Below are 576,716 nucleotides of genomic sequence, written 5' to 3'. Positions count from 1 at the left end.
AGCAGCTGCAGATGGTAGAAGGTGATCTGCTATCCAAACACAGACACCCAGAGACTTGGTAATTTTACAGAGCAGGAGGTGTTGAAAGGCAATCTGGGAAAGGACAGAGAAAAAGGAGCAGGTGAAAATCCATCTAACAAATACAAAGAAGCCAACAATCAGAGTGAAAGATTGGACAGGCAAGAATAATCACAGACACCCTACTAATTGTACTGAAACATGGAAAAAGCCCAAGTTACACCTAAAAATGAAGTTAATTATGTTTCAAAAAAGAAAGAAAATGTTTGGAGCAAATTCTTTAGGTCATACTGGCAGTCCTACTGTACCTCCTTGGTGGAGTCACTTCTGAAAATTAAGATGTTCAGTGTTTACCTCACTCTTGACATAGAACTAGGTGCACCTGTAGTGCTATAGCTTGATTTCCAGCCTCTTCTGAGGTCACTTTTGCCTTCAGTGCTTTCCAAACAAGAGGGAAGGCCTGTTTACTGATACTACTACTTTTAAGGTTGCTGTTACTCATTATCACATTTTTGATGTGTTTATCTACACAGCACATTTCTGTGATAGGAAAGTGCTGCTATGGCCATTTATGAAATAGAGAAAAAGAAGAGTCTCAAACAGTGGAAGCTGCATGAAACCTGGTCCAGCGCACTGTGGCTAGTTGGAAAGTGGAAGATGGCATAATCTGAAGTTTTCTCATGATAATATGGGAGTGCAACACCTTTCTTTCCCAAAGCTGGGGCAAGACTTTCTACTGCAAGACAAAAAAGAAGCATCTTTCCCATATTATGGTGCCTTTGTTGCTGTTGGGCCTCTCTTCCTGCTTTTGCTCTACTTCTCACAATAACATCCTGGTCTAGCTTTTATGAAACTCTTTCTCAGGCATCTTCACTTGCCCTGTCCCCTGAAGTACCTAACCCATTTCTGTGATTTCTGTGCCTCAGTAAGCCTCAGCACTTGAAAACACTATTGCAGTCAGTGATGCAAGAACTAAGTTGTTTAATCCAGCCCCAAGAGAATTACTCTGCATCAATATGCCAAAGCCTGACAGAGCAAGAACATGAACCCAGCTTCTGTGATGATGTCTGGGTACTTGACTGGGTACTGTATCTTTCTCTTGACCCCATCAAGAAAGAATGAAAAAGTGAAAGTCAGCACATGCTGCTCTTTATTCTGTTACCAAACAAAGCAAGGCAAAGAAATAACTCTGAGAAAGTTCTGAAAGCCAGAAAGGAACACTGGAAGACACAAACAAAATTACTTTTTGCTTTGTAGATCTGTTTCCTTCAAGTATATCTTTTCAAAGGGCAGTTTTATAGAAAGGATAGCAACCTCGGGTCAGGGAAGGACAGCTGCATGATTTAAAACCTTTGAAATTATTGCTATGGGAAATAATGTCATTTTCTTGTAATGCAACAGTCAACTGACAGGAAAATAAATGCTTTATTGAAAGTGTCTCAAAGCAGTACACAAGTTCAGCAAGCTTCTTTGCATTCTGGATTACCTTCCTCCTTATCTGTCATCTCTAATGCAGATGCAGAACAGTAACATTTAGAGCATTCCATTTTAATATAAGAAATAAATCCTCTCAGACTACACTGGCTCTTAACTCTTTACAGAAGAAAAAAGGCTTTTGCTGGTTTCATGGGCCTGTCTCACTTCCAGATGAAATATTTCTTTGATATGCAGATATCCTAGATTTGTCTGTCTTGTTGTTTTCTGGTATAAAACTGCTCCATTTCTACATTTGGGTAGTTTCTTTCTCTGACTGAATGTGATGTTTCTGAGTCTTACCTTGAAAGTCAGGGTGAAGAACAACAAGTATGCAGGCACAGCTACCTAACATGGGCACTTGGGGATGTCTTAGCCAACATCGCTTAGCGACATGAGTCTACTACTGGACTTGGAGGAAGTTGACTTCCCTTAAGTAAACATTTACGAATTCTGAAATATTCAAGTATTAGATGGGAATCTAGAGACAATTGCATAGCTTCCATGTTTTGTTTCTATAATGCACTAAAATCCAGGAGCAGGAAAATTACTTTAAGTGTGTTTTAACCTGCAATCCTCTGGAGCAAGTAATCTGTGGGAACAAGCCCAAACACTCCCTTAGCAGAGCTCCCTTGGAAACGGCTGGCAGTAGAGCCTTATTAAGATGTTGTGCTGTACTGTTGTAGTTGTGTTTCTAGGAAAAAACAACCATACAAGTTAAAAGCCCTCTGGATGTGCCAACATGAAATTCATGGATATGAACTACTGTAACTACAACCCTTAGAATAAGATAATTCCTGTGATTTAACCTGTGATTTTCGAGCTTTTGGTCAGCACTAAATAATTTATTTCACAAAAGTGATCTGGAGAGCTATAGGATAGCTATAGGATACCTCTAGGATAATCTGAAACAAGTCCTCTTCTTTTAGTTACAGGAAACAAGTTCTACAGAGGAGTCTGCTCAGAGTGACTGTATATCTAAACTGAAAGCTTCTGCCTAGGTGTCAGCTCCTTTTCGTGGTGTATGGCAGAAGCTGAAATACTTTCTAAGGCTATGTGCAGTGAGATTAGTTAGACTTTTTTTTTTTTTTTTTGAGTAAATTAACAAGACAATATAGGGAGCCCTACATTCCTAACTGGTTCTGGCAGCCTCAAATGGATTGCTTTGGTTTCTGTTACCAGATCAGCAGGTTAGTGTGTCAGCCTAATTCAAATACATGTCCAAACCTCATTTGTCTTTATGGAAAACAAAACCACATAACCTGTTCCTCTGCAAGTCTACCATATAGCTTGTTTTCTTTCAACTTTCGTAATATTTGTTGAGTCAGAAGATCTTAAGAATTCGTGATTTAAACAAGGGATAGTAGAGCTTGGTGTGTTCACAGAGCTCACAGCAGAATTGCTGTTCTTGCTTTGTGGAAGAAAAGGCTGGATCAGAGGAGAGTGACTTTCTGAAGGTCAACCAGTAGTTCAGTGGCAAAGAGGACTCCTGATTTCTAGTCCAGCATTTGGGCACTAATTCACACTGTTGACTGCCTGTCAGACAACAGCTGGAGAAAGGACAAGTTATTCACGCTTCTGAGAGGAAGAAAGATTCTATAACAAGCCCAGAGACTCAGTGCTTATTCAGTCTCCAGGCCATGATGATCAGCAGACAAGGAGCTGTGTACTGAACCTAGATGGTAAAGGTTTTGAAAAGCACAGCTACCGGCCCTTCCTGGCAATTTGGACAAAACTCGAATGTCTTTTTATCTTATTCTGTATTGCTGACAGCAGAATTTCCTCAAGGAAAAGAGGAATTCAGGCATAATCACAGCATGGCTACAGTCAGTCGTGAGGTATTTCAAATTATTCCTGAAGTTGGTATTTTCAAGCACATTTAGTTTTGCCTGACTTGTCTGTTTTGATGCACAAGTTCTGTTTACATTTTAAGGTGATAATAAGATTGAAATTTCTGCTTTTCTAATCCAAGTCAAAGCTCACCTTTTTGAATTAGGAGCAGTAGTGAAAAGAGTTCAAATGCTTTGAAATGTGAGTGCAGTGCTCAGCTACCCTGGCCACATGCTGGATGATCAAATGTGTGACAGGAAGAAGAAATTTCCTGCCTTCAAAAAAATGCATCTTTCACAATCGTTGTGGTCATGAAATTTATTAAAGAATTTACTACTAAGGATAATTTCATTATTATCTGGAGATGTATCTTTCAGACTGCAATAAATATGAGCAAACTAAATATATTTGCATAAAAGAGACCAGGCTCTCCAACAAATATATGGTGATATGTATAACTTGTGACTATACTTCCTGTTGCCCAACAAGACCTTTCTTACATGGCAAACTCTCAGAACAAATTATTCTTTCTTTGTAGGAGTATAAAATTGGAACAGACTATTTCCTTTAGATTAATGTAACAATAAAAAGAAATACGTGTGAATGCATTAGGTGGCTCAAATAGTTTATATTGAAGTTGTTAACAAAAACAGCACCAGTGAATAACAGTGATTTTTTTTTTATAACCTACCAGTGCTACAGACAAAAAATTCAAACTATTGACAGCTTGAAATATGGTAGGTACATATATAGTATGCTATTATACTTTCTGCAAGACAACCAGAACTAAAAGATGTATTTTTATAAGTAATCACCTTTGTTTTTCCAAAACACATAAATCATGTTCAGTTTGCTCTGAAGGTTTTAACATTTCCAAGCACATCTCCAAAAATCCTCTGGAGATCTAATTATTCCAAGATACTACAGAAAAAGAGTTATTACTTATTTGAACTGCTGAAAGTGCTGGCTGCTATACAATGACTTCTCTGTCAGTGTTATTCAGTTTCTGTTCTCTACAGCAAACATAGCTAGGTTTTTATTTTCCCCAGACCTGGGTTCAATTATTTAGTATGCCCTAGGCTGAAAGAATACCAGGTACATGTAACATCCAATATTTTAAAATAGCAGTAATAATAACTTCTGTTTAAAAAAAAAAAAAATGCATAGCTTTTAGTTCAGAACTTAGACCAAGTGAGAAAATTATTCCGATCTAACTTAGCCTAAATGTTGTGATTCTATCATCTCTAGTAGATTTACTCTTCTTTGCATCATTTTAAAGTCAGGAGCCTCCAGTTCTAGAAGGAAATGAGGTGTGGAGATTGTAGAATAGCAGATGCTAACTGTTAGTCTATAGCAGCAGAGAACAGTCTGTTAACAGTCCTGTGTCCTCAGCTCTCATTGCTTCCTTCACAGTGGCTGTTGAAGACAAGTTTTGTCAAAGCTGGATTTCTTTTTGTTCTCACATAATTGCACTGGTAACCTGAGGACTGTTTGGGTTTCTGAGTTAAAAAAAATAAGAAGAATCTAGATATTTCCTTTGTTTAAAATAACTCTTAATTCTATGTGTCTCAGAGAAGCTTGAAAAACTTTTCCTCTGTTGTGACTTTTTTAAACTTCACATGTCCTTTGTACTTCCATAGTTCTGCCCAAGACTGGCTTCATCATCATTGTAAAACCTCACTGTGACATTCGAAATTGTTTGTACATTTGTTCTCTGACATGACCTGCAATGGCCCTTGGCACAATAAGTGTAGTTGTTCTTTTTAAGAAGTGGACAGGTGCTTGCTGGGGACTGATGTATGGAATTCATGGTACAGATTCCTTTCTCATGAAGAGCAGTGACTAACTGCATGACTTTGTTAATCCAGACCTACAATAATGAACCTATAGCCCTGTATCCTTTATGCAATAGTCAATCCTATTCCCTCTTGTTCTCCTTGAAAGTATTTTAGATGCAGGTATTTTCAAACAATTTGTTATGCATTTCTCCACACATGATTTTTGTGGTGGTTTTGCACTTAGGCTTCAGTTTTCAGTGAATTAGTTCTTGTTTTCAGGAAATGTGGACTCAAATACATATCAGAAATGAAGAACAAGTAATTCTGAAGAAAATAGCCATACACAGTGTTACACATCACTGATTAAATGGATTCCAAAAATAGTCACAACCAGTTATTCCATGTTATTTGTGGCCTGACAGTTAGACACCTAATAGAATGTTGGAAAGGGCCAGAATATGTAATCCTTATAGAAATAAGAATAGTTTGTCCTGTAATAATGTGCTAACTCTCCATATCTACTACTGACAGCAGCTATTGCAAATGCTTCACTCTCTGTGTTTTCTGTTTCTTTGGTGTTTGTTGTTCATTTGTTTCTTTGTTTTTCTGGAATAGTTAGCTTTCTGACACAATTCTTATGAAGAAATTGATGTAAGGGATCTTGGCCTCTTTCTTAAACCAGAACTAGACATTATCTATAGTAAAATTTAGGTTATCCTAGAGAGGAACTTTGGATTCTAGTGGCCTTGCCAGCACAAATCAAAAGAGAACCACAGACCTGAATTCAAATCAGGTCATGTGCATACAGGAATGGTAAGTGCCATGTTTGTAGAGCAAGATAATTTACAGACTGACCTAGACCAAAATGTGTCCCTAAAAATGGCATTTTGAAGCAACACTGACTTGTTTTGGGACTCATTCAGTAGGAAAGCAAAGACACTGTTCGCAAAGAATGAATGTCTCCAAGGATGGGGCATTTACCACCTCCCTGGGCAACCTGTGCCAGTGTTCCACCACCCTCATTGTAAAGACTTTCTTCTTTCTATCTAGTGTAAATCTATCTTTTTTATTTTAAAAGCATTACTCCTTGTCATCTCACAACAGGGCTGCTAAAAATGTTGTCCCCATCTTTCTTATGAGCTCCCTTTGAGTATTGAAAGGCTGGAATCTCAGCCTGGAGTTCATGCAATGTTTGAGACAGTCTAGGACATGCTGCTAGTCACCTGTGTTACTTCTGCAGATTACAAGTGTGACCTCTTTTAAATATTAATGTTTAAAGAATTATTCAGAAAAGTAAAATATATGTATACACTCCAAAGATTCTTCATAATGCATTTAAATTAAACAATTGAATGCAGCATTTTTGCTTCAGTCTACTAACAATCTAGGTCAAACCAGAGCCAAACTGTTTACTAGAACATCCAAATGTTCCCCAGAGCTGTTAATGATGACACCAGCTTTCAGAATTAGAGAATACAATAAATACAATATCCATTGAAGCATTGTGTTCAAATTAATATTTCACAGCTCCCCAAATCTTGCATGCACTGGGATTATCTGAGAAATCTGAAATTTATACACAGGACCACTGAACATTGGGTCTTTGTACTCTGAAAGTCCCTGTGCCCTTTCTTATTGTTTTTCTCAGTTTTCTTAAAGTCACACAGGAAATCTGTGCCAAGGCAAGGAATTGAGCCTCAGATCAGCTCATGTGGCACTTTGACCACTGATCTTTCCTTCTTCCCCAGATATGTGGTTTTTCTTGAAAAGGCTTTTGAGAATGTGAACTTATAACAACAAGCATTGTACAAGCACTAAAATAGACCGACTTTTTCTCTGGAATCTAATACAATAAAGCTGTTGTCTCAAATCATCATTTCTCAGGCAAAGTGGGTATATAAATATTTAGAGATAAGATTCACTGTTAAGTATCATCCACAAGAGGTAGCTTTTGTGCTTCCTCAAAGGTCATCTTTCTCCCCAGGCTATTATGCAGCAAGTTGTGACCAGTTACATACTTTATGTTGGCCTATTGTATTATTTCAAATGTTGCATATATTTTGCTTTGCAATAAAAGGCCTAAAAGAAACAGGAATGTATTAATTGACAAATTCACCTTTAACTAATCCCACCACGGGAGGAGCTTTGCCAGGTACACATTTTGGCCGAGTTAAATATTTCAGGAACCAATTTTTCTGTATTTGAAGAAACATTTAAAAAGAAATGGAAACATTTACCTTAGCTGATGTTTCAAACCAGCCTACGAAGCCATTCTCTTTGCAGAACTGATCCATCTTGATGCCGTTGTTCATAAGAACATCTATTCCCTGGTCACACTTGTTTGCTAAGAGGACTGCTGGCACAGGTTTGCCATTTGGAAGAACCAACTTAGAGTCCAAATCCTCTTTCCATTTTGTCACTGCTTCAAACGTTGCAGGTCTTGTAATATCAAAGACAATAAATGCCCCCATGGCCTCTCTGTAATATACCCTGGTCATGTTTCCAAATCTTTCCTGACCTGTAATGAAGAAAGTAGGAGGGGAAAAAGTCACCGCCTTATAAAAAGTTACTGTTTCCAATTGAGGTCAATATTTCAAATACCAGATTTGCTAAGAGACTATTACCAATGGTAGAACTTCATTTTTTAAGTCTCTGGAAAGCTACTCTCTGTCTAAATAATGATGAGTACCATACTCATTTGTATGAAAATGCAGAAGAGTATAGCATGAAAAAGGAGTTGTAAAGCAAATATCCAAGAAAGTTTAATAACTTCATGACAAGCTTGAACTTCCATGTAGAGTCTTACGAAACTGGCAGATTGGTCTTGGTATACATTATAGGACTTTAAACCAGAATCAAAACAAATCCATGTTCTAGATTGGAAGCTCCTTGATACTATGATACTTTGTGGAAAACATCTAATACAACTGGTCTGCTCATGTATGAAGAGGATCCTGCATATTCTCGTGCAAATAACATAAGTAAGCTCTGGAGCCATACTGGCAGTTAGAGTCATCATTAATTTACTTTTACTGGCAAACTAAAACATAGGAGTGAGAAAGGTGAGTTTAAAGCTTTGCAAACATGCAAAGTATTCTAAGAAATAGCCTATCAGTTATAATATGAAGAGCTGTATTGCTCCAGTAAAATTTTCTGGGAGATGTTTCACATTAGATCTGTTCAGAAGCTTTATGGTTTTACTTGCTGAATTCAAAGTGTTTTCTGCGAAGTTATTTACAGTATTTTTGTAAGCTATTAATAACATATTGTTATATTCAAACATGAACATTTGTAATTATCTATCATTTTATATGTTTAAGATTGTAAAAATTGACACATTGACATCAGGATGTGGTATGTTGACCAGCTGTGAGTTTGTTAATATATATGCTGTTTTCATGGGAACTTAGAAAAAAATGTTTCAAAGAATGGAAAAATATTACACAGGATTTTTCTTGAAGTGAAAACAATATAATTTACATTGATGTCTACTGCTGAGCTGTGATCTGAAAGTGAAGAATTATAAATTCCTGAAACATCTCACAATAACAGCAATCTTTAAGCAAGATAACTCTTGTATTTAATTATATCACTCCATAGCTGAGAAAAAGGTGCTATGAAAATAGAAAACATTAAACGGAAACCTGTTCCTAGCCTTACTTTCTCAACGTGAATAGCTTTGAGTAGGTTAGGAAGACAAGAAGATTGGTAAGTTTGCCTTTGACCCCAGGAAGGTTACCTGTAGAGGTTTTATCTGATGGAAATTGTGCTGTCAAATGCAAGGTTGGGTTGAAAATTGAAGAGTGCTGATTACTGGCTTCTAGACCATGTAGTTTCATTTAACGGAAATAGCATTGAATGCACTTATGGAGTCAAAACCATCTGTTTGTGATGTTTATCTTTGGTTTTATGCACTAGCTGTTGCAGCAAGGTGAAAGTCATTCACATGATACAGAAACTGAAAGTGTATATCTGTCTTCTCCAAATTCATGTTAGAATTTTTTTTTTTACTTTAAACAAACACTGTGTCCCATTGAAGAAGCAAGATAGAAATTTATCATTTCTGAGAGATATGAAAATTTCTAATGGTTGTGCTTTACTAAAATGTCTTATGATTCCTATCAGTGGGCTAATCAGATGAATGTCTAAGTCATGTGCTATTCAATAATCTCCTTGTTGAGAAATTATTTTTTCATCTGCAAGAAGGTGCCTTCAAACAAAAATCAAGGTCTGATTAGAAACTTAACAATGAGGCAAGCAGCAACATGTACAACTAGGTTTTAGTGCATATTCTGTGTTACTTTTTACTTCTCATGCAAAGTTCTTGAGATGCTTGCACTGTAGATCACATGTAGATGATGTAAGAACAGCTAAACTTGGGCCTTACACATATTAATTGAGACACAGATCTCTAAGATAGGTGGGACATGTTACAGAACATTAGCTAAATTATTAATTTGCAGCATAAAATCATTCATCAGAAACTATCAAAGTTATTAGAGAAATAAAAGGCTCTTATGATGTGATCTTTTGGCTAGTAGTGGCCCACAAAGTTCTGACAAAGGGTATGACACCTCACTACAACCTCCTTTCAGGCGGTTGCAGACAGTGATAAGGTCTCTCCTCAGCCTCCTGTTCTCCAGTTAAACAGCCCCAGGTCCCTCAGCTGCTCCTCCTGAGATTAGGGTGCCTTTGTCATCAGAGTCTGAGAAGAGATATTTAGAGGGCATCTTCTCAGCAAGGACAGATGTTCAAGAGTGGTCACACAAGCTTTATTATGGAGGTTTTAACCTTTGCCCTCAGGTCTCTGGTAAGCCCAGGGGGAGTAGCTTATACTCAGATGGTTCAGTAGAAGATATTTAATTGTGAAACCAGATGAATCCTACCCCACTTTGAAGTGAACCCAGTGAGAGCAAGGTGCCAAAGCAAAAATATTTCCATGAAAGACAAGGACTCCCTGTCTGAATGGCACCTGCCTGCAGCAGGGGAAGGTATCATTTCATGGGCTTAAAGTAATCAACAGCTGAATTTTCATCGTTTATAAAAATGAACTCTACATAAATTTGACAGCATGACTTGTAAGGAAATCTACTATTTTCACTAACCATTATCATCTCTGGTGAAGTTAAAAAAAAACAATTATAAAGCGCTAAAACTCAGACAATTTCTATCATATCACCTATAGTATCTGCAATATAGTACAAGACAAAAAAAAATGATTAAAACTGCTTAATGCCCAGTTTTACAATGGGCTTTACTTCTTGCCACCATCCCTCATCCTGAGAAGCAAAAGCTCCTGGCAACCACCATGCTTTACAGAGGGCCTTTAGCCAACACTGAGAAGTTTGAAATAGTGGAGAAGATGGAAACATCTTTTACCTTTCACTTCAAAACAACTTTCAGGATTTTTACCCTTGAATTCACGTCATTGTCTTCATAGATTGAAACTTAAGCAAGCCTTGAGGTGCTGTTCATCACTCCAGAATGTGGTAAAGCTGATTATCAGCAGGATCAGGCCCATGCATCCCATCACAAATCAATACTGAAATAAACCCACCACAGCCAGGGACTTATTTATGTTTGCAGAACAGTAATTTCAGGGTAACTTAGCCTAGAAATCACCATGACTATCTTATTTATGCATATGTACTGCAATGCTTAGCAGCCACTAAAAGCCTAAACCACTGAGGATGTGCTGTGCCTGGCATTAGTGAACAGTCCATTTACTCCTTCTGGAAAATAACAGTCTTAAAAACTTCACAGCTGCAGAGACATTTGCCTATATCTGTGCAAAGATTGATGTTCCTGAAGGTAAAAGTTGCAGGGAAAGGAAATGAAACTGTTCTTTCACCACTGTTATGGTCTCCAATGCATTGGTCCATCTCTTTATGAGATGAGAACCAGACCTGTAAAAGCAAATCAATGTATTTTTGGTAGCAGTGAATAATCCAGCCCACACATACACAGCAGGAGGGATAAGGGTGATGCTGACAAGGCTGTGAAAAATTAGCAGGGAAGGGGGAAGGCTCTGAAGTGCTGCTCTCTGCCCTCCGCTGCGCTCACAGAGATGTTCCCTGCAGTAAATCTGCAGCTCAAACTGGTCTTCAGAGAAATCTCAGCCTGTGCAGACATGAAACACAGGCAGTAGCACTGAGAGCAGACTTGCAGAGATGTGAGTATAAAAGACACATGGATCTGCTGGCTGCAATAGTTGGTTTCTTCAAAAGCAGCCCCAGCCTGCATCTGCAGAGCCACCCCCACCACAACAGCCTTGTTCCAAATATGATTAAGAGTTTCTTTTAAAGCTTTCCTTCTAACAATATGTAAATTAATTTAAGGAATACTCCTACAGAGGCAGCAGAAATATACGGAAACAAACAAAAAATTGACTGAGGAGTGAGATTTAAAGATGTGTGACACAGCTGTATAGGTGATGGCACACTTAACAGGGACATGAACACCAAAATTGAGAATTTGGGACATTCGATGAAATAAAATGGAACTGTTGCAAGGAAATTAAAGACAATGGGAGTTTTACCATGTATATCTCCTCCCAAGCACAAGAATGAAAATTCAGTCACTTGAAACATAGGCACTTCACTGAATCAGATGTAAATTCATAGATTTTAATGCCAGTGTGTTGTTACAGCTATCATAACATCATAAACCATGAAGCTTTGTCCAATTATTCCTGTCTAACACCCATAGCTTCAGGAATATATTATCTGTTTAAAAATCCCTAGTCTTAATGTAATAATGTGATGCAGAACCTACCTTATCCCTGAATTAATTTTTCTAATGCTTAGTTATCCTTACTGCTCAGCATTATCTTTCATCTACATAAATACAGTTTCAGCATTTAGCTACTAGATCTTACTATAGTTTTGTTTACCAAATTAGAGAATAAAGAAAAATATGTTACAGATATATGAAATTAAATGGTACTAGATGACATTTGCTTTTTCTTCCTATGTCTGTAATGGTAAACAAAGGTAAACTTCTTCGTCCTACCATGACCAGAGTATGTCACCCCTGCCATGAAGCCACGACATATGTCAATCCTACTAATAAGGTAGACAAACTCAACACTAGTTTTACTCAAAACATTTTAATAAAGTTATTTCTAGATTGTTAAACTATTTACTACCCACTGATCCACATAGTGAATTGCCAGGAAGAGTGCATGTTACACCGTGTAGTAAGTTTACTTGCTGTATAATGGAGGGAAAGGATGTAAGAGTTAAAATGAAACCTGATACACACACACAAACACATATATATTCATATATTGATACATTTGTAGCATTTGCTTCAATTCCAGATGTCCTAAATGCTAAGCCAACATCCTACAGCTTGGTTAGAAACTGAAAATTTATTGGTTTTATCCCCAAAACTAAACATCGCCAGAGATTCTACCAGAAGAGAGAGGATATTCTGAGACTAGAAATTTTATTTTCCTCATTCTTATCCTTTGTGTTTTGCAAGTGGTGGTATGTGACCAGCAGCAGCCAGGATAAAACACTTCCATTCCTCCTACATTTCCAATCAGTTTTACTTCACTTTCATTTTTAAATATTTTTTTCTCACTAGTCAGATGCCTTATGGGTGACAACTTCTATGCCAGCAACACCCTGATCTGAATTCGGCGTGTTGCTCACAGAAATTATTTTCCGTGTATAGCCATCAGCAGCTAAAGCTCCTCACACAGAAGCCATTAAAACTGAGACAGCGACTCTTTTTATCACTGACCACTGTCTTGACCTTCACAGAGATGCTTTGAATTGAGCAATTCATATGAAATTTAGTACTACGCTGTAATTCTCTCTGTCATGTGTGATAACTCAGAAAGCATGCTAGTCATTCAGCACTACAACTTGGTGTAATTGCTTCTGCAGCCTGACTGAAAGCTACATCATATGATCTGCCAGCACATGATTAGTAGCGTAATAAATCTCTGAAACAAGGCATGCAAAATACATTCTTTAAGTCCCCGATGCATTCAGAATTTACTATTAAATGCTTTTTCTCATGCGGAAAACTTTTGCAGGATGTGTATGTATTTGTTGTTGTAATCAGTCACTGGTAAGCAATAAGGGCAACGCTTTCCCCATTATTCCAACTTCATAAAGAAAACTGAATATGTATGTATTTAATAGCCATGAGGCCATACTGATGTGTGAGAAAACTGAGGTTATGCACGTTTTGCATAAAGCAGTGTTGCATAAATTTTAGTACCTTGGTGCCAAATTCGGAGCTCAGACATGAGGCAGCTCGGTGCAGAAGAAAGGCACTCCCTCCGCCGAGAAGAATGTCAAGAATTTTTTCATTTCACTAGTTTTACTGGGTGCTGTTCCAGACTAGATCACTGAACCCACAGCTCAGGCCACAAGCTGGCACAGTTACCTAACAGCTGATATTATGTTCACCGCTATTCAGTACTTAACAAACGTAACTTTTTAAATTAATTGAGTTTTGAAAACACCCTCCTTTTTTCTGTATGCTATTGTGGTATAGCTGTACTTGGATTCCTATGTACGCTATATGAAAAATCTTTACTTATAGCATGTAAAATATGCCTTCAAGATAAACTTCTACTTTGTGGACTGAGTAAAAAAGATTAATTCCTAGTAATGGCAGCAGCAAAACTAAAAAGTTTTGGTTTTACTTGGAAAACAAATCTAAAAAATCCAAAGAAGTGAAAATGACAATGTCAAATTCTGTGGTTTTAATTATGTAAGCATGCAATGATAGCTGGAATTCTTTATTCTTTTTCTCCCCTCACAGAGTAAATGATCTTTTTTTACTTGATATGGAATAAGGACAAGTCAACATAAGTAAATACATTTTAACAACCAGGATTATTGCCAAATAGAAACACTTCTCCTTTCAAAGCATGTCAGAAGTTGTTTACATTTCACTGGGCTGAAGGAAGGTAGATAGGAAAGAGGAAGGAAAGGAAGAAGGACGATATTTTGATAAAGTACTTCAGTGATTTTTTTAAAAAAAATTCTTATTTTTTAATGATAAAAATAATTTCAACTATCTTATTGAAACCCTCATCTCTGCCACCAAATTAAATAGATATAACTGGAAATTCTTGTCCCTCTCCCTCCCATCACAGAGATCTGTTAGTCTAATGAGGGAAGAACTGGGGCATTTGGAGAGAGGTGCCTGTGTCCCTACATGCATCTAAGGGCTTGAGAGAAAAAGCAGACAGGGCAGGTTTCACTCTGACACCTCTTGTTTGGGGTTCTGCTGACTTTAGGGAAACTCCAGAATTTCAGTCTGTTTGCTCTCCTCAATCTCCTCTCACTCACTGCACAGGCACTGGTAGTTTCCAACTTAAAGATTAATACAGTTTGAGTCTATATTTTGCATTGTCTCTGGATGAGTTATGGGGTTCTCCTCTTTACTCACCCGCAATATCCCAGAGCTGCAGCCGTACCACAGTCTCAGCATCCCAGCTCAGCACCTTCAAGGCAAAGTCCACTCCGATGGTGGCCCGGTAGTGGGGGGAGAAGTTCTGGTGGACATAACGTTTGATGATGCTGGTTTTGCCCACTCCCAGGTCCCCGATCACCAGCAGCTTGTAGAGGTGCTCCTTCTGGTTGTGCTTCTGCATCTTTCCTGTGGCTGCGGTTGCTCCCTGCAAACTGATTGCATGCTCTGCCCGAGGAATCCTGCCAGCCCGAGGGGGAGAGAGGGAGTGAGGAACCGGGGAGGGAAGGAGAGAAGGTAGGTGGAGGCTCTTTCCCTTTGTATGGAAGCAGGATCACCAAGCCCTGCTGGGAGATGAAGTAAGCAAGGGACTGGGGGGGAAGAAAGTCTCCCAGAAAGTTTTGTGCGTATGTGTGTAAAGGTCAGCACGAGGTGTGTCTGGGATTAGTCAGGCTGCTAAAGACTTTGCAGGAAAATTCATGCAACAGTCCTGTTCCCTGCTTTGGTCCTTGCTGGAAGGACAGTGTTTCTGTTGTGAACTAGTTTTACATACTTTTTTAAATCACTGTCTTCTTGGTGATAATTTGTCACTTTATGCTTGTTTCCAGACATCTTTAAAATGCCAGTCACTGCAAAAAAAGCAGAAATTGCCTTTCAGAGGTTTCATGCCTCCATTAAAGCGCAAAAATTAAACCAGCGTGAATTAAACTTTGGATGCGATTTGGTTTTAATCAACGTAAGTCAGTGTGAATGCAGTTAAATCACTAGAAGTGGCAATTGTAGCAATATAATGCATCTTTACGTGTCAACTCTATGAGGGCTCTATGAATTTAATAATAACAGGTACATATTTTAAAATTTCATTAACATAATTCTGACTGTTGTCTGTACCCATAAGCATGCTCACACATGCTGAATGCAGCACACAGCTTGTTGGGTTTTTGGTGTACTTTTTTTTTCATACAACTGGACTCTAAAATGCAAAAAATCCAGATTTATCCCATGACTCCAATAATCAGAAGTTATGAAAGCATAACAGCTCTAGAGCATATGAATGCCAGTGTCTCAACATTCCTCTGTTTTCCAAAATAAGTGATATCAAACTTGCAAAAAACTGAACATATTTGAGTAAATCATTCCACTAACATGATTGATCCTATATTTTAAATGGAGAACACAGTGACAGTTTCAACTTGGCAGCCTAGCTGGAGATCACTATCTGTTGCTTGGAGGTGTTTGATTCCTTTCATAGTTCTTTTAGTAAACCCCCAGAATTTTAATATTGTGTGAAAGTCATCTGTGAATGATTTTTATATTTATTGATGATCTTGATAAAATAAATTTAAAAAAACCTAACACATTATACACTTATTGAAATGTTATTTTGTGGAGTTCTTATCCAACTGTGCACTGAAATGGTATTAGAAATTTGTCATCTATCCAAAAAGTTGGATTTTAGTAGACAAAGAATTCAGAACACTTCTGTTATGCAACCTTTTATAATGAGTCTTTAAACTCAAACTTTAGAGTTTGTATATATATACCCACAAAATGGAAATGGATGATCTGAGGAGGAAAATGCCTTATTTTCCTTAAAACACTTTATTTTTAATAAGAAACAAATTCTCTTTCCAAAAAACAACTATCCTTTGTATCCTTCTTTTTGGAGACAAAGATTTAAAGAGCTTACCCTTGTTAGCTGTGGACATTATAAAAGACTGCAATTTGAGAAGTAAACCAGTTCACTCCATACTGTCTTCACATGATTCAAGCTTATTATTGTTGCTACTGGTTGTGTATGGTCTGTGCATTTTTGGAGAGGATTGAGCACCCCAGCACTTCTAAGCCCTCACAATTTCCCTCTAAAGGTGAAGATTCCCCATTTTAGAGATTAAAAAAAAAAGAACAGGCTGAGACAATTTAGCAATTTAAGTAATGACAAAATCGGTGTTTTGGACAAGGTTGAAGTTAGGTCTGATCTTTTATCCTTCTTTTATAATGGCCAATGCACAGAGAACAGTGCATGGAAGATCACTGTAAGCAGATATTAGGTAACTGGAGGTCTTAGGCTCTTAGTAAGCATAGTTAGAGATTGGCCTACACCCAGAAGCATGAGGCTTTACTTCTCTTCCAAAGTTTTTGTTAGCATTAGCTATAATAGCTCTGGATAATCGTGCTACTTGTTTTACTTTCCCATTCTTCTTTGAACCTGGCTAAATTCTTGACCCCAGCAACACCCTGGTACAATGAGCTCCTCATAGGCTTAATCAAGGTCACCCCAGCATAGTAGGGCTACAAACAAGGTGTTCAGCGAGGTGTTCAGATGTGGGGTGAGCACATAGGAGGCTTCTTTGCATTTAGAGGGATGATTTGCTGAGCTGAAGTGAAGCATGGACTGAAACATCTTGGTGAGTGAAAGCCATACCCAGATCTCTGAACTCCACGGTGAACTGGCTTTTATAATCAACATCTGCTGAATGCTCCTGAGGTAGGAGAAGGCCATCAGCCCTCCCTTGCTCCATTTTAGAATCACAGAGTGCCCTGATTTGGAAGGGACCCACAAGGATCATTGAGTCCAACTCCTGTCCCTGCACAGGACACCCCACAGTTCACACCGTGTGTCTGAGGACGTTGTCCAGTTTCTTCTTGAACACTGTCAGGCTTGGGGCCGTGACACCTCCCTGGGGAGCCTGTTCAGTGTCCAGCACCCTCTGGGGGAAGAGCCTTTTCCTCATGTCCAACCTAAACCCCCCCTGGCACATCTTCCTGCCATTCCCTTGGGTTCTGTCGTTGGTTGCCAAAGAGAAGAGCTCAGCACCTGCCCCTCCTCCTCCCCTTGTGAGGAAGCTGCAGCTGCCATGAGCTCTCCCCTCAGTCTCCTCCAGACTGAACAAACCAAGTGACTTCAGCCGCTCCTCATACAGTTTCCTCTCCAATCCCTTCACCAACTTCGTAGCCTCTTCTGGACACTCTCCAGTAGCTTTATATCCTTTTTATCCTGTGGCACCCAGAACTGCACACAGTGCTCCAGGTGAGGCTGCACCAGTGCAGAGCAGAGCGGGACAATCAGCTCCCTCAATTGGCTTTTTGGAGGTCTGTTCCCACATCCTGAGCTACGTGTCTGTACTGGTTTGGCTTCATCAGCACCTGAAGGCACCAGGGCAGGGAGGTGCAGATGTGTTGCTTATTTGCAGCTCTGCTGCAGGAACAGGCAACACTGCCATGGGGAAGGCAGATAATTTGGGCTGGTCATGTATTAAGCGATCACTGCAAGACTTGTTTGATGATGCCAGCTGATCCCTTCAGGCACACAACCAGGTCACTGTGAGTCAGAGGTTTGCTGCAGACAGAGATGTCCAGGGAAGCGCCCTTAGCCTGGAGCTGTTGAATACAATCTGTCTTAGCTGAGACCATGGTTAAAGATAGCTACCGTAAACCATATTAGTTTGCATTTGCCACCCTCAGGTAGGTAGTTAGCAAGGCTCAGCTGACACAGAGTAACTTGTTAAGCTGGGAAGACCAGGTGGTGTCTCTGAGCCTTTATTCTGCTGGCTTCAGGTCCTTCAATAATGTCCAGGCAATAAGAACATGTAAACACGTCACCAATTTAGTTGATATTTCAGTTTTTATATGTTGTTTGTCTGTGTTTTCTCTGGTAAAGACATACATTTTGAACTTTATTAAATCAATGTAAATAGTAATTGAAATTCCACATAACATTATGCATATCTATGCTGTTTTATTTTGTATTTCCTGCCTATCCACTATGCTATTTGCAAAAACAGTGTCACCTGATGCTTTGCTATTTCGATTTTAATACCTATACTAGTATTAATAGACTATATTAACACTCTATTTTAATTGGCAGGAATTAATACAAACTCTACACATCTCTCTTGTGAACAATAACTTCTAAGAAAATTCCATCAAATTAAGGGATTACAGACTGTGTTGGCCTCAGGATAAAAATGAAACTCATTTTACAGTGATAATTTTAATTGTGTTGACAGGAATCAAAGACAGTATATCTACATTCTGGATTTTATCACTCCTCTTTGCATGGCACATACCACAGAAAAGGACATCATTCCTGACTCAGCACCATGATTGGTACTAACATATATTTTAAAATTATGTTTCTTGAGATGCTGAAAGCACAAGGTAATAATTTTTGTCCAAGGAAGCACATTCAGATTATTAGATATTTATGTACTTAAAGGACTGCTATCTAATTATCTAGAGTTTTTACACAATAGCTGTTAATGTCCTACCTGGTAGCTTTGAATGAATTGAGAGGATTGGCCCATGACATCATATTGGTCTTCCTGAATATGATATAATATAAATGACATCATAAGCCAGAGGAATGCTAAATACACATCTGTGTGTGGGTATGCATATATATATGTATATACAGACACACAAATTAATATGATAGATTAGAAGATTATTTTATGTCCTGCTTTAAAAAGAATTCAAAACATTGTCATTCTACAGAGTTTTTTTTGTCAGACTTCTCTATCCCAATTAATCCGGGATATGGAATAAATACTAAGTTGTTGGCTACGCAGAAGACTGTTCATCTTTTATTAATATATTGTATTCCTCATTTCAGTCTTAGCATATTCTCTGATTTCGCTATGGGAATAGTCAATCATGGCAAGAATAATATTTTACAGAGAAATACATTGTTTTAACAAAATGTTGCATTTCCCCCAATTTTATTTTTAGAGTAGAAAGACTTAATTAGTTTGGATTTTCCCTTCTTCCATTCCAACAGTTCTTGTGATTAAGACATTCAATTAAAAATTATTATGGGCTCATCAAACATACCCATAGTGGAACAGTTATTGACTTGTCAAACACAGCTAGAGTTATCTTTTGATTAAATTACGATCTTAAGTTACAATTAACTTAGTGTAAAATATACTTTATCCAGAAAGATCCTTCAAGGAATATCTAAACAAATTTTTATGTAACCAATAGCTTTTATGGTCAGATGCCATACTACTGTTCTGAAATGAGTTATAACTCCTGCACTCAATTTTTCTCACTCATTAAAAGTTCAGTCTACACCGTGGCTGAAAGCACTCTATCAATAACATAATACTATGGATTTAACAGGTATGCCCAAGTGTTACCTCTGAGGAATTATGCTCTAGCTGTCCTGCAAAACAAGATCTGGTTAGCAGGAACAGTCTATGGCAGTGTCTATTTTATCTCAGAAACGACAATTCTCAAAAACAGCTAAAACCTTACAGCTACAGCCCTGTTATAAAAGTGTTAAACAGGAACAAGTTACTGGTTGAGGATACAATTTTGCTCGTTGAGCAATGGATCTGTTTCTAGGGTTATAGATCCTGCAAGATCAGACCCCAGGGCAAGATAGTATTGAGGGCAAAGAAATAGTGAGAACACAGGGAAAGAGATTCCAAATGTTAATGGCTTATGGGTACATGAATAATTGTATTTAAGGAATGAGAGTTTGTGGCTCTCCCATAATTACAAACATTTAGTCTGATAAAGGGACCCAGCTTGGCTCCTTATTCTACATTCCAATATACCTTTCATGTTCACCAGCCCTTAACAGAAGCCTCCAGACATCTCAGATGGTTTTGGTTACCTGTATGAGCACAGTCAGTGCCCAGATGCAAACACATGTTTCTATTCCATCAGACTCAAAAAATAATAATGATTTTATGTAATTCCCTTTCTAAAGGCTGATTTTATTATATTTTTTTTTAATAGATCCGCACTGCCTAACAAAATCCAAGTTAAGGTCTACCCTTTGGAGTCTGCGGTGAAATCTTAGATGGGTTGCAGTGTGTTTTACACCAAGTGCACTTGAACAGTCGCCTGGGAATATATGAGAACAGTGCAACTCAAAAAGCAATAGGAAGAAGGACCAGAATGTCTACCATAAGTAAAATCTAATAACAGGGCATCAGTAATACTCCGGGAAAAATAAAGTGGTTTGCCTCTGAAGCCAGATAGCAGTGGAAGCATCACACAGCACAGAATTAGACTGAAGTGTGCTCATTCAAAATGAACATCGCTGTGTCTCATATTCAATAAGCAAAGTGTAAGAGTCCTCAGTGAGGTTGTAGACTGACCCACCACTCATTGCAGGTGGCTACTATGGAGCTACCAATAAAAGCCTGGACCAAACTGACAGTGCAGTAGTTTTAGTCGTCTTCAGATGCTGTGAATTATCTGTGTGATGAGCATCAGACAGTTACAGTGCTACAGATAGGCATGTTTAGAATCAAGCTAGAAAGTTTCTGATACTCAGTAATCTGTGTTACACCATCCCATGAGGCTCCATATACCATCCTCACAGCAGGAGCTTAGAGACTAGTCTACCTTGTCCGCCACAGAGAAAATCTTCTTATGAACAGGGCTGAATCACATCAGCAAAAGTTTTGTCTGATGTGTGGGAATTTAAAACTGATTCTTGGAGGCTATCAATCTTTAATGATGCTTCACCCAGCAGCACCAACTTCATGTGCAGGAACATTTTTTAAGAGTACATCCTAAATTAATATGCATTGGCCTAAATAATTTTCCTTGAAACTGCAAATTTAAACCATGGAACAAAACTATAAATTATACTCCTTTTACCTCATAAAAGTTCATCAGGAGTATATTTTGTAAGCTGTATTCAGTAGAATTTACAATATCACAGAACCACTGAGGTGGGAAGGTACTTCAGGAGATCACTGAGTCCATCACCCCTGCTCAAAGCCGGGACAGTAAGAACAGGTTGCTCAGAGCCATGTAAAGTTAGATGTTGAATGTCTTCAGGGATGAAGACTTCACAATTTCTCTGGGCAACATGTTCCAGTGTTTGATCACACACAGAGCAAAAAGATTTTTTTATATATTTAAGCAGAATTTCCATCTTTTTTTTTCTTTCTTCTTTACTCAGCCCACCAAGCATACACATCTATAAGATCCTCATGAGCCTTATATTCTCCAGGCTGAACTGTGCCAGCTCTCTTGGCCTCTCCTTGATGTTCCAAGCCCTTAATCATCTTTGTCATCCTTTGATGGACACAGTTTTCCATGTCTCTCATACTGGGGAGCCCAACATTGGACACAGCACTCCAAGCGTATCTCACCAGTGCTTAATTAGAGATGAAAGATCACCTTTCTCAATCTACTGGTGATGTTCCACGTAATATAGCTCAGGAGAATGTTTTCTTTCTTTGCTGCAAGGCTGAGGTTCAACTTGTTTTCCACCAGCACCCCCCAGGTCCTTTTCTGCAAAACTCTTTCCAGGTGGTTAGTCTCCAACCTGCACTGATGCTTGGGGTTATTCCTCTCCAGCAACAGGATTTGGCACTTCGTCTTGTTGAACTTCATGAGATTCATCTTTGCCCAATTCTCCAGCCTGTCAAAACTCCTCTGAATGGCAGCACACCCATAGTGTGTATCAATCACCTTGCGTCATCTGTAAACTTGCTGAGGGTACAGCCTGTGCCCTCATCCAAGTAATTAATAAAGACTTTGAACAGTATTTATCCCAGTATTGATCCCTGGGATACACTTGTAGTCAGTGGCCTCCAGCTAGGCTTTGTGCAGCTGATCCCAACCTTTGAGCTTGGTAGTTCAGCTAGTTTTCAACCCATCTCACTGCTGATTCATCTAACCCTTACTTCATCAGTTTGCCTATGAAGATGTTATGGGAGACAGTGTGAAAAGCCTTGCCCATCTTCCACTGTTCTCCCCTTCCCCACACTCAATCATTGCATCATAGGTAGCAGGCATGGTCAGGCATGATTCCCCCTTCATAAATCTCTGCAGACTACTCCAAATCACCTTCTTGTTCTTCCTATGTTTTGAAATGGCTTCCAGGATTATTTGCTCCATCGCCTTTCCTGGGATCGAGGTGATGGTTACCAGCCTGTAGTTCTCTGGATTTTCCTTCTTGCTCTTCTTGAAGATAGCAGTGACATTTGCTTTCTTTCAGGAAACTCTCCTGCTCACCATGACCTCCCAAAGATAATCAAGACTGGTCTCATGGTGACATCAGCCAGCATCCTTGGCACTTATGGGGGCACCCCTGGAAGCTCAGACAGTGAGTCTATATTATTCCCCAGTTATCTGTTCCTGGTTCCACCTTGTACATTTCTTTTTCATGTTTGAGTTTAGTTAGGAGCTCCTTGTTCATCCATGCAAGCCTCCTGTTGCTTTTTTTTATTCCATGCATGTAGGGATGGGCCATTCTTGAACTTGGAGGAGGCAATTCTTTAAAATCAATCAGCTCTCCCTGACTCCTCTTCTGTCCAGGGCCCCTCAGATAATTCTTCCAAGTAGATCCCTGAACAGGCTGAACTCTGCTCTCCTCAAGTCAAGGCTCACAACCCCGCTTTTTGCTTTTTTCCCCTCTTCTCAGGATCCTGAACTCTACCCTCTCACAGTCATTTCGGCCAAAGCTGTCCTTAGTTTTCAAATTGCCATACAGTTCTTCCTGGTCACCTCAGTCACCTGTGTCAATGCACTTCAGAAACACCCCAAGTTGCTTGTGCCTTGTTGCACTGTCCCTGCAGCAGATATTGGGGTGACTGAAGTCCCCCATGAGGACCAGAGCCTGAGAACCTGAGGCTTCTTCCAGATGTCTGAGGAAGACCATAATATGTAAGAATATTTCTAATACTAAGGAAAAGATATTCAGGATTAGATTCAGTCTGAGGAGCGGGTCCCTCTAAATTATTTAGGTCATTACAGATTAGGAGCCTTACAGTAGTTACGAATTGTATGAGAAATCAACCAATTTATTCATACAGCACTGTCAGCTACAATCCTCTTTGCCTCATTTGTCTCCTGCTGCAGCTGTCTCAGAGGGGTTGGTGTGCAAAGCAAAGCTCCCAAGAGCTTTACTATACTAGAATAGGCTATAAAATAATGTTTGGCATGAAATAATTGATAGCCAAAGGGCCTGATCCTATGTGGTCCTGACTATTTCATGAAAGACATTAAGAATCCACAGTACCTTGCCAAGTCAGAGAAATTAGAGACCTCAGGATATCTGAGAAGAAGAGCTCAGAGTCTTCTAATAGCTGACTGATATGCTGAATTAATCAGATTATTGGTGCAATGGGTTTATACACTAGTTCATATTGTAGTCAAGTCATACTTGTACTTCGTTGTCAGTACATTTTGAGTCTGAAGAGTCTGAAAAGCAGTCAGGCACAAGGAGATGCTTACTTATGAAATTCCTGTTCATGGACATGATGGTGAGCTGTGCAGTAGTAGTACATGGGCTCTAAAACCCAATGGTATGCTGGGCAATTTATCTGTGCAAAATATCACTATCAGTAAATGACACATGTAGAGATGGTAAGGAATCACATACTGTTATGTTTGCAACAGTCCCTTCTCTGCTGTTTCTGACCTGTGTTTCTCTTTCTAATGTCTCTCTGTTGCAGACTACAAAGAGGATTGCTAAATCCTTCAACAGCCAACAGATCATACCCTGAAACAGTCCTGTATGAAGGCTTTTGTTCAGTCTGAGCAAGCCTTTATTTTCAGTTGAAATTAAACACCAACTTGGGACTCAGGTGATAAGGAGAAGTGTGGTGGGTTGACCACTCTTGGTGCCCACCAAGCTACTCTGTCATTTCCTTCCTCAGCAGGACAGGGAGGGGAGAAAAAAAAGATGGAAAACAAAACAATGCAAAACTTGTCAGTCAAGATAATGGCAGCTTAATAAAGAGAAAGCAAAGGATGCGTGCAGAAGCAAAGGAAATGAAATATTTATTCTTTACTTCCCATCAGCACGTGATGTCCAGCCACTTTCCAGCAAGTGGGGCTTCAGTACATGTAGTGGTTGCTCCAGAAGATAAACATCATAGTATCAAAAGCCCCTTCTCCTCCTCCTTTCTCTCAGCTTTTATTGCTGAGCAGATGTATGGAATACCCCTTTGGTCAGTTTGGGTCTTGCCCACCCCCAGCCTACTGGGTGAGGGAGAATGTTGGAGAGACAGCCTTGATGCTGAGCGAGCTCTGCTCAGCAGAAGCCAAAACACTTGTTTGTTATCAACGTCTTTCTAGCTACCAATACAAAGCACAGCACCATGAGGGCTGTTATGGGCAAAATTATCTCAGCCAGACCCAAAACAGGAAGAAAAACTGATATCCTCAGGTCTCATCTCAGCCATGGGTACTGCTATATCCAGCATAGCTGAGCTGTGGGAAAATGAGCGGTGACTTCGGCTAGCTTGATAAAACTCGACAGCATCTAGCACTGGATGCGTTACATAGAAACCAGTGGCTAAAATGCCATCAGAGTTGCATCACTGGTGACAGGAACAGTGTCACCTTGATTACGAAAACAAGTTTGCAAGAACAGGGACAGGGAACTGCTGGAGGGAGTTCAGCACAGGGCAGCTAAGATGGTGGAGTGGAGCATCTCCAGTACGAGGAAAGGCTGAGGGAGCTGGGGCTCTTTAGCTTGGAGAAGAGGAGACTGAGGGGTGACCTCATTAATGTTTATAAATATCCAAAGGGTGAGTGTCACGAGGATGGAGCCAGGCTCTTCTCGGTGACAACCAATGATAGGACAAGGGGTAATGGGTTCAAATTGGAACACCAAAGGTTCCACTTAAATTTGAGAAGAAACTTCTTCTCAGTGAGGGTGACAGACACTGGAACAGGCTGCCCAGGGGGTTGTGGGGTCTCCTACTTTGGAGACATTCAAAACCCGCCTGTTAATTTCTGCTGCCTGTGACTATCTGTCTACCCAAAACTGGAGGGTAGATCCCACACTTACTCATAGAGATTGATGTTTTGTGGCCTGAACACTTGTACTGAAATCAGTGACATTGTTCAGGGGATCAGGATTTGCTCACTGTAAGTAACATTTATCTGCCCAAGAATAAAGTACTTGAAAATGATAGATGATTTCTTGAACTTCCACCCTGTTTTCTCTCTTCCAGTGACAATTGAATATTTGTAGAAATTCACTCCAGTTTATTGAAGAATTTTCCACGGTTCTTCAAGATTCAGAATCACGGATGGACACAGTGGTACCCAGTCATTACCGATGCTTACTGTGTCTTATCAGAGACCAGCCCTCAATATTTAGGTGTAAGAGCATAACATGCACATGAAGTGCAACATGAGTAATGATCCAGTTTAGAGAATTTCCAAATAAGCAATAACCTCTCCCCCCATTACTGATTGCAGAGAGGCAGAGAGGTATTGAACTGCATACCTATTACCTTTTGGTGACACATCACGCTGCCATTCGAAGGAGCAGCAGAAACATTATTATTGCTCCCTTCCAGAGAAAGGTCAAGAAATAAAGGAATTACTTTATACCTGCAGAGATGAGATTTGGGGCTTTTTTTTGGAAAATAATGCTTTTTTTTTGTTCCCTTTTTCTTCCTAAGAAAGTATAATGATTCTGGACATTTTGACACAGAAATATATTAGCACCTATTGTTAATAATAATAAAAAATCATTTCACAAGGCACATTATAAATGCATTGCCACAGAATTTCACTTGCATGAGGAGCTATGCCTAAGATCTGACTATATGTCCATACTGTTCCCAGTCACAGCAGCTTTTATTAATGACATAGCAAAGCCCAGAATCCTCATTTGTACACATTTTTAGACAGAACCAGGATCTCATTTTTCATCTATACAACAAAAGAACATAGTGCTTCCCTAGGCCTAACATCCCCTTGCCCCACACAGACAGAAAAATGATCTGTTCTCACTGAAGACTTCTCCTGACTTCGCATGGTGATGACATTGCTGCAATGGCCAAATACTGCCCTCATGCAGCCCACACAAACCAAACTTGCAAAACATTGCCACAAATGTCAAACACCAAGAAAAGCCATATCCTGCTCAGAACAATCATTTTATATAAAAGTGGTGGACGTTTTCACCCAATGAAAGATTTAACTGAGTGTGCTGTTCACCAGAGAACCAGCTCCTCACCTGGTATGTTCCAGCCAGGCCACATCAGAGTTTCTGCCCCCAAAACTCTCTTTGCTTTCAGACATGCAATGGATTCAGTGGAGCACGTAGATCTGCATGTTCCTCCAAGAGCAGGACCAGGCACCGAGCTGATCATTGCGTGGGACAGGACTCCTGCATTTGCCACGTCAGTTAACACAACTGCACCTTTTCTCAGTCCACTGAAAGGAATTGTGGAAAGGAATTGGGATGTAAAAAGGTAGCTTTCAGTATAGGATGTTTCAAAAAGATAGACCCAATTGGAAATCACTATACCTCTGCAACCATGAACCACTCTTTAATGAAACTCCTACCACTTGAAAGTGCGGGGCATAGAGTTTTCAAATCTGGGTGACCTCAAAAACAGAATCACAGCAGCAGTGACCTCAGTAGAAGAAGACACTTTGAGAGGAGTTTGGGATGATGGGATGAACTCAACTATCATCTCAATGTTGTCTGTAAAGCAGGTGGAGGGAACATAGAGAATTTATTAAAAGGTTACTAAAACTTGTTTTATCATTAAACCATAATTTTGTGTAATTGTAACATGTCACCATTGTGAAAGATACTGCTTTGAAACTGGGTCCATCTTTTTGAAAAATCCTGCACAACAGGATTTTGTGTGAGGCCATGGTTTTGGGATTTTAGAGAGATGAACATACACCCACCGTCTACCTGCAGCACAGGTTCACATCCCTTTAATCTTGCTCACAGCAACTCATTGAGCTTTCCCCACTCTCAGCAAACTTCATGTAGACTCCTTGGGACACCAAGAGAAGACCTTTTCTTGCTGTCCTTCCTGATGCCTGGCTGTATTGGCCATGTTTTGCCCTTTTCATCAGACCCCCTCAACTTCTACACTCTCTACCACTTCTTGTCACTCCCCTTGCCCACTACCCTTACTTGACCTCCAGAGAAGGAGCAACTCATATATCCCTCCAGAAGGAGCCACTTGACCCCAAAATAGCAGCTAGAAGGACACTTCTCTTCCCATTGCCCAGAGACAAGACTTTGAAAAGGTAATAAGACACAATAGAAGTGTTTATAAAGATAGTGATGGGCTTGAGTTCCTTCCAGCTTTTATTGCTTGCAGCACAGCTCTTCATGGGTCAACAAGAAAGGCTCCTGTGTGATGAACACTGCTCAGACTCTGGATGGTGGCCAGGCCAGGTCCTGGAAGCCTTATCTCAGCAGGCAAGACAAGTGAACATTGGGGTAAGGAGGGTAAGTAACACTGTGTGGAGCTCAGGTGAAGGGTTTCCAGGCTGGGATATTTGGCCACATGCTGAACTGTAAAAAAGAGAGAGGAAAGAAAAGTCCTCCCTATTTGTGTGCATATATCTATACACACACACACACACACACACTATATTCATTTTGTATATACAAAAGGAATGCCAGGACATGTTGCTGAGCAGCTGAAACTTAACATTTTCCTCAAATCTTCCCTTTCTGTAACTTTTTAAACACATTACAAAATAAGAAAAAAAAATCACTAAGTAATTCAGAAATGCCAGGATAGGTTAGCTTTTTACATTTTCCACCAATATTATCCTTTGTTTTTTTGCACTCTGTTCAAACGATAACAAAAATACCCTACCCATTCTGGAAGTCACTTTAGCAATGAGACAGCTGCCCTTTCCATTGGGAACCAGAGTCTCGGCTACAAATTCTTACTTGATCCATAATACATGTAACAGGGCCACTACTTGTCATGGCAAAGGCAGCATTTCTTTTCTTTGTGGAAGTGGGTTTGCAGAGGAGGGTGTATGTGAATTAGAAGGTAAACATGAGCTTTGCCATACATAATTGTTCACAGGTTCAAAACACCACACAAGTTAATGCTGAGGAAGGGAACGGTACTTGGAGACCTGCAGTTGAACTCTTAAGCCAGAGATTTTTGTATTATAGTAATTAACATTGTTTCTCTCTAGCAGAACCGTAGCAAATCTAAATGCAAGAGCTATAGGAGGGGAAAATAATTTTATTTTATAATATACAGCAACACTCTCAGACCCACCTTCTTAAAAGTGCCAAGTTGGATGTTCAAATAGCCTCTACACCCATATACATCCTAGTGCTTTGGCCAGATTTCCTTGCAGCAATAGGAAGGAAAAGAGACGCCAGCTACCCAGCCCCCATTGTCTCCTCATCCATAGCTTAGGCTTCAGGCACTGGTTTTGGATGGGTCCTTCTTGTACAGTTTCAGATTGGAAAATCATGGTGATCTTTTGCCTCTCCATTCAGTCCCACTTCTGTGAAGCATTAGGACTTGCAAGTATGTAGTTGTTTTACTTGAATGCTACTGAAAAGGATCTGTCCTTTCCTTCTCAGCATCATCTCTTAATTGCATAGGTAGGTTGGTAGGTGATCTATCCTTTTTTTAAAAAGAAAAAAATTCTCATTTTAGGCTGTCCCTTTCTTTAGGTTGCCCCTTGGTACCTGTTCTGGGTGTCCTGGTGGACTTAATGCAGATGTGCTGGGAAGTTGATCTGCTGCTGCAAACCCAGGTGCTATTGGCACCTGCCTTTCCTACAGCCCATCTCCTGACATCCCTCCTGGTTCTTCCACACCCAGACAGTCCCTTTCATTGTCCTTTTGGAACAGTTTTAATGCTTCTATTACAAACCTCCGCCATCCTCATGGATAATATAGAGCTAACATCACTTTCTGTTTCAATGGCCTTTTTAATTAAAAAAGAAAAAACAATACCCTCTCAATGTCACAGCTGAAAAGTCAACCTCCAGCAATTAGGAAGATGCAATCACCCTGACTCTTTCTGTAGGGCATCCCACATGAAAAACTGATATGTTCTGTGAAAGGAAGCATTGCATTACTTCTATTTTATCATCCCACTGCTGAGTTTTATGTATTTGATTTGGCCTTTTAGTCAATTTAATGCAAGTGATTTTTTTCTCCCCACCATAATCAGGTGCAGTTTCCTGCAGTTGTTATCCTGCTGAAATTTAAACTTGTGCATGTGATCCCAAGGCTAATAGAGGGCTTCAGGAAGGAGGCAGAAACATAGCTGAGTCACAAAATTCACCACCTCAGCATCGTTATTAATGTATGAGATATAGAAGGAAATCTTTGTGTAAAGCTGTATTGGGTTTGCATGGCAAGGTTTTGGTAGCAGAAGGGCTACAGGGGTGGCTTCTGTGAGAAGCTGCCAGAAGCTTCCTCCATGTCCGGTGGAGCCAATGCCACCATCACCATGATGGACATGTTGCTGGCCAAGGCCAAGCCCATCAGCCATGGTGGTAGCACCTCTGGGATAACGTATTAAAGAAGGGAAAAGAAATCCACTGTGGAACAGCACCCAGGAGAGAGGAATGTGAATATATGAGAGAAACAACTCTGCAGACACCAAGGTCAGTGCAGAAGGAGGGCAGGAGGTGCTCCAGGAGCAAGAACAGAGATTCCCCTGCAGCCCGTGGTGCAGCCCATGGTGAGGCCGGCTGTCCCCTGCAGCCCATGGAGGTCCATGGTGCAGCAGATCTCCACCTGCAGCCCAGGGAGGACCCCACGCTGGAGCAGATGGATGCCTGAAGGAGGCTGTGACCCTGTGGGAAGCTCATGCTGGAGCAGGCTGAACTATCTGCCTAGTGAGATGTTACCATAACAGAGAGAGATTAGTTTAGTTTGTGCATCTCATACTAAATGGCATCTGTAGGATCAAGTCAGTTGATCCAAATGAAGCGATGGCAGAAGTACATGTCAGTGTCTTTCCCTCTTACAGATACAGACAAATTCTGCATATGCACATGCCTGTTTCTCTAGAGCCTGTACAGAAAAGCTTCGACTTCTCCTCCTGCCCCACCTGTCGTTCAGAGAGAACGGATAAAAACTGATGCTCTGTTAATGTACTGCACCTGACCACCTCCTAATTTTGCAGGCCATTAATAACTTTCCAGCTGCCACTAAATGCTTCTTTTTGGAAAACTGAACATACACACATACTCACACACTGTTTGATCTGACAGCACACACAGAAGCCATAGCAACCAGCAGAGAAGCCTCAGCTGGCTTGAGCTGCACCCCCCACACCTCCTGCTCATTGCACAAAATACTCTGACTCTCCTGAGCCTTTTCACTTAAAACCCGCTGTTCAGAAGGAGTAGCCAAGCGTTTTCTTATTTCATACTGTAGTCAGAGCTTTCACCTTTTCTTTGGCTATCATGTGTTGCTCATATTGTTCAGGATATGGAAAGGAGTTGTGTTTTTTTTTAATAGAATTGGGATCTCCCTCTAAATTTCAAATTCAAGGTTCAAATTGAGATCAGCTTTTTTAAAAACGTTTACAGATATGATGCACCATGGTGGAGAAAAACAGAGTTAGCTGTGACTCAGTCTGGGTAGATGGGTGTTAGCACCCACAAGCTTTCTGCCCTGTCTAATACACTGTACTTCACAATTCAAATGTTATTTTACTCTCAGACAAAGTGGTGCAAATGAGGGCATCAATAAGGCTGTGCTGTGGGACACTTGGCAGGCACAGGCACCTCTGCACAGCAGCTCAGGCCCCCTAAATTCTGAACCCCACAGCCCCATCCCTGCAACACCCCACAGCTCCCACAGCACCCTGGCAGACCTGGGCACAGAGCCCCCCAAATTTCTGTCCCCACCTGTTGCTGCACCACATCCCTGAGATGCTCCAGGTGTTACACAGTGCTCTTCAGCACATTCTGGAGCCCACAACATTTCCTAAATTATTTCAACTCAAAAGTGAGACACTCCCAGCTATATCAGGTGGCTCTATCCCTGCTGGTTGTCTAGAGCAGAGTTGAGTGAAATCAATGATAGCTTTGATGTTTTACAGGGAATTTTAATACACCCCAGAAGAGCTTTTCTGAAGAAATTAATGAATTGGTAGGGAAAAGAAAACATACCATGGCATGTGGGAGAAGTGAGGAATGCAAAAGTGAAAACTGGAAATGTTGGTAAAGGATGTTGTTTTATAGACTGAAACTACTGAGTAAAACATGCGTTAGTTAATATTTTTTTTCTCCTGAAAAAAACAAACAAAACAATCAACACAAAAAACCCAAAACAAAACAAAAAATCCCCACCACACCACAGCATTTGTCCCTTTTTAAATATGAAAATTAAGAACAAAAAGTTAAATAAGTTTTTCAAAATTCTCCATTTAACATATTTATCTATTCAATTAACAATACCTACAACCTTGTTTTAATCACGCCTTGAAAGTCAAGTAGTTGGGAAATAGAGATTAAGATCTTCTGAGGTGGTAGGTAGTCTGACATTAGCAGGAGAACCTTTTAAAGCAGTACAACAATATTAACTCCACTTTATTATACAATTAGTTCTAAGCCTCCAGCAATGGAGAGGAAAACAAAGGATGAGAGTGCAGCTCATTTGAAAAACAAAACAAAACCAATCAACAACAACAGAGCACAACAAAAAAAGCAGCAAAGTATAGTATTCTCCCAGACTTCCTATTTTAATAATCTCCATTGGTGCACGTTGTGGTTTCCCCTGTGTCTTTCCAAGACCCCCGGACCATTACAACTCTAAAATTACTTAGTCCCAAGTTCAGCCATTTGAACAAATCTAGGAAAATGCCTCTGCTGTCACTTTATATTCAGTTTACTGCGCAAAATTAGATTGACAACTTTGGAAGCTAAAAGTCACGTTGTGTTTCAAGCCCTCATATCACAGAGCAAGGAGTCATGATGATCCAGCCAGGTCTTCATAAACCAACCACAGGATTCCTCAAGCAACTCCTGTGCCAGGGGATGTGCTCAAAGCAGAAAATCACCCAACTCCAGTGATGAAGACTCCACCGCAGTCCTTAATAGATTTTAAGGATTTATTACGCTCACTATTAAACAGCTATAGCTCATTTGTCCTCTGTATATATTCATTTTTCAAAACACTGAACTTTCAATATCTCTGTTTGCTGGGCTGATGATCAGTTCTGTTTCCCCTGTAAGTGTTTATCAGCCGTGACATTATCTATTAACCTTCCTTGATAAATTAAATAGATTGGGTTCCTACTTGTTCACTATAAGGCATATTTGCCAAACTTGTAATTATTTTAGTGAGCGATAGCTTGTTTCCCATTTTAAGCTACTCCAGATAACTCCATCATTTATAGGTAGAAGGCATCTCAGAAAACTACAGCCTCTTAAAAAAAGGTGAATTGAAGTCGTGGAGACCCACATCTCTATTCTATTTTAAAGACAGTAGTTTATTTCCAGTCTTCCCTACTCCTTACAGCCAAGCTTAGCCCTGCCCACAGAATCACAGAATGGCAGAATGTCAGGGATTGGAAGGGACCTTGAAAGATCATCCAATCCAATCCCCCTGCCAGAGCAGGAACGGTCAGATGAGGTTACACTGGAACGTGTCCAGGTGGGTTTTGAATGTTTCCAGAGAAGGAGACTCCACAACCTTCCTGGGCAGCCTGTTCCAGGCTCTGTCACCCTCACTGAGAAGAAGTTTCTTCTCATATTTCAGTGGAGCCTCCTGTGTTCCAGTTCATACCCATTGCCCCTTGTCCTGTCATTGGTTGTCACTGAGACGAGCCTGGCTCCATCCTCGTGACACTCATTCTTTAGATATTTATAAACATTGATGACATCACCCCTCAGTCTCCCCTTCTTCAAGCTAAAGAGCCCCAGCTCCCTCAGCCTTTCCTCATATGGGAGATGCTCAACTTCCAAGGGCTGGCAGGATACTAGTGGATGAAGCTGCATCACAGGCTGCACCATCACAAGGTGGAGTGGTACCTTCTCAGTTCTAAGGTTTACCAGCTCTTGCAGTTGCATCCCATATGGCCTGTGGAAAAGAAACACTCTGGCTTCAGCCTGTGGCTCTCAAACGTACTTTCTGTACTTGGCCCACAACTCCAAATAAAACTTGAGAATACATATATGTTATGTGGGCTACTTAAGTAGCTCCGTCAGGCTGATCAACATTTCTCTGTGCAACTCAGAAATACAGAAAACAGGGACATTCTCATACTGCAGTCAGCCAGAGGCAAACAAGTACATCTGATGACAGTCGCTGGAGGTGGTGACAGTGAGAAATGGCTCTGAGAATTCTCCCATCCTCACCTTAGCACCAGTGCAGCTGCCACACACAAGCAGTGACAGGTAGACACAGGAATTTCTAAGAAAATACACAATCTTATGCAAAATACACGTAGCTAACATGATACCAGCCACAATAAATAGCAAGTACTTTTATACCAGTAGTGCCATGTCAGTAGCAGTTTGGTGATAATAAATTTATTTCCTAATGGCTGAAGGATACTAGAAATAGTAACAAATACCCAACTTTTATATCCTTATTCTCAAGCTAATCTTGAGTGCTACAGATGTTAATGAAATCAAAGAACCTAGCACATCCATATAGAGCCATAACTTCATGAAAACACCTCTTATTAAGTACTGACACTTCAAACTGCATTGTATCTGTGCAGTGAAATAACAGACACGGGTGGCAGGACAAGCCTGCAGATCACTACACAAAGACCTTTTTCTGCACCTCATGAGAGTTTATACTGGTGTCAACATGGCTGCTTGTGTAACAGAGCAGCTGTCACCCAAATTAGATCAAGCTGGGCAGCTGTGATACCAGCACAGTGGGAAGCTTGCTCCTGGCATCACGCTGCAGCCAACATCATCTTGTCTCCTACAATGAAGGCACAGGTGATGATTTCTTCCATCCTTGATTGTTTCAAGTAATTTTCAGCTTTAGCTTTATTACTATAACTCAAATCAATACCGGTAAAAAGGGTAGTGGGTGACCTACTGATAGCACATGAGCTATCACACCCCTATTACACCTGATAACACAGCAAACACAAACCACACACAGATACTGTTGGGAGAAAGCAGCATTGCTTCTTCCACCCCAGTAAAACTTCCTCCAAAGTAAGTAGAAGTATGGGAAGAGAAGGGGAAGAAAGGGATAAATGCTAGACGAAAGGCATTTTGTGCACTTGGTTGTGTATTTCAGGCAAATAGGTGTGTGGGAGAATCACAGCTGCTCTACCAAGGGATAATGTCCTCACGGGACTCTCAGTTTTGCATCAACTCCAAGTAATCAAAGTGGGAATGAACAAAGTGAAGTACCCTGCTCTCCCCTCAGCCAAAATGATCGAGTCCACAATATAAACTACTCTGGATGTTCTCATTCAAATACTACCAAACACAGAGTCTAAGTTTCCAAACACAGTTCAATAGTTCTTAGCAGGGAGTTCAAAAAAAAGAACAGCCAAAACCATGAAATGATTCTGCCTCTGCCCTTCAGTTTGAGCAAACTAGAGTCAAGCAGTTCTTGTGAGAATCTGATACTAAAAAGGGAGTTTTCCCTTTGACCTTAAATGGGATATTTTGATTAAAAATAGACAACTGTTCCACTTTTCTGTATTATATGTTTCCTTGTACCCTAGGAAAAAGCTCGTATTTTGTATAGAAAAATACTAATTACTTTTGTCACGTTATTTTAAACAGAAGATTACCAAAGAATTCATTTTCTACCCATGAAACTAGGACTCGCCTCTAAGCTACTCCAATCTATTCATGTGAAGAACAGCAGAGTGCTGCATTAACCCAGTCCTGTATTGCAGTGGAGTTACATTAAAAAAAAAAAAAAAAAAGTTAATTCCAAGTCTTGCAGTCCCCCCTCAATTCTATTTTTCTACCTTGTATATTTGAAAGGAATATGGCAACAGATTAACAGAGAGAATTTAAGCAGGATTACTGGGGAATTAGTCAATTTACTCAATGAACTGTCCCATAACCACAGCAAGGACTACTAGACTCCTGGACAACCTTGCTTGATCCTGTCATGAGAATCTTGGCCTGAGCTGGATGATTCCTCCTTCTCCTCTCTTATCCTCCTTCTCCACCAGTTTAGATCCTGCTAAAGTACAAAGTTCTTGACAGAAAGTTCAAAATTTAGGACAAAATACTGAAATAATGAACCAACTACTTCCACAAGTACAAACTCCTATAGGAGCATGGTAACTTTTATTGAACTCCGAGATGATCAACTGCAAAGCACAGCAATAAAATCCAAAACTGGAACATTTAATAACAGCGTGAAATATAAAATTGATTTTTATTGTCCTAAGTGTTTGACATGCAGTTTTTTCAGGACAGTTAAAGCTTTAGAATTTTCTTTTAATCAGTGTGATTGCCTATTCCCTCCCCAAAAGACAGTAATGTTCTAAATTGCAGTGACTTCCCGATTTCTGAGAAGTAAGGCACTACAGTGTCCTTTCATAGTTACAGATTATCAAAGCAGACACTTCCCTCTGAGATCTGAAGTTCACGATGGTCCACAATAAAAAATTAACTGGTGAGTGAAGTTATTCCAGTGATGAATAACTATCACCATGATTACCAAAACTGCCATTGCATTCTCAGTGATCTACTGTCAGACTTGAGAGGAAGCTTTCAGGGCACAGAGCGAACAGTCTTCAACCTCTCACCTAGGGAAAGTGCTCTGTTCTGGAAAATTTCATTAAAGCTCCCCTGTACAAGCTGGGGAAAGATTTTACCTGCAGTTTCTAAAAACCAGTATGTTCTTATGGCTGGGGACAAGGCACTGGATGGATCAAGACCTCTGCATTTATAATTTTGCAATAGGAGTTGCAGCCACTGCAATACTTTCAATTGCACATTCATCAGTGCCCCGGCGAATTCGGAAGTAACCATATTCTCCCCACAAGATGCCCCAGCTGTTCTTCACAATCCAGAACTTTTCACCACTTTGTGGGTCTGTACCATAGCCCACCAGCAAGACAGCATGATTGGTCAATTCAAAAGGATTGAAGTCATCCCGCAGCCCGGTGTGATGGTAGATCCCCTCTTTATAATGAATGAAATCATTATAAACCTCAAAGGCAACAGCCATTGGCCCATGCAGAACAAGCTCAAGTTTCATCAGGGCTTCATTGCAGCCTCCATAGAAACCACCAACATAGTGGTACTCAGAAGTGTAGTAGTGGTAACAGCTGCGCTTGAACAAGCATGGAGAATCTTGGGCTGTGTAAGGGAAGCAGTCTTCTTCCACCACACCAAAGTCTTGGACATACTTTCCAGCAGTGAGGTATGGGAAGCCACCATCGCAACCTAAACAAAAGAAAAAAAACCACACTCAACCATCTATTTATTCCTTTGGAGAGTTATCTGAGGTGGGAGACTTTCCCACTCAAATCTTTTGGAATACTTCTAGATACAGTGTTGAACACAAACTGCAGGGACCCAGACAACACTAATATTTCCAGTTAGCTACAGCAGGCTTTCTGAAACACACAAGACAAAAATCACATTGGTGGGAGCTATACTGGGAACACTAATGCATGAACCACCTTCTCATCCAATTGCTCCTGATACTTCCCATCAGGAAAAGCAATTAGTTACATGCAGTAAAAAGACCTGTCCTAATGCGGGTACTGTCCTAGTAGAAAGCTTTAATGGCTGTTTTTGCTCATCTCCCTCTCCCCAGTTGCACATCCTCCCTCTGAATATGCTTTTATGAGGATACTTAGTCCCACACTTTCTATATGCATTGCAATTTAGCTTTATTTTTGCCCTATCCCTTAGATATTCCCCATCTCCCAGGTGGATCTAACTAAAAATCCAACAACATCTTGAGCATCAGGCCACCTACTACTGGTTCAATCTGAACTCTGCAGTAAGGTGGGCTGACAACTCTTGAATATTTTCTCCAATCTTACAAAAAAAGAAGTACTATAAAGATGAAGAAGCTAAATGGTAGGTGATGGGGAAGGCATGGAAGCTTTTAACATACAGTTTCCTTCTGCCACATGATCATTAGTGAAAGTTATGTTTGTATACACCAGCATACTTACCCTGAGAATACTGGCTGCAAGACAAAACCTGCTGGGGACTAAAGATTGGTTTCTGAGTGTTGTTTGTGAGGATACGTATTCTTGCTTCCAGCATGCCCATGGAGGAAAATGCATAACAGCTGCCACATGCGCCTGAGGAGAGGAGAAAAAGTAACCACAAAAAGCAGTCAATATATACACACATGGTAAGTCACCTGCATGTACAACTACTGCTAAAGAACACCAAAAAGAGTCAAAACCTACCAGATAGTGATTAGAAGTTAAACACTGATAGAACAAAAACTTTAAATATACATTTGATTTTTAAATATGCAATTCAAAAAACAGTTCTAACAACTTCTGAAGGAACACTGAACTTGGTCAAGAATAAGAGACTATATATTGCCCTTTAGTGTTCTCCAGTAGTATCATTTAAGAGCTAGGCTATTCCTTCAGAATGAACCTACAGGGACCACATTACCAGAGCTGAGAAGGCCGATAACCTGCTGCCTCAGACTATAACCCTTTATGGAGCACATGTGCTAAGGGGCAATGAACTATTTTAAGTGAATGATGACAATATTGTTCCAGACTATTTCAACTCACCAACATATCAATACTGGAATTTCCAGTTAAAAAACATTCTACCTTTAGAGCTACCACTAAAATATGTGACTTTGGAGAGTCTAGCGGTATAAATAACAGGTTTCATATAGTGGATTAATCCCAGCTCCCCTTACTTCTCAAGGGCATGTAATTGTATGCTGTTTTTTCAGAGGCACCTTAATTTCCCTCCTGTTTCCTGGCAGCAAGATAAGTCTCCTAACTTTTGCATCAAAATTTAGCACTGCTTCTGGTTTTAGGCCTCTTCACTCCCTTGGAGCTTCCTGTGACACATTAAAAACCTTTGGAAGTGGAATGACAAGCATCACAGGGAAGGACAATTACTTGCATGAGGTCCTATTTTATCTACTGTTTGTCACCCTGGTGCCCAATTTCTTTTTGTTTCCTGACAGCGGGTAAGCCAAATATTGCAGAGCTATGAAAATGAGGGAGGCTTGAGGAACAAAACAAAATACTTTCTTCTGAACTGTGTAGGTGTATAAAAGCTATTACCAAACCAAGACTTTGTGAAATTGCACCTTCACTCAGACGTATCTCTGAAGAGAAGGGACAAAAATCAGCCTGAACATGAACGCTCTTTACCCAGCAGGGAAAACTGAAGCAGTGAAAGGTGCCTCCCACTCATTGTACAGTCACAGCATCCAAGACAGGCCACGCTGCAAAACACTTTGTTGCATTTTATGTGCAAAAACATTGAAAAAAATATAATTAACACAACCATTTCAGTCTGAAGCCTCCTGTGGCGGTTGCTAAACTTCTTTCCTGCTACCACAGTGGTATTTGTGAGGTCCATGGCATGACAACCACACTACATCAGCAGAGAGCCCACAGCTGCAAGAATAGTTGTTACTCTTCTGAAACTTTCCACAAATTCTCTTCCAGAGTCAAAGCTTCAGCCACATCAAATTCCACTCACTCTACTGCAAAGGCTGTTACATTAGGAGGAGTAAGCAGGAGGCACAGCACACCTAGTGAAGAATCAGCTGACCGGGCTTTTCATCTACTTTGATTTGCAGAAAAAACTTGCAGAAAGAAGTCAGTAAGAAATTGGAACCAGGCTCTAAGGCAGTTAAGAGTCTGAAATCTGTAGGTTTCCCTCTTCTTCTCATTGTAAAGTTGATAACAAGCAATGACAGGTCTGTCTTCAAAGACAACACATCTCTTGGCTCAAAGACAAAGATGCTTTATAAACAACCTGAGAACTCAATCTTCACTTTCTCGACTACAGCAAATGCTGGCAGGGATGCTTACACGCTGTCAGTATTACAGTCCAAGACAAATACAATTGCATGAAGCCTGCCATTCCTCACTGTATTCTACAGAGAATGCACACTTCTATTTTAATTCTTCTCCACTTCAGATAACTTATTTTCTTCTCCTTAGGTAAAGCGCAGTGACTCCAGAAGCATGTGCGATCTGGGAATCTACAATCTTGTAATTCATACAATTCACTCTACATGTGCCAGACACTTTGCATCTTACTGCTTGCAGACTTCTCATCCATAGACTTTGCTAATTAATAATCTAATAATCTTAATGATATACAACTAAGACTTTCTAATACCATCATTTTAATGAAGCACTGATATGTAGTGCCTCAAAAATCATACCAGCTATCATCAGTAAGACTTATTTTGTGTGTCAGCACTATTTTGCAAAGGTCATCCTCTGGATATGTTTTTTTGTTTTGTTTTTTTCCTTTTTTTTTTTCCCTTTTTAAAGCCTGAAAGCTATTTAATAGAGCATAATGCATGTTCCACAGATATTTAACATACTCAGTATGGATTCTCAGATTACAGGAAAAGTGTAGGCAGCTTTATTATTGGAAGCAACAGACTAGTTCTCGTTTACAGAAACTCTGAGGCAACACAATGGAGAAAGGGTAAGTTTGTGACCAAGTGTTCTACTGCTTGGACAGCAAAAGAGCCCTTGGGATGATGACAGTTCACACCAGGAAAAAGTACAGGACTTGAACCTACATAGGATTGTATGGTTCCCTGTTGCCATCTTTCAGTGACACCATGGGTCAGTTTGTGAACTGAAACTCCCACAAGACTTCCTATGCTACTTCTGCTACCTGGAATCCAGCTGGCAGAATCAGGCAGAAGAACTAAGCCATAAATGAGGGACCAGTGATTTAAGTCATCCCCTCCTCACCTTATGAATGTTATGTTCCCTTCCACTCAAAGTTGCAACCAGACAACTCTCAGCAGATGAGAGTCTGTTTGGAAATGGAGCAGGGAAGGGACATGTCAACTGAGTCCACTCCTGGCCTCCAGTATGTAAACATCCAATTCAAGTATCTTCAGCCACAGTGCTATAAAAGCACTCCCTATAGAATAAATATATACCAGAATGGTATACTTTTAAGTCTGTTTTGAGCTAATGACACTACCACAGGGGTAAAGAAAAAATATACACGTAAAAACCATTATCAGTGTCCACAGGTTTCACAGTGACTAACTCCTCCTCTTGCAAATAACTTTAGGAGTTACCTAAATGGCTATCAGGGTGATAAGATTTGGAGGCCGTGTAAACAATTTTCATGGTTTTATTCATTAAAGCTTCATGGTAATTTGCCATCAGCAGGAATTAGGGAAATAATTAAAGATACATCAGTTCTGTCAGCATGCAGAAAACCATGACTGAGATTGTTTGGACAAAACTTGACAGCTGTCTTTATGCAGGGCACTGTGGTAACTGGCTTGAACTCCAGCAAGAGACACTGCTGTTTAAATAAGCCAGCACCACCACCTATTTTGTCACAGTGCTGTCAACCAGGGCTCCACCCAGTTTCTGCAGGTTATTAATAGCAGAGGTACCATCTGTCAGCTGCAAGACACTAGACAAAAATCTTGTTAACAGCAAATTACAAAGTGCATCAAAAGAGCTCTAGAGCAATTCAGAGTTTTGATTAATTCTTTTTACCTTGATTCCGAGTAGGGCTGACATAATTGACACCATTCACATTTCTCCAGTCCCAGGAATCTGGTAATCCTGAAACTTTTTTTAGTAACTCGTCTGTTAGAGGTGCAGGCTTCGGTCTAAAGAAAAGAAAATATTTCTGAGTAACAGACCACACTCCAGGCAAGAAAACAATCATGTAACTCTCAGTTGTCATCTTCTGGCTTCTATTAGCTGCACACACTTCATACTAAGTAGTTTGAAACAGTCTCCATTTAAGCTGAGTGGGTGCCAATCTCAAGAGATGAGTTTCAGCAGGATGCAAGACATATTCAAATCCCTCCCTGAGTGACCTATATTACAAAGTATCCACAATCTGGTGAGGTCAAATACTTTTGAACCAATCCAAAGTGCTGAAGTAACTCAGTGACTGTAGTAATGCAGTTCTACAATTGCTATTTTATGTCTCTACCATCACAAGGTATGCAGAATATTTGACTGCAGAAGGCACCTCGCCTTGGCAGCACATACTGACAGCAACTACAGACTGTTTAACTGCAGACACAGCTCACAACAGACGTTTCAATAACTGCAGTACCACTTGCCCTGGAGACTTCCCTGGAGCAAGTTTTTACTGTGACTACTGAAATAGTATTGAATGTTACTTGTCCTCATCTACCACTTGCAGTCAAGCGATGATCATGTATCAGCAAGCCAGGTTGTGTGCATTCCACCTTCACATAACCTGATACTTGTCTCGTAAGTCACACACCAAGTGCTATTCACAAACACCAGACACTGGAATCTGTTCTGAGAGCACAAGAAGGCCAAAAAGCATCATGGCACTGCATGGTGCAATAGAGCTTCCCTACAGGTTACTGCATTTAAAATCGTATGATTGTATGAGTCTGTCTATAGGGTGAAATGATGATAATCTGCACAATGCTCATACAAATCAGAATTTTTATTGCATTGCAGGATCTTCCTCTACAAACATAATTTTTATGGTTTGGAAAAGTATGTGGCATTCCTATCCACAGTAGTATCAGAGTAGAAAAAAAATACAATGAAGGTAAAACATTTGTTAAGAGGGAAACTTCAGATCAAAGAACACTAGTCCTCAAATTAATGCGGAGGACCACATGTCCATCCCATTACCATTTCTCTGCCATATGATCTGCAGGACCCTGAAGGCACTCTCAGAGCTATTACATGCTGCTTCATTCTACTCCTGGTTGCAGACATGGCAAATTATCGAAGTAATCAGGGAATTCCCTTAGAAAATCTTTATTATTCATGTTTAAGATCATAGAGTCCAACTGTTAACATAACACATAACAAATAACATTCTGTTATTAAGGGTCCTTTCCAACCAAAATGATTCTATGTGGTTCACTGTTGTTTTTAATTGCAATTATGAAATAGCAGAACCAGGAAGACAGTCAAGAAAAAGCTCATGACTAAGGCAAGCAGTTGATGGGTAGACAGGAGAGTGAGATGACAACTGAGTCTGTCCAACTACTTCTCTGCACATATGAATTCAGCAGTGAGTTACTGGGCAAGATTAACAGGTAGATGATCCTATTTGTCTCAACTGCTTGAGACAACAGATGGTCAGAATAATAATTCAAACAAAGAAATACATTGGCACACAATGAAAATGAGATGGAAGGCCTGGAAACTTGATTAAACATCTGAACTACCAGCCAAAACACAGCTAGGAAGAGCCAGGACAAATCCAAGCAGATTCTTTGAATCAGTGGGGTTTATAGCAAAACAAAATACCTCAGTACCTTGGAACTCTGGAATAGAGACCCCCAGATCTTCTTGTTAGTTCTTCCAGGGCAAAGTTCTCATACTCCTTGTATATTGTTGCTTTCCAGGACTTCTGGTGAGCATTGATAGCATTTATAAAGTCAAAGTTGTGCACATAACGTCTGCTTGAAAGACTGTAAACAAAAGCAACCACATAAAACAGTAAGAAAAGGACAAGGATTGAAAAGTAAAAGTGTTCTCTATACTGAATATGGGAGAACCTAACTCTAGAACAGTCTTCTGGTAGGTACTGACAAAGAAATATGCAATTGTTGGATCAAGGCGAGGTTACGAGATTTGAGGCAGACTAACTAGAAGGATATCACCACCTTCAGACATGCCAGTTTTGTAACCGGCCTTTACCACAGACTGAGGGAGCATCTGTGTGATGCAACTGGCACATCATCCTGTCTTTGTGCATTCAGGCTTATTCCCAATGTTATCACCGGTATTGACTTTGCCCTCAGTCACAGACCTGGTCCACAGGGTTTCAGATGAAATCTGAAGCACAGTTAACAAATGGTTTACTACAGTAAAAGGTCACTGTTTGTTCCTTACCTTCCTCTGGGCTTCTGGAGAGGCAGCTCATTTTTGTGAACATCTGAGGGAGATGAAGAAATCTTGCGTCCACTAAAACAAGCCCAATTGTGGCCAAGTACATCATGTACCCATCCTGGTAGAGTCTCATTACAGTAGCTGGTTACATTCTGGCCTTCCTTTTTGTACTGTAATGTGAAGAGGTTATGCACATGTTGAGTTGATGCATTTGTAAGCATAGCAATACTCCCTACCCACTCAGCTGCTTCTTGCCTGTGTTTCAAGGGAAGTGGTCAAGCTTACATTCCAAGACAATCACTTTCATGTTTGACTTCAGGATAAAGCAGCAACAAGAAAATATTAAGCAGATGAAAGAAACAGATCTTTATCAAATTGCTAGAGGAAGACTAATGCATTGTGACTTGCACTCTTAGCAACAAAGCACACATTAGTATCAACTAACAGGTGTTAATTGGGTTCAACAGTTACTTCCTAGGCAAGACATAGAAGACCTCCTAATACTGATCCTTCTCTTCAATGCCCTGTGGCTTCTTGCACCAGATACTTGACTAGTTACAGTAACCCTGGACTGCTGCAGAAGTTTGAAAAACTAAGACTCATGGCAGCCTGAAAAGTAAACACAGGGAGGACAGCAATTTTCTCACCCAGTGACCTCTCTGGGAGAATGGTACTACAGCATTTCTGTTTCAGAAGTCAGAACTGAAAACGAGCCATCTCGCAATTGGTTTAAGTTAGAACTGCAGTGGAAAAACATCAAGAAACGATTTCACCTGAACTATCAAAATGAGACAATAAGAGCCATGAAGAACAATGCATTTGCAGTTGGTAGTGAGCAGAGTGTTACTAAAGATTCAAATCCCAAATCTTAAGAATTCCTTATTCAGCCACACAAGTCTTTGTTTTACCACTGAAGAGGACTAATAAATTCATCTATATTTAGTAAAATGTGTCTTCATACTACAATTAGTGCTAACACTTTGCCCAGCTGCATTAAGTTTCCTGGATGAGCAATTCTTTTGCAGTAGAATGTCCCAGACATTTTAAGGTTAAAGTCTGTTTTGTATTAGGCTACACAGGAGCCTGAAAACCCCACACAATGAATGCTTTAACTCTACTCTTTTCATCATACAGAACATCTAAATGGAATACAAGTTTCCAACAATACTTTATTAAATCCTATCCCATTTGAGTTGCACATATACAATGGTACAAGGGTTTTTCGCTGTGTTTCAACAGAAATGCTGGCTCAGCCTCTTCACTGAAGAAGGTGGTGGCTTACAGTGATGCCAGTGCCCCAAGATGGAAAACAAAGTAAATAAAGGGACTAGGAGATTTGTGACTATGTCAGCACTCTGGGGAGAATTTGACGGGGAACACAGAGTGAAATAATTAAGTCTATCAATCAGAGGGATAAAATTAAAGGTTAATTCTCTGACTGTTTTAGAACAATGGGCATTTGCTTTGTACCCAGTCTGTAAGATGCAGAGGCATCACATCTACACCATTGCTTGTCTAGCAAGGCAAGCATGTTTGCTGACCAGAGCAGCATGGGGGCACTACAAGGCTGAGCTATTACCTTGCTCTATTTCTCCTGTCTTACTGTGCAAAATTGTGCAGCATGGGGAATAACTACACTTGGCCAAATATCAAGGGTAAGGTCCAGAGATGACTTGAGAAATGCCCTCTTCATAAGACAATTGCTAGAAATCCAGACACCGCCAAAAGCAACAAGTTACTCACTTTATCTCAGTAAATTACTGAGAGAGTGCTTTATTTGGCTCTATATGACAGTGTAAATTAATACCTACTCGTGTTTTCCACCTAAAAGCTGCCACAGATTATAACAAGACAACACACAATTATTCTTGATAAGTACAGGCCTTCAATCTGAATACTTGAATACTCAACAAGGAAGAGACCTGCTTCCTGTAGCAGTCAGATGCAGATCCTCATCAGCATGGAGTATTGAACCAAAACAATGGAACAGACTTGGAACTTCTCTTCATGGAAAAAAAGCAATGAGCTATCTGACTTTGCCTAGTGCCAAAATTTAGCCAAGCAACACTAATACTAGCAAGCTTCATGCACCTAAATTTCAAGGCTTGCTGTTAGATACCTGAACCTAGGTAAACTTCTTGATACAGTGAACTTTTAGTAAAGTCTTTGTGTTGGTCATCATGACATAGTGTAACTGCACATACCATTATAGTCCTAGTAAAGAAAAGTAATTGCTTAAAGCTTTCTTTATTTTTTTAATCTCCCTAAGAGGAAAGCAAGGACAGAGACCTTATTGGACACAGCACACTTTAACAGGGATTCAGCAGTGCTACATCAACAGGCTGCCATCCCATCCGCTTTTACACCTGCTGTTCTCAACTGAAGCAATGTTCAGGTAATAAGCCAACTCTAGCTCCAGGAGGCAGAACTACCCTATACATTAAGCCTGCTGGAAAGACTTAACTTGTTTGTCATCAAATTTACAAGTATGCATTTTAACACGGAAAGCACATTCTTAATTAGAACAAAATTGCAGACTTGCAGATGCCCTACTGTACAAAAACAAAGATGGTATTATCAGAACAAACCACTTCATCTTGCTAGCCAATATAAAATGCAAGCAAATATCAACTACAGATGCATTTTCCTTCATCTAGGGAACATTCTGCAATTTAGAGATTTATGCTTTCAGATTTACACTTCAGGGAGGTGGCAGTTGCACACTGTCAGTTAAGTAAGCCCAACTAAGATAGAAATTAACTTTCAATTGATTTGCAGGATTATCAAACAGCAATAGCAACTCTAACACTTCTATTTTAGCAACACAGAATAAAATGCATTCGTGTATATATATAATTTTTTTTTACTTTCTGAAATTAAAACATTAACTACTGTCACTTGTCTAGGCTGGCTATTTCAGGAACAAAGTCCTTGGTTTTAACCAAATTTGGGGGTGTTGGGGAACAAGAGAAAAGATGTGACAAAGATGTCACGAAGTCAGATGGAAAAGATTAGTAATATGAGTAGCGGAATATCCTGTAGTCTATTTCTTTATTTTGGCTGAAGTAGCACTAATGTTTTCATATGAAAAAATGCCAGACTTCCCTTTTCTTGCCAGAGGACATCTCAAAAGTCACAAGTAGTACCGCTTAGCTTAACAGACAGAATCTGATGTCACTGCCTCTCTTCAAAGTAGTAGTCTTAATATTAATAAATACCACAAAGCCACCAAATAATTGAAACAAGTTAGCCTCAACTTTCTTTTCAGCCTCACTCTAGCTTTTTTTGTTATGCTGTCCCTATCTCTTTTGCCATCTCTTGAAGAAAAAAAAAAAATCTAAGGTCTTATATCTTGCATAGCCCTACAGAATCATTATATTATCCAGCAGAAGCACATGCTCAAGCTTTTGCCAAGAGTCAGGACACTAACTTCACACCCGTGTTCATTTAGGGATGTTTCAGCAGCACACATTAAATAAGAAGCAAGTGCATTCCCATGAACGAACAAGTTCTTTTGTGCTACAAACAAATCCCAGGCAGAGTAACTATGGCTTGCAAGAATGCAGTAGGATGCTGCATTTAACTTGACGAACCTCAAGGGACAAGTCTACATACAATGATAGTTAGAAATGAAGCAGAGTATCTTTACTCAAGCTATTAAAGCAAACTGAGGAAAAAAGACATTGATAAGCTCACACGATCCACTCCTTTGGTCACTTCCTCACAGTCCCCAGGTAAAAGAACAAATAACTTGTAAATGTAGCGAGGCCCTACAAAAGTTTTAGCGGGTGTTTGTTTAGTAAGCCACAGGAACAAAAGGCTATTAAAAAACCTCACTGAAACATGCACCATCCAACAAGCTGTGTCTATATCCACACACTACAGTAGCTCTGATAAAGCCACCATTTAGACAAGCCCATAGCTTCATTCTTCAACTTTAAGCAAAAATACCCTGCAATTCAATTAGCACCAGTTGCGCTTCTATGCTTGAAACGCATGAAGTCAGATACTGGTTGAAATTCTGCTGTTCACTTAGCCCAGCAACTCCATCCTCTCCGTGCAACAACAGAATGAAGAAATTATTAAAGCATCATAGTAGGTAAATCTGGATGCTTTCTTTATCTACCCTGTAACCATGATGGGATCTTAGTGACAAAATTTAACTTTAGTGCAACATGAACTTGAAATTTATGAGCAGACCTTAAGCAACAAAGACTTTCCTGACAAGCCCAAATCCACAGCTATGGAAGAAGACGTGCAAGACTCTCTGTGTTATGGCTGTATACCTGTAAGCAATTTTCAGAAAAGCAGAACTCTTACGCATGGTATGAGACCAACTTCAGAGTTTTCTGCCTCATTGTTACATTATAACAACCCAAATATAAAAATGAATATTTTGAAAGTGGAGACTAACGATTTCGCTCTGCTGAAACAACACAACAGCATGAAATCTTTCTTCTGGAAACCATCACCACAAACTGCTGCATGAACCAAAAAAAAAAATATATAATTCCAGAATAAAGCTGTTAAGTCCTGAAGAGTGTTCACACTGGAAGGTTATTTCAGAGTGAAATTAGGTAATTTTATCAAGTAGTAAAACCAATAGGTTTTACTCCATATTAGGAATATGGAGTAAATAGGAATTACTCCATATTCCATACCTTCTTGCTGTAAAGCAAGAGATTGTCAGCAAAGATAATTATTCCTTCCCATGAATTCCACAGGGACTTCATCTAATGACTTTCCACATTCTCAATAGCAATCAGGGCTAAGCAATATTCTAAGAGATTAATTTTGTTTTTCTCTTCCTGCATTTCCATGGAGAAAGGGCCTCAACCATCAGCACTCTGGTTTACTCTATTTTACTCCAAGGGCTTCTAGGTTATGACCAACACCAAGCAAATGAAGTCTACTATGTTTATGTTACTTTCAGGTGCAAATGGTAGGAGTACTTTAAACAATAGAGAATCCTTCAAAAAAACCTCTGAAGCATGTAGCAAGCAGAGTATATTACTTGTGTCCTAGAAACTTCAGAGTAGGAAATTAATGAATAAGTTCTGAAAGAGCCCAGAACTGCATTTGACAGAAGAAATCACATTTTTAGTTTATACTAGGATTAGATATTTTGTATTTCTATTTCATATGTAATGCAATATTTACTGGATTAAAAGTAAACATATGCATATATAAATATGTTACAAGGTCAATCAGTTTGTAGGGAACCAATTCTTCCCATCAGGTCCCCACTGACAATTGTAAAATAACAGTTTTGCAGACAGACAGTATTGCAAGTTGTTGCCTAACAAAGTCAACTAGTTGTCTGCAGCAAAAAATGCACCTAGTAAGTGCTGTGGTATTTCCTTATGCTTCTCAGCCATTACACTTGCATTCTGGTAATCTCTTGTTTTCCACAGCAAAACTACAAAGAGGGTGAGCAAATTGGGCTCTAATTCTCTGTATACTATTAAAGGAAAGAAGCCTTTAACCACATCTTGTTGATGAAATCCCTACTAGTGAACAACGAGCCAAACAACATGTTTTTCAAATCCAAAAAGCAACTGCAAACCTAACAATTAATCCATTTGCCTACAAAGGGCTAAGACACATTCATGACCATGAAATTCAAGGTATTGTGCATTGCTACGACTCAGGTGTATATTTAACTTATTTTGTTTTCAGCAGGAAGTTGGATCAGTTGACCTCCAGAAGCTCCTTACAGCCAACATTATTCTATAACAGTTTTTGCATACTGTTTACAAGTACTCTAGCAAACCAACGAATTTACATTTTCACAAGCACAGAGGAATACACAAGGTCAGTGCTTATGAGTCAACTGCTCATGTTCCAGGGATGTATTTTATAAGGTGTTGATAGCAGCAGTAGAGCCTTCAGTGACTCTCAACTATCTTCAAGTTGGTGCTTAACAGCTCCATTTACATTCCAGAGCAGGCCACTCACTGCTTCTATGATTAAATTCCTCACATTCAAAAAACAGCTTGATAATCAATACTTGTTTCAACTGCTCTACCATACTGGTTTGTAAGGTAACGCTGCATTTCTGGGTAAAATATCAGCTTAAGAATTCCCAGTCCACTAGCTCAACTACATTTCTCCTCAGATGAACCCACCAAGGCCAGTAATAACTGCTGGATTATACCTGTTAGAGATGACACCTCAGCCCTGAGTTCATGGACAATGCTACCACAATACAGTGCTCCCCTGTCCTCAGGGAAGCTGCAATTCCTGCCCCTTTTGAGGCAGGCACTCCCACTGAGGTGTCCCTGCCTGAGAAGTTTCACACTAACTCTGCCCAGTTAGAGCACACTTCAGACTGTAGTTTTTGCTGCATCACCTGCTGAACCTGTGAGGAGTGTCCATGATGACAATGTAGTGTCACTACTTTGTACAGATGTGAGAATATCAATCAGGTATTTCTCTCTCACACTTTGCTCACACTTTGCTTCTACATTAGACAGTCTTATACTTGAGCAAAAGCACTCAAAGTTTACAGTTACATGAGTGCACTAGTTTTGGCAGACAATTTTATTTATAGTAACAGATATAGTGCCATGTTTTAGATTTGTGATGAAATCAGCATGTGTAACACAGGGGCATTTTATTCACAGAATCACAGAATGGTTGGGGCTGGAAGGGACTCTGGAGATCATCTAGTCCAACCTACTTGCTTAAGCAGGGTCACCTAGAGCAGATCACACAGGAATGTGTCCAGGCAGGTTTTGAATGTCTCCAGAGAAGGAGTAGTGCTTACACAGCATCAAGACCTCATCTGCTTCTCACACTGCCCCATGAGTGAGCAGGCTGGGATTGCATAAGAAGTTGGGAGGTGACACAGCTGGGCCAGCTGACCCCAACTGACCAAAGGGATATTCTATAACATGACTTCAGGCTCAGCTACAAAAGCTAAAGAAAGGAGAAAAGAAAGACATTCAGAGTCATAGTGCCTGCCTTTCTAAATAACAGTTACACAGGATGGAGCCCAGATTTCCTGGAGATGGCTGAACACCTGTCAGCCAATGGGAAGTGGTGAATGAATTCCTTGTATTGCTTTGCTTGTGTGAACAGTTTTTGCCTTACCTATTAAACTGTCATTACCTCAACCCATGAGTTTTTGCATTTTTACCCTTCTGATTCTCTCCCCCATCCCACCAGGGTGGAATGAGCAAGAGGCCATGTAACGCCTAGCTGACTACAGGGGTTAACTCACAAAGAGCATGCAAACAACTCCACCATTAGTCTTGTGAAACAACGTACAGTCTTTTCCCTTAAGTGAGCTCCAGTCAACAGGGAAGAAGCTGCAGTTAAATCAGAGCCCTGTATGTCATTTCTGTTCAGTAAGGATCACAGTTCTCCTGGAAGAATGGATCACTCACTTTTCTTAACATCTCAAAACACTGACTTAAAAATAGTTGCTGTGAAAGAAACCATCTATAATGGCTCCCAGAAAGACAATTTAAAGCAAAAGTCATTTCTTCACCCTACTTACTGCTAGTCAAGGTTCAGAGATTTGATGCTTGGGTAAGGCCTGGGTGTTTACTATTGACTCATGTGAAGCCAGACACAAGCTCTTGCTTTCTGAAACAACCAAGACACTTGTTCAATGTTCCTGCTGAGGACTGCACTCATCACCTGAACATTCTTGCTGCACAAAACATCTGTCTCCCAGGTAGCAAAGTAGCAGAAATTAATTCAAGTCACCCTCCAGATTCACAATACCACTCATCAGGACAGCATCAGAGCATTCCTTAGCAAGTGCATCTTCTGTCTGGCCCCTGCCTTTAAGACTGTTTTCAGATCGATCTGAACAAATTAACAGGAACTGGAGATAATAGTATTATTGCAAAAGAACAACTATAGGCAGCAGGAAAGTTCCTTAGATTTTAAAGCAGTATTCTGGAATAAAATTTAACGACCCTAGAAATCCTCCACCAAGGAGAGCAGATGGCCTTTCTAAAGCTTTCATGCATTTGAAAATATCTTTAAGGAAAGATAAAAACAATTTGCTATTTCACTTGGGTCCAAGGTGTCAGAAAGAAAAATAAAAAAAATATATTTTCCAGGTCAGTGGGAGAGTTAGCTTAGTGAAGCTTTAAGCATGTCCAGAAGGAAAAGCAGCAGCATCTGTAACAGCTTTTTCAGATAATGCTCAGTATGGAATATAAACACCTCTTCCCTCCCTATGCTCCCTACCCAACCACTGATAACTGTTTCCTCATGTTAAAAAACATCCTGTATCAAATACTGCAGGCAAACCTTAGAGCTAAAGATAACCAAGTGTTCCCATGGCCCTCCTGTGGCACATATGGATTAAAAAGAAGCTGAGGTACCGGTCATTTCAACCACAGTCAGTGATGTAGAACACACCAACTTAACTCACCTTAAAAAACGCAAACCACTTGTAGTCATTTATCACGAGTTCAAAGCCTTGATTGTAAATCAAAGTGAAGAAACCATAGTTGCCTAGACTGTCCTGAACCACGTCTAACTTCTGAAAATTCACAAGCACCTTTCTTTCCACAGGCCCTGCAAGAAATACAAACATTATTGCACGATTATTGCGTGGAAAAGATCAAAATAAAAATTAGCATAAAGCATATTGTAATATTTATTTTATTCCAAAGGACACTAAAATACACTTGTTGAATACAGACTGCAAAAAGGCATCAAGCACACTTCAGGAACTTCACCTACCTGTCAGTGGGTCTACATGCTCATTTTTTCCACTGCTAGACAGTATTTGCACATTTAATTAGCAACAGCACTGAACAGCTGCTACTGGGAAACATCAACTTATTTAAACATAAGTTGCAATGCAGGTACACAGGAGCCAGAAGCTGTGTCACTGCATCGGCAATACATCTGGGACCAGGTATCAGTCACCCCACCGCCCTTCACATCAGTGCTCTGACACCCTCCATCGCCAGCCTCATCTGATCAAAAACCAGGCGATTTGGAAAGATGCAAAGTATCAACTATTTTTTAAGTAATATTGACACACAACGATCAAGTAGTAACTCCCCACCACTATTATCCCCCCCGAGGGAAGCAGTATTTCTGTTCCTCCTGATGCTATCAGGCCCCAGGCCTGGCAGCAAGCTCCCAAAGCTGGTGGCCTCCCAGGAGCTGTCCTGCTGTCACGTAGAAGCAGAACCACGCTTTGCTGCTGGGAACAGCCGCTTTCAGACAGGCTGAGATGTGAAGAAAGGCAACTGTGAGGAAGGAAGAAGTGAACCGGCATGAGCCAGTGGTGCTCAAAGAGGCCTAGTTGAGTCCAAATACAAGCAAAACCCCCCGAACTGAAAGAGTAACAGGGCTGCCTGCAGTGATCACCCAGAGCTGGACTAAAGCGAGTGTTTCGCGTTGTTTAATTCCAATTAACCCTTTTCTGCCCCAAGCCCAGCAGCACGGGTCGGACCCGCAGGTGCGGGGGCCGCTACGGCCCGGACAAGCACCGCTTTCCCGCCGCCCGCTTCGGCTTCAGGGCCTCAGAGCACGGAGCGGCCCCTGCCCCCGCCACACTCCTCCCTCACGGGAACCACCCCCGGCGAGGCCGGGCCGACCCCGGGGAAGAGGAACGGGGCAGGGCCGCCGCGGTCTCACCCTCCTGGGAGCAGTTGCCGTGGCGGCCGCCGCTCGTCCGCCAAACGCTGAGCTCCCAGGCGCCCAGCAGGTCGGCGAAGGAGCAGTTGGCCGGCGTGTCGGCCCGCACCGCCGCGGGCAGCGCCGCCAGCAGCACCAGCCCCGCGGCCCACAGCGCCCGCCCAGCCATGGCCGCCGTTCCCGCCGCCGGCCGCTGCTGCCGCTGAAATGGGCTCGGGCACCGCGGCCACCCCGCCCCGCCGCCTCCCCGCCCCCGGGCCCGGGCCCGCCCCGGGACGGCCGCGCAGCGCCGGGAGGGGCCGGGCCTCCGCACCTGTCCCGCTGAGGGTCCGAGCGGGGCCGGGGTCGTGGCGTGAGGGGCGGGTTGTGACTGTGTGTGTGTGTGTGTGTGCGGTTGAATGTGCTCCCCGCTGTGTACGGCGGTGTCCCCTGCGGGCAGTGACAAGGAGATGGGTCCTCACCCAGCTCGCAAGGTCGTTCTCTTCCCCAGAGGGTGTCCTTCCCGAAGGGTGTCCTGCTGAGGGCACCTGCCTGCCCAAAGAAGGACTGGGCAGACAATCACAGGGTAATTTTGGCTGGAAGAGACCCTGAAGATCATTGAGTCCAACCATAACCTAACTCTAGCACTAAACCATGTCTCTAAGAACCTTTTCTAATCGCCTTTTTAAACAGCTCCAGGGATGGTGACTCCACCACTTTCCTGGGCAGTCTGTTCCAATGCCTGACAAGCCTTTCCAGGAATATTTTTTCCTAGTATTCAATCTAAACCTCTCCTAGCACAACTTGAGTCCATTTCCTCTTGTCCTATCACTTGCTACTTGGGAGAAGAGACCAACACCCTCCATGCTACAACCTCCTTTCAGGTAGTTGTAGACAGTGATAAGGTTTCCCTTCAGCCTCCTTTTCTCCAGGCTGAACAGCCCCAGGTCCCTCAGGAACCTGATGAAACTCAACAAGGGCAAGTGTAGGGTCCTGCACCTGGGGAGGAATAACCCCAGGCACCAGTAAAGGTCAGGTGTGGACCTGCTGGAAAGCAGCATTTCAGAGGAGGACTTGGGAGTCCTGGTCAGCAACAGGTTGACCATGAGTCAACAATGTGCCCTTGTGGCCAAGAAGGCCAATGGTACCTGGGATGTATTAGGAAGAGTGTGACCAGCAGGCTGAGGAAGGTTGTTCCTCCCCCTCTACTCTGCCCTGGTGAGGCTGTGTCTGGAGTACTGGATCCAATTTTGGGCTCCTCAGTTTAAGGACAAGGAATTACTGGAGAGAGTCCAGCAAAGCGCTATAAAGATTATTAGGGGCATGGAGCATCTTTCTTCCAAGGAGAGACTGGGAGAGCTGGGTCCGTTCAGCCTGAAGAAGAGGAAGCTGAGAGGGGATCTCATCAGTATTTATAAATATTTCAAGGGTGGGTGTCAAGAGGATGGACCAGACTCCTTTCAGTGGTGCCCAATGACAGGATGAGGGGCAATGGGCACAGGCTGAAGTACAGGAGGTTCCATCTGAGTATGAGGATACTGTGAGGGTGCCAGAGCCCTGGAACAGGCTGCCCAGAGATGTTGTCAAGACATTCAAAACCCGCCTAGACACATTCCTGTGTGATCTGCTCTGGGTGAACCTGCTTTAGCAGGTGGGTTGGGGCTGGCCCCACGTATTATTTCAGGTGACCACTTTGCAGCTGTGGAGGATGAGGCCTCTTGTCCACCACGGGTTTTACCAGCAGAGAGTGACTCAGAGTTTCCTCAGCAGCCACATGTCACAGCCGTGAAACCACACGGTGGCAGTCCCACATGGGGCATAGACCCCCAAAACCTGCGCCCATTTTGAGACCTTTTGTACTAAGCAGCTGTCAGCAGAAAATGCAGCAAATTCCCCCTGAAGATAGAAGCTTTAAGTCACATGAGAAATCTTGCATTGACCAGACTGTTTGCAGGGGATGGTGAAGGGCAGAAATGTCTCCACTGAAGCGTGAGCCTCTGAGTGCAGCCCAGTGCACAGCTGAGTGTGCAGGGAAGTGCTGCTTGTTCCCCTGTCTCTCCAGATTCAAAATGTGCATTCTTTCACATCCTCAAAGTTACAAATGCAAACAAGAAAGCTAAAAGACTAACTGATGGTTAAATATACACTAACTAAAAAAAGTTGTCTAAAAAAAACCCCTTTCAGGGGAACAATAAATGCATATAGTACTATTTTAGCTGTGAAAAAGATGCACTAGCTTAACTATGGATATAAATTTAAAATAATTTTGTTAAACTGGTATAAATCTCCATGTAGATGCTTTTATTACTGATTTCAGCAGTTCAGCTGTAACTAACTCACTTATGAGCTAAACTAGGTTTAAACTACGATTGTCCTATTTTTTTGTATTGGTTTAAATCAGATTAGGAATTACATCAGTAACTTTTAACTGGTTTAAGAAATCTGTTATCACCATCACTTTGCTTTTACACCATCTTCTTAACCTTTTGGGGAAGGGTTAATTTGACATTTTGTTGATGATTCTCAGAACAACCAGCTAATAGATGCTCTTACTCAGGCCGACAAATTATATAACCATATTGCATTTGTTTTGGGACAGTCTTTTAAGGATCCCGAAGCACTGACTTGGTAGGAAAAGCAGAATTTCCTCCATGTTACAAGCAAGAAAATAAATGCTGTTTCATTTCACTAAGATTGTGTTGGCCAATAGTGTTGTTATAGGCATTAAAAAATAAAAAAGAGTTCTAGAGATTGGTTTTTTTCCCAAAGACAGGTACATTTTTCTGGACTTGCATACAAGTGTATGTGTCTTGCCATTCCTGATCAAGCCTGTCTAATGAAGTGTGACTCCACAGCATCATGCTTTCTCCTTTCTTTAATAATGAGGTTTTCTTTTTGGCTCCACACTTTTCAAAAGCAACCCAAAAGTTCCCAGTTACCTTAGGAAACCATGTGTGTTACAGTTCTTCACATTTTATATGCAGGAGGATAAAACATCTGTGGTATCTTCACTTCATCTCTGTGGTGTTGGCTGGGTGATCCTGCCTCTTTGCATTCATACTGTGCTTTGAACCTCAATTTTCAGTTTCAGTTTGTAACCACTGCAGGCTATCATTGTAGAAAAACATAAGGGTTTCTCTTTAATTGACTTGGAGTCACAAAAGATTATTGCAGATGAGGTGTATGATACATAATGGGTTTGTAAAACCGTCGCTGAGACGAGGCAGAGGTGGTCTGAATTCAGCCTGCCCTGTTGAGTTCACTCCGATTCTGTTCTTGAGCTGTAGTTTCACAGTATCACAGTATCACAGTATGTTCTGGATTGGAAGGGACCTCAAAAGATCATCTAGTCCAATCCCCCTGCTGGAGCAGGAACGCCTAAGTGAGGTTGCACAGGAACATGTCCAGGTGGGTCTTGAATGTCTCCAGAGAAGGAGACTCCACAACCCCCCTGGGCAGCCTGTTCCAGGCTCTGTCACCCTTACTGAGAAGAAGTTTTTTCTCAAATTTAAGTGGAACCTCTTGTGTTCCAGCTTGATCCCATTGCCCCTTGTCCTATCATTGTTTGCCAACGAGAAGAGCCTGGCTCCATCCTCATGGCACTCACCCTTTATATATTTATAAACATTAATAAGGTCACCCCTCAGTCTCCTCTTCTCCAAACTAAAGAGACCCAGCTCCCTCAGCCTTTCCTCATAAGGGAGGTGCTCCACTCCCTTAATCATCTTAGTTTGCTTTGCTTGTTTAAGCAATGTAAAAATTCCCCATGCCTTGTCTCCAATAGTAGTTCTGAGTTAATTACTTCCATGGAAAAAACCCTCCCTGGTTCACAAGCACTGACAGACCTGGGTTTGTCAGTAAAATTCAGCTTTAGATTAGTCCCACTAAGCATGTGAGAAATCTGTGTTTGGTGACAGACTTATCCTTTATTGTTATGCTCAGGTAAGATGTTACCTGCTCTCTTGAAGCCAAAATGTTATCAAATCTCTTAGAAGACACTGTGTTTTATCAGTGTTTTAAAAAACTCCTCAGACAGAGGGCAAAGTCAAGGAGGAGCCAAGTCAATGTGGTGGTTTATTGTCTCCAAGGGACTGATAGCTATAGTCTGCACTGGTCTCTTTCATCAGGTAATTGAAGCTTCTATGGTGGGGAGGGGAAACCCTCAAAAATAAACACTGAAAATCCTCCAGAAGGTGAATAGCTATCTGCTGGTTTTGTGAGATGAATCAGCACAGCAAAGGATCCATTTCTCACCAGAGCGAGCTCAGGGATCGGCACAGCCAGCAGCAATTGCACGGGGAAAAATATTGTCCTTCAGTGACAACAGATGTGAAGATTAGCTGTCAAATGCTTATAATGAGAATTTTGACAAATAATGCCAAATGAAGCATTTATTTCTCGTCTGTCCCAATCCTGGCCACTTTGACCTATCACTGCCCATACAAGTAGAAATGTTCTGTGACTATAGTGAAGTGATACAAGAAAATGATCTGACTGAAAATATTCTCAGGAGCAAAACCCCAGGGGTAGTTGTTATTCAGTCAGGTCAGTTCCCCAGTCTGGGAGCTAACCATGACCCAAGTGGTAATGAGACATCCACAATTTTAAAGGAGACAACACAAAGCTTATGTATTCTGGAGTGCTTCACAAAAAGCTAATTTTAGGGAAAACTGAACTGCAAAAAAAAGGATCCTTCTGCACAAAAGCTATCCACTTATTTCAGATGTATTTAATAAAAAAATGGTGTCTTCTTACAAACCTGCTTCACTTTCATCAGTGTTATCATCAGCCCTTCTGCTGATTAAGCTATTAGCACAGTATAACTGCACTAATTTTAAAAAATACAGAACCTAAGCATAACTGAGGACTGCCTTTTCCTGTGCTTGTTTTGGAAAGGTGCAAAAATAACAGCATTTTTATGGTCATGTGCAGGCTCTGAAATTAACTCCTTACTGAGACAGTTGTTGCTGTTCTGCAGATGGCTGTCTTCAAGAGAAATGTCCTAATTACATGCCTTTAAAAAGTGAAGAGCTGTACTCAAAGACATTTTTCAGAGCATTAATTCATACATGATCATTACCTCACTATAAAATTTGATCTTTTGGGGTTTTTTACTACAGGGTACTTAAGACAGCTTAGCAGTATATGCTTTTATGCATGACTGAGCTTGTCCTATTTACTTTGCAGTGAAACTTCAGAGCTTTGCTTCTGGAGGAAAATAACATGTATTTGTCTGTTGCACCTATAAACTTGGGGTTTTTTAAGGGAAGACACTTGCTATATTGAACAAACCATACAGTTGCTAGCAATTATGGGAAGTAATTTTGTGAACAGAACAAGGTTTCTCAACCATGTACATATAATGTGATGTACAGTACTTGACTTAGGACATATAAATTCACAACTGAAGCTTTTAGCTGTCTGGGAAAGAACTGTTTTTCAGAAAGCTGTTTGTTTGGTTTTGTTCCTTTGTTTTGTTTGTTTGGTAGCTCATGATTTATTCAAATGCAGGAATTAATAATAAAACAAACAGAAACAATGTGGAAAAATTCTATTTAAATTATTCTTTTCAGAAATAGGCAATGTATTTCCTCAAATACTTCCAGTGTTATTTTATGATTTACTTTATTGTCTCTAGCTGTCAAAAAGGTAGCTTTCTCAAGTGCTAACACTGTCCAAAGCCTAAATAATAATAGTCATAGCAATAATAAATAATATTAGGGTGGGCTTTAAGCACAGTCTAAGCCTGTGTTTTAATAATCTGGTGGGTTCTCTAACCAAGAGCATCATTCCTCCCACATAAGACAACACATCTGTCTGTGATGAAGCACCATAAAATGCACCAAGAAAACGATACAACTCTATAAAAAACTTGCAAAAAAAAGGAGAATGGGAGAATATCTTTAATTCAGATCAATTCACTGAGTTGGACTTTAGCACTCCCCCAAATCAGTTGTGTTGGTCAATGTGAGAGACCATCTTGCTGAAGCACAGGGCTGGGAATATCTGGGGCTAGGGGGGAAGAAACTGTTCACTGCAGTTGCTGTGAAGCACCCAGACTGTAGAATGACATTGGTGGAGGCTGATTTTTCCTACAGCACATTGCAAGGTTGGAAATTATAGTGGAATCCGATCCCATAAGTCAAATATAAATATCACCTTTCAGTTAGTTTGCCTGGCCTTTGTCCAGTGATGACTTATTTTTTTCTGCCAATGTTTTCTGAAAGATGATACACAGAATACTTGACTGCGTAGCCTCTGTGTGTGTGTGTACAAATATATATCCCTTGTTCCTAGAAAAACATGTCTTAATTTAAATGGTGTTGAATTTGCACTCCTGTTTAGAAAGTTAAGAAATGTGGGTGGAGGCTTCCTGAAAACAATTGCTTTGGTTATTGTAATTGCTATTAAAATAATGATGCTAATTCCATGTTGATTAAGACACTATTAAAATATCCAGCTAATGTTCCAATTAGGGCAGAATAACAGGAAATATTGCTGTAATTAAAATCAACATGAAAATCCCATTATCTTCAAAACTGCCAGAAGCTCAGTAAATTTTAATAGAGAGAAACTTGACTTTAAAATCTGCATTCTTTAAGGTATTTAAATCTGTAGAATATTACAGCCTCAAGGAATTAAGGAGTTGTCAGTTGGATGATTGGATGCAGTTTGGTGTAGCCACTCCCAGAAAGATTTGGCTGAGCTGCTGAGAGCCCAGAAACATCTCCCCAGAGCACATCCAGCCTGTACTGAAAGTCATAGACTGCTACTGAGTAGATGGTGACCTCTTGGAGAGCCCTCCAGCTCTATGGTTCAGTGAAAGAAGGTAAAGAAGACCATAAAATTAAAGTGACCTCCTCAGAGCTGCCTTCACTGAAAGGAAATGCCATTTTTTCCGAACAGTTGCATCTCATATACAAACAGTTTTTTCTGTCTGAGTGCTTGGTACATAAGAGCATTGAAATCTTCAAAGGGTAAAAGGGTTTGAACACCTGAAATGATTTATCTGCACAACCTCATAGATAAACACTATTATGTTCAGTTAAGAACCAGGGGGGAAAAAGACAAAGAAGTTAAATCAATCCAGTGCCCTGCAAGTTGGTGTCACAGTGTGTGGGTCAGGTGGGAAATTGAATGGCCATGAAAAATAGGAATCCTGATAGCAATACAGCTGTACCATGTTGAAATAAAACAGCAATAGTCCACCCCCTCCACGAAAATCCATTATATTTAGGCTTTCCAGTCAACGTTCAGATAGATAAATAGTGAAAATGAGAACTCATTTCCCTTTCCTGGTGTTCGTTTGCAGTTTGATATGCTTTAGCTGTTGTAATTGCAGGCTGCCGATGGAAAGAATGGTCCTGTTCTGCCTCTTCCTTCCTCCCTCTTCCTCCAGGCCCAGCAGGTGCTTTTTTGGCATCAGAGACTGAGCAGTTGCAGGTGAGCAAGGGGATCAGACAAAAAAAACTCTAACATGTCATCCCAAAAAAGGAATAATTTTCCATTACGTTGGCTCACTGAAACTCTCACTGAACCTGTGTCTGGACAGTCATCGGGTCTGATAAAAGGCAGGACAGGGGCAGGCAGGAGCTGGAGGAAGGCAACAGCAGCATCTCTTCTGCTACAGTCACAGCAGCAGATTTGTTGGAGTGCTGAACTGCACTCTGTAGTGGGACTAATTAATTCCTGATCTAACCCACTTCTCCTAGGCTTCTGGCACATTTTTGTATTCCAAGGTGCAAGTCATCATTTTGCTAAAAGCACAAGGATCTGCCTATTCCAGACAGAAAGATCATCCCTTCAATGCTGTCCTGAGGTAGGGTTCATGTCCCAACTCCAGAGGGGTCCTCTGCTCCCTGTTGCAAAACCGAATCAGTTTGTACGGTGGAGTTGAGTGCTGCCTCAATCATGGTGATGAAAAATGTGGTCATAGAACACAGGTCCTCTGTGTCTGCACCCATGTGACTCTGGGATCATCCAGGAGGCTGTTCCTGGTGCTTGCCCTGCCTGGGTGAGCTCCTTCAGAAATGGGCAACAAAGACACGTTCAGCGCAGCAAGGGGTGCTACGGTCTGTGGAGCACATTTACCTGGCAGGTGAAAGGTAGTTCCAGTGCACTGTAGACCATTGCTGCCTGTCTGGAACTGGTGAACTAAAGGCACCATAACTCATTCCTGCGCTTTATCAAACTGCTAAACTGAGACTAAGCAAGGTAAGCTCCCACTCAAATACCAATGCTTCTGTTTAGTGTTGAATGTTTCTGCATGCAGACCATGAGAAACCTTCCAGTACTATATCAGGTATGCTCCTATTTGAGAAAGAATAAAAAAAACCAAAGGATATTTGCAATTACAAGTCCTTAGTGGGCATCCCTTCTATTATTAGTACACATAACTCAGCTGAAATCCTTTGTAGTTTTAAAACAGGGTTGCATTGGGTCAATACACATATGGAGCTGTATAGTGTGACCTCAAACCCAAATACAATTTAAACTCTGTGTGTAGCAAAGAACTATGTGCATATGTCAAATATTCATTATTGCTTTTATTGCTTTTCCACCCCGAGTTTTGAAAATGAACACTGGATGCTTTTTCCTTTTTTTTTTTTTCTTTTCTTTTATTTTGTATTTGTTACTCCAAGCTACCTTGTGGATTATACAACTGATGCATTTTAAAGTGTGTCAAGAGCTTGTCAGTTGGTAGCACTTTTTCTGAAATGCTGCCAACCCAAAACATTCAATTTTTCCATCAAACCTGAAGGCTGGCAGGGAAAAATGTCTTCTCCCAGAAAACTTTCTGTAATTGCCTTTCTGTTTATCACCAACTTGACTCTCTTAATTGATTTTACTCCTTTGACACCAGGGCCACAAAAAATGGAGTCTGTCTTGGACTCTTTCACCTTGTTTAACATATGAAATTAAAAAGCTTTTTATCTAAGGCAGCTCCTCAGCTCTTTGGAGATGCAGATGCAATCAGACTTCAATCCAAATCACGAGTTTGCAAGTGCACTTTGGTCGTCTCCATTTAAAGGAGATAAATAAGTTTATTATCAGCTCTGCCGTTCCCTCCTTGTATCCAGGCAGTTACGAAATGCAGGACACACGATTACTGGCTCTTCGTGCACTACGGGCGGTGACACCAGATGCAAGGACCTGTGTAACCTGAAGCCAAATAGCTGCTGGTAGAGCAGCAAATGGGCACATACTGGCCAGGTCAATATTCAGTTTGGAAACCAGAAGGCAGTTCCTAACTTGGAAGCAGCTGGGTTATCCCAGAGAAGGGGGGAAGACTGGGAGTGCTCTTAGGGTGGAGCAGAGTGAGGGATTATGGCTGGACAGGGTATGGGGCCATCTTCTCTAGACCAGATGATCATTGAGGTCCCTTCCAAGCTGGTATTCTATGATTCTATGATTACAAGGTGCACATTTTCCACTGTCCAGGCTGAGCTCAGTGAGCTGGAGGGACATCTCCAGTCCTACAATTCTACAAGAATAAGTAGACATGTATAGAAAACATATTGAGAGTACTTTAAGGAGCTTCATTTAGACCCCTGCTTTGAGTTATTCTTTAAACGATCCTCTTTCTTCCTGTTGCCGCTGTTTCCCACAGTAGGACCCTAAAGCAATTGCACTAACATATGCCACCAGTTTTAAAATTGACTGTTTTATGAATTATGTGAAACTAAGAAGATAACAACACTCGGTTGCTCATTTTTGCTATTCAGTAGGGGAACATTTTCTTTCTTTAAAGAGACCAAAGTTTCTCTTCAGTGAAAATCTTAACTGAGTTAGTGCTGGCTTTAATAGAATAAATTGAGTGTCAGAAGCTGCTGCTTCTGTTTTTAATCTATAAACCACTGAGTTACTTGTCTTGAGTCTAGCTCATCTTTAAACATGAGACTTTTAGCTATGAATACATTTGAGAAACTTGCAGCAAGCCATTCAGTGCATATTCATTATTTTTTTCTTAGAAAAAAAGGAAATATTCCCATAATTTTCAAATGTAAATTTTTAAAATATTGTTAACAAAAATGTTATGTCCAAGATGCTTACAAGGAATTTGGACCTATTTTGAGATGCCTTAAAACATGCCAATGCTCTGAGATTCTGTCACCACAGTCTTTGGAACATCAACATGCTAATACACAAAATTTTGGACATCATCCCCATGAACAGGAAGAGAAGCTTTAGCTTCTCTTAAATGTGAAATTACAAGAATGAGTCGTCTTGTGATACTCTGAATTGGCACACCTGCTTTGTATGCTCTGATGTAACTAAAAAGAGGCCAAGGTGGTTTGCTCTGACTGAAGTTGTCATAAACACAAAATGTAGCACACAAGCGCAAAAAGCCTGTCTGCTGAAATGAAGTGTTAATTAGTCAGGGGACAAGGGGACAAACAGAGGAGGCTCCTGGGCTCCAAATTTTAACCTCTTCTCAATCTCCTGTCAAGTGCAAGCCAGTTCACATGGGTGGAAGTCGTACTATGCTGAATGCAGAAGATACGTCTTAATCACCACAAAACAAACGCACCACCCATGGCGAACTAGGTCTTCTCTGTCTTTTTTGCACTCATTTTTTTTAGAAACAAAGGTAAAAATTACGTTTTTTTACATGCAATTTTCTGCCAGTAGTTGGAATCACGTCACAGCATTATTTGAGCCTTCAAAATTATAAAACTACTGTCTCAGGTTTTTTTTCCTCTTTTGCCCAGTGTATATTTTCTTTTTTTTTTTTTTTTAATATATATCTTCTTGTTCTCAGTTTTCACCTTCTTATTTCTGTTTTGATTCTCCTCTGCTTGTTCCCTCTTGCAAGCAATTTTTACTTTATTGAAAGCAATATCAGGCCTGTTACAGAACTGCAGGGTTCGCTTGCATTAACCTTAGGATTGCTTCACACCATTTTGGGTAAGAAGCTGAGGGCTAGTTTCTCATTATGTCTTCGTTTGTACTCCCTATCTATTGTCTCTAGTTATTGTCTCATCTGGCACGTGGATAATCACAGTGGGACAGATCACAAGGGTTAGGAGCTGTCTCTTGATTCTACTTTGTTGTTTTTATTCTGACTTATCTCACTAGAGTCCTACAACTCCTAGGTACTGTTGCATTATAAACATTACATTGTTTAGTGTATTTGGTTCATTGGATAACCTTGTGCAAGTTTGCAAATGCCGAAGCAGGTAAAGGAGGCTTCTGAAAGACTGGAGATCCACATTTTGTCGAGCATTTAGCCCTGCAGACCTGACTGTTTTCATAGTGATAACATTCCTGTGTTGATTCACATTCAATAGAGACTTTGCGTGGTATCACATAGTGGAAACCTCAGCTGGAGTCCTCTGGAGTCATGCACAATGATGCCTTCACAGAGAAATTACCTTTATTTTCATTAGCCATAGTTTCTAAGACAGCAGTGCTGAGATGTGAGGAGTGGAATGAAGCCTGAAGCACTGAGCTGCACCCCAGTACGTGAGTATAAACAGATGCATGAAGCTGCAATGAGGACCAGGGTCCAGCCCATCTGTTTCAGATGCTATGTAAATCCATCTTCTCACCCTACCTCACAGCACATGGACAGTTTGGATGATAAGTTAAAAATGCAGAATACATTCATGCAATCCTGAAGCAATTACCATGACCAAAACATGAGAAAGACACTGGAGAAGCTGTCTTCCAGGCTTTCATCAAATATGATGATGACGACATCTGTATGGTAATTCCAAGGTTGCATCCAATTTTGGCACATATGAATACAGTGGTGGAAAGTGTTCCTTTCTGAATGCTGACACTATTTTATTTTTGCTTTAAGTACTGATGAAACCAAGCCTTTCTTAAATTACATGGACATAATTTCTAGTTTTGCACTGTGTGTATCAAAATACCCCTCTGGTTTCCAGGTCACTGGAGTAGTACAGAATTATTGTCATTCTCCTCAGATAGTACACAATATTGCTCAAAAAGCCTGCCCAGAGCACATGAGAACACCTTCGTTTTGTGCTGCTGAATGCCTATTGAAAGGGCACTTTCAGATTTTGATGTTATTTGGAATAATTCGGAAGCAAGCTAACACTCCTCAGATTGAGAGAGGAAACCTTGTGTCTTCCCTGACCTGCTAAATACTCCTTAGCACCTTCTCAAGGCAGTCTCAACACCTCTTCAAGGAGGTATCAATGAAACAGCAAAGATACTCTCTATGCCAGAGCTCTGGGACATGCATCCTGAAGTGTCGTCACTGTCTTGGACTCCTGCTTCACAGCAGCCAGGAGCCAGCACAGCCAACACGCAGACTCACAGGGCTCCGCTCCGCAGCAGGTGAAGGCTGCCTTCTCACCTCCCTCTGCTCCTGTGATTCTACTGCAGTTATCTCATCTTACTTGTAGATTAGATGTCTGCCATTTCTTAGCATGGCAGACATAGAGCAATGGGGCCAATCTTTTCTAGTGTCCTCAGGTGACAGGCTGGCTACCTGATCATCCATTTCAAGACAATGGCTAGAAGTTCACATCTAACAGATGTAATTTCTCCCTTAAGCTGATGTGAAGCCTGATAGGATGTGTTTAAGAAGTGACCATTTGGAGCTTTATTTGGGTTTTCCTCACTGGGTTTCACACTGTTGATGCCACAGTTTATGGGTGTGATAATTCCAAAGAGCAATCAAGCTCTGCTCACAAATTATGTGCATACAAGGAAGCACCTGCTTGCTAAACAAATGTATATTTACCATCTCAGAACAACTCAATTGCAATTGTGTGTTCAGTTCTGCAATTTGTGTTCAGTTCTGGGTCCTTCAGTTCAGAAAAGACATTGAAGTGCTGGAGCGGATCCAGAGAAGAGCAACACGACTGGTGAAGGGATTTGAGCACAAGACCTATGGGGAGAGGCTGAGGGAGCTGGGGTTGTTTAGTCTAGAGAAGAGGAGGCTTAGAGGTGACCTCAGCACTCTCTATAACTACCTGAAGGGAAGTTATAGCCAGGTGGGGATTGGTCTCTTCTCCCAGGCAGTCAGCAATAGGACAAGGGGGCATGGGCTTCAACTCTGCCAGGGGAAATTTAGGCTGGATATTAGAAAGAAATTCTTTCCAGAGAGAGTGGTCAGGCATTGGAATGGCTGCCCAGGGAGGTGGTGGACTCGCTGTCCCTGGAGGTTTTTAAAGTGAGGTTGGACATGGCACTTAGTGCCATGATCTAGTAAACAGACTAGAGTTGGACCAAGGGTTGGACTCGATCATCTCTGAGGTCTTTTCCAACCCAGTCGATTCTGTGATTCTGTGAATTCTTACATTCTCATAGGGTAAGGATACACCTGTACTTTTTGCAGTTGTGGCCCAAAGCCCTTACCATTTGTGGGAACAGTGAGTCTCTTTCCTAGGGAAACACAGAAAGCAAGGAGAAGTTATGATCCCCTCTTCTTCCTCTGAAAACTTCTGCAAACAACTGCTGAATCTACTGGCTTGGTCAAAGTCTGCCTCTCCTTGTTCTCCCTTGTTTCCCAATGTATCAGACAAAATATATGTGAGCAGAGACTTCCTCAGCTTTATGCTTCAACACCATGGTCTCCACGTCAGATAAACAGGGAAGTCTTTAACAGCAGGTTCTTGCAGGAGAAAAAGTCCCTGCACAGGGATGCTCATGCTCTTGATCAACAGCATGGAGCAGGGAGAACTCATGCTTCAATGAACAGCACTTGGGGACTTGTCCATCCCTCTTCAAAAGAAGAGGTCCAAAGTGTGTAGGATCATAGAATCAGTCAGGTTGGGAAGGACTTTGGCAATCACTACTCCAGCCTCCTGGCCAAAGCAGGAGAAGCTATGAATGAGGTCAGGTTGCTGAGTGCTTTATCCGGATGGGTCTGGAAAACCTGCAAGGACAGAGTGCGGAAAATCTCCCTGTCCCACTCACTGCCTGACTGCCCTCATGGTGAAAAAACCCTTATTCCTAATATCCAATCTGAATATTCCCTGTTGTTTCTAGTCCTCGTATCATGCACCATTGTGAGGAGCTTGGCTCTGCTTTCACAATGATACCACAGGGAAATCCTTACTCAATGTCTTCCTGCAATGCTGTAAGGGGGCAATCAAAACATACTATTTAGCCCCTAATGAATGCATGTGGTATATGATGCTTGTCTGATTTGTAATTGCAGTCACCTCTTTGTCCCATATCCATGGTACATGGGCAGGTTGGATACAGAAAGAGACTGTGAGAGGTCTTGTGAGTTTTTAACAGCTCTGAAATATCCTGAGGACATGGGAAAGCAATCAGTCCACCTTCACTGGTGGTGTCCTCTGGGCAGGAGAGAGCTCTCTCCAGTGCTGGGAATGGAGCCAGCAGACACCCTGATGTCCACCAGTCCCACTGGCTCGGCTCTCTTCCCTTTCTGGGTAGCGAGGAGTCCATCTTGCACCTGAAGAACAGCTCTTGGAAGGGAGGTAGGTAGTTTGGCTTGGTCTGGGTAAGTTGAAGTTCAGCTGAAAAACAGTGGCCTGTAGTTGTCAGAAGACAGCAGAGACGTGTGGTCAGCACAAATGCTTCTGTTTTCTGGTATGTCCTGTCAACCTGGTGATATTATCTTGCATGTGCTGTTTTGCTCTTTGGTTGGCCTGAGGCCTTGAGGTGGAGGGGATGTTGTAAGGTCCACACTGCCAGGGTTTTTTCTGCATGACAGTGAGTGCTAGCAGCTTTGTGCAATTGAGAAAGGAAAGGTTAAACCTCCATGTGACACAGTTGTAAGAGGAAGAAAGAAACCCAGCAAGGAGGTTTGTACTGGATCAGCAGCATCATCAACTGTGAAACCACAGCATTTTTGCAAACAGAGCCCCGGTCTCTCAGCTCTGGGGCAATATTTCTGCTACAAGGTGGTTCTCCCCCGTTCGCAGGAGAGACAAAGTGCAGTCCCTGCTCTGAAGTCTCCAAAGGCTCGTTTATAGCAGAAGGGATAGAATATGGCTGAGTGCTTCATTTTACCAAAATAACTGACACTTCTGTCCAAAGTGTCAAGTGATCGTATCACTTTTTGCTTACCCGCAAAAGGAGTCAGAAGAGTTTACCAGTCTCTTTCCCAGTGTGAAGTGCCCATTCATTGCTTTTCACACCTTGTTCTCATTTTGCTGCTTGTTTCTCTGCCTCCAGATTTCACAATCTCTCTCACATCCTCTCCTCTCCCTGCCTGTGGAAGAACGGTCGAACGCAGACTGAACGCTGCAGCAAAGAGCTCCCATTGCTGAGGGTGCAATGATATCAAATCCTATTGCAAACTGCAAGTTAACACAGAAACCCAAAAATAAGGTGTGCATATGTGAAATATTAGAATATTTAAGCATTCAAGATTGCTTTTACAATCCTGTGATTGTTCCTTACCTAGCAGGAAGGATTTGTTGATCATTACCATTAAAAGCTAAAATCCGTGAAACCCAGCACTTGTCTCCATTTTAGGAAGATCGTAAAGGAATTTCTTAGCCAGTTGGACAAATACTAATTGAGCAAGAGCCTGTCTAGAAAAACAAGCATATTGCAGATGGAGGACTTTCTCATTACTCATTTCACAATATATTTGATTTGTGTTCTACAGGATGACATTACATTTGGTGTTTTCACTTCACTTATTTCACAGCAGCTGGTTTTGTTCTGAGTTTTGCTTTAAAGCAAGCATGAAAAAACAAAATCAGAAGACACAGAAATATATTATCAACACTAGATTAACTCCTGCTTTACTGGTCATCCATAATTTTGCTAGCTATAAACTTATGGTTGAAGTTTTGGCGTGCTGGTTGGGTTGCATCTCCTGCATAAGTTGCCCATGTAGAGATCTCACCACATTTCTCCGAGGAAGAGCTACTAAGTCAATGTCTGAGTGGTTTCATGAGACACAAAATGAAGAAAAACAGGAAATTCCACAGAGACAGAACAAGAGAGACCAGTAGTTTTAGACATACGCCTCAAAGAATTTTGAAGATTGATTATTAAAATCTTGACAGAATCTGGAGGCTGCAGGCAAGCTGATGTGCTCAGATACCTCATTACCTGAAAAAAACATTTGAGTCAAATAACAGGTGGGAGAAGAAAGGTAAAAGGTATAATGTAGGGCTCTGACAGATCTCACTGGTGGTAATGTTGCTGTCTCAGGTGAGCTGGCAGGACAGAACATAGAGCAATGAGTCCAACACATGCAATACAGCCTTGCTAGACCACAACCTGGCATAGGAGCTCAGGCTGACGCTGGAGGTGCAGAGGTGGGCTACTCAAGGCAGAAGGTTTGCCCTGAACATCTGGGAGGGTGGCTGTAGGTCCATTTTCATCAACACAAACCACGGTGCACAGGCGAACCAACTGCACGCTAAAATTTGCAGCTTATCAGCCTCTGGGTTTAGTTCAGATGTGAACCCAAGCATGTTTCCATGGATACGTGTTTAACATGTGTTCTCCAGAAGGGGGGGGCTATGAGAGGTTTGTTATCTTAAAGCAGTCAATAAGAATGCTATGCATTTTTTTTTTCTCCCTAAAAAACCTCTGTAGCATTAACTAAAATGCCAAAAAGCTACTGAATGATACTTGATATCTGAATTCCTGAGTTTTATGAACAAATTGCTGTGCAGCTGTTGAGTAGCCTACTGATGTTTATGTGAGCAAAGGATTCCCCATGGTTTCTGGGCTCCAGCTGAGGAGATGTTCTCCCTGCCTGACCTGGACTGTCCTGTTGCTCCCTCCTTTGCGAGAAGAGCCTGGCACATAAAACACTAAAACTGAGTGCTGTGCCAAGCACTGTTCAAAGGTCTCAGGAAAAGCAGAGTGCATGGGTTTAAAATACTGTCCTCTGACTGTGGAGAGAGCTGCTGTTGAAAGGAACTAAGCAACAATTCATCCTGTAACACCCACTTCTTTTGTGTTCTTGGCTTGCAAGAAGCAGCTGTCATTACCCAGCAGCCAGGCTGGACAAAGTCTGTTAGGTTAACATGAAGTTAACATTAATGGTGTGTGTGGGTGGGAGAACAAGGGCTTGGAATCACTCATTACCACCGAGTGGGTCTCACTATGAGGGCTAATCCTGAAAGCCTTTTACTTTTTGTACACAGAAAAAAATAATAATTCTGAAATAACATGAATTCTAAGAATCTTTGAATTTATTTCATGCAATCTTGCCAAAAGGTTTTCTGTTCAGACTGAATTTTGTCAGGATTGAATACAAACTTAGAAATGAAGCACACAAAGAAGAAGAATTTGGGCTATTTATGGTAGAACATCTGAACTCTTTCTAGTAGTACATGAAAGCATGTAATTAACCTCTTCCCTGAATTGTTATTTCTCTTTCTAGTGATTCTTCTTCCTCTGGCATAAAGGCTAACAGTGGATGTTTGTTTTGGTAGAGTATTGGTTTATTTTATATGGAAAAATAGCACTTGTTCAGTAAAAAAACTCTTGATCTGGGTGTTCCTATGTTTTTTCCTTTTGCCAGTGGAGAAGGAATATGAAACACCAATCCAATGATATTTTATGCTACTATTGCTCAAAAGCACAACCAGAACACAACATGGGTATTGGATACCTGGTGCAAATGATTAGACTTTAAATTTCCTGTTGGTGCCCTGCTAATTTACATCCATCTCATTTTGGGAAGACTCAGAGAGCAGCGTGTTTGTGCGGTTCATGGACCTTGCTGAGGTCTCAGTGCCCTGTTTGTTGCTGGATCTTTGTCACATGGAGTTGGACTCAGATCATCAGTTACGCACCTTGCTGACTCCTGGGGTACTAACAACATGCAACTAGTCCCCAGGTACAACTGGGAAACACTGTTTTCAGTTCAATATATTTCACTGGTTTTATTTCAAAAAATGAAAATGAACATATGTTTTTCTAAAGAATGGGCTGCCAACCAAGACTCTGATGACAAAATGATCTAGTTTTCAGATAAAACATGCAGTAATGAAACACAGAAAGAGTCATTTGGGTTTTTGGAAAACAAATTGGACATAAAGCCTCAGGGGGTTTATTCTTCCTCTGAAGTGCTCATGCAATTCACATTCACAGTAGTGAGAGCTACACGCACCTGGCAGGGAGATGTGTTTTGCAGAGCACAGCTTCCATGGCAACTTCGTATGTAGTGAAGTCACCTAATTAAGACGGGTAGAGGAAGTGGGTAGTGGAAGAAGTAAGTTTGCCTCAGCCACAGACTCAACATGTGACTTTGTGCAACTCATATATAAGCACCCAAGTTCACCATCTGTGGAGCTGGGCAGTGCTTTAACATTTCATCAGGGGAGAAACAAGAGTAACTATCAAGTAGAGATGTTCTTGCAGGTGGTTGCAAACAGGGGAAAATGATAAGGGAATGTGGTCTCTTCCTGTTACTTGAGAGCCAAAATCTCCTCCAAAGATGTGTATTAATTTGTCAAAAGCATAGTCATCCAGCTGCAGTCCAGCCCATTACCTATACCTCCCAGAGACCACACTTAGCATGTATAGTGACAGCCAAAGAGCCAAGCTACACGCATTCATGGCATCTCCACTAGCCAGCTCTGTTCAATACTTTTGATAGATTTTCATGAGCCATTGCCTATTTGTTTTTTGAGGAGTGTTCAGCTGTTTTCTGACTGTGTTAACATAAAAGATGATGAAATTTACTCATTCACCAAGGCTTCATGCATATACACGAGCCTAGCTGCACATAAAATATATCTTGGAACCTAACAACTGCCTTCACAGGCACGTTGCGGTGTAATAATACAGAGTGGAAAAAGGAGCAAGCGGTAAGCTTTAAGCAGGAAATAAAGAGCAGAGGTTTATTAAAGTAGCTTTGCAAAATGAGGGTTTAGTAATGAGCTGGGAAAAGAGGCAAGGTAATTGCAACCAGAGAGCAAATATAATAAATAGGTTAGTGTTTCTTTTTTAGATAGCTTTGCAGTTTTTGTTCAAAAAAGAAAAAAAATAGTGATGCATGCATTCTACAGACTCTACATTTTATGATCAATAGATGTAATTACATCGAGTATTACTTCTCAAGTCAAAAGAGTTTGAGATAGGCAGTTAGCTAACTAGTAGCCAGAATTCAGAAAGGACCTCTGAGCTGAGGCATTCAAACCACAACATGATGCCTCGTGACTTCAGGAGCATGATTAACTCTTGATTCACAGTTCTGAGAACAGCAGCCAGCAGCCACTTCCTCTTCAATGGGGCTGATACGCCGTGCGCTGCCTTCAGGCAGAAAGTGCGTCTCATATGTGCTTTCCCAGAAATTTTGCAAGTGCTTTCTGCTGTCCCTTGCACTGGTTCTGCTCATACATTTAGATTTAAGAAAGTCTTTCTTATGTTTATTGTAAGACACAAAACTGGCAGCTGGATGCATATCCACTCCAGTGAATTTGCTGTCTACGAATTTGATGAACATCCATTAGCAAAATGGAGAGATACAGATACACTTTTGCTAGTCTATGCCTACACCACTATGAATGCCATATTCTAGGAAGCTATAAGTTTGTGTGCTTGCATGAGGTATGTAGGTTAGTAAAGTACATTCCTACCTTTTTTCAGGAGAAGAAACCATCAGATGACAACTCAAAACCTAGAATTCAGAGGTCATTATTAACCTCTGGGTAATCATATGCCTAACTTGAGTGCATAAATCAAACTGAACTGCTAAATCGATCATCAGTCATCAGTTACTAAGTTATTTTCACAATGTTTGGCCTTCTCTGTAGCAGATGTTTCCTGGGGAGAGGTGGATGGAATGGTCAAGAAAAAACCCAAACAAACAAACCAGGAAGAGAACTAACCAGCAGTTCATTATCCTGTGGGACTGTGTCATCCTTTATCTAGGTGTAATGTTTGCAAGTAGGTCCATTAAGGAGTTTTTTGCTTCTCATTGAACTCTGAAAATGGTGTTAATAAAAACAGGATGTTTCCATCCATCAGAGGTTTTCCAGGGTTTGTTCCAGAGGGATTTCTAGAACATTCCCTTCTAAAGTCTAAGTACAGTACTAGTTGTTCAGGTTAAGGAGATAACTTCGTGGGGCTAAAGACTCTTTGACAGCCTGTATGGGAAATGCAAAGGTGATACAGCCATTGTGTTGCCAAACCATGAAGAGCATATGTCACTCCTGAAGGTCTTATTGCCTGATTATTGATCCTGCTACTGCAGGACAAGACAGCAAAACACTCCATGCAGTCATACTTCAGCTGAATGAACCCAAAAGCTCTTTTCGATGACTTTTGTGGAAGCCACATGGTAAGTAACTGGTAACATCATGATATTAGTGATGGATAGATGTGGACAGATGCCACTAAGAGCCTGCTGACACAACATTAGCCTACCAGTATTTTGTGAAGTAATTTTGTGAAGAAATTTGAAGCCTGAGGCCATGCTGGTTGTCTGATAAGAGGAGTCTTATAGCTGTCTTCACATGACCTCTAACAGCACTTCAAAGATAAAAAGAACAGAGAAGTGACACACAGTAAGAGAACAACAGAAGTCCTAATCAGTGGTTTTATGGTCAGGTTTTAAGTGACTTTATTGTTTGCTGACTTTTTTTTTTTTTTTTCCTTACCAGTTTCCATCACATGTTTTTTTCTCAGTTCTAAATCTTCTCCCTAAAAAGGACAAAGTGCAGCTAAAATCTTATCTTCTGATGTTGGACAGCTTTGCATCAGACTCTGTCTCATTTCTGAAGATTAACTTAGCTTTGACCCTCTGGAGAGGCCAAATTAGCCCCCTTTTTGTAGACTTTTAGAAATAGTTCCCCCCACTTGCTTCCTTTATCTTGAGTCCAATGTCTAGAAGCTGGTAATTCTTATTAGATGCATTTCAAGTCTTACACATTCTGGACTAAAAAAAACCCCAACCCAAACAAAAAGAAAACACTAAACATTAAGACACATCACTCACAAGAAAGCCCCAACAAAAATTATTTACAAAGTGAGCATATTCATTCTGTGCTAACAGTGCAAAACATATTGGTAAAAATCAGTTGCAAACTGTGTTGACCTGTTTTTCTCAACACTACAGGTACAGGTGATTCAGAGTTCAATTTGGCATGAAAAGAGTTTGCAGTTCTTGCTAGATTTCTAATTTGGCATGAAAAGAGTTTGCAGTCCTTGCTAGATTTCTAGCTCACTTGGCCAGAATCGTATCCTATTGATAGCACGAGACAGTCTCATCTAGTACTTGTAGCAGAGGATACCAGATGAGAACAGAAGAGGGTACTCAATGATAATGGCATCAGCAGAACCTCACCCTTCATGAATCTTACCTTCCTGTATGTTTTCAAATTGCTGAATGCTCAGATCAAGGAAACAACACAGTGATTAAACACCAGGATCTTGTGGATTCATTTCTGTCTTCCCTCCAAATCTTGTATGTCATTGCTTCAGATTCCCAGCTGTAAGATAAGGGAACAATCACCGATTAATTGTGATGATGTGAAGCTGTGGCTCACAAATTAATTAACTTACAAGTAACATGCTGAGATCCAAAAGTCTTTTGGTAGGTGTGAAATTTTTGCCTTTCAAATAAAAACTTTTAAAATGAGCTGGAAAAGGACTAGGAGATGGGCACGTCTGCCTGAAGGAAACACTCATCCACAAATTCTCAAGAAGAATTTGCCTGTCATGTTTTGCGAGGAGAAGTACAGCTTTATCTTCTAGGTCTGTGTATTTTACATTCATATATTATGGCCCAGAGATAAGTGTCACTTATGTTTGCCTCATTGTCCTAATGACGGATGCACAGACACTAGAGTAAAGAAAAATCCCAGACAGTGGCTTCTCCCAGCCACCTATGTCTGTACTGGATGACAAGAAGAACATTAATGTTTCAAGTAGAGTTAGCAAATGCTTTACTGGGAAGACTGTCTGACTTAGGAGTTCATTTGGAAACTCTTCCAGGATGCTGAGCTGGAAAAGAGAGAAAATTCTGTGACATCTGGTGTCAGGAACTTGGTTGAATGTGCTTTCTGGCTTTATATATTTTTTCCTTCATCTAACCTGTATATATGAGCTGACTTGTATTTATGAGGTGGAGAGAGTTTATCATAGCAAAACATTAATGGTTTAAATCCTGAACAGAGATGACTGAGGAAAAAAAAAGAACTGTGTTCTGCATGAAATTCTGGTACTTTGAATCATTTAAATCAAAAATTGGTACCAAAAATTGTTTCTACAAAATGAAAATTCTGCAGTCATTAATTTTCTGAATCACTGACATATATAAAATAAACTAAATACTAATTTAAATATATATTTTATAAACATTAAGAAAAAATAATATTTTTAGAATATTAGAATAAGCAAAATAAGTCTTAGTTAAGAAGCACTTTCTAAATGTCAAGATAAAAACTGCAATAAGGGCCTCAATGGCCAAGGTCCTAGCTTTTTGAATATGTAATTTTGATCATGTGAAGGATAATCAAAAGTGCTCATAGCTATAATTATTTGGCTGACTTTTCATCTTTCCTGAACATCCCTCTAATGTCTATAGTCTGTAGTCACTTTGATTACAATCTGCCTACCCTGGAGGGTCACAGCTCACTTGGGAAGAAGTAACTTCACAAGATAGAACTTTTGCTACAGGCTGATCTGCTATTTTTGTTTCATGTGTCCGGATGGAATTATTCACAGTCACCTTGTATATTATCTGCAAACTCTGCATGAAGCATTTTCTATCAAGCATGGTTACCATATTGTTACTGTAACTGATGGATTCATTTCAGTGGAGTCCTTTTAAGCCTGAAATGCAATTCCTCTTTTTAAACCAAGTGTTATAAGAGTTCCACTGTGCAAGCAGTATGAGTGCTCAAGATTCATACCAAATTATTCCTGCAGAGTAAAGAGTCTGTGAAAAATTTTGGGAGGGTCTTTCAAACCTGAAACAGAAATAAAATCCAAATGATGAATCACTTAACTTGAAAATCTTGTAACAGAAAATGACCTCTAATTAATATTTGCAATGATTAAGATAATTAATCGGTCCTGAATCCACTTAGAGTTGAATTCATTGCACCTGAGATCACCTACAGAAAACGTGTATGTCAATGTAAGCTCTTCTCAGAAGATTAGTCAATGCCTCTTAGGGCACTGGTGATGGGATCAAAACAAATCAGAATTGTCCATTTTTCTTCATTATGTCTGAAGAATTTATAGGAGTCACCTGGATTTAGCCCACTTTGATGACTTATTTCTGAGTATTTAAATTTAAGTGAAATGAGTATCACTCTTACTATAGTCATTTAACCTGTACATGTCAAGGTTATACAATAGTACCCTACACAGAAATCTACCTCCAGAATAATCTTTGTCCAAAAAAAAAAAAGTGATTAATAGTGGGAAAATTAATCCTGAAAACTGACTCTTCATCAATAAAAATGTCCCTGGTGAGGTGGGCAGGCTAATGACTAGACCCTGGTCTTAGGCTTAGCTAGCTGAACAGACCATGAGAAACTGCTGGCTCTAACAATTTATATGGTAAGAAGGTGACAAACATCATGGATAGCACCATGAGGGGTGAACAGATTTTACAGGTGTTTAAGGGTGAGTTGTGTGAGAAAGAGACAGACCCCACCGACACTAGGAGGGAAGCACTGTGGACCTCTGGGGAATGGAGGTGGCAAGGCCTGGGAAACCACTTCAGCAACACCAGGTAGGGCTGAGATGATTGAGTTAACAGCATCAGCAAGACCAGGTTTGGGTAGAAAGGTAGCAAAAGTGGGACCAAGAAGGAAAAATAAATGGCAAGTTTGTTTATTTGGGAGGATACAGGGCCAGAACAAGTGAGACATTGAGATGGACTGGGCAAGAACAAGCTTGGGTATATGTGAAATGTTAATAAACTTCATTAGCTGGTGAATAGGATATGAGGTCTTGTCTGATTCTAAAGAACTGAAGATGTGAGCCTAAAGAAAAGGATGAGGTGAGACAGCTAAGGTAAGACCTATAGACTGCTGTCAAAAGGCAGCTCCTACTGCATATGGACTTTATGTTACACTGGGGGTGGCAGCCCCAGGGTGCCTGGATCACTCACATTGTTTTCTGGACCTGAGTAGGCACTGTCTCCATTTTGAGTTCCTTAAAACATAGTGTACTACAACCTCAGTCAACTGAAAATTCAACTTTTGATTCTACCCATTCTTCAAAGTCTGGCTGTGCTTCTGAGAAAATCTGTTTTGTCAGGAAGTTCTGCACTTTATCACGCTTTGGCCAATTCTGATCCAATAAATAACTTCTGTGAGTCATTGCGATTTAGGAATTTGTCTGTTCTGTGAAGTAAATGAGCTCTCATGACAGTAAAAGCAACTGGAAAGACAGCGAAGTAGTTTAAAGAATGAAAGGATCTCAGTCTGGGATGGAATAAAAGTTTAACAATCTATCTCAATATGTAGTCATTTATTATTTTTTTTTTTCTGGAATATTCAGGTTTGAGTCTGACCTTGAGAGAACTAAAGAAAAGCACAGAGGAAAACATGAAAGAGCACAGATGAAGTTTATAAGGAAACAGTGCCTCTATCCTAAGCCAGTTGTTTTCCAAGGCAGCATCTTACCCTTTGGCTTCTTAAATAAAAAAGCCTATTGATGCAGCCAATGAACTATTTATTCTCCATGGGTTTATTTCACCAAAGCTCTTAAAAATACTATGGAACTAATGGAACTAATTTTCCACCACATCCTGCATGCAGAGAGGTAGTACCTTTCAGAGCCTCTGTGTGGCCTTGGGCTCTTTAGAAAAAGAGCAGGACTTATGGATTGTTGCTGGATTGGGAAATTTATTTACCTCTTGGGGAGGTAACCCGCTATGACTGAACTCTAAGCATTGACTTTAACTCATTATTTGGTCCAGCTTTTGACATATAAAATACATTTCAATTTCAGTGCATTGTGTTGTCCAGCACATAGGCCAGATTTACTTCACTGTAAAATTGGTTTCAGAGACTTGAGATAAAGCCTTATAAAGATAGTCCTAATTCACGTCAATGATTATACCACCAGCCTGGGACACAGGCGTTCAAAATGCTCTGACTGTCTTTGACAGATATTTTTGTTGAACCGTACAGCTAATACACCACTGAGCAAAGCAAACACCAACAGCAATCACTTCAATTAAACTGAATTTATAAAAGCAAGATGCTCTCTTATGTGTCGAGTCCATGTGGATACTGACATATTCCAGTGGGAGCAAGAAATACAACGTGCTTTCTTCCCAGTGCTTCATGTTTCAGCTGCAGACATGTCTTTTTAGATTTTTTCTTCAGATGATGTTCAGTTTGAAAAGAAAACACAGAATTGAAATAAAGTGGTTCTGGGTCATCTTGAGGGGATATCTGGCCAAGAAATTAGGAAATGTGCATAACTAAATATGAAGGACAATGACAATTTGTGACAGATTTGGTCTATGACAACTCAAGCAAATGAATCTCACTCTTTTGAAAGCATTCTTAAGTTGATGGCCTATTCAGGTTTGAAAAGTCATGGCACATAACAAAGAGACATCAGAAGCTGTAAAAGACAAAGCCCTGTTTGATGAACTTTGGTAGGATTTTAGCTTTGGCCCAGGGTTTTCTCGTACAGGTAGACTAACTTAAGCACATCTGCTTAAGCACTGAAATACAAATGATCTGATACCCTGTGCTTACTTAGAACTCTCATTAACCTAAATGTGAGACCAAACAGACGATTTGTATGTTAGGGAAAAGTTCATGCTCATTATGAGCTTTAATTTTAATGTGTCTCGGTTTCCTGTTGTCTGGTAGGAATTCTTACCCAGTTCTGTTTAATGTGTTGAATAAGTGGAGACTTTGTAGTGACTGTCTTGTATTACAGATACCTAAAATTAATGAATCCCACCTATGGGGTCCAGGGCTTCTAGAATCATAGCCACCTTGATAATGTCCTGAAGAATTTACAATACAAGATGAACAACATGTGGACATAGCAGATGGGTAGAATGCAATGTGCCAATGAGATCAGTGTGTATTTCAGCTAAGTGAGATACAAAATGTTTCATATGTAGAGGTGACCTTTAGCAGAAAGCTTGCCACACTTCTGATGCTTTACAGAGAATTGATAGTACTTAGACTTCTAAAGTTCATGGTAAAATATTGAGGGTTTTCCTGTATATGTTAGCTTTAGAAACCAGACTTGCAATAATCATTCATCAAATGCATCTGTTCGCCATCAATATTTTTCTATCACATTCAGATTTCTTAATTAGTGGGACTGACTAGTAGAAGAGACAATATGTTTATATTGTTTTCCCCGAGGGCTGCTTATCATCCCTTGATGAGCATGTAAAACTCTCATTGGTTTTTGCGATAGCCATTTCCTATCCAAGGGTGTAATTTAGCCCAGGGAATTTATCAGCTACAAAATAGACATTAGCAGCTCAGAAGAGGCATTAACACCATATTTTGACTCATCCCATTGTCATTATGCTTGATGAGCTATTTCGAAGTCTGTCACTAAGGGAAATATCATTAAAACAGAAAGGTTCCAGATGTTTGGAGCTGCTCTGTAAGATAACTTAAAAGAACTAAAACAGTCTAAGCATTATGGGGTGAAATTCTGTGGTGCCTTTTTGAACAAAATTCTTAGTGAACCTGAAGACTTTCCCTCTCTCTCCCCCAATCTATTTGTGAAGAAAACTCACTGCTTCTGGCTTCATCAAAGAAGAGCCTACAGCTCAGACCCTGGAGCAGGCAATGACACAGCACAGACACTCCCCTTGATTGCATCTGGCTGCAGTTCCTGTAAGCTCTGAACAAAGACAGTTGAAAAGGCTAAAGCCAAACTTCTGGTCTTGCAGGTAACAAAAAGTAGAGAGTGATTTGGATACACTGCTGAGATCTAATGAGCACAAAGAGAAAAAGACTTCTGCAGAAGTGTCAGTAAGCTGCCTAGGTAGTAGAAATGTATAGAAAATAAAGTGATTTCTCTATCAAATGAAACCGAAAGTGAGAATAACTGGTGTTAAAATAACCATGAGAGAGCCAACCCTTTTGGCTTCCTGGAGGTACAGGTTCCAAAGTTCACCCAATCTGGAAAATCCTCTACAACTCAAAAGAGCGTGTGTGGCTAAAAGAAGGTAAGCAAGGTATGAGAGCAATTGTGTTAGCTTGACAGACATTTATGGTACACAGAGAACAAAGACGAGGGTAAGAAAGTATATGTGGTTCATGATCGAGAGTCCCAGAAAGACCTTTTTTCATCTGCTTTTTTATGACCAAGAGCAAGATGATATGGAGAAGATTTTAAGGATGCTTTTGAAGGAAAATGGAAAGCTAAATCTGGGATAATCATTCAGTATAAAGAGCATTTTACTATACCTAAGACATTAGGGAAGACTAAGAAAGTAGAGTACAAGTGATGCAGTCATTAGTGAATAGTTAAATAGTGTGTAAGAACAACACAAACCAAAATATTCACTCTTGGCTGCTCAGTGTCTAGAACGGCACTTAGAAATCTGGTCAAAAAAAAAGGTGAGTTACTTCCTTTCAGAAATGCTAAGATATGTCTTCCAAGGATGTTTCGCCTCAAAGCCTCTTTTTGTTAGTGAGGGTGAAAGAGGTCTTTGTGTTTTTTCTGCTCTACACACCTAAAATCAGAACACTCGACATGGAAAGACACCTCTGTATATTGCCTAGTATAAATCCTTGCTCAAAGAAGGATCAGCTAAAGCTGGTGTCCCAGGGCCATGTCTAGTTGGATTTTGAATATCTTCCATGATCAACACTCTACAACCTCTGTGGACAACCTGTGCCAGTGTTTGACCACACTCACTGTGAAACAGTTTTGTTTTCAATTAAGTGGTATCTCCTGTATTTCAATTTTTTCCCACCGCATCTTGTCCTGTCACTTGGTGTTACTGAGAAGAATTTAGCTCCATTACTTCTCCCTTCACTCCACATATTTCTACACATTGACAGGATTCTCCCTGAGATTTCTCATCTTCAGGCTGATCAGTCACAGTTCTCTCAGCCTCTCCTCATATGTCAGATTCTCCAAGCCCTTTCTGGCTTTTTCCTGGACTCACTCCAGTATGCCTGTGTCTCTCGAACTAGGGTGCCCAGCACTGGACACAGCACTGCAGATGTGTCTGACGTGCCTTGTGACCTGCGGTGACCCTCTGCCTAATTCAGCCCAGGAGTCAGTTTACCTCCTTTGCTGCAAGGGTCCATTGCTGTCTCATGTTCAACTTGGTGTCCGCCAGGATGCCCTGGTCCTTATCTGCAAAGCTAGTTTCCAGCTGTCAGTTTCAGCTTGCTCTGGTGCCTGGGGTTATTTTTCACCATGAGAAGAACTTGACATTTCCCTTTCTTTGGTTTAATTAAGTTGCTATTGGCTCAATACTCCAGCTAGTAAGGTCCCTCTGAATGGCAGCATCAGCCACTCCTCCCAGTTTTGTGCTGCCTGCAGACTTGCTGAGAGTGTGGCCTGCCCCATCATCTAAATCCTTAATTAAGATGTTAGGCAGTGTAGACCCAAATATTAACATCTGTGGTAAACCACTACTGACTGGTCTCCAGCTGGGCTTTGCACTGCTGATCACCACCCCTTGAGTCCAGCAGTTCAGCCAATTTTCAGTCTACCTCACTGTTCACTTATGTAGTTCTTACTTCATCAGTTTGTCTATGAGGATGTTGTGGGAGACATGGTTGAAAGCCTTGCTAAACTCAAGGTAAGCAACATCCACTGTTCTCCTTGCCCATTGAACCAATCAGTTCAGCCTCCTGAATTATTTATTTTTCCTTTGCAAAATACTGAGTCTTTCTAACTGACAATTAAATGGACTGGAAATTGCAGTCAGATTTATGCATTTTCAGTTCCATTCCCACAGATGCTACTGTCAGGAAGAAACTTGATTTTGAGAAAGGCTACGTTACCTCCCATTTAAGACTGACAGTAAAAGTAATGCTGCTCCCCTAATTGTAGATGTCTAAAGATGAGTCTTTATACTAGTCATGTATTTTCCCTGTTACATAGAATGACAGAGCATGAGACGTCTCTGGACAACAACTTTTCCTGACTTGGTATAAGTGTCTAAGCTGAGAGGAGAAAATTTCTTCTTAGAAGTAGTTGTCTATTTACATCAACCATCTATTGTGTCCAGATTAAATGATACCTATACCTTTCATAAAGATTAAAAATGCTTTAATCATGCCCACATCCTTAATGCTTTACTGATGTAGAACACCACCATGCTCTACACATAGCCAGGGCAAATAGGGAGAAAGGGGTAAAGTATCAGCCTGTGGAGACTTGATCCCAACCACTGGCACGGACTTCTGCTGCCATAAAGGAACTGTTTTTCATCCACGACTGACAGTATGGAGAATAATCCTTCCCTTTATACCCTGGGCCAGCCCTCTGCAGTGCATGGGAACAAGGCAGCAGCAGCAAAATGTCTCCTTGCAGGGCTGATTAAGAGCATCTACATCAGGGATGCTGCCAATGCAAGTGTAAGTGGCATGCTAGTGATGCTTCTATGGTAGCAGACCGACATCAGACAGCCTTCATCAACAGAGATGCTCTGTATACATTTGGATCCTTATCTGCTTATTTTACTGCTTATTGCTCCCTCTTTTCTCCTCTGTCTTACTAAACTCAGGGCCACCTCATCATAAACATGTTCTTCTCCGATGATATTCATGGTGCAGCACAATTGCACGAATTGCAGCATGATTATCATCAGAATTCAGCTCTGGCAGAGAAATGATGAGAGCCCTCACTGCAGTTAGATCAATTAATCTGCAAAGAAATGCTCACCCTGCAGACTGAGAATGGAATACATTAGCACAAAAGAGTCTGTAAGTTTTTGTCAATATAACATGTAATAGTTCATTATTCAGAGGAATTATAGAAAGGTTTTTACCAATTTCAAAAAATCCATTTATACTTTACATAAATGCATGAGATTGCATCTAGTGTCTGCTATAATAGGTCAGCATTATAGAAAATTTCTCCATTACAATAACGGTATGCCAGATCTGGAATATATTATTCTAGAATAGTCAAGACTGGAACACATTAATACATAAAGATGAAAGAAACTATAATACCTAAGGTATTTTTATCTGCTGCAGAAATCTGTCTTCCGCATAAAAAGTAATGTACCATCTTTCCAATGTATTAGACTTTAACTGTCCTGCAAGAGATACTTTTCACAAGAGTGTTATATGGATGGCGGTATCCACAGCACACTGCCCCTTGTAGCAGGAGTGATTTCTGATTCTGGTATTACAATTACTAGTTGCATTGCCTTAATTTTAAGTAATTACAGAATCTCCAGTTCCATAGACATGTAAACAAAATTTTGCAGTTTGATTGTCTGAATAGGACACTCAAGTCATGTTTTTGAGTGCACATATTCCATAGATTGCCCTATGCCATGGGCCAAACATCACTTTTGAATATTTCAAATTTATCATGAGGTATTTCATAGACATCCAGTTATGTTTTTCTGTGCATTCTTGTAAAAAAATATGTTTACATTTAAAGTTTTTACTGTCCATTTTTTATATGTCTCAGGGCACTGCTGGCACCAGAGTACCTTTCGTAATTTTATTGTTATCTTTCACTACCTACAGGCAAGTGAGTGCCTGATGATCTGAGTGTGAGCTACAGTCTCAATTACTCGTAACTATAATAGTTTCAAATGGTCCAAAACAGTGAGGCAGTCACAGAATCACAGAACCACAGATTCACAGAATGTCAGGAATTGGAAGTAACCTCAAAAGATCATCCAGTCCAATCCCCCTGCCGGAGAAGAAACACTTAGATGAGGCTACATAGGAAGGTGTCCAAGCGGGTTTTGAATGTCTCCATAGAAGGAGACTCCACAACCTCCCTGGGCAGCCTGTTCCAGTGCTCTGTTACCCTCACTGAGAAGAAGTTTCTTATCAAATTTAAGTGGAACCTCTTGTGTTCCAGTTTGAACCCATTACCCCTTGTCCTACTGGTGGTTGCCACTGAGAAGAGCCTGGCTCCATCCTCGTGACACTCACCCTTTATATGTTTGTAAACATTGATAAGGTCACCCCTCAGTCTCCTCTTCTCCAAACTAGAGAGATCCAGCTCCCTCAGCCTTTCCTCATAAGGGAGGTGCTCCACTCCCTTCATCATCTTTGTTGCCCTGTGCTGGACCCTCTCCAGCAGTTCCCTGTCCTTCTGGAACTGAGGGACCCAGAACTGGACACAATATTCCAGGTATGGTCTCACCAGGGCAGAGTAAAGGGACAGGAGAACCTCTCTTGACCTATTAACCGCCCCCCTTCTAAGACACCCCAGGATGTCTTTGGCCTTCTTGGCCACAAGGGGACAGTGCTGGCTCATGGTCATCCTGCTGTCCACCAGGACCCCCAGGTCCCTTTCCCCTATGCTGCTCTCTAATAAGTCATTCTCCAATTTATACTGGAACCTGGGGTTGTTCCTGCCCAGATGCAATACTCTACACTTTCCCCTGTTATATTTCATTAAATTTTTCCCTGCCCAACTCTCCAGCCTGTCCAGGTCTCTGGATGGCAGCACAGCCTTCTGGCGTGTCAGCCACTCCTCCCAGCTTAGTGTTATCAGCAAACTTGATGATAGTACACTCTAGTCCCTTATCCAAGTCATTGATGAATGTATTGAATAATACCAGCCCCAGTACTGACCCTTGAGGCACTGCACTAGATAGAGGCCTCCAACTGGAGTCTGCCCCATTGACCACGACTCTCTGGCTTCTTTCCTTCAGCCAGTTCACAGTCCACCTCACTATCCGATCATCCAGACCACACTCTCTTAGTTTAGCTGTGAGGATGCTGTGGGAGACTGTGTCAAATGCCTTACTGAAGTCAAGGTAGACCACATCCACCGCTCTGCCATCATCTATCTACCTCCTTGTGTTCTCATAAAAGGTGATGAGGTTGGTCAAGCATGACTTCCCTTTGGTGAAGCCATGTTAACTGCCTCTAATGACTCTCTTATCCCTGATATGCCTCGAGATGGCACCAAGGATAAGTCGTTCCTTCAGTTTCCCAGGGATGGAGGTGAGGCTGACCGGTCTATAGTTACCCGGGTCCTCCTTCTTGCCCTTTTTGAAGACTGGAGTGACATTTGCTTTCCTCCAGTCCTCAGGCACCTCTCCCGTCCCCAAAGACTTGGCAAAGATGATGGAGAGCGGTCCAGCAATGACCCCAGCCAGCTCCCTCAGCACCCACGGCTGCATCCCATCCGGACCCATGGATTTATGGATGTCCAGATTGCTTAATTGGTCCCTAACCCACTCCTCATCAACTAAGGCAGACTCCTCCATTGTCCTGACTTCCTCTGGGGCCTCAGCGGTACGGGGCTCCTCAGGACAGCCTCCGACAGAGAAGACAAGTCATTAAATAACTCTGCCTTCTCTGTATCTTCTGTCACCAGGGCACCCACCCCATTCATCAGTGGGCCTACATTGCCTCTGGTGTTAGTTTTATCTGCCATGTATTTGAAAAAGCTCTTTCTGTTGTCCTTGACCCCTCTTACCAGGTTTAATTCTAAGGAGGCCTTAGCTTTCCTAGTTGCCTCCCTACACTCTCTGACAACAGCCTTATGTTCTTCCCAAGTGGCCAATTCCTCCTTCCATGATCTGTAAACTCTCCTCTTCCACTTGAGCTTACCCAGCAGTTCCCTGTTTAACCACCCTATGGGAAGAGATTGCTTTGCTGTTATTTGGACTGCGACTTCCACATGGACTTACTTTTTTAAATTTAATTGTTTACCTTGAGAAATACTGCTGTGAAATCATTGCCATTGGTATTGACCTTTATAGTAACCTACATTCTTAATTAAAGCTAAGAAATAGAGTGTAATTACATTTATTAGCCAGATATTTTAAAAAACATATTTTTCCTGACCTGAATCCACTGAGCTTTTAGCTATCTAGTTCTACAGCCAGTCCATAGGAAGAAGAGTGTCAGATAGCCGCACCAATAGTCAATTTCAAAGTCCTTACAGTTTTTTTGCCATGCTGGGGATAAGTTATGTATTTTTACATATGCTGTATCCTTAAAGATGCAGTCATTTCAAAAGAATCAGATATTTAAATGTTGAACTCAATAAAAGATGAAAACACATCATCTTTTCTTTTTATAATTACTATTTTAGCAACCATAAAATACCACAACTCAGTAGTAAAGAATGTTCTTCCTGGCTTGATGCCGGTTTTTACCCAAATTCAGATTTCTAAAGTTTTCCATGGAACGACTTATTCTTGGTGCCATCTCAAGGCATATCAAGGATAAGAGGGTCATTAGGGGCAGTTAACATGGCTTCACCAAGGGGAAGTCATGCTTGACCAACCTCATCGCCTTTTATGAAGATATAATGAGGTGGATGGATGATGGCAGAGCGGTCGATGTGGTCTACCTTGACTTCAGTAAGGCATTGACACAGTCTCCCACAGCATTCTCATAGCTAAACTGAGGAAGTGTGGTCTGGATGATCGGGTAGTGAGGTGGACTGTGAACTGGCTGAAGGAAAGAAGCCAGAGAGTCGTGGTCAATGGGGCAGACTCCAGTTGGAGGCCTGTATCCTGTGCAGTGCCTCAAGGGTCGGTACTGGGGCCAGTACTGTTCAATATATTCATCAACGACTTGGATGAGAGACTAGAGTGTACTATCATCAAGTTTGCTGATGACACTAAGCTGGGAGGAGTGGCTGACACGCCAGAAGGCTGTGCTGCCATCCAGCAAGACCTGGACAGGCTGGAGAGTTGGGCAGGGAAAAATTTAATGAAATATAACAGGGGAAAGTGTAGAGTATTGCATCTGGGCAGGAACAACCCCAGGTTCCAGTATCGGTTGGGGAATGATCCATTAGACAGGAGTGTAGGGGAGAGGGACCTGGGGATCCTGGTGGACAGCAGGATGACCATGAGCCAGCACTGTGCTCTTGTGGCCAAGAGGACCAATGGCACCCTGGGGTGTATTAGAAGGTGGGTGGTTAGCAGGTCGAGAGAGGTTCTCCTTCCCCTCTACTCTGCCCTGGTGAGACCACACCTGTAATATTGTGTCCCATTCTGGGCTCCTCAGTTCCAGAAGGACAGAGAACTGCTGGAGAGAGTCCAGGGCAGGGCAACAAAGATGATTAAGGGAGTGGAGCATCTCCCTTATGAGATAAGCCGAGGGAGCTGGGTCTGTTTAGCTTGGAGAAGAGGAGACTGAGGGGTGACCTTATTAATGTTTACAAATATACAAAGGGTGAGTGTCACAAGGATGGAACCAGTCTCTTCTCGGTGACAACCACCGATAGGACAAGGGGTAATGGGTTCAAACTGGAACACAAGAGGTTCCACTTAAACTTGATAAGAAACTTCTTCTCAGTGAGGGTGACAGACACTGGAACAGACTGCCCAGGGAGGTTGTGGAGTCTCCTTCTCTGGAGACATTCAAAACCCACCTGGACACCTTCCTGTGTAACCTCATCTAGGTGTTCCTGCTCTGGCAGGGGGATTGGACTAGATTATCTTTTGGTCATCCCTATCATTCTATGATTCTATGAAAATTGTTAATTTTTATTTGCAGCTGATATCTTTGTAGATTCCTAGGATGAGATAATTGGGCAGATGGCAGTACCTTATGGCACAGTCAGATTCAGGTCCTGACTGAGTTAAATAAGAATATTTCTGAAGAGTTAGGTTCTAATCGTGCTTTGTTCTTAAATGAGAAATTTTTCTGCTATGATGGAGCTTTGGTCAATAGTTAATCACAAATTCTGACACAAACAGAAGCTGTGCAAAGGCCTCAGATTAGAAGGAGTAAGGTGCTGTGATCTCAACAGAATTTATAAATAAGCATTTAAAGTGGAGAAAAAAACACATTAGAGGGAACACCAGGCAATTAATCTACATGGCCATGGCAGGAACATTCACTAAAGCTGGCTGACTGTATAAATAGACTTGTGGGTAGAGATTCAATTTTGGTTTACATGCTTGGAGTCCACATGTTAGTATTTATGCATGCACTCATGTATCCTGAACCTGATAATGAAAATAACCCCAAGAGAAGAAATGATCTAAAGTCAAAAGGGAACAACTGGAAATTGGTTAAGAAAAAGGCATAAAGGGATTCAGATTTCTAAAGATGGTGGATTGTAACCCAAAGGTGAAAAGAAAAAAATAAAATGAGAATTGAAACTGAACAAAAAATATGAAGTTAGAAAAGTTAGATTTTTTTTGTTTCATTGAAGAAGCATGAGGAGTGAATGAAACTCTGCTGTCAAGAATAATGCATAACATGCTGGAAGAGCCAGAAAAGTTGACTAATGGGTATTGCAACCACACACACATGAGGCTTTAGAGAGATTTAAAAAAAAAAAAAAAAGAAACTAACCAAAAGCAAGCAGCAGAAAAGAGAATATATACCAGAGTGCAGAACTTCTGCATCCACGTGGACCTTTGGGGGCATTGCATGTTATGGCAATAAGGCACAACCTTATTAGGGGCAGCATCATAGGCAAGGCGGTTGGTTCAAGATTTTAGAACATGTTTTTGAGAGAAAGAGATAGAGGTCCAGAGAGACCTCGCCCACTATCAAGGCCAGAAGAATTTGTCCAGTGAAAGACTGAAGACAGCAATAGTCAGGAGCTCAGAATAAGTTCACAGGACTAAGAAAAAGAGCCTTCTTTTTGGACAGGGACAAGAGCATCAGGAAGATAAATAGCACAATCCAGTCTATAAACCATACAAATCAACAGGAAAGTGAAAGTAAAAATGCCTGAACTATGGCCCCTGAAGTAAATAGGGTTTGAAAAGAATCATTTAATGTCCCATTCTAAGAAAGAAAGAAAAAAAGAAAGAAAGAAGGAATCAATGAACGAATGAATGAATCTTGCTTTCTACAGTAAACACTATGAAGGGAGCAAGCCTGGCAGATCCCAAGGTTCTCGCTGCACTGAAAAAGAAGGATGCTGCATTTTATATTCTCTTTTTACATTAAAGAGCACTTTGTTTCCTGATAGATGGTGCACCTGACCAAAATATCAACCCACTAAAATAATAAAAGGCAATGTTAGGCTGGAAAAAATGTGGTCAAGTAAAGGGCATACACAACACAGGCAATCTAAAGCTGTTAGTAAAAGAAACAAAGGGGACAAGCAATAAACTTCGTTCTTTGGAGTTCGTAAGAACTGTAATGCAGGAGTACCATTGAACACAAACCTCAGCTTCAACTTATCTCCTTAGTAAACTTTCAGTGTAACTAAAATCTTGGTCTGAGAGAAGAGGAAGAAAAGTTGTGGTGAACTTGATCACCATTTTAACAGATTATGTCCTTTAAGGAGGAAATTCAGAGACCAAAAAAAAAAAAAGTTAAAACTACACAAACTGTCACTGATTTCAATCACATGCACAATTTCTGTAATTTGGAGGGAAGCCTGAAGGTCACATTAATGCACTTATTGAATTTAGCACTGAGCATGGTAGCAGTGTAGCTTGGCCAGGTTAGCTGCATTGATTGAAAGACATTTAGCATACAATATGAAAGAAGTCAATGCTTATAATGAGTGACTAAATAAGTTCCACTAGATTTAGCCAGGGTGAAAATCATGCAGTACTCTCAGTAACATAAGCTTCCTACTCCTCTGAAAACCTTTGAACAGGAATAGCTGGATGAAGTCTTTGGATCTCCTCTTAATTGCAGAGTTGGTCAGTGTAAACTGAGGGACACCCTCAGCTAGACAAAATCCCAAGTGCTGGGATTTTTATTGGTGGTACTTTTACCATCAGAAAATAAATGGCATGTTGCTATGGGATGTAGCTGGCATCAGGAAACTGAAAGCATGCAGAGCAAGGATAAGCATATTCCAGCAATCCTAATGAATCAGTGAGTCACAGAACCTACCACTCAATTCAAACTGTTCAACACCACATGGGAACATGAGGACAAGATGTCCTGTTCTGTGTACTCACAAAGCGACATGAAAATGGCATTGATAGTAAAGTGACTGATGGCAATGGCAACACAGATAGGAATGAAGAAACAGTGTTGACTCATCTCTTAGATTAGAAAACACAGAGACTAGCTATGTGATTGTCTGCTTCACATGATGGACAGTCTATTGCTGCCAAGGAGAGTTGGAGCCCCTGAGCACTGGGGATGACATCAAATAAAAACAAAATTCAGGAGCTGCCATCCAAATGCTGTGAGATGCACAGCAGATGAAGGAGAAGCAAATCAGGCAACAGTAGAGACAACACTGAAGATGGAGATTTCTGTATGAAGATTGATTTTCAATTTTTTTAAACAAACAGAGTATTGACTAAGAAGTAGAATATAAGGAGTTGAGCAAGACTATCACAGATGTGTTAGAAAGAAAGAGGCATATAAGTAAGGCTAACACTGTAATTAAGGGGCTCTGAGTCTTAATAAGGGTACGGAATCACAGTTAACTCACATCTCTTTCGTGTGATGTATCTTAGTGACTTCTGGCTTTCACAGTTCAGCTAGTGCTTGCACTGCTAACAAATCAACCGAACTGTTACAAGAGAAAAGGCAATGATCTCTATAATATTTGGAAAGAAGGAAACAGACTACAAGAAGGAACAATCTGGAGGAAGGGCTACAAAGTTTATACATGGCTTGAAAATATTCCTCAGTTGCAGCACTTCTATGAACAGTTCTCTTTACAAATGAGTTTACAAACAGTTCTTTTTACAAACATTTACTGAAAGTGGCCTTTCAGTATTTAAATGGGGCTTATAACAAAATATGGGGACGAAATTTTTAGCTGAGCCTGTTGTAATAGGACAAGGGGTAATGGTTTTAAACTAAAAATGGGGAGATTCTAGACATGAGGAAGAAATTTTTTACAGTGAGGGTGGTGAAACCCTGTCCCAAGTTGGCCAGAGAGGTGGTGGATGCCCCATCCCTGGAGACATCCCAGGCCAGGCTGGACAGGGCTCTGAGCAACCTGATCTGGGTGAAGATGTCCCTGCTCATGGCAGGGGTTGGACTGGATGAGTTTTGAAGGTCCATTCCGAACCAAATGCTTCTATGAATCTGGTTCTATGATTCTATGCTAAGGTTGGTTTTGCAAACGTTGTATTGTGATATTATCCTGCATATACTATATGCAGTGTTGCAGATATTGCTTAGAATAAATTTTAACTTGTCAGCTGTGTCCACTGTAGTTTTTTTTTATATGTTGTCCCTTTTTGAGATGCCCATTACCACTAATTCAGAAGAGCTCATCAGCTTGATCATATACTCCAGAGCTGACTCTTGGAAGGTTTCAGTAAAGAAGACATGCTGCATGCATTTAATGTATGTTGAGCATATATCTTTCTTGCCTTCATCACTCTGGCAATGAAAACTCTTGTTGGCATGGTGCAGTGACTTCAAAAATCTTATGAGAGAAGGTCAGCACCTCTGTTTCATTCTCAGTTTAAGAAGTGGTGATTGCATTAGAGTTTATTTAGGCATTGATTATGTATATCAGTGATTACTTGGAACAACATGCTAGTATGGAGAATATGTTTTAGCCAAACTCTCATCTTTTTCCACAGGAAAAAAAGAAAGATCTTGGAGGCATTGCAGAGAAAGACTAGAAAAATAGCATCGAGTTCTCCAGAGCATCTCCTTGGGCAGAGAAGGAAGATACAAGGGGCAAGCAATTACGTCTAGTTTTGCAGCATACAAGGCCTTTAAACTCTTTTAGATCAAATAAGGTTCACAGTGAAAGGTGTCTCAGATTACACCTGACTTGCTCTACACTAGCTCCCTCCCAGAGATAACCTATATTGCTTGCTAGTCCACCTGTGGTTTCGTAGCAGCCATTTGTACTTAAGAGAGGCCTATAAGAAAGACGAGGAAAGACTTTTTAGCAGGGCCTGTTGTGACAGGACAAGGGGTAATGGTTTTAAACTAAAATAGGGTAGATCCATGAGGAAGAAATACTTTGCAAATGAGGGTGGTGAAACCCTGTCCCAGGTTGCCCAGAGGGGTAGTGGATGCCCCATTCCTGGAGACATCCCAGGCCAGGCTGGACGGGGCTCTGAGCAACCTGATCTGGTTGAAGATGTCCCTGCTCATGGCAGGGGGGTGAACTTAAGTTCTCCTAAAATATTTTATTCTATATAAGGTTGCATGTAGCAGTGACATAATAGTGAAAAAATAGCCATTTTACAATTATATTCTCAAGCATATTGTCCTTTATGTGCATAATGTGATATACATAAAAGCTGTCTTTCTTGTTCTTGGCAGTAGATATATGTAATTGCTTATACAAGTATTTTCATCTGCAGAGTGTTTTCCAAACATCTTTGTAATGCCTTCTAAGGGTGGTAGATACATAGAATCATGATCATGGAATCATAGAATAGTTTTGTTTGAAAGGGACCTTTTGGAAATTAAGAAAAGAAGCTTTAGGATTTAGGATTTTGAATTATAGAATCATAGAATCATTTTGGTTGAAAAAGACCCTTTGGATCATTGAGTCCAACTATAACCTAACTCTGACACTAAACCGTGCCCCTAAGAACCTTATCTATATGACTTTTAAACACCTCCACAGATGGTAGCTCAACCACTGCCCTGGGCAGCCTGTTCCAGTGCTTCATAACCCTTTCTGTGAAGAAATTTTTCCTCACATCCAATCTAAACCTCCCCTGGTGCAACTTGAGGTCATTTCCTTAAGTCATATCACTTGTTAATTGGGAGAAGAGATCAACACCCTCCATGCTACAGTCTTCTTTCAGACAGTTGTACAGAGTGAGAAGGTCTCCCCTCAGCCTCCTTTTCTCCAGGGTAAAAAGCCTCTATTCCCTCAGACCCTCCTCATAATACTTGTTCTCCAGACCCTTCACCAGCTCTGGTCCCTTCTCTGAACTCGCTCCAGCACCTCAAGAACGTTCTTGTTGTGAGAGACCCAAAAATGAACCCAGGATTTGAGGTTTGGCCTCATCAGTGTCCAGTGCAGGGGGCCAGTAACTGCCCTGGTCCTGCTGGCCACGCTATTCCTAATACAAGCCAGGATGCTGTTGGCCTTTTTAGCCACTTGGGCACACTCTGACTCATGTTCAGCCACTGTCAGTCAACACGCTCAGATCCTTTTCCACTGGGCAGCTTTCCAGCCACTCTTCCTCTAGCTAGTAGTTTTTCTTGGTATTGATTATATTTGATGTGTAGTTTTAGTGAAGCGTATTTAACCCAGGAGAACATGCTCCTTATCTCTCTTCCTTTAATTTAAATCCTCAATCAGTTACATTCCTGATTCTCCTAACATCTATGACTTACTTTATCACAGTATATACTATGCAATGTACAACCATGAATTTTCAGTTTGTTTTTCAATTACTTCATATTTCCTCATTTGCGAGCAAGGCATTAAATAAGCAACAGCCATCTGACTTCTCTCTTCGCTAGATTTCCTCCTCTCTGAATATTTTTGATGACTGTTGTGAAAATTGTTAGTTGCCTAGTAGCTGAAATGAATAATTGTGTTTGGTTTAATGATATGGAAAAAGAAAACAGAACCTGAAATCTGCTACAAATTTTTCTTCTTTTAATGGACAAACCCAACTCTTTCTTCTATACAGAAGTATCAGTGCCATGACATAAGGGATCACTTCTCAGATGGAAGACATTAATTTCTAGGAACCAGAAAAAAGATGCAAGAATTGAACCTTCTAGAATGCTTGAGCCTCAACAAGCATTCTTTGTTTATCAAAACCGGTTGAATTCCACACAATCCACATTATAGTTGAAGAAAAAATATATTATAAGTTAATATTGTATAATAATCAATAGATACAATACTGAAACATTAACTTTTAGCAAATTTCCTGGCAGGTCACCACTAGCTTTCCTGCTTCTAAATAAATTATGTATGTGAGCCAGCATGTTCTGCTTGGTTCATGGATCACAGAGTGTTCTCTGAAGCTAAGAGAAACAGTATCTCTATATCTAAAGTGACAGGAACTGTGATGGGGTGCATTGATTGCTTGATGATGATGGACAAACTTCTGGAAATTCTGAAAACTGCAAAGGCAAATTAAATGGGGCTCTTTCAATTTCTCTGTTAGTTTTAACAGACATTGTTATTAGAGGTCTGGGATCTACTCGTATTATTTGTCAAAACACAATTGCTTTTCTTTTTAGGCTTTGAAGGTGAAAGTGATAGTACACGTACAAAACGGCAGATGGAGGTAATAAGATGTGAGATAACACATTGTTGTGGATGAACTTATACATTTCTGTTGTTGCAGGGAAGTGACATGGAGAAATCTACAGCTGAAAAATTTTGGATAGCTCATATTGTTCAGGATTTTTTTTTATAATTGTGTTTAAAACCAAAAATGTAGCAGGTTGGAGAACAGTCTTCTTGACATAGCTGTTGTGATTGGGATAGGAGCTCACTGCTGGTGTTCAGGTATCTTGTTTTGTTAGGTGAGGGAGAATCTCCTTCAGATGAACACTTGTGGTGCAGAAAAGGCAGGAAATCACACATCAGTTTTTAAAGCCACTCAGACATCAGTGTTTGTTGCTGCTGAGGGGAAATAGAGCCCACCTTATTTTAAAGTGCTAAGGTCCTGAGCCCTGTGCCTGTAGTTCTTGGTACTGTCACCACTGTACCCACAGTGAGGTGCAGATAAATCTGCCCTGGCCCTAAACCACCCAAGGTAGTTGTCAATACCAGATGAGACGTAGCAATGAAAAACATGCCATAAGCTGATGTCTAAGTGTTAGCTAAGGTCACAGGTAGATCCTGTGGTACCTCTAGTGAACTGCTACCAGTCCACGTGCTGGATCATTTAAAGTGTTCTCAGATACAGCAACACCTTAATGCTGTGAGCAGTGTGGAGCCTTAGTGCTAAATGCAGCTCTGCTTTGTGGCAGTGGACACGTCACTTCCCTGGTGTGAGCTGTCTGTTTCTCCTCCTGACTTGCCCATTTATGTTTTACAGTCTTTCAATCAAGCTGGCTTAAAATAAATGAAAGTCAAGCTGGCTTTCACTAGGGTTGTTAGCAAAATTGAGCTCACTTCCTCCCCCATTACCCAGCTGGTGTAAATCAATACAGCTCTGGTGAATTCAGTGGTACTTTATGCCAGTTGCTGTAGTTACAAACTCAGTCCAGGATATTTCTGATAATGTCATGGATGAGAAAAAAGAATATCAACAAAACAGCATTGCAACTTGTATTTCTCCAGTGGAGAAGGTTTCCTTCTCAGCAGTTCCTATATACATATATATATATATATAAATTGTATATAAATTCATTTCTTTGCCCCATTCTATTGCACTGCGACTTATATGGAGAACAGTGGTGTAATCTCCTGTTGTTACACTGGCCTTATGCAGAGTTATCCTCTGCTACCAAAGCAGTAAACTAAACAAGTTCCAGCAGCATTTGCTGCTTGATAACTGCAGAGGTTTAAGTAATGGTTTTAGACAAGAAGGAAAGAAAAGGCTCCTTGAATGCTAAATAGCTCTGTGTGGTTTGCCACCCACCTGCTCTGCTGAAACGTGGTCCATTAACTCGGTAGGGCTGATGCAATTTGAAAAAGGGCATCAGTTCACAAAGCAGTCTGCGTCTGCCAATAATAACTTCACAGATGCTGGGAAAAGAAAAAAAAAAAGTGGCACAACATGATGTTGTGCAGGAGTACTTCTAATTCACTCTGAAAAACATCTGATACTTAGCAGTGACTTTAAGGAGCAGATGTCTTCTGAGGTGCATATCGTAGCCTCTTCTGGACACTCTCCAGTAGCTTTTATATCCTTTTTATCCTGTGTCACCCAGCCCTGCACACAGTGCTCCAGGTGAGGCCGCTCCAGTGCAGAGCAGAGCGGGACAATCCCCTCCCTGCCCCGCTGGCCATGCTGTGCTGGATGCACCAGGACACGGGTCCCTCTTGGCTGCCAGGGACACTGTTGGCTCATAAGCAACCACTTTAGTGAGACATTCGGTGACAGTTTTTAGCTGGCTCTACACCACCAGGAAGAGTCAAAGTATAACTGATTTATTGGGGTGAGAGAAGATATGTTAAAGATGTTGTCTAGAATTTGGGAATAATTAGATTCTTTTTTTCATCATAGATTTTATAGAGGATTTTGGAGAAATCACTTGCACTGTAGTATCTCATTAGAGGTTTGATTCAAAGACAGAGAGGAGTTGCTGAAACTAAGGATCATCTGAGGCACAGAAAGGAACAGAGCAGGTTGGAATGAAGTGTATCATCACCTGAAAAATTTCCTGATATTTACAGCTTTCTCTACTCCATAATGTATTGTGGGGTTTATTTCATTTTTATATTTCCCGGTTTATAGCTTTTCATTTTCTTCATTCTTATGAAGTGAGTTCAGGGAAAAAATAATAGGATTATCTCTGATGTTACAAGACAGTAAAATCCACAGAGCTGACAGCCACCACCATTCATGCTCCTCCAAAGGGATTTCTGACATTAGGAAGTAGGGCTGTGCTAGACAGAAGGAAAACAGCGCTTAAATAACCCTATTTGGAAATGAAACCCTCAGGAAGATTTTTACAAATATATTTTTTCCTTGCAGGCTTTTCTTGCAAATACTTTAACCAAGTGGAAGTTGAGATGGGAAGTGTAGAAATGGCAAAACTAAGGTTCTGTCTCTAAAACCTGTTGCATCAGATCAGAGTATTTGCCTGCAGAGCCTAGGCTGAATGAAGCTGTGCTGAGGTAGTAGGATGGATGAGAGGGTTTCAGACCTTTTAAGCTGGCCATTAAATCCTTCCCATGACAGAGCAAGACTGTTTTTACAAGTCATATAGATAATTAGCAAAATCCTGCTGAGTACAAGGCATGAGGGGTGGTTCACAGGGAGTCTTTGGGATCAGCCTTAAATTATGCACCACAGATTGACCTTAGGTTTGCTTCATGGCACAAAAAGCAATCAATGCCTTGTCTTCACTAGGATTTTACAATGCTAAATACATCAGTGCAAAACAAAGTTTTATTATCATTTTTAAATGTGGAAACACAGGTAATGGAATTAGAAAAGCAGAAGTTACATACCATGGTTTTTCATATATTTTTCTCATGGTTTGGTCTCTTTTACAGTGGATCAAAATTCTCTGCCTTTCAGCAGAATCATTAGTTTGAAACTTGGTTCCTCTGTCAGCTTTCCATTATGCTGAATATTTAAAGACAGACAATTTTGTTTAGTTAAGGGAATACTAGGAAGAAGGGAAATTGGTTGTTTTGGTTTTTTTCGGGGGATTGTCACGTACCACGCAGCTTTCTAGGTTACCGTATTTTGGCTGATGCATATCAAATCATGCATCTGCTTTAAGCTTGTCAAAAGTGAGGCAAATATTATATAGTTTAAAGTTCAGTGAAGAATGTTTAAAAAAGTACATTTTACCCCACAGTTGTATTAGGTCATCAGCATACATTAATTTAGGTGACCACGGGCAACTGATTCAGTAACTCTGTGTATCGATGCCAATAATGAAGAGATCTCTCAAAGAAATGAACTGAACTGCATTATCCTTTCTGTCTTTATGACTGAGACATATTTTTGGTAACGCAAAAGTACTAAAATGATCCTAAAACAATTAAGTAAAAGTTCCTTTTGAAGTCTGTAGCAGTTTGCCACAAGGGATCCACTTTTTGTGTCTCTCTACTTCTCATACAAAAGTATTTATTATTAAAAGTTATTCAGACACAATATGGATACAACTAGTCACTGAAAATGCCAAACTCATTTATTATAGATAGTGGCTGTAGACACTAATTGTTATAGACAGTGGCTTTGAATATCAGAAACCTTATTATTGTCTGTCAAGTATAAACTGACCACTAACAAACAGAAATATTTGAAGAATGAAACCATATTATACAACCCATAATTACATTTGACCTGTTCTGTGAATTTTGCTTTGATGTGTGAGTGGAGGAAAAAAAAAAACAGTCTTATTGCCTTGTGCAGGTAAAATACTTCACCCGTTGAGTGCTATGCAATGTGAGCTGACACACCACAGAAATACAGCATCAGAGGTATCATTCTGCTCTGGAAGGAATTTGTAAAGAGAAAAAAGAAAACAGAGGCAATGAGCAATTAGAATGTTTTTTTACTGCTGTCTAGTGTTAAAGAATTAATACATAAATGGCATCTTTAGAAAACACAAAGTGCTGTGAGAAAGAGTAGCCTTTATTAGTTGCTGACAGCTGCATAAAATTCTACCTTAACCAGTCATGTACCAAACCTCCTAATGCGAAAAGCATATAATATACATGTTTATTATCTAGCCAGTGGGTATTAGGAATTAACGTGTTTAACTCAGCTAAATACTTTTCCACTGCCTGATAACTCCATTGAAACCATTTTCATCACCGAGAATGAGATTCAACTGTTGGATTGATGACTAGGGTTTGATGTTCCAACAGCCATGTAACAAAAAACTATTTGGGGTTGGGTTTGCATATTGGTTTGGAGCTCTTCCCCTGTAGAACAGAAGGAGAAATGAGACTTGACAGTTGTTAAATTCAGAAAGATTTCTATCACAAGGTGATCATTCTCTTCAGTTTTGATTTAATCGTGTTGACGTCTTAGCGTTCCATCTTGATTTTTTTCATGTTTCGAGTCTGAATAAGTCCTAAAATAGAGATCATGACTTTATATCTGGTCTACCCTAGTAAATTTAAGATGAATGGAAACATTTTCTGGCTCTGAGTCTGACTGGCCTGGTGCAGCCTTTGACTATCCTAGTGAACTTACTCTCCCAGAAAACTAGCTTTGTATCAAAGGTAATTGGTGCAGCATAAAACAGGATATTAGTCAGGAGGAAGTCCAGCTCTAGTCAGGAGTTCTATTTCTGTAAACACGCAACCCCCTTCAGCTGTTATTTTTCAGGAATGCTGCCATTCCTGATGGGTATTTTTATCAGCTCCAACACAAAATTACCAAGGATTGATCAAAACTGCAAAAGTAAAAGGTTTTAGGAGATTTCCAATGGAATATAGGGACACTTTTTTGTAGACAGCTTTTTGAGAAAAATTCAAAGTAAATAAATTATTGAAAATTATCAAATATAGAAGGTGGGAAAACAAATACTAGTTAACAAAAGCTGCACATTCTCTGGCAAACTTCTACTATGGAAGCAGTTTAAGAAAAAACAAATACAGCAACTATTACATTGACAGTTACTCTGAACACAGCCTCAGACCCTGATCTGTTAAAAACTCTTAAGTCTCATTCACACTCATCACCAGTATTTTCAGTGAAATTATTCAGGATTTATATTGCTGTAATCTGAGTCTTTATTTTTACCTTGTTTGGTAAAACATATGTGGTGCTGTGCTTCATTTAGCCAACTGCATGCTCCCTCTCATCCAATGTTGACTCGTTGCTTGTATCTCCCAATCTATTTTGAAGACAACTGCTATCAATGCAGTATGAGGTGATCAAACATCCCCTAGAGGTTATCATGTTGTGAATTTGTTGCCTGCTTGGAGTAGTGGAAGGATAATGAAGGAATTAAAAACTCTATCCCATGGTCTGTCATCAGCAGATAAGAAAGGAATAATAGAGCAAAAGAGAATTCCTGTAATTTAATGTAATCCATCACAGCACAGTTGGCCTTTTCTATGCAATAATTTATTTATTTCCCTTTGGTATTCAGTCCATTATATCAAAGCTATAGACAAAGACAGTCTAGTGCAGGGTGACAAAGATGATGAAGGGAGTGGAGCATCTCCCTTATGAGGAAAGGCTGAGGGAGCTGGCGCTCTTTAGCTTGGGGAAGAGGAGGCTGAGGGGTGACCTTATCAATGTTTACAAATATATAAAGGGTGAGTGTCAGGAGGATGGAGCCAGGCTCTTCTTAGTGACAACCAACGGTAGGACAAGGGGCAATGAGTACAAACTGGAACACAAGAGGTTCCACTTAAATCTGAGAAGCAACTTCTTCTCAGTAAGGGTGACAGACACTGGAACAGGCTGCCCAGGGGGGTTGTGGAGTCTCCTTCTCTGGAGACGCCTTCCTGTGTAACCTCGTCTGGGTGTTCCTGCTCTGGCAGGGGGATTGGACTGGATGATCTTTTGAGGTCCCTTCCGATCCCTGACATTCTGTGATTCTGTGATTCTGCATGGTACAAGGAACGTGTACCTTTTAGACTGAATTCAAGCTGTCATTGCCTGATGAGCTATCTGTGGTTATCTGCAGCAGAAGTGACTTCTCTGTAGCTGTGTTGAGCTATGGGTTTTCTTCTGTGGTTAGGGATTTTTAATTCACTGAGGACATACGTGTCTTATTATACCTGGGCTATCATTGTGCTTTTCCTCAGCCTCAACAGATGATGTTTGCTGTTGGAGCAGCAGTGCAACCAAGAAGCATGGTATTTTGTAACCTAGTGAAATCATCACTCCAGTCCTTCCAGGGCTATTCGTAAGGCCGCTGGGATGAACTGTAAGTGGTACAAGCCAGGCACTGTTATATTGCTTTAAGATGGAGCTTGGTGAAGACTGCTGCTTGGCTGAATGGCTTAATGCTCTCCTGTCCACTTCATGGCAATGTGCTTCTTAAAACTTTTGACCGATCTAACTTCACAATGGCCTATTTAGTTGCTTCCTAAATTCATAGTGTCATAATTACTCTTCTAGTAATATCTCAGCAAGCACTTCTTGTAGAGTCTTGAATTTTGGGTTTTGATGTCTTTTTCCTTGTTTGTCTTAGTCAATTTATCTCCATATTCTACCTACTACTTTTATTCTTTCAACATAGATACAGGACTTTTGTATGAGGTTCACAAGGCCAAGTGCCGAGTCCTGCACTTGGATCACAACAAGCCCAGGCAGCGCTACAGGCTGGGGAAGAGTGGCTGCCTGGTGAAGGATCTGGGGATGTTGGTCAACAGCAGCTGAATATGAGCCAGCAGTGTGCCCAGGTGGCCAAGAAGGCCAACAGCATCCTGGCTTGTATCAGAAATAGTGTGGCCAGTAGTACCAGGGCAGTGACCATCCCCCTGCACTGGACACTGATGAGGCCAAACCTCAAATCCTGGGTTCAGTTTTAGGCCTTTCACTAGAAGAAAGACCTTGAGGTACTGGAGAGAGTTCAGAGAAGGGAACCGAGGTGGCGAAGGGTCTAGAGAACAAGTCTGACGAGAAGCGGCCGAGGGAACTGGGGCTGTTTATCCCAGAGAAAAGGAGGCTGAGAGGAGACCTTATTGCTGTCTACAACTACCTGAAAGGAGGTTGTAATGGGGTGGGTGTTGATCTCTTCTCCCAGGTAACAGGATGGGAGGAAATGGCCTCAAGTTGCACCAAAGAAGATTTAGATGGGATATAAGGATAAACTTCTTCACTGAAATGGTTTTCAAGCATTGGAACTGGCTACCTAGGGCAGTGGTTGAGCCACCATCCCTGGAGCTATTTAAAAGATGCATAAATGAGGTTCTTAGGGATGTGATTGTAGGTGGACTTGGCAATGCTAGGTTAACAGTTGGACTTGATCTTTAAGGCCTTTTCCAACCTAAATGATTCTATGCTTTTATGATGTCTCCTTCTCATATTTTGACTTGCTAGCTTTTCATTTATAAGCTTGTTGTTGACACCTTAGTTGGTGAACACCCCGTAGTGCTTTTTTGTCCTTGGAAGCCAGTCTTGTCCTCTCAGTCTTAAAATAATATTCTTAAGAGTCCACGTCCTCTCTGCATTTTCCTTTCCAGACTCATCAGTGCGGTATCTACACAGCCCACTGTGTGTTTAACACACTGCAGGAATCTTGTGACAAGCACTTGAACCTACTCTTTACCTTACCAAACAAGCACAAATCTGAAGTCTCACTCTTTTCATATACATGTGAACACATATATGTTTACAACATATATGAGAAAGAAGAAGTTAAATGTGGTAAGTCATGTGGAGGAAGTTTTGAATCCTTATTACAAAATTGTAGTGAACAAGCATGCTGGTTGCTTTGTTTTAGCCTAAAAAAAACCCCTAAATTCTAAGACTTGGCTTACAAGCAGACAAACAGATAAAAGCAGATGGTGGTTTTAAGCTGAACTTCCCTGAAATAAATGTAAGTAAATCACAAACCTCTCTATATATGTGAAAGAAACCTGGCCTAATCCTTTTGCTGTAACAAATACCTCATGCACTTGACTATGGTTTGGTCTTAAACACCTATGACAGGAAAACAAGTCATGAAACAGCCCCAGAACAGACAGGAAGGCAGATTGCTATTCTTAAAATTCCAGCCTTGTTCCCAAGGTTCATCCCTGCTGAGAGCAGAAGGAGGATGGAAGAAGGAAAAGATGACCCAGTCCAGATATTAGTTCAGCTAAGTAGGACCTAGAGGAGCCATGAACTTGCTTATCTCCTCGTGTCATGTTCTGCCTCCCTTAAGGACACTTTTAGATTATTGCTGCTTCATGACCTAGGCAGCTGAAATAGGATAAATATGATCATGAGGGCTTTTTTGAAAAAGCAACCTTCTACACTCAAATCAGTGATATTTTTGTCTCTGTTATCAGGTAGCATTTATGGACCAAATGTGAAAGGAAGATCATACTCCAGACAGGCAGAGAAATTAGACTCCAAACTTACCAAGAAATTGAGCTTTTACTTTTCTCACCATTAAGTGCCCTGATATTTCTGAAGGCATATAATGGAATTGTAAATCTTTCCTCTTATGTAAATCCTAATTTTTTATTAAATCTGGGTTTGGATTTATAAGTTTATTAGTTTCTGAAGGTCATCATACTGTAGTGATAATAGAAATTCAGAAGAAATACAGCTGAGAAGTACTGATGGAGCATGGCATAAATTATTTTTTCTTGCAAACAAAAAAAATTGGATCCAGTGTTCTAGAGAATGCTTTAAAAATATTCTGCAATGAAGCAAGCTATTGCATATTGTTTTCAAAATCCATGTGTCCAAAGTGCAATATAATTGCACCCTTTCTTTTGCTAAAACATTCTACATTTAAAACAATGCATTTTGCTGAAACAGCTGCCATGGAATTCTGCACTGAAAGAATTTACTTCAGGATATGGAGTTTTAGGTGGTTCAAAGGCACAAGGTGAATTCCCATTATTTTTAGCTGGAAATGGGCACTTTACCTGCCACTGCATTATGAAGTTATTACCCTTAGTTCTTAACAGGAAATAAAACAAATCAGCAGTGTCTTTAGAAGATGTGTTTAGAAGATAATGTGTGTGATATTCTTTTATCTGAGGGCTGCAGTTCACATTCTATTCTTCACTGCATGCAATGCAATTATTCGAGATTCATGCTAGTCCAAGTAAGACCTGATTTTGCAATGGGATGGAAACAATTTCTAAAAATGAAAGTGTTTTTTTTTTGTTTGTTTGTATTGTTTTAGTTTTTGTGGGGTTTTTTTTGAGGGGATTGCTGTTTTGTTTTGTTTTCCCATTTAGCAGGGAAAGTAAAACGTAATTAATTAGCTGGAAACAGAATGTAGCCATACTTGAGGTAAGGCATTGATTTCTAGTGGTGACAATGGCAGACCACTAGAAACCATATTATTAAAGGATATAGAAAATTTTCTCAGATGTTCTGTTTGCAATTTGAGATTAGTTGTGAACCTCCAATGGTACGAGTAATCTGGTTTCTTCCAATATCTATGAAAATAATACTTTGATATCTGAATTCTCAGCTGAACAACTTTGTTTTCTGTTGTTCAAGACTAGGTTAATATACTATTTCTTCTTGACCTGAAAACCATCTATATCTCATCAATGAGACTGTGTTTGTTTCAAAAGACAATGATCAAACTAAACTAGAATATATGTAACTGTTATTTATAGATGTAAAGTTAATTCTTTAAAGCAACAGAGAGAGGGGTACTATCATTGAAGAATTTGTGTATGAGCACACCAGGTTTGCAGAAAAAATGCACTGAAAACATAGCTCTAGGTATTTCAGAGAAAAAAAATTCCATTTTTCAGTCATATCACAGAATTTTTTTAATACTGTTCAAAAAGTACCTGACTCTACATAAACACCAACTATAACATGATGTAGACAATTGAGAAACAAGCAAATGTATTTTTCAATGCTAAAATAAATTACATTTGTACAGGTAGAAAGCAAAACTAAAGCTGATGATAAAAATGTTAAATTTTATGAAAAATCATTTTCAGTTCACATCAAAAGAATAACTTTACATTCTCTATTTTTTTAATTGTATAAGCAGCAACAACATAAAAAGAACACTCACAGAATGTTTGAAACTAGTTGTTCATAAGTTATTAGCAAATTAAAAAAAATAATTACAAGCACTTTTAGCCCACACAAATCTTTTAGAATTGGCACCGTCTTTCTAAAACATCTATATTCTATATAGATTTCTAATTACAAATACCACCAGCAGCTGCCATATAATCCTATTAGTACATGTAATATACATAGTATCTTTGTTCCCATTTGGCAGAATGGAGTGACTTAATGATTACTGTTTGTTTTTACTGTCATTACTCAAATGAGACAAAACCAGCTACAAACACCAATTCTTCACCTAAATGAATTTACTTACCTTTATGCTTCACTGGTCTGTAATTTTTTTCCTTTTCACAGTATAAAAATGTAAGTGGCAATTGCAGAGATTTTATCAGAGGGTATAATAATAAACAATAGCAAAAAAAGTGAATTCAGATAATTCAACTGAAGCCTTTAATATGTGCAGTGCACACTGAAATGAGTAGCAGATGAATGATTTTCTTGTTCATGGTGAGTATTGACTTCCTTTTATGAGATTGATGAAAACTTCCAGAAAACTGTGACCTGTTTCTTATTTTTGGACATGTTCTCTCACATCCCTTAACACATTTAGTCAAAGTAAGATTGTCCCATTGGGGTACCTGCTAGAGTAGCAATGATAAAGAATGGTGGGAAGGTACTATTCACCAAGCCTAGCAAGTAGCTTCAGGAGCGAACCTAATAAAATGCATCTGCTCTTTGATTCGTAACAAAAGGAGAACAGCATCATGTCATTATCTTTCTCTACTGAAGCAAACAGCAAAGATCTAGGCTTGGTTGGCCAGTATCAGACTTTTATTTTCTTTACATGGATATTAATCTGGAGGGGTTCCATTGACCTCACTAAGTTAAGGGCCAATGCCTGTAAAGGACTTCAGCACTTAAAGTTGTGCAGTGTAATACCTATTTTTTAATACTCTTTGGTTCTACTGTGGAGTCCAGAACCCTTTATTAAATGCCTAACCTTACCGTGAACAAGGAAAGAAATGTCTGAGATTACTCAAGGCAGTGTGAAAATGCAGTGTGCAGAAAACACTAACTGTCATCTGGGACAGACTTCTTTTCATGGCCATACTTTTTCATTCAAAGATAGGTCATCTTTGCAAAAGTTGGGTGGAGGAAAATGAAATTAGTACCTTTTTCTTTTCTGCAGCCTCAGAGAAGTGGGAACTCGAAGTTTAATTCCTTCACCTACCCAAGAAGACTCAGATTCCTCCTTTCCGTGGAGGGGCCTGAGAACTTCAGATGGAAGACAAGATGGTTGCAGACAAAGGGATAAGGAAGGGCACATTCTCCCCTCTTGTCACTAAAGCACTTTTCAGGAAAGTATCAAGGGGTTTTTTGAGCCACACATAGCACAGAAAAAATGTTGTCTCCACTTCTTTATAGTTAAAATACTCACCTTGTCTCTGCTCCTGAGATTTTTAAAGTACTTTGTATCAAATGGTCATATACGATCCCTAATTATATCCATTGTATGTCCTATCAGGGTGTAGAGTATCTGTTCCTTTTCTGCTCTGGAATTCTTGAATTTGTTTCTATCTTGTGAAGTTCTTAGTGAGATGAACAGAAGGTGCCCCAACGCAGAGTCTTTATAGTACTTTCCAGGCAGGAGGAAGATTTCAATCATCTCTGGCAATGGCTGGGTCTGAATTTAGGTGCCTTATCTTTTACCTTTCTACTCTTAACCTCGAGGCTATTACAAAAGCAGCAGTATAACCAGACCTATAGCCTTAAAACAGATGATGGTTTCTACTTCATTTTGTAGGAATTATGAGCCTATTGGCCTATGTGCTGTGTGCTGTGTGTACTCACTCATGGGGTATACAGAGTTTTAAACAAGGAACTGCTCTTTTCTGGTTCCCTCATACTTTTTAGCATGAGTATAACGTGTCAGGATCAGGGGAGTTTTGAGCACATGCAGATGCCTGAGTAAAGTGACAGTTGAACAGTGAGTTTAAAATTTATTTTTAAAGGTAGGCATTAAATTCTGCTGAAACTCTAACTTTAGGCACAAAAGTCTCTTTTTAGGGAGGGTCAGCCTTGACACTGATTTCCAATACAATACAAATGTCGTGGTCACATTATTCATCCTGAACATAGCACTCTGATTTCCTCTAAGGACCCAACGTTTTCTGTATGCTGTCTGTTACTATCATGTTTACTTCCTCCAACCTCATAAATGACGTATTGTAAAGAACAGCAAGGCTGCACACTTTCCAATACAGAATTTACACCCGCAGTTATGCTCTCTCTCGGTTTGGACTTGGTTTCTCTGAAGAAAACATCCCCAGGTGAACTCTGCTATCATCCAGTGTCTAAATCATGGACTAGCCCCCCCATTTACTCTTTTTGGAGGTCTTAGTGTCCCAGTTTTGTTAAAAAAGTTTTCCTTTTACAAACATAGCAACTGAATAAACATCCACGCAAGCTAACGTTCTTTTTTTTTTCTTTTAAAACCTTTGACAGTTAATTTTTAATTAGCATTGAACTTTTATTTCACTTTTGTAGCTGGAAATCAATGGAAGAAGCCAGTACTTTGTGATCAGCCAGGCTCCCATGAAAGATCAGCAAGTGCTTTGTGGACCGTGGTCTAAAGATCTCTGGTCTAAGGTATCAGTATGAGTCTAGGCACCAAATGTTCAGATAGAAGTACAAGGAAGCACATCTCCAGTTGTGCAATTATTCTTCAGAGCCAATTAAAATATACAGTTCTTCTTCAGTATTGCTAACACTTCTTCCCAACTTCCTGCCAGAGTGATTTCAAAAGCACAGATTCCAGAGTGGTTACACCTTCACTCTTCAGGGTTGGCCTCATGCGCAAAAGAAACAAGTGATTTTCCGAAGTCCCTGCGGCCAAGAATGACAATAGTTTCAACTCCTTTAATTCCCTTTCTGGCAGCAGTACTGAATTGGAAGGCAATTTCAAGCCATTCAGTTGGTACTTGCACGTTCTCCAGTTAGACTGGAAAGTGTTCATGATTGTAACCTTTGCTTTTATGGCTGAAAAACTCTGCTTTTACATCTTAATGTCCTAAACAGTGACTAGCATACAAACAGCAGAATGTCTGCCATTCATATATATATATATATATTTTTTTTTTACCAAACCAACTGGCAAAGTACTTTCCTGTCTTGGAAATCTCCCACTGGGCTCCTTTGAATTACTGCTACAGTCACTACATAATTGTTATCTTCTTCCCTAAAAACCCTTTCCTTCCTTTGATAAAATCCAAACCTGTCATACAAAAGTGACACTGGTGCATTCCAGCCTGTACAATTAAAATGGATTTTGCCTTCTTTAAATGCCACTAAGGATATCTTTCATTAAAGACAGACCAACAACAGGGAGGTACAATCTCAGCAGGGTCTATCCTTTGTTTCTTGTGCAATTAAAATTTCTTCTGTAGCTAATGGATATACAAAAGATGCACTCTCAAAGTGAGAGTGAGCAAAAGTATTTAAAATTTGCATTATGTCACATTAGTGTTTTAGCCTCTTAAATCTTGTATTCAGGTGTTAGACTGAGAGATTTTGGTCTGTGTGTGCATGCATGCACACACATATGTATCTATCATCTTGGCAATCCAAATGGAAGATGCCAAGAAGCTCTGAGAAACAGGTGTGGCCAGGATTGTGCAGAATTGCAATTTGGGAGTAGAAGAGGTATATTTATGCTGAGTCATGGTTTGACAATTTCTATTTCTCACTCCTTTTTACTAATTTTATTTTTAAGGAAAAGTTTTTTATGTATGTCTCTATAATTTCCACTATTGATTATTTCAGTCTAGTGAAGCCCACAGATTTTAGCAGAAATATGTAAATATTAAGTGTCCACCAACATAAGACAAGACTATGGAAATGGGAACCTAAAGGAGTAGGTAAAGATCAAGGTGGAGAATGTTCCAGTAAGGAAATTGGCCAACAACTTAAAGAGACCAGGTAGTAATAGAATCCTTTTGAAATTCACACCAACTGTCCCACTACTCTCTGTATATATCAAAACAGTATTGCACTGATGGAAAACATATATTATGTCTTTCATGAACAACATTTAAGTGATCTAGACTCACTAAATGAGAACATTTGTGTCACAGACTGGTTGGACATGCCCTTCCCTTAAATGTGGGCTTTAACCTGTGAAAGATGTTTTCCCCTAAAGATGTGGGCAGCCAGGGAATGATGAGACAGGCTAGTTCTGTGAACCAGGAGGGCAAAACCAAGCTCTGGTCTGGAAACCATACAGCTGAACAGAACTGAGTTCACACTAATCAGTCATGTGAGGAGGCAAGAACTACATACAAGCAACAAGGACCTACAGTCATGACTTGGTGTACCTACCTGCCTTCTGGAGTAGAACTGTTTTGTGACCTGGCGGTTCATGCTATAGGCGTAGCTAGTAAGCGACTGTACCTGGCAAAATAAGCATGCCCACAGACTGCACTTGGATAATGCTGCCTTGTGCAGGATGTACAGAGTCACTAGAGTAACTCTGTGAGGTGCTGGCCTGGATTCAGTCATCTATTTTTGTAATGTTGTTAAGCAACAAATTGGGGTGCAGCACATAATGGTGAAAGTAGCTTCCTAAAGGAATAGCAAATGCTCTTGGCTAAAGTATGTGCATGTGCTTTCATAATTTTTTTGTTTGCCTGTTTGATCAAGTATTTGTTACTTTGGACATGGGGGAGAAAAAGTGGGTATGAACTTTAATTACAAAATATTTGTTATCTTTGAATAAATGAGTTCTAGAGGTTTTGAAAATGAAAATTAGCAGCCTTATTTCAAGGCTCACTTCCATGAGGCTGTCTTCTATATAAGGCTATATCAACTCAACTTTGAATTGAAGTACATCACTCACTACCTCACACTATCCTTGAATAAAATAAAACAAACCCATAAAAGTTTGGCACCTGAGGACAGCTATGTCATGAAGGAGAGAGCCAATACAGTGTGCATTTAGGGCCTGACTTACAAGTTCTATGTAATTACACCTATCAAAAATTATTTGTCTTCTATTTAAACTTTAAAACTCTTCCCTGCCTGTATTTAAAAAGTGCTGTGACAGTATGAAGTGCACTAATCTGTACTACCTTGATATAGGAAAAAAACATGAGGAATCCCCTTGCTTCTTCTGTGAGTTGCTAAGAAACAAAGAAAGACTCCGTTGGTTCATAACTCATCAGGTCTTCTCTGTTTTAACTTTTACTTTGTATTGCTTTGAAAGTATTTTTTTTGTCACAGTTCATAGCTGCAAGACATCAGCAGCTAAATAAAGTTAAAATTGTTGCTTATTAAAGAGTAACTAAATCACCTCTAAGCAGATTTTGACACAGAGTATTTTTCCCTATAAATAAATTATGATTATGACAACCTTTCCACTGACAGTTTTCATCATAATCCAGATTGGTCTCCTAGAATACTGTCATTCAAAGTATGGAGAAAAACATTGGAGTTTTTACCTGTTCCTTACAAGCAAATATTATGAGAGCCCAAATAAGTATTTTAATTGCTGTTAGCATGAGAACGTCCATAAAAATGTGTTAATTTCAGTAGGGAGTGCAGCTATAATATAGCTTCATAGTGCTGCTAGAAAGAGAATATTCACCTCAACAACTTGCCCTGATAAGGGAATTACAAAACAGTACTCCAGAAAATATTTTTTGCTACTTCATTATTAGTTGGCAACATGGTGAGATAGTCAGGAAATCTTCCTTGGGTTTTGTTGCTGTGAAGGTGAATCCAATGTCAGCAATTTTTGATACTGATAGAAGAGAATTTCATACAGAAATGTGTAGGTTCAGAAGTCATTTGTAAAGCCCTCCATATTGCAGTCACTCACTGCAAAGCCTCAGCTTAATGTTATCCACGTGTAACGTATCACGGACACAATATGCTTCAGCATAAAGTTTGGTAGTTAGTGAACATACATTACTACTGTTTGAGATCTTCATAGAAAAAAAAAAAAAAGAAAGCTTGACAGGTTGGTCCCAGATTTGAGTCTGTTAGAAAATGTACATTCAATGTTTGGTCTTCTATTCTTGATAAAAGATCAAGGTTCACTTCTGGGTAAGGAATCAGAGTAAACAAACAAACCATTGTACAGTTGTTTACAATCTAGTTTCCCCCCGCCCCGTATATGGTACACACGGTTCATTGTAATACTAAAGCAAAGCACTTGGTATGTAACTGATTTAACAGACTCCTTATAAGCCCTCAAAAATAGATTCAGTGTTTCTGAAAAGCCCATGTTTTTTTTAAGGCCACGATAATCTGCCAAGAGTCATTTTGTCTTTAGAACAGCATAATTAATCTGATGTTTCTGTTTATCAAGTAATTCCTCTTCTTCCTCTCTGTTTCTCACAAGATGACCCAATGCCTCTCTATCTGCGTAAACACTGGAGATCTTGAAGGCTCGACTGTCCCCTTGCTTCTTGCTTGTAGTCATTGAGATCCAACGTTGTCTTGAACTACATTCACAGCGAAGACGAACTTTGAGTATAATCTCTGATGAGGAGTGTGTCATACTTTGGGGAGGACGGCATACAGAGAGCTGATTCGGAAACCGGAGAGCTGGGAGATGCACTTCCAGAATCAATGGAGTCTCTAAAAGGAGAAGGAGGAGTTAAAGCTACCAACTCCTCAAGGTCTTGCTTGGCTGCTGGGGTCTCTGAAGTGCCTTCTTTGATGCTGCCACTTGAAGGTTTCCGAGCCGACTGGGAAGCGCCATTAACTTCAATGGCAGGAAGCGGTTGGACCTCTGCAAACGTCGTCATTGTCGTAGGGAGCTGGATTTCCCGTGGGATCAGGTATGAAGAGCAGAGAGGAGTGGCCACCATTGTCCCTGGAGTGGCTGTTGAAAGCATCATATTGTTCAGCTCACTGATGTTGGCTGTAAAGCGAGTAACCACACTACTGATCTGCTCCATAAGGGAACCTTGAGAGGAGCTACTTCGCTGAGGAGGCTCTGACTGGAAGGTAGGGGCGTCATCTTCTGTTCGGCTAACGGAGGCAGTTCTGTGGCTCAAGGTGCTGATAGGTGAGGGAGTCTGCGGTCGGTACTGAGCTGGGTATTGCTCTTCTGCTTCTGAAACGTCGTAAAGTGTTTTGGCACTGGCCTCAGGAAATGTAGCACTGCTACTATGTCGGCTACTATCTGTGCTTTTAGAAAAAGGCTTGATCACTGCAGTTTGATTGGGGTTCTCTTTTTTGTTGATGTGAATTGACAGCCGCTGCCACAGGTGTGCTCCTCTGCTGCTTTTCTCATTCTGGGCCCAGGAAACTGATTTCCCATTAGAGCTGTAAACAGAAATGAGATAAGATGGTAACTTGCATCCAAGCTAAAAATATAATCACTGTAGCTATACCATGGGTATGTGGCATCCCAGAGCTTATATTCCTCATAAAGCTGACTGTAATTTCATCTATATCTATGTGTATATCTACCTTTTGCAATATATCTGTCTTTTATATCTATATATTCTAGGAAAACAAGCAGAGTGTGCCAGCTCATTTCACGGAACATTTGTACATCCAGCCGTCACCTGCTCTGTGCTACCTGATGGGCACCACTGCTGCCTCTTGCTGCCCTCAGGACATGGGCAGTGTCCATCTTGGAGGAGGGAACAGCCTGATGGTTTCCCTTCTGTTGGATTGGTGTCAGGAAGGGGAGTTGTGGGACTGAGGGATGCATGGAGGAGTGAGGAAGAGGTAAATGATTGAGGGGAATAGATAAGAGACCTGGACTGACTGGGTTGCAGGGGGCAGGTATTTAGGCTGGCCTGGGAACATTCAGTGGTGCAGGGCTTGGTGTAGGATGATGGCCATGGATTCCTGGTATGGGGCGGGGAGTATAGACTGTGAGATGGAGAATTATAGTCTGTTATGGTTGGAGAAAAAATATCTGTTTATATCCCAGTACTTGGAAGTACTGGAGCAATACTCAGAAAGGGGCTATACTTGTTGTGGGTAGAAAGATCCTTCTAACGTCTGATCCCTTCTTCACCAAGATACTTGGTAAATTAGCCACCACTAGCTTAAAGATTTTATTTTGTTTTGTTTTGTTTTGTTTAATTACAGGTCAGCTCAGAGGATAAAACTGTATTAGTAACAGAAAAGAAATAATGGACAAGCTATACAAGCAGCTCCTCATGGTGACCTGATTTTGGAGACAGAAATAAACGTTTTGCTCCACTCTCCTGTAAAATGAGTCCTCTTAGGGTAATTTATCTTCAGATCCCATCATATCTCGATCTCTATCAAAGTTGCTTCTTTTTCTACTCTTGCTACCTAAGGAAAGCCAACTGCAGCACTTATAAACATAGATAATGCAACCACTTCTTTCACATCTTCCTTAGGCAGATGAGCTGGTATTTTTATATATATATATTAACCTGTGGTTCTTGGGATTAACAAAGACCATTAGAAATATTTCTTAGCTGAAACAGACAGGCTCTGAAATGATGTAAACAGGAAAAACATAGTCTCCACATACAAATAAGTGTGACTTATATACAAGATGCAACATAGCTTTAAACAATTCACTTTAGTTTCCAAAACATTTGCTACAGCCATTTAGGAATTTTGGAAAGACAACCATATTGGAGACCCTGGCAGAGTATCACAAATTTGCTGTTTATTTGTTTGCTTTTTAAAGCCTGAAATAGATATACTCACACATGTTAGCCTGCAGTGTAACAGTTTGCAAGACACATAGTTTACTAAACACAGATGACTTTATATCAGCCTTCGTGTTCAGTTTAATAGGTCTTCTAGTGATCTAAAAACAAAGTTGTGTGCTAAGCATAAACAAAACCGTCTTGTCGGTTCACATCCATGACTACATTACATGGAGCTGCAATGGATCATGTAACACAACAAATGCCAACAGCTTTCCCCTTCAAAAGCAGGATGACAGAATCCAGCAGACAAACACAACATAAACCAGTGGGTATTTTAAGAGCAGCTAAACTGGGAGATGATCTCTATGAGTATATAAGGGCTCCACCTTTTCCTTGTGGTGATCACCAGGATTTTATCTGGATCTTGGAAGTTAACTACTATGCACCTACCCCCAAAATGCCAGGCAGAACAGAACAACTGGTGGCTTGTAACCTGCTGTTCAGACAATCCCTTCCTTTTGCTGTACCTCAGAGCAAGGGGGAAAAGCAAAATCTAACCTGTTGCACTGATCAGTTTGGCTCTGTCAATGTGCTTCTCAGCTGAATGGAAGCTGGGACTAATCTCTTCCAGAGGTTGCCTCTGAGGATTGCATGCTCCTCTCACTGAAACACATACTAGGTGTGTGTTAAGAACTGTTTGAGAGTCCTGGACCCTTGGTCATGCTGAGTCTTGAGCTCAGTGGGAGCTCAATGCCAGCAACAGAAGCAGGCTTTGGATCCTTTGGGAGCTGATCTTGCCGCTAGTTCTGGTATGATGACCATGAGACCTTCTCCCAGCACTTACTGAGTTTGAGCTGGACCAGGAGGCTGGGTGACCTGGCATCCTCGACCTTGATCTGGCAGAAAGAGATGACCTAGTTCCAGTCCTGGGTGTCCTACCTGGTGGGGTTTCTTAACTCCTGCTGAGTTCAGAACTCAGAGGGGTCTGTGACAGACCTGCCTACCACAGAGGTGCAATAAATACTATTAAAATGAAGGATTAGCCCATGTAAATAGAAACGCTTGCCTGAGGAAGTAGGTATACTCTAGCACTTCTCTTAGCTTCAGGCATAGGCTTAGTACAGATGTTCAAACTCTACAGCTTTAAGTGTGTATATGAACACTAGATGCATGTAGTCAAATTCAGTTGTTTGAAGGTCAGCTTGTAAAAGATTGTGAAGGGAACATGTTACTCCCTCCCTAGTCATCATTCAGATGACAATTATAAAGCAGCGATATGAGGCTGAGGGAAAGGAAAAGGACGAAATCTGGGGATATGTCCTGCCCTGGGAAAGGACAACTGGCAGTTAAATCTTCAGTGGAGCATCTGTCACCATCCCCCCTGAATTCCAGTTTAGTTTTGGGTCAGTCTTGGCTGATGCAGTCTTTTACTGCCTTTGTGCTGTGCCCAAGAGTAATTGAGCTGCATGTGTGGCTCTCATAGAGATCCCAGGGCTTTAAATGAGATCCAGTGTCTATTTGATGTAAATTTGATGCAAAAGCTTGAAAGACTTGAGTATTATTAATTGCAAATTCCTTGATATAAAAAAATGAATAGGAAATAAGCAGCAATGTATCAGTAAGGAATAAACCCTATAGCTAAAATCCTAGTAGTTTGCCCAGCAATAACTGGAATTGTTATTTCAGAAATGCATCATCCACTTTATCATGCTGCACCTACTTACTATAAAGTCAACACTCTGGACTGAGATGTGGATTAATTTATCACGTCTGTGAAAGGAGCACCACTTGTTTTTGATATATTGTTATGAAGCTGGGTTACTGGTAAGTTCCTGTGATAGTACTTTACAATTCTGCTCTAATTGCATATTACTACTCTGTCAACTGGAAACCACCACAATGTGTGCAATTTAAAAATAGAGAAATAAAGATAGACCAGAGACATAGACTATGATGTCTACTAATGAAATTGTTTACATTTATTATGCTCAGCCCTGCCATAACCCTTTGATGATGGGAAATCTTAGTTCAGTGAAATTTTAAGGTTTTCTTGCAAACAGATTTTGGCAGAATTACACATTTGATCTTCCAAAGGAATCCCACTATTAAGTTTGGTTGAATACACATATTTTTTTTATCCCACTCTGCTTTTCTGCTGGCACATTGCACTGAGTAGAGCAGAGCAGAGTACAGGTCATATCTAGAGAAAGGCAAACTCCAATCAGTGACATAATTTCCAAACCAAAATACTTTTCTTTTTTTTTTTTTTTTTTCACTCTAGGTTAGTTATGTTCAGTTTTATGTATGAAAAGGATTTCCTCAGAACAAGTCATACTAATTGTTTCTCCAGACTCTTTACTAAAAGCTGCTTTGATTTTGATAGCTAGGCTTTTTCCCAGCCTGCTAGATGCACAATGCAAGCACAGGTGCATCTGTATTTTGTTTCCCTAGTCTTGTCACTTGAGTCAGGATCAGATCAATATGCACCTTGGTTGTGGTGACTGAAGTTCTTCAACCTTGGGAGAACAAAAGGCCTTGCAACATGCTAAAAACAATGAAATGAAATAAGAGGCTGAAGTGTAGAACTCCAGTTTACCTGTGTAAAAAAGTCATAGTTTCTCCTGGGATTGTACAGATGTACAAGTCTAACAGATGTACAAGTCTAAGGTGTCTAAACTAGATCAGTTCTACCACTGTAATGGTTTATTTTGTTGCCATTTTGAATAGCTTTTAAGGAAACCTCTATGTGCCTCTGTAACTGTTTCCCTGGGTGAAAGCCAATTCTGTCACACAAATAGCTTGCTAGTGATATATCACTCAAGTCATTTAGTTTAAATTATTTCCATGTTGCTTGTTCTATGGAGATAAATAACAACAAAACACAAAAGAAGAATGATACCTTGCAAAAAATCATTTTGTCCTGTCCTGAGTTCTGGAAGTAAACAACATATTTTGCAATTATTATGCATAGAGAGTTGTTTTCTGTGAACATCAGCAAGGGCATTCATTTATATTACTCCACAAACTGTAATCTGTTGATATCTCCTTTCCTTATGAAAATCATAGCTGGCATTTATATGAATGACTTTAATCTATAAGAGTGAGGGAAACTACAGAGTGAGACAGAGCTGATGGACAGAAACTTTGCCAATGACCTCCCAGCACAGTCACCAGTGATGCTAATGCTGGCAGCTGTTTCAGCAGCATGCCTGGTTAGAATGGGAAATTAAGTGTCTGGTGTCTGAATGAAACATTTCCAGGATGCCTATTATCATGACCTACAATGCAAAAAATTATTTTGATACCAGATGTAACTTCTTTCCTCTATTCCTGTGACCTTATTGCAATTGTTAATTAAGGTAGCTAGTGCTGGGTTCTGCTTCTCATCTGAAAAATGTCACTTCAAGCACCTCTGAGCACATCTCTGCTACACTGGAGCATTCTATTCACAGGATGGAGAGAGGGCAATGCCACCTCTTGAACTGTGAATTCTGCTTCCTGCTGCACAGAGCTTTAAGATGCTTTCAACATTGCTTAGTCAACATGTTTGTCAAAGGGTTGATTTGAATTCTCTTGTCTGAAAAGAGTGCACAATTGGAGGAATTTCAGGTGTTTGGCATGCCTGATAAATTATTACAGAGATATTTATGCACATGTGACTTATCAGCAGAAAAATTACTCTTGTGGATTATTGAGTAGTTTCTTATTCATTGCAGTTAATCAAATCAGAAATTCAAATATGATGCAAGGAATGCAAAAACCCATGATGTTGTGATGCCTGCTTTGTGAAAGCCTCATGAAACATCCTATTCTAGGACTGATTTTATCAGATATATGTGAATGATGCTCACAAGTAATGCAAGATGTAATACCTTGTCTTAATCGGAAATAGCCTTTCAAAGCATCACACAGTATACCCATCACTGCTGTTTTATATCACTTTTCATCTTGAAAATTTCCAAGGCTTTTGTGACACTAATATACAGAGATAATTAGGCCCTAATGTGAAAAATATCCACGCCAGGTTTGGAACACAAAAACAGTATTGTATGAGGGATCTGAAAACATGAGCTGAACAATATCCCCCAGTATGAAATTGCATAGCACTTTTTAGGCTGAAAGGATGTAAATAAGGTCTGGTCAGTACCACAAGACCACTTCATCCCAGGAGATGACGAGATTTTTTTATTATTCACAAATGATCAGACATCTGCATCTGTTGTTTTCCATCTGTGTTTCCTCCCAGTGACTTCTAGCACTGGTCTGATACTGAGACGGGAGAACGACACCTACTTCCCTTTCTGCAACTACTACACTGTCTTGGGGAGGTTGCCAGGCTATTCAGTGACAACTCTACATAGCTCATGAGATTTGACAAGAACCACTGGCCAGGACACTGTGGCTGGAGACAACAAAACACAGCCATCAAATGCAATTGCACTCTCTGTTAAGCAGTCGGTGTTCTTAACTGTTTGAGTAGGTCTTGTAGCTGACAGTCTTGCTGTGGAACTATTAGACTGACACAGTTTCCAGTCTTTTTGACTGTTAGGGCATCCTCTTTAACAGGAAGCTTTTTCTCCTCTCTACTTGATTCAGATCGATTACAGTCTGGAATGCAAACAGATTCTTCACTGTGAAGATATAAAATATAAAAAATAAGTTTTTCAAGTGTATATATATATGGCCAGGCAAAACAGACCTGAATACTGTACAACAAAATACAGTTGTTTGACATTTACATGTACTTTTCTACTCTTCAAAATTCTCTTATGTAGTGACTCCAGATAGATTTTAAATGAAGACTAAATATCACTGAAGGAAATGCAATGTAGTAAAAAAAAAAAAATCCAGACAACATATAGACAAGAAACAGAATCCCAGCTGACAAAAAGTAACAAGTGTGTATAAATTTTGTATGACACTCAGCAATGAATGTTCCTGATATTCCTTAAACAGCAGGAGTTCCCCAGGTGTGTGATATGTGGTATTATAGGTGATAGCGTTTTGTACATGAGTGGATATTGTTGTACCCAAGGGGAAAGTAACACTGCACAAGTGTTTTACCAAACACCCTCCTACAATGATAAAATTCACCTGTGATGCAACACTTGGGAAAAGTAAAGGTATAATTTGGTTATGATGTGTTCTAAGGTTACACTTGTAAATACCTTATAGGGGTCAATAAGCAGATCTTTTAATAAACAATAAACAAAATGCTTTTAACTTGTAGCAGAGTGTAACATGATGATAAAATGCTTATTAAGAGTATTGTTTCCTGGCAGATTTATAACCATCAGCTTTATAATACATGAGGCTTATTCATTTATTAATGGAGATGTCTGGAGAAATGGATTTTGTGCCCTATGGGAGAGTTCAACATTTGGAAATCTGACTGGACTCAAGATTAGATGAACACGTGAAATCTCCAAGTATTTCAGAGAATTAAATAGTTTTAAATATTTCAATACAAAAACATATTGAAACAGTTCATCCCAGTGACACCCAAAAGATGTAATATTTGATATTCATTAAAATTGTAACATTGGTGTATAATGTCATGCAATATATAATAGCCAGAACAAAACTGAAAATAAATATATAAATTAAATTAAATGGAGAAAGCTATGAAAAAGATCTTCTGAAATCTATCTAAAATGAGTATGAAACCTTTCCTTAAAAACACTCTAAAACTCAACAGTTTCCCCCAAGATATTTTGATGAAGAACCAACATTTTCATATTTAAAAAGTTTTCATCAGTTTCTCTCTTCTTTTTGCAAAATCTCTTTTTATTCTGAAAGCTTCTTTGGTTAGACCTACTGTAACCCCCTAATATGTAGTGGGATCACCATTCTACAGGCATTCTGGAGCTGCTTACTCCAAGTTTGAATGCTTTCCTGCTTCATCTGCTCTACTAGTTGAGTCAAGTGTAAGGCTTCTTCTACCCAAAGCACCATATTATGACAACATCACACAGGACACGTGGTTTGGATCACTCGAATGAATATGGTGCAGGTTTTTTTTTGGCAGTCAGATGGAACACAGAAATCAGCAGTGGCCATGTGTTTTCTTTTGCCTTTTTCTCTTCTAAGCACACTATATGGGATGTACAGGAATTACAGACAGAGGACCTGGCCTGGCATTGTCCCAGGGCTGCTCCTCTTGTTCACAGACATATCACACTGCCCTAAGGCCACTTGCTGTTTGCTTACCTGGTCATTGTAGCTCTCCCACCATTCCCCATACTCCCTTTTGGGGTGAAACACTCTATTTCCGACTTGTGCGGGGCCAGTCTCCTGCCTTTGTACCTAATAAATCACGACAACAACAGGAGCAAACAGAAAGAAGTGATTGTGTGCTCAGCTTTCTGTGACAGCTGCTGTGAAAAGGGCCATGCACATAAATGCTACCGTGGCAGTGGTGGGGTATAGTGCAAAGCAGCTGTGGGAGTGGTGGAATTACTGCATAAATCCCCAGACCTGTGCTAGGGCAAATGAGGCTATGCAGGAGAGGTGCTCAGCATTTTCTTTATATATATATATATGTATATACACATACATATATAGGACGAGCTAAAAAATTCTACAGAATAAATAATATGCTAACTTTTTGTCTTCAATGTTTTTTGGAGTTAGACCAAAATGTTTGGCTAAACAGTTTAAGGGAAACAACACTTTAAGTAAGGATCAGTGAGAAATCAGCTGGTAGCCACGTTCTCAATCCTAACTCAATCTCTTTCTCTGATTCCTCATCTCTGAAACAATTGACCTGTTCCTCTGCCTGTCAAAGCAAGAACCAGTGTAGCTGATTGCTTGGATAAAATTTGTGTGGGCTAGCAGTTCATGTAATGAACACGCCTTCCTCTCTCCACTAGCAATAAAAGGAGGCTAGATGACTTACTGAGAGATGCAGACATAAATTCCAGTTAAATCAATCCAAATCCCAGAGCCCAGTGCAGTACTGTGAATGTTTTAAATTCCATACCTTGCACTTGGATGAAAAATTCACTTGGATAAATGGTTTAAATCTTGAGGATCTAACTAATCCCTGAATAGGATACCAGGATAAGACCTGGTCATTGTTTACTCTCTGAACAATTAATTGAGATGTGAGCATTGAAGAAGTCTTATGTTGGCTCTCTTCTCAATGGTGAATTTCACCCTAATTGTACAAATTATCCTGCTAGATATATATATGTTTTAATGAATCTTGAGAAAAATGCCTACAGATGTCTTCTCAAAGTGTTTGTAGTATCCCATTCCCACATGCTGTGGGTTGCATTGTGGATATTGAACACACTTCTGTATGGAGCTTGCACATTTTAAGACTGCTAACATCATGGAATAAATTACTTATTTATTGCTTTTCCATTAACCTGATCTAGATAGCAAAAGTTACCTTGAAGTGAACAGCTCTGTAAAAGAGAAATGACCTGAGTGCACACAAAGCGAGGCTGAACTTTGGATGCAGTTATAGCAGATTATTGGAGGCAGTGTATATTGCATAAATAACTGAGGAAGAAGCTTAGTGAATCTGAGAGTGAACCGGAGACAGTAAAATGAGGTGTGCTCAGTGCAAAGAAGTCCTTTAATTTACAAATTATGACCTTACTGAAAGGAGGAACAACAGGAGCTTTGCAGACTGGCTACCAAGGTTTCAGTGCAATCCAGAGTGCAGTATATGCAGTGCTCCCAGATAGGCATGAAGCTTGCGCAGGGCACATAAATATTAAATAGAAGTCTATTCCTAGAGCAGATGAAAAACTGGAGGAGCTTATAGAGTAGATGAATTCACTGGAAAATACAAAGGAAGTCAAACTGGATCATACAAATTCAACTGGGATAGACAGAGAAAAAGCAAAGAGAAAAGAATGTGTAGAAACTTCACAGGAAAGAAAATAAAGTTTGGGTGAAGGTGTTAGACATCAAGGAAAGTAGACTTTAGGAAAAGTAGGAAGGAGAGGGTTACATTTAGACCCAATAACCAAAGAGATACTTTGCACCCTGCAAGACAGAAGGAGAGTAGGACTAAGAGAAGGAATTTGGAGACTCTAAATGCTCACAATAAGAGGAGTACTGAAAAACAGCCAACAGAAGGAAACAAGAGGTGAGTGACCTTAGTAACTCCATCATGAAGAATCTGTGGTAAGGGTGCATGTGACCCAGACAGAGAAACCCCGCAAATTGCCCATTCGTCAGTCATTAGTGTAAATTTCACTGCCGTGAAAGTCAGTAGAGAGACTACTATGTATCTCTCAAGTTTTTCCATCCACTCAAGAGCAAATTCCACCATCAGAAATCGTATGATGCCACAGAACACCTCAAAGCTTTGAACCATAGTAACTGGTCCTCTGCCATTAATTCAGTGCTAAATATCCATGTAATTATGAAAACAGTGACCTAACTCTAATCAACGATTCTAGTGTGCAAAGTGCATGTAACCAATGCATGGAATCTGTGGAGTTCTTTGAGTGACTATTCTGGAAAGGAACACCAGAGATTCTGCAGAAAAAGGGCTTTCAGACCAGATGAAGGACATAATTTTGCTTCAGAATGTCTTGCATTAGAAGAATGTCCCCTTCCTGGTTGTTAAAACAAATGATTGTTTTAAAAGATTTAATGTGAAGGAAAAAAAACCCAAAACACTCTCAAACATTTCTTCACAGTTGGCATTAAAAATGCTAATGTGAAAATTAATTTGATTTTTTGGCTGGTGTATGGAGGAGGCATAAAACACTACATTTGAGCAGCATTTGCAAGAAAAGATTTCTCTTCTTCAATTCTAGGTCTATACATTGGTTAGAAAAGAGAGACATTTTTGTACAGAAAGGCAGCTATTGAAGTCTGTTGAAGGATTTAAAAGATTTTGGGTCACTTTTAGTGGTTTTTTTTGGCATCTTTGGGTGTGGCATTGTGGGCTATGTCACTTTTTTTGCACAGGGTGAGTTGTCTTAAGAAAAATGCTCAATATGTTTAATAAGTAGTAATCAGTGATAGGACATTTGGGAAGTAATCCCCAGTAATTCAATCACTGCAGTGCTTGTCCATTAGCCAAACACTTTGTCACATCACTATCTTACACAGCAGTGCCCTGCACTCTCCAGGGGATCGGTAGAGAGAAGGAAACTTAATCCTGCACAGAGAGAAACCATGTCTGCACTTGTTGTATATGTGATACATGGCAGGAAACACCAGTGGGGCTGCTTGGGTTTGAAGGATTTTCCTTGCCTTCTCACCTTCCAACTAACCTCCTCTTGTAGACCAAAATTAATAGATGCTATGGGAAATAAAGCGGGAATATGGGAATCATCATCCTGAATGAGACCACGACAATGTTGTGGAAACCAGTTGTAACATGCAGATCTTTCTTCTTTTTTTTTTCACTTTCATTGAAGGTGTGTGTCCTTGTACTGACAAGAGCTTTAGATATGGATTTTATTGAACTATGCTTATACTTTAGAACCAGGAGCTTGTATCCTGGTGGTCCTTCTCACTCTAACTTCATGTTAGAGTGAGATCCAAGTGTGCTCATGGCCCCTTCTGGCCCTCCTCTCTCTTGGTTTCCATGCAGAGGGTCTTGGATGCCTTGACCACCAGACCATTCTATATGGCAGTAGATGCCCTATCTGGAGGATGTTGCTGAGCCAGACATGGAAGATGTGCCATAGCCCACATTTCTGTATAGTTTGGTCAAAACTTGGTCAAATCCTTGATAAATAGTCTATGGGTAGAATGTTGTAGTGGTACACAGTTTCTGTTAAAATGTCCACACTACACTGTCTGAGAAAGGCTACCCAAAAGACAAATGGTTGCAATAGTGAAAAGTAGTTGCTTCAGATAGTCTGTCTTCTGAAAAAAAAAATCTAGCAATAGGAAACAGACTTTTACTCTCAGACATATTTTTTTTTACTCTCCCCTTTTTCAGTAGGAAGTTTAAAAGATGTCTCAGAATACTCTTTTTTAAAAAAAATACAGTGCAAAGCAAAGGTAATTTGCTGTGTTGAAGATGGAGAGCTGTCATCAATCCATATTTCAAACACAATCTCATACTGCATTGCAGAAATGTTATTAATTATTGAGCACCAAATGTGCGTTTCGCACTGCTAATCCCAGAGGAAGAGTGTAGCTCTAATCAACACAGGAGTAGTGTCCTAATGAAACTGCACCTTGCAAGGGAGGAAAAAGTGATGTTTCCACAGAAACACTTCAGGGGAGGGAGGTTTTACGGCCATATCTCATTGTAGGGCAATGGTTAATGGCATATTGGGAATATAAGTTCAGCATGACAGTGACTAATTCCTAAGATCCTTGTTAATTAATGGGACTCCAGTTTTTGGTCTGAGACACTGAAAATGGTATTAAGTGTCTAAAACTCTGAATCAAGCTTTTTCCCACAAGTTAACAATAATCAAAGCAGGTAATATCTATTACAGATTTCAACCCTGAACTTCTTATTTTGGATTTTGGAATAAACCTGAAACAAGAATTTTTTAAAGCCCTGAGAAATGAAAGTAATGGAGGAGAAAAAGAGAGAAGAGAGAAGAGGAGACAAGAGGAGATGGGATTCAGAGTGGTTTACGGAGTAGTGAGGAAATACTGTCTTTTTGCTTTCCATGATTTTCACAGAGTGTTTTCAATGTGAATATGTCTGGAACTTGGACAGATGACTGAACATTAAAAAGCCATTGATGTTTCTGGACCCAGTTAAATATTTTAATTATCAGATCTTACATACAAATAGTATTATTCACCTGCAATACTACTTGGTCTTGATATTAAGAAATGATGAAGAACTTGCATTTCATAGCAGACAAGATAAGGCTGGATTTTAGACTGGGTAAGAAAAAATATGTATAAAGATTTCTGCATAAATAGTGAAGAAAGAAATATGAAAAATATTTAGCACTGTAACTGTATGGGCTGTTTTGAACTGCAAAAATATCATGTTCATGAAAATGAGTTCTGTGAGACTGGTCACGCTCTCTTGACATTGCATCACATCACACTGAATACTTTTAAAGGAGTCTCAGCATATTGTGTGACTTTTTCCCATTTATATAATGGCTAAAATAAATTATATATTATTAAGCATGGCACTTTTTCTTCCCTTTGAAAAGAATCATCATAAAAACATTGTTTGCTTAATAGCACAATTTCAGCCAGCAAAATTATGATAAAGACCAACCTGCAATGGTTTGTTGGTTGTTTTTTTTTTTCAAGTGCAGCATAATCTTTTCCTTTCTTTTTCTTTTTCTTTTTTTTTTTTTTTAGCTTATTCTAATTAGACAATAATATGTAATTGCAGCTGCTGAATTAAAATGACATTGATTGAATGATATACAAAGCATTATACCATCTCAAGGGAAGATTAGATAGGTAGCAAAATATTACCAGAATGTTTATTTACCTTCTGCCAAAAAGAGTATTTCTGAAATGTTGGACAAACCATAGTATAGAATTTTTGTACATAAGGGTCTTATTTACAAAACACTTATTGTTCTATCCATTCTTTTCATTATACTGAAATTCTGTCCTCTCTTCTTCAGGTATATACAAATAGAGATGCCATAGGAAGATCTCATTATTTTATTCATTATGTTGAAAAGAGGAGCTACAGCTCATTTGCTCTGAAGCATTTTAAATGTTAGAAACTTCTCTAGGTTTGTAAAATGGATGGATAGGGGTCTGCTTTGCAATGCCTTACCTTGACATTGTTTTAACATGACATTTTTCAATTTTGCTGACTTACAAGAAAACTTTCTCTTTTCCAATGCTTTTTATTACTTGCATCTGTTACGCTATGCTGTATATTTAATATATTAACCCTTTTTTATTTTCTAATGTTTTACATCTTTTGTGCTTGTCTATTAGATTTTTAACCTTTCTTTTTCTGCTACCTCAGTATTGAATTGTGGCCTGTAAAATTATTTGTTGTTGTTCTTGTTTTTACAATGTGTAATTGTATTATAAGTCATCAACTGACAGTAAACGGAAAATCACCACAATATATAATGCTATAATCAAAACTGCAGCAAGTTAATAGAGAGCTTTGTGTTTATGTGCTTTAAAGGACACCTGCCTTGAATTTTAGTCCCAGCTGTTAAAAAATATCTGTAACCAAATGCATCTAAGTCAGCTGAAATTACAGCTCTACCAGTCCTCACGAACTTCCAGTATTCAAATACAAATATCATTCTTTATAATTCATACAGGTATTTCCATAATGGCAGCCTGACCCATGTCTTGCCTGGACCTTGGAAGGAGAGTGGATGCCCCAGTCTTCCTTTTGCCAAATTAATTACAATGCCAGTTCTTGTCAAAGTTTATGCTGCAAGGAACCATAAGTTCCTTCAGTAGACAAACCTGGGCTCAGGTCTGATGACATTTTGCAACAGGATCTACATCAAGCATGTTAATGGACATCAGACCATCTTCACGGCTTGTCTGGGTGCCCTTCAGCATGACTGAAAAGAAAATATTGATGTGGTATATGGTGGCATTTATTTGTCACCAGAATTTTAGAAGACAGGCTTGAAGATGAAAAAAAAAAAGGTAAAAGGGGTAGACACTGTTATTAAAAAACACAAATTCCTCCTAAGGTCTTTATTCCCCTAAAAAATCAAAGGAAAGCAAAGCAAAGCAAACCAACCAACCAACCAACCAACCAACCAAAAACAAAACCAAAAACAAACTGCTGCCAGGTCCCTTCTTCACCATTCATTCCTTTTCCTTTTTCCTTTTTTTTTTTTTTTTTTTGTTTGTTTTTTTGTTTGTAGTACACTAGCAAGACTGCATTTTGCAATCCAGAGCATATTTGTGTAAGAATAAGCAGGGAACTGTTTACAATGTAGTTTAATTTGTACAGTTCACCTATGATATTTAGTTCAAAATGATGGAGACACTGTCTTAATAATATAAATAATTGCAAAAATTAAGCTAGAATATTTGTGCTCAGTTAATGCAGCCAAACAATTTATATCAGTCAAACAGTATTTCACTTAAATTTGAGGGCAAAATTCAAAATAACAAGACTGGCACTGCACAAAAATTAAAAATCATTGTAATCAGGGCATTCAAGAATATCACTTCATTATACAGATGGAATGTTTTAGCAGCAATTTATCAAAATCTTTCAGACTTTGTACCTTTCACTGAGTTTCATAAAATATTCTTCAGTCATTTCACAATATCTGAGGTTTAATTAATCACAGTATCAGGCCTGTCCAAAAAGACAGCAGGACTAATTTATTTAGGGAAAAATGAAGGACTCAAATTATTCAGTAATCTTGCAATCTAAATTTTTGTAGCATATTAGATTAAAATAGTTCTGAGTGATCCGTTTGGGAACTGTTTCATTAATAAATGAATGCTAATCAGTCAAAAGGATAATGACTTCCTTTTAAAAGTCAAAGATATTTTCCTGCATGCATGAAAATTATTTTCTAGCAAGGCTATGAAGCAAACCAATAATATCTTGTTGCGTCATTATGGATATTGCTTTTTTTTTAAATAAGAGCAATACCCTTTGATCCAAACTTAAATTGGTACCTGTTCTAATGAAATGACATTGTGTAAGAAGCTTAACCCTCACTTTTTTGCCATTGTCTCATAGTACAAAGCCATCTTAGCACTTCAGTGCAATTTGCAGTCAATGGTTCCCTTAAATAGCACCTGTAGAAATTAACATTTTTTGGGGTACATGATGATTTCTCAGTGACATATTTTGCCTTACAGTAATCTCTACTCTTGTTTTCTTCAGCACTTTAAGTTTTCAGCTTTCACAGGAATTTCTTGCATTGAGATGAGCAATGTCTAGAAGCTGGTCACTGCTACAGTGCAAAGCTAATAATAAAGGCCTGGTGGATGAAGCACTTGTGGGTACAAGAGATGCAGGTTGGAATCTCTCATCTGCCATTATCTGGCATTAAAAGTCATTGTTCTTTTCACCAGGCTAGAAAATAACTCTCTGCCTTTTCCAATAAGTGTTCATTTTATACAAGACAGAATGGCTCCACCAGGCTCCCTTAGGAAAGGAATCCACGCTGACATAACTGACAGGCTGCTGATATAACTCTGTATGAGAGGTGATACAACAGTCCTGAGATCAGTATCGTGAGGTTACAACCTCTTCTATATTCAGTTTCATAATTCTATGAGTAAGCCAGTGCAACTACCTGCAGAAACTGCAGAACCAATGGTTTTTATGAAGTTTGTGACTGCCATCTATAGATTCAGAAAGTTGTGTTTTCCTTTATTTTGCAAGGCAATGGACTGAATGGAGTCTTCTTAGTGTACTGTGTGACCATCAGATCAGTAGGAGTATCTCATCCCCCTGGCTCTGAAAAGGGTGAATATGAACCTATAACCCATGCCCTGACAAAGTCTGGTAAGTCAAAAGTTTCTACAAATTAGTTTGGAAGGAAAGTGTAGTGTTCTTTTATCATCATTCAAAATGTGTCAAATAAATTGTTCAAGCTACATAAAAATGAAGTCAAAACTGGCACTTGTACTGTAAGAAATGTGTCCCAGTAGAATATGCTGTAGCAGAAACTCATGATCAGTATCTTTCTCAATAGGCGTACATGTGAGGAATATGAACCAGCTTCAGCTTTCCACAAAACTCCCCCAGTTTTTCTTTACAGGATTGAAAGCTTCTTGTTAAATAAGAGCCCTTTTTCATCTCTCAGGCAACTTATTTTCCTGAGGGAACTGGAGTCTCTCACATTTACACCCTAAATCCGCATGCTGGCAACGCACACACATATTCTAAAAACATTTGGTCATGGCTTGGGGGCCATGGATTCAAATTTATCTACTTATTCAAAGATGTGGCTTTCAACTGGTCAAAATTTGATATCTGGGCAACAGGAATTTCATACATTGCATCCTGGAGTCCCTTCGCATAGTGTGTGTGACAGTGACAGAGGTTTGTTCTGATGGGGATTCCCGTTTGTCTGGGAAGTCAATGTCTTCATGGGACTTTTCTAATAATGTAACAGCAGTCATCAGACCTTGAAGAAGTTGTTGAAACAGCTAAGATTACTCAAGCTCGTTCAAGCCTGAAATTGTTGGTTCACTTCTTTTTTCAATGCTTTAAATGGATTCCAGTCAGATTCAGAATTAGAAGGAATGTTGGAAAAATTTTCCTGAGGGAAAAAAGGGTGTTTGGGTTTCTTTTTGAGAAATTTAAATTCAGGCTTCTGAAAAAAAAAAAAAAAATTCTCAAAATTTTGATGCTGAAATATGACATGCTGATGTATGATATAATATTTAGACTGCAATATTTTTAAACCATAAATGGCAGCTTCTAGGCTGATCCAAACATATTTTTCTTATTTTGTGGATCAAAATAGCTCCTGTTTGAATTGTAATGAAATAGATATAGTCAGTCATAAGAGAGAAAAAGAGAAGAGAGAAGGGGGAAAACCAGCTGTTCCTTGCAGAGAACAGAGTACACAGTGTGGCGATAGACACCTGTTTCCAAAATATTTCATTATGGCACAGTTTGGGTCTGTCTGATATAAACACTAATTTTAGCCACTGGTGGTCTAGGGCTGGATCCAGTCCAGTGGAAAAATCTACCTTACTTAACATGTTTTCTTTTCATATGAAACAGAGGATGGTGTTTAACAGAACGAGAGCTTGGACACCTGAACGCTTTCTCTGATGCTTGAGCAAGGCAGGCACTTGGTCCCTCAGGCTGCTATAATTGCACCAGTGCAGTGCTTGAAAGGGAGAAAAAATGCTCCCAAATGGCACCTGATTCTAAGGTGGATGTCTGAGCATCTTTGTCTAAGCTGAGTAAAAATAAACAAGACTAATGGTGATTTATGCAACAAAAATTCTGTGGTTCGCCTGAGGGTGAGTGTTGGATCACTAGTGCAGGGAATCCCCACTCCTGACTGAAAACTGTCAGTCCTATCACTGCTGTGGATGGATACAGAGCAATGCCCAGTTCTGGAATCACACAGTGACAGACAAACTTCTTAACAAGCCAAATTAATACATGAAAACCAAAATGAGTAGTCCATTTGCTTTGATAGCCATAGTTTATGGTTAATTATTTAGGAAATACCACATCATGTAGTAAATCCAGGTGGAAGAAAGCACCGCTGCCACACTGGGCTATTAAACTCAATGAGATTTGTTAGTTCCTATGAATAAGTGTCTATGATAAGGTGCAGAAATCTATGTCAATCTTTTTCTCTATTGTCTAGTATTGTGCTTTTCACATCTGCACAGAGAAATTACATGCAGTACCACAAATATCCACTGTATCTTTAATATGGCTAACATTATCTGACTTTGCTGGTGATGTTTCTTTCCTGTTGAGTGATCATATCTACATGCCTGGGCAACAGATTGAAAATACTGCTCAGTCCTTTTGCTTATATGAAAAATGGCTTTTAGCAATCTTAACTCATTTAGAAGATGATAATGTCTTATATTGTTTCAGGAAAGTATTTTTGCCTTGTACTGGGCACCTACCAGCTTCTGTCTTTTGAGAATGTCATAGAAGAAACCTGAATGCCTCCCACATCATCACAGGGACCATGGCCAACTGGCAGTTAAAAAAACATGCGGCTACCTAATTCCTTTCTTCTGCTTCTCACCGTCACTGAAAATATAAATAAATAGGAAAGCATATGAATTAGGTCTCTATTCTGCAAGCAGAGAGCCTTAGCTGGGGATTGCAAGAGTTTTATCTGACTGTGGGGGACTACGGTGGGTCCGTGGCTTCCCTGACGGAGGGCATGGGAACAGAAATTAGCCTTGAAGATATCAAGGCCTACCCATGAGAAAGATGGGAGTAAAGGAGTATCCGGAGATGTTAAGGATGTACCCATGACAGAGAAGGGAGTAGAAGAGTGACATTGATGATATCAAAATTAGCCAATGAGATGTTACTGCTGTAACTTGTAACCAATAGTGAAGAGCCACATTAATTGGTAAAACTGTATAAAAATGCACTTGTGGCAATAAATGGCATCTACTGCTTTCATTCTGGAAGAACTTGGTCTATGTCATTTGTCCATCTCAACCACAACTCTTCTTTCAGAGGTTCCTACCCCACTGCCTGAATAGCTCTGCTGTCTGTGTCCAGGTCACAGTTTGATATCTGGAACAATGTCAGGTTCCTTTTGTTTTTCCTATGCCATGTTACAGGGTAAAACAGTGCAGAATTTGCTGCTGAAGCAACTGAACAATGCTGAAGCTGGGTTAGGGACCTCTGAAAAAGCAGCTAATGGTAGAAACTGTTGTGGCATCCATGACCAACAGTGACTTGAGAGGAATTTAAAGGATTTGTAGGATTTTTTAAGACTTCTTAGTACATATATGTGGGAGAGACAGAGTATTTAGGGTTGTTTTTAACACTTTACTGATTGCTCAGAACAGTTAATTATCTACCTTAAAGGGAAGCTAACTTTTCTATAGCTAGATAGAGGGAGATGCATGTACTCAAAGAGTCAGTATATGTAAGCTTGGGAAACAGAGCATGTATGGTTTAGGCCATTTAAAGACATGTCCCAGAAAAGATAAACACCTACAGTTGTTAAATTCCTGTATGAAATCCAGGGCTAAGATATTAAAAATGAAAAATAAACTTTGGAACACCTGTTGTATCTCCCAGGTCAAGTTTAGCATGATTGAGACTTTTTCATGTGCTGTTCTGGCTAGAAATATCATATTAGCAGGTATTGTAGCAGAAATATACAGTCCTTATCTTACCTGGGATACAGAGTTATTTGAGAATGAGGAAAGGATAAATTAACTTTGTTTTGGACTCTTGCAAAGGGGCTGTGTAACATATATGATAATAGTTCCTAGGACATTAAGTTAAATTTGCTCAATTTATTTATAACCTTATGAAACTATTTGGTAACATAACTGGGAACAGAAGGTCTAGATGCCTCTCTACTCAAGTTGTGCATTTTTGACTCCAGCTATGTAATGTTCAGAATTCTTGTCTGGTTTGGTAGACTTACTTTTAAATCAGGGCAGAAAATCTTTTGGTGAGTACTGCTGAATCACAGTAGCCTACATGAAATGGTTTTCATTTCACTAGGTAATTAATAGTTTTACTCTCTCTCTCTCCATATTTCAGTATGTGAAGATTCATTCCAACACACATCCAAAGCTTGCCTGAGTTTTATTAATTGAAGAACACCCCATACAAAATGTCTTTTAGGACCCTAACAGATGCATTGCTTTATTTAGGCAAAAGCAATCTTGTTATCTGTAATTTTGCAGCTGATGTGAAAGCTCTGAATGGAGCGTTGGCATTATCTGTTTGACAATGATTTGATGCAATACTACACTATGCTATAAATTAGTGTCAGGAAGCAAAATGCTAATGATAGGGGCCCTTCTATGCACTGGTGACTTAAATAGAATGTTTCTTTAAAATTCAGCAGTGACTCACTCTTTTAAATAAAACGTCTCTGAGCTATTTAAATAATACCATGTAGCTCTACTGCATATTTCCTTTGATTCTGAGTACTTCACTGTTTACTTGAATAACTATCCAAACAAAGTTTTAAGCATTTTACTAAATAATACCTCAAAATATATTACTTTATGCTACACAACTTTTTAAAACAAATGTTTGAAAATTAAATAAAATGGTCAGCCTCTGTTTGCTCATGCTCTACAGTGAGGAAAAATTGAAGCTGAATGTGGTTTTCTGTTCTTAGAGATAATATCAGACATAGGTGAAGTTCTTAGCAGCATTTTAAATTTACTCAGCAAATTTCAGGACTCTGTTTTGTTTTCTTTCATGCAAATAAATAAGCATTGATTAGGGAGACTTTCCCATGACTGATAGAACAAATTTGCTATTGGATTCCCAAATCCTTCAGGCACACATTGACTGAGCACTGCTAAACTCACTGGCACCATCACAGTTTAACCAGCTGAGGATTCAGACATATGCATTTAGGAGTGTTTATGTTGCAGTTTTAAGTATTGATGAACACTACTAATGACATGAAAATGTTTTTCCAGGTTTCGAACAAAATGCTCTGGCTCTTTATATCTAGGCAAATAATGTCAGTGTATCAGCTTTGTGCTGCCTTTTCATTCCTACACACACATATTGGACACTTTCAGTGCTCTTAAGGATTGAAGACATTTCTAAGACAGTGCTATTGAAAAAGAAACCACTGTCGATGATGACTTCTTATGTTCGGCTAATAACTCTCTACCACAGGTGTTATCTAGACATTGAGTGATATAAAGAAATGGAAACAGAACCCTCACTAAGAAGAAAATACACTTTGTCTTTTAGGCTATTTAATATCAGGGTACAGTCTTTACTTCTCAGAACAAAACATAGAACTATATCTTTAAAACTGGACCTTAACAGACGACTAACAAATCCTTCCCAAGCCCAAGATCTTCCTGTCATCTATAACTTCAACTTGTTCAGTAAAAAAGTTGTCAGATGGAAAACAATCTCTGCAGCAAAATTGAGGAAAAATAATAATGTTCTAAAAGAGGAAGAATACCCTCCTTTTGAGGACATATGAAGAATGCCTCTTTCAGCTGGCCCAGAAGTAGTTATAGGGCTTCTAACTTGAACATCCCAGGTTGTTCAGGCATACAGGCAGAGGCTGCAGAAAGGGTCATTTCAGGTAACCATCTCTTAAAGTAGTATAGGATTTATCATTTTAAAATAGCATCCTACTCTGCACCTGGAAATGAACTGGAAGATAAAATTATTAACAGATCACAGGTATAAAATATCTTGTAATAGGCTGGTAATTTCTGTACCAATTCAAAGTCACTTAAAGATGAGCATTAGCAATAATCTGACAGAAACAAATCATCACTTTGGCATAATCTGTCCTGTAGGTATTACTAATAAAATCCTCCCTTGAGTCTAAATTGTGGTTCACACAAAATGGAAGTACAAATTTCCCTCATTCCATGCCAACTTCAGTTGTGAACAATGACATGTCTGGAAATATTCATATTATGAATGCTAAAATCCATGTGCATTTCAGGGAGGAGCAAAATCTAGCTATTTGTCACAGAATCTAGCTACTCGTCACTTCCAGGCTAGACATACACAGCTGAGGAATGACAAAGCTCTTTCTCTGCACTTTCATATAGGCAGAATTATTTGTTTATGCCAGCAATTAAATAACCCAAATCATCCCCGTAGCACTATCAAAAGTAAAAGGGATCAAAAGATGAAAATGAACCATTGCACTGAGTGCACTTCTATGTGTTCTGTCTATGAAGGAAGACAGTATTTCCACTCCAGAGTTCTCCTTTCCCTTCAGTATTTGCTTATTGTAGTTTTTATATACTGAGCATACAAGTTGTCTTCGTGATCACTGAGTTCAAGTAATTCCTTGGGAAGAAACAAAGAAATATCTTGCAAGGAACTATCTGTTCAATGGCAGGAAGGATAGCAGGAGCAGGGCCTGTGAGCTCCTGAATTTGATGGAGTTAGGAGGATGAATACAGAAAAAGGTACCAAGAAAGGTAAAGAAGAGAAGATAGGTGAGGGTAAAAAGAAAGAAAGCAGGAAGAGATAATACAAGAAAGGAAAATCAAGGGAATAGGAGAAAAAAGTGTAACAGAAGAGTCATGTGAAATAAATCTGCAGATGCCTGAGAGTAACTGCTCATGATGCCACTTGCGTTTATTACTCCATCTTGATTATGTAGCGCTAGCAGCAACCCTATTGTCTTACTGCTGTGACTAGAGGCAAAATACAGACACTGTGCAATTCATTCAGGGGGGAGAGCTTGTAAATAGGTGCATTTGGGACAAGGCAATGAGTTATATTTCTTGTTGTGTTGGGTTTTTTTCTGCTAAGATCTTATTTTCCTCCCTGCATTAAGTGTACGGTTGACACAGCCAGTATTTAAAGCCTTATAATTGTTTTCTCATTGCTCTGTCCCCAGTTTTTGCATGGCTTTTTAACTAAATCAAACCCGAAACTGTTACAGATGTGGGAGAGAGGACTCATTCTTCTCCTGGTGCAGAGGCAGAGGAAATCAATATATTTCCCTTTGTCCTTCCACTATTAGTAACTTTCAGAAGACCATACTCGCTTCCCCACACTCCCACATTAGCAAGCTTTACCTAAGGGTTTCGCCAGATGATCCCCTTCTTTTCCACAGGTTCACAAGGCTGCTTGAACGGCTTGCAGCTGAAGATGATTTTCCGTCCCCTACATGCATGCGGACCACAGTCGACGTGGTGAATGCACTGCGTACATTCCTTTCAGGCTTAGCGAGGATGATGTAGACCTTGGGCACAAACATACAGCCAAGGGCCACCGTGGCACTCAGACTCACTGAGAAACACATGGTGATTATCTTGTAGTTGCTTCCAAAATATATTGGCACAAAAGCCAGCCAAATGATGCAGGTGGTATACATTGTAAAGGCAATATACTTTGCTTCATTGAAATTAGCTGGGACATTTCTTGTCTTAAATGCATAAAAGGTGCAACTCAAAATTAATAATCCATTGTATCCAAGGGGAGTTACAACACCCAAGTTGGTGGTGTTACAAATCAGGTAGACTTCTCGGATGCTCGGGTAATCATGCATTATATCTGGTGGCTCCATTATAAAGAGGGCAACAATTATGCCTAACTGTATACATATCAAGATAAATGCAATAACCAGTTGGGCGCAGGCACTCATGAACCTAGGTTTCTTTGTACAAATTTTCTTCTTGCTTCCAGCCAGAATTCTTGCAATACGGTTGGTTTTAGTTACTAGAGCAGAATAACTCATAGCTGGAGAGAGGCCGATGCCAATTCGTTGAAGATAACAGTAAATCTGTTGAGGTTTTGCAATCAGGCAGAACGTGCACAAGTAACCCAAGCAAATGCCAGCTAGAATGATGTAGCAAAGTTCTCGGCTGGATGATTTGACTACTGGAGTATCACGGTACATTATGAATATAGCTGTAACAAACAGGGTGGCCAACAGACCCAGACATGCAAAAACAACTGCTGCAATTGGTTCAGGATCACCCCATCTGAGATACTGGACTGGGATGAGGTCACAACCTACAGAAGAAGAAAAAAATAAGGTAAACTCAAATGCATAGGAGTAAGATTATTTAATGATATAGTTACAGATTTTCCCAATATTTCTTTTCTTTTTGTCTTTCAGGAAGGTGCTTTTGTAATGAGTGTAGGCTATAATTACATTAATATAATGTCACAATAAATACTTTTCTCTGACAGCTTATTTCAGTTATATAATTTATCTGGAATATAACATGCTGACTGAAAATATGGCCAAACTGATTATGATAAGTCACCTTTCTTCACAGTGAAATTTTATTTTAAAATTCTTTTAAATATAGTAATTTATGAGCAAATTTCAGAATCAATTTGCATTACCATGGTGCAAAATGCTTCAGAGTTGTCTGCATACTACATGCGCTTACAGAAGCACATGTCAGTCCTACTAGTTATACTGTACACTATGAAGGATGTTGACACTTATTAAATAACTATGGAGGGGAATCATATAGATTTCAGTTGTCAAGAAAAACGGTACTTCTTTAACAGCCATGCTACCTTTTTTCTAAAAAAAATTTTCAAGGATCAGAGTTGCAAATGATTGGTAATTTAGGATGGTGTACCCTGCTGTCTTCTTTATCTGTCATTCATCCTTTTGAGACTTCTGAGGAATTAAAGCCTCACCTAACGAGTGAAATCAAACTGAAGTCAATAAATTAATGTCACAGTTCAATTTAAAGAGTGCAACCCCACCTAAGGACACTTGTTTTTCAGTCTGTGTATAGATTTTAACAAACCGTTCTATATAAGCATGTCATAGAGAGTCAAAGCAGCTTCTCATTCCACAGTGTGCAGATCAACAGACATGAGTAAAAGCTGGCAGAAAACTTGTTGCTGACCTCCCTCATCCACCCCTCCTTTCCTTTTGCACTGTAAAGACTGGATAGCTCTGGAAACCAAAAAGAATAAGGAGGGAGAACCTTAACCCTCTGAATTGCAAGTTCATGACAATAATAGACAAGTTGGCATTGCTAGCCAGGGCAGGACTGTTGGAAGGAGATAAACAGAAAGGAGGAAATGCAACTATACTTGTATTAAGCTTGACTAACCTTGATGGCAAAATCAAAATTATTTCAAAATTTAGGACTGTTGTAATCAGGTTGCTGACTTCTGGGTAGGTGAGACAGAAGAGTGTCAACCTGACACAGGGTGAGTGGTGTCAACTCACCCTAGGGTGTTGGAGCACTATGTTCTCATAACTGTATTTTCAGCAATGAGGGTAATCAGGATGAGGCACTGTCTGATGGGTATCTGGATGCCAAGCAATCCAAATTAATTAGGGAACCTGAGACCTCAATGACTTGATGAATGAGAGTAAACGTAGATATCAGGACTATAATTTAGGAATTTCTACATGCAAGATCTACTCTTTGTCTTTTCCTTTATTTTAAGTAGAGTTTAATTTTTTTCCAAAGCTGCCACTGACATTCTTATTAGTAAAAATCTTTCCATGAAATGGTATGGGTATATAGTAGGATTAGCTCCTCTCTTCTCCCAGTATTTCTGTATTCTGTATCTCTACATAATTAATATTATCAAAAATATAACACCTAAAATAAGGTGATATACTCAACAGATTGTGTGGCAAAAGTACAAGGCAGATAGTTCTGTATTCTTGCAGAAATATCAGAAAGGTTAGGGTCAACAAATACTTGACATTAGTGCAGATAAAGAACACAAATTTTCAGTCACTCCAGTGTAACATAATTTTGCTCTTTGTTACTAAATGCAGATTAATTTGCCATCCATGTTTTGACTGCTTTGATGTGCAAAGCTTTCTGTTGCAATAATAAAGTTATTGCCATGTCTAAGTGTAACAAAGACATTTAGATTTTTGTGTAACACTCTCATTAGCGTTAGTTGATTATACCTATTTGACTCCTGTTGGCTTTAAAGGGTTTCCTTATTCAGTGTAAAGGAGACATGGTATTTCATTCTGACTTCATCAAGATTAATGTAACACAGGTATCACATTATTAAAATAAATATTTTATACTAATGAGAGTGGTGGAAGAAGGGTGTGTGCAGATATCCCCATGTGGGTTCTCCTCCAAGAAATTTTATGAGTAAGTGACTTCGAAATATATTTATGATTTTACCAAAATGTAATCAACGTTTTGGGGCAACTATAGATTCTTGGACAGGAAGTTTGAAGAGAGAAGGTCTTTATCTGACAGCCGGCCTTTACGTGCAGACAGTGATATAGTGGCTGAATTTTGCTCGGTTGCTAATGTTGCAGAAGAGATGAATAATAACCAAATATTTCTCATTAGTTTCAGATTATTTTATGCCTTCATTGCTTTATTACTCTTTCTATATTCTCTTAATAAAATATCCGAAAAAAAGAGTTGAAAACTTTTCCCTTCCCCCCCCCCCCCCCATTACTGGGTATATTTTACAAGGAAAATGCTAAACTGGGCAATTATTTATTCCTCCACTGAGATTTAAGGACTGAATAGTCTTCGTAAATCAATGATTGATGAGGCTTTCATATAATAGTCTTGCAGCTAATGGTTTCTGATGATGGCACTTTGCAGAAAGGGACAACTAGATCAAGTAGAAGAAATATGGTAAAACAGCACTGTGAGTGTTCAGGTTACGTTGATGGACAGAATTATACCAAGGCAGAAGCTAAAAAATAGTTACACAAGATGAACTTATCCCTATCCCCTAAATACGTATATGCTCAATCATCATTTGGACAAGATCCTGCCCCACAGTGACTTACACTTCATCAACATCTCCAAGCACCTGGAAAGTCTTCTCTTCTAACTGGCTCTAGAAATCCAGGTGGAACAGAGCCAGCAGCCTTGCCTTGTGGTCTCTGCAGTACGCTGAGGCAATCTTTGGCTTGTGGAAAGGCTGTTAGCAGCCAGTCCAATTTGGAGCAGGTGTACAATTGTTCTATTTTGTCCTCAAGAGTTCACTGTTTCTGGGACTGGAACCTCAGTAATATTGACATAAAACTGCTTCTCTGTTTTTCTGGCCAGAAACATAACCAATGGAAGGAAGGGACTAAATATCCAGGGGTTTAGCAAGATGATACAAAAAAAACATTGGAGTCTCATTTGGCTTGAGGGGACTGGGGAAAGGATTTCTTAAAAGAGCATCAAAAATCATCAGAAAATTACAGATAAGAATGTACAAGGATTTTCTGGAAAAAAAAAAAAAAAGTTCTGATATTTTGGAAAAACAATTGGCTGCTTCAGTGATGGACTAAATAGTGCCATATATGAGGAGATGAGAACTCTTGATGCCTTGACCATTGTCATCAGTGTTAGTATCCTGCGCTCTTTATAGAGCTAAACTTGTCATTTATTTCTGATCTTTCATATTTCTTTAAAATTAGTTCTTTGGGGGAAAGAGTTCACAGATATGGAACACTGTATTATAGTACAGTGTATTATTTTCTGAGGATTTGATCATGGCACTGTTTTGCTATGATAGCCTTGACAAATAAGAGACCTTACCATGGCCTCAGCATCCATATAACTGTATTAGCTTAGGACTGAAAATCCCTCTCATGGTAGAAAATATTGAATATATAATTAAACTAGTCCCAAAGGTAAACATGACAGACTAAGGCTTGTTAATAAGATGCACTCTGGAGATGGAATTCAGTGAAATCTCTTAAGTCAACATCATGAGCTAAAGCTCACTGAATCTGAACACGGAAAAATAAAACTGGGAGAAAATTACTGCTGGTTAAGTGAGTTCTAAATATTTTCCAGTGGGGTGTGGCATCCTGGGCAGTGATTTAAATCCCTTGAAAAAATGTTTGGTTTTCTTGGTAACTTTTCACAAACTCTTCAAAGAATAACAGGAGTCCAAACACCAGGACTGAAACTTAACCAACAACCACATCTTGGTTGTGAAATACTCTCCCCATAGCATTTAGCCCACATTATTCAAAGTGTATTGATGCCATGCCATTAGCTAGTTTTTTATTAATGCTCTGAATATTTCCCTATTTATAGTCCCAAAAGATGAGAGAAGGGATATCTTGACTAGTAATTTGGGTTTTCACATATGGAGAGCTGAGATTCAAAAATGTAGGAGTCAGAATAAAGATCTACATGAAATTGGCAGGGTAGCTTTTATAATGACAATTTTATTCACTGTTCGGTTTTTGTTTGGTTTTTTTGTTTGTTTGTTTGTTTGTTTATTGTTGTTGTTTGTATGGTTTTTTTTGATGGCTGTATTTTATTTTTTTGTTTGTGTTTGTTTGTTTGTTTGTGTTTTAATGATTTTTTTTTTTAATTACCCAAATTTATAAGGCAAAAGTGAGGATTACAGTCTCCAGAGCCCTGTGTGGGAAAGCAGCCCTGTGACCTCCACGTGAAATGAAGACAAACTGAAGTAAGAGAGGACATCCTTAACATTTTGGTGCTAAGTTCTGTTTTTTTGATAAACTGTTATGTTCATCAATCCTTTTCCCTGTTCTGGTAGGACCTTCCATAGCTGCTACAATAGCAGGACATGTAGAGGTGACCATATGCTCATTTCTTAGCTGCTGTAGCTCCCAGGCTGACAAATTTACTGAAAACATCCATGAAGGCAGGTGTGCACAATCGATGGATGCAGCTGAAGACTGTGTATGTCTTTGTTCTGCCACCTCTGCAGGTCAGGAGTTGGGATGGATCACATCTTAAACTGTGAAAGCTGGGACATCTCTAGCTCAAGAACCTAAACCAGTCCCTAGTAACTCAAATATACTGATTTAGCTGTACATTGCAGTAAAAAACAAGGCCATGAATCTTGGAATAATACATTAAAATTACTCTGTGACCACATGGGGAATGACTCCTTAATTACACAAATGCACAGAATGACTGGAACAACTGATGAATTGCAGCAATTAGGTCCATCCTTATGTTAGCTCTGATGTTTTGATTTAAGATTCACCAAGAAATGCTGGCTCTGTGTGTTGTAAATGTTTTGTTCAGAATATGTTGTGTTCAGCAAACTTTCCATAATGTAAGGCACAATTATAAGTGGATCCTTCTGGCTTTGTTGGCAAGTTCCCCTGCATCCAGCTCTGGAGCCTCCAAGAGCTGTTCATTGAACTCATCATTCTTAAACCAGCTCACTTGCGCCTGAGGCATATGTGTCTCATGCTGAAGACTTGGGGTGTAAATGGACTGAAAACTTGAATCCAGGCCTTACCTGGAACAAGCAACGGAGGGAAGAAAAGTCCACAAACCCAGTAACAAGAGAAGGGAGTAAATGACAGCCAGAGACCCTCGTTATAATATCACCACCTGAACCCTTAAGTCATCCTCATCTGCTAGTGTGAGAGTGACTTATGGAAGCGGTTAAATTTCATTTGGAATAAGAAATGAAAAGGAAAGAGAAATACAGGGCACAGAAAGTCAGGGAGAATATTGGACATTATGTCTGCTGAGGTGCATTTTTAACACTAAAAACAGCCAGAGAAAAATTGTGTCCTTCTTCTACCCTTGGACTGAATTCCAGCCTTAACAATTATGGTCAAAAGGAAGATCCTAGCAATGTTTCAGCAGCAAAATCAATGTCAGCACAGGCTAAATTGTGTTCTGTCTTGTTCTCAAAACTGTCAGACAACTGCTGAAATTACCAATGGCTGTTACTTCATTGCAAGCAACAATACAAGAAAGCACTTTGATGACAACAAGCAGCTACTGTTAGAAAATATTTCAGGCAGGAAATGAATGATTTTTTTGCTTGGAGGGGTGGGAGTCGGGATCCAGTTTTATGAGACTCCTAAGCATCAGAGCCCCATGGCTTCTGCCACCACCCAGAGCATCACACTGCAGGGAGAGCCAACCAAGCCCCAGTAGGGATCCCCCAGGATGTGCTGTTGAACATGACCTCTGCACTGATCTTCATGGGTGTTTTTCACTAACTGTGGCATTGTGTTGTCCCAGTTGGTGTCCAGAGCCAGGACAGCAGCAGCTCCCAGCACCATGTGCTCCCTGCAGCTCTCGTGGAGAGCATAGGCAATGCCCTCGGGATGAGGGAAGCACTCATCCTCACTCCTAGTGAGGAAGCCAGATTGGCATTAGCCAAATGGGGTCCAGCACCAGTGTTGTCAGAACCCTTTCAAATGGCTGGTCTCTTACTTAGAGGTGGGGTGTCTTTTTTTCAGTCCTTTCCATTCAAAGGTTGTTTGGATACTCCAGCTCTTACCTGACACTTTCAGACATGCAGACAAGATCATGATGTCACTATTCTGGGTTTACTGCCCTTTATTTGGTGAAAGCATTCTTGTAACTATAGTAAAAATATAGATTTCTGATATTTTGCCTTATACATGAATGGCAAATAAAACATTTCATCTGCTATAAAATATTTCAGCTCCTATTTTCTTTGGAATCCAATTAAGAAAATCAAATGGCCAGCATATTTGGAGTACATAGAGAATGAGAAAAATGTCAATACAGCCTGAAGAAAACCCTTCAATTAAATTAATATAATCTACTTTCCTTGCAGTCCCTGAGGTCACTAGACAAAACTTTGTTTCTGTTATTGTTGTATACTGCCCCTCAATCACAGAAAGAGGGAATAATTGCCTCTTTCCCACCTCAAAAATGTCCCTAAGCAAGCACGAGGTATAGCTGGACCAAGACGTTCCTGCATCCACTGAAAAAGTTCTGAGATGCTGGACAAAACTTATGTGATGTTTCAAACGCATTCTTTTCAAATGCAGAGGCCATGTCCTCAAAGTTACTTGAGTTTCTTGAAGAATCAAAAAGCCACTCTCATCAAACTACTGACCAGTTCATTGCATTGAAGTTTGATCCTCAGTGTTAAGAAATCCCCTTTATTTTTGTCTAAAAGTTCCTGGCATCTTTTACATTTCTCTTCCATCCACTGTGAATGTAATACAAAGAAAGGCTTTGAGGAAAAGTGGAGCTGTTGACATACACTTCTGGACTTCAACCCCTAAATTTCTCCTGCTCTAATTGAATATATGACTCAGCCACACTGGCCATACTATTGTGTGAAGTGTTACTGTGATATATGGATGTTGCTAATGCAATGCATGGGGAAGAGGAGGAGTTACAGTAGATTGGAAAACACATCTTGTTACTAAAGCAGGAGGAAGAAAATTACTTGAGATGCATGTTGGGATGGTGCAAATAAATTTGGAGAAAAGGAGGAGAATGACTATTTTTTTGTCCCAGGAGGAGCCTGATCCCTGTGGAACACTGTATGCACAAGCAATGAGGCTGCAGTTTGTGAGGAAATAAAATATGGGCAGCTGAGCATTCCCTTTCTCACCTCAGCTTTACTTCTAGATCGAGATATTTTCCAGTAACTGATTTAATCAAGAGAAACTCTTCTTCCCACTTGTCTTTCCCACTACCTTTGGACTTCCTGTGCCTTTCTGTACTTCAGATATAAAAGTTATTTTTCTTAGAATAACTTTGTTTTCCTACATATATTGCATCCCTTCTGTCTTCTCCTCTCCTGCATCTGAATTCTGATATTCCACAGGTGAGTGAAAAAAAAACATGAATCTCTCTTCCTTTCTCTGAACAACTTCCCTGCTGTTAGACATTTTATATACTGAAGCTTGCGGCACAAAACTTATGCTGGTCATTGAACATAAGAAACATGGAGCAATGTTTTGTTGTATGAGCCAAGAAAGGATTCCAAAAGTGTTTTTATCCAAGTTCAGATCTCTGGCAGACAGTGAGGTGCAGCTCCACGTTGAAAGCCTTCTCACGCACCTGGCTGATACACTTACAGCACTCTCATCTGAAGGTGATCAACCAAGGAAGAATTATTCCAATGAGTTTTTTTATGTATCTAGCCTTGTGGTGCTGACATTACCTAAGACTTGGCTTTATCAAGCAGCAAAGAAACATTGGCTGCTGCAGTATCAGACGTAGGGACATTTCAAGGAGACTTTATAAAACTGAAGGGAAATTTTCTTGCCAGAATACAAAATACATCTCCCTCTCCTTACCGTTTATTCACATTTATTACCAGATCTTTTGCTGTAAAAAAGAACAAGAGGCAGTTTCTTTACAAGCTACAAAAATTAGAACTACAAATATAATCACTAAAAATACAGCCCAAAATATTGTATGGATTAGCCAAAAATAGACTTTTTAAAATGTGGTTTTGATACAAAGCAAAATAAGACAAGATTCAACCATCATGTGAATGTTAGGTGGGGACAACACAGCTGTGAAGCTGTAGTGATGGGAGTTCTTTTTACCAGGAGTGCATATTGTATCAGCTGTACTCATGGAGGCCAAGGGTGGTTTCAGTTTCTAGATATCTGCCTGACATATTTGTGCCTGGCTGAGGAACAACAGTTAGATCTCCTGAGGCACTTTGCTTGGAACTGATGTCAAGGGGTTGTTTTGTGTTTACATCAGCTTTGGTCTCTGTAAAGGCTTATAATGCATGTCTAAAGCTAGATGAATTGTTCGCAAATGTAGCAGCTCATGTATTAGACAAAGCAAATTGGGTTGACTAAAGACAGCTGCTGTCCTTTAAAACCATGAGAGCTGGGTGGAAAATCATTGACTCATCCTACAAGAGCTTTTGAGATGCCACCCGTACCCACTCTTCTGTTGTGAGAACAAAGTAAGACATTCAGAGGGTAAAACCTCCCAGAAGCCCAGACTGACGCCTTTCATGAGGCACGGCAAGGCCATGGGGCTGCTGGGGGGGCAGGGGCGGCCCAAAGCACAGAGCCCAAAGGCAGTTCTGGTGGCTTTTCGCTCCACTTTCCTTTATGTAGAATCATAGAATGTCCTGAGCTAGAAGAGACCCAGAAGGATCATCGAGTCCAACTCCTGTCCCTGCACAGGACAACCCCACAGTTCACACCATGTGTCTGGGGACATTGTCCAGTCTCTTCTTGAACACTGTCAGACTTGGGGCCATGACACCTCCCTGGGGAGCCTGTTCAGTGTCCAGCACCCTCTGGGGGAAGAACCTTTTCCTCATGTCCAACCTAAACCTTCCTTGGCACATCTTCCTGCATTTCCCTTGGGTTCTGTCATTGGTAACCAGAGAGAAGAGTTTGGTGCCTGCCCCTCCTCCTCCCCTTGTGAGGAAGCTGTAGCCACCGTGAGGTCTCTCTCCCCTCGGTCTCCTCCAGGCTGAACAAACTCAGTGAATTTAGCTGCTCCTTATACAGCTTCCACTCATATATGGTGCATACATTCTAATTACCAAACTTCACCAGATCAATAGGCATTTCCCATCACTGGTGCTTCAGAAGTGGGTTCTCTGTAGATTGATGAGGCACTTGGAGCAAGTTCCCTCCTAACTGACTCATGGCAGCTCCTTTTTCAACTGATCTACATTGAATAAGATGTGATCTATCACAAACAAGACCCTTGGTGCTTAAAGAATTGACCATTTGCACCAGTGACCTTCACAAACTGACCAGCCAGACGTGGTGGCCTAGTCCCTGCAGTGTGGGTTTTCGAGGCTCCTGGATCACAGTATCACAGTATCACAGTATGTTTGGGATTGGAAGGGACCTCAAAAGATCATCTAGTCCAATCCCCCTGCTGGAGCAGGAACGCCTAGGTGAGGTCACACAGGAACATGTCCAGGCGGGTTTTGAATGTCTCCAGAGAAGGAGACTCCACAACCCCCCTGGGCAGCCTGTTCCAGTGTCTGTCACCCTCACTGAGAAGAGTTTTTTCTCAAATTTAAGTGGAACCTCTTGTGTTCCAGCTTGATCCCATTACCCCTTGTCCTATCATTGTTTGCCACTGGCTCCATCCTCATGGCACTCACCCTTTATATATTTATAAGTATTAATAAGGTCACCCCTCAGTCTCCTCTTCTTCAAACTAAAGAGCCCCAGCTCCCTCAGCCTTTCTTCATAAGGGAGGTGCTCCACTCCGTTAGTCATCTTTGTTGCCCTTTAATCATCCTTGTTGCCCTCTGGCAACAATGAAATCCTCTGGCTTTGCAGCCACTAGCAAGACTTTTTCTTCCCTGCACACATTAGTACATTAACAAATGGCCCAGTTGGGATGAGAACCTGAGCGTGTACCAGACCCTCAGTACTCTGCTCTGGGGGAAGTGGACACATGGGACAGGGTTTCTTTTTCTCCCCTTTTTCTCCTGGCACAAGAAAGCTCTCCATGAAGTGAGAGGGCTTTGCTGGTTGATTGGGCTGAGTGCCCAGGGAGGCAAGGCTGGTGGAGCAGGGCTGGAGGAGCACTTGTACATCCATTTTATTGCTGTTTCTGTTTTCTCAGTTAAAAGTTTTTTTCTCAGGAAAAGTTTAATGTTTGACATTTTCTGAAAAATGCCCCATCAGTTTTGTGGCTAAATTGTATTTTTTCAGTAATCGGGCAACCTAGCTCATATATTACAGCAATGCAACACTCCTTACCAGGAAAGGATTAACTTTATATATATAATCTGCCTATAGGCCAAGCCTTACCTGACACAGTTCCACTTATACGAACTGTTTTCCTTTGGTCTTCCCTCTCTTTCACCTCAGTCGTTTCTCCCCTCATCCAAATAAATTATACATAAACCAAGTTTGTGAGCTGTTTTGGAAAAAAAGACCCTGTCTCTTCTTTCCTCATCTATACAGAGCCTGACACAATGAGAACCTGAACCCTGATCAGTGTTTTGAAGTGGTGTGTGCTCCAAGCATTTGAATACTTGAATTCTGTTTATTAGTCATAAAGAAGAGAGGTTGTGGGTTACAAGTGCTGCAGTAATTTGCCTCTAAAGATGCTGAATTGGTATTCTGCAAGAGCATAGAGATTTATGCTATGGCAAGGAGAAGAGGAATCCTATATTCTAGCAGACACTCTGGTGAACAAAAGATAATTGCAAACTTAAGTCCATTTGGAGCACTCATGCTTTTAGGAGCAGTAGCCACAACAACTAGTTCATATATTTTCAGATTAAAAAAGAAAGTATTGCATGACTCTTCTGTCTTTATTTGAGAGGAAAATAAAACTCTAAAATTTGATATCCTGTAATAATTTATCTGACAAGGACTTAATTTCTCTGCCTGTTTAGGGAAGGACAAGATCTGCACTGCTGCTTAGATATTAATACAAGGTTGAATACCAAAGGAGGGCTACTTTTTAAAAAAATTCTAGGTCTAGTAACTCAGATCTTTAGAAAGAAGCTGAATTACACCAAAAATTCCTTGATCAGGTTGCGGCGAGAAGACAAATACCAGTCTATCCCTGTGTTCAATGTGACCGAAACAGTCCTCATACTCACTTATATCTGGCATTTATTTCTTCAGCTCAGTGAATGAACATTGTCATTGACAACAAAAACACAGCCACATCTCACCTGTGAGGTCATCGTTGGGCCAGGAACCGAGCTGGCAGGCTTTGCATGTATATTCATCAAATACATATTCATTCTCTTTACAAGGAGTACAGGTCCAGCAGCAACTCACTTCTCCTTTACGGATCACCTGAGACAAAAATGAACATTTGACTTAGCAACATAAAAGTACATTCGTGCTGCCCCAGTTTAATTTTTAATCATTTTTTTAAATAGAGGTCTTTATTATTATTATTTTATTTTATTTTAAAAGGATCTTCTTTTCATTTTGTTTGCTTTTACAAAATATGACACAAGTCCTCAATTCTCCCATCATGTACGTAGCGGAACAAAGTAACCATCAGCCCTACAGAATTATAAGTAGAGGTACAGAATGATGGTAAGATATTTTTTCACCTCTTAGAATTAACAAAACTCAATATTTCATAGATGGCAATGTGCCTACAGAAGGCAGTGCGTGATATTCAAGGCATATAATTCACTCCATTGTGGTCCATACAGGGAATCATGTCAATGGCATTATATAATGGTTCATTACCTAAAGATTTTTGGGTGCTTATTTCTCATCTGCTTGTGAGTGATTTGTTAAAACTGATTTTTTCCAGACAGCAAAATGAATATGCCTTTTCCAGAATTATTTAATTACTGCAGTTCCAATTAACATTTAGGAGTGAGAATGTTATCTTTATCAATTTTAACATCTGACCTGATTTCTCATTTTATAATTTACTGTCAAATGTTATTGCAAGCTTATGATTGAGATGCAGATTTTTCAAGATCCTTATTTGTCATCTCTTGGCACTGAAAACATCGGTGCTTCTTGTCAATATATCTTTTTTTTTTTTTTTTTTATTTATTTAACTAAAGTATTCCCAGTCTCTCTGCTCTTTTCAAATAATTTATAAGCAAATACTTCCAGTTATAGCATAGGAAGTAGATTGACTTACACATCTTTTGCAATGACGAATTAGAAGGTGGCTTCAAAATCAAATGTCTTAACTGTAATTTTAATAAATGAAATGTAAAGGAGTGTAACAAAAAAGAACTGGATTACTCTCTGCAGTGCTGCAGTGAATAAAGTATAAATTATACCATTTTCATCAGCAATATGGGAACTCAAAAACTAATTTTTGGCTTTGTTTTCTAAAATTGTAGAGTATGAAAAGAAAAAAAAAACCACAACACATCTGAATAGTTAAAGTGGCAGAAAGACCATGGGAGCTTATGTGATTTGCTCTGCAAGTGTTAAGACTACCAGCTAATTAAAAAAACTCCAGAAGAATTAACATCTTTGGATTTCTTTCATTTTGAACCAGAATGAAAAGTTGAACAACTGACAAAATTTCTTCTGTCTGGGAAAAACCATTCTTAGAAAGCTTGTGCCAGTTTTTAGACATACATTTTGGTAAACTTGATGTATTTTAAAAATCCATAATTTTACAGTGTACAAAACACTCAAGAAAATGAAATGCAAAACAGAAACCATATGTTATTATCAAAACACCTGAATTTTTTATCAAAACAATTCACTTACACTTTTCTGTTAAACTTTTCACCAAATCAACAGCTTCTATAAAATACTTGGAATTTGATAAGTCTGTCAGAAAACTGGTACACTGATTGTTTCTTACGTAACACTAATTGAATAATAATCTAGGAAGGATCCTGCATCCTTCCCTAGGAATCAAAATAATTGTTCTCCACTGCTCAGAATCAGGTGAGACTATTTTGTATTTTTATTGCTTAGTCAGCTGTTTATTCATACTTTTATTTTTCATTTCTTGAACAGTTGTTTGTTGTAGCACTTAGTTATAAAATAATATTTTCTGTCCCTTTTAACAAAAATAACTCTTCTTAAAACAAAAAATATTTTCTCTTCCCCTTGTCATCTGGGCAATCCTTTGAACCTGTATTTATTTAAATAGTCGTAAGTCTGCACTATTTTAAATGTATAAAGTTGGGCTGTGCTTGAATTTTATTATGTCCTTCAGATGGATGTACCAAATGTTGCTGAGTGTTGGATATCATCACAATGAATGTTTCAAATTCCTGCATAATAACTCAATCCCACAGAATTCTGTAGGAAACCACCACAGAGTTTGACAGAGTCAAGGTCTCTCGATCATCTGTGGAGACCATGAAGATAAAAGCCTGTGAAATAAACTGTGAGATTTATAATTAATAACCTAATGAAGAGCATAAATAATATTTCAGACACTGAACATCACGCATGTGTCTAAGTGAATTGGCTTCACAGTGAAGAATCCTCTTGGGAGAATCATGGAAAGGATGAGCAGAAGGTGGAAGGAGACATATTATTGAAGGTCACAAGATACTGCTATCACCTCTGTCATAGCAACAGACCATAAAGGAGCACACAGTCTCACAGTTCTGAAATTATTATCTGTTTGTCCATCTCTATCCTCTCACACGTATGACTTTGTGGCTGGAGCAGGCTAACATCAGACCCCTGTTTAGTTACCATGGGAGCAATTAATCCCACTTTTATGTATCTACAGAAGGCATGTTCTCATCTGAACCAGCCGCCCTGGCTGGGTGCCTTTTGCCATCAGTGAAGAGAAGCACGTATTTCTATGTCATCTTAACAGTTGCCTCCTGATCTGGAATAATATATTTATTTCCATTGACTATTAAAAAAGTTTGGAAATTTGTCATAATGGTATATGCTTGCACTGAAGATGTAAACATTTGGTCTGATGAAACTCACTTACTGACTTTCCCGAAGACCAGTTAGTGAATATAAGACACTGACTGTGTCCTAAAACTCTGGAAAATTCAGACTGAAGAGTTTCATTCTGTCTTGCAGAGCATGGTCAGCTCCATCAGCCCCTTCCCACAGCTGCTTTACAGTTTTGCCGGCATGCCTTGTTAACACAGGGGAAAAGTGATCCCATTCGAGTGAGAAATTACAGAAATTACAGCTGTTTTTTTTTTTTTCAATCTGAGCCACTTTGTTGTCCATGCCCATCCCCTTAGTCCGTAGGCTTTTATTTAGATGATTGCAAAGCAAGCTGAGGATTTGCAGTATTTTAGCTGTTCTGCAGTAAGTGTCAGGGGATGCTCAAGGATAATAGAGTACAATTAATATATGACAGATTAATCTACCCTTCTTACTTACTGCAACACTGCAAGGGAGGAAGAAAAAAAACTGGGAAACAAAGAAGCAATAAAACAGGGATGATTTAAAAAAAATATGTTACTTACATTTCCTGAAGTTCTAAGTAGCAGTAATTATCAATGCTCTCTGATGATACCACAGACTTAAGGTCTGAGTAATAATGTTCCAGTTTAGTTATCTATGTCTAGCATTGAATTAGTAGCAATTGTTATTTATAATTTATCTGCAATTGTACTGACATGTCCTAGTCAGGGATTTGCACTCCACTGAATCAAATGCTGTAAAAATATGCAGAAAAAAAACCCCAAACACCTGTCCTAAAGCATTTGAAATACAAGAGTAAAACAGTCAGCAATTCACAGATACAGGACTACAAGAAAATAGCAATTTATGAAACTAGCAAGATAACTGACATGAGTAAGAACTAAATACATAAGTCTTTCTCCATGTAAGAGTAAGGAAAATCTTGCTTTCAAATGTCAAGGCGATGCATAATGTACAATTGAAGTAAATGGAGAAAATATTTACCTTTATCTGGCCTTTTTCACAGGGTTCACTGCACACAGATCTGATGATATTATTTTTCTCTGACCATATTTCATCATCATCCATTTTCAGCTCACCATTGTCCCAGCTGCCAACATTGATATAATCAAAGTAGTCCTTCCCCATTTTCTTGAAATTCATTATTTCATATCTTTGGAAACACAAAGAGGAGGCATAGCTGAGTTGAGGAGAACATCACAAAACATTTCAAACTAAAGGAACACTATATAGTTAAAATCAAGCTCGTTGAAATAAATAAGTAAAATTTCAAGCATTATGCTTGCCCTGTAGTGTCTCCCAGTAATTTTTGTGATATCGTCAACTTTTTTTTCTTTTCTAATTTAATTTGTTTTCTTCAATCACTATGAAATATTCCTGATCACTTTGGCTTTAAGTGACTGAGCTTCTGAGTATGACAAGGACAACAATGAAACGAGCCAGACAAGACTGATCCTGTGTAACTCCCAGGACTGAAGCCAATTGTATAGGGAACCTTAGATGTCCTAGGCTCCCTCTATAGCAGATGCAGATAAATCTAAACCTATAATGCTCGTTCCCAATGCCAAGTGCTCCACACTGTCTGCAGGTGCTTATTCACTTCCTGAGGAAGCCTAAAGATCGCCGAGCTCCTACAGTGAAGTAGAAGCAACCTGGGCCTGTGGGATCAAAAGAAACTTCCTGTGCTGTAGAACTGGAAGATACAACTTAGTGTGGCATACAGAGAGGAGTCAGGCACAGACACCAGGGCTCTGGACTTACTGGAGGCTTCAAGGAGATCAAGAGGCATCTTGTAGTCCAGGCATTTGAAGAATGAAGCTGGCTTACTCTTTTTTTTTTTTTTTTTCTTTTTCTTTTTGCCTTTTTCTTTCACAACATAGCAGCAGCAAATGCTGGTTTTACCCATCCATACAACCCTCTTAATTTTTAAATAATTGCTCTGCAATCAGAACACATTTAATTCCTTGTATAGTATGGTATGGTATGGAAGAGAAAGAGTATTTTTGCTGCAGTCCCAGGCTGCTTTTGAGTCAGATCATCTCATCATCTGGGGACAGAATCATTAAGAGCAGAGACAGTGCTGATGAGAGTTTTCAGGTTCGTGTTCCTCCTTCTTCCTCCTACAATCTTTTTAACTCTCGCAGAACACTGTAAAAAGTATATGGAGCTGTCTGGGACTCATCAGCCTCCTACTGGCATGTTGAATGCCAGGCCTGCTTTCTGCCTTACAACCCAGTTCTTTTAGCACTTATTTGTAAGGCACACATAAGGCAGCTCCTGAAGTGCTGATGTTATCCTTTCCTTTACCACCTTTTTAGTGGGTTTTGCAGTAATCTGATTAAGCAACATGAAATTCACCAATGAAAAATAAGCAAATGATATAGACTGAGAAGATGATGAACACAATAATAGTTTTTAAAATTGGCCTGGTTCATAAATGAGGAGCCAGCTTTTTCCTGGCAGCAGGCACAAAATTAGTCCCCAAGGCAAAGTAAATGGACAGGGTAGGATAAAGAGTGATACTGTTAGAGTGTAATTTGTGAAGTACAATGAACAGATAAGTGAAAGAACCAGCTTATTGAATCAAACAATTTCTTAAGTAAGATACTAAAGCATCTCTCTTAATCTTGAACGAACACTTTTAAGACTGAAGATCAGTAGCCATACTATGTGTAACATCAATATTTTTCCAAGGCTGACATAAAAAAATACGGTATAACTCTTTTAAGATATACTTCATCCATGGATATCAGTATGCTTTGCATGAGGAAACAGTCTAAATGTTCCAGTGGAGAAACTATGGTAGGGATTCAAGGCCAAAATCGCACACAGGTCAGAGTCAGGACTGCTGTGAAAGAAAATTAAAGCGGAGCTTGACTGAATGGACAATATGATCTTACCCCTATTGTATGATTCTTGAGTTTTTCCAAAAGAAGAAAAAATGACCAATGACACAGCTAGGAAGAAAAATTTATGGTAGTCCTAGATTTTGGAACATTTCACTTTCATTCTGTATGAAGGAAATGTCCATGGCTTTGAGGATGACCTCGTTGAAGTTGGAGATGTGAATGCCAGACTGACACAAATTAATTGAATCCAGACAATACACACACAAACCCAAATAAATAAGCTTTTATGCATGATTATAAACCAAGCTGTTGTTGTTTTGTTTTGGTTTTGTTTGGTTTGGTTTTGTTTTTCTGAGGTTCACAGGCATATTAACAGTCTGTTCAAAGATTAAACAGACTAACCAAAAAGTTAGCCCAGAAGCCACTGTGGGGTCTTTATTCAGCATTATCGGGACATTGTAACACTCCTCTGATTATCCCTTTGTTAAAGCTGTCATTTCAGAATTTCATGGACAGATGAACAAAAGTACTCTCAATGCTTAACAGGCCATGGGAACTAGAACAATTGTCCCTCTAGTAGTAATTCCATGCTTATATCCCAAGGAAAATACTGGAAAGAAACCTAACAAATTAAATAAACTTTAATTAAATAAACTTTTGCCTTAATATGTTTTGTCTTTCACAAGCTCCTTGTGCAGAGCAACATTGGTAGACTGATAGTAAGAGCCAGACTCAGTAAGTCCATTGCTATAGTGGAGGTTCATGAGTCACTGGTTCCCTGGAGCTTCCTTGAGATACCACAGGGACAGTTTGTCACTTTAGGAAACGAGAGCAGATGGTGTGATAGCACATTTCCAGCAGAGCCCTAATCACAGTGCAAACCCCTTGTTTCAAAACAGAAGTGCCATGAAGTTGCTGAGAATCCATATTCTATTGGTAGCACAGCCAAAACATCAGCATCTTGTTTTTCTTGCATTTTCTTGCCTTCTCAATTTGTTCTTTGGAGTTTTGATAGTATTTACAGATAGTTGTTCTCTTCCTGAGAAAATGTGTCTGTCTCTTTCAGACTCATTTGTTTTTTTCCTTGTCTTCTGTCTCACCTAAAACAAGCCTTCCACTAGACTGGCTATCTGCTTAAAGCTCAACATAAACATAAAGAACATTGGAACAGGGCCAGGATTCAAAGCATCTTGTGGGATTAAACATGTGTTGTATAATATCAAAACCCTTTTGCTACACATCAAAATCCTGAGCTATCTAGGTCAGAAAGGCTTTTTATGTTCTGATTTCCTGCTTAACACCACTGCCAACGTACAGCTGTGAGGATTTAAATTTCCATTTTATGAAGCGAAGATGCTGCTATCAATGCAAATGAACAGGGGAGATGAGTTGTTCTAGTATGACCACACCATCTCCCAGCTGTTGCAAATAGTGTTTGACAGTGCTCCAAAGACTATAAACTACTCAAAACCTTGGAGTTAGATCTGGAGCTCCATACAAAGCTTTGACTCAATGTTGGCTACTTTAAGCACATAGGCTGGGTTTAATAATATGACTATTGTAGGAGTAAAGGGAACAAAGAACTATATTTCAAAAATAAATGATCTCTGGGAGCATTTTGTTATCACACACAGTCCATTAGTCTGAGTAGGCAGATCAATACTGTACCTCACACAAATCCAGTGAGGCTGGACTTTCTGAAAGTTGCATTACCCCAAGGTGCACAATCAACATGGTGTCCCCATGGTCTTTGGTGAAACACTGATGTCCTACTCTGACTGAGCAAATGACTGAACATCATGTAATTCCTTCATCATCTTTCTTAGAATTCAATTTTTAAAATGTTGAGATGTTCAGTTAAATTCCATGCAACAAACAGAATTAAATCATTAGTGTTAAGCATGCCAGCATGACGAAAAGTTAAAGGTCTCTTTGCAACATTTATATATTGTCATTAGCGTATTGCCATGCCATATATAATTAATCCATAGCAGACTTCAGTCTTTCTGAAAGAAATGAGTGAAACAGAGTTTGGCATGAGGTAGGATGCAGTCCACTGCATCTAAGCACCATAAATCAAATGGAAATCCTTTAAGAGAAGTCTGGGATAAGCATTTTTAAAATAATTTGGTCAAAAATCCAGACTTACCACTTTTCTTCAGAATTCAGCCATTTGTAAAAATAGAAATGTTTAGTGGAAGACAGCCTTGCTCACCGAAACAGTATTAAAAACAAATTTTCATCTGAAATTTTCCTGGATTTCTGCCAGTTTGTATCTTAATTCTCTTACCAACTCACAGTGCACTTCCTTAGAGCCTAAGTCTGAAGAGTTCTAAAATTTGTGTCTCCAGAGACACAACCGGATTGCTTTGTAGATGGCTGCCCTGATGTCTTTGGGGAAGAATGCTGACTTTACAGGCTTTCAAATAAAAATTTATTTGGAAACTTCAGAAAGTTTTGGAAAAGTCAAAATATTCTGAGTAATGGATTTACTTTACCTACACATCTCTACTCAGAAGTTAACATTTTCCTTTGAGTTCACATTAGTGGGAGAAGACAAAATTGAAATGAATGTGCAGGATGAACAATTTTCCCTCTAGTAATCTAATAAGGAAAAATATACTTTGAATGCTATCACACTTGCTGTTCATGTTCTGACAGTTCAGTAGACAGAAACCCAGAAAAAAACTCATCACTCTTTCATGTGCGTTTATATGAATACTGCATATATGTCTCAGAAAAAGAAAAAATTCTCTTATATTTCATAGAAGTATGTATAAGTTATCAGCAAAAGAAGCTTTGTTTAAATTCAATTTGGTTTATAGCAGCACAGTATGAATTAATGGCTTAGTCTGTTACAGAAGTGGAAAGTTTTTATTTGGAAAGTATGGAAGCACATTCTTCACAATTCTAGTGGAAAAAAAACCCCCAGAAAATTAATGCAATATTTTTGATATTGTTTTACTTTTATTAACAAAAGAAATATGTCTACTATGGTTGCCTATTGTTCAATCGAACACATACACCTAAACTACCAAAGAAAGATATAGCAATGTTGTGGCGGTCATCATGGTATATGAACATAAAGTTGGAGGTCTGGTGGTTTGTAGTGAGAAGTACCTTTTAATAGCACAGAAGAAGCAAATTAATACAGGAAGATTGTGTGCCTGAAAGTTCATGTCCTTTCTTATCACAAAAATGCACATTAAAAACAAAAAAAAAAACAAACCAAAAAAAGTTATTTTGAAAAAATAAGCACAGAAAGTCAGGAAATGTGAAAATAAAAGTATGAGATCTTACTTCTGATGTGAAGTCCACATGTATCTACTGCGGTCAGTTAAGGTGTCTGGTACCAAATAGTTTGACACATGTTAACATTACCTTCCTGGTGAGTCGCCATTCTCATCAAACAAGATCATGTCCCCAGAGACCCCGGTAAAGTTAGTCTTCATGAGGGATTCCAGGAGCTTCCGACCATCTATGGGCTTCATGGCATCACAGAGGCCCACATAGCCTGGGCAGAGCGAGAGCTGCATATTGTGGAGGCCGTACGCCATGGAGTATATTGCATTGATCACAAAGCCCATCTTGGAGTCCTGAACGTGTTGCGTCCTCAGGGTCATCTGGCCTGCCGGGGAACATGTCAGAGCAGGTGGTTAGTGCATGTGGCTGGAATACCATCAGCTCTTATGACACCTGTTGTTGGGTTGGTTGTTAGTGGTGGGAAAAGTATTTTTAAGTATCTTAAATAGTTCATAACAGATGCTCTTACAGGTACGCACACTGACCATGTTAGAAAAAAAAAAAGAAGAAAGAGATTAAAGAAGAGGTTCTCTTTAAATATTTTACAATCCAGTTGATGCCTTTCTCTGTGCAGCTCCACACCTCACAGACTTTGTTTTTCAACTACTTTTCTATGTGTCATGAGCATTATAATTTAACATTTTGAAGAATCCAGAAACTTCTCCCCACCTGCAGAAATCTCTCCACATCCTCAGAAATGTTTTGTTGGGGTGTAAATGATAACATGGGGTCTATTCTGTAGTGACCTTGTAGACAATGCTTTTGTTTCAGAGACATGGGAACCAAACCAGTGCGAACAGACTGACCTAGGCACAACTTCTCTGCTGTACCAAAAGCTTCCCGTGCTAATAACTCTTCTACCTTTATATCTCTTGCTCCTCTCTGTTTACCAAGCAAGGATAATGATGCAATGCAGATAAATGCATTAAAGTGTCTGTGAACGGTTTGATGATGTGTGTTAAGCAATGACTCTCTTCAGCAAAAACTGGTTAACCTTACTCTGTTCAGGTTTTAAAACATTCTGTCTGGATTTCTATTTCCTATTTAAGTTTCTGTAAAATGCACAATAAAAATTCAGTCAGCAGCACCCCGAAAGTCTTTTTTTTTAATAGCACAGTTTTATTAATGGCATAGATTTGCTCTGCTGGCAGCACCAGTCCAGCTAAGGAAGAGTAGACTGGAGGTTTTCTGCCTCATATGTCATCAGCAAAGCTGCCAGCTGCACTCCAGCCACCCGATCTTTAGCACTGGGAAAGGAGAGGAATCAGAGATAAAGAAACTACATCAGTGCTGCTGGGAATTAGTCAGACACCTTGGAAGGATTTGGCTCTGGAGGGAGAACAAACAAAGAGCTCTACTAGAATATTTGGTCCCCTTTTGTCAGTAAAGCAGCAGTCCTTAGGAGCTGGGGAGTCCCATGTGTGGGCAGCTAGGAGCAAAGAGAATGGAAATAACCCTCTCTGTCCACTCCATGGGAGTCTCCCGTATGTGAGCCAACAGCTCACCTTTCAGGCTGTGAACAATATCACCACACAGTCTTAATCACTGAAACATTTTAGAGTACTGAAAACATCAGGAAGTGTACCAAAAATATACAGTTTGAATCGAAAACCATGGTGTAAGGTCAGTAAGTGAATGAGAGTACTGAGAGATCCCTTTTTCCCTTCTGTGCTGGAACTGGCGCTCCCAGTTCCACTCAGCCTCAGGAGCAGTGATTAACAGTTTGGATAGTTAAGTGATATGAGCTTGAAATATCTGAAATAGAATAAAAATTTGGAAACAACACATAGTGTTGCTCATTTGTTCTGTTCTACTAAGGTATTGCTTTTTCCTAATTAAAAATAATAGGCACAAAAACTGCAACAGTAGAGTACACGCAAAACCCAGATTAATTGAAATTAAGTGGAAAATTGAACAAGCATATTACATTGCAATACACAAAACTTGGTTTAACTAATTATTCATCCTCAAAATTAACAGCTCACAAACCATACAGTTAATTATAGTAGCCATTAGAATGAATCAGATTCACATCAGCAATAGTATTTATTATGAAACTATATTTCAGCTGCTTTATTTTGTATGACTGCTTAAAATATAATAACTTAATTCTTACAGGAACACTCTCCACTGGGCTTTCTGCTTCAGTTTTATAGAATTATACTTTCTTTAAACATTGAATCTCATTCAGTACACCTGATAATTTGTAATGAGGCTGCTTAGCTCTTCATAGAAGCTGCTGGCAATTGTCAGCGGAGTTGTGAGGGAATTAGCTGTTGTGAGAATTTCAATATACTTCCCGCTAGTGGAGAAAACAATTCCCTGAGATGTTAACGGTCTGAATTTGCTGTGTAGGGGAAAATCCAACCTGCCAAGTCTGACTGTCAGCATGTAGTACCTCAGAACTCTGTAGTTAAGGGGAACATCTCAAAAAATTAGACGAATCTTTTGCTCTTTAATATACAGTAATATAGTCTTGAAAAATGCCAGTATTAAGAAAATAGTTGTCTGAAAGTGATTTTTAACCCATTTCGCAGAGTATTTAGGCACATCAGACTTGAAGCATCTAAGTAACCCTATTTAACTCAGTGGTCTTAAGACGTGATTTTTAAGGGAAGGGTGTATGCACAAACTAAAAGGCAGTCTTTCATAAAAAAAAAAAAAAAAAAAAAGAAAGAGAAAAACATAAAAATATTTTAAATCTATCCCTGCAACAAGTATGATTTAGGTAGCCTTAAACACATCGTTCACTCTTGTTGGAACTCAGATACATATTCATAAATTCATCCACAAAGCGCTGTTTTTAGACAAGAACTTTTCCTGACACAGGGTCATCAAGAGATGCAGAGGGGGCAAGGGTGAATTTAATTATGATACCACCAGTAATGTTCAATGGAATTGACTTTACTGGTTAAAATCTCAATCAAGAATAATGAAAAAAAAACTAATAAAGGTTGAGATGCTACTACAGAATTACTGAGCAAAGAATAAATATCTACAGACTGTAACCCATATGCTTGTTTATGATATCATAGTACAGCTTTTTTCTATTAGATTTTTTAAAAGCCTGTATCTATAAAACATCTGTTTTTCTCCGTCTTGCACAGCCCCATGTGAGAAAAATTTGCAAAGAAGGAAATAAAAATGTCTTGCTTTCCTGTGGGCTGGGAAAAGCCAGCATGATGCCATTTAATGTTGGCATGTTGGATAAGCAGGACATATTCACATGAAAGTTTTAGTTCGATTTAGGTGTGGGCTTTCAAAGCCAATCTCCAAATCATTCCTGCTCACTGTGCTTTGGTTTGGACTTGGTGTCACAGTTTTAGGGCAACATATCAAATTTGTTTTATTAATAAGAGACACTAAAACAGTGCCCTGGGAAGGCACCTAATGCATCATAACTGCAAATGGTTGTTCATGCCTCAGGACCAGGCTGCAGCCAGTTTAGAGTAAACTTCCACTGAGCTATGAATCTTTTGTGTCTCACAGAGTTTGCAGTCAGATTTAGCATCACTCCCAGGATGCTGCAGTCATCAGGATTTGGAAATAGAGAGGTGACAATGTGCCTGGGCCAGGTATAAATCTGCATTTCATATGTCTCCAGTCGATTCTTGTTGCAATTTTGACAGAGTTAAGTACCTTTTCTGTGGCAGGACTGAGCAATTTTTTCAGGACATAGCTCATATTCCCACAAACATTGTTTGGAAAAATATAAACCTGTTTATTAATCTGTGCTGAATTTGGTGGTTATTTCCAAATTATTATAGAAAGTATTCTGTACTGCAGTACCTCAGAACCAATAAATATTAACACTGCATCATGATAATTGCTGCAGATATAAAAAATTCTGCCTCCTGCAATTAAGAAGGACAAGGCAATGGGAGAATGCAGGGTGAATCTAATCATACCTAAGGAGGAAAGTGAGACAGTACTTGCAATCATAAGTGATCAAACATTGCTGAATTCTTTGAGAATGCAGGGAATCTCAGTGGTTAGTCGATGTGCACAGATATCTCAGTTCTGTCCTGTTTATTCCCTTATCTTTCTTGCTTAAGTAATTTTAGTAAATAAATAAGGGCTTAACCTATTATTTTCCAAGCTCTGAGATCACAAGACAATTCCAGTTGTGAAGTCATATAGCCATTTCTGTCTACAAAATACTGTAGAGACAAATCCTGTCCTTTTGGCAAATCAGATAACGCATCTATCTTTCAGTTTCCCATCTAATAATAGTTCCTTTCCACTACTTCTTATCTGCCATCTTTCTTTAGACTAAATATCACTCAGGAAGGGGACTACTTCACATTATCTTCCTGTTTGTCCTCTGCCTAATACAAGGGACTGGTTATTTACTGGAGTATTTAGATGCTATCATGCTATCTCTGAAATGAAAGCAAAATTACCCTGTATTTCATGGGAAAGATAAGTATGCAAATATTTATTCTACAGATCATTTAGGAATCTATATATACAGGATTTAGGTGAGCCTTTGCAATATGGTTAAATGCACTAAATATCAGGTTAGGAATTTGCTGCCACTGGAGTAGGTGGTTAACATCCATGCTTTTTCCTACTTAAATATATATACTGTTTGTGTGGATTTATCTTTATGTTCCCAGGTTTATTATAAGACTGTAACTATACCAAAGGCAAGAAACAGTCTAAGCATTTTATAAACTGAGAGCATCATAACATGCACCCTTTCTGCCCACAGTGCTGGGAGTGACCTAGTTTGGGACACTCCAGCAATATTGCAGCAGTAGATAAACATGGGCTATGCAGGGCGATCGCAGTCCAGCTCAGCTGCACCTCATGAAACAAGGCTTGGAGGCATGTGAAGGCAATTTCAGGGATGTCCACATCACAGCTATGGAATATGCACTGAGACAGCCTGTTGGTGTGAACCTGGCAGTTTCATAGAATCATAGAACAGTTTGCCTTGGAAGGGACCTTCAAAGCTCATCCAGTGCCACCCCTGCCATGAGCAGGGACATCTTCACCCAGATCAGGTTGCTCAGAGCCCTGTCCAGCCTGGCCTGGGATGTCTCCAGGGATGGGGCATCCACCACCTCTCTGGGCAACCTGGGACAGGGTTTCACCACCCTCAGTGTAAAAAATTTCTTCCTCCGTCTAACCTGAATCTCTCCTCCTTTAGGTTTAAATCATTACCCCTTGTCCTATCATAACAGGCTCTGCTAAAAAGTTTGTCCCCATCTTTCTTTAGGACCTTTTTAATATTGAAAGGCTGCAATAAGGTCTCCCTGGAGCCTTCTCTTCTCCATGGGGAGAAACCTTTTCTTCTTTCTATGGGGAGCTGGGCAGGGGTGGCTCTGAAAGCAGCCAAGAAAGATTAACCATGCAGAGACTGCACAGCCCTAAACTCTTGTTCCAAATTTGGTCTTTTGTGTTGTCACTTCTCCAAAACACAAATATGTAGATGATGGAAGAGAAACATGTTCTTTCACCAAGAAAGTGATTCCAGCTGGCAACACTTCATTCCGTGGATCTATTTAAAAAACAATTAGTGTACTTATGAGCACTGAGCCAAGAAAGGACTTCAGGGCCCTCACAGTCCCAGTGCCAGGTGAGCTGGTTCTCGGCAGGGACAATGCGGAGTTTTCCTCATGCTTCATCATCAATCCAGCATTTCCCCCATACCCCCGAGCTCAGGCCACCCAGTGATGGCTCCACCAGCTGGTAGCAGGGCTGGCAGGAGCTGACTAAATAGCCCTCCTCAAACTGGCCCTCTTGTACCCTAAACATGGAAAAAAAAAAAAAACCTCTAACTTGAAGGAAATTCTGAAATATTACTGTTGTTTCCAGTACTTAACATGCAAATAAACAGAAAATCTGACATTCCTTTTCATTCATCTTTTCTTCTTTTTTTTTTTTTTTTTTTTTTTAATCCTTTCCCTTCCCTGCTTTTTATCCTCAAGGAATATGAAATACAATTTTTTCACTTTACCAGCTGGTAATGTCACAAAGCCACATCAAACAGGGATGGTAAGGAGTGCAAAATTACCATGGTTCAATATGCTTTCTCTGCTTTCTAACTTTTCCAAAGCTGAGAATACTTTTAATTTTAAAAAATGGAGAAAGGATAAAAGGAGTGAAAATACTTTACATTCCAGATGGCACCCCTCGTATTACATTCTTAAGGAGAAACAAGAGAAAAAATATGAGACAGAATATGGGAAAACATTTTTTTAAAAGTGCACATCAGTTTACTATGCAATGGTTTTAGCATTGAAGTAAAGGGAAATTGGTAGTGTTTAATTTTGTTTTAATTTTAAATTTTCTCAGTGATCAAAAGGTTTTTTATGACCACGTCCTAGGGGACATCACAGAGGAAACCAGAAATACAACTTACAGTCTCCAACTATCTCATGTTTCCTCATGACTAACTCACAATTTAGTTTCTATACAGTTTCCATGTATTTCTCATTGAAGACTTAATTAATTCTTCATAGGTTTTTTTGTTTGTTTATTTCTTTTTTGTTTTGTTTTGTTTTTTTGTTTGTTTGGTTTGGTTTGGTTTTTTTTGCTTTGTTTTTGTTTTGAGAGACAAGGGGCTAACAGAAGTGAGTTCTGGTTTTGCTAGCAAATACATCCCATGTTCACAGTACTTGAAGTTCAAGCACACCAACAAATGTGGGATTTTTTCTTTTTTTTTTTTTTCTCTTTTTTTTTTTTTTTTTTTTTGTCTTTCTCTTCGTTAATAAAAAATCAGGACAACAGGCTAATTGGCTAATCTTTGCCACAAAGACATGGTAATGCCTGTCTGCTTCAGAATATGGTGTTGGACTTCTTAGGTCTGTCCTAGGTCCATGCTGTCAAAATTGTGCTCCTTGGGAACACATCTGTAACCTACCTTGGACCTGCATGTTCTGGATGGCACATCACCAAGTCAGTCCTCCCAGAAACATGCATGTCTCTTCAGTGAAGAAATGAGTGGAATCTTATCAAATGGAGGAAAGGTGGTATATGTGAATCAAGTTAAAGCATAGTGTTCATACCTAATAAAGTTAACATTGTTTAAAGACACAGAAATTACTTATTTTGGAAGCTATTACAAAATCTGCCATCAAAGCTTTCTGTTAAAGCAATGTGAAAAAGGTAACATTCAGTTCTCTGCTATTTGTAAGGTTCGGCATCTATTTTTTTTGGTTAAAAATTAAATGTAATTGTTTATTTATTATTATTTTCCCTAATTTTAGTTTCTTACAGGCTCTTGGACTGACAAAAATGTTTTCTGCTCTATGGGAAATTTTGTGTATTTCAAATGTCCTTTTCCATTCAAAATGAATACATAAACTCAATATTGGATTTTAGCTTTTCTGAAAAGGAAATTCAGAAGGAAAAAAAAAGAGATTGGGCAACACTTGAAAATGTCATTTTGATGCTGTGGCAAAAACATAGCATAACACTGAAACAATGTTAAAGCAAATTATAAGCTTGAAACAAAACACTTCACTGTTATTGAAATGAGAAAACAAAAAAATTACTCATTTCAATGCTTTTCTTTCAAAGTGTGTGTCATTGAATCAACATGCTGCTATGGAAATCTTCGAATTTGAGAAGGAAATATCTTCCAGTACAATCCACTTGCCAAATGTTTTTGACCAATTCTAACTTTTACTCTTTGCACCTGAAAGCCAATAATAGCACCATTACACTTCATGTGATGATTATCAATAAAATGTTAAATTTGAGAATGACCAAGGGATCAAATTCAGTGTCCGAAAATGCAGAGAAGACATTCAAATTTTTTTTTCAAGTATGTAGTTGACTTTGGTGTTTTATGTCTATTTAAGCCTACATAAGCAAGGCATATTTAGAGCTTTTATAAATCTGACTAGATGTTGACTTGCATCCTTGGGAACCTATGTACTGGTGGTGGTCTGGCTTCTGTTGTCAAGTTCAGTAAAATCAGTGAAAAGAGTTTCAGTGACTGTAAGTCCTAGTAGAAGGTAAGTCAATAGATGATTTCTTCACACCATTCTCTTAACAACATTATTATCCTTTCACCTTTGACAGAATTCAATTTCTTTGGTCATAAATTGCAATGAAACAAAACCACTACAGATGCAAAAGCACATTAAATACTGGCATATATCTTTCTGTACTGGCAAGCATACATATATGAAGTATCTGAGTCTATGTAGGAAGCTGAACTGCTGAGAAAAAAGAATGACAGGAGCTACTCCAATTCATTAATCTAATAAGAACCGTATATAATCTGAATCCATTTAATTATAATTCGCTTTTATTATTAAGCCTGAAGAGACATGGTATACCTGTAAAATGGTATTAATCTTCCACATAGTTTTCAAGGTTAAGAAATGCAGTGAGAAGAGGAATTATGATAAAAAGAACAAGGAATTATAATATAAAGAACAAAACCACAGTAGCACAGTATATACTCAAATTCATCTAATATATAGAAGGAGGAAGGCAGGGAGCATAAAGTGAAAGAAGAAGAGACATAGCTTTGTAGTCAAATTTTGAAGGAATTTGAATTCCATAACAGCAGTGAGAATGAAGTTATTCAAGGGTTGAGTTACAGGTGTATTAAAATCAGGATCAATATATATCAAAAAGTCTTTCAAGTAGATGTAACAGAGGATATAGCAGTTCTTAGTGTCACACGGCTTCTTCCTCTGTGTCAAAAAAATAGTGATGCGTCTGTGCAGGCTCCTGGCCCAGATTATATGAGGCTCCTGAAAAATTCAGATCTAGATCTTTGTCTTACAGCTGATCTGCCTTGGGAAATTTCTGGACCTGACCCAGCATCACTGTAAGAGTAGTGATAAACTGGTTTTAAGCTCCAGATCTGAAATGTGGCCCATAAAAATTAAAGCTGGATCATCACTCACTTTGCCAGTGTCCAATTATAAGACATAATATTTCAAGAGTATTGATATTATGTTGATCAAGTGTAGAAACTTAGCATTCCTACACTTTTGGTTTTAGATTGCAAATGAAAACAAAACAAATCAAGTTAAAATTATTTTCTATTTTTTAAACAGTAAATTAAAAGGCATTTTAATTCTCCTGAATACAACTTGTCTGTCACCCAGTTTGATACTTGAAACCATAAAATCATAGAACGGTTTGGGTTGGAAGGGACCTTGGAGATCATCTAGTTACAACCTCCTGCCATGGGCAGGATCATGTTCTACTCGACCAGGTTGCTCAAAGCCCCATACAGTGGAAGGTGTTAAGGTTTTACATTTACATTTTATGTGCCCTTCTGTACCATTAGCCATAAAACTTTTCTCAATTTTATCCCTAATCTCCTTTACCTCCCTTGCTGTAAATAAACTCTTTCACTCTTAATCCTGTTCTTAATTGCTTGGAGATATATTAGTCATCCTTCTTCTAAGTTCACTTTTGTACCTTTGGAAAAGTGGTTTTATCTCAGACAAGCCACATGGTTAAATTATGAATGGAAGATTCGGATTTCTGCATCCTGCTAAGACCCATCCAGAATGCTGCTGCAAATCTCATTTACCCTGTTCATAACCTTAAGTATGTTATTTTTTCCTATAAACCCTGCTACTGGCTTGTTTCTCCCAAATATGTCAGACATAAGTTTATTTCCTCACTTTCAATGCCCTCTATGTTCTGTCTATGGTTGAACATTGTCTGTGATTACCCAGCCTCCATCATTTCCTTTTCTGTTTTCTACCTTCGTGCTTTGAAACATGGTATTTAATGTCTGGACCCTGCTGTAAATAACTGCACAATTCCCCCTTCACCTTCCTTCAGATTCTTTTTTCTGTTTTTCCTTTTCAAGAAACTACCACTTTTCTCTGAAGTCTCTAACCTCTGCTAGTCAAACTAAGATGTTGAACTGCTTCATCAGCATCAGCCTCAGTGAGATCCCACCTGCAGCTCTGCATCCAGTTCTAGAGTCCCCAACAGAAGAAAGACATGGACCCTTTGGAACAAGTCCAGAGGAGAACCACAATGATTATCAGGGGGCTGGAGCACCTCTCCTATGAGGAAAAGCTGAGAGAGCTGATGTTGTTCAACCTGGAGAAGAGAAGGCTCTGGGGAGTCCTTAGAGCAGCCTTCCAGTACCAAAAGGGGACCTACAAGAAAGCTGGAGAAGGACTTTTTACAAAGGCATGTAGTGACAGGATGAGTGGTGATATCTTTAAACTGGAAGAGGGTAGATTTATATTACATATAAGAAAGTCTTCCCCATGAGGGTGGTGAGGCACTGGAATAGGCTGCCCAGAGAGGCTGTGGATGCCTCATCCCTTGAAGTGTTCAAGGCCAGGATGGACATGAATTTGAGCAACCTGGTCTAGTGGAAGTTGTCTCTGCCCATGGCAGGGGGATTAGAACCAAATGATCATTAAGGTCCCCTCCAACCCAAACCATTCTATGATTCTATGATTCTCTATTTATTTGCTCTTCCTTGTCTTACACTTAGATCACAGATACTTGCAATGTATATGCTGGTTTTGCTCTGTGTTTAAGTAGCACCTCAAAAATACCGTTTCATCCATGTCTCTGGCTTTTACACAACACGGCAAAAGTAATATAATTTAGCAGCAGGTGCAAAAGAATTCATTTAACAGATCAGGAATTGTAACTATTCTGGTTGTGCCCTAATGACCTTGAAGACTTGACTTTTCCACTAATATTGGTTAGGCCAGAGTTTCACAACATATTTCACTTGCATTGGGTTTTGCTTCTGCTCTGTCTTAAAAACACATTTGTAAAACAACCTCACTAAGAGGAAAAAGGACCAGGAATTTGAGTTCTGGTGGTGACACTTGTCTGTAGAACAGCAAGTACGTACACACTTGGTCTTCAAAGGTCCTAAGGCAATCAATACCAAAGGACTGGATTAACCTTTTGTGACCTGAAGATTGTCATTGAGTGGAGTTACTAATTTGGATCAACTTGCACACCTAGTTACAAACTTTGCTGAATTGTGTCCTTAGATAATAAAAAAAAATCTCACTGGTGCCAGAGGGGAAACCAAATCATTACATGTCTTTTTAAAGATGTGTTTAAAATTCTTTGTTCTGACTCTTGGTGTTCAGAGGTGGTTTGTAGCAGGTCTCCCGTGGCATGGAACTGATTACATTGAAAATCAAGTCAGATAAGTCTGCAAACTTCTCACTTTCTGTATTGTTCCAGCTGGGCAGAAAAATCAATGAATTTAGCAACACCAGTGACACCCATTTAGATTAAGTAAGTATGTTCAAATCTGCAAACAAAAAGTGGGCTTGATGCTAAAGTGTTCATCTGAGTGCGAACTAAGTCTATGGGAAGGGATGGAGACCTTTTAGTGCTTAGAAATGAATGAAGAAAAAATATTTTTGATTGTTTTTCACATTCTCTTTATTTGGCTGATTTCACAGTTTTATTGTGCATATCTTATTAAATCGTGTCTTGATTTCATGATAATACGTGCTTGGCACGGCCTATGGATAACTGATATTAAAAAATGAAAATAAAAAACCTGCGAGTCACTGGAGCTGTCTTCATTTCCTTATGACTTAATGTATTTTCTGTCACAGAAGTAAATGTAGACTACCATTTTACTAGGCAGGGATCAGCAAAGTAAACACAACGGTTTAAACAACTAAATTCATACTTGTGTCACCGGTGAAGTCGATTATATATTCAGATTTCAGCCCTATCTCCTTGTGCTTATTTTCTTGCTGTTTAAATAAGCTGTTCATACTGTTAACCATCGTTTATTTTTTCATGATAGTACAGCCAGGTTGTGGAGAATAATCAATTTTTTCCACTGGTTATTGCTCTCTGTATAGATATCTTCATTTAATAATGACCACATCTATCAACACTAATCAGCTTTATGTTTATCTTTTTATCATTATCCCAAGAAGTAAAGAATGGCTTGCCTTTTGGAGCAAAAATAGATTTTTATTTCACTCCAGCATTTCTCAATAAACTCAATCTCTTTAATTGGAACACTGAGAAACACCCTTAGTGCTTTTTTTTTTTTTTTCCCTTTTTATGCAGCTGCTGGGGAAGACAATGCATTCAGTTAGATAAACTAAAGGGCACTGTCCTGTTTCCTTATCAGGATAAATCTGAAGCAGCAGATTATATTCATCATTGTGCAGAAATTGTCAAGGCAGTCTATGAAATGGTTCTGACCATGAAGGGCAAGTATTATCTTTACAACTGAGGGAATCTAAGACTCAAAATTTTGAGTTCTTGAAGTTAAGAAACCAAATATAAATGTAGGAATCAATAGAAAGACACAATTTTCAAAGTCATATGGAAGATAGGAAATGAGGTAGAGGCAAAAACTACCATGACAGTCTCAAAAATTAGTTTTAATTTTAAAGTTAAGCTCCCAGCATCAAAATCTCTCAGTCTTTTAATTCTCAGAGAATAAATTTATGTCTTTCTTGATGGTAAATCCACAAAGTTGCCCAAGTTTAATATTTCTTCACTTTATCATACACTCTTGCCTAGTTTTGGGGCTATTATGAGAAAAACAGTGTGTCTTATCACTAATGACACACAAAAATGCCATTAAATAAATCTGCTTGTAGTCTTTTTGGCCAACCTTTCAGTTTCCTTTACATTAATTTTGACAGATGGTCTAAATCAAAATCAAGACTGTAAAACTGAGTAAAATGATGACTAACAACTTACTGTGTCAAAAACTTGATTAACTGGGCAGTTTTAATTAATTGTTGTGTGTATTGTTGTTAATCTGAGCAACTCCACAACTGAAGCAACGTTTTCCACTCTATGGCAATGAGAAAGAATTAAAGTCATCATAAAATGGTTTTTGTTCTTTTACTATGGCCATCATGGCCCAACACTGAATGTAACAATAATGATGAAGGAAAAGTAATTAGAACAACCTGTTTGGGAAAGTAATCCTTCTCTCTGTTCGTGGTTTGAAAATCAGCAGATTGTGATCCTTGCACATTCCTTTGTGTATTTGACATTCCTGAGTTTTAGGAACTTATTTGAGCTGTAGCTCATTCAGGATCTCTTTGTTGGAAACCTTCCAGTGATATGTGCTATTCAAACCAAGCTAGTAAATCTTTATGATTAAGTTGTCTCATATCCATGACTGGGTGACATCACATCTATCATAGCATCTCCCTGCACCCCCCGAGATATTTTTTTGTTGTACTGGTGAATTGTATTTTGGGCACTATAAAAGACTATAGGCACCTATATTTCACAGTTCCCAATGTTTCATATAAAACAGAAATTAGATTCTCCCAGTGTTGGTAAAAAGTAAGTAAAAAAAGAAACCCAGAAAAGTCAAGTTGAAATGTCATTGCTAATACAGCACATTGGTAGAAACCAAGTCTTTATTAGCCTGTATCCTGCTGTTCCCACTGTATTGACATCTCAGGAAAGAGAACTACATTATTGTGGGAAAATCAATGAAGTTTACTCTTCCATATGCAGTACCTGTCATTAGCTCAAATAAAACCTGTGTTGGAAGGATAGCAGAAGAAAAATAATGGAGAAAAGTCAGTTGAATATTAAAGATGTACACTGAGATTTTGGGATTCCTAGGTTCCATTTCTATCTCAGCCACAAACTTCCTCTATGACCTTGTCCAAATCAAAAGAAAGATTTAGAAATATTAACTGGGACTTAGGTTGGGTTTTGTGTTGTGTAAATCTAAGACTTGGATCCTTAAAGCCATTTTTAAGTCTCATGTGTGTGTAAAAGATTTTGACATTTTAGGGAGGGAAGGTCCCTTTGGCCTTAGAGCTGTGGTTGGGCTAATGCTCAGCACAGTACCACCTTATGCCCCAGCCAGATGTCCACAGTCTTAGTACTTCTTGGCATCTCATGTAATAAAGAGTAATTAACAGAAGTAATAAAAATTAATAATAATAATTAAAAAAAAAAAGAGAGAGAAAATGGTACCAAATCTTTCTGGGAAAAAGGGTTTTGCCACTGTTTTACTAAACTGACAAAATGTTGTGGCAGTTTTGCTAAAATCAGTACAATTTAATGAAAAAGATCAGCTCAAAATGGCATTTTCTGAAATGACTCATGGTTGAAAGAAAACCTAATGAAATCTTTCAAACCAGCCAGTCTTCTATCTTAAGTACACAAATAATCACCATTAACATATGGACTTCAGATGACTTTTAGTATATTAACTCTCTCATTGCTCCTGTGAGCTAGAGCAATATCATTTTCACTGTTTCAGAAAAGAAGTGTTGAATTTTTGCCTTACAACTTTTTTGGAAGTGTTTAGTTGCCTGTGGAGGTAGAGTAGAATCAAGTTTTTCAAATATAGAGAGGAATTAGGTACTGAGGCACTGTTTGTTTCTTTAGAGATGTGAATACTTTAAAAATTGTGGTTGTCGTCATTTTGGAAAGAGCAAGGATTGCAATTCCAGCCTCTTCCCTTCCAATCCTACTCATTACTCCACCAGACCAGGCTGCATCAGTCCAACATGAGGTGTTTACACCAGACATTCAGTCACACTGGTTTATACAGCAGAAGTAATAAATTCACTTACTTGTGCAAGTCTTGTTATATTTCGGATTCTCTTGAGGAAAGCCTTCCAACCGACATTGGAACCTGTGCTGCCAAAATTCCTGAAACCATGGATTTCGGTGATTGGTTTCTGGGCGAAGCTGTAGGTAGTAATCATCAAACCATTTCACGTCAGGAGACTGGAGCTTGATTGTTATTCCACCGACAGCTTCACGCTGGTACCCGTCTGTCACGTCATACCTGTCTGCCCAGCCATCACTGTGAGGATAAATGAAATGGAGACAACATTAACCATTCAACAGAATAAGAAAATAACTTCCTTAATAGTAAAATTTGAAGCCTAAGTGCACATACTCACACCTGTGATTCTGAGTGGAGTTTAGTAAAACATCCGTAATACTTATAGCAGAAGAACTCAGTATTTTCCTTTTCCTTTTTTTTTTTGCTTGTCACTGGCACCTTCTGCTTAGATGATACATTCTTCATCCTCCACTTCAGGTAATTGAAACAACATTAAAAATCACAGATCCTAAAATCTGCAGTGTATAAGCACATCTCTGCATCACATTAAGCCTCACTGTGCTTTAGGGAGAAAATCCTGGATTCAGTGTTTTACTGACACCTGGGTGATACTACTCTTACCTGAAAAGAGGTGACATTGATGACAGGACCTCTTACAGTGTGAACGGCAAGGCTGTGTTGCACACCATGCCTAGACTATGCAATGAGCAAAGAGACAGAAGCAAATTTTGAATGGGCTGACACTGCTCAAGTAGATATACCAGCTTGGAGCTCAGATGCATTGCATCTGAAGCAATAAATTCTCTCTACAGACATGGCTAATGAAGCTGGGTGAAGCATCATATAGATCCATGTGTAGCTTCTGTTTCTTGGTTGCTGATGGCTGGAGTATTATGATCTTGTGTGGCACTGCACCACATGCAGAATTTTAACCGCCTTCTGTTAACCTTTCTGCTTGCAACACTCAGACCACAAGTACGCAAAAGTGACTGAAAACCCAAATTAAACAAAATTTCACAAACTTCTCCAGGTAATTCCCCTCTCCCCAGTTTCATAATGGATTTTCTTGGAAATACTGGCATTTATAAAGTTTCACTCCACTCCACTAGAAATGTATATATCTCATTTGAGTATTGCAGACTGTTGTATTATAAACATTATATTTCAGTTTTTAAAAAGCCCCAGGTTACAGAACTGTATAGGAATTTCAGATTGGTTTTTTTTGTCATCTAAAAAAGCACTGATATTAATGACTGTAGAGAGAACCTTTAAATCCTAAAGGTCGAATAACTGAAGGAGGAAAAATAAGCTTAATTTGTCTTCTTTTAAAACATCATGAGTTGTTTAAAGCTAGCCCTAACAATTTTAAGTCAGTCATAGTGTAGCTGATATAGGTGACCTTTATCTGTGTGGTTCTGTTGCTCTTTTTTGATCATCTGCTCTCTGCTTTAAATGCAGCAGATTCCCTGTTCTCTCCAGAGGGACTCAGCTGTCCTCACACAGTGTAGAAGTAAAGACCTCAGACAGTAATTCCTTCTGCACAAGACATTGTTTTCCTTGAAGCCTGGACTCTTGACTACGTCTTAGCACAGCTGCAATGTCAATAAATTCAAGTTTTGCCAGTGGCAAAAATAATATTCAGTGTCTGGGGTGAAAATGAAGGGACCATTAAACATGCTTCAGATTTCAAATGCATTGATTTACTCAGCACAAAAGATTAAATATATACATTAATGGAAGGAGAAAGATAAGCATTAATGTTCAGCTTGAATACAGCACTTGGAAAATTTACCTTCAAGCTTAGATCCAGTTAGGGATGAACACAGATGTTAATGCTTCCAACCGCATTCAGAAGGATCAGTACAGGTAAACACTCCCCACCTTCGACCAGGACTATGTACTGGCCAAAGAGCTAGAAGCATTTATGGCTTGTTTTGTGATTAAAGCTGCATAAGGTTGGTTTTTTTTTTTAAAATTTATGAGTGATTGAATCTTTTATTTGCAAGATTCATCTTAATCATTGGCAAATTTTAAAGCAGTTTTATCCATCCTCATAAAATATAACAGGTTTTATGAATGCAGGCTGTGATAGATTTGCTGTAGTGTGTTTTGTTGGTTTTTTTTTGTTGTTGTTGTTTTTGTTTTTTAAACTGAATAGAATTTAACAGAATTGCAGTTGTACTGTCAGTATCCCAGCTTTATTGATTCTCTCACAAACAACTTAGAAAGAAACTGTTTTCTTGTAATTAATTTCTTTATAATTTTTCAGAGGAACAGTTTTGTAGATCTAATCAAGCAGACTGCTGTATAGTATTAGTTTATAAATAACTATCCCCTTTAAGAAGGCTTGCAACAGAGATGTGATTTTAAAACTTTAAGTCATTTTAAAAGATAGAAATAACCACTTCATATTACATAACCCTTCTTCTCAACTTTTTCGCAGAAGGCCTTCTTAATTCGAAAGAGCTGCTTTTAATTCAGATAAGTATTTCAGCTTAGCTTCTTGGGCAAAAGGTTTTTAGGAGTGTTATGTAAAAGATGTACTCAAAGTATGTATTATAGAGACAACAATATAGAGATAATAAAGCCTTGGATAGACAAGGTGGCAAAGCAAATGTTAAACTAATATTCAAAGGCCAGTGAAAGTGGAGTAGAAAAAAGTTTTGCAAGATACAAAAAAGCTTCACTAGTGTGTGATATTTAAATTATGCACCCACAGTAGAGTAACGATACTTATGGGTAGTCAATGACAAGCTGATATAATGTATTTGGGATATTAGACCTCTGTCATCCTCTGAACTGAGTAAGGGGTGGGAAGATGAGGGAGAAGTGGACAGAGAGGGAGATATCTGCTTAATTTCGTAGTCTTCCCTGTCCCTCCTTAGACTTTCTTTCTTGTCTTAATTTTACTGCAGTAGCTGGCAGTATCTTTGTTCTCCATTGGTTGTTGCATTATGAAAGCTTGCAAATGGTATTGCCCATTGCTAAAATCTACTGGTTCAACTGACAAAAGGTGCTTTGGTACAAGAAATTGGCTGTAACAAGGAGCTCCAACAGAAGTTCAGAATGGTCTCCACTGTCATCCACAGAAGTGGTGAGGTGCATAGGCTACCACGAATGCAACACAGGACTGAGTGCTGGTGAAAGAGATGGTTGTTCATGTTAGCAGTAGAGTGTACAGGACATTTCAGTGAACAAGTGGTTAAGAACAGCTTCCTCACAGGTAGTAAAATAAATCCAAGTGAACAGTATTTCAGCAACAATTATGAAAGAGCCCAAACAGATTAAATGGGACATTGATATCCTTAACAGATCACTACAAAAGTTCATTTTTTCTCCCTTGTGTGGACACTGTGCTTTCCAATGTTATTCTGATAAGTGATTGGGTGATTTTGATTACTAGAAATAGGTGGTGTTGCTTTTTAACAAATGGAAAAATGTCCTTAGAGTGATCCCACAAAGACTTACATAAAGACAGAGTTGCACATGGAGAAACCTTGCTGTGAAAGAAAGTAGTAGTTGCACAGCTGCAGCATCAAAAGTAAAAGCCCCTTGCTGAGATATCTATCTGTTATATGCAGTAAATCATATATCTCATTCATAAGCAAGCCAGGGTAAGAGGACTATGACATGTGCAGTTCTGGCTGCCTTCAATATTACACTCAAATTCAACACATTGGAGAATTGTCTTTCAGGATCATGATGTTTTTTAATCCACATCCAGTTCTTTTGTGTTAATATTCTTGGCTGTCAGATTAATATCTAGTGCACTTTTCTTAAAGGCTGGCTATGTGATATAGGATAATGTTCATACAGTATCAAACAAAATATATAATTGTTAATGACATTTATTTAAAAAAAAAAAAAATGACATTTCAGAAAATTCTTGCACATCAAAGAAAATAAGGAATGACAGGAGGAAGGAAAAAGGGCAGAATGGGCAGAATGGATACATGGGTTTTATGGTTGCAGTACTAACAAGAGATGAACTTGAAATAAGAGAGCCATTATCATAATGTTCTCTATCTCTTATTAGATATTATGCGCATGTGTACATTGCCCCAGATACCACTTTTTGTAGGATATGCCAGGGTGATGGACATTTTAGTTGAAGAAATATCCTTCAGCAAACAGAGGGGAAGAGTTCTGCTGCTTTGTTAAAGGTGTGTTTAGTTTACTCACAGTAAATCAAAACAGTTTAACAGAAAGGCTTCAAAAGATGACACGACAGAGCCACAATATTTATAACATTTCTAATTAATAAAGACAGCAATTAATGAATGACTATAAATACACTAACCTAATTCAATTGTGTAGATCACAACTGTACATACAATTACTTTTAAAAATCTCAACAGAAAAGTGGAGTCAAAAGAGACCCTATTTAAATTATTGAGTTGCACAACTCTGATCACAGTGAGTACTCTGCTTCTTCCTCTCCCACAACCCTGGATACTAATGGTAGTAGTAGGGAATGAGTCTTCAGAATTCTGTAACTCAGCATACCTGAACAAATAGGACTGTCACTGTAGGACCAGTATGTACTGTTATACTGTATGTAAACATATAGATAGAGGTGCAAACTTTTTAGGATTATATTTGCAACCTTAAAATGTGAGAAACATGAATATGGATTCCTGGATTTTCTGTGTTTTGTCCTTTCCCATCTTTCCTATCTTTCATATGAAATAGCAAGCACCAATAAGAGCTTCTCCAGATGGGCGGCACTGATGTGCCAGTTTCAGTCCACATTGCCTATTATATGCAGGGATTGTGGGAGGAAGGAAAAGCAATCTTTGACAAGAAAGTGTTGCTCTCCAAGAAAGATGAGATGCAGGATTGCATCTCTTTTAAAGAAATCTCCACCTGTTTGAATGAAGTCTTTTTGTTTCTTCTGGGAAGAATCATCATGGAGTTAAGAGAACATTCAGGTGAGGAGCAGCACAGGAGCAAGCTCATGCTTGAAGCATTATGAAGAGGTCATCAAAAAGACACTTAATGAATATAAAGATCATTCAATATGCATGATGGTGATGGCTGCTTTGGGCTCATACAGTGCAGTCAAGAAATTGCTAGCCCTCCTGAAAAACATTTACAAAAAGGTAAAGTTAGTCAATCCCTGTCAACAATGACTTAAGCATTTAATTCCACAAAACATCTTCAAAAATACAAGACAGACATTTCCCCGAGAGTATTCCACATCTACTTGGTAAGTAGCAGGACAATCAACAGCATGGAGAACGCTACTGATGTCAATCTACTTGTCAGGGATAACAGAGATTTGCAGAGCTGATTGGCACCTGCTACAGGACTAGCAAATGATTAGAGTTGGACATCATTGTAAACAGGACAAAGGAAGAGAACTATTGTCAACTTAAATTAGATAAGAGAATGTGGAAAACTTTAATTTCACGGTAAGATATGTATGAGACGACAGTTGCTCAGAAGAGATCATTAAGCACACATAAATAAGTAGACAAAAAAAAGATTAAATGGGTTCAGGAAAAGCAGGGAAATGGAGGGGGAAGGAGGTGTTGCCTCAAGCATCAAGGTCTCATTTACGTGTTCAGAGATGTATATGGAAGGAATTAGGTCTATTGACTACTGATCATGCTTACAGGTGGTAAGTATTTGGTCCTTCATGTGATAAGTGTTGATTAATGCTGTCAAATCTGGAAGATGATATGGAGAAATCTTTTCGTGAGTTGCTACCAAATAATCCTCCAAAGCACAGTAGTTTGTCTATCAAGTTCTTGGAAAGCTTAGGTTGCATTACTTGGATACAGGCTGTACCTAGCGACAAGACAGAGGAGGCTCTTCTATAGGTGTTTGGTCAGTAGGTGGAGACAGCTTGAGAAGGTTAAGATAAAAGGCAAATGAGGTGGGAACGAACACACAAAAAAATAGCATTTGTGACTTTTAAAAGAGTAAAGAGCAAAAATAGCAGACTTCACTAAGCCTACAAAATGTTATGGTTAGATCTGTTGTAAGGAATTTCTAAGGAACTGAAGAACTTAAAAGTACTTAATTAAGAGGTACCATGCAGAGAAAAGACAGAAAATATGGTAAGACATTCGTGCAATCATCTCGAAGTTGGAAATATATGAAAAGAAGAAGCAAGCTCAGATTATCAAAGATCAACATGAAAGAAAAACATTAGACATAGGTAAAATTGGAAAGGTCAAGGCACAAAACACATTGCAGTAAGCAAGGGACATCAGAAGTAACATAAAGCTATTCTCTAACCACTTTATTGTGAGAAGAGTAAAGAACATGTCAACCTGAAGCTCACTATGGGGAGAAAGCTACTAAAGACAAATTCTGAAGTTTTTAGTATGAGACTTCACAAAAGGGAAAACCTGTGGTTAGCAACAGAGGTAAACTGTCAACCAAAAAGTTGGAAGAGGATCTAGAAAGCAGGCTTGATGGAGTTAACTGAAGAACCAAACACAATACTAGGGGAGAGATGTAAGAACTTCCTTCAGCTAGATAAAAAGCTGCAGTAAAAAAGATCGTAATTTGTTTATCATGTTGATGTAAGCACTCACAACTTAAACTGGAAGTAGAAAGAATCATTTTAAACACCAGGAAAATATTCCTTACAGTAAAGAGTATAAGGAGTTAGAATAGTTTGGAGACCCTTGGAGGTGTCAAAGAACCAGTTAGACAAATATCCAGCTGATATAGATGACCCTGCCTTGGCAAAAGGAGGCCGGTAGTCTACTTGACTTCTTGACATCCACCATGCCTTGTATTTGTACTAGCTTATGTCACGGTTTGACATATGTCTAGGGATGATGATTGTATAAAACCCAACGGACTAGAGAAAGAATGAGAAGAAAGTTGAAATAATGCCCTTCCCTCATGATTTCCCTGTCTTCTCATGATGTTTTACCTTGCTTCTTTTCTCGTTATTGCATTTTCCTCCCTCTGCAGTCGTTATGGGACACATGGACAAACAGAAATTGATTTAGGATTAATGATGTGTTTGACTGTACACACAGCTAATTCTAATGAGGTAGCTGGAGTACGTAGAGGCGTGCAGTGGGTCACATACCCAGCAGAATCAGTATTCCTGTTCTAGAGGGGAATCATTAAAATGAACCATGTAGAAAAACACTTCTCCATGCACAAGAGGAAAGAAATAGGTGAAAAAAAAAGTCTCCTAATTAGAGCTAGCTAACATTTTACACAATCAACATATTTTAAATGAAAAAACCTTTTTCTTATCTGCACTAGAAATGCTTGTTTCTCTTACTTTTTAAATTCTCAGACTTCTCAAAATTACCCTAAATGAAAACAATACTAGCTTTTATATATATCTAATTTTTTTCCTGTGTGTGAAAGAAAGAGTTTTAGATAAATAAATCTCTCTGTATAGTTAAGACAATATTTTGTATTTTTAAAACAGAAAAGAAATGATATGTTCCTTAATTCAGACATTTTGGCCAACAGTCTGAAGTAAACATAGGTTTGGCAATTTAAGGCCACCCAGATTTGAATATCCAGAGCAGCAACTCTGTATTACTGTGCCTACACATAAAATCTGTTGCTTTTGTAGGCTAAATCACCTCAGACGTAGGAACCGAAACTCTAATGCCAATCAGTCAATGACAAGACATCATATCTGAACAACAGCAAAGTGATTGCACAAGTTGACATGCCTACATACAAAATGGATGCAGGTTTTAGTTTTAAATGTTACAAGCTTTTTATACTGCTTAAGACATTTCTTAAATCTCAACTATAGGTTTCAGATCTTTCTTTATGACCTTGACTTTAATGAATGTTTTCAGATTCTTAAGAAGTCTTCCAAAGAAGTAGGGAAAGTCTGCAACTTTTGAAGTGTGTGATATTTGGAAAGAATTTATGTACTTTTTTTTTTTTTCTCTGCATCACTAGAAATGGCTCTAGAAATATTTTTTTTTTTTTTTTTTTGAGGAAAAAGGCACATAAAGTTTCTGACAAAACCAAATTCCACTTAGATGCCACAGTTCTTGGTTTTAAAGCTAAGATTCCTTTTGATACCATTTTATTTTTATTTTACTTACCTAGGATGGTAGAGTGTCCTTTTCTCAGCTGCTTCTAAGCCTGAGTGGGAGAGGGGAGCAGGGAGAGAACTAATGCTAAACCCACTACAACGAGGTAGGTGCACACCTGCACTGCCAAACAGAAGAGATGTTCCTACAACAGCTCCTCACCATGTTACACATTTTCTCTACAGTCAACATGGTGGATGCTCGGTCTTTTTACACCAGTGGGATGCAGCACAGAAAGCTGGAGACATATCCACTAGTTCAGACCATTAGGTAACTCATTATACTAAAATTAACTTTCCAGTTATTGCCTCTGGACAAATTGTGATCACGGAAATTTCTTGAGTCAGTAACAGTGAGATGGGGAATGAAGCCTTTGGATCCCTGTGTTCTAAAACATTATTTCTTAGATTAGACAAACTGCTAAGAGATACATGTTTACCAAAAAAAAAAAAATTGACTCCCCATTCTCCCCTTTGCAAACAGTTCCACTTATTTTCTAAATTGAAAATGCAGTAGTATCTTGGGATCAGTTGAGCTGATTTCTTTTTCTCTGAAGTCCCTCCTGCTTCAATCTGTAGCTAAAACTATTACAGTTAATGAGTGCATTCATTAGGCTCTAGAGTGGTCTTCTTTTGTTATGCAAAAATCTGTTTGTGGGCCACATAATGATGATGGAAACTGCAGTTCTGCCTACTTGTAATCACATTTCTGCCAAAAATCTGACCGATAGCATTTGAGTATTTATTTGAGAATTTTTCTCCAGCTGTGTAGGAGTTTGTTAACTGTCATTGGTTCTCTTTAGTTTTCCTTTCATTGTATTTCTCTGCTATTTCAGTTTGGGTTTTTTTGTTTGTTTGTTTGTTTTTGTTTTTTTTTTCCTGTATCTTAAAAGATCTAAAAATATTTAAAAGTCCTCAAGCTCTGTAAAGTGCTGCCAGTTTTGCAAAGGTAAATTTGTTTGGTTGATAATGTGGGGCTGGAACTGCTTTTGGTGAGCAGCTGTAAATTGTTGCATTTAGATGAGTTCATTTTATAATGAACATATGTGTATGTATGAATGGGGATTCTTGTCTTGCTGCCTGGCTTTTTTTAGATTGCAATTCCTCATCTTTGTCTTCTTTTTTATGCGTATTGTAAAGCTAAATGAATTTAGGGGGTAATTCAAAGGAAAGAAATGAACTAATTATTTTTAGGCAGTATGACACACTGTTTTCACAAGATGGTACCTAGAAGAAGTGGTTATGCAGTGAATTTGGCAGATACCTTGCACAGGGGATTACTGGTACTAATTACTTGCGAAGTATCCAAACTTCCCCAAGCTGAGAAAGGTTGTGATGGCAACTTGAGAGATTGGTAGTCTATAGCAACACCTAATTTGCATGAAAACAGAGAGTTTTGTAGCTGTCTGCATCTGTAGTTCAGAGCTGCAAAATAATTCAGCCTGACTGTAGTCCAGTCTACAACAAAACATAGTCTATTAATATGACAAAATATAGTTTCCAACGTGTGATGCCCCCTCTTCACACTTGAAATCTCTCACAGCTAATCAGGCTAATTGGAGGAAGTTATATCTATACATATAAATTTTGTGGACTGTCCCCTGAATTGAAGGGAAATTTGACTGAATATTACCCCTTAAAACTCCAAAGATATTCAACTCATGCAGCATTCTCTCTTGATTCCCCAATAATTCTTTAGTAAGGAAAAGGTAAATATTCAACATATTATGAGGAAGAAAGACATTTTGGATGCCTAGGCAACTTTATAAGGTCTTAAGTTGTTTTTCCTAAGATGCAATGTAAATCTGTGCTACAATTTAAGTCCCTCACTGGTTAACTACCTTCATTTCAGAGCAATCATTTGCATAGATTTTTATGTTCTTCTAGGCTAAATAAACCCAGTTGTTTCCAACTTTCCTTTTGAGAGCTGTTCTCTAGACTTGCTGTCATTCTGAATCTCATTCTTCCTCAAAGTGCTAAGCTGGTCTCTGCAGACTCCGTGCTATCTTGGGATGTTCTGAAAGCACTGACAAATAGTGTCAAGGATGTGACCATGGTGTAGCTGCCAGTGACCACCAAAATGACAACTCTGGTCTAAAGATGAGAGGGCAGTGACGGACTGTCCTGAAGTAGGCATATTTTGTCCCAAGCTGGAGACCCTCTTATGTTTGTCCACCTTCCCACATGGAGGTCGGCAGGCAGTTCCCTCATTGTCTGCAGTCTTCTCCCTGTAGTTATCAGGAGAAACTGCTGAGCTTTTAATAAGGGGGCTGGAAGAAGAAAAATTGATAATCGTTTATTTTCATGATAACATGTTTGGGAAAACTGGAGCAGGAATCATTTTTTTCCAGGTTTCGCATTACATAAGGGCTGCCAAAAGAGAGACTAGAACAGAAGGATTGCACGTGTACTGTAGAAAAACATAAATTTATTTGAGAAACATCAGAACTGCTTCCGTCACTGCTTTGTTGTAGGGTAGAAAGATTACTTCACATCCTAAAAGCTTATTTTCCAAATATGGCAGGAGTTTTTCTTTTCAACAATATTAATGCTGTTGACTCATATTTATAATTCATTCTAAGCTCCTCAAACTGCAAACTTCTCATAATGACAGCCTAAAAAACACCCGTTACATAATGTCAGCAACAGCAGAAAAACAGGAAAGAAAAAAGCAGTTCACCTCTAAAACATTTCAATCAAATATGTACTTTCACTGTGAAAATACTGATTTTTACCTTCTCCAGAATGCCTGCCTTCAGTATAGCCTCTCAGACACTAAAATGTAATGTACATTGCAATGCAATGCTGTATACCTTCTAAGCCTATACAAGCAAATACCAAAGAAAAAAAAAAGTCATGGACAGAAGGCAGGTCTTGGCAGAAATTATAAGCAAAAACCTACGGGTGATAAGCAAAAATCTACTGGTGATCATCAAGTCCAACTCCTTATATGTGTCTTCCAACTCAGGACATTCTATAATTTTATGATTCTATGATACTGTCTGGAACACTATCACAAAGCTATTTTCTGTATGTCTCATTCACCTGAAATGGAATAATTTCTGGGATGACCCTGAATGCAGGAGGATCCTCTATTCTACAGCAGGATAATGTGCCTGTAAATACAAGCAAATGCTATTTTTCTACTCACAATTGACTTGTTTGCACTGATTGAGAGAATTGTTCATTATTTCAAATCCACTGGGAGGAAAATAGTTTATTCTGAATCAGAATTATCTTGTATCAATGATTTACTGGGGTTGCCAGTAATGAAATTATTCTCCATAAGATATCCAGGCATCACCCTCATGGATATGCAACAACAGTGTTTATGAAAAATGCAAACATAGTCATATGGATGACCAGATAACTGAGATAGCCTTACTACCTGAAAAATACTTCCGAAGTGGGTAAAAAAACTGGCATAAGTGAAACCATTCACTTACTTGACAGAAAATGAAATACACGCAAGCATACATATACACATATATGTATGTATCTATATATGTATACATAAATATATCTTTATTTTCTATGGCTATATATTTATAATATTTGTAGACTGAAAAAAATAACATGTAATAGAAATTATCATATGTCTATATACCAGCTATTGCGTGCTTTTTGGTATATATTTGTGAAATTATTAAACCTATTAGACCACTATGAAATATAATTCAAAACAACATTTGCCATGTTGTATCTTATTTTTCCGGTAGAAGAATACTTTTAATCATAAATAATATACTTAATCTTTGGATGTATAAACAAGAAAACTATGAGTAAATCAGTATATATAGACATATCTAGGTATTCTAATGAGGGGCAAATGTTAAACAAAGTGAGTTAAAAATTCAGACAACAAAAAATTATATTTAAATAAGCACAAATACGTGTCATATTTCAGCAGTTATTTTTAATAATAACGCATATCTTAATGTTAAACTTTATTGCTCTGTAGAGAATTTGTTCATTTATGACAAATCATAAGCTTTGGGGTGAAACTTTAGTATTGTATTCACACACAAAAAAATTGAACATGGAACAAAAAGGTGAGGATATGTTAACAATATTATTTGTATTTTTACCTCATATTTTAAAACCATACATACCTACAAAAGTTCCTTTGGTCTAACAGCACAGAGTTAAGCAGAATCTTACTTTTTTTTGGTGATCAGAAATACAAGTCTTAAATCACCAGACTTCAATGTATTTCTAGGCAATGTAATTCTAGGCAATATATTTCTAGGCAATGTAATTCTAGGCAGACTAGTATAAAATTTGTAGTTGTACAATGGACAGAAAATTCTATGTGTGCAAAGATTTTAAAGTGACAGATGTTATTTAGGGTCTTCTCAGAGAAAGAAAAAGTCATTTCAACCAATAATTGCAATAATTAGCATACAATCAAAAATATTCACAATTAATTAATATTCACAGTCTCCTAGGGAATCAGTAATGTCATTAACTTTGAAAAAGTTCTATTCAGCAAACTGAGCCAAATATAAAAAAAGAAACCAAGTTAGACCTAGAATAATGACCTAAGGAGGGTAAATACACTAAAATCTTCCTCCTGCTGAAATCAGATGAAGCTTTGCCCCTGATAACAGTCAGGATTGCCTTCCTAGCTCTTTACTCAGATCAAGACATATCTCTTTAATTATTATAATTCAGTGCCTGTGATGTGTGATGGCTAACTCATCCCTTGCGCTCATGCTGATATTACCCATAGATGTCCACAGCAATGAACTGTAGAACAGCTTTATAAGCACTTCATCTTCTAAAACTCAGTTAAGAATAATTCAGGTGTCATAGAATATAAATATGAAGTTCTTTCAGTCAACCATTTGTGGAGGTAGACACACACTTTAATGATTATCAGAGGAGGGACATCACTAGAAAGGTTTGTTGTCATCAGAAGGAAAAAATTGTATCAAAGACCTTGCAGCCCGATGATTTCATCACTTACTCTACAGTGTTCAAAGCCAGCTTCTTCTTGAAAACACTGTGCTGTAATAAATGTGCTGACATGACAGACCTAATCTATAATATATACATCACAAGACTTAGGAAGTCTGGACTAAAGGATTGTTTGCTGCAGCAAATCACAAATCTCTTACAAGTCTAGAGCAGGTGTCTTGGTTTAGCCTCAGCCAGCAACTAGGGCTACATGGCTGCTCACTCATTAATGTGAAAACAGAGAGTGATTTCCTTCACTGTATTTCTTTTGCTGAAGCAGCTTTTCATTTACACAGAAAACAGATTTAGAAGTATCATTTTCGAAAGAGAATGCATGTCTATGCACTCAATTCATTTTAAATCAACTACCTGAGAATTTTGGAATTAGACATTTTAAGTGGCTGTAATTCCCACAGTGAGGCATTGCCTCGATTTCTGTGTTTATGTCCACACAAGCATGACAGATTTAGTATCGTAAATATACAGAGCTTGCTTTACTACACTGAAACAAAATCTCACCAAACCCAGCGTTCTCTCCCTCATGGTGTTCAATACAAAATTCTTATACTTAGTCAAGACCCACAGTGGAATTCGAATGCATTTAGCAAATACCAGCTCACATATTCTGCCATTTTAATTGGTGAGGATTTATATCAGTAACAGAAGCCTGATCTGAAGTGGTCTTTAAGCATAAGGGATCATTCCAATTTTGGTGAAGTTTAGAATGCAAGTCATACAACTTTTTCCTAAAACACTTCCAAAACAAAAGAGTACATGAAATCTTAAAAAAAAATGTGCAGCCAGTGGCTTCTTTACCATCTTTTGGTATTTTGGTATGTCACCAAACTGAACCAAAAAAAACAACAATAGCAACAACAACAAAACTTCCCTCGTCATTAATAATGACCCCTGTGGAGGAGGAATTTTAAAATAACATGAGAACTCCCAGCTACAATGAGCAGAAGAAGCCACTAGATCAGGATCATTATATTTTGGCTAGTTTCTCTGCTCAAGCTGGCCTGATTCTCAGTGAGTAACATTTTTATGGCTCCTCTATTGTACTGAGGTGGCAGAGATTTGCCTTAACAAAAAGAATGAGGCCCAGGGATGGATGATCTGCACCCTAGGTGTGTAATTGTCTTCTGCATAAGAAATTTACTTAAAAATGGAAGTAGCCAATGTATAAAGTTGAAACCAAATGCAAAGCGGAAGAGAGAAGCAGCATAAAAATACAATGATATGATCATGCTTTAAGTAAAAATGTGTCATTTAACACATTATCTATATCTAACTGTAAGACTGCAGAGAAGAAAGGGTTAGGATAGGACTCTTAAGCCAGTTTGGGTGAAACTACTGAAAACAATGCTTATATGCATTGAAAGCCCTTAAGATATCATAATCAGGCTTTAAGTTTCAGACCTGTGGCTATGGTTAACACCATGGAATACTGCATGTGAAATTTGTCAGCACCCGTATGTTTGTCTCTGCAAACACAGGTCTATCATTAAAACCACACATTCATTTACAAATATGGAGGTAATGTTCGGAGTTTTTTGGCTATAAATCTGGTATAAAAGGCTTTGAAAATAAATGAATGTTAATGCCATACAAAAATAAAAAAAGCATTTAGGGGTTATCTAGAAAACTTAAATATCTGTTCTAGGTTGTTATTTGACAAGATCTTTCAAAAATTGCACTGCAAAATACATTCCAAAGTGAAATTATACACAGATGAACATGGATGACATAAATTTTAGGTAACAGCGATGAAAAACCAACACACAATTCTTTTTTGTAAAATAAATTGTAACTTCATGAAGTGCATGCTGCTCTGTCTTGCAGTCATATTTCACAGAGGTTGCTTGATAACTGACATTTGAGAAATATCTTGTTAACATTTCGAAGTGATATACATGACATAGGGCAAAGCAGTATGATTCCATATGCGATCTGTTATTACTTTTTTTGGTGTATCCAGGCCTTTGATGTCCTAAAACAATGATGAGCATAACCTATCACGATTTATTAGTTGACCCATAGCAAGACCCTTCTCTGTTGCAGCTGGCTAATTGAAGGGTCTCCAAATAAAATGGTAAATTATGTGGCTCCTGTATGCTGATATATTTTCTAACTAATACTTTGTAAAAGGCACAATAATGATATAGATATATCCCTTATTTAAACTGTTATATATACATTTCCATTTAATATCCTCTCATTCAGGGTTTATACTGACATAAAGGGTAAGACTTTTGATGACTTCCAATATTTATCACTAGCTTCATGGGCAACAAAACCAATGCTTATTGCTGGGGGTAGCTTAATGAATTAGAGTGTATTTGAATGAAACCCTAATCTTAATATTCCAGGTACTGGAAAACTGGATCCATACTTTATGGATAGAGAGTATATGTTTCAGAAATTTGATTGGCATTGATCGACATGAACTAAGAGCAATATAGGCTCTAAATATATGCTTAATTTTTCTACATGTTAATATTTAGTCCCATAATTTAGATACCTAATTTAGTTGCCTCATTTTAGTTCAGCGTCTACAATATTCCAGATATTTCCGGCAGGGGGATTGGACTAGATGATCTTTCACGGTCCCTTCCAATCCCTAACATTCTGTGATTCTGTGATTTTATTTCATAAAAGTTTATGGGAACATTCATGTAACATTACAAATACTGAGGAAATCAATCAATTTGTCAAATGAAAAGTAATCTTTCAAACTAGTCACAGTATAATCTGCTGAATCCATATCTATGTTGCCAAGCAACAGTTCACAACCAAGAAAATGTAAATATAAAAGGAAATGTTAGAATCAAGATGAGATCTATTCCATGAAAGATCACTGAGGCATGTTGAGGATTGAAAATACTTTATTGAATGAGGGTGTCAAGAGATATTCTTCTTTTCCACTGGCATAAAAGAGATAATTAATGACATAGACATTCTTTCCTAACTACAAGAAGCATGAGAAAAGGTAAAGTGAGAAGTAACTATGAAAAGGGCTAAAATTAGTAAGGTTATAGTGCCTAAGTGACTTTGGAATACAATACCAAATAAGTGTCACGGGACCTTTTAGTCATGATGGCAAATCTCAATAGTATCTTTTCTCAGCATCGTTATGTCATTTAAAAATTGTGATAACAGGCTGACTGATGCTCTGTATAAAACAGAATTATTCTAAGGAAAGAGAGGAAAAAAAGAACCTTTTAATATGATTTAGTTTGTTTATTATGCTTACACATCCTTTCTGCCATGAACTAATGCTAAATCGCTTGGAGTCTTCAGAGGTACCTAACATTTTCCTCATATTCAGATGGAACTTCCTGTGCTTCAGTCTGTGGCTGTTGCCCCTCATCCTATCATTGGGCACCATTGAAGGGAGTCTGGTCCATCCTCTTGACATCCACCCTTGAGATATTTATAAACATTGATGAGATCCACTCTCAGCTTCTCCAGGCTGAACAGACCTAGCTCTCTCAGTCTCTCCTCATAAGAAAGATGCTTCAGACCCTTAATCATCTTTGTAGCCCACTGCTGGACTCCCTCCAGTAATTCCTTGTCCTTCTTAAACTGGGGAGACCAGAACTGGCTGCACTGCTCCAATGGACTTACTTGACCTTCTCAAAGAAAGCACACAAGAACTTTTCAAGAATACTCCATATAGTCCAATTCTGTCCTGACCGAAGTCAATACTAGCATTTTCAGTGACTTCAAGAGGAGCAAAGGAAATTAAGCAATGTGGAAAAAAAAAAATCTTCCTAATTGTTCACCTTGAGGATCATTTAAAAGTTTAGTAGAAAGAACCTGCATGCCCATTTTAATTCATTTTCATTTCAAAGTCTGATGGAATATGTTTTCTGGGTCATTTAATCCTGCACATTCTTGACAAACCAGAGTAAGTTCCCTTGTTAGCTTCAGGTCAAAGCTTGAGCACCTTAACATAGGATGCCAAATTTTAATTGGATAGTGAATCTTAATATTATTGTAGTCATCATCCTGGCATGAATATTTGTTTATACTCCTTAATAAAATGAATAAATATTAATGATCAGATTTCTCTTGGCATTCCTTTTCCTATAAGTAACATGTTGGTGTTGTTTTTCAATAAAATGCTGCCTGAAGTAATTTATTAATTGGGCTAGAAAGTGTGAATGGACATGACTAAACAGTTTGATGATTAGACTATTAAGCTGGGAGATGAGCAATTTAGAGAACATTTCAGTAATTTCTATGTAGTAGAATGGAAGTAGTGAGCAGGCTGGGAGTTAAGCAGCTCAGAATAATTTCTGATGAACTTATTGACGGCTCAGTTTAATTTATATCCTGAGTAGTCAGAGAGAGAAGCTGAACATGCTTTCCAGGAAGGGTCTGGACGTTGGGCATGATAAAGGGTGGTGCAAGCACAGTCTCATGAATCCTGGTTTGTTACAGGTGAAAAGAACATTCTACTACAAATGGTTATTTAGCATGTTTCTCCAAATATATGTGTTTCTTGCTATTAGGTATTCAGTCCATCTATCTCTCTCCCCACTCAGTAATATCTTGTGAATCTCTTGACTTGTATCAAGCAAACACAACACACCTATAATGGTCTCAAAGACATGAAGTTTGAACAAACATTTTGAAAAGGAGCTGTCTGAGAGCAGAAAGCAGGTATTTGTTCTGAATATACTGTACAAGAAAACACCGTTGCCACTGAGCTGCTTACGTGGTCTGTGAGAGGATAGTTACCCAGAGCTAACCGCAGTGTTTGCTGACCCTTGCCCCACAAAGAATGCATATTCATAGGAAAACTATCTTCTGCAGAGCAGTGGGATAGAAATTCACTAGTTGTATTTGTGTGGGGGTGGTTTTGGTTTTCTTGGGGCTTTGGTAAGGACAGGAAAGAAAAGATGGAAATGCTGTTGGGTAAATGACAAGAATAAAAAGCTCAGCTTGAAAAAAATATTGTGTTTGAAAGAACCACAGTTCACGTGTTGAAGATGGGTAAGTAGAGACCATGGTGTGTGGACTGCACGGTACCCAACATTGAGGAGTGGCTGTCGGAAACACAGCTTCTTCGTTCTGTAACACATAAATACCAGAAGTGGACAGAAGAGAACTATAATTGTGTCAAACTAGTTGTGGTGCATGAGGTAAAATTAGGTCCACATGGCAATGCGACCAGTGAAGGCAGAATGTTGATGTATGAAAGCAGCAACAATTTTGGATCTGAATATATCAGCAGAACAACATTTTCTTTAAATGAGTAGGTCACATACTGCATTATTTCCCTCTTTTTTACATCTCTTAAGAAGTGAAACTCTACATAAGAAACATAGCATGAGAAAATGGAAAATAAATGTGCAATTAATACTGTGACAAACAAAAGACAAGTCATTGCAGATATAGAGTTTCTCAGGAAAAAAAAATAGTGATCTACAGAACAGTCTGACTTTGATACCTTTACAGTGTTTAGGCAGACCACGTGTCATGGGAAAGGTTTCATAATTTGGGAGGAAATATCCTAATACAAAACACTATCAATTACAAAGCACAATCAGAAGTGGTCTGAAGAGCCATGATGCAGATGGCTTCCTCCAGCATTCAGGCAAATGAAAACAAGAAGCTGCTCATCCTCCTACAGGTTACACAAATACTTGGGTTTTTTTCTGTGTTTCTGACAATAAAGAAGAGTATCCATAAGGCTGGACTAGTCTAGGGTATTAGAACTGCCTGTCTACCCACACGACACTGACGTAACAGAGTGTGAACTATAACTCCAGTGAAGCAAAAATAAAGCAACTTGTGCTGATAATTTCATAGCTCTCAAAAGTTTTGAAATTTATCAATATTCCTACGCTGGATGCTAAAATATTATTATCTTATCACCATATTTTGGGACACTTGAGGTTTTTTGAGCTCATGTTCTTAAAATCTCTGCTATGCTGTGGACCATTCAGCCTTATATATATTTGGAAGAATGAGATTCTAATTAGTTTTAGTTGGATAATACATTTGATGTATTTAATGAGAAAGGTAATTAGAGACAGTGATGATCAGAGGACACTTAGGATTAAGGAACTGAAGTCTGAAGTCTTTGTAGTCTAAGGATCCAAGACTCATGCTTGTCTGTATTTGTCAAACAACTGTATTTATATCCATCTATGTTTTTATAAGTGGTTTAACCACTTGAAGATGAAAGATGAAGAAGAGATGTGGGGAGGTGAAGAGGCAAAACTGCCTTAACCAGCAACTTCAGGGGAAAATAAAAAGAAATCAGAAGTCCTTTCCTAGTAGGAACTTTCAAAATAGACTCAGCAGACACAGATAAAGATTTCTTACCCTTTGATCTTTTATAGCCCAGACTTCCTTCTAAAGGTCTGCCAAAAAGATTGCAAAGGAAATTTAAGTAATTGATGTAAGTAAGGATTGCACAACTCAGAAAGACTTCTAAAATATAGCCACTACATTGTCTAATTAGCCTGCATTAGTCACAGAAAATTTAGACTCATAAAGCTGTTTTTGAAATAAGGTGCCAATGTGAGGAGGAAGAATTAGGTGACAACAATTAAAACATACACACAAAAAAACATTACAAGACAAATAAACATAGTTCCTAAAAATAAAAATATAACTTTAATTAATGGAACCCCCCCAGCTTACTTATCTGAAATTCATAAAGAAAAAAAAAATACCAGATTTCCATACTCAGTGTAATTAAAAGTTCCAAAGGTTTTAATTGCTTTTAAATTAGAAAATGAAGGGAATGTTAATATGATGAACTGTTATAAAAATGAGGGGGAATAAAAGACATGAAAATAAATGAATAGATGTCATTTTCTTAATCTAGGGTAGGGGTTCCCAAACCACTTATGTAAGAGCCAAATATGTGGACGCAACCCGAACCAATAAATTCTACTGAAGTACACTATCTCAGTGGGATCTATTCTAGGTGCTATGGAATTTGGCTTATAACAATTGGAGGTTATTGATTCAGAACATTGCGTGTACAACATCTGCATGTTACTCAGAAAGCTGTACTTCATTTTGCTATAGCAACAATATTCATTGGAAAAAAAAAACAACCAACAAACGAACTTCTGACAGCAAAATAAAACACATGGCTTTGATCACAGCTGGTGTGATAGGGAAAAGACAGAGGGCATCTGGAATGTAAGATTTTGATTCTCTTCTGTTAATGGTTTTCTTATTATTTTCTAGCAGAATGCTGTCAGCTGTCTTGAGAGTCTTTCATGGGACTGTGTTTGGCAGTAAAGACTTAGATCATTCTCTGAGCAAAATTAACATTTTAAGTTATAGTTTTTTTCTCAACCAACCAAACTGATACAACCAATAATATCTCCTGCTCCTAGGTCTCTGCTTTGGCTCAAAGCACAGCACTGCCAGTGGCTTATAGGAAGACAGCAGAGGATTCTCTTTTCATTTTAATTTAAGGTTTGCTGATCTTCAAAGTATTTCTGCAGGGAAGGAGGTCTTGGCTGTAATAACACATATATGAAAGTGAATTTAATAATAGAGCAAGAGTGCATCGCAGTGCCAGACTAAAAAGAGTGTAACTCGGGAACTGTCCAACCTGGAATATAAACCACATATGTAACATCAATGAAAATAGGAAGGAAGTAATGACTGAATACTGCAACAGAAAACAATAGGGACCCCTCTCTGTCTCTCCCTTCCCCACCTCTTAGGTTGTGGAAGATGCATGCACACCCCCACCCTCTTCCCCAACACCTCCTGCTTCTCCTGCTATGGGGCAAGTTAACAGCCCCTTTTGTTTAAACATCTGTCGGCTAGCTAGGAGAGGGAAAGAGACACCAGAGAGTCTGGAAGTTTCTGGGTGCCCATAGCCAGAGTGGGGCAGCAGAGAAGCTTCTAGAATGCCCACAGCCAGATCTGACATGACTATAAAATGGGACTACCCACCAAGGCTGCCTTGCATGTGTGTCCTCTCGGAGCAGTGGGCCATGAACGCTGTCATCAAGAGCCCTCCCGTTAGGCAGGATTGCCGCCTGAGGTAATCTCCTGGGACTGGGACTGTCTCACAGCACTGTGTGGGTGAGTGATAACTTACTAGATAATTCCTCTCCAGAGAAGTGAGTGTATTAAATAAATCCTTGCTGCTTGCATGAGTGTTTTTTCTTCACTATTCAAGTGAGTGTATTTTTTCTGCAGTCAAGGATGGCTCTGGTGATTGTTTTTAGTGAGCCGTGTGTATGCACACTGTGGATCTCCATTGTTATTATTTGCTGCACCCCAATAATTCCCTCAACTGATTCTTGAACCTGTATTTATGTTATCGGAGGGCTAACTGATTGTATAAACCCTGTTTCTAATTGGTTGTTTTCCTGGACTTTCCTGAACAGAATAAAAGTTTGGTTTGCACTTTGTTGTCCACCTAAAACTAACTTCGGGGTCCCTCCGTGACACATGTAACTGCCAAATGACAACAGAAAAACATTCTGGCACAGAGGCAGCAGTGGTGCCAACTCCAAATCTAAAAGGCAACATTACAGAAGTGCTATTTATATTAGCAGATACATGGTGGAGGATCAGTGTTCAAGAAATAGAGGGTTTGGATAGGTAACTATAGTCACTGAGCACCCTTCAAGTGACAGTCTCCTGTGTTTTACCTTCCTTTAACATTATATCTTTTACTAACATTTATAGCTTTTGCCATAGGCATCTATTCTGCCATGAAACAGCATGGTGCCATCATGCCATCTCTTTGATCCGGTGCCCTTTCCCAGCAAAACATGTCAGGTTTTGTATAATGCGTTTTGTTTTCACTGTTCCTTGATGTTTCCTTGATTAAAGCCTGGACTATTAAAATGGAGCTCTCAGTGATGCTGGACATTCCTTGAATTTCAGAACTCCCTGGACTTGAGACTTATAATGAAGCAGTTGGGTTTTTTTGTTTCTTTTCAAAGATTCATTCTTGAAAGACAAAGATTCCTACTGATGTACAGGTGTGCTGTGTAAGAGTCTGATTCATTAGAACCAACTGTAAAAGTACTATGAATTTGATTTAAATGTCTTTTATATAACAATTGTAATTCCATTAATCTGTTTTAAATTGAAGGGTAATTAGAATTGCCTACTTTATTATAACTTAATTCAGAGTAGGCAAACTAAACTTCTTGTCCTAATATTTTATAAAGAATAAAGTGTTAAATTTATTCTATTCTATTCTATGAAACATTTACTGTAACTGGATAGAGCGATGGACAGTGAAAACAATTGGGTGAACCCGAATAATATTTTTTCTGTACATAGCAGTGTGTTTTCAGAACTTAAATGAAAAATTTATCAGAAGTACATTTACTTTTTCCTTTTATTAAAAAAAAAAAAAAAAAAAAGGTGAAAGGTGTCTAGACTGAAGTATGTAGATCTCACTTCCACTGAAATAGATGTCAGGGAGTAAATCTCTGTCTCATTTTATCAAAAGACTTGAAATTCTGTGAACTTTGTGACAGACAATTTTATTTCCTTTCAAAAGACAGACAGTCCTATTGGTTTGTGTTTTGCTGTAGGGTACAGTGAAGTATCAGTTCATGACTGTAGCCTCTAAGGCATGAAATAATTAATAGCTGCCTACAGTATTGAAGGATGAGACTACAACCTTCTATGAGACAAATTCAGAAACATCTTTAATTTCTGCATTTCTGTCTAGCTTATTTTTGCCCTGTTCTTATTTTTTTGTAAATAGAAGTAGATCCAGAATGGAATTTTATGAAGAATCACTCACTATGAAGAAAGAAGGTGGCTGGTCCCTGGTCTTTCCTTTGATAACTGTCTCACGTAAACTACAACTTCAGCCCTGCCAGTAGTGCCAAAAATCCAGCCAACATACTTTTGTATTCCATCCAGACACCCTTTCCACTGGGGGTTTAATGTTGTCTCCCCATCTCAGTGTAGTCTGTACATCTGCCAGGATGTACACCAGATTAGATGAAGGAGGCATAATGAAATCCTCTTAATATTTTTTTTCAAATCTAGCTCAGGTTTATGATATTTTCCTGAGAAACATAATTCCAGTCTCCCTTGGACTGTGGAGAGCCCAGAAGGCAAGCTTCCTCTCTCCTTACCAAGTGCTGTAAACATTAAGCCATTACACGAAAGGTAAGTATTGTTTCTGACTATCTGCCTCAGCAGAAGTCATAATGGTGACTGTTTTTCGGAGGACCAGTCCTGTAACTGTTGGGTTTTCTATATCATGTTGCCTAGTTAAACCTGTGAGAGGAATGAGACACATGAACATCTAGCTTGCAAATCCCTGTTTGGGCGTGGGCTGTCATGATTGTGTTCAGATCTGTGGAAGTGGAATGATGTGCCCTCAAGAAGCCTCATGGCACAGATGTGGGCCTCTCTGATCTCTCCAGTCAGTGGTCAGATAGAGCACGAATGACAACAAGGTGAGTAGCAAGTGCCTAACTCTGCTTGCAACCCCCTGAGATCTGAAGGACTTCAGTCAGCTTGAAGTCACAGGAACTATTGTGCAATAGGACAGGACCAGAACAGAGGTGATTAAGAGAATATTACTTGCTCGCTATATATAGATAAGGACAATTATAACTTAAGACTCTGATTCACTCCTATACTGGGCTTCTCCACGCTACTCTGCTGATATTTAGGGACTTTCCATGCACAGCTTAATGAACTGACTTAATTAAATCTGCTAGGATTCCTCCTGTGAAAAGCAGTCTGTAATCAATATGAAATCATCATACCAGCTCTGTTCTGTTCTCCATTTTGGCCATATGAAAGAAAACAGCGAGCAATGCAAAAAGAAAGAATAGCGTCAACTTCTGAAAAAAAACAAATACATTATTAAGTTAGCAGTGATGCCTGGGGAACGTAAATAGAGTTAAAATCACTGCTCACATTGGAGTTGTGCATCCAGGAAATTCAAACAGCAAGTATGATCTGAAGTCCTTGTAGTGAGTTCAGCTTCATTTCACTCGACATTTCTGAAAACTGCAGTATGAAGCATAGTCATCACGGCTAGGGTTTAACTCAGCTAATTCTCCTCATCTAACATGAGGAAACTTGGGTTTACATCTCTGTGCAACATAGCAGAAAGCTTGTTAATTTTACTGTTGAAGATTTCACCTCGGATGTGAACAAGCCTGTGATATTCAGCAGACCTATGAAATACAGTGACAGGTAAACACCTGTTCTAAGAGAAGTAAAATAACTTCCATAAAATCTGTGGTTTGTAAGCAGATTTATTTAACCTCCTGTGTACAGTGACATGATGTAGCAACTTAAAATCCCACCCTGATTCAGTTATTGGACCTGCAGTCACAGCCTGGAAGCAAGGTGCCAGAGCTGTAAAGTAAACAGTGATTTTAAGGAATATTGCATTTACTATAGGCACCGACTACAATGCCTGGCCAGACACTCAAAAATGAGTAGTGACAGCATGTGTTGCTGGAAGCCCTAGAGTAAGGATGGTTTTAAAGTTGATTGTTACAAAAAGAGCATTAGGATGAGAAAAGAACAATGCTGATTCCAAACAATATCACACAGTCCCAGAACAGCCCATTCCAAAATAAGACAACTTAAACTCCCACTACAAATTAAGCAACAGGAGCTAAAAATGGAGACAAGAGACTGCAAGATGTATACAAGACACCCTTCTCAAGGAGAACTCACCATGTAGGGAGTATGATAAGGAATACATTGACATGTCACTTATGGTTTGGACAAAATGCAGGTAAAGATAAAGAAGGTTCCTACTCAGGATCTTGGAAAAACAAAACAAAAATGTCCCAGCTCAAAGAAACTAATGGAATAGCATTTAATTGTATTGCTCAGCAGGTTGGTAAGCAGCACCTTCAGATGCATAGAGTAGTGGCAGTGATTGAGCTAAACTAGTAATTCTGTGAAATGGTAAAAGATGCTGCTCACCACAGAGCAGCCTTCAAATCCCCATCACAGGGTACAAGAATCCCAGCAACTGGCCAGAGCTGTGGTGTGCTAAGTACTACACTACTGATGAATAAAAATAAAGTCCTTGTCTCAGACTATCAATGACAGGAAGAGAGAAGATTTTTGAAAAGGTGAGAAAACAGTTACAGAGACCTTTTGACGTGCTGGCTCAGAATGGACAGCAATGCAATATTGCCACGACGTATGAAATCCCTTCCAAGGTAAGGTTGTTTCAGGTATGCAACTTAGTGATGCTTTTGAAGAGGCTGCTAAATGGTCTTCTGGAAAGAATAGTAGGCCAGTGTGAAGAAGTAGATTTTATGAAGATATATAAGGGCAACTGAGTTTGGAAAATGTCCTTTTTGTAGCTCAGCTACATGCCAATAGCCATTCTGGTGCATTGCAGATTATTAAAAGACCAAAGACCAGGCCCCACTATTTCTGCAAAATCACCTACTTGGGAGCTGTAATTTTGATTTCACTTAGACTCACCACATCAGTCAACTTGTCTCCTTTTTCTTAATTCAGGAATCAGACCTAATTCTTTTAAGGTATGGATCTGTTAAAGTAATACTGCATTAACTAGGAGGACAAAGAAGCAATTAGTCCTTCAGGTAGCTGTAATAAATTAGATGGTACCCTATAGCTTAGTTTTCTATATTTAAACATTGAAAAAGCAAAGGACAGCAACCAAAGAGACTAAATTTGTTTTTCTGTCAGTCTCTTGATGCAATATATCAATTTCAATTCAACAAATTTTGAAACAAAACATTTTTTTAAAATACAAAATCTTGATAAGCTATTTGCCAAATCGTCTTATAAAACTTATAAAGGATATCCCCATTTGAAGCATTTACATGGCAGTTTGACTGAATAAGTACCAAGTAACTCATGCTCCAAATTCTATTTGCATTCAATTGAACTTGATTCTTCTTATAGTTTCCTGATATTTGATTAAATAGTTTAACACTATTCTAACCACTGAGAAATAATATTTTGAACCTGAGTTGTCAAATAGAGAATACTGCAAGTTATGTAAACATAGTTATTATCAGCAAACATATTCTTTATCCCTCAGGATAAAACTGCATCAGCTGAAAGTTTTACTCAGTAAAGAAAAAAAGCAAAACAAAAGAAAACAACAACTGAACACAAAACTAATTACATGAAAAGATTTATTTATCCATAAAAGGTAGACACCATACTTGTAAAACAGCTAATTGAAATTACACTGCAGTAAACTCTTGAGTCTATTATTATGTGCATTGAAGGCCATCTGGAAAGTTTGCTTGTTTAAATATAAGGCCGAACAATAGTTGTTCTGAATAAAAGATTTACCAATGTTATTTAAATGCATCCTGGAATATTATCAAAATACTTATAATCTATGTGAGAAAACCTGCATCAAGAAGACCTCTAGTCTCTCTGGCAAGATCCCTGGCAGGCTAAGATAATAATTGATTTAGGGATTTTATAAGAAAATAATAATAATAATAATAATTTTAAAAGTAACTTCTACAAATAACTATAAACATGTTACTGTGCAGACTAGCCTAGTACCATAAAATGAAGGTAACTCCTGTCACTGCTACTGATGGCTTGGAAACCCCTTGCAACACCACCATGGTAGCTGGCTGTATCCAGCTTCCAAAGTCTAGTTCCCTACTTGAAAATCTGCAGTTTTAGCAAAATGCCTAGTTAAATTACTAGGAATACAAAACCTAAAGGATACATTTTTCCTCCTAAAATGTTCTGAAGCCATTCCCTGACACTGCTGACAAACAACACTGTGAAACTTGCCAAATACTACATGTTTTCTTTCTCTGTCTCCCCTCAGCAAGATGGTCTCATCCATATTGCCCGCAGAGAACAATTTATGTGTGTTATTTCACCAACTATGCTCCTGTGCAGGGAAGTGTTGCTGACTTCAGTCCACAATCATGCCTGGAAGTGTGCTAATCATGTAACAGTTGGGACAATGATGGATTTGTGTTAAGCTCCATGTCCTTAAGCACTTTCTTAACTAGTGCAAAAACACATGAAAGCACCTTCTGGGTTGTCATATTTAGCTGCCTTTCTCATGGGCAACAGCTCCCTGTAGCTGAACACAAGCTCCATCCCTAAATTACTTGTGTTGTCCTGATTATTCTTCTCTGGATGACTGCTCCAGAACCTTAGAGTTTTTATTATTAGGAAAAATTCTAATTTGTAGCTCTTCTTTACTTATACCTAATAGACAATAATTTCTTCTATTTTTTTTTTTTTAATAAATTGTTCTTTCCTTATGATTTTTATTTAGAATCATAGAATAGTTTGTGTTCAAAGGGACCTTCAAAGCTCATCCAGTGCCACCCCTGCCATGAGCAGGGACATCTTCACCCAGATCAGGTTGCTCAGAGCCTCGTCCAGCCTGGCCTGGGATGTCTCCAGGGATGGTTCATCCAACACCTCTCTGGGCAACCTGGGACAGGGTTTCACCACCCTCATTGTAAAAAAATTTCTTCCTCATGTCCAGAATCTCCCTCCTTCTACTTTAAAACCCTTACCCCTTGTCCTGTCATAACATGCCTTTCTAAAATATCTGTTCCCATGTTTCTTACAGGCCCTTTTTGGTTATTGAAAGGCTGCAATAAGGTCTCCCCAGAGCCTTCTCTTCTCCAGGCTGAACAACCCCTACTCTCTCAGCCTGTCCTCACAGCAGAGCTGTTCCAGCCCTCTGACCATTTTTGTGGCTCCTCTGGACCCTCTCCAACAGGTCCATGTCTTTCTTAGACTTAGACTTTTCTTCTTTCCTATCACTCCCACTCAACCTTTGGTCTCACTCTTTCAGAGGGAAAAATTTGACCCTCTCCCTACAATACAGGATCTTCATTTTTTACTTAATAAGCTTTTCCAATTTAAATCATCTTTGTGGAACCAAGTAGTAGAGTATGAACTACTCCTACCCAGAACTTTGTACATCAGTATTTTCCTGGTCATAGGAAAAACATGTATTTGAAGTGACCTTCCTCTTCTCTGAAGCTCATTCAAATCCAATCAAAGTCAACAGAAAGAATGGAATTGGCTTCAGGAATAGCTACCATCTCGTCTTCCATGAATTTGTGGTCTTTTCAGAATGGGTGCTTTAAAACTAGTGATAATAAAAAATTCATTATTTTACAATTTATTTCATCACTGAATAAATTGTTTTAAAATTTCATTGTGGGAAAGTGAATTCCTGTGTAATGACTCATGCTGTTTATGACAAATTATGTGGAAGATTCTTTTGTGATTATAAACATTATATCCTGCTCAGTGCTAGCAAGCATGGGCAGTACCTAGATGTGGAAGAGCTATGTTGAGGATCTCCCTTCATAGAACAACTTGTTTTGCTCAACACCATTCATCTTGTCTGCATGGCACTATGACATTTGTTTGGATAGATTTAAAGGGTATGAGATGTATTTGCAGCCAAGAATGCTGTCACAAACTTCTCTGGAAGGAAGACAAGGAGGCTTGTTCACACACTCCTTTTCACCATATGTTCCCATCAGTTTGATTCATTCCCTGTGTCAACAAGCCTTCATGGATTTGGAACTGACACTACTTTTATTATGTTGTATAATGTCACTTCTTGTAATTGGGTTTCTTCTGGATTGGATGAAAGGATTCAGCAGTTCCATTTTGAATGGATTCCAAGTGAGAATCGCTTTCTGATACTTTCCTGCTACCCTCAGATGAGAGCTAGCTGAGTTGCACATCCAGGTTTCATATATCACTTTCTTCCCCTATTAAGCCAGCCAGTTCATTGTAAATTAAACATGATATATATCCTTAGAATAACAAGTTTATGCATGCTACTCTATGCCAGTTATTGGAAATAGCACATATACTGAAACACTTATTTTGAATTCTCCTTGCACAGTAATTCATACATAAAAAAAAAAAAAAGAATTATTTATTAGTTAAATTGCTTGACATCCCACAAAAGGAGATTTTTTTTTTTTAATAGCCTCCCATTATTATCTCAATTCCTTGATAAATTAAATCTATCTGGAGAAAGAACTTAGAACAAAACTAAAATCAAAAGCTCTATTTTCTCAACTGCCTCTCAGTGATAGCTGTGTTTCAGAAACAGTAAATCTCCCCTTCTGATCAGCAGATAAGCCATGATATTTTTCTGCCTTCTAGACATCTGAATCTACTCAAGCTCAAACCTGCTTTGTTGACTAAGGGGAAAATTCTGGGTATTTGGAATATTTTTTCATTCTCATAAGACAGGTTTTCAGCTCTTCACCTGCCTGATTTTCTTCTACCACATCAGCTATAGGAAGTTCAAAGAGATGTGAAGGTTTCAATAAACACATTCTAATGTGATAAGGTCTCACCAATAACCTTGAGAAATTACCAGTATTTCTAACTACTCATAAGTCTGCACATAGAGGGTCACTCTATCTGACCAGACCAGTTTCTCCATAAAGTAAAACATCTTATCTTAAACTGTTCTGAGTAACGCAAGGGACTCATTTCTCTGCCGTGCTCTAACTTCTTTCCTTCTGCTTTCTTCTCTTGAGCCACCAGCCATTCCTGTCCCAGTCTCTCTTGGTAGCGGAGTGGCGTCATAGGAAGTGATTTCTGTGTCTGGGACTGTTTCTTCTGCTACAGCAGGTCCTCCTCCTGGTTAACATGGCCAGGAAACACATAGGTTCTCACTGGGGAATTTGTATCCACTGTCTTCACTTTCCACTCTTTCTTCAGGTCTCAAGCACTACCACCACCACCCTTTTTTAATTTAATTTAATTTAATTTAATTTTATTTTATTTTATTTATTTACTTTTTTAATTATTATTTTTTTTTTAAGTTTGACTTATATTACTGGACAAGGTCCTGACCAACTTGATATAAGTTGACCTTGTGTTTGGGAGGTTTGGATCAACTGATCTTACAGAGGTCCATTCCAACCTGTATTATTCTCTGATTCCATGTCTACAACCATCCAATACAGTTATACAACAAATGATTTGCATATATTTCATACCTTTGAAATCTTCCATGCCTGTCTCTCTAATGATCTTTTTTTGGTGTATAACATCAAAGCACTCTGTCTACAAAATGAGGTGTTGTGATCTATACAGACTTGTCCTCTTTTTTTAAAAATATTTTTTGTGAAGAAATCCCAGATACTTCCTGGTGAAACTGAAGTGCCCATGGGTCTTTTACATGTCTAAATCTTAAAATTAGACAACTTGAAAAAAATAATTCCTTTATCTGGAATAGAAACACTTTGCCTATTGGTTCTTCGCACTTAATGCCAGAAGACGTTCATGAAGTCCTGTACAAAAGGATATGTTGTTGGAAGTTTTCTCAGAAAATCAGTGAGCTTTCTGGCATTGATTAGTATGCAAATTTCAGATGAGACACTTGCATATCATAATTGTAATTGATACTCAGACTGAAACAGATATGACTGTAGTTGTAGTGCTTGAAAATTTACCTTTCAGTAAAATAAGATATAGGAAAATGATAAAAAAATATGCAATGATTTCTGTATTTAGATTTTTTTTGTTAAAAATAGTAATATCAAATCAGGATAATTCTTGATCTTCTTGCTTTATATACTAAATCTCATCTTTCTGGTGTTATTTATATGTGACAAATATTTTTGTTGTTTTAATATACTTTCTGGGGATATCTTTCTTTAGAAATTTTTGTTTGGTTGGTTTTCTGTTTTGTGGTTTTGTTTGCTTGTTGTTATTGTTTATAGAAAAAATGCATGCCTCAGTCTTAAACACTGGGAATAAAACCTAATAGTTTATTTTTGGCAGATTCATACTTTCTAATCTAATTTCTGTGTTTTAAAAGGGCAAACACACTGAAACTGCAGGTACTCAAACACCTGTGAGTTACCAATCTTGAAGTGTTACTTCAGTTAGCACATCATACTAGAAGCTTCCAATGTCTCAAGATGAGTTACAGAAGTATGGATTTTAAATTTTGCCATTACAAAATATAGATTGTTGTTTTAAGGTATTTTAGCTACAATTGAACACTTTAGGCTTTCTCCAATAATACTGATGGTCTGTCATGATAATAATAGAAATAATTGTGGCAGTCATATTACCAAGAAATGTTTTAGTAAAGCAAGTTTAGGAGGCCTGTGACTTAATAAACTAAGAGGAGTGAATAATTTGATTAGAAAGTACCAGTCAACACATATGGGAAACTGTACCAGAGTTCTGTGAGAAGATTTATATTATACAGAAAAGCAAATACTTCATTTGTAATATTACTTGCAGCTTTGGTGCCAAATGTGGTTTGATCAGGAACATGAGAATGTACAGAATACAGAGAACAATAGTGGTGATATTCAAGTGCAGTGGAAAGCATGTAGATTTAGGTTTCTCCATGTAAATGTCTATGTGTGAATTAGGCATTTAGATGACTGTTATAATGAATCAACACCAAAGGGTTATCCAGTTGCTTAAGCATGTGTATCTGGTGTTAGTTCAGGCACATGAAAAAATGACCAAAGAATGACTCTGGTTATGGGATTTCACTCAGTGTCTCATACATTGTAAGATATGTCTTGTCTCAAGAGAACACAGTCAAGAACATCAGTTCAGCAACAGGAGATGTGAAGTCACGTACCTGGGAAAGAACAGCATCATGCACTAATATATGCTGGAAAGCTGCTTGGCAGAAACACACTTGGAGGTCCCGTCAGACACCAGGTTGAGCATGAGCCAGCAATGGGTCTTTGTGGTAAAGAAAATGAATAGTACCTTTGTCTGGATTAGACAAAGTATTGCCAGTAGGTCCAGGGAGGTGATCCTCTCTAATCAGCACTGGTGAGGCCTCACCCAGAGTATTGTGTTCAGTTCTGGGCTCCCCAGCACAAGAGAGACGTGGGCATACTGGAGAAAGTCCAACAGAGAGTCACAAAGGTGAATAAGGGACTGGTCCATTTCTGCTATGAGGAAAGACTGAGGGAGCTGAGACTGCTCAGGCCAGGAAAGAGAAGGCTCAGGAAGGATGTTATCAATGTATATAAATACTTGAAGGAAGGGTGCAAAGAGGATGGTCACAGGTTCTTTAGAGTAGTGCCCAGTGCCAGGACCAGAGGCAAAGGGCACAAACTGAAACACAGGAGATGTTGTCTGAACATCAGAAAACACTTTTTTACTGTTATGGCGACTGACCACTGGCACAAGTTGCCTAGAGAGGTTGTGGAGTCTCCATCCTTGGAGGCATTCAAAAGCTGTGTTGACATGATCCTGGCCAACTGGCTCTAGGTAGCCCTGCTTGAGTACAGGTTGGACCAGCTGACCTCTGGAGGTCGCTTTCCCACTTCAAACATTCTGTGATGATGTGATTCAGTGATTAATGTAGTAAAATATATTAAAAGCTACATGATTCTTTTTATATGGCTCAGGTGTAAAGGCGGAGCCTGAGGTAAGAACATGGAGTTCAGGAGCCTTCAGAGCACAGCAGATGGTAGCATTTGCTCATAGGCAAGACACTCTCAACTCAATATCTTTCTTTGCCCCGATGCAGTAGTAGGAGATGGAGGAAGAAACAGATCAGAGAATTCAGGATACTGAGGTGTTGCTGAAGCTGTCTTAAACGTGCTACAGAAGGCTGAAGGTTGTATTATGAGATGTGTCATGAGTTAAGAAAATTCATTCTAGAGGTAAGAAAAGCTTATTAAAATTAGGGATAAGTTGGATGGAAATAGGCACAAGAGTGTTGGCCAGACAGTGATACATAAAAAGCCAATCCATCCACTTATCTTATTTGTTAGTGAAGAATGTGTCAACCTGACACCGAAGCTGTGAATGCTGATGAAAAGAGTCTCAGCCAAGGATTGAGCTGTAAGTCAACTGTGTCCTTCAGCTGTTTCCCTTAAGCCTCTAGAATCACTTCTGTCTTCTTGGCTTTGGACTTCTCTGGCTGACTGCTGTCCTCATCCTAACCTTGCCACAATACTGGGAAAGGCTCCCAGATGAACTCTCTCTATCAGATGAGACAGTGATAAAATGCTGGAAGACATGAATCAGCTAAAGACACTTCAACCTCCTTCCATCCTTCTCCCTAAGTCTCAAATCAGCCTTACAAACATTGAGCAACATAGGCAAAACAGATCAGTTTGACAAGAGATGTGATAGAACTCTTGGGGCTGCAGAATATCTTTCAGCGTTACTGGATAAGTTTTCAGGCAAGACCAAAATAAGCCCTGAGATAGCTCTGTTCATTTCCATTAGGGACTATAAGTCTGTCAGCATCTCTGTGTGTCTGTCTGTATATGTATTTTCATCCAATACCCAGTACATGATACTAATCTGTACTGCACATGTCCATCAAATACAGGAATATAGGCTCTCTTGTCCACTACAATTTTGTCTTAGCACCCAGAAACAAAGAATTCCAAGGGCACAGAAATGCACCCTGTTTGTTCCCAGCACATAGACCTAGAACAGCAATAAAATTGCTCAACTTGAGTTGGAAGAGCATTATGGCTGTTGGCAAGCAGGGAGCACAGAAAATATCTTACTTCAACTCTAAAGTTCCCATATTCAGAGTGTCCATTCGCATACCAATAAGCAGAAAGCTGTTTCAACTTCTAAGATAACTCAGGCTGTGCTTAAAAAAAAAAAAAGAGAGAAAGAAGAGCAAGTATCTAAAAACATAAGCACTAACGCAGTGGGTCAGAACAAAATTACATGGAGATCAGTATGCTGCCTCTGATGTTTGCTAGAAGTGGCTGTAAGTACACAGTTATCTTTCCATTGCTAATTTATGTTTGTTTTCTGCTACTGGCAATTCAGCAGCTCCCTGAACCAGAAGTTGTATTTCGACCTACTGTACTCAATAATCACCAATGAGATTATGTTTTCTGAATGTATCTATTTATTTTTTTTTCCAACAGTTTAGGCTCAACTATCTTAACTCTCAGTGCTCTTATAGTGCTTAGATTGACCATGCAGGCAAAAAATGTGATTCTAACCATTTTCACTACCTTGTGGCTCTAAGTATTAGTACCCGACTTTTTCTTATAGTGGCCAACACGTTATATTGGTATATTATGCTTATTTTCTAAATAATATCAAAGAAGGTCACTATTTTGATATCTACATTTCCTTTTTCACATTTTTATGAAAAACATGCCAGGGATGATGTAAGTACTGACCACAGAATCAAACTTTGAGTTTAGAGGAAGAAAGTCAAAACAAATGATACTTCATGTTCATCCCATACTTCTTTATAAAACACTGACATTACAGTTAAACGTAGATTAATAAAAGTTGATTTTTACTATATCAAGTTCTTAAAAGCATGTTACAGTTTATGTGATTCTATGTGAGAAAATATCTGAAGCAGTCTCTACTTTACTTTCTATACAGTGCCAAAGAACCAATAAATTATTTGAACGCATTAAATCAGGAGAACTTGACCTACATCTCAGTTTATTTTTTGTTATAAAGTCGTAAAATACTCATTCTATTGCTTCATTGTTACACGGTGCTGGTTATAATAAATTAATCTGTGCTCCCCAAGAATGATCTCAAAGAACATCAACTTTGTTCAGTATTGTAAGTATCAGAGACAAAGAAAATACAGAAAGTTGGTCCTGTGAAGACCTTTGCAGCAAAGAGAATAGCATGCTCAACATTAGCTTCTGCAGAAAGCAAATAATCAGAAATCTGTGATGTTTGGGAACAACATTTTTGTTAACTTAATACAACTGCTACAAGGCAACAAAATGCCAAAGATGAACTGGGAGATTTGTACAAAGGTAGTTAAAGGCAGCAAGAAAATCATGGCATATAATTTTCTATAATTTAGCTAGAAAATGCAGTACACACTATAAATGGACCAAAATAACCTTCACTTTAGGCAGCCTTCTTTTCAAAAAAGCAATTACAAATTGTTAGCCTTTGAATTTTCCTTCTCCTTAACAGTATTAAAAAGAACATATTTTTTTAGCTTCAGAGGTCTAAAATGTTTTATAGAAGCTTTGTTATAAGGTTGTTTCATGTGCCAAATGTCCGCTATCCAATTTTAGAAGAAAAAATTAAGCTCAGTGGTACATTTTTGATCTTTCATTTCCAACAGCGACATTCTTCATATCTTCTCTGTTCTTCTATATTGCATACACTAATATGATATATAATCATGTCTCAATTTTGCAGTGCAATCTGTTATCACAGACCTTTATGCTGACACAGTCCTATCAACTTAAATGAAATTCTGCATGGATTGAAGTGACTCCTGTACTGAAGAAACAGATGCTAAGTTATAAGGAGTAAGAATAACTTTCTCATACAACATGTAGAGGTTAGGGAGAGTTTGTAATGCACAGTTCTGCCTGGAATTTAATTCAATGGGTACTTGACAGGAACTTCTCTAACATCCAGAGGCCGCTCTTGTTTCTCATACATTGACCAGACTGACATAAAACAATGACTCCAGAGATTAATGTGTAATTACGTGAAATAACAAGTGAGAATTTCAAAATAATAGGGAGTAGAACACAGTAAACAATCCAAAAAAAGAACAGTTTTTCTGGGACATGTAGGGAACATTATCGATTTCCCCTTGCACAGATGGTTTGGATCACCCTTAATGGTTGGGTCATGACTTAACAGCTCTTGTGCAGATCTGTGAGATGCATGCAATCTGAAATTCATCTTCACTGCACTTCTTAGTGTTAAGGGAGGTTTTAAACTCAATTATACTGCTCTTAATTAAACCTGTTAAAGTGACTACAACCCTGACTAGGATATAGCCCCTTACTTTGTGGAGTTCTGCAGTCTTTTGTCCAAGTAAGTACCCATTAATTAGGATGGATGTTTATTCAGACCCTTTCTGAAGAACATTCTCACGCTCATTCTGCTTCTCCTTACAGCACAGCCCCTACACTCCTTCTCTGTACAGTTCAACACAGCCTGTCACTAACTTTAGGGTTGCTTTTCCCTTTGACTAGTTCTGTCTCCCAGATTTAGACAGTTTGCCTCCATCTCGGTGTGGTTGTCAGATTTGTTGATTGTGAGGTACTAAGTGCAGAGGAGGTGACAAAGCTGGTGAGGGGCTTGGAGCACAAGTCTGATGAGGAACAGTTGAGGGAACTGGGGCTGTTTAGCCTTGGAAAAGGAGGCTGAGGGGAGATCTTATTGCTGTCTACAGCTACCTGAAAGGAGGTTGTAGCATGGAGGTTGTTGGTCTCTTCTGTCAAGTAGCAAGTGATAGGATAAGAGGAAATGGACTCAAGTTGTGCCAGAGGAGGTTTAGATTGGATATTAGGAAAAAATTCTTCACTGAAAGGGTTGTCAGGCATTGGAACAGGCTGCCCAGGACAGCGGTGGAGCCACCATCCCTGGAGGGGTTTAAAAGGCATTTAAAAGAGGTTCTTAGGGACATGGTTTAGTGCTAAAGTTAGGTAAGGTTATGGTTGGACTTGATGATCCTGAGAGTCTCTTCCAACAGCAATGATTCTATGATTCTGTGATTCTATTTCCAACCAAGCCAGACCAGTTTATCTGTGGAAACATGCCTTTAGTCCTGACCTGGATAGTCCTGACTCACCACATTGTCACAACCTACATGCTGCTCCAAAATTGAGTAGACAGAGCTGTGTGAAGCCCAGTCTGCTCAGTTATGGATGTAGACCTAACATTGCACCTTTGCACTGTCTGGCTAGCTGGGCACAGTTACTGATTTTTCTAGTGACCTCAGATGGGCACTAACAGTCTGTATGACCAATTAATTTATTTTTCCCACAGATGAGACTCTTAATCTCAGATTCACTTTCTGTGTAACGACAGTGGAGCATAATCATAGTCATAGTAGAGAATAAGCACCCTAATTTATAAATTGGAACCTAACTGGAGGTTTAATATGCCTCCAGGTTGAATAATAAGTTAGGTGTGGCTGCCTTGTGTTTGCTAAATCGGAGACCTGTGGACCATGACTACAGATTCAGTTGTCTCTATTAAAAGCTATATATATATATATATATATATATCCAAAGAATTGAAATGAAAGACAATAAAAATCTAGCAAGAATTGATTCTGTTCTTTATTCTGGAAAAAAAAAAGAAAAAGAAAAAGAAAAAGAAAAAAAAAAGATGTTTTTATCACAGGCAAAGGGAAGCAGGAGTCATTTAATGACAATCAAGTGGTACAAAATCAGAAGTGTGCTGTTTCATTTTTACTGGACTGATGACCTCTTCTGATGTGAGAACTTCACAAAATCTCCTAAAAAAGTGAGAGTAATCCAGTGCTTACCGTTGCTCCATTGTTCTATTATCACCAAATTGGACACAAAGAACAGGCTGAGAAATCAGTGGCCAAGAGGAAGATCAGTGCTTGACACAGGAAACTGTGTAACACTGAAATACAGTTCACTTTTATGATGACACACCTCATCACTTTTACATTCCTTTTGTAAACAAACAAACAAAGAAACAAAACCAGATAGGAGTTTATTGTATATATTGCCAACAACTGATACCTCATTATCACAGACAGATCCTACTGGCTGAAGAGAGCAGCTGGTCAACAGGCATTTCCAAAACCAGAAATGGTCTGAGGAAAATGGAGATGTAATACCTTTAATGTGATGTAAATGTAAAAGTCTGTAAGTATGATTGGTTGCCCTTTTATAATGGAAACAAGAGAAAGAACAATACCAGAAAAGCGGTAGAATTCTGGTATTGTTTTCCTAAGCATAATTATATTCCTACCTCTTTTTTGTGGAAATGTGTTAGAGACCTAAACAGGTAAAAGGTTGGATGCTTGACAGACATATTCTGCTGAACTGTTGAGATTAAAGTTTAGCTGCCAGGAATATCATCCTCATTTTAGTACATACTCTATCAACCAGGAAAAAAAAAAAAAAGCAATCATTAAACAGACTTGTCAAATCTGTTGAATTCGACAGATTAAGCCAGCACACTAAGGCATATGGTTAAGGAAATGAGAAGTGCATTTATATTTGGATAGGTACCTTCAAAAACTAATTTTTTTCTTTTTTTTTTTTTTTTTTTTTTTTTTTTTTAGTTTTTCAACTAGTTTAATTTCCTAGTAAAAGTGTTTTACCACACATCTGCATTGTGAGTTGATATGATCTTTGTTACAGGTGTTCATCAACTGTAAAAGTAAACCACCAGCCAACCAGGGAAGAGGTCTTAAAATTTTGATTTTAACCTTCCAACAGTCTCCTATGAGGACAGGCTGAGAGAGCTGGAGTTGTTCAGCCTGGAGAAGAGAAGGGTCCAGGGAGACCTTATTGTGGCCTTTCTGTATGTAAAAGGAGCCTTATAAGAAAAATGCAGACAGACTTATTCACAGGATGTTGTAACAGGACAAGAGGTAGTGGTCTAAAACTAAAAGAGGGTAGATACAGGCTAGATATGAGGAAGAAATTTTTTATGATGAGGGTGGTGAAACACTGTCCCAGGTTGCCCAGAGAGGTGGTAAATTCCCCATCCCTGAAGACATCCCAGACCGGGCTAGACGGGGCTCTGAGCAACCTGATCTAGGTGAAGATGTCCCTGCTCATGGCAGGGATAGCACTGGATGAGCTTCGAAGGTCCCTTCTAACTCAAACTATTCTATGATTCTGATTAACCTGAATCAGAGATCTGCACTGCCTCTGCATCTGCTGTGCATAATGTTCTGAGGAAGACACCTTCCTGACTGGGTACAACACATAGAACTGAGGCTGCTTGCTTGTCTGTGAAATACTGATACTCCCGATTCCTCCACTAAGGAGGGAAAGACTGCAGTAGTGTGGAGTTAAGGAGCGTGCATCTGGTATTGCCACCTGTGCTTGCATAAGTGCAGCCAATAGGATCTGAAGCAGGTTTTCATTCATGAAGAAGAGTACAAGTCCTGCCTATGCTTTGGTGGTGTGAGCAAAAGCTACTGGAAATGGCTTTTGTGCTTATGTTGAGGAGATGTTCAAGACTTTTGTTAGTGCCATGAACACTTTGACAACACCTCTTCCTTCTCTCTAAATCCCCACAGATAACGCACCTCTTTTTCCTCAAAAAGGGTAGAAGTTGGATAGAGACTTCTTAGTGCTAGGTCATCACAACACTATAAATATTTACGTTTCAAATATTAGGGGTCCTGCAGCTACTGCTTGACAAGCAGAATTTGTATTTGAAATAAAAAGAACATTTAGTAGCCACAAATGCTGCATAATTTTGCAGTAGATGTTGTTAATCCTCATTTCTTTTATGACTGTACTGATTTGAGAGGATTATGAGAACAGCTCACTCAGAGAAAGCTTAGCCCAGCTGGAAGTCTCATCGAAACAGAGCTGGCACAGGGGGACACAGCTTTCATGTTTTGAGCTGCAATGTTCAAAGATATCATCAATTTTAAATCACATTTCTGTCTCAGATTGTTTTACTGGCTGCTATTATGAAAACACCTCTATTCATCAGAATTATAAACCATTATTCCTCAGAAAAGTTTTATTTGCATTAGTTTGTGCATTTGACATCACATTGTGTCTAGCCTGCACTATTTCTCCTGTAAAATCAGGCTGCTACTGTGCATTTCATTTGTTTTTACAGCTGAAATCTACAGATGTAGTTAAGTGTGATATCACTGTTCCTGTCTATTTGCCAATGTTGTCTTGACATGCTGCTTCCAAAGCAAAGAGAAAGCAAAACAACATTTATAAAAGATATGAAAAAATGACTGTAAAATAACTGTCTTTGGGCAACTGGTCATTGATATACAGCTAAAACAGATTTCTAACTAAAACATCATTTTAAATTTTGCTTATGTTTCCTTAGTTTTCATTTTTTATTCTTGTCCTATGGCTTTCAATATTTATATTATATGTACTCTAATAAATTGCCCACTTCTGACTGTTATTTGAAGCGCTCTGACTTCATGTATTTTTGTACCTATGCACTAACTTCCATAATGACTATTTTATAAGTACTAATGTAAGAATGATGATAGGAAAGAGTGTTGTGTGTTAGCAGGGGATATGTAACCTTGTAAGAGTAAAGGTAAGATAATCTTATGACTGCTGTTTGTGTGTTGCAAACAGCAATTATAGAACTGAAATATAAAGCTTTTCTGTATCACTGCATTGATTTCACTTTGAAAGAACCACAAGAAAAGTAAACAGATAAACAAAACAATGGCTAGCCTGATGACCATACTGATCTGAAAGATGCAAACACACTTTGTAAGAAAAACTTGCTGGAGACAGTCTGACTCATCTGAATTTTTAAGATTTCAGAATGTCTTTTTTACCCCTGGAAGGCTGGCCACTGGTTATCCCTATCATTGTTCCCAGAGGGAGCAGAAAATACCAGTATGGGAAACAAGGCTACCTACCAAGATAATAATCTCATTTGCTATACGAGGATAAGGTGCTTAGTAATTTTCCAGAAAAACAGAAGCGAGTATTCTTCAGGAAGTCTTTTCTGGTCAGAGTTTCAACATGAAAGATTGGTCAGCTTCCAGTGCTCAGGTCAGAGGAAAGAGAGCTCATATTTTTTGTCTTGAGACAACCAATGTTAAGGACACCCTCTTCAGATATGGAACAACATGGTTAAAGTCCCTATTCTATTTTTTTTTTTTTTTTTTTTTTAATAGCAAATATGAATTCTCTGGCACCTGCATTGCAGTCTGTCTGAAGGTCATTATTTTTGGGACTGTTACACAAAAACTCTGTACATAATCGTTGTCCCAAAAAGGGAAACTGAGTCAGGCCGATTTTAAATACAACCAATGTTTAATACTTTGTTAACAGAAATAACTCTTGCCAGAGAAATTGGTTATCCTCTGAACCTCTTCCATGGTAGTCAGTCAGTCTTATGATGCAGCGCTTGCCTGGGTCTGTTGGTGCAGTAACAGCCACTTGGAGGAAAATGTGCTTCTCTCCTTTACATCATAAAAGGAAACTGAAAGTTTTATACAATCTCAACAGCTTTCACAATATAATAAATGTATTCCTGACTAGTGCTGAGCAAAACTTGTCAATTTAGTGCCTCGCCTAATACTTGCAAGATTTCTGTCCAGAAAAAGGACTGTATTGGGAATACTTGACATAAATGTCTAGAGCCATTTCAAATGCTCTACAACCTATCTGCATAGGAGTGGCAAATACCATACAGGTAAGGTGGGAAATTTGTGCCAGTGAGGAATGACTGCAGGAGATGAGGGAAGACAGGATAATAAGAGACATCTGAAATAGAAGTAGAACTTTTGCATCTAGGTCATCCCTCAGTGACTGAAAAAGCTGGAGATTCATACTGAGAGTCTAGGATGGATAAGCAGTAAAGCAGTGTCCTGAAACTCTTTAACTTTTCTTTCATATTTTCCTACATAAATATCCACAGGGCAGGAGTCATCTGCATAATTACAAGCATCTAGTTCTATTTGTGATGCCCACGGGTATCCCACCCATCTTCCAGCTGCTGCTTCAGTAGGAATCAGTAAATCCTGTGTCACATATTCCAGCTCTGTGAGGATGTCCTGGATATCTACAATAAACACATATACATTCACACACAAACCTAGGGTCTGAATGACTTACCAGTAACTAAAGTCATAATCAGCCCATGAATTGCAGAACTCTAATTGACAGATGTGGTCAAAGGTATTATGTGGCAGCTTACATTACATAATGTGCATTTGCAATCTAATTCTGTCTTCTAGTGGCCAAATATTTATTCCATAAAATTTTCAACTTAATTTGAAACCTGCTTTAGCAGACACAAGGGAGAGATAAACATTTTTTTCTCAATCTTTCTTATGATTTTTTTAATATTTGCTGCATTACCCAAACTATTGTTATTGCTGTTTGGAGATATGATATTGTCCCATCAATGTCAGTGAAATGGTGCTGATTAATAATTTTGTAGAATATTGTCTCTAGTGTCTAACTTTGTGTCTGACTCCATTAGGCCCTATTCATGCAAATAGTCATTCCAAGGATATCGGTATAGTCACATCAAAGAAAAGGTAAGTCAGGATTAACATGGCAAGTAATGTCTACAAAATAGATGTCAATGACTGACTAATGACTCCCTTACTAGTCATTGGACAGAAATAGAAAAAATATCCAATCATAACAACTCTAAAAGAGCCTGCTGGGAACAATTCCACTAAAATAGAATATGATACCCTACATCTGGTTCAAGGGAACTAGCAGAACACATCTCATTTCTAAGGCAGAGAAGATAAATCTACTTGTGACATCCACTTAAAGAATTTTTAGGACCTTGAATAATTTTGGAAGTCCTGTCAATCACAGTAATAATTCTTTAAAAATATTAAAGTACATGAGTTTATCTTGAATTTTTCTACATGTATAACCACATATACCCTGTCTTCTAGAAGGACAAAAGTCAGTGATTCTGCTAAAGCCTTTGGCAACACTCCCGAAGTTTTACTCTTACATTACTTAAGAAGGGGGCTAATCATGTAGGTCATATAGCCCCTGTAACAAAACCCGTGACTCTGCCAGCTGTGTGTGCTGCTCTCTCCCTGTGCCTTGGTTGCTGGGAGAAGCTGTGTGAGATTGGTGAAAGAAGGAAAGATGAGGGAGGCAGGGTGACTTCCCCTCACTCCCTCATTCACAAGTATTTTCTTGGCAAAACTGGTTAAGGTCATCAGCAGGAGAATGAGGGCAAAGCAGAGAAAGGATATGATGGTTCATTATTGGTGGTGCAGAGCGCTCTTGAATAACACTTTTGTGTTAATGCAAGGTGTAATATTGCTTCCAACTACCGTGACCCCTGCACCCTGGCAGCTCAGAAAAAGAGAGACAATACAAATACAAATCACCCATATGTGTAGACATATGTAGATTTGGAATATTTTTCTTCAAATAAAATCCGACTTCAGAAATAAAATTATTCTCTGTCTTGTGATTCCTGGAGTCAAACCCACCCTTTTCTTCCCCAAACCCACACGTTAAAAGCAAGAAGTCGCTATTATATTTTTCTGTGATAAACAATCAACAATGCAATATTTTTGATGTGTCAACCAGCCCATGATTTAACACCTCACTTTTAATTATCCACAAAGTCATTCTAACAACTATGGCTTGCTGTACAATGGTGATTTTCAGGTGCTTTCTAAAGATCTACAGATTACTGTACTCAAAAGGTCTTCAAAACTAGGTTCTGCCCTGATTTCAGCTGGGATAGAGTTAATTTTTTTCTCAGTAGCTGTTATAGTGCTGTGTTCTGGATCTAGGATGAGAATAATATTGATAACGCATTAATGTTTATTCATTTTCTCTTCTGAAGTGTTACTCAGTTCCAGATGCTCTTTTCCCAGATAAATGAAAAGCAAGGGACCTTGCTTGCTTGACTCTCATTTTTCAAATAGAAGGTTCAGTTTTGATGTCATCGTGTTCTTGTTCTAAGGTTAAAAAATTGCTCATTTTGAGAATTACTTGTATAAACTCCAACCATCTTCTGTTCTTTCAGAGTTCCAAAAATTAATTCATTTATTTGGCTATCATCTTGTAAAAGCAGACAGAATAATGGTAAAAGTGACTATATTTTTTAAAAGAGAAAGCAAAGCTGTTATTCTATTTCACCAGTGCACAAGGTGTTTCTATTTTATTCTGCAAACACTCCTACAGATTTATATATATAAAGTAAGACATTTATAATGGTTGGTGTATATAGCAAAGCATTATATCTAAGGCTATATTAAAAAATCTGCTGAATAACAATCTTTTTTCTCCATGTTAACTCAGCACCTTCCATTTGTTTTCAACTCCTTTCTTAAATGACACTTGCCCAAACCTGAGTTCTGTCACAGCAGCACAGAAACATCCTGAAACTGTAAAAACTTAAGATGGTGCAGGAACTTGTAGTTTGCCTCATTAAACTTCCTGAGGTTCTCATGGGCCCACCTCTCAAGCATGTCAAGGTCCCTCTGGATGGCATCCTTTCCATCTGCTGAATCAGCAGGGAAAACAAAACTTGGAGAGGAAGCTTGTTCTGCTTTAATGATCAAAGTGATTTCTGTTCAGGTTCCTGCAGGTTCAAATCAATGTGCAGCATCAGTAACTTGAACCTGAGCAGTCCAGTGGGCAAAATCCAGGGAAAACGCTGTCTTGCTCAAATCTGTTCAGGAGAATGAGACAAGTCCCCAGATGGGAACATTTGTAGTTTTAAGGGACATTTTGCGACTGGATTTTTCTTCCTTTCGTATCTCACAGACTGTACAATGCCATTCAGTCATACATACCAAACTACCAGAGGGACATGGTTTGCTGTACAACACTTCTGTTCAGAAGTCAGAGCTACTGGTGAGCTGTTATACATTTGGTCAGGCTCCTGGAAATAACCCCCATTTACTTTCCATCTGCTAATAAAGAGAGGAAACCAAGCAACCTGCTTCTTCATATTCTTTCTGTAGGAGTAACGGCTTAGTAAATCCCTTTGAAGCAGATTACGTAGTCCTTTAAACTAGTGTCCTTAATAATTCCAATAAGGGATGTTTTAGGGATGGAAGTTAATGAATTTCAAAGGAGAGAAACCATCACAGACTGGACTCCAAAGACATTGTGGAGGGGGAATTCTGGGTTTGAGCACGATTGAGGAAGCATGTAGCGAAGTGGGAAGAGCTGTTTCTTGAGATGTTTATTTCCAAGTAGAGGTGACCACAGTAAAAAGAAGCAGGCAATATGAAAGTCAAGATGTAATGGTTATTGTCCATGTGAGATTTAGTCGACTGGATCCACATCCAGCACCACCCTCCTGAGACCATGAGCTGGGAGGACAAATCGTCACCTCTACATTTCTCCTTATCTTAGGACAAACATGTATTAACCACACTGGTGTCTGAAACTTGTGTGAGAAGTGAGAGAGGGCAAGAAGAAGGAGGAAGAAGAAATAAAAACAAGAAAGAGAAATAAGAAAAGAAGAACAGAGGAGGCACAGAAAGAGATATAGCTGATGTCAAGCGATTAGATGGGACTGACAAGAATGAAGAAGCATGTAGTGGCATATGGAGAAGTATCAATATACTTACAGCAACAGCAGTAAGGTAACAGTGAATGAGATTTGAGTATGAGACTCACATGCTGGTGGTGTGTCAGTTTGACTTCTTACACGTAGCCAGTGAACCAAACTGCCTGCCCAAAACAGAATCAGGGCAACACAAGTCATACTACATCATGTGTACATTAAAAAATGAAGAAACAGCAATGAAAGAGCTCCTATTGTTCCTGCCTAGTGGAAGGGCAGATACATGACAAAAAATGCCAAATCATGTGAGCAACTTTTTCCTCAAGTTCTACAGATCAGGATGATATTTCTGCTTCTATCTTTCACAAAATGACATTTTTAAATTGTTGCTTTTTTCATACCTCTCTATTGCTTTCCTGGAAAGTTTGAATTGCAAGTATAGGACTCACGCAGTAAAATTTTCAATGGGGTATCCAGTTGCCCAGGGAAATCGCTCTTTCTATGTTACTATTCTATGACATGTCAAGGAAAGCCTTTGTAAAAACAGAGTAGGCACCTTTAGTCTTTCCTTAGCTCTTGAGCAGTGTTGACTAATTTAAAAGTTTACTAGTTTTCTTCTAAAAAAATAGATTTGAAAAAGGAAAAGCCTGCTGAAACAGAAGCATTTAAAACAGATGGAAAATACGGTAATTTGCCTTTGAGATGAAGAAAGAACAGCTATTACCATTCAAGTAATAAACCTTGTGGTGGGTCAATTTAACACAGTTTTCCTTTAAAACTATGTATTTATTTACTTATTACTTTAAAACACTGATGTAAGACTAAGTATAGGTAACATTACCATTTAGCTTCATGTAAATGGAAGTGAATTTATTTTAAACTGATAGAATATGATACTCTGAGCTTACTGGGAAATTGTGTACACTACAATGATAGAATCATAGAATCATAGTCATAGAATATTTTGAGTTGGAGGGGACCCACAAGGGCCATCAAGTCCAACTCCTGACTCTACACAGGGCAACCTAAAAGTTAAATCATATATTTAAGAGTGTTGTCTAAACCCGTCTTGAACACAAACAGGCTTGGGGCTACAGCCACTTCCCTGGGGAGCTTGTTGCAGGACGTGACCACTCTCACACTGAAGAACTTTTTCCTAATACGCAATATGAACTTCTCCCAATGCAGCTTTAAGCCATTCCTTCATGTCTTATTGAGCGACACCAGAAAGAAGAGATCAGCACCTCCCTATCAGCTTTCCCTCATGAGAAAGCTGTAGGCAACAATGAGGTCACCCCTCAGACAGTCTCCTCTTGTCTAAAGTGAACACACCTTCTATCCTCAGCTACTCCTCCTAAGTTACACCTCTCTAGTCCTTTCACCATCTTTGTTGTCCTCCTTTGGACACATTCTAATATTTTTAGATCTCTCTTATATTTTGGAGCCAAACACTGCTCACTGTACTCAGGATGAGGCCACACCAATGCTGAGCATAGTGGGATAATGACTTCTTTCGCCAATTAGCTATACTGTACTTAATGCCGGATACATTTGACCCTTTTAGCCATCACAGCGTATTGTTGACTCGTACTGAGTTTACCATCAACCAGAACCCCTAGATCTCTTTCTTTGGGGCTGAACTCCAGCTCCTTGTCCTGAGTCTTTGCATACATCCAGGATTACACTGTTCCAGGTACATAATCCAGCACTTTTTCTTGTTAAATTTAATATGGTTGGTGATTACCCAGCACTCGCCTCGGACTTGGTGGAGAAAATGAGGCACTTATGGCCTTTTGTAGTCATTTTTAGTTGTCTTTTATAGAATGAGGTTAGCCATATATTTTTCTAAATGCTGATATAAAGTAAATTTGGAGAACCAATTCAGATATAATGTCCTTATTGTGGATAATCTGCAGAAAGAAATATCAATATTTTATCAAAATTTTCAACTATTTTTTCAACTTAACACTGAAGCTGTTGCAATTTGTTTCCCTTGTCAGTTTCTTCAGCTTTCTCTCCCAAAAGCAGAACTTTGTCAAGTCTTCTCTGAAGCTGAAGAAGGCAATTTTTGCTGTGTACTCAGGAAATCCACCAATGCATATGTGGCCTTTCCAGTGTTTCCAAATTGACTTTTTCATTACCTGAGTTTTCGTTTTATGAACAAGTGTAGTAGTTTGGTTTCCTATCCCAATTTCAGTGAAAAACACAACAAACCAACCAAACAAAAACCTTATTGTAATATTAGCATTTTGCAAAGAACAGTAACAGATTTTTTTACTTTATTTAATAATAATGTACTTATCAGTGAATAGAGACTAAAATATAAGTTCTGAAATATTTTATACTTCAGGGATATTTGTAAACAAAATATAGAACCAGAGCATTAATCTGCTAATTGATTCCATACACATAATTGAACTGAAGCAATATCCTTAATCTAGGGCCTCATCAAGATAAACTAAGTAAATCGAAGTAATAAGCTTTTCTCTAAGAGCAGTTGTTGACCAAGAACATCCTTCAAAATCAGAGTGCATATGCATATATGCATGAGAGACCTATTTTATCACAGGTATTTTAATAACCGAAAGAACAGACTTCTGTCCCTATCTTCTCTCCAACCTGAGCTTCTTCTTCTAGCCTTTGGCATTCTCTACTAATCCCTCTCAACTTCTTGCCTTTTGCTAACATCCTGGATATCTTCTCTTCCTAAGGAGTAGCAAGCCTGGACTTTGCTGTTTCCCTGAGAAGGATAAGGAACATAATACCATGACTACCTTAAAACAATATTTTTGGTTTAACAGCGTGCAGATCACAGTAATATGGAATATCTTTGGTATCATACCCCCAGTTTGATATTGCTTGAAGATGATTTTACTGCATATGGCCTTTGACATTTTTTCATTTACACCTACTTCATCAACACGCCGAGGCCAAAGTCTGTAGATTTAACTTTTGTAGGTGCTACTATGTCAGCAGCAACAAAGATTTAAACCCACTTATTGCTTCTATTTCTTCACACCTGAGCAGCTCTTATAAGCCTCATTCTTGTTCCCGGCAGAAGCATCTTGCTCAAAAGTCTTTTCTAAATAGGTGAAGTACTTTAAATATGTCCTTCATTGAAAAATATTTTTAAATACACTTCTCTTGACATCCAGAGAGGTTCTACCTTATGCCTTGATAATTCAGAGAAGGGGCCTGAAATGTCTCCTGTTGCTCTTAACAACCTAACAACCTTTCTCTACGATAATTAGAAGAAATACTTCCAGAAGAATTTACTACTTTGTGTGAGTAAAAGCATCAGATTCTGTCCTGGATAGTATCTCCATTTACAAAGTATCTGTCTTTCAGAAAAAAAGATCTTCAGAAAGCTAAGAAGTCAAGCACTATTGTTAGCAGAGAGAAGATAATTAAAATAATTAATAGTTCCTTGGTGCTAGAAAGTGCCACTGTAGGCAGTGAAATAGGACAAGATGTTCAACTTCTGTTAATGTATTCCTGCACTGCGGTTTCATGGAACTTTGCAAGATCTAATGCAAATTGTACCCTATAGGTCTGCCCCTGATGAGCACTTTCTGAGCTGGCACTGGGATTCCTTTGAAGTTTCATAGCTCAGCTGAAGGTGGTATCTATTTCTGTGCAACCAATATAGAACCTAGTGATACATTCTAATTACTGAACAATTACTGGTGTACATCCAGACATAACTATCTTAAATGCTGTATAAATCCAGCTTTACAACTCTACTAGTAAGCAAAGTTATCAAAGATATGAATTTTGCCTTGTTTCAAAAAAAAAAGAAAAAAATTTAAAAAAAAAGAACAAAAGAAAGAAAGGAAAGGAAAAGAAAAGAAAGGAAAGGAAAAGAAAGGAAAAGAGAAAAGAAAAGAAAAAAAAGAAAAGAAAAGAAAAGAAAAAAGAAAAGAAAAGAAAAGAAAAGAAAAGAAAAGAAAAGAAAAGAAAAGAAAAGAAAAGAAAAGAAAAGAAAAACGGAAAGAAAAAGAAAGAAATAGGAGAAGAAAAAGAAAAAAGAAAAAGAAAAGAAAAAGAAATTTTATTTCTTGCTGGTACTTTCTTGCTTGAAGTTTTCTTTTCTTGCTGGTACTAATATTCATTCAAAAGTGAAGTAATTGGCAATTTGTACTTTTGTATGATTTATTTGAACTGTAAACCTATTTCAGCTTATTTTCCTTTCTGTGACATAGTCTTAAAATCTTATTGTTTGGTTTGCATTTAGAAACTTTCCAAGATAATTTTGAAAGTTAGTTCTAATATACATGAAGGCAGCTGTATGTGAGCAGGTGGTGGGCCTTAGATGTACATCACAGAAAGGCAGGAAAATAGACAAATACAACAGACATTTGGCACCTTACTGGTTTATTCCATATTATCTTTTATTCACCTCTGTGGCAGATGCATTTTCTTCAATCTTGTTCAGTTTGCTGAGAGTTTGCAGTGGGACCTTCCTCAGCTGAGGCCAACTAAGGAGTAGTTTTCCACATAAACAACAGTAGCTTTTCCAGTAAAATAGCAGAGAAACTGGAGAATCACAGAGTCTTTCTAACACCTTTGTTGTTGCTATATGTTATCTCTATATGGCTATACCTATATGAGTAAATAAAGCAACATTAAAGACTTTTCTGGCTTTGAAGCCTTGGGTACCAACTGGTTAGGTTAAGGATAGACAGCACTTGTTCCTGGGTCCTATCTGTGCTCCATGCTAGAGTGACTATGACATAAATATTATTTTTGTCATCAGTAAGAGTCCTTTTACAAAATAACAAAATTTCCAACTTAAACACATCATTTAATGCTCCATTTCAGTAAGATAATTCAAAGGCATGGATATCCACTTTCTGAGAGGAAGTAAAGACGTTGCTATGCTGCAGGTGCGGATCAATAACAACTACATGACTACTATTAAATGACAGAAAGCAAGTCAATAAAATCATGCTCTCACAAGCCAGTTAGAGGCAAACTTCAATGCACAGACAAGTCACAGCACTGTATGACATTGTTAGTTAGGTTTATTAAAAAGCAAGAATTTGAAAGGGAGCTAGTTCACTCTGTAGGCTTTTATTGGGTTTTATCATTGTCGTTTCTAATGATCTAAGTTTCTCCTTCCCCTTACTATCACTCTATTTGCTATTATAATATTCCACTATATTTTCTTACTCAAAACGTGATTTTCACATATCTGTTCCTTAATTTCAAGTTGTGATACCACTAAATTGATGTGATAACATTAAGAATCATGTTCAGGTGAATTGAAGGTTGAATCTTCTCTTCTCTGGTTTCTATCTTAATTTTAGAAAGGTCCCAAACACCCAGGAAAAAGCATTTTCTTTTGGCAGTATTTTTATGATGGTACAGTGTATAAAGCTATACTCTGTGATATCACAGTGGTGTTTAGAGTGATGTCCTGAGACAGAGAAAATTCAAGTCTTCCAATTCCAAAAATATCTAGGGTAGAAAAAACCTGCTCTGAATCAGAATCTGAGAACTTGTCTTCCAGGCTGCGAGTCTTTCCCACATTAAAGAAGTCAACATTTTGATCTGGAATCACTCAGCTGGACACATGCTCCACTTTCATAGGAAAATACATTTGTCTTGAGGATTATCACAGTGTGAAAAGATAAAAAAAAAATTGAAATTGGAAATTTTCTTATAAGAAACATTACGTTTTCATCAGCTTGTCGCTTTTTCTCTGGCAGCAATATGGGTACAGGGCAGAAACATAAAAAGTGATGAAATCTGAAAGAAGAGATCATTTTCTTCTATCTACCAAAAAAACTATGGCCAGATTTACCACATCCTCTGGCAAAATCCAGGCCAAGAGCCCAGATACAGAAATTCTGCCAACTGTGGAGGAGGCAAAATGCCATTGTACTTTTCAACAGCCAAGCAGTGAAAAGAGTTGAAGTGCTTGGTGCTGGAATGGGATGGGATGCCCGGAAAATGTGTTGATTCAGAATGATTTACAAGAAAAGGCTCTTGAATAGCCCAAGGTGAGGCTTTAATGCCTCTCAGGATGTCTCTGAGGGTTGTCTTAATTGCATTTTTAGCAGACAGTTGGCTCAAATAATGCTTACATTGTTATCATATTGCTACCTTGTAGGGCTCTTGGTATGTCTGTAACATTCAGTCTTTAGAGCAGGTTGCACTGTTAGCTTTGTGATGCAAGTCATTCAAGAAGGAGCTGTTACAAGAAACAAATTTTAGCTTTCTACTCCATTTCCAGAGATGAAACACATTTTTTGAGGTAAAATTTCTATCTTGGATTTTTCACTATTTTTTTAATCAGTCATGAGAAATATATATATTTTGTACTATGTATATCCATACCACTTTTGTATCCAAATCAAAGGAGGGCTTCATGTTATCATTCTTCACTCCTTGTGAAGAGTGAAGATAAAATTGCTCTTCATTATACTATGCAACTCTGGAAAGGAAGCATCTGTGCCTTTATGAAGCCATGTCACCAAAAGCATAATTTGGCCTATGATTTGTTGTGTGTTTTGGAATAAGAATGATTATACAAATGTAAATTGTTTTTATTGCTATTGGCATTGGCAGTACTAGTATGGCAACAAGAAAAAACAACAAATAGTGTATGTATCCAACCTGTTTTCTAGTGGCATATGGTTCTTTCTATTCCAACTCATGATTATTTCTGTTGCATTTATAGTTTTGCACGATGTTTTAACGAAGTACCAAAGGATAGGTCTGTACTCTGATGTCCATTCTCATACTACTTATTTTTTATGATGGTTTAGAATAAAGCCTGCAATTATTTCAAGTGCAAAACCAAATAATAAATACAGTTGCTCCTGTAGGGCGGTGGTTTCTCATGTTTCAAAGGGTTAACTTCACTTTATTATTATTTTTTTTATTATTATTTTTTTATTCTTTCCTGAATAAAAGACCTATAGAAGGTCAAAACTGGCCAGGAAAAGCCTGAAATATCTTACACTCTGCTTCAGTGATCTTTAGTGATCATAGAACATCCTCGGTTGGAAGAGACCCGCAGGGATCATTAAGTCCAGTGATATAAGCATTATTGTGTCTGTTAAGAATAACCAGCTCATGGCATTTTAATATTTAAGGAACTGATGAGTAACCCATGAGATACCACAAAAAAAAGGGGGCCCAAAAGGCCAAGATAACACCACTGTATATGAAAAGAGATTTTAAACATGTGATGATTTTACCTTTGTGGCAGCCAAAAACCCAAGTGACAATTTGAAGAAAAGATAACAATCATGAAATGCTATTTTTGAAGAAATATAATTTTGCTTAACATGGTGGCAAGAGGATTTGCTTCAGACTCAAAATCTGACATTCACTTCATGCTGCTGAAATCCAGCTCTGATGGCAAAGTTTCTTGCTGGCAAAGGCATGACCCATTCCAGATCCAACAGGATGTGAGCTTATCTTGACTGTATAGAAATTCCTTATGAAACCATCAGAATGTAAGTTCCAGTTCCAGGAACAGACAATCCTCTCTATAATACACTTTTTTGACCTGCAGTGAGATTTCCTGCACTGAGGGAGTGCAATCGGTTTCCAATAGAATCAAATCAGTTCCTTCCACAAGGTTTTCCAGAACTTTAATACACCATAATGAAAGTGTCGGTGCTTCCTCTGCAGTAAGTTTGCTTCCCTTTACTAGAAAGATGGATAATTCCTGTTTTACCACTCTAAGGAGGCAGAACATGAAAATCCATATTATTAGGTATTTCAGTGAGTTAAATCAGATACGTGCTTCCCCTCCTCTTTCTCACTGCAGAGGTAAAGTACTAAAAAACACAGAACCAACTGCTGCTTGAGGAAGGGCTTCTCTACAGAAACCTACTATTAGTTGTAGCTAAGGGAGAAATTAATGCTATGGTAGATTTGCTAGGGTCTTACACCCTTTGAGGAGATACTGTTCTATAACACAGAGTCATGAATGGGAGGGAGGAAGGGAATAATTGCAAATTAACAAAATTTCATGAGAAAAACATCCCAGAGATCCTGCATCACAGAGCTGAATGTCCATACAGGTTTGTATCTGTAGTTCATTCTGATAGAAGATTGAATGAAAAGTAGACAACACAAAGTAAACTAGATAAGCATAACCTGATGGCAGGAAAGACACTTGTTTTCCTCCCAGGTGTTCAAATGACAGGAAAAGCAGCACAGCCATGGTGAAGTTTCAAATGGTTTTTACTCATCTGAATTAAATCTCACACTTGGTATTCCTCTCCTGTTTGGAGAATGTGACATGGAAACACGTGACAGATATCAAACTGGAGTAGGGACAATGCCATGGTCTGGCACGCATTTTTCAGTAAAGATGTTATTCTTTAGTCTGAAGTGAAAACTCCCACACCGATCAACAAGACCAAAAGTGTTTTGGCTTTTCTTTGTGGATTATCTGCAACAGTTGGTTTTAACAGGTGTATGTCGCAGTTCAGTCAAGAGCTGGAAGTGTGTTGTTATAACCTCTTAGTTCATATGGAAACTAAGACTGTTCTTGGCTACAGTGGTGGGAAGCACATTTGATACTTGCAGATGGTATCCTGGCTTCCTAAACTCATGTCTGTTTGTGAGGCTGGTTGTGTGTTCCTATTCACTTAGCCTTTTTAGTTCATGAGCATTATAGAAGATGCCAAGTGAACATGATCTGATATGGGCAGCTTTGCTACAAATGAAGAAAATAAGCCTTGATAGTAAAGACTTGTGAGACTATAAAAGTGAGACTACAATGCACATTTATATCTCCCATTCATAATGGAAAGATTTAGTTCCTGAGGGATGAGATTAACCTGTTTCATTAAATTGTCACACTGACTATTTTGATGATGAACATGGTCTATATATAAATGCAGCATAGTGCATAGTGAAGACAGTGTAGACAGTATACTACAGAAGAACAAGACACTGGAAGAATTAAATTAGTTCTTTACTAACAAAATGAAAGGCAGGACAAGATTTATTAAAAAAACAGGTTTTTCATACAACAATTTAAATAATCACAAAACTTCCAGTTGAAGTTGTGAGACAATTTCAGGGTGAAAGAGAAGACAAGAAAGAACCTCATTAATTTTTAATCTTTGAAAAGTTGTCAGTCAAAGGGATTATGTATTCATTCTAACTATAATTTGTTAAACGAAAAAAAAAAAATCCATTTATTTAGATTTCTTAATTCCCTTCTGGGTAATTAACAATTTGGATTATTAGATTTATCTGGATGATTACAAGGGAAGATCTTGGCCCTGAACATTTTTGAAAAATGCCAGATATTCTGAATTTAACATACTGTCTTTTCTCTAATTACTGGTGTGACTGGTCAACACATATGCTTTAAATTTGCAGACTTGCATATTGTATAGGCTGTTGTCTAAAAATAGCCAAATAAATATCTTTAATGGGCTAAATTTAATACTTTATTTCATGCCTTAATTATACCTAAATTTCTTTTTGTTGTTGTTGTAGATGTGAAATTGTACCAGAGTTAATCTTTATAGAAAACACAAAACTAGAAATTAAATCCTGAACAATAAAAAAAAGAGATACCTACCCAGAGAAGAGTCTAAATGACTGAATTAATAGTTCTTTATTTCAAATCCAATGGAAAAATACTCTTTTTAGTTATTTTCAAATCTTTTTCATCTATTCACGTCAGTCAATTACACCTCAGTTCAGCAAAGCACTTCAGCATCTGAAAAACTTAATGACTGTGAAAAGTGTCACCAAATATTTCCTGCAATCATCTTTTCCAATTGTATTCTAGTGTGTAACTTTGCTGATGCATTTAGAGGTCATCTAATTTATCCTCTAGCTATAACTTGTTATTCCCTATATTTATTTTTTCCTGATTCATTTTATCTAATTTTTAATCTTTCAAATGCTAAGATTTCATAATTTTGTCTCATTTTACAATGGAAGAGTAACTGAGGTTGCGGAGAAGGGCCACATGCTCATAGTTAGGTAATGTGTCAGTGCAGGGAACATGGACAGATGTATTTGAGTGTAACATGTCAACCTAAAATTGAACTTGAGTATGGTGGGTACTTGACAAGACATCCTTTCATAGGGAAGGGTTGTCATATCCTGTAGCAATGCCAAATGTAGCTCACTGGGAACGTTATCGTCCATTGTGAGGCACTGTGAGGAGAGGAACTTTAGAAGATACAAATGTTAATTACATAGTTATGTGCTGTTGACTCTGAATGGTTAACCCTGATAAAGACAAACTTGTCAATGTCAAAAAGATACTGTAAAATATGATGGTGTTACTATTATGGGTTTAGTCAATGCAATTTGAGTCAGATTTCTCTCTTCCACTGTGAAGCCTGTCCAGTTCTGCTTGAGGTCCTTCTTTGTAAAAGATCCTTTCCTTTTCAAACATTTTAATATCTTTGTCTATTGTATCTCTTAAGCAGTCTAGGTAGCTTGACAGAGTGCCTTTATTTTCTCACGCTAAGTATGGTCGAAACAACCTTAGAGCATTTGTGAGTATTAATCACTATTCTCCTTGAAAAGCATGAGTTCACATAGCTGCTTCTCATGGGATAATTAAGATGATTGTAAAACAATGACCATACCCCAGTTCTGATGAAACCAAAGTCTCTGAACCTGTACTGGAAATGTACTTGAGTAAGCTTTTACTGTGGTCTCTGGCTTGCTCCTGCTGAGCTGCAAATAAGCAATTTAGAAGGCTTAGAAATACGAGTGTTCATGGCAAGTCTGTGACTCATTGCTGAGCAGCCTCACTAAAAACTAGCATTTTTTTCATTTTAACATCTCAAAACATAAGACTGGGAGGGTCATCAGGGAACTGGTCTTCCTTGCTCACTAAGATCAGTTCCCTGATGACACAGATATCATGTGTTATAATCCCTTACATTAACTACTCAAATTGTCTCGGAAAACTTACTGGGTTTGGGAAGCTTGTTTTTTACTGCCACTACTTTGTTGTACAAAAAATGTGTAATAAATTGTTCAGACAGGAAAGCCCTGCACTGGACACTCCAGTTATTTTTTCACCATTACTGCTGGCAATGCTCTTCCTAGTGCCATCCAGGAAATTGTGGTCTACTTTGCTCAAAGACCTATTGCTAGGTACTATTTTTTTTGAGGAAAATCTCTCTGTCTTCAAGTTTTGCTGACATATTGTATTTATGCTGACATATTGTACTTACTGAGAGAAAATATGTCATCTCTCTTCCTTCACGGAGAAACACTGAACCAGTTTTCAGTATTACAGTTCCCCAAAATGGTCTTTTAATGCCTCAGACCACACTACAGTACTTTTGCATGTGTATTCCAATTCTACTTCATTTTTTATAAACACAGGGGATGCTATAGAACCTTCCAGATGAGACTGTAAGAATAATCATAATGGAGCAGAACAAAGGCTTTGACCTATCTATCCAAGTATCTCATCTCAGCTGTACCTTAGACACTGGCACCGTATATGGGAGCAGTGCTACCTGATCCCTGCTGGAAACACCATCAGCTCATTTTAAGATGAGGAGAGCACAGTCATAGAACATAGTCTTCCATGATGAATTACTATGTGCACCTGTTTACATTTCTTATTAACTGCATGCTTACAGTGAATGTCTTCATTGATGACAAACAGCGGAAACACTCACCTCAGTCAAACTATCTAAAAATTAAATGGTGTGGTGATGAACACTTTTGAAGATTGTAGCATTACATTCCTCTAATTTGAATTGCTACAGCCTTCTTTGCCTTCTCATACAGTTTTCTGATTCTTATTTGTTTTGGCAGAGTGCCTCAATATTGACTTAACAACAACTTTCATTAATGCTATTTTATTTTTTGTGCCATATGCCAATGTGAAAATAATAAAATTGACCCCAAGACACATCTTTGCCTTTCCTCTATTGCAATACTTTCTCTTTCAACAAAACTAGTTGTCATGAAGTCTTGACCTTTTTTTAAAAAATTTATTTTATTTTTCAAGGTGTTTACACTTCGGTTTGTTCCAGCTAACATTTTTTTCACTGGCGCTATATCAGCCACCGTACAGAAATTCAGGTGATAGATGGAATACATTCAGTTCTGTCAGAGAGTGATATATCTTTGCAAAGGTTACTAGGTAATTTCTGTGCAATCTACCTTTGGTAAGTATGTTGAATTTTATTTAATTTTGTTCTATTTTCTGTTTAGCCCTGTATGCTTTGGAGCAAAACTTACAATTTCTTCATTATTTGAAGGACATCTCCATTCTTAAATGAGGCATTTCATTTAACGAGAAGCATTGTCACTACTCTGACAACTTCATTTACCAATTTCAGCAATGTTTTGGGATGGAGAACTGCTAGTCTGCATCACTGGCTGCATTGGCTACATCTCAGTCAAACTGAAAGGGCAGCCTTCTCAGTGGTAGTGTGAGCACTGTACTTCAAGTCCTCTCCATTCTCTACTTTAAGCTGCACCACACGACTGCTTTGTGCAAACACAAATAAGCCTCTACCGGCATGTCCAGTTGTTTGTTAATCCATTGAGCATGTTCAGACATGTTTTCCTGTGCTCTGAACATTGCACTTTGACCACTCAGGAGTCTGCAAATTTCCAGACTAACAGTCAGTGTAATCCAGATAGGATAATCTAGTCTTGACATACTTTTAAGCACAATTTTTATCAAAAGGATTAAGATACAACCTCAGTTTTACTCCTACCTCAGATGGTTGAGTTCCAGTTTCATATCCATTAATATAATGGATGTCTCCTTTTTCTGATACTCAGAAACCTTATTCTTACTGAAAGAGAGAGGAAAGTATTTAAACAGGTTTTGGACCATAGCTAGGTTACCTTTCATCACTGTTGCACTTCAACTGTGTAACAACTTCACATCTAATTTCCTCAGGTTTCTCTTGCTTTACATGGTGGAGGGACCTTTCATTGCATGTTTTCAATTGCACTAATACTTTTACAGCATTTTTTTGCTTTATTGCTATACTTAGAGATATCAAAATCCTAATTTATCTTGTTCATCTTTTTTGTCTACTCATTATTAAATCTCTGGATTTTGCAGCTTTGGGTAGTCCTGTTGGGTCCAAAACAGTTCTCTACACATTTTGAGACACAGTTCTGTATAATTATCAGCCACTTCATCTAAAGCTCTTAGGCATAAAATGCTAAGCATCCTCCTTGTTTATTGCGAACAGGTCTAAAATAATTCACCTTTTATTGGCCAAGTGACAGCCGTGTAACAAAATCAGCTGCTTTCATTTGTAGCAGAATATAAAATGTGATATAAATATAGGCATACACATTTATATATAAAAGAATGGCTTGCTGCTGCTGCTGTTAGTAAAGGTTAAAGATTGTATGATTGTTAATTAGGGTTAATCTTACTAGTCTTTAGGCAAATTGTTGTGATTTCTTCAGGCAGAACAAAAGCAAAGCAAAACAAAACAAAACCAACCAAACAACAACAACTAAAAAAAACTTTAACTTTTGCATCAGATTAAAGATTTTATTCATGAAGGTTACTAAAGCATTAGAAAAAATGAATCTTAGTCTTCTGAAAACTTCAACTAAATAAATCCGGGTTTCATTTTCCCCTTCAGAAGTGTCTGAGGGTGTATATAAAACCAGAGAGTCTAGTGAAAACTCATTCCTCTCTGACTGTGAGATAAAGGCCACTTTTAAGTGTAAGCTAATCTATTCCTATGTGTTTAAACATGTAAGTTGTTGCTTCTACCATTTAATTTCTTTAGGTAAATTTATGACTTATTGTATTTCACCTCATGTAGGTGGAAATTAATCATTATTTAAATTTCAATGATAAAACAGCAACATCTGTTACTTAGTAACACAAATGTATGATTATGTTCTGAGGTAATTAACTATTTTCGTAAGCCTTTTTGAGCAAATTACATAGCTCATTAGACTTAGAGTCACCTGCACCCTATAAAGACTCTGTGCTAGTGCAAATTAGTACACAAATTGCCTTGGGGCATGTTTGCCCTAAGCTATGCCTACTGGGCCTCATGTGACTGCAAAAGCGGTGGCACCTACGTGAACTGCTGCATCATGACATGTTACAGCTGGATGCAGGACACATCTGCACATTGCAGCCTGCAATGCTACATTTGCTGTTGCCAGAGATTCAGGCCTGAATACCTGAAATATTTAGCCTTATAAGCAAGTGGATAATGAGGTGTCTTGGTTGAGGGTGAAATAGCTAGGTAACGAGGAGTCGGTAAAACAGTGGGAATCCGTATGACATTTAAGAAGTATGAGAAATACTTATTCATAGAAATATAGTCCTTTAAAAAAAAAGGAAAAGTAAATTTAGAGGGCTCCCTGGAGTAAAATAGTACCAAGAATTTGTGGAAAGATGGGACAAACAAGATAAACTCTTAATTAAATAGGTTTCTAGGCTCTATAAGAATGCTTACCTTTGCTGGACATACAGTGGCACATGGATGGCATTCCTAGATGGTTTGCAGCATTTCAAGTTGAATCATAAACCACTTGTTTCTTCTCCATTATAGCTGATGAGAATGATGACACTGGCTACGTGAGACTGAAGTACCATACATGAAGTGCATCACACACCCCAAAACCACTGCATAAATGATTGCTGTACTCTCTGTGTTACAGATAGATGTGTAAAAAGAGGACAAGACTTGAAGTGACATGAGAATGAAGCAATTTATATCATTGCAGACCAGGAGTTGGATGTTGCCTTCTGAAAGAAGTTGTAAGAAGGAAGAGAATTACCATTTTGAGCCCTAGTGATTTATGTATGTTCTATAAATTTTCATATCTTCTTTATCCTCTTCACTGTGTGCATGTGTTACCCACAGACATCCATTGCTGGCAGAAACATCTGAACACAGAAGTGCCAATGCATGCTGAAACATAGCAGAGTATTTATACAGAACCAGCCACTGTTAAGATATTTCTGCTGTAACACTGTTCTCTGTTTGCTAGTGACATTTTTTTGCCAATCTTTTCCTAAATGTTTTTAATTCATATCTTGGATTTAGAGCTTAATATCGAAGGTTGACATGGATAAACATAAAAAACTATTGGGAGACAAACTGATGCAAGCTAAAGATAAAACAGCGTCTCAGTTTACTTCTTGTGCTCTATTCTACAATTATTGTGCTCTATTCTATTGTGTCATATTGCAACAAGTAGGAGTATTTAAAAAAAATCCTTTTAGAAGAGGCACCTTCTAAAAAATCGCCTCTTATAATAAACATCTGTTAAAAACAAGGACAAAATAACATTTCCACTCAAAAATAAATCTCAGAAGAACTAACACTTTACCTTAATTTTGCATTTGACCTTCAGCTGATTAAAGTCCATTATAATCAAGATAAAGTGAGAGATAAATGACACTAAAAGTTTCTGTCCTTCTGTAGGCAAAACTCTCCTTAGCATGTATAAATATTTAAGGATAAGACACATTATATTATTTAGTGCAGCAAGGCCCCAATCTTCACTCTGTACTTATAGTCAATTCTAAATATTAAAATTTAAAAAATGAAACACATTTAACAGAACTATTTTATGTGATACACCTGAAAGTCACCGAAATATCTGGGGCCATAGAAACCATAGAGGGAAATCCATTCTGGGCCATAAGCAAACACAAGGACTCTCTATCACTCTCAAAAGATGTTTTATGAGTTACTTTATATGAGTTACTTTTTAACTGAGCATTATTGTAAGATATTTGAAATAAAGTAGTCTAGTAAAAAAATCAGCAAGTGCTAGGCATAGCTATCCTGTGATTAGACACTGAACAGACTGAGTGGCGTGTCTTGGAAAGCTCAGACTTGCCACCTGGCTGTGGCTTTTGTTTGTTTATTAATTAATGTTATGTTGTTCTTTTAATGGGCATATTTTAGAAATGTATAATAAGATCTTGTGAAGACATTTGGCAGTGTTCACAAAATGAGTACTACACTGTCTCAAGAAAATGAAGGACTCCATTAACCTGTGGCTGCCACACCTCCTGTCTGGACTACCCATGCACAGGGATGGGTTAGGCAGGCAGAATCAGACACTGAGATTAACCTCCCGTTGTTGTACTCAGTGGTGGAAAATGGACATTTGGTTAAGTGACTTGCCAGCAAGCTAAAAACATCAGTAATTGTTGCTTAAAACCCCTCAAACACAGTTTGAAGGTCCCTCAGCTCCTATCTACAATTAAAATTAGGCATATGCATAACATTTTTCAAAGTCTGTGTTTGAATTTCAAAAATGAAGATGAGTGTCAAAAATTTGGCTTAAATCATGTAAATGTTTAGAAATAAGTAACTGAATATATTCAAAATACTGCCCATAACTCCTCAAGCCCACACATACACATAAGCTTTTGCAAAAACTAGTTGTCACATACCTAAAATGTTATATAATATCTTCTTGAGCTATAGACTGAAAAAAAAGCAGAGCAAGTGTTATATGCAAATAATCATATATATCAAGAATTCTTGGAAAACAAATTACAGAGTTGGCCACACATGATGGCCACTATTCCTGATGACTATATTCTTATGCATTTTGCTAACAAACAAACATATATAAAATGTTATTGCTTGTTTCATGAAAAATGGACTCACTTCTTGGATTAAAGCCACTGACGGTTATGCAGCCATGTGGAAATGTCTTTATTCACTATATTTTGTTTTAACTACTTGCCTACTGTCTTTCTGAGACTAGGCAAATTAACACCCATCCTGCTTATGCTAATCACATATCTAACCTGAGACTCAGGACTCAAACACTTGGTAAACAGATCCACCATGGAAAATTACAAAAATAGATTAAAAAAAGACCCATTACTAGGGTAGATGATAACTCTCCTCTATGAACCTCCTCCTGCGTTCTTTTTCTACTTTATACTATGCTGTGAGCATTCCTACATACTTGGGACCACACAGTTTTTCTTTTAGTATCTGTTTTACATAACATTCAGGAAAAAGAATTATCTTAATTTCTCTGATCATGAACCTGACACTGTGCTTCTCTCAAATAGTGTTATGTTGAAGTAAGTTTTATTACTACTTTGCTGATTATTGCAGATTTACAGGTTCTTTTAGGGGACAGCAGGGAGAGTGAAATTTTCAAAACCTTAGGGGCGAGGTTAACTTTTAAGCATTAAATCCAATGTAAGTGGTTTATTTAGCCAAATGTCATCAACTGCAATGTGATCCAGTTGCCTATATATGGCACTGTACCTTATAGTGTATGAGACATCTTCAAAGACTAGCAGATACAAAATAAGACTTGAAGGATATCCATAGCCTTTTGCATTGGCAGCTATAGGCCAGACAGAGTAAGATATAACATCTGAATCTGACCAATTGGGTTTCTTCTATAAATGGTGGAGAAACAGAAGGAGTCTATTTTAGAGGATGAATTATCCTCTAGAAATGTCTTCTTCCATTTACGGTAGAGCAAAACTAATTAACCAGCTTGGGTCAGATCCCCAAAATCATAAGTCCAGTCCCAAGGCATTCTCAGTGCCCTCACAGACCTCTTCTAAGGATCAGACATATGTTTTACCTAAGCGAAACAGTTCTAGTATACATATAATGCATATAATATTGCCTCAATGGGTTGACTAAACTCTTTCCTCCTAACTTGTAAGTCTATTTACTTTAGCTTATGCTACAGCTTTAGTTAAAGAATTGAGTCAGCCATCTTCTTTGCATAACTTTGCACTAATATGAAAACCGCATCTTAAAAGTAATAATTTTGTCTGGACCTGTTTCAAGTCACAAGGATGGTTTTAAACTCACATTTCTACAAAATTTGTGTGATGAGTGGTCTCTGGGAATTATTAGTTTCAACAGTACCTAATGAATACTCGCATGCATACACAAGTGGAAACTATATTCAAAAACACATCTCTTTTTGTCTTTGAGTCAAAATGTTTGTCTTAGCATAGGGATTACTACTCAGCACCAATTAAGACTTTTGGGAACATTCATCATTATTTGTTTTCTTCAAGTTAACGAAGAAAATTAATTGATAAAAAAATGAAGTGGTATTATATTATTTTCAGGTAGCCTTTTACAGTGAATTTTTGAAACATTGTTCTGGTTAGATGAACAATTACATATTGAGAGTGCAAAAGAAATGAGCTCTTCAGATTTATTCTTGGCTAGCAGAGGCACTTTGAGCCACCAGTTGAATTTGTGTGAGTCTTTGGGGTTATCATATCGATGTACAAAAAAGTCTGTCTTATTTGTCAATCCTCAATATATTTCCTTGATGGAAGTAGGATGATGGGAATGGCCTAGAGGAGTGAGTTAAGGAAACTTTCACTTCCTGTTAAGGAAACTTTTTTTCCAAGTAGAGGCACAGCTGATGATCTGGTTCATTACCACAGTAGTTGTCTTGGTTCCTTAACATCATGTCTCTTCTGTACCTTCTTTTTCTCTTTTCCTTTCTATTCAGTTTACCATTGTTTACACTCTTCTCATTATACCAGTTTTTCCCTCTGTCTTCCAATATGCTATCATACTATGACTTCCTCAATTTTCAGATACATTAGTTCCATTTAGCCCATTTATCCATTTATCCATTTATATTTTAGTTTAACCCTAAATATCAGAAGCCATTATCCCTCATTACTCAGAGAATCAGTAATAGCAACTTAATTTATCTGTATAGTGGCATGTAACATCAGATCTCCCCATCATGTTTCTCTTTGATTTTTCTCCAAAGCTTTTGAGAACAAAAAGAAAATTGATGTGCTATTTAAATAATTTTATACAAATCTTCTTAGCTTTATTCACATTAGCTGAATTCACACTTTAAAGTTCACACATCTTTAATATAAGTAATAACAATATTGTGTTCTTACTAATTACTATGCGCAAGATTTTGCAAATGGTCGTAAATCTATTGTCGTAATTAATTATAGGATGAAGGATAAACCCCCAAACCTGGCATTTCTTTCAAATCAAAGAAGGGAAAAACAGTTTGATTGGACATTTTCAATGGGGAAGAAAAAGAGAAAAAGCTTTTGGATTCTTTTGCAGTTAGAGAAAATGTCACATACATAACTAATCTTTAGTGTTATTTTATTTATTATTGAGTCTAAATCTCCAAATGTCTTTTGAGTAATCCAGAGACATAAAATACAGCTGTTTTACTTACAGCATAAGTAAAACCAGCTTAAGAGCATACTCATACTGTAGTAATTTCAGAGCAAATAAGCCCAGGTTCTTGACACAGAGGAAGAGATGGCACTGCCCCACCTGAAGCCTCCCAGCTGTCCCAGGACCCTATACATCAGACATGGACTCCCACATGAAAAGATAACACCTGGGACAGCTAGACAAGGTGCAGAGAAGGCGACGAGGCTGGAGAGGGACCTAGAGCACAAGTCTTATGGGGAGTAGTTGAGGGACCTGGGGCTGTTCAGCCTGGAGAACAGGAGGCTGAGGGGAGACCTTATCACTGTCTACAACTGCCTGAAAGGAGGGGGTTGGTCTCTTCTCCCAAGTAACAAGTGATAGAACAAGAGGAAATAGACTCAAGATGCACCAGAGAGGTTTAGATTGGATATTAGGAAATATGTTTTCACAGAGAGGGTTGTGGGACAGTGGAACAGGCTGCCCAGGGCAGTGGTGGAGTCATCATCCCTGGAGGGGTTTAAAAGTCTTTTAGACAAGGTTCTTAGGGGCATGGTTTAGTACCAGTGTTAGGTTAGGTTGTGGTTGGGCTCGATGAACTTGAGGTCTTTTCCAGCTGAAATGATTCTATCTGAAAAATCTTGCAGATTCAAAGAATGGGAGACCATGACACAACAACAAACAAACAAGCAAACAAAAACCAAACAAAACCAAAACCACAAAAATAACAAAAACAAACAAACAAACAAACAAACTAAAAGGTATTCATAAAATTCAGCAACTTTTCCCTCCCTGTTAACATGTTCATGTCCCTTCAAAATAGACAGCCAGCCCAAGATTTTCAGTTCAGAACAAGCACCCCTCATTTCCCTTACAATGATACATCACACTTGCACAAAGCACTTTGGTATTTTTAACCTAGTGACTCTCCATTACTGGATTTTTCAGCCTACTTGAAACTTCCCTGTGCTGTGAGCATCTTGGCATGCCAGGAATTCAGCTGCCATAAGAAAATGCACAATTTTAAAGGGCTTGTTTTTAAATGAGTGTCATCATGAGATATTCATTCGTAAAGTACTTATTTATCATCTGACATAGATTTCCATGATAATTCTCAATTACTTCACTTATTGTTTTTACCGGATGATGAAGTCATCAGAGAGATGATGCACATAAACACAAAATCAAAGAAAAATGTCAAAAGTGAGAAAAAGTATGCAACATGTATATGCTTCGAGTATCCAATAATAGCACTCTTATCAGGATTATAAAATGAAAAAAAATCACTTTCACAATGGTTAGAACAAAAGATCTGGTTACTCCAATGAAATTTGTCCCTTAGGATCCACAGTCCAGGTTCTTTCTGAATGTGGAATTTTTTTGTCTCATCAAAACTTGAAAACCTCCCCACTTTCCAAACAGAAGAGAAGTTGAATATTCCCACCACTTGTTCCAGTACCTCTCAACTTCTGATGTAGAAAGAAAAGCTTATTTTCATTTTTCTGATTTAATTTCAAATGATTACTGATATTTTGTAAAAAGAAAATACAATGTCAATATTGGAAAAATATTTCAAACACAAGCCTCTTCATCAAAATATAAGTGTGGAAATCGGAACTTTTAAAATATCTTTCAAAATATTGAGAGGAGATCAGAAATAGGAAAATCAAAACAAAACAAAACAGATACATTCCTACAATAACTTTTTAATTTCAGCCTAGTGGATTTTTTCTTTGTTACTTTTTTTCATTCTAGAAAGTCCTAATTGTTACTGAAAGTGACCCTCCAAGCTTTTTCATACAAATCACATAGGACAGTTAAAGGAGGCTGTTCAAATTGGTTTTGCTATTGAAGCACGTAGCACACTTTGACTGCTTATTAAATGCATTTTGGTAGATCAAGTACAAGGAGATCCAGAATTTTTTTTTAATATGATTCAGAAATACTGCCTTACTTCACTTGATCTTCTAAATTGTATAGTGCTTTCCATAATGATTTTAGTGAGTGAAATGAAAGATCGATATAGAGAGAAATCAGATTTTTCTTTAAATGTTTTACATTATTATTCAGATAAATTAATATTGGTTCCTATTATTATTCAGATACCTGTGGGTCTTAATAGAAGCGTGCATAACTAAAGTGAGTTTATTGTTCATAATGACCTTCTGCGGACTTCTTGAAGAAATCCATGAATCTCATAGGTCTCCAAAGCACAGGCTGAAAATAGTGTGTATCACTGTACAATCCTTAAAGATGTGGATGCTGTGAGGAAAGGCATGTAATCAACATCTGCAGACAAGAATTTAATAACTCAGTTTCACTTATGAATCTATGTTGTTGCAGTATGTCTTGATTCCCTTCTATCTTTTCCCACTTGAGATTACTTTTGTTCCAGGTCCCAAAATTTACTCAATTTCACAGAAGAAATGGAGTACTAGGCTTTTTAACTATGTAAGAATAGATTATGGAAATCTCCAGCTTTCTCATTGGCTGTATGTTATTCATGAACACAGAGTTTCAGGTTCATTTTCACTCTGTAAACACAGGGAATGATTTTGCTATGTACATCTTTTTACTGTGCATATTTAATTATCTCTGGGTTAGTGTTTCTGAACTTAAAGCTGGATGGAGGCAAAACAGTAAAATATCACAGTCCAACTGTTAACTAAAACCCAGTAACGAACAGTGTAAATAGTGTGTCCAAAATAGTAACTTTAAATATATGTTCAACACCAACAGAGCTATCTAACCTCAACACATTTTTAGAACATTGAAATTGAACTGTTAATTAATGAACGACAAATTCTTCTTAAACAGTCAGTAACAATCTGGCACAGTAATTAGTCTCTCTAACCTCCTACTTGAAGGGCATGTCATACAAGAAAGGTAAGCTGAATGGGTGGTGTAAACTATGAATAATTTTTCATTTCAGAAAACTAGTTTTAAGTAAAGACCAAGGAAAATACAGCAAAATCATGTTTGCCTTTTTTTTGCACAGCATTTAGTTTTAGGTAAAGATAAAACAAGGCCCCAGAGAAGTTTCCTTAATCAACATCAAGCTAAACACAGAATGTGTTTCAAATGCAGAAGAAAAAAAACTTTATCAAGATACTTGTTTCAATTCAATGGATTTTTTTCAATAACCAGATCCACTAGGATACAAAATTCAATTTAGAAATCCATTTATTTTATCTTAATTAAATGACAAAAACTGTTGGAACATTTTTTTCGAAGATATAATAACAAGATAACCAATTCAGATGTTAATTCTGAAATAAAAGACAGATTATGCCCTGTGATTTACACAGCATCTCTGAGTTTTGGCGTTGTTTATATGAGTAGCTGAGAACAACATGTGATTTAAATGACTGATTTACCTTTCTCTCCTGAATGCTCAATTTCTACATGTCTTTTTAAGCAGGTGAAAAAGGTTTCACCTGTCAGACAGGAAGCAAATGGACTAAAATATTTTGATGCCTGAAAACAATAGATGGGAAACTACTTAATTAGGAGCAGTGAGTAGAATCTATCACTAATATTAAAACTTAAGATTCACAGACAGTCTAGGAGTCTGAGGTGTTAAGACCTTCGCAGGCACAGGCCACATAAAATCCTTCATGAGGTAATATGATAGTTGATACTCTTAGTATGCTAACTATTTCCATGCTTTCAGAAGAAACATAAAAATATCTAAACAGAGATTTAAAGGAGGATGAGACATTTTGTAGATCTTGATAGTAAGCAAATCCAATCTGTTAACAGGCTGCCAAGACAAAAAGTACCTTGCAGAAATCATATATCTCCCTGAAATACTCATGAATAGAAACTTAATTAATAAACATTACTTATTACAGTTCTTTATGGTTTGGCACAGAATAAGCTTAGCATTTCATCTGAAATTATTTTTTTATTGGGGTGAAAAAAAATTAAAATAACAAAAAAACCACAACACAAAACATTCAAAGAAAAAAACATGTTTATTAGTATTGCTTACGGTTGCTGTGTTTGATTTGATAGTCAATTTAAATGCTATTGTTAGAATAGCTATGACAACTACATCCCTAGTGTGATAGAACCATAATGAATCAAATCACAAGAAAGTAGGGTAATATTCACCAAATAAAAAAACACCTATAAAGGCAAAATTTTCCAGTTGCAAAGTTTTGTAACTGTGATACTGAAAATAATTTAATTTGCAGAACTTCAGAAAGTTTTTTTTTCCACTCCTGGAGATTTTTTTCAGTACTTTGAAAGAATAGGGTTATTAAACTGAGGACTTCTCTTATAAAAGTTATTTTCTATCAAAATAAAATCTTCCATTTTTTTTTTTCTGAAGTGAATATTTTAATGAAAAATTGTTGGTAATAAAGTTTCAATTAAAAATATGTAGTAATTTCATTAATGATCAGTAAATTTATTTAAAAAAAAAAAATTTAAACACTCCAAATGAAGTTTCCTAGTTCTTGACTACTGAAACAGACTATACAAACAAAAAAGCCATGTGCAACCTTGTAAAATTGTAAAATTCAGTTTCAAAAGTCAGCAACTCAAAAAACATCCTTGCAGACAATTTGTAAGAGTCTACAACTAATCTGAAAAGTAACTTTCCTTCTGATATTAAATAGTCACTTGCTATAAATATATAAATTGTTAGAAACATTAGCACTGCATGAGACTGGGGATTCTGTCTTAAGAGCTCTGTGAGAGATGATCACCATTAGAGCTGCTACATACAGGGAACAGAGAACAATCTTAGAAGCTGTTTTTTAATTTTTTGCATCCAGATTCACCTTGGTCTGTCTCCGAGAACTTCCAGCCACATAAATCACTACAAATGCCAGCATGTATCATCCCCAGACAGAATCACTGCGGCTGAAATAAAAGCCAGAAATAAAATTTCTCCCTTAAAATTTCTTTTTTGAGATCCATGGATTGTAAGCAATTTAAACTTTTGAAGTTTATACCCTCCAGGATAGGCCTGGATGGGAATTTGCAAAGCTTGAAAGATTTTCAAGCACTTCATTCCTCAGTCAGTGAGAAAACATTTGGGCTGTGTTTAGTAGGCTCAGCTGTCCCTTGGCACATCTATCTGACAGCTCCTTTTCAAGGCAGAAGGGAGAAGAAGACACCAGAATCTGCCTCTGGGCGCAGTGAGAAGGTGCAGGAATGAGGATTTACTATACTTTTTCTGGAAAAAAAAAAAGGATCCAAGGTGAAGAATTCTCTTTCTTGGATGTAAGTTCCTTCCTTTGAATAGACTCCGTCCATAGACCTCTCCCACTTTTGAAAAATGAATGTTCATTAAACCTGGACCCAAGGAAACACTTCACATCTGTACATGCATTTGAAGAATAATGGCACCCCTCTTTTCCCTAAAAGTTGGTATACCATCTTAATAAGGAGAGGTAGCAGGAGAGAGGGATATATTTGTTGGTCAAGGTTTTTGCCTGATTCTCAGCACATGACAGATGCTTGGATGATTTCACCCCAGATCACCTTTACTGGGGACTGCAGAGGAAACTTTACCTTACTGAAGATCTGAATCACCTTGTGTACATTCCTGTACCTCTCCCCTGGCTAATTAAGTTAGCTGACAGCAATTTAGCACTGGCCTTAGGTGAGACCAGTCTTACTCTTGTCCATCATTGTGACAAAATGTCCAGATAAAAATCTATGCAAATGAAGAATGAAAACATGATGTAAAACCATTACCCCTTTATTTTGAAGATAAATAAGTCCTTTTCTCTGATAGGTATGACCAAAGATATTTTAAACAAATATCCATCTCAGAGAATTGAAGGAGCTTTCTCTGGGATGCATCCTGAGCTCCAGATGAGCATCATTATTTGAGAAATGTCTTCTATAAGAAGGACTCAGAAAATAACAACTGTTTCACTGCCTTGGATCTATAGGCTGTCGCTGGGTGGATTCCTGGAACTGTGTTTTATGCTGATTAGTTAGAAACTCCTTGACAGCTTTCTTGTGAGTGTGACTTTCCATACTTTTCAACTGAATTATTGTAGTTTAATGCAATGCAGACCCTGTAGTACCTGCTGCTGTTTGTTGCTGCTGTTGTTCCCAGGGTGCTTCTTTGGCTCTGTTGTTTTCAGCTGGGAGAGAGAAGTTAATGCTCGGTGGAGTATGAATCATTTAGTCTTCTGGCTACAAGAGTACAACCAGAATGAAATAACAAATTGTCATGGAGCTTCTGGCTGTCAGTAGATGAAATTGGCATATTAAATTCAAAGTAGTGTAAAATAATGGGGGGCGGGGGGGGAGATTGTTATAAAACACTAATTACCTTTACCCAAGCCCTTGTACTGGGAGATCCCCCATGACAAGGAGTTATGGAGCAGCAAGAAGTAATTAGATTCCTGTCAGAGCAATTGCTGTATAAGTAATTAAGCTATCTATTTTTTTATCATGGCTAGAACATCAGTTATATAGCTTACAGTAAAAAGCAAAAAAAATGTAAACCTTCTAAAGTTTCAGCTAAGAGATAACAGCTTCAGAAGTAGGTCTGTCTTTGGTATATTTTTTAAAGAAAAAAATCTAACTATATTCTTTACTGTCCTTCTGTGTAAGGCAATTTCAACTAACCAGTTATCAATAAAACCAGATGAACAACCTGCAGTTAGTGTTTTCATTTCTGGACATTCACTTCTATACAGGAGTTTCTAAATGTTTATACAAATATCTGTGGTCAGAGCAAGTAACTAAATTACACATTTTAGTATATTACTTTTGCTTAAACCTCTCAAAATCTCTACTAAGTGTACAGCTAACAGCAAGCCCTGCATTTTGTGACAGTCACTCTCCTCAAGACATTGCTGAGTGGACAATACTTCAGAGTAAAATTGTCATCATGTCAGAAATGCTCAGGTAAAATCAGGGTTTAGGTGGTTAATATACACTTTTTGTTACTCAGACAACTTCCAGGTGATGCACATTTGGCTATGAAAAGTGAACTGCTTTAGCCAAACCCTGAAACCTTTTAAACACATGCATAGTTTGGAAAATGACTCCAACAGAAACATATTTAAATTATTTGTTTTAACTGCTGGGATACAAAGAATAATTTTCCTTTTGGTATGTGTTGGTAGAACTATATTAAAAATCATCTGAGTCAATCATGATTGAAAAGAGTCAGCACCTAACATTAACATTGATTTATGCATATCAGCACTTAGAGACAAAGAATGTTTAACAGTATACTAGTTAAATTGTATTAAATCACCGTGTTTTATAAGTATATGTTTTCCCAAGACAGAGATGACTTACTCATTATGATTCAGCCAGTCTCTGATTCCTTCACAAAGGAATCAACACGAATGAAGGCTGAAGGATATGGCCCCTTAGTAAATATAGATTTTATTTTATTAACTTTGCCTTCCTAATTATAATATTGTTCATTTAATCTGTTCTGTTATTACAATGTTTCTAATTCATAGTAAAAAGATCAACAGAATTCAGCTTGAGCCTTATTCCTTGAAATAGTACAGGATGTTTTTATCTGCTCCTCCTGAAAGCAGCGTCTTCTTGCCAAGATTTATTATGTCTTTTCAAGGCAGTAGTGAACTGAATTCCACCAGAATGAGGTTTAGAGAGTTTTGGTATTTCATCCACGTTATCAGTTGCCTTCAGCCTTAACCTCTGGAGACACAACAGCTTCACTAGAAACTATCAATTCAGCAATAGTGAGTGGAAAATGCGCTGCTGTGTGTGCTACTTTGTCATTTTAATAGAGTGATAGAAAAAAGAATTACACCACAAGTTTACAAATCAGAAATTTTCATTAGTCCGGGTAAGATTCTTCCATAATCATTCAGCAGTGTTAGTGAAATGGGTTCCTTGGTATAAACCTCTTTCACATGGGTAATGTTTTTGTGTTCAGATCTTCAAGGTATTTTAAGTACTCTCAAACCAGCTCAGATGTGGAGTTAAATAAATCATCTCTCCTCCTTTCTGTTTCCCACTCTCCTTCTCTAACTGAGAAATGGAGCACGTGTAACTATAGCCACAAAGCCGGGACAATTAAATGAATACAGTCCTAGTGATCAAGTATTTTTTTTACCTTTATCTGCCACACACTTTTCTCCTGTTTATCTACACACAGGACCTCTGTAAGATGTGAATAGAATTAATGGCAGATTTGTTGAGAGAAGAGACTGTTCCTGGACCACATGACTTGGAACAGATGTTCTTTATCAGGATATGGTAACATGTTGCTACAAACTCCTGGGTCTTCCCTTCTCATAAATGCTATCTCTATATCCAGATGTGTGTGGTTTGTGTGTACAGTAAATTACTATTCCTAGGTGTAAAGCCTGGGATGAAGCAGATAAATCACAAAAAGAATGAGAAAAAAAGGAAGGCATGGAAAATAACATACCCACACACTACAGAGGAAGATAATAGAAAAGACACAAACCTTAACCACTAATCAGTACCTTCCAGCGAACCTCTATTTGCTACAACATTAATTTTAAAGAGGCAGAAATAGGTTTGGGGATTTTTTGGACAAACATATGCCAAGCATTTAATGGAGATCATTTTAGGCTCACTTAACTTCGTTAAACAAAAGTCCACGGCTGTTCTAAAGATTAGAAAATCTCAAGGATAATACTAACTTTCATCTGTTCTGAATATCTTTAAATCTTTCTAGCAATATATACTGGATCACAGGCTCTGTTTCAATGTTTTAAATACTTACCTTTTATCATGTAGCCTAGTCAGAATGGTGGAATGACAATGCTGAAATTTAAGATCTTTGTTTCTTTTCACCTCTTGAATTAATGTTTTTGAGAAAAAAGCATCTCATATTTCCTCAAGCTTAAATAGAAAATATTTTCACTATTCCAATACTATTTTTAATCCATTTTCTTAGACTTGGAAGAGTCTCTTTCATCCTCAAAATAGCCTCACGTCACAAAATTCTCTGTGGGCATTGCCTATCACTCCCAGAAGACATATTTAAAGAGAATGATCCTAAGTGAGCCACCCATAGACTTCTCCCATTCTGAGTTTTAATAAGCTGTTTGGTAGAGTAGAGCTTTAAAGTTAAAAATTAAAATCAGAAGCACATATTTCTTGTGGGAGAAGAGAGTTGCACCCAAAAATGGACACAATTTGCCAGCAATGCCACTGACTTTACTTCATGCAGAACTGCAACTATGGGCTGTTGGTAATACGGAGCTGGCTTTAAGCTTACACATAATCGTTACTTGGGAAGACAAACGTGATCACTCTGAACATTCCACCTTCTTTCTTCTTCCTCCAAAATATGTACTGAGCATGACATCGTATGATATGGGATATCCCTTTGGCCAGATTGGATCAGCTGTCCTGGCCATGACCCCTTCCAGCTTCTTGTGCATTTGGCACAGTGTGAGAAGCTGAACACTCCTTGACTACTTGGCAACAACTAAAATATCAATGTGTTATCAATATTATTCTCATATTAAATCCAAACCAGGGCACTGTACCAGCTATTTTGAAGAAAATTAAGTCTATCTGAGCTGAAACCAGGACAATCTCTTATTGACATAAATTGAAGGTGTGCTCACTTGTTAATATGTGCGCTAGGAAATTCTCTGCCATTTGCTTGACACCGTGTTACACCTGTGGGTGTGCATTCCTGCAAGGCCAAAATGGAGGCATTCTTCCAAACATACTTAGACCTCTACTCCCTTCTCCTACTACATCCATCCGTATCAGTGACTGTGAAACTGGACTGAAAGATGCAATATTTATTAGAAACAGGTCAGATAGATTTTTAAAAATATAATAACAATAATAAAAATTAAAGAGAGAAAAGAAGACTAAGAAAATTAGGTTGATTTATTTGCTTTCAGTGTAGATATTTGCCTTACTCGCCTCCCTAAAATCCTCAAATATAACTTGTGGGGTCCTAATTTATGTTAATCTCTTGTGGTTCCTACTGCAGATAGGAAAGGATACTACTATCAGTGATTACACAAAGTTCCTTGGCCAGCCACTCTTCTTCTGTCTGCAGCAGGACACAGCTGAGAGCTGCTATGGCTCACCTTGAGGGTCTCTGAGCTACAAGGCTGCCAGGTAAATGAAGACCACAAAGATCCTTTCCAATACGAAGTTATTCTTCACCCTCTAATCTGCTTTACTTCTAAGGACACTGTTTGAACATTGGAGGGAAGACAGCTTTTCACTTCCTTAATCTATTTTACAGCTCTAGAAAAGCAAACCTTTGTTCTACTGTTAAGTTCTTTGTCTTTTAGATGGCAATGAAGATTCTGACTTAATGCTGCTAATTACAGTGCATTCGAGGTCCCTTCCAATCCCTAACATTCTGTGATTCTGTATAATATGATTGCTGCTTCCTTGGGTTACTCATTGATCCCTGAACAAGAGAACTGAGAGATAAATAAATGAATGACAGTCGTGTCAGAGGAAACAGCATTCAGGTGAGTCTGTAGCAGGCTCCTATTTACTATGGACTGAGGCTAAAGGGAGCAGCCTGGGGTTGTATGATTGCACCTTGAAAGTATTTTTTCATCTGCTTATTTTGTCTCTGGAGAAGAGATCTGTACACTTATATTAAATTTAGCTTCCACAATTTTGTCAAAGGTTATTCGTTTAGAACTATTCTAGAGAGAAGAAATTTGGCTGATTAATTTTTCCCCGAAGCAGCAGAAATAACCAAAAATGAATTTAGAGTATATTTCAGGTCTGTAAAATATCATATTCTCATTTATTTCACAAGAACTCTGCCAGTTGGACTTGTACATACACAGAAAAAGGCATGTTAACCCATACCACACAGCATACTTTCAGGAGGGAAATTATTACATCCTTTGCAGTGAGATCTTTCTTCATCCAACAGACACTTCTACAAGTCTCACAAAAGATCTCTTTTTAAATTATTGAAAAGAACTCATTTCCCTTAGACCATCTGTCTTGCCTTAATTTTCCTTCAGCAATAGCTGCCTTTTTTGGTTTCTTCATATATTGCTGAGTTTTCTATCAGCTAAATTACTCTAGGGAGTTCCTGAAACTAATGGTCATCCAGATTTTATTGTCCCTACTTATCCTCATCTCTGCTACTTACCTTCTATTTCACCTCTTTTGCTGCAACATCTGTGAGACTCAGAATCGATAACAATTTCCTCCAGTTTATCTCCTCAGAAGCTAAGCAGGTATCTTTTATTAGAAGAGGTGATTTATAAAAGTTAGAGAATAAATGTGCTGTTCTGGAAAGAAAGGGCGCTGTTTCACTGGGCCTTCTGCCCTCTTGCAGAGCCTCGCTTGAACTACTTGTGGTCATCACAGTGGCAGATCTTGTGTCCTTCCCTCTTCCACTTTCAGCTGGACATACTTTGCCAATGATGGCATGCTCAAGAGGGTTCCCTTTATTCTAAGGCATGGCCTTTTGAATAGCACAGAACAGAGCGAATTCTGAAAATCCAGTGTGTGATTATTAATCCTTTCAAGGACATTTAAGAACATAGTCATCAAGTTCTGATTGCACTTCAAGTAAGCACAGAAATTCTGGGCTGCTCTGTGGTTCCAGATTTCCCATCCCTTTTCTCCAGGTATTGCAATCAAGACACAGTTTTATATTATTTCTGTAAATCCTTGAGTAAATAAGTGTCTAAGAACCATGCAGAGATTAAATCAGACTGATAAATTTCAGCCATTTTTCTCCAACTGGACAGCTGAGAATCAGAATCAGTACTAAAGCCTAAGGAAACACTTCCATTTCTGATAGTTTTTTTTCCTAGTTGCATTTGATTTTGTCATTTTATGTAAATGAAGTCCAGATAATATTAATCAACTTCTCTTTAATCAAACAAGGTAGTTAATATCAGAGTAAATCTGACACACAACATGCACACAGGAACATGAAGCACATGGAAGTCTCAGTAATTCTTTGCAGACCAATACTGTCTATGGAGAAACGGGGCAAGCCGTTTTATCTCTATATGTCTCTACTTTCCTGTCTCTGCTCCCTTCTCCTCTCCTTAAGGTAGGAGAAGCTTTACTCTCTTGTATGTGGAGTCACAAATCCTTTGCAAAGTTTCTGATTTTTGCTCTGCAGGTTTGTACAATAACTACTTTTATATTATTAAATAAAACAAACCAGGGACAGTTCTCTTTTCTGGAAGTAAAGAGTCATGCAAGACCTGTATTCATGTATGTTGACATTCTTTTACCACAAAATAGAATATCTTGGTACAATCCTTGACAGAGCTGTCACCAACACCATGCTCAAGTCCCATTCCCAAAGAGTTAGTTGCTAAAGAATAAAATAATGCCACCATGTAGAAAAATAAAGTAAGATAAAATAAAATAAAATAAAATAAAATAAAATAAAATAAAATAAAATAAAATAAAATAAAGTAAAGTAAAGTTAAGTAAAAAAAAATTATTCAGTACTGCAGTACTGTTGTCTGAACCCATATTATTTAGGACACTTATAGTCAATTTCAGTTGTGGCTAATCATTTCATTGTATTATAAAAATCATTTGACCTGATATTAAAATACCTATTTATTCTGAGGGATGTTTTGGAATCATTGTCGATGAAAGGCATCAGATAAAATTATCACTAGAGGGAGTTATCACAGAAGTTTTATCCAAACATCAGACATGAGAGTAGTCTAGAGAAGCACAATGAAGGTGTACATACCACATGAAAGAAAATTTCAGCTTTTGGGGCTGATTATTAGGTAAAATGCGGAACAACTGAAAATCACCTACAACCTAATTGTTTTTATGTACACAATTAATAATCTGCATTTCTTTCTGAATGCGTTCCAAATTTATTCTGCTATGCGAATGTGTTATTTATTTTCTAATAAACTTCATCGTTAAGGATATCCTCTGGTATATGACCTGTGGCTGACAGAAGCAATAAGGACAAACAGATGAAGACTGGTGTCCACATCTTGATTAAGTTGGTTAAGGTTAGATTAAAATAGCACTTTTTCATACTTGAAAGTCAGCACACTCACCTTTTTATTTGAGGTTAAGTCAAAATCCTCAAGGTGCATGAGGTAAATATTTGCTGAACATTTAAAATGTTTTCCATGGATCCAAAAGCTCTGGAACACTACAGTCACTAATGACTTGCCATCTTTCATCTCTGCTACAGACAGGCAATGCAATTTCAGGAGCTGCATAGTATGTTAAGAGTGGAATATTTATTGAAGGATATCTTTTCTCTTCCCCTTGGGGTTCTAGAGGTGATTTATTTGATATTCACTCTCCTTGGCCATTCAATTTTCTGTTTAGCTGAGCATAAAACAGGTGCTATGAAGAATCCACAGCTTCCAAAAGTCTCAGTATTTTTGCAGTGCTTCACATTGGAAATATTAGGAGTAAACTCAAATTAGAAAAGCAACAAAAAAGTTTAAGAGGAAATGGAAATGTTGATCACTTGTTGTTTCCCATAAAGATGCTATGTGGCTTTGGGACTTCAGTGCTTTCTGTGCATTTGGAAATAAGATAGTTCCCCACTTCACAGAACAAGGGGGAAACAAAAAGCATTTATAGAGTAACAAATAAGCAAACATTTCTAGATGAATTTTTCCATGTGAGCATTCCAGTGACAGGCACACTCTCTACACTTGGAGCATCCTTTTATAACCTTCTCAGTTGAATGGGCAGCCCAGAGCAACTCCAGGATCAGAGCATGACTGAAAGTATAAATCTTATCCTTGTCCATTTTCCTTCATAGCTTCACAAAATAAATTAGTTGCATGAACCTTCTTTTATTTCAGATGTAGCTCTTTCCCTTTTGAGTGCTCTGAAGAATCTGTTCTTTTCAAAATCTTGCTACATGCCTTTTTCTCCCTATATAAATGATGCAGAAAAAAAGTCCCCAACATAATCTGCTTGTAAGATTGGGTTTTGTCCTCTTGTGACATTCTTCCCAGGTCAGTGCCTTAGGCTGTTCTCCCTAGAATCAACCAACAAGCCTATCTTTGAACTAAAGCTTAAATATTCATAGCCACCAGAGACAAAGAGTTGAAATCAAGAGAGTAACGGCACTTCAAGGTTCTGGAAAGCAGAGCTTTAAAGCCATGCAGGAACTCAGACCATCCATGGACAATGACATTATTGACTTGCATCCTATCTGTGTGAAGAAGCCTTCCTGCAAGTTTCATGCTTTTTCTTTTGCTTTCTTCTTTCCCCTCTGCTGCAAAGCCTAGACATTATCCCACAGTAGAAGAACATTTTTCTGGATTATAACCCCTCCACAACATCCCACACTCTGCACATGAGTCTTGCTGCACTACAGAGACATAAAACCATCCTCTCTCCTGACTAGGCGTGACTCAACGCCAAACAAATCCTCAGTAGGCAAAACTAGGTGTTTCATTTCCAGCTTATAGATGGTTTTAATATCAAATCTGACGCAAATCTATTGAAGGGAGGTGGGAGGCCCTTAGATCCTTGGGATCTCTGAAGTGCAGAGCCAGATGTAGATAGACTGCATCACTCCAGCTGTCCTCAGCTGTCTCATACAACCATAAGAATCCTCTGGTTAGCTTGCAATTAGTTTACATCTGTCCCTAGTAGGTACTGGCTGTGTACCTATGTCTGAGTAGCCACTTCTCAGCCGTTACCTTGGAACCTCTGTTGATAAATAGATAGCATAGAAAAAAAATCGCTACACTTCTCTTTTTATTTCTTTGTAAACACTTGCAGTTCATGTTACATTTTTCACAAATAAATTGTATACTGCTTCAACAGGCATGAATACACATAAATTGGTCTGGTAGAGTTAAGGATTTTTAACTTCAAACAGCTTACAGTTTAAACTTATGAGAGAAGTTTTCCCTTTCAATTTACTGAATGGAAGTCATACACTGAATAACAACTTTCTTATAATTAGGCAAGACAACTCCCACTGCAGCTAGAAACAGGTATTTTTCACTGAAAAAAAGCAAAGTCAGGTCTCTCTAGACCTTGTTTTTTTTTTGAAGAGCTAAGCTGTATTGCTCCATTCTTATTCACAATCACTGGTTCCTGAAGTCTTTATTTGTAAAAGCATGTCAGAGGGCTAAATTTAGCACTGCTGTGCATAAACAAATCCCATACAAAATTAAGTGTGGTTTGGATTCTGGAGGAGTTAAGGGCTAACATGTCTTTTGGAAATGATGCTTATGTTCTTCTAAATTTGGGTGTTGCTGCAGAGAATTTACAACTTCTTGTGTTTAGGATAAAAGAAGACAGGAAATGTCATGTGGCACCACATTCAGCTAGATATGGTGAATGTGACATTGGCTCCATTTTATTGTAAACAGCTGGCAAGTAGGTTTTTCCACCAAAGCTAGTCATCAAGAGAGTCTTTGTACAAGCCCTTTTCTAGAACATGATTTCTCTGAGCTACTTTAAATGTCCACATTACATACAAGTGACCTAAGAAGGTCCTGTTCTCCATTAACTATAGAGAGAACTGTGATGACTAGCCCACATAGAAGTATTTAAATTGTAGACATTTAAGTATGTTTAGTTAAATCTCATCCTGAGGGCTGTGGCCCCTTTGGGTGGCAGTCCAGAAAATGATCAAGATGATCCATTCAAGAGCCTATAGATATAATATATTTGAAAGGAAGAGTAGGCACGTTTGCCATAATACAGAGAAAATGACTAATGGGCTCACACCTGAAATGGCCAAAATGCAGGCTGATGCCAAAGAGTAAGGGCAGAGGCACGAGTCCCTCTTGTCATCTGTTTGCTTTCACCTTTGCCCCGGGGGGAATGGCACAGGGTAGACTGGGAACAGAGGCTGGTGTCCTGCCAGTGGGACAGTCGCAATGTCCCAGCTTCTAAAACAGCTGGGCAGATCTGCAGTCCTTGCATGTGTCCCTGAGGGTCTCACCAGGACAGCTGGTTTCACTGATACCCTTTTATTCATGTTACTCTACAGTTCATGCTTGGGACAGCATCAAGTCATCCTTTTAAGGATGCACTGGAAAGGCAGGAGGCCATATCAGCTGACTCCTGGTATGCACCATTTTGTGGCCAAGATGCCATTTTTCTCATCTCATTCAGTGCCCACTTGATGAATATGTGACAAATACAAAACTCCCAGCAGGTTTACATCAATATCTTTTACTTCTCTTCCTCCTAGCCCAGGGTCTTCTCCTGCTTGGTGAACACATCTGAGTGAGCTTTTCATTCCCCCTTTGGTAGTTAGGGAAGGAACTATTGATATCATTGAGATCCACATAAGAGAAAGGTTTGCCTATTCATTGCCTTTGGGACAGCAGGCACAGGTCAGCACAACAGCTCAAGAAAAAAAGGTGATGGTAAACAAACTGTTTTGGGAAGATCTATTTCATGTCCACCCAGAGGCCACATCAGTGATTCTTAACACAGTGTTACCCGAATGAGGCATAGTTCAGGTTGTATGTGTACACAGCACATTTAAAACTGCAGTGAACAAAATGGATTATACAAATCAAACGTTTTTGTGTCAGCCTTCCCTTATACAATGTTACTAAGACTGGCCAAGCAGTCTTGAGGTTACCCGGCATGTCATGAGAATGATACATGTTTTTGTAGAGTATGTACCACTATGACATGGCTGACGTTACTTTCTGTCTTTTACATATGCCCATGCCTAGGAAAGACCACGAGTATGTGTTTTACACATGCTTGACTGGACTGTCCTGTACTTTTTACTCTAACCAGTAAAAAGGATGGCTGTCATTGCATGGTATTACTCACCTGCCCAGCAGCAAAAATTCTCCAGCGAGTCCCAGGCGCCTCATGGCCATTAAGAGCCCTCTCACAGTCATGCCTTCACAGAAGCAGGCAACCACTCTTGCCTTGGGCAGGTGGCTCCGAAGCTTTCGCAGCAGCTTGTCAAAGCTCTGTTCACCAGCATTGCTATAGATCTTATAGGAATGTGCAATGCAGATCCCTTCCTTGGCTGCGTTATCTTTGAAAGCTTCCATTCCACTTTCTCCATAGTTTCCTAAATACCAACAGAAACACATATGCATATATTAAAATTTGCAGAAGATTTTCTTGCTTTGGAAACAGCAAATATTTTAAAGAATACAGAACATATCTGCACAAAAATCAGTACCAAGCTTAATAAAATAACAGTAACACTTAATTCAGTCCATTTTTCAGGTCAAGATCAACAAATTTTCCTAGAAACTTCACTTCTATTTAGGAGCCTGTGTCTCTGCTGAAACCAAGGTCTGTTAGGTACCTCAATAGCTGTGAGGATCTGGCCCACAACGTGTACAACAACATATGTATGAACTTTAGTCTCTTCCAATTATGATAAGTTGGCTGAATGTGGTTAAGTGCTCTGGGGTTTATTCCAGAAAATTTGAAAATATATGTTCAGAATAGATTTTGGAGTGTAGTATTTTTAACATAAGTAAAACAAAACCATGACTCGTAAGAACATGACTTTGTTCTTAAAGCAATTTGAAAAACAACAATTTTTTTAAAGTACATTGAAAGGTAAGTCTTATCTTTTGAAGGAAGGAAGAACTTCTGGTGACTCAAAAAAATGAGTGATATAACTGGATTGCCATCACAGAGATCACAGGATCACAGATAAACTAACTAATTGTACTCCTGTGATTTTTTTTTTTAAATTTTTTTAACAAAATATCTACCAACTGAACAGGAAAAACTTCGTATTTTCTTTCAATTTATTTTTCCCCTGTGGGATAAACTGATAATAATTATTAACAGATAGATATAATGCATTTATTGTTATTTATTCTATCTTGCCATGGAAAAATTCCTCATTACCAGGCCTACACAAAATTAACAGTGCTTAAACAGTTGATGTACTGATGCCACAGACAATCATCCTGACCAGGTCTGTCTCTGGTTCCCTGTGCTCGTCCTTCTTTCTATCTAAATTTGTTTCATATCTCATTCAAATAGGAAGGCTTTTGAGGCAGGAAATCTTTCTCCAAAATATTGCCCTGAACCCTCTGTAATATTCTACAGAAACATGGTCAGTACATTAATAAGACTGAGAATATTAAAGTAATGCTGTTGCAAGGAACTTCTGATCCTTCACTTATTTCTGTTACTTTGCAAATGGAAGAATCTGTAATGAAAATGCTTTCTTTTACCACCACTGTACAAGAACATGAAAAACACTGTCTCCAGTTTGAATATCTTACCATTCAAACAGCCAACAGATATAAAGAGCAGGAGAGGAAACACCACCAGTTTCTTTTCACATTGGGAATGAATCATCAAGAGCTTGGATTTTCCAAATGGTACCCAATCAGAACAGTAACCTGGATGCATATCTCCTTACCTAATATGACTTTCATTTTCCTCCCTGCTGTGATCAGGCCTGATGGAAAAGCCATTGCTACACAAATTGTGCGTGAACAAAATGTCATAGGATTTTTAAACTCTGTTGTGGCAATGCTTCCTGGGAGATTTAAATCAGGTGCCAAGTGCTTCCCCATGTGTTACACTCTCAGGGCAAGCTCTGTTTCTTGTGATACGTGAGCATCAAGTAACTCTAATTAGATGCTGAAACAGTTCAGCTAGACATTGAAAATACAGTGCCTCATGAAAGATATTTTAGCCTCAAAATTCAGTCTGAAAGAAAAATGAGGGTCAATCACATATAACTCCCATCGAGCTCCAAGGCCATCTAAAATAAAATTAAGCTGTTTGACAGGAAATGCACCATTTCTTTTAAAATTATTATAATTTGGGTCAATCTGGATAAACAATAAATGTTCTGTTTCATTTCTCCTAATAGAAAATAAAAATTAAAAAAAAAATCATATGAAACTTTGTCATATAGAAGATTGAGGAAAACTGTTCCATGGTATATTTCAAAGATATTGAAATTTGTAAGACTTCATTTTCTGTCAAAAAACTGTCAATGGGAAATTCACAGCCACGTCTAATTGGCTTACAGAACTGGATCTCTTCAATGTTCCAGATACTACACTCTTTGTTTGTAAGTGTTATAAGTGTACAATCTGTTAACTTGAGGCTTGCTATAAAGCTAAGAGTAGGTTTAATTACGGTACTGAAAAATAGTAGGTCTTGCAATGAATATGAATTACATTAACTCTTTTCCAGTCAAATATATGTTGCTCTCACACAAATGTCATGGACTCATCATGTATCAAGACAGAGTGACTTTGTGAAACCATGCAGAAAGCAATGTGTCATCCAAAATGATAGGAAATATTAAACTAGCAAGGCCACTTAGCAAAATTCTACATTCTTAAAATTAAGACAAAAAACATCCTAGTAGTCCAAATGTGATAGTGACTGAGTTGTACAGCTGGGAAAACTGTAACTGTATGGCATGAGCTTGAAGGAGATTTGATGAAAATAGCAGCTTTGCTTCAAGACACTCATACAGATACAGCAGTGGAGCTCTTGTCATGATCATTGCTGATTAAACTGAATTAATCATTCATAGTGAATTTCCCTGTTGTGCAAGAGGTTTGGTGAGGTATGTACATTTAATTTGAGCTATACTGTGGGAATAATGAACCCTCCTTGATGGAAAAATAAGTTGTCTTCTACTACGCTCCTTTGCATCACATATTAAGATGAATTTTCTCTGATCTGTCTTTCTTTGGAAAACCTGTACATGCATGAAGGTACACATCTGGCACTGAGCGAAAGGGACTGGGAAACTGGGGAAGTTACGTTATATCATTTCCTTAAGGATGAGATGTGAGGTTCACAGTGGAAAAACATCTCCATGCTTTCTGTATGGAACTGGACTCCTCATGGACATTTGGTTCTTGAACTGTGGCATTTCAATAGCAATATGACTAAAACTGTCACAGCAAGAGAAAGTTTCCACTGACAGGGCAGTTTCTGCTCTTAGGCCATGTCTGTGGCACAAGGAGAAAGATACAGGGACTTTAGGGCTTGCGCACATGAATGGACAAGGTGAGGACTTATGTAGCTTGACTATGAGGAGTTTGTAGTTTCACTTTCAAGTGAAAATTAATTGAGAAACCCTACGCTGGAACCACAGCAAAGCCTTCTGTGAGTCCTCTGTGATGGAAGCTTCCTATATCCTGGCAATTCATCTGTGGAGCTGTTTTGTTTCCACTTCTAAATTTAAAGAAAGTTCCTAAGGAAAAGTTAAACAGAAGGGAGAGATTGAGTTACTTCTGCTTGGTTAGTTCCAGTCCAGCAGAAAAGGCTCAGCAAACAACACAAGCTGGAAGTATGATCAAATTATAGCCATCTTCTCCTCCTCCAAAAAACTCCATCTCCATTTCAGTGTTTGGAAACCAGCACCTCTATATTGTGATTAGATATATTCAGAACATATATGTTTTGCTGAGGAAAGTATCACAATTTTTTACTGGATGTCCATCTCCTCTTGAAAGTTTGTCTGATGGTGGCATAATCAGAGCTGCTAGATGGTGATGGTTTTTGTAAATATGTCCTATACTCACGGCAACTGGCAGCAGGATTCTTTTAAAATGCCAGCCTGAATCCTGTATGTTGCCTACCTGAATGTCTGGCCTTAAGCCCAGTTCAAAAGCTATTCCCATATGTCACTGTATGTTTTAAAAAAAAATCTATTACATCATCATGTAAAAGACTTAACCCTGCTTTAAAGTTGGAAATTTGTTCGAAACTCAAGCTTATGCATCCCCACCTACAGTCTAACTATAACAATCTGTCAGTTCCACTTCCAATGAATCAGTACTAGAAACTATTAAGAAGCTTAAAAAGAACAGATTGTGCTTTTTTCCAGATGAACCTTAATATAGTACAGTACATAATAATACTTCAATCTGATAGGAAAGGGTCAGAAAAACTGCAAGATGCTCTAGCTGCTCCTCCTGCACAGCAATTGAGCCAATTAAATATCTAAACATAAACCATTAAGATCTTATCTGCATTATACAGAAAAACAAGGGTTTTAATCTTAAAATACTAAACAAAATACACTGACATCTGCTCTATCACACTAAAGGCTATACATATGAGATCAAAAGGATATAATGAACTATATTTCTCTTGCCCAGGAATTTTTGGGATGTCACACATTTCTTTTTGAATGCAAGAGCTTTTTTATCATTAGCTGCACACAAAAATTGTTATCAGGTAATTGGTTTACAAGAGAGTTTCAGTGAACGCATATGGGAATCAACCTTTAGGAGAGATTTAGGACATAAAATTGCTTCAAGCAGGATGAAGTGAAAATTCACAAAATAAAAGGAGGCTCAAGTGAAATTGAAGAAACACATTATGTCATTCGTTTAGCTGGTAATAATCCTACCTACCACAAAGCATGTTTATTCAAGCGAAAGTGCTACCATCATTTTTATAGTCAAAGCAGAGCAAAACACAGAATAATAGTCTATGCTGTATCTGAGACACAGAAAAGAAGCCAAGCCAGGTTCAAATTCTCAGCAGATTTTTGAAAACAATATAGGGAATATAGAGCTTATTTTTTAATTAACTTTCATTGTCATCAATAGGATGAACTTTGCCAGAAATACCTAAAAAATCTAAGTAGGTATAATTTGAAAATGTTAGTGAGAATGATGGAAGATATTTAGGAAAGGTAACATGTTGATGGATTAATAGGATGGTCTTCCTGAAAGTCAGGGTTATGGGAGTGTAGAATAGTTTCCCAAATGGAAATGTTAGAAGTCTCTTTGAATGTTACAATTCAAATTAATCATGGTAAAACACCAACAGTACCCACTACTACTGGTACATAGTAGATATTGTCCACATTTAACTCCTGTGACTGTATAAGCCTTTTCAAGTTTCATCACTACTAAGAATAGGAACTTAATACTAAATCTCTTAAGCAACTACAGTAACCACATGACACTGATATAACATTATGAAAATCACAGCCATCCTCGTACAGTTATGCCAGCAGACAGAGGAGGACAATAGAGCCTTGTTTCATTCTGAAGGGTACAAACTAAAAGAAATCAAATCATACATGCCTGAAATACTGCTCTGGTGAAAGGACACCAACCCATAATAAATCCCACTAGGCTTTCCTCAGCATGACACCACATTGTATCTCCAGCTCCATGTATCCTTTGGAGCTGCATATTAAAACAGTCATTATGAAGCTTCTTCATCGGGCCACTGCAGAGCTGTGGAACAGCACAGTATAAAACCAAGAAAGACGACCTCTTGATGAAAATATATTCTGTTATATGCAATTAGTTTTCACACAAGAGTTGTTTTCCTATGATATTATGCTCTTTGGCAGGAGTTGTCAAGGTTTATCTGTTGCTTCTCATGCAGAACCAGATGATCATGTTGAGGAAAGGTTTCTCCGAAGAAAGGACTACTCAAGCAAAGCAGCCAGGCAGTGTTGGTTGGGCTTGGAGAAGTATCAGACAACTAGAAAACAGCAAAGGAGCAGCACAGGGCAAAAATTCCCTCTGTGATTAATTTAAGAAAAATACCTACTTTGTTCTTAAAACTGCTGTATCTGCTTTCCTTAGGCACAGAAAAACTCAGTGTGATTCAGAGTGCATGATCTGACAGCTGAGGCTTTATAAGGGACATAAAACACTGATAACTGCAGTTAGGACTCTGTCCTTAGCTACCTACATGATCATGGAGACCTCATATATCTATTTCCTTGGATGTTCAACTTTCTTATTCAACCCAAAAGCTCTTTGAACAGCACTTATCGATTGTTAAGTGTTCATAAAACTCAGACCCAAAAGGATTGTCGGTGGCTTGATCAATGAAGACAGTACAAGATGTGTCAATACAAAGAAGCTTTATTTATCATGACATCATACTGCCTATGAACTTAATTTCCTCTTCAGTTAACAGTTTTGAGATTTTCAGAGTTGTGCATTTGAGGACAATAAACGTTTTCATAATCTCAAAAACATTAACCAAGCAAAAAACCCCACTTCTAATCCTCTTAAAATTCAATTCAGTCTGATTGAAATAATTTGTTTAAGTGATCTTATAATATTTAATTTCAATATTGAACATTTTATATTTTTATATGTCTCAGATCTCCTTCTACAATGTAAAAAACAAACAAACAAACAACAAAATGTGTATTCTAAATCAGGAGATTTATTTTTGAGAAAACTAAAAAATAAATAATTGAAATATTTTGAAATTTTAAAATAAATTCAACATGCTTAATTAAGAAAGTCTGGAGAAGAGGAGACTGAGGGGTGACCTTATTAATGTTTACAAATATATAAAGGGTGAGTGTCATGAGGATGGAGCCAGGCTCTTCTCGGTGACAACCAGCGATAGGACAAGGGGTAATGGACTCGAACTAGAACACAAGAGGTTCCACTTAAATATGAGAAGAAACTTCTTCTCAGTGCAGGTGACAGAGCCTGGAACAGGCTGCCCAGGGAGGTTGTGGAGTCTCCTACTCTGGAGACATTCAAACCCGCCTGGACACCTTCCTGTGTAACCTCATCTGGGTGTTCCTGCTCCAGCAGCAGGATTGGACTGGATGAGCTTTTGAGGTCACTTCCAGTCCCTGACATTCTGTGATTCCATGATTCTGTGAGTGATTAAGCTCTTTTCTGTGAGTTTTATAAGTTTTAGCTACTAGATGTTTTCTGACCAGAAGTTTTCATTTAAACATTTTTAGACCAGCTCCATTTCTTATATTAAAAAAAAAAAAAGTCTAAATTAATTTAATGAGATAATATGAATATGCAATGTACACAAAACATACCTGTTCTGAATTAAATGAAATATATAATTTACTATAACTTCATCTGAACAAGCTCAGAAGTATCACTTTGAACATGAAGCTTCTCTTGTCTTTCTCATTTTCTCTTGGCTATTTTGAAATAATAAATTCATTCCTCTTAAGAAAACTATGACCTAGTTTCACAGTTTAATGCACCTCAGTTCTGTTTATTTTTAAATTATCACTTCATAACTTTAAAAGAAAGACTCATTTAAACTTTGTTGTTATGTGAGAAGAGGGAACAGTCTGGAAGCAGCCTATTCTGTTGTCTTCCTTTGATCCATTCTGCTAACTGGCACATCTGCAACTCTGTGGCCTTGTCCACTGAGCAATGTTTGAAGTCCTCTGTGAGGCTAATGTCTTCTAAAGGATTTGACAGCTTTTGCAGAAACATGTTGCCATGTCTGTCTGCTGTCCTTGTTTCCAGACTGGAGACATTAAAAATTTTCCATACTTCTTGTTTATGAAATTGCTCTTTCTATCTACTTAAGAAATTTCCCTTAGATATTTCCTGTATTTCATCATTTCATTTCAAAATCAAATCATTAATAAAAGCACAGTTCCTAGTAGACGTCAGGGATACTCTACCTTTTATTTTCATTTAGGCATATACTTTTCAATTTTGTTCAATTTTCAGGTAGAAATGTAGACACATGAGACTCACAGTATTGGACTGTAGTTTCTTCCTTTCAGGAGATAAATGCTGTGTCAGAAAGGAGAGGGCTTTGTGGTGAGAAGACTTCAGTCTATGATCCTGCATCCTTCATTGTGGATTCCCAAGGAATGCAGCTTGTCTGGGGTTTCTTCACTGGTACTTGGATCCAGTCCCAGATCTGGTTTAGGTTATTAATTATTACATTTCTCAAAAGACCTGGCCCATTCTACAAGTGAACAACATCACACTTCTGTATATTCATACCCTCGTACATTCCTTCATATAATTTAAATTATTAACTCTGCTGTGGTATGTGACTGTTCTTTTCTGAAATACACTTGATACCATGTTCTGCTGCTGCAGCAGGTGAGCATTGCCAGAACTTATGCAGCAAAAAGAAGCATAATTCAGGGATTAGATAGACTCAGAAGGCCTTCAATTAATCTTTTGAGTTTTCTGGTAAATGTCTCTCTTTCTGCCCTATCTCCTCATATGTGATGTGGAGGTAAAAACTTTGTCCTGATTGTGGTGTTAAAAAAATAAGTGTATTATATATTGAGAGAAACTCAGATAACTACAGAAATGAGGGCTACATTTGTGTTTAACAGACTGAATGAAAACTCATAGTTTCGCCTCACAAATCTCATATTTTTTTAATTCAATACAATAACTACATTGTGTTTATTACAACAATAATCACCCTCTATGTCTAATATCTTTTTCAATAGTAGCAACATCTAATATTTCCTACAATAATTGCAGATGATGGCAAGGTTGCTCCAAAGAGAGTACCTTAATTTCACTTTGACTGTGCACATTCATGTTCAGCATGTTCATTTGGGACAAGAGCAGTGCTCATGACTCTACCAATCTGAACTCTGGGGACAGCGAGGTCCATCAGGAATCCATGAATATTTAGAGTAGTAACTGGAAGGCAGATCTATGACTTCATTTTCAAGATGTGCTTGTCAAAAGACTTCAAAGGAGATTATATTAAGTTTCCTGGGGCATATTAATCATTCTTAAAGTATACTGCATATAATGAGAAGGCCTATACTGTTTGACTAACTACTTTCTTGGAGATAGTCTCATTTTAGGATCGTGTTGGATGATTGTTTCTTCTGGGCAGATAACAAAGATTGCATCTTAGAAGAATATTTGAAAAATGCATTTGAATATGGTAGGAGTAGAGATGGTTTTTAAATAGTAACTTCAGAGGGTATTACCAAGAAGAAACAGATGATCCTGAGCTTTAGAATGTAGAAACTGAAGAAGGAAAACATAGTAATAGACCAGGGTTGAAGGTAAGAGTAAAATCTCCTGAATTTGCCCCAGGGCAAAAGAATAGTTAGTTATCAGACAATTACAGCATACTTTTTTGTTTAGAAGCTCTTCATAATGGTGGAGATGTCATGGCTACCACGGAGAATCTGTCCCAAGCCAAACTAGTCTTTTCACGAGTTTCTTTTCCTAGTTCTTAATCTGTTCTTCTATGTTCTCTTTCAACTTAAGCTTAGTATTTCTTGTCCTATCAAATATGAGTGAAACTTCTCAATTTGATGTTTTCAGAAGTTCTTAACAGTTTTGAAGACAACCACCATGTCTCTACTTATTTTTTTTTTTTTTTTAAAGACTAAACAAGTGCAGTTTTAATCTGATTATCCTTATTCCTGTACGCCTTTTCATTTTTCTGGTTTTCATGTGGTTAATCTCCAATTAATTAATGTTGTCCATCTAGGATGATGTACAATTTTTCTGAAGATATGGTACTTTTTCATCTTGTACCTTGCCTGAGCACCATAGAATTTAAAGAATCTTTAATATTTTTAGAACATATTACCTCTCTGTATACTTTCTGTATGATATTTACCTTTTACCACAATGGAATGACTGTTGACTCAAGTTTAACTTGTGATCCATTTTAATCTTCTGAGTCTTGTTTTCTACAGAGCTGCTTCTCAATTGAACATTTCTCATTCAGTATTTAAGTGACATATTATTCTTTTATAGGAGCAGCTTCATCCAGCATGGTATTGTTTACAGATTTAATAATCATACTCTGTTTATCATAATACAAATCAGTGATGGAAATATCAATTAAAAATGGATTCAAGGAAGATTTCTAAGAAGGCTGTTGGAAAGCTAACAAGTGAGAAAAACAGTTTGGATAAAGTTTTAAAGTCAGTTGTGCACCTAACACTGGGAAGTCTAGATTCGGATCTTCTTATAAGAATGTTCATATGCCATAATAAAAAAAAAAACAATGATTTTAAGATACAGTCACTCATTATTCAAACATTCTCTGAACTGGACACTAGATTGGCTTGATACTATTTTTTTTTTTTTTTTTTTTTTTTTTTTAGAGAATACACATTGACTTTTATTTATGACACCAGGAGGAAATTACTCATTTCTTAAAAACAATTGTTTATCTGTTCAGAAGAGAAATTAGTTAGGCTGAGCTCTTTCCTGACTTTCTTTTTCAAGACAGGTAGTTTTAATCCATTTCAGTTTGTTAGAACCTTATACATATGCCAAATTTCTATGGGAGAACCATTAAAGTCTTCAACACTCTTTCAATCAATTCAGCAAGGTAGATGAAACATACGTTTTGAGAATTTTTCATTATCTAATCTGTATAAATTTCTGTAAATTTTGAATTCTTTTATACTTATTCTAGCATAATATAGAGTATAACAGACAGAATTTAGGTACTTGAGAAAACCATAGTCCTAAATTCCTTAAGCATCAGCTGCCTAGATCTGAAATTGTCACCATTTATCAAGTCTTCACATTCAATTCTCCAAGTACATATAAAATGTATCTATGTCAAATGAGTCACACATCCTGAATTATTTTTTGACCAGAAAAATCACTTTATTAAGATGGATAGATTGTGGTCTCACTTCTTTTATATTTTGTCTTTTCCACTCTTTTCCAAGAAAAATAGGTTATACACTGAAGTATATAGCACTTTTTTTTGAAACTGAAGGATATGAGTTTGAACACACCCAGGTTAATGAGGGAATGAGACCTGAAATTTCTGTATGTCCTGGGAGCATATAGTAGGCTATGATGTGAAAAAGCTAGCCTCCTCCTCTACTGATGTTTTAAAAGAAAATAGAAGTCTGTTTCTGAGATAAGGTTCCAACTGGAAGCCAAGTGAACAGTAGTACTTAAAGATGTTGTGATCTATATGCATCATGTTCTCTTGTGTATTCTTAACACAAAGATTTTCTGAACCACATGATTAAGCATCTTGGTCTATTCAGATATTAGACAGAGAGCTTGGGTACCAAACACGGAGCTAGGCATTCCATGATGAGGATCAGGAACCTAAAAGTAGAGACTTGGCAATATATGCTTCTGAGATAGATACATTCTTTAATGCATCTACCCTGAAACCTTTCTGGAAAGCAACAGATGTAGCTGAACATAGTTTGATCTTTTAGCAATTTAGGATTTTATTTGAGTCTCTGATCATCTGCTTATAACAATATCAGTCTCTAGCCTCCATTTTTATTTTTTTCCATATTGTTTGTTTGGGTTTTTTTTTTGGGAGGGGAGGATGGAAGGTGGGGAATGCTTGTGTAATACATGACATAATAAACTGCAAAATAAACTACAGGAACTATAGAAATTGTAGAATAAATACTCAGCTGGGGAAAAAATTGAACTCAAATTCCTGAATATTATTTATAGGGGTTTTTTTTTCCATCTATAGTATCTAATGTCTGATCCAATATCAGAGTAGCAAACATAGCACACTCATCTACTGAAAAGAAAACACTACTGAAAAAAGCCCAAACTGTTCTGCCTTCAGGCAGTGAAACAAGTGGGCAAACTAATCTATCTAGGCATGGAATGAAATAGCCAGACTGTTTCACATGAACCATCAAATGACCATGAAGACATTCCTCCTCCAACCTTTACTACATATTACACCTTTATATTAGCAAGAGAACTAGAGATTCTATGTCTCTTCATTCTCTTTTGCAATAATATTTCCTTCAGCATGTTTAGGAGTCATGCCACATTTTTCATCAGCAAATGTACTTTCTTCAAGAAGGTTCTCTGTAATCTGAATGCCAATTTTGGGAGCAGGGATGGAGAAAAAGGGAACAGATCCTATAGTATATTTGACATTGGATTGCAAGTTTCAGCATTTGCAGGATCAGCATTGGCACTTGGCATGGCAAATTATTGAGTATTCAGAGCATTCAGGAAGATCAGTCTGTACTCATTTAGCTGGATCTCCATTTCAAGTGCCCCTTAATTGGCATGATTTCAAGGGTGCCATTGAAGGTAAAGGAAATGTGCTTTAGTCACTTGCTGTTGAGGCACATAATGCCATTGTTTGCCTAGGTGTTGGAAGGAAAACCATCACCACAACGCTTACAGACAGCAATTGAAAATATAGGCATTTGAAAATATAGGAAGTTATTCTAGAGTGCTGGGCTCTCCTGGAAGGACAGGGAGTAGAAACCCTTTGGACAAAGATCTAATGGCAAAGTGACCAGAGGACATTAAATTCTCTTTGACTGTGAAATGTTCAAGTGCAAAGATGATGGTGTCATGTCATGTGCTAAACACTGTCATCTATCATATTTAGCTTCTTCCTTAACGATCTGAAGGAGGAGTAAACAAGTTTAATGAAACTTGCAAAACACTTTGAAATGCACCATGTAGAGAATTCTAGCCAGGATACAAAAACATTGCAAAGGTTTCTAAATATATTGTTTACTTTGCTAGAAATTTAAGAAAATAAACAAGCTCATTTTGTCACATTTAAACTAAAAATTCTGGACTGGGTGGAAAGGTAAAAGGCAATAGAGAAAACAGAAAGAAAATAAGGCATAATTTTACAATGAGTTACGATTAAGTAAACATGTAAGCAACATGTCTCTCTGTATTTCATTTTATTTTATTGTTTTTTAATTTTTAGCTCAGACTTTGGGGAAAAATGTGATTTCCATTAGCCCAAACTTTTTACAAGACAGTTCATTTTTCTGAATGTTTTTACTCTGTAAAGATAAGCTAATTATTGAACCTTTATTTCCCAAACTGCCAGTGATGTTGTTTCATCAAGACCTTTAGAAAAGATGAAATGGAGAAACTGGCCGCTCATGGCTTGAACAGGTGTACTTTTCGCTGGATAAAGAGCTGGCTGGATGGCCAGGCTCAAAGGGTTGTGGTGAATTGAGTTAAATCCATTTGTATGCTAGGCATGAGTGGTGTTCCCCAGGGATCAGCATTGAGGCCAGTTCTGTTTACTCTCTTTATCAATGATCTGGATCAGGGGATTGAGTGCACCCTCCAGTTAATTTTCAGATGACAGCTAGTTGGGTGGGAGTGTTGATCTTCTCAGGGGTAGAAAGGCTCTAGACAGGGATCTGGGCAGGCTGGATCAATGGACCGAGGATGATTATATGAAGATTTACAAGGTCAAGTGCCAAGTCCTGCAATTGGGTCATGTCCTCATTTTGTTAAAAACAAGTTTCTCTTTTAGTGAATTTTCCTTTCAGCTGAAGTCTTCTTAGTAACTGTGCTTTTCTAAAGTAGGATACATGTTTTGGTAGACGTAGCAATTGAATGCAAAGTCACTGATAAGGATGCACATCCCATAAGTGAGGGGGGCAAGGAGGAGCAGGTGACTAAAACTGATCAACTAAGTATTCCATCCCATTCACGTGATACTTCATATAACAGTGGGAGCTCATGAGGGTCTCGTCCCTTTTTCCTCTTCTTCGACTGTGGCTGACATCTGGAAAGGACCCTGCCTTCCCTCCCTGTGAACTGAGGCGTAGTGACAGATTAAATCCAGTTCCAGTTGGCTTCAGAGTCCAATCCAGGACTTCTGGGTGCAGGTTCTGCTACTGCTGGAGCAGTGCTGAACTTGCTGGGACTTTCAAGATTGGTTTTCTTTATTTTGTATTATTTTCTCTATTTTATTAGTAGCATTAGTAAAACACTTTTTTTTTTTTTTTTTTTTTTTTTTAATTTATTTCCCAACTTTCTCCCTCTGTCCTTCTTTGCCTTCCAATTGCCAATCGCCTGTATTTAGTGGGGTGGGGGTGAGGTGCTAAGAGGGGCTAGAGGAGAGAGGGGGTTAACAAAACATCTGCCACAGTTTAATGTCGCCCTGCAATCAAACCTTGACAGGTCACAACAACCCCAGGCAGTGCTACAGGACCTGGGGATGTTGGTTGACAGCTGGATGACTATGAGCCAGCAGTGTGCCCAGGTGGCTAAGAAGGTCAACAGCGTCCTGCATTGCATCAAGAATAGTGTGGCCAGCAGGACTAGAGAAGTGATCGTGCCATGGTAATTGGCACTGGTGAGGCTGCACCTTGAATCTTGTGTTCAGTTTTGGGCTCCTCGCTACAAGAAAGACTTTGAGGTGCTGGAGCGAATTCAGAAAATAGAGCTGGTGAAGGGTCTGGAGCACAAATCTTATAAGAAGCGGCTGAGGGACCTGGGGCTATTTAGCATGGAGAAAAGAAGGCTGAGGGGAGACCTTCTCTCTCTTTACAAGTACCTGAAAGGAGTTTGCAGCATGGAGGGTGTTGGTCTTTTCTCCCAAGCAGCAAGTGATAGGACAAGAGAAAATGGCCTCAAGTTGCACCAGGAGAGGTTTAGACTGGATATTAGGAAAAAATTCTTCATGGAAAATGTTGTCGGGCATTGGAACAGGCTGCCCAGGGAAGTGGTTGACTCACCATCCCTGGAGGTGTTTAAAATACGCATAAATGAGGTTCTTAAGGACATAGTTTAGAGGTGGACTTGACAGCGTTAGGTTAATGGTTGGACTCGATGATCTTGAGAGTCTTTTCCAACCAAAATGATTCTATGATTCTACACTGGAAATACTCCTTCAGTTTGCTCTGACTGAGGATTATCTGATCTGTATTTCTCACTGTCAGTAGCCTATGTACTTTCTGAAAACATAATCTGGGATGGGTTCTCTTAACCTTTTCTGAAGGCACTTCCTCATTTTTTATTTAAAATTATGTTTTTGCTTTGCGTGTCCCTAGAATTGATCAGCAAAGCTGAATTTTGTGATCCAGAATTATCCCCATAACTTTTTCTAGAAAAATTGTATCAAACTTTCAACTTTGCACATGTAATCTGTTATAAACTACGGAATATGATACATAGGATGTTCACTCATAACAGGCCAGAATCTGTCATAGAAGTTGATATGTTAAGTATCGGAATGAAAATTCAGAGCATGGAATACCATGCGTTTCCCAAAAAAGAAGGTACAAACGTAAATATTTTAAATATACAAATAACTTGAAAAAACATTGTGGTAACTACTAGCAGGAAAACAAAAATATAATTTCCAAGCTTGAAAGTAATATTTCCTACATGTTAAAATCATAAAATACAACAAGGGTCTTAAGAGATGTGAATTAAGGACAAAGTTTTGGTTTAACATTTGCATGGTATCTAGCTTAATAAGATCAGTGCAGGAGTAGTCATAAGTCCTGGAATAATAATAATAATAATAATAATAATAATAATAATAGGAAGAAGAAGAAGAATGTAATCACTAGTAATAGTACCTAAAACAAGAAACAAGGAAAAATAAAGAACACTACTTAAATTGTTTGCAAACTACCTCTGAAATGCCTAAATTAAACATTTCTTAAAAAAACCAAACCTGTATTTTTTACCATATATTAACTTTGACATCACTTTAAAAGGGAAAACTTAATCTTGTTGCATCAGAAATTTCAGCCTGTCTTATTTTGATTCATTTCCTTTAGACAAAAATAACATATAGGTTTTGTTGTGCATTATAATATATGATACATATTGCAGGCAAAAATAATTTGATTTCTAAAATATGTGTTCCTTTTCCATATAACTGAAATTAGATATGTTATAATTAAGTACAATTTACTTACTCCAAATTAACTGAAACATTCAAAATGCTCCCATAAAACAAAACGTTCATGTAATGTTAAAGCAAAATATTCTAATGGTTTGTAGTCTTTTCCTTTAAACAATTTTCTTCTATTAAGGAATTAAAAAAATTTTCTTTTCCTTCAGAGCTGGCATTTAAAACTATAAGAAAATTAGGAATTTGATTCCCATCAACCTCTGATGCTAATTTTCATCTTAATTCCAGAACAGACATGTATGTTTTAGAAGGGTAGAAAGTTCTCTAGGTATACTCGAAGGTCACAATTAGATCCAAAAGACCATGGCAGGAGACTTTCCCTGTGTGCATTTGTGAATTAACCTGAAATCTAAACCTGCCAGGATTTAGTTTAATTTGAACTGTAACTAAGGAGCACACAGAAAGAAAACGCAGGGAGTAGTCTGAGGTATCATAGAGTTTTTTTTCTCTGTCCATATTTATAGCTTTCTCAGAGCTTAATTTTCATTTTTAGCTTTTAAAAACCACTAACTCACAAGGCTTTTTCAAACTTCATAGACCTGTTTAAACACCTGATACTGAATTAGGTTACATTGTTCATCAACAATAAGCACTTCATTATAAAGTGCCTTTTATAGAAATCCCCAGGGTAAACCCCAGAAGGATGGAGAAATGAAATAAAATAAAAAATAATAAGAGAACAAAACAAAACCAGCCACAGTCTCTGAGTTTTTTTAAGTACTGCATACAAAGAAACGATAGCATTCTTCAGGATTTTAGCCCCAGGTTAGATTTCATCTGTGCTCCCTATGAGATGCAAGGCTCAGGGCTGACTGGGGAAGTCAAAGTCCTTTTCATCTTGTATACACTCAGCACATTGTATTGATTTCAGATATTAATGGAGATCATAAAAATCAAGCCACACCACAGGAGAAATCAGTTTTCCGAATAGTCTGACCATGGTGCACTGTAACAGCAGGTGTACATTTGAGTTGATAACAAAAGGAAACTTCTCAAAAGTAAAAAGATTTCACAGATACGTAACAGAGAAGAGAGAAAGAGGGAGACAGAAAGGATGGGGGAAGCTTTTTGCTAATTACTTCATTGGCAAAACAATGTTAAGTATTTATATCCTTCAACTGCGTATCTTTAATTACTATTATTACAAATACAACTGCTAATAAGTATTTCTTGGAGACCCAGATAAGGTCTCGACCTCACCATGTCAAGCATGACAAAAAGACAGGGTAAGAAAGTCTGTTTTCTAAAGCAGGTAATTTTAACCACATTGCTGGTTCATGTCCAGCTTTACATTCATCCTTCTTTAAAACTGTTATTCAACACATGAAGGAAACAAGTGTTTAGGTTGCGGTTGTTCCTCCAGAATCAGGGAGGGCTGTGCTCCTAACAAAAAAAAAGCCCATCAGGAAATGAGTTGAAGTATACCTTCTCCTGAATGATAAGTGATTTGGGGTTTACATTTTTTGGGAAGAGAAGAGGGGTCTTCAGCCCAGATCTGCTGCTCAGCTGTTGAGTACCTTGACCACTGAAGCACTGACTAAAATTGTACATCTGCCTTTCCCATTTGTTAATATAATTCCAAGAAAATCCTCTGTCTCCTCCTCATAGGGGAAAACTTCCTCATTTGCAATCTATTTTTGAACCAAATATGTCATGTATTTTTGGATCTGAGGAAGATTGTTTCTCACCCTCAAAAATAAATTTCCAGCTCTAGTAAGAGCTTCATCAAGGAAATTATTTAGTCTCCCAATTAAGGCTAAGAAACTGAGCCAGAGAGCAAACCCAATACTAGGTTCCAGAATTTTTAGACTAATAGGTTCCAGTGAAAGAACTGCATTATTTAGAACATCTTTGCTTATTTTGGGAAACCTCACCCATGTGAGTTTGCTTGTTTCCATTGGCTGATTGTGTGTTACATTAAAAAACAAACAAACAAACAAACAAACAACAATGGATATTTTGTAAAGAATAGGTGATAGACTACTGCTTCCTTTAACTTATTTTAGATGGCCCAGTACCAGCTCTGAAACTTTAATGAGTTTATTATGGAGTGCCTGGTATGCCCTGTTAAAGTTACAGCCAACACTGTTGTTAATTGAATTTTGATTAATTGTTTAAGCTGAAAAAAAAAACAGATTTCCCAACTAGAAGTTATTTAGAATTATCAATGGCAAGTAGACTTGGAATAATTTTAAGCGAATGAGATTCCGTGTATTGCTTATTTGTGACTGGGTTTGATAAGGAGTACATCAGATCAGATTTTCCCAACAAGTTTGTGTCAATAGATAAAGCTTTCAGGTGAGGTTATTCTTATCTACTAGGATTTCAATGCTATGTGGAACTTGTGTAAGCATCTAGTGCAAAGATGAATTTTTCATTGTTGATGCAGGCAATAAAAATGTTTGATTTGAAACATCACTGAAATACAGAGACGACTTAACCCATAATTTGAAAAAAATTAGAACAAAGACATAGTTTCATTCTGGCATGTATCAGACACAGTGTGGCCAGCAGGACCAAGGAAGTGATGGCTCTCCTGTATTGGGCACTTGTGAGGCTGCACCTTGAATCCTGTGTTCAGTTTTGGGCCCCTCACTACAACAAAGATCTTGAGGTGCTGGAGAGAGTTCAGAGAAGGACAATGAAGCTGGTGAAGGGTCTGGAGCACAAGTGTGATGAGGAGCAGCTGAGGGACCTGGGGCTGTTCAGCCTGGAGAAAAGGAGGCTGAGGGGAGACCATATCGCTGTCTGCAACTGCCTGAAAGGAGGTTGTAGCATGGAGGGGGTTGGTCTCTTCTCCCAAGTGACAAGTGATAGGACAAGAGAAAATGGCCTCAAGTTATAGCAGAGAGGTTTAGATTCGATATCAGGAAGATTATGTTGTGGAAAGGGTTGTCAGGCCCTGGAACACATTGCCCAGGAAAGTGGTTGAGTCACCGTCCCTGGAGCTGTTTAAAAGATTGTATAGGTGAAGTTCTTAGGGACATGTTTTAGTGCCTGAGTTAGGTTAATGGATGGACTCGAGGATCTTGAGGGTCCCTTCCAGTCAAAATGATTCTATGCAATTTCCTTTCAGCACCCCTCCAAACAGTAAAGAAATATATTTCTTACTCTTCAACTGCCACTAAGTAACTGAACAACACTATTGACTTGTTGGACCATTGGTAGGTATTATTTAATCCTTCATTATTGTAAACTTACAGACTAGGTTTTGTTTGTTTGTTTGTTTGTTTTAAGTAGCCAGGCCAATAATTATCCTCTTATTTCAGTATGATTTAGGTGCCTGTTTCCTTCATAGTCCTTTACATCTCTGTGTCCAGATCCTAAGCCTCTGTTAAACATTTCTCCTTTCAATTTACTCCATAATTGCAAAACTGATTGTAAACTATGTTATGCTGTTTAAACAAGTGTTCACTATAAAAGTAAAGACAGTATTTCCATATTTGAGGAGCATAAGAGAATTTCATCCTGTATCTTTCCCTTGAGTCAGTTACATCTTTAGCTCATTTTCGATTCTTATTTGAGGACATGAAGACCCCATTGCTTTCTTTTGCAGTTTGCCCCCATAGTTATTAATCCTCAGACTTAATCAGGTATTTGTCCAATAGCTTTTACATTGTCTTCAAAATAAATTAGTATTTCTCTTGTCAAATTCAAAGAAGTACTAGTTAAAAAACAGGGAAGTTCTTGTGACAAGCCTCTCTGATTTTTCAGACCTCTTCACTTTTCTAATTGCCTCATCAACTGTAATAGTGTGTTTACTTAAAAAAGGCCACAACAGTGTTGAATGTTGATGTTATGAAAGGTATTAGCATTTCAAACTGAGCAGACTGAGAGCTGAATACACCACAGCTGACTGCTCAAATGATATGAGAACTAATGGACCACAATGAGCAGGTATCACAGCATGTTAATCTCAGTGTAAAATAGATTTGAGTTTAAATAATGATGCTCCCACTTGGACCAGATTCCAAAATTAGTGCAGAAAGCAGCAAGCTTTCTGATCTGGTGCCAGGTCATCAGGCTCTGCCTTGAACAGATGCTCCCTATGGAATTTATTGTAGGAAAGAAAGAACACCAGTTAATCTGATTTACAAGGTTATGCATAATATTTCTGCACCACAGATTTCCAATTTGTTATAAGCAAACAGCTTTAATTCTCCAATAAATACATTCAAGAAGATTTGCACTGGGCTTTGTTGGTATGTATAGCAAGAGCTGCTTTGCATAGATCTGTATCCCCATTGCATGTAAAATGATTTGTAATTCTGAAAAGTACTTGAATAATGTGGGTAATTTTAACCAAAGGCTGCAATAATCTATATAAATTAGGTTCATAAGTAAAAATAACATTAACAAGGATGTCAGGTGGCAAACTTCTGCAATGATGCCTGCTGGCCTCCAAATAATTGGGTGCATCCTGATGTGTGCTCATGCCTGTCAGCTTATCTTTGCTATATATTGCAGTATGAATGACAATATTTTGCTTTTGGATATGGTTCCTGCATAAAATGTAATGATGTTATGTTGATTTCCTCTCAATATAAGCAGTTTCACGCAGAAATTCCTCATTGAAATTCTGCAAACAAAATAAATCTGTCTTTACTGGTTTTGTTTGTGGGGTACAAAAGAAAAAAATGAAATTCTATGTTTGTTATTTTCTTTTTCACCGGTGAGATGCATGCTTTAGAGGATTTACTTGGGTATCCACTAATATTTTTGCTATGCCCATTTTACCTACAATACATTATTATGTGACAATACTATGTTCTGAAACCAAAGTCTGATTTCTTTCATCCTCTTGTCTCCTTTTGGAAATATTATATATTTATGCTTTCCCATGAAATTTCCAATCTGATTTCTAGCATCTGAAGGTTTAAGAGATAAGGACCTGCTGCAGTCAACTTCTTGTCATCTTTCATAACAGTAGCAATGGATATTTGTGTTTCCACATAACTGGTTACTTGCATTTGGTTTAAAAGAATTCTTCAGAATAATTTTTGAAAACAGCAAAAATACAAAGATTTATTGTTTTCTCTAAGGTCTAATAAAATCCATTTACTAGGAAGGTCTAAAGCTCAAAATTATGCCTCTCATCTGATATTCAGATAATAACCACAATGGTGTCTCCTAGAGTCATTGCTGTCAATGTCATTGCAAAGCTGTGTAATATACCATTGCTTGAACATGGCATGATGAGTCTTCACCTTTTTGTAAGACATAGAACCTGGACTAATGACAGTGGGGAGACAGCAAAGTGCCTCCAGCATTCCAAGCAGAAAAAAAAAAAAACCAACATTCAATACTCAACAACCAAATAATAGAGAAATTACAAGGGGGCAAACTAGGATTTTAGAGTCTTGAGGAACAGTTTTGTCCCCTTATGCAAAAAGTGGCCAGTATCATCTGTTGCAACTAGAACTTGATTAATTTTCAGAGAACCCAAAGTGACACTATTCATTCTTTGTTGTCATTCACAGCCGCTTTGCTATTGTCTGCTTCACTGTAATGCACAGAAGCCAGGATCAAAGGATCATGATCCATTGTACTAATCACAGTCAATACAAATGAAACACATTTCAGTCTCAAAGTGTTCAAAATATGATACAACAAGAAGATTCAATGGTTGGAAAAATGAAAAATAGTGTGAGATGAAACAAAAATATAATAATAAAAAAGAATATGCTTTGTACAGAAGTCAGAATTCCTATTACAAAATTTCTCCCTGAAAATAGAAAAGAATAAGGACACAGTATGCCAGCGGGTGGGCTGAAACATTAAAAAGATGCTGTTGCAGTTGCTGCCAGTCTGTACAGTGTGTAGTACTACTAAATAACTGTTCTGCTTACTTTTAGTGCTCAGTTTAAAACTTATTTCTTATAGCCAGACAAAAGGTAGTAATGAAGTATCCAGTATCATTGCTACCAAAGGTGAGCATTCTCAAGTCTTCATTTGACTCTTCACTCAATCCTGTGTTCAGAAACCTGTCTTCTATAAATTTTATTCCCTAGCCATTCCTACTTATCCCTGAAAATTTTTAAGTACTTTCTGTATTCTACATGAATGCTGCCTGTCAAGAGTTTAAATACATTGAAGACAGGTAATGAGAAAGTGGAAGGAGTTAGCCATAGTTACTGGAACTTTTACTTGCTACCTGTGGTGTTGGGAGGTAAGAAGCAGAGCACATTCAAAATATTTTTCCTAAGGCAAATATCACACATCATGTAGTGCCTGGGGGGGAGAAGGAACTGCCTTCAGACACCCAGGCTCACAAGCTTCCTGCAGTACCAGAAAAAACAATATCTATGTGACCTGCTGAGGTAGGATCCATCTCCTATAACTTTAGACATTTCTATTGTAGACATTTGGTTAGATGAATGTCTCCTCTGAAGGCATCACAAAGTATCTTGCTCTTCCTTTCTCTCCTCCTGTCCTTGATCTGAAGTCCAACCTTTACTCTTTACTTTTTTATTAACCTTAGCATTGGTTAGGAATTCTCCATTTAAATAAGGCAACTTCCAGGGGAATGGAGTTGAGGCACTCCGAACTATAACTTCTGTGGGCCATAAAAAAGTTCATTTTCATTCTGAGTAGACTATAAACACAATCAATCCGATGAGACATTGCATCTTTATCCAGGTGGAAAAGCAAATGTGATTTTGGTCCAACTCCATTTATTTAATGTTCCTCAATAACCTTTGGTCCTTACTGATACTGCTTTGAGCATCAACAGAACTCTAAAAGGAACCTCAATAAAGCCAAGTGACATTATAAAAATAAAATTAGAACACCCTTGAAGTGAAACAATAATAACTCAAACTGATAGAGGCAAAAAAATAACACCCAGAAACATGGGACTTGAACTAATTAAACCATGAAGAAAACAATACTAAATCTATTTCCCCAAATTGATAATAATTGATAGTAATAACGTTCACTTATACTGAATGAGTCACCCAAGGATTTCTAAGTGCTAGTTAAAAATGAATGTTAATTTTTCCTCATGCTCACTGCTTTGGAACCTGAGACACAATATGATTAAGTAAATCCTTCAAACGCTTTCTCTAAGCTGTTGACAGAATACAGAAACTGTCACAGTCCACTGATTCCAAGATCATTGCTCTGATCAGTTGTAAAATCAGAGAAATCTTTGAGAATGATCATGCACATAAGCTACATAAATGTAGCATCAAGGCCAATGCAGTACCATATTTTGTATTTTTAGCAAATATGAAATGGTGCACAAAGTCCTGATTAAGTGGGGAAGCCTTTCTTCAACTCCGCTGCCCTATGGCTTTGTATGAAATAAAGGTCTAGTCATTAATACGCATCAGAGAAGTTGGAGAAATAGAGGGCCAGAAATAGAGGGGCATGTGCTTATTCTAGTCACATACCACCATGAAAAGCAAAGGGTAGCATTGTGGTTTCAGAAAACTGAAGATAATTGCTGCTTATTTCTGCTCATTATTCAGGTGAGACACGACTGGCCCTCAAAGGTCATTCCAAAATATCAGTTACAATAAGCCTTAAATAATTCATCAATCAACTGTATAATGCATATTAAACTGAGCTGTTTTGCAGTACAACAGAAAAAAAAAAAGAAATGCCTGAAGAAATGCCTAAGGGTTAATCTAACAGGAACTGCTGAAAGCGCACACTTCAGTATGCATTCTCTTGTTCTGTACTTTAAGAGGAGAAAACAATGGCCTGACCAGAAAGACTATTTGAAAGTAGACTTGTAGGGTTTTTTTCTGATGTTTGGCCTTATTTACAAGCAAAGCTAATCCTGGTGAAATATATTCTTTCCTTAATTATAGATGAATGCAAATAGTGAATTTAGAAAGCTGAGCCTCTGTTGTATCATGTTAATGGCAAAACTCTTAAAATTTTGGGGTGGCTGAGTCACAGATGTGAGTTTGAAAGAGGGTAAATATCCTTAGACTTTTTAATACCATCCTCTCAGAGTAGGTCGTACCTTTAAGTGCAAATTAATGTATCTGGAAACTTAGTCAATTTTATGAAATTGTGAAACTTTTTCTTAAGGGGCTAATGAATATTTTGTAGAATTTGGCAATAAACACAGAAAAGCTGGGAGAGCTGGGGTTGGACTAGATGATCTTTGAAGGTCTCTTCCAACCCAAATTCCATGATAATATGAATTAAACTAATTAGCCTCTAGGTATCTAAATTAAACAGAACTACTCAGTCTTAAAAATAAATATACACACCCACTTTTATTGCTTAATGCCCTATTTTTTTTTATTTATTCCATTACAAAAACATGAATTACATTGAAAAATGACCAGTCATGACCATTATGGTCAATAGTCATTTATGACAGTCTAACAGTTTTGCATGTGGCTGGAATTTACTCATTTTTAGTAATTCATAAAAACATTGCCTTAAAATTTTGTCTAGCTAAATGTTTTTCCAAATACACAGCTTTAAATTATCTATTCTTCACATAGTTCACCGTATCTGGTGACTCAAGTTACACCGCATTTCTCTGTAGAACAGGATCTAGAGTTCAGATTTTGTGTGTAACAAACTTAGGCAAAATTAAGCTTCACTTCAAATGTCATCATTGAGTTTATGAAAATATATGGTAAAATTTCACTTAGGAAGTCTGAATACTGCTTTGGATAAAAAGTCTTCTAGAATTATAATTGCATAACTATACACATAAGAATGTATAGAAAAATAGGTAACTTCATATTAACCTGAAAATTCTTTGCATTCATTTCATACTGGAAATATGTTGAAACCATTGTTTGCTACATTGTTGTATGGGGACTACTGAGAATTTATGAGATCACTGTATATTAATGTTGATGGGCTCACTGTTTATGGTCTGAGGTCTCTTCTGTACCATGAAACAGATAGAACGTCTCCTGCCTCCTCCCTTTCCCAAGGCTGTGACAAATTCATATTGATCTCCATTGCTTCATGGTTGTCCACAATAAAAAAATAGAGCTAAAGAATCACAAAATGTGTTTTTCATTGGTCATAGCTATAAGTCAATTCAATCTAAAAATGCATGACTTTTTCTAGACAACATTCGTATGTACCTGTAAGAACATATATGATGCCTTGCATTTAAAGCTATGAAAGTATTTAAAATATTCAGTATGCCTTTAAAACTCTATAAACCCCATATATCAGGTTTAAATCCATTTCACACACATCCTATAGAAACCCCAAAAAATAAATTTCTTCAAGGTCATATAAAACTATTTAATAAACAAGACAATCAATGCTGCAGTATAGAAGTCTAGATTACCTAGTCCCTATAGATGTTTCTAATCGCTGGCCACCTTAGCAGCAAGAGTTCTAGAATAATAGACCACAAAGTAAATTCAGGACAGACTGTCAGCCTTCACACTGAATGAGCTGTCTTGCATTACTGAGTCTGTCAAATCTCTGTTATTTGAGCTCAGCTTTTGTGGTTGCATATCCCTTTATTCTGTTATTTGTTAATATGTATTGGCAGGCGTCACCTTCTCAGATTTTGTCAGCTTCACTTCAGAACAGCTGCCAAGATAATACATCTAAGTCTGAGGGCATTTCATTGATGTGGACACAGCATCCTCAAGGGAGTCTTCTCAGCAAAGATGCTCGTTATTAATGCAGACATGTTTTATATCTCTCGTAGCTAAATGTATCTTTCCTTCTCTGGCATCAGAGAGATTTAGAAATGTTGACATTTTCCAGTAAGTGTCTTTTCCTGCAACAGAGAGATTCTGGAAGGACAGCTGGCCTTTTAGAAGTGCAAAAGAATACATTCTACAGCAGAATTTAGAAATATAGGTTCCAAACACTAATAGATATTCAGTAATTTTAATGAATTAAAAAGAAACTGTCATGTTCTTATTTTTTTAACTATTTCTTTCCCCCAACAACCCAGGAGACTACAGGTTCCTACTCCTTGTAGCTCCAAATTATCCAGGTATTCATGGATATGCTTAATTAAGGTAATTCCAGTAAAGTAAACTGGATTATTTGTTTTAACAGTTAAAGATGTACTTAACTACATATTTCTATTGACTCCCTACCGAAGTACTTCTTTTCAGTTCCAGTTGTTAGCCCTTCCAAGGCTGCTAACACTTCTCCTCACCTGCTCTATCATCTCTCACGGCATCCTGAAACACTAATTTCACTTCTGATCAGCCTGGGATGTCAACCTCCTTCACCTGCTTGTTATATTTTTAAATAGGCACTTTTGTGCAATCTGTCACTCCTGGGAGAAGAGCTTCATAGATATCTTCAAGCTCACTACATTGTTCTCTTTAAACTTCTTAAATATCATGACACACCCAAAGCTCAATAACGATTTGATTGCTGGAGCCCTGAGAATACAGTATTGGCTGTCATGTTGTAAAGTCCCATTTTCTATGTGTGTACGTGTTTTATACTTTGATTGTAACACACAAGCAGTTATTCAGGGAAGAAAACCTCATATGGAAACTTCACTGCCATAGAGAGGAGTTCCCTCTGCGCTTCATAGTGTCTTTTGACTCTTGCCTACCCCACCCAAAAAAAGTGGAAAAGTGCTGTCAAGCCATTACCTGGCTAGGTGACAAGGACATATTCAGTGATATTTGAATGGATTCTAAGCAAACAAAAAAAATATGGATGAAGATATCGAGTATGTCCTATGCTGACTTGTACTTTTGGTGGAACATGAAGCTCCTGCATGGTTTTCAGAGACTTTCACCTTCTTTATTCCATCCATAGCAAAGAAAAAAGATCAGTGAAACATATGGACTAGATAGACTTTAAAAGTTTTGTGGCAGGGTTGGACTAGATAAACTTTAAAGGTTCCTTCCAACTCAAGCTGTTCTATGATTCCGTGGATGTCCCATCCCTGGAAACATTCAAGGCCAGACTGGACGGTGCTCTTGGGCAACCTGATCTGGTTGCAGATGTCCTTATTCATTGCAGGGGGGCTGGACTAGATGACCTTTAAAGGTACCTTCTGACCCAAACTATTCCCTGATTCTACATTCTATGATATCTTGCTTCAGTATTTCAGAGGACCTTGCCTCTTTCTTTGAGTGTATAGGAGAATAGTATATACGACTGTGTTGTCTTTTCTTTCAATTAGGAGCATAACAGGCCAGCTGCTCAATATTTCAATGCCATTTTGCCCGTTTGGGATATTTAAATCATGCAGACTGGATTCTACAGTAATATTTTACAGTCTTTAGGACAAAACCATCTTTCAGCCCTGTGCTTGCATAGCTCCTAACAGCATAGAGCCTCGTGTGCAAAAGAGTGCCATGTAAATAAGATATTCATAGTGTAAGCAAACAAAACATCATCTTTAATTTTCATTATACAACCATCAAGTATATTCTTTAGCCAGAGTGTGAGTCTGACCATGAATAATTCAATTAAACTTTTACTACTGTATTGGAAGAAGGATCAGGCCATTTAAATACAAACTTTTGGGATCATTTATGGGAACGCATCAACTTTTAGTTGAAAAAAATAGCCTACTTTCTACACTCAAGCTACTTGTGAACACAAACCAAATTAAGAAAACAAGTGTTTGAAACTGTTTGCTAAAGAGTTAATGCAAAGTGATGTCATCTTTCATGAGGCTTAAACTTTTTCTGCTTATGAGACTGACACAAAGCACATGTATCTTCACTGAATCACACAAGTAAAATAGTACAAAAATATACTTCTCGCACATTTTTTATGGAAGGGATAAACATAATTTGGGATATAATTGGACGAACTTGTCAGGATTCATGACAAGTTGCATGAACAGGCAGATGCCAAAACACATGTAAGGAAAGAGTGATATGATCACACAAATAACTGACCTGAGCTGATCACATATTTACAAAAATGTTTCAAAAGTACATTTCTATAAATTCTTTATGATTGGTTTTTAATATTCTCTAAAGCAAAATAGCAATTTTCAAACTGATAAGAAGGTTATTCAGAGTTTAAAATTTAAGGTGGACTTCTAAAAAAACTTGTAATTAATAAAAAAGCATAACTAATTACAGTTTCAGTCCATTAGGAGTCGTAGTAAATTTTCCAAATTAAAAACGTGTCAAACTAACTAAACCGCTTGACTGCTATTGAAGTGCATTCTCAGCTGTATACTCAAGACAATCACAGAGGAAACTGAAGTATTTTGTGTACCTTTCTTACTTTATTTACTTTCCTTTTATATTCCATTTTTTGTTTCAAAACAGTTTATTGACAGATTTAAAGTTTTAAAGCTCCATGCAAGAAAATTTATGTAAGTATTTGCCATACAAGCAATTTTGATGTTTTCTTTTGGAGGAGGAGACCTGAGAGTTTTCCTAACAGTAAACACAAATAAGGCTACATGGCTTAGTTTCTGTGTCATTTATAGACTCCTCAGAGTGGTGAAGGTAATTGGTCAGAAACTGAAACAGATGGCAGTAGTCAGAAGGAGATACAAATACAGATGGGCATGGGATTGACTGGAAATATAAGCCCCGTTATAACGAGAAAAAATTTTCTGAACAGATCAACATTATGTGAGATAGGCTGGATGACATCTAAAAGGACTCAAGAGATTTTTAAAAGTCCAGAATCTAAAGGAATTAGGAAAACCTAGCTGGAGGAGCATAGATAAGTGTATGAATAAGCACATCAACATGCAAAAAACCCCAAAAGATGGCATTAAAGTGAGGCAACAGCTTAGTGTAAAAACCACCTACAACCTTTTTCTTGATAGCTGCATATTTCTTCCTGCTTCCACATTTAGGACATTTGAATGAAGGCTGGTACTGCATTGACATGACAGACACAGAGAACGGAGCAGTTCTCATCTACTACATGTGCTGGCAAAAAAAAAAAAGCTGGGAAATGTTTTCAGTTAGAAATAGCCTTCATGGTCACTCCAAATCTACAATCCTGTCCCTATGGCTGCCAAAAAAAAATGATAACATAAACTATGATAAAAGTTGACTTCAATATCATCGTTTTCTTCTTTAAAATGGAACTAATTCATTTTGCTTACTCTGATTTTAAAACTCTTCCAACTTCATTCACTTAATTCTGAAGGTGAAAAAATAAATCCTGTTGTTTGGATCACATCTATCAAGATTTGTGTCAGAAGGTTCGTATGGTGACTGACTAATCACTGTCTTATATATCAAGGTACAACATAAATCCAGTCCTGATATGGCAAAAAAATATATTTTTTCAAAGAAGAATTTACTGTCAGACTGTCTGGAAAAAATGTCCCACTTAAAAAAATTGCATTTTTCTCACGTTTTCCGTCCTCTTCTCAAGTGAGTCAGACAAGCTCCTGTTATACTGATAGCTGGAAAGACATATTTTCCTATTCCCCCCCCCTTTTTTCCCCCTATGATTTCTTTACCTGTATTAACCCCACATTTTATCATGAAACAGAAATTCAAATCTTCTAACAGCTTTATTTCTAATACATTGGTCTTGAGTAGTTTCTGAGAAAGGACAACCTGGCATAATTTTATCATCAGGTGAAGAAGTTAAATCAGCTGAGTAAGTTGTTTGTTGCAATTAGCTTTGAAATGCTTTCTTTTTAGCTTTCTTACATGATCAAAAGCAAGTCCAAGGAAACATCACTAGATTGTTAATATATGTTATACATTTGAAAGAACTATTAGGTTCTAAAAAATTCTCAGTTTACTCACACATCATTTAGCTGCAGCAAGCTCTGTTCCATAGATATAAGATATTAACTAGTATCCTGCTTTCTCCCTAGTATCTTTTTCTCTGTATGAAACAGTGATCAAAGAATGCTGCAGTGGGACCCACTAATAGGGAAAAAAAACCAAAAACAACTTGTTAGTCTCTGCAGCTCCATTATGAGTTACTTATGGTGATTGCCAGTCATGCCTTTTCACCTCCTTCCTTCTCTTTCACCTCCTTCTTCTATTTTAACCCTATTGTTAAAATATTATCTCACAGTTCTAGAAATTATCAGTGTTATTCCCTATTACACTGAGGAGACAACACCATTCAGGGAAACCTTAAAACAAGTTGGACCAGTCAGACCAAAGGATGTCACAGGAGCCCTTTGACAGCTTCCTTTCTACTTCACCTGGTGCTCTAAATAGCCCAAAATTCAGTTATCTACTGCAGGGGTGCCTCTAGAGGCATATGAAAATGGAGGCATCTGAGGGTAAAAACTCCTTTAAATTATAACTTCAGAGCATTCCTGCTACACTGCTGATGCCTCACCCTAGAACTGGTCCCTTTCCCATGCTGTAGATCTGCTTGCACTGCCACCACCTCAGCTGACAGAGGGTCATTGCGTTTCTCCCCCTTCCTCTGCTCCATAAAAAATTCTGATCAAGGGTCAACCTGACCCTCCCAGCTTCTGCCAAAAGCAACTTAACATCCAAGAAAATATTTTTAGATTGGCCCCTTCTGGGATGCGTCAGTTATCTTAACTTTATTGACTGAAAATGCTGCACAACCAATCTTAGCAGAACATATTTTGTCGGCCTCTGAAACAAGTTTTCTCTCTTGGCAACAAGCCACTGCATGAACTGAGAATCAACAGGTCTGGACAAAAATTGCAATATTCAATATTTATGAGCTACCCTATTGAGAACCCATCATTGTTTTGGGCTTATTTAAACTGAAGTATTGTAGTAATACATAAACGCCACAAATCAAATGGGGTTAATGGACTTCATACATTTTGCAGTATAAAATAAATTGCTACATAATTTTTTCCTTTTTAAGGGAGTCTCCATCTTCTTTCTTTAATGCTTAATTAATTATAATGAATTTAATGAGGGATTTTGATACAAAAATACTTTGAAGACATTACAGATAGCTCACATCCTCCTTTTAATGAATACACATTGCATCAATCAAATGCACCATGATAGAAAAAGAGATTGAATGAATAAGGACTTTTTTGTATCATAGTTTCATTTAATCTCAGAATCTTCTCACCCTAATATATTTAATATCCTTCTCTGAATGGAAATAAAACTATTCTGCAATTTAATATCAGTGCTGTTCTTCTCTTGGTTCAGTAAATATCAATTCCGCTTTTGACAGTGTTTATTGGACATACTTTTTACCATTTACACTTCCTGAAAAAATCAGCTGCAAAACTAAGAAAGGAAGCAGTTTTGTAGAAGATGAAAGTACAGTGCACATCTCCCTGTTGTTGTAGAAAATGAGAGAAAGACAAATACAGAAGTGTCTGGATATTACTAAGAAAATATATCTCTCTTTTTATGAACAGAAATGTGATAGACAGCAGAACTCCAACAAAGAGTGTTGCAGAGTTCGAAAGTATTAATATGTATTGGGTTTACACAGCAAGGTTTTGGTAACAATGGTGCTATGGGAGTGGCTTCTTCGAGAAGATACTATAAGCTGCCCCCATGTTGGACAGAGCCAGCTCCAGCCAACCCAAAGATGCACCTGACACTGGCCAAAGCTGAACCCATTGTGGATGTTGGTAGCACCTCTGGGATAACATATTTAAGAAAGGGGTAAAAACTGCTAGAGGAAAAGGCAGCAGCAAGAAGAAAGAAGTGAGAATATGTGAGGAAACAACTCTGCAGGCAATAAGGTCAGTGCAGAAGGAGGGCAGGAGGTGCTCCAGACACCAGAGCAGAGATTCTCTTGCAGCCCGTGGTGCAGCCCATGGTGAGGCCAGCTGTCCCCTGCAGCCCATGGAGGTCCACGGTGGAGCAGATCTCCACCTGCAGCCCAGGGAGGATCCCACATGGGAGCAGGTGGATGCCCAAAGGACGCTGTGACCCCATGGAGACCCTGCACTGGAGCAGGCTCCTGGCAGGACTTGTGACCTCGTGGGTCAACCCATGACATCATGTAACTCAATAATGAAAAAATAAATTAGGTACTTTAATGGAAGAAAAGGACTAGTTCACTGATAAGAAATAACTGCAGGACCAGGGGGTCCTAAGCAGAACTTTGCCAAAAGGTGAGAAAGTATAGGAAAGAGAGCATTGTTTGTCATGGAAGAGTATTTTGTGTTCTTTCCAAAAATATCTGACCACACTGAGAATAATAATACCAGTTAAAACAGATATTTCTCTGGTCTACTGCAGCTATTTTTACACTCCAATCAAGGTATTGCTGCTATTTCTGGCCATGACTGTGCAAGTCCATCTGATTTTTTTTTAACCCACTACTACCCACAGGAGCCATGTTGAGTACATCAGGAAGAAGCTGCAGGATTGAGACCTTGTGAGTGGTTCCACTCTCTTCACTAGGGATTTTTACACAAATTAAACACAAAATGCTTGCCAATCTATGCCCTAATAGTGAAAAGGTTGACTATTATTTCCTTGTCTGGAATCAAATTTCCAAAACCCAATGTTGCACATTCATGAAGTCAACCAGACTGTTGTTTTTATTTGACTTCACAGAAACTTCACAAGAGAATATGATGATTTTTAAATTGGCTTTTAAAAAAACCTAACTGGAACATTTTCATCTCAGCAAAACATTAATTGTGGCACTTTTGTAATGGAATTTCAATGTTCAGTCTGAAATGTAAAGTTGCACAAGTATACCACATTCTGTTATAGTAAATAGTAAACATATTGTGATATTGTGATAGAAAATGTCAGCAATATGAACAATTTTTGACTGATCCAAAATAAATTGTTTTAGAAATTGTAACTTATAGACTTAAAAAAAGGGTAATAAACATAAAGTTTGTTAAAAACAAATTTAGGGAGATCTGAAATAATCTAGTTACACAACATTATGACCTCACATTCTTATCCTCTTCTCTCTTCACGCCTGTTGCTTGTTAGTTACTTGTACCAAACTACCTCCTACTACTTTTATTCATGTGGTAAGTAAATAAACTCAAATCTCTATGAAAGAGCTGGGTAGCACTCTGCTATGGCTAATAAATAGTAATCAGTAGGAAAGCTTGATTGCAATACACAAATAATCAAAGTTATCCTAGGTCACAAATACCCATCTGCAAAGTATCAGTTGAATCATATCATTATTTGACTACCCATTTAATGTATTTGTGGTTAGCTTTTGCCAAGATATGAAAACATCAGTTACTGCCTTCCAAAACACACAATATAAGAGTAAAGTTCATTTAATGAAACTAAATTGGTGGGAATAATTAAAGACCTTTCTTTTTCCAAATAAAAACATTGAGCAAATGTATTGTTGATTCAATTGACTGTTCATGGTTTATATCCAAGAGGAAAAGGAACACTGCTGTGCAGTTTGTAATTTGGAACAGATTTTATTTTATTTGGAATGTAGCTACTTGCAAGGAATGTATCAAAGGTAATACAGAACACAGGGAAAAAGGTCATATTTGAAGGGTAATTGTTAGGAAAAGGGATGAAGCTATCACAGAATGCTTACAAAAGATTACTCAACAAAGATGAAGGATGGTGAGTGAGGTTGCAGGGCACTTGTAGGAAGGTTTGATTTCTTAACTTCCCTTTTTAGACACACTGCTGCCAATCCTCACTATTTCTGTGTTCACTATGATAAAACCTGTAGTGCCAGCTTTGAAAAACTAGTGGTGCAAGGTAAAGGTCAAATGAGACCTGAAGGAATGGAAGAAGTGCTGACTATTTGCTAATTACATCACACCCCTATCAGATTGTTAACTGGCTACTCAGGCTTTCATTCATGTTAATTCATTTGAGATTAAACTTTTTCTTCTACTCAGACCACTTTTCATTTATGAGTATTGCATCTTTTGGACAGCTAGTGGAAAAGCAGCTCCTTGAAACACAGACCTGTTAATGAACAGGTTTTTAATTCCTGACCAAAGTCCTCCCAAACGTAAGTGATGTGTGACCTTTGTGTTGTGACCCTTAAATATTCAACTTCATTGATGAGCTTTCAGAAGGAACAGAAGAGAAAGGTCACCAATACATATTTAGCAGGTTCAGTTTCATCACTATGTACAGTGTTTTGATGTCATGCTGGATGTGGTAACACAAAAGACAGCATCTACATTTTAATATGACATTAGAGAAGAGTAAAGAAAAACACTCACTTATAATTAAGTTTGGTTTGACCTATTATAGCAGTAAAGACTATATTGTACCATCTAAACTTGGGCTTGGATGTGAAACATACCTCCACATAAAAAAATTCAAGTTCAAGGTTTAGGTTCAGATTTTCATGTGGTATGAAATTGATTTTGAAATAGGACTCAACAGAATGCACACTTCCCAATTAGAACAAAAATACTTTATAGCCATTTCATATCAAATGAGACAGATTTTGATTCTCAGTGTTCTTATAAGAACAATTTCAAATTCCTTTTCCCTTATTCTTGCCAGAAGTCTTGACCCTTAGAAGTACATTCAAGAAAGTTGAGAGGAAGAAGGAAGTTGAAAAGGAATATTATCTGTCTAGGAGAAAGAAAATGGCTTGGGATAAGAGTTATATTTAAAATTATAAATGTGTCTACTGAAACAAATCTATTTCATCTTCATTTAGCATAGTTATAGGCACCCTCCTGGTTTCAAATTATTATTATGTAGCAATGATGAACCCTCCAATGAGGTGTCATTTCAGTAAGGTATTTTGGAATCACAGAATCACAGAATGTTAGGGATTGGAAGGGACCTCAGAAGATCATCTAGTCCAATTTCCCTGTAAGAGCAGGAACACCTAGATGAGGCTACACATGTAACACATCACTACATTAATCCACCACCATCTACTGATGGGACATCAGAAAGATGACAGAAAATGAATTCCAATAGTGGAGAAAGCTCATTCAGGAGGATTCACCTGCAGCTTGTGTGGATCATCCTTGAAATATCCTTTAAAATCCAGGTAGGTTGTCTGAATTCTTAACTGGTCCCCATTCACACTCTACTGTTGAGAGTCTTGTAATAATTTCATAAGGCCGCAGAATCATTAATGTGTCCTATAACGCAGTATTTGGCAATGAAAAATCTAAAGGAAGAGTTAATTATGCTCTCAAAAACTCAAAATGTAATTTGAATTAAGATTTTAAAAGGGATCATAATTCAAAAGTTGGGAAAGTAAGTGTGGTAAATGGTAATAGGAGCACACAATATATTGATCATTGATGTAAATGGATATATGACTTCACAAGAAGATTGGAAAGTTTAATTTATATTTGATCTTCAGAAAAGAGTTCACCATTAATTGTGAAGTGTTATTGTCATTATCTATTATCATTGTTAATGTTAGCTCTAAGGATCAGTGATGGAAGGCCTGATAAACCCAGAAGGTATCTTAATAATTTAATTGTGTAACTGTCTCTTTAAAAATAATTACTTTTAAGCTGTGAAGCTTCTTAAACAGAATGTTCATCAGTCTTCACACACTTACTTTACACTTACCCTCAAAACTTTTTGCTGAAGAGTCTATACTTTTTGGCACCATGATTTTTGTAGTATTAGTCATCTTAAGACTCAGAAATATGGTGCTGAAAAGGAAATTCTGTCAGATTGAAAAAAAAAATAATAGAGGATGGAACTCAACTGATCAAATACAGACCGTCATCTGAATTCTCTTCATGCTGGAATGATACCTGCACTACTAAGGTAAAATCCACCTCATTTTAAAGGTAACATTTTGTACTGGTTGGAGAAAATGTGGCATAAAATGCTTATTTTTCTGGACTTTTTAAAAGAATCTTGCAGAGGGTACAAACAGATGTCCTGTGTTTCAAGAACTTTTCAAAACAAGAAGACGCATTAGGAAGGAGACATATGACAATAATTATGAATGTATCTGGATAGCTGGAAAATCCGAAAAAAATAAACTGCAGGTGAAATTGAATTGCTAGCATAAAATAAATCATATGTATATTTGCATACTGATTTTGAAAATTCATTTATTTCAGCATTATTTTATCTCTACACACGCCATGCTAACTGCAGTGCTCACAGAGAACGGAGCAGAGTTCATTCAGTGTTGGTGGTGGCAGTGCTCATTCTTTCTATATTTGTATCTCACCTGAAATGCTTCTCTCGGAAGTGTGAGACTTAGATTTAATTTGGTCTGCAGCTACTGCCATTGAAGAGTGACAATGCTAGTTGTCAGGTCATATGCTATTGTAGTTGGAAACATTCTCCTCTCTTGGTGAGACATATCAGTGGGTGTGAAAAGGACCAAGTAAACAAAAAGGATTCTGAATTTCTGTTCTTTTCTCTAGAGATGTAATTTAGGAGTCACTTTGAATAGCAATGTGTCTAACTCTGGAAAGCCTTTTGCATGGTCAGTAAGCCTTTCTTTTCCCTTTGTTTTTCCATCTGGCATTTACCTACCATAAAGAGCACAGAAAAGCAGATGCCTTCCCTGAAGCGTATTCAGACACTCAAGGACTTCCTATTCCATATGGACAGTCTTAGGTAGTTTCCTGATAAGTGTAGTATCTCTGTATAAACCCCTTAAGGACTATCAGTGCTTCTCTATCATAAGGGAGTACCACCTACATAAAGAATTATTAAGTCTAAGTCTGAGTGCTCTAAACAATCCCATTGGATGAGATATTTACAAGATTTGTCTTTTTAATGCCTAATTTACTGCTCAAAGTGAATGATCTGACCATGCCTCCGTCACCCCATTAATGTTTGATAAATTTTCCAAGATTCTCAATACCATTTAAACATTCTGGTTTTCCTGTTTCAGATTTTTTTTTTTTTCCTAGGAATATGTGTGGTAATGGTATTTTTCCTCTAGGAAGCAAAGAGTTCTTATAAATACTCATGTTCCTGATTCTGTCAAGACACAACTCTGATCCTGCTTCCATGTAGGAGTAATCTGTGGGATTGAAAAGAAGAGCATAATCGTGGCCGCTGACCATGTCCTCTCTGTGCTGCATAGGGAAGAAAAGCATTCTCTATCAATTTTAAATTGCTTTCCACTGAGAATGTTCTGACTTACCTCATTAACATTTTGTAATAGAGGATGTGAGACGAGTGGCATATATTATCCTCACAGGAAAAAAAAAGTCAGTATGTAAATTTGATAAATTCAACTGCTATTTTAACCACAGAAAAAAATAGAAAAAGGTCTAATTAAACTTTTTTCCCCTTTTGCATGCCTTGCTACTATCTATGGCAAGAATGGAAACAATAATACTGAATTATTTAGAACCTTTTGTTTGGATACAGCAGGAATCTGCTCTTGGGTAATAGTTGCAAAGGTGTTCATCTGACAGACTCCTAAATGTAGCTTATTTTCTATTATCCAGTATATTACTCACTTCAGCTGATGCTTTCATATCTCTCCCATGCCCTCTACATTTCCATTCTGTTCTTTTGTTCTTAGACTGTCTATACAAATCAAAGTATGCACAATGAGCCCAGGCACCACTACCTACTTCTCTGCCTTTAACCTCTGTATTTTTTGCACTCCCTCTTTGTAGATCTCACTGTAGATCTAGCAAATAGAATAAGCTACATGTCCCTTCTCTTCCACACCTATACATTCAGCATAAGGAAATATTTTATTATTTGCAAGAATACTTCTCCATAGACCCTCATATTACCAGAAGAAAAAGAGATGAAGAATGCAGCCAGCAGGGAATTTGTTGTAAAATGTCCAATGTGATCTCATCTGCAACTCCATTTTGAGGGTGCAAATCTCCCCAGCCTGACAGTATAATTTAGAACAGAGAAAAGACTGATATAAAATGCTTTCTAGTTAGAGTCAAATTCCATTTTATGTGCAGTTTTCCTAACTATTAATGACTAAACCAGGGGCAAATAGTGGTGACTCATGCCCTAAATGCTTATGTATAGCTTCTCAATTACTATAAGTATCACAAAACTATAGTCTGAATGCTCATTTGTGGAAAAGAACATTTTACGAGTTCTGCCACATTTATGTGAACAGCTGATGGAATTATATGGATGCATACCACAGTAAGCAGAGCATCTGGCAGTGCTCATAATGGCGTGGGTCTAAGCCCCCCAGACTGCCCTGTGACTCCAGGCTGCAGCTGCAAACTCTGTCCGGTGTGGGAGCCATGCAACTTCCATCACTTCTTGGTGATTATTTCTCATCTAGCCCTCTGTTTCTTTACTTGTTTTCCCTTCCCTTACTTGGAACTCTTGCCTTTCTATGAAATACTTAATTTCTATCACTAGCAAACAGATTAATCAATTCTACTTTTCTCAAAGTGATCAAAACACCTCATGCCATATTTAATACAAACGAACTGTTTCACAGATTTTTATCGCATTAGCCACTGACTGAATTAGGTTGAGCTTCCTGCAGCTTCTTTCTACTGCTAAAGTTATTTTTTTCATGCCTTTAGCCTGCTCAGTATATTTAGTTTCTGACTCATTTCTTTAGAGCTCTGAATTCTTTTCTGACTCACTGGGAATCATTTATTCTGTTTTGGTTTCACCAGGACAGGTTTTCAGATTTCATCTCTCAAATGTCATCACTAATGTCTCAAAGTTTGTTTACAAATGACTTTTTGTCTCACACAGAGGAATACTGATGTCAGATGGTGCTTCACCAATCAAAGCTGTTCCAAAGCCTCCATGTCCTAAGATATTCTCTCTCTCTCTTTGCAACCTTTCCACAACTTGCTAATTAATTTTTCCCACAGTGCACTGATGGTTAGCTCTTTCCCCTAAGGAAAGACGTTACCCCTATGCTTGCTTTGAATAAACACAATATCATCAACTATTATATAAGTATACAAAAATAGCAGGACTCCCACTTGTGCTGGCTGTCAAAATTAAAACAAGAATGAAACTGTTAAAAAATATGAAGTATCACTAGCGAATGTGGGGTTCTCAGAATGTAGGATGTACTTGGATGATATTTCCACGTTGTTCTCTGCAAACATAAAGGCAGAATTTTCATTTCAGTTTTGAAATGTGAATTTTTCCTCAAATTGTGCAATGGAAGGACTTGGAAAATTTAAAAGAAAACATGCCAATATTATTATCATTATGAACACCCTGAGAGAAAATACATCTGTATTATTAAAAACAACCACTACAAAAATCAATCAGTGGCTCCTGGTGCCATTTATATGCCTTACATATCCAAACTGTCTGCACAGGGTTGGCACAAATGACACAGGCTTTACAGGAAACCCTTATTCTTCTGGAGCAACAGCTGAAGGCAAAGTGAGATATCTGTCAACACATAACACTGAATATTTAGAATTAGGCTACTGAATCCCAGTCCCTGTGTCTACAATGCATGGCAATGTGTCTTCTAAGCCTCACATGCCTATGTCACAGTGGTGCTTTCACAGCATGACACTGAGGATGTTTATCTATAGGCTGATAAAGCATAAGGGTGCATTCAGTGCTTTGCAACACAAGGTCCATGGAAATAGTGATGGAACACTGAGTAGGGTAGAGGGAACTTTTATGTCCCCAGCACTGCAGCTGATGTGGAGACAACACATGACATGACACATGTTGCAGTGCATGAGATTCTGTAGGAGCCTGGCAGTATCTAAGGCACAGCATCTAAGGCTAAAAAATATGATTCAGGACTTATAGAATATACGTATCCTTTGGGACTGGCAGCTGGAGATCAATCAGGACAACACTGGCAAATTTCATTCTGGCCAAACTTTTAAAAGTTTCCTCAATATATTGAGGAATTATTAGTAACTTGGAAGCATGTATAAATTGCAACAGGCAATTTTTTGCTGCATCCATAGCAGCAAAAAGTAAAAGCTAAGCAGAAATAAGAATTTCTGTCCTAGCTAGCACTATTTCACTCATCAGTTCCTCCTATCCTGAACAAGAGTTGAGTACTGAGATGTCAAGGAAAAAAAAGTTAGGCAAAAATTTTGAAAAATTTCAATTCAGAAAGTGTCAAAATAATATCAACTGTTAATTCAAAGTAGTTTGATCATTTTCTTATTTGTTTTATTTTCTGGCCTGTAGATTTTTCTCTTTGAAATGACAGTCTTTTGTCTTTCTTTGAGCTGAGAACAATGACAACAGGTTGGAATTCATACCTTACTTAGAAGCAAAATGGGAATTGTGATCACCTTTTTGACGTTTCCAGTGGTCCAAGAATTATTTGAACACCTGAATTTTTTCCAGATGAAAATAGCAAAGGCAGAGATTCAAGATGCAAGAAACATGCATTGAATCCCTGAGTTAGGATGGGTTATCTCTGTTCTGTGAGTTACTAACTACAGAAAGTGAACAATTAGGATACATATTTAAAATAGACCATTTTTTGATAAATATTATGTCCATGACATGCAAAATAGTACAAAGAAGAGTGTTTTAAGGAAGCGTGAAATAATCTCTTTTAATACTAAAATAACAAAAAGGATTTAAAAAGCCAAGATCTTAATATCCTCCAAAAGGATGTAGTTTGCTTTGCAATTAGGTTGCCAAATGACAAATAAAATATACTTTAATAAATTTAATGTGTGTTGGCCTCAAAAATAAACACAAATACCAAATGAATAGATCAAGCAATGTACAACCTTGAAAACTTGAGTTAAAAGGCCTCATTAAAATCCCTCTTTCAAACTCTAGTTATTATGTAGAAGAAATTACAGGTATTTCTGGGTTTCAAAACAATAGCAGTAAAAACCTTATCTATTTACATTAATTTTCTTTTCAGTAATAGATCTTTTTTTCCTAAGAAGTAGGGCTGCGCATGCTGCCTATTGCAGCTGAAGAACATTTCAGGCTTTCCCGTTTTCTCTGTTTCAAATTTGTTTCCCAGTCTGTTTCCAAATCAGTAGCATTTGGCTGGGTCAGTATTAAGATGACAGAACAGGCATATCTTTTTGATATAAATCCTAACCTAAGAAAATACAAAGTTTAACCAACTAAAAAGAAATCGATTCTGTAGTATCACTAATGGGATATGAAAAGTCAGTGCTATCAAACCAACATGATTTTGTAAATTAAATTAAAAGGTTGTTTGACAAAGTTAGTAGTGTTGATAAGATTAATTTTAACCTAGTAATTCACAGTATTTTAATTAAAAAACCTGGAAAAAAGAGTATCTTACATAAATGAAACATCACATTAGGAACTGACTAATAGTTTCTAAATCATGTAAAAGGGAAATTAATGAATGTAATGTAGCCAGATCCTGCAGGGAGTAATTCTGGACCTTCTGGCATTTAACATTCCTATTAAAGGCCTGGAGAAAAATAAGATGTGTTAATCAATTCCAAAACCAGCATGAAGACAGATGAACTGCAAAATATAAACAAAAATAGACCCAAGTTATGGAACATCCTGAGTGATTCAGCAATTTGGGCATAAACTAGTGAAGTGTTTGAATAAAGCCAAGTGTGAAGTTAGATGTCTAGGAACAGAAGAGGAGGGCTGTATTTGTAGAATGGAAATCTCTATTCAGATAGTCAACAGCTCCTGAAAGGGTCTTGAATTCATCAGCTGAGCATAGGTTGCTGGGCAATGGTATGTTCAAAAGGCTCTGTGTAAACTGAGGTAGACTGAAGCAGAATAAAGTGTCAACCTACCTCCAGTTTTGGCTTTGATATAACTGCTACTGCTAGGTTAATTTTGTATAAAATTACAAGGCAAATGAAAAATTGATGATCATTCAGATAAAAACCATCAAAATAATTAGAAAACATGATGTATAACAAGAGTGGAAGGGTTTGATCTGTTTAGCTCATCCAAATGAAGAACAACCTGTGTGACTCATTCACTATGGGATTTCTAAACACGGAGTAGGAGATACAAATGGGCATGCAAGGTGAGATTATTTCATTTAACTTCAAATGTCTACCATGTAGATATCTTTATCTAATCTTGCCTGAAAGAGATCCCTGTGTCTTGAAAAAAAGATTAACACAAGGAATCCCTGAAACTTGTGTTAGAAGATCTTCACAGCAAGCCCTGTCTAGCATCAGCTAGAGGTGCCATTTTAGTGAAAGAGTGAAATGTGCTGCTAAATTTAATTTTTATTTAACTATAACAAACTGATCAATGAAATAATCATGCTGTTAGTCTTCACAGAGGTTTATAGGAATAATCCAAACATGTTTCTCTCCACTGGGAAGGTATTGGTGCTATTCTGACACATGCAAGACCAGAATATGGTCCAACAAAAAGCTAAAACGGTATTTTCTTGTTTAACAGCCCTCATTCTGACTGGAGGTATTGTTGTGAATAAGTATTCAAATAAAATTATCCCAGATTAAATTAATCTTTAAACATCAGTTCTTAGAACAACATTGTGCTTACATAAAGATCAGTTTATTTGTTGACACTGTAAAATGTATGTCTAGATAAGGTTACAGGAAAGTACTCAAAATTTCAGGCAATAAAATTACTGTAAGATTGAATTTTTATCTTCTCATATTTGCTGTACAGACTTTATATTACTTTGTCCATTTTTTTTTCTGTAATATTCTAATCCTGTGAATGGCAAAGGAAATCAAAGCCTTTCATTCCTCCTGGGCACCTAGACATCAATTTTAGGTTCAACAACTCACAGTTGTTATTATCTGGTAACAGTCTGCTGGGCTGATTTTAAAGAGATAGTTTTACTGAAGATAAGTCATTCTGAGAAGTTACCATTACATTTGGCCTGCTGTTGTATGTCTACATGCTGGCAGCTTCAGGCAAAAGACCGAGAAATCAAATAGCTCTCATCGCACTCCTGTAAATGATTTCTTCTTGCTCACAGTCAAAGATGACATATTCTGGGAGGGATAACCATATTGACTTTCATTTATTGCAACTGTCCTGTTCTTATATATATACAAAAAGTAAAAAATTGTTCTCCAGAATTGTCAGTAAGTCATTATTAAGAACACTTTTCTATTTAAAAAAAATATTAATCTCAGTCTTACATAGGTTGAGAGTGTGTAAACAATTAGGTTAATGAAACTGACCAAATGTCATGTTGTACATTTGACTTGAGGAGAAAACATATTTTTGAAGCAGAATATCTCATGCAAGTCAGCAGCAGGTTTTGCCTGACCTTATTTGCTCTTATTGAGAGCACCAATTTTCTCCTGTATTAGAAGGATGGAAAAAGGTGCAGAGAGAACACTTGCTACTGGGTTTGAAATTAAGGACATGTCAGAGAGGCACTCAGCCAGGCATGACTTGTGGTACAAATAGGTCCTCGTCCAAGAGAAAAAGGACTTTTTCAAACTCAGAGGAAGAAGCTGAGTGACTCTACAACTATCAAATGAATGGCATTTTTCAAAATGCTCATGTTCTAAGTTCGTTTCAAGCTCCCCTCATCTACACTCCCACTATGTACCTGTGGCAGATAATGAGAAAATCAAACTGAAATAAATGTCCATACTGCGGCCTGACTTAGGCAGAGAGAATCAAGTAAATTAGGATTTATGGACATGCTGTCCTTACCTGATCTCATTATACATCGACACTGTAAACTTCTCCACCAGCAGGATAACCATTGCACATATAACAATATGTGGACATTATAAGTGTGATTTTAAGATGGAGCTTAAATTTTAATTTGGAAATTTTTTGATTGTGTAGGTTTAAAAGTGACTTGCAAGTGACTTGATAGAGAACCTAGTTAGCTAGAGATGTAATGCAGACCACCACCTGTGTTTAGGGTTAGTTTGAAAGCCTTGGGCTGTGACTTGTCCGATTCTGCTCGTTCTCAGTCAGGTCCAATGAGAAACTTGAATTTTTAGCCTAATTTTCCCAGCAATTTAAGATTTATTCCACAGCTATGAATATCCTCAGCTTCCATAATCACCAAGAGATGTGTGTTTTTCTGGGTCAATAAAGATTATAAGATGCAGCTGGTTGCAGATTAAGTGAAAATTAAAACTTTCTCACAAGTGACAGTGAAGGAAAAAACTTGACAAAGCTGGATGAATCGAGTATGTGATCACCATTAGGAAGAAAATCGTCCAATAGGATAAAACTTCCCTGTTATAGGCACAACAATGTCACAGCGTTCATATATCCTGCCACTTCAGTATCAGAAGAGGTGGGCAATCCATTTCTACATAGTGAAATATACCAGTATTCTAATTTTTGATAAAAGAGTGTATAAACCCACAGGAGGTTTTCAAAGACTCAAGAAAATGCCTTGCATTCCAGACTAATGAAGATTAATCTCTTTAGTTTGTGGGAAATAAGACTTAATTGTGATGCATAACAGAGTGGCTGATGTTAGTATGACATTGGGATTTTGGGAGGACGTTCACAGAAGGGGCTTTTATCTGTAGGGTGGGCTAATGTAACAGCAGACCACATGGGAGTAGATTTCTGTCTTGATTTAACCTACATGTTGGCAGCTGGGCCATGCTGTTTTGAAGGATGGAAACCATCAGATGTTAAATGTCTGTTTATTCTAGAAACTTGCAACTGGAAGTAAGAGTTTTCCTATAATTAGGTTGATCAACATACAGAACAAGAGAACAGCTGAGTCCATGAACTATGGATGTCTTCACATCAAGTACAACTTACGTGTTGCATGAGGGAATGTGAAATTCATAGGCCATGTTAAAAAGAAGAAGTTAGGTGAGCAATTCTGAAGACTCCTTGTTCTAAAATATGCAGAATGATATTCAGAACAAAAATCAACGGGTAGTAGAGAAGGAATCCCCTTTTAAAATTAGGTTACATCTGCATTAAGATTTTCTCTAGCTGGGACAAACTTTACACAGGCCATAAAACAACAGACCTGAATGTCCACATCAAAGAAAAAATCAGATATTACTTCCACATTTCAACTTGCAGTCATATTTTTAGTTATATTCTCTTTGAAATGTTATGAAACAAAAATTGTTAAGTTTTCCTCCCCTGTTTCTTTGCGATTGTCATAAAACAACAAAGCTCACTCATCAGAGAAAAAGTAATTTCTAACTGCTACTGACTTTTTGGATCCTTGCTTCTTATCACTCTCCTGTTTTCAGAAACTCTGTTTCTAGTTTTTGTGGGGTCCAAATAATTTCCTTTAATTTTGTGTAAAATTTGGGAGACTCTGCAGGTGGATACACAGCCAGCAATATACAAATAAGTAGGATTAACAGTGAGACTTTAAACTATCCATTATGAAACTATCCATTATGAAACTGTCTATACTATTTGTTATTAAGAACTTCAGGCTTTTAAAGTTTATAGGAAGGTTTCAATGGGAAATTATTAGACTCTAAAATTATTCTGTTATATTAAATCAATGCAAGAGATACCTGGAAATGAGGAAAAACCATATTGCTTCAATAAAGGAACTACTTGTGAAACCAAGAGACTGTAACAGAAAGAGATGTAAAACAATTAAGTAGTCAATTTTAAAAACAATAATTAAGCATTTCAACACTTCTCAGACTGAAACGGAAACTTGCTGTAAAATGAAAATTTTAAAAACTATTGAAAATCAGTTACTTTGAAAAAAAAAAAGAAAAAAACTTCAAATGAAACTTGACATTTAAGGTATGCTTCTGGCATGGAATAATGTTGCCATTTTTTCATGTTATTTCACAATGTGTAAATAGTAGAGCAAACTGATACATCATTGTATGTCAGATTTTGAGATTACATTCAAATCATACACAAAGACTAAAATGTCTTGAAAAATTGTAAGATTAGTAGTTGTGAAGAATACATCAAATTTCCATATTCTGAAGTGATGTGATGTCATTTTGCTCTACTATAACACTATTGACATACCATTGAAATTCTGTATAGGTAAAACTATATGAAAAAAAATGGTAATATGGATTTTATCTTATGATTGTATTTAATTTTTTTCAAAAAGTTATTTTCATGAAAAGAGACAAACAAGTAAATGGAATTTTCAAGAGGAATTTCATTCAACTCAAGATCCTACCACTCCTTTTCTCTGCTATTTCTGATTTCCTGTATGTCCTGAGGAAGTTTATGTAGGTCCATCAAGCCAAAAAAAAAAAAAATAAATAAGGCCATATAATCTAAATGTCACCCTAATTCTGTCAAAACCCTTTTCAGCTAACTTGAGTGAATCACACACTTGATTATATTTGTTTATACTGGACAAGAACAAAATAAACTGAATCTTGTTGATAAATCTAATAATAGCCCTTTTCTACTACTACTCTCACTAGGAATGAGTTATTGTGCAAGATAAAGAAAGGGAGCTCTCTTAGTAGTCTTCAGATTGCTCTTCTGGGAAGAAACATGATGTTTTCTATCTTGCCTTCCCTTGATTATGAACTGTACTAATCCCTTTCACAACATCTCTTGTGGGACACACATACCCAGCCCAAATGAGGGAAGGAAAAATAGTCGTGTACCTCTGGTAGTATTACATGCTTTGTGAGCAGACACTACAGCTCTGGGAGGGAAGGGGAGAGGAGTAAAGCCATCTTAACCTATCCTCCCCAGTAAACCGCAACTAACTGACACATCTCCGCTTCTCAGTGGTGAGTGTTCACAGCAAACAGTTTGTAATCAATCTGTGCGGTGAAAGAAACAGAACAATCTCGGAAAAAAATATTGAGTGAGGTAGAACAAAAAAACTCCATGAAGAAATCACAGTTTCTACTTGAATGCCCTATATGCATAAGAAATATCTGCTGGTGAATTATTCTATTTAAATTGTTCTCTCGGATCCTGTCTGCTGATTTCTGAGTACTTCATTGTTGACAGTTCCAGAAATAGTTTGGATAATTGGAACTGATTAAGCAGATCAAAGTCCTAGAAATCATATACGTATTAAGAATAGGTCTAAGCTGTGACATTTACAGGTCTTGCTGAAACCTTCAACATAGGACTGTGGTATGCTAACCGTAAATAATGATAATCCCTGTTAAAGACACTAATATCTTATTTAACCTTTTGAAATTGAATATTCTAGTGTTGGTTAAAGTTCTGCCTTTTCTTCAGTTTGTATTGATAGTTATATGGAAATATATTAATAATCAGTTCATAGAAACTAATGCACCAGGTACTTTAAATGAAGCCATTATTTTTTTCTTGGTGGTAATTGAATCACATTACCAGTCCAAAAATAAAGATACTATTTACATAGAAACAAAAGAACTAAGCTAGGTATAGCAAAGCTATTTAGAAGTTCAGCAAAGCTTTCATTTTCCTCCACATCTGTCAATTTACTAGATTAATCTGATAGTAACAAATCATAAATACATATTATGAAAGATTTAATAATGAAAAAAAGCGCCTTAATTTATAAAAGGTAATCAGGTTTGCAGAATGCTCACTTAAAACATATCTGAGAGGCTTTTTGTTTTCCAAAATGAGCTGATTCAATTCATTGTATTTTAGCTAGCAATTTTAAGATACTTGTTTGGGAAATTACAATGAGACTAATAAAGACTGGTATTATACACTCTTACATTACCACCCATTTTGAGTTTTGGGACATCAGAGAGCACAGCATGCAGCTTTTAAATAAACTAAATAAATTTTGGGGTATTTCATGTCAGAAAATTGCCAGTTAAGTAAGCATTTCCATAATTAAACTCAGTAGAATACATAAGTGACAGATGGTGCCTGTTGATAGGGTTTTTCTCCACTTTTCTCAGAGGGTTTCACGTTTTTCTAGTTTGAAGAGTAATAAGGCAATGACAACAAAATCATCAGCAAAAATCTGTAAACAAGCTGCATGTTCATATATTAGTATGGTACTTTGAAAGGCTTGCTGTAAAGAAAATAGAGACAGATACTATTCTATTCAGAACATGTTCCTAAAATAATCAGATCTCATTACTGTGGGTAAGTGTAACCTGTATTTGGAAGCATAGTGCTGTTTTATGTGACAGACTTGCATTACGTGACCTCACATCACAACATCTAATGAGGCAGTCAGGGTGGTTCTAATCTCTTTCTTTTAAGAAGGCAAAACGTTGCTAGGAGAAGCAAGAAAGTCTCCCTTAAACAGATGAGTTATTGGAAATGCACCAAGTTTACCTTGCATTTGGACAGAAGTGCTTGATGTTAGGATTCCTGAGCTCACATTGTGCTATTTCTGACAGTAAAAGAAACACTGAAAAATGAAAATGATTTTAAAATTAAAATTATTTGTACAGATTTAGCCCAATCATTCTGGAAAACATGGAGGATAAGTGTGACACAACAAGGGAACTGAAGAGACCTAAGTCATGATATCTCCCTGATAACATTCAGTGAAACGTCTAGGAACAGGTATTTGCACAGAGGAGGATTTCTTGCTGTCCCTGTCCCAGGGAGGGTTCACAGAATCACAGAATGTCAGGGATTGGAAGAGACCTCAAAATATCATCCAGTCCAATCCCTCCACCAGAGCAGGAACACCCAGATGAGGTTACACAGGAAGGTGTCCAGGCAAGTGTTAAATGTCTCCAGAGAAGGAGACTCCACAGCCTCCCTGGGCAGCCTGTTCCAGTGTCTGTCACCCTAACTAAGAAGAAGTTTCTTCTCACATTTAAGTGGAACCTCTAACCTCTTGTGTTCCAGTTTGCACCCATTACCCCTCGTCTTCCCATTGGTTGTCACCTAGAAGAGCCTGGCTCCATCCTCGTGACACTCATCCTTTATATATTTGTAAACATTAATAAGGTCACCCCTCAGCCTCCTCTTCTCCAAGCTAAAGAGACGCAGCTCCCTCAGCCTTTCCTCATATGGGAGATGCTCCACTCCCTTGATCATCTTTGTTGTCCTGTGCTGGACACTCTCCAGCAGTTCCCTGTCCTGCTGGAACTGAGGGGCCCAGAACTGGACACAATATTCCAGATGCGGTCTCACCAGAGTGGAGTAGAGGGGGAGGAGAACCTCTCTTGACTTACTAACCATCCCCCTTCTAATCCACCCCAGGATGCCATTGGCCTTCTTGGCCACAAGGGCACAGTGCTGGCTCATGGTCATCCTGCTGTCCACCAGGACCTCCAGGTCCCTTTCCCCTATGCTGCTCTCTAACAGGTCATTCTCCAACTTGTACTGGAACCTGGGGTTGTTTCTGCCCAGATGAAAGACTCTACACTTGCCCTTGTTATATTTCATTAAATTTTTCCCCTTCCAACTCCACAGCCTGTCCAAGTCTCGCTGGAGAGGTTGATATATACTGTCAGAGATATGCATGTGGAGAAATATTGCCATGTTGTTAACTTATTCAAAACATTTCATACTGAACTCACTGTGCTAAATCTAAACGATGTTACCGTTATCTGTAAGCTAAATATGCAACTAAGGTCTTTAAAATGGGATCTGTACTGGGACCCATGATGTTTAATATTTTCATCAGTGACATAGACTGTGCGATCAAGTGCACCCTCAGCAAGCTTGTAGATGACGTCAAGCTGAATGGTGCAGTTGACACACCTGAGGGATAGGATGCCATCCAGAGGGACCTGGACAAGCTCGAGAAGTGGGCCTGTGTGAACCTCATAAGGATTAACAAGGCCAAGTGCAAGGTCCTACACCTGGGTCAGGGCAACTGCCAATATCAATACAGGCTGGGGGATGAAGGGATTGATAGCAGCCCTGCCGAGAAGGACTTGGGGGCACTGGTGGATGAAAGACTGGACATGAGCAGACAACTCATAATAATCTGTTTTATCAGCACAGAGTTGTTTTAGTTGCAACGTTGGTGCTGCTTACGGCGAGATACAGCTCAGAGCTTGACATAAAATGTCTTCTTTCTCAAGCAACCTACATCATTTCCCCACAATAAACTGCTGCTGTTGTCAGCTGCAAGGTTTCAACTACTATCCATCAGATGAAACATTATTACTAGCCAGTTCCAGACCCTGCAAACTATCGGCAGCAGTTAAGGCAATTGATGTTAGATTTAACACAAAGGAGAACTATACAGTTGAAAACAATGTGATATATCAATTGTTCTGCCTTATACCTTTTAATATACAGACTGCAAAGTGAAGAGTATTTGTTAAAAGACAAGCTGAAAAAATGCCAAATCCAAGAACAAGAGACATAAACTTAAGCTGAGAAAGAGACAGCTATTAAATGACTTTGGTTAAAATGCCTTTCCAGGTAGAAGAGCGGCAATATGAAGTAAACCATCAATGTCAAATCAGGAATAGTGGGCATACCTGTTTCTTTAAAGCTGTATTGAAAAAGCATTTGTATGAAATAAATATGAAGAGTAAAGCTGTTGAAATAAAGCTGGGTTTGTTTTCCTTTAGCTAACACTCCTGTTCTCCTGCCTTTTAGATAAATGTCAGCTCAATCCAGTTCTAAAGTGATCTGTGAGCTTTACCAATATAAGGAATAAGCATAAGTGCATTGGTGATGACATTAGGTAGATGGCAAGTGGTAAACAATAATGCCTGTGATGTCTTTAGTTCTTGAGAGAAATATGCCATAATACAGGCCACAATGGAAACGATGCAGCAAATGTAATGAGAATTTTTCATGTGAATTATCAACAACAAAGACCAAAGAATTTTAAAATATTTTAAAGTTAAGAAACCAACTCCCATGGGTACTGGCAGGCAAGGGGAGAAAGTAACAGAATTAGGAAGCTTCTATAGTCCTCCCAACTAAATAAGTGCCCATGAACCCCATCCTTTTGTCCTTTGACTTGGAGAAGGGATGTAATGGGCTTCCATAAGAGTCAACAATCTTGAGACAGGGAAGTAAAAAAGGGGTTTAAGTGGGTATCCTCATATATCCAGAGCGCTCATGAGTCTTAACCTCAGGGGTACAGGTTTAGAGACTAAAGTTCAAGAAAAGACTGTTGATGTGACTGATTGTAGATTGCTAGTAGCAGCAGATTTAGAGTACTTCCTGTGTGAATTGCTAACAGCTCAAATGCTATAGGAGAGCTTGTTCACCTGTTGACAACTGTTTACAGTAATCAGAGTCCATAGCCTGAAGCATGTGCTATTCATCTGGCTATAAACGCACTAGTAATGGCTGAGAAAGGCCAGGAAGTTGAAGGTTCAAGGCAATGCTGAATCCTTGCCTCCAGGAAAGAGGAAAACTTTTCAATGGATACTTCCCTTAGAAGCTATGTCTTTTCCATTGGAAATGAGCTGGACCATTTCAGTTTCAGAACCCTTTCTCAAACTCAGAACCACTAAAAGTTACTTAGTACTCAATAAATGGGAACTGGTACTACTGTGCCCTGAGGGGCTTGAAACTTTCTGTGATTATAAAGTCATTTTCCTTTTTATGGTCAGGTAAACAGAGTATGTTTGTAGTCACATTCAGAAAGATGTTATTAGAGATAAGGTGGGAGGTGAAAATAGATATTAGAGTACTAGAAAAATATATGTATCCAATATACATCTGAAGATCTAATGATAATTATATTTAAATAATTTGTGAGTATCAGAGCTGAGTGAATCCTTCTTTATTCATTTGTACATAAAAGCAAAACATGGGCAGAAGTCACAGCTGTCTGGGTTAATTTGGTTTGTAAATAGAGTTTAAGTAAATAATAGTTTGAGTAAACGGGATACACAAGTCTTTCAAATAACAAAAAACTCCTGGTCTTTGATAGCTATTCGAAGACAGTAATTTGAAAATTAACAGATATGTAGTCTTGTATATAAACCTATTTATATTGAGATTATGCAATGCAATAAGCAAAAACAATCTTTACATGGATCAAGGAGCACTTTTTAAGGTAATTCAAACTGGTTTTTATGGGTGATTGGTTAGCATGAGGGATTTAGTTATAATTCTGCAAATAATTCAACTATATTTTTTTTAAAATACTCATTATTTTATCCACACATTTTAGTTTTTTGCTCCAGGTACTACTACTTTCATTTAGCTACATGTTTTTCTTGGTATAAGGTCACCTGGACTGAGTCTCATTGTGTTTGTTCTTTAAAGATTTCATTTAGAAAACTTGAAAGAAAGAAGGCTTTTTCTTTTCCCATAAATAAATGTCAATCAGTGTTAAAGTGCTCACAAAAATGTTGCATATATCAACAAAGCAATGCTGTGGATAAACATTCTTAAAAATATTGCTTCACTTTCCTGTTCTGCAAATAACAGTATGAGAGAACACCCTGTCCCTAAGCTTGCAACAGTCATTCACGATCTGTTCTCAGCTGCTGAGCTGAATGAAAGCCTTGAGAGCTCAAATAACACAACTCCACAGAACTGGAAAAGACCAAAAGACTCAGTAGCCTGTTAAAAAGCTCAGTACTGGGTGGACAAAGATCCACACACTCCTACTGTACGATACTTAAAGCACAAATATTGTGGAGAATAACCTCTGTTTTCAGTGATATGGCCATTTGAATACCCTCCTACACGAGTGCTTTTTCTTGCTAAGGATGTGTGGAATCTAAGTGGATTCTGTCTGGCTGGCTGTAACTGAGTGAATTAACAATATTGGGGATTTTTTCCAAAGCACTTATTTCCGTTACTGCTTTCACTGAAATAAGATTTTTTTGGAGATTTTGGGTGGAGGTGGGGAGTTTTGCAGCAATGGAAGAAAAGTTGGTCCATTGGATACCTTTTACAAGTCTCATTTATTTTTAAAAAGTTCAATATATCATGAACTTAAGAAATGTAGATAGGATAAATGTTACCAAAGTCTTGAAGGTGACAGGGAACTGTTTTTTGTTTACACAAGGCTGTCCTGCAGACAAGAATATGGAAGTCGTTAGGCTGGGTAGAGAAAAAGCAAGAAATATCAGGTTTCTGATTCCTATTACTTAGAACAGGGGTGTCAAACTCATTTTCACCAGGGACCACATCAGCCTTGCAGTTACCTTCAAAGGGACAAATGTAATTTTAGGACTGTATAAATGTAACTACTCTTACACGTGTATGTGTTCCTTCAAAATCTATTGTAATATTGAGGAAAATACTTCCTGTTTTCCACCATCTATGTGTTTACTTCCATTATATTTCAATATCATGTTTAAATTGCATGTAAAAATTGCCAATGAAGATTAAACAACTTTACTTTGATTTTAAAATCCATTGTTCAAACTGACAGACTGTACTATGAATTTTATACATATATATATAAATCCTCCCTCTCCCTTTCCCTTTCTTTTTCCCTTTCCCTTTTTCCTGCTTTTACTTTCTTTTTCTATTTCCCTTCTTTTTCCTTTTTTTCCTCTCTCCTTTTTCCTTTCATTTAACTGAACCTGCTTCAGGTCTAAGAAGCATCAGATGAAAATAGTTTGAGAGAAGGCTATAACTACTTGATAAATGTGTCACATTTTCTACTTTGCTCAGTCTAGATGATGAAGCTTTTTTCTATCTGTCTGAATCCAGAGAGAATTCTTTATCTCAGGCTTCTAGTTAGGGATGCTCTTCTTCCCTCTGTCAGCCCCAAAAATGATCATTACATATTAGACTCTGCATCTAATCCTAAAGTAAGGGATCTTTGTACAGCTCATTAGAGTTCTTGCTACAAGCAGCTGCTCATTTACCACGAAATCTGTGGTAATGGTCGTTAGCAAATCCTGCTGGCCTTTCCAGGACTACTTGACAACTGCAAAGAAACTTGCATTTCCTTTTTGCAGGAGACTTGATTTAAACACCTCACATAACAGATAATGCATCATTTCTTTTCATGGTACTGTATTTCATGGTACATCTTCAAGGTCAAAGTACTGGTGAGCAGCCCGGCAACATAGGAAACACCAGTGGTGATGTAGGAGACAGAGGTGGCAATGTAGGAGACAGAGGTCTGTGGCTCTCCAGACTTTGCCTATAGTTGAAACAGACTGATAAGAGTTCTGACTAGCCAGAATATGACACAAAAATCACAGAATAGTTAAGGTTAGAAGGGTTCTCTGGAGGTCACCTGATCCAACCCCCTTCCCGAGTAGGACCACCTAGAATCAGTTGGCCAAGATCGTGTCTAGATCGCTTTTGAACATCTCTGAGGATGGAGACTTCACACATTCAATTTCACACTGTTGATAAATGAAAAGCTTCAAAAACAAAATTGCAAAAGAAAATAAGCAACATGAAATCCCACACAATTCCCCACAAGTATTGATTACATTTAGTTAGTGCAGAAAGGGAGTAATTTTCTGATTTTTTCTGAGTACTTTTTGCTGTTCTTCATAGTATATAAGCTGTGGATGCTTATTGGTATGTGGGCGTACTACAGAGAACTTTACCCTTTGTCCTGAAACGGACTGTCTACTATACCGTAACAGCTTTAACAGGGTTAAACAGTGCTATACAGCCCTATTTACAAGCAAGCTTTACTTAATCAGCTTTTTACAGTTTTATTTTATTATTTTCTTCCAGAAAGGGTAAAGGTTGTGCAGACATTGCAAATCATAGTTGATAATTTGATCAGGTTTTGTTTTAACATTTCCTTTATAATGTCCATCGCAAATACACATAGTGATTGGAAATCATTAGTAATTATGTTATCTCCTTTGGGACACAGTTTGGATCACGAATTCTGGGTTCATCAGCGAAAAGTATTGTAAACCAGGAATATAAACTGAACTTTAGTTGTTTTCCAGTGATAAATAACAGGAAAGAAAACATTGAATGAAAAAACCCTGAATGATAATCTTATTTCCTAACGAAAAAAAAAAAAAGTCAGGTACTTTAACTCACACTGCATTAAGGAGGTATTCTGCAGCAGGTCAATTAAGCTCTAGAGTATAGCTTTTTCTATCAATATCCAAACTAATCAAAACATAGTACAAACACAGCTGGTTTGTGGGCATCTTCCTGAATCTCTGAATCCCCTATCTGTACCTGTTTTGAAAGATTTGCTTTTTTATCTGCATTTCTAAGCCCAGATGAAGAAACTGTTGTTCTCTTCTCTTATTTTTCTTTGCACAAATGATAATGATAATTTATCAGTCTCAAATCAGTTATTACTTAATAAACATGTCTCCCTTGCAAAAGGGCATTATCTATATATCTTGTGAAAGATTAGGACTAGAATTCTTGAATAGCCAAGTAATCCCTTTCTCTTATTTTCTCTCCCTTGTTGATGGTGTGCAATATAAAAAAATCAATATTGTGATTAGCCAAGGAACAATTTACTGTATTATATTCAGTGGCTAAACATGTTTCTTTTTCTTTTTATTGTTCTTATTCTTTGACACATTTACTTCATTGCAAAATGCTAAAGAAAAAGAGGCTTGGACTAAATTATTGTGCTGCTGATTGTATCAGAAAACAAAACTAAACTAAACAAGAAAAAAAAAAAAACAACCAACAAAACTCAAACTACCATGTGAGAGAAAAGTTCATTCAGACTTTTTTCTTCCATAAGAGTACTTGCAAATAGAGCCATCTGTCTTTGTGGATAGACTGTTTAAACCACCTTTTGTATGTAGATTTCTCCTAGCTGCCTTCTGGGAAAATCTGGTTTTTTGAAACTAGTCAGCTTTGATGTACATAGACTGGCATCTTCCCATTCCTGGTAGCTCCTGAAAATGACACTTTTCCTCCATCAGAGTGTTGAGTTGGTCCCACTAGCTTGAGCCAGTACCTTGGGCAGCTTGGTACCTCATCCACAGAGGACCCTATGATCTCTTAAATCCCTCTCTATGTCCTGTGGTTCATTTTTGCACAATATTTCCTGTTCCTGACTCCACATGTCTTACCATATTATCCTAAAGAACTACAGTCAGATGAGGCCTTTCAACCTGATACATATCCACGAAGGGATAGTTTTTCTTCTTTCATTGAAGATGCAACTGCATGTTGATCATATTATTCTCCAGATATAGGAGAAATCTTCTGTGAAATCTTGTATAAATTTGTTTGCCTACCTCTCTGTATCCTGAATGAACATCTCCATATCCCTCCCCATCCCCAACTTTAACACAGTTATGAGAGAATATCTGGGATTACAAAAAATTATCATAATTGTCCTCTGGCATCACTGTCAGCACAACATAGGCCACTGAATATAATTCCCTTCATGGATCCCAGAGGGTTTGACTGATCTATGCAAGCAGTCTTAGTTCAAAAGCACCAAGGGGTAGTGACTATTCCTCCTCTGTAGACAAAAAGGTCTAGTGGTTAAATGACTTTGTTGGTCAATACTGCCACCAACAAGACATATTTTAACATCTTGGAAGAGTAAAGAATACAATATAACAACCTAAGAAAAAAAAAAAGAAAAAGAAAAAGAAAAAAAAATCCTCAGGCTGAAATCTCAAAGCCTGGTCTGGAGTTTGTGTATTGCCAACAGTCTTTATTTTTATGAAGGTAAGGAAGAGAGAGTATGATATGGGACATATCTGCACTCCCACATTATCAAGCCACATCAAAGCATAAAGGACTTTAGACCCAGCTACCTGCTATCCTTATCAAAGGATGCCATCCCGTGTGCATCACAGCAGAAATGAGCATGCATGATTCCAGAGGGCATGGACCAATCAGTCCCACAGATCCCCACATATCTGAGAAATGGAGTCAACTGCAACTGAGGCTGAGTGGGATATGATTAATGCTTTAAAATATTCATTTTTGTGAAGAAAAATCAGAACTATTCCAGCACATCATCTGATGGGCAATTATGCTTAAATAATTCAGTGCTATCACTTAAAGGTGAAATCAGCATTTTCTTGCATCTGAGTTCCTGAGTTGTTGTCAGTAGATTTCTATTAGTAGGTAATGTAGTCCAGAAATCCTTGTTCATTAGATGGATCTTACTAAAGCACTTCATATTACTTTTATATGTCATTTTTCTTTACATGATCATTTTAGTAGTTACCTGAGGCTCTACTAACATTCATCTTCCATAATACCACTGGCAATTGAGACAACGACATAAGGAAATTATACTTTAACATAAGAAGTACAGACCTTATTCATTTTGTGTGGGATCAATAGCTTCAGTGTGGAATACATTATGTATTTATAATAGCCAAATGCCTTCTGTTCCAAATACTAGGGTATGTTTTAAGGAGGAATCATAAAATCCAAGAGCAACAAAAAAGCAAAAGAAAAAGTCCAGCCTGATAGCTGTTGTTTTTACTTCTTAAATATGCTAAGCCTATTTATCAAAATGTCTTTTGAATGGATTTCAACTTAGGGGTTTCTATGCAAGCTATATACAGTGAATTCCATATGACATGGCACATTTAAGTTAGGAAATTTTGAGGTCTGTCAGTAATCAGCATTCTCCTTGCTTCTCAATTTAGGTCAGACAGCAGGCTGCTAATAATATAGATCACAGTCTGCATGATAAATTTTCTTCTTTTAATTCTAAAATATTTATCAAGTTCTCAAATCTCTAGACGCAGCAATGGCAACTTCATTTGGAAGAAAGACATTTTTTAGCTGAAATGGTGTTCTCTGATCATATTTTAATCTCTTTTCTTCTTAGTAGGAGTCACATAAAATAATGTTTCTAGAAGCTAACAGTAAAAAAAGCTCTACTTAAACCCTCAGCTGAATCAGGACTTTATATCTTAGACAAATTACGTTATTAAATCCCAGTTTTTCAAAACATTTAATTACTGTTCACACCTCTTCATTTACTATGGAACTGAAAAGTACACTTTCCTGTGTCAAGGTCACAGAAACAGTCATTAATATCCCTTTAATATCATCATTATACAAGTTTATTTAAACCTTCAGTAAACAAAGGAACTGGACTCTAACCTTGGTTAGTCTTCAAGAGCACCAGAAGAACGGAAAGCTGTCCTTTCGTGCTCTCATAAAAAAAAATCTGAACTTTTTCTTTTCCAGCTCCCTTATAAGAGGTTTTCAATATTTAAATTAGCCAGAACATAGCTAGTGTTTGCATTAAGAAAAATTCACGCATTCGGTATCTATATACTGAATTGAAAAAATGTGTTTAAACTGCTACCATTACTCTCCTTCCTTTTTGAGGATCAGGATCTATGATTATGAACTTAAATTATTTGAATTAAAACATCATTAGCTTCTGAGAATAACATATCAAATGAGAGATGACATTTTGTGAAAGAGGCAAACACACCATTTCAGAAGCAGCTTTGCATGTATCCTGTGGTGTGTACCACCATAAATTCAGTGAAGGAAATGTCACTGGAGGACTTTTACCATGTTAAGCACAGCAAAGGAGAGACGCACTGGAGGGCAGATCAGAGCAGCATGTATCAGCAGGATACACAGGACCTTGATTAATGCAGAAAAATTAGAATCCTGCAGTCATAAAAGCCACCTTCATGGTGTGACTCAGCTTTTAGAAGAGAAGCTCTGCACATGCATTTTTCAACTCTCTGATTTACTGTCAGTAGTTGCCACCACTGCACAGACTGCCTTGTTTTATGGGTTATTAGGTAAGGCCAAGCTGATTTTCCCATTTCTCCTAAGGTCATCACAGTCATGGCCCTCTGGACTGTACCTGTGGTGTGGGGCGTGGGATTTGGAATATAGCTACAAATGTCTCAACCCATGTCTTTAGACTTTGAAATCAAGTAAAAGAGCAGTAAGAGAAGGCTCAGCTTTTTTTCCTCCAGTTATGGCAGTCCTTGTTTCACAGATTCAGTGGATAATTGACCTCTGGATATCATGTGGTTGAATGCCCTAGTCACACTTTGATCAACCAGGTCTTGTTTGGTCAAGCGTTGATCTCCATCAGGAATGGAGATTCCAGGATGTTTCTCGGTAGCATCTTCTGTTGTCTGATCTGTTGTTAAATCAGAATGTTTTATTTCCTGCATTTTGTTTCTTCAAGGGCCTCGTTGTTCTGTGTGGGGCTTCATGTCTGCAAACTTCTCTGTAGAAAATATGTTTGGTGCTGCCTCAAATTCTTCATTCACTCTCATTTCTACAACTGAAATTTCTGGATTTAAGCAAAGTTTTGTCTCCCTCAACACCTTTCATTTGAGCTCTTCTATGCCAGTACGTGAAGTAGGGTTAAGTCATGGACTGAAACATGGGCCAGCTGTTGACTATGTAATTTAACTGTAACCACATTCTCTCACATGGTTTTGTTCAGGTTAGGCAACAGTGTTCCAGGCAGGCATGGATTCACAAGATGGCATGGGCCAGGAGACATTCTCACAATATTCAGTTGTTATGAGAGGAATATGGACTTCTAATGATAAATCTGACGTGAAGGGGTCTTCATCCGGTTAGGATTTCATGCTGAAAATTGCAACACATTCCATACATATGAAACGATAGTGTAGACACATGAGTTATACAGACAGGGACGACAAAATAGCTTAAAAGCTATTTAAAGACCTATTTAAAGCACCTGGACCTGATCTTTCACAAAGTAGGGCATAGGTTTTGAATGTAGGTTGGGGACTGACTTTTCTACTAAAAAGCATAATTAGGATCTCAGTCTGAAAGAAGCAAGAAGTTCACAGCTTAAAAAACCCAAATCCTATAATATTTTGTTATTTCAATTACATTTCTGCTGAAATCTTCTTAGGATTGTACTCAATCATTCAGTAATTGATGGCAGAAAATCTTGTGAAATGGTGTCTGATTTCTGCAGTAGTAGAATGCATTAGCAGTGACCAAACGTATGAGTTCTACACTTATCTGTAGAAAATACTGAATACCTTGAACATGACTTCTTTTATCAGCTTTTGAATCTTCTCAACGAAGTATATTTTAAGGAACATACAGATTAAAACAATACAAATTAATAGGTGCATCCTCCAAAAAAAGGCATTATAAATTCTAATAACCTAATTGTGTAAATTTGTCTTAAAAATTAATCTGACCAGAAAGAGTGAATTATATTCACTATTTCTTAACATTGTAACTATTCAGATTTGTTGGGCATTCTCAGGGACACCATTTCTTGGGATGAGCTAAACACTGGGGCTGTGATACAGTATTTGTGAAAAAAACTTTTTAAACTACTCCGAACTCCTTTAAAAAAGACAAAAATATACAAATAATATTTGGATTTTTTTTTTTTATTTTATTTTTTTTTTTAATTTAGAGGCTTTTGCCTCACTACACTAAAAGAGTGATTCTGTCTATTTTTTAAGAAAGTGCTTCTTTGGAAGGCAAAAGAGGATGAATTGCCACTCATTAGTTTTTCCTCTCCACTTCATGTTTTGAAGATGCTTTTCCATTTTAAACAAATTCTTATTTATTCCCAAGGAAAGATGAAGGCTCATCATTAAATTCTGTGCTTGTTTCTAAGTCACATACTGCAGTAACACTTCTAAATAGGTGTAAATAGATTTGGCGGTATAAGTAACATTTTCTTCACGCTACCCTCTCCAATTAGAAGCTAATATACTAATCACATTTTTAATAAACTACATCTTGACAGAATTCCTTGCATAAACTTACTCTTCTCTACAGCCTTCAGGCTAATATCCACAGTATGTTTTCTTTCAAACTAATTCCAACAGCAAGTTAGCGTATGCATCCATTTACCCTCATCACAAACATAGGGCTAACGGGGTAAAAATAAAAATCTGTTTAGATCACAGTGTTAATAACTCTCGCAATTTAGTGCAAATGACAACTGATTTTTTTTCTTCAAGTCCCATGTCCTGAATTCACCTGTTTTATAGGGAGACATACAGTCTCTTTTGGAACACAGAAGTTCTTAGTCTGGTACACGCAGAAGAAAACTAGAAAGCACAGCCAAAGTGCACCTGAAAGGCTCATAAACTAACAAGCAAACAAATGAATGTTGATTACATCAGTGTCATATCAGCTGGAGGAACCTGGCAGATTTGGAATAGCTTGGCTGAAAGGCTGGGGTTGCCTATGAGGGAAGAGAAGGGCACACAAACTATTACTTTATCACATAGCTCCTTAGTGCAGAGGTCCCTAAATCTATTATAATTCTAAAGCATGCAGCAGGGTTGTATGTAGGGCTGGTAAGGGCACTCATTTGTTTTAACTGTCATAGATACTAGCAGATTTTATGCATATCAGTGATTGATTGAAGGTAGTAGAATGTCATTCAGAGATCAATAAAATTAGATGTGACAATTTTTCAGTTGTCGAGACTTGAACTTTCAAAGACTGATGGAGCAGTACAACGAGTAGACAAGGATTGAAGGATGTTCACTGATAAGATAACCTCATTTCCACAATGATATAGAGGTCTAAGGAAAGAAGCTTCACCCTAAACTATCTTCTGCTTTCAGAGTGTTCATGTGAAACCTTCAGAACATCACTGATAAATTCTTTATATATTCATACTTACCTATTTTACTAGTTCCAAACCATTGGTAAACTATTGGGTCTGAAAAAGGCATGGCATAGTGGCACTGGACAGGGCCAACATTTCTGTTCTCCTGAGACAGATACCAGTGTGCTGTGTTGCCTTGAAGAAGCAATAAATTGTTTTATGCTTGAAGACAGTGTTGCAACTTTCCTTCCAGAATTTTGAGATCTTCAGATATGATATATTTTTTTCTAAAGTATGAAATTGTTAATAATATTTAAACAAGTCAACTGTGAACATTTTTGTATCCTGAAGCAAAGCATTGTTCTAATGCTTGTTGCCATAGATATTGAACATCACAAATCATCCATACAATGTTATTCACTTACAATACAGTCAGTGGGCTTTTCATACTAATTAGCACTTACTTTGAAGTGTTTAAAGAAGTATTACACCAATCTGTGAATATGGAGATGGCAGTATTACCAAAAATGGTTGTGCTTTCAATTCAAGAAAAAACATCATGGCAACTTGAAAATGGGAGGCTATATTCCTGTAGTGCAAGAAAATAAATAAGTTTGTTTCTTTATCTAATTCAATACCACTTTTTTTATTTAGATATTTTCAAACCACAGATACTCAATAGAGCTTTTGATTGGGGTAAAGATTAAGTAAAGATTTATTAAACTTAAGTATGAGCTAAATTAAATGTAAATATGTCTTCAAGATAAAGGAAAAGAGAATTAGATTGTGTGAATATCTTGGTAGTATTTCCAGAGTGGAAATCAGAGAACATGGGGACCCACAATGTTCTTATTTCAGCTTTTGAATAGAGCTGCCTTTTCTCACATAGCCTCTTGGGGGCATCTCTGCACGTCTGCTTCTCTTTATCCACCAACTCCCACAGTTCTGTCACTCTCTCCGACTAACCTCTAACTTCAGCAAAGACATCAGTCGAGTGTAAGTCTGTCAATCAGCACGGCCTGACACCTGCAAGATTTCCTTTCTGAGATTTGTGGACAAAGAAAATGTACAGCAATAGAAGCTTTTTCTCCAGAACAAAAGCAGATTCATAATTCTAAAAGGAATACAGTGTTCTGAGGAAAACCTGAGACCTATACTTTACTAATTTTTTTACCCTCTAGGCTTTAACCTTGGGATCTTCCATTTGCTTATCATTTCAACAGCTATTTGTGAGCTACAGATCTCTACAACTGTTCCTCAGCTGCGGGACAGGATTTGGCACCTTTTCCTTCCTTCTCTAAAGACAAGCGATCTTCCTCTCAGCCAATATCAGCAGTGTTAGGATCAACCACCTTCATGGTTATTAGTTTCAAAAGATGGTCTACATTCCTGCTGTAGTTTTAGTATTTACACTAGATTTTGACAAGGCCTTTTTATCCATCTGTATGAAATCAATCTGGGTGACATCAGACTGACAGACTGAGGTGTATGTAATATTTATAGATAAAACACACTAAATATGTTTGTGCTCTCCCTAATGTATTATTGTCTTCCCCTTCATGATTGTCTGGACTGTAAAGAGAAGCAGAATTTCCTGTCATGAGTAAGATGTGTTCGCATCCTTTTCATGATCATCTAGGTGGGTTAATTTCCCAGCTCAGGAGGATGTAGCGTCTGAATGCAGATGCATAGTATTAATTTGTTAACTGTGATGTTGTAGCTCTATATATATAAATTTGCCACAGTCTTTTTATTTGGCTTATAGTGTAGGATCTTGTCTTGGCTTGAGTTGATTTTAGCTCATGTTATCTGTGATAATAGCAGTGTGGCAAGCAGTTGACAATTGCCTGAATTTGTTCAGTTTTAGTTTGGCTTTGTAAAATTGTGTGGTGTAAACCCTAGTGTCAATTAATAAGTAGTGGAAAAAAAAACAGTTTTCTTATGTAGAAGGAACTATCTATGACCCTAGAATAAAAATATGAACACAGGAGGCAATTATTGGTCCTTAATTGAGTCCAGCCTTGCGGGTCAGGCAAAACCAGTTTCAGGGCTAACAAAAAGAACAGAAAAATATATGCAACTGCAATTCAGTGAGGAAAAAGTTAGTAGGCAGATTGTGTTAAAAAAAAAAACCAACCAACATATAAACCAACCTGAATCAGATGCCACATTGGTAAGAAATGGGGGAAGAAACCCCTGCCATCATCATCATACTCCTCCTGATGAAGAACAGGGACTATGATATGTTGCAGTAGGACACCCCACATGTGCGCACACACACATACACATGCACACACTTTCTTGTCAAAGAAGATTCTCCACAGGACTTAGCAGAGGAAGGATCAGTAAAATATCAGGGAAGTTGGAGAGATACTAGGAGGTTTATGCATAACGATATTAACTTTATTAACACAAAGTTTCTGAAATCATTAGATAATTTAGAGTGTGAGTGTTGGTATCACTGTAACTGACCTAATACTAATAGCTCTTTGCTGTATTTTAGTTAGACTGCTAATACTTTAATTAGCCTAATATTGAGTTCAGGGCTTTGCTTGTCAGATATGTTCTTTCTTTGCCCATAAAACAGTGTTAAGCTGAAGACAGTATCCAGCTTGGTCATCAGTGCTCTAGGATGGAGTGGGTGCCCTGTAGCTCTCACAATATATCTGTAAGCCACATGAAGGTACACTGCATGCCCTAGGATGCCTCAGTATCAGAATGCTGTTTATGTAGCTGAATCCCATCCTCGAGATCCGTTTCTTTTTCTCCTCTCTCTTCCAAACCACTCTTTCAGCCAAAGAGGGAAATCAGCATGGAAGTACCTTTCAGTCACACAAGCTGTGCGTGAACAGTGCCAGCTACATCTGACATCCATCCTAGCTCCAGTGAAAAGAAACCATACATAAAAGCTCACTACAAAATGTTGTGTCTCTGTTCTCCTCCTGTCTTACAGTGGAGCCAGACAGAGATGATGAGTAGGCCAAAAGGAAGACCAGCAGGAAGTCAGGCAGGTGAAAATTAGGGAGTTGACAGGTACCTCTAGATACACAAAATCTCCAGCAGAAAGAAATTCTGGGTAGCATGCGGTGAAGTGTAATGGTTATGGCAGAAGATTTAGACTAGCAGTGTGAAGGACTCAAAAACAGGGATCAAAGAAAATAATTTATTCCCATGTATCAATCCTGAAATGAAAAGAAGTTCTATTGAGGTTTGACAAAAGAGTATTAGGTTTTCCATCCAAAATAACTTCTTTCTTCTTCTTTTGCTCCCTGTTGATCTTCAGGTTTCCAGCTTTCCATATGACAAGGCTCACATGCAGTGCTTGGGTCTCTCATTGCTCCATCAACATCAAAATGAGGCTGACCACTGATTTCAACAAAAAACAGGAATAAGCACTCATAGACTCCAAATTTTATCACAAGACCTACTGGCTGTGAATAACTAATTTGTGGTGCCCCCAAAAAAGAATTCTTGCCCAATCAATCTTGCAGTTCATTCATCTCATATGATCAGGGGTGGGGCAAATCAAAATGCACAGATACATCAATAGAAACATGATTTCTATGGTGTTTTTATCCTTGCACATTAACAAACCCTGAAGGTATAAAACAAAAGTTGCCACGGTGTTTGATTTCCTTATTTCATAAGTACGTGTTTGTCAGTGAGATAGCATGCAACTGCATTTCTTATCTGTTGTTTAGCAAAGTTGCCACCAAGTTCACCGGGAGTTTGGCTGAAGAATTTGCTTATATTGCCAAAATATGACAGTGCTACTTCTTCCGCTAATAAAATCTTTTTTTGGCAAAACACAATGATGGTTTCTTTCTGTTCCATATTAAGTTTTCTGCATAAATTTAATCAGTACATCATGGATCACCCACAGGCTGTCATATAAAGCTCACTGTACACCAAAACCCCCTCATCTAAACTCAATTCATTCTTTAGTGAAGTATTTGTTGTAATCAGTGTCTAGCAATCTAGATCATAAAGTTTGTTTCCCCTGTAGTTTACCCAGAGAAATGAAAGTATTGATCTAAATAAAAGTAGTATCCAGCCTTTCAGCTCATTTTGGTCTTTCTTTCAAGTGAATGGACAGGCACTAACCATTTAATTAATAATTCAATTCTGCAAACCTACAGATCTAAGTTTCTTAAAGGTATATCTTCAAGTATCAAGGGAGTATGCACTGAATATACATTTTGAATATTTTTTTAACATTTTGAAATATATCGTTATTCAGATATACTAAGACCAAGAATCCATCCATCCATCCATCCATCCTCTGTAGCCTCTCACCTTCAGCAGCCAAAAGATGATGTGTAGAAAGAACATAATAAAAAAGTGGCAAGCATATCATGATGGTAAGTGATTCTCAGTTTTCAGCTGAACACAAAATATTGTTTTAACTTTAAAACAATTCTACTAATATAATGTACTATATTCAAGCAGTAGTAAACTGTGGTCCAGGAAAATAATTTATCTGTCTAATAATCAGTGAATTGCTCAGCTTGTCTCTTTGAATGGCAAGTAGCTGAGAAAATCAGCAATTTTCTTCACCTCTCAAAACAGAGAGCTGGAACAGGCATTTTTAAAGTGGCATGCATTTGCTATGCGACATAGTCAATGTGCTTTAGATGACAGATAGAATACAGTTATGATTCCTGTGTAGATTACTATTGAAACAACTCCATGTCTCTTCCTGAGAGGAGAGAAAGCTGGAGAAAGTGACGGAGATAGTGCTGGGAGTTAGGTTTTGGCAGTGAAAGTGACTAAGGGAGAAGTCAACACAGGATGACTCAGGGTTCACCAGGGTAGTCTTGCAACTGTTATGGTGTAGTGGAATGGCTGGAGTGTTACTATAGCTGGATTAATCTTACAGTGAAATTAAATGAGCTATGAAGTTGTCATGATGGTCACTGATAGCTGTGGTTGTGCAGAATAATGTTGAGATCTTTGGGCAGGAGAATAACTAGGATGTGGAGAGTGGTGAATGGGTAGGGATGGTGGAATAGCATGACCCAAGGACTGGGTACTAAGGTGAGAAGGCTGAGGTGATACGATTAGGATATGGAGAATGTGGAAGACATTAAAATGGGGACTGAGATACCAAAATAGTGTTTGAGTGACATTGGATGTGATGTAAATGAAGGAGCTTGGATGGTAAGAGGATTAGAAGTCAAAGTTACTGGATATGAAAGGTTTATATGATACTGGGGATGGGAGGACTAGAACAACCCTGAAGACATGAAGTCTGGAGATCTGGCCTCACTCAGCAGAGAAGGAACAACATCAGGGAGAAGACAGGCCCAAAGACATAAGCTGGCTGAATGAAACACAGGGTACATGTGTCTGAAACTGAATCGCAGAACCATCACCTCCAGAAGAGAATGATGAGGGACACCACATCTTCCCCTTCAGTGTCTTCCTGTAGTCAAAGACAGGAGCAGAGACCTTACTGCTCCAATGACATCACTCTACTTGAAATCACTTTGAGCTGTTCCCTTAGCAGTGTGAAACATTATCTAATGCTTCATCTTTCTCATCTGTACATTAAAAGCAGTATCATTTCTATCTGTCCTACAGGCATGCAGCTAGGCTTAATTTCTGAACCACTTGGAGACTCTAAGATGAAATAACTGCCTAAATGCATATCACTTAGAAGAGTGGATACATGTAAGCCAGTGGGCATTCGTTAAGTGTGCTTATAATAGTGTGAGATCTATATTGAACCATGTGAGGTTTAACTAGACATGCATGATTTTTTTCTTACCCTAACACCATCTAGTGCTGCAACTCCCTAATGCCAGTGGGGTTTGCAGAACTTTGTCTTGTCAGCAGTAATTACAATATATTGGTGATATATGAGCCTTAGGGAAGGGCTGGGAATTGTATAAACATCAAAATACATCCTAGTGATAATAACTTGTCAGTGGAGCAGATTTCCAAGGAAGGTAGTTGAAGGTCTATTCCTAGGGAAACTGAAGAACAGGTGAGACAAATCAGTGTAGAGAAAACAAGGGACTAGACTTAACCACATATGGATTTTTCTGATCCTGTTTTGAGATATATTACCATTTATTCAGCATTTGTTTATTAAACATATGAAAGCAACAATAATTACAATTGACACTTCCTAACAAGCAGCCTGAGGGCACTGAAGGCCTTCCACTCTTGAGTAAAATATAAGTAACAGCAAGGTATAAATTACTCAGATATATGTGATTTGAGTTTATAAACATAGGCTGGGAGAATGGTAGATTCTTAACAAATCATCCAGACTTTTAACATCATTATTGCTCATGATAAGTTTTCTGAATTGCCCCCTAGAAGGGAACATAACTATCTGTGTAGAAAAGGAAGACACAATAACAGGGATAGAAGGAAGTCTGAGAATCCAAAATGTACATGGCACTAGCAGATTATTTGGAACTATCAGAGCAGAATCAGATTCTCAGATGAATTTATTATCATATATTTCTCCTTCACCAAGATAATTATCTTGCTTTTAAAGTCTATATGGAAATTATAGTCTGTATGACTATTTTCACAATTTATCTTAATTAACAGCCTGAGCCTTCACGTATGTTCTTGGTATTTTAATATTACACAACCAATTAGTACTATCTTTATTCCCTTAACTCGTCAATGGAAATTTCCTTGCATATAAAGATAATTCCCAGCTTGATCTCATCTGAAGATAGAACTACAAAGATCTACAAACCAAAAAAGGTTTTGTAAACGTAAGCATTTTAAGAATTCTGATTGAAGCATCTAAGCTATACAAATTAAAGAAGGGGACCATTTGTGTACTGGGGTAAAAAAAGCTACCATCAAGAGGTGACTTCAGCAGTTCAAAATTATGTACCAAGGTGAAACCATGATGTTAGAACTCACGTCCATTTAGCTGTCATGTGCCTTGCAAACTCTAACGTTTCTCAGTGTTATTTCCAATATTTAAATTGGAAATAAAATGTATGCTCTGAATACTGAAGGTAATTAGCAACTTCAAAAAGCATCCAAATGAAGCAATAAATTCATTATAACCTGGAGTCTTTGAATAAGCTTTTCCAATATTAGCCACCAATTGGAATGATATAACTTTGTTTCGTTCTAGCAGAAAATAATTCCCGCAGTCAGAGTCACTGCTACTCAAGGTGCTATACTATACAGGTTGGAGAGAAACTGAGTTTTCCTTTCTAAAAATCTGACTCCACAGGGAAAAAGCAGTTAGATCTGTTACTTCAGATTCTATGTAGCAACATCAAAGCAAAGCAAGCACAGCAATGACCATGAGCTTTCAAGATCCTGAACTTGTTTACACCAAACATAAACCTTGTTTTCAATGGGTTGCCTATATATACTAAGCATCTTAACTTTAAAGGCTTTTGACATCAAAGTATGCTCTGTCTGGATAAAAATAAGTTGTGTCTCTGTTCTTGCAGCTATTTTTTCCTATTTAACTCAGCATTTACATTTTATGCAGTTCTTTTTTTCCCCTGGTATTAGTATGACCATTAAGACAAGACAAAAATTATGGACTAAAATTGATTGCATACTGTACAAAGCTACAAAGAAAAAGATTTAACAGTGTTAATGATGTGTAATTTGTTTGCCTCCTGGTGACAATGGGCGTTTATACCCTTTTCTGAAAGTACATCTCTCTTGTGGTTGAAGATATTTAGGTAATTGGCATTATCAGAGCTTATATTAGTATTTTAGCATATTCAGTGTTTAGTAAGTATACATATAAATGAAAGGCTGTAAATACTAATTACTGTCTGTTTGGGCTCATTAGCAGCATAAGGACATATGCTCATTCTGGTAGATTAAAACATGTTACCTTTCACAGTGAAGCATCTCTAGTCTCATATAAACTTCTTTTCAGACATTTGAATTTCTTTACATCATTCCTCAGCTAAGCAGAGAATGATTTATAGAACACATGAGAGTCACGTATCAATATCTTTATTAACAGAAATCTGGCAGTGATGAAGGATGAAGACACATTCTACACTTGTTTTATCTGAGACATTTATGCCAGATTCATTTGTATAACATCACAATGTTTCACTACCAGTAGCAGTGTCACAATTACTTTGAAGACTAGGAAATTTTAAATTTAGGTTCACTGGGGCAGTAACATACTCACATATCAACATGCTGTGAGACCACACCTCGAATCCTTTGTTCAGTTTTGGGTCACTCATTGTAGGAAAGACCTTGAAGTGCTGGAGTGAGTTCAGAGAAGGGCAACAAAGCTGGTGAACAGTCTGAAGCACAAGTGTGATGGAGAGTAGCCAAGGGAACTGGGGCTGTTCAGCCTGAAGGAAAGGAGGCTGAGGGGAGACCTTATCACTGTCTACAACTGCCTGAAAGGAGGTTGTAGCGAAGTGGGGATCAATCTCTTTTCCCAAATAGCAAGTGACAGGGCAAGGTGAAAAGGCTTCAAGTTGTGCCAGGAGAGGTTTAGATTGGATAGTAGGAAAAATTTCAGGAGAGTTGTCAGTCATTGGAACAGGCTGTCCATGGAAGTGGTGGAGTCACCATCCCTGGAGGTATTTAAAGCATGTGTACATTTTGATCTTAAAGACATGGTTTGGTGATGGACTGTTAGGTTTAGCGGCAGTTTTAGGTTTATGGCCAGACTTAATGATCTTAATGGTCTATTCCTAAATGATGATCATTTCCAAGTTAGAGTCCAAACCATTAAACCATATTCAGATACAATTATTTTCTTAATAAAATCTCATAGCTAGATGTATTTATCCATGTCTATTACTTTGACTGGGGGTGGAAAGCAGTATGATAAATTCTTTATGCTGTTGTTTACCTACCAACATAAAGAAATCTATGATAAATATCTGTATCACATGCTTATAGTCTGTACACTAAAATGCAAAACATTTCATTATTCCTTACAGAAATCAGTGTCAAACCTCTGCATGTTAACAGTGGGATAGTAATTTTTTTTTCTGGTGTAAATCAAATTAAAATAAGCAAGCATGGGCCTGTTGTTAAAGCACAAAGCTACGTGGTTTTAACACAAATTTAATGCACATATGGCCTGAAAAACAATACTTAATTAACCTTTCAGTGAATATACTGCCCTGATGGAGGTTATGGAAGAATTTTATGGGAACATAAACACCCATTTTCTTGACGGTTGTTCTGGACAGCTAATTGTGAGGAGGGAAGTGATAATGAGCAGTGCATTGCCACAAATCCAAAGGCCCGTGGACAGGTTGTCTCAAATCTAGAAGGGTAGTTTTGTGTAATTTTCCCAGATATCTTTTCTCCTTTGATGTTATTAACTATGTGAGCACACTGCATTAAACACTGGGTTATTTACTAACTATTCGAACTTAAATCGAGTGGGTTGTTGGGGGGACAAGTTGGAAGATAAAGTCATGATCCAGGAGAACTGCTGCAAAGGGAATATGTTTCAGGACTGCAAAAACAAAGACTGTGAGGAGACTGACTTGACCTTCAGACTAGCTTGCCAAATTGTCTCAAACTAGCAAAGCCAAAAAAAGAGAAATGATGTCTAGACTAATAGTGAGGAACGTTTCAGGCAAATATCCTGGACATATGAGGATGGCCAGAAAATCTGTTTTCTTGGCCCATAGATCATGTGCTACCTTTTTTTTTTTTTTTTTTTTACCTAAGTGCTGCATTTTAATTGATACAATTACTTCAGCTTAAGAAGGCTCTCAGTTCTTCACCAAAATGGTTCACAAAGATAGGAACTGCAGGTACCAAACCATACAGTAGCAATGACACAAGACAGCTTTGAACCAGGCAACAATGCAAAACACCAAGATGACTAAGCTAATGGAGAACAAAGCTAGAAAATCCACTCATAGCAGGATAGGCTGACTTTCTAAGATAAAGGTTCATACAACTTAATTTGACACTTCACCTTACCCAGAGCTGTATGGTATTGTACGAACTTAGAGCTACAGTGCTCCAGGTCCATTATAGAAACAGGAAAAAATGTGTGATTACAGTCAAGAGGTGAAAAAGTAAAGGATCCTGACTTGTAAAGGAGAACCAAAGTTAAATATATACTATCTAACCACACAGGTTCAGTGCTCAGGTAAGAACACCAGCTCAAACAGCATTCATCCATGCTATTTAATCATTATTGTTGTCCCTATCAAGTTTTTGTCCAGGTCAACTAATACTGTTCTGTGTGTGGCTATGTCTCAGAGATGAGCATGGCCAAAGACTATTTCCAGTAGATAGATGTATGTGGCCTCCTGTATAATGAGAGTTTAGATGTAAAGATGACAACACAGATGTATCCAGAGAAACTGGCAGATAGCAAGGGTGGTGGGGGAGGTAAGATGGATCCGGTTGTCTTTGTGCCATAGTGGTTTTCCCTATAACACATTGAAAACGACCTGAGAAAGAGTATTAGTAGTGCATGCTAAAACTCTGCATCTTAGTGGAGTGGAATCAAACAAAATAAATCACTTTTTACAAGGTAATGAATTTACTATCAAGTTTTAGAACCACTGGAAAAAATGCATGTGTAGGAGATAATCAACGTCTTGTTGAAAAGATGAGATTGACACAGTATCATTACAAGGAGAGACATACAAGCCTAACTGGAGAATTAAAATTATTACACAATTCCTGCTGTAGGAGAGAGCCAAACTGATGGACGAGGCTGTGAGTAGCAAGGCTAAGAAAAAAACAGGACTTGAAGCTCATTTCCTGCAAATTTTCAATATGATTTCCACTGTGTATATACATCTCAAGTCTCTGATTCCATATGCTGCAAGTCTAACTGTTACACATAGGAGAACAAGATGTCTTCTAGGAACAGATTAGGGGGAAAAAAATGTTTCCTTATGTAAACTAGAAATTGATTAATAAATTACCAATGCAACTGCAGAAAATGCAGCCAGAATTACACAAAATGTGGTTTCAAAATAATAAATGTAGACTCTTTCATGAAAATTCTGCATGTATAACTCATGAAATTAGGAGTAAGTATACACTGAAAAAATGTACACAGAGAAAATAAACCAATTAAAGCTGATTTTCTCATCTTGCTATAATTTAGTCAAAAAAATGTTTATGATATTAGACAAGTTTTGATGACAGACTGTAGTTATAGGTAAGTTTCACCGAGTCTGAGATTCTCAAAGTGTCATAGAAGTTACATGTTTCTATCTCTGCAACACATTCTGATTGAATTAGTCTAGCTGAAAAAAAATGGTAGAACAAAATAATTGCAAGTCTTTTTGGAACTGGAAGGTGGAAATTGAGTTATTTTGAATTGAATTGAAATTGAATGTTTCCCTTATGGGTCAAGAATAAAAGCACAAAGCTATTTGAGATAGCAAAATACGAAAAATGCAGTTGGACACTGGGAGTTTATAAATAGGTATGAAGAGTCAGGGAAATCAGTATCTTTGAATTCAGTGGGAACCAAGCCTCTGACTCCTTTACGTTCTCTTGAAAATCCTAAGCAACATTAAAGTTTTATTTTGCAAATGTGTCAGGCAGCTTTAACTTTAACTGTCCTATTTACTTCTAAAGAATCCATTGTGTCTGAATCTAAATGCTACTTGGAGACAGAAGCATAACTGCTCTTAAAAATGAGACCTATACTATCTTATCCCACATCACTGTATTACAAATCACATTGGTGTCAGTATCTGTTAAGAACTTCAATCTGTTCATATAGAAGTCTCAAAAGCAAAGCCATCAGCAAGTTAGTAGTTAAGTTGGTTTAGCTATAATGAGGAAGGAAAAGAGAAGAACATGACAGAAGGTAAAGCAAGGAAACCAAAGCCAGGGCTACCGACTTCTAGGGATGCACTGTAACCTGAGATCATGTTGATACTGGAATTAGCTGTGCCTTGGATCATTCTCACTGGGAAAAGTGACACAGGGCATCCTTTATCCCTATATTTTACCCTCCAAAACAGAGTGCCCAGAGTTCGACTACTTATCCTAACCACTCAGCTGTGCATTTGACTAAGTCAGAGACTCTTCTAATTGTTTAACAGGATGGATGATCAGATTTCATATATTTCAATACAGGACGGAAACAGACTTGCTAGGTAGTAGCTCTGTAGGAAAAAGTCCTGAGGGTCCAAGTGAACAAGGATTTCACCTGGTTCAGGTGAATGAAGAGTTCATCAAATGTGCTTTTGCAGTGATGGAAACTAATCACATCCTGGGCTGCATGTACAAAAGCCTACCTATCAAAAGAACAGATTTTTCCCTTCTGTTCAGCACTTATGAGGCTTCATTGTGGAGCCAAGAGAGACAAGTAAGATTAATAGGCAAGGGAACGTTTTTTTGATCCCCTGGGGCAAAGAATCTGCTTGTTTTCCCCATCCTTTCCTCCCAGCTAGTTTTCAGGCCTGCTCTTCTCTCTCAGCCATCCCAGAATCACTCATGACTTGTGACAAACTTGGCTCAATTAATCTCCTGAATCTAATTAAAATAATGGTTCAATTGTCCTTTAAAAGCAATGCTCGTGCTCATTTATTTATTTAATAGCTTTCTTTTGTTACTTTGAAAACTTGAATATCATAGATTATGTTGAGGAGCAATTCAGTTTTACAACAATGAATTACTTTTTTCACCCTATCATATTAAGATCTACATTTTGATTTTTCCCTTCATCATGTATAAGGCAGGGATATCAAAAAAGAGCATGTAAAGGCAAAAACAAGGTAGGGCACCTTTTGCAGGAAGCAGCATAAAATAATCAGCATGTGTGAGGACAGAAGCAGGTAATAAATACCTGCTGGTGTAACACAAGGGTTGAATGGTAACTCATCAGGTATTCACTTTAAATTTTTTTTAACTGGCTTTGACAAGCTCTCCTTGAATTAATAGGAGTTGCAGAGCAAGGACTTAATAAAGAAAACCGGAAAGGCCTCAAGATATGACCTGTGACCAAAACATGGTCATTCCCTTAATTCATTGAATCCCCACTTGGCAAAACTACCAAAAGAAACCTTGGGAGAGTATGTTTTTTCCTTCTCTTTGACATGCCAAATATTCAGAAAATGCTCTGCCAAATGAAGATGAACTACACAGAAGTTTTGGCTAATATCAAGTAGTTGTATGTCGGGAGAGGACAGAAAAATGGTTCTTCGCTAGGATAATAAAGAGCAGCTGAGGGGGCTGTAACCAAATGCACTTTCCCTCTGTTGTAGCACATGAGTTTTTATGCAACATAATATGGCAACAGTCATGCAACTCCTCACTATTAGATCCATCTCTGTGGATTTAAATAATCTAGATGTCACTTAATTGCAAGAGTGTTTTATCAATATAAACTTAATGTGTTGAAACTGAGAGCAAGTAGAATACATAACAGAACTGAAAGCTGACTTTGCAGCCTGCTATATTATTCCATCATTTGATAAAGGGTCACAAAGCAGACTCAAATTGTACTGATCAGAGATAATATATCACCTCTTCCTAGAGACTTTTTGGCTGAATAACTACTGGCAGACAAGTTTTCTTGCATAAACACATCTGTCCTGCTGTGCTAAACATCTGCTGAACCTTGGAGAAAAAGGAAAAGGCCATTTCAGAAGGAGAACAGTCTAGGGATAAGGCCAAGAAATTCACTGATACTTATTCTGTATACTACTCTCACTTCCCTACAACTCATAAAGCTAGTTTACCAAAGTCATCTGAACAGATATTGCTGGCAAGATTAGCTTACCATTTTACAATATAAAACCAAGGCTCTCATTTTCTACTGTCTGAATGATACCTCTAATAAGTACAGAAGGAATTGGTTATTTTTTCATTCTGTAACAGATATTTCTTAGCAAATAACGGGTGTACCTACAATTAGTTCAGACTAAAAGTGCACTTCTGAAGTAAATCTTTCAGTTTTCCCCTGTTATTACGGTTTGGTGATATTCTCAGAGAGTGCCACAGCTGGGTTCCTTTTGAGTGAAACTAAACTGGAAGGTTTTATCCAAAAGTACACCTATTGTACACCAGTACAAATGAACATCAGCTCTCTGGGACTAGACGACAGCTACTCTCAAGTTAAAAAAAACAAAACACCACCAAACAATCAACAAAACAAAACCAAAACCAACCAACCAAACAAACAAAATTAAAACAACAACAACACCACAAAAAAATTGACATTTACAGTGTTGACATCTGGTCTGTAGTATTACCGGTCTTCCTCTACAGATATGGATGTTCTGACTCTAGTCCATCAGTCTCACCACTGTGTCAGTACTATCAAGAATTCTGACAAGTAACACCAGTTGAACTACACTTCCTCAGGTTGAACATCAGAACATGCACAATTTGACACAATAATGACTATTCACCCTGTCAAGAAATAGAACTGCAGTTCATGGAGCCTTCAGTATCCTTTCAGATGCACTATAGGGAGGTAAGGAAGTTTCACTGACTAATGCACAAGCTATCTATATAAAAGTCAGAGGTTTGTGTCCAAGAGCTACGTTATAAAGATAATTTTAGTGCAGAACCTCAGACAGCAGCAATTTTCCCTTGCTCACCTTATATAATATATAATATATCATTTGTTTGGCTTATTTCACTTATCAAACTGCTTTTGTTAGTGAAAAGTACATAATCCTCAAATAACAGTTTGATTTCAGTTATCAAAAAACAACTTACAGTTTTAGCAAGTTTTCTCTTTCTCTACTTCATTTTTAATCTTAAAAAATAGTGAAGTGTCATGTATGGTATTAAATCCATTTCCTTTTACCCTGACAATGGATAGATGCAAAAGATGAGTGAAGATATAACTGAAGATTTGTGAGTCATACTAAAATCTGTCATCAGCTTGGACAAATTAGAACAAGTGTTTATAAGTTTTCTGCATGGTACCATGTCTGTTTAGTGCATACGATTGTGACCGGATGGATGAAAAGCATAGAGAAAATTATCCAGGAGCCTGGAATTTTAAGTCTCTTTGCTCTTATAGCCGTGTAGCAGAACAGGAAATCCACTTATCAATCAAAAAGAGCTGCAAATTAGTGTTTGAATGGAAAATAGGGATCCAGATAAAGAAAGTACAAAGAACAGGGTTATTTAACCTTCTTACTCTCCCTGTGGGAATTTGCAGTACTTCAAGACACCTGCTTATTTTGTGCTACTTAAAGATTTTTTGTTTGTATGTTTTGAATAACTTTGTAAGAAATTGTCTATCTATAGGGTTTGTTGGTGGTTTGTTTGTTTGTTTACTTTCTAACAAAAATGTTGTCAACTGCATATTTGATGAGTCTACTCAACCATCATAAGGCCCCCACCTGGACTACTGTGTTCAGCTCTGGGACCATGAACATAAGAAAAATATGGACCTGCTCGAGCAAGTCTGGAGGAGGAGCACCTCCCATATGAGGAAAGACAGAGAGAGTTGGTGTTGTTCAACCTGGAGAAGAGAAGCCTCCAATGAGACTTTATAGCAGCCTTTAAGCACTATAGCAGTGCTTAAAGGGGTCCTACAGGAAAGACAGGGAGGGACTCTTTATCAGGGAGCACAGTGACAGGACAAGGGGTAATGGTTTTAAGATGAAAAGGGGTAGGTTTAGATTAGTTTTTAGAGGGAAGTTCTTTACCGTGAGAGTAGTGAGACATGGGACCAGACTGCCCAGAGAAGTCATGGATGTCCCATCCCTGAAATTTTCGAAGCCAGATTGGATGGGGCTTTGAGCAACCTGGTCCAGTGGAAGGTGTCCCTGCCCACGGCAGGGGGGTTGGAACTACATGATCTTTAAGGTCTCTTCCAACCAAAACCTTTCTATGATTCTATGATTCTATGACTGATAGCTTGGGATTTGAGAATTAAAGAGAGAAATGCATTTTGATTCTTTTCCCAAGCCTCTCAAACAGTAAAAAACTTAAATGAAGGAAACAGATAAGCTGACTGTTATTGTATATGATTTCTCTTTTGCATACAGCTTTAATCTATTTACATGAGGACAAAATAAGGCTAGAGATGTCTGACAGATGATTGGGCTCATTCATTGGTATCAAAACATAATTTTTATATTACTTTTATAGTAGGTAACATAGTATTTCCCAAAGTGAGAGTTTTGCCCTCATAGGGAAAGGGAAGGATTAGCTCAAGGCAAGTATTCTAGGAAGCTTCTCAGTCATTTGCTAGTGTCTCTGGGTTTTAAAATTTTGCTTCATTTATAAAAGATAGTTTCCAGCTGATATAAACTTGAAGAATGTTTTCAGAGTCTGCTTCTGAATCTGAAAAGAGCCTAAGGAATCACTTCAATGTATCAAACTGAGACATTCCTTCCAGGGATTGCTAAATTCATGTACCGGTTTCTCAAGTATAATCATAGTAATTATTTTACTATGATCACAGTATGTGACAGAGGACAAGAAGTGTCTTTTGAAGAATATCAGTCTTAAAATGGGTGGTGAAAACTATGTCAGAAGTTGTGTAGTAAGGTCATTGAAATAGTGTGGTGGATTTGTATCTGTTTGGTTTGGTTTCCCACTGAAATACATGTTTGGTTTGCAAAAGGTAGATTGAAAGCATGGCTGTAATGTGCAATACTTTCACAGAGCAAAAATACCAGGTACATGTGACTTTAGCGATGAAAGGCATAAGGAGGCAGTAGCTGTGAATTGTAGCTGGAGACATTCCAACTGCAGATTACACATGCATTTCGAAGAATGAGGGTAACTCAAACCACCAAGAGATTCTCAATCTGTTCATTTTTCAGTTCAGCCTCTAACACCTTTTTATAAGCTCCTCTTTACCTTGTAACTAGCTTCAAGGCCCAGTGCAAAAAAATCCCAACCTGAATACATTGCAACAGTCAGGCATCCAGCCTAGATTATCTCATGGTCTCCTTATCCTTGAACACTCTAAAATTTCCAACTTACAAAAAGAGATCTGAGAAACAAACCTTGTTTCATATAACTGCAACCAGACAACTGTCAGCTTTCTTCTGTTTCCTGGCTGCCTTTTTGCCATTTGTTTTCCTCTCTCAGCATGTCTGGACTTCAGATAGGTTACTTGGCCTTTGAGAGGAAGGCTGGGGTACCCAGTGTGTAGGGATGCATGCAGAGCAGCTGCAACCATACATCGGGCTCCGCTCAGTAAAAGAAATCCGTGAAATAAAAACAGATCTTGCAAAGGGTATTCAAGAGATGGCAGTGTTGCACTCACCATCCATCTTTGCTGCTGGAGATTTCATCTTAGTTGGTCCCGTGTCAGTGGAAGTTTTCCAGGCTTTTCAGATCTCTTTTTTTTCTTCTCTCCAGTTTTTCAGCTTCTGTTTTGCTATTTTAAATTCTAATTATGCAACTGAACCACACCCATTGAAAAGAATGTGTAAAACACATGGATAGCAACCTCAGGATGAGCAACATGTTAGAGGGTCTCCAAAGCTCCCTGAATTGAGTAGCAGTTTTCCTAACAGTCTCACAATGAAAGAAAGCCATTTTCCTTTATCTGGAAACACCCACCTGTGCCCAATCCTGAACATGTGTTCAGTACCAGGTGTATGAGTGACTGTTGAATGTCAGAGCAGTACTCTAGTGAGCAATGTGTGAGTGTCCCCAAGAAGAAGCAGAGTTAACCACTTTACTTAAAAGGAAGGAAGAAACAAGGGCTGACTGATACAGCCAACAGTCACTGCTGTTGTTATACCAGCTGCTGCCAGAAAGCTGGAGCAGAGTAGAATTATGTTAACATCATTCTGATGATATTTGGCATCAATAATGCACAGCAGCAAGTAATGCAGATCGTCTTATTGACTCTCTTATCTTAGTTTGCAGCACTGTGAATTGACACCTGGCAGTACTGCCCTTGAAGCAAACACTCTAGCAATTTTTCACTATCTAAGGTGGAAATCTGGTGCCAGTTCCTGCAGTATCCAGCTGGGAGCCAGGGGAGTGCCTGCAGGGAGGCTGAAACTGGGATGACACTGGTGAAGACCTGGGTGGTATGCCTATTCAGAAGGGTACCCCACACAATACACGTCACAACATCTGGGATAGAAAGAACATTTTCTCAAACTGAAAAGATATCAAAGCCTCAGCTACACTCTAAGCACTGTTTAAATGTAAATGGATATGTCATCTAGAAGAAAATGGGAGCTTCACAGGGATGGTTTCATTCTCCAATACTTAATTCATATATTCAGGATCTTAATTTATATGTTGTTCCACTACACCACTTGTCATCCATCAGCAAGAACAGCTGAGCTATGCAGCTGGGGCTGGCATCTGTGCTGACAGGAGTCTTGTATTCACACGTCAAGTGTTGGCACAGGGCACCTCTTTTTTGACCTTATTTGAGGCAGAAGTCTAATGTAGAATATCACAGCGCTGTCAGAAGCAAACCATCATGCTGATTTCAAGGTACAGAGTATCTTCAAACAGAATTACAAACAAATGCAGTTTTCTGCCCTTGAGAACTGGATGGATGCATATAATCCATTTTAAGAAATAACAGTTTTAAGTGTGTCTGAGTTTTTTAAAACTTTTGCCTAACCTCAATTTTGTAATTCTCAGAAAAATTAAGTGCTTTTGTTTCTTACATTACATTTTTCTAGATACATCAGCTTTGTCTACACAACAGGAGCCAGCAAGTGTGTGTAGAAATGATAGGGAAACCCTGCCTTAGTCAATGTCTTGGCCTGTGCTGAGCACTTGCTGTAAAGAATAGAGCTTTGCTCTCTTCATTCCCAGGGACTTCACAGGATGTTGGTGGCTCTCAGTCCCTTTTAGCACTAACCCATGGGTGTGTATCTTGCTCAGAGTTTTTTAAAAGGTCATTTCTAATCTTTACATTTCTCTCTTTGTCATCAATCAAACATCATAAAATACCTCTCTACCTATTCAGTAAAAAATGGGTGAGCACGTCAAAAGCGGCGCACTCTAAAGGCCAGCAAGAGAAATGGTTGCTTCACACAGCACACAGTCAAGTCACGCAACTACCTAAATCAAGCCTCACTTAAAAGAGAATGGATATTTGTTTTAAGAGAAGTTCCCAACATCCTCAGGAATGTTGTATGAGGTTTGTAGTGACTGCAGCACAACATCATAAAGACAGTATTTTCAGGGCAGGGGGCAAACCCAAAGCCTAAAGGGGTCAAAGGAGATTGTCAGTGGTGTTTGGATAAGACTTCTAATCTACTCTAATGTGTAGATGTGTCTGCTGTGACACATCAACACCATTACTCTTCATGTCCTGTACTGCTGTCACGTTTGAACCCTGCAATGCGGAAACTACGGGTTAGACGGAGGTAGCATCTGTCACCATCACCCAGTCTACAAAGATGTTGCCTGTCACCCTGATAGACATATCAGATGTGCAATGCAAGGAAGGGTAGAAAAGATGGAGAGATTTAGTTTAAAACTCTGTGCTCAGTTTCCAGAATATCATTAAAATGAATATGGGTTTTCACCCTTTTTCCTCTCTCTACAGGCATTCATTTTGTGGTGATCTGAGTGTCCAAGCTCTTTCAAGAGAGAACCAGAGGCTGAAAAGTCCTGTTAGACTGACTCAGTAAGCTCTGGAAATAGAGTTCTGGTATATATTTGGGTTACAATGCATAATTGTACATGAACAATGAAAGACATACAAGCTAGAGTACTTTATTGATGGTTGGTTGAGATAATGACTCAGTAAACCATCATTCAGTAAATCAGTACATTCTGAGAAATTCATCATAGATCTAAGTGGAAAGATATTAATCTGCTCTTCATGTCTGTGTCACTACAGTGCTTAAATAGGAAAAGAAACAACAAGCAATTCATTTGTTTTGCTCCTGCAAAAACAAGTGTATTAATAATTCTTTAACAAAATCAAGATACACGTAAGTGTGATTCTAAATTATAGAAAAATGAGACCAGCAAGGTACTTGCATGAGAAAAGTAAATGTTATAAATATTTTCTACTAGGAAATGGTATGAATAGCTGGGGTGGTGGGCTATGGGAGGTGGTGGCATCAACACAGCTGCTTCTGTCACCAAAAAATGAAATAATTCAATAAGAGTCTGTGTTTTGAAAAGAGAAGATGTATTGCAAGACACAACCTGAACTTCAATATGTCAGGTAGGCTGCTTTTGTAATTTCTTTTACTTTTATTATATATTTCAATTATATTTAACAGCAATATTTATAAATAGTATCCTGGAACATACAGATCATTATCCAGGAAAATAATTCTTACAATTCTTACAAGTCTACAATAAGCTTTCTAGCTTTCACTAAATACACTCAATTGAAGATCTGACCATTATGATACCACTGCCTTCCCACATGATATATTTGAGCTCTGAGCAAATTAAAAAATGTCTCAGATGCATATGTATTTACTGTGATGAAAAAGATGTGATAAATATCAGTGCAATAAACCTTGAAATGAGTTGCATGGAAAATATCCCCATTTTTATTAAGTAAAATAGAAACAGCCCTAAAGATAAATTAATAGAAATAAAGAAACACACTCTTTACCTTGTTTCTGATTTCTAAGTATTTTTTGTGACTAGTCCCCATGGAGTTTGAAATAAAATGCAAATCAAAACAAACCCCAAAATATTCAAGTAGAGAAAGACAGGAATAGAGGAAAGGAGGAAAAGGAAGAAGAGGTGGATCAATCTTGTCCCTCCCCAGGTCAAACTTAAGTGACATTTTCATGTCCAAAAAAAGGTGCCTATGGATGATATAAGAGATGGAAGACAACTTGTTGGCAGTACCCAGTGTTGGTTCCCCTCAGTTCAAGAAAAACTGAAAAATTGGAGCTCATCCAGTGGAGGGCCATCAAGACAGATGGAAGTTGGAGAATGTGATACATGAAGAAACATTGAAAGAACTGGATTTATTCAGTCTAGAGAAGAGAAAGCTCAGAGGGGTGTAATCACTGTCTTCTAACACCTAAAAGATCATTCCAGAGTAAAAGACAATGATCTTGTCACAGTGATCCACGTGATGGGACAAGGGACAAAGGGAATAAGCTGCTTCAGGGAAAATTCCATCTGTACACACACACACAATTCTATTATTCACCATGAGACCAAATAAAGATTGGAATAGGTATAACCAAAGTGAAGTGGTGGAATATGCCTGACTGTAAGTCTTAGCTTGACAGATCCTTTTTATTTGAAATAAAAAGCCACCAATAACATTGTTTTAATATTGTTTTATTAAAAAAGGACATTTTTATGTTTTATGTTCTTAATTTCTGAAGTGCTTAAATGAAATACAATTATGTATCAATAATTTCCCCAATTATATATTTGTTTGTTGAAGAAACAAAATAAACTTTTGGCATCACAATGCTTTTTTTTTTTGCTTTTTTTTTTTTTATTAACAGACGTGTTTTCTGGGATATAAAAAGCCACATAAATGCTTGTTGCCTTACTCCTGGGACTAATTTTGTTTTATCTGATAAAAAAAGTATGACTTAAGGTAGAAATAATTAACATAAAGATTTGTCCTGTAGATAGCCAGAGATGATACTAGGTGACCATAAAAATGAAAAACAATTAAATCTTAGAGGCTGCACTATTATTAAGTGAATTAAAATAGTGGAAGAGTTTAAGCTAGGTTTTCCCATCTGAATCACCACTTTTAAAGTGCATATCTTTCGAGCTCAAAATTTCAATTATTTTTATTGAAAAGATACATATTTTTACTTTTTTTTTTTTTTTCTGTTTCCACAACACTTCCTAATACTTGAAGCTTGCTTTCTTCAGAAGCCATAGTGCATTTGTCAATCCCCTTCTGTTTACCTCTTGGCTAATTTCTGCCACATCAGAGAAAAAAAAAAAGCTGGAAGTCACAAAGATGCTAAGTGTTCCCACAAATTCCATGAAACAGTAATCAGTGTCAGGGTAGAGCTGCCCAGCTCGCTGCTTCTGCATAGGGAAAGGGAGGCAAAGCTCAGGCCTTTTCTGCTGTGCCCAGCAGCACCTGCTCATAGCACTCCATGTGCTGCTTCTTGCCTGCATGGAGGAACCAGCTGACACTTGGTTGGGTACCAAACCAGGGCTAGTGAGGTGGAGGAGTTACAGGGGGGGTGGAAAATAAAATACCTGGATGTGCAATCAGACCTTTTTAGTTCCGGGGTTCATAAAGCAACTTTGATTACAATATCAATGCTGAAAAAAAAAAACCAAAAAAACCACAACCAAACAAACAAACAAAAAAACCCACTTTGATGACTCTACCTTCTTCTGCAAACAGCCTTGGTGTTCACACTCCTGTTTTCAGTAGGGAAGCAGAGATAATTTCACTGAGTGCAACCTCCTCCTCAGATTCACTATTCACCTTAAATGCTTAAATGTGGAGGCTTCACGCAATCTAACCTCTGAAATTTTCACTGTCTTAAGTCCTCATGACTTCTTTTGTATGTTCATATTTTCCTGAAGCTTTACACAAGGGTAGGGAAGACCTGAAAAACCTTTCATGCCATGTTTATTATTTTAGACACCAGGGTCATGAGTTTCATGAGCTTAAACTAAAGGCTGAATATCTGTACAGAGAATTAACAGTGAGAATGGTCATACTTTACAGAAATCTGAAGATATTAAATCAAATAGAGATTTTTCTGATAAGCTGACAGGCAGAAGGGACTTTGGGGTCACTCTAGTTCTTTCAGAGCGTGCTTCAGGACAAGCACTGCTCTTTGCATTTTTCTATTCTATCTTTGTATGTGTGCTATGGCTGAGTACACCTTGGCATTAGATGATTTCTACCACTTAGAAACCAGAGGAAGACCAAGAAGAGTACAGACTATCCAACCACAGAATTCCCTTGAAAAATGAGCTGTGAGACACTATCAGACATGACATCCTGGGACAAACAGACTTTCATTTACATGCTGTGAGGTTATTCCTGATTCTCTAGGCATTTCATTAGGACTGGGATTTTTAAACTGCTGTTGCTAAATGTTGACCGATTTGCAGACTGGCTCATTCAGTCTTAAGAAGGCGTAATATTTTACTCAATGTCTTTGAAATCATTAGTGAATTAAGATGTTATGTGAGCATGGGCAGTAGAAGTCAAGCCTAGACTCTCCTCCCACTCCAATTCACAAGTTCCCTGGATGTCACATATGTGAGTCAATATCAAACCACTTGTCTCCATGGAGAGAAAGCATGGAATTAGGTGTGATGAAGCTGAAGAACAGAGCAAATGAAAGCACCTCCATACCCTTTCCAGCACAGGATCCAAATAACCACTATGCTGCTGGCTTTAAGGTCTTCTCTTCATGTGAAGAGTAGATGATGATTGAGTAGGAGTAAATGCAAAGTATATTGGTTCTGAACATCTCAATAACTAATCAATGCTATCTAGTGTGTCCCAGGTCAGTAAAATCATATTTTAAAAGCACTGATTACATTTTTCATTATTCTAGTATTTTGAACAGATTTGATCAAGAAGAAAAATATGCATAGTCAAATATGATTGTTTTGGTCATCTTAAATCAGAGGCAGACATATGTCAAAGCTCCTAAGTACTGGATCACATACATAAAGTAACTGATTTGGGCCTGAACAGAGTGCGAGTGTGTGTTTGGGAGTTGCTGGCAACGAAAGAGGAGGAACAGTGTGTCACAGACTGCCTGGAATAGTCTTTGGCTCAGAATCCCAGATTTCAGAACCTTACATAAGTGATGCAAAGAAATCACCTACAGAAAATAAATACATAAAATAAAGGGGTCAATTTCTATTTTCAGCAGGTTCCTCATGCCATCAGTACTGTTCGCTGAGAAATTGCTCCTTCAGGTTAGTATCAGTAAAAGGCAAGCATCTTTCTGAGAAAGATTAATTTGTACTTCAATATGTCTTTTGAGAAGGTGAAACCTATGCTATTGACAAGAACACCTCCCCCTCCCTAAGGCTGATAACTAAGTTGAATGGAAATCAAAACTGGAAACTTTCACTAAGTTGGTTCTGGAGAAACCAGATTGAAGTACGTTTTACATTAAACTATAGAGTAACATCTTAGCTGCAAGAGCAAGATTTTTACATTCCTCATACTCATGTAAGTCTAAAGCAGAGTTTTTGCATTGATTAGAGCAGCTCTGTATTCACACCAATATATCAGGACTCATCCATTGGTTAGGACTATTGTAGCCTGAAATTAAGACAAACAATCTACAAAGAAAGACAACAAATGGAAACCTCCATGCAGAAGGAGGTCACGGTGCCTTATTCTTTCCATAGAAGAACGTCTCCATGGAGACAGACACATTCAGATTGGAAGCAAGACAACTTTTAACAGCAAGAGTAATTAACTGTTGCAACATAATTAAAGGATGTAGCTGATTAATCATCTCCTGGAGGCCTTACATTTAGACCAAATGTCTTTCAATAAGATATACACCGGTTTAGTCACAAGTTCTTGGGCCTGATAACATTCACATTAAAGGAATTATTTCTTCCGCTGCTTGATTTACTGCATAAAATTCTGTGGCCTATGTTATGCAGAAGTTCTGAATGTCTGAGAAGAATGGTTTCTTCTGGCATTTAAAACTATAGACCAATGTGAAAACTCACAACACACAAGCTTACCGTAAGGTGAGCGGGTAAAGAGACCGCACATATTCGGTAATACACAGAAAACAATCTTTAACGTATTCTCTACATTGATCAATTTAAGCAGGTCTGCTCATGGATGGGATGAAACTTGGCCTTATGCTTGCCTTCACACAGGTAATTGATAACCTAGGAAAGAGGAAACTCTGCCCTCGCATTTGTAAAACTGGACAGCAGGAGCAGATGAGGGAGTGGAAAAATAGGCAGAATACCATTACTTCCTCTACACTTCCTTTTCCCTATATACATTTATATTTTTTTTCATATTTCCTTTTGGATATAATAGTCCCATTTGAATTTTGGAATAGACTCTGACAATTTCACATAATAAATATGTGAATATTTATCTATTAACAGTAACGTGCATATGTGGGGTCCACAAAAAAATGTGCTCCTCCTCTTACTCATAAAAGTCAATTAGTTTACAGCTACTGGATTATTTAAATCTACTCATCATAGATGAACTCAAATACATCTTTGCTTTTCTCTAAACAGCAGTTATTCAAGATAGAATCCACTTTAGATCTCTTGAAACTATGAAAAATCGCTTGCTAACTGCATTTGTCAGGGGAAAAGAAACAAAATCACCAGCACTGAATTGTTGCAACATACACAAAGGTGGCAGAAATCTTCAGTACAGCTCCTGGTACAACCACTGATAACGCCTTTCATCTAAGAATGTGGATGTCGAGTGTCCACACATTCATTCCATGTAGCTAGAGAGTTAGATTACACACACGTATGAATGAATACACATGCTGTACAGGCTTCCAAATAGACATGCAGTAATCCTGATATGAAAAGCTTTTATGCTGCTGCAATGTCCATAAAAACCCTGGTTTGTTTTCCTGAGAGAGTTAGGGTTGAACAATCATGCTCTGCACCAGTTTGATCAGTGTCTGTAAGCACACAGCGTGATTCTCATAACACAAATCTATTTAAAATTAGCAGTTAAAAGTAGAGGGGTTTTTTTCTTCAGTTTCCAGTGTTACAGAAGATAATCAAAGGTTAATTTTTCAAAAATACTTAGCAACATATTAGCATCACATATCATCCCACATCCAATATGCTTAACTCCCATCTTGAGGTTCTTTTTAGCTTTTAAAACTATTGTTTGATATGTAGGAAGGCCATACGTAACAGGCGTACATAACTCAGCACCACTTATATTCACATGCTAAGCTCTAAAGGAACAAGTTCTCTGTCTTGACAAGAAAAAAGGAACATAGACTGCATTTTTCTCCACCTACCTCAAGCTGCCCAGGGTCCGTTGTGAGGAAACCTTTCTGGATCTGATGCAGGAAGTTCATATTCTGCCCAAATTAATTCAGACACAGTTCAGTGGGAAAGATAAGGGGGACTTGCAGCCCTACCCCTCTTTGACACAGCTCAGTAAAGCATGGCCATTCCCATCCCACAGTGTCAATGAGATCAGGACTCCACCTGCTTCTCATTTCTATGAGTTGTAGTTATATCCTACCGCCTGAAACAAGGGCTGATCCAGACTTAATTGGGGATTAAGAAGGCCTGCTCCACCAGCATGATTTAGAAATATTCAATGACTACTGCCTCATCTGTGTCCCTTCATCCTGCCAAAAGAGAGATCCCAGACTCTCTATCTCATAAGACTGTTGAGAGAGTACTATGATGTCTGAAATACCATGTTAGAAGAGAGGAATAAGATTAAGATGGGTCAATATGCACTGTGGTCTATCTCCTTGCTTTTCCCCCATACAACAATTAATCCAGAGAATAGAATGAAGTTGGAAGAAGATTCTTGAAGTCACCTGGTCCAACTCCTTGTTCTGAGAAGAGGCATCTTAAACTAGGTTGCTTAGAAACTTTTTCAGTTAAGTTTTGAATACTTCCAAGGGTGAAGACTTTACAACATCTCTGGGGAACTTGTTGCAAGGTTTACCATCCTCTTGGGAAAAACAAAACAAAACAAAACAAAACAAAATTTTTAAAAAAGTATTTCCCCTTGATAACACCTGTGATTCCATGCAGATAAGAGAACCAACAAACAAAAAGGGATTCAGGTATCCTGCTATCTGCTATCCATTTACTCCAGCCTAGAATTAGCTATCTATACTTCTGCAGTGCAAGGAAGAGCCCACACAGAGCCTCAAAAAATCAACATTCTGCTTTGGCTTTTATCCCAAATAGACAATATAAAATGCTATAAAGGGCCTGTCCTGCATAAGGATGAAGGTGCCTGATTTAGCTGAATCAAAACCCTTCCTTCTACTTGAGAGCTGCACCTAAAACCTTTACCCGGGGTTGCTTACTTCAGCAGGATCAGTCCTTTTTCACAGGTGATCAGGCATAATAATCTCTGTGTGAGAAGTGAACTTCCATTTCCCTCTGTGCTTGACCTGAAACAGAGACTGCAGAACTCCTAGCAGTGGAAACTGTAAGGATTTCCTACAGTTCCTCCAATCAAAGATATTCATTTTGTATATATTACTCAAACATTCAGTGAGGCCAGGGAGGAGCAAGAATACAGCTTTCAGGAAAGCATTCCAGTCTCTAATGCAGTCAATAGTGTAGATTTTATAAAATCCAGTGGCTAGCCATTTAGGAATACACCGAGATATATCTCAGGTGTGTAGGGTTTGTTTGTTTGTTTGTGTGGTCAGTTCCCAATTGGAATCTATTCCTATACTGAGAAAACTTCACTGATCAATTGATTTTTCCTCCAATTTGTAATTACCATACTAGGCAAACCAAAACCCATTAAGCGATTCCTTTAGAATTTGCAGATTCCTCTCATGTACAAAACTACATGCCATTCAATCCTGCTTTCTTTTTTTATTGCACACTGAAGTTCAAAATGAGAAGGGGATGGGAAAATGAAGAACAAGCCACAGGAATTACCTCTGCTTAAGCTGACTTTATTGAATAAAAGGCCATTTTTCTTGCCTCCTTATCTAACTTGAACATGGCATAACCATTGGTTTGTTTGAATGACTGTGTAGATTTTAACATCAGGCTCTATACCCTCTGTTTCATTTATCAGTGTGTATGGCATCCAGTTTATAAATTGCTTTTCTTCCCCTATTTACAGCCAGGTAGCTCAACTCATTTCCACGATCATTAATACCAGTGTTTTTTCTGGGAAGTGAAATTAAGCTAACCTGAAAATTCATTATGTCTCATTGTCTTCATCAAGATTAAAAAGGCCAATGTTATAAGTATTTTCTTCTCCTGGCTGTTATTTTCAAAGATTCTGGGGGTATGCTTTCAGATGCACCTTAATTCAGTTATTTCTTCCCAAATACCCATGCACATGCTGCTGAAGATCATACATACAGTGTAAGTGTAAACTTGGCATACAGCTTCCCAGGATGACTCCAGCTGACCAAAGTGACACAGTGACATGTTAATAACTTTTCATAAAATTTTTATATTTCGTCTCAAAATGGGATGCAGTTTGGACAAAAAAGTGTACTCACCTTAGGATTGGAAATCCTCAACTTACACTTTTTTATTAACATTTTTATGTGAGCCATCATCACCATTCAATGTGAAGTATTTAAAGATAGTAATTATATTATTCTGCCTTCCTTTTGCTCCACTAAACAAAGTCTTCTGGGGTCCTGTTTCATGATAGGCTCTTCAGATGACACTAATAACCCTTTTCCCCAGCTGTCCCCACTTTGATTCTCTCTTCCTCAGACATCAATGACTACTAGTCTGCAAAAATCAGAAGATGGTTTACAGAATCCTGTACAACAGGACAAACATTCTTCTATTTTTCCTGGAAATAACTATCAAAGATCACATCTCTTTTCTCCTGCACTCTCTCTTCCGAAGTGCTGAACTCCCAGGGAACTACATAAGTGAACATTAATCAGTAAGGAAAAAGGAGTGTTTGTGGCAGGCAAGACAGGAACTTCATCACTCTGAGCTTCACACTTAGTCAATAATCATTCTGCACTTCAGAACTACTCTGGAAGCCACTTAAAAACTTGAGTCTCCCTTGGCAGGTGTCAGAATTTCTTACTGATTTACAGATGAAGTTTAGGATGACTATGCTTCTGAAATAGACTATTTAGGTTAGATACCTAAAAACAGGGAATATTTTGAGTGCTTGGTACAATTTGTTTCAACCTAGTCTCAAAATTATCTAATTCTTCTTGTGCAATTGCTCTTGTTCTCCTTCTTACTGGTTAACAAATTTCCATCATTAAAATATGCCAGGGATTACACTAATTATGCTTCCAGCAGTTACAAAAGCATTACATGAAACTAACCCCAGTGTTGATCACTGAAGATTTCTGTGAAGAACTTTACACAATGTCATATCTTCTTCTTCCACATCGCCTGATTTCCTGGGTACCTTAGTTTCATGGTAGCATTTTCCAACTACTAGAAAATCTAAATCCTAACTCTAATTTCCTCTGTAGCACTAGATCAGCATTTAACAAGCCCGAACAGAGATTTCTCTCTTTAGAGATGGAAAAAAAATGAAATGAAATCCATAATACCATTAAAAAAAAAAAAACCAAACAAAACTTATGCTTGCTTCCATACCCATTTCATCAAATTTTGTTTGAAAGCAAGCATGCTACAGAGACATAGTCTGTGGATAACAAGGTCATTCCACCCACACAAATACGTATTAAAGTATGTTCATTGTCTATGCTCTTCTCCAGTACTGCACTGCCACCTCTGAAACAATGTTTTCTTTGAAGAACCCCAAAAAGATGTTCTAAAGGTCCCTCTAAAAAAGACCTTGCTGCCAACTTTATTGTTTCACTGATAACTAGTCTTAATCCTCTGGGATCAAAATTATCCAAGACTCCTTTTAATTTTACTGAAGAGATTTTCTTTCGCTTCAGTTGTGTAATTTCCACTTCCACATTCTCCTTCCTGTTAATCAGCTTGCCTTTGGCTTCCTATTCTACAGTCTTTTTCTTTATGAAGACTGCTATTCAGCACACATAAACTTAAATACTTATCTAAAGTACCCAAGTTAGGAAGGCAGCAATCCAAGGTCACTAAAGAAGAGGTTAAATAAAATGGAGAGTTGAATCACCCCTTGGAAGCGACTCTCCATTGAGTGGATAGGATCTCTGGGACAATTTAGTTAGCAGCTTGAAGAAAAATGAAATAAAGCCATCTTTGCCACCACTTCTGTGCCAAGAAATGTTTGTTTTGGCTCCAGGCCACGATTGAATTACTTTTAATGATGACTCAATCTGTTCTTCTTCATAACTTTGAACACAGTAATGGTAGATTTTACTGATCTAGTTTTATTTACTTTGTGAGATTTAACTCGTCTTGACTTTTACAGTTTTTACTTTACCTCTGTTAGGGATACTCATGATGCATTATCTAAATAAAGGGATTTCTGGGAGTCTTTAGATCTCTTCCCTCCATTCTCAATGGGAAAATCCAGCAGATCCCATTCCAATAGATATCATTAACTTGGACTAAAATGTTGGATAAGAAATACATCTTTGCCTTATTGCACTTTCTTCTTTGTATTTAACTGTCTGGTCCTGAGTAGTTTAATTTATATAATTCATTATCTTTCTTAATTTCTAAAATACCTGTTCTTTTGAAATTAATTCTCTTTTAATAAACAATAATGTTTATATAAAATATATTCATTTAATTAAAACTGAGTGAGCTCACAGCTAGAATTTTTTAGTGTCTCATTATTCACTCCAGTAAAAAAACCCACATTTTATAACAACACAGTTTCAACTATTAAAAATTTCAACAAGCTGTAGAGAGCTGCAAAAATATTAAAGTCCTTGGAAAACAAAGTGGACTATGTAAAGATCAAGTGAAGTGAAGGTCTATATGTTTGTGCTTGTGTTCATAACTGCTGTCTTTAATACACATCTGCAGGTATATATATATTTGTCAGGAAACAAAGATAATATTTATATCAGTATATTAAAGCAGCACCAGAGAATATTCCCTAGTACTGAGACACGATTCTCTATGGCATCAAATTGCTATAACAGTCCCTGGGATATTTTTTTCCTGAATCAAATAGATCTGTCCTAAATACTTCCCAGGCACAGTTGGAGACAGTATGAATCATGAAGTATTCAAAATAGGCAGGTCTGGTATGATCAGATTGTACCAGCTTTTCAAGAACAAGCAAATTAAGATTCTTCAGGTATAGCAACTGAACATTCAGAATTACGTAACATTTACTACTGTAAAGCTCACAAGAAGGGTGCTTCCTCTTTAGGTTCATACAAGGCAGGGTTATTTTCACCGGGGGCCACACCAGCCTTGTGGTTGCCTTCAAAGGGCTGGTGTGACCCCTGGTGAAAATGAGTTTGTCACCTCTGATACAACATCTTTCACACACTGGAAGACTGGACAAGGGACAGGACAAGGAGGACAAGGACAAGTAACATAGATTAGTTTGCATCTGCTGCTTAGGTCCAGATCTCATTATAGCAGATTTACCTTGTATAGGGATCATTGCCGTAGTCCAGAATAGGAGCAGTGTGTGAATCAACACTTAGTGCAATGCTTAAGCTCAGATCATGGTGTTCTAATTTTGTGATGTATACATGTCCAGGAAGATTCTATTCCCTGTTCCAAACAGCTTCAGGTTAACCTACTCTTAAAAAAAGACTAGAATTACTCTTATAAAGACAAGGTCTTGACACCAGAATTAGAATAGTGTTCAAAGTTGTATGTGGGTACTTATAATTTTCAGATAATTTTTTGAGCTAAGAGCCTCTTCTAAACACCTTTTAAACAGCTTCAGGGACGGTGATTCAACCACTTCCCTGGGCAGCCAGTTCCAACGCCTGAAAACCATTTCCAGGAAGAATTTTTTCCTAATATCCAATCAAAGCCTCCTCTGATGCAACTTGAGGCCATTTCCTTTTGTCTTGTCACTTGCTACTTGGGAGAAGACACCAACACCCTCCATGCTACAACCTCTTTTCATGTAGTTGTAGACAGCGATAAGGTCTCACCTCAGGCTCCTTTTCTCAAGGCTGAACAGCCTCAGTTGCCTCAACTGTTCCTCAGACTTGTACTCCACGCCCCTCACCAGCTCCACTGCCCTCCTCTGCTCTCTCTCCAGCACCTCAATGTCCTTCTTATGATTAGGGGCCCAAAACGGAACACAGTATTCAAGGTGGGGCATCACTAGTGCCGAGTACAGTGACACAATTATTTCTCTAGTCCTTCTGGGCAAACTATTTCTGATACAATCCAGGATAGTCGTGGCCTTTTTGGCCATCTGGGCACACTGCAGGCTCATATTAAACAGAACTGGCCCCAATACTGAGCCCTGGGGAACACCACTCATGACTGGCCGCCAACTGGGTTTGGCTCCATTCACCACCACTCTTTGGGCCCAGCCCTCCAGCCAGTTCTTAATCCATCAAAGAGTACACCCATCCAGGCCATGAGCTCCCAACAAAGCTGTTTCTGTTTCAGTCAAGACAGAAGAATCAAGAGGCTCTGCTCAGAAAAAAAAGCCTTGAAAGGAAGAAATGAAATAAACTTATTGCCACACACAGCAAAAGTCTTTGACAAAACATGTGATTAAGGCAAACAGTCAGTTCCTTCATCAGCATTGTTCTTATTCTAGCAGATAATGCTAAAAAACTTGTCAAAAATTCATTCAGAAGTCTTTTGTCTGTCACCAAAGGATACTTTTTGATTTGCTGCTTCTCAGCTGTTTGAACTGTTCACAATAAATATAGTAAAAGGCTTCAGAGCACTTGCTGAAACAGAACCCTGCAGAGTATGTGATGGATTGAAACTGCCATCTCTTTTCGTCCAATTCCATTGCACTCTATGGACTAAAGAAATAAAACAGTCGATGAAAGAAAAGGACTCAGGCTTTAACAGTAAAGTAAGTCAAGACTGCATGTGCTACTATTTGGGAAAAGAAATTATTTTCATAAATTACTTATAATGACATATATGGGCACTCCAGGAGAGTACCTTGGTGCTAGATGCTATTCAAATGCATAACAAGAGAGAGGAAAAGCTTTCATTGTAAATATAATAAACAGACAACAGGATCATGGTGATACACAAAGAAATACAGAATGGTAGGAAAAAAATAGCTCTTGGCTTGTGAGAGAAATCATCATCTTCCTGTTGAACAAACTGACAATGCAACGTTTGTGTACCCTAATGGTGCTGTGTAGAAGTACACACCGGCATGTCATGCAAGCACAACATTGAGTCAAGGCTGTGTAACTCAGACCAAGAATCAGTTTGAGCACCCAAGGGGTGCTTCTTCTGCAAAGGGTTTATCCACAGGTAGGTCAGGTCAGATATCTCTGCTTACTGAATTCCTGAAGAACTCAGGAGACTGCTCAGCTGCAGGATTGGTTATTTCAGTCCTCCTGATTTTCTGCAATAAAGGTTAGGCACCGAAATAATGTGTAGCTTGTATGTAATCAATAACCTCTTATTATTTGTAAACTATTCATAAACTTGAAGGAATGCATGACTGGAAAAAAGGCAGTAAATATCCTTCCTTACTACAAAGTCCTTCCTGTCAAATAGTGTCACTTGTTAATTTTTTGGAGGCTTTTCACTTGAAAAGACTGTTCTGGGTCAAAAACCTCACTAGGGACTTTAGAATAATACAACATTTTATATATTAAATATTTTCAAACAACACTCATAAATAGACCATATATACAATCTGATCAACTCCCTGAGATATGTGATTGCTTGCTATGTAGCCCCCAATACTTTTTAGATTATATTTAAACCCAAAGCAGTGTATATCATTATTTATTCAGTGAATTTTACATGCTAGGGAAAATGTGGATCTCTGAAGTCAGAGCATCTTCTCATTCACCCATGCAGACGGACAAAATAGTTTCACCAGCACCATTGCTATTTTAGAGGACAGCAAAAGCAGCCATGGAGCATATGTGTGGTGTGTTGGTGGTAAGACTAGAGAAAATTCCACGAACAGAAAGTGACAATGCACAAGCACCCATTCTTCCCATTTTGAAAAGCATTTTTCATTCAAAAAAAACCACAAAGAAACAAACAAAAAAACCTCTTTCCCTTTTCCTATAAAATGTTTAGCTATTTTCTACAGAGAGAAAAAATGAAGGGATATGCTATAAAAATATTTTTTCACACTGTGGCAGAGAACAAACACACACAAAAACCTTTCAAATGTTGTCATAGTTCTAGTTGTGATTTTTTTGCAAACTCTTCTACAGAATTGTGAAGTAATTATTCATTTCTTGCTTATGTAATGAAAGTGGTAGCGCCTGTACCATGATAATTTAAAAACATCATATCTATCTAGCCAGGGAGAAACCATGAACTTACGAGAAGTTATTGACATGATTTATCTGAAAGAGACATTTTATGGAGAAAATTCAGTGATTTCTACTTGACATATTTAGGACAAATCAACTGCTTATAAATGTAAACACAGGTTTGAGTTATTGCTGTACTCCTTAGTTTGTTTTTGCTTTAAATTTAGCTATGTCTCCAGAAATATTTAGTCCCTTGAGAGTACCTCGCTGCACTCTCACTTCTTATCTGAAGAACAACTTCAGGCCCTGTGACCCCCACTGAATTTACACAAGCAACAGGTGAAATATGCAACATTGCACTTTCCACACAGTATTAGGTTATGACCATCAACCATGAAAGGTAGCCTAGTACAAGGGAGATCAGAGGTCTGGGAGACAAGACAGCTGCCATGATTGACCTCCAACACAGCATGTCAGTTTTCAGTCATTTGGTTCCCTAGTAGTAAAATTATATTTAATTTGTGAAACATTTCAGGGCCTGTAGATGGCATGTTCTAAATAAGGTCTAGGCTGTTTTAAATACTCAGATCTAGAAACTGTATCAGTGAAACTGTTTATTTTAAGCACCATTGCTATTTCTGCACTTTGTTTCTCTTAATCTGTACTCTCATCTTAACCTGTACACTCATCTTTCTCTTTCACCTAGACCTTTGATATTCTGCCTCCTCCCCTCTTGCTCAGAGTCCTCTGAGCATTCATACCCAATCTGCGCAGAGTTCACTCTCACCCTTCCAGAGACCACCTGATCAAATAATTCATGATGAAATTGCTGTAAGTGGCATTATGTAGCGCTCATGTCTTCGAAACAACATCCCAGTGAGACAGACAAGGCAGGGATAGCAGAGCCAAATCCAGGCCACTTTGTCCCAGATTGCCTGTAGACAGGCGATGGCAATGCTCCACTGTTTTAAGGACTCTGGCTGCCCTTGGCCAGTTTTCTTTATGTACACAAATGCAAAATGCTGAAATGCTACTCTCTGGGAACACCTTGACAATATTTTTCACTTATCAATATGCACACACTGACAGTGCCCCTTCTCCCCCAAACCCTTCTATCTTGTGAGTGAAGACTCACCTTTTATTTCAATTATATACTAAAGTTTAGGCTCTACACATCTTGATGGAGCTATGCGTATTGCAGCCTTCAAATGAACTCCCTGATTTATGTAGGCAAACATACTGTAATTTCTATAGGGCCCATGCACATATAACAAACAGATCATTCGGGACTTGCACCTGTATTTTAGTTGGCAGCATAATTAGGTCCCATATGGTTAATGAAATGTAACGTGTCAGTATTTTGTAGGCTGAGATTTGTCACATGGAGGTGTTGGATGTAACACCCACTCTACCAACTGTTCAAGAGTAGAAAAAACGAATTCAGTTAAAAGCTTGTGTGTGAAAGAGAAATAGGGATCTGCCTTCAGGCTTTCAGTTTTCCAGGCTTCTAGTGTCCTCTGTCTTTCTGTTTTCCTAGAGGAAGTATGTCAGTCAAGGTAATTTTCTCAATAATGTTTCAAAGTATCTTCTCCAAGGGCACAAACCCACAAGTGGTCAGTAACAGAACATGTACACAAACTTCATGTTCATGAGCTTCTCTGCTCTACATTGACAGGAATGCTTGAGCATCCCTTACTCTACAAAGAGTTGATATTCACAACCACATCCATCACAAATTTGAAATGTGGGTGTTTGGATCAAATGCTTCAAAGACACCCATGTGTGCCAACTCTCAGCCTACAAAATGCCAAACCATTATAAAATCATTAAGTAGGCCCCCTTACAGATGGCTGGAGGCATGTCCACAGCATGTCCACAGAAGGGCCTGCAGGCACAATCAATGTAGCTCTGATCTAGTCAGTTGTGCTGAGCCACTAGTTGAGATCCTCAGCTCCACAGTGTAATATCTCAAGCTGTACTTCCCAATGGACGGATGAATTTGAGACAAATGCCATAATGATACAGCCCAATGTAGCCTTGGTGTTTCTGAAGCAGTCATTCCATCATAAGGCATTACAATGACCTCTACAACTCCATTGAGGCCACGTGGGTATTCCAGGAAATCGTAAAACCAGGTCTCTCACTTCCATGTAAACCATCCCAAACTCCCTGTTCCAGGAGGCACCACGCTGTCCTGCTCTCCAAAGCCAGTATTCTCTGGCCAAGATTTCTAGTTCTGGTGATTTAATTTGACTCCCACTCTTGATCAGAGCTGTTGAACAGGGCTAGAAGAGCAGATAATGCTATGTTTCCAGCCCACAGAGACATAAGCTAACCAAACAGCAAAGGCAGATCTACAGCACAGAGTCGAGGACACAATTGTCTTACCTCTCATTGAGTGACTTTAGTGTGGTGCGCACTCTATCGCATGTGGATGGAGAAGCTGCAGCATTAGCCTGACATGGTCATAAGCAACCATGCATGACTGAGAGCTTCTCAGCACCTTGTCTCCTGGGTCAGCACCATTTACAAGTCACTCCTCCACAGAGCAGTGCCCAAAGGCACCATCTAGCCCTGCCTGAACAGCCTGTGAACAGCTCACGTAGCAGAATCTGTCTGCATAAACTGTTGGTTGAATACACGTGAATAATGCATAAAGCTGTAATAAAATCAGCCTGGGAGCTGGGAAAGAAAAAGACCATGTTAGCCTGGATGATTCAGACAGTTCCAGCTACCAGGCAAGAGGCTGGAGAGAGAGGGAGGGGGACAACTGAAGAAACAGCCAAACAGGGAATAATGGAGGGAAAGAGAAACTGGTAAGTCTATAGGTCAAGTAACCTTAACTTTTTCCATAAAACCTGATAGCGGGATGTTGTTATAACTGTAAAGCTACATTCCTTGGCTGAATCTCAGGTAGCTTACTAGAAGAAACTATATTCCTAGCCTATCCCGCTGGTTACATAAGTCCAATTTCTATACAAAATCTGTAAGACTGAGATCCCCGAATGTATGCTGTACCAGATGCTTCATTTTGAGCTACTTAAGTATGCTGACATTTAGGCTTTTGCATAAATGCCTTTGGATTCAGAGAAAAAAAAAAAAAAATCCCTCCACAGAAATTCTGGCTGAGTGAAGAAAACTTTCAGTCCTATATCCAATAAGACATAGACTGTCTACATTTCCCTTTCTTTTCAGTAGACATGGAAGTGCCAGGAAAGAAGTCAAGTATTCAAATACCATGTACAGTGGCCTTTCAAGGGGAGATGCAAATCAGAAAAAGAGAGCATCTGATCCAACTTCAACATTTCTATAGATCACTTAAATTTGACCTAGTCTCACACTTTCCCTTTATGGAAAGAAATAGCTGGGACAAAATGCCTGCCTTTTTTGCATATGCATGAAAATGAACAAGGCAACTTACATTCCACAGTGTCATTGTAAGGAAAAAAAAATTAAGAAGCCCTTTATATGCACATCAGTTACAGAGAACATAAGAGAAGCTTGTATTGAAAACATAATATACACTCATATTCTCATTTTCGGAACATATCATAGATGTTTTCAAAGCTTCTGTAATGTGAAAAGGATTTGAATCCTGTGTTTTTGTGTGGCAAAAATGCAAGAAAAAGGAAGAACTACTTACCTATGAAATGCAACATTAAGTTCTGTTCTACTCATAAAACTAAAAGCACGGCATCTGCAGGTTTTTACTAATTTTCCTCCCTGGACTTCTTCAGAAACATATGATAAAATTATTCTTTGAGTTGCAAAGCTAACATGGAAATGGGAAAGGAATTGAACCTCACTGCTCATTCTCCGTCAACAGAAGGCATAAGATCCTTTTACAAACTTCTTGCTTTTGCTCCTTTACCATGCATATAGTTCCTCTCGCTGTCAGGATGCATCTCTGGTGTCTGTTCAGCACAGGTCTGAGATCACAGCCATCTACAGGACTTTCTGCAAGCCAGGGAACACCTGAGCTTGTCAGCGTGATCCCTGACCACTCGCTCATCTTGCTTACAAAGACTGCCTCTGAGGCAACCTGGTGGAGAGAAGGTGGATGAAACATGATGTTGGGTTCTTCAGGTGTAGCAGATATTTTGGCCCAGAACCCTATTCCAATGTAATTGAGACTGAAGTTGCATATGAAGATTGTTGAAACTGATGAAGGTAAAAGGGAGGAAGAATTTCAGCTTATCTTTCTCTTCTAAGGTTTTGCTTGCAAGTGAAAACGTGCTATTTTTCACTAAATGTCAAATCTGCAAATTGAACAACTGTGATACTCAAGACTCTAAGACAAAATAAATATAGAATTGCTGAATAATATATCTAGTGAGAATTGGATTTTTAAAATGAGAATCTGGACTTTAAAACCTGAACTTTAGAAGGCATCTAGACTGAATCTGGATTCTTCAGTTGAAAGAACTTTAGCAATATTGTGCAATTTCAATGGCCTTTATTTTTGCCAGGGCTCAGCTGGTATCAGTTGATAGCTGTGATCACAGAAGCCAAAAATTTTAGAAATTTCCAAATCACTGCATTCTATATTATTCATAAAATTATCTACCTCAAATAGTTTGGTAAACTTATTTTGACCAGGGAGGGATAAGGAAAAAAAAAAATAAAGTTAAACCTAACTGGGGGAGAGAAGCAAGGAGTTAATGTAACCAGAAATAAAGATGGTAGGAAAAAAAATCAGCGAACATTGAGGAAAGTGAGATAGTAAGGCAGATGGGCAGAAGATGAGTTACGACAAGATGGAGGCAGATAACTGTACAAGGGAAAAATAAATAGTACAAGTTTATATGCCACCACTGTATTGGTTTGCTAATAGGAAAAAGAACAGCAGCTTGTATGTTGATCTATGGAAAACAATTTCCTGCCTGACTGCAAGTTGGAGGAGTAAATGGAATACTAATCTCTCTAAAAAGGAGCAAAAAGAAAGGGTACATGCTCTTAAAAAAGGATTTGACAAAACAGGAAAGTTTTATACAAGGTCTATAAGAATAACTTACCATCTGGAAAACCCACTTTACAGAAGCAATGGGAGAACTAAAGCTCTTTGGTTTAGCCAAAAGGAAGATTAGAACAATGCCTGGGAAAAGAAGCTCTGAGAACATATCAAGATAAAGGGGCTATAAGCTGGAGCAAGACGGTCAGTTATTTCATGTGAAGAACAGATAATTCACAGTCTGAATGGATTACCCAATGATGAAATCTACTCAGTCTTTACATGAAGACCTTAAGTGAAGACACTCTGTATGTATCTTTGTAAACAATATGTTTTAGCCTGAGCAATACCTATCAATGACTAGTTGTAATGTTATTACCTATCTTACAGACCAAAAGTAAGATATGGAGAATGGACTTGTGTAATTTTAAATCAGGGAAAGGTGAACATGTTCTGTGACTCTGCCATGCTAGATCAACTGTAGTTTATGTATATTTGGCTAAAGCTTTATGCAATCCAAAATAGCAATGTGGGACAAATGGTTCACGTCCCTTTCACAACCTTGCTCACAAAAAATCTTAGCACTGAGGTAAGATAATTTCCTAGATCCTGATCATAGTCCTCTCACTACAGTTTTGCACCTTTATTTTGGCAGTACTTCTACTGATCTTCCTCCTAATGCCTGTAACATCATCTAGGAAATTAGAAGAAATCTATAAATCTATCTCATGAAGAAAAGGAAAAAAAATAAAAATCAAACCCTAGTTAAGGACAAATAAGAAGTATTTGACTAGAGTACAACAGACTGAGGAAGAGATAATTTTCCACTGTCCTCAACAGTTAAGTTGGATTTTGGGCATGGGATTCATTCAGTGTACTAGTTTACGAGCCACTCAATGTATTATCTTTCCAACTTGTCTAGTACATATTGCACTTTTAGCAATAGCCATTCCCAAAACAGTGTTTGTCTGCGCTTTGACAATGTAATTGATTTTATATGGAGGCTTCCACATACCTGGATCATATATCTGGCCAGGCATAAGTGTTGCCAGACACTTCCAGGAAAAAAAAAAAAAACAAAACCAAAACCAAAACCAACCAAACAAACAAAAACCAACAACAAAAACAATAACAAACAAACAAAAAATGAAAAGAAAAAATAAAACAAACAAACAAAGCACTGAAAAACCCCACCACAGTCAAACTCCTCAATTAGAGGAAATCTTAACTGTGTTTTTTCTCCAGTCAGCATATTTAGAATGATGAGTTAAATTGTGTTAGTTTAAAAACAAGGCTGTGATTTAAAACCAACATTTTCTCAAAATTCAGTTGCCAAGGTAAGTGTTCTGTTAACAACCTTCACAGACACTTTTTAACGTATACACATACAATGTATTCATGTCTAATATTATGCATTACAGCTATGCCTCCACACCATCAGGAGCCTGGAATCAGATTTTAGTGAGATGGATGCAATGTGACCCTCTGTTCAGTGGCTTCAAAATTTAACTAAAGCAAACTCTATAATTTTTTATTCACCTCCAAGACCTCCTGTGTGATTCAAGAGTCAGCTTGTGAGTGCTACCTTAGAGAATGTTAAAAGATTCAGCACAAGCCATTTGCCTTTCTTAGCTTTCAGAGAAAGCTAAAACTGATCTGACCAAGCAGGCACTGTGCAGCAAAACCTTGTTTCCGGAAAGACTTCCAAATCTCATCAGCTTGATATATTCCTCCCTGATTGAAGAGGTGAACCCTGGGGATGGGGACAAGAACTGTGCCATTTCCAGGCCTAAGGCAAAAGGCAATTTTAAAATGAAGCTGAAGGATGCTGGACTCCCACTGTCTCTACTCAGTGAAGGTAAGTTTCATGTCACTGAAACTTCTGTTGACTAACTATAGTCTAAGTGACAGAAAAAGTGATATTCAAATGCTTAGTCCCTAAAAAAAGGAATAAAAGTGACATCTTGAAGATCCATATTTCCTGCTTTTAGCTAACTCCACCTTGTCATTGCTTTCTAAGTGAGGCATTTTTTTAAAACTTTAGAATAGTACACCTCCTTGCTCACCTTCCCTTTGCTGTCTCATAGTATCTCCCCTAACAGTCTTTATCCCCATTACACTCCGGAGTTATGACCCTCATTTTGAGCTTTTCTGTCAGTCAAGACACTTCACAGTGGGTATTTCTGGCCTGAGTAGTCTGCCAGCAATGTTAAAGTGCTGTCCAGTTAGTCAGTCACCACCAGACAAAATAAACATTAACTTGAAGCTATTTCAGTTTTCTGTCTCAGTATTCCCAGCTGATTGATAACATTTGCTCACTTTTCACAATTCTGATGCTACAATAAATATTTAAAAATGGGGGTAAAAAGTCACTTCTATTGTAGATGTTAACATTCAATAAAAACGAGCAAACATCTCAACAGGACAAGACAGGAACTGGGTTTTCCATTTCCCATATTTTCTTTCAGATGAGAGGTATTTTTTATTTTTTCTACAAGATTAATGAGATTGAGAGCATATCAAACTGTGATCATCCTGATCTCAACGATTGTGTTTGAAAGAGTTTAAAAGTCTCAAATAGTAAAAAATAAAAGTAATTTTGAATTTTTTTTTAAAGTAATTATTTTGCCAAAGGGTAAAAATGAAACATTGCAGAAACAGGAAATTCAGGAAATTCTTCAATTATCACAAACAGATTTTTAGAAATAATTTTTCTTTTAAATTGAAAATATTGTAATGGACCAGAACTGACCACTTCTCATACATTATTTCTATGTGTTTTTTCCGCATATTAAGCATGAAAAAATATCACCTGTGCTTAAAATAAAACTAATCTAATTTTCATTAATATTACTTTGTGAAAAGAAAATAGTATTTATGACCATGATACAGCTTTTGTATCTCACTGAGAAAAATCTAGAGTCTGAAAAAAAATCTCCACAGCATCATATAAATACAATTTGTTCCATACAGCAGGATTAAGGTCAATTTCTTGCAGCTCTTTCGTTCAGTTCTTCATCTATTCTCACAGACTATGACTAATTTTCGTTTTGCTATTTAGTTGATAGCAAAGGATGTAGGCAGAAATAGTCTTGTAACTAGGCACATTTGAACAAATATGAAAAGAAATGTGTGAAATAACCCTTAACAGCAAAGAAAGGAAGTTCTGCTTTTGTTATGTTTGCCTGGGTACATCCTGAGAAAATGAATGTGAAACACCTCTTTATATGCACTTATGATAAATTTAAATGGAGAAAAAGGATTTTAAACAGAGATGACTTTTGAGGATGAGTTTGATCCAATGTTTACCTGTAGAGCTGTCTAAAGAAGATGTTAACAAAGTGGCTTCTTTCTTAAGGCTTCAAGAGTAAACCAAACCTTTTACATAACGGAGTGAAATTTATACCTTGTCACTCCCAGAAAACTTGAGCTATTGTGTTTGAATTGTACTCCTGTGCAGTTCTATTTTTCCAGCATTCATCACATCTTTACTCCATTCACAGTGGCAAAATATGTGATTTCCAATAGCAGTGAAAATTGCCTTTCAAATTATTAATTCATTTGACCCCAGACAAATTTTAAACACAGATTCTCAAGGACTGACCTTGTGTCTGACTAGGAAGGTCTGATCCAAATGTCAGTCTAGTCAACAGGACAGTATTGACTTCAAGTGGGCTTTCAATGAGACCTTCATACTCCAATGATGGGAAAAGAGAATACTGCATATATTTTTCTCTGATCTTTCGAAAAGACTGGGGAATGCTTTCATATGGGAAATAAGGTAAACAGACAGTTCTTAGTTTCTTGTAGTAGACAACCAGTTTCTCCCTCATTTCCTCAACTATTTCCAATTGCTGTCAAGTGTCAAGTGTCAAGTGTCAAGTGGTTAAGCAAGAAAGGTTACAAAAAAGCCAAGGGTACTTGAGCTCCATGGCCTATCTGCATGCCAACCATCACCACCCAAAATCAAAATAAAAGCACAACTTTTCCTCTCTATACTCTTTTACAAACGTTAGTTTCCTTGAGAGTGGGAAACAGTTACATAAGCTAAAAAGGGTCCCCAATATGCTTTGAGAAACTGTGGGATTGAACGAGAGGGCTTCCCTCTGATGAGCTACTTTGCCTCAGAGAGTGGCAGACTGATTTCTCAGCTGCATTGTTGACTAACTGTCTATCTGCAAAGCCGGTTTAAGAAGTGAAAGTTGATTTGAGTTTACAGACAGTCTGTTTAACTTCTGCTCCTATCACAGTGGTGGAAAAAACACCCATGAGGCTAGCTGAAAGAATTGGATGAACATGCAAACTTAAAATAAAATGATCTTCAGCACACCCTGCATACTTGTTGTAACAATCCATAAAGTTGAAGGCACTTGCTTCAGGCTTTAAGTGTTAGGTCCTCAGTACAAGGAGTTTCCTATCACATTTTCCCTCTTTGTCCACTCACTCCTACCTCCCTGACAAGCAGGGATAACATGACTGTTCTTGGGGATCACAGTATGACCTTGATTCCAGAACTGATGAAACCGATGAGGGTGGGTTTTTTTTAAGTACCCTGGATGGATGAAAAGGTTTATTTTAAAGTCAGATTGGTTCAGAGTAGAACTTCCCCAAATCATTAAGCAAGGAAGAGTTGGAGAGTAAGGGAAGATAATGATGCCAATGACAAGTGGTCACTCCTGACAGAGCTGAGCAAGGAGACTCACAACCCAAGACTAAGACTTGCAAAAATTTCTGATTAGCGAATGTAAAATACACTACAGTAAGTGGAGATTGTTGTTGTTTTATGAGAAATATGGAATTATAGAATAATTTAGTTTAGAAAAGACCTTTAGTTGGCGCAGCCAACTACACCACTAAGCCATGTCCCTAAGCACCAAATCTACACATCTTTTAAACCCTCCAGGGATGGTGACACAACCAATGCCTTGGGCAGCCTGTTCCAATGCCTAACAACCCTTTTAATGAAAAAATTTTTCCTAATATCCGATCTAAACCTCCCCTGGTACAGCTAGAGGCCATTTCCTCTTGTCTTATTGTTGGTTTCTTGGGAAGAGACCAACACCCTTCATCCTACAACTTCCTTTCAGGTAGAGGTAGAGCATGAGAAGGTCTCCCTTCAGCCTCTTTTTCTCCAGGCTAAACACACCCAATTCCCTCAGCCACTCCTTATAAGATTTGTGCTCCAGACCCTTCACCAGCTTCATTGCCCTTCTCTGAACTCACTCCAGCAACTCAATGTCTTCTTGTTACTCATATTTCCTATTAATTGGATTGCAGAAACTTAATCTTTAAAATTACAAGAGCTCCACTGACAATAGTGTTTTTTACCTTCAAATTCTCAGGAAAATAAATTGCTCTTAGTGGTTACTTTCACACGTGAAGACATCACCTAGATTAAACTGCGATGCTAAATGTCAAAGGAGCAAAGCTTATGAAAATCTCTTAAAAACCTTGCATATTTTAAAACTGTAAGTCTTGAATAAGGATTTAACAAGAAAACTTCAGATAAACCTCCCAAAACATAAACTCACTGCAGACATAGATGATTAGTACATGCAGAAGTAAAGATTTCAACGGGAAGCTTTTTATTGTGAAGCTACTGTCTTATTCCAAGCTTTTCCTATACTAGGCCAAAAGGAGACCTATAACTTTGTCTGCTGTGGGAACTACCGAAGCAATGAAATAATCAGCCTTTTTCTACCTCTTCTCCCAATCTGCCTTTGAAAGAGAGAAGCCTTCCTCTCATTGGAAATCCTTCCCAGAAATCAAAAATCATATTTCAGAAGAATATGGCTAATGCATGAAGACTAGTTAAAGATAATGAATGTAGGTGGCCAGAACTACTGGAGACACTGAAAGAAGGTCCTCTCTCAATGGGTGGGCAAGATCCTAAATTGATAGAAATTACAAGGAGTGGGATTTAACAATTTTTTTTTCCTATTTTGAAATAGTACCTATGAATGTAGGACACCGAGTATAGGGGCATATTTGGACTGTTTACAGGTAAACAGATGCTATAGTAAGATGAAAACTAATTATAAAAATAAAAATAATATAAACAATATCTCTTTTGCTTGTTTACTCCATTCTTTTACTTTAATATTCATCTGTAGGAGTACTGTGTGTTGTTTTTAAAAAAAAAAATCTTTCTGTTCCTGGAAGGGTGAACATCTCCCATAATCTCTGGAAAGCATCCAGAACAGCAGACATCATTATGTTTCAAAGAAATACCTTGACCAGTTTGTATTTGTCTATCCCATTATAAATATCATCTGTTCTATTGTTAGAAAATATTTGTGTGATGTTGTTTAACTGGAGAGCATATTCATCATCATGACCAGACCATGCAGATACATGATAGGATCATAAGGTCTTCAGAACCCAAGTTTAATGTTTGTTGACTGAAGTCCAGAGTTATGTTGCCATAAACATTCTATGAATTATATGAGGCCTCAAGTATTAACAACATACCACCTATCTTGTCCACTTTAATAATGGCAGAAATAGGCACATGTACTAGATATACCAATCATTCATTATTTCTCCTTCTTCACGTCCAGCTCCTCTGTTACCTAATACTCTTGTCGTGGCCATAGGAGCTACGTCCAGCTTCAACCCTTGTGTCCCTATTCCCTTCTTTCCAATGTGCAGTGCAAAGTTCCTCTGCCATAAGATTGACATGCCATATGTTACCATCTGCTCCAAACAGAATGTCCACGGGAAGTGGTAAAAGTGAATATTCTCACTTTGTGCAGATTCAGGCCTGGTTATAAGCTTAACAATTCCCACACTGAATATATAAACATCTCCTTTCAATTAAAAAAAAAAAAAAAAAGTTGTTCATAGCAAAAATTATACGAGTCATCAAAAGCAGTTAGGATATAAAATCTTACGCTAATGTGATGCATTAGTGACATTATTTTTGACCATTATATTATTCATACATATTTGTGAAGCAAAGACTGCACACTAACCCATGCCAAAGACATCAGCTGGCACAGAGTGCCTTCAGTACATGATGTGACATAGGGTGATTTATACGCCGCTATATTAAACTGCTAATATATTCATGCATCCCTATACAAAAGGGCTGCAGTTATGTATCAACTCTTGTTATTGTGATGGAAACAAGTTTACAACAATCTACAGGTAAGTTCTAATACTTTTTTTTCTAAATACTGCAGAATAAGCTCTGTACATATCTTCAGAAAAATGAAGATGTCTACATACTAGTATTGAACAAGCATCACCCCAAAAAGGGCTTTGAATAGAATGAAGGCTGCCAGAGAAGCATACTCAGTGTGTGGGAAGGACAATCTGCTTTCTATTGGTTGTGATAAAGCCAGCAGCATCTGCTGCTGTTCAGAAATGCCATCACCACTACTCAATCTCTTAATAACATTCTTCATTCCCAGAACATATTCTGAGCCTTCCATTCTGAGTTTGTCTGTTTGAACAGAGGTGACCCGGTGAAATCCTAAAATTCATCACAGAACCTAATTCCAGAAAACTCATAAAATGGTGCTGTCATTAGACAGGGACTGATGAAACCTGCTTTTAAGGCAGTATGAAATTCTAGTCACTTATAACAAGATGAACCAGCTCAACTCTGTCAACACGAGGAATAATGAAATCAGGTAACATTTTCCACAGCTTTTCACTTTAATCATATACTCTTCTTACACTGGGTAAAAAGCTTAAGCTCTGACTCAAATTAATAAAAACAGGAAAGAGATTTAGCACACAGTTCTGATTTTCTGGACATCTGATGGAGCATAAGTATGTGAAGAAAAGTCAAGAAGACTTCCCTCGCTCAGATCTGAAATCAATAGCCAGATGCAGAGCAACAAGTTACTGTAATACTCTATGTGGTATCATAAAAAGGAAATAAATAGTTCTGGTCTCCCGGCATTGGGACAACCCACATTCGAGTATTAGCCAGAAGTACAGGTTTTCTAATATTTGTGCCTCTGTGCCTCAGATATTAAGCAGGAACATGTTTTGACTAAGCCACAGTTTCAAATGAAGATTTAGCTCTTTTCTGCACTAGAAAGGCCAGGTGCTTTCTCATTACCCATTGATACCAATATAGTCAAAATGATTATTCTATGTAAATATATTGACTGGTAGTTTAAGGTAAATAATAAATGTTGTCTAAATTCAAGTCACTTAGGAGACTTCAGTGTAAGCACTTTTAGCAACAAGAGGGCCTAGAGCACACACAATCCTGTATTTTGAACTCTGTTTTCAGCAATTATCAACATAGTGCTACTTCAGCCCCATAGGGAATGCGTAATTATTAAGTAAATGTTTATAATGCTGACAACTGGCTGGCAAAAAAAAACAACAGCATCAAACTGTCATCTATTTGACCACATGAAAGAAGTTCAAAGGCATTCTTATATGGAAAAAAATAACCTCTTACCTTCAGTATGTACAGCAGAAACATAGGTCCAGTTATAGCGCTTGACAATGTCCACCATAGCCCGTGCTTGCTGTGCATCAGATGGCACGACTCTCATAAAATATTTGAACAGAGTTTTGTCACTTAGGTCCATGCTTGTGGCAGAATAAGCAATCTGAGGTATATTGAAAAGCTGCAACAAGTTCTGGACCTGGATAGCAACTGAGCTAGAGCCAGGTCCAATGACACCAACAATGGGTTTCTTGGAGTGGAAAGACGAGGAAGATCCATCAACACATTTCACCATTCCTTCCTCTTCTTCTGATGAAATAAGAGAGTCCCTTATAAACTCAATGCTCTGCTCCAGAGCCACAGCAGAATGCCAGCAGGAGTCCCTTATTTCACATCCTAGCGTTATATTTGGCAACAGTGTGGGGTCCAAGTTGATTCTGTCAAGGGTATGTAGCATTGCCTCTACTCTCTGAATGCCATACTGCTCTCTTACCTCTCCACATTTCCTCTCATGAACCTTGTCAACTGTTGGTTGATGGTGGACAGAGAATAGAGCTCCAATGATAATATCACCAGGCATGTGTGCAACCACCCTTCTTTCATTGGCCTGTGCAGAAACCAAAAGCCCAAAATTCCCACAGACATCTTCCTTCAATAACAGGATTGCAAGGAACAGCAAAGGAACCATTTTAGGAAACGGTTCAGGCTGGTAGAGATAACATGATGGAACAAAACTGGAGAGCTGATGAAAAGCAGTTATCAGATCTTTTGAATAAAAGGAGCACTACACTGGTGGTTAACCAGAAGCTTGCGTATGTTCTCTAAGGAGTCACCATCATCTCCAAGTGGACAGATATGCAGAGCTGCACATGTGGTCATAATCCTCATAACCTTAAAAAATGAAAAAAAATCGAGAAAGAGCTTTAAAATCATTTACAAAGTCAGCTTTGTAATCTGTTCTAAAATCACACCTATTCCTACTACTGTCAATGACTATAATACCTTGTCTCCTATATACACTTGCTTCCATCATGTTTCAAGCTCAGCAACTTCATTGTACTTCAGTGTTTCACGAGCTTAGACTTGTACTGCTGCAGGTATAAAACACTGTTGTTTTCTTTGACACTTTTGGTTAAAAACTTTTTTGGGAAATGTTTTCAAAAGCACAGAAATAGACAAATATTTAATTCTAAAGAAGAAAGATGTTGCTGTTTCTAATGTGTGTTTTCAGAAACAATTCCCTTTACTTTCAGACTCTTTCTATATCACAAACATCTACATTATATTAAGGTACCTTGGGCTGTACTGTGTATCAATTACAGCAGCAGAAAACTGCTGTTAACAGAGCTGTTCTTGAAATATTCTAAGGAAAGCAGAATCCTTTTCTTCAAATCTGTAAATCCATTTTTTTCTTTGTAAGCCACAATAAGAAACAAATTAAAATTTAAATTGTTAGGATTAAGAAAATTTATGTCATTATGAATATTTGTGTTTGTTTTAAACAATGCATGTTTCAGCAGAAGAACAACGATTCTTAAACAGCAGAGCAGTGAAATCTTTTTCATCTTCTTATATCCCTAGATCAAAAGTCATCAATAAGCAATTCGACAAATCCTGGTACTGTGGACAACTCTACAGACTTCGCTGATAGAAAGAAGTCAACACAGAGACTGTACAGATGTGTTACTGCCTAAAATATTTGACCTGCTCTGTTTCCTGATAGTCTGCAATGCAATCTGCACTTCATCTTTTGGTGAAGGATTGGTGGAGGATTAAAAAAAAAAAAAAAAAAAAAGACGACTCAGCAAAAAATTCATGTCTTCAGCTGTGGTTAATCAGACTTGAAAATGTACTCCAAAGTGTTCTGTATGTCGTAATGGATTTGCAGAAGGATACTTCTGGTTTTGAATATAGCGCTTAAACAGTAGTTTGTTCAGGTCTTTATCCTTGAGCACATCTCAAGTATCATCTATTGCTCTACACCTGCCAGTGAATCCATTCATAGTACAGAAAGTTAAGCACACTCTTAAATCTAGGAATATGCTGAGCTAATTAGTGAACCACATGCCCAGACCATTATTGACACAACAACTGCAAAATTCTGGGGCAGAGTCTGATCTCAGTTTTACTGACATAAGTCTTTTCATGTAATAAAAAAGAATGTAGAAATTTCCATGTGTTTCAGACCCACCATACATTTCTAGTCCATTAACAATTACTTTAACAATGTTCTAATGTTGTAAGTGGAAGAAACCCTTGCCATAGGAAATCTGTCTCTGATTCTTTCAGGTTCAAAATCTGGCAGTATTTTAATCTTGAATTTACCACTCACCGCTAGGTCACTCAGTACACTGCCACAATGAAAATTTTCCTGATTCTGAAAATGAGACAGACAAACCTAAAAAACATTTTGTGCTTGATGTTAGCCTTGTTTAATTATTATTTTACTTAGACATCTATAAATTATAAAGTATTTACACAGAGGAAATTATGTAATAGTTTCAGTGAGTATTCCCAAATGAAATCCAAATCTTTAAAAAGAGAAAACATTGAATAGAAATGGTTTTGTAATATTAATTGAAATATTAATAAGTTCATGTAATATTAATTTATAGTAATAGAAAGTGTTAATAATGAAATAAGGTTCAGACAACTGTAGAACTTTTTTTTTTTCCAGTCTGTGAAGAGTTATCTTATCAATATTGCAACCCTTTGCCACTAAGGAATAACAACAGTTCAATTCAGGTTAATTAGTCTCTAATTACAGGATATCACTACTGCTTATGTCTTGCAATTGCTTGTTCCCTGACTCTGAAGACCGTATTGTAAAATTTGCAGGTAGTCCAAAGGATGCATGACAAGGGGTAAATTTGTACAATAGCACAGCTATTAAATTCCTATATCTCCAATTAGTTTCATTATCATCGCTTTAAAAAGTCTTTAATTATTTACTAACTTGTTCGTATTTGAACATAAACAGTACTTTCTTATCTAAAATCATGGATGCTTATTTTCCCGAACTTCTCAAATTAAGGCTACATGTACAGAACACAACTATATGGAGACAAACGCCACCTCTGCCTCAGACTGTAACTGCATATACAGTTAGATTTTTTTATAACCTAGCTGCCCGCACAGCTGCATATGTACAAATAGAGAGACTTCAGAGGACTAGGATGAGCCTGTGACACAAAAAAATAACCCAGCCCCCATTCAGTACACATGGACCAGGGTTCTGGTCAAGTTTAACAATATTGTTATTGTTATTATGTCTACAGATTAAACAATTTCCATGTAGGTTATATGGGAAAGAGAGGGAAGCGAGGCCATTTTTATCTTCTTCACACTAAATAACAGCTGCTTTCTCTTCTCTGTCTAGAGTTTTATCTGTGAGTATAAAATTACATGATAAAAAATTACATAAAGCTGAAGGTCTCCTTTATATTTCTGGTTCTGTAATAAGATCAGATCTCATGGATAAGGGGTTCCTATAGCCCAAAAGCATGTTTTGAAACCAGTCAAATCCTCCCACTCCATTACACCCAAGGAAGAAGAAGGGGCCAAATACAAACTGCAGTTGCTCCAGAATTAATTAACTTTCTTCATATACTCCATTGTGCTAAAGTGAAAGTCAATTTATTTGGGACTTACAAAGCTGCTACTAATTACATCAAGAAAACTGCTTGTGTTTTATGGTGTTAGGCTTAGGACTCATATCCAGAGCATCTGAAGTCAATGCTTTCTATTGGCTTTCGTGATACAGTGAAACAACCTGGAATTTATAATGATGTGTTTAAGTAAGCCCCTGCTAAATTACAGTGGATTTGCATTCATATAATAGAGATCTCATTCTGTGGGCTTACTCTTGCTCTCAGAAACCTAAAAATCACAGAATTGTTGAGGTGAGAAGGCACCTCTGGATGTGCCTCGTCCATCCACCCTGCCCAACACAAGTTCAGTTGGTTTCACATGGTCATGTCAAGTCAGATTTTTACTACCTTTGAGGATGGAGACTTCACAACCTTTCCGGGCAACCTGTTCTAGTGTTTGACAACAATCACAGTAAAAAGTCTGATTTTTTATGTTTAAACAGAATTTCCTGCATTTCAATTTGTGTTTGTTGCCTATCATTCTTCCACTAGATACTGCTGGTTATACCATTCAAAGATGACATTAAAGTAGTCAGGTAACACGTCCCACTTTAAGCCAAAATGGCTGAGCATAAAGAACTGATAGACTAAGCACACTACATTTCCTGGAGAACATCTTCCTGAAGAGTAGATGGCCAAGGGAACTGTTCATATATACAATTTTACTGCTATTCTGTCCCAAGAGAATCACATACAGTCACTCCACAGTTTGATTACCATTCTTTCCTACTACAAGAAGCTTATTGCAAGCAGGATGAGTACTAAAATAAAATTAAGCAAAATTCCTTAAGCTTAAATATAACTCCTGTTTTAATTGCTAGGGATAATCCTAAAGGGAATTTGACATACTATAACCCTCAGACTGAGAACAAAGGTATCAGTAGCATCAAAGACAATGAAAACTTGCCCACATGCATAAAGTCATGAGAAATGTTCTCCAATTAATGATTTATCTGCATTTACTTTTTTCACTGACGGACAAACAAATCAACATGCACAGCACTTAGGGTCAAATTTACTTTTCACACTGTTCAATTTCTTCATCATGGGACATATTCCTAATTTACTGCAACATAGGCAAAATGGAATCAGGCACTTAATTACTGGTCTATCATGGTTCCTGGTTTATTTCAGCTATGTATCTAACTATAAATTAATCCTGATATCACATACTTTTAACAATAGATGACAAAGACTTTGGTCTTGGTCTTCTGGTGCACTACCTTCACACCTGGATCAACTGCAGAAGTAGTGAGAGAGAAAGATAATTCTGCCTCTCCATCCTTTGCTTAGTCTTGCCTTAGACAAAAATTTAAGGGTTACTCAAATGACTGAAAATACAGAACTGATGAAGCATTCGACATGTTCTTATAACCTCTCATCTCCCTGACAGTAAAAGCTTTATGCCAGTCTCTTGTCAGAAGTTCTCAGATGTTCCTTTAGGGCAGAGCTCCAGCTAATTCATGTTGAGGTTTAACCGACTAGAAAATTAGCATCTGTAATACTCTATGAAATATCACACAACTCTTAAAATTATTTATTTAAACCTCAAATGCAAGTCCATCTATAGTTACAGTCTGTACAGACCAAAGGAAACAAAAAGAGCCTTAATATCTAATGGCATTCATTAAATCTTGATAAAAAATCAAACTATGAAGAGTAGTTCACAAAGGGCTGATTTTCCACTATGTACGTGGCTGATAGTTTATACGTGGGGCACATATGACTTATTTTTAAGGGCTTCTACTACGGCAAGTGTAACTGTCTTGAAACCTTAAGAAAGAAACCCTTTCCCCCTCCGACTTACCTTGTTATAGCAGCGCCCACTAGTGACCCCAGAGTGAGAGACCTGTCTTTTTTTTTGCAATCTGAATTCTCTTTGCTGTGTGGCTTTTAATAGGTAAAACACGTACTCAGCAAAGGGAAGTTTTTGTTTTAGCCTATTTTGTATCAGAGAGGAAGAAAAAAAAAAAAAGAGAGAGAGAGGGACAGGGCAACACATTTGTTCAGGTTTCTTCTTTGATACAATTTTTTAAGTTCACCGTCTGTTAGTTCATAGTCTTTAAATCTTAAGGCAGATTTAAATAATAAACATTAAATGTCAGATTACTGAACTGCGGAACAGTGTTGCAATGGAGTGAGAATTTATAGTCCAAACCGTGAAAGTACTTAGGAATATGCTCACTGTTAAGCACATGAAGAATACTATTAGTCAAACATCTGCAAAGACGTATCCAAAGTTTAATATGTTTTTAAAGAATTTTCTGGATCAGAATAATTGCATAAAATTAGACCCCAAAAATCCATTGATTTTTAGTAACAAATTTCACTTACATGTTATGTTTGCATAGCCTACAACCATGTACCTGCTGATTAAATGCTTTCCAGGCATTCGTTTACACCACATACCACATTTAATTCAATGCCATCAGGTATGAGAAAATATATGTTGATACAGATAAGCATCAAATCAGTATATCCCAAGGGACTAACCTAGGTTTCATCATCAGAGAAGACAAAACCTTAGCAATCAGCAACAAAATTACTGGTCCAGAGTGAGTCTGGCCACTTATCTCACAGTAAAGATCACAGGATAGCAAAAGATGGAGCTACTTAGAAAAACAATTATATAAGGAGACCTCTCAGCTCATCTCAATGGCGAATGATGTGAGGAAAAAGTGTACCTCCAGGGTGCTAAGCCCTTGCTCAGTTCTGCTGGCTGTTGGCATTGCAAACTCTAAGCGCTAGGTCCAAGCTATTTTGGCAATCAACCTCCCAATGTTATGGTGAGGCTCAGTTTGCAGGAGGTCACACACACCCGTTCCTCCAAGGTAATTCACTTTGGTCACACAAAACCTTATGCATTCAAATGATCTTCAGTTGAAAATCAGGAATTTGAGTACACTGTTCTGTTTTGAGATTTCTACTGCTCTTTAAATTTTCCATTTATCAAAAAAAAAAAAAAAATCAAACAATCCTTAGTCATTGCATTATTGTCTTTGTGAATTTCAGCAGGCATTGGATCAAGCCCTTTGACAAAAGAAACAGCCTTATACAACAGGAGAGGTTATGAAGCAGCTTTCTGTAATTCCATTTATAAACTGGAGGAACCTAAGCAGTACAGAAAAATTTTAACCATTTGGTCAGAACAGTCCCTGAAAATGACAGAGTAGTGTGCTGATCTCACGCCTTCATAGATAAATAACACAGAATGATACAATTATCAGCAAGATGCTTAGCAATACCAGGAAGTTCTTCTCTATATTATGCTCACACACACACACACTCTTTCTAATTGATTAAACAGTTTTGGGTTTAGTATGTAGGTGCTTAACTTCCCAGCAAAATTTGCAATGATATCTGCAATTCCACTAAATATACTACTTATTGCTGCTGTTACCAAAAACCTATCATACCATATGATGCAGGAGCTAGTAGCTCTGGTGTGGTCACAGCTGTGATCCTAGACATTTTATTAAGAAAACTGTGTGATCTGCAGGAGGTGATCAAGAAAAGCAATAGCAATTCCGAAAAAAAAAAAAACCTACTTTCTAACTAGTCGCAACAAGAATGGTGTTACGGTGGCATTCCAGTAATACCACTATACTAAAGAAAGCCGTAAACATGTTGGCAAATAAAATGACAAAGAACCTCTACAGAGACCCCAAAAATATCCTCTGAAATGATGACTGACCCTGGCATCCCTGATAATGTAGCATAAATACTAGCATGTAGTTAAAGTGTTTGAGAATGCGTAAAATATTAGTATGTGATAGCAATGTTCAGGGATACAGTAATAATAATTAAAAAAAAAAAAAAGAAATCATAGAGAACGAAAAGAACCCGGCAGTTAATTCCTCTATATATCTTTCCCTTTCAGGGTTATTCAGAGCCGTGTATTTTCAAGACAATCCTCCGCTTTCGAGATGGTCCCACAACTTGGCCATCAAGACGAGAAGAAATAGATGCCCAGCCTCCTCCTGTACCCAGTCACCCCCACCTTCACCAGAAAGCCCTTCTCGGGGAGGAAGGCGAATGGAAGTGGGGCTGCCGGAGCGGCGGAGCCCCGGGGTGCGGGACAGCGCTGCCTGCGGGCTGCGGGCAAGCGGAGCGGGCGGGCGGGCGCTGTCCCTGGTGCTGAGCACCACCAGTTTTAAGAAAAGGAATTTAAAAATATCTAAAAATCAACTACTGACACAAATTGCCATGGTGCTGGTCACATTTGCCATGCAAAACCACATTAAAAAAAAACAATACATGGAGCTAGGTCTTATAGGAAACTATTGGACAAGGTTAACTCCCAGCATAGCTACCTGTGCTGCTACAACCAATTGGCTGTGCACACAGACGTATGCACTGGTTCGCAGGTCTCTGTCTCCCTGCTTCGCTAGTGCTATCGCTGTCACCCTCAACCCTTAATGAACCATTTTTGCACGCAGAGACATTAGCTCTGATTAATAACTAAGGAACAGACGGGACTCGCAGAGCAGAGCCAAAGTGATTTGTCCCAAGGTCACACAGAAAAGTCTATGGCTGAGATAAGCCTGGCTGTCTCTGGAAAACAAATACATCCTCATTTCCATTTTCCCTTCCCAGCAAGACAAATCCCCACTGATGAATGAAAGGACTATATCACACACATCACCAAGCCCAGGTATTGCAGTACTCCAGTCCCCCCCAGCCTCACACCTCTCCTGCTCCTGGGGAGGGATCAGTGCTAGCTGCCCTCCAGCACCCGGACCCACTGATGCCCTAGCAGCCCCTGGAAGTGCACCCCACCGGTTGGTTTACTGGCCCCCCAGGAGCTGTGCTTGTCCTCTAGCAACCAGGGCACATAGCAAAAGCAAGAGGGATGGAGGGAGGGAGGGAAAAGAGTTCCTCCTGTATCCACAGGGTTTCTGTCCCACAACCCAGGGCACATAAATCCCTTCTCCCAACCTGCAACGTTACCTTGTTGGTGGCAGCAATTGCTTCTTCCTACGATGATGGCAAAGCAATGCTTTTGGTGGCAATAATCAAGATGGGTAGGGGTAGGCACCTCCTATTTTCAGCCACGGCAGAGATAACATTCCTCGCACAGACCTTCTGGAGCTGAATAATCCTCAAATGCCTCTGCAAAGATCACCAGCAGGTGAGCCCCAGTCGGCTAACATTGTCACTCTTCCAGCTTTGGGCACATCCTGTTTTCTTCTGATCACAGGCAAATGCTGAGGAACGAGAATCCTACCCCTGCGCATGCATGCACATACACACACACCATGCAACACGCTGTTCTCTCAGTATCGCCCAAGTCTCATTTGCAAGCGGCGTGAATGGTCCCTGGATTTAAGCGGGGGGGGTGGAGGGGGGAGGGTAGGAAAGGGGGAGGAGGTATGAGGAGGAGAAATAAACAAACAAACAACGAAACAACAGATGGGTCTTTACTCTCTGCCACCACAGCCCTGATCTTCCTAAATACTTGCTGCAGCTTGACCCACCTGCTTAAACACCTCCTCCCCTCCTCACATATGCACGGCAGTAACCTCTCTGCATTTATAAGGGGCTAACCTCGCATTCTGCCCTGCGAGGAAAGCTGTCCAGGCGCTCTGAAGAAGTCCCCCTATAAACCGACACCTCCTCCCTGCACCATCCTCCTCCAGCAAGTAAGAAAGCGGTGCTCGGTTCAGAACAGCATCGTCTGAAGGAGAAAAAAAAAAAAAAAAAGAAAAAAAAAGGCGCTATTTGCTGCGGGAGGATGAGGTTCTGTTTAAAACCGAGGCGCGGGGAAGAGTTTACCCCTGCGTTCCCGGTAGCGTTTTGCGAACTCGCTCCGCCAAAGTTTCCCTGTCCCCCCGGGGTCGCGCTGCGGGGCGGCCCGGGCGCTCTGCTGCCGCACCTGCGGGTCTGGAGTTGGGGGTCATGGGGTCCCTTTGCACCGGGAGAGCGCGTCAGGCTTCAGCGCAACTTTTTAGTGCCACCAAGTGGCATAATTCCCTCTAGGAAACCAAGCAGCCTGCCAGCCCTGGGCTCTGCCTGCTGCTCCCTGGCAAGGGGAGAGAGTGGGATGCGAGAGCAGCAACCACCTTCCGCTACACGCACACATACTAGCGATATCAGGCAGAAAGGAGGGAGTATTTGCTTCTGGAAGGACAGGCTGCCCTCTCCAGCCCTCACCCTTTCCCTTGGTTGCAAGACGACAGCATCGGGCACAGCAAGAGAGGAGCGATGCCCCTGTCAAGGGCGGCCCGGTCTGCCAGCCACGCTGGTGGGATGTGTCCCTCTGCTCCTCTCCCCCGAGGGCTGACCACCGCCTGCGCCAGCCCCCCGGCAGCTGCCAGCTGCAGCCACCCCTCCTTCCTGCCGAGCTCCTTCCCCTCTGCCTCCCCCGGGCTTCCTGGACCCACAGGCACTGCAGTTCCCTGCCAGCCCCCCTGCTCCGCAGCCAGCATCCCTGGACCGTTCTGCAGACACAAGGGCAGCCTCTTTATTTGCCCACAAGCTCAGTACCCTACCCTACCCTCGGTTCCCTACCCTACCACAAACCCCACAGCACCTCTTTCCCCCTGCTAACTACCTGCTCCCCATGCACACATCTTTCCTTGGTTAACCCTCCATCCCGAAGCCAGTCGAAGCTTTACCTTCTCCTCTGGCATCCCTGCACCGTCCCAAAGCTTCCCCCCTCCTTCCCCCTCCCTCTCACGGCTCAGCCCTACACACCCAGGTTCCTACTCTCATTCACACTCTGCCGTCCTGCTCCTCTCCCACCAGCTGCTCCACACCATCTCTCTGCCCCGGGTGGGCAAGAACCCCTGGCACAGGGCCGGGCACAACAGTCCTGAGAGTGGGGTGGGCGGGTGCAGAGGTGTGGGTACGCGTGGGTATGTGGGAGGTAGCCTGAGCCCTGACAAACTCAACACCTCCCTGTGCTACTGCAGCAGCAACCTGTATTCCTACTGCAGCAGCAACAACAAACAATAACAAACCATCACAGCATAACACTAGACAGACATCATCTCTTTATTCAAAGCTATTCTTAGTAAATAAAGACAAATAAATTAAATAAATAAATAATAAAAGCAAAATGCCATTTAAGTAAGAGCTGATCTGGCATTTAAAAGGCTGCTGGGTCCGACCATTTACCAGGCTGTATTTGCAGGGAAGGATTAGCTTGTGCATCCATTTTCGAGAATTAACAACCATTCTATGCTGCTGCTTCACAGCTTGGCACTCCCTACTGGTTCCCCCCATTTGGGTTGCTGCTTAAAATATTATCTCTTTTATTTTTTTTTTTTTTAAACAACTACTGAATGACCCAAATCCTAGCTGTTACTTGATGTAGCTCCTTCAGCATGACAGCATTGAAACATCAAACCTGCATTGTGTCCTCTTCCACACACCTGCCCATATGAGGTAACTTTGATGAAGGTGTTGGGAAACAGAGGAAGAGGGACAGTCTTGCTATGTCTCTATCCATGGTCCTAATCCCCAGTGATCCCTTTACCGCTGTCTCTCCTTCCCCAAATGACCAGCTTGGCTGCTCCTTTTATCCCAAAGGGTAGAGGATAGGAATCCCATGTATCCTTAACAGATGTGGAGCCTAGGCTCTTTTTCCTTCACATCTTCCTTCAGTCACAGCCTGGGACTGTCTGGGAACCCATCAGCTGGCACCTGCTCCCCATCCTTTCCAGCTCTCCTGGATTGTCCGGTAGCTGAAGCCCTGGCAGAAGCCAGTCCTTAAAGCAGAGGGCACTGTGAGTATGTGTACGTGTGGCTCTGTTTGTTCCCTCTACTCAGCTCCAAGGGCCTCTGTGCTGGTCTTTGAAGGGACGGAGGTAGGTTACATGAGAGGGGAGAGCACACTGGTTACCAAGGGATTCCTCATTCCTGTCACTGCACTGGTAGGATGATGGGGAAGGAGCATTCTTCCTCCCCATACCCACGGTGCCCTCAGATGTTGTCATTCATGTTAATCATGGGCTATGCAATTACGAGAAGGTCTGAAGGATGGAGAAGAGGAGGGGATGAATATCAGTAGAGAAAGCACAGATTAGAAGAAGGAGGGGAGGGATGTGTCTGTAGAGAGGAAGGGTGAGACCGAAGACAAGGTAATATTACTGTACACTGGGTCCCTGGAAGGAAGCAATGCCGAGGGATCAGGGTAGGAGAGAGGTGCCATTGCTTTGCTAAGCTGTCAGAGCAGTTCTCTACCTTCTCCAGAGTCTGTGTGTGTGTGACAAGGGAGTCAGAAATCAACCACCTCTCATCAGCAACAGAGGCACCCAGCTGCCTGACAGGATGGTGGGTGGCCCACAGCAGATGAAAGAGATGATTCCCACACAAGCAGGACATGCTGTATTGTATGGATGCACCTATGCTGGATGCAAAGCAGCTCCTACACACGCATCCCCAAGGACTCCCCATGAATTAGATCCCAGTCAGAGTTCACTATGCCAGATGTTTGGAGCAGCTGTATCACAGATTAAAGGAAGCAAACAGAATGCACGGGGGTGGCCATGGCACTTACATTCCTAATGCCTCTCATTGACCTTTAAAACAAGATCCTAACAAATACATATATATAAAAGGCTCTTTTGCTTTGCTCTCTTCCTTTCCCTTTCTTGCCTCCTCCCTTCCTATCATTCCAAACCATTTTATAGAACTCATAAAATTAGTCACTGTCTTCTTCAGTAATGGTAAATTATTTTTACTCTACCAGGAAATTTCCCCTCATATTTTGACACAATTTTTAAAGTAAATAAAATGAAATATTTGTGCACATGTTTGCAACAGTATCAGTAAAAAAAAAAAAAGAATAAACCAGTACCTGAAAAAGTAAGATAATGACTGCTTTTTATAAGCCAAATACTGGTAATTCTGTGGCAGTAGCACCTATAGATACTAACACATCTGACAAGGATGAACATGTTCTGAATCTCTGCATTCTGAGGAGTTCAAACATACAGAAAATTGCAGGGGTAAAAGTGTATAGATAAGTCTCCAGATATGATGGATATCTCCAAAGAGCAAGCTGATAACTCCACCACTTTAAGACAGAAAACAACAAAACTAAAGGAATATCAATTTGCATTTTCCTCTAATCCAGAATGAATAAACCATGTGGGACACAAGTAGCACAAAGACGTTGTGGACAAGACAGTAACATAGTATTAACTAGGATGAGCCAGGTGTCTGTTTTCTTACAATGCAGTCTGCAAGATATGCTCAAAAAGAAAATGATATAATGTGCTCAGCTTTATATTTCTACACATATATTCTAATAAATACAACAGTATTTACTCCCTACTAGACAAGATGGAGAAAATGAAGCAAGGTAGTAGAATGCTTATGGCTCATTACATAATTCAAATCAAGGTAATTATTCTTGCTTCCCAAGCAAGTATCCTAATGGCAAGTCTAGCATGAAGGAGGAGAGTAAAAACGTGCAAAACATGACATACAACACATTTTAAAAGAAAATAATAGCCTGTCAGGGCCTGTTAGGTTATAATAAGGGTGTTAATTTCGTAATGCTTACTTGATGTTGTCCTTCCAACCTTGAGGAATGCAAGGGCCTGACTTCATATGTCTACTTTGAAGAGATTTATATATAAACTTCATGTTTTCTTCAAAGTGAATACATAGAAATTGACTTTTGTAGGGCATAATTCAGTTGAGTTATGTTAAACGTTTTGTTTAGGACAACAGAGTCACTAAGATGTGCTCTATTTTCTTCATAGATTCCAAAGTGCACCTATTCCTCAGAGGTATATCTATATTATACCAGGGTGCTTTTAAAGAATCTATGACTAATTTTGGGGTCTTGGCTGTGCATATGTGTTAAGGAGGCACTGAAATGCCCAACACTTCCAAGACTGTTCTAGTTCTGTACAGAAAGTGTCCCAGCTCTTAGTAACTGGGAGAAGTCAGAAATCCCAAATTGAACTTAGCTGTGAAACTCCTTCATTTTGCAGCCCCTGGGTAAGGATTCTTGCCTTAGATTTAGAAAGTACAACTGGAGGTGTCTACAAGCTCTTGCTTGGTCCAGTCTTTATGCTCATCAATGGAATATGGGACATGAAAGAGGAAGACAGAATGCAGAGCTCTGAGGAGGATGCTTGCAAGAAGAGCATCAAAGGCAACACTAACTCAAATGTATCTATGGAGATTTATATAAGTAATGGAGTGCACCAGATGTAGCTAAAAGATTGTGAAAAATAGATGCCTTCAGATTCGCCCATAAAACTGTTTTAGGGGAATGAAACCAGTTTGCAGGTCATCTGAATTAAGAGAAAAAAAAAAAAAAAAGTAAAACAGTCGAATATAGGGAATTGTTCTAGGTGTACCCCCTGTAATTCCTTCTTTGTACTTTCCACAGAATGAACTTCATGTCTTAAATGGCTATACTTGTCAAAAGGTGGAAGTAGAACTTTTGCAGCATTACAACTCTGATTCATGTTAGTAGAAGCATTCAGGGTCAGTAACTACAAATGAGGAAATTTGACTTACGTTTTACCTTTTTGAATGAAGTTATTATTTCTGTTATTTAAGGTTATAACGATGTTATTTTAATTGTTATAAGTATTTTCAATTTTATAAAATTAATGAAAGTAATTACCTTTATGTAGTTTCTTCTTGTTTCCTCTGTTCTTTCCAATGTCTTTACATTAAGTATGTAAGCATCTTACATCCAACTACCTTCTCCTATGCAATTGCCATCATCGTTTTTCACCAAATAATTCCAGCACAGTCAACAATAGACTCAAACCTGGTGTGTGAGGATCTTAGTTATATGCAATCAACATGCACACAGTGAAAGGAGAGCTTAGAGTATAGATAGACCTCTGTACGGAAACTTGTAGAAATTTACTTGAGCCTACATTAAAATAAATAAATAAATACATAAATACATAAATAAATAAATAAAAATCAATGACACTAAGATCCTCAGGAAATCCCATACCTTCCTAAGACTGTTTTCTCTGTTCTGGGGAAAGTGATTTAGAGCTCTTGTATCATTCAAAATCTGACGCTAGTGCTCTTATTTCTACTCAGCAAGTTCCGATCTGAGTGGAGGAGTGTTTCTAAAGAAGGCTGAAAGAATGAAACCTCCAATTATGCTGCCATGTGGTATACTATCTTCTCTCTGCAGTGAGAGTGGAGTATTGACTGGGTGAAACTCGACTGGTAGGTTTCTTTAGGGATTTGATCTCATCCCTGCTTCTGTCTGTACCCCAGATTGGGATCTTCTTCTCAACAGCAAAGGGGCAATGGGAATGGGATTGTTTGTTCTCAAACCCACCCAAAGTGAGATGAGATCTGTGGGACTGTGATTGATACATAAGAATACAAGGCAGGGGAGTTTATGGCTCTGAAGTGGATCCTTCCATGGGAACTTTACTCATTCCAGGATCTAGGCTTTGCTCTAATGAGAAATATTGATATCAGATATATAGAATATTCTGACAAATCCACTTCATTCCCATTGTGGAGAACTGACCCTTGGTTGGACAGCTACCCTCAGGACTATCCTGTACAGAAGCAAGCAGAATATGCTGAATATACGGTGAATTTAACCTGAACAAAACTATGTCCTCCAAATGAAAATGGCTGCACACTAGTCACTCTACTGATGTATTTCAGCTGAAACACTGTTATTTCCAGCTATTCTTGGTCAACTAATTCCTCCTGCTGACATTGTGATCTGATTCTCATTCCCTCCACAAATAAAGGAGCTTGGCAAAAGTCTGAGAAATACGTAGCACAGAACAACCTTGCTCCAGCAGTGACACAGGCTCGGATCAGCACGTGGCTGTTGGCAGTCAACCTACCACAGGAGGTGGCTTGGAGCCAGCTCTGTCTCCTTCCTTGTAGCTCTTTCTGTGCAAAACTTCAACTGGGAAGGAGAATCTGTAAAAGTGCCAGGGGTCACAGCAACAGAATAATTCCTGTCCCTCACCTCCCTGAAGGATATCAAAAAGAGAGAAAAAGTGAACTAAAGTAAGCGGTAACTAAAAGGTGTTATGTTTGGTATATAGCTTAAATTATAAAACCTCAACATTGCTTTCCTTGGTAAACAATTACTGTAGTTACCATAGGAACACTGAATGGACAAAAAGCTCTTTATATTTTGAAGATGAGTACTTTTTTAAGACTCAACAATGAAAATGGAGATTGTTCACAGATTTATAGTTTCTGTCAAATTAAGTTTTTGGAGAAGCAGGTGCACCTCAGTTTTTTCTTCGCATGACTTCAAGCAGCAAGCAAGCTCTTGAGTTTGCAAAATGGATTGGTTTTTTTTTCCAGATATGGAAGAGGTTGAGTAAGAAAATGAATAGATAAATTACTTTGAACTATAGTTAAACACCAAATGTAATTGCCTTTACTTACATATGATCTCTTTTTCCTTTGGGTAAATCACCCAAACACCCAAAAAGTTTGGGTACAAACACCCAAAAAGTTTGCTCTGTCAAACTGTGTGTTTCTTACAATAGCCAATCTTTCCTTATACAGTAAGACAGACTTTTTTTTTTTCTTTGACTACCAATTCCCACAAAAATAATACAACTAAAAGAAAAGCAGCTTTGTTGGAAACTGTATGACACTGATGTCTAAGACTGCCTTATTAAGACAAAAAAACACAACAGTTGAACAGCCATATTTCATTTATACTTCAGGCTTCACCAATATCTTTTCTGTCTTCTTCACTGAAAGTCTGAAGAATTGTGCCATGGTGGTGTGCTAGCTGAATAATCTCTCTGCTAATGGATCAAAATTATTTTCAGTAATGCGCTACCTTGAAAGGCTTAGGTATTCTGAGTAGGTACACAGTGTGATTGTCCTCATTAGACATAGATTACTGTAATGTGATATCCACTGTAATGAGATATCCACCTCTGGTCATCTATACTGCCTTCATAATCATTGGAGAGGAATTGGCAACTGGGTGATGCAATCAGGGTCATTCCTAAGAAGGCTTCAAGAGACTTTACCTTAAGACTGACCAATTTATGGAAGCAAGATTACCTAGTTGATAGGCAGATACCCACTTTGTGAACTCTTACAGTTAGTGGGATGGACACATAACACAATTTTCATTAAACAGGAAAAACAGCTTTTTAAAAAAGTGTCCATTTAAGTAATTGTCAAGATCCAGGTGTAATCTTATTTTTTGGGAGTGAGGGGAACAACTGGCTGTTTCTCGCGGTATGGGCCACTAGCTGAATACGAAGTTTAGATGTTCACTTCTCCAGGATTTTTTATGTTTAAACATTAGGCTGTGCATTAAAGCAGCTCAGAGACATTGTGTGCTCAAGAACACTCAGTGCTATTCATTTGTCAAACCTACCCTATTGTACATATTTCTAATGCAGCTACTCCCACAGCATAGAGCTGACAGAAATGCTTATCACAGTGCAGCTCCACTGAGATTCCCAATATGAATTCTGACCTTAAGAAGCCATGTGAAAAATCCCATTGTAACCTGAAGAAGTTCTGAAAGATAATTTCAGAAATAAATAAGAAATAATAAAAAAAAAAAAAAAAGGAACTAAGTGATAAAAAAAAAAAAATGGCTAGAATTCTGTCTCTGAAGAAGACCTGATGGATAAGCACTTGCATCAACCCTGAGAGCAATAGAAGTAAAAAAAAATATATAAATAATGAATAACGAACAATTAAACGCTCTTTTTTTTCTTTTTTTTTTCCCAGCTAAGAATACCAGTAAGGAGCTACTCTCCTGATATTAGAAAACTGCAGTAACTTCTCCATGTTTCTAGTACATCTCTAGAGAAGGCTAAATGTTTGCTTTAGGCAAATGAGGGCATGCTGCGGGGGGTAACTGGAAAGACGAAATATGCCAAGTCAAAAAAATGCTCATAATTTACATTTACAATTTTCTATCATTTGAAAACAAAATCATCATTAGTCTGGAATGACTCATTTTTTGCATTTAGTGGCTAAAGTTTACAAGAATTACTGGACCCTGGTATAAGGCCATGTGTATACAGTTGAATGAGGTAAATAGCTTTTTGCACTTCTTACTTCTTACACTTTTCTTGAAGGTAGTGTTTTCTTGTTTAAAAATAAATAAATAAATAAAAATTAGGAAGTAATAAAAATCTGCCATTCCCTACTTACTGAATGTGAAGCTGGAATGAGAGGAATATAGGTCTAGTAAAAACCATATAATATCTTAAGCCTGCACTACTAAAAAAATATTACTTATTCCTATATTGACGGATGGTTTACTGATTGGTCTTGAGCAGTACCCACTGAATGAAGAGCATAAATGAAAAAAAACATTAAATAAAAGGCCAGATCTAAGAGAGCTTGATCTATTGGGAGTCTGGAGGACCTAATATAGGAGAAGACCAGTGGTGGTATGTAATTTCAAAACTGTAGTAACGTCTATGCATATTTTACTCAAGAAAGGCAAAGACATATTATTTTAAGCAGAGATAAAACCTTGTGCTGTACAGAAGAAAGAAATAACCCACAGCTCTCACCAAGTCAAAGTTCATACATAAACTGGCCTCAAAACTTTGCATTGTCCACTCGTCTACTAATCACAATAGAGGAAGAGAAACAAAACTCTCATTATATGGTCAATTAGTCTGTTAGAGTCATGTCTGAGCAGATGTCTCTCTTCTGAGGAGATGTTAGAGTTTTCCCAGTAAAGAGTTGCAGTTTTTTAGGCTGTTTAGAAATACCCGCACTAATTCTGTTTTCTTGAGACTGTTCTTTTCTTTACAAATAAAGTAAGGTGATTTTGCTTACATGGAGTTTAATATCTTTGAAAACAAGGAAATAAGGGCTTTGAGAGAAACAATTGCATAAGACATATCAGCCTAGATTTTTGTTTGGTTTTTTTTTTTGAACACAAAACATTTCCAGCCTGTCTTTGAGACTGGCACTACTGATGTTAGTCTTTCAGCAGCAAGAGGATACAAGTGGATTCTCCAGAAATACCCTTAAAAATTTCAGTCAATAGATTATTCTGAAGAACAGGAGTTAAGTATGGAGGAAGACTGTGAAGAAATTGCAGAGAGTACAATCAATTAGGTAACGATGTGTTAATTTACAGAAGAGTTAGAGAATGTACATTGCCATATTTTCTTTGTGATCATATTCAAGAAATTATTTCAAAAGTTAAAAAATTTGTTGCTGGTCTTGACTGATTACTCCTGTAGTCAGAAGAAAATTATTCAAAGACTGTTCGTGTAACAAATAAGAAAGTTTTAAAATAACATTAAGAAGATCATTAACATCACCCTAACCATCAAAATATTCAGGCCTTTATCCTTACAATGCAGCAAAGTACCTATACATGCTATCAGATCAACTGATGTGATAGGCAGTATTCATCTCAACTCACATTGGAGTTCTATCATATAGATTCACTGCTATTTTCTACAACTCCATTCATACCAAGATGTAAAGTCAAAGGGAAATCTAACAAACCACATTCTCTTCTCAAAAATCATGCTCTCTCAGACATGGAACTTTGCTCTGTTGCAGTCCTGTAAAATGCAGCGCTCCAGGGTTTTAATATCTCAACTGTCCATGCAAATTGAGTTTTATGGGTTTGCTACCATTCCAAAGCTCTGCAGATTACCACCTTGCTGTATGACTTTCTCCTCATCCTGTTAGAATAATCAGGATTTTGATACAAATAGAAAAATAACATGAGAAGTAGTTAGCTCCACATGTTTTAGAGCTCGCCTTTTCCTCAGTTTCATGTAATTACTCTGTCATTTTTATGTGAAAGAGATGTTGAGCAGTCAATTTCCCTTCTCTTCTTTTTTCTTTTCTTTTTTCTTTTCTTTTTTCTTTCCTTTCTTTTCTTTTCTTTTCTTTTCTTTTCTTTTCTTTTCTTTTCTTTTCTTCTCTTTTCTTTTCTTTTCTTTTCTTTTCTCTTCTCTTCTTTTCTTTTCTTTTGCTTTGCTTTGCTTTCTTTTCTTTTCTTTTCTTTTCTTTTCTTTTCTTTTCTTTTCTTTTCTTTTCTTTTCTTTTCTTTTCTTTCTTTTCTTTTCTTTTTTTCTTTTCTTTTCTTTTCTTTTTTCTTCTCTTCTCTTCCCTTTTCTTTTCTTCTCTTTTCTTCTCTTCTCTTTTCTTCTCTTCTCTTCTCTTCTCTTCTCTTCTCTTCTCTTCTCTTTTCTTTTTCTTTTCTTTTCTTTCCTTTTCTTCTTCTCTTCTCTTCTCTTCTCTTCTCTTCTCTTCTCTTCTCTTCTCTTCTCTTCTCTTCTCTTCTCTTCTCTTCTCTTCTCTTCTCTTCTCTTCTTTCTTCTCTTTTCTTTTCTTTTCTTTTCTTTTCTTTTCTTTTCTTTTCTTTTCTTTCTTTTCTCTTGCCTTGCCTTGCCTTGCCTTGCCTTGCCTTGCGCTTCCTTGCCTTTCCTTGCCTTTCCCTTCCTTGCCTTTCCTTGCCTTTCCTTGCCTTTCCCTTTTCCCTTTTCCCTTTTCCCTTTTCCCTTTTCCCTTCCCTTTATTTTTTGGGGGGAGAGGTGTGTACTGAAACCAGTTTATAAGGAAAGTATTAAATGCAAAACATTCAAATGAACTCTCAAAGAAATTCCTCTTGCCTCTCCCTCCACACACCACCCAGATGTGTCAAGTGCATATAACAATTCCCATGAACACCAAGAGGAACCAACCTTCATGAAAACCTAGAGACTTATCAGACAAGAGAGTATGAAACTTTTGATTCAGGATTTTGCTTATAATCAGGATGAAAATATCCATAAATTAAATCAGCAAACTTCATCTTCTTAAACTAAGACTATAAAAATACCTGTATATTGAAATCCTATCACTTCTTCCATGATGCTTAGCGCTATTGAGAATTAATTTTACTTAAATTTTTGACTTAATTGGAATAGAATACACAGCAAGAATTATCACTGATTGGCCCTTTAGTGGACATGATGTGAAAGAAGTCAAGAATTTCTGACAATGTAAAGGTTTTTATAAACTTTCCAATAAAATATTATGTTTTTAAATAAAAGCCTATATATATAGTAATAGTACACAAAAATGGAATACAAGTTAATAAATGAAATACAGCATTTCAAGAATTCAGAAACTCTTTGCATATTTTCAAAACTTCCAGACACTTTAAATATTGGAAATAAAAGAATGAACTAAAAATTCAAGCAAAATAGTAAATGGCTCTTTATTCTTCTTTTCATCTCTCTATCATCTCCTGCAAAAGACAGCAGTGTGAAGAAAACATCTTGATGGATTTTTGGCATTCAGATACTCCAGAGATAGGAGACACACTTGGATGATATTCTGCTTTGAAGAGCTTTCGATGTCTGCATGAGAAAACAAGATGGGAACTAGAATTTCTACACCTCCATACAGATACAGATTCAGATAGGGTACCAAGAAATAACATCTAAAAGGTCTTCTAGTATTTAGAAAGCTAGGAACTGACATTTCTTGCTCTCTCTTCCCTTCACTTAGCACAGAAAAAGCAAACAAACAGAATAAAATTACTTTTGCCCAGAATGAGTACTGAGATGCGAACTTCAATATGTTTTTATCCCCATGTGTATATAATCAACAAGCCGCTTGTTCTGCATGAAAAGCTGTTTGATACGTTGCCTCAAAAGCACTACAAAAAAGGCTGATAACATACTTCACCATTTTAGAGGCAGCAAGGACCGCGCACGCTCAGTGCAATTGTCACCTAGGAAACAAATGATTGCATCTTATTTTTGGCATAAGGCTGTAGGTGTACAAAAGATCTGAAATACGCTCCTACACAGCATTGAACTCATTCCTCATGATGCCAACAAGAGTAATGAGTGGAGCCACTGGGAAGCACCTCTTCAATGTAGCCAGAGAACCACCCACGAGCACTAGACATGATATCGGACCTCCTCACTGCATGCACCTCCCAGAAACGCTCTGTTACAACTGGTGTAACGCACAAGTCAGGCCAGACTATCATAAGAGGTTCTTCGGGACCGAAGATCTCCATGTAAAATCTGTGAGGCACCCAGAAGCAGCATGCACTAAGATGTAAAAGCATTCAAATGGATTTTAATGAAACAATTAATTTAAGTGCTCTTCAGATCTTGATGTAAATTGCCTCTGCAACACAGCATTACAATGTGTTGTTTAATAAAATGATAGATTTTAAGGCCAGAAGGGGCCATTATGATCATCTAACCTGACTGCTTGCATAGTAGAGGTCAGAGACTCTCACCCAGAAATTCTGTAAATAAAGCCCATAACTTTAGATTAAGCAAAAGCATCTCTTCCTGAAAGCCTTCCAAACTTGATTTAAAGACTTTAAATAATAGAGGATCCTCTGCAGTCCTAGATAAATAGCTTAATGGCGCATCATCATAACTCTTAAGGTTTTGCATTTTATTGTTAATCTTCAGTTTCCAGATTTTTATCCTATGTTGTTTTTCATGCAAGCAGCTTGCAATGTAACTGTGACCTACTTGGAAAGAGCTTGATTGTGAAATCTTATGCAGCTTTGTCAATCACAAGGTATGTATGCACAATTGCCTTTCCCTCTTTTTTCCCTCTCCCTGAAAAGCCACTTCTATAACATTCCTAAGATAGACAGGCAGTCCTTACCTTTGTTCTGTGGATCAGCATTATTCTTTGCATGTGTTACGTGACAGTATTTGCTGGGAAGATGTAGCTTTTCAAAAATAAACCTTTGGTCTGATTCTGGTGTCATTACACAAGGTTTTCCTAAAAGCGGAATGTCTGCAAAGCAATATTGAACATATATTTATACAGAAATTGATGCTTTATACTACCTCTCCACATGGATTTGTTTACTACATATTAACAAAAAGGTGATTAACTCCAATTTTTTTTTTTAAGTGAGTTCCTGCAAGATCATTAATACACTACAAGTTCACTTTATACCTTATTTCACAGTTGCCTCCCTCTGTAGACAAACCCATAGTGCACACATATGTGCAACCTCATAGGCAACAGGAAAGACCACTTGTGATTTATACCCAGAAAGGAAATGAGAATGACCTCTTCTAAAGGGCTGCACATTAAATGGAATCATAGAAATATGATGGTTTCATTAAATCTGACAGAGTAATACTGATATGTGCCATTTAACAATCTAGTCTGCCAACATTATGGCTTGTAGCGTTCTTCTTATTTGTGCTGTGATGGTCTCTTTCTAGCACTAAGATTAAGTGTTTCTTTTTGTCTGTACAGGGCCTTGCACAACAGGGTCCATGGTTAGGGGCATATGCATGTTACTATAGCAGAAATAAGAAATGTTAACCATAGTTCACTTCAATGGAACTCAGTGTGCACATATGGTCTGTCCATATGGAGCTGATTTCAGAATGGGTTCCTCTATGTGCAGAACCTTATGGGTTCATCAATAGAAAAGATGAACCTTTCAATAAGGAAAATAAGTAGAGAAGCAAAAAGAAAGGCTGATGGCCAGAGGCCATAATATTCTTTTTCGTTTCAAATTTTACCTATTAAAAACAAAGAAAATATCAGCCACACAGAAATTAAGAATCATGATTGCCTAGACTTGAATTACTTGTTAATTCTGGATATCATTTTGTGTCACACAGTGTTAACACTATAACAAAGATACATGCTAATAGAATTAACAGTTAAAAAAAGTGATCCTGTGTGGGGAGGGCTGCTTCTGGTTTTCAGTAAAATTATGGATAGCTCTATCTCAGTCTGACGATGTTTTACAGCTTATAAACTACTTTTTGGTAGGCTGAGGTTAAAATGATCATCTAAAAATTCCATGTCCTGAGACATCTGCAAAATTATTGCATCTTTGCAAAGGAGAATGCACACAAATCGGTGTTAATTGCCACATTCATATTTCTGACTTAGTCAAATGCCTTTAAAGCCTGATGATAGCAACAAAGCTGAAATCAGCAAAGGGAGTGTAGCAAGATGGAGCTGAAATAAGGATCAAGTGACAAGAAAGCAAAATATTTCTGGCATCTAAGCCACTACTTTGGAAGGCTCTGTCCATTGAAAACAGCTTGACCTCCCTCCAAAACATGTATTTTTGAAAACAACTCTCCAAACAAGCTGTGCAGCCTGGTTGCCGGCAGTCCAGTTGCTTCAATATTGGGTCTATAATGAAAAGTGCTGCAAATTGAAGATTAAAGATGGTATTTTTACTTGGACAACAATGACTTCCTATGATGTAAAGGCTACAGGACAAAAAATGAGCTCTGTAGGTAAATTTTAAGAGGTGTAGATGTACTTAAATGGATCACAGCTGAACTGTCCATCTCTGTAGCCTTCATTAGCATTACTGTGAGTTGCTCTATGTGTCTAAGAGAAGAGCAGATCCCAGAAGTCCCATGCTAGGACTTAGTCCTATAATTACTGGGTTTTGTTCATTTTCATTTTGACATACTGAAGTCACTGTTTACAGCAAACTGTCTTATCTCTCCTGCGTTTTTTGCAGTTTTCAAACTGCCTTACTGCCATTCTGTTAAGATTGTGTTAGTCTGAAAAAAAGTCTCATATTCTTTATTCCTGACTTGAATTTTCTTCCAAGTTCCTTCCCTACAAGTTGTTCACCAGGATTATTCCAGAGCTTCTGTCCTTTACATGCAACTTTCAGAATCCATTACTTTTTGGGTACAATAGCTCCAGAACTGACCACCTGCTTCTCACCTCCAAGCTGTTCAGCCCACACCTGCATTCCACAAAGAAGCTTGTGTGGGATACTGGGAATGGGGAGCATGTGGAAGACACTACATATTTTTCAGGTATGTGTGTTGTAATAAATTCAGGACTGCCTCAATTTCTTATTGAGTTTTATAGTTATAATATTTAATCTCTTGTTGACTTTCTGCCTTTGTAAAGGAGATGGATTGTAAAATGAAGCCTCTACAACAGCGAGACTCATAACAAGTATTAAGTGAAATGATTGATTACACAGGCCACAATATGTTAAGACTGAAAGTGTCACTTTGTAATTAAAGTGTCAGAACAGCTGGGAAGATTTATAGGGGTGATATAATGAAATTATTATTCTGAGGTTTGTCTGTTTCTTGTAAATTTTGTCTGCCACTGGCAGGTGCATTAGACATGTGGTATTTATAGCATGGGCTTTCAAAGCATAGTTTCAGGGATTAATGTATGAAAAATTAATGTATAAATCTTTGAAAATCAGATTAGCAGGATAAAATAATAAGAACATTGTCAAAATAAGAATAACAGCCTGACTTCCCAATGTGTTAATTCTGTTTCATAGGTCTCTGAAGACAGAGCACAAGTTTAAATGTCCTTTACCTTACACATAACATTGCTGGACCTTGTTGTGCACAGACTCATCCCACCCAAGGGCATCCTCCTGGGGACCACAAGCTAAAAGTATTGAGGACATAGACAAACAGAGGGAAATTTTAGTTCAGAAATGGTGATGCTTATTGCTCATAATGGTGCTTCGAAGCCACAAAGGTAAATAAATTCAGCCTGCATCCTTAACGTTTTTCAAACTCTGCTGTGAACCACTCTTTCCTGTAGCTAAACTCCAGTTCAATGTACATATAAACATGATGTTTGACCTATGTAGGTATCACAACATATGAATACTTCCAAATGACTTTTGAATACTGATTTTATTTTGCACTCTTTATAAGCACAATTTGTTCGGGGTGTTTTTGTTTTGTTTTGTTGGGTTGTTTGTTTTGGGTTTTTTTTTCTTGACTAATTACATAAAAGTGATCATGAGCTCATTCAGCAAGATTATGTTTCAGATCAGGAGTCGTTTATTTAGGTATCGCAACAGAGGTATTGACACAGGAGCTGAGTGTCTAAGCCTTTTCCAAACTTCTGCTGTGGAGATGTAGGGCAGGAAACACTTGTCTTGGTACAGATACCTGCTGACATCTGGGATGCAATGGGACATTTGAGACTGCACAAGGCCAGCAAAACAGCATGGGAGCTGAGAGAGACTTGCAGCTTTTAGGATTCTGAGGTAGGACACTCTTGGGATATCCTCAAGACTCAAATGTCACTAGGTGCCTACACTTCAATGGCTGAATCCCTCTCCTAGTCGACATGGTTGGCGGCACCTGGAGAGACGAATCCTCCAGGTAGATCCCTTCTTCAGTTGCTCAGATAATTGACATCTAGAGCCATTTGAGATGCCTAAGGCTATTTGACCAGGTTTCCATCTGCAGAAGGTGCCAGTCTGTTTGGTCATCTAGAATCTAGACCTTTCCATCTGCATTGGCTCAAATATCTATGTTCAAAGACCTGAACTAAGTCCCTAACTAACCTGTGACACCTCCATGGAGATAGCTGCATACAGGTATCTAAATTTGTGCATCTTAACTCCCAAAAGAAATTGTGTCTGTCAGATACAATTTGATTTTGAATTAGTTTCACCTTTTGCTTTTCATGAGGCCACACAAAGCCTCTATATTCTAAAAAACAAACATTGAAAGAAAATGTCAAAATAAATCCGGTTTAATTTTCAATGTAGCAATTTATAAAATATTTTGCACATAAGAGTTTTCCTGTGTGTGTGCATGTTTGTTCTGAAGACAGATTGTGTGTTTTCAGATCTTCAAACAGATATTTAAAAGAAAGCAAGCCATTTTTTCATTAATAACTATAGGTTTGATCACTCCAAACCAGAAGCAAATTCAGCTTCAATTCAGCTAAAAGTATAAGAGGAAATTGAGATAGATAAAGATTTACTTTGAGTGATTTTAATACAATACATTGATTTTTCATTTTAAAATGGCATTTCAGGTTAACTTTCAGTAAGTTAAAATAACACAAAAATTAAAACCTTTAGATAAATCATGTTGTAAACTCAAAATGTTACTAAAGATTTGGATATTTATATGAGAAAATGAGGTTTTTTTTCTTCTTTTAATGTACAGTTATTTTTTTCCACTTTGGGAAAAACAGAAGAAGAAAACTGTACTGAAGAAAACTGTAATTATTATTATTATCCAAACCCAAAGCTTTAATATATATTAAAATAGGGTCAAGAATGAGGATCCTCAGTCTTCTCTGAATTGTTAGATTTTCAGATGAGACTGTTTCTCCTTCCTTCCTTTTAATTGTACTCAAATCCTTCCTTCATCGCCAGACAATATATGCAGTAATAGTAATTAAGCTCTGAAAACTTAATGGTTCTATGCTTCAAAAAGTGGCAATACAGCTATTATTTCATCTCCTGCATTTCCAAGAAGTATATAGCAGCTGCAAAATCCTTCTCAAAATCCCTGATTACTTCTTGGTTCTTTGCAAAGACATACATTTAAAAAAATTATTACTAGACATATTTTTTTTTGCACATTGTTTAATGAAAATTACATCTTTTCATTTGCAAAATTTTTATGCCAACTAGTATGACATATTCTATACGTTGCAAGCTTTAATATTTTCTCCCAATACTATCTTTCACAATATAATTTTAATACATTAACATTTGAAATTTCTGTGATATATTTTTATGTCTGCTAAAAATACATTTTTAAACATGCATTTTCAGTAACTGGAAAAACATTTTGATTAATAAAAGGCTTGAAACACAAATTCAAACTGATCAATAAAAGAAAAAACCCTCTGGAAGATTCCATTTTCATTATTTCTCAAAATACTAATTAGTTTCCAAGTTTCTCAGGATTTTTTCTTCATCTTTCATAATTCTTTTTAGAGTGGGCTGTTTGTCAATGGGGAAATAATCTGGGAAGTACAGATTGTCCTGTACGTGTACCTACTATATGTGATATAACACATGATAATGCAGTTATGTTTAGCTATATGTTCATATATACAAATGTAAATGTGCTGCAGACTCCCTTTACAGTAAATAGTAAGAAATAGCTGCTTATAGTATGCAATTCAGATCATTATGAGGCAGATATCTATAAAGGTCATATGGATTGCAACTAAAATTGTCCATTTCTCTCCTTTGATTGTAAAAACCTGGAGCGACATACTCAGATGCATACACCTACAGTGCTAGTTTTACTTGGTAATTTTTGAAAGTGAAAAAAGGTTTTAGAGAGTAGATGCCCCAAAAATGGGAGCATTCAAAATTATTAGTCTTTAAGAAAAAAAATTTACTTTATTCATGCCTTGTTATCAAAAAGGAGAAGGGAGAAGTTGAAGAAAGAAAATAACATGCTAGAAGACTTTTCCTACAGAATTCAGCCTGAAAGCCTTCAGCTGCAGGTCTCAGCAAGGAAAAGATTTGAAATCAGTCCAGGCATGATTTTCAGCTTGGCACACCCTGAGATATCCTCTTTGTTTGCTGTTTCCATAGTAATTGTGTTCCAAAGTCAACATATATATAGCCTCCTTTATTCAGAACTGGATATTTCATTTTAAATCATTCTGCTTTACATCTTCAGTAATATTTTTCTAGAAAGGGAGAAACACTCCATGTTATGCATTTGTTATAAATCTGATAACAATGAACTTTTCTTTCCATTTGTAGAAAATATAGCGTTCGCTGTTAGAGGAAAGGCTACTTATCTCTTAATCTTGTTTCTATTTCAGAAGGTTGTCTAGAAATATAATAAAGATTACAAAACAACTGATATTGCAGGAATCTATCTCCTCCGATTTATGGGTACTTAGAAGTATATAGGTGACACAGGTCACATTTAAAGGTATGAGCATTCCTCTAGCCCATCTCTTTGTAAGGAGAGTTTGTACAGAATGAATGTAAACTTATCAGTACAGCTGAAAAAAATGCATAGGCAAGTTCATTTTTGTGATATGTGTCTTGGGCAACTCAATCAGCAACTCATTCAAGGCTGGTTTTATTTCTGTTGCTTTTCAGAAATCAAAAAATGTTTCAGCAAGGCTTAATACAAACCAGTGCCATGCTGGTGGATACCACATGGCATCTCTGCTGGGTTCAAGGGCCACTCAGGCTTACTCTGGTGAGGCAATGCACGGTCAAATGCAAGGTTAGAATCACCTTGCTTACATCTCACTCTGCTTCAGATGTCTGCGTCTGGGCTGGTCACCTTGTCTTTTCTTTGTAGTAATGAAGAGAAAATGTCACTTTATGCAAGTGATTGAACTGAACTATCTTGGTCCCCTATTTCAGGGTGAAATGACTGTACTCAAGACCTGCTGGAATTTCCTCTGAAGGAAACCCACTGTTACTAGCTCAAGTATATAAAGCTGAGGTTAGGGTAGATGAGTTCCACTTGGAGTTTCATTCATTTTTATTTACTCATTTATCACATCTGCTATATAAAGCTCTGCCTGTGATATGTGCTGTTTCACTATTGGCAGGAAGCAGAACAATAAGTATCCCCCAATTTTTCAGCTGAGTCTATATCTGTGTGTTTAGACTATACAGAAAGGAATAAATAAAGTTTTAATTCATCAGCTGTCAAATACAAAATATTTGAATACTTAAGACGAAACATCCACTGTCAGTCACATCTGACCGAAATTTAGATTTCTACAATGTGGATATTATATAACTTAGTAAACTAAACTCCCATAATAATAAATGGAAAGGAACAAATATTTCAATTAGACTATTTTAGGTAGCTGCTTTGCTTTAGGATGAAGTAATTTAAGTCCTAAAAATTTTCAGTTCACAGAAACACAGGATGGTTGAGGCTGGAATGGACCTTTGGACATCATCTATTCCAGTCTCTCTGCTCAAGCAGGGCAACCTGGAATCAGTAGCCCATGATCATGTTCAGACAGCTTTTGAACGTCTGCAAAGATGGAGAGTCCACAGCCTCTCTGGCCAATGTGTTGCACTGCTCAGTCACTCTCGCAGTGAAAAAGTGTTTCCTGATTTTTAGAGGGCATCTCCTGTATTTCAGTTTGTGCCCATTGCTTCTAGTCTTGCCACTGGGCATCACTGAAAAGAGCCTGGCTCCATCCTCTTTACGCCATCACTGCTGGCATTAATACACATTAAAGAGGTCCCCCCAGAGCCTTCTCTTCTCCAGACTGAACAGTCCCAGATCTCTCAGCCTTTCCTCATAGGAGAGATTCTTCATCATCTTCTTGGCCCTTTGCCAAACTCTCTCCAGTATGTCCATATTTCTCATGTAGTGAGGAGCCCAGAGTTGGACATGGTACTCCAGGTGTGGCCTCACCAATGCAGAGTAAAAGGTAAAGGATCTTCAAGTAACTTCTCTCCAGTAGTGTCTCTCCAGTAACTGTAAATCAGCCCAGATGAGTAGCTCAGATTCAGGTAGTTCCATTTGATTAGAATAATTCAACATGGACGGTGCGGTCTCCATTGACGACAACGAGGTTAATCTGTATCCTTGTCCTTGGAAGATTTTTTTCTTCATCATAGTTTAGTCCACCAGTGAAGGCAAAGGCCTTTCCTGTACATAGGACAAAGACAATTTATTGACTGAATAAAGAGAAAGATAGATACTTGCTACAAATATGTCGGGTTCATTTGTGACATGAACTTTTCTTAACTCTTAAGCTAAACTAAATGAGGAGATAGAGAAACTGGCAATGGTACTTCTGCTTTATGTTCTTTATTTAATCTTGTTATTGTTAGTTTTGCTACAAATTCTCAAACACATTAAAACAGGCTTTGTGTGGCCCCAGAACAGGCTATGTTATTTCTCTTGACCTTATTTTCTTTACCTGTAAATAAAGGCAAAATACCTAATTATATGTCATACGAACACATGAACCATTTGCAGTTTTCTGGGCAACATAAAGTACTCAAAGCACAAGATGTTCCACACAGAAACATATTGATCATACTGAAATCAAATGCATATAAGGGCAGTTTATAAGTGTGGCATGCCAGCAGATCAGTTTGTTTCCTTGTCTTGTTCATTTAAATAAGTCTATTAATAATTTTGCTAATACCAGCTTTGGCCAGAACAGAAAGAATTTTTGTTACCAAGGTTCCGTAGAAGTTCATTGTGATGGACTTGCAGTGTATTGTAGATGACTAGACATATTTCAGGAATCAAATAGGTACTGTTCCTTTCGGGTTTTTATTTATTGCATATTTACAAGAATTATCTTTGGCCCAATTCCACTGCAGTTCCTTAGAGGTGCAAACTGATTCAACATGTCAGGGTGAAAGGACTAGCAGAGTTTAGCCCCAGGTTGTTAAACATGATACAAGAATCAAGGTGTCATGACCTACATGAGCGAAAAGGTCAGAGTAGACAGAGACTTTATCACCACTTTAGTCTCTAAAGGGAAGGAGCTATGAGGCTTTCCCCATGGCATTGACCGTTTCTCATAACGATTTCACATCCTGCGTATGTGACACCGATGATAAGAAGGAGGAAAACAGCCACAGTGAGAGCAAGGGATCTGTGCTAACCACCTCACTGCTGTTACTACCTGTGTCCCAGGAGAAGGAGCTTTCATGGGCCATGGGAACACATTTAGTGAAAGGGAGGAAGGATACGGCCCTTTATTCTCCTGAAAACCCATCTCAAAAAGCCTGTGTGCTAAATACAGTTGCAGAACTAACATACTTCTTTGAGCAGTTGAATTCTATCCATTCATCTTTTAACATGAAATGCAAATAGAAAAATCAGAAAATAAAGTCATCCATAAAAGCCATCTCCCTGCAAAACATCAGTTACCCAAATAATAAAGCTGAAGTTCAGAGTTTTTCAATCACTGAAAGAGAAAACAAGAGTTTTGTCACCATGAAATAAAAACATTCCCAAAAGTAGAGCAGAACTGACACTTCCTTCTAGTTCTGGGAGATCCCAAAATATCAGACCTAGAAAACTTGAGACATCACTCCATATAGAAAAGATACAGGCAAATGTTTTCAGGAATTTCTGTGCTTTATATCTTTTCCATGGGAGAACTTGATATCAGCTCATGGCATTGGGGCAATGTTTGCTTTTAAGCACAATGTACGAAATAAACATAAAATAATCAAAAAGTAGATTTCTCAAGAAATAATTAATATAAAAGCTGTTGAAGTCCAATCCTCTCTTCATTTCTATTTGCTCATTTTTGTGTAAGGGACAACTAAGATTAACCATATGCACATTGTCAGTAATTTTCACACTGTGACCCACTTTCAGTACTTTCCTCATGCTGTCGTCATCACTTCTTAGTGATTAACCCATCTTTGCTCACACTGGCAGGAACATGCCATCAGGATGAACAATACTTTCCTGCAGTTTCCACATATTTAAAAGCATTTTACCAAACATAATATGTGGCTTTGGTTTTTGAGAGTGGAAGAACAAGTTCAAAATAAACTCATCTGTGTTTAATGCTAGACCACATTAACATTTACTAACATATACAAAGCTTCTTCTAGCAAAGCCTTTTTTGTGTCTGACACTGAATATATTTTAAAAGTGTAGCAATTCGTTGTTGCTGGTTTGTCATTCCAAATCTCTCTAAATGCCCAGCTTTGCATCAGTGCCAACTGCTAAAATTTCACTGTCACTGAAACAATATCCTTTTACCATATGACACCACATCGTACCCAATTGTTTTCCATGACCAGCCAGCATATACACACACACACGAAGCAATACCTGTACATTTATAATGTCGATAAGTATTTCTTGTAGGGAGATAGGCACATTGTGTTATTGTATCTGAAGACAGGCAAGTGGGTGACAAAAAAATCCTGGCATAAGCATGAGGGCTGTTGGTATTTTTATGTGTTCTTATAAAAAAATGTAAGGAATTGTATAAAGTTCCCCTTGGGAACTCACTCTGAAGCCTTCACGTCTCTCACTTCCCAAGTGATCTGCCAAATCTCTGCCCTCAGAACCCAGTCAGTCCTTCACACTTTATGAAATTATCCTTCCCCTCAAGACTTTTGACATTTTATTGGATTTGTTTTTTTGATGAAAGCATACCTTGACAAAAAGATTTTAATGAAAAAAATTGCTTAGACTAAGTCCATCCAATGTGACTAAGAATAACTGAAGCTTAATTTAAACACTCTAGTCACAAGAATCCCTTTCACTTTTATCAGAAATACAAAACGTATTTGTTCATAAATATCTTTAATTTGTCTTGGTTAATACTTAGTACTCTGCACAACTAGCACATTGCTTTCTTTTCAAACTATTTATTTTTGGTAACTTTTACATGTATGTTCTTAAGCTTGGGGAGAAGAAAGGATTTCCAGGAACATAATTGGCCATTCATTTTTTTCAACTGTCTTTCTAGGTACATGAGCTCTCCCAGGACAAAGGGTGCATAGATAATGTTTGCAGTATCCATGTGAATAACCTTGAAGAAATCTCCTTAATAGTCTTTTTTCTTCTTCTTCTTAATAGTTGAAAACAGGCTTAATTCTTATTTTGTAAAATAAACCCAAAATCTTTTGCATTTTCCTTTCTAGTTACTCTGGGATCCTTGCTGTCGAATACCAAAGAAGTGTTATAATATTTGCAAGCCCAACAGTATAGACCAGGGACTGCCTGGTGACATCTTTGCTAAACATATCACTGGCTGCAATGGAGCAATATTTAATCTTAGGAATGGTCAAACCAAAGGAACATGTTGTCCAGTATCCTGCCCTCACAATGTACCATGGTAGATGCACTTACAGGTCTGCAAACAGAACATGTCTATAGAGACATTTCCCTAGAGTGACCTCTCATCCTCAAGTAATTTAGGGTTCAGAGACTTCTGGAGCCAGAGATGGTGTGTTCATACTGAACAGGCTTTGATACTTTTGCTTCCTGAATTTGACTGGTCAGTTTTTGAACCTATTAAACTTTTTAACCACAAGGGATCTAGCACCTTAACAGTGTCTTGTAGGAACAAAAATGTCTGTTTGCTTCTTTCAAACTTACTGCATCCTAATGGCAAAAAATAAGGATAAAAATGAGAAAAATAATTTTTAGTTCACTTTCTCTGTGTTACTCAAAACTGTCAGCTATTATCAGAATCATTGTACATTACTTTGGAAGGATTTTTTCCCCATTTTCCCAGATGCTTAGTGTCTTATCAAGACATTTTGTTCTTTATTCAGAGAGTTTGCAGCGCAAGAAACTGAGTTTCCTATCCTCTATTTGCATTGAAGTGAAATTGAATGTCAAGGTCTTATTTATATATTTATTTAGCTGTGGATTAATTAGCGAAGTTCTACAGAGAAAGTCAAATTCAGTACAATTTGATTCTTCATGACAGTCATTATTTAGAAGAGGGGGGAGAATCAGAGACTACATCTGATAGTTGAGTCTTTTGTGTAGCGGGGCCTTTGAGTATTGTCAGACAGTTACAGAAGGTTAATAAGGTTTTTTGAATTCTAAACAATGTATGTCTTTTCCCCTTATCTTTCATTTGCTGTTGAGAGGTTTAAATTAATAGAAATGTGAGTGGAGCTATTATAATTGCCTGCTTTATTATCTGCATTTTCTGCCTGCAATGATCTGGGACTGAAGAACTGCATGATGTTCTCCACTCTGCAGAGTGCGGGAAGAAAAAGAAAGATGCGTGTCCTTCTCCTGTGGGTGTTTCAGACTTGCAGGCCATCTCTTTACTGTCCATTGCAACACATGAGGACCTTTCTTGAAAAATGTACAATAATAAGCAGATACACAGGTAGCAGTCTAGGAGATTAGGGAACATTTACTTTCAATAGCTTTCTTTCTCTCACCATGTCTTATGGAAAAAAGTCTACATATAACAGTCTGCATTAGCCTGGTTTTATCTAGATCTTTTGAGGTCCCTTCCAATCCCTAACATTCTGTGATTTGCTCCTTCTACCAGAGTAACCAAGATAAGGGTTTTTCAGGCAAAGCAAAAGCTGCAGATTTTAAGAACCCATTAGGAATAAAAAGTCATGGTGTTTAAGGGGTTCTCTGAGGTATTTGAAAGTCTAGCCAGACAAGCTGCTTTCCAGACTTAAAAGAGGTAAAACTTAATTCTGTACATGTTTTTCTGATAGAACTATCCACATTTATTCACAGTTTTTGTGTTATTTTTTTGTGCTAAAAGTTCTTCTATAGATATGAAAACAGCAGCTATCTTTCCTTGTCCACAAAGTTTTGATTTACCTTAGCGGATAGGATACACTTTAGAAAAACTGTAGCATTCTCCTCCTTTTTGAGAAAGGCATTTTTAGTAGTACGTTAAAAGGACCAATTTATGACTTAAATAATGTGTTCTTAAACATAAGAGAAAAATATGCATGTGAGCTACTTATCTGATGTAGATGTCCCCTTCTGTCTACAAGCAAAGGTAAGGTTTCATGGAAGTCCAGTTGCTCTTGGCTCAGAAGTGATTATATGAGGTGACGTCAGCCTCAGAGGGTCCCAGCTGGTTTATATACATACACCTGTCCAAACTGATTCACTCATTCCTTTTCCAAATTTAGTTTTTGAAACTGCAAAGCCGTGTTTGCCTTACCATCAGAATCTTCTGAGACCCACTCAGTGTTAAATGTCACTCTCATGTTTTTTAATACACTATTTGATTATCTGTTTTCCAAAGCATTCACACACAAAAAACCTACAGGCAGCTACTAGGAGTTATTATTAATCTTCTCTTTCTGCAGAGCTGGATAAATGGAGCAGGACAAGTCTGTGAGAAGGGCCTAGAGGCACTCATTAGACACAGCTGTTTCTGAAGAGGAACCAAACATAGTGGGCAGCTCCGGAGGAAGGTCCACCCCTTCCAGTCATGCTGCAGGGAGTTAGGTTTATCAGAGGACACTGGAAAGGAGGAAGATTGTAGGTTTTTAAATACAGGAGTAAGACTCTGCAGTTGATTGAGACACAGCTGTGGGGTACCTGCCACAAGGACTCAGGACACAGCTTTGCAAAATGGGTGACAGTCCAAGAGGTCTTCAACAGAGCGAAGACTGGCCTTGCTTCTCCCCTAATTGTTGTCACCACTCATTTTGCATGAGTTAGAGTACTTGTCTGACCCCTGAGCGGGCCAGTTCCCCTTGGAAAATGAGCAGAACATTAACCTAGCAAAAAACTATGAATGGTTTCCTTGCAGGTTGCTGAAAAACTTTATGCGCTTTCAGTCTCAGTGAGCTGTTAGATGAGACAGGGGTTTCCCCAACCAGCACACTATTATCCACCTAGTTAAACCTAGTCATAGACTGCTATCAAGGCCAAATTCACATATCAGCCACACTGTAGTAAAATATTATATAGTACTTTTCCTCTGAAAGCTGATAAGAAAGCATTCAGACCCATTTACCAAAATTTCTACTCTGTTCAGCCTTATCCCAAGAGCCAGAAGCCAGGCTGCCTTTCAGCAAATACCTGAAAACAGATGTGAATCATAGGATGAGTGTAATAGAACTACAGAAATTATTGCTTCAGCATCCCCCTAAGATTTTCTTCTGTCATCAAGACTGATAGACATCAGATAGGTATTGTGTCACCTGCAGTAAAAACCCAAATCATTCAGATTGTAGATGGATAAGTTGGTAACTACTTTAACATAATCTTCCCCCTAAATATATGCTGAGCATGGCATCATATGGTATGGAATATCACTTTGGTCAGTTTGGATCTGTTGTCCTGGCTGTGTTGCCTCCCAGCTTCTTGTGCACCTGGAACTGTATGAGACACTGAAAAGCCATTGACTATGTAGTAACAACCCAAACATCAGTGCATTATCAACATTATTCTCATACTAAATCCAAAACACATATCTATATCAGCTACTAGGAAGAAAATTAAGTCTATCTGAGCCAAAGCCAGGACACAAGATAAAACTGCCTTTGTCTTTTGCTGCTGCTTATGTACTTTTATTGCTCTGATTGCATCAGTGCCTCTTCTTTCTTGCTTTAGACTGCAGACCAATGACTTTTTCATGCTCCTAGGTGTTGCCTGTAATATTTAGCCTATGTTTTTAGACCAGTTTCAATATCTGTTTTCTGGTGCACTTAGTCTGTCTTTATGGCTCCCCCTATCAGGTCAAAAATAACACGGCCTCATAATATAAGCACTGATCCATTAAAACTCACTGGTTCAATGTTGTTAAAATGGATAGGCTAACTTTGTTCCAGCAGGATTTGTAACTGATCAAGTATCATCTGTTTACACCTTTATGTTTTTGCTAGAACAGGTATTGCTTCTCTTTACATGCAGTACAAAACCCATAAAACTGTAGCAGCGGCCTTTGACTGATTCAAGAATGCTGGGACTGGAGATTTATGCATGGACCAGGTTACATTAGGATCAGTAAGAGGACTGATTTACCAATGCAAAGATTGTTATCCATAACCATGAGAACACAACTTTAGCCTGGGAAACCAACTACACCTGTGAATTCTTTCTGCAAGAGTTCGGGGGTAAGGTTGGCTGGGGTGTTAGGAGTGCTTTGAACTGCTGCACAAGCCAAGATTAATTGAATCTTGTACTGAACTTCAGATTGGGGGCCCAACATCCTACTCATGGCTGAATGTACCCATGGTTGCATATATCAGACCATCAGCTGTGTAGACTACAGATTAGGTATGCTGCTTCTGAGTTAAAAGTTGATTAAATATAGCATTCAAAATAGTTTTTCAGCCTGGAACTGTGCTACTTTAGTACATCTAGCAGCGTTTTTAAACCTTATCTTTAAATATCATACCAGAACGTGGGGAGGTCTTCAGCTTAGACAAAAAAAGCTTCTGGGAATTTCTAATCTGCTTCTTAGTAAAAAGCTTTGATTAGTAGGAATAAACTTAGTAAAATTCTTTCTAAACAGAAACTTGATGTTCTTTCCGACCTAAGGATAAAAAGTTGATTATAAATAGAAATTGGATATTTTCCTCTTCCTTCTATAATGTTTAAAGATATAGATGTTTCATGGCTTTTAATGATAAGCAGGACTCTTCCTAAACTTCTCCTCCCCTTTTATTAGAAACCAGGAGACAGATTTTCCATTCTGACCACAAAATAGTATCTATGACGTGTCAACATCCTACATCCACTCCTGTTTTCTTCCTCCTGGAGGCTAGGAGCCAAATTTGGCTCACTGGCAAACCACTGAGGAGTCTGATAGCTCCATCTGGCACATGGGTCATGGGGCAAGGGAAAACAGTGATGCTTTGTCCTTCTGCTACGTGAAATGCGAGCTCAGCAGGAGCTCAGGAAAACACCTGAAACCAGGTGCTTTGTGCAGTGCATAAGGATGCTGATGCTGAACAGCAAGTAGCACGTAAGGATCAGAGAGAGCACAATCTGAACCTACTGGTTTGTCAGAATGCATTTCCTGGCTGGTTAATAGACTGTCTTCCCTTCGATTTGTTCAGTGCTCTCTCATTGTCAAAAGGTCTTTGTACTTATCCATTTCAAATAACCATGTATTTTTTTCACTTTTTCTCTTGACAATTTTTTTGTTCCACTGGAACTGAGTGGCACCAACTTTTTGTATCCAGACTTTGTTTCTTTACAGTTCCACACTTTACTTTTAAAATAATTGCAGTAACATTCTTTTCCACTTTATCGTCCCAGGTTCCATTTTTTTCCCCACTCAACACAGATAACTGGTCCTCGAAATCACCACAGAATTCCTAAAAAGTTCTAACAAGAAATATTGAGAGATACTTTCTTCTTGGTGTTATCCAGCTACCAGAATTTTTTTAAACCCACTAATATTACTTGAAACTTTGATTACTTCAGTATCAGCATCCCAGAATTGAAATTTTCTGTAACATCTTCCAAAAGGAAGAAATAATCTTTTGAAGATCAGCCCAGTCAGATCTGAGGAGACCAAGAGTTACTTTTATGAGGTAATATAAACCCCTATTCAATGCCATGGTTTTCTATTTGGAATGTTGCTTTTTTTTTTTTGTCTATAACCATATCAGAAAGCAGCAGGCCGTGTACATGGTTTACCATTGCAGCATGGTGCTGAAAATCTGATCCTAAGGCCACAAGCAAGCCAGTATGTGAACTTCAGGGAGATATCTCACTACTTTGTGTCTGGAGTTTTCCCTTCCAGTAACTACTGATGTCTTTATAAAGCCCTTAAGGACCTCGTAATGAAAATGTAAGTTTTATTTTAAATGCTGTCGTTACTGTGTTACTCTACCAGACCAATACTTTAACTAATCCAGTTGCAAACCTTGAGGTGGAGTTGAGATTTAGGGACATGAGGCAGAGCCCCATGCTGATTTGTTGTTGAATGTTGCCTCTATGAGATGCAACTGTGAAGTGATTACTGGTCATTTATGCTCTGGAATCAAGTAAATTTGCACGTGGCCACCAAATCCCCATCTTTCCTGTTCTTGGATAAAGAAAGTGGTTTGCCTTAGCCGTGCTGATCTTATTGTCCACCTAGCATTTGCAGACCTTAAATGAATAAGTCTTCCCCTATATTCAAAAGTGAGGATCCAGATGTGAGAAATGGGTCTTTAAGAGCATATAGCAAGATTATGCCAACCCACTGGCAGAATGCAAGGGAAAGTGTTCTCAGTCAAAAAGACTAAATTCCACTTATGCACAAACTCCATGCAGATATGATCACTTTGTTAGATGAACAATGAAATAAAGAGTGCTGAGTTGAAGCACAAGAGAGGGGGAAAGTCCCATGAGGTCTTTTAATGAAGAAAATTTTGCCCAAATGAAGCATGTAAGGAATGCCTGTCTCATGTTTTGGTGACGCTACAGTCATACATGGGAACAGGAACACGTTTTATTACTTGTTTAATGCTTATGGTTGATGATATATGAAAAGGTTGGTTTCTCAAATAGTATCTGACTCACTGACAGTTATTCAAAACAGGACTCTGATCAATAGTAGGTCAAGAAGGGTGTGTGCTGATCCTCAGTCACACTCCTCATCCACAGTTTCTCATTCATACCATTTCACAGAGGAGTCTTCTGTTAACCAGCTGCTTCAGAAACTTGTCACATGACAACTGTCAAGGCTTGGATTCATATTTTTTAATGTTGAACATAAAATCTCATTTGAATATAATATTAGAACATTAAATGTATTTGTGTCTATGACCATTTGTCTAAATATATACTTGAGGACTTTTCTGGTTCACTATGAGTCTGTACCACAAGCCTTTCCCAATCCCTGCAGCTTCCCTATGTAGTTTTGAACTACATTTCATGAGAGGAACAGTAAATGAAATAAATTGCAAAGGCTTCCCAAACAACTGGATACAGAGAAAATAAAATCAAACAAGAAACATTTATATGATTAAACCTGGTTTACAAACCTAGCATGGAAAGAAGGAGAATCAATCAAGCAGTAGTAATCATCAGCCTGTGGTTAAAAATATTTTCTGAAAAAGCAACTCTTTTTCCTTTGCAGCTCTTTCTCCAAGCTCCCCCATCGCAGGCTCCCTGGCAGCGGGACTCGGGGATAATCTCCTGGAATACCTGACGCGTAGAAGCCGACAGGATTAAAGCACCTCGTGCTCCTCAGCACGGTCATGTGATGACCTGCTGATGCCAGCAAAAGGCATCATTTCACAGCAAAGTTCTTGCTTCCTCTGCCTATATGTTGTTCCTACACTGCTGGGATTCTCCCATAGCATAAGGAAATAATTCACAACAAAACCACTCTTACTAATAACAGTGCTAGCTGAAGAAAACTGTGGATAAGTCATGTGCAATTTGACCAGCTATAAAATAACTGCTGTCCCTTTGCTTCAAGGGGCAACTTCAGAGGATGTAAATGCCATCCATAGAACTCTATTAGCTCTGATCAGACTAATGTATAAGAAGAAAGGCATGCATAATCTGGAGGCTGCCCAGTAACTTTCTGAGTAAAGAACATGGTGTTTGCAAACTGTCTGATGGCAGAAAAACCAGAGCTGAGGTTTGTTTTTCAAGTCCAGAGATGAATGTTTGAAGTGCTTTCTGAAAATCTGTTGGCAGATTGCCTGTATTCTCCACAAAACTTCAGGGAAGATGTGGGTGCAAATTTCAGTGTGTCATTAACTTTCAAAGGGCTATGTATTCTAGAAGAAAAAGGAATTATTTTTTTTCTGAAAAGTTTATCTCTTCCCTTGTGAAGTTACTTTGCTGGATGGTGTCCCAAGACAGGTAGCCTACACTGAAATATAAAAGTGCCAGGCCAAACCATTTACTCTGGTTCTATCATTTGTTCACACTTAAACTGACCACATTTTATGTTTGCTTCCTCTTAAAAACTATACCACCAAACTGTGTATTTTCTCATTTTTAGGTTCACTGTTCTTATTTAACTCTTCTGTGTCTTTTTTTAAACCATTTACTCTGAATCATATTGTAAAAGAAAGAATTCAAAAGGCTGACAATTGTTTCTGTGTCCAAAATTTAATTTTATTTCCTCTTGAATTGCCAGAGGAAAGCAATCATGTGCTAGGCAGAAGACGAAAGTTTATAATAATTGCCTGTATTTTGAAACCTGTAGAGGGTGGGGAAAAAAGTCACTTGCTTTTCACCCAGAACATGTGATAATCAGATTAACCCCGAAGAGTATTCTGTGTGTAAATGCATCCAGGGTAGGAATGGGGGTGCACTGGAGGGTGCACTGTAGCAGAAGTCAGCAGTGAAGCATTCCTGGTGGAGGGAAGGAATTTCTTTCACACTCAGGACTTTGGAGGGGTCAGAGAGAGTGCTCCATGCACTGAAGCGTAACGTTGATGCTCTCCTGCTGCTCTGTGAGGATGTTTCTCTTTGCCATGGGTTTTCTGCTAGTCATCCTTCAGCCGTCCACCGGACAATTCCCCAGAGTCTGTGCAAACACACAGAACTTGCTGAGGAAAGAGTGCTGTCCCCTCTGGGATGGAGATGGGTCCCCTTGTGGGGAGCTTTCCAACAGAGGGTCCTGCCAGAACATCCTTCTCTCTCAGGCTCCACTGGGACCACAGTTCCCTTTCTCAGGAGTGGATGACAGAGAGGACTGGCCCTCTGTATTTTACAACCGAACATGTAAATGCGAAGGCAACTTCATGGGATTCAACTGTGGGGAGTGCAAGTTTGGTTTCTCAGGACTCAACTGCACTGAAAGGCGACTGAGAACAAGAAGAAATATCTTGCAGCTCTCCACCACTGAGAAGAACAAGTTTCTTGCCTACCTTAATTTGGCAAAGAACATTCCTAGCCAGGACTATGTTATTGCTACTGGCACTTATACTCAGATGAAAAATGGCTCCAATCCCATGTTCAGAAACATCAACGTGTACGATCTCTTTGTATGGATGCATTATTATGCCTCTCGAGATACACTCTTAGGTGGGTCCAATGTGTGGCGGGACATTGATTTTGCCCATGAAGCCCCTGGTTTTCTGCCTTGGCATCGGGTCTTTCTGCTGATGTGGGAACGTGAGATCCAGAAGATAACAGGAGATGAGAACTTCACCATCCCCTACTGGGACTGGCGAGATGCAGAGGACTGTGTGGTCTGCACTGATGAATACATGGGTGGCAGACATCCCACCAACCCTAATCTACTCAGCCCAGCATCATTCTTCTCCTCGTGGCAGGTAAGGACAGGCGAAGGGGAAGGGGAAGGGAATTATCCTGCCTGACTTCAGGCACTTAAGTGAGGTGCACAAGCTGGGCAATTAGCCATACTGCATTTCCTTAGACATTCCTGGAGATGAAGTAAGCACTACCAGAGAGAAAACTAGATTTTATATGGACTTCATAGTCATTTAGAGCTGTTTGTCTCTTTGTCTCTTCCGTCTCTGACTGTAGGATTTAGGCTGCTTAATTAAGAACCTAAAGTTAAGGTGGAAGGAGGAAAGTTACACCTTTGTGTCCAAACACGGCCTTTAGCAGGCTGAACAGGCTTGGGTCTGTTGGAGCATTCAGGTGAGAAAAAGCAAGATTTATGTACACAAATTGCAAGCACACAACCATTGCAAGACTACTGGTAACTGAATTATGGCAATAGAAGCAAAGATTTTTCAGACATGTTACTTCTCTCCCAGTGCGTTCCTACATTCAAGAGTTGAAAACTACTGAATTAAGCTAGTCTGTTTTCATCTTTAAAACAAACAAACAAATAAAATAATTCTTTAGAGCACAGAAGAACCAGATGTGTAATTCACATTAGTATTTCAAAAGAAATACAAAATTAATCTCTGTTACTCGAAGGAACCAAGAAGTATACTCAGTAGCTATTCCTGCCAATTAAAAGCACTGCAAATTACTCTGTAAACCAAAGTAAATTTACATATTTACATAGCTGGCATGGTCTTATATAGCTGAATTATGTTGTGGTGTTGTAACACTGAGAGCTTCTAGACTTTTTTTATGTCTTGCTCATTACTACCACGTCATCTAAAATACAGTGACAAAGGTCTATTGGCTTCCGCAAACACACTCCATCCTGACAATAGCAGCAGTCACTTCTGGCTCTGAAGTCTGTGATTATGGTGGTGTCAATCCATCTTTGTTCTGTATATTTCTGTAGCAACAGCCCTAATGCAGGCTGGGCAGTTTCAGTGATTTGATGGAAAGTGAAAGAGATACAAGCTGCAGCAGCTCTGTGAAATTCTGGCATTATAAACCAGCAACTACCTGGGCTTACTGGGCTGGTTGTATTGAGTTTAGTCTTGATTTGTGCCCTTTGAATAATATAGGCTGTGTATATACCTGTAAATTCAAGCATTCCCAGGTACTGTATCAGATCTATTTTAGGAGATTCTCTGGCATACATTTTGTATGCATTGTCTAGTTCTCTCCCAAACAAGTAGTTTTCAGGGACCATTCTCAGGAGAATGCCTGCATACAGCCACCCTGTTTGGGAAGTTAAGGTGACTTTACCGGCATAGAAATGGATTATTTCATGCCATTTGGCCTCAATAACAAAGAAATTTCCTGACCACATTTTAATTTACTAGTGTAAGCATACCCATAAAATAAACATTGCTACAAACATGTAATTTCATCCCATTTTCTAAGATTCTGCTCATTTCTAACAGTATTAATCTGGATGAACTCTACTAACCTAATTAGACTGCATTACCAGAATGAAGTGGATCTGTAGCTGTTCTGCACTGAGCTGAATAAAGAGTTATGTGAAAATGGCACAAGTGTTAAAGTGGATTAAATGAAACTAAAATTGCACTGGTTACTTGTGTCAAGTGGAGCTATCAATACAGTATATTGGATAAGATCACCAAGGTAGCAGGAGGCAGTTAGTACAAAAGAATCAGCAAGTCGTTAGCAGAATTTTCTAAAAGACCTGGAGGGGTCAGACAGTTATGTTTAGCTTATATTTTCAGAACTATTATTAATGATATGCAGATTATTAAAATTTTTCCATCCTGTTAATAAGTACCCAGAAAATTTTTGAGTAGCAATGAATATATTTAAGATATGGTCAGGATTATAGCTTCTCATTTAAGGTCAATTCCCACAAATATATTCTGAAAATAAATACATTTTTTATGAAAGAAGTTGTTTTAACATGTATTTATGTATAATTCAATAGGTGCAACAATAAAAAATCTGCTATATTTAGAACACATTCAATGTCAGTGTATGCTGAAGTTTTTCAAGCATTTTCTGCAAATGGGTCCTTATCACTTATATTTTTCAGCTGCTTCTGGACGTTTTACACACTTATCAAAATTTCCAAAATAACTTTATCTTCAAGAGGTATTATTCCTCTTTCACATCTTCTATCTATGTATATCTCTGCTGTCTTATCTAGAGAAAGAATGAAAGATTGAATAGGTCTGCATTTTCAGTCAGTGGTTTAGGATGAAGATACAATACAAAGTAATATTTCTTTATTAGCCTTGAATCCAAATTTAAACAGTTGCTTATGATGGAATAACAGTAAATACAGTTCTTTCAAGTAGCACAAAGTAAGAATTGAGAATCTCACTCCAGAAAATCAAAGGGAAACAAAAATAGCCTTATCTGGAACCGGAAAACAGACACAGATCTGCTGCAGAATATGCTGATTATCCAAGCCCTGTAGCTAAACAGCAAGATTAAAAAAAAATTAAAAAATTTAAAAAAAAATCCAGAAATGTAAAGGAATTTAGGCTTTTAATAAACACTCAAAATAAAAAGAGGGTGAGAGAAACCTTTTGGATAATATTCCATAATATGGTGTCCTATTTAGAAGTTTAATTCTCTTTCCAAAGCCCAGTATGTTAATAAATAGTTATAGATTTATTTAAAAAAAAGGGGGGGGGGGGGGGAGTGCCTATTTGCAGAACAGCATCTCTCTTTTTTTTTTTTTTTTAATCCCTAAAGAAAGGAGAAAATACTTTATTCCATTGAGAAGTTGCCATGGCAACATGGATATCCATGAATACATGCTGAAATTCTTGCTTTTGCCTTACTTTTTCTCCAACATTCTGCTATCATCACTTAGCTGAGTGAATTATCTGTCTACATTTTTCCCATCTTTATCATCTAAGTGAAACTTCTGATTCTTGCCTCTGTTTTTGCCAGCAAGGCTATCAGGAATCTTCAGTGTTTTTATTTGTTTGCTTGGCTCATATTTTAGGGGAGGTGGGAAGGATTTTCTCACGTTTTCAGTTACTTGTTTGTGATGATTCAAGCATTATATTCAGAATTAGGACTGCATGAAACCTACTAATGCTTTACCAATTTTTGTAATTCTATGTTGACTTAACAGAAAGCTATATGGGAAACTGAGATCTTCCATGATATTTTGAGAGCTTTTTATTTTAGTGCCTGTTTCTATAACTCAAGACAATAGATTTGCTAAAAAAAAGATATTATCACGCCTCACTTAGGTGAAATTCTGCTCTCCTCCACACCAAAGCCAGTTTGGAGAAATAACTAAAATCAGTGGAGTTACAAATGCATAAAAAGCCTTCTGCAAATAAAAGCAGAATCTTTCTGCTGGTAGTTAACATTAGAATTTGGAGATCCCCACAGCGTGCTAGACAGATGATGAAGAAAATAAAGCAGGAGAATGTAACTGCTGTTTTAGTCTTGTAATTGTGGCAAGCAGGCTATACCACCAACTTTAGTCCCCTGTATTTTGTCTCTCCTAAAAGAAGAGTGACATGAGAGAAGTAATTGCATAACATGGAGAGCTGTCTGCTCTCAGATGTGCTGGTGTAAGCCTGCAGCCAATTCTTTGTTGCAAGCACCAAGAATTTCCCTCAGCACTTCATTCTGTGTCACTTTCACAAATGCAAAGCTACTGGAAAAGAGAAACAAGTTACACAAATAGAAAATGGATATAATGCTCCTGAACTAATAATGATGGTACTTTAGAATCATTACCTGAACATCTGACTGCATAAGAAATATAAAATGTAGCTGCTCAGACACATTTAATTTTAAGCACAGTTTATCAGGGATTTGTATTGTTAGCTGGATAGTCTGAGATCATTTGGAGCAGTATTTTCTGTGCACCTTTAAACACTGCAAGAAATTTTCAAAAATACAAACACCAGAAGCCAACAGTTCAGATTCTTAAATCGGTCAAAGACTTGCATGCATCTGCTTGTGGATGCCTGTGTATCTTGTGAACTCAGTTACTTTATTTTTTATCGCAACTTAATAGATTTTGGTGCCAGCTGCAAGCTGGTAAATTGAAACAAACAAACAAACAAAAACACCAATAGCCCAAATGGTAACTGTAAAATTGGAGTCTATCAAGACTGGTCTCCTAATGATATGCTTATATGGATTATAAATTTGAAACGTTCTCCCTATGTCATATCTCAGTACCACAGCCTGAGGAAATCAGGATCTGTGCACAACAGGAGCAGCCACTCCAATATCCTCAGCAACTTTGTGTCACTGTTACCTCAAAGTGATACCCCTTCTTCCACGGGATCACGAGTGGGTGACAGCAGAGATGTTGCTGGGCTGTTCTCTAGTATATAGCCCTGCTTTCTCAGGAGTCATGCAGTGTAAAAGATAAACATCTTCAGAAGTGTATAAATTAATAGCTAAGGAATTTCATTAAACATTGGATTTTGTTAATAATTCACCAGAGAAGGAAGCCTATCTATAGAGATGTGAATTTGTGGTAGACATGGAGACAGCAACGCTAACAACACAACAGCACAGAGACAGCCCAAGAACAGGAATATTTCAGCAGTAATTGAAAATAGAGTTTCCTACTCCATTCCAGCACCATCTTAAGGTGCTGAATGGGGTGTATGTTACCCCCCTAGTTCTGGGCTGCCCCTGAGCAAAGAGATGAAACTCAGCCAGCTTTTACTGAAGGCTGAGAAAATAACTTGAAGGCTCTGGGTTTGTTTCAGTGCTGTCACTTCATGTTTGTCTCATTCGCTTTTAGCTGGAGTTTCACAGCTCCTCCAGTTAATGCATACACAGAGAGATAATTAATGACCTTATCCTTGCTCAAAGATGTTTCTCAGAATTTCTTTGAAGCTTTGCTTTGCAAATTTTCTTCTCTTTATTCAGTCTTCTGCCTATTTTACCTTTCCTGCTAATATTCAGGAATACATGAAGAACCAGGTACAAATATACACAACTTTTTAAAAACCTTTTGGTCCACTATAGATAGAACATCTTCTAAATTCTGCCTATAAAAGCAAGCTCCCAAAGTATGCTTTGTTCTGTTGTGGGTTATTTGGGGATTTCCTTGAATTTTCTCAGTTTGGTGAGAAAATAGTTTCTGGATGTCACTTAATTAGGATTAGATTATGACAAGCCCCAATGCATCCAAAAAAAAAGTAAAAATTAAACCTCTTTACAATTGTCAAATGTTTTAACATCTAGTGTGAGGGCTGTACTTTAATGCTGTTCCCAAACAAGGATGTGAGAATAATTGGAGAAAGACAGAGAAAGGCAATGAATCAGTGCAAAATCTCTTTTGGCCACATAGTGGGACCCAAGGCTCCAGTTCAGTAGTCCGGACTTCATGTAGGACAAACGGAAACATGAGGATGTGTCAAGGAGCCAGGAAGTTCCCACACGACCCCCTTGGGAGAGCTAGCATGGGCAATATGGAGAAGTGGTTTCCCTGGCTGTAGTCTGAAGTGGTTCTTTTAGGCTGTTTTAACCTGGAGAATAACACTATGAAAACGTGCTGATATAGGTTCTGGATGGGGGTGAGCTCCTGCTATGTGAGCAGCTATTTCAATGGCATACAAAAGCACCTCTTTCCAAGTGTTTAGGTATATATTACTTCTATTGCGTGCCCCTGTGAGTGCAGATCTAATAAGACCAAAGCAATCACAAAGAATTTGTCACCAAAACCCCCAAAGCTTTGCATTTTAAAATAACAGACAAATGACTAAAGACTTTTGTAATGCAATCCACTTTATTTAGGCACGGGGGCTGGTCTGTGCAAGCAGCTGCAAACTAAAAGAAGAAAGGCTTACCCATTTGTGAAAAGGTGTGAGACAGTAGCAATGCTTCTGCACACTTACAGTCTGTTTTCTAAGAAATGATACAAAGATCTGTGCTAAAGATTTCAACTGCAGTGCACGAAGGGATTTATTTTTCGCTGGATGATATGAGGTCCAGGAGCGATGCTGTGTATTCTGGACTGCCATCTACTGGCAATTGCTCTGCTAAAATTAATACTTACATAAGCTTTTCCTCAGAGTATCTTCCTGACAATTTCCGTGGAGACGGTGAATTTACAGATGCAGGAGAGCAGGCACTGGGTGCAGTTTGAATGTGAAGCTTTGTCCAGCGTGAACTGAGAAATTTGCTCAGGACTATTCTGAAAAGAAAACAAATACCTTGTGTTGAAACAGCATGCTCCTAGTAGAAAGTCCTCCTGCTGAATGAAAAGAAGGCAGTGATGTGACCTATTTTGAGTGTGTTTTATGCAGATTACATACAGAAAGAACCATTTAACTGACCTATGTTCTCTTACCTCTTACACATCACATGACTGATAAAACAGCAAATTATAGTTTCAGGATAGACCAATAATTTATATTACCTAAGTTACACCTTTTTGGAAAAGCATCTTGGCTAATTTTATGACCAGACTTTAATTTTTAACTCAGAACAAATAGTAGCAGAAGATCACAGGTAGCATTTTCATCCCTGCCCCTTATACTGGCATGTCTTGACCATGAGTTACCAGATACCATCTGGTTTCTTTTTAGGTTGAATTCTGGTAGTCAGACACTAAATGAGGGCTACACTGAGACATAACTGGAAAAAACAAATAGCATTCTAACAATTTATAAGTCTCACAACATTAATAGTTGTATTGAATCCCACTGAAATAGATAAACATAGCAAAGGGGAAATGTTTCTTTATTTAGATATGTTCGAGCTCATGCTTGAAGACTCCCTGTCTGGATATCTGAAAAGCAAGCTGGGCTTGAAGGCAGCACGTGCTTCATCTTTAGGAACCAACAGGGCTATATCCCCAGAGCAATATGGAGAGGATGAAAAGATAAGAGACGGCAGAGCAGGGAAACCAAAAGAAGATGTGTACCTACAGAAGGTTCATAGGAGCTAAACAGAAAATCCACATGTATGTATTTTCTGAGCCAAGTGCCAACTGAGAAATGGGTGTTCTTCTCTAATGCACTTCTAGGGATATAGGGCTGTGCATTTTTAGGCAAATAAATTACTAAAGCATCGCCCTCAGACTGCATCATCCCCCTTTTTTTCCTTTTAATGGGAATAAACTCTCTCACTAACACAAAACAATCATAAAAACAGCACTGCAGGTACCCTTTATGTTTACACCTGTAGGTCTTTCCCTGTCACTACCTCTCCCGTCTCAATGAGGATTCTTAAAAGGGACTTCTTAGAGACAGTCCTGACCTTGGTCCTTCTTAGAGGCACAATCCTGACCCACTCTGTGAGCTTCTGGGGAGAAGATGCACATGAAACTCTCTGCTGGACAACTACCTCCAACCTCCAAGGGCACCTTCATAGTTTAATAGACTAGGGCAGATTGCAGCTAATAGAACAGTCTCTAAGGATAAATTTCTTTGATAAGCTTTCTTATCTCCTCAAAACAAAAGAATAATTTATTCATGAGATTCATATTCATAGGAAATTTATCACCTAAGGACTCCAGATTCTTAAGACATCTAGGTTATATCACCAGCTCTGTCACACATTTTCTGTGAATTTATGGTCAAATCACTTAGAAAAGGATTCATCTCAACTTCTTCCACTCGTTCAAAAGTTAGTTAGGCAGCAAAGTAACTTGCCTTTGGCTCTGTCTTTAGGCACTTCAGAGGTACATCCGTGCCTCCAGGGTGCGATTTATTCCATCCTAATGCAGAAGCAAAGCATTAAGTTGAACACTCCTAATTTTGTTTCCCTTGCTAACTGCAGTCTGTAGACAGTTTCTGCATTGATTTTTTTATAAATTTTCTTTCATTGACTAAGTCAATGGAGTGAGTTAGGCACCCCTAGAGGTATGTACATCTCACTTACCAGACATCTGGCTTAGGAGGGCCAAATCACACTCAGGAGATACCTCTCTCTCCACTGCCTGCAGAGGTTGTCCTGAAGTGTTGCTTCAGTCTGGCAATTTGTACACAGCAAGTGCTGGTGAAATTAATTTCACACTCCCTTCCTTCATTAGATAGAATTCAGTGTTCTTCCATCCCATTCACAGCAAGGATGATTGTTTTCACTCATGTTGTCATTCATTCTTTTGGTCCAAGAAATACAAATATGTCTCCAGGATGAAAGAAATCTGGAGGTTTCGGTGTTATGTGTTTTCTTCTGTGATGCCTCACACAATAATGAGACCTGTTCCTTCTCTACACAAAGTTCTTATTAACCATGCTGATTACCTGCTAGCTACAGTGTATTTTGAAGGGCCCTCTGGTGGCTTGAAGTTCTATCTATTTTGGTGTTTTTTCAGAAAAAAAAACAAAAAAACAAAAAAAAAACACAAAAAACCCCCAAAAAAACAGCAACAACAAAAAACAAGCAACCAAAACAAAGAAAACCACCACTACAACAATAAACAGTTTTGGTTCAGAGCATCAACCTCACCCGAAAGGGATACAAGACAACTCCTGGAAGTTTTGAGACACTTTTGCTCTGTCTTGTTTTCGTAGATCCATCAGCTGTACCACTATACACACACACCAAACCCTCTACTCTGATCTACTGGTCATTGTGTCATTATATTTCTCTCCATCTTCTATCCTGACTACATGTCAGACAGGTTCCTGAATATAAAGCAGAAATATGAGTTAGTGCTTTCACTAACTCCCTGTAGGTTTACTGTACCAGAATATGAACAAAAAATCTCCCTCTCGTTCTCATCACTTCTCTGGCCAAGCAGGGGTTTCAGTGAGACCTACTACAGAAGCTCATGATCATCAAAGCACCCACGTCTTTAGGCAGCAAATGAGTTATTGTGGCTTAAAAAGATACTGAGCAGCACTTTAGTGACACAGTCTGCATGGGCACTTTTAACCCATGGCAAATATGAAGGAGTTTGACTCAGCTAAAATTAGCTTGAACTACATCGCTCTTTCAGGAGTCTCAAACTGGACTGGCAGCTTCTATAGCTCATCTGACAAGTAATGACTTGTTATGCCATGGTAGCCAGACTTTGCTTGTGAGTCCAGAACGTTCATATAAATGATGCTGGTTTCTGACAGTATTTAATATCTGTATCCATCTGTCTGTTTAAGGTCCTTTCCCAATATGTTTCATGATGGTATCTCAGCTTGTGATATATGTTCATCCCCACAACACTCCTCTGAAGTAAAGCAGTGTCTTTTCCCATTTCGTACAGGCAGCATCCTCAAGACATGGCTAAACTAAGTGCCCATTTAGTCTGACAAAGCACAGACAGATATTTTCAGAATAAAAGATTTCTTTTTCATATTCCAAGTTAACAATTCCCCCTTTTACTGTGTGGTGAGAAAAATCTGTGATTATGGCTTTGTTCAGCAGTCTGTTGAAGCTGAAAAAACCTCCATTTAGCAACTGCAGTAGCAGATTTAACTCCATTTGTGTCCTGCTGCATTGGTAGGTGACACTGAATTTAGCCTCAGTGAGTTTTCAAGGACATAAATGAGAACTGATGTTTTAGTCGACATCGGTAGTTTCAGATAGAGACTAGTGTACTATTTCAAAATATGTACTGTAGTAGAGATGTGTCTTCTACAAAATAACCCATTTTATATTAAAATCACACAGAGAACATTTTAAAATTAATATATGATTTTGCAACAAACATATTGCATTGTACATTTTCTTTGTTCCTTTAAAAGAGAATAATTGAATTACCTCTTTTGTTAACAAATGCGAATCTGCTAACATAAGGTGTTTTATACAGGTAATTTGCACTCAATCTGAAGAGTACAACAGCCAACAGACTTTATGCAATGCCACAAGTGAAGGGCCTATACTGCGAAATCCTGGGAACAATGATAAATCGAGGACCCCAAGGCTCCCATCTTCAGCTGAAGTTGAATTTTGCCTATCACTGACTCAGTATGAATCTGAACCCATGGATAAAATGGCAAATTACAGTTTTAGAAATACTTTGGAAGGTAATACGTTTTATTCTCTTATGCACTTTCCATCTGTAAACTGATCCTCTCTGGGATTAGAGTCCTTCAATTCTGAAGAGTTTGAGCTAATCTCACCAAATATCACAGTTATGCTTTTTCCTGTAATAGCAACAGACAGAAAGAACCACATTAAAGGCATTTTATAAGAAAATAGAAAGTGTAGACTAGATCAGAGGGTAAATACATTTATTAGGAGACATTTTGTTTGCTGCTATAGTCAGTGCCAGGCATAGCAAATAAATGTAGCACTGCATAAAAAAGAGATCATCTAATAATCTACTCAAACACGATTGTAACCAGATCCCTGTGGCTTACGGGTTTGCCTTGGAATCCACTGTCTCTCAGAGGCCAGGTTAGACAGCAAAGGAGAAAGAGGATGTTGCCAGATGGCATGGTATGTCTACAGGCCTACTATGAACTCAATAGTAGTCTTCTCCCCAAAATCTAAAGAGCAGGGATTAAGTTATACCTCAAAAGTGATCCTTAGTATCTTTTCAAAAAGATTTTGTTATTTATATTAATTACCTGACTATCCAACCTGTTTGAATGTTCCGAATTTGATAATAAGCAAAGGTTCCTTGTTAAAAGGAACAGTTATTCTTAATTAACTATCTACCCAGTCTCTTTCGAATATTATTGAATTGCTAATAAACAAGGATAGCACATTATGTACTTAGCAATAAATATTGTTGCAGTATCATGTAACAGCTGAATCAAATGGGATGTACTTTTATTGATGTCCCTCAAGATTTTTTGCTTGCATGGAACTTTGCAAGGGCCAAAATAATGTGATGCAGGAATTGGTGTGAGAATAAGAAACTAAAGCTCTTAATATGCTCAGTATTCCTCTTAACGCAGTGTGGAATGCCATAAAGCTTTCACTGGGGAAGAAAAAAAAACATCAAAAAACCAAAAACAAAACAAAACCCAAAACAAACAGTGTAATTTCTCTGTTGAAGCCAATAAAGAATCCAGACATTAATTACATTAACTGATTGGAGACACTGGCCCAGAGAGGTGGTGGATGCCCCATCCCTGGAGACATCCCAGGCCAGGCTGGACAGGGCTCTGAGAAACCTGATCTGGGTGAAGATGTCCCTGCTCATGGCAGGGGTGGCACTGGATGAGCTTTGAAGGGCCCTTCCAACTGAAACTACTCCAGAAAACACATAAAGTATGGGAAAGAAAAAAGTGACTTAACTGAATAGAGGTTTGCTCACATTTGTCTCCATAGACTAAGTGAATAGATGCAAAGGATGGAATTGGAAGAGTACATAAAAGGCAACGAAGTAAACAAGTCATGAAATAATAAGGGTCTACCATCACATGGTTCGTATTGTAAACAAAGTTATACAAAGTATCATGACTGCTCATTAAATAACAATAATTCACTGAGTACTTGCAGAGAAAGGGCAAAACTCACTTTCTGTCGATGCCAGGTCTAAACTGACAGCTAAACGGAGTCATAAATCAAGTATACCAATTTGATACAAATGGATACATTTTCCTACTGAAAATAACAGTAGTTATTTGAAAAAAAAAAAAGGCAACATAGATATTTGACATAATTTCACAATGATCAGGAAGGCACCTGTGGTTCTCAAAGAGCCCGGAAGAAGTTATTTTAACTCTAAAATCAGAATCAGTTTTTGTCTGATTAACCTATCAAAACCTATATTGCTGTCTCTTTGTCACATTAATTTCACGGCTAGCAAGCACAGTCACGGTTGGTGTTTCTTAATATCATAGTGTCATCTGCCAATCGCACTTGAAGAGCGTCAAGCTTTAATCTGAGTAATAGCAATGTAACTGCATGTGAAAGTAGCTCTTCTGGATCAAATTTTGCTCCAGGTGAGTTCTTTTGTTCTCTTAACAACTCTTCAGAAGCTGAAGATTGTTCACCTTCCACCCAACTGAGGTTATGAAGATTCAGCCCATCACTGTGGTCATTTAGAGCCCACAAATGCCACACAAGACATTTCATGTTTGCCACCAATAGATTCTAATGGATTTCATGTGATTTAGATAGTTCTTCCAGTATGCTGGGGAAAAAAAATAAATGTTGTTGAGGGTATACGCAAGTTAGATATTATTCAGAAGCCATACAGCTTAGGTAGCTACAGAAGCAGCATATATTATCTTGGTCATAGTGCTGCATGGCTTCTGGACACATCCAGTTAGCTAAACACAGGGGCAGAGCATGTCTGTTTTATCAGTCCATCCAGATGTACCCTTCCTGACAAGCACCACAACTCTTTCAGAGCATCCATAAGATCCCTCCTATGTGATTCTAAAAGGTAAGAAAAGAGACTGAGCAGTTCCTTTTCTCCTGGGAGTTAAGGTGGACCTTCACAAGTCCTAGGATCCATGTAGAGCGATCCTGGGGATCTGTAGCACAGTGAGGAAAAGATCATCAGAGTAAGACTAAGGCAATGAATGTCCCCTCCTTAGAAGCTCTGTAGACAAAAAACAAAACAAAACAAGAAACAAACAAAACCCAACAAACAAACAAACAAAAAAAACCCCATCACCCACGTAACATTAGATCCTCTCTAGGGGAAATCCTGTTAAGGTAGCAATCATGTTTGCTCATAATCCAACTCCCTGGGCAATTACCAGGTCCTATACTGTTGTCTAACTTTTATAACCTAGCTAAAGGAGATCTACAGCATGCAGGAGCTGGTATGGAGGAGAGTAAAGGTCAACAGAGTGATGTTACCTTTCTTTCCATAAGAACATTTCATTAGAGCCAGAGGTCACCAGACTGAAACTGTGTCCACAGCATTCCATGATAAGTGGCTTTTTTGGTGAGGAATCTGTCTAAATGCGAGCCAGATATAGTTCAGTAGGCATTTATCGATATTACTATGGAGATGGAGCTTATTCCATCATCCATAGTGTTATTCTGAAACATCTTTTTCTTTTCTTTTCTTTTTTTTTTTCCTTGAGGATATTTTATTTTTTAACCTGAATTATTTCTACACTCATCTTCATACTGCAGGAACACATATGTTTCTGTCAACTAATTTATTTAGCTAACAAGACAGTGCACTGCAATGCAAAGCCAAGAATACATGGGTAATGGAAAATATGATGGAAAGTTTTTAAAGTAGCTTTACTGTACAATGGCATTCTTACAAACCTGCTAACACTCTATAGTTCCTAACATTTACTTCTTTTTCTAAGCAAAAACTTTTGAATACTTCTTTACTTGCTTACACAAGTTTGTGCAAATACACCTCGGGTCATATTCTTATCTCTTTTAGATCCAAAGTAAATCCAAAGTAAGTTCCTTGACTTTACTGGGGTTACTCTAGATTTACAAAAGATTACCAGAACCAAACCAGTGACAGTAATGAAGTGGTTTCTGATTCACACCAATGTGAGATTTACTCCTCAATTTTAGTTCTCTAATGGAAAACAACTGTGATCACTTAGAAGAATAAAACACATAGAAGAACTACTTCTGGGCAAAATTTTATGCTCTTCCATGCTTGGGTGTACTAGAAGGAAGACAAAATCTCTTTACCCTTTGAAGGGGTAGGTATTATATCAGCATCGCTATAAGCAGACACCAACAACACAGGCTGAATCCGTGTTTGACTAATAGAAAATGCTTCTATAGGGACCGAACATATATCACTGAAGAGTAACCACAACAATGATAAACAGCAATGGTCAATATTATTCAATAAAACAACACGCCCTGAAGTTGAGCCCCTCTCACTCTGGGACAGGCTAGTTTCTGCTTTGACTGAAAAGCAACATGTTAAAAGCAGTTTGCACATTTCTCCTTGAAGTGAAAGCAATTATTTTAAATAGAATTTTTTGAATAGTGGCTCTAACTGGACAATAATGTTGGCTTCACTAAACACTACATGGACACAAGAAGACAACAAAAAGTCAGTCTCATTTATAAGCAGCAGGTGAGATCAGAAGTGGATTAGCTGACTGGAAATGAAATAGTTGGGTTTCTTCTTCATGCAGTTCAGTTTTTGTGTAACACCTTGAATACTATCTCCTTAGGAAAAGAATTGGCTGAAAAATGTAGAATCTTGTTTTCTTTATGAGTGAATTCCACTCTTGTAATTATTTTATTCATGGAAACTTCAAATGAAAATCAGTGTCTCCCAAGTTTTGCACAAAGTGACAAAGTAACATTTTAGAAAAATTCTAAAACTCTATATGCCTTTCATTATTCATTAATTAACTCATGACACATGGTATCAAGTCAATCCATGTCATAGCATTCCACTGTCTATCACAATTATGTATTGTATTGTTACTGCTGTTCTGTCATGAAATAATGGAATAAAACATCAAACACTTCAAAATGTAATTTCATTCTAATAGGACATTTTCCCTTTTTTCTGAAATGAGAGATTTCCATCTGCAAACTTTTTCTCAGTATTTTCACTGTGATCCATATAGCTAGTGAAAAATGATTTCTCAAAACGAAGCTTGCCAACAGAAAAATTCTAATTAAAAAAGTTTTAGCCTACAGCCAATATTTCTCAATCTGCTCAAACTCTCAACCTCTGCGCACTGTGAAAGGGCTGTCAAGTTGCAGAGGGTCATCACCAGAGAACTAGAAAAACTGTTCAGCCCAGACTACAGTGAAGCTCTGCAAGAGTCATTTTAAGAAAAAAAACTAGATAGTGACATGATCTAAATTAGATAGTCACAAATGTTCATTTACTACAGTCCCCTAGGCCAAATTCTGCAGATCTTGCAGCTACCTCACTCTAAAGAGATTACAGTGATAATATAGCTTGATAAAATATGAAAGATTGAACCCTGAAAAATTTATTGTGAGATTGCCAGTGGCAGAAAAACTCCACAAACATAAGCCAGAATAACATTACTAACTTCAAAGACCAGCAAGAGTATGGCTTTAAAATTCTCATATCTGTATCTTCTTTCTTATTTTATAGTAAATACTTATATCTGAACTGACCTTCTGTGAAATGTGAAATCCTTATTAAAGAAAAAATCATCCTCAGGGAGAGTGGGAATAAGTTTATCATCCAGTTGGACTCAGACATAGGATCAAAGAATAAGTTTGGTTGGAAAAGACCTTTAGGATTGCCAAGTCCAACTGTTAACGTAACACTGCCAAGTCCACCACTAATCCGTGTCTATAAGCACCACATCTACATGTCTTTTTGAAACCTTCAGAGATGGTGACTCCACCACTTCCTTGGGCAGCTTGTTCCTATGATTGACAACACTTTCCATGAAGAAAATTTTCCACATACTGAGTCTAACCTTCCTCTGGTGCAACTTCAGACCATTTCCTCTTGTCACTTGGGAAAAGAGACCAACCCCCACCTCACTAAAACCTCCTTTCAGGTAGTTGTAGGCAGTAATAAGGTCTCCCCTCAGGCTCCTTTTCTCCAGGTTAAACAGCCCCAGCTCCCTCTGCTGTTCCTCATCAGACTTGTGCTCCAGACCCTTCCTCAGATTTGTTCCCTTCTCTGAACTCTCTCCAGCACTTCAAGGTCTTTCTTGTAGCGAGGGGCCCAAAACTGAACGCAGGCTTCAAGGTGTGGCCCCATCGGTGCTGAGTACATTTGGATGATCACTGCCCTGGTCCTGCTGACCACATTATTTCTGAAACAAGCCAGGATGCTGTTGGTCTTTCTGGCCATCTGGGAACACACTGGCTCATATTCAGTCGGCTGTCAATCAACACCCCCAGGTCTTTTTCCTCAAGGCAGATTTCCAGCCACTCTTCCCCAAGCTTGTAGCGTTGCCTGGGGTTGTTGTGACCCAAGTGCAGGACCTGGACCTTGGCCTTGTTGAACCTCATACAAGTGGCCTCAGCCCAATGATCCAGACAGTCCAGATCGCTCTGTAGAGCCTTCCTACCCTTGAGCAAATCAACACTTCCACCCAACTTGGTGTTGTCTGCAAACTTATCAAGGGTGCATTAGATCCCCTCAAAACACAACATACAAAGCAGAATTTGACCTTTAAAGTCCCTTCTGTCTTAACCACTGGTCTATAAAGTTGTACAATATTAAAACTTCTTTGCAATACAGTTTTTCAGTTTAAAAAAAAAAAAGCAACGCCTGCAAAACTGTTATGAATATGTCAGTGATGTTAGGGGTGCCACAGATGTTAAGCAGTCCACTAAAACAATCAGAGGAGATAGGCTTGTTGAGGTGATTCCTCCATTCCTATAGTACTGAAGGCCGCTAATGCTCTCTGAGCTCAGCACTCTCTCTGCTCAGTGTACTCGCAGCTCTTAGTGGCAAATGAGCAACTGAGGAAAACACTACCTGCTTTCAAAACATAAAGCTTTGCACTTGAGTGATTGTACACGGGCTTCTGTGGTCCTCTTTATTAGATTGTAAAATTTGCAGTTAATATAATTCAATACTGTATTATAACCCTAGAAACTGTCAAGCAGCCTTAATTTTGAGAGGTATCTTTAGCTCCTCCTATAGAAAACTTGGGGCTAAATACCTATCTGATTTAATTTGGCTTGGCTTCACTGAAGCTACTTCAAATCCACTGAATTACTGTTGCTGATTTACAATGCTCTGAGCAGGAGCAGAATTAGGTTTACAATCTCTTGAAAATGTGATTTTTCTCTTATTGAAATCACTGGTAGAGCTTCCATTCACTTCAGTGATGTATGCCCTGACGGCTGTTTCTAATGCATGGTAATTAAATGAGGGTTTAAAAGGAAGTCTGATAGCTACAGCTTCCTATGCAGGCCTGATGATTTAACAGCTCACTGCTATCAGGGAGAGTTCTGTTTCTCTATGCAACCTCCTCCATCAAACAGCCAGGCATTCTCCCTCCTTTTTTGGTACCAACACTGACTTTCATCATACCTTTACATGAGGTACTGTATCTCAGTAGCCTGGAAAAATACTGACATCCCACACTCCAGGTTAGTTTAGATCAGTTCACAGAAGGACTGATGAGGGGCAGTTAATGCTTAGGAGAGAAAGGCACAGCATGGGGAAGGCAGGTGGAGGAAATGGAGTTCCCCTTTCTAGAGGTGGAGAGCTCTTATTTCAGCTCCCTGCACCTGTAGATCTCCAGCCTCACATTTGCTGTAGAGGTGATGTAAATGCTGCAGCCACCTCACCAAAATTTTCTGTACTCTGCAAAACTCCTCATGTTTTCACATATTCTTTTTACTTGGCTCTACCCCTTTTCACAGTACGTCATCCTGAATAGCCAATTCTACCGAAGTATTTTTAAAAGTCTGAGAGAAAATAATAAGACCCAGGTTAATAAAATAGAATGATGGCACACTGTGTTTTTATTCCTGCTAACTTTACTATTTATATGGAGTTATCATAACTAGAAATCAGATATTAGAACTTCTCATGTGCATGGTTAAATATGAAGTCACCTTTGACACTGACTGAATGCACCTCAATTAACTGGGAGCTGGAGGGTGGGGTTGCTGAAGCTGTCCTAGTTACAGTGATTTTGATTATTAAGATAAATTGCTTGTGTTCAGTTGTTCCACAAAAAGTTGTCCAGAGCCAAAATGAATATTCTGTATATTTTTTAAAATGAATTATTAGATCAAGTGTTTGCAGCCCATTGAGAAATGTTAAGAAGCATCCGAAGTCTGATATAAAACATCTGCCTAGATTCTGCATAAAGTTTATCTTCCCTTAAACATACTTATAATGCTACTGAATATAAGTGAAAGAGTTGATTCAAAATTACATACGGACAGATCTTTTCCAGTTAATATTCACAGAAATTTCCTTTTATTGCTACATCAACTGATCTCAATGATCATGTGCTGTGGCCATCAGCAAAGAAGGCCAAAATTGCTGCCATCAGTTCCTGTGAGTTCTGGCCAGACTGTCAATGGACATCATTCTTCATAGTTAATATTTAACTCTGCTCTCGTGATTGACAGCTAGGTAACATAGCATTCACCATTAGGCAAATTTCAGTGGGCAAGATTTTCCCTTTGAGAACTCATTGCTGTTTATGTCACCATGCAGCATCTTTGGTAATCCTGATCCACATCTGATATACTGAAAGCCTGCAGTTATCCTTAGGCATTAGCATGTTCCTCTTTTTCTCCTAAATCCAGACTCACTCCACCTTGAAGTCTTACAATTTTCATCATAAGCCAACTCTGCCTTCTCCAGCTGTACCGATTATGTTTTCTACTCTGACTTCCCTTTAATTTCTCAAATTTTTTGCCATACTATTACAATTAGAAAAATGGATGGCTATTATGTCATATTGGTTCCTAGATGCCACAGCTATGATCTGACCCTTATTATAATTATCAGTGGTTTTATGCTAGATGCTTTTCTCTTCTTTGAAGTAACAGAAAATGCAAAGCCCAATGAGGGAATTTAGTGTGACAAAGTGCAATCATTTCACACAGATCAGAGTCCCAGTGGGGTCTAAAACTCAAGTTTCCAAGTTCACAGAATATGACTCTATTCATAAGGCATCTCTAGCCACATCTCAATTAATACTTTGTGTGACTCAAAGAGGAGCAAATCCAAAAAGCGAAACAGTTGGTGCTGAGGACCTGACTTCCATGTTATGCATATGGGTTTTGACATGGAAGGGGCTCTTTCACACTAGCTCCGGTTCAGTCCTGTGAACTGAATACCCACTGATGGCTGATACATTTTAGATTTTCTCCAAAAGGAATTCAGCTTGCAAACTCAGAAACTGTCCCGTGATGTGACTCACAGCATGAAGCAGAATGACTGTTGGGAGATTCACTTTAAAAGTATATTGCTGATCCTCTTTCAAATGCTAGTTCTTGGTCCAAATAAATAAATAAAGCAAGTTTTCAAAATGTGTGAGGCATTTCCCAAAGAGAAGAGCTGGGCATCCTGGAGAGTTGGGTAGGGAAAAATTAATGAAATATAACAAGGGCAAGTGTAGAGTCTTACATCTGAGCAGGAACAATCCCAGGTTCCAGTATAGGTTGGGGAACGACCTATTGGAGAGCAGTGTAGGGGAAAGGGACCTGAGGGTCCTGGTGGACAGCAGGATGACCATGAGCCAGCACTGTGCCCTTGTGGCCAGGAGGGCCAATGGCATCCTGGGGTGTACTAGAAGTGGGGTGGTTAGTAGATCAAGAGAGGTTCTCCTTCCCCTCTACTCTGCCCTGGTGAGACCACATCTGGAATATTGTGTCCAGTTCTGGGCCCCTCAGATCCAGAAGGACAGGGAACTGCTGGAGAGGGTCCAGAGCAGGGCAACAAAGATGATGGAGTGGAGCATCTCCCTTATGAGGAAAGGCTGAGGGAGTTGGGTCTCTTTAGTTTGGAGAAGAGGAGACTGAGGGGTGACCTTATCAATGTTTATAAATATACAAAGGGTGAATATCATGAGGAAGGAGACAGGCTCTTCTCAGTGACAACCAATGGTAAGACAAGGGGTAATGGGCTCAAACTGGAACACAAGAGGTTCCACTTAAATTTGAGAAGAAACTTCTTCTCAGTGAGGGTAACAGACACTGGAACAGGCTGCCCAGGGGGGTTGTGGAGTCTCCTTCTCTGGAGACATTCAAAACCTGCCTGAAAACATTCCTGTGTAACCTCGTCTGGGTGTTCCTGCTCTGGCAGGGGGATTGGACTAGATGATCTTTTGAGGTCCCTTGCAATCCCTAACATTCTGTGATTCTGTGAATTTTCTCCATCTTGCAGACCTGATAAACTGAAACAATATTGGGGAAATGCTGAGGATCAGCACAACAAACATGTCATTCACAGCCCTTTTTTAATCATTATTAAGTTGTAAAGATGTTTTAATACGTCTCAGTTATGCTCCCTCATCCTACAGCTTACAAAATCTGTGAGAACAAGACATTTCCAGGAATCAAATCGAATCAAAGAGAGAGAGCAGAAAGGTTTTGCAGTGTGAGTTAAGTAGTAAAACTAGCAATAGGTTAAGAAATAGACTGGGAGGACAACAAATTTTTCTGCTTTTATTCTTCTGAAAAAACCCAGAGATGGATCAGATGGTTGAGCTGACTTTTATTAGGAGTCCTTACAAGTCAGGAGTAAGCTTTGTTGTCAGCAGACTGAGAAGGGCTACCAGCATCAGAGTTGAGTTATGCACAGATGACCAAAATAAAAACTAATGGAGAGACTCATCTTCCAGTATTTCCTATTTTGAAGCTGACTTTTGAGACCTCTTCTCAAAGCCGATACTTTTAGTGCCCTCTAATATAACAGAAATCCACAGACTCTCATCCTACAAGTCTGACTGTGAAAGATTATTGATTACTTACCAAATCTTTTTGTAAAAATTGCAGCTTGTATTGTGTTGGCTCCTATCAATAAAATAATATGTTCTATAGTGACAAACAACATAAAGTGACTGATTATATAATGAGATACAATAGCCTGTTTTATCTTAGGAGCGTATAAATACAGAAATCAAAAATGAAAATAAAGTGAATAAATTTTCTTAACATGAATAAATGTATACACATAAATGTTTGCAGGGATTATGTTGCCTTTTAACAGCTAGACACAATGGACAAAGAAATTTAAAAATATAAAGAAATTAAGCAGTATATTTGCTGACATGCGGCATTAGCTACATGGCAGGAGTTTTAATTTAGCTTATTCTAATTTCATCTTTGCTATGCCTTTGAAATATATTAGCACTCCTTTATGTGTTTTCCTAAGCCCTTGTCTAAAAAGCTGAACGTAAATGAAGTGAAAGTAGGTACTTTGATCTTCAGTCTTACTGGAAAAAGAATGAAATGCATTGTCACGTCAGCATGTGATTTCCTCTTAAATACACAGGCTTTGCTGATCCAAGGACTGCAATATCAAACATATCTCAAAGTGGTTTGCACAATGCACTTCACATCTACATGAATGGCTCCATGTCCCAAGTACAAGGTTCTGCAAATGATCCTGTCTTTGTACTACACCATGCATTTGTTGACAGGTGAGTTTAATTCTTCTTAGTAAACCTGAATTATTTTGTGTTTTTACAGTGTGCTTTTCACCTACATTTCAAAACTACAAATATTTCACATGTCTTTACATGCACAACTTTTTCAGACATGTACAATTGAGCTCTGCTCTTATTTGAGAACAAGTATATTTCCTAACCTGTCTGTATGTTCACTGGATTAAATATAATTTGAGAAGTTGACAAATGCATTCATCTTTTATTACCAAGGTAAAAATAGTTCTTCAGTGATGTCACAATGATTAATATATATGGATGTGCATGTCAGGAAGTTTGGACCAAAAATGTGTGACTCATTTTCACACGACAATAATAATTTGGAGCAATTCCTTTACATTCTAAATGTCAGTGCTGTTTTAATTTCTATTCCATAAGGAAGAACTGAGTGTGTTATTCATAAATAAAGAAGCAAAAAAACTGTATTTCAGTGTAACAAACAAAAATGTGACTGTTTTTTGATGAAAGAGAAGAGTACAGCTGTGCAGAATGAAAGGAAAGCAAACAGTAGGATATCATGTTTATTAATAAGAAAGGGTAGGAGAACACAGTTTTGCAAGACAAGAGTGAAATTGCTATGTTAAGAACCTCATGACTAAGATTTAATGCTGACCTTAAAAATTTCTGTGTCACTATAATATCTGCAAATAGGTTCAAACAATCTACTGTAAACTGCATTACACTAAACTGTGATGACTGAAGAGCTATAAAAAAGAAAGTTAGCTAAGCAAAGGACAGTAAAATCACACAAACACCACTTGTTCCGGAGCAGTTATATTTTCTTACCCATCTTCCTCTGTGTTCCCACGTGTACTGACCATGACTTGGCTACTGCAATGCTTAGAACAAAAGAACTATCACTCTTGACAAACTTCTGAGACTTTTTCATAAACACTCAGAAACCTGCTGACTGAGACCCTGCCTGCACACAACAAGGTGCTTATTGAGATGAAAACCAAAATGTTTTCGTTACTGTATTTAGCATTCTGGAGGTGTCAGTTTTGTAGTTCTTCTATGTGAAAAGCTTTTTTTTCAGTACATTTTGAAAGTTGGACAGTGTACCTTAGCTGTGATTTAGCATCTCAGCGCACTGACTGCTTGACAGGATGGATGCACAAGGATTTCAGGTGTGGTTACAAATTTTGAGTTTGGAACCTGGAAATTAACTTTCCAACATCTATGCTATTAAAAAATGGATCATTTGAAAATTCAGAGAAAAAGAACACAGAAGAGAAAGCATTATGCTCTGCAATATCAAAAGAATCGTTTTCCTTAGACACTCACATTTGTATAAAACCCACGCATCTCTTAGCTTCCACTCATTGCAGGGCTTAAGTAGCACCTTGGTCACCATGCTGACCTCTCCCACAGAGGCATTTCAGTCATAGGCATTATGAGCCCCTGGAAATACTTTTCATAGCTGTAGCTGTTAAACCTTTTATAAGGCAAAATTAATTGCAAAAGATAACATCATTAAAACCTACTAGTGTTGAGGGAATAAATCACTGCACAGGCACTGTGGGGGCAAAAGAGATAACCATGATGCAATCTCATCCCATCTGCGGCAGAAAGAATATTACAAGTGCTTTGCAGCTGCTGTGTATATGGGCTTTGGTATACACGGATGTAAAAACTGATAATAATGCTGCCTTTTGTATAAGTGACAGAAATGCATTAACATGATTAGGGTTACTTAGCAGCCTTATCCATGACAGATTAATCATGCTTTTAGTTATAATTAATAAGTAGGTGACTGATAGGTACGTACAGTACCTTTAAAAAACCCTGTTCCTCTCCTACACAGGCTTAAAATCTGAAGGGCTGTGAAGTTCTTTTCTGAGAGGCAAGCAAGAATACAAAGAACAGAGTAAATGGGAGAAACAGTCTCCACAGCAGCAGAAGTACTTTTTTTGGACCTTATCAACTGTTCCCTTTTGGGCAGAATACTTTTGAGCTGATTGCTATCACTACCTTGGGCTATTGGCCTTTTACTAACTTTCTGTTTAAATATTCTGCCAAGGAGAGCATTTGTTCCAGGCCTTGGTGAGGACATGGAGAGTTGTGAGATGGGGATTTACTAGCAAAAGGTGTAAAAAGACTGGACACCAGCAACTACAGGTTTGCTGGGTCTTGCAAAGGCAGGGAACAGCTCTGTGTCAAGAAATCAAGACTGGATACATTTCAAGCATCCATGTAGGACCCAGAAGAAGGATTCCTCACTCCACTGAAAACTCCTTGAGTGAAACTAAGCATGTAGTTTGCTGTCCCAAACTCACATCTCCTGTAGATGTGTTTCCTTCCCCTTGATTTCAGCAAGAGGTGCTGAAAGACTTTTGAGGAGCTGTTGATCTGAGCTTCAGCTAACTCATCTGTAAAGTGGGTGATATTAGATGCCTACACAACAGGGACGCTGTCAGGGTAAATGCATTAACGACTGTGAAATGCTCAGTTATGACCATAATAGGAGTGATAGAAGTAAGGCAATAGATCATTGGAACTCATTTTACATAGAAACATATGGTACAGAGGAGGATAAACAAGTGTATACGGAGTCTGTTGACAGGTGTGAGCCAAATGTTAGGAGCTGCTTTCCAAACTGAGCAACAGTCAGCCTCCCATCTGCTGTTCCCCTGCCTTTCTTACATGGGTCTGATGCACAAAATGAGGGAAGGATGGACTGAGCAGAGGTGTAGTTGAGATCTCTCAGGTGAAAAGCAAAGAATTTGCTTACAAACTTTTCCCTTTTTGTTTTTTTTTTTAGGACATTCTCTTTCAGTAGTGCAGAAGTATGAAACTACCCAGGCAACAGCTTTCTTAGAGATAATAAATCAGGCTCCTTGCCTTCTCATTTGCTACCTAGAAGATCTAGGGATCAAACCTCAGTGTTTGGTAAAAGCAGCTGACCACCCTGAAAATTATTAATTGTTAATTGAATAGTTAAGGGAAAAAAAAAAAAAAAAAAAAAAAAGCAACAAAATATACATTCAGCAAAAATGACTGCTTTTTTAGCTCTCTGAAGCATTTCTCTTAATTACAAATCTCTGCTATTCAGATATGCTCTACAGTCAGCACAAGGGAATAACAAGGGAGGAGTCAACCCACTCAAGCTGGAAGGAGCAGCTGCAGAAGCAGTGAAAGCACAGACCCAGAGTTCCACTTGAGCTCACCAGGGTGTTTTATTTGCTCTGAAAAAGAACTCTTTCCTCTGTGCTGACTCTTTCAGACCCTCCATCCCTATAGCCACATAGTATCTTCTCCTGTTCCCCTCACACTTGTCCTTTAAATACTTCTTTCATTTTTATTCTCATTTGTTCAGTACCTCTCCTCTCCTTGCCTACCACATGCTACCGTAACAGTTCCCCTTGTAAACCACAAGAAAAACTAAATAACAACGGGGAAAATAAGTTGCCATTCAAGATCTTCATAATACTTTATCCCTATACAGCAGCTAATGCAATAGGGACCCCAGTCTTACCTTGTTCATAATTTCTGCAGTAACAGAGAGGGTTTATTAAATAATATGGATGACTTTCAAAGGCCCCAATTTTACAACAAGCAACTTAGACCTGATTTTGTACAGAAACACAACGAAGTGTAGGCTTCCAGTCTCCGGCATCTCTAAAGTCTAGTCTTGTTAGACTGTTTGTACAGCTGGACCCAGATTGTCAGTTCTAGTAGTTCCACTGCTACAGGATCTTTTTGCCCAGCTTTCATGAGTAACCACACAGCTCAGAATACTGCTGCCACCATCATTGTGTTAAGCTAATTCTCTGTCCAAGTGTTCCTCTCTGTTCATACCCTTCTACCATTTCTTCACCCTCTGTCACTTCAGATGAACTGCTGATCTCTATTTTCAAGGCCCTCCACTGCCCAACTCCAAATCATCCCTTATTCATTGCTAAGGAATTCACTCACCCCTCCAATAAGTTTGTGATATTAGTCTCTGTCATACATCTGTTTGGCATTCAGGCGAGTCCCTCCATAATCCTCCTCGTTGGCATTTGCTTACCCTGCACATCCATAGATTCAATCACTGTACTTCCCTTAGACATGACACTTGCAAAAAAGCTCAGACATTGGTAAGCTGAAATCTTTACTTAGTGTGTGGACTGCTGCGGTCCTACTGCATGGTTGCCTAGTCCTCCTCACATCTGTTTGTATCCATCTGTTGGCCTTTGTCCTATGTGTAAATTATAAGCTCTGTCACTAAGGGACTGTCTAATTGCCATGGTCTGTGCAATGTCTGACAAATTCTTATCCTCTGACTACGACTCTTGGGTATCAAAGCAACATGAGCAATAGGAGATAGCAATTTCTTCATTTATAATTTTATGAAATGGTAAGGACAAGGGACTGTTGGACATCCCTATGCTGATCTTGTTGCTTCAGTTACTCTTTTGCTTGCTGCCACACAGGACCAATATCTTGCATCAAAACCACAAAACATTTTGCTGGGGTGTATATGTATTTGTGTGTGTGCACACACGCTCTCCCAAAAGCAATCCAAGTCAAGCACAAGGTCACATAAGGAATGGAGACACTCTCACTTACAGCCACATACATGCATTCACACTTCCAAGCAGGTGCAGGAGAAACTGTCCTATATACCATCTTCAGAGCCCAACGAAAATGCCACTAATTCTGTCTGATCAAGGCAAACATCTCTGTGCTATTCAGCAACATCAACTGCCATAGATTCCTCTGCAGGATGCTAAAATGACCCTTCTGCTTCAGTGGCAGGCTGGAGCTGGGAACTTTAGGAAATGCCAGACTCTGTCTTATTTGAGGATCTAACAATAAAATGTTCGTTATTGTATTGTTTATCAGTAAAGTGCCAAACTGAAAAGCATGTATGGGACAATTTGTTCAAAAATATGCTAGAGCCTAAAATCTACACATCCTGATTTTCGTGCCAGCAACACCCCATTCCGTAAGCCAACGTTATGAACACTGTCAGTCCCTGTGGACTGAATATACTTGCATTCATGACCGTCCCTTCTCCTTCCACCCAAGAAAAAATAAAAAGCATTATATTAAAAGTTATTTTCTTGGAAAATACTTTAATAAGAGGAAATTTTCACTCCCAGGAGATGTCAAAATAAAAGCTTCTTATTTTTACTCTGTTTTTCAAACAGAACATTTACTCTTCAATGTCATCTCACGTTTTTAAACCAAAAAATGGCATGAGAAAAACCAAGTTGTTCTCTTGTTTTGAAATGTTGACAGGAAACAAGTACTTTTTTAGCAGTTCAAAACTATTTGCTTCAAGAATTTGGAACATTTGGAGTGAAAGCATTCAAGAACAATCATTAGAAAATCTTGTAGGGCAACACTAGGTTTCCAGACTTGTTTAATAAATGAAATAAGAGCCATTCCTTACCCTGAACTGTCTCCAGTGGGAGGCAACACAGACACAGCATGAGATCAAGGAGGTATTATCCCTATTTGGTACACAGAAACTTAAAGACACCTAAATAAGTGACTTGAGCACAGCTGAGATGGATATTGTAATACAATGATATATCAGCTAATAATAAAGCAGTGTAAAAATGGAGAAATCACTGCATAAACATGAAGTGTATGATTAATTTTCTTCCTTGATAGGAGTCTTCCACAATAAGAGTCTTACTGCTTTCTGAGGTATCTTTGCAAAAAAAATGGTGACACAGCCTAAAAGTCACATTTTTCTGAAGCTGAATAAAATATGGCTCAGAGCCACATGAAACCTGTTAGACAAAGGCAGGTCAAGAGGCTGTCAGTAGCATTATACCCATCCTTCTTCATGGTGTCAGCTCAGGATCTTACTGTCTGTACCCTCCCAGCACTGTACCCTCCCAACTGCCTATGTAAAGGTAGTGCATGAGGTGAAGTCATTGCCATAATTGTCCTTGGCATGAAGGTGAAACACTATTAAAGTCCATCAGCTCTGCTGAGGCACCTTTTTGTCTTTTGATTGGATAAATCTACTCAAAATACTTCTTTTTACCTCTGCACAATAGGTAGCACAGAGTGTTCATTTAAATTCATGTTCAGAAAATACTATAAATACAAACACCTACAACACATGTAATGTGCGTATAACCAATTACTTGTGTATGTAGTAAGACCAAGTCTGGGAAACTATCACTCCACCTCCAAATCTCTTGGGGGAGTTAATTTCATCTTTGCCTTGCATCCTGGGTGGCAGTTGCCTATCAGTCCTCTTCTTCCTTCCTTGTGTGTATTACATGGCTCCTACCTGGAAGAGATCTCTGATCAGCATTCACAGCTATGTCCCACCATTAGGCTCTGCGGCACAGCAGTAAGGCAGCCTAGCTCTCAGCCTTCTCTGATGCTTAATAAAATCACCTCATTACCAGCAGCTGCTGTACTGGGGGCTACCATATCACAGAAAACAACTCGTTCTTATCAGGAGGGACATCAGAGAAAGAAAACTGCTTCCCAGCAAAGCATTTCATAGGAGGGTGGGCCAGGAGTGACTTCAGTCACAAGACTGATTGGCACACAAGCATGAGATATGGAGCAGATCAGCACTGAAGGGATGGGAAATTCAAGCATGGAAATTTTTAGAAATTAAACAGGGAAGAATTTGTCTTAATTTTGTTTCTCCTTGGGGATGTCCACAAATGTGCAGGAGAACACACACTTACTCTGTTGCCACAAGCCCTCAGCTGGTACTGAACCAGAGCTGCTAACCTTCCCCTTTTAACCTCTCAGGCTTAGTAGCATGTTAACCAGAGCTACTCAGCTTGTTTGATGGAGATGACTCACTCAAAGTGGGCTCAGTATGTGGGTAGAGTGAGTTCACATCTACTGCAAAATACCACATAAATATATCCACGGAAAATAGAGTGTAAGTGGGAAGGTTGGGGTGTTGCTGAGAAACACATCTCCCCAGTATCTTTCCTCTGATACTCCCATGTCTGGGGCTGAAAAGCAAATAATACCTGGAGATACTGAAGCTGGACTCCTAGCATCTATCTCAGCAAGGGTGGGCAGTTCCTTCTACTGCAATTGCATAGCAACAGAAGAAATGCAGGAACAGCCCTGGAGGGTTACACCAAGGTCCATCTGACCTGTATCATGGCTATAGTGGTGGCCAGAAACAAAAGCAAAGGAGTATTGGTTTAAAGGAACCCTCCTCCAGAAGACCTCCCTGCTTTGCCTATTGGACAGACAGGGGCTGTCTCTACATAGTACACTTGAGGTTGCACCTGCACCTGAAGTAACCCACACTCTTCTTCTTCTTCTTCTTTAGCAATGCACAGAGAGACCATACAGAATCAGAGATAGAGAGAAATAAGGACAAGGAATAGGCTCTGGAGAGAAATGTTCTTTTTGTTGATTAAGCATATATAAAGCCTATAATGCTGCCGATCCATCTTGCTTTACGGGAATGGCAAGAGGAAAGTTAAACAGGCCTCTTCTGGATTATATGTGAAATACAGTAGTTGGCAATCTCACCTGCTATGTCATTTTTCAGGTGAGATGTTTGTAATGACCCATTCTGCTCGTAAAAATCAATAGTATAGTAGGAAGTTCAGTTCAAATAGTCCCATTTAAAGTATATGTTTCATATTACTCTTACTGCAAGATTTTAGTTCAGTCAATGCAGTTATTAGAATGAATCACTTCGTACACTGCAAATTATGCAAGCGATTAGTGACTTTTAAAAGGAAAGGTTACTTTGCCCTGAAACTTGGCAAAAGCTGCATAGTTAGTCTTCACCTATTCTCTTAAAGCTGGAGGAGGAGAAAGCTCTCTCTGTGACACAGCAATCAAGACAAGCCCTGATGCAGACAGCTAGCATAGCATTGAATTCCCTTCCTGCAGCACTTCTGCAGTAATAGCTGCTGTAATTGTCCAAATTGTAACAAATCACAGGAAAACATGGTACTTTTCTCACCCACATGTAGCCACCTTCTATTCATCAAAAGAAATTATCACTTTGCTACCATAGATGTGATTTATACGTTACATGCCCTTGTGAACCTCAATAATGACAATCTCTCAGTCCCAAAAGAATTGAATTACAGAGCACAGGAGTGGGTTACAGAGAATCAGTCCAGCTACCTCCACAGCAGCCCATTTTAATCTGCTTGTTATCTTTCTCTTCAGGGGAAACTAGTTATTAAACTTTGGAGCAGCTGGCGTTTGTGCTATCTCTTACTTCAAGTGATGTTTTCCTGTTAGCTGCAAACCATGACAAAGATGAACCTGAGAAATTTAACACAGGATATACACTCCAGCAAATGTTAACTTTTTTTTGTATCCATGCAACACATAGCTGCCTTTGCATTTCCTTATTTACAAAGCACACAGGACACACCATCATGCCTCATCTATATCTTGGCTCTTGCAGTGTTGGACAGCAATGGAGACCTAAATTTGAATAAGAAACAAATATTTCTAGCCAAAAAGTTCCATGGTTTGACAGCAAGGGGTGAAACAATACACATAATGATAACCATTTTAGGGAACAAGAATTTCTTCCCTGCACACAGGTAGAAGCATTGACAGCTTTGATTGGTATAAAACAGGGGCTGACTTGACCATGAAAAGTGAAGAGTTTAGGTCAGATATCTGACTGAATCTCAGCCCAGCAAAGCCTCACATAAAGTCATCATTTCTTTCCAGCAGAGATGCAGAATAAGCTTCCATGGGACTTAGCTTGCTTTGTCAATAGCTGCATTACGATAAGGCACTACCCAGTCCTACACTAGAGAATATTCACATTCCTCTGCACAGATTCCTACAAAATTTCCAACACTCAGCTCCTCCCTTTAGTGTCATGAGCAATGTGTCATGCTCAGCTTATCCATTATCTCCTTCTCCAGTAGGAATAAAGCTCTTTACGCTGTAATCCATCAGCAACTGAGCAAACATAAGCTGGGCTCAGCATTTGTTTGTTCATCCTACCTGATTTTCCAAGAAGGTAGAAAACGAGAATATTTCTGTGAGGTTCATTGACTGGGAAAGTGGGATACAGGGCTGCCCAGCAGGTAACGCTTCATGGTACAGGAGCCATGTCCCAGATTTACATGCAAAGGGGTTGAAACTGCAAGCAGCTATATGGATTTTCTGAGAAGAGCTAGGTATTTTGCTGTGTGACTCACAGAAATCAGCATAGCACAGGGAGAATAGAAATCCAGGACTTCAGCAGCTCTAAGAGCAGCACTTGGTCCTACGTCACCTGCAGTGATCCCTGCTCAGGATTGTTACATCTGAATCCTCTGTAGGACTCAGGTGCCTCAACAGCTTTTTCCCACAATGGAGGGTGGAGGAGCTGATGCCACTTTTATTCCAGAGGAGAAACACTTGGAGCAGTACATGATTACTGGAGCAATGACTGGAAGCTGTGTAGCCCTCTGCACCCAAGTGAGCATGCTGAGCAGCAATGAGAGATCCAACTGTGTCTTCTCCAAATGGCTACAAATGTTTAAGTTGTTTGACATAAAGAGGAAGAGTTTCAGCTGGAAAGGCTGAAGACTCTTTCTCTTTCCCTAATCCTACACAGGTGTTAAGGGCATTTTAAAGACACAGGGAGGGGTGAAACTGCTCTAAATCACATTGGTAGAAAGAATATTAAAAAAACTTCAGCAGCTGCCGTAACCTTGAAGCTTTCAACAAAGTGAGACATGGGCAAAGAAAGTGGCATTGGTTGTCTCTTGGATGAGATTGATTGTGTAGGACCATACCTTTACTGTCTCCTTCCCTTTTGTTTCCTTTATCTGATAGTTTCTAAGCACCTAGTTTGAGCAGTACCATAAATGAGAACAAAGGAGATGGAAGGAAGTACAGATGCTTGTAGTGGGATGGTGAAGAAGAGCTGTGCCAAGATCCTCAGGCACCACATGGCTCTCCAGCTCTGGTGGTACTTTGTAATGGGTGGGAAGGTGTCAGTACAGTGCACATTATTATGCCTCATCCAGAAAATGGTTCTTTAGGGGGCAGCTGCAGCCAGTGTCAATCTGGCTTCAGGTAAGGGGCTTCAGGTCATCTGCACATTGCTCCTCAGTGTTGCAAATGGTCTAGTCCACTGGGGTCCACAAAAACAACCTTTTTGTTCTGAAGATGAAGTAGAGGAAAACAACAATGTAGGCCAGACGTTTTCTGTAAAAGTATATTTGTACTTCAGAGACATATAATCGATATACATAGAATCATAGAATGGTTTGGGTTGGAAGGGACCTTCAAAGTTCATCTAGTCCAACCTCGCTGCCATGAGCATGGACATCTTCACCCAGATCAGGTTACTCAGAGCCCCATCCAGCCTGGCCTGGGATGTCTCCAGGGGTGGGGCATCCACCATCTCTCTGGGCAACCTGGGACAGGGTTTCACCACCATCATTGTAAAAAAATTTTTCTTCATGTCTAGCCCTAAGTGATCACAGAATCTCAAGAAATTATATGCTCCAAGAAAAAAGCCAGGAGCACAACCTTATATGAGGGAACAGATCCTCTGGCCTAAAGCATCCTTATTTGGCTGTTTTGTGCAAGTCTGTTTTTAAAGTGTTAGGTGGTGTCGAATCTGGTTGCACAATCGAGGTATGGATACCACAGATCCAAGGTCTCAGGTTTAACCAGTAGGGAAGCTGAGCAGGTGTTCCCATTAGGCACACATAAACACAATAGTTATATATATTCATATGCATATATGCACATGGAGTTGACTGGCTACATAGATTGACACAAAAAATGTAGCACCACAAAAATTCCAACAGCATCAGCAACCTCATCCTCTTGCCCACTTTGGCTGACTGGTATGAAAACCTGTTATGGGAAAGTACACATACATCTATAGATACATATACATTCACAGTTTGGATTCGCTAGTAACTGGCCTAAGACCATTAACTGGCCCTGGAACCCCTGGTCTCCCAGTTGCCTCACCCACAGGCAGACACACACATGCACAAACAGGTCTCTCCAGCAGCTGATTCAGTGAGTGGCCCAGAAGAAACCTGACAGTGATACTGCAAAGGTCTGTGGAAGAGGCATTGTGTCCAAGGATGCTTGCTGCATGCTGCAGCTTGGAAGTGATGGTGGAAACCTGGGTGTTCCCCAGGAGCTGACACTGGACACAGAGCAAACACTGTAACCCAGGACAGTCCTCAGCAGTGATTCAGCAGCAGGAGAGAGACATAGCCTCAGAGGCCTTGGGTGAGTTTCTCACAACAATTGAGGGCAGCATCTTAATTTTTAATCAAACACTTGGTTTAAGACCAGTGCAATTTGCTTACAACCTGCCTGACAGTCCCTGTGGTGTTTTTAGCCAACTTAAAAAGAAAAAAAGGGCACTGCAATATAACCGCATACATTGGCAAACAGCACATTGCCTTGACTTTACAACCTCAGCATCAGCAGCTCTTCCAGGACTGAAGCACCGATGTTTCTCCCAAATGTTTGGAATGGGAATTACCTGAGGTGACTTTGTAATACCAGCTGACTAGTGCCAACTTTTAAAGTGATGACTACTGTGTAATCGCAGTCCTTGGACTGGCACTTCAGCTTTCCTCAGTTTGTTTCCTTTTCCCTTTCTTTCTAAATGCAAATACATGTTGCTTGCCAATTTCTTTTATAGAATCTCAGATCTCATGTTACTGAAATAAATCATATAAATGAGTTCTAAGCAACAATGCTCGGTCTTCCTTGTGCCATAGTTAGCCTGATCTAGGCTCAGTCTCACAACCGTAGATGAGGAATTAAAGTCTCTGTCAAATCTGGCACAACTAGTGACATGGCTTCATATTGAACATAATGAACTTATTAGTGGCTTTCAAAATTGCCACCTAGCAGCTGAACCATTAGTACAGTCTGTGTGCAGGCTTTGCTGAGGCACGGATTTATCAGGCTACTAGAAACAAAGGGCAGAGTTTCACTGCTGCTTTAAGTCAGCTTAACATGGCACCAAGGTTAAAAAGAAGAATCAGTCCTGCTCATTGATTAGTGCTACCCAGAGGTGCTCACCTCTGTTTCTCCCTCGTGCTGGTACTGTCTGTCACACAAAAGCATAATGAATCAGGTCCACGACTTTATCTCACCTCAGCTATCCCAAAACAAATGAAAATAAATGAGATGTTTGGTTTTAAGCTAAATCAGTTTCTTAATCTTGGTTATGGCATGGTTGTGCAAGTGCTTACAAGGAAAGTGAGGACATAGTAGGAGGAAAGCAGGACTGTGCCTTCTCTAGTGGTACAGACCTAGACTGACCATGACCCTTCACCATAACAGAATGGTAGTCCTCCCACTGGGGACACCTGCAGTGTCACACATGTTCCTGGTTGCCTGGCAGAGGAATTTATATGGAAGTACCGAAACCTTTTCTTCCTCCTTTCTCTATCTCCAGCTGTCCTTAATAGCAAAGCAAAATGCACCAGAATAAACTTCTCCTTGAAAGTCTTCCTGAAGGGCCATAGATTTACATTATGTGTCAGTGTCTCTGCAGTAGTTCAATACAAGGGAATCTTTAATAACAGATATTTAAGGTCTGGTTTCTCCTCCTACACCACAACTGGTCAAGTGCAGCTCTGCTCATGAGGGGGAAAGGCACACTTGGGAAATGGATCTTACGATAAACTCTTCAAAATTATAAAGAAAATGCCTACTTTCATTGTTTTACTTTACTTTTTCCAGGTTTTAAGATTTCTTTCCTGTGAGCAGCATCTTTTTTCAGAGTACACAACACTATCTGGAGCAGTATGAAGTTATCCAGCTTATATACAACAGTGCTCTCATACTCTGCTTGATATTTCCCACTGGCAACATACACCCCTTTATTTCTTGACTCATCCTTTCACTAGCTATAATCCCATTGCATATATTATTCATAGAATAATATGAATTCAGAAATACATATTGGTGGCCTTTTTAAAATCATCTTCAAATGAATTTCCACCCCACCCCCCCCCCCCCCATTCTTTAAACCAAGGGGGTTTTTATCAAATTAATTTTCCACTAAGGCTCATTTCATTTCACTTTGTATAATCCAGTATGTATGGCGCAGAACAAGGAAAACATTCACGTCTATTTATATGCAATTAAATGGAAGTGATATATCCATTTCTTTTATAGATGGCTTTAATTTTCTCTGTAAAAGCACCTTATCACACTACAAGTCTTTGCAAAAGCAAAATATATTTCCCCAGAATGAAAATTTAAACTACCAAAGCATCAATATACCAAGTGGGAGTCTTTATTACTTTTTACCACATACCATCTCTTTAGACCCATCAGTGCTGGTACACACAAGTGTTAAACTCACTAACAGTGAGAGGGATCTGTATACAGATACATAGCAAAAAACTTAAATAAAATTGAGACTGTATGTTTTGCAGTGGTATAACCTGACTGCAAGAGCTATCATAGTTTGGTAGGCACAAAGTGGCCCCATAGTTGAGGTCACACTCCACCACAGCATGTCTAGTGTGAACTTAGGTAAGTAATTTTTACTCTGTGCGTATTTTCTCTAAAGTAAAACAGTGCCTCCAACACTTTCTAAAATTCCTTTCATGTGCAGAAAGAATATTCTTTGCCTTTATGACTTTATGGGGATCCCTCTGACTAGATAACCTCCTTTAGCTATTTCTGCATCAAGCAAGTGGCTCCTGACTGAACCGAAGAGTTTAAGTGATAGTGAATTTATCATGTCCCTAACTCAGTTTTTCCATTGTTTAACTACAAACACTGAACCTTATTTTAGCTTAAATTTGTTTAAATCAAACCCACTCTACAATATTAAAATACTGTTTCTTTCCACAAAAAGGATCTCTGCATAGACTGTTGATCATTATAATCTAGTAATTTTAAAACCTTCAATATTTACTTTGATTGAAAAAACACTACAATATATTTTCTACTTCAGAAGTGCAATATAGAGAGATTGAGCCTTTCTGAGTTCTAAATGTGAGATAGGGCATCTTTCGAAATTCAAATTATTCTCCTATCTCTTTTGGTTCCTTAGGCTCCTATTTGGGGCATGCAATTTTGATTTCTTCAAGCAGAGAAAGAAGAGTTCCAGATGGAAACAGTCTTTGCTCTAATGTAGATACAATTATTTTTTAATCTATCCAAGACCTTTAAATAAAAGCTGTTTCTTCTGAGTCACTTTTGCTTACTGCTGAAGAAATACAAAGGGCATTAGGGCTGTAAGGAGACTGATGTCCATTGAAGTTAGTCCATTTCCATATTTTAAATTTCTGTTTGTTAAGTCCTGATCACCCATAATCCTTCTAGGTAAGAGTTGTCACCCTGAAGGATTTATGTTTTTTTCTTGATGTATCCCAGGTTCAGTTCTTCCCATTTCCATTCCCTAAATAAAACTCCTGATGACTTTTGATTAGGTCTTCTCTTCTTTCCTTTATCACTCCTTGTATTCTCCACCACGCTTGCATCCCATCTGCTCTCTCCAGCTCTGCCAACATGTCCCAAATGATGCCAGTCTAGCTGGGATTGCTATACTAAAAAGTCTCCGTGTCTGGAAAATGTCACTCCTACCTATATAAATAACTAATTATCTGCTTTCCCTCTTTGTCTACATGCTGAGTAGGAAAGTAACCAAACAGACTGCAGTAGGAGTCGGACAGATTTCTCACTCTCCGAACTTCTGTCCAGTACTTCTTTTACACAGAAGAAATATGGAAACTGGATACCACAGAACCCTAATCTGGTTCTTCAGCTGTCTTTTGTCACCTTTAGTCTCATTACATCAAGAAAGGGAGACGAAGTGGAGTAAAATAACTCTTCAGTTGCCATTTAATTCATAGTCCTGCTTTGCTAGGTTCTCAGGGCCAGGGTAGGACGTGGAGGTTCATATGAAGAGCACAAAATAGCAGTGGTTTGCCAAGATAGCCAACAATTCTAGGGAGTTCGGGTCTGCTGCTCTGCCGCAAACTTGGCTTTTCTACCAGGAACTTACTCATTCCACAAGGCAAGCAACTAATTGCATTAGCATTTTGTCTCTCTGCATGTATCTTTAATCTTGCAGCCTTAAGCTCTTCCAATTTTGCAGCTACTGAGCAAAGCATAGAAGTCCGTATTTTCAAGGTACTAAAAGCAAATAATTTACAACATGGCTGCTTCTCAGGAAAGAAAAGAAAAACTTCTCTCAACAGTAAGTCGATCAACAGTTATTGATGGAAGTACTGATTGCTCTCTGTCACAGAAAACACATGCCCATTATCAGATAAAGCAATCATTTCTCTAGACCAAGGCACATGAAAGAATTGTCAGATGATCCATCAGAGCTGTTCAGATGTTTCTCTTTGCCTGCAGGAGAGAATCACACTACATAAGGGAGAGCATATTTGACGATAACTGCCTTAAATGCAGCCAGAGATTGAGAAAGCACCTTATTTGAGAGAAAAAGTATCCTACAATACGTATTTCAGTAGTCCCAGCACTCTGAACCAAAAGACAGTGTGATTATTTTCTCCAGATATACCTTTCCTTTTTGGCTCAAGTTTTTCAGTTAAGGAAAATCCCCAAGGATGGGAGCACTGTGCTAATGTCACTACCTGACTGATAGCAAAAACCACAGGCTACTTGAGGATTTCAGTTTTCCTTTAAAAAAATGTATGAAGGGAGTTAAGAGCCTCAGCTAGGAAGTCATAAAATGTAACTGTCTGATATGACATGGCTTATGGTACCCAACAAGAACTATTTGTAGTTCAAAGAAGAGATGTAGCTTAATTCATACCCTCTCCATGGATTTTCTCCCCAACAAGATGCAACTGGGAGGTTTCTTCTTCCACTCAGCTGTGAAACTTTTCCTGAAATAATTTTGCCTACAAAATATGAGCAAGGCAAGGGAAATGGCAGTGCCCCCCTTTTAAAAGGAGAAATACAAACAGGTGAGAATGTGAAAAATACTGCTGATATATTAAATCTGTCAGTTTTCTCAGGCAAAAGAAGAAAAACATGACTATCACCATCATACATTATCTTGCCAAGGCAAAATGAGTATTGTGAACCCATCTTACTGAACAAGCTGGGAACAAGACTTTAAATGAAAAGAATAAATGTAACTTTACCCAACTGCTTTAATAGCATAGATAATATGATTCTAATCTTTCAAAGTGTCCAAATAAAAAGCCAAGATACATGCACAGGGCCAGCTCTTCTAAAGGGAGTAGTAGAAGGTATGACTCTTTAAAACCTTGACAGATGTTTCTGAGATTTCTACAGTGGCATAGAGATATGTTAGAAGAAAGAGATTTCAGTGAAGATTATATTACTTTATGCTGGCTAAAGGAGAGAATTGTTCATAAACAACTCAAGGAATTGTGCAATGTATCTTGTACATCAGCACAACTCATCAGTATCATAGGCATACGATTGCATCTAAATCTAAAGATCAGCTGCAAGGATAGACAATTCAATTCTCCTACTACTTCATATCTAATATGGGAACAACACTGCAAAAGGGGAAATCCAAAAGTACATATGTTCATTTCCATGGAAATGTTTTGCATTTGCATTCTGTTTCAAAGATTACTGGCCTAAGGATTTTTCTTGAAAGCGCTTATGAAACTGCAACATTTAAGTCATCCAGAGAGGATGTTGCATTTCAGGGCATGCCATACAAAGCTATTTCAGGCAAATGACGACTTGCAGCTCTGAACCATGTGCTCGTCAGCCCTCCAGATTTTCATAATTTTGCTTCTTAGCATTTTCAAAAAAAATCAGACCCGAAGAAGTACATTTAAACATTCAAAGGTTAGGGTATGGATGGTCACAAGATTTTGAAAGCCTGATCCAGGTCCTGTATCTGCCTTCTTCTAAAAATATTACCATGTCCCCATAACCAAAGTATCTCTGTACCTCTAATGGCCCTGTAATGCAGAGGAGAACTATCTCAACTCACATCTACATCTGCTGGGAAAACAAGGCACTGACACACACACACACAGTTACTTCCTTCAAGCTACACTAATGTCCTGATTTCCTTTTTATTCTATGTCTTTTTTTAAATATTACTGAATTTCTCTCTGTTGTTTTCCAAAGATGTAATCTGATTACAGAGTTTCTATTCAAAGTTTCTTGTGATAACTGCAGCTGAAGCCTTGATATCATTGTTTAAATTTATCCATCTAAAAGCTTCAGCTGAACATTATTATTCTGACAAGAGTTTTTCTAGACAGGGCTGATGAAATTAACTGAAGATGAGAGCCACAAATGAAGATTTTAATCCAGATTAATACCTGCTTTGTTAAGGGCTGACAAGGTGTATGAACATAGTGAGGTTTTAATCTATTAAATATTTTGATCCTAAAAAAAGAACCAAGGCTTTGGCCCTACCTCTGTTTTGATGAGTGTGAGAGGGCTCTAATTTAATGGGGTAAGCATTTCTCAACATTTCTGTCCAAAGACAGGAGGTAAAATTCTACCAGCAGAATCCCTGGATGTTCTGCAGAGATCCTGATACTGCTGAGCACTTGCACTTAGGATATGTGTTTCTGAGAAAACCTGAGTCCCTGAACAGCTGGTTATTAAATCCAAGATGGGGGGAAAGTCTGTGTCCTCCACTCAGAGGTGAGTGTCAGGGAGCAGCAACTATTGAGCCAAGATCTCAGTTAAAGTGCAATCTACAATCTCTTTAGACCATTTCCACCTCTTGTAACTGATAAATTAATTCAGTGATGACTCCCTGAGCTTGATGCTGATAATTCCCTCCTACCAATATCTTCTGATCAAGCATGAGATCACCTTTGTTCATGCACCTGCATCTGCTCTCCTTACAGCATCTTCCCACCTTCTCTTTTTCAACCTGGCACATCAAGTATCTGCTGTCAAGCCAAGGTCACCCTGTAAACAGCAAGGGATCAGGGAAAGGATCTAAGGATTGAAACAAAGTGAAGAGTTGAGCAGACAAAGCCCAGACACAAAGCAGGAGAACTGAGAATGTTTTGGAGGATTAATTTTGCTTTCCAAACACATACACTAGCTGACTTGAAAATGTTGATACGAACTCTTTCCATACCGCAGCCTTTGAGCTTTCTGCCTTCAAGTTAAAGAACAGACATACAGCTCCACAGACAGCTAATGGGAGAAACTTTGGCAGAGAAAAATGAAAGGAGCAGCTGAGGTCAAAGGTATGGGTAACAGCTGCTATGGGGTTTATGTGACAAGTTTTTGGTAGTAAGAGGCTGCAGGTGTGGCTTCTGTGAGAAGATGACAGAATCTGCCCCCATCTCGGACAGAGTCAATTCCAGCTGGCTCCAAGATAGACCTATTCCTGGCCAAAGCTGAGTCCATCAGCAACGGTTGTAGTTCCTCTATGAAAATATATTTAAGAAAGAGTAAAAAACCAAATCTGTGCAAATGTAGCTGAGAGGAGAAAGAATATGTAAAACAACTGTGGAGACACCAAGATTAGTGAATAAGTTATAGCTAGGGAAAGACTCTTTCCTGAAAGGTGGCCTGCTTCATGAAGTTTTTGGACTCATATAGCTAATAACTTCTTCCTCAGATGTTTCTACCTCTTTGGTGATGTCAAACAACCATGGTGTAACCATACTTTAATCATAGAATCGTTTTGGTTGGAAGAGACCCTCAGAATCATTGAGTCCAACCATAACCATGTCCATAGGTACCTCCTCTAAATGCCTTTTAAACACCTCTAGGGATGGTGACTCCACCAATTCCCTGGGCAGCCTGTTCCACCCTTGGTAACTGTGGATAGAAGATAGAGTACTGAGCAGCTGGCAACAGGACCATCCAAAATCAGCCATAAATGTTTCTGAGGAGAAAGGACTGAGGTCTTTAATCTTTCTCTCTATGCTTCACAAACATGTGAATTGCCAAGCAGAAATTACAGTCAGGTCACAGCGAGACAGCAAATCGCATTTGTGAAATTTAAAAGCATATTCAGCCTTTCTGCAGCTCTGCAGGCCTCTGCGTTTTGTAGGTTTGAGTAGGAACTCAGGACTGAAGTAGCTAACCCTGAATTATTTGGAAAACACTATGCACAAATAAACACAAGTCATTGCATGCAATTCTGTCCACAGGGTTCATGAAAAAAAATCTACACTTTTTTAATCTTCAGGAAGAAAAGTTCTGGCAATCTCCACTGTTAATAGACATATTTTTTCTTCTACAGCATTTTTGAGCGATGGCTAAGAAGACACAGGCCCATGCTAGAAGTTTACCCAGCAGCCAACGCACCCATTGGGCACAATCGAGAAAATTACATGGTCCCCTTTATTCCCCTTTACAGAAATGGAGAATTTTTTAAATCCTCAAGGGAGCTGGGGTATGACTACGAGTATCTGCAAGAACCAGGTAATGTTACTGTTTGGGGTAAATATCTTTTTTTTTTTTTGCCTATAACCTGGAATATGTCTGTTAAATAAGAAGATATTAAAAAATCTTTATATTCCAGATTTTTCCCTGAAGAGAGTCCCAAATTGTACATGCTTGTTTTCATATTTCTCGTCTGATGTAAAGTCAACACAGAATCATTGTGGTTGGAAAAGATCTTTAAGATCACAGAGCCCAACCATTAACCTAGCACTTCCAAGTCCACCTTTAAACCATGTCCAACCAAAACTCAGTAACTGACATCAATCCTACCTATACTAGCCTATTAAGAGCAGAATCTGGCCCAAATGTTCAGCTCATGATCAGAAATGGAGAGCAAAAGTGCTGGAATTTGAGTCTGCCATTTGCCCAGATCAGCCGCTGCTGTGCAACACAAGTGGGAATCGGTGGGATCTTCCGATTTCTGGATATGGTTTAAAGGAGGATAGATGCAAAGCTCATTTCTGGTTTACAAATGTAATCTGATGACTTAAATACCCAAAGTAAAATTCACCTCTGTAGCAAAGGCCAACACAAGGTCTGTGCAGCATTTAAAACACTGTTCCATTGACTTTTACTTGCCCTATAGTTATTCACACAGAATGTAAGTGAATCATTCATTATACTTATTTCATTTAATCAGATTAATTTTGCACTATTTAGTGATGGCTTTGACTTGCATTGCTGTTCAGAGGTAGTTTTGACTTGGGCATCTTGGCCACCCACAGGTACAAGGAGGACAGAGGCCATTGGGACTAGCTAATGTGGAACATCAGTTAGACCAGGTCTCATGCTCACAGTAGCGAACCTCATAGTTTTGCTTGAGTAGTACCAGTTTCCTTGTAGTTTAGGGAAGGTTTACATTCTGTTAAAGATAAAGCATTACCTGGAACGGATTGCTCAGATACTTTGGCCTCATCTTTTATAAACCTGGGCCATTAGAATGATCTTATATTAACCAGTGCCAAAAGCTACCCAGGATGTGGGATGCAGTTATCTTTGCAGAGCATTGGCCACTGAACAAGTAGGTTACTGGACATGTTTGCTTTCCCTGTTTGAGGGAGAAAACTTTCTGTGAACCTGCCTCTTTGATTAAAAGACAATTATGAGCTGCAAGTCCAATAACTATATAGGAAAAGCACCAGGGACTTTTTGGCAATGCTAGCATTCTCATAGCTTGCTTTTTATCTTTATCTAAACAATTCCAGTTTTCAGGGCATATCTGCTTATTAGATAGATTTTGATTACTAATGGGGGTGTAACATTTATGCATACTTAACAAATTGTCCAGTCATGCATTTCTCTTGTTCATTTACTTCTCCAGTAAAATCTAGCTAGTGATTTGCAGTCATCCAGAAAGCACTTTTTTGGACTATTTTATGTGTAATGAAAAGAATCTGTGAATCTCTTGTATAATTGTTAAGGTCGTTTTAGTGCTATAACCCAGAGACAGAAGTCAATATTTCTCCTAATATGCCATAAACAATTTGGTCGACCCCAATTATTCAGACAGAAAATAATGTAATAAATGCATCAAATATATTCTCCAAATTATTTTGGTCTTATTAGTAGCAGTTTTGCCTTTTTGTTCTTGTTTCCATAATTTAATTCCTGATCAAACCAGAAATATTCACAAATATTTTTAGTGAAAGACGATCGTTTATTAAAATAATATTATTCCTAGAATTGTAACACTTTAAAAAGTGCAAAACACCACGTCTTCAGAAATACTCGGTCCTGAATTGGTACTGCAAAAGGAAGCAAGTGGTAAACCATTTACCATTTAACAATTCACTTCTGTTGCCTCCTGGTCTCTTCCCTTTTCCCAGGAGAGCACACAGTCCTCAGAAAACAAAATTCTTACTAAATTCTGCCCATGTAGAACACAGAGGTTAGGAAAGTAGTTCCTTAATTATGTTGAAAGATCAACACAATTCAGCCTCATTTAGAAAGCCCAGATAATCCTCAGAAGTCACTCAACTCCTTGTTAATCTCACTGAGGAGAGTTTAAGCTATTTCTTATCTGAAGAGAAGAACTGGTTACAGATGGAAATGGGCTGGAATCTCAAAAAGCAGATTTTCTCATTACTCCAAGTGTTTAAACCCAGAATTTTGTCCAGATAGGAATGATGGGTTCCTGTTCAGAGGAACACAGGAGTAAACAGGAACTTCCTGGTAGAGGAGATGATGCAGGAAAACCTGAAGACTCTTCCCAAAAGCTCCCATGTACTCAAGGGAAATTCTGTGACTGGCAGCCAGGAGTCACTGGACAAATAAGAAAAAGTTACAAAGGGAAAAAAAATAAACCATAGCAGTGAAAATCTGGGTGGTTCAGAAGAAGCAGCATGTCTGCAGATCTTCCAAATAAAAAAGGAAGAGGAAAGGCATAGGAAGAGGACAGGACGAGTGAGGAATGAGCACACTAGCCAGATCTTGTTTGCTTATAGAGGAAGGAGATGGAGGAAAGCATCAAGGGCAGGAGTTCTGAGTTACAGAACCAGCGACTTTGTAGAGATGAAGCAGGACTATGCAGAGCATGCTGAGGCTCGTTATAAGAAATAAACCTTGGAAAGAATCCAATGACAAAATGGCATTTTAATGTTAAATTATATCATTGCTGTTCTCCGGAGGAAAAGCTGATGCCTGGAGCCCTGCTTTCCACTGGAAAGCAAATCAGTGTGTGACAGTAAGTGGTTATTTTAATTGCAGCTTCATTTATTTTTATACATATGACAGCCCTGAAGCAGAAGTGGTCACAAACAGTGTGCATAGAAATCCATCCCTCAGGAATCAAAGACACATGTCAGAATCTAGTTACTGCAGAGCAGATCTGAGCAGAAACTGGAGCAGACACCCAGCTTTCCTTGACACGAGAACCGTGAACTGTAAAACTACCACAACTCGGACAGCTTACCGAAAGCAAACATTTGCTAGCACCAATAAAAAAGATTGGGAAGACTAATGGCACCACCTAGCAACAGCTGTCAAAACAATTTTCTATGGAAAGAGCTGTTCCAAGCACTTACATTTCAGGGCCTGAACTAAGTATTTTCTATTCTTTTTTCCTTCCAGAAATAGGAATAGATAAATTCATAGACACAGCTTTGACTTTTCCCCAGAAAATCTCCCTCTCTCAGTGGGAACAATTTGATGACCACTACATATGTACCTCAGTGATTGACAAGTTTTTTTTGAAAAGAAGAGAGCTACACAATTATACACCCAGGAATCTAACCATCAGTTGCAATTTTTGAACACCTTAACTAGGGATCTTTGACACTCAGGGCAAAGAAGGGATAAGAGCATTGTGATTGCAATGCAGAAGGCCAGGTTGCTCATGTGTGTGTTGCAGAAGGAGAGCTCAGACCCAGAGTCTGACAGCAGCTCATTTTTATTTCTGTGTTTTTTTCAGCAATTTGTTTACAAAATCACATTAACTTATGTACAAATATGGTTCCACCATGGAGGGACTCCATTGAGTCTCCCGACCTAGGAGCACACACTGTTGGCCACAACATGAAAGGGCAATGTTACGCATGTAAAAGCAATAAATAGTGACAATAAAATAGTGACATACACAATAAAATGTGGATGTTGGGACAATAAAAAGTAATTAAAGGTGGCAATACTTGAGAAATGCTACCTTGGAAAGTGGATTACATCTATGAATTAAATGAAAGAAAAGAAGAGAGCATTTTTGTCCCTGGGTTTTCTTCAGACAAAGATAAGGAGGTGTAAATTAAGGTTAATTAAAACAGAAGGCGAGAAAACAGGATGCAAAAATATATTTCTCAGAAAGAAGAGTATAAGCCGATATTTTGACAGTTATATAATGATGCTTAATGGAAGAACAGAAATATGGATTTTAAAAACTGAGGTTTTTTTTTTTTTTTATCCTGGGAGCCATTTAGGGTTGGGAGACTATATTTTGGTGAGTTGTTAACACCCTAGTAGCATACTGTGTGGTGATATCAGGTATCCTATAGCCAGATCTCACCTCTTTTTTTGAGAAATTTATATAAGTAAACCGTGACAGAGTGCTTACGAAGTGCAAGTCTTAACTGAAGTTGTCAGAAAGTAAACAGTAATGCCCTATAAATATACTCAGGAATATTTGATTTATCTCCTTTCAATAGCCCAAAGTAATCAATTTTTGCTAGTTATCCTCTCTGCAGGTGTGCTGTCATTGCCCATGAGTGGGCAGGACTCCACAGCAATGTTACTGCACAGAAAGTAACAGGCAGAGAAAACTAATCAACTTCAGCACTGAAAAATGTATTATAAAGCTGTTGTTAGCGATGCAGAAATGGTCTGGTTCTCACTGTTTCTAGAGACAGTCACATGATGAAGAGTGTGTCATAGTTTCCTGATTTACCCACCTTGGGCAAAAGGCAGAACTGAAAGGGAGCAGCTTGAATTTACACCAGTAGATACTGTAGTTCTACCATAAACAATGCTCTACCACTCATTGCAATCCAGACATAGTGCACTATGGCTGACAGTCTTCTCCAGGCTTTCTCTCATTCTTCTCAGAAGACAACATTACAAAAGACTATCCCAGGTGTAATAATGAGGAAGCCTTGATTAAGTCAGTGGAAGCTGTGAACTTTCCATCACTGCAGAGAAAAGTGATTCTGCTTTAAGACAGACCAAGGGACTCAATAACTTGAAACCCTCTCAGTTCACCTTCCTAGTTTTTGATTGTGGAAGTCTCACTGGTATTTCCTTTGACCACCCAGTAGTGGAGCATACACACACAAGAAATGACAGAAACCAAATAGAAATAACTTGCCCACCAGGATAAGAAAAAAAATGCAAGCTTGACCTGGTAAAATATGTTTGTGCTGACTCAAGATTTGCTTTAAAATCTGTTTCCCATTCACCAACCATGTTAGGGGTAGAAAAACATGTAAAATCAAATAGCAAGACTGCCAGTGTATCAGTTGGGCTATGGCAAAAGATAAATGACAGAAAATTTTGTTTGTTTATTTCTTGACTGGCCAGAGTTTTTTATTTCTAATTTGTGGAATTAATCTTGGAAAGACTTTGTCATCCTCTAGTTTACACAGAAGGAATATCTAAAATACATAAACATTCTTTCTTTTTAAAAAATTTTTTATTTATTTTTTTTTTTTAAATGCTATGAGGCTTTTTTCATCCTTGGGATCCATGATATCAACAATGTAGTTTGACATTTCCATAAAAGGAAGATCTCAGGATGCCCAACAATAGATTTGCCATAGTACATTTATTTGACCATCAAGGAAAGTCCACATTATTACCCTAAATAGAGGAGACACACATTGTTTCACCTTAAAATTACACTGTTTTTGTTTCCTACCCTCTCAATGACATCCAGCAACCCAAAATGGATTTCTTGACATTTTAAAATTACATTAAAAATATATATATGTGATGTATTAAGACTAGGGAATTATTTGTTGCTGCTAGCTAGAGCTAACTCTCTCTTTGAGAAGAAGGAGTATCTCAAGAGTTGAACACTAAGACCATGGCTAAGGTTAATCACCCATATTTTCCTAACAGAAAGAGCAAGATGAGGAGATACTGGTATTATTGACTAGTGGGAGGGTAGATATCAAGCAACAGCCTGACCTGGCTTCTTCTCGTTTTGTCATGAACCTATTGAGTGAAAGGACATTTTTAATCGATGTTCGTGGCCATTTCCAGAAGATATTATAATTTCAATCAAGCACTGCTATAAAAGGAAGACAAATGGTGGTGTCTAATGTCTCCCACAAAGCAGATGTGTGTTGTCCCCACCATCACCACTCTGCTGACACTTTTTTTCACAGTTGCTGCAATCTTGGGCCTTGTACAGTTAGAGACTACGGCAAAGGAATACTTCGAATCTCAGTTTGCATTATTTTGGCTGGGCAGCCAGTTCAGTCATAGTTCACTGTTGTGTTACATTCACAAGTTAACATACTACAGGGTGTCTTGGGGTGCTCCATCCTCTGACACCCAAGAGTTGCCATGACAACTTCATGATAGCAATGTCAAACACCTTTTGTGCAGCAAAAGACGCACAGTAGATGCCAGGAGGTGGCTTTTGGCTTTGAGCTCATTAGGGAAGCTGTACAGACTGAGGCTGAAAGCAAGAGAAGGGCATGTTTCATTGATTATCAGGATACTACAAAAATATATTAATCCCTTCTGAAAGAGTCTGATGTAAATTGTGACACTTCATGATCTCAAAGTCATGTTAAATTTTACCAGGGACAAGACAGCTCAGACCTCCAACTGATATTGATGGAGGAGATGGTTCAAGGACAAATTATTAATTTAAGTTGTCGCTTAGAAAAACCCTGATCTCCCAGACATATTCTGCAAGGAAAAGAACTTTGTGACAATGCTCTTTTTCCATAGCATTAAAACAGTATCAAGTTCTTGTTATGTATCAGTTTTCCTTTACCATCTGCATACTGCAGTTTAAATAGCCAGATTGTTTCTAATTGAGGCATTTTTGCAATATAAACATACAAGAGTTGAGGTAAAAAAACTTAGGAGTTACAAGGTCAAGCACACAAAATTAAAAAATACCAGCATTAAAAGTTGTCTCTATAGCCATAACTCATGCTCCACATTTACAGGTATGCATTATCTTCAATTGCACACTATTTTTCCCCATACTCCCACCTCATTCACTACACAGAAGAGACAGTATTCATTAAGAACCAGGTGCCCGATTCTTTTTTACTTATGATTTTGTTTTCTCAGGTAAGCAGCCTATAGCCTAATGTATGATTTATTGCACACTTCCTCTAACATTTTTTTGGTGCTGATCACTGTAGCAGCTGAATCCTGCAGAAATACTAATTTATATTCACAATACAAAGGATTTAGTGAATGGTACTATCCTCATTTGACAGATGAGAAATGAAAGATTTAAGAGATAATGTACCTCATATCCAGAGGTTTGCGGGGTTGACTCTGAAACATCAAGAACCTAATTTTTTTTTTTGTAATTCTTAGTGTTACATAGCATTTATATGTCTAATGAGGTCAGAAGCAGAAGGCTGAACATGCAGACTCTTGCAAATACAATCTCAGAATACAAAGTTGGATTAACTGGAAAACAAGGACCAGAGAAATAGTAACTAAACATTCCCTAAAGTGAAGCTGAATTGGAGGGATGAACAAGCTATATTCAGCCTAAACTCAGCCTAAATTTTAATTACATCTCAGGAAGTGCTTCAGACATCAGGTGCTAAGGCTAGCTTAACCTTAAAGGTGCTGTAAACCAAAACCATCTTTTCAGAGTACAGCGCACATAACAGCACAAACTCAGAAGCACCATGATCGAAGAAGATGGAATTACTTTTCTGGGCACCAGTGAAAATGCAAGATGGCAGGATGATATTTATAACCTTTTGGGAGGGGTATACCACACTAAAAAAGGTTGAATGCATCTAAATCAGTCTAGATGCATGAACAGTATATAAAATAAACCATGTTTGGGCTTCCCTCCATAGGGGTCCCCTTTTCTTTCTCTAATAGATAGCAATTACAGCTACTAATAGTAATACCAGACAATAATTGGGAGGAGTGGATTTCAAATACACCTTGGCCCAAGAGGACAGGTATTCTTATTTCTCAAATTCAACCCAACAGCTTCTTGGGTGCATTGTGAAGATGTCACCTTTCAACCTCTGTTGTGAAGTGCGAGCAGGGTTTTTGTAACTCATTAAGCCATAGTGAGAGAAACAGAGACACAGGCATATAGATTTGTATCACAAAGGAAAAAGGAAACTCAATATCTAACCAGTGAGAAACTGCCCTGGATTCATCAAAGAAAGAATTCTCCAATTCTTTCTTTAAGGATTTCTTGTGCAGAGAGTGATCAGAGAATAATTGTCTACTGCATCAGCCCACTCAAGAGCTATCGAGCAGGTGGCAGGTTCAAAATTAGTGAAAGGAAGCAATTTTTTCCCACCTAACATGTGGTTAAGGCAAGGATCTCTTTGCTGCAAGAAGCTGTGATGAAAGTTCAAAGAGTAGCTAGAAAAGCTGATGGAAGGAAAAAAAAATCCCTAATAACTGTTATACACAATGATACCACCTCTGGTTCAGGAAATTCTGGAGCTGCAAATTGTTGGAGATCGGGTAAGTATTTTTCTGACAGAATCATAATAGGCTTGACCTGTTCTTAAACTCTTCCTAGTACTCTACTTTGGTTATTGTTGCCAATAGGATGCTGAGCTAGCAGGAACTTTGGACACACTATATCAAACTTTATGGGTAATAGTCTTACAGTTTTGACAATACCGTGAAGAGCACTGGGAACAGTAAACTGTATTCTTGCCCCTAATAGAATGTTTGAGAAACAGACTATAAGGATTTAACAGATTTGTTTAAAACTATTTGTGACCTTCAGACAACTTTTACCAAGGTAGTCTCTTTTTTCATTCAGCCTTCCAGTATTATCTGTTATAAAACTTCTAGAAACTGACAGTACATTGCATCATGTAAAAGGACCTTTATTTTTCTGTTTATTTTTTTTTCCCAGCACTTGGGTCTTTCCAGGAGTTTTTAATACCCTACCTCGAGGAAGCCCGTCAGATCTGGGCTTGGTTGGTTGGAGCAGCTGTGATTGGAGCCATCGTTACTGCTCTGCTCACAGGGCTCATTCTGGTCTGCCGGAAGAAAAGACAAAGAACTTCTTCAGAGATACAACCCTTGCTCATAGAAAGTGAAGATTACAACAATATGTGTTATCAGTCCAATTTCTAGAGGCCTCCAGTAACTAGGTGATTTACTAAGGTGCTAATCAAGCATGCAGTGTTTGATTCATGTTTACAAATGCCTTGTTGAGGTGTGCTGCATAAGCAGGATGGGCAGTCACGTTCCTCAAGTCTCTTGTAACCTCCAGTGTTGTAGTATATTATCAGATCCACTCCTGCAAAAATCTCCCAGATCCAACCACACCACCCAAAGAACACCATGTATTTCCTATGCTTGATTAAATAATGCTCCTGTGAAACTAGACCAGCTTGTGTGTTGGTGGCTTTGATGTAGAATTCTCTGCTCTTTTATTTGCTCTTTTACAATTGCAGGCTCCAAACCTGCAGCCCAATCTGTGTGTTCAGTGCATGGATTTAGTAAGAGGTGCCTGACTGCACCATCAGTGCTGCATTCACTCCTAATGTAACAGCAGAAAGAGCTCTTTAGTGTGCTAAAGATGTGGTGCCTCTGAGCAGAGTAAATGACCCATAGGTATATTTTTTCTTCTAGAATGGAAATATTTTCCCTCCAGCTCCTATAATGTCCTGTTTGTCCTTGATTAAATGCCATCAGCAGCAGAAAGCAGGCTCTCAGATACCACTTCTCTCTTGTCTCAAATGCTCTAGTTTGCTGTCTTGTATATCATCTTGCATTTCTCTGGGGAGCCAAGTGTTTTTTAGAAGATGAAACCTAGTCTAACCATGTCCACCTCTGTTCAGTTTGACTTGATGATTGCTCATATTATAGTTGAATTTTGGTTGCTCAATATTCATGTATTCCGCACAGATAACCAATACATAACAAAACAAGGTCTGGTGCATTGAGCTTGGCTGGATGCCAGGTGCCCACCAAAGCTACTCTATCGTAACTTTTCTCAGATGGACAAGGGAGAGAAAATAAAACAAAAGGCTCATGGTTCAAGATAAGGACATCGCGTTCACTCAGCAATTACTGCCATGGGCAAAACAAACTCGACCTGAGAATATTAACTTAATTTATTGACAATTGAAAGTCAGAGTAGGGTAATGAGAAATAAAACCAAATCTTAAAACACCTTCCCCCCACTCCTCCCTTCTTCCTGGGCTCAACTTCACTCCTGATTTCTCTACCTCCTCTCCCCGAGAAGTGCAGGGGGATGAAGAATGGGGGTTGTGGTCAGTTCATCACACGTTGCCTCTGCTGCTCCTTCCTCCTCAGAGGAGGACTTCTCACACTCTCCCCCTGCTCCAGTGTGGGTTCCTACCCACAAGAGGCAGTTCTCCATTAACTTCATCCAATTAAAAGGTGAGGAAAAAGCCTCTGATACACACACAATGAAAACACTCTGGTGCTCAGTGATTCTTCTAAAAACATTGCTTGTTGTATTCAGTAACTGTGGGTTGACTAAAATGTTTAAAACTATTATGGAAACACACAAATGGTGGGAATTCGCAGTGGAGCTGGGATATTCAATCTGTGGGGGGAGAGTGGAAATCCCAGGAGCTACCAGGGGCTTCCCAGGCAGGGAGGTGTCTCCTGAGGGAGTCTGGAGCTGGTAAGCTTTGGAGGGTCCCAAGTCCTGAAGTTAAAATGTGACAGGAATATGTTGGAGCTGTGCACCTTATAAATGCCAAATGTCCATCTCTGAGACTGCTGAACGGCTGTGTCAATCTGAGACAGACTTCAGCAGAGCCATGATCCCTGGTTGGGTGGATACCCTGGCAGGAAGATAACTACTCTGTTTCACTGGGAATTTGTTGAAAGAAATGCCTTTCTGAAAAATATTTCCACGTCACCGAAGTGATGCTACCCTTTGAAAAGTTTTCCTGATAGAAAAATCCTAACTATATTAAGAAAATTTATCTCAGCCTTTGCAGTATTCCATGGTGACAGAGTTTCATTTTCATATCGGTCAAGGTAATTTTTACCAAATGCCGTGCCCTTGCAAAGCACACAGGCAACAAGTAATTTCTGATTCAACTCCTCAGCTGTTGGTGTCTTCGCCACAGAAGATCTTCACCAGTGTTCCCTGGGCCTCCCTTCTTTGGTCATGACAAGTCATCATGAGTGGAAGGATGAAAGGGGAGCTTTGGCTCATCGGGTCTTCTCAGTCCTACTCTTTGCCAGGTCTTGATCACTCCTTCTTCCCCAAAAGCATGGAATGCATAATTCATACCTCGTGACCAAATGTCTGACCTATTAGTGGAAGTCTCTTCATGTTCTACTCAGATCACCTACCCATTCCCAGGCAAGCTTTCTCATAGAAGAATTATTGTAGAATCATCAAACAGTTTGGGTTGGAAGAGATCTTAAAGATCACCTACTTCCAATCCCCCTGCCATGGGCAGGGACATCTTCCACAAGATCAGGTTGCTCAAAGCCCTATCCAACATTGCTCAAAGCCCCATCCAGCACTGAACAACCTAACCTTGAACTTTCCCTTTTCTTCAGTAGAAGATCTAACAGCCTGTTTTCTTCCACATCACAGAGAACTCAACCTAGCTCTAACTGGTAAAAGGGAATTTGTATCCTCTTTATATTTGTAGGCATAGCCCCAAGCATTTTTGCCCTTTAATTCCCACTCACCATATGACTTAGAGACCACATCTGCTTTGAGAGGGAATAAAGAACACAGTAGCCCTGTTTCAAACAGTCAGTATGATCTGTGGTAGGGAATAATAGTACAGTGTATATTAATCTTAGTAACTACGACAAAATTGATACAACCAACACATGCTGGTTCTTTCCAACATTGTGGTTTTCTGCTTAGACCACTGGCTTGGTGATAGTTTGGACTTGAAACTCTTCAGAAGTGTATCTGACTCTGAGCATATGAAAACCCAACTGGTCGTCTTTTCTGACCAAGTCGCTTGGGTTTCTCCACAGTGTGAATTGAACACCACTGCCAGGTGGGGATTGACTGCACCAATCTTAAAGCAACTATTTTGGGACAGGAGAAATTGTCCTGTGGACATGCCTAATCCTTCTTATTGATTCTTTGGGGACCCCACATGTTAGCTTGGACCAGCCACCTAGTTTTCACATGGGTCAGAAGGAGGGAGCGGACTCTTTCAGTACTACAGCCCTAAATGTTTTCTTGGCACACTTCACTTGCACTGACAGGAGACAACATGCTTTCTCTCTGCAGGCTACAAATGCAACGGGACATCATTTTTCTTTCCATAGTCATGTTCAGGGTTGTGCTAACTCCTGTGTTTGGACATATGTAAGGTAAGTGTTGAAGGACCCCTTTTCTTCATAGATACTTCCCTGAGATGCAAGTTGGAGATCCTGCGTTTTTTTTTTTTTTATTGGGAATAATGTAATGCCATGAAGCTGTGCTTGCCACATAATCTCACTGAATTAGAGTGGGCAGAGCTTGAACACTACCTTGATTTTGCCTTTTCCTCTGCCTGGCCAAGGTGACTTAGAATCATAGAATCATTTTGGTTGGAAGAGACCCTCAAGGTCATTAAGTCCAATTGTTAACCTAACACTTGAAACAAGAAATGTCCCACTGGCACTAGGCAATTGGTTCAGACTTGAGGGGTCCATTCTGATATGATTAATCCCAAAAATGGGACATTACAGTGCTTGGTGCCATAAAATCTAGATCCCTTGTATGTCAACCATGCAATCACATAAACCTTGAACCTAGTGAGCATTGAAGTCAGGCTCATCTGAAATTACTTGCTAGATGAGGATCCCACCAACTTGAGCAGCCAGGCATGTATTTGCAGTACCAACACCATTTGTTCCACATAATGAAAAAAAGATCGCATTCAGATTGTGTTCAGAAATCTTCTACAGTATACCTGGCAGCTTCATCATAACGTACTGATTAGTGCATGTCTCTGGCCTTTGCAGGAGACTGTTACCCCTGTGAACTCTAATTTCCTAGCCTTGTCTCTTTCTTTCCTGGATTGTTAAGGGTTACATTTAGTCAAGGCAGGACAATGGGCAGATGTCAGTCTCTTTTTCACTCTGTTCTCCCTTCCACATTTTCCCCAAATTTGTATTTTTAGCACCTGTCCTCTCCATTGAGTTAAATCTGTAATTCACCATCTGTGAATACACATGTGTGTAGGGATGCAAGTCATTTAGAATCAGTCTCCATAGAGAGCTGAAAATTGGCAGCAATGAGACCTTGTCATTAAAAATGGCCTTTTACTGTAATTTCTGTAATAAGCTCTGAATTAGATATGAAGTAGCTATTATAATGACAGAAAACCAACTTATTTCTGCACATCCATCTTGTATCCATTAGGCTTTCTGATGCCCCACTTCATATATTGACATTTCCTCAGGAGTCTGCCTGTTAACTCCTTCTCTTGAGGGCATCGGGCACACAGAATTTACACAGTGCCAAAAAGTTCTAGAAATCTGCTGGATTAGTAAAATATGCAGAGAAACTAGTTCTTTTTCTGCATATAGACAAAAGCCCCTTTGAAACAAGAGCTCAGCAATAAACATTAGTTCTGGACCTTAACAGTGGCTTGGCACTTCGGATCATCTCCCTTCATGCAGCTTCAATCAAGCCTCACATGACTTCCCTCTCCTACCACCCCACACTATGTTGTTTTATCCATCAGGAAAAGGGACCATTGAGGCTCAGCAGTGTGTTTGTCCCACTCTATAGAGGCTGGTGTGGTGACATCGATGCAAAACAGCCCACAGGAGTGGTACCTATCCTTTTGCTGCCTGAGTGCGCCATACAGATTTTAAAGGAACTTGGCTGTATAAAAATACCTCCCTGATTTTCCTCATTGTTTTCTAGTAAAAGAAACATGCTCGGGCAATAAAAAGCAAATAAGGTATTTTCAGGTAAATTACATGTTGTGGACAAATTTTCATGCATTTTCCTGCAATCACGACAATGTTAAAATGTCCCTGGCATGAATTGCTTCTTGAAAAATCTACACGTAACCATTTCACTGTGTTACATTTTCAAACTGCTGTACATCTTTCCAAGGGCTTCTGGCGACAGTGCCATAAATATGAATAAAGGAGAGTAGTCTGCAGAACCTCTTAACTCCTAGGGCAGAGCCACGCACCAGGCTTGCCTTGTCTTGCATATCAATACAGCCCTTGTTGTAATCAGATTCTGTTTTTCTCCACCTGTGACTGGTACTGATGAGCGTTTTTGCAACATTAATGTCATTACTACCTTCATTCCTCTATGCAAGCTATTGCAAACAAATAGTCCATACTCGCCACATAAGAAAACATATTTCTGGGAGAAGTACTAAAATCTCAAGTTCTTTGCATGTGACCCCTTCATGCAAAGAGAAGAACACTGCAAAAATGTGCTGGATATTTTTTTTCACAGAGCTGAACGTGTCAAGAAGATCAGCTAATAAGGACTGAAAGGCCTGGACTGTCTTCTCACTAATTTACCGAGGGACTGGCAGGGTGGAAAATACTGGTCTCTTAATGATGGTCTGCTAAAATTACTTCGGACGGATTCCATTGTCAGATGACCTGCCTGTATAGAATGAAATATGTACATGGTTAGATAGTTGGAAAAATATCAAACGACCAAGATCATGACAGTATCTGTACACAGAACTATTTATTGGTGTAATTACGAGAAAATATATTTTATTTTTTTTTTAACTGAAACACAACAAACATCTCAGAGAGACAGAGATATGGCCATTTGCTGATAGCAAAACACAAATATTCATGGCAACAGAGAGGTGTTATATAACTATATTCTTACTATAGTAGTAGAAGTTGTATAACGTGTATATATTTGTGTAGACAAGCCCTATTAGGACCCTTTTTCCTGTTCTTCTTTCATATGGATGACATTACAGACATTTATATTGAGAGCAAGTTAATATATTTGTCAAATCAGAACATCAGCAATTTGTTTTAACTTTGATCTTATCAGTAAATGCCACAGTGACCCTGGAAGATACAGATCACCAGAGAATCCGGGTTCCATGTCCTCTTTTACAGCATCATGAACTTGAGATGCCGCTTTTAGTCTTTTAATGCATTTTAGACTTTTAATTCTATAGCCTCTGGTCTCAATTATTTAATCCAGATAGATGACTTTCAAAGCATCAACCCTCCTATTAACATTCAGGAAGAACCAGGCTCTTGACAACTCTCATTTACGAGCCTAAATGAAAATGAGGCATTTCTGTCTTCCCTACTGCTACCAGAAAAGGTGCTTGTCACTTCAGAAAATCAGATCACTTCTAGACTTTTCCCTTTCAGTGCAACAAATATGCTTAAATCCACAAGTCTAGATACCAAGACTTAAAAATTATGGCTTCTTGTCTCATCCTAGAAGCTGTGGCACTCTAGAGTACCAAACAGGGATGGCTGCAGGGAGGCTGTCACTTTAGAAATTGTGTTTAGAGGTCTGTATACAGAAGACAGATTGGGGAACTACTGCAGTCATCATAATTAAGGCAGCATTCTCTTACAAGGAGACATACTACTGTAAAAAGTTACAGGAAGGCTCATTTGGAAAATTAATCTGTAGAGAGATCATGAACTTTGAACTAACAAAAACAATTTTAAGGAAAGGGAGACAGGATGAGTTGCTGGTTATTCAGACCATCAGTCATCAATCCACAATGCACAATTTCAGATTAGAAAGCGCATTGTTCTTAAGCTCAGTCTAATGCTTATGCATATGCTAAACAAGACAGCAGAAAGAGTAATGAAAAATCATGGAGCCATTAAATTCATGAGAATTAAATTTGTGAGGAGCTGGAAAAGGGAAATGGATGAGAAGGGCAGATTATTTGAAGCCATCTCGCATACAAAAATGATGACAGGTTTTCAGGAGCAACAATGGAAGTTACATTATTAGGAATTATGGTACTCTTCAGCCCTCCTGTAACATCCATGTGGCTGTAATGCGCTTTATGAAACATGTAAGGCAAAGCATCAGTTTCCCTGCAGTGAACAAAGCTCTAACTGGATTGTACAGCTGCTCTCCAGCTTTCAGGAGGCTGATGGGATCAGCAATGGGGTATCTATCACTTTTACCCCAAAATTCAGGATCAGAACCAGGTAAGAAAATATCTATGTGTGCTCCTCAGGTGGTCTCAGTTTTGTAAAACACACTTTTCTGGGTGGTCCTCCAGCTGACATACCCTAGGACAAGGGGAGCCAGTTCACACCTAACCACTACCCACATTTGCAGCCCATAATGTGCTGTGTTTTCCAAATAAGTGACTATGTTCCCTGTAACCTCAATGGAGGCTAAAAGGAGCTTTTGAAACAGATTTTGTGTGCTGAAATGCAAAAATCCAAGTCAGGTGAACTGGATCTCTGTGGAAGTCTCTAAAGGCTTTCACATCTCCCCACTGATTACATGAGAAAGGTGTTCATTCACTTGAGGAGATTTGGTTCATTAAATAACTGAAATTCAAGAGAGGTTGGTGCCTGGATCGGGCGGACAGTTGCTGCTCAGCCCACAGCTGCTGTTTTTCTCTCTAGAAAGGCTCATCTGGCAGCGGGAGCAGTCTTTGCCTGCCACTGCCCACCCTCCTGCTCCCCTTGTTACGAAGAATTTATCATGATCAGTGATGCCTACATAGCGCTGAAATGAGGAGGAGGAAGCACAGTTTATCTGCTCTGCTAGGAAATCAGCAGACTGCAATACTTTCCTTGATCCCAGCGTGAGGAGTTTCTTCTTTGCTGCAGCATTTTTAGCCAGGTTTTGTCAAAATAAAAAGCCCCCTGATTTTTGTGCTCCCTTTTCCCTGCTCTTCTGGAATGGACAATGAGATTTCCCTCCTGATCAGATTAATTTGTGAAATGTATTGTTTCCCATAAAACCTCTCCAAATATCAGACAAAAAATCAAAGCTCATGAGACAAAACATGTTTGGCCAAACCACATTACTTGGCCAGGGGAAGGTGAGTGGGAAAGGATATTCTTCTTAATGAAAAACACCATAATAATTTTTGAAAGCATCAGTTTTTCCTCTGATAGCTCTGCCCAGTGTGTCACTGAACCTGCACCAAGCATAAATAAACACCTTTTACATTTCTGCAGCTCAGGAGCTTCTCTGAAGTGAAGGCTTTAACTTTCTGTAGTTTCTCTAACTTAATGACTAAAAATAAACAAGGAATATACAGGTTTGCTTGTTGGGTTTTGTTTGTTTGTTTGTTTTCATGTTACTGCTGCAGTTGAACTCCTCATTCCAGAGAGATGGCACCTTTTGCCATTACTATATCAACACCCCTCTGGAATGAGAAAGCAAAAAATACAACATTGAAATTAATTTATGCAGTTTAATTGTTTATCCTTACTTCTCGAAAATAAATAATTAGCCAAAACTTTTGACAGCAGTTCTGAAAAATCTCAGAGAAGTCTGTACACTTGTATTAATTCATGTTTCACACATAATTTTCCTAAAAAATCCACAACCCTGCCAAATGCAGAAGTGATTATGTGGACAGCTAACAGGACATTTAATGATTTGCAGGAAGATCGAGTGGGTGCTTTGGTCCACAGTGCACCAGAAAGAGCCCAACCACATTATGGGGAAGTGAATTATGAGTTTTAAAACAATTGTTTCAGATTTGCTATAAAATCAGCAGTGTCTTGAAGATCACAATAAAATATCAGGTGTACATTAAGATCTGTCAAAAGCAGTACAGTCTGGGCAGGTGCTTCAATAACCCGCTGTAAAATATGGGGTGTTTCAAAATGATGGACCCAACATGTTACAATTGCACAAAAAATCACAAATGATTTAACAAGTTAACAAATCTGAGGAACGTTTTATAAATGCTCTATGCTCTCTCCACCTGCTGTGTGGACTGTAAGAGTTTCATTCATGGGCGGTTTGTGGTTACAAAGATTTAATGATTTCAAATTGGGTCCATCTTTTTGAAACACCTTGTACTCTACCAGACTGAGGAGACTAAAGCAAATGCTCAGATCACGTTTCACTCACTCAGGTTCTCAGGTGCCCATCTTTAAGTGGGAAGGATTTCTATACACTCCTGCGATGGGAGGGAACTTTGTTCATCACTGATTTTGGTAGGTTAGGGTCAGAGAGGTGCTGTTTTCTGTTCACATTGCGCTCTAAAGAGCATAAAGAATGGGTGTTCTTCTAAGTTCAGTGGTGGGATGACTGTGTATGAGGATGAGATAATATATTCTGCTTCCGAGACAGTCTCATAGCTGCAGATACAAAAACAATGTATTTGTCACTGTCCATTTTGAATGGTCTGGATTTATCAGAAGTTTCAAGAAGCATGTGCCTAGTGTTTTAAGTCAGAAAATGACTCTGGGTGGCTAAATGAGGGTGCTTGTCACAATTTTGGTACTTCAGGTATCCTATCCAGCTTCCTGCTGTTGTTCCAGATGATCCTAGGTCTCCTGTAGCATATCTGCCAACCCTATGTGGATGCTTCAGCTAGTTCAGGGCATCTCAAACAGTGTAAGAGCCTCTGTTTAAGCAATGAAATCGCAGCTTCCCTGCCAGCAGCAATATACACGCACATATGCACATACACAATGCTTCCACGATTAAAGCAGTATGTCATTAATTAAAATGAGGTCACAAACAGCAACTCAGCCACATTTTGCTCAGTCTTGGAATGGTTGTTTATTCCAAAGTCATGAAGCTTCCTGTAAGGTAAATACCTTGAGAGTACAGTGCCATAATTACATGATGAATAAATGTATGGTGCTTCGTCAAATACAATAAGAGACATAAACTCACATTAGGGCGTCCTGCTAATATAACAGAATGCAAAAATAACATCTCAACAGCAATAGAACTCAGCAGTCAAATATTTTATTTGTGAGGACTGCCATTAAGACAAAATGGCTAACTCAGTCTAGTATCTTTGGTAAGATGTTACATACCGCAACCAAGATTTTGCAATTTAACTAAACAAATTTGAAATGAAAGACTACTTTCCAAGCAAATCCGTAAAGCTATTTTCAGGTGTGACTGTCTCCATTTTACAGGTAGGCAAAAAGAACATGGTATTTAGAAAGAAGCTTAATGCAGTTGGGTATCAAAACTTCAGTGAACTTGGATTCTTTATGTTACTCTGAAAATCATAAGCAGAGTGACTGGTTTGTAAGGAAATTCTGTAAGATAATGGGATAGAGCCCAGGATTCCTCCCTGTCTGATCCCTTTTTAGCCAACAGTTTGCACCTACCCTCACAACACTGTATAATTAAGAAATGGACACTATGGGAAAAGATTTCTGCACATGAAAAAGAGAAGAAAAAACAACACCAAAGGACTTAGGAAAGAGTAGGAAAAAAACAAAACAAAACAAACAAACAAACAAAACCCCAAAAAACAAACCACAAAGCTTTTTTTATGATAAATTTACCAGCTCTGCCTTATTATACAGTTAAATGCTTCATTTGATGGGAACCATGATAGAGCCTAAAAGACTATTGCTTACTCTTCGAAGGTTTATGAGGCATTTACAATAGTGACCTATATAAATCCATACACTCAATGAACATAGTTCCTCTGTTGTGTTGGGGGGACAGGAAGCTGAAGCTACAAAATGGGCTGTTTCACATGACAAGAGTATGATTTGGTATGGGCAGGAACTCAGTAAGTATTATTCTTGTTCTTAAAGTCAAGCCTGGGGGAAAAAAATAAAAATGAGAGTTCAGGACCAAATTTTGTTTTCTGTTCCACTTGGAAACTATGCAGGCATTTATCTTCAAAGAACTGTACCACATCCTGAACTATAAAAACATAAGAACAGATTGGAATTACGTTAATGCAAACAGGCATCCCTGAAAGGAACATTGAGTACTCAAAATTGTGGACATTTATGTTAGTACTTTCCAAAACAGTTATCTTGAATATTGTATAAAGATAAAAAAAGTAAAGGCCACTTTTCTTTCTAATACATTACTTTCATTTCAGCTCTAGTGGAAAAAAATATATAATTATAGAATTGGAAAATCAGCACAAATTGTCTGGACTCTTCAGACAGGAGAGAGTGAGAAAAGAATGTGGTCAGCAGTCAAAAAGTCAAGACCCGCAACTACGGAAAAGACAGGGCCATTCATTTTTTCTACCACACTATACATGTTAACTGGAAATAACTACTTCCAAGGCTTATTTCTTAAAAAAACTGGAAAGTGGAACTTAGTTTATTGCTTTTTCCAGATTTCAAGGATGGCAACAATTACATCTGGGGTCTGTATCTTCCTTACTGAGACTGGATATTGATTAATTATTTTCTGTCTGTATAGCACTCTGGTTCAAAGTCCTTTGATGAGAGGGAACGCACGCTAAGGTCTTTTCAGGATACTCACACTCGTACCATTGTGGCCAGTTCTTGGACATTTACCATGTCAAACTCTCACGTGGCTTATGAGCCCCAAATAACTGTCCAAAGTGAGATAAAAATGGATCGTTTGTCTTCTTCCTTTTGAAGACAACTCCTGACTCAGAAACCACTATGAGACATGAGCTGAGGCTAAAGATGGCTAAATGCCCAACGTGCTCTGGGCCCAAGTTCTGGAGCAAGCCAGGTCTAGATGTGCTACAGACATTGCCTTAAGATTCAGATGGCAGTTTAGGCATGATCCTAGAGAGATACTTTGCTTTAAAAGAGAGATATTCACTTGTCAAAGCTCAGATTATGGTAGTATTGCTTAGTTTCAACAGTATTTTCCACTAAAGAAGGTTGAAAAGCAAACTCTAAGAATGCTTTGCCATTAGAAAATAATAGTTTTTCCAGCTAGTTTCCACTCTCTTTCTAAGCATCTTTGAAGATGAGTTTTGGATATGCTACTGTTTCCCAAGTAAAAAAAAAAATTGTTTGGGTTTTATTCTTCTACTTTTTTTGTTCTGAAATGAAAATACATTTATATAAACAATATAAAAGCATAGAAGCTGAAAGAAAAAATCCCAAACAAAAAAACCACATATGCACATTATGGAACTAATAAAGCTGACCTAGTCAAAATATCTTTTTAGACAACAGTTTGAAGAAAAATGTCACAAGTATGACTTTTCTCCTAAACTATCACAGACCAAGGGAACCATTTCTTACCCAAATATGCTCCATCAAATTTGTTCTTGCAAGTGCTTAGAATTAACACAGGGAGAGAAAAACTCAGCAGGATTAGCATTTTGCAACCTGGCATGTATGGGCTAAGGCTTCTTGTTTCAGTAAAAGCTAATTAATAAGCTCAGAGCTTCATCAACATATGAATCCTGGAAGAGACTCCTGGCCACATCTGAATTTCAGAGAAAGCTCTGCCCTTCTGCACCCACAGCAGCATCAGTGACTCCTTCTCAAAGATGCAGAGCAGAACATATGTGTTGGGAGTTTTCTGCTTAACACCACAATCCTTCATCTTTCCCTTTATAAATAAGCAGCTTTCAAGCTCCCTGAAGCAAAGAAACAAGGCAAGGAAATATTTAATTAGTGAAAGGAGAAATCTATATGCAGTTGATAAACTGGAGGCTGTATGGAACTAGAGAATGTAACTGCAAAAAGCAACCCTTTCCATTACTGCCCGCTGTCCTGAAATATCTGTATGTAAAAGCAGAAACATGACTTAATTTCAGTGATGGCCAGAAAAAAGCCGACTTTCACAAAACCAGATCCCTGATTCTCATCCAGAAGATGCCATAGTCTTTGGTATTATGAGTTTTCCCCATTTTCTACTCAGTTTTCCTTGTGGCAGTGCCCCTTCTCTCATTCTAAAAAGCATCTCCAGAACTAGGATGCTGCAACCTATCACTTTTCTAAAGCTAATCAATGTGACTACAGGAGGCCCACTGGTTTGTGTACATTAGGAATGCTGTAAAGGCTGATGTACGCTATGAATAAAATTGAAGACCTCTGCATTTCCCAAAGTGGCATTTTCCTGAGTTAAGGGAAGTAGAGGGTGGGAAAAGCCTCTTGATACAACATCTACTATAGAGGGAAAGAGCAGAAAAGGAGGACTATGTGACACACGGATGAGGCTGTTTCCGGTGACGCAAAGGTTAGAACATCTCTGGATAAAGGCTGAGGGTTTACAGAGTTGGAACTGAAATCTCAGCTCCCACTAATCTTTCACAGAGAGGGAGTAGACTGAGATTAATGAAAGCACCAATGCATCCAGCTCCAACAGACAATGATACTTCACTATCAGGTTGAGACCCTTTGTCAAGTTGCACCTCAGCCATGTTTTTAAGCTCTGCTTGGGGACATTATGTTTTTCTTGAAAAGCATATATCAAACAGTAACAAGTGCTTAAGCAATAAAAAGAATAATGCCATAGGTGAATCTTCACATTCTTAGCAAATATTTTTTAACAGTTATTTATGTTGTTCTGACACTATAAAGGAAAAACACAACACTTGTGTCTTCTCTGCAGAGATTTTGCCATTTAGTCCTCATGAACACTAGTGCAGGGTATATGCAGCTGTCAGCGGAAGCTGGCATTCACCTTTCTCATCTGTTCTGGACAGCACATACTTTCAAGCATCTAACACCTAATGATTATGTATATTAACATGCTCTGCTCCCCAAACCCTGAACAACATACCTCTACAAAGCTACAGAAATACAAAGGGCATGTCTATACCATTGGCTAATCAGACAACTGAGACTCCACTCAAGAGTCAGACCAGCACATTGTCTACACAATTCACCATTAGATAAGACAGGTCTGAGCTCCAAGCTGGAAAGTGCACACAAGTGGCTGCATTTAAACCTGCTTTCATCTCATGCTGCAGACACAATCCAAGAGCTCTTGCGGTTTTCTGCTGCCAAACGGTACCTTTAGGACAGGCTCTGCCTCAGCACCATTTAGAGACATGACGGCCAATGTGACATGGCCTGCTTCTGACTACAGAATCATGTATCACTGCCATGTTTCTCCTTAAAACAGTTGTTTTCTTCTTTGCCTTAAACCTTGCTTCTTCCCAGCAGCTTGCAGAGTTCCTGTGCTGCATTCCTAACCAGGCTGCACTGGGTGCAGCTCAGGACACAGTCCACTCTGTATGCTCGCTGGTATTTTGCATTTCTCTCAGATTAAAGGGAGAAGAAAATGCTCGGAGGCATTATTTATTCAATTCAGAAACAACCCCTTATAACTATGTTACATTTCTAACACGCAAACACAACTACACAGCACCAGAAGAGAATCTGCTATCCCTGAAAAAGAATTGACATGCTCTTTTGAAATCAAAAGAAATGCCCTGCTGTCGATGAATGTCTTCTTGGTTACAGCACAAGGAGGAAGTTTTTGCTTTTCCTCCCCCATCTCTCATCTAAATTTCTTCCCCAGGGTTGCAGAGTATGAGATGAGCAACGTGACCTTGCAGTGACAGAATTTTAATGTGTGACTGGTGCACCAACAGCAATGCAGCAGCGTCTCTCTTCTCAGTGTTGCTATGTACACTACACATTTATGTAACACTGCTTCTCATCCTCAAGGCTGTCCTTACCTAGGGTCAGCAGCAACGAATACAGAATTTATTTAGTCAACTGTCGAAGCTACTTACAGCTAGCATGGTGAACTACACACACACCAGCATTTTGCTGAAGAGGAGATAACATGTAAAGCCACTCCCATTCTCAAAGGTGCAAAACAGGAGTAGAAGTGTGTTTATTTTGTTTATTTGTTTGTTTGTTTGTTTTGTTTTAAATAGGTTGACTAGAAAGTGTCAATGGCAAATTTTGAACAAATTGCTTATTTCCAAGGCTTTTACTAAAATATATTAGTTTTCCTCTTTGTTTTAGCACTGAGTTGAGCACAGAAAAGCAATGCCTTTGCATATGTTAGTTTTCAAACCCCACAGAGACTTCATAGCCACATTCAATGGGGCTTGCTCGTAATTTCTAGAGTTGAGGAGCCAGGAAAAATGTCTCACTCCTTCCCTTTTGCTCCCAGGTTCTAAACACTTCACCCTATTCATTGCTGGCATTCCACATGCTCTCCTGCCCTCCTTGGGTTGCTACTCAGTTGACAGCAGTTTACCTGAAGCTTCAGGAGCTGCTCTTGGCTTTCCCCTCCTGGTTTAACAGTATAGATCATTACGAAGAAAGTGCAGATTTTTGGACTGTGGGATGGACAGACTTTGCCAGGAAGAAGCGGACAGCATGTAAATATTTTTTTGCAAGATTTGACATGCTCAGAAATACGGGGGCTTTGTTAAGAGGCAGCCTACAACTGGGATGGGTGGCCTTCTCCAGCTGTCTCTCTGTGACCCTGTAATAATGGGGCAGATCCACTGCTGGTACATCAGCTGTCTCCTACAAATATGATTCTTCTAGAGAATATAACACTTCAGGCATAGCAAACTGTGAGCATCCACTGCAGGTCTGGAGATATTTTAACCTCAGAGGAAATGCAGTGCATTCCACAGTACCAAAACAGATCCCATCCCTCTTACAATGTGGGTGATACAACTAGCAGGATACTAAACCTTCACGAATGCTAATCCAGCCCTTTAAGGAGCAACATTTGTGTCAGCCCAGCAGAGGACTCAGGGTTCAACCCTAAAAGATGCTGGTTAATTGATCTACTGTAGCTACAAAGGAAATTCTGGAGTTTCTAGGCTTCACTATGATTAGCACAGGCACTATAATATATCAGGCTCTTTATGGGAATGAAGTCTCATTTCAGCTCCATGTGTTTCACCAATGCATCACTATAGTGGCCTTAATGAAATATGCCAGCAGCACAGACGATGCAAACCCTAAATCACTATTCTGAGTCCTCAATTGTGTTCAATATATCTTTGAAAAATGTACATTCTTTGCAGAAAAGCTTAGCTCGGTCCAGGCACCAGTGGCATTTTGATTTAACCTTGCTGTTAGATTCTCTTTGTCAAAACAATAAAAACTGGTTGTATTTGTGAGGGCTGGGAAATCAGCAGACAAATCAGATGCATAATCCAGAGAAGAACAGCTCCAGCTTTTCTTAAATCACACTGGCATGTTTATGAAATAATTGCCAGACTGAAGTGAAAATTATTGTCCCTAGAAGCCCTTTTATTTTTTAAACAGGTAAACATATTGCATTTTAATAACAAGGTCTCTTCTCTGACTTGTGGGGCTTGAACTACTATAGGCAATGAATAGTTAGACTCCCGCCTACTTCTCCAAGCAACATCTTGTAGTTTGGTACCATAGCCTGGTGCGTTAGTGTTGAGTGGAGGCTCTTCTCTTAGGCAGCTGTTCTAAAAGCAAATTTCTTACCAAATCATTACTCCTGTGCTCTGTTAGGCTGTTATAGTTGAATTACTGTTCCCAATGCAGCTGATCTGCCACTCATATTATCTGCCCCTTCTCAGCCAGCTCCATATCACTTTCTCACCTATGTGCTAGAAGCATTAGAAACAAAGGGGTGACCCTGTACTTGCCTGCACTGGCTGCAAAGTGTGCTCACAGGTTGCTCCGTGTTCGTATCAGACTCTGTGCATGGGTGCAAGCACATGCAGTATTTCGCTCACTTGCAGCCACATCTGCTAATGTAATAGCTGAAGATCTGCAACCAAGGAAAAAGATGAGGATTCTGCGCCGAAAGAATCAGCCCACAATCAGGACACAGTGTGTGCACCACAGTGTTAGTGGAAGCTGAATGTGCGTAGTGCTTTCATACACAACTTCATATCAGGCTTGTGTGGGCTGAAGTCTTCAAACAGAGAGAGGTTTTATCTCTCTTCCCTTTACAGCAACTGTTCTCTAGTTTGCTGTGGCCAAACAATCAGCATTTTGTAGAAAAATGGATTTGACTTAAACTTTCTACCCTAAGCAGTGCAGTCATTGGCTGTCTGTGGTATGCACTGGTGTCCTCTCCCCAGCCCAGGTTCAAGGCTGTATGTAGTGATCTCTCATATCCCTTTCAGTCCCATCTCCTAGAAGAACAGATGAAAGACCATGGAGAAACTCACATGCTATTAGTACCATATGCTGAAATACACAAGTGTTGCTCTGATCTCAGGACTGGAATAATCATCATGTAGGGATGGGCTGTTCTGCAGACTTCAGAGTGGAAGTTCACTCCTCATCAGCCCTTCCCACGTTCCATCAGGGCTCACTTCCGCAACCCTTTGCTACAGCAGTGACCATTTGCTCACCCAAGTAACCTCAGTGCTATGGGAACAGAACTGCCTGGGTAAACCTGGTTAATCTAGGTGTTAGCTGCATAAAGCCCCAAGTCTCACACTGCTATACAAGGGCTGGATTCCCATTGCAGAGAAAGGGCTTGGTTTCCATCAGGGCATGAAAACACTTCTGGTTTTTAAGTCCTGAAACATTTATGATGAATAAAACACCAAGATCCTGCTGAGCAAACACTGAGGTTGTCTGCAGTTTTGTGACAGACTGAGCGAGAAGCAGCAGAATACATGGTGGGATCCTTCCCCTGCCAGCAGGATGCTTATGACAGACCCACTTACAGGACTCAATTTAAAGCATAAAGAAAGGTTCAATTACGTAAATCCGGTTGATCTGTAAATGTGCAATTAAGTGCTGTCAGCTTTAACTTACTTGCCTAGCACAGAGTTATATTTTCATGTACACTTGGCTTACAGATAAAAAAAGCTATGGAGTTTAAAAGAGGGCTCGGCTCGGTTTTGCAAGCTGGTGTTACACACGCAGAAGCAGCAAGGACAATGCAGCCTGCAGAAAGACCAAGTCTATCATAACACATGCCGCTCCTGAAGCCAAGTCACAGTCACTAACCCTTAAAACCTTTTGCCTTTCTGAAAATCATAGCTCAAAGAAAAGCTAAAAAAGCAACCGAGGCTTTTAGCCTTCCTCCAAACTCACCCTTGCCTGGTCAAGCAACTACTCACATCGGCAACAGAGAGGTTTGGTAAGATGAAGCTTTACACAAAATAAAACACAAATACAGTTGTATAGCAATCAGACAGACCTCTTCATTGCAGGTGCACTGAAGTGATCCTGAAACATTAATTAAGCCTCACAACACTCCAGAAAGCTAGACAGCCCAAGCCTAGTTTACATGTGGGTCAAATGAGATTAGTACAGGAAAAGGACAGAAAGACTGTGGGTCTGCTTGCATCTTGCTCTGACAGCACTGCCTAATGCAACAACAGGCATTTAATGTCCCTACAGACAGTCTCCGTTCCTGCTACAGCGCAGAACAAGAGCATAGTACTAGTATTATTATTTTAATTATAAAGCACTACCTATAGAAGAGCTGAGCCAGAAAATATAATCTGTTTTAGCACAGAGCTAACTACAAAACTAGCTGCTTGCTATACGGTAATGGAACCGACATCTATCAGAGAGATGTCAAACCACAAACAGCATCGTGATTAGATGACTCTAAACAGTACTTAGAAAACATTAGATACTAGATCCTAAAACAAGAGGAAAAAGATCCCTGTCTGGTTGTGGTTAATAGATGCAGTCATGACTTCAATCATGCTTTAAGCTAGCTGCCAACAAACAAAAAAAGCCCAGAGCATCGGGGATACCTGATAATCTATGTATTTTGTCATCAATTTTATGTTTATTATAAAAAAAAAAATCCATGCAGGCAGTATTAGAAATAAATCTTAATGATTAAAAAAGCTCTAATCCTTTTCTGCATACCTCCAGTTTTATAGTGACAGATGAATGAGACCCAATGGGAAAACAATGATCCTTGCAGCCTCAAAAAAAAAATAATAATAAAAAAAATCACTAGCTGCAATATAGGCTCCCATCTCCCACTGCATTTCTATTTTGGCTTCTCCTCTAGGCTACTTTGAGAATTCTCATCAGTAGGACTACGTCCATCTCTGTCTCTTTCCTTCCCCCTTGAATTTCAAATTGGGCAGAGCCAGAGGCAGAAACTTCAGTGCCAAGTCCAGATACTGAGGAACGTGTCCCCATGTGGCTTCGCTGCTGCACCTCAACCTGCTGCTCCACTGAGGGCAACTCCCGAGGAGAAGCTCCCAAGGCAAAGACCAAACTCATTTTCACTAGTTACACATGCAACATGCCTATACACCACCTACTAGAAAAATGCCTCCCTCTCAATGCTGATACCGATACTTGTAGAGCCCTGTGCAGAGTTTGTGTTGTGAGGTGAAAATCAGTGTCTTTCTGACTAAGATAAAAAAGGTCTTCACTGGAAAGATATAAACTGAGTCTAATGCATTATGATAAATACAGGTGAACCACGGGTTTGATAAATGCTGAGCCATCTTATGTCTGTGTGTGCTGCAAATACTACAGGGTATTGCTCCCAAGCTTGTGTTGGAGATTAAGGAGCAGGTTTTTGGGATGTGTAAAGTGATGCTGCTCTATTAAGATGCACCAGAATGATGCCTATTTATGCCAACTGTCTGACTCCTGCTTAAATGTCTTCTCAGCAAGATAAGGTAAAGGGGGTAAAGAAGAAATAAAGGAAGTTGGATAAGCTCTTGGATTGAAGAAAAAAAGTTGCTTCTCAGAATTAAGAAGTTAAAAAGTGCCTGTTTCACCTTCCCGCTACTATGAGCAACTACGAGCAGACTGGAAAACAGCTGCAGGGAGAAAAAGGGAAAGAGAGCTTAAATTCGAAAGGTTCAGACCCTCCCCTTTGGAACATACTGAAACCACATGGCAGCTCCTGCAGTTTCTGTCTGCACACACGAGGCAAAGAACCACAGTAATGAGGGCTTTTTTCTTACTCTGCTGTAGATCTGGCCTGATCCTGCTTTCAGTGGCATCAGTACATGCATTGTAAAAGAATCACTAAGAGCATCTGAATTCTTGAAGTATTTGACATTCAAGGCATGTGAGTGCAGAATGAGTGCAGCTTCCACAATGAGCGTCTGGTATAATAAAACATCATATCCTGTCTGATCCCTTTAATCGTTTTTCTTGCTCCATCTTTCTGGCTGCATAAATCACACTTCCTTTGCAAACTCACTGAATGTTGAACTGATGCAAGATAGAAAGTTCTCCATGCACAGCTGTCTGCTTGCCAAAAAGCTGTGATTTGCATCATGGGAGAGTCTCCCCTCAGGTGCTACATAATTGTGCTCACTTCTCCATAGGTTAACTTACACCTTTCCCCATATTCTACCATCTCTTGCATTCAAGGTGGGAATGTCCACACCCATTACAGAGACTAGATAGAGTAACACTCTATATTTTAAATACAGAATCCCAATTCTGCAATGTATAAAACCTTTATTATGGAGTGTTTCCACCTCAAAGCCATGAGATTTGTATACTAACAAAAACAATAGGTCTTTGTAATGCACTATGTTTTGTTTGGATTAACCTGGGGTTTGGTTTACTGACCCAGCTTCAGAGGACTGAAGTGGATGAAGCCCAAACATGCCACAGATTGTTCTTCCATTGGCTTTTAAAGCAACTGTGTCTCTCCCCAACTTCTGCACTTTTTAATTAACAGAAACAACTCCAAAGAATCACCACTGACACAAATATTGTGTGAGTGCATTTGGCTTTGAGTATAAGCACTTACTATTTGTTGGTATACTGCTGCATCCGTAATTTTCCAAAGTCTTAAATAAACATAAATAAGAAAACCTGTGTTATTCTTTGGTACATTTCTGTCTGTTTAAACCACAGCTGAACTTCTATGTTGTACAAACAAAAAATTGCACTTTTATCTTCCAGAGAGTCTTGCTAGTCCAACAGGCTTTCAGCTGAAGGATTCTTTATTATACTCAAACCTTGTCCCATAAGGGTTGCTGCTGTTGCTCAGTTTATGAAGTATCTTAGAGATTTTGTTTGGTCCACAACAGAAAACTCCAATGGTCTTCCTGTTAAAAAAAAAAAAAAGAAAGAAGTTATGACATTGCAAATAAAGAGTAACTTACAATGATAGACTAAATTGGATCCTGGCCTCATTGTATTACACATAAGCCATCTATGCATAGATTTTAAGGTGAGAACAGCTCACTAGTTCATGTAGTTAGTCTTACTGAAGTCACCAGATCTCTCCTGAGTATCCCCACAAGAAGTCCTATTACTTATTTGACTAAGAGAACTCCTAGAAAAAAGTACCTCATCTTAGTCTCAAGACACCAAGTGACAAAAAATTACTACTTCCTACTCTAATTTTTTCCATGATTTATTCCTTTTTTTTTTTGTTGAAAATGTGTCTCACTGTAATGACTTCATTAGTGTAACTCGTGATTTACACCGGCAGGAGATCTAGTCACTAACGGTGATTCGTTACACTAATGAAAACAGAACATTACTAACCCATGATTATTTCTGGCAGCAGCAGAATAACTTTACCACTTTTGTTTCACATTAGCATGTAATCTTTCCTACAGCAGCTGTATCGAACAGTCTTATGAAAAGCCAAACACAGAATATGATCCTTGTTCATCATCTACAGCTATCAGCCTGGGTTCATTAGTTAACCTGACTATTTCACTCCACTCCACTGACAACAGCTCTTTGTTCTCCAGCCAGCTTACACAGGGACTGTACATCAGACATAAAGTGGTGATTCATACAGCACCTAAGGGCTCAGAACAGGAGCCAGCATCAGAACTGGGCACATTCATAACAGTAGGACTGAGCCTCTCACGATATTAATCACCTCCCTTTTTCTGAAAGATGAGGAGAAAAGGGAATGGAAGGAGCAGGGAAAGAGGATGTGGTGCTGTCTCTTCTGTATCATGAAAAAAAAAAAGCCTCATTTTCCTGCTGAAACTGTGCCACTACAAAGAAAGATCTTAAAAAGCATCCAAGAAAGAGCATGGCTTTAGCTATTGTGATCCACAGCACTCACCAAGAGGCTGGAGATTTGAGTTCTGGTCCCTGCCTCCAGGTCTGTTTCAGTATTTTATCCAGTAACTATTTGATATAAAATATCTTAGCACATGCAGGATAATCACATGCACAGTTTAAAGCTGTCTGCATACGTGTTTGGAGAGAAAAGGGAATTAACACGTATAAGAACAAATCTTTGCTGCATGCTGTGAAATGTCTGTGCCTGGTGTTCGTCAGCAGCTCAAGCAGCATGGCCATCCCCCCTGCACCTGTGCACAGCAACACCAGCACAGCACAACTCAGGACTCAAACATCAAAAAGCATCACAGAGTTATTCAGGTAACTGCAACAGTGCTCTTGTGCAGGCACCTTACAATGCCGACTTTAATTGCCTTCAATTGCATCATCCCTCCTATCAATCCATGGCAAACATTCATAACTCATACTTTTCTCACCCTTATGTATATCTATTAAACTTTCTTGTCCTGGCAATACCTCTTTTAATGGCAAAGGGTGTTGTGCTGGTGGTTGGATTTGCAGAAATAATGAGAACACTATTACTCATTGCTCTCAAATAAGATTCCTCAGCACTTGCAGACTCTGAACACCCTCTAATCTGCACACAGTAGAGAAAAAGGGTGCATAAGCTGCCACAAAGAATCTGTTTTCTACTATGTATTTAATTGACAGAATTAATGTTGTTGTTTGTTTTCATTAGTCTAATTAGTACAGACAACTGATAAATAAAACCCAAGAGTTCATCTGTTTCTCTGCCTTTCATTACATATATCTAACTGCTGAAGCACAGACATCTAAGTAGCACATACTGCTAATGTATTCTCATCCCAGCATCATTTGTCCATGGTACAAATAATTTTTGGCTAGCAAACAACATCAGAGAAGGGTTAAATGATTTGCCTGAAGTCACACAAGAGACCCATGGCTGACTAGGGTCTCCTGAAACCCAATTGAACCACTGCCCTGTACAGTGAGCCAGATGCTCTCAAACTTCCTTCCCTGGATACCCACCATCTATCTTGGACATTCCTCCATGTACCATTTACCTCTCACAGTTCACACCCAAAATCCTCACTCACCTATGCCCCCCACTTCCCTGCTTGTAGGGGCTTCGCTCCTGCCTGGATGCTGTGACACAAGCAGGCAGGCAGCTGAAAGTAGCTACTACATGGAGCAGCATGCTACTACCCTGAGGTGATGGGCTTTACCTGCATATTACTCATTTGGGTCAATGGCTCACCTTGTTGCTCAGATGAAAACAGAGAGCTAAGTAGTGCTATGTCTGAAAATCTTTATAAATGCCATTAAAATGTTTACAATTAGGGAAACTATGTTATGGGCCATTCTTTGTAATAATCATAAACATTAATAGAGGATTTTACTCATTCAGAGCACTAAACAAATAAATCCTCAGTGTTCCCATGGGATGAGTATCCTTGGTGCCTTGTTCATCACCCACAGCTATCAGCCTGTGTTCGTTAGTTAACCTGACTATTTCACTCCACTACACTGACAACAGCACTGACTTATTCTTGGTGCCATCTCAAGGCATATCAAGGATAAGAGGGTCATTAGGGGCAGTCAACATGGCTTCACCAAGGGTAAGTCGTGCTTGACCAACCTCATAGCTTTTTATGAAGATATAACGAGGTGGATGGATGATGGCAGGGCGGTGGATGTGGTTTACCTTGACTTCAGTAAGTCATTTGACACAGTCTCCCACAGCATTCTCATAGCTAAACTGAGGAAGTGTGGTCTGGACAATTGGGTAGTGAGGTGGACTGTGAACTGGCTGAAGGAAAGAAGTCAGAGAGTTGTGGTCAATGGGGCAGAGTCCAGTTGGAGGCCTCTATCTAGTGGAGTGCCTCAAGGGTTGGTGCTGGGGCCAGTACTGTTCAATATATTCATCAGTGACTTGGATGAGGGACTAGAGTGTACTATCAGCAAGTTTGCTGATGACACCAAGCTGGGAGGAGTGGCTGACACGCCAGAAGGCTGTGCTGCCATCCAGAGACCTGGACAGGCTGGAGAGTTGGGCGGGGAAAAATTTAATGAAATATAACAAGGGCAAATGTAGAGTATTGCATCTGGGCAGGAACAACCCCAGGTTCCAGTATAAGTTGGGGAATGATCCATTAGAGAGCAGTGTAGGGGAGAGGGACCTTCCTGGTGGACAGCAGGATGACCATGAGCCAGCACTGTGCCCTTGTGGCCAAGAGGGCCAATGGCATCCTGGGTGTATTAGAAGGGGGGTGGTTAGTAGGTCTAGAGAGGTTCTCCTTCCTCTCTACTCTGCCCTGGTGAGACCACACCTGGAATATTGTGTCCAGTTCTGGGCCCCTCAGATCCAGAAGGACAGGGAACTGCTGGAGAGAGTCCAGCGCAGGGCAACAAAGATGATTAAGGAGTGAAGCACTTCCCTTATGAGGAAAGGCTGAGGGAGCTGTGTCTCTTTAGTTTGGAGAAGAGGAGACTGAGAGGTGACCTTATCAATGTTTATAAATATACAAAGGGTGAGTGTCACGAGGATGGAGCCAGGCTCTTCTCGGTGACAAACAATGGTAGGATGAGGGGTAATGGGTTTAAACTGGAACATAAGAGGTTCCACTTAAACTTGAGAATAAACTTCTTCTCAGTGAGGGTAACAGAGCACTGGAACAGGCTGCTCAGGGGGGTTGTGGAGACATTCAAAACCTCCGTGGACACATTCCTGTGTAGCCTCATCTGGGTTTTCCTGCTCCAGTACGGGGATTGGACTGGATGATCTTTCGAGGTCCCTTCCAATCCCTAGCATTCTATGATGCTATGATTCTGTGATTCTATGGGATGACTAGGTCAGCTCTTATTCTTACATCCATTTTATGAACAGCAGAAGGTGAGGGAGAGGTGAAATACTTTGTTATCTAGAGAGGACAGAGTCAGGACTTGAAATGCTCCAGTTTTAAAACCCACATTAATTCCTAGAGAGAGGTTTCTCCTTTATAGTGCATGAGAAATATACCATGGTGCTCCATGCCTTTCTGTCCTATGGATATTCATGTTTTTTTTCTAGGTCATCCTCCATCTGGAAGAAAGCACATGTCCATTTGAACTAAGCAAAACTGAGAAAGTGTGGCTGCCAAGGCATGGTATAAACTTTTAATCCAGGAGACAACTGAACAGAAACAAAGCTGCTGCTCCATCCCCAAAAAGGGAGCATAACAAACAAGACCAACAATTTATTATATAAACTGTCCAAACGCGCATCCTTGGGGCTGCAGTTGTCATATGAAATATCAACAGTAGATGGCACACGTCTGCTCCTCTTAGTCCAAAGGAAAGAATTAGGAACCTGATGCTGGGTTGTCCCATGTCAGACTCTGAAGGTCTGGCAAAGCTCCGACACTTGCAAATACACTTTGCGTATTTGGGACCCAAATAGCAACAACAGCAACAATTCACAAACCACAATCCAATCAGATGGCTAAACTGATGAGATTTTGCCAGCTGTGTGTTTATTTATGTGCAGTTTTTACTAAAAATCACAAGATAAAAAGTGGAAAATATCTTGGCCGCCCACAAACAAGCCCAAGGAGATGACAGCAAATACATGTGGAAGCCTGAACAATAGCACCAGATGTTGGAAACAACTTTGTTACTCCACTTTTTTTTAAATTTTCTAAATTTTTTTTGGTCTCTGTATTTCCACAGGGTTGTTTAGGTGGAAAGTAACAGAGAAATAAAAACCAAAATAAAATTAGCAGGAGCCCAGGAAATTGGACTATAGAGAAAAACGGAAGTCCCAGTCTCATCCAGGGAAACAGGGAGAATATTTACCTACAACAGGTAAGTTTCTGTGGGATAGCTGAGTTACAAGTTGCAGTACTATCTATCATGTTACATGTAATCACACATATAGATACAGATCTACATCTCTAAACACTGCTAAAACAGTGACAAAAGGTGAGGAAGCCTACATGATAGCAAGCTGCAAGATAACTGAACGAGTCAGAACATTATTGAGGTACTAAATGTCTTGCTTGGAAATGGTGGCAGAACTGAAAGACCTGATGTGAAAACACAGAGGAAATGGTATTTGAAGTCTAATTAGGAATAATGCAACGAAAAGCACAAAAGAAAAAGCGAGTATGAGTGCCACTAATAGCTTTATCTGTATTATGTGCACTTAAAGCCTTGCAAGGAAGTGGCAGAAACCTCATCATTTTCATCTTTTAAAATGGGATTCACACAGTTAAACAGAAAAGACATCAGAATAGAGCATAAAAGGTCAACAGTCCTCTATGCATGAGCCTGAGCCAAAGAGTCAACTTGGCTCTCTGACCTCTCTAATTCCCTTTCTTCCCCATGGCTCTTCACTACAAAATCCTTCTTTAAATGATAATCATTTGCACAGTGTGAGAATCCTACTAGGGATGTCCCTCTGTAGCAGGTTTTGGGGCATCCTGGCAAGAGACCATGTCCACAACATCCTCTAGGACCCGAATCCAAGCTACATATTGACAGCAGCTTACACTGTCAACAGTGATACACACTGGTGCTCAATATCTCTCAAGTGCCAGGGTTCAGTGTCCCCTTGTCACGCCTAGTCTCCAAAGAGAAGAGTCAATAAGCCACGGGCAGATGTTCACTTTGCATCACTTGTGCATTCTGTTTGTAAACCAGCACTATAAATCATTAAAATTATAGGAGAAATCAACAATTTTTAAAAATGCAACTTTATATATACAACCAGCATATGTTGCAAGCAAGATACTGCCAGAGATAAAACCATATTCAATCTCTGTGTAGTGAGATGGAAATCTATTGCTTTTATTTTCTAGACCACTGACCATCCTAGCTGCATTAGAGGATGAACTGTTCTGAGTGTAAAAAAAAAATAATAGTTTTAGTTTGTATAGGCTCTCACAGCAAAAGATTAGCTAATTTCAACATCAGTAGCTTAAACATTATACTCTAATATAAAACCCAAAAATATATTCATACAAACATAGCTACAAACAGACAATATTCCTAGCCTCCAAACTGTGGTATTCTTCAAGTGGACTGGTACTTACCGCCTGTTACACTTCGCTATTTCATCAAAAAGGAGTTTCCACCGGGGTCGTCCAATCAAAAGCCTTGAGTTTAGGGCTTGATATTTTTCATCAATTATTTTCTGCAAGAAACAAAAAATTCCATTCTGCCTGATTTGCAAATTGCCTCATGGCATCCAGGGCTCCCATTTCTGACATTGTCTGACTTACCATATCGCTGAGGTGTAAAACCTGATCACAAGTATCAGATAGTTGTGATTAAAACTGCAGCCATTTCATGCACTGATATCTCTGCTCACTGCCTTTTCAATGGCTCTCCTTGGTGTTCATTATACATTGTTCCTCATGCAGCTGCTCATTAATTTCCCCATTACTTTTAAACCAATTTATTTAAGCCATAAAACAATAACCATGCTCCTATTATTCATTCCCTCATTGGCTTTTAATGCTAAGCTGGAAGAAGCACTGCTGATGCAAAAATCATATTTCTGTCTGAAGTCTTTTTTTTATTAACTTTGTACAGGTAACTATTAAGATGACTAAGTCTGAAAAAGTAACAAGGGAAATCTTACATTTCTCTCTGAGAGTATTTTGCCAGCTGTTTTGAGCTGCCTTAATGGCAGAAAGCAGCCAAAATTGCTCCCTGAATGGAACCCGACCCATTCCAGCAATGCTAACTCACCAGCATTTTGATAAGGTCAAATGCCCTTCCACTGCAGGGCACTACCCTTCCTCGGTTTTCTCTCCTAATGTGATAGAAAGGCACAGAGAAGTTACATCTTATGGAGGCTTCCACGTTGACTACACTGCTGAACAACCTGAAACGTTGCTCATACCAATGCAAACACAGAGTCTTGGCCAACTTGGCCTTTCATATTCAAGAGGTATTTGCTGAAGGATGAGGTTGGCTCCCTGTTGTTACACAGGCATGCTACTTCTGAGCAAAGGGAGCATGAAGCAAAACTGCCCTAATTTTGGTAGCAGTCAGCACTTTGGACTAACATCAGTGAACACAGAAGCTGTATGGCAGCGGAGAGCTGAGTTTAACAACCCCTTGAGAAATCACGAACAGCATTATGTTTCGTGCTAGTTTCGTTCAAGAGCCATGAAAGAAAAGTGACTTTAAAGAAAGACTTAAAACAAAGTTGACTTAAATTAATTCAGTAGCTGCTTGATACACATTATTAGAAAACTTGCTTTGAATTTTCTATTATTACACTCCTGCTGTGTCGTTGCAATGCAGTCCTGCTTCAGGTTTTATTTTAACCTAACAATAGCATACCAGGTTCATCAATTAGGTATTTTCAAGAACCCCATGCCAGTTGATGTACATCATCCAGGCATTAAATCTGTGGAGTACGGTTCATAACTACTGCAGCTATCATATTATTTAGACTATTGGATAGAGTTCCTACCAGAGCTGTGAATGTTATGCTGTCTCCACCTGATACCAGGCAGATCAAAATCCTTTGGGCAGGGTTTCTCACTTCATTTCATGTTTTGTAGTAATGGTTAAGCTTGGCTCTGGGCCCACTGCAGTCATTGGAAAGCTTCCAGATGCAGCAGGGTAAAGAATCAGGCCTAGCTCATGTGCTAAATAATGTAAAATGAAGATCATAAGCATAAATAGCTACAGGAGATGCCAAGATCTGAGGAATCAGCCCAGCTTTGGGGCTGGCAATACATGACAATCAACAGTTCAGTATAATTTCCTGGCTTATACATAAAGAGATTTGTAACTTTTGTCTATATTTGAGGTAAAGGAATCCAAAGCTTTTAAAAATAGCTAGTTTCTCTCAAAATATTTGAACTTGCAAGCTCCTCTAAGTATTCTGTTTTGATTCTTAGCCTAGAAATGACGCAGATTTCCCATAAAAGACGGCCAACTGTCTGGTCCGTGCCCTGGCCTGAAAGGACCTCTTTCCTAGAAAAGGAAGATATGGATTTCTGCCCACATCTAATCAAGTTCAGGCTACTAGACTAGATTATCTTAATGTTGTGCGGATGCACTTGCTCTTTTGCCCTAGCAATGAATCAGTCACTTGAGTTTATGGCCTCGTTTCCTGTTTTTACCATCTGCAGTAATTCCCTTTTGCCGTTGACTGACAGTTTGCACAGTCTACTACCTCAAGATCAGTTTACAAACAGCATTTAGCCACATACCTGTATTCCATCTGTTTGACTGAGGTACAGCTGGATGTTTACATAGTCCGGTCGATTTTCCTGCCAAAGCTGCGAGGTTGATAAAAACAGCTGGTGAAAAAATATCCTTTCTCTTAATGTAAGTGTAAAGTCACTTGCGCCTACTATCCTGAGAGACTTGGGTTTCAGTATCAGCGAAGTAAGCTTTTTAATAAAGAAACGCTTGCACAGCATCCCTTTGTGCACTCCAGAATGTTGTAAATCATGCTGTGTACATAATATTATTTTAGGAAGCTACACTTCTCTTGAAATCTACCTGAAGTTGTAAATCTCCCTCTTTTCATAGTCTGTTTGCTAGCCAAAAGAATGCCACTAAATGCCACCCAGACTCCCCAAACTGCACATTCTTCTTCCTTCTCATAAATTTCACAGATAAGTGTCCAGACTACTGACACATGGCAACACTGTGCAATGAAAGACTGGTGACAGCTACTCAAACCGGTTTGTGCAGTTCCAAGAATAAATGGAGTCTGGATCAGGCAGCCCGAGCACAAATACTGCTGGAGCTTGCTTGTTTTCACCAAGGCTGCCTTTCTCTATAGCATGTCAGTTGCATGATGTGGATGTACTTTGCATTTTTTAAGTTGGCAGTATCCCTCTAAGCAACACCCATTACCTTGTTATGCAACATACAGAGCAGATCTGCAAACCAGCGGAAAGATTCAATGTCCCTGCACACCCAAATGAAGTAGAGTCTTCTGAGCTTGTAGCATTTCCAGCCGTCACTTGAAAATAAAATGTTTGGATAATTAAAAATTATAGTTTAAAAAGGAAACATGTTTTATATCCATTAGTGGAAATGTAAATTTCCATTAGAAGCTAACTGCTAAGTTATTCTTTATTATATGATACATCAGACATTGAAATGACCAACATAAGCTATTAGGATGATGCTGAGAATATTAAATCTCTAGCACAGACCTAACACCCCTCACAGATACTGCTTCCACATTAGCGAACTGCCAGCTCTATATATTATTTGGGCAACAAATATGGAATCATGCATCATCATCAAACTTTACTTCAAAGTAAAGCAGACATTCTAAGTTCAAGTGTATTATGTCAATTCTTTATTAGGTTTACAAAGCGATCCATAAGAGGAGAATATTGACAAATGCAATAATGTCAGGACTTAATTCTGCCTTTATATGTGAAAGGCTCTGGTTGATTATAATTAATACTGTGGTGAAATCACAAAGACTAAATCAAATCAGAGCTCCATTGTATTAGGGAACTGAATGATATATTATAGTCCTCAGAAAACGCTGCTGGGTAACATGCAGTCATGGGCAGATTCTGGTATTGCCTTTAGAAAAACAGGACTCTCCTGTCAGATTTCTAATGTAAATAAAACACAAATATAGCACAAAGGAAGGGTTGGAATGAACTGGGATAGAAAACAGGAGTGAAAAAAACCCTGATGATTAATAAGTGCAAATATCCAGAAGTATCTTCTTATCTTTCAGTGATCTTCTGATCACTGAAATGGTCAGTGCATAGACTGTTTCCTCCTCAAATAATTTTCAGATAGAGAAGGCCATAGACTGTCAACTTCAAATGCTAGCCCCAGGAGCCAACCCCAGCCAAAAAGTTTCATGGTACACCTCATCATACCCATTGTGCATTATTTCAAACTCAACTGTTGCTGGCATATCCAGCAAGGGTATTGTATTATTAAATCTACATAAGTCATTATTCCAATCACTGTTTTACCTCCCAATATCCCCAACCTCCACTGCAAGACTGAAGAGCAAGGATGGAGACATTCTCAGCAGCACGTAAGGGCTGAGCACTCCTTCTCATGTAAACTCCCCACGGAGAAAAAAAACAATGTGTTTTAAGACTGGAGAGTACAGTGTCTTTCAAGTCCCAGTTTCAGCTTTTTTCATTTGTAAACTGTTGACTTGCAGAGCGGGATTTCCTCCATCTTTTTCTGACTGCCTATACTAAGATAAGCCCTCAGGAAGGGTCACAATCTGGTCAGATGTGACAAGATAGCAAGGAAAATAAGTGCCTTTCACCATGAAAAAAGGATAAAAGAAAAGAAAAATGCAAGGCATTTTGTACTGAGCTGCTGTAGCTCAGTAACAAAATACCACTTGGTGATGAAACATTGCAGCTGGACAAAGAGGCTGGACTGCACGACTTCATGAAACAAATCAAGCATAGATTTAAAATAGCATCTCAGTTAACACAGGCTTGGGTCTGCCTCCAGCAGGGTATATTATGCAATACAGGTGCAATCCCCCATTACAACGAAATCCACATATATATAACACTTCTTGTGTGTTTCTGTCTTACCACTGCCCACAATAACAGCCACTATTTGTAGACTCTTCTGCATGAAAGCCACTTGCTTTCCTTAATGTAAGTTATGTTTTTTTAAAAATAGGGCATAGGGTTCAACTGTTAAATGAAGGGAAGAGCAGGAGCAGGAATTAAATTGTGTACATACAACAGGACCACAACTGAGCAGAAAACAAATGACTCTGCATCAATAGGCTTCTGATTTCCACCAGACCTGCATGTCCTTGACACAACAGGATTGGCTGTTCATAAGGCAGTTTTTCATGTTCGCACCTGCCAATTTCTGCTTCTAAGCCAGGGCATAGACAGCAATCAGATCATCTAAGTTGGTGCTTTATTGATGTTCAAATACTGAGAAGGAAAGTAGGGTAAGACTTACTTTCTTCCAGAATCACAGAATGATGCCCCTGTATATTGTACAGTATACAAAGGGAAGATTGGCTATAATGGCACATTATGGGATTGGCTGCTTGGAAGCCAATTTATTACTTTATCCAGATAAATGGACATTGCGAAAGTTTCTCAACACTAATCTTTTATGGCAATGTCTGTGCAAGTTCCTACAGCCTCTGATAACACACCGGTAGAGGCAAACATCTCATTACCTGCTGTTGGCCCATCATTATAATCTGTGACATTTTTGCTAAGCACTGTAAAGCATAATCCATCACAAGGAAAACAGTCACCTTATCCACCTGCGCCCCAGGTTTTCAGCAAAAATGTACCTGCTTTTTGAGAGGATAATCAATACACCCTCAGGAAAAGAAAATAAGGGAGCCTAAGATGGTCTTTGATGGCTGCAGCACTGTAAGAGAGGTGGGCCTGATAATTTTCAGAAGCATTGTCAGGTCCAGCATAGATCAAGGACAGAAGAATGTGGACAGCACCTAAATTCCAGGCTTTAACTTTGCTTTGGAGTTAGAGCTGGCTGTTGGCATGTTCATATTACAATAAATGCTTTGGTTGTGCATTGTAAAACCCTTCCAAAGCCTTTCAGCACTTCAGGGAAGGCTTGCTGCTTTGGTGGGCTCTTTATACACTGCCTATGAAACAGGGGTGCTTAACCTGTGACTGGAGCTTTTAGCCAATACCTTAGCAAAGAAGACCCAATTAAAAAAAAAATACATAGCAATCATAAAACAAAAAGAGTAAATAAGAAGGCATATCTAAAATCTAAACTTCAAATGGAGTTAAACATCCAAATCGTATCTGGATCCAGGTTGATCCCTTTCCCTTAAAACCTTAAGCATTTCTAGCAGAAAGAGTGTCACAACTTTCTGACTCTTAAAAACTTACTATGATAGTCCATAGCTCACCTAAGCTCAGACTAGAGGAACAGGTCTATCTGAATGGTTTTATATAGCTGAATGATGCTGTGCTGTTCTAACACTGAGAGCTTCTAGGTTTTTTTGGTCTCTTGCTCATTACTACCACATCGCCTAAAATACAGTGACAAAGGTCTATTGGCTTCCACAGACACTCTCCATCCTGACAATAGCAACAGTCACTTCTGGCTCTGAAGCCTGTGATTTTGTTGGTGTAAATCTATCTTTGTTCTGTGTATTTCTGTAGCAACATCCCTAATGTATGCTGGGCAGTCTCAGTGATTTGCTGGCAAGTGAAAGAGGTACAAGCTGCAGCAGCTCTGTTATATTTTGGCATCACAAAACAGCAACTACCTGGGCTTACTGGGCTGATTGTATTGAATTTAGTCTTGATTTGCGTCCTCTGAATAATATAGGCTGCGTATATACCTGTAAATTCAAGCAGTCCCAGGTAGTGTATCAGATCTATTTTAGGAGATTCTCTGGCATACATTTTGTGTGCAGTGACTGGTTGTCCCCCAAACAGATCCTTCCCAGGGATCATTCTCAGGAGAATGCCTGCATACAGCCACACTGTTTGGGAAACTAGGATGATTGTAAATTAGAGCCTTTGTAAGCTCACTCCACTTATCATGTGGGGAAGGCAGAAATCCAGAAGAGAAGCACTGGAACAGGCTGCCCAGAGAGGCTGTGGAGTCTCCTTCTCTGGAGACATTCAAACCCACCTGGATGCATTCCTGTGCGATCTGCTCCGGCTGAACCTGCTTTAGCAGGTGGATTGGAACAGACGATATCAAAAGGTCCCTTCCAACCCCAACCGTTCTGTGATTCTGTGAAGGGCTGTGGCTACATTAATCACAGGCTGGGCTGGTGGCAGAATTTAAAGGTCAGTGACACTGTCCCAGCTCAGGTGCATTACTGGCTCAGCTCTGCCACAACTCTGGGTTACAAAGCATGAGATGATTTAAGCTCTTCAGGGGACATCCCAGTCCCCTACCTCTCTCCAAGGAACCACTCACTTATGTTATGCAATGGAAGTTTTTAAGTACTCTGAAAGCCTTTGTGACATGCACTACTACAATAAACTAGGGAAAGAATGTCTTTAAAAGGCTCAAGAGCTCACTTACAGCAGTGTGTTGAGTATGGATGCAAACGGTGTAACTCCAATACCTCCAGCCACGCAAAGGCTGATCTCATAGTTCAGGGATTCCTCAAAGGGACTTCCAAAAGGTCCATCCACATACAGTCTGCATAAAAAGCAAAAAGAACACTTCTAGAGAAAGCTACTAAAATCAGAGGAGACATAAAAAGAAAAGCGAGCTGGAATTAAAACCCTATAAAGAATTTGTTTTAATTTTTTATTAGTCTTGGGAGACAGAATATGAAAACCTTTTTCCTGGAAAGCTTTATGTGGAAAGAAACCAATGTACATGTGGTATGAAAAACTTTTGTGTAAAAACTCTTTGTACATCCTATGATTAGACAAGTCATTTCTTAATCACACAAGTGGAGGTGACTGAATTATGACTGCCCTATTTCTCTAGCATTAGAGAGCAAAGAAAATGCTGCACTGGAAACAGTAACAACCTGGTGGGACGTATGCAGGAAGACAAAGACTTTGGCTAGTCTTCCCTAGGAGATTAATCTCCTGAACATCTGAAACAGCTGTGATGGACAGAGTTGAAAAAAATCTAGTTTTCCTGGCTTCTCATAATGCTTTCTAAGTGCCCTCAGGATATAAAGAAGATGGGACACATACCCCTCCTGCAACATGCAAAAGAACAAATTAACATCTGACTACTTCTTCATTTCATGTCCAGACCCTTGGGAATGTGAGTGATCCCAATCTTACAGGCTATATGAAGAGGGAGAAAAATTGCTGAGTTGTACCCCCTTCATTCATGCCTCTCTTTATTGTAATAGTTCTATCCACCTGTTTTTAAAGATAGTTTAGGAGACTGAGTCCCATTTCCAACCCATTTTGAAATATTTCAGATACCGCTGGAAATTCAGTTGAACTACAATTTAAGAATAAGCCTGTAGGCATCTAAAGGTCTGACCTCCAAATTTTTCCTACAAGAAAGGTCACCCATAGACAGCTCAAAATTTACGGACTGTAATTTTTCTAATAAGATTCACATAACCCTTATTCTACTGCTGGAATACCAACTGTGTATCTTACTTCAGTAATAGATTCACCTTTACAAACTATCATGAAGAGAACTTGAAGAGTGCCTTTAGTAAAGGTCCATTCTGTGTACGAGCAGCTCACTGGATCACCACATTTTAGGTAGCGAGTGAATACAGCAAAGTGTGATGGGACCAGCACAACATTCAGCAGCTCAGTCACTGGGTATTTGCTGGCAGCAAGGCTGACATCAGCTTTTGGCCTGAGTCCACAAAACAGTTCCAACATATGTATTTTTATGCACACACACACATGCTGGTACTAATATGCAACTAAGCTAGGCATACTATTTGTCTAATAAAAGGGCATAAACTTGCTCTTTATAACATCAGCTAGAGAACTAAAGGCAGAGGAGATGCCTCTTTTAGCAGACAAAACCTTCCAACCCTCATCTGATTCCTTCTTTTTGAGGCTGCATCTTAGCCGTAGATTAAGATGTCAGTCTGATCTAATTTCTTTTAGTTTTGTGGTTTGACCCTTGGCATCTTACTAGTCAGGACAACATCTTGTCTGGGTGTCTTTAGTCAATATGGTCCTTTCTAGCAAATTGCTTCCAGACCTTTGCTATTGCTGACATCTTCATGTCTCACATTAGGTTCCTTCTTCTACAAGTGTCTTATCTAAACACAGATAAGTACCTACTTTCTGATGGATCTGGAGGCAAACAGGCTGATCTTTAACAATGCCCTGTCTTATAAACTCCCTTCTTGTCTCTTGATGTCCTACCTGGAGAGAAAGGGAGAAGACACTGGGCCAGCCACAACCGTCATCAGAAAGCACTGGAAGTATTGGCAGTAGATAGTTTAAAATCACCAAAATTCCTCACTGATATTCATAAATAATCAATCTGCAATGAAAATACTCTTATCCTCATTTCTGTCTTTGTATTCTGAAGTCACTACAGTATTCTACAAATATTCTCTTGGAGAATCTCAGCTTTTCAGTGACAGATATGTTAGTACCAGCATCATGAGAATACTAGAAAAACAGCTTCACTCTCTGAATTCTTTTGCACAATGGGGCCAAGAAAAACTTAGCTGGAGATGTGCATACAATATAAACAGAACTTTTAAGTGTCTTCTCATTAAATGTTTCCTGTTACATAGCACTTTATACCCCATTTGCTTAACAAAGGTTTATTTTCCACTAATGAAATGATACCACTGCTGGTGAAGAGTGCAACAGCAGCTGGTTTAGATGTTGCACCATCATTTGACTGACTGAGGAAGTAAAGGAGCATCTCTTATTTAAATAAGCAGCAAGGGAAATGTAGAGAAGCAGGTCATTACTCTGAAACAAATCTGGTGCAGGGGACATTTTGAGCAAAGTTCTACAAACGTTATGGGTCTCAGATGTGTATCACAACAGAGATCTAATTCTGGGATATCAGTGTAAGGCAAAAAGAAAAAAATATACTGGATAACGAAGACAAGCAACTGAAGTCCACTGTCATTCCTGGCATACCACTCATACATATGTTGCCTTAATAGGATCCTGCCCTGTTCATGAAATTTGGAGAATTGCTCCTAAAGGTACGAAAGGCATAAGCACAGGCCTGAAGGAAATTCCTTGCATTTTGTACAAGCAGCACAAACTTTCATTTGGATATACAGACTAAAAGCCAACATTTTGGGGGAAAAACACAAACAAGACAAGCAAACTAGCAAATGAGATTTTTCCAGATATTACCACAGTGGATGTGACAATAGTCATATACTGTAGGGGTGTCACTTAGTGGAACTGCACTTAAGCCCACTTGAGGACTATCTAAAATATGCCTGTCTGACCTCAGAAGAAATTCCTAGAAAGTCTGAGTGACACTGAATCCCACTGATATGATCAGGAGTCAAAACGTGCAAAACTAGACGTGGTCACCGCAAACCAGTCAATCATGGTGCATAATTCCACACCAGAAATTCAAGAAACAACCTTAAATTAAATACATATTTTGGTCAGATTGCTCCAGTTTGTGGCCCATTAGCCCCATCTGGCCTGCAAAATATTTCTATCTATCTGCCCACTGTATCTTTCTCTGAGGGAGAGAGGAGCAGTTGTTTGGACAGCAAACGCAGCCAGAGCAGCCAAGAGACTCCTGCTGTGCCCGCATGTGGCCCAGCACAGAACAGTCAGAAGTCACCGCTTCCAAGTGTGAGAAAGAGAAATGGCGAAAAAGCTGGAGAAATATTGCTACTGCATTAACTCAATCCACAAGACTGCCTGCAAAGGCTGATTCCAAGGATAACATGATCTCCCTGGAAGATTTTGTTGGATGTCATAAACACACACTATTTAATCCCATTTTACTAAGGGGATAATTTATAACTAAAAAGAAATGTGGCTCTGATGCCTTGATGGAAGTGGTCATTTAGGAATTGATCCTTCTTTTTATTCAAGTCAGTGGAATAAAGAAACCTCCTGATGCCGTATCAAGCAGCGCAGTGATGAACAGAGCAGCAATTCAGTCATGGACTTTTGCAGAGATTATGCGACTTTCACTTCCTATCAACATGTTCCTCCTTTCATTTGGTAGTGCTGAAAAGTTTCGCATAAAAGCAGTTCATTAACGCAAATGAAATCACACAGCGTTCAATAACAAGACAGACAAGCCAAGGGGGGTAAGATGACTTTTTGTTTCTTGAGTTGTGCCCCATGCTATGCTCTCCTATCCCCCCAGCTTTCATTTAATTAACATGATGGAAGGGAGTGGAATTTTACTAAAAGTTTAGAAATTCCCCCTTCAGGCAAACTTATTCAAATAACAAGTTGTTCTTTTTACATTTCTTCATTTCCAGTCTCAGGAGTGCTCAGTTATTCTGGCACGATTTCTTAGCTCACAAACAGAAAAAAAAAAGCTCCTCAAAAGAGAATATATCACAAAAATTAGCAGAGCACATTATTAAAAAGCATCTTAAAGATAGCTGGCAAACATATTTTCTATTTAAAGCACACTTACATTCTACAGTACAGCAGTACAGAAATATCCCAGCAAGAAACAAGAGAGCTTGTTCCAGCACTGGGCAATGTAACTGCACTAACATGGGACAAAACAAGGGATACTGTCTCGTGGACACATGCAGCTGTTCTGCTTTTGAGACCCAAGTTATTATCTTCCACAAGGAACAGCACTGTGGTGTGTGGAGACACCTGCCCACATATCTATTAGACTTGGACCTCACTGGTTTATTACAGGGTGCAGGTGCCCTTAGAAAACTTTAATGCTTATATTGTACCTCACTACCCAACTGTAAATGCTGATATTATTTTTTTTTCCAGGCTCTTTGGGAGCTACTGTAAGACATTATCTGGGATATTACTGCAATAACAGATGGATAGTGGAGTTAATTCAAGAGCTTGTAGGAAATGTTAATTAAAAAAGTATCACCATTTGCAAGCTGAACAAAATGCTTGGATGTGAAGTACTGCATAGAGCACAGTAAGTGAAGCCCTAGTCTGACTGAAGTTTGTGGCAAAACTCTTTGTAATGTCAACAGAACAAGGATTTCACTTAGTATGAGATTCTATATCCTTAGAGCAGTATTCGGTTTGTTACGAAGACCCAGGTTTCTTTGCATGAGGACACCAAGTCCCCCATACAGTCAAAAGACATGCAGTCAATCTGGTTAATGAGGTCTAAAGAGAGATTCAGGACATGATGACCTGTTCTCTATGTCTACTGACTGTACTGACTCAGATCAACAGGTCCTTAGAGATCTGTGTCCCTCTAAAAGGCAGCTGAAGGCCAAGCAGGACAGAAGTGGCACTAGACACCCAGCCAGAGGCACCTGAATCCAGACCCAGACTTCCACTGGTATATTTGGAGCACTGATACCTAGTTCACACACAGACACCTACATTTAGATGTCTTTGGTTGGAGATGAATCCCTCACACTGTGAGAAGAACATGCCATTGACTTCAAGAGATTTTGGATAAAGGTTTCCAAAATCACAATAAAATAAACCAAACAACTCTCCTACACTCATTCTTCTATTTAACTTGTCCTACCAAAACCACAGCTCAGTATTGTGCATAGAGCCTGAGAACACCAAGGAACCAAATGTCTGATGGCTGAAAACAGTCTCTTTACACTCTTCTGCCGCTGTAACTCTTATGCACCAGAAAGATGCCATCACCTCCCTTTGATAGCCCACAACATCAGCCTCCACCCCCACGTGATAAATATTCAAACAAGTGCCTTCATGTTCCTCCCACACTGCCCTTCATGCCTGGGAGGAAATCTCTGTAAACATCTGCAGAGCTATTTCATTATCTCCATTTAAATTCCTTCTTAAGACTCCACTTTTCTCTAATGCCTAAAAAATCTATAAACCAAAGGTTGACAGCAGTTAGCCTGATTATGTGGTCACCTTAGCTCAGTCATATTCTGGCCCAATACTGTCTCAATGTTTCCCTGAATTTTGCTGTCTGATTGTATCCATCTGCTGTCTCCTGTTCTTCTAGTTCAAGTTGGTTTCGTCAGGACAGTCTCTCTGCTGTGTGATTGTGTGTATCGAGATGGTTTCCTGATGCATGACTCGTTCTTCAGGGCACTAGGATAATACAGATAAATGAAGAATTACTGGAAACCATGCGAATCTGAAAGTTACATCAGAGGCAATCTTTCATATGGTAGAATTGCAGAAACCAAAACTGACTATGGGAGTGTTCCAGACCACTTTGGAGTCAAAGGCTCAATTCAGTTTTCAGTAAAAACCTAGTTGCAACAAATTACATTATTTCATATTTTCAAAGCAGCTGCACTTACTACTATTGAAGACTTTGAAATATTTTCTGCAGCAAAAATCAAGACAGCCACTTCATCTTTTGAAGTCGACACATGACACTTGATGTCCTTATTTAAACCTCAATTAAGAAGTGTACACTCTGACAATATTTTTCCAGAGGGCTTGTGATTATTAACAGTATTTCAGTACCAACAGCCTTTTACAGGCGAGGAACCACCACTGAACAAAGCATGTCATCCTTGGTTTGTAAGGATTTCCAAAACTACAATGGCTTTTAGAGTTTGAAAGTGTAACAAAATGTGACATCTGGCATGTGAGATCAGAGATTCCCATGTGTTCTCCTGACATTGTGAAGGATGATGTTTTCATTAAAGAGAAAAGCAGCCCCTTAGACAAGTAAGCTTGTAAAACCCAGTGGGTCCAATTAACTTTATATACTATTTTGCACAAGATTGCAGAGTGCTATTATTCTAATTCAGACTTCATTACACATACTCTGCTTTTTTTAACAGCCTGAGTTTAGTTTCTGATTGATTATTCACATTTTCTCCTTTCAACTTCAAACATATTCTTACAATACATATTAGAGCTTGTAGAAGTTTCCTTCTCCCTCCCACAGAAGTTGCTTCCTTTATCACTTGGCACAACATCCAGTTATAACAACATAGATGGCTCAAAATCCTATAGAATCAATTAGCATTGGATTTTCTCCTCACAGAAACATTCCAAATTATTATTCTTTTAAAGTATCTAGAAAAGCAATTTGTTACATCTCAGATCCATTTATTTCTCCCTGATTGGGCAAAACAAAATGAAATCACCCATTCTTCATCCTATTATACTCTTAGGGCCCAGAGGTGACTGAAGAAGAATTTCCATTTCTACAACACCCTTAGCAGGAGATAATATGTTCAAGGGATAATGACAAGGACAAGAAAGTGGAAAAGCAGAGCAAGCACATGCATTTTCATGGATAAGGCTCCTTCTGTAAACCCCGAACTGAGATCCATGGTTGTCCGAGACACAGTGGAGGTTCAAGAAGATCCCACTGCAGAAGGCTGGAAAAGCTGTGCAACTACCTATGGGAAGCTGGACTTGTAACAGAGGAGCAAGGAGGATAGTGGAGGAAGAGAAAAGAACCTCATAACTAGGAATGAAAATCTCAAAAAAGTGTAGAGGTAGAACTTCCACCAAAGGCAAGATAAAACAGACTTGCACAACTGACAGACACCATTGTAAGCATTGCTCTTCCTTGTTCATGGCTCCTAAAACAATCTGAAGGAAATCTCTCAGACCAAGTTCATTTTCCTCAGAATTGAATAAAACTGCCTAAATATTGCCTAAAGTATTTATGGAGAGCCCATGTTTGTTGTTACTCATTGCTGACTATCATGGGAGAGAGCCAACAGTTTAGACCATGCACTTCATTAAAAAGGTCCGTAAAAACACTATGAGAACTATAATCAAGTATATTTATGTATTCAGACAACTTTGTTCTCTGAAAGTACATGTACTTTTTGTACTAAATTTTGGGGTCATTATTCTTAATTAATGTTGTATCAGTTCTTCTCCATGACCGTCCTTTTACTGTCATTTTTATAAAATGTTTCCAAAATGTATTCCTTTTATTAAAGATCACATGATTTAATCTTGTTATAACAAGAAATCCAATTTTCCACTTATTTCTTTTCCAATTACAGCATCTATTTTGTGAAGTGCCTTTCTTCCCTGTAAACTTGTCTCCTACCAATTTTGACTCAGCTAATAAAGTAAAATAAAGAGTATTTATAATGACTGCACCATCTATTGCAACTAGGCTTTTGGAAATTTAGTTTATTACATCATTAAGTGACAAGATGCTGCAGACCAGCAACGACAAGTAGGTTGAGCGTGTTGGCCATGTTTCTCCACAACTCATTCACTGGCACAGTAGGTATCTGTCCATTACACCGCAAACAGTGTGTCTGCTTTAGAGTCATCCACTTCCATATTTGACCTTTTGTCTCTTCCAATATTTACAGAAAGCTTTTTTTTTGCCTTTGGTGGTCATCTCCAAGTTGTCATCTAGCAGATGGCATGGGTCCTTCTCACAAGCAGTGCTGATATTAGCACTGAGTCCTCTTCCTCACTTGGTCAGTTATATTCACTAAGCAGGATATCCTACATCCCCATGTCACAGGAAAGACCTGCAGCATCAGTACCTCAGGGTACTATGGGAAACTTGAAGCAGCTGAAGCACACTGATGCAACTGGATTGTATATTCCAGATATGGAATCAAGTTTTTCACACCTCTAATTATGACATATTAACCAGCACTGGAGGTCTAACGCAGCTCCCTCAGCCATGGCTTGGGTATTTTCAAGTTTAGTAAAAAGTCTTCATGGGAGTTTAGGATTCAGGAAATCCCGACAGTTGGTACATATATGAGATGTAGTCATCACCAACCCCTAATAGCTGCTTTGCACTTACAAATATACTCATGGGGCATATTACACCAAAAGTCAAAACACTTTTTATGATAGTGTAGGTTGGGGGAAGAAGAAGACCACTCTAACCAGACATCCACACTGCCAATAGGCTTTCCAGATCAAGCTCCAACAGACTTTAGGGCTGGGGAAAGAAAAGTTGGTGCCTGCTGACAAATCTCAAGGATGACAAGTGAAGAAATTAAAGATGTAGCTAGGTATCTGCAGAAACAAAAGGAGAGGAGAAGAAGCTAACTTGAGTGCTGGAAGCTGTAGTTGGCAGCAGATCAATCTGGAGACAAGGCCAGGCATATCACAATCCGCTCCAAAGGCAGCCTGCTCAGGCTCTTTGGACTAGACTAAGTAGAGATGACGAGTTCAAAATGAAGAGAATAAGAAGAAAATAACAAAGGAGGACAAATTGCACAACATATTCTGCAGTTGGAATTAAGTAGTCAATCCTGTAATAAAATAGGTTCCTCAATATATAGCAAGCCTAAGCACAAATATGCTACCTAAAATGTAATAAACTCCCAAGAAAAATGTGTCATGTCTCATTGCTGACTCTTTTCTGTCTTAGGCACTGATAAGAACAAAGGCTGGACATCCCAGAAGAACACATCTGGCACAGAGTCAGGGTCTAAGCTGAAGTCCAACACCAGTTCATATTGACCAGGACCCTGAAGTTGTTCTGTGTATACAGAGAAAAAACACACTGTGTGTGAGTGGTCTTGTCACTCTAGAGACACAGCAAATCTTGACTCATGACACTTCTTGCACAAAATCAGCATCCTGCAGCTCCACACTGCTCAAGCTGATCCTCATCATGTTTATTGTCATTGTGAAATGCAGATCACAGGACTGTGCCTCAGGTCTGACCTGAAATGCCAGTTTTCATGGGTCAGAGAGGAAGAGAAGTCTGGTGGTTTAATCCCATCTCCCTCATGCTGATCCACTGTCATTTCTAGAATGTCATCTGCATCCTCAGCTATGCTCTTCCTTTTGGTGAAACCAGGTAGCAACACTTTCTCAGATCTCCACTTGACAAGACTGGGAATGCTTAATTTAATAGGTTTAATATTCTGATACACGCAGGCAAAAACTATTATAAAGTGTTAAGTACGATCCTAACATTTCCCCCACCCATGTCACTGTTTCTGCTTTAATGATGACAATTTGTCTCTTGGTGAACTGACATTTCTGCCTATTCCAACTCATCTTCCTTTTCTTAAACCCACCTCGTGAAATTTGCCAGATCATTCAGAAATTTCAACCCCATCTGTTCTGAAAGATTCTGTCCTCCCTGGCCCAATATCGTCAGAGGATTTAATTATCTTGGTGTTTATATCTCCCTCCTTGTCATTCATTACTTGATACATTCAGAAGAACAAGTCCAGAGATAAATTACTGCATATTTGATACCTCACTTATTTTAAAACTATCTGCTTTAAAACTATTTGCTGATTGCCACCTGTCAGCCCTGAGTTTTTCATTTTTTCTTTTTCGCTTTTTTCTTTTTCTTTTTTCTTCTTAGTATACTGTGCTATATTTTTATTTAGACACTACTTTGCTAAATCCTCTCTAGGGAAAAAAAAAAAAATCTGATTCCAGGACAAATCAAATGGAAAAAACATCACTGAATTCCACAATACCAGGATTTAATTCCACAGAACTGAAAGATGCATTGACAAGTAGATATTCACTATACAAGTGTATATATGCCGTGTCTACGTTTTATTCTTTATCCTGCTTTGGCACCTATATTTGCAAGTAAATCCACCAGGAAATGGGCAGTACACAATGGATGAAATCCCAATCCTCTAGGCTTTGTGTATCTACAAAACCTCATTTTTTGAAGAGCTCACTCTGCATCCAGCAGCTGTGATAAGTGGTTTAGGCATTCCACATGCAATTTCTTTCTGTTTAAGGGTTCCCTTAACAACTGTAATTTAAACAAACCATAAAGCAAATATGGGACTGAGAGGTGAACACTTTCTGGTTTATGCTTTCTGAGATTCTGAAACTGCATTTATGTTTTTCCTAATGGTTGCATTCATCAACCACTTGCTAAACCACCACGACATGTTTCTGACATTATCCCTGCTACACCTATTGTGAAAGTGCCCAAAGGCACCTATTTAAAAGGCACTTTGCCCTCTGGAGTAGGAACTTTACAAAGAGCATAATGAGAAAGGATAAATCAAAGAATCACACAGAATCACAGAATGTCAGGGACTGGAAGGGACCTCAATAGATTATCCAGTCCAATTCCCCTGCCAGAGCAGGAACACCCAGATGAGGTTACACAGGAAGGTGTTCGGGCGGGTTTTGAATGTCTCCAGAGTAGGAGACTCCACAACCCCCCTGGGCAGCCTATTCCAGTGTCTGTCACCCTCACTGAGAAGTTTCTTCTCAAATTTGAGTGGAACCTTTTGTGTTCTAATTTGAACCCATTACCCCTTGTCCTATCATTGGTTGTCACAGAGAAGAGCCTGGCTCCATCCTCATGACACTCATCCTTTACATATTTATAAACATTAATAAGGTCACCCCTCAGTCTCCTCTTCTCCAAACTAAAGAGCCCCAGCTCCCTCAGCCTCACCTCATAAGGGAGGTGCTCCACTCCCTTCATCATCTTTGTTGCCCTGCGTTGGACTCTCTCCAGCAGTTCCCTGTCCTTCTGGATCTGAGGGGCCCAGAACTGGACACAATATTCCAGATGTGGTCTCACCAGGGCAGAGTAAAGGGGAAGGAGAACCTGTCTGGACCTACTAACCACCCCTCTTCTAATACACCCCAAGATCCCACAAGGGCCCAGTGCTGGCTCATGGTCATCCTGTTGTCCACCAGGACCCCCAGGTCCCTTTCCCCTATGCTGCTCTCTAATAGGTCATTCCCCAGTTGTGCTGGGATCCAACCCACTCTCTGCTGTACCTTCCTAAGGAGAACATGGGTAAGTCAGTTGGACACCATGTGACACCACCTACATGTTACCCAGGAGTAGTTCTATTTCTCAGAGAAGAGCACTGCAACGATAACTTCATTAAAAGGCTATGAGGCCCATAGATATATCTGTAATAGCAGTCATATACCCCATTAATATACAGATCACAGTTCTTAAAGATCAGATAAAAGGAAAGGAAGGCCAACATTGCACAAAGGAGTATTTCTAGAGATCCATTGTTTTATGGTTTAATCTGTCTAACTGATGGCTTTTATTTGCACAACTGACTGATACACAGTTTAGAAAAGGGTAAGTGATAGCTTTGTATTTTATTGGAGAAGCCTTGCCAAGGCTGAAAGAAAGGGTAGAGGGTAGAGATGACTTCAGATAAAGACACCAGCCCTGTTATTTCCTTGCTAATTCTATTTCATCGGTTTGGTTTACCTTACATGACAGTCTTCAAATATTTGAGTGCACAGCATGGAGGGGAGGAGGGGGTTGTTCTTTTGGTTTTTTTGCCACCAACAACCCAATTATAATACAGTCATACATGATTGAGAGAACTTTTGATATATTTTTTTCTGTGAACAAGTTTTATGGTCAATATCCCTTGAACTTTCATATATCAAGGGACCTTCAAGTGTAGACAAACACAGACCCCCAGACTCAGCAAAATCAAGGCATCCTTTTTTTTTTTTCAATAGATGCTGAATATTTCAGTCATGAGTCCTCTCCTTGGATATGATAAGAAGGATGGAACAGGGAAACCAGCCAAACTTAATTGGTTTTTAATTCCAAAACATTTCCACATGGTGCAGATGCTATTCACTGCTGCCAGAATCTGAGTGCAGGGCCAAATACCTAAAACCAGTGTTAATTCAGTGAGGAGGGTTCATCTGACCATGTATAGCTGGCATATCCCATGTAGAGGTAAATGGATTTCTTAAGCTCCATTGATGTTCTTGACAGCTGCTTGCAGGAAACCTGCTCTATTTTGCTATCAAATGACTTCAGAGAGCCAGCCCAAATTTTGATAATTACTGTTTGCACCAGTCCCTTAAACTGGGTTTCTTAACTGTAATCTACACCAAGAAAAAGAAAGGTTAACCATCAACCATTACACAGCTAGTTATTGCCATCTAGTAAAATGCAGGCAAAATGCATATAGACACACACAAAATGCATTCAAACAGCAAAGTACTGCTGCAGATGGGGCAGGGAAAGCTAGAGAAGTTCCCCATCTCAGAAGTGGTGCTTGTACTGACTCTGAAAGTGGGCATCAGGGGCTGAGCCCCAAGGGACAGCCCTTCTGCTGCACTTAAAGCTTGGAATTAAATGCTCAAGTGCATGTGAATGGCACCATGGGTGACTGAAGCCTTGGAGATGCCAAAATCACAGTCTGTTTTCTTCTTGGGACACAGCAATCTGCAAATAAATTAGCAAGACATTCCTTACACCCTCCTCCCCAAAACAAGACAGAGCTCAAGTTGCCTGTCAATTCCAGCATTGCTTGCCTGTGACAGCAGAGCAGAGCCCAGAGGGTTTCATTACAATCAGACCTGAACAGGCACTTTTCTCTTTGCTCTCCTGATCCTGTAAGGTAAACCTGTTATTTTGTATTAAGGTATCTTTCTCCAGGTAATATGTGGGCTGTGCACAAAACAGAAAGCTACATCTGTCTTTTCCTCCTCTCTTCTCTTCTCTTCTCTTCTTCCCCCCATCCAACCTCCCAATCAGACCATAGGATATTCAGCAGCACTGCTCCCTTTCAAGCTGTTCAGAAAGCAAATCAGAGTCTTTCCTTTTTCTTTAGTTCACCAGCAAGTTTGACATTTCACAAATTTTGATGAAGCAAAACTTCAGGTTGTTTCCTGGCAACAAAACAGTTGACAGGGAGTCTGGCTTGTAATGACTGGCCCTCACAGAAAGTTTGCTCTTTTGGAGGGAAAGCAGCATAGCATTTCACTGGGACCCAACTGAAATATGTAACCAATGGCTTTTACACTCCTCAGATCATCTGTGATCCTTCAGGACAGCAGCCGCTACCCTCCCCACTCAGAAATGCTGGCACAGCAACCTAAGCGTCTAGTGTATCACCCTAACTCATAGATTTGGGCACTTTCTAGTCTTTTTTGCAGCTTAAATGAAAAAAAAAAATGTGGAAAGCCTGAGTTTGGTTCACAATTCTGCTAGATTTTATTTTACACCAGCTTGACCAAAGTGCCAGTTTCCTATATTTACACAAGTGAGATCTCTCCAACACACTTCAAACTCTTACTGATAGAGCAATTAGCTGAAATCCTACAACTGCTTCCCCTGAAAACTGTAGTGGTAGGAGATAGTTTTGGTATATAATTAAGATTTTAGAGTTTCATCTTCACAGTGCCCAGACCATCAGGTTTATGACTCCTTCACAAGATAACATTGCATTTACATGATTTGCCTCAACCAAACTGAAAATACATCTGGGGATGGAGCACAATAAAATGTATGGCCCAGTTCTGCTACCATTTCTTCGGCCTTTTTCTGGTAATAATAGTACCACACGATGGAAAAATTGTCATTGACAAGTTGCATTGCTCTATTTTCCCTAACAACACAAAAAATATGGCACAAAAAAATAAACTACAAATAGCTTTCAAAGTCTTTTGAGATTATTGAGGGGATGCAAATACCATTATTTTATAGAAAACACTGGAAATAAATGCCTGTGATTCATATATTGCTTAGGAAGCTTTAGCTATCCATGCAAAAAAAGGCCAATTTAATCTATTTTAAGACTTTCAGAGTTGGTTTAGAAGAGTGAAATCAATATAATAAATAAATTCAATCTTATTGTGGTTTATCTAAAATAATTAATTATAACTGAAACATTCCAATATCAGAAATCACCAATAGTAATATATCGAAAAAAAATATTTTATGACTTAAAGACATAGTATACAGTGAAGGGAAATACAAGCTATGATATCCTCAGGTAACATCATATTGCACCATGCAGAGGAAGACAGGACCCTAATCCTCAGAAATGCTCAGGAATTGGCTTTCATTAGACACTTTTAAATACTTTTTGAAAGCAGAGAGGGTACAGAGAACACTTACACTGACAACTGTATAGGTTGTAGTACAGGCTACCATTTCCACACAGGTCAAGTGGATTTAGGGTAGGGGCACAGACTCTACTCCCATGTTTTTTTGGAGCATGCAGCAGTTCTGCCTTATCCAAGCTCCCAGAGATATGAGGAAAGTTCCCTGAAGAGTTTGCTTCTAAAGGAGTTTGAACCATACACAACCTTAATTCAAACCACATATTACAAAGATACCTTGACAGCAATAGATAATTAGGTCATAAAGCAAAGTGTTACATGAAAGCTATTAGGCTCTAAAGCAAATTATTTTAGTATTTTTTCTTTGTGGCTGGTGCTTACAGCACAGATTCTGTCATTGCTTTGGGGGTAAAAAAATGTCACTACATTCACAATACCAAGGAAAAGCATGGGTAGTCACTTCACTTGACACATGTAATGCCTCACTTTAGGTGCAGACACTTCGACTAGTATTTTTCTAACAAATCTGTGACCTACAAAATTCTTATATTAAAAAAACCCAACAACCAGAAACTCTGAATATCACCAAATTTATCTTTGCCACCCAACAGCACGATTTCTCTTCTATTAAAGCAGTTTTTGTGTTAGGACTTATCTACTTTAGTCTCCAATTCTGCTCATGAACAGCCTCAGCTGGCTGATTAGGCAACACTCAGAGAGGATTTGGCAGCTAATATCACGGGCCATTGCTGTTCTGCAGCTGCTAACTATGTTTTCCAGCTGCTAGCTGTCTGGCTGTTCAAAAGTACTTGTGGATCTTACAAACCACTTGACATGGTCATAGAACTTTGCTTGGGGTGAAGCTCAGGCAACTGGGTACAATCTCCCAGGAGCCAACTCCCATCTCTATGACTGGTGATAATTAACAGCTAGAATAACGTACCATAGAATGAGATGGATTTTCTACCATTGCTAGTTGACTTGATAGTCACTTCTGAGCTCCATTCTAGCCTCAATACTGAGACAACTTCCTCCATTAAATGCGGTTGATGTACATGTTTATTTGGGGATGCTCAGTTCAGGGTTGTCCAGCTGGCATCCCACAGCTCAGATCTCCTATCCATTTCTCAGGAGAGACAAGGGACAGCTGCTACATCAACATGGGCTTCTTGCTGCCCCTAACTATCACCAAGAGCTTAAAGTACAACTTGTTGCATAAAAAGAAATACGAAGTGTCTCTCTCACATATAGTGAAGAGCCTGGAACTCAGATGAACTACTGCAGCAGTGCTACGCACCACAAGGTTGCTTAAACTGAAATCCAGCCTCATATCCTGATGAGAACAAGCCATCCTTACCCATTTTATACAAAACTGGAACACCATGACTTTCTCCTTTGGCTTGAAGGTTCATGCTCCCCTCTGCTCTTACACAGAGCACACACTTGCTCTGCTACCTCAAGTGCAGCAGTAATGTATGCTGTTTTCAGAGTTATTAAAAACAGCATGAAGAGGGACTTGTGGCACAGCTCAGATGTTTATCCAACAGTCTTCCTTCTTCTTTAAACCTTGTTTGGGGAAAGGCCAGAACAGTTACGAGTGTTGCTAGACTTCTGCCTTCCTTAGAGACCAGGAAATACGAGGGTTGCTGATGTCTTACATGAAATATAACAGAAGACGTGGTAGGCATCTCCTTTTTCTCTACTAGTTTCTTTCACACGTTCAGGGGTACAATATTGTTATTTTTTCTCTTTATTATAGCTGGATTATTTTTTTTTCTCTCCCTTTTTCACCAAGGCTCAGTAACAGAACATCAACAAAAGATGCTGCCTCCTTTAACAGGTTCTATGAAAGAAACCAGCCTCCGGCGTCCCACACTGAAAGTATGGGGTCAAAAATTAAATTGCTAATGTTCAGGTAGGCGTGTAGGAGTGAATGAATGATGCTGTTCCCTTTTATCTATAGAGTGAAGGAGGAAGCCAGTACTGTCAACAACCACAACTATTCAGCACTTGTTTTTCTTTTTCAGGACTACTGGTGCTTGGATTTCTGTAACTATGGTAATTGTGAAACTATTTTTAAACTAACATAAGCCATTATTTTTAAAACAATGTTAAAACTGGATATAAGGCCAGAAGGGATCACTGTAACTCTCTCTTGCATAATGAATCAAAGAACTTCACTAATAATTTCTGTATCAAACTACTTAATTTCATAGAACCATAGAATTTCTGTTTGAGGTATTTAAAAAAACATCCTTAAAGACATCTGGTGGCAGATAATTCCCTACAGTCTCACACTGCTGCTCAGTAGTAGGCAGGTATATATCAATTAAATCAACAGGCTTTATCAAAAAACGTGCCCAGGCTTCCAAATAACAGAATGAAAAACAGCTGTAATGTTTTGTCTTATATCATTCACTATGAACAAAGCAATGATTTCATCTCCCAAGTATTTTGAAAGGTTTAGGCATCTTTTATTTTTAGTCAGCCCTTTCCCCCCTTCTCAATTGGGAGTATTGCAATGTTTTGCATAAAACAGTTCATGACTGTTAATGAGCCAGAACTATGCCATGATAAACAGAGCTAAGTTAAACTTGCACTCTAGATTACTTGGTGCTTAAAAGAGAATATATATACACATGGAACTTTCATTTTGCATGTATGTTGCTGCACAAATCTCTCAGAGGATACAGGTTTTTCCTCAGATCTCTACATCTGAAAGATTTGTACTTATTTCTTCAAAGTTTCTTAGATTTCAAGTCTTGAAGTTAGCAGCAAAATTCCCTGCAGCTTTAACGGCACTGGTTAACTCTGCTGTTGGTAATTGAGGCCTTCGGAAACAGAACAAAAGTGTCTTTATTTTGCCCTAGAAGTTACTGGGGCATTGTACCAATACTCTAAACAAATACAGCCTCTGTCTCAAGGAATTTATGACCCACATTTGTGCTTAATGTGCAGTCCTAAATATTTCAAGATATTGACTTGGCATTGTTTGATATTATGCGGGTGTGTCCACATGAGTCTTTGCAGGATCGCAGCCCAAAGATGTAGGCCACAGTATGAATTACTGTCCTCTTGTCTTCCCATTTTCATTATGATTTCAACAAAATCTAGATCAAATGCTTGTATTTTTAGTGACATGACTACTCCAATAACATGACTGTTATTTTTTATACACAGCTACCAGCCTTTACCCCATTGCCACTGTTGTTCTTTCCATTTAGTAAAAATCCTAAATGATGGGAAAATGCCCTTTACTTATAGTGGAGATTTTATTGCTATGGAGCTCAACTCTGCAGTTCTCTGCAAACTTTACAGGATAACCTGGTAATGCTACAAGTCACACTAAAAAAAAAAAAAAAAAAGAGACAAAATACCAAACCACTAAAAAAATCTATAAACATTATTCTCTATAAACTGCTTGATTTTCTTTAAAATGTCATTACATATTCTCTTTTAAATGTCATTACAGATTCATTAAGCAGGTGTCAGTAATCAAAATTCTCTGAGACTCAGGTTTTCTGAGGGCTTGGTGTTGCTGGCAAGACAGTTAGCTTCTGGCCTGCATTTCGAAATAAATCTTGGAGCGCTTCAAAAACAGTAATTTTCATGCTTAATGTACAATGCTACACAAAGCATTTAAAGTGCGTGTGTGGGCACTTCTGAATAGCTCCTTCAGTTGGCACTTTCCCATATGATTTCAGCAATATGGACAGGACACGTGTTTTTGCAGTGGAAAACAGGATAGATGTTATTCTAGATAAGAGAGCCAGTTGCATACGACTGAAAGGACTGTGGAAGACCTGATTTCTATTTCTGGCCTCATCCCCAGGAGAATTGCTCCTGGGTGACACTGGTAACTCACATCAGAGTTCCATGCCTCAGTTTCTGCTCTGTAACAAGAGAATATCTTTTGTAAAGCACTTCACAGAAAGCCTTTTATAGAAAATCACTCCATGAAAGTTCTCCACCTCTCTTTAAAATTAAAAATCTCTTTGCCTTTACAATGAAGAACAAGTGGTAAATGCACAGGTCACAATTTTTTCCCTTGTTGAACACCAAGGGAGATGTTGCCTTTGTTTCTAATGGGAGCTGAATTGGGTTTCTAGGCCACGATCCTGCTATCTGCTCTTGTGTGTGCTTAAATCCGGGATTCAGGGGGAATTTCAGCGATGCACTGTCTGAGTGTCATCACTTCCAGAAGCCACAACTCACTACTTTCTCTCATTTAGTTAGACACAAATTATTTTTCTCTAAAAAGAAAAATATTCTTAAGACACTTACAAATAAAATACAAGTTTTATTCCTGGGGTATCATTTATGAAATATTACCATTTCTTGGCAGAGATCTCAAGCTGTTGTAAATTGGCATGGATCCATTACAGATCCATTATCATTAAAATGAGTAGCAATTGGGAACCAGATGGTACAATGGTTTAGGGCACTAACTTTCTGCCGCCTATTTGTCTAGACTATTCCATGATGAGAATTAAATAACATCATTTGGCTTTGTTTGAGCTAAAACTTTCAGCAGCTTTTCAAGGATGACCTTGAAAAGAATACATTTGAACACAAATATATAAATTAGGATCCTGTATTTTCTGTTTGCATTTTTGTGACATGAAAATTACCAATATTTCTGTGCACACAGAAGAAGTCTAGCCTAATTTACTCAGAATATACACCAAAGAAAGGTTTTAAAGTTTATGGCTGATGGAAATCAAATGTTTTTGGAATACTCTGTTGTTTCATCACACCTGCTAGGTTCTAGGCTCATTTTGTTTTTCTCCAAAGTTCAACACTTTGCAGTCCATACAAATGATAAAATAGTGCTCAATTTACATTGTTTCTCTAATTGACTACAAAGAAGAGCTGGAGAGGAGAGGAGAGGAGAGGAGAGGAGAGGAGAGGAGAGGAGAGGAGAGGAGAGGAGAGGAGAGGGGAGGGGACGGGAGGGGAGGGGAGGGGAGGAGAGGGGAGGGGAGGGGAGGGGAGGGGAGGGGAGGGGAGGGGAGGAGAGGAGAAGGGAGGGGAGGAGAGGGGAGGAGAGGAGAAGGGAGGGGAGGGGAGGGGAGAAGAGAAGAGAAGAGAAGAGAGGAGAAAGAAGAGAAGAGAAGAGAAGAGAAGAGAAGAGAAGAGAAGAGAAGAGAAGAGAAGAGAAGAGAAGAGAAGAGAAGAGAAGAGAAGAGAAGAGAAGAGAAGAGAAGAGAAGAGAAGAGAAGAGAAGAGAAAGAAGAGAAGAGAAGAGAAGAGGATTGTAAATGATCTCCAACCTCTTGTATGGAGGTGTCATTTCAGATGATATAGGACATTTCTTGTTTAGCAGACATTGGTATAGTGAGACAGCAGAAACTGGAAATTGAAGTTACATTAATTCACATTATGCATATGTGAAGTAATTAACAATTGAAATAAGTTGATCTAAAGGCTTGTGCATTTTCCAGTTTCTAACATCTCAGTTTAAAGACTGAATGCCTTTCTAAATTCATGCTCCAGTTGAACCAGAAGCTTGCTGCAGGGATTATCGGGTAATGCTCTATGGCTTATGTTAAGAAAGGACTCAAATTAGCTGGAACATAACAGCTCCTTCTGTTCTTAAAATCTGTGAATCATCAAAGAACTCTTCTACCAAACCCACAGAAGATAAGAATGAAGTCTGCAAATGTTTCTGAAGAGGAAAAAAAAAAAAAAAAAAGAGCCAAATAATCCCTCTAAAAAACCCACACGTGTATTTTAGGATTTCAGCAATATCTTGGAAATATTATAAAGTACAACTGAACTCTCAAGTCGCTTCTATATAGAGAAATTTGCTAAAATGCTGTAACACTAGCAGCATTTCTGGTGCATTTCTCTCAAGCACTGTTTTGTGCAGTCAGCATCTCTCCTGCTTTTTTTACCCACCAACCTAATTCATCACTCTTGCACTTCTTTTATCACTTCCCTTATATATATATACATATATATATATACATATATATATTTTTTTTTGTATTTTGACATCATGCCCAGGTACAAGAGATGCTTCTCTCTAGTACTGCAGGGCAATCATGCATCCTTCCCTCACACACACGGGATGGGTAGTCAGAGTAGAGTCATCAGGAAAAGACCAAAAGACCTCAGTGAGATTGAGTGACCAAGGACCCCACTGCTTGTACCAAGCACCCTGTCACATGCTGGACCCTACAGCCCAATTAATGAGCATAATAGTGTCTTCTTCAGGAGCAATCCTCTGCAGCCTGTGTCAGAACTTCAGCAGTTCTTACTTTTTATGAGTGAATCCATGTGAAAAAACAGTAGGAATATCATCAGTGTGGGCAACTAAGGAAAGCATGAGCTTGATACCAACGTGAGAAAAGCTCCTGCAGAAATGTGCTAAGAGAGAAATTTTGAAAAGTTTTTTATAAGAGATAGGAGCCCTAATGCTCCTTGTCAAGGGAATGACTCATGATACAACTCATTGCAACAAGTTTGGTTTGTTGACAGGCCTGATCATGTCGGCGTAACTCACCTCGGTGACTTCAGCATGCTCTTGGAGTGAGGGAGAGAAGGAATGAGCTGCAAGTATGCATGCCATGTGGTTCCTGTGAAGAAGCTCTTCTCAAGCGGGTGCACTCGGAGGCTGCTATGCACCCCAGCCCATTCGCCTGCCCACAGCTGCAGGTTTATTCTTAGTTTCAGGAATGTAAATCCTCATGGACATGGCGGTGGCTCCATGTCAGCTAGGAGACAGATTTTTCTCTTCAAAACATTTTTCTCTAAGGATGTTTTCCTGCTGAGGTGGATGAGGGGAGTCTAGTGACATCTGATTTCATGATGCATTTAATCTTCTGACAGTCACTTGAGGTTTCAAACAGACTTGCCTGGATTAGACTGGTCTTGCTAGTTCAGTGACCTTGTGCAGTGCTGTGCAATATGTTTCATTAAGAAACTGCTGTAGGCATTTATGGCAGAACTTCTACATTTCTTCCCCAATAACTATAACTTTTCCAAGACACCACTACACTGTTGTATGAATGAAGTATAAGATAAATCCAAGATACTTCTGCTCTGCAACCTCATAAAGGAACATGACGGGATGCAGACTGCAGGTCAGGCTGACTGGATGGATGCTGTACCAATGGGTAGTACTGCATCTCTGCCCACAGGCTGTGATGAGAAATGGTACTCATGATACCAGGCTACTTATGGACATGCAGTGATAAATCAAGTAAGCCATGTGCCGTGTGGCTTTACAAGCCAGGGTCTCTGTAAATTCAGGCCTCTGTATAATCTCCATGTTCCAGAGTAGGTATTTGCTCTTTGGCTAAGCCAAGACCAGCAGAATATACTCAGGCAAACACAAGGACCATGAAAAGATCCTGCATTTCTCTCTTTATCAACCAGGAATGCAAAGTGTGTTTCTTTGACACATTCATGCCAGCAAATCCAAAACAATGTGCATGTATATTCTAGAAAACCTCTTCCAGCCAGACATCTTATCTGAGAACAAGCACATATCTTGCTGTTCCATGGGAAGGAGTTCAGGTCTTAATATAACAAATGTATAAGAACATAATTCAAGACAGAATGTCAAGGTTTCTGTGTTTCAAAAAGTGATGGATTATAGTTTGCTCATTTAACCTTTAATATTTATTACTATGACTGAATATCCTGAGAGATGATGAACATCTTCCTTTCCAACCTCCTTCCTTTGGATATATTTACTTAAAATATATGCAAACTTCGTACTTTCTACCTACTAAGCCCTGCTTAGTAAAGCTATTCAGCTAAGTCAGTACTAAAATGTCTCTGTTTTTAACCCTCCACATTCTTAGGATTTCCTTAAGCATTACAAGCTCCAGCTTGTGCCCCATGGCAATGTCCCATTAAAATGACCTTACTGCTCAGATCCTTATGTAGTACAACCAGCCATTGCTCAGCTGAAGTCAATGAAGGAACACTGATTTATGAGGTCTGTCTTGTTCATTATCTTCATTTCTCTTAACTGACCTCCCAATAAAAACGAGCATAGGGTAGGAAAAAAACTGACTATAATAAAGATGAACAGATTTTCTACCTTGCTGAACACAACTGTTTCACTTGAAAGACAACCTCTAGGGAAATTAGGACATGTTAATAGTTTTCAATAGGTTTCTAAATTAACTATAATAAATAACTTTGCTTATTTCCATCATCATTGCTAGACTGGCTCCAGACATTCTTTTTCCTTCTTCTCCCTCTGCCCATCCTGCACTAGCCTTCTTTCATTGCTCACTCTGTCCATGGTTTACGTGCGAGCTATTTCTTTTTTCTCCCCTTCACTGCCTCTTTTCAAGACTTAGCTGAAAGTGACTGTTTCTTTTAACCGACATATTAACAAGCAGAATTTACTGTTTTGTTCAGGTATGTCACTTGGGAGAAGAGGTTTTATCCAGGATACTCAGTACATGCAAGACCTCTTAAACACACAACACTACTCTTTCGGTTTTCCTGACATAAAAAGGGGAAAAAAAATGTTTTCTAGTGCTTGGAGGCTTCCAGAGGGGAGTCTGTTAAAATCCAAGGGGATCTGTCACCATAAATGATGGAATCCCACAAGACAAGAGTGGGGATTAGCCTGACAAAACATCTGCCTATGTCAACACCATGTCAAGTGAAACAAAGCTCCACCAGACACTGATCTGGGTGAATTAACGTCTGCACTTCCACCACCACCTCCCCACTGACAGCTGAGCACGCTTGCAAAGCATGGCTGCTTCTCCCTGACACCACTGAAAAACTGCAAAGCTCAGTGCAACGTGGCTCCCCGACAGCTCTGCCTCAGGATTTCACACCAAAAGCATGTACAGTGCTATAAATGCTTCAATCTCCCTCGCTGCAAATAGATAAAAGATTTTATTTCTCCCAAGAAGACAATCTCACTTACTTGGGATAGCGCCTCTGCTGAAAGATGGGCAGAATCTCTGTATCTTGATTTGAATGTAGAAGCAGTAAATCCCGAAATCTTTCTGTCAGGACAAAGAAAAAAAAAAGAAAAGAAGGAAAAAAAAAAAACAAAACCCAGACTGTGACTCTGCATTATAAGTTCAGGCCACAAGCAAGCAGTAATATCAGTGAATTCTCTTCTCCAGCAACACTTACCAGAGGATAAAGCTAAATGTACAGGCAATAAAATCTGTATATTCATACAAAACTGCTGCTAAGGCTAGAAACCACTGTTTCCTGTAAACACTGTTAATAATATATATATTTTTTTCATCCAATATTGAATTCTAGTAGTTCTTACAGGTTTCTGAGGTCTGCATACAGGTCTTCTGCGGCATTTATGGCAGAACCTCTACATTTCTTCCCCAATAACTATAACTTAGTACACAGAGAGCCACAAACAGTACCTGCCTTGAAGAGCTTAATCTAAACAGAAAGGAGCAACTAAGGATTCAACAGTGACTCAGGGATCACAGTAGTCTAAAAAAGCATAGATTGATTAATTAATTAATCTAAATTTTTCTTCACAGAAAGGGTTGTCAGGCATTGGAACAGGCTGCCCAGGGAAGTGGCTGAGTCCTCATCCCTGGATGTGTTTAAAAGACGTGTAGATGAGGTTCTTAGGGACATGGTGTCAGAGCAAGCACATTAACTTCTACTCATACCCCAGGAATCTTTCAACGTGACTCAAGCCACTGGAACCCTTTGTAAAAAGGCTTCATATGAAAAACAACAGCCTTTGTGTGTGCCTGGTAGGGGAATGAGAGGAAGTTTTCAGTGGCAAACCCTGAACAATAGCACTTCCTTCCATGCCTTGAGATTCTTGACCTCCAGAACATGGTGCAAGTCACCAGGATTAAGGATTTGTCTTTGGGGTGGTCTGATTTATTTGTTTCTTTAGGGTCTATAACCAGGTGTAGCAGCAACTGAAAGTGTGGGGAGACATGCTCTTCTTCAATTCAACACTGCACAACACCATATTACGTGTGAGTGAGGCAGGTTTGGCAGACCTTGCGAAGGGCTTGTGACTCTCGGGGAGAGACAAAACACATCTCAGGGACAGCACAGACATGTCTCTCCCCATTGTTCTGCCCGAGACGGACAGCACCCAGGCAGACAGCCATATTCCATCTCTAACCCCTCCTTCGTGACTCTTTTTCTTGTGCTGCTGCCCTTTCCCATTATCCAGGCCACCTGGCTGCACTCCAGGACTCAATTCAACAAGCCACAATCTTGAAAATATTTTGAATAGTAATGTGACAGAGCTGGCCAGGACTGGAGTGAAAACAGCCAAGTTATGGCATCTGAAATTGGCCTAAACAGCTTCCCGGCTGGATCTTGTTTTAGTTAAAGTCAACTTTTTTTTTTTTCCCCATGCTATGGCAAATTTCCCAGGCAGATGTATTTTCTTTTCACCATATGACTTTACTCATTTTTCCATGGCAACACTTAAGCTATATGGTAGTGTTCCACCTCATCTCACATACATGTCCTAAAACTTCCTCCAGCACATGTAGCTTCCACTTCCTCTAAATCTTCTTAAGAGAAATGGGACCCTGAAGAGAAACCTTCAGGATTAATTTGTCCCATAGGACCATTGCATACATGCTTCACTCTTCAAGTCTATGATATTCTTACATTATACATACACATGCACAGTACAGAAGTCACACTAGTACAGATGACATTATTGCCTTTAAGGACTATCCAGCAAGGTGAAGAGGGAGGTGACGAGAGCTTTGGCAGCTACTGACAGAACATATTGGCGCTCTTACCAAAGGGAATATCAGAAGCCTAAAGCTTGATAAGAGAAGGTGTTTCAATTTGAAAGAAAATATCATGATACCTTCCAAAGGGCAGAATTTCTCAAAAACATGAAGAGTTTCTTCTAAACCATGCTACAACAAACGAAAGGCTTTTTTTTTTCAGAGCATTTTTAACTTATTTTGATTTACAATCACTAGTTGATCAACAGAAACAAATCAAGTCACAGACAATCTTATCATTACTTGGATGATTTTAGAGAGGCATCTCCCAATAACTGAGTCTTTTCCATCACTTCCTACAGTTCAGTACCTAAAATTTGAGGGTGACAGAGGGTGACTTTGAGGGTGACAGAGAACTGGAACATGCCCAGAGAGATTGTGGAGTCTCCTTCTCTGAAGACATTCAAAACCACCTGGACACCTTCCTGTGTGATCTGCTCTGGTGAACCTGCTTCAGCAGGTGAGTTGGACTGGATGATCTCCAGAGGTCCCTTCCAACCCCAACCATTCTGTGATTCTGTGAAATGGGATGCTTTTTGGCTAGTTGTTGGTCTGGTTTTTTAACAACACATGAATAACATTTAGTTGACCAAATTTTAAAAGACTTACTTCTGAAAATCTGCAATTATCTTTTCATTAGTGTATGTACTAGCTAGTTTCCTGATGATTTTCTAAATTGTTCCGAGATCAATTATGCCATTGATTGATTTGTCACTCTGCTGAGTGTGACACTGCAGACATCATCTCCCTTACTTTCCCATAAGTCTACCTACATGATGAAGTCCTCACAGACATCAGGAATGGTTGCACAGTCACGTCTTATGCTCAGACTTATCTTTTCAACATACCGAGTGTCACCACTTCCTTCTGGTTTTCATTTTGATTGTAAAGTTCCTTCCAAGTCCTTGATCAATGAGAAGTCTTCAATTAAATTTAGGCAGTCTCACTGGGATCATGTATGCTTAGCTAAATGTGTTGCATGGTTACCTGCGATGACTAGAGGTTGGATGTCCTGTCCTCCTAAATTGGGAAGGTTGTAGACTACAGAGAAAGTTTGTGGTGGATAGCTTTAGAGGTTTAATCTGTTCTCTTGCATAAATCTCCCTTTCACATCTCTCATCTAATTCTTCTTCCCTCTTTTCACCCTTTGTTCATCCTTCCCCCTTCCAGCTCAGCATTTTAAGAAGTCAGCTACTGGAATCTCAGTATAAATGCCCACTAACATCTTTATAATATCTGTTCAGACAAACCAATTGCTAGTTTACAAGGGCAGAATGATGCATTTCAAAGGACATTTTCCCTTTTAAATATTCAGATGCATGTCATTGTTCTTCTCAAGTAAGAATCGGGTTGTGCTTAGTATAATAAGTAAATGGTAATGCCACAAAAATGTGAGCAAGAATGGGTGTACAGTCTGAAACCCACTCAAAGTGGTTATCAAATCAAGTGTCTTTTTTTGCAGGATACAGTGTTAGAAAGGTGGAAAGCGAGACAAGGGGAAGTTCTATGATATTTTAATATCTGAGGATCTCAAACCACAGAAAAATCACTTGTACAGAAAATCCTTGTGAATTAAAAGCCATTATTATTCACATGCTGTAGACAGAGATAGTACAGCACAGGGAGCACTAGCCTTGTTTTTTGAAGCTGTCACACCCCTGAAGCTCTTACTGCTTTAGCACTTCAAAGATGATGCCAAAATGACTTGCCAATGTCACACACTGCAGTTGTGTCAGGTTTGACTTTAAAAATCAGGTCTTGGGCTTCTTCTTTCCTTGCTCCTCCTTGTTAAAAATTACTTAACAGAAAATAGCAGCAAAATCAATGTATAGTTTCAAGGTTCTTGAAAAATCAAATTCCTACTCTTTCAGAGTTTGATGAGTCTGTATCTATGAGGCCATTACTGTTTTGTTTTGTTTTTTAATCCCAACCACCTTTTACCCAGCAGCTTCAGACCACTCTGAACCTCTAATAAGAACAGGTCCAATTACATACGATCAGCTCAGTTAAGAACACTGTAAAATTGACAGTAATTGCGACAAGTATTTTTTAATGAGAGTTTTATGGATTATTTTCTAAATCCAAGTTCATAAGAATAAAAAACAGAAATGTGACTAGAAAACAGCCAGAGAATGGGAGAACAGAATAGCCTCATCTTATAAAGTTATAAAGTACAGAACACTACGGTCCAGAAGCCTAGCTGTCTATCGAAAGGTCTCTCCACAGGGACACTAATGCGTTTGGATATTTTGCAATCATGTTTCTGTAATCACCTATAGCACTTCTGCATTCATTGAGACACAAATCTCATTTCCATCTGCAAAATGAAGATTGGTCTGGAGCATCTTCTGTGCTCCTCAGCACCTTGCAATAGTTCAAGAAACAAAATAAAAATTAAGTCAGCTTTCTTAAAACTGCCAACAACATTTAAAAGGATTTGACACTCACTAATCTGACTCGTTTTCAAGCTCCATAAATTTGGAAATGCTGTCATAAGTAGTTCTTAGTGCCTTGTAAAAAGAAAAGGCATTTAGGAAGACGTTTTTGCCAGTTAAGGGCTATAAAAAACTATGATGAGCAATAAGATGGCATAAAACTGAAATATCCAATATTTTAGTTTGACCTGTGGCTTATTAATGGCCAAATTTTCTGAAATTAAGGAAGTGTCACTTCTCTCCTCTTGAAGAGTCAGTGCTACAAATTTCCTCCCATCAGATTAAAAGGGCAGGAAACAAAACAATGATGAGGTAATGTTGATGAGCTGAAGGCTCCAAAATTATTACATCATAAGCCTTGGAATTCCCCTAAAACATACATATTTTGCTGATACCAAGAGACAGGCTTTTTTACCAGCTTGAATTTCCATGAGTCTCAGTCCATTAAGTCTCACAGATTTTAACTATTCTGGTTTTTTTCACCACCATTACCTTCCCTTCTGATCAGTCATCTGAAAGACTAATTAGAGCCCACCATTTACAGAGCCACTAACAAAAAAGTTAAAAGCTAATAAAACCCAAGAAAATTGGAAATTATATTAAAAACCCTGCTGTTTATCTTTATTTAAGGGAAATAGAGAGGCTTTTACAGAAAGGTTACTGGTCTCTCATCTTCTAATCTAGGTGAATAAACAGTGATCATCCTTCTGTTCAACATTTTCTTTTGCATGATTTTATTTAAGCAGAGGGAAAAAAATAAGGAAATCAACTAATCATTACACAGGTCAGCAGTGAACATTCCAGTTACTCCGGACCTGCAGAATAGTCCTTCTTTCTTTGAAGATCATGTCTGTACACCCTGCTTTCCTTCCTAACCTTCATTTGCTTCCTAAAAAGTAATCAGCTTTTTTTTCTTTCTCTAGCTCTGTGTTCACCAGCTGGAAATCATTCTCCCTCCCCAATTCTGGCATCAGGTCATCCTTTTCCTGCTGGAATTCTCAGTGCTTTCTTATATCTCTAAAAGATCCCATCTACTATGTCAGAATTAGCTCAGACAGGTTTATTTCTAAATAGACCTTCCCCATTTATACTATAATCACACATATTGCATGATTTGTATGTGTATACCCAAATATCAGACAACAAAGGAATTGAGTAAAAGGCAGTTCTTGCCCAAGGAACCTTAAAAGGTTGGAAGATGAATGATGGGAAGGAAAAAGCATCACTTATTTTGTTTCAAAACACAGAAGAGAGATGTTGAAGACCATATTTAGACTGCATTTTGTACGACTAACTTGAGAAGACAGCAGTGAGTGACCCAGACTGCCCATCAGCTATGTTGCCAGACTTGGCTTCCCCAGACAGCCAGTAAAGAGAAGTGGACACAACCCTACAGTTAACCAGTCTCGACACTCAACACTGAGTTAGAAATCCTTCTGTAGGTTATACAGCAACTCCCTGGAAGAGCTGGAGCTCAAAAACAACGTCTTAATCAATAAACTTTTCTTTTTTTTTTTCAGAAGTACTTACTACACTTGACAACTAATTCTGTCATGACAGTAGAGTTCATTCCACAACTCGACACTTACAAAGTGCAACAGTAAAACAGGGTTTAGAAACAACACAAAATGGTAACTTTACCTTTAGAAAATAAATACTTGCTCTGAAGCAAATGTTATTGATGGAGATTTTTTTATCATTGAGTTCTACAACTGCTCCCTTTGGCCATGAAGGGCCATACTCCCCATGAGCAAATGCCATTTTCTTCACTAGTGGTGCACTTGCCTCTTTCACAGCATGCCAGAAGAAATGATGAGGCATCAGTATATCCCTTTTTGGCTTTATGGTAAAGCTGTGACAATTCATCTAAAAAATCCTTACATTCATTTAAAAAAATACCCACATTATGCGAGGGGGGTGGGGGGATTAAACTGGTTGTCTCTTTGTAACTTGTAATCTGATATAGAAACTAGAGAAAGCCCAACCTTTCAAAATCTACATGGGATTTTAACACTGAAGTGGAGCTGTGCAATTACAGCAATACCACCCAGTACTGCAAAATCCCAGAGGTTATGCCTCTAAAAAGCTGAGCAAAGCCACAATTCGTCAGGCTATACTGATTCACACCAAGGGCTCTCCTACTCCCATATCTTGCCTCACATGCAGACACCTATGGAATAATAAGTATAGAGTACGACCTTCCTGCTGTCACTTTCCCAGTCTCCAACCATTTCTATCTCAGTGGATTTCCTGCACTTAAGGTCTTTGCCTATTAAAAAACGCCTTGGCATCTCTTTGAAGTATTTGCCCAGTCCCTCATGTAAAGCTCCTAAGCTACCCCACATCCTCTGACAAGAATTTCCACGTGTCTCTCGCCTAATACATGGAGATCCATCACCTTACATTTGTTCTGAAACAGTGTCTTACTGACTGTATTTGACAGTCAAATGTTCTGATACTGCTAGAAAGCATGAACAGTCAGGCCCTACCCAGTCACTCTTCCAGTGTTATGCATGATTTTGTAGACAACTGCTATATTCCCCTAAATTATCTCTTTTCCAGTCCCTGCATACTCAGTTGTCCCATGTTCGGAAGCCTTTCCATGCTTTTGACCATCTTTTGTCATTCCTTCCTGAACCCTGTCCAGTACCTTGTCTGAGAGATGAAGACCAGGCCTGCACACAGGAATCAAGTCCTGGGAGCATCACAGAAATACCCAGCTGCACAGTCATCTCTTCTGCTTTATTCTCTACTCTTCTAATAGTTTTTCTCTTTATTGCTGCTGAGCACTGAGCTGATGTCTTCATGGAAATAATTATCATGACTCCACAGTGTTATTCTTGGGCTGTCATGGTCACATAATTTCCAGCTGTGTATATTATTTTGCCACCAAATCTATCAAACATCAGTATGCATCCTCAGGCACACATTCACTGGCATTTTTGGTCACGTCTATAAATAGGTTCATAAATGTAATATATTTTATAAATCTGAACAAGCTACAAGAACTTTTCATCAAACGTATTTAAATGGCAGCCACAAAATGATGGAGTTAATCCCATCCAAGGCTAAAATTCCATACCATAATAAAAACACCACTAGCCATTGGGAACTAATTTGTGGGTTTTTGTCTATTCATATTTGGTGTTAGTTTAGACCATAAGCATGGGATCATTTCATGTTCTTACTAATACAGACACAGCTTTATTATTATACCTAAATATGCACATAAACTACTGTATAATAACTTTGCAGAATCTCAGAATAGTTGAGGGTGGAAGGGCTCTCCACCTCCAAGGGATCTCCAAGGAGATCATCTAGTCCAGTCCCCTGCTCTGAACAGGGTCAGCAAGAGAAGGTTGCTCATGGCCACGTTCCATTAGTTTTTTAATATCTCCAGGGATGGAGACTTCACAACCTCCTTGAGCAACCTGTTCCTGTGCCTGACCACTCACCCAGTGGAAAGATTTTTCTTACACTTAAAAAGAATATCCTGTATTTCAATTTGCACCCATTGCCTCTTGTTCTGTCACTGGGCACCACTGAGAAGAGCCTGGCCCCATCTGCTTTATTCTCTCCCAGGTAAAAGCAGATAGGACAAAAGAATTTGGAGGGAACAGTTACATGAGATTATATTCAAGATTTAATTAACCTTCCCCTGTGTAACATAAAGGGTGGTTTAAGGCTGGTAAGATTATACTTTACCTTCAGCCACTGCTTTTGAGGCTAAGTATCTACAAAATGCTTTGTATAATCAAAACACGCAACAGGCCAGTCTTGGACAAAGTATTCCTCCATTACAACAGAACAGGAGGGAAGCACTAGCAAATTTCGGACTACCAAAGGATGACTTGATAAAGACATCACTGCCAAGCATGTTCTAGTTCTTTGTGTCAACTCTTTTCTTAAAATTCACCCTAAATTTCACTAACTGATATAGTTGGCAGGCCTGCTTATGGGGAAAAATATGAATATTGATGTTTTGTGCTGCTTCCATTGATTGTTACCCTTGGATAAAACTGCAAACCCACATCTGTTTGAGGAGGAAGACACAGAAGGTTAGGAGGCAACTGTCCCCAGAGATGATACACATGGAGTCAAGACACTGCCCTGCCCTGGGCTTTGTACATGCTGGGCAGGTTGCACACTGGCTTCTCTTTGTTGGGGCAGGGATGGGAGAGGAAGGAAAAATGCTAAAGAAAAAAAGATTTTGCAAAAGAGAACAGGACTTTCCTTGTTAATTCACCTTCATTCCCCACCTTGTAATCTAAGGTACTGGGAGATCACCCAGCCCTTGCAATCTACCCTCTTCTCTCCAACCACAGCTGTGAACCATGTTGATAATCACTGAGGCTTAACAGATGTTAGTGAGGTCATTAACTATATCACAGCTCTAAGCCATCTTGACCTCAGTCCAGCATCTGTAAAATACTGACAACAGCTTTTACCTCCTCACAGCTGAGTTGTTCAAATACCTACACTGAAGGTGCTAAGTTGTCCTCGGGGTCTGTGCTGAGGAACAGACCAAAACCTGAAATACACTGAACATTTACAGAGAGTGCTTCGACAAAATGGCGCTGATATACACCCTGTGGGGGTAACGCCTGCCCAGCCAACTACTTAGCTAAACTAAAATGCTAGAAATAATAGTAACAAGGCTCCAAATAAGAAACAAAGAAGAAAAGGGTATTAAGGGACTACATTTATATAAAAAAATAATTTCTCTTGTGTTTTCAGCTGCCTGGGTCTTCCAGAGAACACACACAAGTTCTCTAAAAACACTCCTAGCACTAGTTGCACTGAAGCATAACACAGGATAAAGTGATCAGAGCTCAGCTGGATCTTATTTTCTATATAAATTTTGCTAGTCAACTGGGGATGATCCACTGGGAAGAAATGTACATTTTTTCCAAAGATCTAATCACATTTGAGGCTCCATTTCTTATAACATCTCTCAAAGGGCAATATCAAAACCTTAGCAGGAAATCATTTGAATGACTGGCAAATGAAATGAGCCATTAGATATTGTTTTGCTCTTTTTTTTGGATAGGTGATAAAATGTAATGCACACAAGTGGATGAAGAAGTGTAGCAAAAGTTTTGTTTAATTTTACCATGCTGAGAGCAATTGTGTTATTTCTTCTTACATCTGAATTAGAGAAGTAGTTCTTGAGAATCTAAGCCATGCCACTCCCTGAACATAAGTTGCTATATATAACCTAGTCCAGGTAGTTTTCATTTACTCTTAATTAATAATTTCTTAGAAATACATATATTTCCTGATTTAGCACTAGTTCCTGAGTAGATTTTCCTTAAAACGTGTTGCAGGATTTTCTACTGGATCACCTCCATCTTTCAACTATCATGATGTTATGAATGTAATGAAACACTAAATAGACATGTTTTACATGACAGAAAGTCTGTTACTAATCAAGTCAACAGAAAAAGCATTCCCAGTCTTGAATGGGAGAGAACAACTTGAAAATGTTACTACACTACATTGTAATACTACATGGATAACTATTTTCTAGAACAAAAGACCAGTGGTTTAGCGTGATTTAGATCACATAGTTCCTCACATCATTGTGAGGAAATGGTTTGACATGTATTTTCCTGAAAAAGTGATTTTGCCAGTTCTAAGAACTATAAGCTGTCATTAGATATCTGTCTTTTGATTATTCTAGTTACCAGCCATGATCTGGCATGTAACAATGTATCGATGTACCATTACAAATGCAGCAATACAAAGTGGTACAGAAATGACAAGAAACTCTTCACACGGAAATGGCATTTGCTGGTACATATGTGTTGAGAAGTATGGGGGACTTTAAAGAAATAATTTTTTGGATCAGTGAAATGCTGCTTTATTTGGAAACTGCACTGAGAAAAAATAATAGGGCATAATTAGCATAATCGCCTCAACCTATTAAAGAGAAATTATAAAATAAGAGAAATTATAAAAATGCCTTCCTTTAATTAAAAATCTTTCCTTTTTCAAACCAGTCACAGCTAAGCTCAAGAGATGCTCGGCTAACACCGTGCATGTGAAATCCTTGAGGGAAAGCCCCGTGGCGTCAGGCTGGCACTAGCCACTTGGCAAAGCACAGCAAAGCATCACAGCTTTGGCTTTGAAAATGTGTGTAGGTGTCTGTGGCATTTTCCTTGAGGAAATGACACTTACAGTGTGCTTAATGAATAAGGGAATATGTTAAATTTATGGGAAAACATAGTCCTTAAAACTGCTTATTGCAATGAAGTGCACAAACTGCCCACTGATTTATTTTCATTTTATATAACGCGAGGAGGCTTCTTGGAGGCTGTAGGTGTGCTAGTTATCAATGACAGCACTGTAAGATTATCACAGCAGCCATTTCAGCAAAATTCAAAACAGCTAATAATCTCTGAAACTCTTCCTCTCCCCAAAATCCCTCTTTAACACAGAAAAATGCCCTTGGTAAATGCCACCCTCCACTGAGTACCCTCTCGTTCAACATACATAAAAACACAAATGTGCATATCTGGATGCATAGACCTTCCAGGCTCTCTCCCCAGCAGAGAAGCATTCTCTCTTACTCACAGTCATTGTATTTATTGCAGCCTAACTTGAAATTTTCTCTTGTCAGGTAAGTTACAAATCCAAGCAGCCACCCACTGTTTATCAGCTTCTACATACAGGACAGGGTCCTTTCAAATTACTAAAAACACAGTGATGCTTTGCATAAAGCACTACCTAAATTTTGCTGTCTCTGGATGGTCAAACACTTTAAATCAAAACCTGTTTTACATAGGATTCTGAGATTTTAGGATTAAAAAAAAAAAAAAGGTAAAAAACACACTCAAATCCTGAAAGTTTAGCGATGTGTGTGGACACGTATATATAAATAAAGAGCAGCACTTCGTGCAAGTCACAGTGGTGTTCTCTCGCATGCCCATCTCTTTTCCCAGTTAGTTGCCAGCTGGGCTGTATCTGTTTTGATTCAAGTGCTTTTTCTCTCCAGGAGAGAGTGAGACCACAGCATATTATGGCAAATACACCCTAAACTGGGAACCTAGCCAAAAGAAGATAAAGCAAGCCAGAGACATGCAAATCCTAAGAGGCAGTGGGGCGAGCATTTACAAGTGATATTTTTGGCTTTCAGACAGTATTTTTGACCATATTAACTTCTGAGAAATAAACATTTCTCATGTAAAAGGTAAATCAACTTAAAAAAAAACCAAAAAAACCAACAAACTGGGGGCTGGACGGATGGAAAGGGCATCTTCTATTCATTTACCAAGCAATTTTATTGTTTATATTTCTTAAGGATAAAATTCTCATTCCCTGCTCTTTACTTTGACTTTGTTGCCTCTTTGTCAAACCCACTAAAGGCATTGCATGCCTGAAAGAGTGCCTGTTATTTTCTTTCTTCTGTTTCAGTCGCTCTAACAAAAGATACTACCTCTCCCTGCAAAACTTGCCTCTCATGGATTACTTCATTTTAGTGTACTTTGGTCGTATCTGCTACAAGTGTCACAAACTATATAAACAAGAAGTATCATATCCTTTTGGAAAGAAGCTCGGTCACTTGATGTCCATTCTGAGAAAAAAAAGTGCTTTAAATAAAGAAAAAGAGAAAGAACAAGAACATGCCTGAGCCGCCAAAATATGGATTATAATGTCAGTGAAACAAAATACATGCTGCACCCAGCCCATCAGCTGCTGCCCTTCATTCCAAAGTGCCATTTATTGCAATCACGGCAGACTCTGCTTCGCATAGCACAATGGGCAAGGCTGCAACCCTATTCACATTTTGGAAAGTGATTTCCAGCCTAAAAATTCTCTCCTACAGTCTCTCCTCACAGGAATTTAGTTAATACGGAGATAATTGAGACATCTGTCTCATTAAGAAATGCCACGTTCTGCACGTAGCAACCACCGTTCCAAATTTCACTCAAAATTTGGACGCACTCTAGCAATTAATTTACCTTGCAGCATCTTAAACTTTATAGAGTATTTACGGCATTTCTGCCTTGCTTTCTTTGGGAATTTCAAAGCCTGATAAAAATTTTAAAATTGAGTTTTAATTAAAAATTAATTTAGTCAACTGACACTCACAAAACAATGCCTTTATATTAAAAAATGGATTGCCCTGGCAGTTTGACTCCATTCCCATTAGGAACTTGCTCCCACATCTGTGTTCTGCACTGCGGTATCAACCTTTTTGAGGTATACGATCACTAGGTTCATAGTCCAGTACTGGACTATACTAAAACACAGGACTACAGTACAACACTTCTGCAGCTGTCATGTAATCTTTTTTTTCCACAGGGATCCTATTTTTGCAGTCGATACCCATATGGTGACAGATTACGTTTTTAATAACCTTTATGATTTAATGGGACAGATTTTCAGGGGAGGACTGGGGCAGAAAAGAGCTGTAGCTACAAGTTGCCCCTCAAGAATTTGTGGATAAGAGACTGTATTTCCTTACAGAAAAACAAAAATTTTCCAGCTAGAGCTTGATGAATCAGAGAAACAACATGTAAACAGAAGTCAAAGGACTGGATGGAGCAACACAAAGTTGTGTGTGGCACATGAATGGAAAGCTAGGCTGGAAGGGGCCATAGGAAAATAGTGCTAAAATTTGGGGTGCAGCATTTGCTTCACTTATTTTAATGAATCTTGGAATAGAAAGAGATTTTGGAATGACCAGTTGCTGTTTCAAGGAAGTAAAAAATTTGGGGTAAGGATGCCCCATCCCTGGAAACATTCAAGATCAGGCTGGACGAGGCTCTGAGCAACCAGATCTGGTTGAAGATGTCCCTGCTCTTTGAAGGGGGGTTGGATTAGATGACCTTTGAAAGTCCCTTCCAAACTGTTCTATGATTCCATGACTTGCAGCTGGCAAAAGTAGTGGGTAAATACACTTACAGAATGAAGGAGAAAAAATTATTGCAATAAAGGAGACAGGATAGCTTCAGCACTAATATCATGCCAGCAAGGAACTATACAATATTACATATGTAAATAGGGTGAAAATGTCATTTGATCATGTTTTTTTGATCCTGATGACATGTGCGATGTTTTGGGAGTTTTAATTAAGCATTATGACTGTCCCGTGCTGAGCACAGAACAAATTCCAAGTAAATAATGTCCAAGCTTAGACAAGGCACCTGTAGAATTAAGCAGACAGGTAGGCGAGACCAAGGAACAATACAAGGTAGCATGACAGATAGTCTTCTGAATGTCCCAGCAAGCACCACTTCTGGTGGTCTTTATGGCAAAAGAGATCTAGACTTCAAATCATACCACAGGCCAAATCAATGTAAAGCAATCCCACTTCTGTATTTGAAAGGAACATTAGTGGAGGAGGTGCAGAAAGCAAAGAGCCAGACAAATGCAAGGTCTCAAAACCTGGACTTAGCACAACAGATCAACCAAACAGAAGGTTCAAAGGTGCCACACTCAATTTCTGTAAGTATTTGCACACAAAGAGGCAACAACAAAAATGCACACACACACATTTTGCAGTGGTGGTTCTTGCCCTGAAATGAAGGAGGAAAGGTGAAAAAAAAAAAAAAAGGAAAAAACACTAAACTATGACATCATCAAAAAGATGAGCTTAATTCGCACAAACAACACCTAAAGAGCCCATGGACATCCAAAGGTTGAAGTTGAAAAATCTGCAGACTCATTAAACCCCAAGGTTTGGGTTTGACTTATGTAAACTTCTATATAGAAATTATTCTAAGAAATTCTAAACCATCATGAGGAAGTTGGGAGTGCATAAAGATAACTGTCCATTCTGATTATAAAGTTTATATATATCAACAGTGTCTACAGAAGTTTTCCCTATTTTTTTAATGTTCAAAATCCGATCTTTTTTTCCTAAAAACTAGAGAATTTTTACAAAAAAAAATAAAAAATATTCCAAAAAGAAACCTTCCAAATCTACTTTTAAGATATTTTAGCTTGCGATTGTTAGTTAAATTGTGGTAACTCATAATTCCAAGTCTGAAGTGTGTCTCTGTTTTCTTTCCGTCCCTGAGGGAAAAGTTTCATTGAACTGGGAGCAAAGCAAGATGTTTTGGTAGGGATTCTTCAACAAAATTTGAATGTCATCTCAAGGAGTCCACTGTTTCTCCCAGGGACACGTAGGCATGCATGAAGAGCTGGCATTTTGATGTGAACTCTCCTATTCCTCTGGAAACCATCATGCACCTGAGATTGTTTAAGGTGCTTACACAAAGGAACCCGAAAGTCCAGTGAGACTTTGTATATTCATTGCTTGAAACAACTGTGTTCCTCTGCACAGAAAGTAAAAGAATGGGAGTTTTCTAAGCATCCATAGGTAAATATTAACAGAAAAATGGTGAAACTAAGCCACAATTGGGTAAATCACAGGTAACTCCAGAACAGTAACTCTGCCTTCTTCAATAGGCAAACACAGCATATAAATAGTAATTGCAAATACAGAAAGTTGCCTGGACACCCACCGAAATACATGTCCTGGCGCCTTTTATCTTGTGACTCTATTTCCAAAGTACCTTTTGCTGTTTTCACTAAATTAATTTAGATCCCATCAGCTGATACATGCTAATGTGCTCCACAGGCTTAATTCCTGTAGTTCATAAAGGTACTTAAAACATCTGAGGCAGAACAAGGAATGCTTCAACCTTGTATTCTTGTATCGGTTCTTAACTACAGCAAGGTCCACATATCCTTTGTGTATTACGTCCAAGGATAAAAATAACTTACATCACTCAGCCATATAATTTTCTGTAATTATTACATGATTAAGAAGAGACTGGGATACGCAAAAGGTGGAAGACTACAAATGACTCGATGCTTGAAGCAAGAACTCCTCCTCCAGAGGAGAAAATTTCTTCCAAGACAACTTTCTAACCTAAAACCTCTTTTTCCCTGTAGAGGTAAAACTCATCAACTGTTCAAATGGGAGTTGACTGAAATTATACTCTTTCTGACAGTAAGTCAGCTGGAGTTTAACTAATGTAAACCAATCCAGGTCTAGAGTCAAAAATTCAGACGTGTTCATCTTCAGCATTAATTCTTTAAAAAGAGCAAAGGAGCTTTCAGCATCAAGCCAGGAAGCTAAATATGTTCTCTTTCCTTTTCTCCATTCTCTTCATTTTGTCTTTTACTGAGATTGTTTGCATTCATAAATCTAGTAATTAATGAATGTTAACGGCAATTAAGAATAAAACAAGTATTTCTTATGGCACACTTTGGCTAATTATATTGTTAAGGCGTTTTAACCTCCCAGTAATGTAACAGTATTACTCTTACTACTAATGTCATATTATATAATAAAGAAACACAATTAAACCTTTTTAGCACTATATTCTGATATCTCCCTCAGAAGTGTAAGTAGGATTCACTGACAATGTAAAAATCAGTAGTAATAAAATCCAACAGGGGAAAATAACATCTATTCCATCTCTGTCTTCTACTTCCAAAACCACACATCGATTTTTTCTGGAACAACTTACAGTACCACATCATTAACGCCTTTACTGCCTGCCAGGAATCTCATGGAATAACTAAACACAACAAAATACATGTTACTATGGAATGCAGAAGGCCTAAATCAAACAGAGCTTGAGGTAAAAGCAAGAGTTGATCAAATCTTCATCACCAATGACTAAATATTTTTAAAGAAACCCAGTAGCAGTTACAGTGATCCTGAGACAACCTTGTCACACCCTGTGGGCAGACTTTGTAGTGTTATTATTCCTTCTTGTCATCTTCTGCTTCACACATTCTTCCAGTGTGAACCAAAATCTACTAAGAATATAGTAGATACTGACTGAATGATCCATTACTTTAATATGTCTGAAACCGTCCCTGGGGTTACTGAAAATAAAATATTGCTTCTTTGCTAGCTCCTACACTTGCTGATAAACTCCAGCTGAGTGCAGCAATGCACAGCAAGCCCTGGGGTGCTTCAGGCTTTCTATAAACCAGGAGCTGCAAGAGCTTAACAAGGTCACGTACATACTCCTAAACAATTTGACAAACCCTTCCAGCCCAGCAAGTTTAGATCAATCTTCTCTAAAGAGCCCCTTAGAATGTGAGCTCATACTTCTGCTGAGCATGAAAAAAAACCTTAGTCAGCTTCCAAAATTGTAACAACTGCCTTCAATTTTTTTCTGTTGAAAAACAAGGAATCTGGGGTGTTTACTTCTTGCTGTCTCAGGTTTTAGTCCGTAGGGAGTTAAGCAAGATACATGTTTTCATAAATTTGCCATGTTCTGGAAAATTATTGTTTTTAACTGAAAAATGTTTTGCCCCTTTTTTTTTTCTCTTTCCCTGAAGCTTCCTGCTCCAAATCTGGACCTTCCAGAAAACTGACTGTGGCAATATCTGACAAAAAATCACATCATACCAAGCCAGGTTCAAAATAAGAGACTCAGTACCTAAATGACCTGGTGACTGTGTGTATCCTCTCATCTCTAACGGGAAGAATTAAGCAAAGATAGGTATTTTCTGATGAAACCTAGAGTTTACCAGGGTGATGCAGATTGGTACCCTGTGATCTATCTGTTCTGGTTCTAGCTGCAGAGTTCCCACACATGTCACCACCTCCTGCTGCCATGACATTTAGTAACCTCTAGGCCAAAGGTCTCGGATTCAAAGGGTGGTATTAAAGTGCTCCTATGGCATCCCCACAATAAATACTACACTGTTCACAATGGCAGACAGGTCTTGTGAATGTCTGCAGGATTATACGCAACTACACAGCAGGATGATGTCACTGCAAGATAAAAACTCCCATAGAGCACAGACAGCAGCAATGTAAACACGGTCCCACATCAATTTGTACCAGCAACACACTGCAACATAACAGCAGTGTTTTATTGCCTTAAGGCATGCAGTTCACCTTAACACCTTGAAGTGTTGTGTATTTGTTTTCCATGAAAACATGCCGTATGGCTTCAGAAGTCTATTATTTTGACATCATCAATATCACTTTCTGTCTCACACCCTGAAGTTTGTGTAGTGAATGAGACACATTGTCCTGATAAACTGCTGTGGTTTTTTTCACTGCTGTCAAGTGGCTGGACACCAGGCATGGCCTCTGGCCTCTGTTTTTCCCTCTGGAGGTGCCAGATGAAATGTCAGCTTAAAAACTAAACAAGCAGCAGGGCTTGAGGCAGCAGCAAGGACAGAGGAAGCATAAGGCTGATAGATGAAAACATTGAGGACAAAGCGGGACAAAAAAACTTGCAAAACACCCTTTTGTAAATACTAAGCCAACAATTTTTTCAAAGCTGAAGAAGAAACAGGTGACTACAGAGATACGAGAGAAGCAGAACAAAATAAGTGTGTATAGAGTAGAGGCTAGTAAAAAGATCAGCTAATTATGAATAACTAATCCACAGATCTCACTGTTCCGAGTTGTGCACAAGCCATCACAGGGAGTTCAGTGTCACTGTAGGATTTAAAGTTGCCATCCACCAGCTCAGCAGCAGTAACTGCAAGGCAGCCTCAGAGAAAGACAGGCTGACTTGGAGGTTTAGATTGGATATTAGGAAAAAATTCTTCATGGAAAGGGTTATCAGGCATTGGAACAGGCTGCCTGGGGAAGTGGTGGAGTCACCACCTCTGGAGGTGTTTAAAAGGTGTTTAGATGAGGTTCTTAGGGACATGGTTTAGTGCTAGAGTTAGGTTAGCTTAAGGTTGGACTCAATGATCCTGAGGCTCTTTTTCAACTGAAGTGATTCTATGATTCTATGACTTGGCACTGAGCCACAGGGCTAACCCAACCAGCAGGGCTTAATGTTTGCAATTACCACAGATCAGCCACTGTAAACCCATTGTAACTTAGGTGTCTAAGTTATGACATCCTAATCAAGCTGTGGTTTACAGCCACAGGTTCCACATCTGTAATATGATGACATAATTGCATTAATAGTAAGAACCACCACAATGCCACAAAATGTTTTGTTAATACAATAGGTGCTGACTTAGGTAGTTACATGTCAGCACAAGGACAGTAATTACATTATCACAAAGCCATACCTTATAGAGAGGTCTGTAACAGCTATTTCACTATTCACAATACCCAGTGCACATGGCAAAAGATGGAAAAATCATGTTAAGGACCTTTACATGGGAAAAATCACAACTAATTGTCAATTAACTAAACTAGCTATCTCTGACGTAGTAACATATATATATAGACTCTCTTTATAATGAAGAGAAAAAGCCATGATTGGGGCCTGGCTCACCTCGTCCTAAACTAAATACATGAACAGGTCAGAGGTCTACAAAGGGAGCCAAGGGAAGTATTTCCAGTGAAAGTATCTGCTACACAGCCATCTGTGGGCACATTACAGCAATACCCATGCCTATGTGTCTCTGTTTTCTGTGATGAACATGAAATCTAAGCGCAACACAGTTATTAATACTACCACAACACAGATGAGACAGAAAAGAGCTCAGATTTGTATTGGAAATTTATCTAAAGGATGCTGCTGCCTACATAATGGGAGGGAATGTTGTGCCTTTATCCAAATCTGCTTCTGACAAGGGCATGTTCTCAGCAATTCTAAGCTCAGATAGCACCATTTGATTTCAATGGAGCAAGAAATACATCACTTAGGGGCCTGGATTGCTGTTTTATGTGCAAAGGTCTCAGAGCTACTGTTTCTGAGGTTTCTTCCTCTCTTCCCTACTTTTTCTGTCCTATGTTTTTCATTATTCAAATAACTGCTTTAAAAAGCAAATAAAAGTATTGCCTGAAAATCTAATAAATACATGCTCCTATGCAAACAACTATTTCTAGAGTGGCTGTCTTTTTCAGAAGCCAGTTCTTGCAGCTTCTTCTATTGGAGATCTAAAATTATATGCACTGGGATATGGACAACAAATTACTTTCTGATAACAGCAACCTCTCATCAGGAGCTGACAATTCTATTACCCCTTATCTTTTCTCTTGACATGCATTGCTTTTCCAACCTACAAAACAAAGTCACTAAGGCCATGAGGTATTCTATTAAATTTGCAAAACATAAGACTTGGTGTCAGAGACTTGACCCAAAACATAACTTGCAGAATTATTTTGCCAGCAGTGGTATCTCCCTCAAGTCCTTGCAGCTAATGGCAGAAAATTGTTCCTTCACATCTCCCAAGTGCAGGCAGCAGAAGCTGAAGCCAGCACAAATAAAAATGTCTCAAACTAACCAGTTCTTCTTTGCATTTCACAGCATATCTGCACTTTTCTTGCATCCTTTTTAATTTAGGCTTGTAATTAAGTTTTCTGAAAGAAATTGTTAACTCTCTTTGGTGTCAGGCATAATCTGTCAGGGATGTGAAAACGTGATAAAAAAAGAGAATGTGAATAAATAGGATAAAGCCTGAAAGAACAGGTCATGAAAAGAGCTCAAATGACAGTATGTCTCATAAAAACTCTTCCAGCCCAATATCCTGGCTGCAGAAGCAGCCATTAAGAAAGATTATAAGGAACATGGCAAATATAATAATCCTCCCTCAGTCAGCGGATTAGAGACCATTAATAGCCACAGTGCTTAAGGGACTGAGTGAGAACAGGGCTCCACGATACAGTTGTGGCATAAAGGGCTTGAGTAAACTGCCTGCTTCTTGACAGCACATTTGACCCCAAGAGAGATATCCCTGTTGAGCAAAACTCAGACCACAAATGGTCTCTGTAATGTGATAGTGTCCTCAATCTCTCACAGTCCTACCTAGACAGACTTGCCTCTCAGTGGAGAATATATATACGGAGTTGGGAGAATGACATTTAAACGCTAACACAGAGTAATTCACACCACAGAGGCAATCAGGAAACTTCAAAGATGCCACTTTTTTTGGCAAACTCATTTAGCATTTCTCCACCCCACTTATCCCAATAGCTTACTGCCCTCTCCCAGGTAGGAATGAAACTTAACAGTAAGAGGCATCATACTGGGGGAGACCAGAGGCTAACTAGGCCCATATTTCAAGCAGAAAAAGAAAATCAGGGTGATTATGGAGAATATGTGCATGTGGTATTGCGCTCCCAACCTTTCTTATTAAAGTTTCAGCAGCTTCCACAGCCATGTATGCTGCTGGATCAACAAGTTCAACAGACATTGATGGATTTATCCTCCCTGAATTGGTCTAATCCCTTTTAGGGCAACAAGCTCAACTGACTCAGTTCCACAAAAACACAAGCTGATACAAATTAACACGGAAAACATTTCTTCATAAGAAATGAACACGATAGTGTTGTGTATTTGTCTTCCTTACAAGGAAATGCTATGCTAAGCAAGAAGAAAGTCAGCCGACAAGGAATAATGACAACTATCACTTGAGAATACAACTGTCACAGGGAGAAGCAAATTACTATTCTCCTCTGTGGGGAATCCTGGCTTACACCCCTGGTCTGGAGGACATTCAAAGAGTAATGGAAGAGCATGGAAGAACATGAAAGCAACCTGTAATCTCAGTGTACCATAGGCATTAATTAACCTGGCAGCCATCCAAACTGCTGGCATCAAAATCCCCTTATCTAGGAGCTGCACATTTCAGCATTTCTGCAGACACTACCACGCACAGAGGCACTGCAACTGCACAAGGGCAGCAGGCTACCAAAAAATAAGAGGCAGAAACTGAGGAACGCTGAAAATTATTACATTGCAATCAGAAGATGTTAGTATTAATAGCTGGAAAAACATGTAATCTGGAGAGATATTCATCTGAATAAGGCAGGAGTTGCATCAATAACGTAATAAAAACAACTTTGGGAAAACAAGCATGTACAATCTCTAGTAAGAATACCCCACAATCAAGGTATAATTGAGCTGAAGCTGGAAAGGGATAACAGTTCAAGTAAAGGTATTTGTTTCTGAAAAGGAATTGTTTTTCTACATACCTGTCCAGTCTCCTACTACTTTAAGGTGGACCCCAAACGTTGCTTTGGTATCTGTAGGGCACTAAAAATATTAAATATATTAAGGACCACTTCTGATTAACAAAAAAATAACAAAATCATTCAAAGTACAGTTGTTAAGACAGAACCTGGTGTAAATAGGTCATTCCTGACCAGCTATACCAGCAGCTATACCTTTTAAAAAGCAAGTGTAGCATCAGTAGAGTTCAGGAAGCTGAGCATAGCTGGTCTACACTCAGTCTTAACCCTTTCTTCTAATCACAGAGGAGTTTGTGATGGGCTCATCTGGGAGTGGGATTTGGAACAGCCACTTGACTAAGCATTACTCAGCAATGGTACCAACTGAGGATACAATACAGAAATACTCCCTCTGCTATTGACACATTAAAAAAAACAGGAACTACCCCATTCACTCCTAAATCAAGGCATTTAAGAGACTTCTGGTTCTTGAATGTCAGGGCACATGTTTTTGAGCCAGTCATTCTCACTCAACTGATGCTTTCTTCCAAATGAAAGCCAGATTTTGCTGCACTTCACAAGAGCTTAGAGTTTGAAAAGGAAAACACCAGACTGCATGGCACATCATAAAAATCACTTTGCAGCCACCAATCTCTCACTCTGCACTTAGGTCCTCACCTCAGGGCTACTTACTTGTGACCATGAAGAGAGGAATGATATTATTTACAGTTTTATCCACACCACAGTATCTAAAAACACCAAATGTTTCACACATAAACAGGACGAGCAACTATCCCTCAAAAAATGATTCTTCACTTTCCTTCTATAAACCAACACCTTTGGTTTCTTTTTGATAGAAAATATTACTACTGAGTTTTGACGCCTTTCTTAGAACCTGTTAATGACTGATCCAAGCTCCATCATAAATCCAACATCCAACAGATGACACTCCTGTCTTTCTTTTTTCTACTGCTACAGACCAATACAAATTCTGAGGAGAGTGGTTAAATTAAAGGAGCACATCTATACTATAAATAAAAGAGGTCCAGGTAGAATCCAAGCACCAAATACTCAATCATACACAATGTTTGTGAGGACACTTCTTGGCTCTGTTCTGGACCATTGTCATTAATGTTCCCAAAATAGTCTGTAGTGAAGTGGGAAACCATTGGCCTCAAGACTAAGGATCAGTTCCCATCAGCTTCTTATGTAGCAGCAGACACAGATAAAATGTTGGTATTCACTACATCTTGGCAAAACTAGAAGAGGAAATACAATGTCCTAGATAGCCACTCCACTTGTTAAGAGTACTGATTACTAGACAGGCTCGTATTTAATTCCTTGTCACCATTCAAGTTTTCCTATAAATTTTAGTACATAAACTTTCCAGTCAGAATTATTTAAGCAAGTCTTAGCCTCCCAAAATAAGGCATAAAGGGAAGCAAACCTCACACAAGGCCAGTATTTGCCATGGCTAGTTGCAGTGTCTTCCAACAAAGGTATCAAGACCAATTCTCCATACAAGAGCAGGTAAGCGGCCCCTCACTACAAAGTTGCATAATGGCAGCAAAAAGATCTGTTCTCTTGTGGGCTTTTGTAAGAGCCCTTAGCAGAGTTTATTCATCAGTCTGGGATGTCCCAGGCCTCTATGTGTTTCACAGGAAGTTGAGTGATTTTCTTAGTCCAACTACGCACAGTCCCAGTTCAGCACATCTATAAAGTTGTCTGTCATTCCCTTCTTCCATTAAAGTTAATGGCAGAATACTCATTGTCTCCTGTCAGAATAGGTTCAAATCTGTTATATTTCATATTACCCTTCTGACTAGCTCCTTTCTGCTCTACTTAAAAAAATTGTCCAATAACAAAGAGTTTTACTTCTCTTTAGACTTTGGGTAGCCTACTTTGATACCTATAACTGGGCATGAGAGTTCCTCAGAGAGTTCTGGAAAAATCTTATTGTGTTGCTAAGTCTTACCAGAAGAAACATGCCCATCATCTAGGCTGCACAAAGTGAATTACTCCCAGTTCAAGAGAGAGAAAGACTGTAGAATCTACAGTGTATATGGTCCAGTGAAAGGCCACGAAGATGATGAGAGGATTGGAGAACTTGACATACAAGAGAAGTCAAAAGGTAATGTGTTTGTGTAACCCACAGAAGAGAAGGCTCAGGGAGATCAGTGTCTTCCAATACCTAAACAATAGTTAGAGAGAAAATGAAGATGCTCTCTTCTGTACCGTGCATAGTGACAGAACAAGAGACTGAGGCACAAGTTGCTTCAGGAGAAATTTCATCTGGATATAAGAAAATATTCTTCATCATGGAATAAGTAGAGAGAGAAATGGTGCAATTTCTCTTGCTAATTCAGCTTCACAGGTCCTTAGATAAGCTAATCTACAGCCCTTGCATCAGAAGTTTGAACCAGATGACCTCCAGAGGCCTCTTCCTACTTAAGACTCTCCTATGAACTTGTAATTTTAACTTTGAAAATTGTATTTACACTTTTACTACACAAAACACTCATTTTATCTCATCCCTCTAAACACAATTTAGTTTCCAAACTGTAGCTTTTTCCAGACTGTGAGAGAATATATTCCAGAAACTTAAGAAGATATTCAAAGACAGCTTTTCAGAAGTTTAATCACGAAAGTGAGTACACTTTCCCATGTTATTAACAGACCACTGGGCACATGTAATGAAGTGCAAAGAAAATATCCTCTTATATATTTAACTTTCTTCATGAAATCACAGAATTGTAGGATAGCTGAGACTAGAAAACGCCTCTGGAGACTGGCTACTTCAATCCTTCTGCTCAAGCAGGGTCTGCAAGAGCAGGTAGCCCAGGACAGTGTCCAGTTGATTTTTGAATATCTCCAAGGATGGAGACTCCACAGACTTTCTAGGCAACCTGTACCACCCTCATAGAAAGAGGGTTTTTTCCCTTAAGTTCAGATGGAATCTCCTGTATTTCAGTTTGTGTTGTCTCATCACTGGGTGCTACTGAGAAGAATCTGGCTCAGACTTCTTCACTCCTCCAATAGTTCCACCTCTCTCAGCCTCTCATCATCTGAGAGATGCTCCAGTTCCTTAATCATCTTCATGGCCCTTTGTGCTGCACGTTCCTCTTGAACCCAGAACTGGACACAGAACTCCAGATGTATCTCACCAGTGCAGAGCAGAGGGGAAGGGTCACCTCCCTGAACCTGCTGGAAATGCCCTACCTAATACAGTCCAGGATACTGTTGGCCTTCTTTGTTGCAAAAGCACATTGCTGGCTCGTGGTCAACTTGGTGTCCACCAGGAGTGGACACATTCCTTACCAGAGGTAGGATTTGGCAATTCCCTTTCATGATCTTCAGGAGGTTACCGTCAGCCCACTTTTACAGCCTCTCAAGGTCCCTCAAATGGTGGCACAACCACCTAGTGTATCAACAACTCTTCCCAGTTCTGTTTCATTTGCACTGTTGAACCCTGAGGTACAATGCCAGCTGGACTTTGTGCTACTGATCACAATCCTTTCAGCCCATCAATTCAGCCAGTTTTCCACCTACCTCCCTGCCCATTCATCTACTCTATACTTCACCAACTACTTTATGAGGATTTTATGAGAAACAGTATCAATAATCTTGTGAATTATGACACTCTTGTCCATTTTACATATCTAAGTCTCTGATCATCTATTCTACTTTCAATTTACCATAACTCATATTTAAAACACTGTACAGCTAAATAACTGCTTCAAGATCTGCCCAGAGAAGTGGCTGAGTCACCATCCCTGGTGACATATAGATGAGGTTCTTAGGGACATGGTTCAGTGCTTGAGTTAGGTCAATGGTTGGAATCAATGATCTTGAGGGTCTCTTCTGACCGAAATGATTCTATGATTCTAAGATCTTTCTTACAGTCACCTCATATACACATTTAAACTGATGTATGTTTATGTTCTGTGAAGTCAAGAACATGCTGAAACACCCTCTTGAATTGGAAAGAAAGACAGTAAGTACATGAGCCTTGGTCAAATAAAGGTGTATCAAAGTGGCCTCAGCAATGCAGGATGTCCCCTCTGAAGCTGAGACCAAAACCAATTAAAACTGCTTTTAGAATGTGTTTTGGCAAATAGTACTTGGATTTCCCCCTACTCCTTCTGATCTGAGAGCCCTAAGAAACTATCCAGTGACTATTAACTGTACTATGGCAAGAGCTGCATGCAGCTCTTTGTTTTTTGTTTTTTCCATATTGTGCAGTATACTGCCCGAGTACATACTGTAAAGATTAGCCAATCTTGAAATAAAAAAATGCTTTTTCTTAGTTCCTTTTCCTTAAGTAATGTTTTCCCAACAGGTAAATCACTAACTTGAATAGCCTGTAATGAGAAGGGGCATTAGACTTTGTTAAACAAAAGGTCACAAATGGTAAGCTTTTCAGTAGTTCTTTCTGCATTTTGAAGAGTGAAATTAACCCCATTTGCAACACTCATTTGACTAAAATACTATGGCATGCAAATTAACTGTGGCAGAAACAGGACAAACCTTATTGAAATAATTTTAATGTTATTAAATACTATTGAAATATTGTGCAACACTCTTTTTAGACCTTGGGATGCAGGGAGTTGGGGTGGGTCCACAGTAAACTAGCAAGAAAATAGTTAATTTCTGAAAGTTTCCAGTTCTTCTGTACATCTCGACTATAAGAACTGTGAAGAATCTTTAGAGATATGTCGGTTTTTTACTACAGCGCTGATGCATACAGCAGGATAATACTGCAGAATATCTGTTATCAGAAAAAAGGAGATGAAAGGGATGTCCAAGTTATGAGCTCCCATGTGGCTCGGCAAATAAAGCTCCTTACAAGTTCCTGTGGAGATACTGCTCTCCAGCTGACACACCACACCAATGTCTGTGTTTGGTGCTGTAGTTAGTAGTCTGAATAGTGCCCAGACTTACAAAGGTCTGTGCCACAGCTGGAAGAACAAAGTCAAACCTCATCCGTTGTCTGATTTTATGAATTAAAAAGCTCATTGCAGAGTTTGCTTAAAGGGAAACTCCTTCAAAGAAGACTTTCACTTTGGGGGAAAACACATGATATGAGGCCTCCCTGCCAGGATGAACCAGCTGCTCCATGAACCCCAGCTGATCAGCCCAGCCTTGATCCAGACTCAGATGAGCCATTACACAGATCAAGAAAAACACATTAAAGACTTAGCAGGTTTGGGAAAGATGCAGAACTTGAAAGAGGGGGAAAGAATTAAACACAACCAACTTATTAACCCTCCTGTAGAGGGAAAAAAGAAAACAAGGAAAAGGAAAAGAGGAAAAAAGAGAAAAGAGAAAGGGAAAGGGAAAGAGAAAAAAAAAAAAAAAAGAGGAAAAAAATAAAATAGAAAGAATAGAGGGAAAAGAGATAAAAAGAGAAAAAAGAGAAAAAAAAGAGAAAAAAGAAAGGGATGAGGAAGAGCACAAAGGGGAAGAAAAGGAGAAAAAAGAAAGGAAAAACAAGAAAAGGGGGAAAGGGAAAGGGAAAAAGGGAAAGGGAAAAAGGAAAAGGGAAAGGAGTAAAAGAAAAAATATGAAAAAAAGAGAAAAGAGATAAAAGAAAGAGAGAAAGAAAGAGAGAGGAAGAAGAAGAGGAGAAGAAAGAGGAGAAGAAAAAGAAGAAGAAAAAGAAGACAAATAAAAAGAAGAAAAGGAAGAAAAAGAAGAAGAAAAAGGAAAGAGGAAAAAGGAAGAAGAAAAGGAAAAAGGAAAAAGAAAAAAAGAAAGGGAAAGAGAAAGAGAAAACGGAAAGAAAAAGAAAAAGGAAAAGGAAAAGGAAAAGGAAAAGGAAAAGGAAAAGGAAAAGGAAAAGGAAAAGGAAAAGGAAAAGGAAAAGAAAAATTGTGAACCTCAGAAGCTCGGTAAGCTGTAGCTTGTCTGGTTTCATGCAGAACTGATATAAACATTCCTAAAATGATTCATCCTGACATTAGAAAATGAAGAGGAGTGATGACAAACATAGGCATGCTATATAAATGTTGCCAAAAAATAGTAGCTAGACTTCAGTCTGACTCATAGGAGGTGAACTGTTACACTGGGCCACTCTTTTTAACTTAATGAATCCCATCACAAGCAAATTTTGGAAGAATAAAAGTTAACCTGAGGAGTTCCTCTTTTGAAAATATCTCTACCTCAAAGGCCAGGAGATTGTCTAACAAGGTTCTGCTCTTTTTTTTTTTTTTGTTTACAGATCAGATTTTGTCTAAAATCCTTCCCTGTTAGAGACTTGACCCTACAGCCATCCTAATTTAACTGGCAGACATCAGCAGACATAATAATATCTCTGAATGTGGGGAAATCCTAACCATGATTTAAGCATCAAGAGTGTCCGGATGAACAAGTGGAGACCATCGTGCCTTGAATACTCATTGTTTCAGCCAGAGCCCTCCCATTGCAGAACTAACTCCTTGCAAGCAGCTCAGCTGCAGAAACATATGCAAAACACTTTTCCCGTTTGCTTTCCAGCCCCTTATACTCCTTGTTGTACAACCCCAGACACTCGCAGTCTTGCTAGTGGAAAAAAACCACACCGTTAACACTGTGAGATGCTCAAGATGCATCACTGGTCAGCTGCAGTGACAAGGTCATCTGGGTTCTAACTTCTGTAACATAAACCACAAACTCACACCCACCAACTCCCGTGAGTCCATAGTTTAGCACTTGGTACTTCACTCCCTATAGTCTTCAGTTGTTCAATTACTCTCAGTGTTTAAAGTCTCAATCTATGAGTTCCTTGATTTCACTCTTGCGCGACAACACAACTCTTTACTGTAATAGATGTCTTAAGACTGTAAGTAAACCAATAGTTACAAATCTAAAATGCATACAATGTTGCTTATATTGAAAAAATTATATGAAATAACTTCATTGGTTTTAGTAAGTCTGGAATAGCCTGACCCATGAAATTTTGCAGCTACAGATGCACTACAAAGATACACTTCTACAAACTAGTCAGTATGTCATTAAGGTGCTTCTGCACCTTAATCAAGGTAAAAAACTTACTGCCTACCCTTTCCTTCCCAGCAGACACATCACATCTCATAGAATTATAGAATAACTCAAGTTGAAAGGGACCCATAAGAATCATAGAATCCAACTCCCTATAACATAGTAAAAATGGTTCAATCCTAGCAATATTCAGTCCATATAATTTATGCATTTCAGGTTGCTGGCTAGATGGAAAAAGCCTTATGGGATGCTCAGGATGCAAGCCTTTATCCCTGAAGGAGTGAATGTCAGCAGAGCTGTTTCTGCCCAAGGTTGCCTCTCCGAGTCATTGAGTCCAACCATAATCTAAATCTATCACTAGACCATGTCCCTAAGAACTTCGTCTATATGCCTTTTAAACCCCTCCAGGGATGGTGACTCCACCACTGCCCTGGGCAGCCTGTTCCAATGCCTGACAACCCCTTCTGTGAAGAAATGTTTCCTAATACCCAATCTAAACCTCCCCTGATGCAACTTGGAGCCATTTCCTCTTGTCCTATCACGTGGTACTTGGGAAAAGAGACCAACTCCCTCCATGCTACAACCTCCTTTCAGGTAGCTGTAAACAGCAATAAGGTCTCCCCTCAGCCTCCTTTTCTCCAGGCTGAACAGTCCCAGTTCCATCAGCTGCACCTCATCACACTTGTGCTCCAGACCCCTCACCAGCCTTGCTGCCCTCCTCTGAACTCTCTCCAGCACCTCATTGTTTTTCCTATAGTGAGGGGCCCAAAACTGAACACAGGATTCGAGATGGGGCCTCATCAGCACCATGTACAGGGGACGATCACTTCCATAGTCCTTCTGGCCACACCATTCTTGGTGCACGCCAGGCTGTTGTTGGCAAACCACAACCCTGAGCTGATGAATGCATGACCAAGGAAACCGAAGGGCACAACAGGCTCCTTCTCCATCATCCCTAAGCAGAAACTGTGGACTGTCTCCCAGTGATGTGTGGCGCTGGTGGAAAGGGCCATCAAAGGATCAATTGGTTTTCTAGTTGGATCACCAACATCTCAAGGAATGCCATGCCTCTTCAAACTATCTTACCAGCACACACAGAATTTTACCAGGCTAAAGCACAGATCCCAGTCAGTCAGCTGGTCTTAATTTTAAGACAGCAAGAAGCAGTGTGCTTCATTTGCTTTAATACTGTGTCTGTGTGTTAGTTGTACTCATGCTTAGAAGTAGTGACTGTTTTTTTCATCTTGAAGTTTCTCCTGTACTTTCTAGACCGTTCCCTAACCTGACCTAGCAGTTAACCTAGAAGCACTATCTCTGATGGAAGAAAACACCCTTCTCTGCAAAACTAAGTAGATACTTGTTATATATTGTAAATTTACTTACATAATATCAGAAAAAAGCCTGTTCATGAGAGGGAGACAGTTTCTGTTTAAAGTATCTCCTGAAGGACTCAGGATTTATTGAACTTAAATGTCTGTGTTCCCTTGATCCAGAAGAGTCAGATTTATAAGTGTAAATGAAAATGAAGGTTTACTTAAGGTTTTTACACAGACCTCAAAACTGTCATGCCCAAGACCAAACCAAACAAGCAAGTCTAAGGAAGTACTTGAAGGCATCTGAAATATTAATCTATTCTGTTTCTGTTTTACTTAAATTGTTTGTCAACCAGCTGCTAGATTTTCAACTTCTATGAAGAGCAGACAAGCTCTAGGGATTTCTTCAGTTTGCCAGCAAGATACTTCACAATATCTGCATTCCCCTAAATGCTCTGTAAATCATTTCATAAAGCCAAGTTTCATAACCATTTGCACAAGTTATTTACAAATCTTACTAGAATGTCATCATGGTAGATTTTGTTTTTATTGTATTAATCTGTCAGTATGAACTTAGCTCTTGATGTCCTCAGATACTTTTTACTTAGGCAAACTTCCAACAACTTTTCAATTTTTTTTTTTAATGAATTATTTCAGAATTTGGCCCCTAGGCTTTTCCTGTTGTGGACAGTTTATTTCTCAAGTTTACAGTACAGGACTTGTGTTTCCCCATCATCTCCAGTTTTGCTCCTTGCACAGTACAAAATTTCTTGCTTAAAATAAGCTCGGAGCTAAAATTTTACTGCTAAATTGTTAATACCGTCACTGATTTTAAATGAACTCTGGATTATCCACAGATAAAGACAACACTGACTCTATGAAACACTGGTTTTCCCTTACAAAAGTAAATACGTTACTTGTGACATTGTTTATACTCGTATATTATTTGCTGAGACCTTTCTGACATGACATCAAGCCCAAAAATTTAAATGTACAGATCAGGGCCATCAGCCTGTAGTCTTGTCATGGTTAAATAAAGATACCAAGTGGACTTACTAGAGGTATAGATATAACAAGGAAAACTGAATGTATAAAAGATTCCATCGCACTACAAATCTGCATGATGTGATCTGCTTCAAATTAAACACCTGTGCAAGAAGATGAAGAACCAGCAAAAGGGCAGAACTTCTTGGAGCTTTTTATTACCATAGTCATTCAGCTTCTACTTCAATGGGATCTAAAAGCAGATTTCTTATGTAGCACCGAAGTAGGGAAGGTCAGAGCACATTATAACACAGGAGAAAATTTCTAGTTCCAAAGAAAGTTTCAAATCACCTGTTGTGGGTAGTTGATCTCTGCTTACCTGCTGCCAGAACTAGGATCTAGACATTGAATGAAGAGTCAGAACTCTTTGGAGGATCTGAAGAAGTGGCCACTAATACTAATATAAAGCTGAGATCTTTGCTTTGGGTTTGTTTTGGGTTTTTGTTTTGTATGTGCCAATTCTGTGCCATCTGCCTCTATTAATTCTATCTCATGAAGTTACTAGTCAGTGGATATGCAGAGTATGTCTTAAACAGCGAGGCAGAGAAAGCTCAATGACCGTTTATGCAAGTTCCCTCTGAGTATCAACAAGAGCATCCTGTGATACATGTATGTGTTAATCAAAAAAAGTCAAAGAAGGAGAAATTCGATGCTAAAACAGTATTGATCTGAAAAGACAGCAACAAGTTCAGGATATATTCTCTTGGAATGATAAATGAGGCCCTGGACACGTTTAGAGATATGAGTAAAGTATGAAGGCACTTATCCAAAATATTTAAGGTTGCACTGTTCACAGGAGCAGAAGAGGTGGTATTCTTTCTACATTGATAGTCAACATCTTCACATTAAGTCTTCTTTCTTAATAACAGATATCTTTTCAATTGTTTCCAAAAGGTATTCTGGATGCTTCTGGATGAACTGCAAGAGAGGAGGGGACACCCTACCAGTGGTGCTGGGACAGGAGGAATGATGGAGAAAGGAATGAAATCTTTACATAAAGTCAGTCAGTGACAGCTGACCTATGCAGCCCAGGCAATGCTTTTTCTCTGCTTGAAGAACCTGATCTTAGTGAGCAAAGACTTATTGTTTCATCCCTTCCAACAAAATGATTTTCTGAACCTCAAAGAAACTCAATATGGATTATTTACCTGCGTGACTGAAATCACTAGACAAGAACTAGAGAGCGAAGAATTCAGTTCCCAGAAACTCCTAAAGCCTCTCGCCTCTCCAGCACCCACAACATTCAGAAAGCGATTCCCCGGGGCTGACTCTAGCACCTTCTCTAGTCAATGCAATAATGTGATTCAGAGGATTTAAGTTTGGCTCCTGTCCTGAGCGTCTCTTGGAAGAGTCTCTTGCCCTCATTCAACAGAAGAACAGATTAGCCAAAAGCACTCTCACCTCTGTCTGTTTTGCATGACAAGAGTGCCTGCATAGAGGAGGTGTTGTCTCAGTGGCTACATATAATGCATAAAACTCATGTCTCATGTCTTGAGTGCTAAAGTAATACTTAGATATCTTGTTATGGTGAAGTGTCAAAATACCTGACAAGATAATCTACTATACACACACACACAATTGTCAGAAATGAAAGAGGAAAATCCCTTCAGACCAAACATTTTAGCTGGAAAAAAAGAAAAAATTACTCTTCCAAATATCAGATCTCTGTTGTTGCCATAAAACAAAACCTAATGAAGCTTTTCCATCAGCATTTCATCTTCAACAAAGAGGATACTGCAAACTGACTCATTCAATCACCACAGCACCTGCTATGCTTTGCTCCGAGGCCACCACTGTAAAAGGCAGCAATAAAGAAGTTTTGATGAAAGATTCAGTTCTCAACTGTATGTACCACTGGGACTAATTTTATTCTCTCTTCAGAGGTGCTACTTCTATTTTAGAGGTGGCACCCACTGGAAGAACAGTTTAGAATGGTTTGCACTGTCCCTTGCATGCACCAGAAGGAAGGATTTTAAAGTTTAACCTATTCAGCCTGCAGTTTAAGTGTGCTCTGAATTCACACCACAAAACCAGAATAGTATCTCCTATCTGTGTGCAACATAGATTTCAGTTCCAAGGAAAAACAAGGGCATGACAGCAGGCAGTGACAACCAAAACTGTAATAAATTTGAGATAACAGATCATTTGATCCTGCATTTGTGGATGTTTGTTGCAGAGCAGAAGTTTCCACCAAACCTCAGATCTGAGCCATCTCCAAATTTAGAAGAATTCAACTCTTGGTCTAGTCCTTATTTCAAGGTCTGTCACAATCTAAGTTCCATACAAAGTGATGTAATTGTTTCCTACCTTCTTCTGCCACAAGTGAATCAACACTAGTAAAACAACAAGGTTACCAAGCTTTATGAGGTGCTGGGAGTAGACACCAGTGTTTTGGTAGCCAAACTGTCTGAATTGCAGCTTGAAGGAGTTTGTGGCTTGCATTGGCTCTGTAGTAGATTCGGCAGAGACCACATGAAAGGACACAGCACATCTTTTGAAGAACTTAACATCTGCAAAACTCAAGACTATTTCCACGAGGCTTACTGCCAGTCACTGCATGCCAATGCAAGAAATTCCAAAAACATAGCAGAAAAGGTGAATTCTCTTTTAAGACACTAATATATATTTTAAATGAGAATCTACTTCTGAAGTGATTCATTAGCAATAAAAGGAAGTGCACAACTATAAATGGTCAATACTATGCTTTCATGATGATGGTGCAAATAATCAGTAGTGTGATTAAGTGTCTGAGGAGAGAACACTAAGTGGAAAATGTAAGATGGAGATGGAAAGAAAGCCAATTCTACCATAAACGGCAAGTCTGAGTTTCTTCTTCTTCATACAGGTTAAAATGAGGAGCAACCACAATACTAAAGAAAGTGGAAGTAACGTCTTGGACATATGAATTGTAATGAAGTACCATCCCCACTACTAGAAATTGTTACTACTGGTGACACTTGTTTTCTTTGCCAAGGGATTTAAAGATTGCTATAGACAATGGCATTTGAACTGTACTTCACAGCAGATGAGTTTCACGCTTTTTTCCACAGAAGCGTAAAGAAATGTCAGTCTTGGGAAGCAAAGTACTAAAGAGAAGATTTCCGATGTTTCTTTGGATGGTCTGATCTCCAGACCACATTGTGTGCTTGGTCTGAAAGACAAATCTCCTTAAAAGAGTTCATCAAGTGCAAACACACAAAAATAATTTGTCCCTTTACAAACCCTCAGCTAAAGTATTTATTTACCGAAAATATTTAACCTCATTACAGACCAAAATACCTTGCAGCTGACTGTATTCTTCTCAGATTCAATTTTAAGATACAATAATATCCTATCTAAAATAAGTAAATTGGACACAAGGGCATTCAGGACTGAAAATGTTACTCACACCATCTTACACAGCATAGTAACAGTTGGATACAGAAACCAGTGAAAAAAGCACAGTAAAACATGTTTAAAAGAAAATATTTTGCTCAAGTGAAATAAAAGATAATGGAGCAATGAAGACAATATGAAGGCAGTAGGCCATTATGATCTACCTAGAACTGGCCAGCAGCTCACTTGCAGGAATCCCAAATGTTGGGTCATCCCTTCATTACAATTTCCAGAATTTCCAATGGATTACAAAGTCACACTAGTAAATACAAAGTCACACTACTGAATAAAAAACTGTGGAAGCACGCATTAAAAACGGAGCTAAAAAATGCCAGCTTCCACATCTATCATGAAATAAAGTTGGTATCTACTAGTGCCAGAATTTCAGAATGTACAAATGACATTACCAGCAGGCCAAGACAGGTGATGGTGTCCCATTTACTCAGCCCTGGTGAGGCCACACCTGGAATACTGTGTCCAGTTCTGGGCTTGCCAGTACAAGAGGGACATGGACATTCTGGAGAGAGTCATGAAGATGATTAAGCATCTGGAGCACCTCTCCTATGAGGAAAGGCTGAGAGATCTGAGATCGTTCAGCCTGGAGATGAGAAGGCTTAAGGGGATCTTACATATACCTTACATATACCTTACATATACCTGATGGGAGGGTGCAAAGAGGACGGAGTCAGGCTCTTTTCAGTGGTGCCCTATGACTAGACCAGAAGCAATGGGTACAAAATGAAACACAGGAGGTTCCCTCTGAACATCAGGAAACATATTTTTATTGTAAGGGTGACCTAACACTGGCACAGGTTGCCAAGAAAGGTTATGAGGTCTACATTCTTGGAGATATTCAGAAACTGTTTGGACTTGATGCTTAGCAACTGGGTCTAGGTGGCCCTGCTTGAGCAGGGATGTTGGATCTGATGACCTCCCGAGGTCCCTTTCAATCTCAGCCAGTGTGTGATTCTGTGTCATGAAACCTTTGATGGAAGAGCCAGGTGACATGTTAGCAAAGAAATCAGACTGTCAGAATCCAGAGCGACATTGAGTTTTGCCTCTCCAAATTCCCATGTGCATTTATTACTTCTGCTCATTCCTTCCATCATTAGGGGGAAGTACACTTCTAAATTATAAAAAAATAAAATAAAAGAAACATCATGGCAAACATTTCTGAACAATATCTACCCCTTTATGCTCACTTGGTTATGATTCAGAGCTCTCTCAGGCTCCCGGTAAAACACATGGGAGCTTTGCCAGAGTGCAATGGGATTGGGTTCAGGCTCTTTACACAGCCTCCTAGTGTTTTCCTCCACCCCAGCATTATGTAAGAAACTGAGCTAAACTGTAAATATTACACAACCTTGAAAAGGGAAGGGACTAGTAAAATATCTGCATGACTCCTTCACACTGACTCACCCCTCCTTTGCGCTTTTGCTTACAATCCTTGCTTGGAGCAGAACAATATGCTTGAACTGGTCACTTCTTGTCTTTTAAGCATATTGCAGGCACAGTGAGATGTTTCATCAGCTTAGACAGGATATCACATCATAGAGTCTAAGCAGGAGAAGAGCACCAGGAGGAAGGCTGCAGCCTTCTCCCCTAGCTCTGCTGCAGCAGTCACAGAATCATAGGGGCTGTTCAGCCTTGAGTGGTTTAGATTGAATATTAGGAAAAAATTCTTCACGTAAAGTATTGTCAGGCATTGGAACAGGCTGCCCAGGGAAGTGGCTGAGTCACCATCCCTGGAGGTGTTTAAAAGATACGTAGATGAGGTTCTTAGGGGCATGGTTTAGTGCCAGTCTTAGGTTAATGGTTGGACTCGATGATCTTGAGGATCTCTTCCAACCTAAATGATTCCATGATTCTAAGAGCATCAGGAAGAAGGCTGTAGACTTCCCCTCAGCTCTGCTGCAGCCATCGCTGCGCTTCCAGCACCCCAAGCCCCACATGCCCCTTGTGCTTGTTGTGCTGTGGCTCTGAGCCCCACACTCCTACATCAGCCTAGAGAAATAAGCCAAGGATTATCACCATCCAACAAAAGAAGCAGCAGCGGTGTTCCAGCTTGCTTGGTAACTACAAGTAGGTCAGATGGGAGCAGAAAAAATACTGAGTTAAGCTCTTGCCTACACACTCTGTAAGCACAGTCCCATGTCTGCCATCATATTAAACAATAACAAAAAAAGCTTTCTAAGCAGGACAGCAGCCCAAGGCATATTCTGTGACCCAGAAAGACATGTGGAAATGACTGTCCCCTGCTTAGGCTGGGCAAAAAGATTGTCATAAACTTAGACATTTCAAAGCCTCATTACGCTGTAAGACGGTCATTTACCCAATAACAGCATTTCTCCAGCACAGATAACATTCTACTGAAATATGTTTCTGGCAATAAAAATGAAGCTCAGTAACTCAGTGGTAACATCATAACTTGTAATAGTTAAAACACATATGCGATCTTGCTGTTATGCTGAAGGATATCATTGTACTTTAAAGTGTAAAGCATTGAGCATTAACGGAAATTGCCTGGTCTAGTACTACATACTTAAAATATAATGCATTGTGCATGAGTGGAAATGGTTAGTTCTAATGTTACATATTTATGTGTGACTGTAAAAATTACACAAACAGTAGTTTATCACCTAGACACTTATCTGAAATATATTGTACATTATCTCAATATAAATAAGTTATAGTCATTAATAAAACTGATTCACAGCAAGAGAACTCTTTTCCATAGCTCCTAGTTCATGCAAAAATCATTTTTCATAACATGCATTATTATAGTATGCCAATCTAAATATTGGATGGAATATACAAAGAATTTGACTTCAATAAAGCATCCTATTCAACTTCACCTATGATCCAATCCAGTAAGCCCTTCTCAGCAGTTTCTTTTCAGAGAAATCACTCATCATAACAAATAAGAAGTCTTGCCAAAGAAAAGGCTACAGAACCAGGCCTAATATTCTTTGAAAACATTATTTCTGGAAATTAGAATCACACAATTCATTATTTTAGCAATGTCCTAATATAAGAACAATAAATCTTTATAGCAGTTTAATATCTTCCAAGCTGTGCAATTACTACTAATGATCAAATTATTGCCATTATTTGAATTTCCACTGAGATGGACAGTCAGAAATCAAGAACATGATGTTTTGCGATTAATGTTTAAATAAGATGTGTCGACTGGTATAGTACAGGTGTAACTTTATTAAATATAGCTATGAGTGCAAAGAATACTCTGAGACGTGCTGAGTTCTTTAATGATCACTAAACTAATAAAAATATAAGCAAATACTGACTGAATCATTCTGCACAAAAAAAAAACGAGCTACCATTCCATCAATACTGCAATGCACAGAATTTTTTCTCAGTGCATATCTAGTTATCTTCACGCACTATACAGAGGAAAGCCTTAAGAATTGCCTACTGGAGTTAACTAAAGATAAATAATATGTACGTCTACTTTCTATTGGTAAAGTGAATAGCGGAGAAAACCTTGCAAAAATCAGGCTATGCAAGTAGCAACATTTCTTCACCAACCTATACGGAGGCAGCTTCCCTAAGTGCGATTCACTCCCTGATTTACAGCACAAAATTTATTTTGGGTAGAATTTAGCATGGCTTGCTCTGTGACAGTACTTGCCTCCTGGCTCAGCATATAGATACATAAATTAAAAAACAAACAAACAATCAAACAAACAAAATCCAACACACCCCACAAAACCAAAGAGCTGGGAGTAGACAGGACCTGATTCTACCCTCTGAATCTCAGGTAACAGTAAAATATCTCAGCTGTTCCACAGAACAAGGCACAATTCAGTGGAGATAAAGTATCAGTTATCGGTCCAAAGAAGAGAATGAAATATTTATCTCCATGGTCTTCTTGAAGAAGAATACCAGTTTCAGGCAATCCTAGATCATGCCCTTGGGAAAGAAAAGGCTGCTACCAATATTCAACCTTAGACGCCACTTTTTGTAACAAAATAGCCAGTGCAGTACAGTGATTATTTTAGTAGCATCTTCCAAGCCTCTGTACTGCTCACTCCTGGAGAACTTCAGATAAATTTATATACATTTTCATTTTATTCCAGTTTGTCTCCAGCAGGTCCAGTTCCCATTCTAGACCAATTGAGCTGAGTGAGTAATAATCCCAATGTTGTATGACTTCACTGGTATATAATATTAAGCCATCCATATATCTCTTAATATGAAAATAAAGCGGAAGACTATTTTAGAAAGTTTTTTTTTAAACTTGGTATTTTTCTAACTTTGGAAAAGGCAGTTGCGGGGTTTTTTTTTCATGGAATAGGAAAGACAACAGAAAATTTATTATGATTTGTGCTTATTCTGCATTAAGTCCTACAAAAACGGCTGAAACTTCTTTTAAGAAACAATGATCAAAATCACATTTATTTATTTATTATTGTTTTTTCCTTACGGAAGACTTTGAAAAAAGTTCCCATTATAATTTTATCAACAGTGGGGAAAATTAAATATGTATTGAGCACTGTCATACATAATAATCAACTCATTTCATATTCATTGGTATCCTCATAAATGAAACATAAGCTCTTCTGGAGGGAATCTTCACCTTGAAGGCAATAAAGTCCATTCGCTTACCAAATATATATAAAAGGAAAAGTACAGTAAAAAAATCATATTTCTTACCATCGTAAGGGTGAATGGATGGCTTTCCAGTGCAGATACTCTTGGACAGTGTAGAATAACATACTGAAACACAATCAGCCAGACAAAATAAAATTATATAAAAGAGATGTTAAAAACATTCAGTGATGGGTTACACATAAAAAGAGAAAGTCATCCCTATAGACAACGCCATGTGAACAGCAGGGATATTTTTAGGGGCACATTAACTCACCTGACCAGGCCTTGCTTTAAAGTCATCTTTCACCATCCTTACTTCGAGGACATTGGAGGGATGACTTATCACCGAAGTTATTGTGACCGGCTTATTGCTGCGGATGTAGCGGTACAGCCTTTCCACACAGTACAAGCACAGAGGTCCCGAAATCCAAAACCAGGTCTATGGGAGAACGGCAATACGTTACCTCGAGGACTTTTCATTTTCTGCTTTCTCATTTCAAACCTATGTGAGTGCTTGCAGGATCTCATTAAACATCTATTGTGGAACAGTGTTTTGGTCAAAAGTAACCTCCACATCTCTCTACGTGGAGAAATCCAAGTGCGTTATGGGGGCTTAATCAGTCTAACCAGCAGCAGCATCCACAAGCACAAATAATTTCAATCATAAAACTCATCAGGAGCAAAATGCTAATGACCTCATTTGCAACCATGTTCCTCTTCTTTTATGTAGTTAGATTGCAACTGGTTTCCACAGTTAACAACACAATACATACACTGTTTCAAAATCTAAATACTAGAGTATTCTGAAACTGGATAACCTTTATGGAAAACCACTGTCTGATTCGCAATATTATTTGACTATTACGTTTTTTTAATCATCTCAGGAACAAGCAAAAAAACTAAGAAAGAAGGATTCTTGTACTATAGAATTTTTGCTTATATTAAGCTAGTGTCAAATCATAGACAAGGGAGAGAAATGGACACTTTTGGATCATGATTCATTGGTCCCTGTGGAAGATGCATATGCTAGACCAATAATGCCCTGGAAATGCGCATTTCTTTGTACTGATTATATGGGGAGCCCTGGCTGACTACCTCAGATAGAGACATTTACAGCTGCTCAGCTAAATCCCATCCTATGAGCCAATTACTAACAGCTTATGGCAGAGCTAACTACTAATTCCACATCTGCTCAGTCATTCAAGCCATGGCACTGAAGTGCCCTCAGCCCTCATCCATCTTCTCTTCCCAGTTTTTGAAGTTATACATCAGCATCTCTTGCAACTAGAGTATTTAATTTCCTCAAACACCTTTGGCCATAAAAACTTCAGTAGCTCACAACACCCAAGGCTGTTTTTTTTTCCTCTTTTAGACTTGGTATCAGTAAGTGCATAAAACGGTTTCAAATCCAAACAAGTCCTAAAATAATGTTACGAGCTGCCAGGAGAATACTGAGTGGCCATTTCTTTCTGTGCCTCTTTTTTTCCCATTAATGGCTCTAGAGCAGACATGTTATGCCCCAAAGAAGACTATCTGATGTCCTGTGGGTCATATGGAGCCAGATATACATTGATGCTTGTAATTCAGGAGTATTACCACAACAAAATACAAATCTGAACAACTTTGATGGAGGACTTCAATGTAGAATTGACTGTTTCTTATTATGATCACATGCTCTATAGCAAAATGTGTTCTCACTGCAGCTAGTAAGGGACATATGTGTTCTATAGAAAACAATTATAATAATAATAAGAAAGTCCTGTGAGGTCTGTTATCGGACCATCTTGAATGGTGGGCCTTGGGTTTGTGAACTCTGCATTCCCTAACTTCCTAAGGCTACTTGCCAATATAGCCCAGCTCTTTTCTCAAAAGAAAACAGAAAATTTGAATGAAGAAAAAACTGCTGCCACAAAACATAACGAAACAAAAGGAAAATGGAAAACATAAAAAGAAAAGACTTTTCTGTCCCCACTGTCATCATACTCATTTACCCATGCCACATACAAAACAAGTCTGTCTGCAAACAACAGACTATACAAATCCGAATCACAATCAACTGCAACCCAGAAATGAGTATTAGGACTTGCATCCGCATAGTGAAAAAGAGAACAAATGGAGTTTGATTATTTCAATTAACTACTGCCACACAATGCTTACAAAGGGACCTTATGAATAGGTTATATAAATGTTTGCTCTGAAGTGTAATTTAAAGTCACATTTATAGCAAGACCAATACATCTCTTATCATGTCATACAAAAAAAAGAACATTACAGCCAATCTCTTGACTGTTTTCCACCCTATTCTATGCATCACATTGTAATGCAGTTCAAGGTTTAATACAGATTGTTTTCTCTCCACCAAACCTCTGAATGCCTGAAAAGGTTTTAATAATATATTCCATTATTAAAACATCTGGTCTGGAAAAGCAATAATTAGTGGTTATGGCTGACTGAAAGACTTGGCTTGGCTTGTAATACCTGAAATGTCGGATCATACAGACCTCTGGGAAGTGTGACTGGAACTTGGGTTCCTCAGAACAAATTCTCATAAAGTTATTTTGTACAAAGGGTTCTGGTACTGATAAGTCCTCTGGGAAAGGCTCAGTAGTATAGTCAGGAAACGTCTCTCCAAAAGCCTTTGGCACCGTCATATTCTCTCGGAGTGTTTTGTTAGGATTAAAGCAACCAGGAGGGTGTTCCTCTAAGTTGGTCTGGTACTTGAGTACTCCCCTAAAGGAAAATAAAAACAGCAAAGACATTGAACTAACAGTCAAAACCATGCAACTTATCTTAATTCGGAGAGGGTTTGAGAAAGCAGTCACCAAGCTCATCTTCTGTAAGAATTCCATTTGTTTTCAGGACTTTCAGTCCAACTGAAGCTTTGCAACAATAGAGCCCTCTGTCACTAGAGGGAAGGTTTAACTTTTCCAGTTCACTTGGCACTCCCTCACTGAACAGCCTAAAGCTTAATACTGCTTGAAAGGGGGAGCTATTGTGGGCGCCTTGAAAAAAAAATTAAATAATCACATTTCCAGTTCAATCACACCCAGGCTGTTTTCACTCATCCTCCCTACAGTCAGCAAGCTCCATTTTTAAGGCAATCTGTAGCAGAAGTGGCCTGAGTTGCCAAGTTATAAACTGCAGGAATTTTCCCACTACTTGGTGTTTACCAGGTTTGCAAACAAGAGTATAATTTGCTCCTTTGAAAATCATCCTGTCAAATAGACAAAAGGAAATATTAAAGTCCTGCATGATAGCCAAGGAACCTGTCTGGTAAATTATTTTGTGGGCTCCACGCTTGTTTTTTAAGATAAAGTTAAATTTATAGTAAAATGAAGTGAGAACTTTGCAGCTGCAGCTAGAAACCTGAAACGCTCTGGGATATCTGAACACATGAATGAATAATTGAAAATAGGGAAGAACCGATAATACAAGTAATACCATTCCTTAGAAGTACTAGTTGCCTTCAATTTGGATTTGATGAGAGTAAAACCACAAGGAGGACTATTTAAAATACAAAGGGCTGAATGACATCTATATAGAATGGTGCTGGATGGGAAATAAGGCACACGACACCATGTCTGGTGAGACATGCCCTCTGAGTGTTAGGCTATGTGGTGAAGGCTCATCTCAAGTATATGATCAAACGTAAGAACATACGCTCCCCCTTCTCTCCCCAGAACACACAGGCAGGTGCAGCAGTCACAGAGTTTAATTCATAAGAGAGAAGCAGGACATATGCAATATTCCCAACTTAAACTGGCTCTGACAGGCTACTGGCAATCTTCCCTACTGAAATGTAGCCCTGACAGGTAAGTAACAAGTTTCCCGTGTGGTCCAGTGAATAATATACAGCTTGGAAGTTAAAACTGCTCACTCTAAACTCCACGTCTGACCCTGGGAGAATCACTTGGGAAGTGTCCATGCGTCCACACCCATGCTTGTCTCTATTTATTGCTTGATCGTGCCTATCGCTGGCATCTGGCATCACTGTTGGTCATCGCATATTTGCAAAGTGACAGATATCCCCAGCATTACACTAGTTCCTTGCTCCATAAATATTATGGTGCCTCATGGATTTAGCTGGAAGTTGCAGCACATGTGATATTTTTTCAATCAACCTTGTGTGCATGATTGCCAGCTGCTCTCACAGCTTCTCAGTTCTCAGAACATCCCAAAAGAGGATTCAAAGTTTTCCTTGAGACATGAAGAGCTGAACTGCAAACATGAGCATCCCCTCCAGTGATCTCTAGTTTGTTTAAACTATTGCAAACATGCTAACTGAGTGGCAAACTGGGATGACAAAGCTGCCTGTTAACAGCAGCTGCAATGATTCCCATTTCTGAAGCTGACGAGGAAAGGCAAGTTGTCTTACACACCCAAGATCAGTTCCCAGAAAGGCTGAGTGCTACACCATTCTTATTCCTAAGAAGCCCAAGATATATTCTCATATATTTATTCAGTACAACACCTGAATGCATAAAAATCCATGTGTGGATGTCAATAAGTAGGAGACAGACATCTTTAGCAAACAAAAATGGAAGAGACTGTCCTGATTTCAGCTGGGATAGCATTAATTTTCTCCCTCGTAGCTGGTATACTGCTGTGTTTCCAATTTAGTATGAGAAGAATGCTGATAATACACTGATGTTTTGGTTGTTGCTGGGTAGTCAAGTCAAGGACTTTTTGGCTTCTCATGCTCTACCAGGTGCACAAGAATCTGGGAAGCAGCAAAGCCAGGACCCAAGCTGACCAAAGGGATATTCCTTACCATTTGATGTCATATTAAGTATATAAAGTGGAATTGGTCAGGGGGTAAATACTGCAGCTTGGGAACAGACAGGCTATTGGTGTTGCAGGTGGTGAGCAATTGCATTGTGCATTGCTTGTTTTGTATATTCTATTCTTCTGATTATTTTATCTTCCTTTGCTGTCCTATTAAACTGGTCTTATCTCAACCCACAAGTGTTTGTTTTCCTTTGCGATTGTCTCCCCTGTCCAACCTGGGGTTGAAGGGAATGAGCGAGCAGCTGTGTGGTCCTAGTTGCCAGCTGGGGTTACACCACAACAGAGACAAGTCATATGAAGTGTCCTACTGGCTGAGCAACACAGCACGCAGTCTATTTGCATGGGCATACATCAACCTCTGCCCCAATTTTCCACCCCCAAAACAGAGACAACATTCACTTCTGGCTGGAGCTGGAAAATACATATCACTGTTACTTCCAATTTTTATTATGATAAGTTTGAGGTCAATGGTTCTCAATGTTTTCATAGGGAACTACACTGCTCCTATTTTCTTGTCCATCTTCCACTGCTCAGCTCAAGGTGAGTTGTTGGAGGGGTCCACTAAAGGTCGATCTGTTGGTGGAAACTTAAGAATTTTCAGAAGGCAAACCCTTGGGTAACTCTAAGTGACTCTTATTGTCAGCTTCAATGAACCAGTATAACCCATCTAACTCCACAGTAATATCAAATTTGAATCAGCTGTTTCATGTTTTATAGCTCCTTATGTTAGTACTAGAAACATCAAGCTCCTATTTTTACATAAACTATTTTTTGTCATTATAACTGACTTAAAATATAAATAAATTAATGTAGATATGCATCAAGCCTTAAGCCACTAAAATATTTGAAAGTCACGTTGCAATAAGTACAAGAGCAACAAAAGTCTTGAAGGATAATTCCCTGAAAGATTCTCCTCTCCCTTAGGGAAGGGATGAAAGAACAAACCAATAACATATAGCAGATGAATCATGTCACTTTATGTACTGCTGAGAAGTGCTTGGCTAATCTGAAGAAGAGGATACAAAAAGAACATAGCTGTGATAGTTTGAAACAAAACAAGAATCCAGGAATACTATGGAAATACTCAAAAGGAGACTCCCAAGCAAGACAAATGCTCACCCAACCTGTCTGCATAGTCCAGCCACAGGAAATGCCTCACTCTGTAGAGTAACTGGGCATGTGTCTGAAAATCTCCAAAACATGCCATGTAGGAGTAACTTGGGCACCTAAGCATGGGTGTCTAAGCTTCCTTTATTTTCAGATCTTCTAATCAATATCACTAATGGAGCCCAGAAGTCACTTCAGCTCACTTGAACGTAGGTCTTTGTAGCAGCAGGTGAACTGAAGCATTTTTAAGGCTCCGTTGACTGTATATTTTAGAACTCATTAAACTATAATGGGAGACAAACACTTAGAAAACATGTGGAAACCTACATTTAAGCATCTTAAACTTGAACTGACTCCCACTCTCCATGACTCATTCTTCTCCCACTTTTAACTGACACTCAGTTCTTTTAGATTCACACTGAAAGGCTTTCCAATTCAATATTAAGGAGGCTGTGTACAAGAAACCTGTTTAATGCTTGCTGTTTTCCTGCAGCCTTGGTTTGCAAACTTCTCCAACTAGACTTCTTCCTTCATGAAGTGGCACCATGGCTAAGAAGACAGTGGGCAAATGACAATACAGTGAAGAAGACGAATTAAAATGGACATGAAAAATACTCCAAAAGCAACCACTGGAACAGATTGCCTAGGGAGGTTAGAGGATCTCAGTCACCAGATGTTTGCAAGAAGTTAGACAAACACCTGTCAAGAATAATTCAGCAAAAGTTCATCCTGCCCCAGGACAGAGAGAGTAAGTTAGATCCATCTTCATCTTCCCTGGCTATGCACAAGAGCTATGTCAAAGAAAAAGAAAAAAAAAAGAAAAAAGATACAAACAACAAAAAGCCACAGAGAACCGGAATTGAGTCCAAGAGTTTAAATTGTTTTGAACTCATTATTTCAATTCACCAAATCTCAAGCTGCGTTTGTTTTGTTCAACAACATGTTCCTACCGTGATCTTGCTAAGCCTAATTACCTTTCACTGTTTACTTTAAGCAGCGGTGCTCAGTGTCGCACAGACATTCCAGCACCACGTGTTTCAGTTGCTTGATGACATGGAGAAACAAACCTCATTCAAATACACCTTCCCTTCCCTACACCCATCTCTTCACCTACATCCACAAAGGAAAATTCAGAGACATTAATGGACCAGATTCTCACGTAGCATAACTTGTAGAAGCTGCTTTACCTCGTCGTAGAGCTGGGCTTGTTTGTGCCAGATACAGACCTGACCGTAAGCTTCACGGCACATGAACACTGGTCTGATATTGTGAAAACAGGAGAAAAATCTAGTAAATTTTGTATAATAGCAATGAGAAAGAGATAATTAGGGAGAGAATGTTCCTTCCCTCTCCTTAGGAGTCAAAATGGAAGGCAAAGAGGAAAGAGAAAGGGATAAGCAACTTTGCTTCATATTCTCATCTCAGCAGCTAGGTAAAAGGGGACAGAAAAGAAACACTAATGTTTTCTTGACTTCCCACTAGAAATTGGTAACGTGGACAAGGCATAAACTTGAAAGTGAAGAAGTATGTGCTAGCTGGCTGTAGTAACTCACAATTCTCCAAGGTACAGTCTGAACTTTATTTAAACAATAACTTGCTGAAAAACTGAAGAGGATAGCATCTTGTCAAGAAGTTAGCCCACTGTGCACAAGTGAGCTCAGGAACAGCACAATCAAGGGAACTGTTCTTTCTGGTTGTGCTTCAGGAAAAGGGAGAGTGTTTTCCATTTACTTACCCAGAAACATGCAGCATCAGCAGCATATAGAAGACAAAGAAAAGGTTGTGTGTATACCAGAAGATGTCATAGTTTGAAACCCTGAAAAGAATAAACCATGGTTCAATGCTGTTTCATTGAGATGGAATCACTGCTAATTAAAAGCAGACCTGTGCACATAGAACATTGTTACACACGCCATAGTCATGTAGAATAGTTAAAGCCCAGTATGTATTCCTACAGGTACACTGCACTTGCAAGCAATTAAGTATTGAGAAGAATGGGTGACTGACACAGAAGTAAAAAGATGAGAAAGACAGATGAAGGACATAAAAGTACAGAGCCAGTTGAAGAACCCTTCCTAAATTAGGAGACTTCACTGCCTTCAAAGGTCCCATTAACCCCTATCAGAGCCTTACACCTAGAATAATTCTTCAGTCTCCAGGCTCAAAACTCAGCCTCTTTATAGTGAGTGCCTCCTTGCATTCTCCCTGCCCCAATACAGGGATGAAGTCTTTAATGTATCACTTCTGGCACAACATACAAACAGATACCGTAGACAGTACCAGAAGGGCTTCTGAGAAAGGTAAAAGAAAATTTTGAGGGTGTGGAGTGGAAGGAGATACAGAAGGAAGGGGAACGAGAGCAAGGAGGCAACAAGACGACAGGTAGGACAATTTTCAGGGCAGGACATCACATATGGTGGGGCTCTAGGAATGATAGTTTTGGAAGGAACAAGAAGAACATTACCACTGTGAGGATCAGAAGAGGTGAAGGGGAAAGAGGACTTCCTTTCATCAGTAATTTGTTAGGTAATGTAAAAAGAACCAAGACCAAAGAAAATACAAGCAGCTTCTTTGCTTTTTCTTGAGTAAAACAGTCACCAAAAAACAACAACCAAATGGTTAAGAAAATACTCTACTTCATAGCACACAAAGACACCTCTCACACTACACAGCATGTAGCAGAGTCTCTTGCAAAACCAAAAAAGCTACCCCCATTCATAAGCCAAAATAATTATTAAATAAAAAACTCTGAGAACATGCTTTAACAAGTTACTCCTCAGTCAATGTTTTTTTCAGCATTTCCTCCCTTCCTACAATCTTTTATATAAAGAACTAACCGCTCTTGCTTAGATACGTCTGAAAGGCACACTGCATTTGGTTCTGTCAATACAGGATTTATTTGTTTTCTTCCTCATGACAGAAAAAAATAATTTTGATGATCTGAGGTCCACCAAGAAGAAAATCCACGCAATGACAGTTCTAAGGAACCAACACGAGCAAACGCCTCTGTAAACTCTTCTTCATCCTGCCATCCTTCATCCCATTTGTCACCACATGAACACTTTTTCCTCCTTGAGGCTCCTCAAACCATTTCTAACCACCCACACCCTGGTAGGCATGTCCATGCAGCCACTCATCAGTAGCTCTAAGGAGCTGTGGGATTTAACATCAGTAAGAGGAAAGTAAAGGATGATGCTGTGGTGAGTGGAAACAGAGAATAACATTTATCCCCAGACCCAAAACAGGTCTTGGAGTTCTGGTTTTAATTTTTTTTTTTTCCATAATGCACCAGTTTTTCAAAATGTCAGTGATGGAAAGTCAATCCCAGCTTCTGATGTGTTGTTCTCAACAGCTAATTATTATTACTGTTTAAAATTACTGTACACTTCTTGTTTGCATATGTCTAAATGTCAGCTTCCAGCCAGCTGAACATTTTAGTCTTCTTTCAGCTCGAGTTTCTCTAAATGTAATCACGTCCTCCCAGCTTCGCCTCCTTAAACTAAAGGGATGGAGATCCTTTAACCTCTTATCATGAAGCATATTTTCCAACATTTTGATAATCACATATTTCTGACTTGTATCCTTTTAAAACTGTGTGTCCTATAGATATATACAGTATTCTAATACACTCAATAATCTTCCTGCTGATACATATATAGTTTTACAGTTCTACAGAACATTTATTACCTTCTTTATCTTCTTTTTAGGGCTTAAAATAGACACTATTCACAGAATGAATGTATTTCTTAGGCACCCAAAGTCCTGAAAATTTGAGATCAAGTTGAATATCTAATTTTAATTTTGGTTAACCTACTTTATAATTTTGCAGGTGAAGGCCTGCAAGAGTTAACTTACTGAGAAATGTAAGGGGAGATTGAGATTGTCATGCTTTAAATGCACACAGCAAGCAGCACAGTTTCGGAAAAATATTTTTAACCCTGTTACATCTAGTTTTGAAAAATAACATATATGTGGTAGTTTAGTAGATGAAATAAAGGACTGGAATATTTTGTTACAAAAAGATAAGACATTGAATTAGCTTATATTATAATGTTCCTTTAAATATATGATTTCCAAAGTCACAAGTAATTGTGTTCAATGGAAATACTCTTGAACAATATTGAAACAATATGAAATATTGCACAATATGAAAGTTAGCAGAAACATCAGTATTTATTCACAGGATTTATTGAATTTTCTAATAACTTCATAAGCCTTCCAACAAACAACTACTGAACAGAAAACGTTGGTCTAATTCTCAGGTATGACACAGCAAAAATTTAGAAAATTTTTCAAACAATATTCACTTTCCTCCTTTAAACCATGAGGAGCTAATTCAATCCATCTAATACTTATTCACATAGTTTACTGAATAAGTAAAGGCACAAAAATAGCATGATAATCATGCACAGAAAAAATTCAGGAAGAACATATGAAGGAAGAAATGAATAAGCAGGTCAGTGTGCAAGAGTGGATTAGGGCTGAAATCCAAGAGAGTATAATAGTCTCTGAAATACTTTTTAGAAAGCCTAGTTTCTGATAAGCAGTCGGCATTTACAATTACTTCTCCTAAGACTATCACATGAGCTTAGCCATCATAAGGCACATGGGAATCCACAAGGAAAAAGATGGAAAAAGGACAGAAAGATGCATGGGGAAGCTTGTTTCCTTAGAAAAACATACTACAAAGACAAGCTTGAGCCATATGCCTGAGGGAGAAGCCAGGATAAAATTTATATATAGGAATTATTGCTAGAGTAACAGGAGATGCAGAGGATCTCTTGAGGGCTTTGATTCTGCCGGCTAGATGGCAGAAAGACAGGAAAGCACTTGCACTTAGAGCAACTGAAGGACATAACTAGCGTTTAACTTCAAACATGGAAACCATTGTTGCATGAACCCCAAAATTATTATTTCCAAAAATATGTTTGCAACTATGCATATTTTCCTAAGTTTCCCAATCATTAATAAATGGCGAGGTTTTTTTCTAATTTATCACAGCCTTGGAGAAAACAGGACTGTGTTCTGGCTCACTGCTGCGGAGTGAAGTAATTGTTTTATTTTTCCGTCTTCCCCAAGCTGGCTTTCTTTTGCAAGTAGAGCCATCTGTATGGACTATGTCATGTGCAGCCATGTCTGACATCTTGTGCAGCAGACTTGTTCTGCACTTCTGTAGCCTACGGTGCCTCACAAAGGTCTCAACCCTGAAAGTATCTTTGTCTACAAAAAGTGCACGAGTATTCATGGAACTACTTTTTTGAATCAGCACCTGACAACAATGCTACTCAGGGAAGACAGATCAGTTCAACAAAGTTAACTTATCTAGCTCACATCAGTAGAGCACCATTAATGTTTGAAGATATGGAATTAAAATATCCTTCTGTGTGTGCTGAATTAAGATGATGTAGTTACATAATCAATATTTGAATTCACCAGAGACTGATATAAAAAATCCAGGTTTTTTTAATATGTTTCAATTGCAGAATCCAAGCCTTAGAACAGCTACAACGTTGGGTTACATCCTCCAAGGCACTGGTCACTCAAACCTACTACAATATGTTCAATAATGCTGGTGCAGAATGTGAACCCGTTGGAGAACCAAATCTTTAGAAATCCCAGCAGCTACTCTGAGCCAATACTGTGTTGCTGTTTCAAAATTATAATTGACATTAAAAAGAATATATCTGACAACGAGAAACGGAGCTTTAAAAAGGCAACATTCTACTTAAGTAGCACAATTCTGTTTCAGTTTGCTTGTTTGCTGGTGGGTTTTTTTGTTGTTGTTGCTGTCTTTTTACAGTTTATTGTTACAATTAATTGGTGAAAATAATTAAGATAAAGATATCATCCTATTTTACTACCAGTGGATTTAATTTATGCATTGGACAGAACTTACCATATGCTTAGATTACTGCCTCCCTGTGCAAACAGGAAAAAAGCTATTTGAATTTTTAAAGGTCTAGATTTTTAACTGAGCAAATTCCTCACACAATAATTTTCTCTGAAGGAAATTTAATCAGGTTTTGTAATTTTAGAATACGAAATTCACTGTGTTAATCTACCTGCAAGCTAGTAAAAAAACAGGGCAAGAAAATCAGTGTTTTTTTAACACTAACTTAAATATTTCTTGCCTCATACTGCATTTACTCTTCATTCCCTCTCATTTACTCTTCATTCCCTCTCATCAGTATGAGAATATGATTACTCAAATTGGATTTTTCAACATAATGATCAGATTATGTCTTACCTGATGGCATATGTAGAAGCTGTACACATTAGGAATAATACTAACACCATAATGACTCCAGTCAGACCTGGAACTAAAAGAGACAAAAGATAACTTACACTTTTCTCCTATGACTTTTAAAGCAAGTGGAAGTTATTAGACATACAAATCATGATTCAATCAAACTCTTTCACATATCTATCTCTTGAGGACAAGTCCTGTATCAAACTAGACAGGAAAAAAGAGGTGTTGAGTTATTTCCCAGCTTCTCAGAGGAAACGGCCCTTTTCCTTCCATTTCACTATGCACCACTAACTTCCTATTAATCTTTGCTCCTGTAATCATTTGCTCATGACATTTGTCTCTAAGCAGGTAATCAAGAACAAATCCTGTCTATTTGTTTATCTGTAAGACTCACTGTACAAGTTTCTGTATCTCCTTTTTATTCCAAACCGTAAACTCTGTTGAACATGACAATTAAAAACCTGGTCAGGGACAGAATTTCAAGTAAATCAATTTCTGTGCAAGCTGTCACTACAATTGCTTGCCAACCCATTTCATTCTGGAATGAGAAAGAGTCTGAAATTACTCTCCATGGCATTGTATCATGCTTGAAATTGTTGCCCATAGAGCAAGGACTGTGATGGTGATCTACAGCCAGCTATTGAGAAGGACGAGTTAAAAACACTAAGATAGGATTCATCTGCTCAAATGCAGACTCATGTCAGGACTAGTCTATCCTCAGCTCTTTTTTAAGTCAGAGGAGTGAAACAAGTATTTCTACAGTATGATTCATCCCATCCTAAAGTAGAATCCTGCCCATAAAGTACAGTAAATCATCAACCTAAAGATAGATTAGAAAAATCCTAACCAAAGTTACCACTTTTTCTGAGCATCTTATCTTCAAAATTGCCATGCTGGGAATTAAGAATCTGAATTAAGAACCTAAAATCCATGAAGCATTACATCAAAACATTTTATTTCTTCAAGAATGATAGTTTTTAAGCATAGTCTCTGGTCACTCTAAAAGCCATGTGTTTGGGTTTAAACAAAGTCAGTCACCAAGGACAAAGCTAAATAAGTGCTGTTTCAGCGTCAGAATATAAGCATCTCAACCAGCTTTCATGGACGTAAATGACCAAACCACAGATTTTAATGGTCCAGATATTTAACAGGATCACTTCCTAACGATAAGAACAAGCTAATTTTTTAAATAATTGTGATTTTAGACTCTCCAGCAATAGAGAATTTCAAATCTTATATTTTTATAATATTCTCAATATCCACTTGTTGAGAAGCCTGACACCGAAAATCTGATACATTCCAAATCATTCCTCAGTTTTACACACTGTAGGAAAATCCTGGTCCTGCAAACAATAGAAGTTTTGTCACGGACTGCATAAGAAACATAATCTCACTCTTTCATGGCACAGTTACAATTAAAACCAGTTGCAATAAAAAAATCTGCATTCTTTCCTTCATTTCTTCTTTCTTAATCTAATACGATAGGTAGTGTGCAATCAGTCTCCCCTTTGACACAAATACTTCCAATCCAATTGCAATAAAACACTTGATCCAGCTTCCTACACTGTCACTCAACACATAGGTCATCATTTACACCCAATTCTTCAATTCTCTTCTCCATCAAACTGCAAACATGAAATCAATCACAACCTTCCCCCAACCCATCAGTGTGTTTTCCTCCACTAACTTTAATCTTGAATACTTGTTCATCCCAGAGCTACCCTCACACCCTTAAGCAAGGAGGTTCTTTCCTGGGCTGATCTGAAAAGCCATCACACTGTAAATCCTTCTAACTCGTTACTCCTTCTCTTCACTGTGTTAAAAAAATCAGCCAGTAAATCTAGTTCTGGAACGTTTGGGAAGAGACCATTTTTTTGCATATTTGTACAGCTCCCAGTGCAGCAAAATCTTGGTTGGTGTCTAGACACTCCCACAGCACCAATCAAAAATGTTAATTACCACTTGTAAAGATGGGGAGTGATGTGAGTAACTTTAAATTTAAGATGACTTGGAATCACTGCTTTCTGCAACAATGTGCTCAAACTTTTGAAAATGCAATACTTTCCTGGCTGTTGGAGGCTAAAGGGAGTTCCACCTTGCACACTCTCTGCTAAACTAGAGAGGTCTCAAAGTGTCCCCAGAAGCTGTGACAATATTTGGTGGGGTCTCTATGCTCATTCTTCCCAAATCCTTCTCTTTTATCCAAAATATTAAATATACTAGCTGCTTGTTCTCATTCTCCCTCCCTGTCTTTACTTTCCTCCTTTGTGAGTTACCTTCTTTCAAGCCTCTATAATTCACTAACTACACCAGTCACCCAACTCATTTCCAGTTAACAGTTACGTTCTACCTCAACTTCTAACATGTCACTTTCTCACTTCCTCTATTCTCAACTGACCTAAACTTTGCTGAGGGTTTTTGGAAAGCCCTTTCCCACAGGTTACCAATTCCAGTAAATGTGTTGGGATTGACAGGTCTAGAACCCCATTTATTGCTGTCCAGACCAATTCCTTTGGACCATGTCCTACATGTTACCGACTTGGGATTTTTGCATTTGATCTAAACAAAAGTGAAAGAGAGATGACCTCAGAAAGGACCTTTACCTGCCTGTGAGGCACTACAGCTCAGGCTTGAGCCTAGCCCTCCGTACCCAAACATTGCTCCCTTCTAAATTCCTGCACCCAAAATGTCTTTGTTTATTTATTCTTTATGAGTGCTGAAGTCTGATTCCTGTGTAACAGTTTCAATGGCTCTGAAGTCAAACCAACCTTTAAATAAACTAGCTGAAGCAAGAAGACAGGGTTTTTTTTGGTTTGGTTTTTTTTTCCCTAGAAATTGGATCATTTAGGAATTTGCTTTTAATATTATGCAGAATCTCTGTTTGAAACTGATGATTTTCCACTGACTCATCTGTACAACAGCTTTGAAGATGCTGCTTATCCTACTACAGGACTTACATAACTCCTCCCTCCTGACTATTGGATAAGCAAACCCAGGTTATATTAACACAAATAACACAGCTCAACCCAGCTGAGATACAACAAATGGAGCATGCGAACAAAGGATCAAAATTATTTGTCTGGAGAGTGATGATGAGAAGAAGCAAGGTTTCTCATTCAGTTTTGCAACAGACTTACCAGTAGCAAAAAGAAGATTTCTTGGGTCCTGAAAAACAGACAAGCCAAAAAAAAAAAAAAAAAAAAAAGAAAAGTCAAGATATGATGTGATCTTGTATCGATAACAATAACAAGTAGCTCACAAAGCTGAAGTGCTTGATGGCATGGGCAATCCCTAAATCTGGATGCAGGAATGGATTTGGTATTTGGTAGCAGTTTACACTGGCTGCAACTAAACGCAAACTAAACCTTTAGCCTTTGCATTCTCCCAGTGAAGATAGGTCTGATCTGTTATGAAAAATTAGGATACAGATAATTTTACAAATAATTATTTTTTGAAAGTCTGACCTAGTTACCTCATACCTTTGGGAGGACAGAGGGGAGCCGAAGAGAGAGAGATTTTGAATTTAAATCAAAGACCAGCAGGGAGCATTTTACTGCCAGTTACATCACCAAGAGATTTGCAGTGGACTCCAGTGAAGCAGGACTGAACACAAAGGAGCTGACAATACAAGGCCAGATGTTCCTGTGTCCTTCACCACATGTGAAAGGAAGAGGGGATATGTCAGTCTCACAGGAAACTGCCTCACCTCCCATGAGCCCTACGCCTCGTGAGGTTTTCTCTTCACTGCAGAGCAAAACATGTATTTTTTAAACTTGCAGTAAAATGCAGTGAGGGGAGGTGAGCAGTTTTCATACAGTTCAGGAAAAATCAAGTGTCCCTTTCCGTGACCTTGTCTGCATCCAAACATGCACACCCATGGACAGAAGTTGACAGTAGCATCCAGGCTGCCCATCGTGTCTAAAAAACAAGTTTAATTGGAATTCAAGCACGAAAGTTCAAGCACTACTAAAGTACCTAAAATCTGGAATCCTAGAATTGCAAAAAAAACTTTCTGTTATCTCCATTTTCTATTGCAAAATTCCTAAGTCTGCCATGCTCACCCTGGCACATTCTCTCCTGAAGAAAGCTCCTGCTAACAGGGCTAATGAGGTTACATCTATTAGTCCACTCCTTACATATGCAGACCCATGAACACAGTTCAACCCAGAACCTCTGCACAGTAGTTGGTGTTGGCATGTCTGGCTGCCACAGAATAGCTCTATGATTAGATCATTCACCCAGGGAGTGGAAGACCTTGGTTGTTGGTCCTTATGAGCCTGCACTGAGTCAGGCTCTGTTTTTCCAGGAAAGGATGCAGCTGGGACAGAGTCATTCTAAATATTTCATAATGAAGCTGGTAGAAAAGAAATGCAGACTTGAGACTAGAGTGAGTATAAACAAGAGAGAACTTGACTGTAGCCCAAAAGAGTCCTGGACTCTGGTCTTACTCCTACAATCTGCAAACATCTCTCCAGTGCCAAATGCACAAGGAAGCACCTGGAGGAGGGACGAGGACTGTGGTATGACTTCAGGAGACTTGCCTCACCGTCAGAAAAGTCATGCAAACAAAGTATTTTATAAGTTGAAACCAGCTTCCAGCCCAATTCATGCAGATAACTAATTCCACTCTTTGCTTATATACTAAAGTTCCCACTGCAGTTTAAAAATCAAAAAACCAGGCTCAAATCTCACTATCCTCAAATCCTCAGTACATGTCACATAGTACTACATTCTAAATGTTGCAAATGCAGAATGTGTTTTCTCTAAACAGCAGCAGAGGTGTCTCAACCAGGCCCATTCAAGGAACAGAGAGAAGCAGAAGAACAGAATAGACTATTTCAGTTGGAAGGAACTTACAATGACCATCTAGTCCAAGTGCCTGACCAGTTCAAGGCTGACTGAAAGTGTAAGCATGCTATAGAGAAGCAGAACAGGGTGCAAGGTGAAAGGACTTGACAACAGCATTCTCGTCCTCATAATCAAACAGGTTTGAATCCTGCTGGCTTAAACAAAGTGCTTATCAAGTGCACTTTGTCCAGAGAAAAACCCACAAGATGGTGAGTTTTAAATGCACAAAATCAGTAGCACTGTATAGATCATAGGATGGATAACAAAATGGAATTGAACATATAAATAATCATGTATTTAAATTATATTTAAAAAGTAAAATATACAAGCACAGCTGGCTCACCTCACCACGATAGTTCGCTGCATTTAATGCCAGAAAGTCTTCATTGAAGTTCTCAGAAAAATTAAGAGCATTCACCAGATGAGCAGCAACATGTAAGACTAAAAAGAACAGAGTAAAGCTGAGACCCATAAACAAGAGGTAGATGTTCCTCTAAAGTAAAGTGGCTACCCAGATGTCAAGTTATAATCACATCACCTGCATGAGACACATCAGGGACTAAAGAGCTATTTTTCTAGAGTAAACCAGGTTATAGATATTTATGGCAAAGGCAGCATGTATTTTAAGTTTCTTTCAACACTATAGCAATCATTTCCACACTGTGATGATTCAGGTGGGAGACAACATTCAAAGGTGTCCAAAGAACGTTTCTTCTTCGGTGAACTGGGTATTTGCCTCCACTGCTTCCCCTACTGCAGATAACCCTGTAGCATCCCACTTCTGCACTCAAATTCCTCAGGCACAATCAAATCAAAGGTCACTCATAATGGCAGATTTTGACCTGATCTCATATACCTGTCCTTTAAGAAACTGGAATTTTAAGGAAAGGCTCGACATTAGAATGTAAGCACATATTTAAATGAAAAATAAACCAAAACCCACACACATCTGAGAAAGCATTCATAATTTGAGGCAGAGAAGCACAGAGCAAGACTACCCCCAAATGTACTGCACGAGAAAAACCACAAAATACTGATTTAATGTGTTTCCCAAACAAGCTGCTGCTCAGCACGGTAAGATCTCACCTGAAAAGACACATATTGTAACACCACACGTCACATGGAAAGTTTTGCTTTTATCTAGCAGCCTTCTGGTTTTCTTGCTGGCAACCTAATAAAAGAAGAATTCAAGCAATCTCTTGCAAAACAAAGCATAGAAAAAAAAAATACTAACAGCAACTGGGATGAATTAATAGCAATTTCAAATTTAAAAACTACAGGATTATGTCAACAAGCCAGTTTTGAGGTCTTAATGAAGAAATTACAGTTGGATCTGTATTAGATAGATGTCAAGAGTGCATAAAGTAGCGCCCCTCTGTCTTTGAAATTTAGGAATTGCAGCACTAATTGTTGTAGGAGTCACTGACTAGTGAGCAGGACCAGAGGGAAAGAGATCTATGTATATTTGCATACATATATTTGCACCCATAGAGATCAGATCTTATAGGTACTGTCACATGATGAACAGAACTCATAGGATCAATTTGCAACCGTCTAGAAAACATAAATGTTCCACAAAAGCATTACTTATATTTCTGTTAAAGCAACTAGTGAATCATAAACAAGCTAAGCTACTGTTTACTGAATACTGGTACAGAAAAAAAACCCTCTTAGCTTTGCCAGAATTTCTTTATCTGATAAAAAAATATATCAGGTTGGGTATTTAAAGTTCTGTCATCTCCAATAGGACAGTTCTGGCCATACAGAGATTAAGTTCTATTTGCTAGGTTGAATTCTACCAGGAAGCAGTAGAGAGAACACAGATGTCTTTTATATTCGAGTTGGGAAAGAAAGAGGAGATTTCATCTGGTTACAGTTCCACAGCAAGTCCCCGTCCTTCAAGAATGCACTGAAGAAACCTTCCTCCCTACAGGTCCAATCAAACCAGACAATGCCAGCCAAGGCATTTTCTTCACAGGGGTCATGAAATTTAAGCTGAATGTCCAACACTTGCATAATGTAGCCACATAATGTATAATAAACAGGGATTTAGATGTTTTCTCCTATTGATTTTAGACTGAAGAGAGACCAGGGTCATCTTCATCTCTACTGCTGCACTCTGAGGACAGTACTTACCTTCTGAGATCCTCGCAGGAAGGCCAAGAGAACACGGCACATTGGTAGAAGGACCAGGCAGCAGTTGAGATTGAGGACAGATGCTGAAGCTCTGCTAACACACAATCCTAGCTGAACAAATATAGCAAGAGTTAGATTACAGGGGGAAAAGATGCTCTAATGGCTCAGGTGTCAGATTTCAACCTCCATTTCTTTGCCATGAACCTGAATGTTTTCCATGCTCTCTTAACTCATCAGAACCATAGAGTTTCATGATTTTCCACATGTATTGGACACACAGTGGAAACAGCTCTTACCTTTGCATCAAAAAATTATGAAAGATTAATTTTGTCAGCAATAATGTCAGCAAACGACAACTTTCTACTGAAGGAACAAATAACTTCATCAGTGCTCAAAGCCACATGAAACAAAACGTATCTCAGAAAACAATAAGCGTTGACTGAGAAATTACCCAAAAGCTTCAACAGACATAATTAAATAAGACAGATAAGTACTAAGAAGATACTAGTCAGCCACTTAAGTAAAGTGTAATGATTTTCTAGTAAACAAGTCAGAAACATATGTAAAAAATTATTGATTAAATTAAACTGCAATGATAATATTGTTTCAAGGATTGTTAGGAAATTGTCACAGAACTTCCCATCCATTCACACTATGCAGTGCCATATTTGGACCTAAAGAAAGAAGGTTTTCTTCGTTTTAACTACTCAATAGCTGATAATCGTAATGAAATCTAATTTCACTAATGCTTTCACTGGTATATTTGGAACTTACATAATTAGAACAAAAACACTTGTCAAATAAATGAACAAAGCACACATTAATGTCATAACCCTGTATTTTTTAATCTTATATTCTCTAATTCATTTATGATTTTTAAAAAGTTCACAAAATGCCATTGTTCTCCTAGTTATTAGGTTGAATTACCATTTTACTAGCTTATATAAAAGATGCTTTTAGACTGTCAACAGATTTCTGGAAGGATATTTCTTACAATGTTCTCTAAACCCCAAGTTTTTCAGCTGCTGAAGAAATTAATGAAAAACTATTATAAGATAACTCAAGTACTGCAGAGATACGTGAATCAATTGAACAGGCACAAATTATTCAATAAAAATTACTATAGATTTGTTATTTTTAAAAATTAAATTTCTGTTAAAAAATAGCATTTGTTATGTCTCAGTCAAAAAATTCCTATCAGTGAAACATTTATTATTTTCATATCTTTCTTATCAAGAAGGAGAAACAAAATTGGAGAGAAACAAAGATAATTTATTTGGAAAAAGATTTTTTTTTTACAAAAATTATCAGAAAAGCCTTGTAATTTCAAACCTTGTAATTGGTATTAGTTTGGTTTTTTTTACAAACTTATGTGTCACAGAAATGGACAAACAGATAAACTAGGAAAAATAAACAAAATAACCGGACTTCAGCATGTCTAGTAAGATCACAAGCACGATGGCAAGACAGGAGCTCCTCAGTACCATGAAATGTCAGAACTGCCCACTCCCATAGTCAGTGACACCTACATACTCCACCTTCTCTGTGGTACCTCTGGGCACAAACCACAGAACAAAGCATCATAAGGCACTTTCTCTCCAAAGCTGCTCATGAGGAGTAGGAGCCATCGCTCCACAAAATGTGCTCTGCTTTGTCCTCTCCCATGTAAATGAGGGATCCCTGGCAAATGTCCTGGGAGCAGTTCTCACAGAAGTTACACTGAGTCAGACACTTTCAACAGAGGTACCTCTAACATACCAAATGAGGAGTGGCTGAGGGAACTGGGGCTGTTTATCCTGGAGAAAACGAGGCTGAGACCTTATCACTGTCTACAACTACCTGAAAGGAAGCTGTAGCATGGAGGCTGTTGGTCTCTTCTCCCAAGTAGCAAGTGATAGGACAAGATGAAATGGCCTCAAGTTGCACCAGGGGAGGTTTCGATTGGATATTAGGAAAAATTTCTTCACAGAAAGGGTTGTCAGGCATTGGAACAGGCTGCCCAGGGAAGTGGTGGAGTCACCATCCCTGGAGGTATTTAAAAGCCACATAGACAAGGTTCTTAGGGACGTGGTTTAGTACTAAAGTTAGGTTAGGTTATGGTTGGACTTGACGATCCTGAGGCTCTCTTCTAAACAAAATGATTTTATGATTCTATGAATTGTAGAAAATGAGACTAGAACAAACCACATCACCCAGTTCTTCCCCACTCTCCAGACCTCATCCACTACTTCTTCCAATGCACTCTTAGTAATTTTTTTCCTTACATAAAACCTCCCTTGCTTCTATTTCTTCTGCTGTTTCACACTCTGTTCACATGCAAAATGAGAGATTATTCTTGCTACTTTTCCCTCACAAGTCATGTGCTTCAGACTTTAGATCATCCTCTCCTCCTACATGTTGGTCCAGAGCCCAGGAGCAAGGACTATGATTGAGCACCAGCTACAATGGCCCCAACCTCAGCAACTCAGATTTTCCTGAATGCTGATTTCACTTTCCACTTCAAGGTATGATAAAAAGAAAAGTATGTGAACAGCCACGCTAAATATTTCTCTGTATTTGTCCACAGTAGCTTAAAGGGACTTCACAACATGATGAGATATTTTTGGACTATCAGATTAAATGGCAATACCCTTGAAATGATTTGACTTAATGGCAAGTAAAATGTCTTTATAATGTGTTGTTTGCATATACAAGATTGTGTCTCTTTTCATTAATTATTATTCTGCTAAAGGGAAACTAAAAATGAGCTATACACCTCATAAAAGCAATAACTTCAAAAACATGGTCATTAAACACGTATTTTTATGTGTTTATTTTTTATTTATATTAGAGCTTGCTGATGTGCTACAGTATCTCAGTGATTAAATGAGCATGATTTGAAAAACACAAGAATTATGTAGAACTAACGTTCCACAAAACTCAGAAGTAAACAGAACCATTTTTGTAGCTCTTGACTAATTGCCTAAATCTGAAAAAATCTGCAATACAACTAGTAAGTTAAGCCATTTGAAAGTTGTAATAATTTCTATTATATGGGCCTATAAGAAAGATGGGGACAGACTTTATGTTATGATAGAATAAGGGGTAATGGCTTTAAACTAAAGAAGGGGAGATTCAGACTAGACATGAGAAAGAAATTTTTTACACTGAGGGTGGTGAAACCCTGTCCCAGGTTGGCCGGAGAGGTGGTGGATGCCCCATCCCTGAGGACATCCCAGGCCAGGCTGGACGGGGCTCTGAGCAACCTGATCTGGGTGAAGATGTCCCTGCTCATGGCAGGGGTTGGACTGGATGAGCTTTGAAGATCCCTTCAAACCAAAACTACACTATGATTCCATGATTCTATGTGATCCATCATTAGTTTCTCAAGAATTTCTTTGGTCTTTGAGTTTAAAACATAAACCAGGCATGATACCAGTCATCCAAAAGTTCCTCTATCAGGAACAATTATTCTTTTTGCAAAACTTCAATAAAGCAGTTTAGTTTGGAATAATCTAGGATAGAGTTCATTACACACTGTATCATGTTAAATAAATGAAATAATTTATTCTGAGAAATAAGTAAAATGACAAACAATGTAACTGGCACAAAAAATATAAGTCAGCTATGATGAGTAGAAAAAGTTACCCAACTTTGTATTGTATTTTTCCATGACACTATTTAACAAACAGCAGATATTCATTCATGATGCAATTACTATGGAAGAATGCCCTTACATTAATTCTAATGCAATGCTTTCAGCATGTGTAAAAAGCAGGGGAAAAAAAAAAAAAAAAAAGGAGGAAGAAATTACTTCTCCAAATATGAAGTACACTTCTAGAAAAGTGCAATTCAAACAATTTCAAACAGTTTCACCAATGGTTCAGTTAAGGTTTTATTCTGAATAAATAAAGTTGGGCAATGTTTGCTGCAACAAGCCCCCTGACCAATTTGAAAACAATGGTAAAGTAATACATTTAGCAATGCTTAGAATTACAATTCATTCAAGACCCAGAAAGATAACAGAGTACTAAGTTTGCTCTTAACATGTATCCAAAGGCTAAAAATATCTCCATGAAACTAATCCCTTCCAAATGGTTTCCAAATGGTCTTCTTCTTGACTTCCTTTGCGTTGCCTGGGTGGCATAGTAACAAATTAACATAGTGTATTGTTGGATTTTTAAACAATAGTAGAATAAAAGATTATTTTTGCTCCAAGGCAACTTGCTGGTTCTCGAAGGGAATATATAACCTTATTAACTAGCTAAGAAATGAGATAAATATAATCCTTTTTTCTTCATAAGGTTATCATTGTCTTAAGAAAAAGAAAAAAAAAAGTGGCATTTCATGTTATTAGTACATGTAATTGCTGTAGAAGAAAAAAGAGGGAAAAAAACCACTCCCAAAATCTTTGAAGGACACTTTCTTTCATCCAACTTTGTTGACAGCAAATCCAAGCATTTGACAACCTCTTTCTGTACTCTACCTACCCAGTACCAGACATGCTGTTTTCCCATTTCATGGACAGGCAAAGAGGCCTACAAAAACTAAAGAACTGGTCAAATTCACAGGGGAAAACTGTGGCAGGGATAGTGGGTTACTCGACTCACTCCAGTCTCAAAGCTGGTATCCTAAAAATTAGGCCGGACTTCTTCTCCAGGCAAGTATAAATCAATCGCCATATTTTTCTTCTCCATAGCAGCAAAAAAGGGCTCCAGAGATACAGCGGGAAGGTAAGTTCTCCAGCTGTCCCTGTCTGATGTCCAGTCCCACAAAAATCAGGGTGGACTCCTGGCTAAGCCCACACAATGTGCAAAGTGGGACAGAGAAGCAAAGAGTCAGTTCTCCTTGCATGTTCTGTGTACAAGCTTCTCTGTAGTTAGGCGAATGATTCCAGTATTAGGTTGAGGGGCAATTTACTGTGTATCAGCGAATTCTTCAAAGATTCTCAGTTATAAACACTGAAATGAACATTACCTACAACTGCTGTGCACATAAAACTAATATTCAACACATGGTTGCAAAACATATTGGGGAGCAGAATACAGGAAGACTTCAACAAATATTGTCCTATCTCACCTTTTAAACTCATCTTGTAGAAAAACAAATTAAGAATACCACAAATCCTTCCATACCTAAAAGTGATGGGTGTCTGACTCACAAGCCTTCGCTATTTGCAAGCAATAATCCTCAACAGGTCATGGTGCAGAAGAGACATCACACTTGTCTCTCTCTCTCTGAAGGCTTTCCTTTGAACTTTTTCAGTCTTCCATGGTTTAGGGCCACTTGAAAGGTTGTGGGAAGACTCATAAGACACATGTTCCCCTGGAGAGACAGGTAACAGACCACCTCCCCAGATCAGTACTGGAACAGCTAAAAATATTTATTTCCATAGGTGGGACAAACTGTGTTAAACAATGTGTCTCCTTTTGATCTGACTTCCTTTTCTTCACAGAGTACTCCTTACTTCTAGTAACAGAGCACAGATAATCTAAGATGAAGGACAATCTGAATTGCATGGGTAGCAATTATTCCTCCTAGACCTGCCAAATCTGGCTGGAGATCTAGCAAAACAAAGCCCAAAGCAGCTGAAAGGAAGTTGGAAGGAAAGAAAATGCAAGGGTAGCAGAAACCTACCAGAACATAAAAAATTCTCTAGAAGTTTGATTGCTTTTGTTCCTGAAGATGGAAGTTGTCAAAGCAGGACTCTGTAAATCCCAATCTCATGTACTGCAGCGCTTTACAAATTATTTTACAACTAACTAGTGTAATATTTTTTAATCACATTTGAAAAAGTATATTTAATATTAAAAGAAAAATAAATCACCAATTCTCTACACAGAGAATTTAACAACAGCTCAATTCTCTATGCTAATTCAACTTCAGTCTTCTGTTTGCATATATGAATCTGAACTTGGATATGATATTAAAGAAAAGGAGAAACATCAAGAGTGGACAATGGCAGCAATATTTTTAGCTCTCTCATGAAGTATGGGGTATCTTTCCTGCAGTACTGAGCATCAATATTCTCAGTGTTCACTTGTAACTCACCAGTCATGCATTCCTTCAAGGTTTTCCTTCTCTGTCTGTCCACATACTTAGGTTATGTGTTCTCATTTTATATGCAGTCTCTTTGTGTTTGATGTACTCCTCCTCCTGGTTAACTGAGCCATGCAATCTGAAGAGAGCAACTATCTTAATCTGGAATTCAGTATTAGCTCCCAATTTCTCTCAATCTCCAAACAAAGTATATTCACTTACAAGATTTCAGATCAAATGTTCATCTTCATTAATTTATACATCAGTTAATTTAAGCTATCATAATCCTGATCTCAAGAAACACAATGGTAAAAAATACTTCTGTCATTGTTGATGAGTTACGAGTTTCTTTTTGTGCCAGGCAGAATGATAACACGTACAGACTGGATGAGATCTCAAGTTATCTTCCAGATTTGAGTGTTCCAGACTCCAGATGTTGTAGCAACATCAAAGCATGACAATCTCATATTCATTAACAATTAGGGCTTGAACAGTTGAACCTACAAAATGCAGCATGATCTAAACTCCACAAGGTTGGTCATTAATCAAGGAATTAACGGTACCCAACTCTCCCCAAGAGATTCACAACATACTGCAACTCATGGACATAGCAGGAATTTATTTACTGCCATATTTGAATCACAGTCCCACAGAAGTGATGCAATGTCTGCTACTAAGGGCTTCCTTTATGTTGAATTATTTCCCCTTATCACAACACGGTAGGTAATATGATATGTAAAACTGGTCTTCTAGACTGTAATGGTGCTATTTTTTTTTTAATACCTGCCATTGTTGGACTACCATGGGAACCCTGCAATAATACATAATATAATGAATAATCAATCAAAGAAATATTCTGGCCATAATTCAGTTCTGTTTGACAGAGTATTATGCCATAATCTTCTCACGATGAGGAGCAATGACGACAAGACCGTTATTAACACAAGTCTACATGATACAGCAGTAAAAATCTCAGTTAATCATTTGATATGTACCTCTACTAATTGAACCTCCACTATGGACAGTTTCACAGGAAGTTCTGCAAAGGTTCTCCCATAAAAGTTAATAAAATAGATGTCCTTCGCAGGATTACTGCCATTTGAAAGAAGGAAAAAGAAAGGAACAAAAGAACTACATGGTGCAAAACCCAAGTTCGTCAATGGCTCATAACTGAGAACAATCTCAGCAACGATGCTGAACTGTGGGCTGCCCAGGAAGGGCAAAGGGTTGAAGGAAAAAATGTTTTGGCAAACAAAAAATCAAGAAGGAGGCATAAAGAATACAAGAAGAGGTTTACTTGCTAATTCAAGGAGACTATCAAAATAAAGTCTGGTGGATTTACAAATCACAAATAGCCTGGCTACAAGACAATTAAGCAGCAAAAACATACTCCATTAAGGAAAATAAAGGGTCAAGATACACAGTTGCCTTCAGTACTTAGATGTTTGGGGGACACAGGCTACAGTGCAGTTACACAAGGATCAATTAAAGTAGAATTTGGATTCAATTAGTAAAATGGCTATCATTACAATAAACTAACAAGGAGAGATATGCAAGTTACGGGAACATCTGGAATATTTTGCAAGCAGTGAATAAAGGTGACATAAATGTGATGCGCAGTGCTGCAGGGGAGGCAGTAACAGTATAGATAAGAAAAAGTAAGGCAGCACTTTTCCTTTGCAGTCCCATTTTCAGTTATTCAATCTTTTCCCAGAGCCTTTCTGAGAATGCATTTTCTCCACTTTGGTGTGAAACTCAGAAGCTTATCTCTTGCATTAACATCCATTTGACTACGTTAGAGCTATTTCAGCAGGGACTAGAGAGGGAATAGCAAAAGAGAGGCCTTTTATGTGACAACTGATTGAGTCCAATGTTCTTTCTGTTCATGGGGAACTCAAGCAACAAGAAACAAGTATTTCATTTAATGCTGCTAAAAGCAATATCAGAGTTCTATAATAAGGTCAGTACTGAATTTAGGACTGAATATGTTGGTCAGATGCAAGCAAACTTGTTGGAAAAAAACACAGCCAAGCACATCTCAAGGGAGGAATCTTGAAGTCTGCAAAGAAATTAATCAATTGGACAATTTATCTGACTGAGCAGACACAAAACCTCCAACAATGAAGGTTTTGGAGTCATGTCAAGTAATTTATGAATCTTCCTTTCTGTAATTCATTCCTACTACATCTTGTAGTATCTATTATGAACATTAAGATGAAAATAATCCTTTTCTCGTTATCACACTCTTTTACAAGAAATCTGTGCCTGTTGGATGTTTCCCAGGCTTCTCTTCTTTAAGTAATGTAAGGCCAGAAGTTAACATTTATTAAATTATGAAAAATGGAGACTGTTTATCTAGATCATGTTCTTGAACCAGTGGGAATGAATGTATTCCTGTGCCAAGACTGTGATCTGCAGTGGTACAAGCAATTACGTATCTAAAAGGATGGTTCAGCAAGACAAAAGGGGTTTACATCCACTAGGTTCTGGCTGAACTAACACTGCAGGAATCATATAATCAGAGAATTATTCTCTTTGGAAGGGACCTTGGGTTGTCTCTATTCCAACCTCCTGCACTAAGCAGGTTCAACACCAAACTCAGACTATGTTTGCTCAGGACTTTACCCAATTAGTTTTTGAAAATCTCCAGGGATGGAGATTCCACAGTGAAGAGTTCATGGTCTCATTAACAGGACTCAAACTGAGCAAAGCAGTGACATTTTACACAACATAAATTTATCCACTAAATTTTGTAGTACAGAATAGGGTGATTAACCTCCTCCTAGCACATCAGTGCCTTTGACTCTTTACACTTCCAGGACATCATTGTGCTCTTAGTGCTTTTTTACAGCATTTTTATAGAATTAAGGATCAGGAAAATTGTCATTGAAAGCCTGAGTGAGAGTTAGGTACTTAAATAATCTTAAAATCCTGTGCTAAGTATCTTGTTCAAGGTCCTGGAGGATGAAATCAGCCAATAATAAAACTGAGCCTCCTTTTTCTGTAGAAGGCTGAAGGAAAGTGAACCACTGCAGTGACCACTGAAGGAAAAACTAACCTCATTCCTTCTCCTTCACGTCAGAAAGAAGAGACATGGCAAGAAAGCATGGCAGAGCTGAATATATTTAGGATATCCAGTCAAAGATTTCATTTCATATCATAATCTGATTTCTTGCGGCAATTCTTCTTACTCTCCATCCTGTTACTTGGTAAACAAAAAAATTACCTGTGGTAAATCTTTCAGTGCTTCAAGTGCAGAAGTTTTTAAGGAGATTTGAGGCTATTGCAGCATACAAAGAGAGAACAAAACTCCTTAGGAGACCTCATTGAGAAACAGAAGAATTTTTTTTTTCATTCAAAAAATGGTATTCCTTTTTTGCTATTTTTTGTCAACTGGCTGGAAAAGGGAAACGATTTTCATGAAAGCAGATGCTATAAAGACAAAATAAAAATCAATGTGAGGACTTTTCATCTAAACCTCAAAATTTTCCAACATGAAGAAACAGCACACAGAGGCACCCACGTATGGAACAGAGAGGAGACTGGTTATGATGGGCCATGAGGTGGCCCGTGGCTACACAAAACAATGTAAAAAAAAGAAGAGGAGCAAAAATCCCCATGGAAACTAACAGCAGCAGTACTATGGATGTGCTTACTCCCTGTTTCCTCATGAGACTAAAACTGGGTTCTGTTTTCCCAACAATCTGTATGATTTACACACATACACAAATATACTGAAGAGAAGTGAGAAAGTTAACTTTGGCATCTAAGAATGACATTTACACAAACTGTAGATGAATGTTTTACAGTCTTTAATGCTTTCAAAATTTTTAAATTAGTTTCGGAGCTTTGACCAAAAGTATCTTTTGGACTTATCTCTTCACTTTCCTCCTCATTTTAGAAAATCTCTAAACTCCTTTGATATTCTTTCCCACGGTTGCAGACAGTTAGACAAACTCAAACACATGGCCTCCTGGTTCTCATCTCCTGACCAAGACAAAGAATCTGTTGCTTGAATCACCTCACAGGTTCTGAACACACATTATATTACTTTGTATGTGCCTTTCATTTTGAAGAAAATCAAAGAAAGACCAGACAATGAGTTGGTACAAGGCAAGATGTGTCTTCCAAATTGAGAGGAAATTTGCTGATTGATACCATCTAACAGTCCAGCCCAACATGTTGACCCAAGAACATTTGCTTTATGAAAAACCCACTTGTTCTGCTAGGAACAAGCACAATTTTCAAATGGATGCACTGGGCTGCAAACCCATTAAAGATTATGGTAAAATTAAACATGCTTTTATGCTTTTTCTGTCATGAAAGTCATAATCATGAAGGATTTAAGTATTTTCATTCTCTTCTTTTTTGCACTACCTTTTCTAAGATTTGCTTCTTGAATGCATCTGAATCAGCCATAAGAAGAAAAAAAAGAGAAAATAATATCAGATCAACTTACTTTCAAGCAAGTTCACAAAAGCTTATGGAACTGGCTAGTTAAGGCAATGATACCAACCATATGAAAAAATATATCCTGGATCTAACAAAGATAAAACCCCAAGGCTCTGCAACAAGTTAGGATGTGCATCATCTGTGCTTTAGTCCCACGTCAGCTTTCCATTGAAAACTGTTTCCGAGTATGACAAAGCATCATGTTATTCATTGACTTTTTCCTGGATTCTCAAATTCTGACCAGCCCTAGAGTGCTTTCCAGAAAACTGTTAACCCTTAATCTATACCTTTGGCTAGAAGACATTTCAAACAACTGAAACTGTGTAGCTGTGGATAACTTCACAAGACAGACCCGCATCACACTGGCGCAAACCATATTTTTTGGATTCTTCTGGTGGTGGTGGATGTCACCCTTGCTATATCCAAACAGTAAAATCTTCATTAAAACATTCATATTCCAAGAATTTGTTGACAGAAAACAAAAACAAAAGTATATAGACCACAAGGATTTACACAGAACACAGGATCTGTGAGGATGACAAAGACTGAAAAGAACTAAGACATGCCAAAATAATTCCTTCAGCAAATATGTATCACAATAACTGGATTAGAAAGGATTTGCCATTGAGAGCCCATGAGCTTGGCTAACATTTTGATGACAAACACTTGGGCTCCTGTCGCCGGTTGAGCATTTTTGTGTTCATGTGAGTCTGTCTGCAGCTGGGAACACCAGGAGCGGGGAGAGGAGCTGGAAGGATCACTGTCCCACACTCGACTGGCTCTTTTTCTTCTCAACACTATTCACTTTCTACTCCTAAATAACTGTCACCAGTATTTCAGCGATTTCCTACTTGATCTTTCCCCACTTTGCAGAGTAAACAGGCAGTTTGTGTCATCCAAGATTAGCAAATGCATTTTATCCCTCTCCCATCTCCCAGCATCCCAATTCCCAGGGCAAAAAGTAATGTCCGGGTCACTCACCCCTAACATCTGATGCAAATAATAATACTGCGGCCCTTGATAATAGAGCAGGAAGGTTTTCCAGAAGAACCATACATTGAGGGAGAGCCAGAAAAACTAAAATGAAACAGAAACAAGAGATTGTAAGTGAAAGTTACATGTGCACATTTTTCAGTGTTAACTTCATTCATAAAACCTGTATGCCTGTAGTTTCATAAACACATGTAAATGGCATGGGAAAACAAACTTCAAGAATTTAGCATAAAATACTTCACAATAGTAAAAGGAATAACTCCTTTGTGAGCAGTTTTCACTTTGACTGAACTTCACAAAACTTCAGTTTTGTGACTTAAGACTACTGAGAGCTGGCAAAACTCTCTGCATACAAAATGCTCAATCAAATCTTTAGTTCGATATTGCAGTTAAAGACTCAGAGAATCAAAACTAGCAACAAAGAGACAAAGGCAGGAAGAACTTGACCTTCACGAACTTCTCCCCCAAATTTTCCTAGAGAGGATCTAACAGAGAGCAGATACACGTACAAGGTGCGCCGAGTCTCAGCCAGGACGCGGACCCGCATTGTCCCCGGGCCGTGGCACACGCGTGTACCGCACACCGGCACGGAGCACATCAGAGCACATCCTACCCACCGCGCACCGACATCTCCAGCGGCGTCCTGCCCCGAGCACGGCGGGGACCCCCTGCACCGTGCGAACCGCCCCGACCAACGGGGTCCTGGGTGTGTGTGTGTCCCCCGAGCCAGCCGCCACCCGGGCCGGCCCCGGCCGCCCACCAGCACCCCCACACCCACCTCCCAAGCCTTCCCCGCAGGACCCCCCTGGGGGCAGCCCCCTACCAGAAAGAGGTGTTTGCTCCCCTCATTGGCCAGCCAGCTCCTCCAGGATGGAGCCATGGTGCGGGACGCCTGCGGGGCAGTACTCGGGGGGGTGGCGGGGGGGAGACGGCCGGGCGAGCCCTCCTTTTCAGCTGGGCTGCGCCGGTCCTCCCCTCTCCCCACCCCTCACCCCCCGCCCTGTCTTCCGGCCGCCGGGGCGTTGCGCTCCGGCCCCGTCGCGCCGAGTTCAAGCCACCCCCCTCGGGTTCCAGCCACCCCCCGCGAGCTCCAGCCACCTTCGGGACTCCACCGCGGCCACCGGGCGCTGCCCCTTTGTCTGCCCGCGGGGCTCCCCCGGGACCCGCAGCCGAGCCGGCCGGAGCAGCCGGGGGGGGTCGGCAGAGGCCACCCCCGAAGTGACTTTGGGTCCCCAGCGCCTCTGTCGCGGAGCGATGTGGCCGGCTCCTCGCATCCCCCACACCTTGAGAAGCGCTTTTCCCCATGGGTGAAACCCGTCCGTGGGGTTCCCCCTGCCCCAGCCTCCCCCCTCCCCACCGCTTTGAAATGTGATACGAAAAGCAGGAGGGAGCGGGGGAGCAGCCGTGCGTGCAAGTGTAGTGCAATTCGGGGGGGAACAAAGAGGCTGTCCAAGAAACTACTGTTGGCCTGTACGTGAGGTCCTCGAAAGCCGGGAAGGGCGAGATTGTGCTATTAGGATGTTGGTTCTTCATCAGGTGGCCATGGGGGGCACTGGAAGAGGCAGGGTCCTGTGCCCAGCACAAAGCAACCAAGAATGCAGGCACAGTGGGTATGTAACGATACTGAAGCCATGATAAAGGTGCTATGGGCACCTCCACATCCAGAGTGTCTCCACTTTCTGTGGTAGTCTTCATATTTGGTTTGGGCTTGTGTTGATTTTTTAGCTTTTGGGGCAGCAGAGTTTAACCAGATACTGATTTTTATATTAAGAAAAAGCTTAAAACCCCTTGTTGCTAGCAGCTTTTAAATCCAACCCCATCATGCGTCACCAGGGGAGCTTCCACTCTAAACCAGGCATTCTGGTGCACACGCCTGCTCCTTGAGATAGCAGCAATGACAGCTGGCAGCAAAGCAAGGGTGATTTTCCAGGAGATGCCAAGTCCAAGGAGCAGTGTTAAGAAGTGTCATCCAGTCTAGCTTGACCTGGATGTCTTTCTCTTACAACTCGGAAAGTTGCCACTTTTTGTGTTCTTCATGAGCCACATACCAAGGGTTCAGAGAATATTAGGCAGAAGCTAAGTACTATCTTTCTCCAGTTCCATATAAAGAGGGGGGGAGTGCCTGGCCCATTATGTGGCCCTAAATGTAAAGAATTTGAGCAGGGCATGGCTCCTGTGAAGCTCAATGTGGGTATTTTTGCTGTGGCAGGAACCGTGTCTCAGAAGAAAGCAAGATTTCGGCAGCTACATGAGGTGCCAGGTGAAGTTTTGTAACAGCAGGAC

General features: G+C 38.7%; 5 protein-coding genes across 7 annotated transcripts in view; 1 reads left to right on the top strand and 4 right to left on the bottom strand.

Annotated features, from left to right (window-relative positions):
* RAB38 (RAB38, member RAS oncogene family) overlaps window positions 1-16,803 on the bottom strand; it is a gene marked incomplete at its 3' end in the record, with an annotated part of 20,529 nt that extends 3,726 nt beyond the window's left edge. The window contains exons 1-3 of the mRNA XM_080349414.1: window positions 16,775-16,803; window positions 14,517-14,779; window positions 7,337-7,617 (exon numbers count right to left, since the gene is read on the bottom strand). Coding sequence (XP_080205540.1) covers window positions 7,337-7,617; window positions 14,517-14,721 — 486 coding nt within the window. The 5' untranslated portion in view covers window positions 14,722-14,779; window positions 16,775-16,803. The remainder of the gene's footprint in view (window positions 1-7,336; window positions 7,618-14,516; window positions 14,780-16,774) is intronic.
* An 18,721-nt stretch (window positions 16,804-35,524) lies between these two features.
* On the bottom strand, window positions 35,525-53,048 carry CTSC (cathepsin C). Its single transcript, XM_080363285.1, has 7 exons — window positions 52,859-53,048; window positions 51,636-51,781; window positions 43,244-43,410; window positions 42,664-42,819; window positions 40,895-41,010; window positions 37,364-37,495; window positions 35,525-36,620 (listed from the first exon to the last, which is right to left on the bottom strand). The coding sequence occupies exons 1-7, from the start codon at window positions 53,025-53,027 to the stop codon at window positions 36,118-36,120; spliced, it is 1,389 nt and encodes a 462-aa protein (XP_080219411.1). The 5' UTR covers window positions 53,028-53,048; the 3' UTR covers window positions 35,525-36,117.
* A 57,449-nt stretch (window positions 53,049-110,497) lies between these two features.
* On the bottom strand, window positions 110,498-358,337 carry GRM5 (glutamate metabotropic receptor 5; the record flags this gene model as incomplete). Of its 3 annotated transcripts, XM_080354356.1 has the most annotated exons (10): window positions 110,498-111,320; window positions 117,112-117,273; window positions 118,853-118,948; window positions 133,739-134,678; window positions 145,989-146,115; window positions 149,653-149,821; window positions 154,899-155,145; window positions 169,331-169,566; window positions 250,069-250,318; window positions 357,653-358,331. In XM_080354356.1, 10 exons carry the CDS (start codon window positions 358,329-358,331, stop codon window positions 110,498-110,500), a joined length of 3,729 nt encoding a protein of 1,242 aa, XP_080210482.1. The 3 variants fall into 3 exon arrangements, with proteins under 3 accessions (XP_080210482.1, XP_080210484.1, XP_080210483.1); XM_080354358.1 differs by lacking the exon at window positions 117,112-117,273 and having other exon boundaries at window positions 357,653-358,337; XM_080354357.1 differs by lacking the exons at window positions 117,112-117,273; window positions 118,853-118,948.
* Window positions 358,338-398,803: 40,466 nt separating this feature from the next.
* Window positions 398,804-448,585, top strand: TYR (tyrosinase; the record flags this gene model as incomplete). Its single annotated transcript, XM_080363783.1, has 5 exons — window positions 398,804-399,622; window positions 409,351-409,567; window positions 420,364-420,511; window positions 439,635-439,816; window positions 448,362-448,585. 5 exons carry the CDS (start codon window positions 398,804-398,806, stop codon window positions 448,583-448,585), a joined length of 1,590 nt encoding a protein of 529 aa, XP_080219909.1.
* A 20,455-nt stretch (window positions 448,586-469,040) lies between these two features.
* On the bottom strand, window positions 469,041-575,313 carry NOX4 (NADPH oxidase 4; the record flags this gene model as incomplete). The annotated part of the gene is made up of 18 exons (XM_080354742.1): window positions 469,041-469,266; window positions 475,303-475,403; window positions 477,445-477,513; window positions 478,100-478,208; window positions 482,243-482,362; window positions 505,409-505,490; window positions 526,545-526,605; window positions 543,905-543,967; window positions 544,116-544,280; window positions 546,343-546,571; window positions 551,472-551,552; window positions 555,984-556,056; window positions 559,124-559,151; window positions 561,178-561,275; window positions 561,921-562,005; window positions 562,971-563,081; window positions 574,422-574,517; window positions 575,257-575,313. 18 exons carry the CDS (start codon window positions 575,311-575,313, stop codon window positions 469,146-469,148), a joined length of 1,749 nt encoding a protein of 582 aa, XP_080210868.1. The 3' UTR covers window positions 469,041-469,145.
* Between the last annotated feature and the right edge of the window lie 1,403 nt (window positions 575,314-576,716).

The sequence above is a fragment of the Nesoenas mayeri genome (genome assembly GCF_963082525.1).
Source record: "Nesoenas mayeri genome assembly, chromosome: 1".
Classification (NCBI taxonomy): Eukaryota; Metazoa; Chordata; class Aves; order Columbiformes; family Columbidae; genus Nesoenas; species Nesoenas mayeri.
This window is presented reverse-complemented; position numbering and strand designations above follow the sequence as displayed.

Excerpts from the sequence above, each read along its gene's own strand:
- CTSC (XM_080363285.1), bottom strand. The coding sequence starts at position 53,027 with ATGGCTGGGCGGGCGCTGTGGGCCGCGGGGCTGGTGCTGCTGGCGGCG. Across the intron at positions 42,820-43,243 it reads CTCCAGAAGCCCAGAGGAAG|TCTTTCAAGCAGACGTTATG; the intron begins GTAAGGAACAAA and ends TTTTGTTTACAG. Across the intron at positions 41,011-42,663 it reads CTCTATTCCAGAGTTCCAAG|ACCGAAGCCTGCACCTCTAA; the intron begins GTACTGAGGTAT and ends TCTTTTCTTTAG.